The sequence below is a fragment of the Alligator mississippiensis genome, chromosome 1 (assembly GCF_030867095.1).
Source record: "Alligator mississippiensis isolate rAllMis1 chromosome 1, rAllMis1, whole genome shotgun sequence".
NCBI classification, from domain to species: Eukaryota; Metazoa; Chordata; order Crocodylia; family Alligatoridae; genus Alligator; species Alligator mississippiensis.
Genome location: NC_081824.1, coordinates 178,642,384 through 179,219,099, shown reverse-complemented (window position 1 = coordinate 179,219,099; position 576,716 = coordinate 178,642,384). Strand labels below are relative to the sequence as shown.

General features: G+C 43.8%; 3 protein-coding genes across 8 annotated transcripts; 2 read left to right on the top strand and 1 right to left on the bottom strand.

The window, feature by feature from the left end:
* Positions 1-42,443: 42,443 nt before the first annotated feature.
* PSEN2 (presenilin 2) lies at positions 42,444-71,086 on the top strand. Of its 2 annotated transcripts, XM_006272615.4 has the most exons (11): positions 42,444-42,532; positions 50,625-50,820; positions 51,589-51,815; positions 53,663-53,804; positions 55,544-55,611; positions 56,784-57,004; positions 58,268-58,366; positions 58,900-58,977; positions 60,510-60,632; positions 61,525-61,643; positions 67,169-71,086. In XM_006272615.4, the coding sequence occupies exons 2-11, from the start codon at positions 50,677-50,679 to the stop codon at positions 67,322-67,324; spliced, it is 1,377 nt and encodes a 458-aa protein (XP_006272677.1). In that variant the 5' UTR covers positions 42,444-42,532; positions 50,625-50,676; the 3' UTR covers positions 67,325-71,086. The 2 variants fall into 2 exon arrangements, with proteins under 2 accessions (XP_006272677.1, XP_019338648.1); XM_019483103.2 differs by lacking the exon at positions 61,525-61,643.
* Positions 71,087-90,054: 18,968 nt separating this feature from the next.
* Positions 90,055-155,720, top strand: COQ8A (coenzyme Q8A). 2 transcript variants are annotated; one of them, XM_014598148.3, is made up of 15 exons: positions 90,055-90,160; positions 112,660-112,854; positions 118,392-118,808; positions 120,034-120,100; positions 127,924-127,998; positions 138,547-138,669; positions 143,882-143,967; positions 144,592-144,732; positions 145,593-145,674; positions 146,900-146,993; positions 147,898-148,039; positions 150,904-151,011; positions 152,227-152,292; positions 153,454-153,540; positions 154,257-155,720. In XM_014598148.3, the coding sequence occupies exons 2-15, from the start codon at positions 112,678-112,680 to the stop codon at positions 154,548-154,550; spliced, it is 1,959 nt and encodes a 652-aa protein (XP_014453634.1). In that variant the 5' UTR covers positions 90,055-90,160; positions 112,660-112,677; the 3' UTR covers positions 154,551-155,720. The 2 variants fall into 2 exon arrangements, with proteins under 2 accessions (XP_014453634.1, XP_019338647.1); XM_019483102.2 differs by lacking the exon at positions 90,055-90,160 and adding an exon at positions 111,525-111,569.
* A 3,330-nt stretch (positions 155,721-159,050) lies between these two features.
* CDC42BPA (CDC42 binding protein kinase alpha) lies at positions 159,051-508,538 on the bottom strand. 4 transcript variants are annotated; one of them, XM_014598103.3, is made up of 38 exons: positions 507,384-508,537; positions 382,018-382,109; positions 362,775-362,858; positions 349,213-349,308; positions 340,328-340,476; positions 283,770-283,863; positions 281,822-282,022; positions 280,957-281,205; positions 275,445-275,524; positions 271,175-271,341; positions 269,994-270,116; positions 252,348-252,481; positions 250,238-250,480; positions 249,827-249,937; positions 242,862-243,109; positions 236,501-236,606; positions 233,446-233,570; positions 223,153-223,258; positions 222,406-222,554; positions 218,912-219,003; positions 215,779-215,855; positions 205,693-205,812; positions 204,794-204,874; positions 201,063-201,168; positions 200,266-200,402; positions 198,318-198,457; positions 195,717-195,798; positions 192,851-193,067; positions 191,493-191,555; positions 190,183-190,776; positions 188,129-188,226; positions 184,802-184,886; positions 181,161-181,284; positions 179,636-179,753; positions 166,473-166,602; positions 165,725-165,882; positions 164,193-164,306; positions 159,051-162,735 (listed from the first exon to the last, which is right to left on the bottom strand). In XM_014598103.3, exons 1-38 carry the CDS (start codon positions 507,577-507,579, stop codon positions 162,631-162,633), a joined length of 5,394 nt encoding a protein of 1,797 aa, XP_014453589.2. In that variant the 5' UTR covers positions 507,580-508,537; the 3' UTR covers positions 159,051-162,630. The 4 variants fall into 4 exon arrangements, with proteins under 4 accessions (XP_014453589.2, XP_006265538.2, XP_014453590.2 ...); XM_006265476.4 differs by having other exon boundaries at positions 166,485-166,602; positions 507,384-508,536; XM_014598104.3 differs by lacking the exons at positions 159,051-162,735; positions 164,193-164,306; positions 165,725-165,882; positions 166,473-166,602 and adding an exon at positions 173,405-175,250 and having other exon boundaries at positions 507,384-508,538.
* Positions 508,539-576,716: the final 68,178 nt, after the last annotated feature.

Genomic DNA, 576,716 nt, shown 5'->3' with positions numbered 1-576,716 from the left:
GCTTTGCCATAAAGTCCTCCTGGGTGAGAAGAAATCACTGCACTCAGGGTTTATAAAACTCTTCAAGATCCTTTTGGATGTCAGAGCGTTCCTCTGGACGAGGGGAATGAGAGTGGTTAAACAGTGCCACTAAAACTACAACACATTTCGAGAGGACTTCTGAAAGCCCAGAGGCCGGTTCTACAGGCTCTCCCTGGGCTGAACTCCCTCTGAAGCCCTTACTTATTTTGTACTTACTTTGTGCTTACCAGCATTATCCTCCTGTCTTCTCATTCTAAAAATCCTCCTCTTGCATAAATCAGAGATAATGCCACTGAAGTCAAAAGAACAATGCCAATGTAAATCAATGCAAATGAAAGGAAAGCAAGGCCCCAAGGATTTACAAGTTAAGCCAACAGGGACTTAGGAGACAGAGGGTGGGGATGTTCTAAGAGAAAGAATTTAACTCAGTCAAACACTTGATAAACTCTTTTCCTCAGTTCCCTTTACGAGTGCAATTATTTTTCCTACTACTTTCATTTGCACCCTCCCATGTCCAAATTAATTTCTGTTAAATGATTAATCTGCATTTGGGAGCAGGTGATGTCATGTGCTCTGATTTTAGTTTGTCACCAAACATTTCATTTAAAATACTTCCTTTTAGCTCAACCAGGGCATTGAAGGGCTTGCTGGCAAATATCCAGACCGGCTCTTCACAGTCCCCACTGGCCTCTGGGTTCCTGGATTCCCACATTAGCTTGCTCCCTTTCTTTGTGGGAAAACTAACTCTTCAACTGCAGATATCTGGGGAGCCATGTTAGGACCTGCAGCAGTGGTTCTCAACCTTTTTAGATGCAAGTCTCCCCTTGTTAAACTCAGGGCACATCTTGGAAAAGCTCTTAGCTTTTTCTTGTTTTTTCACTATAGGAAAATATAGAGCAATTCTTCCACTGTAAATAACACAGAAATACCACAAGAGTTCAGAATGTTTTTGATACTATGAATTCCTAATTAAAATCTCTGGTTTTAGTTTCTGAGTCATATTTGCACACCTAACAGTTCTAACATTACATGGCACCTGGAAGCACCCTTGCCAGGATCTCAAGGCACCCCAGGTAGCTGTGGCACCCTGGTAGAGAATCACTGACCCAGAGTAAAAATGCAGATTCTTGGCAAGGAAATCCACTGAGGTTAATGTGAGAAGTCCCTAGCCTACTCACGATCAGCAGGTTCAATATTCAAAAAAAGAAAGCAATGAGAATCATGTGAACTTTAATGACCATCAGTATTCAGGATCTGACTTTAAAGTCCCAGCCAAAAGATGGGTGTAAACAGCTTAGAGAAGAAGCCCTGCCAAAGCAAGCATTAAAAGGATAGTCCTTACTCAAAGGTTAAGGAAGTTTTAAATTAGCCATAGTGAGTAATGGTGCTTTTCTGCACCATGTTATCCCATCCCACAGTATGTATGGGTTAGTGTTTCTTTAAGAGACAATAATGACTGGAAACAAAGGACCAATTTTACCTTATCACAGGGTATGTTTGTAGGGTCATCTATCTGGGAGAATCTGAAATGACGAGAGATTTTAAAAAGAGAAATGACTGAGGTTTGAAGTGTACTGTTGAACTGCAGAATCCTTCTTTGTTACTTAAAAACAGCCTTAACATTCATTAGGAGGTGAATGCCACCACTTACACGGATGAGGCAGTCTTCCTTCTAGATGAGTGAATGTTAAGTAGAAATTTGCTGCTGCATCGCGATGTTTAGTTCAGGGGAAGCTTAGAATCAAAGATTATTCTGTTCTTGCACCAGTACCACTAGTAATAACTTAGCTAAGAAACTGTTGTTTCCATAGTAGACTGAGGATACCACTAAAGATCATTTGCTATCTAGAAGGAGAAAGATGAAAAGAGGATACTTTTTTTTAAACTAGTACTTTAATCAGCAGGAACATGTTTCAGTGGATCAGCTTTTGACTACCTTGACCCAAGTAAAGCCTTGTGTTCTCATGGCACAGAGAGCTTTCACAGATACATGTCTGTTGGCTAGATTTACCCAGCAGTTGTCTACAGCAGCGTTTCTCAACCTGTGGCTTGTGACCCAAAAGTAGGTCACAAGAATGTATGAAAGGCTCGCAAACTAAATTTAAAAAATGGATCAACAAACTTTAAAAATGAATTCTTTAAAGGAGAAAAATGTTGGAAATTGTGGCTTTCCCTTTGCAGGCTGGCAGAGTTCCAGCCTGCAAGCGGCTGCTGGGGGCCCCCCATGCCCCATACCCCCTCACCCTACCGCACACACTGAGGGGGCTGGGGGTGGAGACAGTAGGTCGGGAGTGAGGGGTACTGGGTCAGGAGTCGCCATTGATGTTTGCAAATGGGTCCTGGTACAAAAAAGGTTGAGAACCAATGGTCTACATGTTGTGACTCTCTCCATATTATTCCAAGATGGGAGTCATCTCAAATCAATATAATAGCTAGCTCACCATTATGAACATGAACCAGATTTTACCCTCTATGCTAACTTCATCAAAATAAGAGTAATTTTTTCTCAACTTTTCTGATGTCATGACAGAGATAATACCTGATTAATCCCAGCCACTAAAAAAAAAGCAGATGGACCAGCTTGAGAAGGGTGGGAATAGGGTTAGCACTTTATCCATTTTTGACATAGGAGTTAAAGAATTTAGCTTTCTCACCATGAACCAGGAAGACTGGTGGTCCACTGTTCTCCATGAAAACTGGTGTCCTTGACAACTTAAAAAGAAGTGTGAAGTGCCAGATTTGGGCTAATTCTTCTGGTTTTATTTTTCCTTTTAAGTTTCAAACATGTCTAATGCTCATATCAAATATCATTAAAATAAATCTGACCAGATGCTTTTTTGGGTAAAACATAACTTGGTTATGTGCAAATTGTAGTAGACTAGGTACCATGGCACTCACTTTTCCAAACCATTAAAGAGATACCATTACCATGAAATATTTTACTTTTGCACATTTCCAATTATTGGAGTTTTTTTCCTAACTAAGTACATAATTAGATTCTTGCAACCATTGGGATGAAACTGTAGTAGCTCCCTAAAACTCTAAAAACTCATCCTTTTCATACCAGAATTAACAAAAATAATGTATTACCACTAGGCGGAACCCAGGAGATCTAGTCCCTAAAATTTAAAGCATAGGTATCAATGATATAGCCCTTGTGCCAGATCCAGCCCTCAAAGTCTTATCATCTGGCTCTTGGTGCTGCCCATGGGTCTCAGAGTTGCCCTGCATGCTGTGCCTGCTTGATCGGTCCTGCGTGTTGCATGTGGTTTCTACACGAGGCTGAGCTATTTAGCAAGCCAAATCTGACATGCAGGGCCAGTCAGTAGGCCCAATCTAGCATGCAGACCCATCCCCACAGCATTCATCCGGTCCATGGACCAGCCCTGCATCACTCATTTGACCCACGGGGCCTGATAGGTTTGACACCCCTGGTTTAGAGCAATGCCATTTTTCTCATCAGCCAACTGTGTGTTATTTGGCTGACTAAGTCAGAGATATTGCCTAATATTAGACACTGGCTTTAGTTAATTCTCTGCTTGGGGTAGAATTGTCTGGTGAGCAAAAAAATTCAATGGTGCGGTATTTGTCCAGTGTCTGAGGACAGCAAAGTCAAATATCATTCCTCCTGCTCAGATGCATGCAATAATCCTACAGAATGCTCATTTGCTGATGCAGCCAATGCTTAGAAACACATTATCCTGAGCACCAGTGAGGTATGAAGTGAAGGCTTGGAACCTCTAATTAATTTTGACTGCACTTGATATAATCTTACTAATTTGAAATTAGTATTAAATCAGCGCCTAGTATAACTCTATGGAAACCGAAAACATCATACTGGAAATGAATTTGCCCATTTTCTGACATTTGTCTAGTACCAGAAAGGTCCCAAAATATTTTATAAATGGAGAAGAAATCACAAATGATGTCACTGAAGTCAGCAGAAAGATATCCACTGATTATACTGAGCTTGAAAGGGGCTGCCTCTGAAATACAGCCCCCATCCCTGTAACACAGCCACTTCTGGGTGAAACACTGATGAAAATTGCACTTAAGGATTGATCTCAGAATTCAGTTGAGAGCCCATTTAAATACTACCTGTGCCAGGAAGTATTTTTTTTCCATGCTTTTCTTTTTTTTTTTCCATCAGTGCTATTCAAAAATTCAGAACAAGGATTTACATACAAGCTCCCAGGTAGTCTGCTCCAATTCAAATTAGTTTCCATTGGTTAGGCATTTTTTCCATCCAGTTAAGCTAATGATACCAGATGGCCTTCTCTGTTAAGATGATGAATTGTTTATTAACAAATACTCTGCAGTTACAGTTTTTGGCATCTTGCATCCAAGAAAGCATTTTACAATAATGAATGTATTCCTCCCATTTTACAGATAAGGATACTTAAGGCACAGGGAGCTGAAGTGTCTTGCCCAAGAGCCAGTAGCACAGCTGAGAGGGGGTGACAAGGGAAGTAGCCCCAGCACTGCCTTTGTGGCAGGGGGTGTCACAAATGCAGCCATTGCCACAGCCGCTGCAGTAATCGCCATGGCAGGACCCAGTGCTGCCTGGAAGTGCACACTGCACTGCTATGCCTCTGCTGAGATTGCATACTAAATCAATGAGGGACTGGAGCACACCATGCTCATGCTTAGGCCTTTGATCTGTACTAAGATGCCCAATAATGGGTCAGACCCTTCTCCCACTGAAGCCCATGGGAGTAGGATCTCGCTTAGTGTCCCTTCACCAGTGGAAGCCAGTCCATAGAGAATGAGACAATATTTTATGAAGGATTTGCAAGACCATAAGGAATCACATGCAATGGAAGGAAAATATGGCTTGTTAAGCACTGCCCATGATCTCCTGGATTTGCTAAAGGGACCTTGCTCACCCCACTGACCTGCTTGAGCAACAAAAGAAAGAAAAGGAGTGTGGAATGGGGACTAGCAGAAAATATGGTCAAGCACTGCAATATGACCCTATGCAGGAAAAATTTAACTACTTAACTGTATTCTGGGATTCAGTGTTGCTCAGACACAGTGCATGTCCTATAGAGCATTCCAACCTATAGCGGGGGAGCAGGAGAAGCCATACCTACACAAAAGAGAGCAGATCTGAAAATCTTGGCTGTCCTTGTTATCACAGGTCTGCCAGCTCCCTGTGCAGTTGGCCTGATGAGGATGGCTATTTTCCCCTTACATTCCTGGCCTGGTTCATGCATAGATTCCAAGTCCTAAGTTAGCTCTTGATCCTCCATGGAGCAGTTCCTTGCGGGAATTCAGCAGCCAAGTCCCAGTGGTTTGCACCTTGCATTTGCCAACATGGCTACACTGCCCATCCACCAATTAGGCTTCATATCTCATCAAGTCACCTTTGCTGAGATTATCCTTGTTCTTCCCAAAACCACCCTATCCATGGAAATGGTTCCCTCCTGTACCAATAGTTTTCTAGTTCAACCCATTATAACACCTGTAATGCCTGATACACAGCCAGACGATGCACAGTGTATCTAATGGGCTTATATATCCGCCACCCTGGCCCCTGGCACGCTCTGGGGTCTGACTTGCCCTCTACCTCCTTCTGGCCCCACCTCAATTCCAGGCTAAATACAGACATTCAAAAAGGCCTGAGGCAGAAGCAGTCAGAGTTTGGCACTTTACTGTGAGCACCCAATGATAAGTCGGGGGCGAACAGAACAGATGTTGGCCCTTGGGGTAGGGGGGCACACAGGCTGCCTGTAGTAGCCGAGACCAGCAGGTTGGGGGTACTCTGGCATGCCTCCCAGCAGGCTGCCTCTGGTCCCTGTCCCCTCTCCCTCACAGCCATCCACTGCCAGGGGGGCAGGGCTGGGGGATGGCCAGCCAGGCTGGACAATGGGAGTGAGGGGAGTGGAAGCCCCTACCATGCGGCCCCTCTCAACTATGCTTGAGACACATGACAGCCACAGACAGGAGGCAGGGCTTTATGAAAGTCTGGGAGCAGATGAGAGCTAGCTAAGGCTAGCCTGCTGCCTGAAGGGGGAGTTAGTGGAAGGGTCTGCAAAGCAGGCTGGGATGTCAGCAGATTGCAGCCTAACTTGCCTTGGGAGGAGATCTGGGATAGATGTTCAATAGACTGGTCTAGCCTAAATCGATTAATTCTGATACCACATTGATCCAGATCTATTTAGACCAGGATCTGCCATTTTAAAACCAGTCTATGTGCCCCAAACTTGTGTATGGTTACAGCTTGAGACCAGTTTCTAATCACTTGTACCAGTTTATATGTAACGTCTGTAACTGGTCCCAGTCTCTTGCCTGCCACATCTTTGATGTGATCCTTTGGTTCACTGAGGAGGCAGCCTCTGAGGGTGGGAGAGCCCTGTCAGTTCCTTTGCCAGTTGGGTCCGTCTTTACAGCCCAGTCCACCCATACCTGGGGTCTGTGCCCCCTCGGGGTGCTTCCTCAGGCCTCCAAGGACCCGTCAGGGCTTTAGCCATCCCAGTTTAGGCCTCCTTTTTCTCTGGAGAAGTCCTCAGCTTTGGTCCACTATCTGAGACCTCAGCTTCCAGGGCACTTGCCCCTCCTGGGGCTCCAGTTCTACTCGGCCAGTCCTAGCCTCCTCAGCTTGGGTCTAGCTCCTGTACCTGGTAGTGGGGAATGCCTCCCAGGACCCCTACCTATGACCTCCTCCCCCCCTGCAGTCACCTGGTTTCCCAGTTTAATTCAGATACAAAAAAAGGCAAAAAACACCCTGCTCTAACTGGCCCCAACACAAATACAAACTCCTTTGTCCCCCCAGGTATGACTCCTGAGCTGACCTGACTAGTCTCCAGCCAGCTCTACTAATAGCTTTGTGTTCTGCAGCAGCCAGGTTTTGCAGGGTCAGAGGCTGGGTTAATAAGCCCCAGACCCAGGCCCCTTCCAATCATATTACTTCATTTTTTTGCCCCCAGGGCCCAGGTGCTAGTAACTGCTATTCACTGCCTGCCCTTTTCTAGCCCTTGGCTGGCTCAGTTCACATGGGAAGGTATTCATAGATTCATAGATTCATAGACATTAGGGCTGGAAGGGACCTCGGAAGATCATCGAGTCCAGCCCCCCGCCCAAAGGGCAGGACGTCAGCTGGGGTCATAGGATCCCAGCAAGATAAGCATCCAGTTTCATCTTGAAGGTGTTCAATGAAGGCGCTTGAACAACCTCCGGCGGCAGGCTGTTCCAGACCTTGGGGGCTCGGACAGTAAAGAAATTCTTCCTTATGTCCAGCCTGAAACGATCTTGTAGTAGTTTGTGACCATTCGTCCTCGTCATCCCTTGGGGCGCTCTGGTGAACAAACGTTCCCCTAGATACTGGTGATCACCCCTGATAAACTTGTAGGTGGCCATCAGATCACCCCTGAGCCTGCGCTTTTCCAGGCTAAAGAGCCCCAGGGCTCTCAGCCTGTCATCGTAGGGTCTGCTTCCCTGACCCCTGATCATGCGCGTGGCTCTTCTCTGGACTCTCTCAAGCTTCTCCACATCCTTTTTGAATTGTGGAGCCCAAAACTGGACGCAGTACTCCAGCTGCGGCCTCACTAAGGCCGAGTACAGGGGGAGAATGACGTCCCGGGATTTGCTTGAGAAGCATCTATGGATGCAAGCCAGCGTTTTGGTCGCTTTACTAGCCGCAGCATCGCATTGCAGGCTCATGTTCATCTTGTGGTCAATGATGACCCCCAAGTCTCTTTCTTCCATAGTGCTAACCAACATAGCACTGCCGAGCCTATAAGGATGCTGCGGGTTTTTTTTCCCAAGGTGGAGAACCTTGCATTTATCGGCGTTGAACACCATCAGATTCTCATCCGCCCACTTGCTGAGCCTGTCCAGGTCAGCCTGGATCACCCGCCTGTCTTCTGGCGTGGATGCTTTGACCCAAAGTTTGGTGTCATCGGCGAACTTGGCCAGTCCGCTTCTGACTCCAGTGTCCACATCGTTAATGAAGATGTTGAACAGTATGGGTCCAAGGACAGAGCCCTGGGGGACCCCACTGGTCACAGGACACCACGATGAGTGACTTCCATCAATTACTACCCTCTGGGTCCGACCCCGGAGCCAATTTTCCAGCCAGTGGATCGTGGGGGACCCAAGGCGACAATTGGCCAGTTTCTCCAAGAGACGATCATGGGACACCAGATCGAAGGCTTTTTTGAAGTCAAGATATATGACATCAATCTCTTCTCCCTTGTCCAGGTGATAGGTCACCTGGTCATAGAAGGAAATGAGATTGGTCAAGCAAGACCTACCCGCAACAAACCCGTGCTGGCTATCCCTTAAGATGTTGGCGTCGGCCAGTCCATTAAGGATGGCCTCCTTAATAAACTTTTCTAAGATCTTCCCCGGGATAGAAGTCAGGCTGATGGGCCTATAGTTAGCCGGATCCACTTTCCTCCCTTTCTTGAAGATAGGCACCACGTTGGCCTTCTTCCAGTCTTCGGGCACTACACCAGAGCGCCAAGAGTTTTCAAAGATCCGCGCTAGAGGCTGGGCTATGATGCTCGCCAGCTCCTTGAGTACCCTGGGGTGAAGATTGTCAGGGCCAGCTGACTTGAAGGTATCCAGCTTCTCAAGATGTTCCTTCACAAAGTCAGCATTAATGGAGGGCAGGGGAGCACCCTCACCCGGACTTCCCGGCCCTGTAGCAGGCACAGGCGTCCCATGGGGCTGATGAAAGACCGACGCAAAGTACCTATTTAATAGGTTGGCTTTTTCCTGGGCGTCAGTTGTCAGTTGCCCCATCTGGTTCAGCAGGGGTCCAACGTTGCCCCTGCTTTTCCTCCGGCTCCCCACATATCTGAAAAAGGACTTTTTATTGTCCTTGATGCTCAAAGCTAGCTGGAGTTCAGTTGCAGCCTTGGCTTTCCTGGTCTGCTCCCTACAGGACCGGACCAGTGCAGAATAATCCTCCTTGGAGGTGACTCCCATCCTCCATCCTTTGTAGGCCTTTCTTTTTAGCCTCAGGAGGTCTGCTAGGTCCCTGGAGAGCCAGGGGGGCTGCTGTGCCCTCTTGCTGCCTTTCCTCCGAGATGGAATAGACTTAGTTTGTGCATTGAGGATCGCTCCCTTGAGGAGCAACCACTCTTCTTGAACTCCCCTCTCCCTGCGGTCACAGTCCCTTATTACTTGCTGCCACTTTGCCCTGAGGCTTTCTGCATCCTACCCTGTTCCTCCTTCCAAGTAATAGGGCCAGGGGCTCCCTGTTACAGCTTGTACTTTGCTTATAAAAACTTTCCAGCCCAGAAAGAGTTTAACTTAAATGGTTTATGGGACATGATTGATTTTGTTAGTTAGCTTGTTTGTTTAAATCTTGCTAAATATTTTAAATGTCAGATGGGGGAACAGAAACCAAATCACCAAAAATAGGTTTTGCATATCTCCGGTGCATTTCATTTGCAAAACCTATGTAATAATTACCATTTTCCCTGTGGATTACCTGGAGGAGAGAAGCCACAGGGAGGTTATCAAGCTCTGAGAAAATCATGTAGGCCCACAGGATTCCACTCCTGGTCCAGCCATCGCACACTAAAAGCACAGATCACTGCTTCTCCCCTGACTCTTTGAAATGGCATGGCATGACTTGGGGAAACACTTTGGTGACTTTGGTGAATACAATGTGTGAGTCAGTTCCCTTGCTCAGTTGTGCACTGTTGCCTGTGTGAATGCACAGTTTTATCAAAGGCAACGGTAAAGAGGCTGTTGAAGAGCCCTGGTAGGAAAAGTAAAAACAACGGCCTTGATGAGAGCTGTGCTGCCAAGACTGAGGAGAAGGAGGTCAAAAGCCACTGGTCTGTAAGACTGGCTTTGCAGGAGGGAGGGGTCTTGAGGTGATCTAAGCTGTGTGCGCTGAAAAGCTGATGGACTGGAAGGGCTCACAGGGGAAGAGGAAAGAGATGTAAGCAGTCCAGGCTGTTCCTCCCAGCTCAGAGATAGCAATCTACTGAGCTATGGACAGAGAGGTTTCTTGTAGATAAGGAAACCCGTGGGAGTCTTTTGTGCTTTATTTCTGTTGTGCATGTTTTGTTCCTTTAATAGAAAAAATAAGTAGCACTTTGCTGTGAAGAATTTTTTAGAGTCACTTCAATCAGGGTCTGTCAGGGGCTCTAAGAGGCAAACTCCTGCCTTATTCAACCTCATGGGGACCTGCTAGAGTAGGTGGTTACTACTGGATCAGGTAAAGCAGCTGGCTTGTATTGGACTGGCTGTAAATGAGGACCTAGTTTAAGCCTGGATGCCCTGCATAATTTCAGCCTAGGAGAGGTGATGCCTTCTAGCTGGAGCCCAGAGGGATACACTTGGTAAGATGCTGAGAAACAGCAGAGGTGCAGTTAGTCCATTAACCATTAACAGCAGCAAGGCCACAGTGCTATGGAGATTGAGCGGGCCATGGATAGGTCTGAGTGATTCAGCTGTGATCTCACCCCTTCAGGATGCCCCAATTCAGAGCTGATGTGCTGAGCATAGAGGGAGGTGCTGTCAGGGGGAGCTGGCAGTCCAGTGACCAGTGCTCACTCCTTCTGTGGATAAGCAGATGACTTCAGACAACAGAGCTGTTAATCTATCCCTTTTTATGAGCAGTGCATTTGATCTTAATGTCTCCATTATGGATGAATATGCTTTTATTACATCTTGGAAATGGCATTTTAGAACACAGCGCCCACTGAGCAATTAACGTTCTGTGCTGCAATTGATTAAGTATCCTTTGATTCACTTCAAAGGTCATGGTCAACATGCAGTTATATTTTTAAGCTTTAACTTACTTAAAAATAAAAACTTATGTTATTATTTATCATAAATTTATCAACCCAGAGATGATCAAGGGGCTTCTGTAAACAAGTAAAGGCAGAGGAACTACCTCAGCGAGGCCAACCTTTTGGCAGGCATGCCACAAATCAGCCCCACGCCCTCCCCAAGTGCCACTCTGATCCTCTTCACCTGCCTGCTCTGCTGCTCTGCTTTCTGCTCCCTGCCCTATCTTGCAATTATTTGCAATTAAATTTTTAAATAATTTGTCAGCCCTAGTATTGATCATTTTGCAGAGTGGCCCTTATTTAAGACATGACATGAAACAAACTTAAGGGGTTAAATGGGCAATGCAGGCATCTCCTTGGTTAGACAGGCTGCAATGTCCCCCATGTGAGCTATGTAGGCCAAACCTGACTGATGTGACTGGAACTCTGCCAGGACTTGAGGATCTTGTGGCACAGTCAGATTGTGGGGTTGAGGCCAAAGTTTATTTTGCTATTAAGGAAGCCAGAGGAGCTTTTAGACTAAAGACAGACATTCAAAAAGCCGGAGGCTGAATTGAAATCTAACCTGCCTAGATTGAACCAGTGTGCAAGTGACAGACATTTATGAAATGCAGGCACAAGCCTGCAGTTGCTCAGCTGCAGGGAAGCTCTGCTTGGGGGGGGGCATGGACAGCCCCAACCCTAGCTTAGAGTATACTGGCCAGGGAGGGGGTTAATTCCTCCCTCCCTATCCCACCAGCACAAACCTGGGCCAGGTCCACTGGCATGGCCCCCTGAGGCAGGTGGGGCAGGGAGGGACGTTATTCCCCCTTCTACTCCCCCTGCCCCTGGGGGACCGCAGCCAGGGCCTACCCACCCTGACCACTGCTGCTGCCACTTGCTCCCTGCATGGGTCCAAGTGGCGGGATAAGCTGCTTCCAGCCCCATCTGTCAGACACCGGAGGAAGCCTGCTCCTTACCTAGGAGGCGCTGCCGGCTGGGCTCTTGCCAGGCCCCCGACCATGCTGCTGGAGCCAGGGTGTGGGGGAAGGACCCTGATAGGGCAGTAGCCCCTGTCCTGGTGTCCAGGGAGTGTAAGCCTCTTCCCAGCAAGGGGCTACAAATGGGGGTCAGAGCTTCCATGGACTGTGCAGGGTGCATGATAGCACCAGGGCTCAGATGGGCTATAGCTGCCAAAGCCCCCCTAGTGCCACTGCCACTCACTCCATGCAGCATATGGCAGCGTTCCCTGCCCTCAGTGCAGCTCCCGCACCAGAAGCAGGCTTGCACTCTGGGACACCGTGACAGCAGTTGCTGCCCCATCACAGTCACTCTGCCCCCACTGCCAGAGGCTGGCCGACAGGGCCCCTTAGGTGGCGGGGCAGGGAAGGGGGTTATTTCCCCCCTCTCTCTGGTGTCTGGCAAAGGAGGTAGGAGGAGGTTTATCTCTCCACTCGCTTGCAGGGATCAAGTGGTGGTGGCAGTGGGGTCTGCGGTCCCCTGAGGGAAGAGGGAAGAATAACCCCCTTTTCTGCCCCCTCCAAGGGGCTCTGCTGGCTGGTGTCTGGCCCCGCCCATGCCCGTGTTGCTGGAGCAGCAAAGGGGGAGCAACTGTGATGGGGGCAGCAACCACTGTCACAGTGTCCCAGAGCACAAGCCTCTTCCCGGCAGGGGGGCCCTGCTGTGCTTGGGGAAAGCTGACACAGACTGCGTGGAGTGAGCAGTGGTGGTGAAAGGGGGACTTGCAGGGCTATGGCCCCCTCCGAGCCCTGGTGCTGCCACTTACTCTATGCAGTCCACTGAAGCTCTGGCCCCTGCTTGCAGCCCCCACCCCAGAAAAAGGCTATCTGGACACCAGGACAGGGGCTGCAGCCCCATCAGGGCCCTGCCCTCTTGCCGCTCCAGTGGCTGGGTCAGGGGCCCAGTCCAAGCCTGGCTGGCAGGGCCACTTAGGTTGGGGGCAGGGACGGGGGTTATTCCCCACTCCCTCTGGCATCTGGTGGAGGAGGCAGGAGGGATCTTATCCTGTGCAGGGAGCAAGCAGCAGTGGCAGTGATCAGGGCAGGCTGCAGTCCCCTGGGGGCATAGGGGGAAATAACCCCCATCTCTGTACCCCCTGCCTGAGGGGGCCATGGCAGCTGGCTGTGCCCCTGCCACTGCAGCAGCAAGAGGGGAGTGCCTGGCAGACCCTGGCTCAGGTCTGTGGGACAGGGAGGGGGGAATTCAACCCTATCCCTGGCCAGTTTACTCCAGGCCTCTGCCCAGGGTTGGCCATGCCCCTGACACTGGAACAGCCAGCAGAAAAATATAGGTCATCCTGGTGGGACAGGGGAGGGAAGTAGGGAATGAACCTCTTCCCTGATCTGTTCTGGGGCCAGCATCTGGCCAGACCCCTGACCCTAGGTGTCCCTGGCTGTCCTTGCTCTGGTTGAGGAGCAGAGGGGTAGGGCCAGCTCTGCTCCGCTGGAGCAGAGAGCACAGCCCAGAGAGCATGCAGGGATGCTGGGGGAATTTGGTTTAACTTAAACCAGGAAGGGGTTTGGGACAGAAGTTGCATAAACCAGTTTAAGCTCCATTAGTTAAGTCTGATACTACATTCAACCAGGTTTATCTCAAACCAGTTTTGTCCATTTTGAAACTGGTTTATGTGCACTGAACTTATGTTCTGTTACAAAGTTATACCCGTTTCTGATCACTTAAACTGGTTTATGTGTAGTGGCTGTCCCTAGCTTTATAGTTTCAGTCATCCACACTTCCTCATCTCCACTGTTGTTTACTTTTTAATTTTTGGTCTATTCTAGGTAGCAACAACAGGCCGGTCAGCTTCACTCTCCATCCACTTGAGTTTGGGACTCTCCACCAGTAGCACCATGCTACTATATTTAGGTTCATGGCAACCACAGCAGATATTTACATACCTGCTTTTTATTAAATATCCCCAAGAAAGAAAAATCTATTATGTTATTTACAGATTTTGTAGAAAGCATTAAAAACAAATAAATATTAATTCTAAAATGTAGATGTGAAATTCCTTGGTACTGTCCCTTGATATGTGAAAGGCACGTTCTATATTTCCTTATCATAAACTGAAGAGGCCCTTATAGGAAAGCCTTATAAAGCTTAAAATAAATTGTTGTCCTTTTAAATTGTTAAGTATCCTGTGATCCTTACCCAGGGTTTCACAGCATTGTGGGGTACTCTGAGATCCTTTTAAGGATGTCCTGGGGTGCCATGCAATATTACCAGTGTTAGGTGTGCAGACACCATTTCATCAGTTATAAGATGAAACCAGAGATTTCAAATAGAAATTCTTAGTGTCAAAAATATTTCGTGGTCTTTTTAAGCTCTTTGCAACAAAAGAATTGACCTATTATTTTTCTATAGTTAAAAAATGAGTGAAAGCTAAGAGCTGGCATTTTCTGAGAGGGTGCATTGTGTCTAACAAAGGATGTCCTGCATCTAAAAAGGTTGAGAGCCACTGAATTATCCAACAGAATGTAATAGAAAATTGCATGTTTTCCATAGGATTCTATCAAATAATTTAAAAAAAGTAAGTGTAGGAGGTGGTGAGTGCTCCAGCTTGAGTCCAGCAAAACTCTTATACATGTGCTTAAACCTAAGTATGTAGATAGGCCAATAATTTTCAACTGAAAAGAAGATGATACAACATTTAGAAATCCTGGTGCAAACTGTTAACAATTTCTGAAGTATTTTGCAAGGTAACTACTAAATAAAAGAGCATTGTGAGTCTGTCAATTAGTTTCTCATGTAGCCCCAGGTACTAATCCACATGGAGCCAAGCCCTTTGGTGGACATTGGTGACACATGGACATTGGTGTCAGAAGTGGACTGGCCAAGTTTGCTGATGACACCAAACTTTGGGATAAAACGTCCACACCTGAGGACAGGATGGTGATCCAGGCCAACCTTGACAGGCTTGGAAAATGGGTGGATGAAAACCTGATGGCCTTCAACACTGAAAAACGTATGGCACTCCACCTTGGGAAGAAAAACCCACAGCATGCTTATAGGCTTGGCAGTGCTACACTTGCTAGCACCATGGCCAAAAGGGACTTGGGGGTCATATTCATCTTGTGGTCAGTCATGAGTCACCAATGTGATGTTGCAGCCGGCAAAGTGAGCAAAACTCTGGCTTGCATCCATAGATGCTTCTCTAGCAAATCCCAGGATGTCATCCTCCTGCTGTACTTGGCCTTGGTGAGGCCACACCTGGAGTACTGAATTCAATTCTGGGCTCCACAATTCAAAAAGGATGTGGAGAAGCTTGAGAGAGTGCAGAGGAGAGCCACGAGCATGATCAGAGAGCAGGAAAACAGGCCTTATGGTGAGAGGCTGAGAGCTATGGGACTCTTCAGCCTGGAAAAGTGCAGGCTCAGGGGGGACCTGGTGGCTGCCTATAAGTATATAAGGGGTGTGCATCAGGATCTGGGGGAACGCCTGTTCACTAGAATGCTCCAAGGGATGACAAGGTCAAACAGTCACAAACTTCTCCAAGACCATTTCAGACTGGACATAAAGAAGAACTTCTTTACAGTCCGAGCCCTCAAAGCCTGGAACAGACTGCTGCCAGAGGTGGTGCAAGCGCCTACTATGGACTCCTTTAAGAGTCAATTGGACATGTATCTTGCTGGGATCCTGTGACCCCATCTGACTTCCTGCCCCTGGGGCAGGGGGCTGGACTCGATGATCATCCAAGGTCCCTTCCAGCCCTAATGCCTATGAGTCTTTGGACACACATATATATGTAACAGAATGCCAATGTGGGCTCACCAGATTGGCTTGAGATACTTACCCTGGGCTAGAAACAGTGCCAGTGAACGCTGAGCAACCCCGAGGGTGGAGCAGGGGAGCCCTGCCTTGTGGAGAAGGGGAAGCCAATCTAAAGAAGGGGTTTTCAATCCCCTCATTCGCATGGAAGGGGGATGGCTGGAGTTGGGGGCCAGCCACTCTGGCCCCTGGTTGGCCGGTTTGCAAGCCAGGGAGGGACTGCTGGAGGGGATAAAAGCAGCAGCCGAACTGGCGTGTGTGAGGGGCTGCTGACAGTGACTCCGGGGAATGACGCAGAAGGCCTAAGAAGAGCTGGGGTGAGCTGACCCAGCAGAGGGAGCAGAGAAACCCCTCTGAAGAGCCTCGAAGGCCCTGGGAGCAGAAGGCAGCAGCAGTCGGCCGTGCCTCCAGCCCTGCAACAGAGAGGGCTTGGGGCAGAGAGCTGGTGCCCCAAGGCCCCATCACAGTGTGCTGGACGTGCCGGGAGTCCCGGAGACTAGGGGTGGCAGTTGGCCCCCCACTCCACTGCGGAGAAGAGGCAGCGGCCAGGAGTGCAGGCGGCATCCTTATCTGGAGCAGGGAGCTGGGCTGGTGAGTTGAGGAAACCCCTCACCTTCCCTGGGGAAGCGGGACAGCAGCAGGCAAGGCATTGGGATCCTGAGGAGCAGCAGAGCACCAGGATGAGGGTCCCTGGGAGCTCGGGCCGTAGGCCAGCGCTCAGGAATGGGATGTGTGAGCCACGAGGTGTGTGGGGCACTCAGCCAGTCATCTGGAGCAGGGGTTTAGAGCAGCGACCCCTGGGAGTTGCCTGTGCTGCTGACCCTCTGCCACTGACTGCCCCAGAGGGGACTCACTCCTGTCCCTTATTCTGCAGCTGATTGTCATCGGATGGAGTCCCTGAGCTTTGTGCTTGGGTCATGCCGATTGTTGTAGGAGCCTATACTGTTGCTTGCCTTTTGGTTGCCACAGAGGGTCACCCTTCAGCCTCTTTGTGGGGGTTGGGGTTTGATACAATTGGATTGCTGCAGACCAGAAGAGCTTACGCTGTTGCAGTCTGTCACTTATTGGGAAGCCTCTTGGAGCTGCTGGAAGCAAGCACCCTGCTTCCTTGCTGTAGCATCTCTGCAGTGGCTGAAAGTTGCCAGTTACCCTACCTGTGGTTCTTGAGTCAAGGGTTGGCTAATGCATTTTGGTTTGTTTTGTGATTCTGGTTATGCCATTTAAGTTCACTTGTAAATAACCTTTCCTATTATTCTTGTTTTGTAAATAAAGTGTAAATAGTTAAATCAGTTAAGTGTTAGACCTTCTTGGGACTGACCACAGGCTGCTCTGTGGGGAGCAGGGGCCGGCTGGAAAGTAAATTGGTGCTGGCCAGAAGCCCTGCCCCACTCTCACCACACCATCCCTGATATTGGGCAGGGATGACAACTATTGGGCCGCCACCCAGGTTACATATAGAAACAGGCCTAAACAGGCAAGACAGTCACATGAGAGATTCTTAGCCTCATATTTATAAGGTGACATAGGAAGTCTCTGCCAAGGCAGGGATGATTTATGGCTCTATTGTGTGCCCCAACTATAATACCATCTTTCCCCTATGTCTCCTTCCTACAACAGAATTGGATTGGTTCATGAGCTTAATGGCTGTCCACACACCTGAGAAGCTGTCTTGATTGGGCACCCATTTAGGGAATGGGGATGATCAGAATTCTCACCTTAGCTCAACACGGAGCTTAGCATTGGCGATGCATAGGGGTGCACATGGATGCACATGCACCCCCTGAGATTGGCCACCATTGATGCTGCCAGTGGTGTCTGCAGGCAGTCGCTGCTCCCCCCAACCCATCCACTGCTGCCGACACTGCCAGCAGTGTCTGCGGGCGGTTGCGGATCGCCACTCACCGCGTCCACCTCTACTGCCAACACCACTGCGGCTGCCTGTGGGCAGTCCCCACTTAGCCCGCCCTCACCACCTACGTCACCACAGCCGCCTATAAGCGGTTCTCGCTGCTCACCACCACCACACCCCTGCCAATGACACCGCTGCCACTGCCTGCAGGCGGTCGCCATGCCCCCCCAGTCTCTGGAGGCACAAGGCGTTCATGGAGGTTAGAATCATAGTGAAGACAATGTATAAATGCAGGACAATGACTTGTCTATAGGCAGAAGCTTCAGCTCTGAAGAACCTAAGGGTATGTCTACATAACAAAGTGCAGCACAATGTAGAGATACCACAGCTAGCTCTAAGCCTACTAGCTTGAGTACAGGGAGCAGCCTAGCTACCAAAACATGGATTTCTGCACAGACTAATAGATTCAGGTTTTCAGGGTGGCACTAAGGGTGCAAACAGAAGTGCAGCTCCCCACTGAAACTGAAGATACTTTGCAGGACACGTTTTGAATTACAATGATCCCCTGGACCAAACAAGTTCACTGTTGGTTCCAGCAGGGATAGGAATCTAGCCGCTGACTTCCAGCCTGCAGCTGCTTTCCCCTAGCAATGGCTCCTGCTCCTTCCCAGCCTGTCCCTGTTTTCAGAATGGAAGGGGGGAAAGGGAGCAGAGACTCATTCTAGGTGTTCCCCAGCTGGCACTGGAGGTGGGCAGGGCTGGATATAGGCATGGGCGAACTGGGTGGCTGCCTAGGGCCCGGACAAAAGGGAGGCCCCCCAATTTTTTTTTTCCATTGTCTGATTATTATTATCATTATCTCTGGCAAAGTGGGGCCCGATATGAAAAGTTCGCCCAGGGCTGCCAGGAGTCTAGGTACGGTGCTGAGGGTGGGGTGGGTGTATTGGAGCCCCTTCCCGCCACCCTGGGGGGTGCTTCAATCCACCCCCTCCACCCTCCGGCAGAAGCTGAAGAACCCCGAGGCTGAACTCCTTCCATTCCCTTTCCTCCCTCCCATGAAAACTGCCAGGGGCTGACAGGCAGCGCAAGCAGAAGTTACAGAAGACGCTCTGTTTTGAAACATCTTCATCTGACCCCTCATGCAATGAGGGTTCCCATTTTCACCCAATCAGCCATTTTTTAAGGTGTCTGCAGCTGTGCACTTGTGTTTGGTCATGGCTAGAGAGTGCTTTCTGTGGCCAGATTGGGTGAAAATTGTCACTTCTGTCTGTGCCCAAAATGAACTAGCTTATGTATCTCTATCCTACACTGCAGCTTATGCAGTATAGACATACCCTAGGAGAACCTCATGCCCTATCCTTCCTAAAGGCTGACCATGTCCACTGTAAAATTAGTTGTATCTATGGTAAAACTGGCTGTTTTGATAATAGGCCAAATCCTGCAGGCCTGACTCACTCCTGAGTTCACCAGGAGTTCTACCTGCGTGAGAGCAGCAGAATGTGCCCTTATAAAAATAGTTGCATGCCATGCTTTTGAACCACAAAAAATATTTTAACAGGGGGAATTGTTTAACTGACACTTATGGTGGTTGCGTCTGATGGGAAAGTGAAATGAATCAGATACAGTTATGGAGCCTTCAGTGGAAAAGATTAAATAAACATGAGATTAAACAGCACTGCAGCAAGTTACAAAAGATTAATATGGAATTTTGGAAGAGAAGCAGAGGTGGATGGGAAGTTATTTTATAGCTGATAGTGATTGTAGAATAATGGCAATTATTTGTCTTCATTAATGACAAGAGTCATGTTTAGCAGTATTTTGATATCATTTTTCTTCCTGGGGGCTGAAGGCACTCCTTACAGAAGAGTAAGTCCATGTTACAGATGGGAAAAAGGAGACTTGGAGAGGTGAAGGTAACACTTTCAAAATCAGTAGCCAGTGACTTTTGTTGCCTCTGTCTAAGGCAGGGGCAGGCATTTATTTTGGGTGGAGGACCACTTACTGAGTTTTGGCAAGGCATTGAAGGCTGCATGACAGGCAGCCAGGGGAGATAAATATTAATTTTCTAAAATTTTTAGGGGCCCCGTGAGCTGGATAGAATGGCCTAGTGGGCTGCATCTGGCCTGTGGGCCGCATTTTGCCCACCTCTGGTCCAAGGGCACCCAACTTGAGATTTATATGTGATTTTCAGATGTGCCAAATAGCCACTGCTTCCTTTGACTTACTGTAGCATTGTGGCTGCTCATCCCGGGCTTGGAAATCAGGCCTGAGGTTTTCAAGTTTAACACCCAATGAAGTGGATACACATGAAACTGTTGGTCTGTGTGACATGCCCATGGTTACACAGGAAGCCAATGAGTCGAAGGCAGAGGTGGGAACAGAATCTAAGGTGCAGTCACTGACATCACCTGTGTCTTTTTTCTGGATCATTGTAAAGATTTGATCCAGCGTTTTTTACATGGGACTGAACAGATTTTTCAAGCAGACTCTGGGCTGTAACAGTCCCAAAGAGGTACCTACTGTCTTTCTTGTCTAACTTGTCTGTTAGCACAGGTTCAAGGACTTTGCTGCTTTGTTTACTCCTTCACTGCAGCTTCTTTAATTTTTCCAAGTATCCCATCCTGAGGCAAAACACTCCTTTGCATCTGTCCTGTCCAAGACTCACCTCCTGTCTCTCTCCTTATGACCGGAGGGCCATGATTACTATTTATTGCTTCCATGGGAATAGCACCTGGAGGCCAAAACCTCATGATGACACACACTGCACAAACATACTACAAACAAACTAAGAACATGGGGCAGCGGTAGGGTGGCAAGACAGCCCGGGCATGGGCTTCTGGCAGCTGCAGCAGGGGTGGGGAGGGATAAGCGCACAGCTGTGAAGGAGGGAGTGGGGAAGGGGCAGGTGCTGCACAGCCGGGACTGGGCATAGGACAGAGTCATGAGTGGCTCATCCAGGGGGAACAGCTCCTGCTGCTATGCACACTCCGGGAGGGCATGGGAGGGATGTGGATCTGTGTAGGGCAGGGTGGGCTGCCACTGTGGGCTGGTGCCAGAGCTGCGCCGGGCTCTTCCTGGCGGGGGCTGGGCCAGGCTGTACTTGGAGTGGGCAGTAGCAGTGCTGGAAGGGGGTCATGGGGGGGGGAGCACTGCAGCCATCCCAAAATTCGCTGTAGCCCCCCCAGCCCCCCTCTCCTAGTGCCGCTGCTGCCCGCCCCTAGTGCAGCATGGCCCAACCCCCCTGCCAGGAAGAGCCTGGCACAGCCCCAGCCCACAGCAGCAGCCTGCCCTGCCCCACACAGATCCAGGGTACACACCCCCATACCCTCCCGGGGTGCATGCAGAGTGTGAGCCACCACCCCATCCCCGCGCTGGACACCCCCCAGACAAGCCATTTCCTGGCTGTGCAGGGCCTGCCCCTGCCTCAGCCCCACTCCCTCCCTCTCCACCATGGTGTGGGGGGGTGCAGATCAATGCCCCAGTGGTGAGGGAGGGAGCAGGGCACAGGCAGGGGCAGGGGCAGGGGCAGGGGCTGGGGTGAGTGGGACCACTTGGCCTGGCCAGCACCCCACTCACCCCAGCCCCTGCCCCTGCCCCTGCCTGTGTCCTGCTCCCTCCCTCACCACTGGGACCTTAATCAGCAACCCCCCCAGCCCTTTCCCCCACAGACTTACCTGCTGGGGGGTCCACACACACATGCACTCAGCCCCCCCAAATATTTTTTTCTCCCTTTGCCTGTGGAGACAAGGCACTGATAATGTGTTGTCACAGCAGTGGGAGGAAATTATTTAGGTTTTACTCAATTATTAGGGGTGTGTGAAATGGGTGCTATTTGATTCAGATTTGGATTCAGCCCAAATCAGGGACAGTGATTCAATTCGTTGATTCTGATCACTGTCCCTGATTTGATTAGGCTGAATCTGAATCTGAAGATTCGATGCTGATTCAGAGAATCAACAATTCAGACACAGACACACCTTTAAAAGTTTTTTCTACATACCTTGAAGTACTGGGCGCAGTTTGTGATCACTGTGATGCTGGGGCTCTTGTGGGACGCTCCATGCACCCCAGCATTGCAGCACTCACAAGCCCCTGCTACCTAGAGGTACGTAGAAAAAACATTTAAAGCTGTGTCTATGTCCGAATCTCTGAATCTTCCTGAATCTCTCTGAATCAATTCAGAGGATTCCGATTTGATTTGGAGAAATTAAAGGGTCCTCTGATTTGATTTGGATTTAGAGATTTGGCCACCAAATCGGGCGGAATCTGTGCCAAATCAAATTAGGGACCGAAGCTTCGTACAGCCCTATCAATTATATGCCACATAGTTGCTGTGCAAAAGACCCATGTAAAAATAATGTTCAATTGTAGTGCTAATTACAGTGCCAGGCCTCTGCATGAATGTTGTGCTGTGCTCACACACCCTCATGGTAGATTGCTTTTTCTTCTTTTTTGTTTAAACCTCAGGCCATTTTTTATTATTATTTGTATGAACACCAGTTTGCCCCTGCGGATGTTAGGAAAAAAGCAAATAAGATTAAACGGATACCACAGAGGTGGCCATGTAGGTTGTATTCAAATAAGTATTTGTAATTTACTTATTTGCAGTACTCACTCATCTCTAGTTCTCGCTCACTTTTGTGTCAGATCCTTAGATTCTTACAGGCTAAAATCCACCCCAGCGATTTCAGTTCACCATGATATTCTTCTTCATTCCCTGTCCTTAAGTACTGTGTTACAGTTAAGCAGGTCCAGTTCTCCAACCAAGTGTGGGATGAAATGTTCACTATTTATTTCTTCTATACAGGGGTGCAGGGAGGCTGGATTAATTCAGAGGCTGCACAAAGGTTCTGTGCTAATCAAATCTAATTTAGCCTTGTTTGAGATTTAAGTGGTGCATAAGTCTTGTGCTGAGCTGCAGAGGGGTGAAATTCATCTTTTATATTTATAAAGTTTAATCACCATGGAAGTGCAAATTGGTATTCATGTCCATATCAAGATTAACCCTACAGTAATCCTACACTCTGGTGACACAATAACACTAAGGAGATTTGCCTGAAAAAATGGCATAAATCAGGTATTGGTGACTTGCAGCCCTGGGGTTGAATGTGGTCCATCAAGGAATTTCATTTGGTCCACAAAGCCTGCATGATGCCTGCGATTTGGTAGTGGGGGCATCTGAGTCGCAATGTAGTTGCTGGGTTGCAAACACACCAGTGGCAATTTGGTGGCAGAGAAAGCAGCAGTAGCACCAGGGTCTCAGATCAAGCTGGGTAATTTTGTCCCGCCACTCCTAAAAGGTTGCTGACCCTGGTGTATATCTTTAGGAGTATGGCAAGAGTCCATCCCTACTGCACTTACCAAAAAATATAAGATGGGACTTGTGAAAGGACCAGTGTCATTTGCAGGTAAAGCTTCAGACTTTGCACTTATCTGTGAGAACTACAGAAGTTGGGACTTAATTATTTTGTCCTTCTTGAAATTATCATGGTTGTTGAATAGGGAAGAATGATAAGGAAAGTATGTTATGGGAGAGATGTTAGAAGTGGCTCCTTAGTGGTTGCTGTTTTATTTAATTATTTTAATTTTTGTGTTGTGGTAACAGTTTGCAACTCTAGTCACATTAAGGTTGTGTGGAGTTTTGCATTTAACACAGGACATGGACCTCTTTGTTCAGTAAAGAAATTGTCTTGGTTAAGTCCTAAAATATAGTCTTAATTTCAGTCGCCGGCAGAAGCTGACAATGCAATGCTGACATCAACAGTGCAATGCTGCATTGATTTAACAAAAATGTGATTTAAAACAGGTATAGCTCAGTTAGGACAATACCTCTACATAGATGCTCCACCAGCTGAGCTATCAAAGGCAACGCTTATTTCAGTATAAACCAGGCTTATTTTAGTTATAAGTTGATTGGAAACCTTTTTAGGCTTAAAATAAAACAAACCTTTCTAACAAGGAATAACAACACAGGCATTTGACCCTGGTTAACTAATCTGGTTTAAAAAAGGATTTAGTTAAAGTGAAACAACCTGTGTGAATAAGCAAAGCATGAGAAAAGAAGTATATTTAATTAACTGATTCATATAATACAGGTGATTTTCAACATTTGCAGCAAATGTCATTTTAAAATTCCAGTTTCTTATAAAAAATCCAGATTAAAACAGCATGGCTAGGGACAGACATTCAAAAAACCTGAGCCTAAATTGATTCAATCTTTGCAGGTTAGTCTAACCCAGCTAGGCTAAACCGGTTTGTAACCATACAGACATCCCCTCTGGACTGAAAAAATGCAGGCATATGCCTGAAGTGGCTCAGGCAAGAAGCCAGGGGGTGCTAGAGCAGCCCTCCCTTCTTCCTGTCCATAGGGCTGAGTTGAGGGGGTCATGGCCAAGCAGGATGCTCTTATGCTCCCCCCACTCTGAACAGCCCAGCAGGGAATGTTTATCACCCTTAACTCAGTGTTTATCAATCTATTAAGAAAACAAAGCCTCTCTCCATTAGTTCAAGCTCTTCTTAAACAGCTTTTCCAAGGAAGGACATTACCAGCTACTTGTTGATTAGTAAGGCTGTGTGAAATTTTGCCCGGTGTTTCGTTTTGGAGGTGTTTTGATGTGTTTCGAGCTTGAAACAGTGAAATCGAAATGAAACAAAAGCCTTCACAACAGCTTTGAAATGAAACAAGGGCACTGGAAACGTTTTGAAAGTTTCAAAACATTTTGAGTTTCGAAGCCGGGCTTACTTAGCTTCAGTGCTGGTCCCAGTTGGCAGCAGCAGCCTCCTATCACCCAGTGCAGATCCAGGGGCCGTGGCCTCCAGGAGAATTCTGGCATATCCCCCAGCCCTCCTGAGCATGAGGGCCCCCAGATCTGCACGACGGATGACAGCATGCTGTTGCTGTTGGCTGGGGCCAGTGGCAGTACCAATCTTCCTGGCGCTGGGTGCAGGCTGTGCCCAGCGCTGGTCCCAGACAGCAGCAGCAGCCTCCTGTCATCCAGCAGCCAGATCGGGGGCCTGCCCACACCCCCGAGGGCATGGGCCCCTGACCTGCCTGCCAGATGACAGGAGGCTGCTCTTGACGCCTGGGACTGGTGCTGAGCGCAGCCTGCACCCAGTGCCAGGAAGATTGGTGCTGCCACTGGTCCGAGGCAGCAGGAGCAGCCTCCTGTGATCCAGCAAGCAGATCAGGGGCCCGCAGCCCCCAGGAGGAGTCCAGCAGAGCCCCACAGCCCTCTCGGGGTGTGGGCAGGCCCCCAATCTGCCTGCCAGATCACAGAAGGTTGCTGTTGCCGGCTGGGACCAGCACTGGGTACAGCCCACACCCAGCGCTGGGAAGATTGGTTCTGCTGCTGACCCCAGGCAGCAGCAGCAGCCTCCTGTCATCTGGCAGGCATATTGGGGGCCCGCCTGCACCCCCAGGAGGGCTGCAGGGGCTCTGCCGGCCTCCTCCCAGGGGTACAGGCCCCCAATCTGCCTGCTGGATGACAGGAGGCTGGTTCTGCCACCTGGGGCCAGTGGTAGCACCAATCTTCCCAGTGCTTGGTGCGGGCTGCGCCGCTGGTCCCAGGCATCAGCAGCAGCCTCCTGTCATTCAGCAGGCAGATCAGGGGTCCATACCCCCAGTAGGAGTCCAGCACAGCCCCGCAGCCCTCCTGGGGGTGCAGGCCCCTGGATCTGCATGCTGGATGACAGGAGGCTGCTGCTACCAGCAAGTGACAAGAGTTTTGCCTGTCAATACCTTGAGGTGCAATTTCCCAGAAACCTCTGCACCTATCTCCTTGAAACTTGGCAGGCTTTGTGCTCTCAGAAGGGGCTACCATTTCAGCAAGTTTAATCAGAATCAGGCAAGAAATGACAATGTTATAGGCAGTTTTGCGCTTTCCCATTATAGTCTATGGGCGAAACATCAAAACAGCATTGAAACTGCGGAACAGTTTTGACTAAATGAAACAAAACAGTGCTTTCGAAATGAAATTAAACTCAAAACAAAACACTTTGAAATAGAAGTCAAAACAGAACAGTGCTCTTTCACACAGCCCTATTGATTAGCTCCAAAAAGCCTGTCTGCCTTTGTCCTGTCTCCCACAGTACAGACTTTAGCCAGCATGTGGTCTGCTGGCTAATGCTGAGAGGTGTCTGTAAAGCAGAAGGGAAGGGGAAATAATTCCTGTTTAGCAGAGAGAAGACAGGCAGATGCCTGCAGTCCCTGCCTGAGCTGCAGCCAGGGAGCAGAGGGGAGGGGCCAGCTCTGCTGTGAAGCAGAGAGTCCCTCACAGCTCAGAGAGTATGCCAGGATGCTGGGGGTGTCTGGTTTAACTTAAGCCAGCAAGGGGTCTGGGACAGACACTGCATGAACCTGTTTGAGCCAAATCAGTTAACTCTGATACTACATTCAATCAGGTTTATCTCAAACCAGTTTCAGACATTTTCAAACTAGTTTATGTGCACTGATCATCTGTTCTGTTACAGGTTTAAACCAGTTTCTGATCACTTAACTTGGTTTATGTGAAATGTCTGTCCCTAGCCCATAAGTGACAAAAAACCCTCCCCTGTCCCCAGAAGACAAAAAACCTATGAATTGTCTACACTAGCTCAAGTTTCTTACCATTACTACCATTGGCTCAGCTGTGCCAATGGAACCCATAGCCTGATTTCAGCAATGCAAGAAAAGATAAGCTGTACTGAATTAGAGACGTCTGAAGAGCATATTAGAATCTAGAAAACAACATTATTTTGAAACATCGGTTTCAAAAGGTGTCAGGCATTTTGCAACCAGAAGCATTTTACAGATAAACTCTCCATGCAAAGTGACAGGAGCAGATAATGAATGTGTCACATCTATTTGGTTAAAAAGAGCATCTCAAAGAGAGTTGTGAAGTGTGTCAGACTGCAAAGCAGTAACGTGTATAAAACTTCAAATGGAACAGCAATTGATGCACAGAAGGCCTCTGCCCCCTAGTGTGTGTCCTAAGCATCTCTGTTATGTGACTCCTAGGAATGTTGGGGACATATTAAGAATGTTAACATATACTTTACAGTCCATACTGTAGCTCTTCCGTGCCATTTTTATAAGCAGAGAGCACATCCATGTGGCTATTCTATCAGGTGCATTTTAAGAAGGAGCATTTTAAACTTGTACTTTCCTGTAACCTGTGTCCATTGAAGTCACTGAGAATTTTGCCATTGACCTCAGTACAAGTAGTTTGGGCCCTCAGTTCTACTCTCCTCACTCATGTAAACAGTTCTGTCAACTTCACTGGGAGTAAAGTGAACAAGATTTGTCCCTAAATCTACAAGACCACAAAGAAGACAAAAGCTTCTGACAGCTGATGTTGATTTTCCATGCTTGTACATTGACCTCTTAAGAAGTCAGTTAATTTTTGGCAACATTCAGATCCAGGCCACTCAGCCCATAATGGTTTAAATGATTAAAATCTTCAGGCACTTGCAGAAAGCCTTGCAGAAAGCGTTGCTATTGGCTTTGCATTAAAGGACATACATTTCTAAAGTAGTCCTAAAAGAAGTAAAACCAAGTCTGCAAAGGACAGAAATAATTTTAAGGCTATCCCTTCTTTACTGTGGGTGAGAGACACTTGTTCGCTTTGAAGTATCAAAGAGAGCTATGAAAAATATCCTCTACCTCAGATGATTAAAAATGAAGGCACCTCCCTGTATTGCACTCAACTTCATGCAGGAGCGCAGGGTACTTCTTGTAGATCCTTGATGACTCTCTTAAATACTTCTGCAATGGGTACAATGCAGAGTTTGCCATCTATTAGATGAAGCTGAATCATTTAAGACAGAGGTGGTCAACCTGTGGCATGGGAGCTATGAGTGGCACAGGCAGCCTTTGTATGTAGCACATAGCAGATCGGGGAAGGGGCAGATAGGACAAGAAACAGAAATCAGAGCATCAGATCAGGCAGGGAGCACAGAGCAGGAAGCAGAAAGCAGAACCGCAGCTTGACCAAGGAGCACAGGCCAGGGAACAGAAAGGGACCAGAGTGGTATTTAGGGAGGATGAGGTAATTTGTAGTATGCCTGCCAGAATGGTTGGCCCCCACTGATACTGATTTAGGAGGATTCAGTTCATGAGCAATAGCTTGACTGGATTCTGCAGATAACCCTCCATAAGTACTGAATGGTATTGGATAGTTGCACCCAAAAAACCAGGAGAGGAGAGCAGCTGCTCAGAGGATACAGTGGAGATTGTATCTTCCTGTGCTAGCTTGCCAATAGTACATCACTTAGCCTGTCTGGGCTGCAGTTTTTGGATCTACAAATGAGGGATAAGAAGGCTTATCTGTCTTTCCAAAGCACCTGGAGATCTTCTGATGCAGGGAACAGATGTAAGTGCTAAGAATGATTATTATCAGTCCATGGATGTGTTAGTTCATTATCAAATCCCTGTAACAGCTTTTCCAATCCACTCCTATGATGCTGGTATCTAAGAGCTGTCTACACCATTATGGTATTTATGTATGTTTAAACCTCAAAACATTCCAAAGCAAGGGAAGACATGATTTGGGTGTGCCAATGAGTTACCCTGCCCTCCTTTTAGTCCCCCTCTAGCTACGACTGTGCAGGAATACCCTGCCTAAAGGAATAGTAGTAGGGTGAATTCTGTTGGGGAAGTAGGGTTTGCTCCCCATCCCACCAGGAAGAGGCAGGGGCTCTGCCTCTAAGACAAGAGATTAGAAAGCATTTGGGTTGAATCCTTTGTGTCTCTACACTGCAGCCTGCTGCCTCCTCCTCACTGAATCCACTGGACAGCACTGTACATACAGGAGCTGGGCTTCAGGAATTGCTCAGTTACCTGCTGTCTCTGGAATCCTCTCACTGCAGCACTGTTATTGCAGATGATCTGCTGCAGTGCATGTAGCTGGAGACCCCACATACAGAAAGGATATGGAAAGCTAACAGAGAACCTGACACTGCCCTTTCCAACCTGAAGAGACTACAGTCCCCTTGGAAGTGTTTAAGTACACAGGTGGCACTTGTCCATCCCGAACTGCCATGCTGAATTGGCAGGCCTATTCCCTCTGGTGTTTGGAAGGCAAAATCTGGCTGCAGAACCAAGAGCTACATCTTGCAGAACCAAGAGCCAGGTAGAAGGTAGGCAGCTGCATCTCTCAGATGTTGGGGCTTCCATGGACTTTCTTGACGGTAGTCTAAGGGTTGCCCTAGCTCATGCAGTAACTTCTATTGCCCAGGCCACATTTCCACTTGTTTCTGCCTGTTCTTACATCCAAAGCTCCCCTGAGAGCAGAACCAATGCTGAGGGGTTCTCCTGGCTCCTGTGACAGCAGTACTGCTGTCACAGACCAATGGTTATAAGGGCAACATTGAAGCAGTCCCCTACTACTAGGGGAAGCTCAAGAGGATTGTTTCCATGGTCCAAGATTGCCTGTTTCCAGAATTTAAAATTCATGAGTCAGGGCCCCAAAATCAAGAATCTGGCTGAAAAACCATGAGATTATTTTTTTAAAAGTACATTGTAGGTTATTTTTTGCTTCTCTTTCTGGTTCCTGAGGTGATAGCATTGCACTGCTACCCAAACCCTTTTCCATGAGCTCTAAGGCTAGAAAATAACTTAATTTGAATTGTAAATCCCATAGTTTGAAATTCTAGACCAAGTGTTGGCAACCTACAGCCTGTGGGCCAGATCTGGGCCACAGAGCCACTGGCTCCAACCCAGAGCTGGGGGGGCTTTGGTGGCATTCAGAGGTGTGGGGGTTTGACCCATGCTACACTGCACTATGCCATGGCTGGGCAGCTGCATCGCAGGGAGCTTTCCCATACCACAGTGGCAGTGGCAGCGCTGGTGGCTGGCTCTTAGTGCCACCTGCTTTGAACCCAAGCTGGGCTATTCCAGCCTACTGCCGAGAACTGCAGCTGGTATCTGTTCCAGACTGCTGGGAACTAGCTACTGACACCTGTTGGTGCCTGGGTAGAAAAGAGACTCAGAGCTGCTGAGACGTCTGCAGATGGGTACAGTAAAGGAAAGGAGCTTTCTGCTAACATCTGTTGGTGGCCAGGGGAAATGACTAAACAAGCCAGACCTTGTCTGCACTTCAGTTCTTTGACAGGGTACTTTTATTGATTTAGTTATTTCCTCAAAGAATTGCTACTATCCCCAAAAGGATATTCCCCACAGCACCTCTCTGTAAGTAGGGAGAGCCAGGCAGATGCTCCCAGGCCTTATAGACCCTGATCCTACATGGGAATTCCCAGTGCACATAGGACTTAGCCCCTCAAGCCCTGGGAGAACACACCACCTGTTGTCCTGCAAGATCAACAGTTGGGACAACATGCATTAACTGTGCCAGGACAAATCCCAGCATAGCTGATCTGCTTCATTTGGTGATGTCTATCTCTAGCCCAAGTGCTTGCAAATGGGGACTTACTGCTCACCAGGGCACCAGAGAAGATAGTTTTGTTTCCCTTGTTTTTGGCTACGGGCTCAAGCCATTGTCTATATTTTCCGAGGGAATTCCCAGGTAACTAAACCTAGTTCTTTTTGTTGCCAATAGCACTTGGCAGAAGGGTTGGCTGATAATATCAGAGATTCTTTTGTAATCACTTGCCTCCAGGAGATGAGGTGTGAAGGAAAAGAGCAAATATCAGGAGAGTCTTGATAAAATCATGAGAACGGGTGGCACTGACATTCTCATACCAGAACTGTGGCTTGTGGCTTTTTTTGGTTTGCATTTTGGAAGGAAGAGACCAGCAGAGAGGGTGCACCTTGAACACTTCAAAGCAGAGACTGAATTGAAACCTATTTAAAATGTGGATAACGTTCCACACCAAGTCACACCCAGTTTAAGACAGATGAAATGTTGGATCTTAACATTTGTACTGCTAGGTTAAGTGTACTGCTACTACTGGGATGGTTTTAACTCCTGGGTTTTATGTGAGGTTTGTATATGTTGGGTGTGTTTAGGACATTAATAATATTTACTCAGTCTAAAATGCTCTCTGGCATTGGAGCCACTAGCTCAATGAGCTGGTGTGAATTATTGTTGGCCTCTGTAGTAGCTGGGCCTTCCCTCTGAGCTGGCTGGAATTTACTGCTCTAGCTGTGCACTCACCCACCCCAGGCTTAGTGCAGCCTGGATCCAGCTCTTGAATCTATGCTGGCAGCCACTTCTGCCTGTGCAGAGCCCCAGTTAAGTCAATGAGTCTCCATATAGCTGTAGGGATCTGTCTCTGTGGACCCAGATGGAAGATTGCAGCCTAGGTGTGATTAATTTCTGACTGTTCCAATCCAATTAAATTCCCATTCTACCTGCCCCTCTACACTACTCTGGTACTCTGGTGCTCTATCTTTTGACCTTTCCGACTGGATCAGGTCCCATACTGCTTCACCAGGATCAGGCCCTGCACTGCTTTGCCCATTTCTGCACACCTGGATTGGGTCCCACACCCCTTTGGCAGTCCCTACAGTACCCCAGTTGATTCTGTGTTGCCTCTGTGGTATATGGAATGTACCTGTAAGAGGATAGTGGTAAAGGCTAGACCCCATCAGTGAGCCGAGTTCTAGCAACCTCTGGCTCCAAGATCCCAAAATGTTCTGAGTTAAAGTAGCTACTGATGAACATTCAGCTACTTAAGAGGGAGCTCCCAGAGTGAAGAAGGGGGATGTAGTATATGGAATGGACCTGTAAGGGGCCTGCAGTGGCATGTTCCAGTCTTTCCCCGTGATGCCCTGTGGGTATAATTTGGTGGTGGTGGGTTGTTGTTGTTCTTCTCACAAGCTGTAAGTGTGTGTGTTGCTGAATCCTGTTCCTAATAAAGATAAAGCTGTTTATCATCCCACCAGTTTCTGCTGAATGCTGACTTGAGGACAGAACCCCAGGGGCATGGAGGCATGAGTAAGTACCCCATCCCAAGAACCCAGTGGCCAAGGGGAAACACTATAGCCTCTGCCCAACCCAGCATGTTGGGATCAGACCCTACATCACCTCTGTCCAGCCCAGTGCACTGGGATTGGACCCTATGCTGGTTGCACCCAGGCAAGTGCACCAGGATCAAGCCACATTGCCTAGTTTACATTAGGCAGAAGTAAGAGCAGACTTGCCCCTTAGAGACTAGCTTGCTCAGACTGGCATGAGCTTTCATAAGCTACAGCCTACTTTGTCAGAAGCTATAAATTAACTTACTGGGTGTGCCTACATGAGATGTTTACTGCAAAGTAGACAAATTAGCTCCACAGTGAAGTCACATGTCTAAACATGCAGCCCTATTAGGCTGCAGTAAACTAACTAACTTTGCAGCAAGGTAGTACTTGTAAATACAAGTATTATCCTGCTGTGGAGTTTTTTACTGTGTAGCAACACATGTGTAGATGCTGACCTGAGTGTAAATTGCAGCTGGTCAGCCCAGCCAGCAGGGAGCAGGAGCCTCATTGCACAGCCAGCTCCTCCACCGCACAATGGATCCGCCTGGAGCCCAAAGCTGACCCCCATGACTCCTGCCAGCCCAGGGCTGTCCCCTGGAGCCTAGGCCTCATGTCCACCACCAGCTGGAGCCCAGGGCTGACTCCCATGCTCCCTGACATACTGGTACTGTGGTGGCACAGTAGGGGGCACTGCTAAGAACAGCCACTTACCTCCCTGTCCCATGCCCAGAACCACGTTTTGGGAGTCTCACCTGGGGAACTCTTTCTCTTCCTCTGGTGTCATTTTGGAAACTATCAGGCAAAGACCTCAGGCTGCTTCCTGAAGATGTTCTGTAAGTAAAGACCCAGCAGCTTGGACAGCCCAGGCCACCACCTGCCCCAGCTTCTGCAGCAGTGGTCCACCAGTGAGGTGGACAGGGTGGGGATCTCCCCTGCGGATGCCAGCTCTGGTTCATCAGCAAAGGAGCCTGCTGCCCGGCCAGCCACGCACTGCAACTCACCACCCTGGGATGCATCACCCAGTTAGACATCATCTCCATGGCCAGGGACAGCATCCAACTGACAGGAGCGGTAGCCACACCCCCTTCACTCCAGCCCCACACAGGAAGGAGGGCTGGGGAGGAGTGGGTGCCAGAACCACTCATGCCTGCACCAGCTCACTGACCCACCTCCGGGCTCTGCACCTGGAGTCAGGGGCTCTACACGGGGAGGTGGGAGGTCCTTTCCATGGCATGGAGGTGGCTGCTCCCCTCCCTGCCCTGCCTGGCCAAGATCCCCTCCCCACATCCATCAGAGTTTCACTCCACAACATGCACACAGGGAGGCAGGAGGCAGTTCAGGACTTTACTGAGCACCCAGTGGCCTCCCAGCTAGGCAGCCAGCAGCCTGTCACATGCAAAGAAGCTTGCCAATCAATGGCAATCTCCTCCTTGGCCGAGGGGGTCAGGCACTCATAGCATCGGCAGAGATACTGCTCCAGGCAGTGGTGCATGTTGCAGGGAAGTGCAGGCTTGCCTGGGGCATCATCAAAGCTCAGGGCCCCATGCTAGGTTCTCAGCTGCACCTGAAGCCCTATGACAATCATCATCATCAGGGCATAGTGGGTTGGGCACCCCTCGGAGTGCTCAAGCAGCTCATTGTAGCATGCCTGGGTGATTCCGACCAGGGACATGCTTGGGGCACAGCCCATGTGTGGCATGGGCCCTGGTCTGGAGCGCCTCTCCAGAGAAGCCCACTGAGGGTGTGGAGGAGCATCACCAGGTCCATGTCCCAGCCAGCTGAGAGCCCCTGACCCCCAGAACCTGGGTGCTGCAGACCCAGTGGCACAGGAGCAAAGTGCCTGGCCTGTAGGGAAGAGAAAAGGGGGATTTGCTGTGGAGCCACAATGACAGCTGCTGGGAGGTGCAAGGCATGGCTCAGATTGGGTAGGGTACAAGGAAGGCAGGCTGCCTGTGGCAAGCAGCCCACCTGCCCCTGCTGTGGAAGCGGGGCGGGAAGCCTTGCCCAGTGGCCACCCATGGAAGGGACAACCTGGGCAACTTTCCATGGTCCTTGGGCACCTGTGAGCACATGATCCCCAAACTGAGGGCAAGCAGTGCACAGTCTCTCAGTACAGTGCATGTTATCTCTAAAATGTTGCAAACTGTCACAATGAGCCTCTCTGTCCTTGCTCTGGAGAACCAGTTGTTAGACGTGTCAGAGAACCACCTAGCACTACCAGCAATGGGGCCCCAAGGCTGGCTCCAGCTTCTGTAGATGTACTCTGCATGCACTGGCTCTTTCAGCACCAGAGTCAGGATCAGACAGCTCTTCTCAATCAATCACTGTCTCCGAGAAGCAGCTTGAGGACAGCCAGACCTGGCACTGCAAGTACCGTGGGATGTGGCGTGCCTCAGAGCAGTTGGACTGTGAGGACTGCGTGGTCTACCAAATCCTCCTGCAGAGGCTGGTGGTGGCTCAGGTGCACCAGACAGTGGTGCCAGCAAGAACTGGCATGTCATTGATGCAGTGCTGGTCCTGGTGGTGTCTGTTGCCACAGCTGGCATCCAGGCCCAGCCCTGGCCCCAGCTGGCCTCTGGCAGCTGCCTGCAGGCCTGCCTCAGGTCCCCCAGTGGGCACGGCAGCATGTGCAGCACCACCTGCAGCAGGCAGGACCCTCAGCTCCTGTTCCAGATCCTGGCCACCTGGTACTCAGACCCTGTGCTTTACCCACTGTCTGCTGCTTACCCCAACTCCATGTGGCTCCCTAAGCAGAAGCAGTCCATGGTGGGGCTGGCTCCCCATGTGGGCCCTGCTGGCCCCAACCCCAAGGAGGAGGAGGAGGAGGAGGAGTGGGCTGAGCTGGCTGGACAGTGCCCGGCCTGCCCCCCAGGCCAAGACCTGGCCCACCAGGCGTAATGCAGCATCTGGAACTGAGGTGGTGTTGGTGGAGGTCAGGGTGCTGGGTGCCTCTGTCCGGGCTCCATGCCCTAGGCACCTCCTCCCCATTTTGCCCCCCAACACTGTAAATAGATACTGCACATAGTTTCACAGGGATGAGGGCACTTTATTGATGATATGCATTGGGGTTATGGGGGAGGTCTATTATTGGAAGGGAGGAAAGAAGGGGGTCTGTCGTTGTGTTGTGGAGGGAAATAAAGTTTGGGGTTTGTTGCAGAATGTCTGCAGTATGCGTGTTCTTGAGATTGCACTGTGGGCCCAAGGTTTGTGGGCAGCCATCCCGGCACCCTACTGAAAGGGGTGGACAAGGAGATGGTCAGCAAGTGCCTTGCAGACTCGGTGCCCTGGGCACCACTGCTGTGGGGAGGGTGAGGAACATCCATCACATGCTGGGCACAAGCTCCTGGGACAGCATTCAGGAGGGCTATGTGAGCAGGCTGTAGACTGCTTGGGCCACAGAAGCATGTGCCTGGAGACCAAAGCACCCGGCAGCCTTCTCTGAAGCAGGGCTGGCACCTGGGCTGTTGCGCCTGGAGCTCCCCCCAGCTGCTGGAGGGGGACAGAGCAGGGCAGGAGCAGCCCTGGCCTAAACTGTTCCTCCCTGCTTCAATTTGCCGCTGTTCTAGGCACACATGTAGACGCTGCCCCTGGGAGTAGTTTACTGTGGCACAAATTGCTCTGCAACTTATTCAGTCGCATTAATTGCACAGGTAGACACACATACAGAGAGCAGTCTCCTAAGGATTTTCAGGAATACTGTCTGTATTCCAGTGTAAATGTTCCAGAAATTTCATGGCCTGCATATTTTCTGTGTAAGCCTAAGAGGCTTATATTGCTATTCTGATTCACAGCATCGTGTCTGTTTCCATTTGAGGGCCAATGCAGCATCTCAGTGTGTTTACTTTTATCAGTAATAATGCCTCTGAGTATTATACAAAACTCCTGAGATTAAACAACCACCACTCAGTGGATACATTTGGAGTTTTATAACCATTTATAACAGAAACTTTTGAGAACTCACATAGGAAAATCCACACTATGAAAAAACAGTCCAAAGTTGTCTGATTTTTACTGTATTCTAGCTGGGCAGCTCCAAAGAAAGCCCTGGCCCTCTATACATTTTGAACAGCAATCAGCCTGCTGCCAATAGCTTCCAGAAAGAGAATACGATCTTCTGAAGCTGGAAGCTGGGATGTCATTTGTCAAATGATCTTAAGAGCCATTTCTCCTTACATTATTTATGAAAAGTACTTTAAGGAAATGATTGTGCCAGCATTTCTTTAAAAGAAACAAAGGAGTACAAAATATCTTTTTTTCTTACCCAACTATTATACACTGGGCAGTTTGTAGAAAGAAATCCTTTAGTATCCTGTAAGGCCAGATGCTTTTCATGTGATGTACTGAGAAGGATGTAAAGGGGCTTCCAGGTTGAAGGCCCTCTCAGGAAAAGGGGTTGACAGACTACACTGCTTTAGTATTATTCACTTGCAGAGCAGAAGCATAGCTCCAACAGACTTTTTATTTTTTGGAAATTAGATATATTCAGCTGAAATGTTTTGTCAGAGGGAAAGGAGTCAAATATATTTGACTATGGTTCCAGTGTCTGTCTTGCCATTGGACTGCGAATCTCATAGCATTTGATATTTTTCTTAAACCCAGCTGATGAACTGGGCTTAAGTTTATGCCTTTCTAAACAAGTTAGTCTCTGAGGTGCCACCATGCCTTGCCTTCCACCTGACTGCATACTCACATGGCTAACCACCTCTCCCTTAAAACCCTGTGATGGGTTGTACAAGGTGACTGATGCCCCTGATGGACACCCAACTGTAGTGCTGCACCCCACTCAAAGCAGGCATTTTTTAAAGGGGGAATAGTAGAGAATTTAGACCTTCTTAAAGGCCTCCATGATCAGCTACTGGCAGTACCAATAGGAATTGTTCCTGTAGCATAGAAAGGCTGGGAGCTGGTGGAAGCCAATCAGGGCTCAGGTAAGAAGTTTATTTCTGTAGGGGTCAGGTTTGGTTGAAGCTAGGACAGGGGAGGAAGGATCACCTTTGTACCTACTGACTACGCCCTCCTGCTGAGCCAGTCGAAGGCTATTGTTTCATATGACAGCATTTAAAACTCAGGTGATCATCTAAAGTTGACTATCAATTGCCCACTGTAAAGTAAAGAGGGCTTGCTTTGTGAGATGCCCCATGGTTAAACTGAATGTGTGACACTGCAACTCCTGGAGCAGTGTAAACACGTGAGAATTGCAGCTTTCATTTAAAAAAAAAGGGTTTTGTGACATCTGTGGGGAGAAATCTCTGATTTGACCCCAGAGGCTCAAAAAACAGAAGGCAAATGAAAAGAAGCTAACACCATTATTTAAATCATGGCTATTTAAAACTGTTGTGATGCTGGAGGAAGAGAAAGGTGAGCCAGGATTTTGAATAACCGGGTTTGGTAATCCAGCCCAATTCACTTTTTGCATCTCATGTACCTCAGGGACATGTCTATTGTCACTCACCAGTCATGGGCTGGTTCCTTTAATTTGTTCAGGCTGTTAGTCCATCAGATTACTTCTGTCATTACCAGATTGTGAAGGGTCTCTCTGGGTCAGTTTCTTTTTTCCCTGGAAGTTGCCCAAATTGGATTTATTAAGGGACTCTATAATCTGACATAGTCAGAATGTGTCTAAGGTGAGTCTGCATTTTCATGTGTGCTGCTTGCTCAGCTGTTGGCAAGTATGTCTGCTCCAAGGACTCACCATTCTTTATGCTGAATATCCCGTGCAGACATCTGCACTGAAAGGTGTTTAACTTCCCTCAGATAAACTTATTGCTCTTCTATGACTCTAACCCACACAAGACAATGCTCAAGAGATTGCTACTAAATATTTGAAGCTGAATGCTGATGCTGCTAGCTTTTCATACTGGGGCATTAAACTTCCAAGAATCAAATTGCCTTATCTCTTCAAGTTCTTACATTGTAGAACCAGTCACCTTGGGAAATAAGAATGAAAAGCTCAGTTCTGAGCAGAGACATGGCCAGCTACTTACAAACAGGTAAACCCAGAAGTGTGGGCTCCCCTGATGACTGAAAAAGGAAGCCAAATGGTCAATTAGCTGAGAAAGATAAGTTGAGTGCACAGGGAAGAGCTGACAAGAATGAGGGTTTTTAACTGGCAGATGGTGCTTCCACCATTATAAGGTAGAGAGAAATGAGTTAAACCAAAAAAAAAACAAACCAAAAACTGAGAGTAAAGCATGCAACATGGCAGTGCTCAGGATATTAGTAGAGAACAGCATAGAAACTGATCTGGGGGGTGAAATTAGAAAGGAAACTTCCCCCTTTTACCCCAATCCTAATCCTGTTGATGGGCTCCATGAATTTGTATGTTACCCCATTGTAAATCCAGGGATAAGGAGCTACTTGCACTGATCTTACAGCAGGACTGAGACATGACTGAGGCAGTGGCATGCAAGTGGCTAGCAAAGCAAGAATCCTAGGCAGGCTTAGATGGGGTGCCCCGCTGCTGGTAAGCACATGAGCAGTGCAATTCAACCTGTCCTTGTACAACTCTGAAGATGTACAATGCTTCAGAATTTATAAATGTTATTACTGTTATCCCAACTGTGTCTGTCCCAAACATGTAACCCCCAACCTAACAGTAAAAGCATACTATAAACAAAATTATTATTCATCCTTCTATAAAGACAGGTAAAAAGCAGCTGAATATGAAGGATTTGATTAATCAGAAAAGCCCTGGTCACAAAACCCAGCTTGGTTAAGTCATTTTAAAAAAGCTCAGGAAAAATAACAGAAGGCACTGCATCCTCTAAAACATGTCTTTTACAAAGAGACTTGATGCTCTGGTGAAAACTAAACACAACCAAGGTTATATTATATCAACTTGCCTAGAGTGATTAGATCTCTGTCTGAGAAGTAAACAATGCACTAGCAGGTGGTTCTCTGGGACACCGATGAATGAGCTGTCCATGTATATTTTTTTGTGTATAAAATGATTGCAAGGATCATGTGTGAAAGAGGATTAGGGGTTACATGTGCTGTATGTTCCATGTCACCATTAGTGCTACGAAGGGAGATTGGGGAAGAGAATGTTGTGATGGTGAATGAGGTCTTAAAAATGTACACAAGAGCTACTAGTGGAAGAATGACAGATCACCTTATCCCACCCTCTATGTCCAGCCTGTCTATTGCAGGGAAGAGGACAAATTTCTGCTAATTTACCCTTCAGCTGATTTTGTGGGTGGATGGTAGGAGATCCTGCCATAACTAGCTTTAGTGTCTGGGTCTCTGCTCAAGGTTTTCTTCAGGCAGCAATAGTAGCAAACAACATTTGCAGAATGTTTGCTAGCTTCCCTCTTTGCTAGCTTCCCTCGTTTCTTAAGATTGTTGTGAAGCTGCCATACTGTTTATTTCACTGAGCTACTGCTTGACAATGTTATGAGTAACAGCAGAGACAATGGAGATGCCTGCCAGCTGATTCAGGAAGACAGCGCTGCATCTGTTCACAAAGTTATCTATGGAACAAGTTATCTATGGCTACAAGTTATAAACACAGCAGATGAAATTCTGAAGGAAAAATGCTGTTGAAGAGAAATTAATCCATGAATGGGTTTGCCAAGCCCTATAGTGAATTATTAATCAAAAGCAAATTTTCCTGTCCTCCTCCTCCACTTTTATCTTTCCTCTGAAGTGAAGAAACCTTATTTCTCAGTTCTCCTTCCTATCCTCTGTGTTATTTCTTGTTTCTCAATTCAATGGATTGTCTCTTTCTGAAAAATGTATTTAGAAAATACAACAGTAAGGATAAAAAGAGAACTACACAGACAGCCATGTCCTTGTCTGGCTGGCCAAATGAAGGAGCCTGTGGTGATACCTCTGCAAAAAGAATGCTAGAAACCACAGTAGGTTTGCCCATGGATATTTCTTATAGTAGAGTTGCTTATGGTTATTTCTCTACCACCACTTGCTATCTACAACATGTGAGCTAGTCAGAGGATGGTGAAATCACTTCACTTGGAGGCATGATGTCTGCATCAGCACAATAGCCACTGATCCACATATCTCCACATGCAGTCTGGAAACCACAGAGATCAACACCCACTGCTTTCAGAGGAGGAACAGGCAATCACATTCCCTAATCATCTCCTATGATTCAGCACAGACACAACAAAGGGCAGAATTTAACCCTGAAAAAAACTGCTCTTCTATCAGCCTTGACTAGTCCCTACGAGCTCCACCTAAGCCTTCATGTCTCTCCCGTTTCCTTTGCTTTATTCCATACCTTGGATTCACAAAGGGATCTTCACTGGTGAATACATGTCCTACTTACAGAATGCTATCGATGAGTGTTTCATAGAGTTATAGATTATGTCAGAATATAAGAGGTTCTGAGTCTGACTGCACACATATATTTTAAAACAGTGCGAAGTTTATTACCTTACATTGGCACGATGCACTTTTTACACTTTGTACTGAATATGCATTTATTAAACTAATAAGAGACTGAGCTCCTCCTGTTCTCTTACATAATTATTTTTTCTCTTATCTCTCTGTCTAGATACATTAGGGCTTATGATTGTGCCAGTTATCACAGCAGCAGATCATTTTGTACCTAAATTAAATTTGCAAGGTGAGGTCCTTAATGGACTGATTGGAATTTTCTGTTTTTCTTGCTCTGTTGGGTAAGGACACTCTGCTCAGAAGCTTGCATAAAGGCTTTATCACACATTAATATTAGGCTACACATAGAATGTGTAACACTTGATTGTCACACATTAAAAAGTGAAAACTAGTTTTAAGCACCCTTCAGCCACCTTAAAAGTTATGCCAGTCCAGGGTAGGTTTATCTGTGATCTGTGTTACCCAGCTTGCGGTACAGTAACATGTAGCCACTTTGCAGACATAAGGCAATCAAATTCCAGTCCTCCAGCATCCCAGGATACAGTGTCCCATCCCCACACCTTCCTGTTCTGTGTGGACAACTCCCAGCTGCGACTCCTAGTCTAGCCCTTGTTCACTGGCCCTCTACTGGCAAGTCACAGCTGTGCGGGTGGGGGATAGTCAGAGAAGGTTTTTAGCTTGAATGTGTAACCACTCTAAACTCAAGCTGTCATTAACCCTGATCAGCATTTCAAAGTGAGAGAGGAACAGTGGGGAAAAAACACAGTTTTTTCCCCTAGGTCATGACCCTAGGTCATACCCAGTTCACTCACCCTTTCACCATCCGCTCTCTGTATGGTGTGACACAGGCCTATTGATATGCCATTCTGGAATGTGGACCAAAGCCCACCAAGTAGAGCTATAAGCCCTTGATGGGGACCACTAAGGGCATATCACTGATTGCTTGGGACAATTAAAAGACAAAACAGGGAGGGGAGTGAGGGCTATAGGTTAAAAACAACTGCACCAAGGGGGGACACTGAGCAGAGCATGCCAGACAGTGCCCGCTAGCCCTCGAATGAGTCCCAGGAGCCAGCAGACACTGCCCAATGAAACTCTGCCCAGAGTCATGAATGGACAAGGGACAGAAAAATAGACTTACAGTCCTTGGGGGACCTCCTGGTCAGAGCCCCTTTCCTCATGAGGTATATTGCCAGCTTGGCTAGGGCCAGGAGGTTTATCAGGAGGTCCTAGGACTTCGTGGGGCCACAGATGGAGAGTGCAGAAACAAAAAAGTGAGGGGAGAAGTGCAGTCAGAAGCATAGCAGGTTATGGAGGAGGCAGGAAAGGGGCTGCAGCCAGGCACACTCCAGGTACACGTGCAGGGTCTCCTTCTGCGCACAGAAGGGGCAGGTGTTGGGGGCATCCATGAAGTGTACCACATAGTGTGACACAGGCCTATTTGCTGTTTTAGGGGTTCATGGGCAAAAGGTCCAGCACATGAAACTTTAAGCCCCACTCAAAAAGGGAGGCTACTGGCAAAGTGGCAACTGATTACTTGGGACAAATGATAACAAAACGGGGAGGAGTGACAGTCAAAGGTTAATAACTGGTGTGCCATGGGGGGACACTGAGCAGAGCACTGCAGACAGTATCCACTAGACATCAAATGATTCTTGAACCAGTTGACACCGCTCAGTGATATTCCACCTAGAGATGGGATCTTACGAGGGAAAGGAAAAGTGGTCCCACAGTCCCCAGGGGCTCTCAAGGGTCCAGTGAGATACCGCTAGCTTAACCAGGGCCAGGAGGTTGAGCAGGAGGTCCCAGGGACTTGTTGGGGCCAGGGACAGAAGTGTATAAACAGGTGAGGGGAGTAGTGCAGCCAGAACCTGGGCAGCAGGTTCTCGAAGAGGCTGTGCAGGGGCTGCAGCCTGGCGCGCTCAAGGCAGGCTCACACCAGGATGTCCCTCTGCTCACAGAAGGGGCAGGTCTTTGGGGCCACCATGGGACACACCCTCTGGCCCAGAGACACTGGGCACCATGGCCCTATGCTCTGACCCAGGCAATAGCAGTTCATATGTTCTCAACCTCTCACCAGGCCCCAGCACCACGCCCCACTTAGCCTTGCCTAATGGGTGACAGGTAACAAGGCCCAAAGTGTCTTGCTGATGGGAGCCCCAGTGCTGCGTGCTGCTAGAGGATTTCTCAACCCACGGGTCTCAACCCAAAAGTCGGTCGCAAAAATACATGAAAGGGCTGTGAACAAACTTTAAAAACAGATTCTCCTTTAAAGGAGAAAAATGTGGGAAACTGCATTTCCCTTTGCAGCTGCCAGAGTTCCAGCCTGCAAAGGGTTACTTGTCCCCCTATCCTGGGGGGGGGGGGGAAGTGGGTTGGGAGCGAGGGGTACTGGATCGAGATTGGCTATCGATGTTTACAAATGCGTCCTGGCGCAAAAAATGTTGAGAACTACTGTGTTGCAAGAGGGCCTGGAAGGGCTCCCTACACAGGACCCCTCTTGCAGCTCCTGCGTGTGCTGAGGCGCAATGGATGGGGAAAGCGCAGCTGCGGCCCCCCCCTGCATCCCCCTGCACCGACACTACCAGCGAGCTCCTGCCACGCATTGCTGCCTCACTCAGTGCGCGCCCTTGACAAAAGCACGTGAGCGGTAGGGGGCGGGGGAAGAGCCCGTTCCATCCACTGCCTGCTCCCATTGGGTGGCTCTTCCCCCGGCCAGCTCTCGCTCCGATTGGAGCCGCGGAACGGGGCGGCGAGGACACGCGCTGAGCGGCAGCGGTTCCGGCCTATCGGCGCCCGCGCCGCTCCCAGCCCGGCGTTTGCGAAGAGAACGCGGTGGAGCCAATAGGAGCGCAGAGGGCTCCGGGGCTTGACAAGGGCCAGGTAAACAGCTTGTCCCGCGCGTGGCGGGGGAAGGGCCCGGGCCGGGGGGTTGCGGGGCCTCTTGTGCCCTGTGAGGGGCCAGGGCCACACGCCCGAGACTCGCTCCGCCCTCCGTCAATTTCCCACCGCGGTTCCCGTGCCCCGGTCTCCAGGCTGCGCCTGTGCTTGGGACGCGGCCAGGGAATGGGATCAGGCTCGTGGGATCAGACTGGGGCTGCAAGCAAAGAAGTGCTGGGGCGGGGGAAAGGAGGAGTAATTAGCAGGTGCCCAGGCAAGCATAGACAGGGATGATTCTTTTGCCCCAAGGTAGAGGTGTGCGTGGTTGGTGGCCCCTGGGTGACCACCCTCTTCCTTGCTGCCACCTATGGGAGCTTTCTGGGACAGAAGGAAAGCTGCCCACTTTGCAGAGCTTGGATTATTCTCTTCCGGGATCCGGCACTGTTCTTCTGAGCCCCTCCGAGTTCTCCCGTACCCAAGTTACTAATTTCCCCTTCCCCATAAAGTGGGAAAAGGAGAAATGAGTATTGAGTGACTTGGTGATGCATCTCAAGGCAGAGCTGAGGCCGGAGTCCAGATCTCTATTTGGTCCTGGCAAGGCCACATCTGGAGGTCTGTGTTCAGTTTTGCCCCCCCCCCCCACTACAGAAAGGATGTGGACAAGTTGGAGAGAGTCCAGTGGAGGGCAGCAAAAATGGTGAGGGGGCTGGGGCACATACTTAACCCCAGTTCCCTCAGCTTCTCCTCATATTTAGTCTGCAGAAGAGAAGATTGAGGAGGAATTTAATAGCAGCCTTTAACTACCCAAAGGTGGTTACAAAGAGGACGGAGCTGGGCTGTTCTCAGTGGTGAGAGATGACAGAACAAGGAGCATTGGCCTCAAGCTGCAGCAAGGGAGATTTAAGTTGGATATTAGGAAAAACTCTCATTAGGAGGGTGGTAAAACACTGGAACAGGTTACCCAGAGAGGTGGTGGAATCTCCTTGGAAGTTTTTAGGCCCGGCTTGACAAAGCCTTGGCTGGCATGATCTTGTTAGGGTAGGTCCTGCTTTGAGCAGGGGGCTGGACTAGATGACCTCATGAGATCCCTTCCAACCCTCATTTTCTATGATTCTGTGATCTCCTCTCCCTTGGTTCTGGCCAATAACCAGTGCTCATTTAGTTTGGTTGGTCTGTAAGGTGAAAATCGACCCAGCCTTCTACTTGACTTTGGACTGACATGGGTAACTGCCACACATCTTGCAGTTTACTTAGTTTCAGAGACAAGTCTATGATAGAAGCAGGGGTGTTATTGAAGCAGGGACATCTCAGAGTGTCAGGAGCCAGCAGCAATGGCTGTGAGGTAGGTGCAAGCTACCCTGCTGTCATCTCCAGGATATGCTGCCTCGGAAGCCCAGTGATGATCACTTAAATGTACATATTATTAATTATTTCACTCCCCCATAGTTAGGCCTGGCACATTAGTTTTGCTGACCTAACCCTGTCATCTATGGAGAGGGAGGTGATGTCTTCTCACTCCTGACACTTCTACACAAGGAGAGACCCTAATGTAATACCAGGTGTACCAGAAAAATAGTCCTTTTACCAGGATAGTTTATTCTGTTTAGGAAACTAGTTTAAACTCTACTAGTCTTGCTGGTCTAGCTGTTCCTACCCACCCTGCTAAGTCTAGATAAGAGCTAAGAAAGAAGGAGTCACAGATCTGCAAAGTCAGAGCTGACAATAATGTCTCCTTCAGGTGGAGGCAACAGGGCTGCAGGCCTATAGCATTCACAATTTACTGTGAGCAGCTTCTCATCTTGATCATGTGGGTGGTCAGCCGGGAGGCATGGCATCACACTTAGATTTGTCCTTGCCTCGTATATTGTCTAAACCAGTGGTTCTCAACCTTCTTTGTATGAGGACCTGTTTGTAAACCTCGATGGCCAGTCCCAGCCCAGTGCCCCTCATTCATGACCCACTGCCCTCTTCCCCCCAGTGTGTAGGATGGGGTATGTGTGGGACATGAGGGGTCCCAAGCAGCCCCTTGCAGTCTGGAACTCTGCCAGCCTACAAGGGAAAAGCCATGGTTTCCCACATTTTTCTTCTTTAAAGGAGAATCCATTTTTAAAGTTTGTTTGCCACCTTTTCATATACTCTTGTGACCCATGGGTTGAGAAATACTGGTCTAAATGCTATATTTTCCTCTGGAATTTACCAGTAGCAGTTATCTTTCTTGGCCTAAACTTAGGGAAAACCTGTTTATACTACTTCATATCTGTTTGTGGACCTAAAGCAGTGCTTCCCAACCCATGGCTTGTGGGCAACATATTGCCCAAGAGACTTGCCCATGCTGCCCATAGCCTCAGAAAAGCAAGAGTTCAAACTGAAGTTGACAGGGAGAGCAAAAGATATGTGCAACACATTACGTGCTTTCATGTGTGGGTTGCCTGTAGGACAGCAGTGGAAATAGCTGATCTAAAGGCAACAAAAAGAAATGGGTCCTCTCACCTATAGACCATCAATGAGAGTGGCACCTGGAAGCAGGTCTTTCTTAAAACTTAAAAGTTGAGTAATAAGTTTCCTGCCAAGTGAGACCAGCTATTATGTTGCAGTAGCTGTACTGCTATCATGTTTCATTTTGCAGTGGATAAAATCTGAAGTACAGCGTTCAGCTTATTTATTTGTCCTGGGAGCAAGAGCTGTAGCTATCTACAGTCCAGGGGTATGAGCCCAAGAGAGAAATTGTTTCTAGTAAGATGAAAATGCAGCAGGGAAATCCTCAGTGATAATTTCTATAGCCCATGAAAGGCAGTGGAGTTGAGTTACTTGCGGGTTTGTTGTGTTGGTTTCTTTTGGGGTTTTTTTGTTGTTGTTTTTTTGTTTTTACTCACAGCCAATATGGCCTGTTGCACAACAGACTTCTTTCCCTATTCTCAGATGTATTTGCTTGTTTCTCATTGATTTCTGACGGCTAGTAGCCTGAATCATGAAAAAACAGGAGAGTTAAAGCCAAAACAGCTGTTTCCTTCCCAGCTCTTGCTTGCTAGTAATAAGTCAGAGCCCAGAGCTATTGCCCAATTTTATTTTTGCCATTCAAGACTATAATCAGCCACTTCATTTATGGGAAAAAAAAGTTAAGAACTCTGGAGACTTCTAATGATTTTACATTCAAAAAGGTAGATTTGTGTCCTTTTGTGACTTACCATGCATGGTGCCTATGGTCTTTCTTCCTCACTAACTGCATGTAGTCTTGATGTGGAAACGCAGGCAAAGCCTACGTTTTTCACTCTGAAATCTTCTATCAGTGAGACCATAAAGGAAACATGTTTCTCTCAGCCCTTCTTGCTTTCTTTACTGTTTTCCTCTCCTGAAGGAAAACAGTAAAGTCCTTCCTTCTTCCAAAGCCAGCTGAGGAAAATACCTTGTTTACATGCACTGACATTTCATAGATTGGACTGAAATAAATGACTTGGAAGACTCTTTCTTTGGGTCCTGTTGCTAGATGCTTGCTGGTTTAGTCCCCTTGTGGTTAATATAACTCCTTAAAACACCACTCTCTTCAAGAGCCCCATTCCCACTAACCAAAATGGTATAGAAAGAAACAACTTGCATCACTTTACAATGCTCTCTTCACGGACACATGATGCCTTGTGATCTGTTGTGTTGGCTTTCCATTTGGAATGCAACAGGGGCCTTCTCTTCTGCTTTGTTCAGCCCCAAGCACTGGCTGTGCTCAGCAGTTAAATGAGAGTCATCAGGTTGTCTCCAACAGACGTATGGGGGAGGGGGCCAGACTTACTTAAAAGTGATGTTTTACTGCAGTCACTGTCAGACTTCTAGACATGAAATTGTAAAAGCTTTGCTCCAGGCCATCAAATCAGCTGAAAGAAATAGCAGCATAGAGAAGCTGAATGTTGGTGCCTGTGGGAAAGGGGAATGAATGTCCTTTTTTGTCTCCATTTTGAGACTACTTACCAACTTGCAGGTCAAAGGGTAACTCACATAATGACGAGAAGAAAAGGGAAATGGGAACTTCCTGTTGTTGCATCTAGGTGCAGCATTCACTGAAGAGATGACTGCTGCTACTAAGGCTCTTCACTGTGTTCCTCAATACTATGGTATATTAAGAATGCTCCATCCCATGTCCTACCAAACCAGTACATCATAAATGGAGGGAAGGTGCATTGGTGAAATAATGTTTGAGTGTATTAGCCTGAACAGAATAACTGTTGCATTTCTCCATGGTGTTTTTCTTAGTTCTCTGTGTAGAAGACAGTGTTGCATTGTGGGGTCAGGCCAATGCTCAGGATCTCAATATCACGCTGTTAGACAGGAGGGCGTGGTGTACAATTGCACATACACACACAAACATCAGTTAGGTGCGCGCACACACTCTAGGTGCATACACCTCCACCAGGCATGCACATGCACACTACCAACTCAGGCACATACACATCCAAAATTACCAGCCTAGGCACATGCATACTATTGCCAATTCAAGCACATACATACTCTAATGATAATGACATGAAATCATACACAATATACATACATACACACAGGTTAAATACTGACTCGGGTGACTCTGTGTGTGTGTGTGTGTGTGTGTGTGTGTGTTGGTGCCTGTGGTACCTATGCTTGGGGTGCTTGGTAACTAAAGAGCAAGTGGGAGAGATCAGGGGAAAAGGCAGTGGAGATGGGTCAATAGCAAAGAAACAGCAGTTTGCAGGTAGAGAGGAGCTCAGGACGGCTGGAGCCACAGGAGCATGGGCTAGGTGTTGGAGGTGGTGGTGAGCCAGAAGCAGGAGAGGGAGAAATGAGACAGAAGTTAGAGGGGCAAGGAACAGAGATTGGAGCAGGGCCAGAATCGTAGTAAAGCAAAACCCAACTCAGGGGTCCAAATAACAGTTTTATTAAATGAATACTGTACAGCTTGGTTCCCACACACACAATGACAGCAGAAGAAAGAGACTCCATGGAAGGGTTGGAGTCCAGGCAGGGAAGAGAAACAGAGTCCAAGTTCTTGGTTGAAGAGAGGGTGGGGGTGATAGCTACCTATCCAGGCTGGGAGGAGGTCCTTGATGGCCAGTCGAGGTCTTTCTCCAGCAGGTGTTGTCCAGAGTGGAGTTGCCAGCAGAGGCTCTGGGTTGATCAGAAGTGTGACATAGAGCAGGTCTGATCCAGGTGAAGGTGGCATCCCAAGGAGTCAGTCTTTACTACCCCTTTTTATGGGGCAGACTACCTCTGATCTCCTATGGGGAGGGCCTGTGTCCAGGCAGGGTCAGCCCTGCTCCAGGGGGTTCCAGGTGTTCATACTGAGCATGTGCAGCCTTGGCACAATGGTGGTTGCCTCATCTTTTGTGTCTTGAATGTGGAGGGTGGTTCCAATGGCTGGGGTGATTTAGTAGGGGATCCTGCTATCATTGTGTTTTACTCATCCATTCACTCTTTTGCTTCAGGAATTCAGGGAAAACCAATTTACTTGGGAGAGGTTACAGAATTGCAACATACTTACACAACAAGGCATGGGAACAAGGTGGGAATGGATACTTGACATCCCTTAACAGACACAGGCCTAAACCATACAGTATTAATATGAAACAATAAAAATGCATAAATGATAGGAATACGATATAATACAATATAAAACGGTAAAAATCAATACAAACATAACAGAACACTATTTGCAATATATAAAAAAGGGGCTTATTACAATAAAATATACAAGAACTTAGCTCACCTAGTATTACTTGTAATCACTTCTAAGGGATAGAGAGGGCAGAGAGAAAGTCAGAAATGGTTGGGGAAGGGGAGGGAATGTATTTTTAAATAAATTTAAAAAAACCCAAAAAACCTGGGGATTTTGCTACAACAGTGTCTTCTAACAGTTTTAAAACATCTCTTTTAAAATAAGAAATTTCCTTCCATCTTTATGATTATTGCAACTGGAATCTTGTTTGGAGAAGGTTGCTTCTGCTGCTGCTGCTACTGTTGTTAAATATTTAGCTTCTACATGAAGCCCAGTTTGGCTGGTGAAAACGCTAGTTGTCATCTCCCCCTGCATTAGCAGAGTGGTGCGCTGGTCAAATTGCAGGGATTGCATGGAGAAGCTTATGGGGGAAAGAGACTTCTCAAATGCTGTGGAAATTGGACAGTGGGTATATGCAGAAGCTGTGCAGCTGTTTACGAAGCTCCCTGACCAGCTGAATTTAGTTATGATCTGATGGTAGGCTCTTAGACTATTCTTGCTTCACTAGTTCACGTATATTGCTTAAATGCACATACAACACAAACCTGACTTTCCCTTTGATGACTAACAAACCTTTCATTTCACAGTGTCCTTATACTTTCAAGATATGTGACCCCCTGAGAAGCTCGCCTGATAAACCCCCGTAGGCAGGGAATCTGCACTTGCAATATGGATGTGAACAGAAGTGGATGCATGCTCCCTAGAACTTGGGCCAGAAAAAGCACATTGGTATTGTAAAGCAGGCAGTCTAACACTGACAGCTTGTGTCAGCTCTGCCTTTCCTGGATGTTGCTGCATCTGTCACTGAGACAGGGATAAAATTATAAGAGCTTTGAAGAGAAAGTGGTGGGGTGCCTGTCTTGAATTCTCTCATCTAGCTATATTGGGCTCTGTTTGTAAAACTCTCTGTTTGAGAGGGAGGTCCAAAATCAGCGAAGATCAGAGGCGTTGCAGTGGAAAGGGAGTCTCCTGATTTCTCCTTTCTTACCTCACATATTAAAAAGAGAGAAATGTCCTGGCTATCTTCTAGACTCCCATGTCTGAAATTGGTCTTCTGGTTGGGTCATGAGAGCACTAGCCTGGATTTATCCTGTAACCTTGGCCAAAATGATTAGCTTCTGTATGCTTCTACTTTAGGGGTAAGAAGAGGACAGTCTCTACTTCTTGAGGCATATTGGGTTTCTCTGTTGCAGTGCCTGGATTCAGTGCTCTATAGATGTCCTGGTGATGGTATATGCATTTTGCAGCTTTCTAATGAATTGGTTCAAATCTTCCAATGTATGAGGGGTCTGGCTTGTGTTTCCTGGGAATTGCCTGAAAACCAGATGTAACTAACTTCCTTGAACCAGCTCAGACAGCCTCTCTCAACTGAATGGTAAAACACTAAAATGGATTCTCCTGGATTGAGCTGTTACAAACCCACTCATATGGAAAGGTTGTTTGATATTAAAAGTGGAAGGCAGTAGAGTGAAAGAAATCGGATCCTAGAGTTGACTGAAGCCTTGGCATTGCAGCCGTGGCCACCTGGCATTTGTCAGGGTACCTAGGTTTTGTAGTGAACATGGTGTGGTGGGGGAGGAGAGAAGAGGGAAGGGGAGTCGTCTATATTTTTTTCTTCAGAATGTCACTGTCCGTTTTGCACAGCCAGCAGTGTGGAAATTAGGCCAGCAAAATCTGTTGTTTCCAAATGGTTTTTTTCTCTATAGAATAATATAGCTGCCAAAATACTGGCCAACATAAGTGAGAGAGACAGAGCTTAGCTCTCAAGAAAAGGCAATGCCTTACCATTCTTATTGGGTGAGGGGGAACTTCCTATGAAATTCAGATGACCTCTAGGTTACTAGCATGCATTTAGCCCAAGTTCCAGGTAACTAGTCATTTAGCACCATCTGGCTGCTGTTCGTTGGTCTGTGCTATGGGAGCTGCTCTCTGGCAGACAGGCTGTCACCTTGCCGTTGGCATTCAGCAGAAGTGGAAAAATTGATTGGGCCCTGGAAAATGAACTACTTATGAAACCCCAGAGACCATCCCTCTACATCAGCCAAGGCAATGGGGGAGGAGGCAGAGAAAGCATGGATGCAGCAGCCCTGCAGGCTATAGCTTTAAAAAGGAATTCTCACCTGGTTGCTGTTTTTGCATTGAATTTCACTTCCCCTCCCTGACCACTTAAAATATACCTCATTTAATCAAGCAAGCTACAGCGCTGTGCAGGGTACACTGTGCTGATTTATCTTCTTGCAATAAGAGATGAACCCCTGCTGTAGCATTCCCACTGCAAGGGCATATCCTGTGGAAATCTCCAGTCCTGTCTGTTTGCATTGTAATGTTAATGGTTTCTCTCCATTTACTCTCCCTGTGTTTAAGGCTCTAGCAGGTCTTTATTGTGCCACTCCTAAGCCTTCAGGGGAGACTGAAGATGATAACTTTCATGAACAGCTCAGACAGTGAAGAAGAGCCCTGCAATGAGAGAACCTCCCTGATGTCAGTTGAGAGTCCTCCTGTGCCCTCCTACCAGGATGGCCTGCAAGCACCAGAAGTAGTGGAAACACAGACACACAGGGTAGGACTGCACTTCTAAAAAATGAGGAAATGTGGCATGATGCTATTGCTGCTCTGCTGAATGGATCACTGAGGGCCTTCCAGTATGTTGCATGCAGGAGTCAATTAGTTCTTGCTCTGGAGGTGTAGCTGTTTAAGAAATATACAGTATAACAGTAGCACCATTGCCACCTTTCCTTGTATACATGGCTTTTAATTTCACTGCACACCCCTCTCACTTCCTGCCAGTTGCTAGAACTGTATATTTTAGTTCTGCATGTGACTTCTCTGGGAGAGATCCTTTCATGCTGTCTAGCATTAAGGAAGTTAAAGTAGCTACCTTTGTCAGTACTGGCTAAATAAGAGATGGAGTCTTGTTCAGGTAGTCATGAAGTATCTGTGTGACGCAAGCACAGAATTGCTGAGAGGGCACGTTCAAACAACTGTGCATCATAAGACCATTCAAGTGAAAAATTTCCTTCTGTTACAGTTTCAGAAGCTTCCCCCAACCCCCCTCCCCCCAAACATTGCACATCACATACCCATTCTTGAAGTGTTTGCAATGCACCTGAGATTTTAAGAACACCTTGTGCAGTTCTGGGCCCATCTGGTTGTGTTGGTAATGATATTATTTAGTCATGTAGCCTACATGTTTATTTCACCCTAAGTTTTTCTGGTGTTCTAATATAGGAAGCTGTTCTGCATTGTTATGAATTGTTAACTAGCAAGGGATTTTTTTTTCCACAGCAAATAAAGGGGGTCTCATACACGTTTTTTCTTTTTTTAACAGAAGAGGTACACTGGTAGCAGTGGTAGCTCTAATGATGTTGCACATGGAAATTCTGACGCAGAACTTCTGGTGCAAGATGTTCGATTGGACAATGAAGAGGAAGAACTGACTCTGAAATATGGAGCCAAACATGTGATCATGCTTTTTGTGCCTGTCACACTTTGTATGATTGTTGTTGTTGCCACCATAAAGTCAGTGCGCTTCTACACGGAGAAAAATGGGCAGCTGTAAGTAGGTTTCTCTCTGAGTGTGATCTCTGGCATTACAAACATGTTCCTAGAGTAGCTGTTTTTGTACATGGAGAATTTTTGCAGTGGGTTGGGAGAGCCTTTATCTGCTCTGTTAAAATTTGTTTTCAAATGAGCAAAGAACATATTGGCTGCCTATACATGTGCTCTGGGGGGGGAGGGGTGTGGGGTGTGGGGGGGATGGATTTTGATTAGATCAGTTCCCAGACAGCTGCTCTAATTAAAATGGCTCACCGTCACATGTATTAAAAGCCCCTACACATTTCAGAATGGCTGCAGGGACACTTTATCGAAAAGTTGTTGAATGAGCTTTAGATTAAGTGCCCCTGCAGCCTTTTTTAAATGCGTGGGGGCTTAGTATATGTGACAGTAAGATGCTGGAGCATTGTAATTGGAATGCAGATCAGATTAATCAAGTCTGCTCTGACATGTTTTAATTTGAATGTGAATGAGCATGTCTGTAGGTACTCCTTGCTCTTTTTGAATTGGACTAAATATACTAAATCCAGATGAGAGAATTTGAATGTGCATGTGTTGCGCAGTAGAAACTGGATACTTTGTGGGGTTAGATTCCTTACCCTGCTTGACAAAAGCAAGGGATTTGAAAATTGTTTGGGTGGGGGAGTCGCAGCAAATACCTTCATGGGACTAAAGAGGTACTCTGGTTACTTGCTTGCACTTATGTTTCAAAGGGTGTCACTTCTCCAATCAGCTCTGCTGATTGCATCCATGCTCCAGTTGTTCAGAGAAGCAGTACCCTCTGCTGAAGCTGTTACTTTAACTGGATGCATAGCTTATTCTTAATTTGGCAGCCCATTGTGAGTTAAGCAGGGTGCACACCATCCCTAGATGAAAAATCCAAGTTCTGCTGAATCACTGTAGGAAAGGGCACTGTTATTAGGCTATCATATGGATAGTGTTGAAAAAGAATTCAACCTCTGATATGGCCAGAATCATAGTAAAATTGCTCCCCATGGAGGAATAAGGGTTGGATACCCAGTCCTTTGAGCCACGGGGTGGCTACAATTGAAAAGTGGTGTGTCCTTTCAGGTAAATGGGTAAAGACTTTTGTTTCTTGGGGACTTTCTTGATTGTTCCTTCTGGTCCACCCTGACCAAGACAGTATCTATAAATGAGGACATTTCTAGGGCTGGAAGACAAACATGGGGGGCAATTCAAATGGACAGAGGGCAGGGGCTAATGGTTTCTTTGACTGTAGTATATTCTCAATTATCTGAAGTCCTTTAGAAAGAAGCTGCCAAAAATTAGATGTGTGAAGCTGCAATATCTAGTGAAGAAGTGCACATGCGAATGCATGAAGCATAGTGTAAAAGCACACTGAACTTGACAGTCTGATACTAAACACAATACAACTTCAAAGAGAGTAGTGTATCACATGACACCAACAGTTGCAGATCAGTAAAACAAAGTTGTCTTTTCATTAATCTAGGGTATACTATGTAACCAAAAGAAACAAAATGCTACAATGCCTCAAAATCAGGAGAGATGCCCTTTACCAAATGGAGAAAAGTATAGATCAGTGGTACACCTTTAACCATATCATAGAAAGATAAAGAACTGGAAGGATCCTTAGACATGCAGCAAAAATGAATAGTGGCTTGAAGTGAAACTAAAAGTCTTAAAGACATTTAAGTCTTTGGTCCATTTGCTTAGAGCAAGGGTGGAGAGATGTAGTTAGCTGTGTTAGTCATCATGACATGCTTGCTAAAAGACAAAATGTACCTGGGTGGCAGGGTATTAACATGGTGTATCATGTTCCATTGCTTACTATACATCTCTTACACTACTTCTGCTTTACCCTGCAGGATATATACTCCCTTCAGTGAAGACACACCTTCTGTGGGCCAGCGTCTCCTGAACTCTGTGCTGAACACCCTCATAATGATTAGTGTCATTGTTGTAATGACAGTCTTCCTAGTTATACTATATAAATATCGTTGTTACAAGGTAAAGTATTTATGCTAGGCAAAGCCTGCAGTGGTTTAGCTATTTGCTACAAGCTAGTTCTAGTAGAGTTGGTTTGCTGTAGGGAAGAGTCACTTTCAGAAGTTATAGTACCAAAGTCCAGTCCAGGACTAGTCTGTCATCTCTTTAACAAATAACTTCCAAGTTTTACTGTGGTTGATTTGTTGTTTGTGGTATGTGTGTGGGTAGGTTGTCTTTAACTGTTGGGAAGTTCATAGTTAGCTTTTCAGCTAGTGTAAAACTGAATGCATCTAGCCTCGGCCCTTCTCTGTTCTTGCGCAATACCCTGTACTACAAAATGAAACTCAAGTGGCTGTTGCACAAAGTTCTGGACTGAACAGAGACCACATTTTCTTTATCTCCCTTTCTTATAGCTCATTCTAAAGTGTGGTCAGTCTGCAAAGTAACACAGGAAAGACGTAAAGAATTGCAGTAATAGAGCTGTTTGAATGTTCTGCCTAGGCTTAAGGTTGATTTGAATCTAATTTCATAAAAAAAAATTGGGGGGGTGTTTTATGACACACAACCATGCTCTTCCTTATAAGGTAATGGTCTGCTACTTTGTGCCATAATTTCCATTTTGACTTGAGTCTTACAGCTTTGAGAGAGGTTTCAGGGTTTCTACCCAGTTCTGAGTGATTTGTATTAGCCAATGCAGATGCCTTGGTATAATGCACTGCCTGCTCAGTTTTTCCTCTCTCCAGAGAGCTGGGACCAGGTTTTTGAGAAGCAAAATTATTCTAGTCTTCACAGCCAAGAACAGAGTTGTATGAGGGGATTGGGGGGGTGGAGAGGAGAACAGTTTGAGGAAATTCATTTCTCATAGGCTGTACAAGAATACATGCCAAGATGTGGTAACCAGCATTGTCTAGGGGGCGCCAGCACCAGGCTAGAAGCCAGGCACTCCTGACTTCTAATTGTGGATCTGACCTAGACTTGCTATCTAGCCTTGGGCAAGCTTCTTCATCTCCTTGCCAAGTGGGGATAATGCTTTCAGTTGCCTTCCTCACAAGCTTGTTATTAAAATGAATTAATGTCTGTGAATCCTCTATAAACTACAAGTGCTACAGCATGGGGTATGTATGTGAGATTACATGTCTGAAAAGAGGGGAGGGTAGAAGCTGGGGCTAGATATAACCTTGGAAATACTAGTAGCTGGACTGGAAGCTAGTATATCTAACCACTTAAACACGGTGGGATCAAAGACAGAACTCTGTGGGACCCTAAGAAGCTGTGGTGGCTTCAGGGGAACTGACTAAGGTGCAGGGACAGTAGAGCAGTCTGAGATGTGTGGGCTGTGAAAGCGAAGGAGGAAGTGTTCAGTTAATGAAAGCAATAGAGCAATTGAGCAGGATAATAGCAAACAACAGCCCTCATGTAACTGAAGAGAAAGCCTTTGGTGACTTTGAGAGAGGTTTTAGGTAGTGTAGAGGATGAAACCAAACAGCTTCCTCTCTTGCTCCCTTCTGGATTGATTGCCAGTACAGCAGGATGCAAGTTATTTGGGGAGGGAGGAGGTGATTACTGGGTGGCCTCTGGGGACCACCTTATCTTGCTTTCAAGAATGCAGGCATATGTAGGGCTGCAGAGAAGATCCAGAGGGGAATACTGTCAAAGGACAGAAGGCTGTGGAGGATCCTAACAATGCTGCTATACACAACACTGCAATGCAGGGGAAAAGCCAGCCCCTTCAACTACTATCTTGTGTCTCCATTGAATAGTTTATCCATGGCTGGCTGATTCTTTCGTCTCTGATGCTATTGTTCCTCTTCACCTACATCTATCTTGGGTAAGCACAAGCTCTTCTTGTAACTTACTAAACAAATAGTCCTTGAAAACTTTTTTTATATATACTAAAACTAATTTATACCAAGAAAACATGCTCCACCCCATCTCCCAGCAATGACTTAGAGATTATTATAGTGAGATCTTCTCTTAAGACAGTGAAGTCTTCCTAAAATATATTATGCTCCATTTTCTGGTATGGTACATAATACTGTTGAAGTAAGTCTCAGTTTTTGATAAATGAATTAGACATATTAGATCCATTATCCTTGCTGGGGTTTTTTCCTCCCAAATGTTCACTTACTACCTAAATCAAAACAAGTATGCCAATTGCTAATGCAAATTGCTGAGGTTCTGACTTGCCCTTCTCCAAAAGGTCCCTATTTGGAAGGAATGCCTTCACTGGAGTTTGCTGATTGGATAATGAGAAGTTCACAAAATGATGCAGTAGTGGCATCTGAGAACTAGATGTAAGGAAACTTTCTGATGGACAAAGGCCTTGACTTGAAAATTGTAGAGAGAGCATTTTAGAGCAAAATTGTGTCTTTTTTTCAGTGCTGAAGCAGGTCTAATATCTAATGTGTGTGGGTTGTAAATGTCAGGGAGGGTGTTTTTTTAATATCTTGGACAAGACAATATCTTCTTTCTTCCTTAATCCTGTACACATTGCTAACCCTAATTCGTTCAGCTTGGTCTTGAAATCTTCCTCCCATCAGTGAGGAATCTAATCCTTTACCATCAAGGCAGCTCTTCACTTTTATGTTTTATATAAGGTCCACTCTGTTCCCATAAAAATGTGGATAGTTGGAAGTAGCAATCAGTTGCCCACTTACTGTAATATGTCATGGTGGAGATGGGAAGCAGCGATGATGTTTCCTGCTTGTCAATTAATTTGTGGCACTGTGGCTCCTTCCAGCTGGTCACTGCAGTCCATAAACAGAAGCATGGTCAGCTGTGACACTACTGAAGAGTCTGACACCAGGAATGGAGGGACTTATTTTGCATAATTCTTGCTGCTCTGTCAGTGTTCCTCCTGGGTCAGTCAGTTTGTGTTTGAAGCAAGAATGATTTTATTTGCTGTTAGAAAAGCTGGAGGTCTACTCAGTTGCTAAGCACTGTTAAGATGTCTTGCTGCCAGCTTGTTGCCCAGTCTGAATCTTTGTTTTTATCCTGCAGCGAAGTGTTTAAAACATACAATGTGGCCATGGATTACCCCACTCTTTTCTTTGTCATCTGGAATTTTGGGGCAGTTGGGATGATTTGCATTCATTGGAAAGGCCCCCTTCAGCTCCAGCAGGCCTATCTCATTATGATCAGTGCTCTGATGGCATTAGTTTTCATTAAGTACTTACCTGAGTGGTCAGCATGGGTCATTCTAGGAGCCATCTCCATTTATGGTAAGCCTTTTTGTGACTCTTGTATGGTCTTTCTTTAATTTGTCCTGCTTAATTTCTTCACTTTATTGAACATATTTAGCTACTGGTTTAGGCAGTGGCTAGGTGTGATGGGTAGCCGCACTGTGGGCAGTTGGGCTTTATCACTGATAACTTTGTGATAAGGTAGAACTCATTTGCTTGTTATCAGGAAATCTCAGATCCTGGCATAAATTAAGACTGGGATGTACATGCAGAACTAGAGGAACGCAGCAGGTGACATCCGTATGATTTAGAGCTCTGACTTGCCTGAGGTGATGCACAGGAAGGAAATGTACAAAAACCAAAAACGATGTGCGTAGAATGCAGAATAAGAAGTGTGCGTACCTGTAGGTAATGGAACAGAGATGAAAAAAAAATACTTGCACTTCATTTCTAACCTGTTACTGTCCCTATGTAACATTACAGTTAACACCCAGTTCTGGGCGCTGCACCTCAGGAGGGATGTGGCCAGTATGGAGAGGGTCCAAAGGAGGGCCACCCGCGTGATCAGGGATCAGCAGGGCAGGCCCTACGAGGAGAGGCTGAGGGACCTGAACCTGTTCAGCCTCCAAAAGAGAAGGCTGAGAGGGGATCTGGTGGCAGTCTACAAACTAGTCAAGGGGGACCAGCAGGCATTGGGAGAGTCCCTGTTCCCCCAAGTAATCCCGGGAGTTACAAGAAACAACAGACACAAGCTAGTGGAAGGTAGTTTCAGGCTAGACATTAGGAAGCGCTATTTCACTGTCAGGGTGGCTAGGACCTGGAACCAACTTCCAAACAAAGTGGTGCTGGCTCCTACCCTGGGGGTCTTTAAAAGGGGGCTGGACGAACATCTGGCTGGGGTCGTTTGACCCCCAGTACTCTTTCCTGCCATGGCAGGGGGTCGGACTAGATGATCTCCTCAGATCCCTTCCGACCCTACCAACTATGAAACTACGAATTATATAGTCTCTTTTTTAAGGAAATTAATAAGGTTGTCTCAGTAAGTACTTCATAGCATTAGTCGGTACACTGGAAAACCTTACTGTGACACTGAACCACGGTTCACTGTATTTCAGTAAACAGCATATTCAAGCAGAGACTAGCTACAAGATGGCATGTAAAATTGTCACCAAGGAAATCATTCAGCAAATATTCTTAGATGCCACTTTGAGGGGAACCTGTGAGAGAAAGATTAAGGATTCAGAAAATACATAATAGTATTTGTTTAGAAATCAGACAGACTGACCCATTTTATCATCACAGATCTGATGGCTGTGCTGTGTCCCAAGGGGCCATTAAGAATGCTAGTAGAAACTGCACAGGAAAGAAATGAGCCAATATTTCCTGCATTAATCTATTCTTGTGAGTATGCTTTTCTAGATTTGAGTGCTAATGTTTTAAGGTCATATTTAGAACTTGTATCCACACTGTGCTAATCACCATGAATTTCCTTAGCTCCTTGCTCTTAATACTTCACTAATGTTTGGGTCCTGTACTGAATGCATGCTGGGTATCTACATTGGCATTTACAAAGGAGTTGGCTAATTAGTTAACTGGCAGTCTGACTCTAATTACAATAGGGGTTACAGACTTTAGTTTAAATTTCCTCGGGACCAGGTGTCCTAACTGATTTATCAGTGTTATCACTTTGAATAACTTTTAGTATGTGGTGTGGACCTCAGTGAATATATTTGGAATGTGCTTCAGCCTATTGCAGTAATACTCAAAACACAACCTATAGAAAAAGAATATTAAGGTTGTCCATGCAACCTTAATTTTTCCATTTGTACAAGTATATTCTGATGCTCACGTTAATTCTGTGATTGCATGTAATTGTCTTCGTCATGGGACCCCTGCCTTATTTGATTATCTGAACATTTTTCTCTTCCATACAGCTGCTGTGATGTGGACAGTAGGAATGGCAAAGCCAGATACAGCATCAAGGGGGTTGAGTCAGCAGACATGGGATTCAGGTTTGTTTATATCTCTTCAAATTCATGAAAATGAGGTATGTGTGTATGTATGTTTCAAATAGCAAACTTGTGGCACAACAAATATGAGCTCCTTAATTATGTTTTTTGTTGCATGCTGCAGTAGCGCTTTGCTAACTTTCAATCCTTCACCTGATTTGTCAGCCAAGATTAGCAGAGTGCCATAGGGGTTGCTCATAATAAGACTCTATAAAAAGTATTGTCTAACTTTTTTTAAATGCAATTAAAACAAATTTTGTAAGTAGCTCAGGGAGTGGGCAGGCCTTCTAGATCTTTGTACAATTGGGACTGGATAATTAGAGTTTACTCAAGCTGTAAACTGAAGCAAAACTACAGTTTTAAAAATGAGTGAATAAACATGATTTCTGAGGTAGCATTTTTAGGAATAGGGAGGCTCCCTGTAAATGAATTTTCTCCAACTTCAAAAAAAAATCTGACCCTGTTGCATTTTGGAAGCCAATGATACCTCTTTATTAAATGGAGATAATTTAGTAATAATATTACTTCAAGGCTTCATAATGTTGAGAATAAACTAAATTGGTCCATAGGCTAACAGACAACAAAGAGCAATCCTGCTTTGGCACAGGGCATAGATTAGAAGTGAACTGCTTGGTCGCCCATCTCCAGTTCCTAAGTGAAAGCTCTGTGTATCAGTTCCGATTTAGATAGTCTGCCCGGTTGCTTGTGTGACAGTAGCATATCTACTAGAAATTGCCAGACCTCCAGATCTCTGGAAACTCCTGTTGTTCCATGAAAAATGGGAACTACCACTTAAGATGATGCATCACATGCAGAGCAGCTCTCATCTTGGCTTTGTCTCAGGCCATTTTACTTCAGAAAGTGCTTTGCTGGGTGTTTTAAAAGCAAAATAAGCTGCAGGGAAAATGACGTGCACCCCAGGCAAAATGCAAAAACCTGGGTTCTGAGCTAAGAAGAGGAGTTTGTCTTATGTAAATAACAGTTCACTCAGTTTATTTGTAGGGTTATATAACTAATTCAAAGGTAGCTAAAAAAACAAGCTAGAATCACCCTAGGGAAAGAACACTGTGCCCTGTTGCAAACTAAATTCATTGTGTTTACTTTTAATGCAACAGTTCAGCCTGTGCAGATGGCAGCATGCCTGCCTGGCTGATCCGCTATGTCAAAGTTGATGAAAAAATTCCTTTAGACTTCTCTGGATGCCAGGTTAAGCATCATCCCAAGAGTGACAGCATTTTATCTCTGTACAAGCTTTAGTGTGGCCCTTGTAATCCTAGAGTGTCGCCATAGGGCTTTTTGGCATGACCGTTGCTCAGTTGTTTCAAATAACAATCCAGGCACACTTCTCAAAGCCACTGAGAATTCGTATTTAAGTCAGTCCTACTGAACACTACTCTTTGCCTCCTCATCCTTTGCTCTTCTGTGGGGAAGCAACATCATACAATTTGCCACTTGTGCTTTTAAAACAAGTTATTAATGTAACTTCCTTAATTTTGTGTCTGTGTGTTCTTGTTTCATTTTTTGCGGGGACATAGCTGAAGATATGAGAGAGAATCATGAAAGCCCTTCGCACTTGGACTCTGAAATTTCTGAGACCAGGAATCCTGCTCCATCCCATCCAACTGCTTCTTCATTAGAGGAGCTGGAGGAGGAGGAAAGTAAGGCAAATCTGCATCAACGATAGCTTTTTAAACTGCTTCCCATCCTACATGGCCTGAAGCAGATTATATTACCTTTCCTCAAGTTCAGTAGCACTCTCCTCCTCCCTGAGTAGATCTATCAACTGGTGAACAACTGGGGTGTTCTTAAATGACAGATCTCTTCTATGGATGGCTTTCATCCCAGCATCTCTAAACCACTCAGTTTAGAAACAGTTGAACCAAGTTGTTTTTAGTCCATGGAACTCCCTTAGTGTGGATACACAGATATAATGTGTTTTAAATTTTACTACATCTCTAGATATAAACTATACTAATATTAGCACCTTTATCATGATACAGCTCTTCTGCATTAAGGTTTGCGCCTTATTTATGTTTTAACTGTCTCTCTCTCATCCAGAACAGTTAAGTTGACACAAAAAGAAGTTAAATGTTGTTCTAAAAATGGATAAATGTTTAGTGTCTAATGGTGCCTGGTGAGCTTGGAAAAGTTTGACATTTGGATCTCAGATGCTTTGACTCAACAACTGTAACCATGGAGCTGGCTGTTAGCTGGACAGAGGGGAGGAAGAAACTTGCAAAAAAAAGTCTTCCCTGGCATTGAACCTCTGTATCTTTCAGTTTGTTCTAGGTGGTTTTAAAAGTGACAGTGTCCTGGGTTCTTAAGCATTTACAAAGGGCTATCTATTAAAATATTTTCTTCTTTATTGTCCTTAATCTAAGCAGAAGAGAACCCAGATAACTGTGCCACATAGATCTTTAGTGTAGTCAGAATGGTGGTATGGGTTGTGTTGGTCAAGAATAGAAACTATGACCCAATTTCACTAGAGGAGAACAAAGGAATAGATGTAAAAGCAAGGGAACTGACATAAGGTTTTTTTGCTTTTAATAGGAGGTGTCAAGCTGGGCCTTGGCGACTTCATATTTTATAGTGTGCTTGTAGGGAAAGCAGCTGCCACTGCTAGTGGAGACTGGAACACAACACTGGCCTGTTTTGTAGCTATCCTCATAGTAAGTAAAAACTGTAAAAGTTCCATATTATTTTCTTTTTGATGGTGTTACACTGCTGAATATGTTGGCAGCTGATCAAGGTAATCTAAAACTGGTGGGATTTCTTTAACAGGAAAAAGACTGGTTTGTTCTGGGGCTGGGCGTGGAAGCATTAGAAATAACAGAGACTAGTAACTTCTATGAAACATTCTTCATCCTCTCAAGGAATGTTGCCATATTGCAAGACTGGATTTTAAGGGAGCTGTAAGATGCTTGGCTCTTTGAAATATTGGGTGTTTGCACTGAAGAGCCTTGCTCAACATTTTGGGCCCTTTCAGCCTCACTGCTTGATCTGTATCAAGATCACCACCAGATACTCCACTTACCAGTGATCTGCTTCCTTGCCAACAGTTTACTGAGTGGAAGATGCAGCTAGTTATAGTGCATCTTGTATCTCAATTCCTCTTTTTTACATATAGGGAAAAGGAATGATACGGACCTCATTTTGTAAAACACTTCAAGGTCCTTGGATAAGAAGCAGCCCTAGTTAAGCACTCTGCTTTTTAATTGAAACGGTATATGTGTGCCTATCTTCAGGCACTTCCATTTATGAAAGTAGAGACCTATTAGATAAGGTAATCCATTCTCTGGGGTTCACTGCAATATTGGCCCCTGTTGCAAACCTTCTCCCATGCCTGCTCATGAGATTATATATGCCACTCCCTTTTTCCAGCAGTATTTACCATTTGTTCTGGCTCCATCTGCTAGATTTATGTGTTTGCTGTTCTGTGGCTTTCCCAGCCCAGACGTTTGTCTATGCCAGGGGTCAGCAGCATTTTTGGGCAGAGTGCCAAAAACACCCACAACCTTGACTTGTAAGATGTTGACAGGAAGGGGCAAACAGTGGGAGAGCTGGGAGGGAAGACTAATCCTTGTTGTGGCCATGCAACCCTGGCCGCTTCCCCACCATCTGCTTTGAGGCACACATGACTACCACAGAGCCCAGGCTGCTTGCACCAGGTGGCGAAGAGGCTGCAAACAGTTCCACCTAGGTCTGCAGCCCAGTTTGTTGCTGGACGTAAGTGTACACACACCTCCAGGCAGGCAGCAGAGAAAGGGCCAAGGCTCCCCCGCTGTCCGCCCTGAGGCGCACATGCCAAGCAGAATGCCTTCATGTGCCATGCTGTAGTATGCGTGCCAGGGATTGCCTGCCCCTGGTCGATGCCAGAGTTGGTATTCAGCTATCTTTGTTCAGGGTAGAACAGCACACGCAGGGATTTTGTTTGTTGTGGGGCAGGTGTGAGGGACTTGGTGGTTAGTCAGTGCTCTCTTTAAAGTGGAACAGAGATGGGATTCATGCAGTTGCAGTAGCAGTCCTTAAACTGCTGGTTGCCTTTTGATAGTAAGTGAATCACTTACCAAGTCAAATTCCAAGTTTTTGGCACACTCAGTAGTTAAACCTTTCTCCGTTTAACAGTGAAAGCATGAATTTTAGACCACCCCTCTACAGCAAGGAGATGGATTGCATGGTAGATCCCATTTCTTTGGAATGTCTGGGCTCCCATTTAAACAGATACTGCAATGGGACAATAATAGTCCTTTTTAACTTGGGTAAAGCTAGAATACTTTAAAGGGCCACCACTGTGATTTGGCTGATGAGCTACATTTAAGTTCTGTAGCTTCAGTAAATACATGTTTCTCTACTAGATATTTATCCCCTTTTTCTTTTAAATCAGCTGTAAATTCCTAAAATAAGGATTATATCCTAGCATCCCACATAAAATCCTTGGATGTCTACACATGTGTTCTGCTGGAGGGGAGAGTGTTTTAAGTAGAGTGGCTTCTAGACATCCGCTTTAATTAAAACGCTGCAGTGTCACATGTATTCAGTGTCCCATGTTTCAAAATGGCAGCAGGGGCACATTAACTAAAGCTTATTCAGTGAGTTTTAGTTAAAGTGATCCCACCACCATTTTGAAATGCAGGATGCTGAATACACATGACGGTGAGGCATGCTGAAGCATTCTAATTAAAATATGTTGGAGCACATGTATAGGCACCCCTTAATAGCACCAATAAATGTCCTATGTGGGATGTGGTAGAGACAAGCCAGTGCTTCAAAGTAACTCATTTTAAAGACCCAAATATCTGGCAGCTTTTTTAATATGTTTATTATCTGAAGTAACGTCTCTAAGGTTGCTGCCTTGCCTGAATTAGTTAGTGATAAGTTTGGCATTTAGGTCACTGAAGCTTTCAGTAGCATTTCACCTGCCTCTCCTGATTTTAACACATTTTTAGAGGAAGTACATTTTGTGTAAAAAATATAACACTCTACTGAATTACCAAGAAATGAAATCTCAAAGTGGGGAGAAGTTACATTAGCACTGATGTGATGCTGATATAGCGAGATGACATTATCTGCCTACGTATTGGAGCAGACTTTCCCAAAATATCAGATCAATTGAGAGGGCAAATATGAGCTGAATTCCTTGAGAGAACAACAGGCCAGGTTTATTTAACTCCACTTTGTGATACTCTTTGCCTGGAAAGAGTGACAACCTCTGTGTAAGGAGGGAGTGATGCACTGTTAGAGGAAGGAAAGAAATGACAGGAAGACTGGAAAGTGTTTTGGTTTTAGTATTGCATTAGCTCATGGTTCTTGTATGTCTAGTATCCCTCAGCCATGCCTCTGGTTTGGACTCTAGCAAGGTGTGATAGTTTAGGTACATGAAGCCTGATGGCTAAATTGCTAGATTGCATCTTATCACAGGATCAAGTCTTAAAAGGGTGGACTCAGGCTCTTATCCTTCTCAGTATATAACTTAGAATTTCAAGCAATTAGCTATGCATTGAGGACAAAAAGAACAGGAATGGAGCAGATCTTTTGGATACCACCTGAAAAAACAAGGTCCCGTTAGTCTCTTCTTAGGGTGGGGGTGTCTTTTTTTCAAATTGTAATACCCTGCAGATGTGTTGCATGCCAGTTTCTGGACAGTCCTCTGCATTGCAAGTGTCTGTATATTGGTTCTGCTGTATGTGCCTGTTTGAAATACTCTGTGTAACTTCATTCTTCCTGAGAGATCTTAGATTAGGGCAGTGATTCTCAACCAAGGTGCTTTGGTACCTTGAGGTGCCTTAAAACCCTTTCAGAGATGCCATAGAGTGCCACATAGTGTTAGCACTATTAGGTATGCAAACATGTTCACAAGATAAACCTAGAGATTTCAAGTAGGAATCCATGGAGGTGAACATTTCTGACCTGTTGTGGGCTTCCTGAGTTCTTTGCAACAGACAGATTGCTCTGTAATTTTTCTGCGCTCAAAAAATGAGTGAAAACTAAGAGCTGGCATTTTTGAGGGGCACCTCAAGTGTAAAAGGGTTGAGAACGACAGGATTAGGGTTATTCGAACTATGGCACGGTGCCTGGTTGTCCTCAGAGAAACAGGTATGGACCATCAACCTAAGCACAAGACAGGCTGGTACAAATCCACAGAGTTGTTCTGGTAAGGGTGGGCAGTATGTGCATAGCCCACCCTAGCTGTGAACAAATCCTTGCATCTGGAAAGAGTGTAAGAAGTGAGAAGAATCTCCTGTGTTGCAAGAGTTGGCTGGAGGGAAAGAAGTGTGGTCACTGACCTGGTTGAAAGCCACTTCTTCTCAGCCTTACACTCTATTGCAGTGGGTGGCAGCTTTTTTGGCAGGTGTGCCACCCCAATCCCCTTCTTTTGCCCAATTTGCTGTTCTGCTTTATGCTCTTCACCCTGTGCTACCTGCCTGATCTGCTGCTCTGCTTTCTGCTTCCTCTCTATGTGCCACTGTGCTTCCTCTCTCCTCTCCAGTCTGACACATGCCACACACACACAGTTGTGATACATGTGCCACATGTTGACCAGTATCTGAGCGGCACCCCCCCTTCTCCAAAAACTCCTGCCTAGGAATATGCATCAAAAGTCTGGGTGACTTCTCACAGATGCACCATCTGTGGTGGAAGGATTGACAATTGCCAAAAAAACAACTGTTTGCCACCCCTCAGGGTAGATTTGATTTAAATCAATGGTCAGGGAGCCTTGATTTAATAATTGTTTTCTACAAAAAGTGCATTGTTGTTGTTTGATATAACTTTAATACATATTACTCACAAATCAGAGATAGAGGTAGGTTTCATTTTTAGAAGGTACGCACTGTACATTTTAAAGCAGTGATTTATTTTGATATTTTTTCCAGATTAATTTTGCAGTTACATCAGAAAACTGAATTATGATTTGATTATTTTATTTACCAAAGCTAATTGAAGCAGATACTTGTAAAGCCATTGGGAGGTGAACTATTTCCAATTCACTATATTAATAATGGATATTTGGGGGATATTTTTGCCACACTGTATTAGGAGGACATGAAATGAGCACTGCAGCCATATGTTATTAACTTAGAGCTTCCTTCACTTTCTTCTAGATTTCTTTTCATCTTTGATTTCTTCTCTCTTTACGGCTTGGCAAGCCTGTTGCCATGATAGGTTTTCCCTTCTACCATACCATTTTCTCCCTAGATCTCAAATCAGTGGAGATGCTATACTCAGAAACTTATCCCTCAACACTTCTGAAATATTCTGCTCAAAATGTTGCCACCCCTGTTGTCTTGTTTTTTCTTGGAAAAGAAAAGAACTGGTCATCTTCTGTTTACACTTGAGTGCTCTTGAAAATTAATGTTAATGGAATGTTAAGCTTTTCTCACTGATGATGATGATCTGTTTTGAAGAGAGAAATTCAGGTGACAGTGTGACTGGGTATATCCAGGTGACATCTTCCCAAAATCTGCAAGAGCCTTCCAGTTCATCTCTGGTCAAGATGTCCAATAAAAATTGAGGTCTTGTCCTTCTAGACAACCATAAATAGTGTTTACCATACATCCTTTTTATGATGAAGGTCACTTTTTGGCACCCCAGCATCTACTGAGTCAATCTACTAAGATTGAGTGTCAGAGTTTCCTCGATCGACCAGTCAGTCGACATTGACTGTTTGATGACCACAGCCCTACAACAAGCAAATTTATCAGAGGGAAACAAGTATATCTGGAGTTGTATCCCATACAACTCTCTCCCTCCCCCTCCCCCCCAAGACCTGGGAAACTGGAAAAATGTTAAAATAGATGTTAGTATGTGCTAAAACCTGCATAGGAAGTCAAGCTTCTTATATCTGTAGCTTACCATGACTGCTGTCTAACAAATCAGTAATTGCTATGTAAAGGTGTAGAACCAGGATTTGAAATAATTTGCTTATCCGAATATCTTTTGATGTTATTTGTACATTCGCGTTGTTTTCCCTCTGAGAATGCCTGTGATCTACACTGCTGAGGAAAACATGTTGCCAATTTATGTGTAAACAGGGGTGGGTAAGGATTAAGATGTGATGTCACTAGCTCAGGCAAGATTCAGTTTCTTTGCAGAATGTAGTTTATCATCAACGTGTTGTGTAGTGTCTATTGCAAACATATTTCTAATCTTCTTACTATATACCTTTCTTGGTTTTCTGTTCCTGTCTTTCTGGCAGGGTTTATGTTTGACTCTTCTATTGCTGGCTGTGTTCAAGAAGGCATTACCTGCTCTTCCCATCTCCATCACCTTTGGCTTGGTATTCTACTTCTCAACAGACAACCTCGTACGACCTTTCATGGACACCCTTGCTTCTCATCAGTTGTATATTTAGAAGAAGAAATGGGAGCTGGAGAATGCATTCTGCAGTCTTGCCTTGGAAGTATGGCATTTCCACTGGAATAAGTTGTATAATTTGACACTGAGTGCCATATATTTTTAAGAGAACTTTTAAAGTAATGATATGATATGCAGTTGTGTCAAGGGCTAAGATTCTCCAAAGGAGCTGAAGGGAGTTGGGTGCCCAGCTTTTGATGAGTTGTGTACCTAGCTCCATTAGGGTCCTTTGGAAACCTCAGCCTTGAGGTTGGTGTCTGAGCAGCAGCTGTGCCCATCACCATCACCTGTAGTACATACTGAAGAAAGCCTATATGGAATACAGGCCAACAGATGGATGAAGAACTTTATTGTGTGCATGTTGGGACTGAGACACATTGGCACTTTGTCCTGGAGTTGCAATGAAATTTAATTGTACATTATGACACTTAGCACATCACAGTTTTTCAAAGCGCTGTTTAAACACTAGTTGAAAATGTCAGACATGATTAGAAAAATTTAGTGCCCAATGTACATACAGGAGAGTAGTGTACTGTAGCTAGTTTATGAGCATTAGACGACGGGGAGACTCTTGTTATTCCAGCAGGATGTTGAGAACCTATTGGGCCCAATCCTGCATGCCTTCTGCAGGGAAAAGTCCCACTGAAATTGGGATGTCCTTTGTTTAAAACAGAGTATGTTGTTATCTTGGTGGGACATGGAAAATGCAGTCCTGTCTTTTTCAGTGAGATACCCCTGGGTGGCCTGTTGGCAATGTGGGGTGCCTATACATGTGCAGTGGGGCTGCTTCGTTGCATTGTAATTACAGTGTCAGAGCAGACTCGATTAATCAAGTCTGCTGGAGCCTAGTAATTACCATGCTCCAGCTGACTCCATCATCATGTGTATCGGCATATCCCCATGCTGAAAAATGGTGGTGTGGGTACTTTAACTAAAACTCGTCAAATAAAGTTTAGTTAAAGCACCTCTGCTGCCATTTTTCAGCATAGGGGTGCTGATACACGACGCTCTGTGTGCTTTATTTAGAGCAGTTCTTGGAGCCGCTGTAATTAAAGTGTGCTTCCTCCCCCCCCCCCCCACACACACACTCAGAACATGTGTATAAATGCCTGTGGAGTCTGAATACAGAACCTTTGTGTCTGAAGGTGTTAGCCTCTAATGCCTGAGCTCTGAGAGGCTCTGAAACCTTTTTGTGGTCCAGCCAGAGGGTCAGAGGTATCTAACTTACTTAGACCAAATCCAGTCTGCGGGGTTCCTCAGGGGCCAGATCTGGACCCACCTGTGGCAGCATGGTAAGTATAGGGTGAGCAACCTCAAGGAGCATTAACAGCATTAACACCCTAACAGTAGGGTGAACATTAACATAGCTGACCCTTCTCTCCCCTCCCCCTATCTTCCTCTTGCCACCATCCCCGCCAAAATATGTCCCCAACAACACTCTATCTAGATTTTGGCAATAGGCCCTGCACCTGAATTTGCGGACCAGATGACAGCTTTTCAGGCTGGATCTAGCTTGTGGACCAAATGTTTGACACCTCTAATGTAGCTTTTTCCCTTTCTTTTCCTAGCACTTCCCTGTTTGATATTACAAACCTCAGATTACCAAAAAAAACTTTGCACAACTCCAAATGAACAATTGAATTGTAACTTTTTGTGCACTTCTCTAGGCTTATTCCTGTGCATGTTATAATCACTGTAGGGAGGATTTTGCATCCCCTTTATAAAAAAGATTCTCTTACACTAACCTAGGTTTGACTCCTTTGCAGATTTTTTTTTTTTTTTTTTTTGGTACTGCTGTTTAAAAACTTTTTACTAAAAATTGTAGATTTGTTGTATAAATATTTAATGCAAGAGTGAATATTTTGGAAACATATTGTTACAGTTTGTATCAAGATAAGAGGTTCACATTTTAATGCTACACCTTATTCTAAATAAGGCTTGGTCAATGCTGGTAATATTTACATGCCTAAAATGACCCCATAAAAACTGCTGACATTGCTGCCAGCTAACAGTGCAGGGTGGAGTCAGTCTTCCTATTCAGAATATTAATCACTCTTATCTCCCTCCCCCCCATTTAAAAACTATTCTGGGGTTTTGTTTTGTTTTACAAACACCCATTTCTAAGAAATACAACCTCACTGATTTTTTTTTTTTTTAAAGCTTGATTCAAGTACATAAACAATCTGTGTGGGGGGTTGGCTTTTTTCTTTGACAGTTGATCAGTCTCAGTGTTTCAAAACATAACCTTGTGCAAGACTTCTGTGAACAAATGTGTTACTAATTGAAGGAAGCAAAACTGCAGTCTGAAAATATTTTTTTAGATAATGCATAGAATATGTATTTTTAAAATGGTGGGTTTTTCAATACACTTAAACCTGCTTTGATATTTAAACAGATACTTTTTAAACTGTTTGAATCGATTTAATAATACTTACATCAGTTGTTTGTAGGGATTTTATGGACCTCGGATAATTTCTGCTTTGTCTAGTCTTTTTTACCTTTTGTTTCTCGCCACTGCAATGTTTGGCTTGAAAATGCTGCAGTAGGTTGGTCTAATTCTTACTAAAATATCTCAGAATATTAAAAATAATGGGCCTATTTCTTGTGGAGCAAAGGCTTTTTGTTGGGGTGAATTAAATATCTTCAGTAAAATGTCTTCCCCCTTCTCCCCAAAAATGTAATCACTTTTAACTTTCTTCCTCCTCTGTGGTATAGGGAGGGTGTCAAACCTTTATATGTAAGTGGACAAACCTACTTGCCTGAACAGGGTTGAGGCAAATTTGCTAGAACAGACTTACTACTATGAAACTAATTTCGTACGTGAAGGAACCTGTGGCTAGATCCTCTGATGCAAATTGAAACAGCTTCTGTGAGGTCGTTGTTCCTTTGCTGCATTAGCTGAGGATCTGGCTTCTGAGCAGTTGTGTCTGAAATATTCCTAATAAATATAACTAAGGCAATGTATGAGTAGCTTCTGTAGCCCAAATCTTACTTCACCTCTTAGGCATCTAAATCCTGCTTAGCTGTCTAAAAGGAAGTGCTTTAGTGAAACTTAGTGCTATCTAAACAGATTTTAGGTCTTCTACCTGCATCCATTTTACACAGTTAGCATTCGTCTTTGGATAAACACTAGTGGGGGCGGTAGCAGAGGCAAGAAATCAGAGCAGTTCTGATTTTGCTGTGAGCCACAGAGCAGTACTTCCTCTGGCTTGTTCTTTTGGTCCCACACATCTTCCTCTCCTGCCTGCTTAGTAGACCAGCTTCAACAGAGCTTAGAGGGTGCTCTCAGCCCTGCCTAACCCATGGCCTGGTTATTAGGGCTCTGTTCTGGGAAGTGGAAGAGGTGGGTTAAACCCCAACTGGTGGGGTGGGGGGTACTATAATCTGTATCTGCCATTCCCCAGGCAAGTGCCCTGACCAGAAGGTAGTTGGGGTCCTCTCCTCTTTCCTGAATTCGGGAGAATTCTGTGCTTTTTTCCAGGCAAAATAGGATTGCTTGGAGCACAATTGGCTCAGGAGGGCAGGTCCTATTGTAGTCCTGGAAACATGGTCTAAAATCTGCTGACTTGGTACTAGATGTCTACATGCTCTGTACTCCTCTAAAGATGAAATAAGATTTGGGTTTGTCAGGGCAACAAAACATCATCCTGGCAGATGGTAGAGGAGTATATTGTTATATACCAGAGTAGTTTTAATTGTAAACATTTGTATGTATTTACTACAAATATATGTGTGTGTGTATACACAAAGCTTTGAATGACATGGTGTGATTCCTTACTCTTTCAGGTTTCTGACCCAGATAATTCTGATGTTAGTGCTGTGCAATATTTCCTAAAACAGAGGTGGCAAACACATAGCACATGTGCTGCAGATGGCACAGGCAGCCCCTGTGTTGTGGCACACAACAGATCAGAAAGGGAGCAGGGAATGCAGTGACAAGACAGAAAAGAAAAGAAAGTAGAACAACGCATTGTGCAGGGGAAGGGGATCAGTGTGGCACTTGAAGTTGTGGGATGTACCTTGTGGCATGCCTGCCAAAAAGGTTGGCTCCCAGTGTCCTAAAACATTAAAACTGAGAGTAGAATGGGGTACCTGTGGGGTTTTGGAGCCCCCCCCAAAACGAACAAACAAAATCTGGAAGGAGTAGATAGAGATTGTAGCATGTGGCTATTATGTGGGAAGCCTTTATGCACTTGCATAAAGTCCTGAGAACTTGAATTTCATATTGCAAGTGGGCAAGTATGTGTAAATATCCTGATTTAGCAAAGCTCTTAATCATGTGCTTAAATTCCATTGACGTCAGTGGAACTTAAACATTTAGAGCATTTATACACATACCTTATCGCCCTGTGACACGCTGCAGATCTGGCGAGTCAGAGGAGACTCAGTCAAGTCTGCTCTGCACGCGAGCTGACACGCACTGCACTGCGGCACATGCAGTTGTATTAGCAGTGAAATGCATGTCCACGTGCAGAAAATGGTGGCAGTGCACTTTTGAACTAAACACCTCTCAGTGCTGATGCACATTTCACTGCTTATACAACTGCATCTGCCCGGTGCTGTGGAGCAAGCATGTGTACAAATACCCTTACTTTCCTGACTGAATCGGAGACTTTACTAGTCTAGGAGAAGTTACACAGTGAAGCCCTGTTTAGGACAATAAGACATGGTTCAGGCTACATTGGAATCCTGATCTGTCAGGGCCCAATAATGTGCACATGTGCAGGTACGATATAAGGGGAGTCCTAAACACAGCACCAACAAAGATTATTGAATGGTTATACAATGAGGAGGTAGACTCTGCAACTAAAAAGCAGACTTTCTAAAATGGAGCAAGATGTGACTTGGTATAACAGAGCTGGATTTGGCCCATTCTTATATGTACACATTGATAATCTACCTTTAACAAGGTAAGTTCTCTTTTTTGAATTTCCTGCTAGTGTGTTTAACATCGAGTTACCTCGTGGTTCTTCATGCAGAGTCAATATGTGCTGAAATCCAAGTCCCTTTCTTTAGGCAGTTTCCTCCCCCTACCCAACCCTATCATTTGAGAGAATCTCAAGGTTCAAGGGACTTGTTTAAACTTGGGAAAAAAGCCTGAGATGACTGTTCCAGCTGCTGTATTGCTGGTGCTTGATAACTGCCCAGCTACCTGAGCCTATTTATGAATGGTTCCCAGCACCCTTGTTAGCTTGTACATTGTGTCATAATGCTGCCTGAGGGCCATCATGTTTTATGGAAGGGGTAGAAAGGCAATGCTGCAACACACACAGCCACTTTGGATTATTCTTTTGTTTCCCACAAAGCACAGGCCCCAGCACTGGATGTTCCCATTCTGCAAAATGCCTTCAAGGGGAGAGCCACCTACTCTTCTAACCTGGAGGTGACACTTGAAGTGATGCTGATGTCCCTCTTCAGCATAAAGCCCTGCAGGAGGTGCTAGCTACATGGTTCCTGTTTCTCTGGCAGTCCATGTGATGGTAAAATCCTGTGCCCTGATCAGAAATGGGGCATTGTTTTCTAACCTGCCTTGAATATAGATCGAGCACACTTGTCAGTCCCGCTTACTGAGCAAGTGGATCAAAGAATAAACTAAATAGTGGTGTCTGGTAGTCCTGGATGCTGAGGGTGAGAGCCCTTCCCCTGCCTGTTACCTAAAGCACAACAGACAAGTGTCTGAGCTATCGATCGTTGCCACATTTAGCCACTTAATTGCTGCTCTGAGCCTCTGTGGGGTTTTTTTTATTTTAAGTTCTGATGCGCCATTGAAATTGAGCTATGATATTTGTCTAAGTATAATCTACATTTAGAAGCAGCAGAAAAGTCAAAGGAAGCATGATGACTAAGGCCCTCACTGAGAGAAGCAGGTAGCACTTGTACAGCAACTGTCACATTAAAGCGAGTGCTTTATAAACATGCTTTCATTAAATCTCTCCAAACCAGATGTTTTCCCCACTTTTCAGTTGAGGAAGCTAAGCCACAGCAAGGGGAAGGTGTGAGGTTGCATAATGGACTGCTGTCAAGGCCAGAAGAGAAAGCAGCAGTCTTGATTCCACTTCTGTACTCCCAACTACCATCACAAGCAATTTCTCATACGTTACCCTAGGAGAGGTTACATGGACCATCTTTCTGAAAGACTTATGTAAGGAATTTTTTACTGTCAGGCTCAATACAACAAAATGGCTGTGCAACAAAATAAAAACACCAGGCACTTTCTCACAACCTTATTCTTTACTTTTGCCTTTGAAGCCGGGAGCAAAATGAATGTTCTGTGAAACTAATTTGCATTTATTTTATTAAATTGAACGTGGATGAATTGTTTTGAGCTTTGTTCCTCCATTACAGCCACCAGAGGGCAGTAAGTCTATAGGCAATGCATCACCAACGGTGAAACCCTCCCATTTGACTCCCTTTTCGTCTTACCGAAGCTACAACTCTGTGAATCTCCCCTGTTGCAATAAGGGAGCAAGCAGTTCTGTTTCATAATATTGCTGAAGATTTGGTCCTGCTGTCAGGTAATGTAGTGGAAGCCACTTAAAATATGGTTGTAAGAAAAAATGCATAAAAAAAAAAGTGGGTGGCACACGTGACTGCAGTGTGCACCGCCTGAAACAGGAGCCTGGCTGGCCAGAGCCACACTCCTGCTGCTAGCCAGGCTCTATACTCCTGGATCACCACCACTGCAGCCCCAGGAGGACCCCAAATAAAGCTGCTGGGGCCAGTCCAGGTGCTAGCCCCAGCCTCCCTTACCCCACCTGGGACAAGTTGCCATGTGCCAGAGCATTCATGCAGGGCCATGCTGGGGGCAACTAGCAATGGCAGAAATACGTGCCACTGCTATTTGTCCCCAGGGAAACACATGTTCTCACTCATAGGGAAATGCCCAATATGTCCTATATGCCAGGGCTAGGATCAGGTCAGATGAACAGGCCTTATTTCAGCTCAGTGCCATAGCATGGGACCTCTTTATAACTCAGAATCTGGTCTGGTGTATTTCACTGGAGAAGTGTTGGGAATGCCAACTTAATGGCATTTGATGTGCATTTCAGTCAGGGCTTTCGGTCAGATCTGGTGTACTGAAAATTCCCTACCTATCCAAAGTACTTGTAGTGCCACTCACACCTTAATATCCAAGTACCTCTCAGTCTTAATTCATTTATCCACTTAGCACAACACTCCTTAGAAGGTAGAGTAATGCTGTTATCTCTATTTTATGGAAAATCCCTCTCTTTTTTTCTCTCTCTCTGCTCCTGAAGTGACTTCCTAAGATCACATAGGAAACTGGTATCAGAGCAAGGAGTTAAACCAAAGTCTCAGGCCACTAAGCCATCCTTCCTCTCATACCTCATCCTTTACTGTCATGTCCAGTCTGTCACCACCTGGAGCCAAAAGTTTGGCATGCTCTGGGTACTCAAGGAGTTAACCAAACATAAGCTGTTGTTTATCTTCCACTACATGCCACACATTTGTTTGGCTGGCGCAAAGGAGTGCACAGTGCTTCTGTGTGGCTGAAGTCAGTTAAATTCTCAGTGCTGTTTATGGCAGGATATAAAAAAGATATAAATACAGTGAGGCTTTGAAGCAGTGATATGTGGAGTCCTTGATAGAGAAACCAGAGCCGGGTACGGGGCTGGACAGTTGCTTTGGAAGTTTCCCAACACTGGAAACAGCTTGGATCAAATCAAGTGCAGCCAGGACTAGGTGGCAACTCTCAAGGCCATCTCAGGGTTAGATCTGTGCAGGAATAAAATGTATCGAGCCAGATCCTTTTGGGCACAGGCAGAAGTGATGTTTTTTGCCTAATTTGGCCCCAGAAAGCAGCCTACAGCTGGGACCAAACTCAAGTGCATAGCTGCACAGCTCTTAAAAAATGGCTGATTGGGTGAAAATCTGAACCCATTTTGCATGAGGGGTCAGATGAAGATGCTTCTGGAGCTTCTGTCTGCGCTCCCACCCAGCCTGTCTCTGTTTTCAGAATGAGAGGGGGGAAGCGAACAGAGGGAGTTCGGTCTGGGGTATTTTCAGCCCCTGCTGGACGGTGGGGGTCTCCAATTCACCCACCCCACCCCACCCTCCAGCACTGGCTGGGAACCCCTAGAATTAACTCTCTCTGCTCCCTTTCCGCCCTCCCGTTCTGAAAACAGAGACAGGCTGAGAGGGAGCAGGAGCTGTTGTGAGGGGAAACCAGCTGCAGGCTGGCAGCCAGCAACTAGATTTGCCTCCCCGCTGGAACCAACAGTGAACTTCTGTTTGATCGGGGGCTTGTTGCAACTCACAACGCTTCCTGCAAAGCCTTCTCAGTTCCAGCGGGGAGCTGCACATCTGTCTTCATCCACCGTTTCATTTTACAACAGTGTCCGCTGGAAGGAACTCTACTGTTACTATTAAATGGACTAAAGAATGAAGCAAACCCAGGATAAGGGAAGAGAGCAATCAGGTTGCATCTATTGTTGAACATTGTCCCCAGTCCTTCCAAGGCTGAATTCAAGCCTAATGGAAATATGCAGTTCCCACTGCCTTGGTGGGCTCTGTGCCTTTTTATATCAGGTCAAAAACTTTGCTCTCTGCACAATGTCAAATGGGCATAAGTGGTGTTCATTCTGGAAGCCACAAGCTTACACTATCTAATTCATGTCAAGACTTGTCCCCGGGGCTGGGAAGACTTTGGAACCTGAATTTATTTAAATTTAAAAAAAATAAAAATATACCTCTCTCTTGCTGTAGGTACATTAACACCCACTCAGTAATAACAAAAAACCAAGGAGTGCAAAAAGAATCATTCCAACTGGAACGCAGCCAAACAGACACCAGAAGAAGCTGCTTTCTACTTCTTTGTCATTCTGGAAAACACACAGCCCTCTCTAAGCACAGTCCAATATGGCTTCTGCAGCATGCCTCCAAGGTCAACAAATTCAAGCTATTTTGATCTCCAACTAATGAATAAATCATTACCAGGAATAACCTTTCATCAGTGCTGTGTGAAGGTCTCAAGATGTGCACTGTGGTGTGTTGTTTTTTTTTAAAGGTTCCCTGCAATTCGCCTTGTGTTGTGATTTGTGTGTGTGGGTCAGGGAATGAACAGCAAATGTATGAACCAGTTTGAGAGAATTTGAAATGCTGCCAAGTCAAACACTGGATCAGGCAGGAGGCAAACAGCGCAGGAGCTCAGTGACTGTGTTCTGGCCACACAACGGCTCTGAGTGTTGAACTCGCAGCAAGACCTTCACATCTCCCAGCAGGAAGAGTTCAAGTCCAAAACAGTTGAACACTTGGGTTGGGTTTATAAAGATGAGCCCTGGAGTGGCAGCTTCCATATTAAGATCTGCCCACAGTTACCACTATACAACGATTGTTCAAAAGAGTTACACAAGGACAGGAAAATAAAGGTTAACAGGGACAAGAAACAATGGCAAAGCACCCATGTTTTTAGACTATTTCCCCATGACCATCCTGTGATTTCTCTAAAGAAAGGCCATGGTGAAATGATAGCTCCACTGCTGAAGAGGAAGAGGAGATCATTTCCAGGGAGGGTTATGCTTTCCAGGATTTGAAGGCAGATTTGAGCTTTATCACAGAGTAATCTAAGGCAGGGCTGTCCAATTTCCAAGCAGCCAGGGGCAGAAGACCCCATGGGCCACCCCGGTGGGAGCTACATGTCCTGCAGGCTGCACCAAGGTGAACCACATCCCCTGGGGCTGCACATCCCACAAATACTGCCAGGCCACTACACCACATGCCCACCATCCCCCTATACACCCACCAACCTGCCTGTAACTGCATGACTGTGCTCTTCCCCTTATACCATACTCATGTGGGTCCCCTACCACTGCACCATGTATCTGTAACCCCCCAGCTTCCCCACCCCTTGCTGACTGCATGCCCCAGGTTCACCCCCAGCTTCCTACTCTGCTCCACTTTCTGGGGCAGAACAGGAAGCAGCAGCCCAGAGACTCTAGCTATTATTGTAGGTGGAGTGATGGGTGGAGTGGCAGCTGGGCAGGAACCTGGGGGCTACAATGCAATCCCTTGTGGCTGCCTGTTGGACAGCTCTGATCTGAAGCAACTGTGAATCACCGTGAGGGGTATGATTTGCCTTGTGAGAGCTCAAAGTGTGAAGTAATATTCCTACATTGAGTCACTGGAAGCCAGAGACATTAATAGAAGCCTCTGGGATCTGGAGGGAACGTGCAGTCCACATCGTTCACAGGTTCTCATGCAACTGACTGTAAGGGCGAGTTCACCTTCAAATGAGCAGCTAGTGAGAACTTAAAAATTATGCTCAGAGGTTGCCCGCATTTCCTTATTGCCTTTCCTTTGAGTGAGGGTTTCAAAGCACATTACACATTTTAGTGAACCTAACCTCATAAGAGCATGCGGGGTAGAGAAATATCGTTATCTCTGTTTTACAGATCTCTAATATTAACCCATTTTCAAGGTCACATGGCAAGCGTGTGGTAAAACAGAGAACAGAGCCCATTTTTCCTGGTTCCCAGGCCCGTGTCTTGATCTCATCACCCATCATCATTTTCAGTGGCTTTAGTTTATTGTCAGACTCTTTTTTGGCTGGCAGATGCACCATTCAGGTCATCTGTGGAGAAATAATTTTGCCATTAATCAGTCTTATCTCCATGAATGTAGACATACAAGCAGAGTCCAATGACTCCCTGGCTGACCCAGGGACCAGACCACCAGCCACAAAATTGCACTGAAGTATGGCCCAAAGGCAGAGGTAATTTCCACCCCATCAGAAACTGTCTGTTAATAATGGCAAGTCCCCGACATTAGGCCTATTCCACTCTCAACAGTGAACTGCCTGCAGGCTGGTGCCTTAAGCCTCAGTGGAAGAGTTTAAATAATCCACTATCTTGATATGCTGAAGGAACAGGCACTCATTTCCATTCGACTACTCTTTCCCACCAATGCCAGTGTGGGCAAAACATGAACATTTATCAGTGAAGCAAAGCATGGGGCAGCCTGCTTGCCATGAGCATCTCTCAGGGCTGTGAAATAAAGTGCTTTCTCTCTTGAGTACTCCCAGAGCAGGGCTTTGCATCCCCATGGCTTCTCACTCTCCAGCCGGAGATGGGAATAAGTTACATGGTTGGCTGAGACACAGCTGTCAGCTGCTGAGAGCCAATAAAGCTGGTTCACACCTGCCTCAAATTTGTAAGAGCTAGGTTCAGTACAGCTCTTCACCTTTACCTTGTTAGCACCTGAGAGCTTCTATGTGAAGCTCTGAGTCAGGTGAACACACCTGAACACAAAGCCAGAATTAGAGATATTGCTCCGTCTTTCCACAACCCATCATGATGAGTCTTGTTCAAGTGGGTGTCAATATGGACCTCACTCTGTGTATGTGCACCTCATGCATGTGAGATTGGTTTTAATAGCAGGCTTCATCTGCACTTATGCCCTCTGCCTCCTTACACTCCCACATAAGGGGCTTAAAGGGCAAGGCAGCATCCACTCCCTCTTACCCCCCTGGTGTTGCCCCCTGCAGCACTAAGACACCACATGGCAGTTGTCCAGCCCTTTGACTCTTGGCTTAGGCTAAACTTTTTCAACCCCCTCTCCCTGCCACCCAAGTCTTTAGAACCATTTCTGATCTTACTGGCACTACAAATAGGTCCTTCCTTCTTCAAAGGTCCTTGCAAGCTGGGGGGGCGGTAAAAGTGGCTGCTAGCTCAGCAAGCTGATTATGGGACATCCCTACTGTGCTGTGGAGATATGCGATTGTTGCATGGGATGTAAAAGTGGCACACTCCAGCTACCTGAATTCAGGCTTCTTATCAGGTTAAAGAAATAGGGGGAGCCTAAAATACCAGTCACAAAATATGTATATGTAATATGTAAATGGATGGAATTCATCACATCAGAGGGTCATGGATTTTTCCTATCGCCTAGGAGTCTGGAAACTGAGATGCTTAGATTTTGTTCCTGGCTCTGCCAGGGATTGAACCTAAGCAAATGAATTAGCCTCCTTTTGCCTATCTTTGAAACAGGTATAATAATATAGTTACCACAGCAATTGTATGGCTTCCTTCAGTGGTGCTCGACCTTCTAACCCTACAGGCCAGATGCCATGGGCAAGGTCAGTCCACAGGCTAGGTCCAGCATAAAAACAGCACATGGGATCAGTCCACAGATGCAACGTGTTGGCCTGGCCCCATACAGTGGATCCAGCCACACAGTAACCCTGCATACCAACCCAATGTGGCATGCAGGATTGTGTCATGTGGCCTGCAGGGCTCCTCCATGTGCCTGGAAATTTGGCAGTGGGGGAGTGGTGACAGTGTTGCCACCATTTCCAGAGCCACAGCAAATAACACTGCCACTGCTCCCCTGCCATCAAGTTGCCAAACCCATGGGGGCCCATCTAAGACATGGATCCATAGGCCAGATTTGGCCCATAAACCAGAAGTTAAGCATGCACTGCTTAATCAATTAACACCTCTAAAATGAATCCTGTAGAAAGCTGTTAAATCAAAATTAAAGCACAGAGCTTTTAATTGCAGCCTTTAATTGCAGATTAGGTTCTTCAGTGAGTCACACCTAGCAAAACAGATGGGGTAAGGTAAGGGCAATGGCATTTGGTGAACTAAACACAAAAACAAAATCCACAATTTGAGCTAAGACAATGGATCTCCCTCTTGCAAGGATGAAGAATTAAGGGCTGAGTGCTGTTTAAGCAAGTTCTAACGATCTCAGAATGAGCAGAAATGCTGTACATACCCACAAGGGACCAGGGAATTAATTGGTTAGACTGCCACACTCTTCTTAATTTGATTTTATTTAAGAATCACTTTGACTGATATCCATGACGGCTTCCTTTGAGCAACATGTTTCAACTCCGTTCTGTAGAGCATGTCTCATATATCAACTGTATTGCAAAATGAATTAACTAAACAAGACCCTAAGGTAAGCATCTATGTGTGTGCGATAAAGTGCTATTGCCAGAGCTATTAACAGACAAGTATCCTCATTGCTCACTTGATCACAGTGATCAATTGATCACTGCTGCTCCTGACGTAATCGTCTGACTCAACTACCTAAATGTAAAATTATAGTTGCTGTTCTGTATCTACATCAGCCATACAAAAAAAGAAGATTGCTTACTTCCAGTGATCTCCATCTCCCAAGCCTTGCCACTCTTTTCTCTTCATGTCTTCCAGATTTGCCCCGTAAAATATTCTGTGGTTCCAGTTTTCACCTGCTTGAGTCTTGAGGGATAGGTATTATGGTGCAAACAACTGAACATGGTATTAACTACATCAGACTGTGGTGCAATGTGAAGTATGTTGTATTTCAGGGTTTTATCTAACAGTTCCTTGTCATCATTAGGCATGTTTTTAATTTGGGCTTGCCATGGCTTGTTAAAATCTCCATCTACAGAATAATGCTCCCCAAGTTATATGTTTTTCTCTCATTCTTCTTTCTCAGCCTGTGAGAAAACACACACTCATATGGATACATCTGGAAGGAGATAGCATATTTATTCCTATTCTTATTCTCCAGCTGGAGAGGGAATGGTGTTACATGAATGGGTGGAAGTCAGGGGTAAATTTTGCTGGGAGCTAACTAACCTGTGCTACATCAGATTTGTGACAGCAGTTCCAGTAGGGTGCATCTATAAAATAGGCCTGCCACCTACTTAAGCTGGCTGCTGGTACCTGAATGGCATGGGGGTAGTCACAATATGTGTGGGCTTGTCCAACATCCTGTAAAAGTTCAGTTCAGTACAGTCTGGTTCCCTGAGTTACAAAACACCAGCCAATGGGAATCTCTGTCAAAAGTAACAGTAGAATTCTATGTATGCAATAGAGCTTGCGGGGGGGTGGAGCTGACTTGAAATTTGGAAGCAAGGAGTGTTTGAAATCCTAATTCACCCTCTACAAGCTTCGTACCCAACACAGACCTCAAAGAGTAAATGACTCTATTCCTCAGGCCTGTAAAGGTAATGGTTTACAGTTACAATGCCACATCACTGGTACTTGCTACACCTGTGCCTCCCACCACTGGCCACTCTCACTGAATTTTACTCTTTCCCTGGCTGGGGAGCAAAGAAGCCTTTACACCATTTAGTTTTCTTTGTTTCTGTACCCCTCACTAGACAGGGTTTAAGAATCTCAGTGGCAACTCCTCTGTCTTTCTTCTGTTCACTTCATCTTGAGTTCTACTGTGGTTTATAACACTTCATCTGATCTCACATGTATACTGGTTATTTGGTATGGATTGGAGAATGAGGAAAAGTCCATGGATTGAGAAAAAAGGAGAGGAAATGTAGCCCTGCAAGACATTATTGCTTTTACCCATGTATTTTAGTTGAATCAATGCAGGTGTTGTCACTGCCTCCAACAACCCCATGTTTGCTATAGTATCAAACAGGAATAGGTAGGCATGTTTCACAGTGAAATGGTCAACAATGCTGATTCAAAACCCCTCTTTTCATGGTAAAGCACATATATATATATATATATATATAGCATGGTGTGCTGTGTCCTTGACACAGACAGAAGCCTGTAGTCTCATGCTGTCATCGTGACTCTTTCCCTCAGTACTAAATCACTTTGAAAATAAGGGACTTACGTCTATTAGAATAGGCTTGGATAAGTGGAGGCTCATCCACTTCCTCTTTTCCTTTCTTCATTGTGGGAAGAAGCAGACAAACCCTATGGCAAATGATGACTGAAAATCTCCAGAAAGTTCAGGGATCCGAGCAAAACTGTTCTAAGTATTTTAAAAATAAAAACTCATCACTTAAATGCTAGGGCAACAAGGGGTGTGCTAATACCATCAACAGAGAGCTCTCCGTTTTACGAAGTTGTTGCTGTCTTCCTGGATCATAAACCATGTCAATGATATACAGCATGAACAGCCTCACTGCCACCTGCCAGAGTTTTAAAATACCTATGAGTTAACTGCTGAAACCAAAGCACCTATCGAGTAGTTGTTCCTTTGGGCCTGTTCCAGGCCATTGGCTTTATATTATTATAAAACACTGATAGAGCACCATAAATATCCATGGCACATTACATGGCTTAGATAAGATATGTTCGTTGTCCTGAAGAACTTATGCTAAATAAGACCAATGAACTAACACAGGACAAAACACAGGGTAGAGGAAGGTATGGTAAAGGGGTTCCTGGCAAAGATGGGGAAGAGCATGTTGGAGGCTGAGCAAGACTTTAGGGAGTGGAAGATTAGTGGAAACATGCTAAGAAATCTTTGTGAAGGTTCTTCAAAATTTCTTCCAACTTCTTGATCAGAAAGCCAAGACAGGTGAGTCTGTAGTTACAAACAATTGCTTTGCACAATGATAAATGACTTTAGCTGCTCATGATAATAAATCAAAGGTTACAGAGAGAACTGTCAGCCATTAGGATAGGGACTGTTGTTTTCACACAAGGATTTCTGGAGGTGCTGCATAGGTGCTTTTAAAACCCAGGACAGCTGTAGAATTAAGAAGATGGGAGCTGAGTAAATGAGTGTCACACAAGTATTCGCTATATCCCGCAGCCCTTTTCAGAAGGCCTGCTAGCTACCACTGGCATATAACTGCAGTAACCTTTCTTACTGCCAGGTCCAAGATCCTGCTTTCATCTCTCCCTGGTTCTCACTTTTCAAACCATGACTGACATTCAGCCACTCCTAATGTGCACTTTTAGAATCCATCACATGGTCCTAGTTAGCACTGTACCTAATAAGCCCCATTTCCCACAGTTCTTCAAAGGAGGTGGCACCAGAATTAGGTGTATGTTTCTAGAGTGTTTCCTAATGTCTAACAAGCAGCTAGTTACAAGCAGGTGAACAGACAGACTTTAGCAGAAAAGAAGAGACAGCTAGTGCAAACAGGACAGAATCCACACAGAAGCTGAGACTGACCCTGCTGAGAATCACATTCCACAGGTTAAGAACTGTTTTCCTTGTGCCTTATTGCCTCCTTTTCCTTATACATCCCCACAGGCTTCTATTTCAAGCCATGCTGCTGACCTTGGGTAATTTAACCTCTCCCCATTTGTAAAATCGGGATAATTCTCAAGGGGATTATGAGAGAGAAAAATATCTCAACAAAACATGGTGTGGTCAACAGCTGAAGTTCTCTAGAGAAGTGTATTCATTCTGAATTATGTAGTCTGGGAAAAAATGCCTGGGATAGTGACAAAAATAGAAGCCTCTTGCTGAAAATTATTATACTTTGGCTGGAAAGACTGGCAAACAGGTGGAGACTCTGTCAAGCACTCCAATGCTAATTAAAATGTGGAAAGCTAATGATAGTTCTTGCACTGAGGGATGGTTGTGAATGATTCCCTGGTGATTTCTTGGGTTGAGTGATAGACAAGGAGACACATGAGAACCTGTAGAAAAACTTAGCAATATGAACAGAGAACAGAATCAAGACAAGGGGCTGGGATCAGGACAGTTCACAAGGAGACTTATTAGGCAGATAGCACACCACTATCTGGCTTGTGCATGGGAGAGGATGGCTTCCTACAACCAGAGTAGTCAATGACTAGCCATTGGAGGGATGGCTCATTCTCAGCTGGATCAGTTCATCCCAACCTGCTAAACCCAGATCCACAAAAGGATGTAAGCAGTAGGCATCAAAAACAGGATGTTAGGTGAGACTTAAATGCCTTGAGAGTCCCCTAAAACCTCCCTCAGCTGACGTCTAACCCTGGAGACACCAAAGTCCATTGGCACCTGATGTTTTACATTAAAGTTTTTACTAGGGTTGTCAATCAATCACAGTCAACTTATGCAATTAATGCAAAAACAAATTAATGTGTTAAGTTTTTTTTTTTTAACTACGTTAATCATACACATCATTTTGACCAGCAGAATGGACTGGCTCTGGACCAGCCAGAATCCACATGCACAGCCCCAACCCTGGCCTGCCCCATGCCTGCTTCAAACACACTTACCCATACCTAGTAGCAGCTGGGCAGAAGCTGCTACTTGGCATGGGGGAAAAGTGGCCCCTCCCCCTCACCACTGCCAGTGCCTTCTTGCTGCAGCTACCCAGAGCCTGTGCTTGGGCTGCCCTGTGGTTCCTCTCTGCTGCCATCACTCCCACCTTCAAGCTGCCCAATGGAGCAGCAGTGGTAATTCAGAGGAATCATGGGGTAGCCTAGGCACAGGCTCTGGGTGGCTGCAGCTCAAGAAGGGCCTGGCATTTGTGAGGGGGAGGGCCTGCTCTTCCTCTGTGCTGAGCAGCAGCTGCTGCCACTGCCACTGCTCAGTGTAGGCAAGTGAGGCTGGAGCTGGAGCAGGATGAAGTGGGGTTGGGGCTGTTTGTATGGGTTCTGGTTGGTCCTCTCTGGCTGGGGCAAGTCCAGAGCAGGCATAGTGTGGGCCAGGGTTGGGGCTGGGCTGTATGCTGTTGGTGGTGGTGGGGAGGGAGCTGCAGGGCGTGTGGGCTCCAGGCTGTTGGGTGGGGGACTGCTGACTATTGTTTAACTGTGCAATTAAAATAGTGCTTAATTGCAATTAATTTTTTTAATAGTTTGTTAGCCCTAATTTTTACATAATGTTTTGCTTCTGGACATACTCAGAAGCTCCTCACTCTTGACAGGGTTGAGTATCTTGGTGTCTATCTTATGCCTAAACCCAACCAGGATCCAGGAATTGGGTGTTCCTCCACCTAAGTCTTCCATTACACTGTGTATAGGAGTCTGGGCATCTAACACATAGCTGTGGACTCTCCTTCCAAGCACTGCATGGCTGTAAGTCCTCTTTGCTGTTCTAGCCTTTAGTCCATTGCAAACATAGCATGTTACAAAACTTTACCTTCATAAAAAGGGCAAGAATAGCTTCTTCTCAATCCTCAGGAGTTCCTACCTTCAGAGTTCACTAACTTGAAGCTTCATAACCCTTAACGTCCCAATTACTAAACCAGAAGACAAGGACTTCCTGTCTCATCAACTAACTCTTGAGTCCAGGACAGCTGGTCATCTTTGCCAGACAATTTAGGGACTTTTCAGGGATTCAGAGGTGGAACATTTAGCTGGTGTAACACAAAATCAAACACCATTGGCAAGAATAAAGACTGGGCCAGCTGGGTGTCTTTTTTTAGAGGACAGGTGCAGTTTCATCATTTACTTGATACTTTGGACATACTAACTTGTGTGTGTTTCTAAAAATTACATTGTGAGATAACAGTAATGAGTCCAAATCAAATTTGCTTTTGATCACACATCAAAAGATTATTTAATTACATGAAGAAACCAAGAGAAATCTTTGTGTTCTGCAGAGCAAGTAAAAAAAGACCCTGCAGTTGGAACTCTGCTAACAGAGGGTAGGTGACTGTATGGACCTTACTCCTCCCTTTCACAGTGTTGCCATCCAAATTCAATATAGCAGTATGTTAAATTAAAAAAAGTACTCATCTCAAATTGATTTTTTTTCCAGCTGGGAGTAAAGAAAGGCTTCTCATCTCCTTCTAAAAACCCAGCTAATCATCATTCTGAGGTAGTTTAGCTTTGTGGCAAACATACCTGGAATAATATGTTATTTGTACATATTTATTTTTATTAGTATTGGTTCTCCACAGAAGCTTTGAAGCACAAATAATTGGAGCTAGTCTCTAAGAAGGGTAGTGGAGTCCTTATTTGCGACATGTGTAATGTATACTACTTGCCAGTGAGACTGTGTTTTGAAAGTCAACCAGTTTTCAAATAAACTTGTGCTACATACAGTAATCTAGTCAATAGAACATTCCTGATACAAATAGTGCCCTAAAATGGCACTGCCCCTTTAGCTTGGCACTTGCCTGAACAATGCTGGGCATGCGGCTCCATCTGCAGCTTCTCCATGTAAATTAAACATATTAATTGGCATTTGTCCTTGCTTACTTAACGTGCTATTGGCCTCCAGGGCCATATCATATGTACAAGAAAATGTTGCAAGTCCACACCTTTTCCCTCCTGTCTCATATCTTGCCAAAAGAGTTACCTACCTTTTCCATTCTTGCTTATCAACATAGCACTACTTTCAAAACAAGACAGGCAGAACAATACTATCACATCCCCACCTTCAAGTTTAATGCAATAAAATTTTTCATGCATGCAAAGTATGGCGATGCCTTCCTTTTTCATTCCTAAATATTGACAAAGTAGGCTGCTGTCACCTGTGAAAGTTCATGCCTCTCTGAACCAGTTAATTTCTGAGGTGCCACACTGCCCTGCCATCTTTTCGATTCCCAGTATGACATGACTAATGAATTGCCATTTCCCTTCCATTCCCACACACACTACATTCACCAATCAGTTACCAATGTCCCCATGTGCTAAATCCCCTACCATTTTCAATCCAGGCTTGGTTTTAACTTTCCCCTCCTTTCACATAACTGATCTGAGTCTCTTTCTTTTTTTTTGCCAAGAGTAAACTATACCAACGCACTGTTTTTGTAGTATCTAACATCATAAAAATAAGGAAAATCCAGAGACAGCATAGAGTATCACTTGAAGCATTTCCTCTTTACTTGATGCAGCCTGCAAATGGTGATGAAGAACTCTGTGTATCCCTAACCATTATTTTTCCTTTTCTTCTTTCAGTGAATTCCCCTCGCCAAGTGTGCATAATCTGAGTGTACCTCCCAGCCTTATGGCAACCGCTCTTTAAAAAGTAAGATAAACCTGGGTACATGGGTAACTGGTGCCTCCTAATACTGGAGGGCACCAGTGGCTGATTGCTGTCACCTGCAGAAGTGCCAGCAGCAAACCTGGAAGTGCTGCTGGCACTTCTCTCAGGGGGAGCATGGCCAATCTCAGGGAGTGCACTTGCACTCATGTGCACCCCCTATGTGCCGCCAATGGTTTGCTCTACGCTACAAAAAAGGGGCAAGAAGTCTTCTCCAGCTACATCCCAACTCCCTGCTTTTGCTGTGTAATCCTGCTCATGCTATGCAGCTGGGGGCAGCCTAGCTCCTGTAGCTGAAACACCTTCTTTCTGGGAGGGATTGTGGCACCCTGAGGGGACCTTGATCTTTTCCAGTGTGCTTCTAGGTGGGCAAACATAATTCTCAAGGTAAACCCAGAGATTCCCAATAGGAACCCAGTGCTACAACTGCTGTTCTCCACTGCAGGCCTCCTCAGCTCTTTGCCACAGAAGAACTGCTCTGGCATTTTTCTGTGGTCCAGGAGCAAGTGAATATTAAGAGCTAGCATTGTGTGAGGTGTCCTGGAGTCTAAGCAGGGTGGGAATTCCCCTCACCAACTGTCTTTAATGTGATGATTAATGGCCTGGATGATGCCATAAAGCTAGCCACTGAGATGGAAGTGGTGAGAAAACTGGAGGCCCTGGATCCCCAAGGCATAGAGGCAAGGGTGTGCCAAACTGCAGAAGTCAGGAGCACACACCCCAGCCCCTGAATCATTAGTCTGGCAGATGCTGATGGAGACATTGGGAGAGATCCAAGGTGAAGTGGACCAGCTTTTTTTTTTTCTGGAAATTTTTTTGTATTCCAGGTCAATTTAGCCAAGTCAGTTCCAAATCCTCTTGATTGAGCAACACTTAATCATTCAAACACCATATGTGGCTCCAAAACTGTCAAGTATCCTCCACCCCAGACTTTTCAGCCTGGGGCTTCAGATGTTCCCAAATCCATTGGTGGGCATCCTACCTGCAGGCCTAAGCCTGGAGCCTTGTGGTTCAGATGCCTCCCCCCCCCCCCAAGTCTCACTTGCCCTTAGCCAACAGCCACAGGAGCAAACTAGGGAGGAGTCCCCCATTTCCATAACATAGGCATGTAGCTGAGATCCTCCCACTGGAAGTTGGCCACTGGGAAGCTAATTACAAGATTTGTATGGCGTCTTGTCTGCAGTGCATTTGACTGGGGTGCACCCTCAATTACACAATGCCATTCAAATCCATCTCGGTCTGAGCAACAGACCAGTGCAGCTTTAACTTTTATTAGAAAATGTTAAGAATCATGAAACAAGAATGACAAGGGAAATATGGAGTGCCCGAGCAAGGGACTAACATAGGAGGGATGGGGGTGAGGAGGGGAGCGCAACTAGGTTACATAGATACAGTGTTGGCCATTTAAGCCCCAGGGGGTGAAGGGGAGGGAGGGAGTCGCAATGCTGAGAGAAAAAAGATGGATACAAAAAACCCGTACAAAAAGTCTGCAATGGTGCAGGGGGTGAGTTGAATGAGGAAGTCGCTCAGTCCATAGAGTCCTATCGTGAGGGTCCTTGCTGCGTGGAGTGGTCCGTGGTTGAGAATAGCTCTCAGAGCCGGCTAGGTGCAGAGGGGGGTTCAGGTGGTCCTCTCTGGGTCCGGTCCAGTGGTGGTTGATTTGGTGGTGTCAGTGTACTGGTGCTGGCCTGTGATGTGTTTGATGTAGATGTCCTGGGACCAACAGATGGTGTCAGACACCATGAGGGACTGGATCAGCTTGGCGTAGCGGTGGGAGACGCGGCAGGCATGCAGGACGCTCTTGTTGCTGGGGTCCCAGGCTCCGAGCGCTCCAACGATGAGCATGTCAACTGTCACATTGTAGCTGCAGTTCCTCAGGATGTCAGCCATTGGGGCGTACTTCTCCTGCTTGCGACTCTGGCAATAGTGAGCCAAAAGGCCGAAAAGCTCAAGACCAGCTGGAGAAGGGTATGGAGACCCAGACCTGGAGCTGACAGGTGGGGGGAAATCCTCCAGGACCACAGCGACTAGGGTGTCGCCAGGAGAGTGGTGATGGCATGGTCTGTGGCAGCTTTGATCACTTCCAGGGGAAATGCCCAGAAAGAAGGTGGCACAGAGTTGCCAAATCTGTTTGAATCTATTCCAGGAGGTTTCATCATGTGACGTAATGACATTAATGACTGATCTACTGTCCTGTACTCAGGAAGGCAAACGTACATTGCTATTACATTTTAAAAACCCAGTGGACTACTGTATAAATATTAAATGTTGAATCTGATTTATTTGAATGAATGCCCTACCATTTATCTCCCGGGTGACTCAGCAGTCTCCTGGAGATTATATCTAATTCCTGGAGCCTCCAGGGCAATCCTGGGGGGTTGGCATCATTCAGGGCAGAGAAACAGAGGTGTGCAGTTCAACTCCCACTGTGTGAGGCCTACCCAACAGGACACCGCAGCAGCCTTCTGCCACTGTCTCCCAGGCGGGGGCCTTGCACAACTTGTGACAAACCAGCTGCCAGGCCAAACCCCCTGCAGGAGCACCCAGCCAGATGGGTGCTCAGCAGAGGGTGGGCATAGGCTAAGCTAGGGGAACAACATCCACCACAGATTTAGCCGCAGGAAGGAAGTTTGGCAGTCCCCGGTCTGCGTGACCTTGACTTTATGGGAGAGCTTATTATGTCAGGGGCTTGTAACCCCAGCAAAACCGGCCACTCAGCCCTCCTCCCAGGGGACAGCCCCACGAGCCTGCGCAGTCTGTCACCAGCTCCTGGCGGGCTCCAGGCTTTGCAGGGCGGGGCGACAGCTGGCGCGGAGCTGCCCCTGCGCACGTAGCATCCAGGTTACTCCCCCCACCTAGCACGGGCCTCACGTCCCCTTGGCCGTGCAAACCCCCGGGGGGGGCGGGGCTCGGCCATCACCGCCTCCTCATTGGTGGAGCTTCCCCCTGCCTCTTCTCCCGATTGGAGGAGACGCGGGGCGCACGAGCTCGACACGTTCTCCTCGGGGGCGGAGGCGCTGCTGAAGGGCATCGCGCTAAGTCGCAGCGTTCCGGCTCGGGGCGGGGCAGCGGCGGCGGCCAATGGGAGCGGCCGGGGGGCGGGGCGTGAGGCCGGGCCGCGGCCAGGGGCTGGCGAGTTGGTAAACAAGCCCCAGGCCGCGTGGCGGCGGCGGCGGTAGCAGCAGCTGCAGGGCAGGTGAGAGCGGCGGGAGGGGCGCTACCAAACACTGTAGCGGCGGTTAACGGCCAACGGCCGCCGCTCTCTCTGAGGACCACTCGGGACTGGCGCACGCGCGTTCCTGCCCCGCAACGTCCTGCCCGCGCCTGGCACCGCGGGGGGAGAGGGGCGCAGATAGGCCCCAGCCCTGGGTGCCCGTGCAAGGGCTGCGCTGCTTTCGCCCCTTCCCCCGTGCTCCCTACTGATCTGTTGCTCTGCTTTCGGCTCCCCTTCGTGTTTCCTGTCTGGCCTCCTGCTCTGCTTTCGGCCCCCCTTCGTGTTTCCTGTCTGGCCTTCTGCTCTGCTTTCGGCTCCCTTCTGTGTTTCCCATCTAGCCTTTTGTTCTGCTTTTGGCTCCTGTCTCTGTTTCCTATCTAGTCTCCTGCTCTGCTTTTGGCTCCCTTGTCTGGCCTGTTGCTGTGCTTTCGGTCCCCCTTCATGTTGCCCATCTGGCCTGCTGCTCTGCTTTTGGCTCCCTTTCATGTCTCCTGTCTAGCCTGCAGCCCTGCTTTCTGCTCCCAGCTCCATCTGATGTTCTGGGTGCCCCTCATCCTGTGCTCCCTGCCACCCCTACTGCACTGTTTTCTGCTCCCTGCTCTTTCTGCTGCTCTGGGACCTGTCTCCCCCTCCGACCTGCTGTGTGCCACACATAGGGTGCCTGTCCTGCTTGTCACTGCAGGTCAGCACCCCGCAAAGCCTGGCTGGTGCTAGAGATGGCTTTCTGTAGCACTGGCTTGGCCAGCACTGCCTTGACTCTGGGGCACCGCATGGTACTGCTGCCCCCTGGCTGGTTGCCTGCAGCAGCTTGATGTGATCCCTGAGCTTGAGTCCTCCCTTAGGAGGAGAAGGTGGAAGAGAACGGGTTAACTTTTTCAAGTGGGGTGTGGATCCCTTGTTGGGGGTGGGACGGGGGACCTGGATGGGAATAAACTTTCTGTTCTCATTTAGATAAGGGCAGACGGGGCTTGGCAAAACAAAGCAGTGCAGTATATTGTATCCTTAGTAATTTATAGTTTTAGGAGAGAGATCCTAAGGGAGCTGGATTCGCAAGCAGCATTGGCAATATCCGTATTATTACTTCAACCTTTGTATTTGCTACAGCTTGAGAACTATGACCAGATAGAGGGTTGAAAATGGTTATTTCAACTGATTAGTCATGATAAAAAGGAGCACACTTGGACTTTGGATCATTGTAATGTGTGACATTGCTTAACATGCGATGTTTGCAATCCAGAACTTGCTCAATGTTTGGCTTTTTTTGTATGCTGCCTTTCTCTAAATGCATGCCACTTTAAGTTGCGTTGACAGCAGGTTTATGAGAGGTTAACTGTGAAGTGCTGCCTGCCTTGTGTGCTCAGAAGTTTGCATGCCTCGAGCCCTGGTTCATTGTTGTAAAAATGAGACTTAGCCAGGTTAGGCTGGTGTCTAGTAGAAGGCAGAGTATGTTTGCATCTTATAAACTAACTGAAGTAGATGCATGCAAACTTCTGTGAGTTGAAGCTCGCTTCATCATGTTGTAAAAATGCTAGTGAAGAATGGTGTGTAGTTGTGTCAGGGTGTGTAGTTGTAGGGAGGATTCCAGTGAAATAAAGAGGCTTATATTAAAGCAGAGATGCAATTTGAAAGCGCTGCAATTACATTCCTCACCATCTCCTTTTTAGGAGAATGAGAAAAGTTGGCTATCTCCTAGTTCAAGTACTAAAATATGTAATGTGGTAGATCACCACTGTCATAGTTGCAAGAAAGTGCAAAATAAGAATTCAGTTGTAAAAACTTACCAAAAAGCTTTAGAATGCCTTATGTTTAAGGGTAGTGATGATTAGATGAGGAAACTAATTCCTTAAAGCTTTCTGCAACCATGTAAAAAAGGGTCTGTGAGTTGACTTAACATGGCTAGGGACCAACATGTGTATGAAAATGTTGGACATCCAATATTTGTAAAAACAGTCTTGCATCTTGTGTTTAGAAAATCTACAGGTCTCCTACTATGGATGAAAAATAATGGACTTGTACTGACTTTTTTTAAAGAACTTTTTACTCCTTTGGATATAGACCACTTTTATTTGTTTAGTCCTTAATTAAATCAGACTAATACAATTGTAATTTCATTTTTAATTAAATTATAGGTTAAATTAACTGGTTGGTCTTTAGTTATAGCTATTAACAGTTCGTTGACATTTCTGCTGAAATGCATGTTACTTAAAAACTGATGTTTCTTGTATATCACCAAGATGTTCACATGCATCCTATTGCAACCAAGAGCAAGGAGGTGGAGCCAGCCGCCCCCCCCCCCCCCCCCCCCCCAAATACAGTTTTGAAGGCTCTGATCTTGTAGCGGTGTAGTAGTGTATGAGAATAAGAAAAAGAAACTTGTTTGATAAAGTAACTATCTATAACCATGGTGACATTAACTATTCACTGTCCAAGCTGAAGGGGGAGGTGGGGGCGGGGAGTAAAGGTGCTAACTATTCTACTCAGTAATTGAAACAATTAATTTTAAGAGAACATGCTTTTTGCTTTTTTAAAAAGGAACAGGCATGTCTGACATGACACTTCTTAACTTCCCTTTATGATGTCTTTGTCTGTTGGTAGCAGTCTCATGGGAAAAAAAATCATATATTCTTGGCTTCTCTTTTATTTAACTAAGGCTATGAACAGATGCCCCACACATCCTGGGAGGACAGAATCCAATTATTTGGACATCTATGTCTATTGGCCCTGGGGAAGACTCTAGAAAAGTTTGTGGCATTAGTCCTAAGTTTGTCCCAGGAAATTGCAAAGTGTCGCCTGAACAATTATCCCAGGATTGCATTATTGAATCACTGCACAAAACCTGAACAAATGGCAGTGTATTCTGCTGCTTACTAAACTCTGATTAGAAGTGCGGTATGTGCACATACCAATCCTGCAACTTTTCTGCTCCAGGACAAACACAGGCATGACTGGCCCTGGGACAAATGCAGCATCTGTTCCTCAGCTAAGATGAAGATCTTGTTCAAGATTTTATTGTGCCCAACAATGAGCATTGAATATGCTTTAAGTATTGGGATCCAAAACCCAAAAATTATTGTTTTGGTATATAACATACTAGGAAGGTATAGTTGACTTCAAATTGCAAAGTAGACTAGAAATATGGTTCTGAGATGAAACGGCTGATGAAAATGGGTTATTTATCTAGTAAAAACAAAATGCAGCAATAGCTTCTGGATTTGTTTGATAGAGTAAGTTTTTTGGCTCCTTATTCTTTCTCTTAATGTAAAGGACAGTGTAGCAGGAGAAGATATGCTTACCATTCCTTTTGGAACAAATAACTTGATTTTTCTCTTTATCAAACACATTGTGAGCTCAATTTACATTTTTTTGTTGTTTGCCAGCAATGACCTTTATAGTCTTGAAAGTTTTAGATAAATCATTGTTGTCCTGTTTAGATGAAATATCATGTAGATAAATCAGTTATGTTTTGATGAATCATTGCAACTCACCAGCACTGTTGAGGACTCACCTGGAATACTGTGTCCAATTTTGGGCCTGATGCTTCAAAAAGGATGTGGACAGATTGGAAAGAGTCTGTTTAGCAGAGAGCAACAAAAATGATTGATAGGCCCGGGAAACAATTTAGGAGGAGAGGCTGAAAGAACTAGGGCTGTTTAGTCAGGAGAAGAGAAGGCTGAGTGGGGCAGGATTTGATAACAGTCTTCAAATACCCAAAAGGCGATATTAGAGCTAATGAAGACAGGTTTTTCTCTATGCCAGTAGGGGGTGGGATGAAGAGCAATAGCTTCAAGCTGCAGCAGAGGAACTTTAGATTGGAGATTAGGAGGAACTTTCTGACTATGAGGATGATCAAGCATTGGAGCAGGCTGCCTAGATAAACTGTGGAATCTCCATCCTTGGAAATTTTCAAGACCAGGTTGGACAAACACTTGCCAGGATTCTCTTAGGCTAAACCATCCCTGACTTGAGAAAGGGCTGGACTAGATGACCTCTTGAGGTCCTTTCCAGCCCAACTTTCTTATGTTCTTCACAGGAGAAACACGGGTAACCTTCAGGGATTTAACAGAGGTAGCAAAGAGGCAAACATTCTCTCTTTTAAAAATAATGTAATGTGATAAATAAAATGAAGGGTCAGAAGATAGAGTTCCTCTCTCTAAGTTTACTGTTAGTTCACTGGTCACTTTGTTTCACTGCAGTCAAGGAGAGTTGCATGTACAGCCAGCTTCCAGCTGTTCTGCGTTATGTGAAGCTGTAGTGAATGTTTCATCTACAGTATTTAAGGCAGTCTAAAAATAGCCCATTCTGAATCTGTGCTGCAAGAAGAGAATTATTTGACTTGCAGTCTTCCAAAATAGCCCCCTTAAAGGCAGGTGGAGGTCTGTTGTTTAATACCCTGTTTGTCAGGTTGTCAGTTTCTGGAAAAAACATATAGAGAAGGACAGGTCTTGGATTACTGCTCTCCCAATGGATTGTTTACATAAAATCTGTTTGTGGGTAATAGTTCCTTCTGGGAGTCGCTTTGACACCAGGGCAGTAACAAGGGATAACTTTGGCCCTTTGTTTCTTTACAACTTACTGTGGAATATTGTATTTGATGTAGGGATCACTACCTTTTGAAATGCATACCTGGTGATGCATTCAGCTATATACGTGTATGTGTTTCTTTTTTGTTCCCACAATCACAGTATTATACCAGTGAGTGAACTGTGCTGCCTGAGGGTGGATATAACAAGATTGAAGCACTATAATAAGTACCATGTGATATGCTATTGCCCAACTGTCCTGGCTGTTACAATCTAAAATTGTTTAATGGAAGAATCTGTAGGAAGAAGCGCTAGCGTCGAGCTCATTGTGCTCTCTTGCAGTAGTGCTCTCTTGCAGTAGTGCTGTGCCCCAGAATGGGAGGACAGACATTTGTATTAGTTGCCCTGGTGATTTCTGGTCTTGTAGTTCTCTTCATATCTTTGGTGCATGCTTTCCTTTTGAAATGGGAATGATGGTAAAACAAATTCTGTTTGTACAGAGCCAAAACATTTATTTACTGCAGAGCATAATGATTAGGGTAGGGCTGGGAAGTTGAATACACAGTAAAAGCCTCCCTTGCCATGAAGCAATGGATATACACTAACAAATGTTGATTTTGTTCACAAAAACCTAAATTTCAACACATGCACAGAACTCGCAGCTGTTCTGGTCTCTGGGATAGCTAGTATTTATCTTTTTAAATTCCAGCAAACTGCATTTAAATAACCTTAAATGGGTGAATAAAAGCAAGAAATGACAGGGTGTGTAGTTTTGCCTTCTCTATCTTTTTGGCATGTGTATGCACATCTGTTTTGCAATGAGGGATAATCACTGAGCGGATATAGTTACATCTGTATAAAAGAGGTTTTCTACAGCATTGGAATTTTGTTAGGTATTTTGTTGACTGGACATAGGAAGCATGCTATATCTGCTATGAGAGTTTTGTATAAATCCTCTGTACTGCCTAAAAATGTTACAAGCTTAGATTTCTGTTTAACCTAGTTCATCCCTGCATCTGCTCAGTAAAACAAAAAAAAATTTTTTTTTCATAAAGGTGATAATCAAAGCACTTAATTTAGTCACTAGAGAGTGGGAGTCAGTATCCCTTGGCCTGAAGGCCAGATCTGACTTGCCAGGTGATTTCGTTTGGCCCGTGGAGCCCAGATATTAACCACATACTGGTGCTCTTGTGGAAGGGATGTTCCCTCCTAAGGTCTCATAAAGATTAGGCGATATGGGTAAATTATGTTACTGAAGACTGGGTGCCTGCATTTTCAAAAGTTTGGGTGTGGGAGGTGGGGAAAAAGATGATTACAAAGATCATCTGGCAATTATATGAACATATTGAAACTGGCTGAAGATATGAAACCCTTCTTGCCCGCATGGGAGAAGGATAGGATTGAACATTACTGCTAAGCATAATGTGTGTGCGTGCATGTGTGTATGCATGTGTGTTGTCAAGAAAGTGACCTTTCAATCTTGCTGGCTTCTTGCTGGGTAGGGGGGAGTGTATGGGCGGCCCGAAGCAGCCCCTTGCAGGCTGGAACTTTGCCAGCTTGCAAGGGAAAAGCCATGGTTTCCCACATTTTTCTCTTTTAAAGAAGAATCCATTTTTAACATTTGTGATCCACTTTTGGGTTGTGACCCATAGGTTGAGAAACGCTGATCTAGTCCAACCGCCTGCTCAAAGCAGGACTGTCCCCAACTAGATCATCCCAGCCAAGGGAGATGCAGTGCTACACATGACCAGAAGAAACTTGCTTGTTTTTTCTCCTCTTTGGCAGTTTTGCTCTTTTTATTGCTTGTAAAGAATTGGTGGGTCCTCCTAAGTCATGTAGATGCCCTGAAAAATACCATTTAAGTTCTCCATAACTAATTGCTTTGTATGCAGCAATTGACTTCTGTAGTTTGGGAGAGTGGTTTACAATTTCTGTATTACAAGCCTGAGAACTTGCAAAGCATGAAGATAATTATGGTAGTGATATGTAGCACTGAAGCTCTCGTCTCCTGCTTTATATGTACAGATGTCCAAGATGTGTCATGTATATTTCCATATAATGAACAGAGAACCCAAACCAGAAAGGTTATATAATTTGACCAGGGCCAGTGTCAGAGTTGAAATTAGAATGTAGGAATTCCAGTAGACCTAGTTTCACTCTCAAGAGAACAAAACTTGAATGGTATATTAGGTGATCCCATTTGACCTGCGGTGTCTCTAAGGATTTATTTTCTACATAGCCCAGTATTGTGAGCATATGCAAATAAAAAGAACTGATAGCAAAACAAGAACTGGAAAATTCTTTTTGGTAGCAAGGTCACTAATTTTTTAGCTAGTCTATAAATAGGTTTGTATGTATTGAGAAGCTGCTCAGTTTGAACCTAACCCTAACTTACAGGACAAGGCCAAAATTCAGTTGCCCAAGGTCTGATTATGCATACATTCTTTCAGGATCAATAGTGAGGGACTGGGGTTGTTGGTTTCCTGTTCAGAGTACTAACGAAAGACCTGTCTTCACCTAGTTGGTGAGATGCATGCAATAAGTACCTGTACTCCAGGCCACCTGTACTTTCCCCCCCGACAAGCTATGTGGCTTTACCATGTTTTCCTGTTTTCTTAATATATTGTTTCTTCAGGTACAGCAAGAAAAAGCCACACAAATAGAAGCTTATTACTTGTGTTTAGCTTTAATGTATTAGTTCTACTTGTGTTTGTAGGATTAGAGTCTGAGCTTTCTATTCAGAGCTGATAGTGAAACAGGCTATTTTTAAAGGATTGCCAAATGCATGTACTGGAAAAATGAAAAATATTTTGGCTGTTTCCTAAACTTTCATTTATAGTAACTTTAGGTGCTCTCTACAACAGGAGCTGGTGCTGGTACATTACATCAGCAGAGTGAGACTGTAGATTACCTACATAAAAAGACTTTCTGATAGGAGCAGGGTTTTTTTAATTGGCAGTGTTAGTTTAAAATGGAACAGCAGCACTGGAAAATTTGTAACTACTTCAGAGTGGATGAAAAGTAGTTGGTTACCAAGGAGAATAGGCAGTTAAACCCCCAGTAGTCCTTCTGAAGACTTATAGGGAGAAACTAATTGCTTGGGAAATTAAATGATTTAATTAGGCTGTGCTGTAGTACAACAGAACTTGTTTCTGTATCTTCAGCAGATCAGCTGTCTAGTGACGGTCCTGAGTTCTTCTTCCTTTGGTTCTATTCCACTGTCTGGGTAAACAAGGAGATAGGGGGTGGGAGGAGAGGGATTTTACTTCCTAAAACTTACAGCTTAAACCCTAGCTGTTGAAAGAGGAAATGGTAGAAATTATTTTGTTGATAGATTCACAGTTTCAATAAATGAGGCCAGTTGTGCAAAAATCCTCTTAATAGAAGCACTCAAAGCCAGTAAGGCAAGACTGGCAGTAGTTTTCCTTCCAGAAAACTGGGCTGCTGGTGGTGATTGTGTCTTCTTTGCTGGGGGGACCTGCTCTTTTATGAGATGGCTTAGTTGATGCACCATCTTGTATGTTTTGTTTTATGGGGTCAAGGAGAAAGTATTGGATTAGCTTCTAGTGATTATCTCTGCTAAGTAGACTATTCTTAAAGAGTTTAATAAATTGAAATGGCAAGGAGCTGTGTGCTTCCTCCCAACGTGTAGTTTTCCCTCAAGGGATGAATATTCGTGATACACAGGTAACATTTTGGTTGATTCCAATGCAGCAGCAGGGGTACAAGTCAGAGGAGTTGCACAGAAGTTGGGGGTGCACCAATAGAGATTTTTGGGGTCAATAACAATAGCCAGTTTGTAAGGAGGAATATTGGCTGATACCGATCCAATTTCCGATACAGCATGGAGAGCTGCATGCAGCTGGTAAGTCTGTTGTACTGGAAGGGGAGGGGGGTGGGAAAGGGTCATGGGGAAGCAGATCAAGGCCCCACAGTGACAGAGGGTGTGGGGCTGGGGCAGGCACTGCTCAGCCAGGGCAGGGTACAGGATGGAGCAGTGGCTTGTCTGGAGGGTGCAGGAAGGGGTGGGGGCGGCTGCTGCGTGCACCTTGGGAGGGCATGGGGGGTGGGGGGGTTGTGCCTCCAGATCTGCACGGGGCAAGAGGGCTGCTGCTGCGGGCTGGGGCTGTGTTGGGCTCTTCCCAGTGGGGGGCATGGGCTGGGATTTCATTGGGTGGGGGGGGAGGGGCTGCAGTGCTGGGACGCAGTTACGGGGAGGGGGTGGGGGGTACAGCCACTCCAAAATTCACCTTAGGCCCACCAACCCTTCTTCCCAGCGCTGCTGCCCACTCCAAGCACAGCCCAGCCCAACCCCCTGCTGAGAAGAGCCCAGCACAGCCCCAGCCTGCAGTAGCAGCCCACCTGCTCTGTGCAGATCCAGGGGCACGGGGTATGCACAGTGGTGGGATCCACCCCCAACCCCAGCTGGGCAGCACCTGACTTAGTCCCTGCCCCAGCCCCACTTCCTCCCTCACCATGGGGGCCTTGATCTGCCCCCCCCACTCTTTCCTTACCCCCCTCCCCATCTACCACAACAGACTTAACAGCTGCACAACAGCGCCCTGCCGAGCCATGCTGCACCTGCTTCATGGGGCAGCTGTCAGGTGGTTGGGGAAGGTGATCCCCGCTGCCCTCCACTGCCCTGTGCTGCGTGGGGGTGCTCTGCCATGGGTGCCCAGAGGCCCCTATCACCGCTGCCAATGCTGGTGAGTGCAGGGCTTTTCTTTTTTAAAGTGCTGGGAGGCTGGGGCAGGGCAGCTATGGGGGCTTCTCCCACGGCTCTTCCGGCTGTGCCTGCCTCTACCCCGGCAGAGGGAGCCGTGGGGGCTATGCCCTGCTGCCATTTGTCCAGCTGGCATGGGGGGGAGGGGGGCACGATGCAGGTGTGGCTTGCTGTGGGTGGCAGCAGGGCATAGCCCCTGCTCCCAGCACTACCGTGCCTGCAACAGCACTGGGAGTGGGGGCTCTGCTCTGCTGCCACTTGCCAGCCAGTGTGGGAGGCGCAGAATGCAGGTGTGGCAGCGCTGTGAGCTGGGGCTATGCTCTGCTGCTGCTTGCCCCCTTCCACCTAGAGTGAGTCACGCCTATATCCCATTTCTCTAACCCGCCCACCACTCCAGCTGAGCAAGCAGCAGCAGGGCAGAGCTTCTGCTCTCAGCACTGCTGCGCCCACATCCCTCACTCCCCCTCCCCGAGTAATGCGCCCCCTGTCCCGGATGGTCAGCTTGTCCCAGCCCCAGTCCCTCCCTCTCCCACACACCCCTTCCCTCCCCCAACCCTAACAGACTTACCAGCTGGAGGCTGGAGATTCGGTCATAGACCGAATCTCCGAAGCAGCCGAATCTTTTCTGAAGCATCTGAATAGATTCGGAAAAGTTTCGGATCAATTTGGAGCTTTTAAGGGGTCTCCCTATTTGATTCAGATTCGGAGATTTGGTCCCCGAATTGGGCCGAATCTCCTCCGAATTGAATCAGCTACCGAAGCTTTGCACAGCCCTATTAACTAAGTCAGCGAAGCTGATAAGTTAAGCCATGTTGGAGCACAAACACAGAGCTCCTTGACTTGGTAGCAGTCATCCTGTGACACGTGGCAATATTAACTAATGCGACTCAAGATAATATACCTCAGTCTAGTGGTCAGAAAGATGGTACATGTATACACACCCACTGAGAGCAGAATTTGGCCTTGAGGGGATTAAAATTATAAGTTTTTCAATCAGGATGGCACCAAGTAGATCAAGGAGCCTTTAATAAAGAGGATAAAGTCTCATGTTAGACTCTTAATTGGTGAAAGTGAATTATTTCTAGATCTCTGACCTGGGTAGAAAGTAGTTCCATTAATTCCAGACACATGGGTCATGACAGTGTTTTTCGCCTATCCCCAGACAATGTCTAACCTAACCAGAATGAAGTAAGTAAAGCCATCAGTGCAGAACATTCATTCTGCACTGATGTATCTGCCTAAAATAAAGCAAGCAGCATGCAGACTTGTGGTGTCCAAAGCCAGCATGAAGGTTTTGGGTTTGTTTTTTTTTTAAACTCCTTTATTGCATCTCAAGCTATTTATAGGGAAAACTGTTCATACAGGCTTCCCAGCCAGCTGTTATTGGTAAAAAATGAGGACCATCACTTTTATACTACCACTAATCCTTCAGAAGTTTTTGGAAACACAGCCCACTTTGAATCAAAGCATTGACTGCTGCAGCAGTGATTAGAAGGCAAAAGAGCTGGGCTGCATTTGAAGATGTTTCAGTTTTAAATGTCACTGGTAGATATTATTTGTAGAGAGTGGTTATTGTACCTTCCTCCCCTTAGTCTGAAGTTAGGCAGAAGGCAGGGAAGCATGCCATCTTATTTGTGCAAGGATATTTTTAAAAGTGTTGTCAGAGCTTGTACATGTTTAATTAAATAAGCTGTGTCCCTCAAAAGTAAATACCCCAGAATTCCTAACAGAGAAGGGCTTGGTAACTCTACAGCTCCTCCGTTTCTTAACTAAATAAACCTAGAGAGAGGTAGTTAGCTCTGTGTAGTTTGAGTTCAGACAGAAGGCAGGGCTTTCCGACTAGGGCCTAAGGTGTCATTCTGCCTTGCCTTATGTCAGCTTAGTTATTTGGAGAGGAATGTCACTGATCCTGATGTACAAAATGTTGAGTCTCTTTAGCTGAACTTTAGGAACTATTTTGGTTCCTTATAAAGGGGGAAATCACCATCTCCTTTTACTGCTCTCTGGACATCCTGGTCATTTAGGACACAAGGAAGCCAGTTAATGAAAACACATTTCATAGTGTCGACCCTGGTATATAGGGGAATTAGGGTGGGGGATGGAACTTGCCACTGCTGTTGGTGATACGAGGGCAGATTTACATCCACTATCAAACTGCATGAAAGTATGATATGAGAGCTAGATATTAGTATTTTAAAAATGGTACCTTTTACTTGACTTATGGTCACAGCATGAATTTGTAGAGTAAACATTTGTCTGTGGTGTGCAGGGAACAAATGGGATACCAGCTTGGAGCTGATTGATACAGTGATAGCCAGGGATCCAGGTTTTTTCCGATTTAAAAAAATCACCAGTTTTGGGTTAAAAAAGAAAAGTAACCCCAAATACACATTTTTCCATGATTGCCCGAGCGAGGCAAAAGAGGGAAAGGGGCCAGGAGGCTTCCATGGCTGACCAGAGAAATCCAGGGCAGTCTAAGGGCCAAAAGGGGGCACATAAAAAGTGGAAACAGGGTGAGATCACTAAAGATGAATATACCTCCTCTGCTCGTGCTTGTAGGGAGGCAGTTAGGCGGGCCAAAGCTACCATGGAGCTGAGGATGGCAACCCAAGTAAAGGACAACAAGAAATTGTTTTTTAGATATATTGGGAGTAAAAGGAAGGCCCAGGGAGGAATAGGACCGCTGCTAAATGGGCAGAAACAATTGGTGACAGATAGGGGGGACAAGGCTGAACTCCTCAACGAGTTCTTTGCCTCAGTGTTCCTAAGCGAGGGGCACGACAAGTCTCTCACTGGGGTTGTAGAGAGGCAGCAGCAAGGTGCCAGACTTCCATGCGTAGATCCTGAGGTGGTGCAGAGTCACTTGGAAGAACTGGATGCCTTTAAGTCGGCAGGCCCGGATGGGCTCCATCCGAGGGTGCTGAGGGCACTGGCTGACGTCATTGCAGAGCCACTGGCGGGAATATTCGAATGCTCGTGGCGCACGGGCCAAGTCCCGGAGGACTGGAAAAGGGCTAACGTGGTTCCCATTTTCAAAAAGGGGAGGAAGGAGGACCCGGGCAACTATAGGCCGGTCAGTCTCACCTCCATCCTTGGTAAAGTATTTGAAAAAATTATCAAGGCTCACATTTGTGAGAGCCCAGCAGGACAAATTATGCTGAGGGGAAACCAGCATGGGTTTGTGGCGGGCAGATCGTGCCTGACCAACCTAGTCTCTTTCTATGACCAGGTTACGAAACGCCTGGACACAGGAGGAGGGGTGGATGTCGTATACTTAGACTTCAGGAAGGCCTTCGATACGGTATCCCACCCCATACTGCTGAACAAGTTAAGAGGCTGTGATGTGGATGACTGCACAGTCCAGTGGGTGGCGAATTGGCTAGAGGGTCGCACCCAGAGAGTCGTGGTGGATGGGTCGGTTTCGACCTGGAAGGGTGTGGGCAGTGGGGTCCCGCAGGGTTCGGTCCTTGGACCGATACTCTTTAATGTCTTCATCAGCGACTTGGACGTGGGAGTGAAATGTACTCTGTCCAAGTTTGCAGATGACACAAAGCTATGGGGAGAAGTGGACATGCCGGAGGGCAGGGAACAGCTGCAGGCAGACCTGGATAGGTTGCACAAGTGGGCAGAAAACAACAGGATGCAGTTCAACAAGGAGAAATGCAAAGTGCTGCACCTAGGGAGGAAAAATGTCCAGCACACCTACAGCCTAGGGAATGACCTGCTGGGTGGCACAGAGGTGGAAAGGGATCTTGGAGTCCTAGTGGACTCCAAGATGAACATGAGCCGGCAGTGTGACGAAGCCATCAGAAAAGCCAATGGCACTTTATCGTGCATCAGCAGATGCATGACAAATAGGTCCAGGGAGGTGATACTTCCCCTCTATAGGGCGTTGGTCAGACCGCAGTTGGAGTACTGCGTGCAATTCTGGGCGCCACACTTCAAGAAGGATGCGGATAACCTGGAGAGGGTACAGCGAAGGGCAACTCGTATGGTCAAGGGCCTGCAGACCAAGCCCTATGAGGAGAGACTAGAGAAACTGGACCTTTTCAGCCTCCGCAAGAGAAGGTTGAGAGGCGACCTTGTAGCTGCCTATAAGTTCATCACGGGGGCACAGAAGGGAATTGGTGAGGATTTATTCACCAAGGCTCCCCCGGGGGTTACAAGAAACAATGGCCACAAGCTAGCAGAGAGCAGATTTAGACTGGACATAAGGAAGAACTTCTTCACAGTTCGAGTGGCCAAGGTCTGGAACGGGCTCCCAAGGGAGGTGGTGCTCTCCCCTACCCTGGGGGTCTTCAAGAGGAGGTTAGACGAGTATCTAGCTGGGGTCATCTAGACCCAGCACTCTTTCCTGCTTATGCAGGGGGTCGGACTTGATGATCTATTGAGGTCCCTTCCGACCCTAACATCTATGAATCTATGATTTAAATGAAACACCATTTATATATAGATATATGTATAGTGCTGTTTCATTTTAATCATGGAAAAATGTGGGCTTGGGTTTACTTTTTTTTAACCCAAAAATTGGGGATTTTTTTTAAAATCAGAGAGAACCTGGATCCCCAGCTATCACTGTGTCATCCAGCCCCAAGAAAAACAACCTTTTCCTCCACCATGGCAAGCTTCAGAGCTTCAGCCGGCAGTAGCAACAGCAGGAACTGGAGGGGAAGGTAGGGATGTCAAAGTACATAAAGAAAAACCTGGAATCCCATTTGTTTTTTAAATCGGAGATAACCAGGATCCCTAGTGATAGCAGTGATGGGTACTTTGAAGAATGGTAACATAGGTTCAGCCTTGGTGAAGTTTGTCACAGGCTTGGAAATGAATTCATTGCTTTGTTGCTCCATCAGTCAGCTACCTTTCATGTCCCTTGGCCTCTTTTTCTCTTAAATCTGTGTAAAGTAGATGGGTACAGATAAGTAATGATACAGGAGGCCCTCTGGGCTAGTGGATAAAATGTTAGGCTGGTGAATTAGGATACCTGGTTCTTTTCCATAGCACAGCCATATCTTACTAGAGACACTGGGGTGAGTCACTTAACCTCTTTGTGCCTCAGTTCTCCCCTTTGGTAAAATTGAGATGCTAATTTCTGGTAGAACCCCCCCATTGTATCTGGTACTGGAACTTGATTTTTGTTTGTGCCCACCCACCATTATAAATTCCTCAGGGTCCTGAAGTATTATTACAGACCAAAAATGCTCACTTTTACCTTTAGGAGTTGAGGACTATGTGGGTTACAGTTGCTCTACTATTTTAAAAACTAGTGTTAGGGTGTATGTAGACAAAACAGGAGCCCTAAATTGAAGCGGTGGGTTTTAAAAAACACAGCTTCAGTTTAGGGCTGATTAAACCCCCGTGGTGTTTAGGGCTGATTAAACCCCTGTGTTGTGCACACATCCCGTTGACTTACCTGCCTCTCTGGCGGTGAAGGGAGGGTGAGCTACTGGTGGGCGGAGTGGTCCCTGGAGTGTGTGGGGGGAATGGGACATGCAACTCCAACTTCATGCATGCGTGTTCTTTAGGAGGGTCAGAAATATAAACTTCCTGTGTCAGGATCTGTTACAGTACTTCATTGATTTTAAATTATTAATACCTTTTTAAAAAGTTGAAAGAGGAAACTAGCTGCCCGAGTTCCTGACTGTTCAGGCATCTGGTTGAACTGCATAAGGATCAAAAGTTGACCCACTATTTTTGGCAGAGGGACTGGTGTAAATGCATGAACATGAAGTTTTATCAGGCACCCGCTCTTGTCGAGGGCTTATGCAATTTGCCTTAGATCTGGTGCTGTACCATTCACTCTAAAGGAGTGTCTTGCAGTAAGTGTGTACTCATGTGGTTGTTGCTTAAATAGTCGTTAAAATATTGCACTCAAATCTTTGGGAGGGGTGGCGATGTCTTGTCTCTCAGCATGCTGTTCTTAGTAGCTGACACCAGGGGTGTCAAACTCAATTCTTGCCCCAGGGCCAGATCCAGACTGGGGCATGCAGTGCTGGCAGCTCTGGCTTGCCATGGGGTACCCCTGGCTTGCAGGGTACTGTGTGACAGTGTGACATCAGCTCTAGCTAGGGAGGTAGGACCATGGCAGTAGAGATGGGTGATGATTGGGACTGTCAGCCCTTGCTTGCTGATTGCCATGTCTACCAGGGGTTAAGGGACCCAGACTCTGCAGCAGGCTGTTTCCACCCCACCACACCCCATAACTTCTGTTTGCCAGTCGGTAACCAAGTGGGCTGGATAGAACACCTCTGTGGGCCAGATGCAGCCTGAGAGCTGTGTTTGAAATTTCTGGCAAGCAGGATACTGTATCACAGAGTTGTCATGTGTAAAAACAATCAGTTGAGGTTAATGTTTCTTGATATTTGTATTTATTTTTTTAGTTTGTATGATTTCAACTGGGCTTGAAAGTCAGTCCAGTGGCAGGGGGCAGATGAGCTGCAGGCATGGCATGTAATTTAACTCTCTAATCCCCCCTTCTCACTACTCTTTTTCACATTTTTAGATGTAAAAGTGACTTGATGTTATCCTTCCCAACAACTTCCAGTCGTCTTCCATTTAAGAGCTGTGGGACATTTTGTTCAGAGATGTGCTGTAGGTGTGAAACAAGGTTAACTAAACTGAGCCATCCTAGCCTTGTCTGTGCTAGGACAATAAGCCAAGATTGCCATGTTGGCCACAGAACTTTTTCTAGCCCGGTTTACAAACAGCTTGACTGTTGGCAGGAGATGTGACTGGTTTGTCAGTATGGAAAGTGGTCTAGTTCCTACCTGTTCTTGATGATGGGTTTTCAGAAATCATTCTAACCATATCATAACCTGTCTTTACAGATGGGAGGCCAGGGCTGGTTGAATTGTTTTCTTTCTTTTTCTTCTTTGTCTTTCAGAGCTGCTTGCTTGTACTATTCTTTTGCAGTAGTGTTGCTCTAGTAGAATAAAGTGTCCCTCCACTGTTTGCTGCATTGGATTTGAACACCTGAGTCTAGTATTTGGCTAACCTGTCTTGAACCCTGATGTGGCAGATTTTATTGTGCTTCTTGACTCTTCTTGTCTTCTAGGATTTTTATCATTTTTACTGTCTGTCCCCCACCCCTCCCAACCCCTTCATAAAAGGAGGTGAAGGACACTGGATCAGACCAGAGGAGAGGAAAAGTAATCTTCCCAGTTTTGGCCTCCTTTTTCTCCCGGTTATTTTCATTCTCTTCCATGCCTTCCTGTCCATTCCTTGATAGTCTCTTGACTTCCACTTTCCATATCCCTCTCAGAGTAACTGAGTTTTGCGTGTCCTTTTGTCCATGAGCTCTTCAAAATTGGGTGCTTCGCTTTTTTCCTTTTTTTTTTTTCTTTTTTTTCCCCTACACAGGAAATCTACCTTCCTGGGGAGCCTAACGTTACTGAAAATGAATGTTTATTCTCCTGGTTTACAACTTCCTCTTGGAAGAGGTCTGTAACCAGGCACCATGTAAGCTTGTTTTTTTCCTTTGCTCTACTTGATGCTTGGATACTGACCAACATGGGGCATGCAGAGCATTAAGAATAAGAGGGGAGCTAACAGTAATGTGCAGTAGAATTCAGGATTGTGACTCTTAAAATCCTACTTCTATCGACCTTTTATTTGTGGTGATCTCCTTGCCATTGACAATTTCACACCCTTGTGGAGCTGAGGAGTGCTCAGTTTTTGAGTTGGTGTACAAGCTCCTTAAGGCACGACCTGTGTCCAGTGTGGCTTTATAAAATTCTAGGCATACCTACAGTACTGTCACAATATACAGTCAAACAACAAGCACCTCTCCAGTTTAACATTAGAACTGTTTCTTTTATATAGTCTACTACTTGATGTTTCTTATTTTAGTAACATCCCACTGTCATGGAGCCTTCTTGCAAAGAATCTTGCTTCATAGTGGACCCCAGGAGTCCATTTGGTGCTTGTGTCCAACATGATAGACAAAAATGTTTGCATAGAAAATGGATATACGCCCTGCTGTGCTATGCCTCCCCACATGCTAATAAAGGCAGACTTACATGGCCACCTTGGCTGAGCTTGTAACTGCCAGGTAGATGGCCCACTTCCTAAGCAGAGGTGCTGAAAGGCAGTCTCCTGGGTCTCATCCCTGAGCATTTTGAATGAACTTACTATAGGCAAAGTCTTGTAGGTGGTGAAAGGGTTAAAACATTGTTGGCTGAAATGGATGCAATCTCATGGAAGTCAACAGAATTTTGTTAGCAGTGAGTTTGACTCAATATCTGCTTTATAGCTAAAACCAACAAATGGGAACTGGTCATATTTGCTCATTGTTATATTTAGCAGTTGAGCGTTGAGTGCATATTGAGCAATATGTTTTCCATTTGTGGCTTTTTTAGCTTCTCAACTTGTTTTGTTTTTGTTGCAAGACATCAATTCTTAAGCATCTTTTCAGCTATATGACTTCTGTGGTCTGTTGGCAAAATCAGCTCCTGAACTCCTGTTTGAGTGAAAGGAAGAGTTTGGTTTTAATATTTAATTTTTTAGATGGGCTAGGTGTTAGTATGGACCCATTTAATTTTCCTTGAATACATTACTCTTGCTCCAGTAGTTTCAACTCCATCTCCCAGTGCTCCAGATAGTGAAAGAGGAGCTTATGCATTTAAACTGTGGTCCATGCCTGTGTTATTGAACTCTTAGTTACTAATACCCTAACATTCATAATAGTGTGTTCTTATGCTTTAATATTTCAGCTTGGACAATAATGCTGTGCTGGTTAATATCTTTTTTTTCCAGTCCAGACAACAATCCTGTAGATTAGGCATTGGCAACCTATGGCCCCCTCATGGAGCCATTTGATCTGACCCATGGTTGTGAGGTGTCAGGAGCTGAATTGAACCAGTTTGGGTCAGATGCAGGTGGGCATGTGAAGGGTGAGTGCTAGGACTGCCACCTTTCTCAGTGGCTGCACAAAAGTGCCCAGCGCCACTGCTTTTACCTGAGGCATTATGGGAAGTGGAGGGTGTCTGTACCTAGCACTTCACTGGTGGGGGGGTGGACTTTGACACTTCCTGTGCCACTGTGCCTGTAGCGCTGGTACGTTGTTGACCTCTGTGCCCCTAATGGTATAAGTTATGCTGTAGTTAGAGGTTGCCATGTATCCATTATAACAGTAATAGTATAATAGTAAATGGCTGTATAGTATAATAGTAAATAGAGAGACTGATTCATTTTCTCAGCCCTTGATCATTCCGTTTGTTCAACAAATACATCAGTAACCAAGAATTTTTGCCCTTGATTTACAAGAACTGTCAGGCTGTCCTGGAATTCACCTCTCTTATACCAAGGTTAGCCATCCTGCTCCTGTGTGACTGGTATGTAGAGCTTCTCTTCAAGAAAAGTTGTTTTTCCACAGAAGGCAACTGGATCTAGTCATTTGTAGTTTGTGGATGGCATAATACTATATGTTCTATCGACTGGGTTTACAGCCCTTGGACTGTGCTAATGTTCATGACTTGTTCTGTGCTTGTGCGTGTGTGCATGCATGCACACGTGCATGTTGACAAAATGTCTGAAAATGAAATAATGACTTTGCATGGTTATCCAGGAAATAGTCTCATGGTGACTTGTGGAGACTGCAGCCAGAACTGTAAATGACTCATTGATGCTATTTCTTCAGGCTGTCCTGGAACTCAGTTGTTTTATCCCAAGGCAAGCTGTGCTTTTCCTGTGTAATTGGCACATAACCCTTCTTGTAGAGAAGCCCTAAGTTTTTTCTCAGAAGACAACTGGATCCAGTCACTTATAGACTGGATGGCATAGTGTTGTATGTGCCATTGACTGGGTTTACAGCACTTGGTCTGTGCTGATGTTCATGACTTGTTCTGTGCTTGTGTGTGAGTGCAGGTTGACAGAACATGCTCTAAAAATGAAATGATGACTTTGCACAGTTATCCAGGAAGTAGTCTGAGTAACCTGTAGAGACTGCAGCCAGAACTGAATGACTCATTGATGACTATATTCTTCCAGACCAGAGAGAATTTTCCATGGGTTGAGTTGTGCCTTAGATGGCATCCCTTGTTCTGTATTGAAGGGCTTGGAGGAGTACATGTATGAGTGAGCCAGCCCTGGCAATGTGACCTTTTTGGGGTCCTGAAAATTCTGCTGTAGAGAACACTAGTTTTGCCACTGTTTGTAGTAGAGGAGCTGGAGGTATAAGCAAAATATGTGGACACAATAGTTTCCTCCCAGTAGTTGCAAATCTGCTTGGCACAGTGCGCTCTGGGTGCAGTGGATGTCCTATTTACACTGCACTCATTGATCTCCTGTGCTGCCAAGCAGTTATGCTTGGAAGAATTAATTTTTATCATCTTTTTCTAGTAATAGTGCCTTGGGACCATTGTGCTGAGTGCCTTTTGAAAGCCTTGTTCTGAGTTTATTCTTCTAAAGCAGTGCTTCTCAAACTTTTTAGACTTGAGGCACTCATCATTTGACTTGAGAGATCTCCATAATTTGTGAATTGAGCAGCATGCCATTAATAAATAAATTAGTTTTTTAACAGCGCTTACCTAATTGCAGAAGGCCTGAGCATTGGAAGCAGGGTAGTAGCCAGGCAGGTAGGAGCCTGGGTCTGCCCTTATCTTCTCCCACTTGCTTATTTTGTTGCACCTTGTAGCACCCTTTGAAAGCAGCAATCTGGTTGAGAATCACTCTTCTAAAGTAACCATTCTGTTACCACATGTCCTCCATATCAAGTTTCTTTGTGTTTGAATGTGCTGAAATTACATTAATGGTTTGTTTCAAACAGGGCGCTTTACCTTTCAGCCTGGGCACATGGAGCAACATTAATTGCATAATACTCTAGTGCAGCGTACTCAACTCCCAGCCAGCGGACCAGAACTGACCCCTTGTGCCATATCACCCTGCCTGCAGGCTCCTTACAGGTCCTAAAATTTGCAGTGGGGAACAGTGGCATTACTCCCCTGCTGCTAAATTTCCAGACCCCTGGGGAGCCCTGTGGGCTGGATAGTATGGCCCTGTGTGCTAAATTTTGGTGTGCAGGGCAGGGCCAGGACTGGGTGGAGGCAGAATGGGGCACTGGGACTTGTTCCCAATGCACAGGGCCTTATCCCTGCATGCGGGGGCAGTGCAGCATCCCAGGACACAATCTCAGCATGCAGGGCTCTCAGTCTCATCAGTGGGGGACTGCAGGGCCTGATCCTGGCATGCAGTGGCAGCTTGGGGGCTGCCACTGTGTGGGTGTGCTCACATGAGGGGCACAATCCAATCCATCCCTGCACCACTTATCTAGCCGACGGGGCCAAACAGTTGAGCACTACTTTCCTTGTGGGATGTTAAGCTTAGTGAGTTTATATATTTGGAAACCCCTAAAATTACAATCAGTAGGATTTGGGAAAACCTGGCCTACACCAGGTTGAGTGCAAATCCTGTCCATGAGAGAACGCTGAGGGGGCCATTGGTCCTACTCCAGAAAGGGAGGAAAGGAGCAGATTGGCAGGGCCAACAGATACTTATGCAGCACCAGAAAGGGAAGTACAGAGTTGGAAAGAAGGACAGAGTAATGAACACATCTCCTTTAAGCAAAGGGAAGAACATTTTGTGGCCTATATGTAGAACAGGAGCTGGGAGTCTAGGGACCTTCTGCATGCCCAGGTTTGCAGCAGCTGCAGAGCCTTGAAAGCAATAAGGGGTTCCAGATATTACCTGGGGGACATCCCAGAAGAGACTCCTTTCTGGAAGAGTGGTAGGGTTGCCAACCCAGAACTTATTTTTTAAACTTTTTATGCTTTACATAATATAACCCTTCTGCCAGGCCCTGGACAAGGGTTTAACTCCAACCATATTTAGGGTCAAATTTAGGGTTTAACTCCAACCATAGTGAAAAAGTATGGTTGTCAGTAAAATGTTTGTAGGTATATTAAAAAAAAAAAAATAAAAAAATCCTGGTTTGACAACCCTGCTTGACCTGCAGCTATAGTTTTACACCATGCTGTCCCCACCCCAGGGACCTCTTGTTTTATCCCCACACCCTGATGCCCCTGATTATACCCTGTCCCCCAACCCTTCCTCAACCAATCCCCCAGCCTTATTTCTGCTGGCCATGCCTTCCCATCCTATCGTGGACACCCAAAGAAGGACTATGCTCTGCCTTCCTGCAGCAGTGTTACAGGTAGGGTCATAGCACAAGCATGTAGCTGGGGAAGGTGGGTGGTGAGGGGCCATGAAGTGCTGGAGGCTTCCTGCAGCATGCTGCACTCCAGCTCAGACATCAGGTGTTTTGCTCTTCAACACTTGCCTCTGATGAGGAATCTTCATTCAAGCTCTGATTGCTTAGTGCTTTTATGGACATCTGAGGTTTTTCTTACCAACTTCATGGACATGTGGTTATTATGGACAGACCATAAAGAACAGGCCTAAATTTATGGATGGTTGGCAACTCTGGGGAGGGGTGAGCCTAGAACTAGCCAAGGGTCTGAACAAATTAGTGATCTAATGGGGTGGAGGACTTAGTACAGAGCACCTGATATGCAGCAGCTGTCTGTCTGTCTGGGCCTGCTAAATTGTTATGTCTTAGCCCCTAATGAAAATAGAGCTAATTTACAGTAGACACATGGACAGTTACTGTGGAGCATCTGATGCATAGTAAGTTCATGCCCCCGTCAACTCTCTGTACTTTGTTCATTTGCCCATACCCTGAATGACGAGTACATGTGGCAGAAAGTATCAAGGGTGGTATGTATTTGAGGACAGAAGTAACTAACTGGTGGGCCTTGGTAGAGTTTACGTCTTGCTTTGGTAGGGAAGGTATGGCCTAGTGAACTCAGTCAGCTTGACTCCTGGAAGGAGTGGGTGTGGCAGCTGCAGTATGCTTCACTCACACTAGCAGACTCTTTTCTTGGGCAAACAGGTCTATCGGAGGTGTTTCAGATCTTGATAAACATTGATGCTTATGAACTCATAGAAGTCAGGGAAGGAATGAGATATATATGCCCAGGAGATTTACCCACCTCTGCTTCTCCTAAAGCTATTGTATATAAATCTGAGGGTGTGGGGGATCCCAGTGTCATCCTTCATTGCACACTTATAAAATGTGACCATCATCTTGTGGGGTTCAGCTTGGCCAGCATCCTTTTGGAGCTCTGAGCCAAAGGGCCTTCCTAAGGGAGCAGCTGCCTAGAGGGGCTGGAAAGCATTGGGGCTGTGCCATTGGAAATCTTTCCCTAGCTGCTGTATTTCATGACTCTGATTCTGTCTTTCAGCACGTACAGGGGTTAGTCATGGCGGGCGACATCTTCATGCTGATGAGAGGCCTGGCTAAGCTGAGCAAGGCAGTCGTAGAAACCCAAGCAGGACAGCTTCGGCAAGTTTTTCTTGGTGGTGATGCAGCTGCAATTGCAAGGACGTTTCAGGCCACTGCTGAAGAGCAGTTTAGTGCTGCCATGGGGAAAATGCAGGTAAGGAAACCTTCTTGGGTGTGTCACTCCCTGTAGGTAGTTGGCTTCTTTCCTTTATTGACAGTGTATGTGAAAGAAATCTTTGTCTAGCAGGTGATGTGCACAGAGGGGATTTACTAGGCATGCAACAAATTCTGCCAGCACTGTATCAAATGAGTTTTTGATGTTACCTCAGGGTAAATTCACACGGTAACTCCAAGGGTGTTGAAGGACTTTATCTTAAATCAACAATATCCAAATAGCAGTTTTGCATTTTTTTTGGTTTTTGTGTTGGGGCTCCACCTTTTAAACTTTTTTTTCTCTGGCTCATTAAAATCTGACACTTTTGAATGATTTGTTCACAATCCAGCTGGAGTGTTGGGTGCTTGTTTGCGCAATTGAGTAAATGCGGTGGGCACCAAAGTGCCTGATTCTGTTCACAGAGGAGGGCTGAAAATGGATGAATGCTTTGAAAGCAGTCCTGCTACAAGCTGGCAAGGTATTGAGCTTGGCGTGTCCCAAGTGGGAAGATGCGACTGGGAGGCCTGCCATTAGACCTGCCAGTCTGAGCAGCAAATATTTGGATGCTCTTTAATTTTCCACCTGAGTGGTCCATTAAATGGGGCCAAGCACTTCGGTCATAATGGACCTGTTCTTTCATAAGGGTTACACACTGGCATGAAAAAGGGGAAAAAACTGAAGATCATCTAGTCCAGTGGATAAATATCCAGTCATAATTTTTTTTTGTCCCCTCTTAGAGCTGTTTTCTGAACTCTTTGTATTGTGGTGCAAAGGAGCCCCTGTCATGGACCAGAGCCCTTTTGTGTGTGGTGCCATGCAAATAACAGAAATGGAAGATCATGCCCTGAAGTCTGCAGATGTTTCATTAGCTCAGGAGCTGGCAACCTTTTTCAAGCCACATGTCAGAACAGCCATGCCCCATTCTGGTGCAGGCTGGAGAGCTTTGTGGGGGAGGGCAGGGTGTTCTTTCCCTGCATCTCCGTTGGAGCCATGCAGCTGGGACCTGTGTCCGTGCCACCACTGCTGCTCCCTGGCTGCAGTGTAAGTGCAGCTTCTAGTTGACGGAGAGCTGTGTTGCCACCAGGCAGCTGGAAGTTGCTTTCATGCTGTTTCTGCTTTTTCCTGGCCCAGTCTACTCTGCTCCCAATCTATGCTGCAAGAGGCATATGTGGGAATGAAAAAAATGTTCCCTGCAATGCAAATTAGTGGTGCGGGGGCAAAATTAGACCCCATATCCAAGGGTCGAAAAAATCCATAGTGGGGAAAAAAGCAGGGCAGGGCATGGTCCTGGACCACGCCCTGAGGCAACCAGAGGCTAGGTCTTCCACAGAGATGCTCTGGTAGCTGCCAGAATGTCTCTATGGTTGGCCCTTGACCTGGTGCTGAAGCCCTGCCTGTGCAGAGCAGGCAGCATGCCAGCCACGGGGAGCTGGACTGGGGTAGGGAGTTGGGAGGGAGGGGGGATCCAGCCCACTCCCCCAGCCCCCACAATCCCTGCCCTACCCAGCCCCATCCCCTGCCTGCCCCCCGAGCCCCCCTATCAGTGCTCTGCCCAGCCCAGCCCAGCCCAGCCCTGTCCCCTTCCCCCCCCCCCCCCCCCCCCCCCCCCCCCCCCGCCAATTGCTGCCCCTCTGGGCCCCAGCATCCCGGCAATTTAAAACAAAAACCCCGCACTCACTGGCAGTAGCAGCTGCTGTTGGGGTCACTGGTGCCCCATGCACAGCGTGGGGCTGGGAGACAGCTGCAGTGGCACCAGCCTGGGCCTCGCTGCCCTGCGCTGCATGGGGGGCTCTACCAGGAGACCCCACAGGCCCTGCTACTGCTGGTGAGTAGAGGCTTTTTTTTTTAAGCGCCAGAGGCTGGGGTTGGGGTGGGGGACAGGCATTGGAGGGCTGGGGGTGTAAGCAAAGGATGGGGATGGGTGGGGCAGCCATTGAGGGGGCTGAAGGAGCCGGCAGGGGATGGGACCAGGCGGGGCTGCAATCTGGGAGACTAGGGATTAAGTGGGGGTGGGGCATGTGGACCCTGCAGGGGTGGGGTGGCAGCAAAACATATAGGTATTTAGAATTCACTTTATTATGATGATAGAGACACCAGTAGTTTTCCAAATTGCTTTAATACTGTAGATATATCAATAAAACTTTGCCCAACTGATCTCTTGCTCTCTCTCTCGGTCTGTTGTTTTAATTGTGGAGGAACATGGATTTTGGGGTATTTTACAGTGACTTCAGGATTTTTTTATCAGGGGTTTTTCATTTTTTTCAATAGGGAACACCAGAATTCCTGCTAGGGAGGCCAGTGGCAGGACCCTGCCTGCTCAGAGCTGGCATCTTGGACCCAGCTGGAGGTGGCTGACCTCCTGGCCAGTTGGGGCCAGGAGGACATGCTTTGACAGTTCAGAGCAGGCCACCACACCTGGAACATCTTCCAGGTGATAGCTGCCTAGATGGCTGTGCAGGGGGCACACATGGCAGTAGTGCCACACAAAGGCCAACTTTGCAGCCACAGCCCACTGGCAGCTGGTCCCAAGGGGCACTGGCTGTGCAGTCCTCATCTGGGTCTGGCAGATGTGCAGCAGGTCAGACTGCTGCAGTGGGTAAAGGTTGCAGGGTTGTTTTAGCAGTCCAGCTGGCACAAGGTACCAATTGGCTGGACCGCAGAAGCTCCTGAGAGTGAGTAGCCCTAAGCTACTTGACAGGGCAACTTTTTGTACTGATGGGGCCAGGACAGGGCAGCTTTTTATACTGCTGGGGATAGCACAGGTGCTGGCCCCGGGCTCAAGCTCCCCCTGGCTGCAGATCCAGGAGCCAGGCAGGGTTATTTTGCCCCAAGTGGCACAATTTGTCCCACACTAAAGTGCATGTCTGGGCATGTGCACTGAGGCAAAAAGCCCTGTTTCAAATTGGCACCGCTTCTGTTTGAGCTGCTGCAAGTGCACATGCTTGCATGTGTGGATGCGCCAGTGGTGTTCGTTTCCACATTCTAGGAACTGTCTCCTGGTTGTTGGATGCAACATAGCTTCGTTCCCAGTTCTGTTTTGCTAAACTGGGCATTGACACAACAAGAAGCAATGGTCTCAAGTTGCAGCAAGGGAAGTTTAGGTTAGATATTAGGAAGAATTGTCTCACTAGGAGGGTAGTAAAACACTGGAAGAGGTTACCCAGAGAGGTGGTGGAAGCTCCATCCTTGGAGGTTTTCAAAACCCAGCTAGACGACACTTTGGCTGGGATGATCTAGTTGGGGAAGGTCCTGCTTTGAGCAGGGGGGTGGACTAGAACACCTCCTGAGGTCCTTTCCAACCCTAACTCTCTATGATTCTATTACATAGTGTGCACCCAGCTCTATTCCTGAGTTGTAAGAGATGCAGAATACAAAATATGCTTTAGTCATCTTGTCTTGTCAAATTGCCATGTGTAAGATGGCCTTTTGGCCATGCATAAGATGACCTGTCTTACCTTTTTTCCATCTTCCTAGGTTTATGCTCATTTAGCCTTTCTCTGACAGAATTCTGCAGCTTCTTAACCTATCTGTCACACATGTAAGTGTATGGTATTTGCACAGGAGTTCTGGGCCAGATGTTCAGGTTCTCTGTGCTCATAGTTTAGATTGGATTTTTCAGAAGAGCCAAGCTATGAACCTATATTAAATTTGCATTTTTAGTAGTACTCAGCAGATGGTCACTGTTAATTCTGTGCTTTTGACCAGATGTACAGGAGAGTTCTACATCTTGTGTTGTCATCTCTTGTGTTTAGGGTCCTAGGTTGGTGGGACATTCTCTAAATAATGACTTTCGAAGATATTTATACCTGAAATGTGTTGTAGGTTTGATAGAGAAAATACTGCAGTTCTGCGGCCTGTGCTGTAAGGAGTTGGACTACAGACTATAACGGTCTCTTCTGGCCATATTCTGTCAATCTGCTGGATTTCAGGCCCATATTATCTTTGCCCTGGCTTTGGTGAAGTGTGAGTGACTTAATCATGTCCACTTATGGGTGTTTATGCACCCCAGTTTTACTATGTATACATTTTGATCTTTGAATCTCTCTCTCTGGTCCCAGGTCTCATATGGGAGCTCTTTCACATGTTTTGGTTGCATGCTTTGGCAGGAGAGAAATAGGGAGAATGTTCTTCATTCTGTACCAGACTTCTATAGCTTTTTTTTTTTTTTTTTTTTTTTTTTTTTTTTTTTTTTTTGCATACTTTTCTGCAATGCAGGAAGGTTGCACTTAAAAGTTTGCAGTACATTTAGCCTGCTATCTGTAAATCACTTGTATTTAGAGTTATAGCCAGAACAAGAACAGTCTGTGGCTTGTCTCAGGAAAGCTAGTGTGCTATAAGATGTGAGGACAGGAACCTTCTATAAATGTCTTGTAGCCCGTGCCAAGTACTGACAGTTCTTGCCACCTTTTAAGATTAAGTAAGAAGGAAAAATAAAATCTGCTCCTTTCATACAGTGATAAAGGGTCCCAGTGCATTGAATAAAAATCCATATTTTTGTTGTTGTTGTGTTTTTTTCAGGGATGTTGCTGTTTGCAATTACACGAGACTTGCCTGCATAACAGGAAGGGCTATGTCCTGCTTTCCTTCCTCAAAGAGGGGAAAAAATAATCAGCGTTTGGGAAAGAGCCTAAAGTACGCCACTGATTGTATAATCATGTGAGGATTAGAACCCCACTTATTGGCTGCAGGCCTCAGCAGCACCTCCAGGATTTATTTACTGTGGAGGCAGGTGGCTGAGGAGAGCCAGAGGCACTAGATAGCTCAGAGAGTTAATGTCTCATCCCTTGTGGTAATCTTAACCGATGCTGAATAGTGAACCAAGTATCTGGGCTAGCAGGGCAGGTTTTGCGGGTCAGGACTGAGCAGAGCCACAGGGGAAATGTGTGCCTAGAACACCAGTTCACTGAATTTAGCTGTCTGGTACCTTGTTACCCACACATTAAGCACAAGCTAATTACAGAGGCAAAGAAATATCTTATTAAAGAATACTACCAGAATTCTTTGGCTGTGCTGATGTGATAGCACATGTAGGGCTAAGCTAAATTGCACTGTAATGGGAAATTCTGCATTTTTTTTTTTTATCTGCCTGGTTATTCTTTTGCTCCTGTGACTGGTATCTAAACAATGTATTGTAGCAAGTTCAGAGTTGGTTAATATCTTACTATCTGCTTACTGTTTTATTCTGGTATTATTGTACTTTCCCTGACTTCCATTTGTGTCATGGAGCTTCTTTCTTAAAGGGTGTTATTTGGCTGTTTGTCAGGGACTTGCCTTTTTATTTTAACTATTTCAATCTTGTTGGATAAAGGATTATTAATAAAGTGGACAAAATGTGTTCAGTAGTACATTTATTACTCTTGGCTTTTTTTCCTTCCTCTGGTATTCTTAAAATGGTGGGACCATATTCCACACTAAATTTACCTTAAATAGGAAGAGTTCAGATCCAGCCTAGTATCACATGCCCATATGAGAGTTATTGGTGGATGTTATGGGTTTTTCAATTTCTACTTCTGAACTGTTTCCAATGCGACTTGCAGGAGCTGGGAAAAAAGCAGGAGAACTTAACCGATATCAGTGAGGATTTTGCGAGGGACTATGCTTTCTCAGGATCAGAATCGTCATCGAGTTCTGCGCAGGACTTGTCATCATCTTCTGGCCTGCCCGATGAACGCAGTGGGGCAGAGGGCCCAACGCATGCCTATGCCACAAATGGACCTTTTAGAAACGTTAGTGATACTGGAGACTCATGCCCAGGACAGAATCCCTTTTCTGCCAAAGTAAATGCGAAGCTATTTGGAGGATTTAGGGACCCTGGAAATCCTTTTGCTGCTGCCTCTGGGCAGAACAGAGCTTTTCACCAAGACCATTCCTCTGTAAGTGGACTAACAGCTGAAGATATTGAGAAAGCCAGGCAGGCTAAAAGTAATCCAGGACATAAGCCTCACAAGCAGATGGTAGGTGGTTGTTATTATTATAGTTGTTTATTATTATTATTATTAACAACAACAATTTCTGGCCCTAGGCTTTAGCTGTGGGGACCTCTCCAAAGTCTGGGCTCACTGCTTCTTTAGCACTTGTGGGGAAAAGGGAATGTCTCCTTGTTAGTTTCCATCTATGCTGTATTAGTCAGTCCTCCTCCCCCACTTCATTTGGTATGAGAGCAAAGCTAAAACCTCTACCCTGAATTGGACTTTTGCTTTGTATTACCAGGGGATGGGTCACCTTACCTTCTCCATGCTGGGCACTCAATGTACTACTGCATGCCTAGGCTAGTGAAGGGGTCTATATTTACTCTTGGCTCACAGCTGAGGCATAGAGCAGGTGCAGACAGCCCAAGGCCCTGGAAGTTCAAGGAATGTCCTAAAGAATCCTTTCTGTCCTAGAAGGGACTGTGTTGTCTGGCAGATTTGGCAGAGGTGTGAAGGATTGAATGGTTCGCATATGCTTAAATCCTCCATGACAAGAGTGATCCTTTTAGGTCACAGTGAACCACATAAAGTGGGACAGTGTAAGCTTTGTACTCTTGTCCCTGGGCATCAGTGGTGGACCTAAATTCTGACCAGGCTTTCATTTGAAAGGGGGAGGAGAGACTAGAGTGGGGTAAAAAACTGTGGCATAGAGGACTGTTGTTGTGATTGGCTTTCTGCTGTCTCCTTTCCCCAAACCCTACAGCAAATGTTAGCATTTTATTCTTGACTTATGGTGCTGCTTTTATTAAACCTGTGTAGGCTTCTGCTGCACCTGTTGTTGGAAGGATGCCCTGAACCTGGGACCATTCATAAGCATTAGTTTCTGCAGTAGGGGACAAGGACAGGTTGGTCTCGTGGAGCCTCCTGCATCCTGAACATCAAAGGGTTTCAGAGGTGGTAATAAGCAGGGATCTCCCAGAGGGGAGAACACAAGCCTTTTTATTCTCTGCGCTTCCTTACCATATGTCCCCCTGGTGTTTGCCGTTCAAGATGTTTAATGTGAAGTAGCCAATGTTGAATTCACCTGGGAAAACTTGAAGATGTTGTGGGGGGAGTCCATGCTCAATGAAATGCCAAGGACCCATGTTTGAGATGCTGACTTGAGTCCAAAGCTGGTCTTCAAGCATTACAGGAGCTATATGCTGACTTCATATGACACCTGTTAGCCAAGTTTCAGTGTGGATTTTTTTTCTCTTCCCAACTGTTGCAGCTCAGTGAACGGGCCCGAGAGCGGAAGGTGCCAGTCACGCGGATTGGGAGACTTGCCAACTTTGGAGGTGAGGCTCTGTGTGTGCACATGACTGCATGTGAAAGGCACTTAATGCACCTAATTATCCATCAGTGACTATGATGGTGCAGCTAGTAAGATGCTAACAATCCTGAACTTGCAATGAAGCTGGCTCAGTGTGGTGTGAAATGCACCATAGATAGGGGTCTACCCAAGTTGAGGAGGCAGACAGCCAATTATGCAGGCAGAAAAAGGGGTCAGCCACCATTTTCATGGGCTTATTGTGGTGCCCGCCACATGCCTCTGAGAATTCTTTAGCCTCTGTATATTGGATCTGTGCATGCCTCAAGACTTGGCTCTTTGCAGGGCAACCTTTTCTTTAATTGCAAGATGGAAGTGAAGGTTCTTGGCTCCTTCAGGGAATCTGCTAAAATAGTTTCATATGCAGGATCCTTTACATTCCTTTGTCTTCTCAGCTGCATGTAATGCTCTTTTAAGAAGACCATGTATAATAATCTTCTTGTTTTTGAAGGCACGCTGCCATAATTCCAAAAATAGGAACTCATACAGGCCTCTGAAAACACCAAAGTGCTGATATGGGAGCTCCTCGCACCCTAGCCCTGCCTGTTTCAGTGGAAAGCATGTTGCAGCACTGCTCGTTGTTCCTTTATGGTATAACTTTATTTATCCTAGCTGCTTGTTGACAGCTGCTGTATAAGAAGTGGCAGCTGTCCAAGCTCTCAGGCTGTCTGTGGAGTTCCAGGACCGTGTCTATATGGCTCCTGTTCTCTGCACCCAAAACTGTTGCATGAGGAATGGCTGACTCATGCTTCAGGCTGGAAAGTTATCCTGAGGGCAAGAGGGGATGGGGAGGTGAGAAATGAAACTTCTCAGAAAAGAAATGCATGTTGTTTCAGCCAGCACAACTTGGAAAACATACTATACCTCCTGCCATCACCTGGCCTCATTTGTTCTCGGAAAGCGAGAAGCATCAGGCTGTTATCTTTTGGCCTGGTACTTTTGTTTCTTGGAGTCCTTTCTAGGCAGCCTGATTTAAGTAGTGGAGTAAGCTTATGCAGTTTCCTGTGCCCTGTGGAATCTTACTTGCTCACTTCTTCCTGGCACTACCCCTCCTTACAGTTGTGGGGTATAGGAAATGAAATCATGTCTGTGACCTGGTTAGTCAACAGCAGGTATAGGGCAGTAAATGAGCTGATTCCTCCTTTGGTTTTGAGGCTTGATGGAGAGTCTTTCTAGTGCTGAATTAATGTGGAGGCTCTGCAACATCAGAGGAAGGATGATCGGAGGGAAAGCCTTTTTTCCTTTTTTTTAATTATCATACCTGCCCCAACTGCTTTGACATTTAAAAATAGCACTTAGTTACTGTTACTGATAGACCTTGTGCTTGTTTATATGGAATGCTTGTCCTCATTTATAGCTAGAGACAGCTTCTCCAAATTTTTTTTCTCAAAGGTTAGAACTGTTTCTGGCCTGCACATGTGCATGAGAAGAAAAAAAAATACAATGTAAAGCCATACCAGCTAGTTCTCTAGTACGTTGCTTTTCTTGGCTGGCTCTAATCTGATGAGAGAGGCCCTTTTCATATTAAAGTTTGACAATCCATTTTAAAATTCCAGCATGACATTCAATGCCTGTATGAGATCCCTTGAGCTACTCTGCTGTAGTAATTTCAGTGACTTCAAAGCTCAGAGGTAGGTTATTGATGGAGCTGAATGCTGGGAAATTCCTCTGAAGCTGATGTGAGCTGCAGTTGCTGGGCATTTCTTGCATTTGGGCTTCCCGTTAGTCAGAGGATGGGTTGCAGCTTGTATGGCAGTCAGGAGAGGATTAAACAATAGGGAATGTATTAATTAGCTAGTGCCAGGCAAGTTTACGTTTCTGTTTAACATCCATGCAGCCACTGAGAAGTTAAGTATTCCTGCCAGTAAAACAGCAATGTACACATTTTTGCTGATTCAGAGTAAAACCAGAAGGAAGAATTATCGAGCTACTAATGTGGCTGTTGCAAATAACAAGACTTTCTTAAAAACAAACGCATAAGGTGGTGGTCTGCTTAATAATCATGCCTTTCACCCAGAAAGCATTCACTGATGTCAAGAGCTGTAAACCATTTTTGCTTTTTCTTAGGATTCGTAGCCAATTCCAGGAATTGCAATACCCACTGAGCAGTGCCAGGCAGGAAGGGCAAGGGAGGCTGGCCTCTGCTGTTCAGAGAGTAAAGTTTGACCCAGTAATCCATGAGCAATTGCAGAGGTCAGCCAGGAGGGACAGGCTAGATACTGCTATTTCTTGCCCCTCTACTTGGGTTTCATGTTCCCCAGGCCCTCTGGAATTTCTAGGTGGCCTTTGCTAGTCTTTAATTGTTAACAGCAAGTAAATTGACAATGAGCTGCAAGTGGTCTGCTCTCCCTGAACTTTGGGGGAGACCTTTCATATGCTGATGGATTCATTTGAAGGCACATAAAGAGATTGCCAAATGATATATTTAGTGGCTGTGATGGTTTTTTGGGGTTTTTTTTGCTGGAGAGGCTTAGGTTAAAAAGAAGTAATGGCGACAGAGAGGCATTTTGGCTATTCTGCAACTTTTGGAGGGACAGCAGTGACTTGGTTCTCTTACTCTGTTATGCGCAGAGAGGTATCTCTGGCATGCTGGGGAGAGTGAATGGGGAGGTGAAAACCAAATCTGTCTTTTAATTCTCCCTAGAGGGTAGACAAACAAGTACCAGGTATCATGGATTTTCTTCAGGGTATTGAGCACTTCTTTGGGACCCCCAGCCTTGTCTAATCTCTTTGGCCTCTGGAACATGTTTGTTTAAAGGCACCATAGGAATCTGGTCCCAATAGTTGTGCCTTCTGCTGTGCCATATATGCATGTGCCTGATCATGATCCCAGGCTCTCTCTGCACTGCTAAATTGAAAGCCATGTGCCCCCAGGGTTGATTGTTGGTCCCAGCCCTGTGGCTGGTTTGAGACACTGGTGTGGTCCCAGGGCTGGAGCTGAGAATTAGCCAATTGTTGGCCCTGACTCTGGACCTGCCACACGTTCAATTAAGGTATCACACAAACCAGGCATAAGTGTTCTATATTATATACGGAACATTTTTTTTTATTGTGAGTTTGCCATTTTGCAGCTCCTTAAATTGAGTGCATGTTTATCACCCTTGCCATTTATGCTGCAGTTAATAAGTTAATTTAGTTTGTCACAATATTCTTGGTTTAAATGTGTTCATTTTGGACGCCTCAGTTTTGCTGCCTAGTTGATAAGGGGGTGGGGAAAGAAGGGGTTAAGAGTGACTGAAGCCAGAGCTGCCTTGCCTATGTGCTGGACTAGACAAGGATGCACCTCTAGCAACAGTGTTGAATAGCTTCTTGAAACATCAGGTGAACTTGACAAACCTCTGGACAGAATAGCTGAGCTAACTTTGGGGTGCTTGTGGCTGTGCAGGCTGGATGGAGATGGGGACTGCCTAGCCCTTTGGAGGGCAGGAAAGACTGATTGGTGGGCTGCAGTTTGCCCAGCAAACCAGTTAATAGTGGCAGAAATGTAATGTGTAGAGGGGGCCTCACTGAAGACTCCCTGAAGCCTGCTCAGGTGTAGCTTGTGGAGTGAGCTCTGGCTCCTTTGCAGCTATGAGACCCAGCCATTTGGTCCCTGATCCTGTCTAGTCCACCATGTAGGCAAGGCAGCTCTGATTTCATTCATTCTTAACTCCTCTTCTCCACCCATTCTCCACCCCCTTCCCTCCACCTTACAAACTAGACAGTGAAACTGGCATGCAACATGGATACATTTAAATCAGAAATATTACAAAACCAGTGTGTCACATTAGTCTTTCAGTGCCAACCCTTTCAGGATCCATTGTTGCTGCTGCTGTTTCTAAACATTCCCTATTGTTTAATCCTCTCCTGTTCCAGTAGAAAGGCACCAGTTTGGAGTTTCTTTTCCACCCTTTGAACTCAATCAACTGGACCCATGTTCTAGAGAACATCTTGGTCACCCCATCTTTTTGTTGGAATGGGCCTGCCAGTGACTTTCAGTTTTAAAGAGGACAAAGTGCATGGCCTCTTGTTGGGAGCTTGCCTTGAATCATAGCTTTTTTAGGATAAGAGCGGTAGCTGGCTGTACACCACCTTAGGGCTTGGGGTGTTCTCTTCTCCAGCACCTGCATGTAATGTGTGTGAGATACTGGAATTTTCTGCTGAACAGAAATAAATCCCTTCCCTGAACACGTCTCCCCTTTGCATGCACTTATATACGATGGGTATCATGGCATGTTATCCAGAGTACACCTCCAGTGGTGGCTGATTTACCTAGCACTGTGACAGAAGCATGAATTGAGGAGCTCCTAACTTTCAGTGGAGGCATTCTCCTTGTAAAAGGTTTGTCAGATTGTTCTGAAAGTACAGATGGTGCCTTAACACATGCAGTCTGTTCTTGTTTCAGTACATATGGGAGGAACCAGTTCTCTTATTTAATTTTTAAGTGGAAAGGAGAGGGGAAAGAAGACTGTATTTAGTAATCCAGGAAACTAAAGGAAATCAGTGCTGCTTGCTAAAGTTGTGCTGTGCAAAGCTGACCCAAGCAACACAGCAGCCCCACTGTCCAGCACAGCAGCATGCTGTTTAGTCTTTGCAGGGCAAGACATGACCATACACAGAGCATATGCCACTGAAGAGGAAAATACCTTCCATTTTTGGAGCCTGGCAAGCTGTGCAGAACAATACACAATTGTTTAACATCCATCTGCTTTGTTGTGTCACTTGCTTGATGAATGGATTTCTTTTGAACAGACGTGCTTTCAGGATGTCTAACACTTGATTTTAGTTTTTAGCATAATAGGTGTTGGCAAACATTGGGAAAAATGTCTAAAGAAACAATCTGCAGGTGGAAAACCATGCAGTAGCTTCCAGGTCTTCAATAACCCATGAGAAATGGAGAGTTTGCAGTATAATCAGTTCCTGCCCTTTCTCCTGTATAATGTCAGAATAGTTCAGTCCCACCCACTCACTCCTGAGGGTGTTTTGTACCCTCCTCCCACTCTGTTTAAACTAGAATTGGACATTGTTTTATACCCTCTTGCATTTCCAAATAGTTCTTTTTATCAGAAGATCCACTGTGGGGGTGTCTTATTGCATGTCATTATAATGCCTGGAGGACAATCATCCTGTCAGACTCTCACCATAGTGTCAAAAAGCTTGTGATCAGTGTTAGGACTTCATGGGCTTGAATAGAAAGCAGCCGTCAAGGCTTAAACTTGCTTATGTGTGCATTTCCTTCATCTGTTTTGAGCAGTTGTTTGCTATTACTTGGTACACATTTTCTAGGTGGAAAACCCTTGAGTAATTTAAGAAGGGCCAATTTTAACAAATACTCCTTTTTAATCTCTTGTATATAATGTAGATTCCAGCAGCCTTTTCCAGGAGGGATTTTTGCTTTCTCATTTTTCAGGTTGGATTATAAAGATGTTAGAACTGCAGGATATGCAGCGTGATGAATGTTGGGCCATATTCTCATTTTAGTTTCACCAAAGCAAGGACTAGTTTTCAGTGTGCTGGAATTGATCCTGATTTTATACTGATAGCTAAAAGTTTGGTGGCACAATATGTTTACTTTGGAATAATCAGCCTTTCTAGTGGATTAAAAAGAAGTGGATACATGGTATGCAGCCTTACATTTGTTTAAGTTATGTTAGTCTATAGAACTAACTTCAGGAAAAACTGACAACAAAACTACAGTAGTGTAAACTATGCTAGTATAGGTATAGTGTGTTTATAGGAGTTTGCCTTGAGCAAACTGGCTACTGCCTATTCCCTGTCACCTAATGATGGGATTCAGTAATAGCAGCCTACTGTGTGCTGCTACTCTGAAATACAAGCTGTTTGCTCTGGATCGTAGGGTAATAGCGTACATTGGTGTGCAAATGGATCAAGAGCCCATATCCTAGGATAGAATCTGGTTCTTGATACCATTTGACTGTAAAGTGTTTTGTCTGTTAATAGAGTATGCGTATATTTAATTTATGTGCTGCCCTTGCCAAAAGAGACTCGGGGCAGAATAAATAAATGAATATCAATGTTTCTGAGACGATGCCATGTTTATTTGCTTTTCTCTTAAATTGGGAGGGACAAACTTAAATTGCTGTTTGTGCAGTATGAAAAGTGGGGTCATTTCTAACAGGTGTGGGCTGACTCAAATTGGAACAATGCTGGGATGGAAGAGACACAAAAGAGTGCCAAACGAGGTCAGAATTGAGAGGAAGATCAAATGGAGCTTTGATAGGAAACACTGCTCTGCATTTAATATAAATGGGTGTATTACCGACAGACCTAGTTCTGTAGGAGGGGAATGGGAGAGCTGGAGGCCAGTGCTCATTCGCAGCCTATGAAATTGCCCTTTGTTAGTGAAGACACTATTTTTTCCACTTTTTATGCCATTGAGCCTGATTCTTCTTGCTTCCTTCTGTTAAGTCAGTTGGACAGTTTGTATGCATCACTACTCTTGTATAATGGATGGAGTCAGAGATGCTCAGTGTCCTCATGTTGTCTGCAGTAGCTGCATGGGTATCATTCCTGAATATAAACATTTTTGGCCATATTGAGAAGTAGTTCCTCTGGAGGGTTTTTGTTTTGGTTCTGGGAGTAGCATATCCTTAGTCTTAAACCAGCTGTTCACTATGGAGGCTTTATGACTACAGCGCTGTCCCTGCATAAGACAAGGTTTAGTCTTGTAACTCATGGTCTCTGTGTATTGTTGTTTTACATACCTGAAATCCTAACCTTCTGTATGGATTCAGAGCACTCTTCTGAAAGGCACTGTTAAAGTACAATTTTATGAATGATGCTTTAAAAGAATACTTAGCGTTCCATATCTATAGTAGCTTCCTTTACTGTCGGAGCTCAGTATGTATCTGAGAGACAGCTCAGCTTGCCTTATGAGGATTAAATGATGTGTAAACAGCCTTGGAATTGATCAAGGAAAAACAGTCAGTGCTGGCTAATGTTTAACACGACATTATAATGTCTCTAGAGTTTGTCCTCATCTAGCTTCACACTGGGTGTCTGGGAGTAGAGAGTGCAGTCTGTAAGGTGTCAAGATGGAGCTTAGTTCTACTTGGGGGGGAATCACACTGTTTAAAAAAAAAAAAAAAAAAGAGTAAAGTGTTATTGGGAGAAGTGGAGTTAATTGAGGAGGAGAGGAAACCCCTTACACAGCCTCTTCAATTGAATCCCCCCCCCCCCCCCCCCCAATTGAACTCACTAGTAACAACCTTGCCTAACAAGCTTGTGGTTTTACTTACTGTTGTGGGCAGGGAAGGTGGCTTTTTTTTTCATTCCTGTAGTAACTGTAACTGATAGTGTAACTGGTGTCAAAACCAGGTTTGTAAACAAATTTTCCTAAATGCCTATCCTGCAGCACCACTCTAATGCATGACTACATGCAGGAGGTGGCAAGACTTTATTTGTCTGCCCATTGGTGTGTCCCTTTGATTACAAGAGTTGTATAACTCTTTTAACGTGATATGAGAGCGGCCTTGTGCCAGAGAGAATGGAAGGAGGCAGTAGAAGGGGGATTGGCATGGAACTGCAGGATCAGTCTGTCACAAAAGTCAGGCTGCTTTAATCATGGTATTTTATATGCATATATAACAGCTGAAATCCTGTGTGCTGTCAGTTTTTCTGCTTTCAAATGATAAAGTTCTGTATATTGGGGCATACAGGTGTTGTTGAGTTCTCTGATCTGTGTATTTGGGTGGTATAACATATATAGATGGTCACATCTTTCTCTCATTCACTTACTGATTGAACTTCTGGCTCTCTCCCTCTCTTCCCCCTGCCTCCCCCTTTTTACAGGATTAGCTGTTGGTCTTGGCATTGGAGCACTGGCAGAAGTTGCAAAGAAGAGCCTCAGATCTGAAGATCGCAATGGTGAGCTTTCCTGCAGGCATGCCACTAACAAACTGGTCCAGTTCATTTTTCAGGCAGAGCCTACTGTATAAAAAATAAAAATCTGAAAGGGTTTCTAAAGGCTGGCATTGTGCTGCAGTATGTTAGAATAAGATTTTTTTTGCATCAGTTTATTTTGGTTAAGTTAACTTCCTGTTAATTTCATACAGCTTGTATAAATGCAAAAGCTGTACCATTTTAACAGCTCACCTTGGGAGATACGTGGGTATAAAGGTCTTTGTCTCAAGATAGCCTATTCCTGCGTGGGAAGGGGAATAAAAAATTGCACCCTGAACTGATGTAGTTGTTTCTGTGCAAAAGCTGTGTGAAGCAGTTTGCATGGTTAGTGGTTGAAAAGAATCAAGGACTTTGCTTAATCTTTTGTTACATTATACTTACTAGGCATTCAGATTATAGAAAGTGATGAGAGAATAATTTAGAGAGATACTTTTCTGGTATATTGACTCCTGCCTCTTTCCCCACCTTTCACTATTCTGCAGACGAGCCCATAGCCCACCTTGGGAAACTGTGCTGTGCAAGGTGGCTTATACCTGACTTTCTTTCCTCTACCTCATTATAGGTGTTCTTGTGTCTCTTATCCATAAAAGCTTGGACAGATTATCATGTGAAGTTTCCATATGCTGCCCAGTTTCCCTTCTTATTGCATTTAACTTGGCAAGAGGGGGTGGGCCATTAGCCTTGCCATGTTTATAACATAACCAGAATTGAACAGAGCATCTTCCCTGGCTCCAGCCTTCTGTCTATGACCAACATCTGCAGAACTGTAACTTTTGTAACTGGGGGCTCAGTGTTTCTGTAGAAGAGCTTGGTCTCTGCTGGTAATATTGCTGGCATTGGAAATTAGTGCTTGGGCAGATGTGTGCTGTGCAAATACCATAGTCACTTTAGTGAGTGGGCATGTAGTTGGCACAGGACCAGTCAGGATGTTGCTAGGATGACCAGCTGGACCAGGCAAGAAGGAACAGGGGTAGAAGTCCAAGGAAGTTGCTTTGCATGTAGGTAGCCCTCTGTGGGTTCAAGTCTAATTTTTAAAAATTTAAAAACGGCAGGCAGCCTCCACGCTGAAGCATTCTTGTGCCCCAGCCAGCCCTGTCAGTGTCTACATGTGTGTTGCTGCTGAGTAAATAACTTCCACCAAAGGGGTTGTACTTGTGTCTACCAGTACTAAACTACAGAGATGTTAATTAGTTTATTCCTGTGTAGATGGTAATGTTTTACTGCAGAGTTAATTGGGCATCTCTTCAGTAAACATCTTGTGTAGATGTGCCCACAGAATGCTTCTGAGTCTTGTAATGAACTCTCTAGGTTGAGAGCAGCATTCCCTCTAAGCTGTGCAGTGTGCGCAGGCGCTCCTGGCAGTGCGGCATGCACGCAGTTGCTCAGCCATGCATGTCGCACAGCTTGGAGGGCATGCTGCTTGAGAGCACGTCAGTTTTTCCATACAGGGGTTGGGGTGGGGGCATGTGCAGGTACCTTTTGTATTCTAAGCTAGCCCTCTCCTAGAGCTGTTTGGTCTCAGCTTCATGGTATCTGCCTCTTGGGTGACAGAATGGTAGACATCTCATTACAGATAGGGGCGGGGGCGAAGGCTTCCACAGCCAGTGAATTATCTTGGGATTTGTTTTGTGCAGTCTCTGACTGTTTTGATAAGGTAGGCTTCTTTGTGAGAGGAGTAGTTGCCTGCAAGCTAGCACACAGGTAGTCGAGGATGTAGACATACAAAACAATGGTATTGATGGTAATGATGCTGATACAAGCTGTTACAGTGCATGTGATACCTCCACTTGATTCTGTGTCAATACAAGTATAGCAAAACTGCTCCACCTTTAATCCTGCTTTGTTTGGGGTCTGAGTCGGCGTGATTTAGTTCATTTGTATTGCTGCAAGAACGTGCACTCGCAACAGTAAGATCCTAACAGCTGCTGCACACTCCCAAGCAGTAGGTCCCTTCCCTCCCCATTCTGAATCAGTTAAGAAGCATGTTTTTCCATACCCTACGACTGTTTGCACCCTGGCGAGAATCCCCACGGGGCTCAAAGACATTTTCCTGTATGGCAGCTCTAATGAATCAGTCCAGCAGCCCAAAGACGACCTCTGCTCAGCTGAACAAATCTATTGTATACCTAACTCTGAGCTTGTTTCCAAGATGAAATGGGCATAAATCCAAGGGAACTGAATGTTTCTAGAACTTTCTCCCCAAACTTTTTTCTTTTTTTTTCTTTTTCTTAGTCATGGTTCTTGTTTTGCCATAAATGGCTCTCTGTGGCTGCTAACCCTCTATCACTGATGTGAAGGTTAAAGAAGGAAGATAAGGGAAATAACTTTTAATCAGTGTGGGGTTTGCACAGTGGGGTCACCCCTCTGAGGAGGTGAGAGTGAAAAGCAGACTCTCTTTGTGATAACTTCATTGTTGAGAGAAGTCAGGAAAACTGTGGAGGCAGCGGGGTTGAATTTTTTGGTATCCCTGCAAAGCTTGCAGACAGCAGTGTGCATGACAGAAGAATGATCATAGAGCAGAGGGGCTTGCTAGTGGCAGCACAGGAATCGGTCCCAGCCTGTCTTATGAGGAGTTTCAAAGCATCTCAGTCTGAGCAGAAAAATTAAACAGTAGTTTAAAGATAAAAAGGTTTGCTAGCTCGTCCCCCATTTCCCTCCCTCCTTCCCCCCCACTCTCGGCTTTCTCCTTTCTTTCCTCGCAGTCTTTGCCCTGGGTGACTTTTGGGTCAAGCAAGTATCAAACTTGGTGGGAGTGAGTATGTGATCCGAACCCTGGGGTTTGGTGCCATCCTGTAATGTCCCAAGTATTTTGCATGACCTGCTGTAGGGATGTGTGACAGGTATTACTTTTTAAGTGGGGATGGAGAAGTCCTGTTTGCTTCTCCTTCTCTGTCCCAAAGTGTTTCAGTCCAGGCCCTGTCACCCATCAGGTTCTGTTCTGGAAGAGACTCTTTGCTGCTCTGTTTCTGGAGATTTTAGAGGGCATGTGGGTTTGTGTAGAAGGAAGAATGTTCCTTGTAGAGGAGAAGCTGTAATAGACCTTTCATACCCCTGCCACTGGCACAGAACCTAAGCTTGTTACATAGGCCCAGCCTTATGTTTGTCTACTTTTCTGCCGAACACAGCTGTGGTGCTGGCACTGGACCAGGTATCTTGCAGCAGGGGTGTTGATGGTGACCTGATATCAGCATGGCATGGTAAATGCTTCTTTCTCCAGCATGGATCCTTTTCTGTCCTGCAGGGTGGTATCTGTTGTATGCCGGTTGAGCTCAGTATGTTCTGACCTTCCACTGAGTGGGAGGAGCAGTGGAGAGAGTTTATTTTGTTATTTACAGAGTTTTAATATGGAGACAGAGCCAAAATATTCCCAGTTTTGAGGAATTGCTCTGATTTGGAAAGAGGAGAATGGGTTATTGGGTCCCTTTCAGCTGAAGATGACTAGAGCCATTGTATTGCTAGGCTGGTTAGACCAAAAGAGCAGGTTGGAGGAAGAGGAGGGCTGAATCTGTGCTCAGGCAACTGACCACAAGCCCTGGTGAAGGTGGATTAATCTCTTGGTAATGGTGGGCAAATTTCCCTGTGGCTGGGGTCTGGTATTTACAGCCTGGTCATTGACCTGGTGAGCATCATAGCCCAGCCTCTGGCATTGATCTTTGAGAACTTCTGGCGCTCTGGTGTAGTGCCCAAAGACTGAAAGAAGGCCAATGTGGTGCCTATCTTCAAGAAAGGGAGGAAAGTGGATCCAGCAAACTACAGGCCCATCAGCCGGACCTCTATCCTGGGACAGGTCTTAGAAAAGTTTAATAAAGAGGCCATCCTTAATGGACTGGCCGACCCCAACATCCTGAGAGAGATCCAGCACGGGTTTGTTGCAGGTAGGTCTTGCTTGACCAATCTCATTTCCTTTTACAACTAGGTGACCTATCACCTGGACAAGGGGGAAGAGATTGATGTCATATATCTTGACTTCAAAAAAGCCTTTGAACTGGTATCCCATGATCACCTCTTGGCGAAACTGGCCAACTGTGGCCTTGGGTCCACCATGATCTGCTGGCTGGGAAATTGGCTCTGTGGTCAGACCCAGAGGGTGGTAATTGATGGAAGTCAATCGTCATTGTGCCCTGTGACCAGTGGGGTCCCTGCAAGTCCCTGTCCTTGGACCCATATTGTTCAACATCTTCATTAATGGTGTGGACATTTGAGCCAGAAGTGGACTGGCCAAGTTCACTGATGACACCAAACTTTGGGGCAAAGCATCCACACCTGAAGACAGGAGGGCGATCCAGGCTGACCTGGACAGGCTCAGCAAGTGGGCAGGCAAGAACCTGATGGTGTTTAACACTGAAAAATGCAAGGTCCTCCACCTTGGGAGGAAAAACCTGCAGCATGCTTATAGGCTCGGCAGTGTTATGCTGGCTAGTACTATGAAAGAAAGAGACTTGGGGGTCATCGTTGACCACAAGATGAACATGAGCCTTCAATGCGATGCTGTGGCTAGTAAAGCAAGCAAAATGCTGGCTTGCATCCATACTTGCTTCTCAAGCAAGTCCCAGGACGTCGTTCTCCCTTTGTACTCGGCCTTGGTGAGGCGCACAGCTGGAGTATTGCGTCCAGTTTTGGGCCCCACAATTCAAAAAGGATGTGGAGAAGCTTAAGAGAGTCCAAAGAAGAGCCATGTGCAAGATCAGAGGTCAGGAAAACAGCCCTTAGCTCTCAGCCTGTTGTCATATGGGGCTTTTTAGCCTGGAAAAGCGCAGGCTCAGGGGTGATCTGATGGCCACCTATAAGTTTATCAGGGGTGACCACCAGTATCTGGGGGAATGCTTGTTCACCAGAGTGCCCCAAGGGATGACGAGGTTGAACGGTTATAAACTACTGCAAGACCGTTTCAGGCTGGACATAAGGAAGAATTTCTTTACTGTCCGAGCCCCCACGGTCTGGAATAGCCTGCCATCTGAGGTGGTTCAGGCACCTACATTGAACACTTTTGAGAGAAATTTGGATGCTTATCTTGCTGGGATTCTATGACCCCAGCTGACTTCCTGCCCTTCGGGCAGGGGGCTGGACTTGATGATCTTCTGAGATCCCTTCCAGGCCTAAAGTCTGTGAAATCTATGAAAACCTATGAAATTCCTCTTGCTTTTCTTTTAAAATTAAAAAAAAACAACCCCCAAACAGACAGGCCAAAACAAAACAATAAAAGCCCAAGAAATGACAACAACAAAAAACACACCTCACAACCATTGACTGTCTTAGGTTTGCGACAAGTTGCTGCTTTCTGCAAATGTTGTGTGTCCAGCTAGTCTGTCGTGCTCGCACATAGGCAATACCTAGGATGCATGGCTCAAGACGGTATGTAGCCTGTAGGATTTCTGAAGATTTGCTTGGAGCATTCTGCACCTTGGCTGACAGGCTGCATGTACCTGCTTAGAGATGGAGATTGTCTCCGGCATTCCCAGTGGAAGTATTGCATAATTGTATGTTTATATGCTTCTGCTTGTCAAATTCCTCCTAGTTGGACACTCCCTTTGGTGAAAATATGAACCTGCAGAGTTATAAAACTTGCTGGAGGTAAGGAGCTCTGTATCCAGCCTGAGAAGTTGGAGGATATACATAAAATATTTTAATAAAAGGACTTGACCCTTTAGCAGGTCTTTTGGCCACCCCAGCAGCCCTCCTCTGACTGCCTCCATTCCTCTTCTCAATTCTTACTTATTTCAGTTTTCTCTGACCACCTGTGCTTTGGACCCAATCCTTCTGTCCTCCTTCCTGAGGCATCTTTCACACTTACTCCAAGCAGCATCTGTAGGTTAGATAGGACTCTTGAGAGGGGCAGGACATGTTGTGGTGGTGAGATCCTTGAGGGAGTCCTTACTTTTTTTTCCCACCTCATGTGCATAGGCAGCTGGGAGTCTGGGAGGGCACCTGCTGAAGCTGGCAGTGGTGGGCACAGGGCTGGTGAGTACCTGCAGAAACTGGTGGCAGTGGCGGGGACGGGGCTGGTGAGCACCTGCAGAAGCCGCCAGCGGTGTCAGCAGTGGGGATTTCCCTGCAGTCCCTGTCCCGTCCTCCTCCTCCCTCCCCACCCCCCTTGCCCTCCCTACCAGTCGCCTATGCTTGTGTGTGTAGAACACAGATATCAGTGCTATCTACTGCCAAAACCACAGAGGTAGCAGCCAACAGCATAGATCTTTGGGCTTTTATTGCTCCAATCTGTTTAACCTGAAGGGAGCCACTTAATAGAAATAAGTCCTATAAAAAGAACAGCATTGTCACATTTCCAGAGGAGAGCATGGACTAGATTCAATTACTTAATCCAAGGTAACAAGTTAAAAATAGTCCCTTAGGTCACCACTGACCTTCCCAACAGCTTCACTACTGCTGCCTGGACTGCGTAATATTTAGAGTGTGTGTTTAATGCAGTGGGCTTACATAGGTGTTGGAAGAGTTTCCAGAAATAATAATTAAAAAAAAAACAAAAAAAACCCCAAAACCCCGGCCTCCACATAAGCACCCTCCAGTGCTAGCAAAGGAGACTTCAGCTGCAAAGTCAGTTTTATCATGATTGATGGACTGACTGTACGGCAGTGCTTACCAGAGCTATTGGGGGACCACCATGGAAACACTGAGCTAGACAAGTCCCACTTGAGGGCCCAGTTTTTGGCCTTACTGTCCCTGTTGATCCAAGTATTGGCTGTTGGTCTGTGGAACAAATACGTCCATCTGCTTAAGTTGTCAATCCTGTTTCAGATTGGATTCAGGACCTGTCTTTCTGCCCTGAAGGGTATATATAGTTGATGATGCTAGAAAAAGGTGGGAAAGAATCTTGGTCACTACTTGGCTTGCTTTGCTCTCCATTTTAAAATCCAGTTTAAGGAAAAATTAGCAGCAATTTTTGAGGTGTGGCAAGACTGGGTAATAAACCGGCTTTGAGCACAGCATAGATTTGGATGAAGCTGGGCTGTCTCCGGAAGGATCCACCGAGTCGAGAGAGGCAGCTTTAGCATTCTTTGAGACATTTTGTTCCTGAGGCTTTGACAGAAGAGGTTTAGCAGCCTACTTCTGGGGGATGCTGTGATCTAGAGGTCGGAGCACAAAGCTAGGAGCCAGGACACCTGAATTCTTTTTCTGAAGCTGCCTCACATTTGCTTTGACTTAACCTCTGCTTTTTGCTCTTTCTGAAGCAGGTGCTTACAGTCACCCTAACTGGGTCTGGAGATGATGAAAAGTGGTGTAGATGGCCCCCAAAAAATATTACTTTCACTAACCTACTTCTTCCCTGGAAAAAAAATTGAGACACCCAAATTAGCTGGATGGGGCATGTTTCATGAGCTGTATTCATTCCCTCATGGTTTCAAGCCTGCTCTCTCCTGTGGTGCTGCTAGTTCTCCTTCCAGGACTGTCTTATGTAAATAAATTGTAAACTCCCCTTTTTGAGTCGGCATCTGGGTTGTGCCTCTTTGTAGCAGAGGACTCAACTTGGCAACACCTTATCATGGATGGCTTGGCTGACTGGCGTTCAGGTTACTGCTTGCATGGTTTTTTGATTGTCTGAAAAACATGCTGGGAGGAAGCAATGGGGAGTGCTGCAGTCGTGTTTGTTTTTCTTTCTTTCTTTTTTTATTTCCGATAAGGTGGTTGTTGACCTGACAGGGTTCATCAGATTCTTGGTATAACCTTTAATGATTAACTGCTGTGTGTGTGTGTGTGTGTGTGTGTGTGTGTGTGTGTGTGTGTGTGTGTGCGTGCACGCGTGCGACAGAGTGCCCTTAGGGGTGCTTGCTTGGGACCGCTGCAGCCTTGCCTGGTCTGAGTGCCCCCTTAAGCTTGCACAGGTGTAGCTTCTAGGGCTCCATCCCACTCTGGCCTTTCTGGTTCCTGTTCCTCCCTGGCTTAAAGCTGTCTGGCCTGTCCTTCCCTCCTACCCAAGCCCCTTTTCTTTTCATCCATTCCTTGCTCCTTCACTGACTCATGCTCCCTACCCTACTGTCCCAGAATTATCACCCTCTTTCTCCTACCCCTCATGGCTTTTCCATTTTTTTTTCTTTCTCGAATCCACTTCCCCTCTATTCTTCAGTCCACTGAAGGGTGGGGGAGACATAAGACTGAGCACCAGCAGTAGTCAAAGGAAATGGTAACTTTAGAGCCCAGAGGAGGATAGTGCCAAGCATCCACTGTGCCCATAGCCAAGCAAAGTCTGCAGAGGAGGAGACCTTGATTTTGGCTGATAGTGCCACGAGGCCTGCTCTTGGTAGGCTTGGGTGTGAGGGGAAGAGTGCAGCTGCCTGGGCTATGTGACTGCCCACAAGCTTGGGCAGCACATTATGAAGCTCCACTATATTTTTCCTAATCTGGAAACTCCAGTGAGAATTTGGTGCTAAGTTGCATAAACCTAGCCAGGTGCAATGTGGCAAAGCCAGGTTAAACTGGTCCTCACCTCTCCCCCAGCCAACCAGGGCTACCTCCTGTGCCTACCGTCACCTTCTCTTGTGGCTGGGCCCTTAGGCTGCAGTAGTTACATAGCACACTGTTTGCTTGGGTTTGCTGGCGAGCAGTTGTTCTCTGCCATTCTCCCTCTATCCCACCACTGTGCTCAAATACTCCCTTCTTGCCCTAAGTTAGTGCCAAGTGCAGGCAGGAGCTGTTTTCCACCCTCAGGGAGCAGTGACATGTAGAGATCAGTTAACTCTGTGCTGGCTCAAGCTACAACCTGTGCAGTTTCAAATTCTTTGCTGGAGTGAACAGCCTGCGGCTTGGCTGTGAGAGACTTGACCCATATTCTCTGAGCCTTGTTGGTAGCTTGGTCTATCGCATTGGCAGGTCACTCTTCTGGAACAGCTGTGCAGTTTGTCAGTGCAGTTGCAGCTTCTCGCCCCCCGTCTCAATTTCCTAGGTTGGGCTGCTCCTTGCTGGCACCATCTGACCTGGAAGAGGACACTAAGGTTGGTCCAACTAAAAGTAGTGGAAGACTTAGGCTTGAGCCAGTATTCCCCCACCATTTTAGAGTGTCCTCCTTAAAGAGAAAGTGTTTCTCCTCTGAGGCCTGCTCACAAGTGCAGGTGACTAGGGAATTAGTAAGGCAGTCTGTCAGGTTTTGTACGCTCTGTCAGGAGCTGAATCTGTTGACATTGGGCCTCGTTTCAGATGTCCGCAAATTTGCAGAATTACTTGTCAGAAAGGCTAGGAAGGGCTGGCCTGTTGTTCATACAGGGGTGGGTTTTGTATTTTGCCAGATTAATAAGACCTTAACCATCTTATTGTCAAAGAACAGAAAACTGGGAGGAATTAAAGCAGAGGTAGCCCACTGGGTCTTTTCCACTGCAGAGAGAAGCCTATTAAGTAAGGAAGGGCGAGGCAGTTGTAACAGCTGGAGTACATCACGCCATGCCATGTCTCCATCTTTCTGGGGCCCATGCACACCTTGGGGATGAAGTTCTAATACAGCACAGTAATGCGTGCTATAGAGTGGACCAGATGGGCTCGGGTATTTTGAGGGTATTTTAAAGTAAAAAGGAGTTTGGGTTAGGGGAGAAATTTGGTGCATCTGAAATACCCTGTATAATCAGAAATACTTTGAAAGCTAGAAACCTGGCTTAAGGGATCCTCTGTGATAAAAAATAACTGAAGGATGTTACCTCAGTAGCATTATCCTGACAAAGCTTGCCAAGCTGGAACTGAAGGCATTTGTCATAGCTGGGATGTTGGTAAAGCTGCTAGATCCATGTATTTTTTTTATTCCTTGCAGATGATGCTTGGGAGAATAGGGTAGAAAGTGAAACTGTTCAGCCCCTGTATCAGAGGGCATAAAGGGAGATAGGTGGCACAGTCAGCATAGTGTGGAGTAACGTTATAGTCTAACTTGGCATAGATTTTATCTTGTGAAAACCAGCAGGGCTGTCTCTTCATTAGTCCCTACTATATACTGCAGATTGCCAGTGCTGTGCTGCACTGCTTTTTTGCCCTTGGCTGAGGATGGGTGTACTAGAAGGGCATTTCCTGGCTAGGGTAGCAGTGGTTTGGCAGCACACTGAGAAGACATATGGTAGGCCTACCTTGGAAATGGCCACTGGACTCTGACCAGTCTTTGCTTTTGCTCACCTATACCCCTGAGTGCTGCCTCTGTGTCGCAGTCCAAAGGTGTGACTGCTGCCTGTGTAAATATATACCCAAGGTGGCTTTAATTTAGTTTGGCTGTGGATAGAGTTGCAGCAGCCAAGGCTTTGGTCAAAGTTCTGAGTGGGCTTGTGTGGGCCAGACCACCCGGCCTAGGGTGCTAATGGTAATCAGACTATCTTGTTTAAGGCTAGGCTGTGTATGCCTACATGAGCTGCTGTCATGCCTCTGGGCTGCAGTGGAGCCATTGAGGAGTCTTGAAAATGGTCTTGCCTTGATCATCCAGGGGGAAGAGCTGATCTCTGTGGTGTGATGTGTGTTCTTGTGAGAGAGAAGTGATGGGTAGGGTGAGGTCCCTGGGATCTGCAAAGCTTTTAATGGTCTTTCTACCGTCCTCAGGAAAGAAAGCCGTTATGGATTCCAGCCCGTTCCTGTCCGAGGCCAATGCAGAAAGAATTGTGAGGACTCTGTGCAAGGTTCGAGGAGCTGCACTGAAGCTAGGACAGATGTTGAGCATTCAGGGTAAGTAGCAGATCAGTGGTGTTTGCTAGCTGTTCTCTTGGTAATGACCTTTCTTCGGGGACAGTTGGTTTTGTGTTCTCTGTGAGGAACGCTGGAAAGATGAAGCATTATGACCAGGTTGAGCCATCCCTTGGTGCTAGATGTTAACGGGGCAGCAAGATGCTTGGAATCAGACAGTCCGCTGATGTCAGGTGAATGATGAGAAACTAGCTGAGTAGCTTTCTGGTGTGAGGACAAAGATTATAACATTCTCTGAATTCAGTTCAGACCTTGTCCTAAAATGGTGGAGAAGGAAGGACTGACACTCTTATTCCCTATGTGCCACGCCATCATCCCCTACTAACATTTACACCATAAATCTAAAGTGAGAGAAGGAGGGAACAAAACCTCAGTAATTGTTTGAAATCTAGTTATGCCTTCTGAAACAAGGCAGATGATTCTGATCCATGGAACTAAATGTCATAAACACGGGGAAGGGAAAAGCATGACCTTGTTTAGTTCAACCCTGTGATCAACAGGAGCAGTTAAGGTGCACCTCAAAACCCTCACTCAACAAAAGACCTGTGCCTGGTGGTGCCACCTCCCCAAGTGCACCCTCGGGTTTCACTGGCCTGTGAACTATTTGGGAGGAGGGAGGTGGATGACAAGGGTGACCCTCAGTCTAGCTGTGGAGTGTGGTTGGGAGGACTGCCCTGCTCCATTTTGGTAATGGGGTGTTTTGAGAAGTCCCTGTTTTGCTGTTAATGGCCTTCTGTTTTGCTACAGGGCTAAGTGTGATCTTGTTTTAACTGCCCTCTGTACCCAGTGCCTAACCTTCTGGATCTGTCCTATTCTTCTTTATGCTCTCATCCTTCTCCTCCTGTGGGGAAAAAACCAAGGTCCAAAAACTTCCCTTCTTCCATATACCTATGCTGGCTACATTGAAGTGGAATAGTTTTGGCTAGACTAGATTGCTAATAGAGCTACGAAGTGTTTTTTCCAGGTTCTGGAAACACGGGAGCACATTGTATTGGCAGGACAGTTCACTCCATCTTGAACACAGAGCAGTGCTGGCTGGGTAAGGGGGCCCCCGGCACCTGTTTCTCAGCTCCAGAGTTAAAATGGGGTTTAGATTAGCAGTGGCACAGAGCAAACCCTTCATTTCTTCACATCAGGCTGTTTAGGTCAGGCTTTACTTTTATCAGTCTATCAGGACCTTTGTGTGGAGAAAATTTGATAGTAGATGGTCCAGTGGCTAGAAGTTAAAGCTTGATGCATTCAGACTACAAATAAGCAGGACATTTAAGTAGAGAGGGGACCACTGATTCTGTGCCATTTCAGATCTTACTTGGACCGAGCCTTGGTTTTAACAGCTTTGGTTCAGTTGGCTGGCAGTTGCTGAAGTGGCCACCCTGGCCTCTGTTTCAGAAATTTCAAGAGGGGCTCTGCTCCTTTAATGGGATTTTTTAACAGATTTTCACTCCCTGCACACTCCGAGGACCATAGCCAGGAGCTGACTGAACAGCACCTGTGTCCTTGCACTGGGCTGTTTTGTTACTATGTGGGAAGCTAATGAAACAGCTGGTTTAGTTTAGAGTTCTAGAATCTGCATATCTCCTCCTCAGTGGAAAGGCAGCAGTTAGCTGAAAGTCAGCTAGCAAAAACCAAATTTGGGATGTAGATGGAATGGAGTAAACACACTTCAGCATTTGCAGTCATTTGCAGTGGATCTGCGCCACTGGTCAGGCTTGTGTTCCAGCTTGGCTCTTGTAGGTGCTGACTTGGAGGATGGTTCCTGAGAACATGCTTGATATGACAGACCATCTAGACCTAGCAAGACAAGGTACCCTCCCCAAAAAGCTCCAGATCTACAGAACTGAAACAGTGAGGGGTGATGTGGTTGCTTGGTTCAGGCACATGCGAGTCCAAAGGGCTGAGCTGAACCTTGTATTTGTATTGAACAGCTGACCTGCTTGTAGGAAGAGCAAGTATTAGAGCAGGGGTGGCTAACCTGTGTCACGGGTGTGGCCTCTTGTGGCATGTGACACATTGTGGTGGGGTGGGCACCACAGTGGCAGATAGGGTAGGGAGCAGAAAGCAGAGCGGCAGATGGGGCAGGGTAATGGGATTAGAGCAGCACTCAGGCAGGGCTCAGGGCTAATTTGTGGCATGCATGCCAAAAAAGGTTAGCCCCTACTGTATTAGAGGGTAGTAGTTTGGGAGAAATTAGGTTATCTGCAGTGACAGGGTGCAGGGATGCTCTGGTGCTAATATTTCAGCAAGTTTTTCCCAGTGCTGCCTCGGACCTCATTAATGAAGCCAGGTCAAGTGGTGGTGGTTCCATCTGGGGTTTTGCCTTCCAGAAATGCTGGGCAGTGTTTAGCTTTTACTCTCAAAAGAGCCTAAGAAGCAGCAGCTGGAGAGCAGGGGACCCCAGACAGTGTTCTGCAGAATCCCCTTGGCAGTGGCTTATTTCAGGCTGCTCGCTGCAGCACCTGGTGCAGCTTACAGGTTGCCCTCTGCTTGCTGTTGCCTCCGTGTCTGGAACCCCACCCCAAAGCCCTGCCCTTGTGGTCTGCTGCCCAGTAAAGGCAGCTGTGGGGAGAGATGCAATAGGGCGAGGGTATAAACTTCCCCCATCTCCATTCTAGTGCAGCTTCAGGAAGGAACTCTCACTGGCTCCCTTTGTGGCTAGTGATCCACATGTCCAGAGTTTGTGTGAACCTTGATTTAGGGCATAGTTCTGAGGCTGGTTTGCCTGAGGGGGATGCACTTAAAATACCCCAGACACTGAAAACAATTGCACCTGTCAAGTGCTTAGTCACTGTTCCCTGAGCACTCGGAGCCTGTGGGGACAAGGGGGTTAGGTGGGGCAGGAGGGAGATAGGGAGGGACAGCTGATGATGTCTGGATCTGAGGAGCAGAAATACACTCTAGATTTGTTTCTTCTCCCTGCCTGTCTTTCTGCCTTCTAATGTGACTAAATTCTGGCCCAAGATCTGAACACTTGCTGGGTAATTTTGTTCGTGCATTCAATACCTTTGTGCCTTCAGACACTTTAATAGTGCAACCCTGCCCCTCCTGCTGCCTCCTCTCCTCCCAGTGCTCCACCCTGCCCTCCCACCAATTTTTATTTTCGTTTGGAGGGATTATTGCATTATGATGATCTTGCTGCCAAAGACACTGGTGCAAATATATATGCCCCACAGTTCTGTGGTATACCTGGTTCTTAGAATGGCTGCTGAGACAGGGAGGCTAGCGCTATTCCTGGCACTTTATCTGTACTCTGGCAAGATGATGTTGGCTTTTACTGGTAGCAGCCATGTGTAATAGCTGGTGAGCAGACTGACTCTGACTCTTTCTCTCTCTCTCTCTCTCACCCTGCTGCGCCCCCCCCCCCCCCCCCCCCCCCCCCCCCCCCCCCCCAAGAATTGGATTTTCCTTCTCCCTGCTCCTCCCAAACATTTTCAGCCTGTCCTGGCATGCACCATGTCTCTAGAACCCTTGGGATTGACTTCTAGAAATCAATACAAATGACCAAGTTCCCTGCTCCTCTGCAAGTCAGGTCTTGTGCCTGTGTAATCCCCTAGCCCCGTAGGGCCACATTTACCACTTGCACACTTAGGCACTGTTCCTCTGAAGCTGGGAATATAGCCACTTCTGCCAGCAGTGAGTTGGCTTCCAGCCTGTGCTGCAAGACTTCACAGTTCTCAGTGCCACTTAGTTTCAGTATGTTCATCACTTAATGGTTTCTTGTTGAGCATGTTCTGATGCTTGTTCCCCCTGCAGTATTGCTGATATAGCTGCTGCCTTGCTGTCCCTGGACAGCCGAATGTGAGCTTCCATTTTTGTTGGCATTACAGAGCCTCAGGCTACTCTTCCCAGCAAGGCAGCTCCTGTTAACAGCTCTGACTGGAACATGTACCCTCATATAAATTTATATTGAAAATTAAAGTTGTGAATTACTTGGACATGGAACATGATGATGTCAAAGGCAAACCCAGGTCTCTGCAGGGATACTTGCTCTTAGATGCTTTGTGAATTATACAGTGACCCACTGTCCTCTTTCTGCATTGACATACCAGGAGATGTGTGTTATTTTGTTACAGTATGTGGTGGGTGTAGTTCTTGGGCAAGGCTTAATCTGTGGAAAGTACAGAGGGATTGAGGGTTATTGCTTCTCTCTCAAACACCTCTGGGGTTCTTGTGTCAGTCATTGACAGATATATAATGTTGAAAGCAAGTCTCCGTTTCTCTTTTGTTAGCCAGCGTTTGGGGCTTGGGTGGGTTTTAATCTTTAGTGGCATGCAAACTTTTAGGGAAACTCCAAGCAGCTAGAACTCATAAAATGACGTATACCTGTAGACAGTGGGGCCTCTGGGTCTGTGTGAGGTATTTTGGTGGCATGTAATAGCGTGCATAACACAGGAATTCAGGTGAGATGATCTAGCGGTCCCTTCTGGCCACACATGCTATGGAATGATGAAAGGAATCATATTGCTGGGGTGATTCTGGCAATGCAGGGGACAAATGCATGTCTGTACTATGCTATGTATGCTGTTTTGAAGATTATTCCAGTGTGGTAGATTATGGTTCTGTTATCACAGAAAACTTGGGGAAGTGTAGCCCTGCAAGTAACTCCTCCCAGCCCCCTTATCACAGAAGGCTTGGCATACCAATGTAGAACATGTAGGTATGTCCTCAGCATTTAATGACCAAAGCACTCAAATATTGGGAAACTATTACTAGCACGTGCCAAGAGCTTTTGTTTTTGCTAGTGTTTATGCTTTAGTCTTCTACTGCTGAGGAGGAAGAGAGATGCACAGAAGTGAAGTGTGTGTGACTGCAGCACAGCCCTGGTCACCATGCCTTAGAGGGTTGGGAGATGGAATATGAGCTCTGTGGTGCCACCTACTTCTGACTTTTTGCCTCTGTCACTTTCTTTACCCCAGTGTTTGTGCAGAATGATCCTCTACCGGTCACTGTTTCCCAAATAAAAAGTTGAGGATCAGGGAGTCTGAGGTGTTTTTGGGTGGAAAGAATTTTTGAGCATAATGCTGTTTAAAAAAAAAATCAAACAACAAGCATTTTGAGTCTGGCTTGTCTTTCCAAGGAGGGATCTGGGGGTTGAGGGAACGGACTGAGCTGCCTGTGGATTAGCAGTTGGAAGTGTGATGGAGGGCAACTCCCCAGGTCTCCCTTTCTGACTGACTTGTAACTTTCCTCTTGGCAGACGATGCCTTCATCAATCCTCACCTGCAGAGGATTTTTGAGCGTGTACGTCAGAGTGCAGACTTCATGCCGATAAAGCAAATGATGGTAAGGAGTATTCCTCCCTGCTTGTTGGGAGGCTAGGGAGTGGGAGTGAAGTAAATGCTCTGGGACTTGCCCCTGGGTAGGAGCAGAGGCTGGCATATCTAGAACATAGTCAGACAGCAGCTCATGTAGTAGGGCCACTTGGCAGTGTTTGATTCCTCCCGCCCACAGGAAATTCAGCCCCACTTGAAGGGGGAGCCATGTTCCTTACATCAGGGATAACCCCACCCACCTCCAAGCTTGGCTGGTTTAAGCGGGTGCTGCATACTGACACTATCCCACAGGCTTGTCCATTGTACTCTTTGCTCCTTTTTTCCAGTCTTTCCTAAAAACAACACACAACCTGAGGATGGGAGGAGGAGGGGGCATTTCAAAAAGCACCCACACCCCATTTTCAGATATGACCCTAGGTGCCCTTGTCTAGGTGCCCTAGTGTGTGAAAGTAGAAAACATAATCTAGCTTTTAAAAGTTTTTCAGTCTTTAAACCTACCTTTAGGATGAGATAATGAGCCAAGTCTGTGTGTAAGGCCCAAAACTGCATTCCTTTAAAAACGGAGGGGAGTGGGGGAAGAGTAAAATGTGGCTCAAATCCCAGCTTTCCTTATCCTGATATGGTCTTTTTCCAGAAAACGCTGAACAGTGACCTTGGTCCCAACTGGAGGGATAAGCTGGAGTTTTTTGAAGAACGCCCCTTTGCTGCTGCTTCCATTGGCCAGGTTCACCTGGCTCGCTTGAAGAATGGCAAAGAAGTTGCCATGAAGATCCAGGTAAGCTCAGTGCCCTGCTTATAGAGATCTTAACTAACTGATCTGAATCCGTGCCTGAGTTGTTTACTAGGTATTTGGACCCTTTTGGGAAGTGGGAGACACCTTTGTGGGCACTGTGTGGCTTGCTGCTGTCAACACGTCCTAGAGCTTCACAACTCTGCGATACCCGTTTGGATTCATGCCGAGTTAATAATGATGGAAAGTTACTGCCATGGTGTCAGTTTACCTCTCACTTGACAGGTGTTTGCATTGCAAAAACGAGCACATTATTGGCTGCCTTCTTTGGCAGCCTGTGTAAATAAGTGAAGGATTGAACAGGTGAGGAGAGTGATCCAAACTTTTGCCCAGTTAGGGCTGTGATACCTCAGTCTACAGGGCAGAGAGTTTGCTTTGTCACTGCTACTGCTGTGTGCCTGTTTGTTGGCTTGGGTCCCCTGGGGCCACTGCTGTGTTGTCATAGTAGAGTAGTGATGAGAAGTGATCCTTTGGAATTTTTATTTTTCTTCTCTTGGGATATTTGGGGAGGGGAAGAAATCCCTGTTTCGGAAAATGGTAAATGGCTGTTTCATTTGCTGGGGTGTTAAGGTTGGACATCTCTGCTGCATACTACAACAGGATCTTGGATTTTTTTTACAACATGGATTTTGCCATGGAAGTATTCTCTGCAAAAGCCTTATGGACTTCACAATCTATCCTCCTTCCCTTTGAGCCCGTAGGTGGCTCTGCTTGCTGTTGGGGCATTCAGCGTAGGTGGTCCTGTAAATGACCAGCCTGGTCCTGAAGGAGAATCTTTGAGGGTGACTGGGGTTTAGCATGGTTTCACCACTTATTTTTTTTTTTTTCCCCTTCCTCACCTGCAGTATCCTGGGGTGGCCCAAAGCATCTATAGTGATGTTAACAACCTGATGACTGTCCTGAGCGTGAGCAACATTCTTCCTGATGGTAAAGTAACTGGAACACCGGGGAAGGCTTTAAGGGGAGAAACAATCTGCGGGGTCCTGTAATGCTGTGGCACATACCAGCATTTACCTTCAAACTAGATTGGCTAGGTTCTTTTTCATCCAAAGAAAAGGCTGAGCTGGGTTAAGAGGAATCCTCCTCCCAGATGCTGCTCTTGGGCACAGTGCAGAAATGCTGACAGCTGTACAAGATTCCTGTGTGCAGCAGAGGCTAAACACTCCAGGATCAGCCCAAGCCACTCTTCCCCTGTTGAACTTGCCTAGGTGCAGCATTGAGTGCCTGGTGTGTGCTGTGTGTGCACTTGGCATTTAACCCTTAATTCATCAAATGCTTGTGTGGCTGCTACTGGGCCCTGTGGGAGGTGCCCCCATAGAAAACATCCCCGCGCCGTGCATGTGTCTCTGTAGTGGAAGGTGGTGCATTCTTTGGAAAGTGTACAGCAGCATTCCATCTCTGCCCATCTGTACAGACAAGGCCTCCTGGGACTCTTGACGGGCTTGAGTGGTGCCTGGGAGGTCTCTCTGTTGATACTTTCCTGGACCTAAGCGCTCTCAGAATGAACAGTGGCTCCCAGAGCGTGTTTCCTGATTCCGTTTTACTTGCCAACATGAATCTCAGTGACTGGCCAAAGCCATTCTTTCCTCTCTGCCCTTCAGGCTTCTGTGCTCATATCACCTCTCTCTTTAGCAATAGAATTGAGATGGGAGGGAAGAAAGCAGCCAGGCCCAGACTCTTCTCTCTGCCCCAGAACAGATGTAGGACCCCTGAGAAGGATGAAAACATTCCCTCTTCTTCCCTTCCGCAGAAACCCTGTACAGCAGCACTTGAGAAATCTAGAGGGGTGGGGGTTGGGGGGCAGTGGGGGTGGGTATTCACCCTAGGCTAGCTGCATTTGGACAGGCTTCTGCTCAGTAACTAGCAGCTCCCTCTCCCTGGTGGCTGGGTGGGGCCCTGCCTACATGGTCTGTGCTGCAGTCCTAGCCCTTGCTGGCCTGGTGAGCACTCTGACATTTCTGTTCAGATACTGAGGCAGGAGAACATCAAACTTGGCCACTTGATTAACCACAGAACTCCTGTTGGCTCAGATCTGGGCGTTCCCAGCTTTTGGCCTTGCAAGTGCTTTTCTTCTCAGCCATGTCCTGCTTCATGCATAACAGTAAAGCATTTCCCAACTGAGGACTCTTAACTTCTGCAACCCTTCTTCTAGGTCTCTTCCCCGAGCATTTGATTGAAGTACTGAGCAGGGAACTGGCCCTGGAGTGTGATTACAAAAGAGAAGCTGCGTGTGCAAAGAGATTCAGGTGGGTGTGCACTGGTGTCCTTCCCCACCTTGGTGTGGGAGGGGCCTGTTCTCCAGCTTCTGCTGATAGGGGGTGTGCTCTGATCTCTTGGGTGTAACTGCCAAGCTGCTGTGACGGGGGTGGAAGGAGTCCCTTGCACCTCTGCAGCATGTTAAATGTTCTGAGGTGTCTTCAAGACGGATCTTTCCTCTCAGAACTAGGCTCTGCAAGATGGAAACACCTTCCCACCCCCATCCCAGGGCAGTGAGGATGCTCAGTAGCATCTTGCTTAGGAGTAGGACAAAACAGCTGCTGCTCTCATGACTTCCAAGGCCTGGTCAATGGTCCTTCCTCTGTTTGCAGGGCATGACCCCTTCCTCTGGGGAGGGTCCTGCAGCAGCTGCCAAGGGCAGGTGGGATTCTTCTTTGGGGTTTGCTATGTGACTGCTGGTTTTTTGGGAGAAACTGCTGTTTGGGGAAGCTGTTAACTTCCCCAGCTCCTGTGTGGGGGGACTGACAGCAAGAATATGGTCTACATATGTTCGCTTAACCCTTCTATCCGTGCCTCCTTGCAACCTATGTGCCTGCATGCAGCTTGGCTGCTTGGTTTGGGGCACGGAGAGTGAATTGGAAGAAGCATCCTCCCTCTGATGCCTCCCTTTGTCTCTGCCCAGAGCTGCTGCTTCTCCCTTTACAGCCATCAATGGCTGCAACCAGCTGGGATGGCTTATGTTGATTGGTGGTAGAGATTCCCTTCTCCCTCTGCCAGTCTGCTGGAGCCAGTGGCCCAGATGTTGACAGCAGAGCCCAGGCCTGGCAGTGGTGTCCTAGCACTAGGGTATCTTGCAGGCAGCTGGTCTCTCTGAACAGACTGTATTCAAGGGACTATGAAAGGATGTCCTGACCTTTTCCTTGATGCTGGCAGGGAGCTGCTGAAGGATCACCCACTGTTTTATGTGCCTGCTGTGGTGGATGAGCTGTGCAGCCAGCATGTCTTGACCACGGAGCTGGTGTCTGGATTCCCCCTTGATCAAGCAGAAGAACTAAGCCAAGAGATCCGGAATGAGGTATTGTCCCAGGGTGGCTACCATGCTTGGGTCTGCCTTGCTTCTCCCCAGTGCACACTGCAGAGCTGCTTTTGCTTGCCTGTTGCTTTCTTGGAGAGACCTTTGTTAGGAAGATGGACTGCGGAGCTACAGAGTTGGGAGAGTGCAAAAAGAATTGGTAGGATGTAGCAAACCAGTGCCTTTCCCTGGCCTCTTGAAACAGTTGGTTCTGGGATTTCTGCGATCAGGTGGTGAACTTTGGCCTTGTCGACTTGCCCATGGTTTCAGAGAGACTGGTAATTTCCTTTTGGCTGTGGCAGGTAAGTGCCACTGGAGCACTGCTGGAAGAAGGGGGTGTCAGCAAGTGTCCTGGGCCCCTAGGTCTTGCACACTGGTTTCCCGACACATGTCTCTGTACAGTCTGAAGCAGTGTGCTGTGTTGCTCCTCTGCCCCTTTCAAGGGGTGAACCTGACCTTGGGACAGGCTGCCAGCTTGGTGAGAGGTCTCTTGCAGCTGCTCTTCTGGGGTGAGAGCAAAGAAATGCACCTTGTCCAATTATGCGCACAGTCAAATATAGCTCCCCTTGGCCTGGTCAGTGTAGCCAAAGGGGCTTGGAAAAGTACTGATGAGTAAACAAGAGGCAGAGGGGTGACAAGACACTGGTGCTGAATATAGCAAGGGATGGGGGAGTTAAGGTGGGGGCAGGCTCCTCCGCAAGCAGAAAAAACTGCTCTGGTATGTGGATTCTGTTATATTTTATGGCCTGGTGCGAGCTGTCAGCTGTTGCCGAGTCATTGAGGAAGAGTACATGGTATGTCCGATAGATAAACAGATTCCAGCAACACACTGTACCTGGAGCCATGCCAGTCCACTTGCCTGTGCCCTTTGGGCTGTTTGCTCACTCTCTGGGCTCATTCTTCAGGACTGCAACTGCTCCAGTGTTAGGTGACGGGATCTGGTTTTAATAGCCCTCCTGACGTGATGTTCTCCCAGAACAGGGATGAGGCTCTCGTTCTGAAAAGAGAGATGATGTAAGATCTGTCTCTTGCTCTGCCCAGTGCTCAAAGGGCTGCATTAGTGACATTAACCCACAGCCTTCTGGTCCAGGCATGACTATCCTGCATTGGGGTTTTGGCTCATATCCAGTGCTGTTGCATTTTCCCCGTTAGATGGCTAGTCTGGCCCTGGAGAGGAGCTGGGTGGAAGCTGATAGTCTTTGGCCTGTTGTAACTGGCAATGGTTCTCTGGCAAATTGGCCTTCATAAAATGGTCTTTATAGAAAAGCCCTAACATAATGTACAGCAGGGGCCTTTCTATAGGGCTTTTTTGAGCCATTGCAAAGGAAACTGCCTTGCAGAATCCTAGTCTTGCAGGTGGTTTGGAAAGCCTCCAGGAAAGGACTCCTTTGCCCTGACCTGCCAAGGCTCTTAAGGATATCAGCTCTGGTTCCCTGTTACGTTTCTACAGTCCTTTCCAAGTTCATCCCTCCTGAGTTCTGCAGGGCCTGTATCCAGGCTGTGTCCTGCTGGATCTCTCTGCTCTGTGAGGAGCAGTCCTTGCCCTGAGGTGCTCTCAGTGCACCAGGCAGAGACTTGCTGCCTGTTTTGAAGGATTTGCAACCTAACCCAGATAGACAGTCAGACAGAGTCTCTTTCAATCCTGTATGAGGTGGTGACTTTTCTCAGGCCTTTTGCCACCCTGGAGGCTGCTATCTTGCAGTCCTTGGGTAGCAGACACCCCTCTAATTAGCAAGGAGGGGCTAGTACAGACACAGCATGTACTGTGCCCTTGGCAAGAGTTGGAACATATTTGAGCTCAGCTGCTATTTGGGGATTGTATAGGGAAGATGGTTAGTGCCCTGCAGCTGGTTGCTGAGTTCTGCCCCTCTGACAGCTGGCTTCCTGACTCACAAAAAAGATGAGGTCTTCTTTCTGTGCCTTCTGCAGGGCTTCTGGGATTGGGAATAGCTGCCATGGGCAAAGGTGCTCGCATCACATTTTCCATAACTCCCTCCATCACTGGGGGCCAGCAGCTGGGAGCTCTGGGCTCCCCATCCCTCTCCTAGCTTCTGCTTCCTGCCCCTACCTCAGAGGGCAGGGCAGCACCTTGTGGTGCAGCCCAGCCTGCAGTGCTGACAGCATCTGTGTGTCTTCATGGAGCCAGAAAACTGAGGAACTGGGGGTGGGGCCAGGGCACCTGCATGGCATGTGGCCTCTGACTGCTTAGTTGGACAGTCCTGCTTTGAAGCCTTACTTCTTAAGGCAGCGGGGACCAACCTTTTGGGAGGGTGTAGGCCCTGCACTTTCCCTGAGTGCCACTCCAATCCCCTTACCCTGCCTTATTTGCTGCTCTGACTTCTGCTCCATGCCCAATCTGTTGCTCTGCTTTCTGTTCCTTGCTCCCCTTAGTCTGCTCTGTGCTACACAGAGGCTTCCCATGCCACTTGTGGCATACATGCTGATGGTTGGTCACCCCTGTTCTCAAGGATCCATGTGTGTGTGCTGCTTTTGCTCTCCAAGCCCAGTGTGTGACACTGGAGGATCATACCCTCTGAAGCCCTCATCACAGAAGGAGGGAGGGTTAAATTGAAGAACATATATGGATATCTGCAGCAGCTCCCAGTTCATAATTCCCACTCATGGCTTGGAGTTGGGGTTGGGGGTGTTTATGTGGAAGGACTGGAGAAGGATACCTTTGAACTGAGCAGATGAATCTCAACATCCAGTAGAGGACAGGGATGCCATCTGTCCCCTGCCACCCTGCTGATGTTTGTTTCCTTCACTGCAGAGTTGGGGGTGGGTGGTGCCTCTGACGCTTTGGTTGTGAGTTGCTGCTGCCCTCATTTATTGTCTGTGTTTCTCTCTCTCTCATTGCATCTTTGAAGATCTGCTCCAACATCCTGGTTCTGTGCCTGCGGGAGCTGTTTGAGTTCAGGTATATGCAGACTGACCCAAACTGGTCTAACTTCTTCTATGACCCGGAGCTGCACAAGGTAAGCCCCAGCAGATGCATGTCCTGTGAGAGATGTTTATCAGCTAGTGGCGCTGTGCCCCACTCCCAGTTACTTAGTCTCCTGTTCAACCTTTTCTAGCTATTACTCCCTGTAAGACCAAAGATAAACAGGGGCTATGGTACAAGAGCCAGTTGTTGTCCAAAGGAAACGTGATTCATTTGCAGACACTGGCATTGGGGTGTATTGTATGCCATATTCCTCAGTTGCAGGATGGCTTACGCTAGAGCTTTAGGGTTTCCCAGTGGGAGGGAGCGAGATGATCTTGTGTGTCCAGATCCCACTGACCTGCTTCTCCTGAGAATGAAAGGTCCTCTTGCAGCATGTGGAGGTGTCAGCACACCAGCTGTTTGGCTTACACCCCGAGGGGCCGTCTCAGCACAGAGTACCAGCTTCCACAGCGCCCTCCTGCTTTGTTAGAAGCAAGGAGGTGTGCTTGGGGAAGGCTGCAAAGAGCCCCTTCCTTTCACTTCTTTTTAAAAGGGTTGAGAGTGGGGATTACCCCTGGCTAGCATTGCTGCAGTGCAGCTCATCCTGGGGGAAGAATGGGAATTATTCCTCTCCCCCACCCTTTGCTGAAAAGGTGCATCCCTGTATGTTCTGACATGGGAGCAGTCAGGGCTTGCTGAGCCACTGGCACATCATTCCAGTCTTCCCCACCTCTCCCTTGCCCTTGGGTTGGGCTAAAAATACTGATGCCCAGTGACGTGGTCTCCAGTGGCCTGCAATTCTTCCTGTTTGTCACTGGTTGGGGCTCCTACATATGTGTGCCCTTTATATCAGACTCGGAAGAAGTTCCAGAGCTATGGGCTGTGCAGGGTTGTCCGAGTTGTGCGTGGGGTTGGTGCTGGGGCGAGGCTGTCCACTGATGCGCTGTGATGCAGGGTGCGAGCCTACAGGAGCCCCTGGCCCAGCAGGTCCCAGTGGGCAATGGGAGGCTGTGTCACCTCTGCCTGCCCACCTGCATGAGGCTGAGGAGGGCTCTGATCTGCTCTGCAATAGACTCTGTCTGGGCTGGACGCTGGCAGTGAGGACCAGTGACAGGAGGGAGTCAACTAATTTGCCCAGACCTGGGCCCCCCAGGAAGCCCTTGTGCCCTGTGAACTTCATGCCACCCCCTTCAGAGCCCTCCCTGACCAAGCTGCCTCCTTTCTGATTGGTGGTCACTATAATGCAGAAGTGTTTGTTCACATCCAGGTGGCCCTGCTGGACTTCGGAGCAACTCGAGGCTTTGATGAGAAGTTCACTGACCTCTACATCGAGGTGAGGGCTCGAGCTGCTGCTGTGCATGGGGGGCAGGGGGGTCAGGGTGCATTTGTTCTCAGCTCACTCTGGTCTGGAGATCTTGCATGTCTGTGCGTAGCTGGATTTGCTGCTTGGCCAGAGCTGGGAACAAGGCTTGGGGCGTGGGGAAGAAGATACGTGTCACTGCTTTGCCCCTTGCCCGAGCTGACCCACCACGCTTCTCTATCTGCCGTTAGCCCACATCTGCTCAGTGTAGAGACCTGGGCTGCTGCTGTCTCGGGGGTTGAGCCTGCCCTAGCTCTGCTGCTTTTGAGTGGCTCTGAGAGCAGAACTAGGCTCCCCATATCTTCTGGTGGGTAAATCCATTCCCAGGTAGTTCCTGCTCCCAGCACTCTTGGAGCCTGTCATTCAGGGCCCAGCAGAGAGCCCACAGGTGGCAACTGCTGACCTGTGGTTTGAACCTGTCCTGGCTGAGCTGCAGTTTGCCTTACATAAGCCTTGAACATGATTGCTCCTGTGTAGTTTTGTTCTCTTTCAAGTAAATGTCTAACTCCCGTAAGCCTAGCTGCAGTCGATTCAAAGTTTTGCACTCTGAGCTGTGGACAGCAGTGCTTATTTGAAAAGCCACAGTATTGGCCTATCCTCTGGGAACTCCAGTAGCAAGAGGGGAGGGGTGGTGTGTGTGTGTGTGTGTGTGTGTGTGTGTGTGTACGCATGCATATTTACAGATGTGAGCAAATGGAAGAGGTATGCAGACCTGGTGTGTTCAATACTATTCACCTCTCCTGTAACTTCCGTTTGCCTACAAATCGCTCGACAAAGCTGATGTTATAAAGGCCTTGTCCCGTGTCAGCTTTGCCTGTTCCTTTGTCAGGGCATCAAGTTCTCGCTCTCCGGAGTAAGGCTTGGCTCTGCAGTGTCCTAGGCAGAAGGGCAGTTGTCCCTATCCCACCCTTTGATGTCACTGCAGCTTCCTGTTTTGGGTTCTCTTGCTGGGGAAAAGCCCTTGTGGTGGATGTATTTCTAACAGCTCTTGAGCTAATCATCTTCCTGGCTTGTGCTGCACTAGGAAAGGGTAAAGAAACGGGCATGTAAATGGGGTTGTTTGACCCCAAGAATGTTGTTGCTGTTGCTTAGTAACATAGGGATGTGTCGGCTGATGGTGTTCTTCCCATCCAGATAATCAAGGCGGCTGCAGACTTGGACAGAGAGAGAGTTTTGAGGAAGTCGATAGAGATGAAATTCCTTACTGGCTATGAAGTCAAGGTATGGAGTAGCATCTTCCCTGCTTGTTACCGGCTGGTTGTGAAGCTCTTTGCAGAGAACTTGGGTCTGGTTTACTGCAGAGCCGGTGATGGGAGAAAGCTGGTGACAGTCCAAAAGGACAGCTCTCATGGGCACTGTGGTAGTGGGGGCAGAAAGGAGGATTGCTGTAAAATAGTTCAGTAAGCCCTTCCCCAAGGTGAGCTAGGAACAGGGTAAGCAAGAGCCATGGTGATGGAGCCAGCTGAGAAAGGTGTAATCCAGATCTTTCCCTTCTCTTTGCTGAAACATATTTCACACCTCTGCAGTTCTGGGTGGAAGGGAAACCATATACACAGCTTCAGGAGCAAAATTTTGGGCCCTTTTCTAGAGACTGAAAGAATCTGCCCCTTTACTTGGACACAGCTTACCCATGCCCTCTGACAAGCCAGAGTACTCTTCCTTCTACCTGGAGAAACAGCTCCTGTTCTTCCAGCCATGTCCGTTCCATCCTCATCTTGGGACCAAATGGGCCGAGGGTCTCACTGGAGGCTGATCTCCTGAAAGCTGAATTGACCTAGAGTATTGTCTAGTCTCTGCACACTGGAAAGCGGGTGTTGTCTGTTTCCTAGTCAGGCTAGCCCTTGGCAGCACGTCTTTTTCTCTCCCAACCCCTGCGTTAAAAGCAGCTGCCAAGAGCCAGCCTTGTGTGTTACTGATGCCTCTTTCCTTTTGGGCAGGAAATGGAAGATGCCCACTTAAATGCTATCCTTATCCTGGGAGAGGCTTTTGCAGCTGAGGAACCATTTGATTTCGGCAGTCAGAGTACCACGGAAAAGATCCATACCTTAATTCCAGTCATGCTGAAGCATCGGCTTATCCCTCCGCCCGAGGAGACCTACTCTCTCCACCGGAAGATGGGGGGCTCCTTCCTCATCTGTGCCAAACTAAAGGCTAAAATCTCCTGCAAACATATGTTCCAGGAAGCATATAGCAAATACTGGAGTACTAGGGGCAAAAAGCCAGAAGATTAGCAAGGTGGAACTAGGCCCAGTCATACGTTCTTGCAAAGAGTATTGTAGTCTTCAGTATGCCATGTTCCTAGACCCTAATTTTTTTTCAAGATGCAGCAGCCTTTTTCCTGGAAGCTAAATGCTCGTTTCACAAGGACACACTTGTTTTTCACGTGTTGTCTGTCCTACACTGCAGTTAAAGTACTAAATAGTCCATGGCTTACCGGGGATTGTCCTCCTGAGGTGGTGGAACTAGGCTACCATGTGCTTCTGTACCATTTCAGGGCACTGACCAGCTCTCTCATACATTTTTTAATACTGATGGTGGCTGCAGATTGAGTGGGATTTTTATAAAGAGTAGGGGGAGGGAGAGCCAAAGCAGAACTTGTTTGTATTGAAACCTGTTTGTAATTCTTAGAAAATCATGTTTTGTTTTTGTTTTGTTTTGTTTTTAAAGATAACCCCTTCCTCCACTGCTTTTTTCCGGATAAGGTGGAATTCAAGTGGTTTTCATACTGTGAATTATAGGATAAAATACGGTGACCTACAATAGACCCCTATTTTTGTAAGCTGAGTGGTGGCAGTCAAGAACCCTCCTGGATTTTACTGATGGTGACATAGCCTACAGTATGCGTGTATATAGGATGACATTTTATGCCTTCTGCCTCTGACTCTTTGGCTTGCAAGCTAAGCATAGGAAGCACAGGTTTTAAAAAATCTGAAAAGTGGTACCAAAATGTATTTTTGTTAAAAATGCATGGAGAGCCGCTGCCCAGAAAACAAGCCAGAGATCGCAGTAACTCTGAGAGTTGGGTATACAAAACATAGAGCTGTAGGTGAGCACAGCTAGTGTGAGTCTTCACTGTCTGCCAAGTACCAGCTCCCCTGATGGCGAGTTAGCTTATCTGAGGTATGGACACTTGGCTTGTTGGAGTCCTAGCAAAGGAGCTGTGACTTCACCTTCCGGTGTCCTGTAATAGTGTTTGAGGGAAGGTGGCAAAAGACTCTACAGGATTCTCTTACCCTCTTACAGGCATTTGAAGCTTTTGCCAAATGTGTAATCCTTGTTTATAATCCAGTGCACTATTCTGAACTATTGGAGTCGAGCTGGCAAACTTGCTTCATGAGGGTTTTGTACAATTCCTGTATCTGTGTGACTGACCCATTTGCAATAAAAAGAGTGCTTGTGCAGTGCGCTTCTGCCTGTGTCATTCCATCCCTGCCTTGCCTCAGGTGGGCTGTTATCAAGTAGCCTCCCTCCTGGGGTAGGAATAGCAGCTAAGTGCTGAAGGAGAAGCTTCTTCCATCTTCCCAGAAGGACAGCAACATTTTTGCAAAAGAACCCACCTGTGCCAGTGCACATTTGTCTCCATAACATACTTGTTTCTTAATCTTTCCAGTCCAGTTATGCCACTGGTCACAGTGGGGATGGTGATAAATCCACTATGAACAAGAGAACTGTTAGCCTGGTAAACGGTGTTTTTTAAATTAGTCTCCTTTATTACCAGCTTTTGAGGGAAGCATTTTCTCTCCTGCTGTCTCTTCCCCCCTCCGCCTCTCCACTCTTTCCCATGTTGTACATGTAAACACATGTGTGTATGTGTATAATATAACATATAATCTAAAGAGAAAAGTCCCCCCTGCAATAATGCTTAGGTGCAGGGCAGAGCCACTTGACCTGGAGGTAGAGCAGATGCAGTTCTGCTCCTGATCAAAACTTAGAGCTGAGCTGGCTGGTGAGCCCCAGAATGGAAAAGGATCTGAATGCCTATGTTGGACTTCTGGTGCACATGACAGTTAAGGGTTCTGCTAGTAGTTTAGAGGTGATGAGCAGAGACCTGGTGAGTACATAGATGCAGTAGGCCCAGTTCCTTGGTGCTGAACATGTCCTACTTTTCTGTGAACCTGGGGTGGGGGGCACAAAGTGGACCTTTCCCTGCAGCCTGTATAAGAGTGTGCAGAAATAAACATCCCCTTCATTTGTCTGCCTTTCCCTTTATTCAAGTACATGAGCAAAACCTGAAAACTACTTCACCTGAACTCAAGCAAGGCACATTAGGAAAGTCAGCATCTTACTATTGATCCTATTTTCTACTGTCCAGTCCAGTTATCTTGTGCACAGGCTGAAGCCCACACTGACACAGACAAAGCAGAGGCGGGGTGGCTTTTATTCTGGCTCTAGCAGGCAGTGCTGTATTTGCTTGCTTTTAACCTTGAAGGTGGCCACCCACTGTGTAGAGCGGAAAATTTTCCCTGTACCCCTAATGCCAAAGTGATTGACTGATTTGATCCACGTACTTCCAGGACCTCACTGTGGAGGGCTATGCATCCAGTCACTGAAGTGCCAAGCATGTGTGGGAGGGAAGCCCACCTTCAGGAACTAACTAGAAGGGTCATGGAGATTGTGGCACCTGTCCTATTGCAGTGAAATGGTTTGAGAGGTTAGCTTTAAAAAAACAAAACCCAACTCAAAACAGACAAACAAAAAAACCCAAGTGAAGTATAAAAAGCTGACAAGGGAATGGGACCAGCTGAACTTGTAGAGAAGAGCTTTGAAGGATGAGAGCAAGGCTCCCAAGCCCCAGTGCATTCAAATCACTCAGTGATGTGGCAGCAGATGCAAGGGGTGGAGTGTGTTTGGTTGTGCTAGTTTTTCTAGTTGGGCTTCACCTGTCTTCTGTTGCATGTAATACCAGAGGCATTTGCAGTGAGTACAGCTCTCCTTTGGGTTACCTAATGCTTTGGACAAGATCAGCAGAGCACTGGGTTTGTTTGCATAGATTTCTTAAGGGTGAATTCCAGTGAAACATCATGTGGTGCAGCCTTAGATAAGAGAGCCTTTAGGCCTCCTGGCCTATAAGAATTCATAGTCCTATAGAGATTTTGTGAAGGCTTTTGTAGCACAGTGGTCTGGAAAGGGCTTTAAGGGTTTTCATGCACCTTGTAATGGCACTGTTACGTGACCTATTCCAGGAATGATCCAGTGCACTGACCACAGGTCCAAACATTTTACATGGAGCAAAAAATATACATTGTTGTTTCTCACCACAGTCCATCCCCTGCATGTACTCTCACTGTGGGAATAGGGCAAACATGAATGCTCTTAAGTATATAGTCTACACTCTCTGGATAAATCCTCGAGGAACCCTCAGCAAGGAAGTTGCTTTTTCTGTTCATATGCTGCAAGCATGAAGGTTGAAAACTGCTTTTTCTTTTTTAAAGGTAAGAGTTGGCAGGGATTGGAGTGGAGGTGCAGACCCACTCCTTACTGGAAATGTTGGTCATATATGTCAGCCAGTCAGTATTGCAAGCTGCTGTAAAACAGTGCTGACGGGGCACAGACAGTCTGAAGTCAACCACAGTGGTACTCAATGTCTGCTTTCCCAAGGCCCCCTAGCTCAGGACCCTTCCAGCTGTGGTGATGCAGGTGAGGTTGGGAGGAGATTAAAAATAAAGCATGAATTTATGGCCAGTAAGTTAGGGTGTGAGGGGAAAAAAGGCCTACAGAGGACACAGATGAAGCGGGGCATGAAGTGGCCCAAGGGGGACAGGTTCTAGGATTAGGATATCTCTAGCTAGGGATATGGAAGATAACAGGTCTGCCTGGAGAGATGTAGGCATGGACTGTCTGCCTATTGAGAACCCTGCTTAACAGGTGGTTCCTACGAGGCATCCAGGAGAAAGATAACATGATGGTGATTAAGCCACCTTAGGTCTTCCCTAGTAACATGTCCAACTTGAGGATATTGGCAAGACAGATGTCCTGTTCCTACTACTGGTGACCACAGCCAACAGGTTTTTGGTAAAGATGGGGGAGCTGCCCAAAGGACAGGGTGACAGATGGTAAAAGTGTCTAAGGGCAGAATGCTGGCCACTTTCATGGGGACAGGGGTTCAGCATCTCTGGAGGTCCATGTAGAATTTGAAGTTTTGTTGGAAATGAAGATCTTGAAAGGTGCAAAAGCAGCTCTGTGCCCGCAAGTCAAAGGCAGTAGAATCCTCATCACTCATGAGGCAAAAGGCCGCCGGGACCTCTCTGAAAAGGCAAAGGGTTCATTTTGCTTAAAGACAAGAGGTGTTAAAAAGTTGAGAAAAGGAAGGAGGAGGAGCTGATTATAGCAGTCTTGGGCACTCTTTCACTTAAGAGTCAGCCTTCAGAAGAAGGATGGTATGACTGACTGCTGATGGAAATGAGGAGGTGCACTAGATTGGGAAAGATTGAGCTAATTAAAAGGTTCAGGAAAAACTGTGGTTGATGCACTTCCGTATAGTGAAGTGGAAGATAGCAAAAGCACAACAGAAGGTAACTGGTGCCGATGGTCTTCTGTAAAAACCTACAGGAGGCTGACAGCACTGTTGATGCTGGATGTATGCATATCTGTCGCTTAGCAGTGGACTAGCGTAGATAGGTTTACATTCTTGTTTTCCCTTGTCCTCCCACTTTCCATTCCCTTTCCTTCCACCTCCCCTTGGAAAAAACAAAACAAACCATAGCAGGGGATAAAAGACAAAAACATCCATGTTTCTAACAGTTCCCTGTTTTATTGCAATACATCAAAGTAGGTTAATATTAAGTGTGTTACCAACGTAAAATATTGGTGGCAAGTCATTTATTACATTGTTGACTTTCCACCTTAAATATTTCTGTGCAAAAGAATCTACATCATTGTTCTGTAGCAGAGAATCTCTTACAATGTCCTCTACAACATTGAGGGCATAAAACAATCAAATAGTGAGAAGAGGCAAAAAGCAGTCTTTCCCCCACACTGCACGCTTGTCAGCTTTTATACTCTAAAACAAAAAAGTGATTACATCTATGCCATGCAAAACTGTACAATAATATTACAATGAAAAAACCTAAAAAATATATTTTTTAAAAATAAATGATATGAAACTGTCATACATAAAAAGGCAGGTATAATTGCTTTGCAATGCCAACACTGGTTTTATTTATGAATTTTTTTCCCTGTGAATGAGACTGCTTTCTTCTGCAGAATGAAAGAGGGGTTCTTTCTTAAACTGAATGGAAAGGAAGAGAAGACAAGCTGTGGAACTGCCTCTCTGCACAGTGAGGTCTAGAGCGAAAGGCCTGCGGGACAGCTGATCTTTGGGGGCCTCTCAAATAGGACTTGAGCACGCAGCCCACGGTAGCCTGCCAGGACTAGGCTGCTTGTGTAGCTGGAGTGCGATTCATGTCAGCGCACAGGGCCTGTCCCAGGCTCCTTTGCGAGAGAGAACTCTTGTAGCAAGCCAAGCACAAAGTCTTTGTATCGCTTCAGTTCTCAGGATAAGGCGGAAGAGGTGCAGGGGCTTTGCACAGGGATGAATTTCACCCTTGGTGCTCACCTTGTAGAAGAAAGAGGTCTGAAGAAAAGGTTTCCTACCACTTAGAAGCTGCTGGAGTTGCACAAAGCACTTGTTCTCTACCATTCACCAGCTGGGTCTCTCACTCCAGTCTGGCCCATCAAAGTTCTTGGACATACAAGACTATGGATGCTCATGGTGCTCCAGTTCCTCCAAAATTCTGACTTTTTAAAAAGTATTATTTTGAAAGGCTGATGCTATTGCTTGAGCAATGTTTTGCTTAAGCCCAAAGCTATTTGTAGTGAACTACATATGCCCTTGCCATCTGTTGTCTGTGCTTTCATTTGTTTTGTGTTCAGAGCCCTACGTGCCTCTGCTGCTGTGTTCCATAAACCACATACCTGAGAGTTCAACACAAATGTGGTCTGTGATTTTTATCAGAATCAAGCTCGTTGGTCTCCAAAACAAGTCAGGAATATTGCTGAAATAATAATGATCCACAAGTTTAACAAGCCAGATGCTAAGAAAGGTGCAAAGACAGGAGAAAAGTTGCCTAAGCAAGGCCAGAAATGTGCTTCCAAACTATGAACTAAATGGTTCTTACAGCTTGAGTGTGATACAGCCAAAGCTCTCTTACCTAGCACTGCCTTTATGAAATGTGGAAACCAAATGTGATGTGTGGGAGCTTAAATTACTTTTCTGCACCTTTTCATTCTGTCACCTGGAAGCTGTGTTCCTCACAGTAGCTGCCTGAATCTATTTGGATTCTCTTTGTGACTAAAGCCATTTGCAAAAGCAAAATAAAAGGGTCCTGATAAATGAAGAATGCTTTCAGTCTTGGCAAAGGAAGAAAAAATATATATATACTGTGTACATAGAACATATGCTACAATATTAGTCAAAAGTTTCAATGGGTGATTATAAATTGCCCGGGTAAATGCATTGCAACTGGAAACACTGAACACTGCTACACTGCATAGTTGCAAACACCAAACCTTGTAAGTCGACTGCCTCCAAGAAACCAGACAAGAATTGTACAGTTCAAATGGCCAAGTTATTTTTCCCATCTCATGAGAAATTCAAAAGCACATCTGCAACATGCATATTTTATAACAAGAGCTCACTACCAAAACAGATTTTGCATGGCCCACTGGAGAAATCAGCATCTATTCAAATGGTCCAAGACAACATAACATTTAGCTCAAGTCCTAGGACATTTTCTTTTCCTTTCAAATAACTTATGTGGATATTTGCTTTTCAGCTAAGAAAACCATTGCTGTTTCTAGCAGTAGTGTGGCTTGTGTAAAATGTACAGAATGACTAAATAGTCATCTTAAAGGACACTGCCAAAGCCTAGACTATCCAGACTATGTTTAACAGTGCAGACCTCCTCCAGTTGGGTTTTGCTTTATGGAATTCAGCTTTGCAACATAACCAGTGGATGCTACATCTGAAAATTTAAGTCTGTAACAAGAAACAGGATCACAGGCACCACAGCAAGTCCACTGGTTTATGGTTCTTTTAAAAATGTGCTGGGTCTTTGGTTCTGTTTTTCAGGAGCGCAGACTGGTTAAAAAGGACTACACGGTCAGATAAGGGGACTACTGTGCATTGTTTCTTTCAGGCTAAAAACAGAATGTCAGACTTCTCCCAGAACAAAACCTTTTTTTTCCTGGGATCCTACAGATGTACAAGTCCACTGTCCCACTTTAAGTACCTGTGAAATATCTGTGATAAAACTTGTTCCTGGGACAGTCGGGGCTAATTTGAGTTAATTGTCATTCATTCCATGGACAAGCAGGGTTCGACTAGGATCAGTCAGAACTGCTTCAACTATGACCTGTTTTTAGCCTAAAAACCTGAAGGTTCAAATGCCTCCTTTAACATGAGGTTTAATATTTAAATGCACCATAAAATAAATAAAAAATTAGTGTGGAAGGTTCTGAAGAACACACAGATGTGATGGACTTCACTGGAAAGAGGGAACTGTAAGAAGAGGAGAAGCCTTTGGTACAGCCTTTAAGGAAAAACTGCTAGTGAGCTTCAGCTAATGCCCAGTCCCTGTGCCCTGTCTCTCCCACAACACCATGAGAAGTTACTGAGCTTGGAATGAACTTGAAGTGTTTGGCTGCTTGGTATAGATTTGAATATGCAATGCCAAGCTTGCAGGAATGCTAGCTTCCAGCTGTGACAAGGAAATGCACGCCACCAACTTGATACACTGAAAACCGGAACTGGATAGATAGGATTTGGACATGATACACAATGGACAAGTCCTGCATTCCTGCCCCAAAATATCTCTGCAATATGGTATTTCATATGGACAATCCGCTCTTTGCAGAACAAAACAGATCTTTTCTAGGAGACCCAGCATGGGTAATGGTGAAGACAATGATCTGCATCCTACTGCTTATATCTGTATTTCACCCAGGCCTGTGAATCATCCCATCCTTGAACTTACCCGCGTTTTCCACTGGGAAGAAAAAATCCAGCAAAACCGCCATTCGTTTCAGCATCTCTTACTCTGGGTGAAATTCTTTATACTGTGAACTGGAATGGCTTGGAGTGGTTTGACAGAAGCGATAAAATGGTACTAAAACACGCACAATCAGTATTCTAAATACAAGAAGCCCTTTGGGGTGGTTGTGGCAGAAAGCTAGCAGTGATCCTTCTGAGAAGAAAATGCACACGCATGTGTTTCCAAACAAAAAGCACTTTCATCCTGGTAAATAACAAAAGGGAAAGGACTTTCCTCCTTGGTGTCCATTTGCAGGTTATGTTTCCCCCTTTCATTCGGTTCATTTAATGATGGTCATCCGGCTCCTGTTGCTGAAAGGCAGACTGCATCTTCTGTGGGACCTGCCCTCTGGTGGAGTTCTTTCTGCCCTGCAGTCTGCCTTGCGCTAAGAACCAAAACAGCAGGATATTGGATAGAAATGACTAAACGCAATCCAGAATTGGGGGGGCGGGGGGAATAATGAACCTCTTCAGCACGGCAGTTCTGGGCTATCAGGTGTCTTCAACTACCACAGCATGAACAGTATTAGGTCAAAGTCTTCAAGGTTCGTTACTATGCTACAGCAACAACATATTCAACAGAGGCTATTTTCAGGCTAACGGCACTCACATTTGGCTGATGTAGATTATATGCTAATATTTGGTAACAAATGTAACAGCTTTATGGTTAATAAATGGCCAAGGAGGCTTGGAAGACCACTCCCTCCCTAATGAAACCAGGTCAGTGGCTGACCCTTTTGAGAAACAGTGTTTCTTACAATTTCTGCTGCCTTAACCCCTGGGATGTATGTTGTATCGAGCAACAAGCTGGGAGCCCCTGGGTGATACACTACCTAACAAGCGCACACACCCTTGAAACCCTGACGACACTATGGTTGAGTACTGCTCTCAGTTGTCGATGGGAAGGGCTCACTTTCGTATCAGTGTTGTTCTTCCAAAGGACTGATAGGGCTGTCTCTAAAGTGAGGGTTATGGCTTCAGTTCTGTTCCTGACAGGCGGAAAGACTCGTCACTGAACACACTGGAGGAAAATCTCCAACAGTGCAGTGTTACCCAAAGGGAACGTCCCTCCTCCTGCATAATTTTAGGCCAGGCCTCAAATCTGTGTATTACTTGGTATGAAAACGGGAACACCACATATCTTTTTAAATTAAAGGATCTCTTAAATAGTCATCCATCTTCTGCTGCATACTCGATGCTGCTTCTTCTCTTTGAATATATACATACGTATTTAACTCTTAAATTTGTGTATTTATTTAAACTCTGTACTGTACTAAAATATGCATTGTTTTAATCAATAAGGATTTGCTGGCGACAATCAGGTTGACATTCAAAGGTGGTGGCTGGCTGAAAGCTTTTATGTGCCTCTTAGACGTGCTGATTGCTCCCCACCAGAGGCGGGGTCTCTGTGCTACTCTCATACAGAATAATGAGCTAGTGGCTGAAAAACAAAAGCCATTGCCTTTCTCTTCTATGGATAGTGTCTGGTCTATTTAAGTTACCTTTCTGGAAGTGGGATGGGGTAAAGATACCTTTAATGATGAAAAGCAGCTGTGACCACATGAAATGAAACCAGTGCTAATACAAATCTACTGTATCTGTTATTTACCAACACCTTAGGTTTGCTTGTTTGCTGCTGCTGAATCTGGGGAGGGGGAGGTGAGGCAGCACTGAATGGTGCTGGAGAAGGCAAACCTTTTATCTTACTCCCTCCCCACCCCCACGATCCTCTTAGAGGGGGAAAGGGTGATGAAAGTGAACTTGGGACGAGTGAAGGGGAAGCCAGGGGATAAGCCGCTGTGATGTCAGGTCTGAATGCTGAAGTTCATGAGTCCCAACTCACGTGGTCAGAGCTCTCCAAGGAGAGGCTCTTGGTCTTGTGAGGAGAAACCGGGCTGGGAGGGCTGCTCAGGTTGGAACTGTTAGAAGCTGTAGAATGTCTTGGCGAGTCCGAGTCCTGCAACCCCAGAAATGCAGAAGAACATCAATAAGTAACAGCGTAATGGAAGGCAAGTTTGTCTGAGACCAAAGAGGACACACATTTGAACAAGTCAGCAGAGACTAGATGTCTGCATATATGTTCCCCCTAGCTTTTATGTCCACTAATATAGATTGAACAGCTATACCAGTGTAATTTGCTCAGCATTTACTTTTCTTTTGTGTTTCAGTGAATCGTTTGAAGCTGGGTTCACATAAGGCATGAGCGGTGCCGGCACACGGGGGAAGCGGCTACCAGTGGAAGGGGAGGTGACAGCTGCCCTGGTTCTGGGAGGGAAGAGGGGGTGGGGGATAATCTCAGTTTGACTGTACAGTTTTGTAACCCTAAGCTGCTGCTTAACTCTCAGCTACTTCTGGACTCTCATGCAGCAGTTGTGACTGACACAAGCTGAGCGTGGAGGCACAGCACGTCTCCATCAGTTTAATTTGCCCCAGTTCTGTACATCTATGTAAATAATACCAGGATTCAGAGCAGATGGACAACCACCTTATCCTAGAAAAGACTACAGGCCGTTATTAGAGCACATTACTCCTGGGTGGAGGAGCTGCAGATAATTGCTTGAGTCAAAACTGATGAGAGGTGTGGACGTGCAACACTTCTACCATTGTAGAGTCACTGTAGGACTCGGGGTTTTTTGCCAGGTAACTACAGCAGAGTAGTGACTCACACTAGTGTACGACTTAATTCACACGTCTGCTCTTTCTTTCTGCTAATATAAATACTGTGTGTCTGCATCCCCTGTTTTGCACTTCTACTCAATTAGGAAGCCAGTTTCCTGATTGAGCTTCGTCAAAATCAGTTGGCTCTGCAACTTCCAGAATGAAGGTTAACTCCAAGCCCTGGGCAGGGGCTACCCTTGACTGTCATCTGATATTTTGGCAGAATAGAGACAACAGTCTGAGACAAATGGCCAATTTCTGAATTTTTACAATTAGCTACTTGACTGAAGACCCTCCCATATATAATCGGTATCTTTCCTATGAAACATCTACTTATGGGCTAAGCTTCCTGGCTGCCAGAGGACACAAGGAATAATGTCACTTTTAGCTGGGGTAGGTCAAAATCAACATCATACCATGCAGTTATTTTACCAACCTAGCGTATTCGTGAGTCTTACTGGTTTGCTATGCTCAGGGGCCCATTTTTTGCCCAACTATTCAAAGCTAACATATTTTGATGTACTTCATATACCAGGAATTCTCAATGGCTGTAATAGAGAAAACGTGATTATGAAAAATGAGATCTGAGCCTTTGGGGCCAAATTCTGTCCTGTTGCATTCACTTTACTCTAGACTTCCATCAGCAAACAAGAGGATTGTTTGACCATGGCTGTATCTAGAGCCCTCAGATTTCTTCCCTCCACTCCTGTTACTCACCTCCCGCTCATAGTCCCTTGTCGGCACATCACTGCCTTGGTCCAAACCACCAGAAGACAACGACCCATCTGATGGTGATGCCATAGGCTGACGCTTTGCGCTGTAGCTCCCTCCTGAGAATTCCCGCCTCAGAGCACTGCCATTCTGTGCTGACGACCCTAAAAGGCGGAAGGAAACAACGGTTGTAGGGACATATGCTAGGCTGGCCAAAGGCTACTTTATGGTCCCCCATTGCTTTCCAATAAAACCTTCCTCAACAAAATCGGACCTCTCTGTATTCCCAGATGCCCTGGACAACACACTTGACGTGATCATGCGCTGAACCCTGCAATATTTGGACAGGACCATGGGAGGACAAAGAGTTAAAAAATTAACCCTTCTCTGTCAGCAGCCAGTTGTCCACTGCTGTAACATGTGCTAGCCATACCAGAAGCAAACTGCAACAACAACAAAGGAAAAAACCAGCATTGGAGCCAATGGTTGATTTGCCCTTGACTCCAAGACTCAGCAGTCGTCACGCAGCCCCAGGATAGACCGACAGTTTAGATTCTGATCCTGGCCATCATAATGTCAACAACAGAGAAACAAGCATGTGAGATTTTCAGTATCACTTGACATCTGCCCAAGAGCTCCTACCAAGGTCAGTACTTGAACACTCCCACTGACGTCAGTGGGAACAGTCAAGCCAATACTGAGCACCCAGCATTAGCTTTCCATGTTTCTACATGCAATTTAAGGCAAGACAGACCTGGTAACTTACTTGCTGCCAACCCACTACTAGCGCTCATCGATCGTCCTGGTTCCGGGCGGGATTTTGTGATAGATGGGATGCTGACAGAGCCACTGAACATGGTCCGACTTTCCTGAGGCCGAAGGTTCTGCAACGCAGGGAGACACGGAGAAAAATGCTTTAATCAATTCATCTACTGCTGACTCAGTGCTGGAGGCAGGCAGGTACCAAATGAGACTAGGAAGTCCAAGTAATGCCCTGGTCTTACCAGAGCTAGATCACCTCTGGGGTAGGTCAGCAAATTTGCAAGATAGTATTCTGCAACTTAGTGCAGAGGCTGGAAGATCACACAGCATGACAGTACGGTGCTGAATTACATGGACAGATGCAGATGACCAAGAAAGACTCCCTGGTAGAACTTCCTTAGTGGGCTGCTCTGGGAGTCTGACATCTGATACCAATTTAGGTGACAGACTAAAAGATGCCCAACAAACATGGCATATTTTCTGGGGGTCTGTGTTTCCAAGCAATATTTTATTAAACGGGGTCTCTTCAATAGCATCATGCGTGCGCTAGATCTATTTGTTAAGAAGAACAATGTTACTTGTGCCATATGCCTGTCGTGTGCTTCATGCAGTTAAGCAGAAACACTGGGCCAAACTGTGCCTACAGCTATACTAAAGAAACCTGATTAGTTTCAGCAGGGTCAGTCTAGATCGACATGGATGTCGCCAAGAGCAGATTTAGCCTTTTAGTTTCAGATTGCTTGGACAGAAAAGCCTCATCTAAATACTAGTCAGAGGTTTTTTTTGTAAGTACTTTGATTTGCTGTTATCTCAGATTAGGGCTTGTTCCACTGCTTTGCTTTTCATGCCACCACACACCTGAAAGTTGTTTTTCTGAACTGGCCACGTATCAGCTGGGCTGAAAATATGCCTTATCAGTTTAAGGGGCAAACCGTTTCTGCCTTTTGGTGAATTTCACCACTCAGTTGCAGGAGTGTCTTAAATTCCTATACGAAAAGCAAGGATTTCTTAGGGTGACCTCTCTATCCCAACTACAGAGATGGTTAAATAAAAGTTAGACAAGTTTTGAATGCAAGACATTCTTCATCAAGTCTCTGATTACAGGAAGCCAGGGAGAGCATGACTATTTATGACTATGCTGTGCTTGGGGCTTCCTGTGATCAGAGACCTGACGAAGAATGTCTTGCATTCGAAAGCTTGTCTAACTTTATCCAAACTACAGAGTTGTTTGAATAAGGATTTCGTAGGATATCTTTTGCCTCTGGCATAAATTCTGGATCATCACAGCTACAACATCATTCTTAGACTACCTCCAATTTCTCTTGCATGTCTGAAGAAAGAGGAATGATGGTTTGGAGCAACAAACTCTGGGAAACTTGTTTTCAGTGCTGTAATCTTAGAGGTGATCACAGGGGGGAAAAAACTAAACAAGACTTCAGCACACTTAGTCCTGCAGCCTTTGTATACAAGATTGCTTCCTGGTCACATTGATAAGGGCTTTCCAACATGCCTGTTTGTCTATGATCTCTGGTTAAATATCAGTGCATTTATCAGGCTCCCTCCTTGCACAAATAAATCATTAGAACTAATGAGAATTGGCTATATAAAACCTCTCCATACAGGAGAAGAAATGCAACTTCTTTGTAAGAAATAGATCCAGAGCCCAAAGTGGCCCTACCTAGCCTAAAGCTAGGTCCAAGCTTCAGCTATTTATGTTTTGGACTGTATTTTTGCCTTGCAGTTTATTTCTTTCTACTACTAATGCCTTACATTATTTCAGACTAGCATAATATAGCCAAGGATACAAAATAATTCACAACTGTAGTTGCCCTTGTAGGCATGGATGCTAATGAAACTTACAACAAGAATAAAAAGCCTCTATGAGGTCGGTTCTGCCCCGATCTCTGCTCCCTGCGTGGCTCTGTCTGAGAATATCCAATCAATCAGGGAAATATTCTGGATCATAAACAAGCAGGGCAGACTCAGTCCCACCGAGTATGTCTGAATGGCATAGCGATGCTTGGGTACCACAAGTACTAGTCTCTTGCTCTCTGTCTCTCATATCCTGCTTTGTGTTTTGAATGTATTTGATTATCTCTGTGCAGTAATATGCTGTACCGTGTAGACATACACATTTAATCCAAATACCGCATTTACCATGTCATGGTGATGTCTGAGAAAAAAAACCCAACTCAGTTATTCCATTACTTCTGTGCTAGTTCGGGGTTTTTTTGCACAGAGTTGGCAGAATCAGTAGCTGCTCTTGTTTAATGATATAGTAACCCCCTAACCCTAAACAGGACTAATTAGCATTTGATTGGTGGGTTTTTTTCTTCCTTTCTACTTCCTCTGAGCTATGTTTAATTGTATTATTAGCATCACAAAAGAAGAGATCTCTTAACAGTACTGCAAGGAACCTTCTCAGATTCATCTTTCAAGGAGGAAACATGAGAAAAATGCCCACGTCATTACTTTGCCTCCAGAAGGAGAGGATAGAAAGAGCTGAACACACAGCTAATAATGCAGCACTTTAATAGTGAAGGGGGAGGGGTGCGTGTGTGTGAGTTGCTGAAGAATCATTAAATTCCTGGTGTAGCTTTCCCCCTTCAGCAATGTGGTAATAACACAGATACAGCAAACCAATGTTTTTAATCCACTGTATAGGGAAATCGGTCTGAACTATTTTGTGTTAGCCTATATCCTTAATACAAATATAAATTTCCTTCCTGATTTGTTGGTATCCAGGGGCAGTACTTAAGTATATGGTAGATGATAAGCTATCTATTACTTATAGAGTATCTATCCATTTCTCTAGGTAGGTTATATAATAGTTTAGCTAAGGAGGGGGTTTATAATGGCTGGAATAGACTAAGCAAAGCAACTAGGGGATGTGTAGTAAGTACCATTATTGTTACTGGTCTGCTGTTACCGCCACCGTTCCTAACCTACATTTATGAACAATTTTCCAACAACAGGGAATACTTCTGCCTCATTTTCCCACATGACATGAACTCCTCATTTTTCATGTGCAACAAGCCACACAAGAAGCTTGATTTTTTTTTTTCATTCAGACTCTCTCTGCCACCTGCATAGGTGAACCTGAGACTGCAGGGATGGAAACGCCCTATTTGATTCGCCAGTTTATCTCCCTGCTGTTGGATTGTTTCCGGCTGTTTCAGCAAATCTGTAGGACTGACAAGCACCCTTCAAAATAGTCAAAATAAATATTATCTTGTATTGCCTGTATGCCCTTTTTTTCCAGAAAAGCAGTGAACACACAAACTATATTTTAAATTATCTTATTTACCATAAAAGAATATGTGGAGCCAGTCTGTGTGTCCTGCAACACCCAGGAAGATCTCAGCTTGAGCATGCTGACAGTGGGTGGAGACTGCACAGAACAAGTGATAAGGGATGAAGTACCCGGTGTTTAACTACAGAGCAGACGTGGTGTTTTGAGACAAGTTAGGAAAAGCCAAAATACAGCACTTTGATATCATACATTGTGATTAATATATTGGAATCACAAGGAGGCAGCTTCAGTGCCTGTCAGACAAGGAGCAAGTGGTTTCTCAAAGAGAAGAGTGATGTTCAATAATAATAATAATAATAATAATAATAATAAGGCAGCAACTCTCCTTACCAGAGGCTGAGCAGCCACAACTGGTGGATGGGTGGGGTGCGCGGGATGGAGCTAGGAAGGTGGGCACCGGTGACCGATACATGCATTTAAAAGAGATCAGCCGTAACAGTGTAAAACTCAAACCCAGTCAGGTTGGCTTGCAGCCTCAGATTTGACTACTGTTGTTTTTCTTTGAATCTGTTTGCAAAGGCCATGTAATTCCACCTATGTGATTTCCTCCCTACCCCAACAAGCAAAGGTCTCATTGTTCCTTTGTCTAAAAATAAATCCCAGTGACCCTGGCACTTAAATGCAAAAATGGCAACAGAGCAATGTGCACGCAACGCGAAGAAGAAGCCGGCACCAGGGAGAAGATGGCAGTTAGAAGCAGCAGTTATGGAAAACAAACCAGCAGCAGCAAATTAAAACAATCAATCAGAATTAACTGTGAGCCTTTAAGAAACAAACAATCTGGTTTAGCTCAAGCAATTCAAACCTGTGCATATAAACTCCTTCCCCGCTGCTGGACTAAGATGGAGAGTGGGGAATCATGGATAGAAGAAATACCCTTGCAAAGGAACCTCCCCTCCCCAGCAGAGAAGCTGCTGACGGAGCAGGCTATAAGCTTGAGCCACAGTGAAAGCCCCAAGTTAGCTCTGTGCATCGCAGTTTTAATCAGGGAGTAAAACTGTGGTGGAGTTGCCGTGCTCCACAAATGCAGCAGCTGCTCATCTGTGTAGCGGCAGACCCAGACTCGTCCACCCCGCGAACACTGATCTACTCCCAAGTCTCACCACAGTGAGGCCTCCCCCGCTCCGTCTCCTCAGACTCTGCCCCGGGGTCTTCTACATGTCCATGGCACTGGGTGGACTGCAGCTTCCATGGGAATTTGGCTGTTGGGTGGCTTCCCCTGGTTTTTCTAGCTGTTCCCCTATTTGGGTTCACTAAACGAGTCTACCCATCACTAAGTGAATCTTGGCTTGGTATTTTCCAGTGAAAGGTTATTTTGATCATAGGGCAATACATGAGGTCCCCGGGTGCTAGACTTGCTTGCAACGCCCCAGCGTTGATTTTGTCCCCTTCAGGTCCCTAGTTCAGGCCCATCCCGGCTCTGACCCCACTCAATTGCCATGAGGAGCCCCTTGGACACAAGAATATTGGTTCCCTGTTGCCCAGCCAGTTTCCAGAGTCCATGCCGTTTCTTCCCTCAGCCAGAGCGTGCTCCTTCATAAAAGCCAGTCCTCTAGGTGAGCTAACGGGCCTGCAAACACAAGGCTCTGGATTCCCCGATGTCCCTCCACATTCACACCCTTGATCGCTATGTAAGTGCACTGGCAGTGGAAGCGCTGCTCTTAAACCAAGGTCAACATTGTTACTATGACTGCATATAGTGAGCACCTACATGCGCAGCCCTTCCTGCTTGCTGTCGCCTTACTCACCGGAGAAAGGGTAAGGAAAAGGGACTGGGTCCCACTGTATTTTAAATATATAAACTTTTGCGGTAAAGTGAAAATGCTGCAATGCAATAAACTTTGACTTTTTCAATGACTCACGCAAAACGGGACTTAGGGGGAAGCTCAGTGCTTAGCAGACCTCAGCCCCGTGCTCGCGGCACAGAGCACTTCAGCCGTTCTGGACAAGGCCTGGCTTGGCCTTAAACGGGGTGCTCTGCTTTCAGACATTTGGCACAAGGCTCTGCCCAGCAGAAACGCCTCGAGTGTAAATACAGACTGACCGTACTAGGTGCAAGATGCCTACATGCTCTATAAAACACCGTGGCTTTGCTTATTAATATTTTGTGCTTGCTTACAGTTGCAACAGGTCGTGACAGGGACAACTGGCCATGCGTTAACTCTTTGGGACTTAGTTGTACATGGGCAGCTTCCATGTCCAGCAATGCCTCCCAACATTTTCCTGCCAACAGCTTTGCCTCTGGACTGTGCCTTTCTCCCCCTTCATGAGAAAAGAATAATTTTCCCTCAAGGGTCTAAATTCTTGCTGGGGTTACACCTGAAAAACCCTCTCAGCAGCAGGAGCTCATAGGGAGAAGCTGGCCACCTTATTCTCATTTGAGTTTCCCAAACTTGCAAAGAAGTGCCCTGCAGTAGCTTATTATTTTATTATTATTTATGCTACCATAGTGCTTAAGAGCCTCATTCATGGACCAGGGCCCAACTGGGGGGGAGGGGGTGCACACAAACAGAACAAAAAGGTGGTCTCCAGCCCAAAAAGAATGATTTAATCACCTCTTATCTCAGCCTCAGCTTAAACATCCTGGTATTCTTGGGATTTGCTGTCTGTGTAAAAAGCTCATATTATTTTTAATTGTTTTGCCCCTGTTCCCACCCTTTGTCTACCTTCTTGTTCAAGCTTGGCTGTAAACTCTGCCAGGCATGGAAACATTCTCTTACTCTCTGAAGGGTGCTTGCAAAACTTGCATTCAAAGAAAGTGCATTATTATTAGTCAACCTTTTCCCAGCCCTATCAGCTATCCAGAACGCAGCCCCCCCACTGCTGACTGTGGCAGGATGCATGCTGTAGGATGTAAACCTTTACCATTTAATTTCCCACGTCCCATTAGGCAATTAAAAACATGACATTACTTTCACAGGAAAGAGGTTCAAGCCAACAGTTTTTTTCCTTAATTTTTTAAGCTGTGAAGTTCTGCTCCTTGGTACGTGACCAGCTGTGGAAAGCACCAGGGTAGAATGGCGGATACGAACTGGCTGGGACACACGAGAGTTCAGAAGAGAAGGGGAAAGCACTTGCAGAGGCTTGTTTCTTCCATGTTATTAGCCAAGCAAGAGGAAAACCACACTGTGTTAGTACAGTGAGCTGTTCCTACCCTCGGAGTCATAATGGCTGGGGTGCCAGGGGCAGAGCGCAGAGCTGGGGGACAGGCTGGGTTTATGGAATCATAAGAGAGGAATTTTTCAGCTGAATTAACAGTCATGTGATAGATGTGCTCGAAGTTGCTCGGAGAGGAGATCAGACTGGAGTGATGATGAGGGGATTGGTAAGGGGAACGTGGCTATCAAAGACAACAGAGAGAAAAAAAGAGGCAGTGAAGGATGGTTTCATGGTTACACAGGTAATGTGAAATTACTAACAAACAATCTGCAGGAACATGCGAAGAACAGGATTGAATTCCCAAATAATCCCTGCCTGTACACAAGCAGGCAGATCCCCCAGGTCAGCACCCCGCCTTTCCCCTATCAATCTCCTTCGACTGTATCACAGGTACCTGTCACCCTTACTGTTGCTAGCAACTTACAATAAATCAAACTTGTAACTCTCCAGAATGGATTCTAGTGTTTATTGTCATTTATATTTCAAACAGCACCGTAGTTGTGTATGACTTTTTACAGACAAACAAAAAGCATCAATTCCCTGCTTCGAGGAGCTTACAATCTAAATGAGACACAAGCAAGGCAAGGTGAACGTGGATGAGATGATAAGGAAGGGAGTAAAGATAGAGGCACAACGGTGAAAGTGAAAGAGCATGACACTTCCTTTTGCCATGCATGCGTTAAGGGGTGGCCACTTTTATAAATATCCATAAACACATGGATATAGTAGATACTGAGAATGCGAGGGAACATAGTGTCTGGGGAAATGGAGCTCAGGTGGGAAAGCGAACTGTTTAGTGTCACACAAGTGGGGTCGAGCTTACCTGTAGGGAAGGGCACAGCATAATGCCTATGTCCCACTAAAGACCCTACAGGACTTCAGTAGTGCAGAGACCTCGTGGTCTCCACAGCAGTGAATTGCATTCCCAGTGGGTGAGGCTAGCCTTGTACTTCAGCTCAGTAACCTGCTGGGTGCTGTGCTCCCAAAACAAAGGATGGGAAAAGAGCTGAACCTACTAATTAAACAAAAATCGCCTTCTAATCAGTCTCCACAGAACGTGCTGACAGCACAATGCCTAGGTCCCACGTTTATCATTCAAAGCTGCCTAAATCCACAAGATGTATCTGAATAACTTGCTAAGTCTCATTTTTCCTCCCTCTGTAGAGGGATCCTATCTTTGCATACCCAGTAGGCTGCTCTGTTTTTGGATAGGTAGGATAATGGCCACTGGGAAAGTAGGCCAGCTTTTCCTACTCAATAACCCTTTTTGCTTCCTTTTGTTCAACTGCTCTCTTCATCTTTTGGGGAAAAAAATGTCTGAGCAATGCTGGCAATATGGTACAAAAAGGCTGAAAATCAATACATAAGGAATTTATGGAAGTTTGGGAAGAGCATCAAATGGCATTCCCATACATATTACCTCTGGGATTAAGCTAGAGTTATTACTGTTCTGCACTGTTCCCTCAGTCTGAGCTGGTAAAATCCCAATAGGGTTTTTGTTTTCTTTTACTTTTTTTAATGTATTGGTGTTATGAAGCATTGCATGTCAATGAAACATAGATTTACAGCATACAGTATATAATATATATTCATTGCTATTAATAAGGTTAGCTGTATCTAGAATATCAGTACAGTCATCAATAAGCAAGGAAGATACTTTTCCAAACAGGAAAGTGGGAATGGCTTCTCCATTAGCACAACACTGAAAGCCTGCTGCAAAATCAAGTCATGTTGCTAAATGCCAATAAGGAAAAAAAAACAAAAACCTGTCCTGATACTACAAGCTCTGAAGTGGACAGTAAACCAGCTTCTGACCACAGAAATATTTATCCAGTTCCCATTAATAGGAGAAAGTTGGGTTATGGTGACACATTGTGAAACCAAGGATTGAATGATAATATTCTGCCATCTGACACATAAGTGAGGTTTACACTGGAAGTATGAAATACTAAATATGTGTGATATCAATTACTTTGAATGCCTTTTACTGAAACAGATAAAACTTTACAAATAATCTGTCTCTTACTGAACTATAATGATACCTGTAAAATGGAGTGGAATTGAGGTACAATGAACTAGATTTTATAAGTAAAATATTCAGGCATACAGAGCATGGGAGCACAAATCAATCCTGCATATCTGAAGTAGACAGCTGATACGTGCTGCAGGAAGTAGAATTCCAGAATTCAGATCTTCACTACAAGCTTCCATGATAAAGGGGCTTCAAAGGATATGAGGGCCAGAAAATGAACTGAACTGCCGGGACAAGTTCATGTGTATTTAATTGGTGACAGGCTGCTAAGGGAAAAAAAGTATAAATACATAAGTTGGGGGATACTAAAAGAAGTGAATCTAAATTGCACAACTCTAGTCAGTGACCCAGAACAGGTAGGTACATCAATTAAACATATCATCACAGGCCTGTTGCGTACAGATAAGACTTTTTGTTCATTTTTAAGTAAGTGAATCCAGTAATCCAGTTATCAGAGACTCTAAAGCAAACTGTGAAGGTGCTGGATACAGGTATGGACATTACACAATTACTGTTCTATGATTGTCTTGTGTATTTTTCCAAATTGAGGCCCCAGTCACCAAGCTCAAATAAGGCAGACTCCTGAGCCTCTAAGGGGCCCCACTAAGATCAAGGGATCTGTATTTGGGGGCAGGGGTCTACCCAAAGGAAGCTTGATGCAGGGCTATATTAAAAGGAAGCAATTTACTTCAAAAGTATTCAATGCATGACTTATTCCCAAGACAGACAGCAGTTCAAAAATAGGTATCCAAACAGTGCTTGCAAAATGCCTGCACCTATGCATCTGGAAACTATAGTGCACAGCAAGTACCTCTCTGCTCATGTGTGATGGTGCAATGGCTTTTTTATGTGCCAGAATGCATGCTGTGCTATTCCATATCCCTGTGTAGGCCTTTCTTGGACAATGTGCCTCATAACTCAGACTTGCTCCAAGCTTTCAGTTTTACTCATCATCATTTTGTGACTTTAAGTTACTGAAATGAAAGCCTTTATAAAAGTTAATTTACTTTTAAAATGATGCTGCACAAGACCCAGTTTGGGTCTCTTCCTGGCCACAGATATCTGTATTCCAAAGCGAACACACAGGGAGGAAGCTCAGGATTTAGCCTACTATGTTTCTTTTTCCACCAAGTAACTCTCAATTATCAAAAATGCTCAAGGGCCCAGACTGACAGCACTACAGTCTGACGCTGTCTCTTTATTCACAAAACAGATGTAATGTGGGGATAGGCAGTCCGAGTGCCCCTCTCACACTGCCTTGCTGATGGACCTCATCAGAAATTTGGAGGACTAACTCTTGGCATTTGAGTTCTATGGCTTGGTCAATCCTTAGGATGTCCCCTTGGTCATGGCAACAAAAGAACCAGCTAGTGCCAACTGCAACAGTGATTTTTAAAGATGACAGTTCTCCAGTAGGAACTGGACTGAATAGACACATTAGATGACAGTAATGTCTCATCACGGTCATCCTGTGTTGGATACAAATTGCTGACTCAGAAATTGAAGTCTCTCTTTGCAACACCTGCCTCTTCCCTCAGCCAGTCCTGCTTTTAAATGTCTATTCTGTATTAGGATCTACTACCAAGGCCCTTTCTGCTGACCTCAGCACTTTCCTGAACTCAGTCAAACCTGCAACTGGGCTGATGGGTCCACATATGGATCCTGGCATTGTAAATCCACATTTGGCTACACCAATGAGTAAGGTGGAAAGATCAGGTCTTTGTATTTTCATTTAGCTTTGTATTAAAATATTTTAAAAGCCCTGTAAACTTTCAATACGAAGCATAAAGGCAATTCTTCAGCATTTCTCATAAAACATGTATATATTTGTAAAAAACCTGACAAATGCATTTTAACGCTAAAAGAATTAGCTGACACTATTTACACCCCCTAGTGGTAAAAGCCTTGACATTTCAAAAATGTTTTGCTTATCCTCTTCTATTTCTGCTTCCAAGAGGGGCACAGAAAATAAAATGTTATACTCTTTTCCATATCTCTTAGAAATAAATTGAATTAATATGTTGTTACTATGATGGAAAATACAACCTGTGCAACAAGGTGAATAAAAACATCTAGTATCAGAAATATTAAATACTCAGAGGACTATATTTACAATTTCAGGAATAAGATGAGAATTAATTAAATAATTCAAAGAAGTCTCTTTCAAGATGAACTATCATATAGGAGAGTCCTACAGATGCACTAGAACTACTTTGTGAGGCCCATCACTTCTACTTTTTTGCACCTGATGCTCCAGTTTTTGAAGGTATCTTATGCTTAGACAATGCCCCAGCTCACTCCTAGGCCATCTGTCATTGCCAACTGATTCTTCAGAGAAGTCAATAAATTCTGCCTGTAATTTTGCATTCATCTAAACATTAACAAAGCGTGATGCCAGAAACACGGGCTTCTGATTTCACTGCAGCAACATATAGTAGGAGAAACTGACTTGTCAGTTCTTAACCGATATCTGAAATAGTGGTTGCAGAGAATTACTGTCTAGGTTTTAAATGGTTCTGTATAAAGACGTTCTCTTTGCCCTTCTCTCCTTCAGCAGGAACAAAGCAATCAGCTTGACACAGGTTAAAATGTATGTCTAGTCCAACAGAATGCTTCAGAGGAAATTGTGGAGGGGAAAACAAAGTGCAAAAGCATTTCTTTGGGGGAAATGTTTTCCTGACCCCAGGTTATCAGTTAATATGTAAAAGCAGAGTCACTGGTGTTACTCTTATTTTATCCTACTTCCTATGACCCTGTGGGCACAGCTATAATAAATACCAAATCCAGTTTTACCTCAATAATGGCTCCCACCACTGAGCTCTGTATATTAACTTGCAGCAGTAAATTCTTAATGCTAATATCAATAAACCTGTAAGACTGGAGAAATGTATAGCTCTGTTTTATCTTGTATAGAAATATTGTCTCCTTTTATTTATTTTAAATGAAAAGCAAAAGTCTTGTTGATTGGAAAAAGGAGGAAACTAAACCCTACTTCCAAATGTGACCTGGAAACTGAAGTGAAGTCTGTTTGGTCAGAATGTCCTAAATGTCCTTCAGCGAGGAAGAGCTCTACTGAATGTAGTAACAGTAGCAAATTGCTAACAATATGTTAATATAAAAAGTGCCATACAGGGGCCACTTCATCATTCCACTCAGTTCTTTTTCTGCATCTAAAGTGGATCTGGGTGAATTATTTTAGCAACTGGTGTTTCCCATGCATTTCTACTCCTTGAGGACAATCAACAGTAATGCTTTTGGCATTCCCTTCACCTTAGCAGTAACAGATATTCCTCCCTTTAAGCAAGCCACGACACTTTTATTGTACCAGCTGAAAGTGGGATAATGATATTTTTGCTTATTTCTAGCTCAAGCCCTACCCCCTGCCTCTCCGAAGATCATCATCCCATTTTCAAATAACTCAGTTAGGAATCTGAACACAGCACGTCTCCAGCCATTCTTTATTAGCAAGTTGAACTGTTTACCAGCTTCCCTTGGGGACTGCCTCAGGTATTGCACTGTCTAACTTGTTCTTATTCAAGCACTAAGTGACCTTTCTGTTGCTTCTTGTTTAACTTGACCATAAAGCCCGCCAGTGCTGGGCTATTACTGGTTAGAGAGAGATCATTTTCTGCACGTCCTCGGTCTCAATGAACTCACCCTTCCAAAGGGGTTAACGTGGCATGTGAAGCGCCTTATGGGAGGGCAATACAAAAGTATCACCAGTTACAGAAGACATGAGGTCAAATGAGCATTCTGAGCCCAGTGCTTGTACCCCAGACTCAAACAGTGGGATCCCACTGCATGTTTTAGCAACATCTTTCCCTCCTCTTCTAAAAGACCAGTGATAGCTGCAAAGGTTTTCTGCTACCTTCTGCTCATAAACTCCATCATAAACATGATGGTGAGTCAAACCACAAGAACACTGTTTATGAGATGAGCTTATAAATTATCTGAACAAATTATTTTTCAGTCCATAGCTCAGGGAAGCTTTCACTAGCTTCAAGGGGAGCACTGCCTGACTAGGGGTTGCTGGTAGGGGCTCTATGTATGCCCTTTTGTCAGAGGCTTTGCATCATCTAAACATCAAGCAGTTATTTGGCTTCAAAATAGATGCTTTATTTTAACAAGGCCAAGAGCCTGGCAGGCAGTGGAAATGGGAATTTTCAGCATGGACTAAACCTAGATTCTAGCTGTAGTAACATAGGGTAGGGACACAGGCTACAACAGTTTATGGCAAGGTAGAGTGGGAGACGGGATAAACAACCAGGGAATCTCTCTGTCAAAACAGATATCACAGGTGTGATTGCTGCCCTGAAAATGCAGAAGCAGACCCAGAGCTGCTGCTTGGCCTTAGGAGGAAAGAAACTCCATCCTAATACTTCCACAGTGGGCGCCACATAAAGAAGTGTCCAAACTCCAGACTACAGATAATTCAGGAGGCACCAATGATTTGTTTCTCCTGTATGTACTTATACACATTTCAAGCCTGAGCTCCAGCTGTAATAGACTGTTTAGATCCCATTCTATTGTGTCATCTTTAATCCAAAGAGCAAAAATTTTGAACACAAAGAAAACACTAGCCAGATCGTCATTTCTCTTATTTGCAATCTCAGTTACATCCATTCCCACCTCTGTTCCCTCGCTCACTCACCATAGGCAGGTCTTTGAGGATCTGTATACCATCTCCTGGACCCATGTGTGCTATGTGGTTAAAATTAGTTGGGTTAGAAATTAATTTATTTCTCATTTCAGGATCTCGTAGCATCTCCCTGCAAGAGAAAATACTTAGTTTAGATATTTTATTCAATAGGAAAATGGATATTAAAACAATTCAAATGATAGATATTCTCCACTTAGTTAATTTTAAATGAAAATTCATAGACTAAACACTTGGCCATATTAAACAGAAGGGCAGCCCTTGCTGTCAGCATTGCCCTGTGCCAGCCCCCAGTTTGGGGAAGTGGGAGAAGGGGCAGGAAGGAGGGAACATTGTTATGCAGGCTATCAGCCCACACCCATAAAAAATCTGAATAGTTACTGAGATACAGGGAATGCACAACCAGCATGAGCTGAGACAGTACTCAAGAAAAGGTGCAGAAGCAGGCTCACTGGTGACTTGATACTGCAAAGATGGAGATGGAAATGAAGGACAGAAGATAAAAGAAGAATTAGAAGAATACTGCACTACCTTTCATATTCTGTGGTCAGAATTATTTTAAGAGCTCTCCAAAATGTCAAGGATGCCTTTCAGAACTCAAAATAAAATAAAAATTTAAAAGATATAACCACAAATAACTTGGAAAACTTAAAGTCAAGAGCTATGGCATTTTAGCACACTAGCTGTTGCTTTTCTTCGAGCCAAACAGAAAGCAAAGCAGAAGGTCAACCATATTTTCAGGGGAAGGAATGGGTAGTTGGAGAACAAAAATGTTTATTTCTTTTGATATATTTTACCATAGTAGCTGGCAACCTTCTGTGGACAAAATCATCTCATGCGAACATCATCGGTTAAGTCTATTATAAGCCCTGTAAACCCGTCTCGATTCTTTATTTCAAATATTTTCTAAAGTGACAGTCTGTAAGGAGTTTCTATTTTATATAAAACCCTGCCCTGAAGCACCACCATCCCAGTGACTTCTCTGTGATTTACAGGAAGCTTATGAATGTTCCATAAGACTCATCAGTTCAATTATTCATTAGCGAAAAACAGCTGCCTTGGAATACTGTTCAGAATGGGATGGGAACAGCCCTAAACAAAGAAAAGCTGAACCAGAGTCTGAAAGTAATTAATCCATATGCATAGTTAGCAATATAATCTTCTTTTGTAAAATGTTTATTATAGAACTTTATATATACAGTATATGCACACACACACACACACATATGTACGTGTATACAGTATGTGGAGGCATGCATTCCAAGTTACAGTAACTGTTTCACATAAAGAGTTTATTAAAAATGGAATCAAAGTACTTAAATATCCAGTGCATATTCATATTCAGACTGATATTAATACAAATTGTACATCAAGAATAAACACAGTGGTGAAGACGCACAAATGTCTGCGTAGGTGTTTGGTAACTTTCTCTAACAAATGAAATACTACACTGACATCAGACACAATCCTTCAGGGCCTACAGGCATGTACAGAAGACAAGTATAGGTTGAATACCGACCTCCTCTGCTGCATCCTCTCCTCCTCTGGTACTCTGAATGAATAACGACGCTTATTATTGATGTTTCGAACCATTTGTTTTCGGCTATTATCTGATGTCTCAGGAACGACCAATTCATCTCCCTCTGGAAACAATATAAAAAAATCCAGTGAGTCACTTAATTAAATATTTACTACACTTCTTGGGAGGGGGGACATTTTATTTAGGTTCTGTACAATTTTGGGGGATCACAATCACTTGACTTGTCCCCTGTACAACTGTATAAAGCTGCTGGGTGTTCAGAAGGGTCAAGTTCATCAATTTAGAAGCCCTCAGAGAGGTATCCAAAAATGCACGAGTTCTTTTGTCAACTACTACCATTCACCATCACATCAGGGGGACTTGCCCCATGAGTCACGTTTACAGGAAAAACAGAATGCAAGATTCAGTTAAATAGCAGAAATACCATGAACATAAAAGATGTGGCCAAACCTTAGCTTAATCAGTAAGGGGCTGATTCTGTAACTGTCACTTGCAGCTGAATAATTTCATAGCTGCCTCAGAGTTAGTTACAACCCTGATTCTTTTGTCACCAACAGAAAGCAAACCGCTTCCTTGATCCATGCTTGTATAATGACTGCTGAATACATACTGATGCTGCTGAAGGTATAATTAAGGTAATGTATTCTACTCCTTTCAGGGAGATCAATGTGCTGTACTGCAGTGTTTTCTCAACAGCAAGAGGCAAAAGGAAGCTCTTTGTGAAGAGACAGGGGTTACGGACAGGCATTCTTTTCTACCACTGCAAATTTCCAGGAAATCTGGTTCAAAAGAAATCTTCCCAACAGAGGGAGCATAGCGGTGTTCCAGCCTGCAGATGTCTTCTCTCCCCTGCTCCCTAGCAGGGTCACCCCAGTCTGGGGAAGGCTGGGAGAGCAGTGAAGTCCCTGGTCTGAGAAAGGTCTAGGGAAGTTGCAGCTCTTTGCTTGCTCAGGAGGAGTCCAGGTGCCACTAATTCCTGAGTCTTCCCCTGACTGGGATCTCCTTGGTCATATGAAGACTGTGGCAGCTGAACTCCTCTGGGAGGCGTAAGGCTGAGTGGAAATGGCCCTGCACTTTCCCCAGACCTCAGTCCCCCCCCACTCTGGGGAAGGCACAAGGGAAGCTGCTGCTCAACTCCTCCTGATCATAGAAGAGTCAAGGATATATGTGCTCACTTTAGCAAGAGAAACTCTCTTGGGTCAGATCTTCCAGGTGTCAAGATGGAAGATCTTTTTCATAGGTGGGGCACATTTCCTTGGTGAGAAACTGAATAAAGGCCTGTGTGCTGGCAATTCCTACTGGGAGAGCAGCAATTCTCCTGTTAGAAGTGTAATCCCTGTTCTGGCCCTAGCCTGCCAACACTGGTGAAAAGGTACTGTGTTAGCATTATGGTATAGTACAGCAAGGAGCTTGGCATCCCCTTGCTGTAAGGGTTTGCACTGGGTATATGTGTTAGGTATACTTATTTATGGAATTACACTAAACAAGTTAGTTTCACAGGCATCTTGCTCCTCCTCCACTTCTGCATGACATGGCTGTTTCAGCTACCTGCTGTCATTCTTGATATGCTATTTATGGTATTGAGAACAAAAACTGCCTTTACTGCACACGTGCATAATGCACAGACAACTGGACTCTGATATTTGACCAGGCTTTTAGGTACCACTGCTTCTAGATACTACTGCAATACGAATAAGAAATAATACCAATATAAATTGGGTAGAAATGGAAAGAAATTTCCTGTTATCTGAAACAGTGGAGGAAAAATGTCTCTTGCTTAAATTAGCTCAAACATTATCTTATTTCAAGCCTATTTAAATAGAATATCCTAATTGCTTGAAAAAAGAAAAAAGCTAGTGACTCAAAATCAGTTTCTTTCCTATTTCTGTCTCTTATCAATTTCAGATAAAGACCATTTCTCACCAAAATAAATACATCTCTTTTGATTTACACTCTTCATGGTTCCTATAGATACCATGTCATGTTTCAGTAGAACTCCAGTAACTGCACTGTATTCTTAAAATATCTTTCTATTGTGGTTTTTCAAATAGGTTCCGCTTTATGCTAAAGAATCCGGGCCCTGGCAGAACTTCTATTTATGGAGCGATTCCTGTTCTCTCTCCCTGCCCAGTGCTTGCAGAGCTGCATGCTCAGCTTTGACTTTGCCAAGCAGGGGGAGACCATCATGATCCTGGGCTCTATATATACCGGCAAGTTGAAAGGGAGCTGTACTGACAGGGCATAGTTGTGATCTGGTGCTCAAATCACACATTTTGCCATGCATATGTGGCATGGCAGGATGCACAATTTTTGGTATCTGTGATCAGAGTTGTCCCTAGGGGTGTGCAGAGCCCAGGGCATATCAGCCTGTGAGGGGCCCAGGAGGGAGGAGGATGGTGAGAGGCCAGAGCTGGCAGAGTGGAAGGCGGGGCGGGGGGCAGAGCCGGTGGCACTCAGCAGCAGTGGCGCATGGCGGCCGTGGAGGGGCCTATATTGCACTGACTGTGGGGCCCCACAAAGTGCAGGGCCCAGGGTGACCACCCTGATTTCCCCCTCCCCGCCCCTCCCCCAGGGACGGCCCTGTCTGTAATCAGATTCACAGAAGTTTAGGGCTGGAAGGAACCTTGTGAGATCATTGAGATCCCATATCACTATTAAATTAACACTTGCCAAGGGCCTCAATGCCCTTTAAAATTTACACAATCTAAAATTTATTTTCTTAGCACCAGCAAAATCTAGGTGGTGTCATCACACAATCTTATAGCTAAGGAGGTCCAAACTGCTCAAAGACATTTGGAAAACAGTACTTGCTTAAAAGCACGAGAAGCATCTTATTCTGCCAAGCATCTGGAAATTCAATGCAAGGTTCTTTTTCATTCAGATCTCACTCTAGAGAGAGTACTTCTTATGAAATGCTTAAGCTTGATATCTTTTGGCACATCTGTGGGGAAAAGCGTAGATCTTTTCCACACAGGCTGCTTGCCTACTTATCTTTAAGTATAGGGATTAGATCTTTAGCAATGTTAACCGAATGGCAGGAACCTCAATGTCAAAAAAGGCTAAGATTACTTGCTGGTTTTGAACATACAGAACCTGAATTTGGCAGTGGGGTAGTGGTGGCAGGGTTAATTGTTGTGGCTCTCAGATTTGCAGCCACTAATGCTGCCACTGCTCCTGCCACACCAGGTTTCCGGACCCACGTGGATCTGTTTTTCTTGCATATAACGTGCACTCCAATGTTTACCAGCTGGGTTGAGGGGAAAAGGTGTAGGTTATATACAAGAAAATGTGGTATTTGATTAGGATACTATTATAGCTATTGCTGCTATTAATGTTTATGTAGCATTTGTCACAATCTATTAATTTTATGACAAAAGATAAAATCCTCATGCACCACACTGAATTATTCCCGGAAAACAAAACAAAACCAAAACCCATCTGTGACTGACATTATTGTTGATTATTTTACATTAAGAAGAGTGGAGGAACCTTGCAAAAAAAGATGCTCATGAAGACCCATGAGAAAATGTCAACGCATCAATACAAAGACCCAGACCAGAGCAAGATGCCATTTAAAAAGAAGACATTAACACAATTAAAATCTGCTCTCTCTTACTCACCTGCCATTTTATTTTTGAAATATATTAATCTAATTGTCTCCAGTCCTAAGAGGTTTAGTGATCCTTCTGTATTCAAAGGTCGTACCTGAAACAAGTTAATTCAGAAATATCTTAATAAAATATACATTTATATAATGCCTTTCTTCCAAAGAATGTTACAATATAAAGCAAACATCACTGAGATACATCAAGCTTGGAGGTAATCAATTAGTGCAAAGCACATGCCATACATAGTTTAGAAAAAGTGGATTTTGGCTAAGGTCAGATGAGGCTTCCTGGCTCTTGTGAGACATGACAAGTGACCTTTAATGGTTACCAGTTTTTAAGGCTTCATTTGAAAAACCTACACACAGCGAACTACATAAAAACTCAATTTATAACTGAATGATGATGGCAAGCTAGAGCCAACTGTTTCAACATTCACACACATGGGGTGCCTATATATGTGCTCAGAGGTGGGAGTGGCAGGCATTTTAATTAAAGCAGTTCCTGGACAGCTGCTCTTATTAAAATAGCTCACCATAACATTTATTAAGGTCCCCCTGCATTTCAAAATGGTCATGGGGGTGCTTTAACTAATGCTTATTCGACAAGGTTTAGTTAAAGCGCACCCATGACCATTTTGAAACGCAGGGGGGGGTGACCTGACATTGGAGCGTTCCAATTAGAAGCAAATAAGCATGTGTATAGACAGCCACGGACAGTCCATTTTTTCATGCTAAGGCATGCCTCTGTTGGGACATTATTTTCATGTCTTGAGGATGTTTTGCAACTTGATGATTCTACATGGCAGAATATCATGACATATAGATTTTTGTAGTTTCAATTCCAAAAAGATTACTGCTCACTGCCTCTAGATTGTAGCCTGTATTAAAGAATAAATTCTTTATAACATTGTTATCTTTAAGTCTCCTACATGCTGTAGCATCCCTCTTGCTGAAAAGCAGTGTTTGTTTTACCAGTGGTATGAAAATTTAAAATCAGCCATAGATTATAAATGTTACTTTGATACACAATAAGGCAGATACTTTGACTATTTAATAATTCTGAGATCTGACATGCAAAGGATGGAGTAAGTTAGCTTCGAGAGTTAGTAAAGTACTGGTTTGATGTGTGTGGTGACAAAATGATTAAGGTGCCCCATTATGGCTCTAGAAGTGTTAATTCAAGTCGTACTCTGGACTCATACCAAAGGCTGCCCATAGTTGACTAAGATGTAAAACAGGTGCACAATCATTCAGCCTAAAGTGTCAAAGACAACTGGCTGTAGTGCCAGTCACATCACTCCCTTGTTTGCTGCTAGTTACAGGAACTGGTGCATCTTAATCACACTAACCCACCAAAACATTATGCACAGAAGAAGGTTGGACTTTGAAAGAACTACCATATTTACTTGCATACTACACCCACCCTTTCCCCAAAAACTAGCGTTCCAAAATTGGGGTGCTTGTCTTAAACAGGGAAGCTGTTTTTTGCTCAGGATAGAAGCATGGAAAGGCCAGAAAATGGCTGCTACTTCTCTTCCTCCCCTGCCCCAGCTGCACAGAAGGAAGGGCAGAGTCCAGTCTTTAGCAGCAGTTCTGGATGTAACCCTTTCATAGCCACTGCCAGGCTGGCAATAGTTTTTGGCTGAGCAGTCAACTGTGCAAGCATTAAAACTGTTGTTTTTGCTTGAGCAGGAAAGGGAGGGCAAATGAGAGGAAGAGAAGGCTCTGTCCTTGTTCCATGTGGCCACGACTAGAATTTTTTTTTCTTTATTCTGCCCTCCCAAACAAAGTGCGTGTCTTATTTAGGGGTGTGTGGGATGCAGGAAAATACAATAATTTATAACTTCAAGCTACATACTGATGCTCTTACAGTTAAGGAGTCTAAGCCTCTCTCTCCCCCCGTAAGGTACTTACATGGGCTCTCTCACCATATCTGAGCACCTCACAATCTTTAATCCATTTATAACCACAGCAGCCACACAGTATAGAGAAATACTATTACCCGCATTTTACAGATGGGGAACTGGGGCAAAGAGAGATGAAAATGCTGTGTACCATCTGTGCGGTGCCTGGGACTACTGCCAGTAAGCATGCCTCTCACTTGGTGTGCACCAAATCTCAGAAATGAGGCAATGTTAGCTACTTTACAGCAGTCTTGGGTAGCATACCCAAGACAAAGAACCCAAGAGTGGTACTGGGGCATGCACTCAGGGCCCCTCTTAGCTGATTCTACTGTATTATTTTATGGGATTTGGCACGTGCCAGGCAAGAGCAAGTTTGTTTCCTTGCAGCAGTCTAAGGTTCAGCATGAAAACCGGGTGGACAAAGCCTTGAGACTTGCCTAACATCACAAAGGAAGTTTGTGGTGGTTCGAAATGTTATGCTGCTGTCACTGCAGCCAAATCAACGGAGTTATCTTTCTGTAAAACTGGAAGTACCCAATGATCAATCCAACCCAAAGTGTGGCACACACCCACTCTTCAATTCTTTAATACTTGTGTGCATTTAATGGAAAGTAGCTGCTTTTTATCTACAAAACAGGTCCTTGCTGTGATATACTGTACTTTTGCAAGGAAAAATATGTCTCTTCCTCCTCAGCAAAAAAGCATTTGGTTTATCAGAATTTGTACCACACTGTTTCTCATTCAGACATGTCCAAGGTACTGAAATTACAAGGTAAGCATTTTTTAAAAATCTTTTCACTCTCTAATCTCTCATTTTACAGTAACAACATAGATACAACCAGGCTCTCTGAAACTACATGTAACCAATATGCAGAGATTAATATTCTAGAATAAAACCAAAACGCGACTCTTTTGGGTATTGTTTTATCACTCATCTGCAATGATGAAACTGCAGCCAAAGCAGCCTCAGTTTTCAAATGACATACATGACTATTCTTTATTTTCAGTATTAGCAACCACTTCTTCACTTCAAGTATATTCAAGAAACCACCAACAATGGTGCGTTGCATCTCAGCTGCAATAAGCTTTTTAGATACATTTATTTAGATCAGTGGGGGCCAGCTTGTTTTGGCAGGCATGCCAAAAATTAGCCTTGGACCATCTCTGAATGCCACTCTGACCCCTTCCCTTTACCTGATCTGCTGTTCAGTTTTTTGCTTCCTGCCCTGTGCTTCCTACTTCATCTGATGCTCTGCTTTCTGCTTCCAGACCTATCTGTCACTCTGTTGTTTGTCTCCTCCCAAATCTGCTGTGCGCCACACACAGAAGCTGCCTTTGCCACTTGTGAAACCTGTGCCACTGGCTGGCTAGCCCTGGTTTAGATTTTCCAAAGGCTAACCAAACTCCTTAGCTGCTCAGTGTCAACAGCTAGTTACCTTCTTGAGTGGAACAGTCTGAATCCATTCCATGGAGTTCACGTCAAAGATATCAACTGCATTTTCACTGTACACTGAGAGGTATGGTGCATTATAACCTGAGACAGAAGGATTAAATATATTGTCATGGGCATGTAGACAAAAGAGAGTGCATAACAGAACTTCTTAAGAACCATTTAGCTCCATTTATTAAGAACACAATTCAAGAACTGCAAGCATTTCTGAGAACACTGGGATAGCATCCAATTCCAGAGGCAGTAGCCTTTCCACAGGTAGGATGCAATCGATTTCCATTACAAAGCCCTATTTTGGCAACCCTATAGCTTTTGATTGGAAAATATTTTGCCTCAAAATGCCCATAACATTTTTTCTGAAGGTAAAGAAAAATATTTATTATCTCCAGTCCTTGCTGAAACAAACTATTTTGGGCTATAAATCCTTGAGAAACTGCTCTGAGATGTTGACTTCTATCAGTATGCCCTTAGCTACTACTTTCCTTGCTTTTGAGTGCTCAGATTTTGTAAATGAAATGATGAAATAGGTAAGTACATGGTTGTCATGGAGTGACCTTAACTGGAGTTTGAAATGAAAATTGTAGTTTCTGGTACTGTACACTGGATCACATCCTAAAGGAACAGGAGTTGGAACAAGAAACCATGGATATACTCAAGATTCACATTTCCCATCTCATGTGGCTTTAAGTATTTCCTATTTTCCAAGTTTTAACAGAATGTAGTGCTACGAATCTAGCATATTTCACTACCATTTGGTCTGTACTAATTATTGCTACCAATCTGGCACATTTCACTAGCTGTTTCTTCTGGTGATAGGGGAGTTGTATTCCCACACCCAACACTATTTTACCTTTCTGTTAAGATTACCAAAGGTCTCAGTTTATGCTAATTGTGGGCAGTATTTGTGGCTGGATGTTAATTCAGTAGAACTGCAATTAGAGTATCAACTTGCTCTACCTAAGCAAAAAGCTTTTGGAGTTGCTAATGACCACTCTGGGCAGCCTTGGTAATAGTGATGTACTAGTAAATTCATCAATCCATCCATTGTCCATTTCCCCCTTGCTTTGGCCCAAAAGTGCTAGTCTCCATCTTGTGGTTGAGAAATAAAGGACATGTTTCTCTTTCAACAGAGACTGCACTCAGGTGGTGCAGGGCATAAGCAAGCTGCCTTCATGGTGAAGGAAAATTTCCATGATGAAAAAGTATTAATAAACAAACCAAAAACACAAGATGAATAATATGCTTATCAACTAGCTGATTTTGGGACTTCTGGATGCTTTAAATTAATTTTAAATTAAATCAGACAGCCCTTTAAAGAAGTAAGAAAAGGCATGCTCTTTTTCCTCCTTGTAAGCTGAAAGTCATGTCCTTGAAAAACATGCACTGACTCTAACAGAGAACTTCTTGGCATGTTTCAACTGAGATGATTTTCTTCATTGGATCCTTCTTAATGCCACTGCTTTGACAAACTTATTTTTTTGGGGGGTGGTTGGTAGAAGATGGGGAAAAGGATGAGAAAATGGGTGAGCATGAGGAGGGCAGGAGGAAAATGGGGAAAGAAAGAGAAAATGGAGAGAGAGAAAACCAACAATATTTTATTAAACCTGAATACCAATGACTATGAACTTAAAGAAAGCCTGGCTCCTCATGCTAACCAAAAGTTTTAGATTTGGGGCTGATATTTAGGCACCCAAATGAAAATGGCCTAATTCTAAGTGCTAAGTGCAGGTAAGTTCTGTGAATCTTAGTAGGCATTGAGCATTTTAAGTACTTTGAAAATCATGCCACCTAATTACTGAAAATCTTGAGCCACCACTCTTCTTCTTTTACAGCAAGGGAGGTCTCTTACCCAGGTATACAGCTAATGGGTGCAAGATCAGAATCAGGCTGTATGACTGGACTCTGTGACTCAGGCTCTATTTAGATAATACATTTATTTATTAAGTGTTCCTGCTAGTGCAACTGGGGCAGCATGCCCACCCTGCAAGTACAACCACAGTATTAATAAGCATACATATTAAAATGCACTGAAACACTTACAGCAAGAGGATGGAGTTGCAGGCCACATCAATTCCTGTTGTCTAGATCTTCGACCCTGGCAGTCAACATAAACCCCTACGCTGCTAAAACACAGCAGATATTCTTTATTTGATATTTCGACTGCACAGATGGCATCAGTTGGCTGCTGTGAGATAAATGATAGTGTGTGGTCATCTGGGTGGAGCAAACTATATGGGTTCCCTTCTCCATGCAAGGGATACTTGAGGAATCCAGACTGGTAACCCACACACAGCCTGTCACTGAAGATCGACATCCACTGGACGTTTCCCTGGACTTGGATCTCCTTAATTTTTTTGTGACGTGTCTTACTCTGATTTAGTTCATAACAGAGGACTTGTCTTTTCATAGCCACACAAAGGCAAGTAAGGGCTCCATGGCGCACTTGTCCGGAAACTATTGTCTGGCAACCTTTTGTTTCTGCCAGCTTATAAAACTCAGTCTCTCTTCCATCCAAAGCTGCTATAGGAAAAAGCCGTACATGACGGTTTCGTCCTGAGATCACCGCAATGAGCTGTTCGTTTGGGATGAGCTCGATTTGATGAACTTTCTTATTGTCACCAACACGAATAATCTCTACGAAAATAAAGTCCTGATGTAAATCAATCTTAACATGCATACAGATTAAACAGCTCCTTGAAAAAGGTTTATTTTAAGGCAAATTATAAAACAAACAAATCCCTATACTGATTGTTTTGATATAATAAACATCGTCTCAGTGTTATAATACTAGTAAAACTATTTTTTCATTGTTTTTCTGTTAGCAATCCAATGTCCTCTTTTGGAATGAAGGCAAGATTAGCTATGTTCTGTAAAGCTGGAGCCCTTCCATATCACACCTGAGGGTGGAAGAAAGAGCAGATTCTTGTGCAGTGCTTACAGCAAATGGGGTGTGAAAGCTGGTAATTTAAAGGGTGCCTGTAAGTCACAAAAGTGACTGAGTAAAAAAAAGAAGCTAATTCAGCAGTAAATGTCTGCACCTTTGTGCTACCTCTGTTTAATCTACAAGCTTTTATTTCCATTAGTTTTGCAGAGCCCCTTCTGCCTGGTGTAACCAAATCTTCGGCTATGTTCCAGTTGCAGGATCTTTATTACTAGCAATGATGCTAGAGACAGAAAGATCATGGAATAGGTTGGTTATGAGCTCCCACATGGGAGGTTGCCCAGCTGGCAGTTACTGAAGAAATCTTTGGAATTGCAAATTTAGACAACTAGATCTAGAAGATATTACAGTCACTTTTTCAACTCCTCACATTAAATATTAGCAGTCATTATACTTTGGGATTTCTTACCATCTTTGGTGATGTGAACAACAAATAACCCTTCTTCATTCCCCAGAGCAATTCTTTCATGATCTATGACATTAAAAAAAGGCATTTTTTGGACACACTGCTTCAAACAAAAGAAGATAATGACATCTGTCTGAATTAATACACAAAGTTCTGTCAAACATAATAAATACATAAATGAATAAATTGGCAAATACAATAAAGTTAAAACAGAAAGCAACACTTATTTTTGTTTTTCTTACAAATGGCTGAAAGTCTTTTGCCAGTTCTCACATCAGCAGAAATGTCATCACGAAACATTATTCGTAACAACTGTTCAGAGCAGTTTTAAGCATGATACTTGCTTTAGAGCAGACAAACAAAAAGTCACATTTAAATAATCAAGCCACACACTACTGTACAGCTGTTGTACAAGATCCAGATTGGTCCTCTGACTTAGGTTCTTGCTTTCTGGACCCCAAAAGGACAGGAATACTAGTAAGAAGCTGTGTCTTTGGTCCTAGAGAGTGCTTTATGCATCTGAATTGTTGGGCTAGTTTAACTGCCTTTGGCTAGTTAAAGAGGTGTGTTTGCAGAAAATAATGTTGTACATGGCCAGTTGTAAACATCTGTTTTGATGTTATATAAAAGTTATAAACAGAAGAGTCACATAAACTGTTTAATCAAGCCAGTCACTCCTTCTATTTTGTTCTCTAGCATTATGTTTATCTAGCTGAAATGTTTGAAGTGGTGAGGCTTTCATCATACCTTGAATGCCATATTTTGAATTTTCTTTTAGTTTTAGAGCATGGGAGAGAACAGAGGGTCCTAGATGTATCTATTTTTTGCTAACAGGCAATCGTCCTAGGTACAGACATTTAAAATCCCTGAGATAGACTCAATAGAAGTTGCACGGTTTTCTGTATGGGAGTATTTTAGATCGGTAGTGAACAGAACACACATTTGCCTTTTGGGTGTGGGGGAGCAAATCTTAGATCAGGTTCCAGCATTTTTAAACCAGTTTATGTGTACTGAACTTCTGTTCTGTTATGGGTACAGGCTGGTTTCTGATCATTTATACTGGTAAAAGTGTCATGTCTGTATCTGGCCATCCACTCTAGCCTCTGTGTCAGAAACATCATTGTATTAAAGGTGGGATGTGAATAAGGAAAGAATGCAATAGTGTAGCATCTTAAGCACTTTGACCACCCTAATTTATGATTGTTTGAACTTAACTGAACAAAAACAAGATTTGTGACTCAGTTAATTGCCTGATATCACAGCCGTGATGCATATCTAAGAAAGGAGAGCGCCAAAGTGTCAGCATTCAATTACGCCAAATCATACCCAAAAATGTTTATTGCGGATCATCAGCTTCATACCTATGATTGCTGCTGACTGGGTTGTTTTGATGAGGGGTAGGGTGCTGTCATAAGCCTCTTTGGGAACATAGACTGACCGATCCTTCAGCTTGTTCTTCTTCAGAATCCTATGCAATTCATTCAGCACCCCTACCCACTTGCTCTTTTCATTCTCACTGTCTGCGAGAATCAGGATCGAGCACTTATTACTGGATGCAGAGAGCTGGGAAGCTGTAACCTGAAACATGGTAAACATGTGTTTTAACAAACAAGCAAATAAAATAATTTATCAGTAGCTGTTGATGCAGAAGAAGATGACTATACTATATTTTTAATTATACACCAACTGTACATTTTTGGCTATACCCAATCAACTGAGAAACTACTTTATAGCATCTGAAATTCCACGTTAAAATAATCCAGTGAAGATGGGTGTACTCAATAACCTTCTGGAAAAAAAATGGATCTGCTACCTCCTAACTCATAACTTATTTCCATTGTAAATTAGGTAGGGTATCTATGTTTTATGGTAGTTTACTAAGGAAAAATATTCTTACTAAGTATTTCTGAAAAATCTATTCTGCATTTGTTACAGACAAACAATTCTTGTTAATATTAATGTAATGGGAACTATGAATTGGTAACTTTTTCAAATAGATGGACTTCTTGATTCTATGCAAAAATGAAAAAGGTCACTTGCTGGAAATGACATCCAGTATCAAACTCAAGGTACCTAAGAATTCAACTCTATGCTGGTGGCTGTTAATCCAGCAATCTAATTCATAAGCGTATTACAATATTAGCTTTAACTTGTTCTCTCTCCTATTCATTATTATTTACCACCATCCCATGCCTTATGTAAGGGTAAATGTTTCCCTTCAGAACAAATCCCAGTGTTATTCAGCACAATAAATACGAGAAAATTCTGCAAGAACATTTCCAAAAAACATTCCATGATCCACTCTGGCTAAAATCACCAAAGTCAAATCCTTCATCAACTAAGTGTCATAATACTCCTGGGTCTGTAGACATGTGCAGTGGCTAGTCTGCTGAGAAACGCTGTAACCTGAAGAGACATGGGAGGCATACTAAAAACTCGGAGAGGAGGGCTCTAGATGAAGCTATTTATTTATGTATTTATCATTTTACTTATTATTTGTTATTCATTTCTCTTATTGGGAGTCTGGTATCAGCTCAAGGCTTGCATCTGACTATTTGCCTTTCAAGTAACAGTTGATGTTACTTTGGGAGCTGCTTGAGAATAAATTATGGAGGACTCTAAAAAAAATTATGCTTTTCACTTATGTTTTATTCTCTCTGGAAACTGGGCTTGGGCAAGGGAAAATACATGAGTGTATTCTTAATCACTCCAAATAACTGAGTCCAGCTTTGCTATAGATAATGTTCTTTACCCTTCACTGGCTAAATAGATTTATTTTTTAATGTATGTTTCTTTGCCAGGCTATTTCTGTTGCCTCTGTAAAACTTTAAGGAGTTTTACAACAATGTAAAGAGCCCCAAGAAGAACTACACTTTCTAAAGGCTCTGAACTCCCAGAAATGTCTTAGTTGTGACACTCAGTGTCAGGAGAGGAGGAATGACAAATGTGGGGATGTCTTTCTAAAATACAAGATCTCTCTCCCCTGTGTTTCGTGTTCTTTTTCAGTTGTTCTGTAAACATTTGCCCACAAGGATGGGGGCTCAGAAATTAGGGCAGAGAGGATTACCACAATATGACCTAGGGACAGAGATGACCAGAGCAGGGTGTGGGGCCCAGGACAAATCAGCTTGTGTGCAAGGAAGCCGATGGCAGATTCGGCGGTGGGGGGAGAAGGCGGTGCCAAGTGGCCAGACATGAAGCCGGTGGCAGTGCGGAATTGCCGCAGTCGCTCTGCCCGGCTCCGCAGGGCCCGGGGCAATCACCTCGATTTGCTCCCCCTAGGGATGGCCCTGCCTGGGGGATACTGCACGCTTGGTAACTGAAGGCTGAACAATATATGTTTTCTAGTGAGTTCTTAAAATCAGGGGGGAGAAATTCAATAGATTAAAAAAACAAAACAAAACAAACAAACAACCCCCCCCCCCAAAAAACAAACCACATTTCCCAGTTAAGGGGAATTTGGTTTTGACAAAGTAAACAATGACAAATAAGATACAGAGCACTGTGCAGTTCATGATCAAGGCCAGAAAATGGACTACAGAAAAAGGGCAGAGAATGGTATTGTAATTCCCTATTTAAATAAAGAATGTAGAGCGTCCAGTCACAGCCTTGAAGCTTGCATGGTAAGTGGCCTTCTAGCTGCCACTCTAGGTTGTGTCATGTACAAGGCACACCAGCTACTGGTATGAGATAAAAGGCAACCAGGAGCTCTGGTCTATTTTGGAACCAATGATCACATTTCAAGAGAAATGTTTTCTTCATGATTAGAAATATAAGAGATCAGTGAAAAGGAGATCCTATAAAAGCTGCCAACAGCAATTTTACCGTGACAATAAGGTAGTGATTTCCAAAAGGTGTACTGCAGCACACTAGTTTGCTGCAAGAGCAGTGGAAGAAGGTCATGAAAAATGGGCTGGATGGGGCCCCTGCCAGGCCAGCCCCATGTGGAGAGGTTGGGCCCGCAGAATAGATCTGGCCTGTGAACTGGTGGGTGAAGTGTGCTGCCAATTTTAATCCAGAAAAAAAGTGTTCCACAGATATCAAAAGTTCGGGAAACACTGCAATAAGTTATATGTATAATTTTGAAATTCTAATTCTATGTATAACTGCTAACATGGATGGAACTGGATCAGAGTGAACTATGAAGAAAAACATTAGAGAAAGGCCAGTGCATCAAGCTAAATCATTCTGCCCTCTAGGTAATCAGATTCAAGTCTATATACTTACTCTAAAAATACACGGGATATCTTTTCGATTTGCATGGATGACATCAGAGGCCAAGACAGAACTCACTGAGAATTCTTCATCCCTTAGAGACAAAAAAATAATTTAGACGTGTGGAAAAGATATTTATTTGTATAATCATAGTAACTGCAGACTCTGGAATAATGTGGCATCCCAACCTAATTTTTAAAATACCCTGATTTTCCATCCTCTTGTTAAATATTGACTTATATGATTTACCACTATGCAATACTGTTTTCCATTTCTGAACACACAGCTATTCACTGAGATAAATCTATCCAGCTTTTCTGGTTACTTCAGTTAAAAAAAAAAAAAAACAACAAAAAGCTCAACTGAACCTAAAACCTCCAGATTCACTAGAAGCTACAAACTGCATCTTAGTTGAGATTTTCTGAAAAAATACATATGAGTTAAAAATCAGCTTTTATAATAACAGGCTGCTCTTGACTGGGTGCTGGGTCCCTGCAGCCGTCAATGAAATCAATAATATTGGAGTCACCAGATGATAAAATTGTTCAGGCCCTCACAATAACAGATCTTAAACCTCTGAAAATCCAATAGGCTTTCTTTATAATAAGATTTATTTTTTTATCATTTAAAACTCTATTTGCCTATAAAACAAGCATATTTTTCTTTTCTCCAATCATGCCAGGTCTTCTGTGCAGGCGGGCAGATGCAGCTGTTGCACAAAACCCAGAAATAAGATTTTTTTTTTTTAATAATAGCACATTCATATCTAACAACTGGAGTTGTTTGTTAACCATGTAGCTGAGCTAGATTTCAAATAGGGGTGACTGAGTTTAACAAGGTTTGAATTGTTTTCAGATGCACTAGACTAATTTCCTGATTTCACAGCAGATGGCAGGAACAATGCCTTAGCAGTAGTCCGATACTATCACTTTTGGTATTAGAGGCTGCTTACATGCATTCAGATAATCTGGGAGCTCTCTCCCAGGTTTGCTCTCCTGGTAGAGAAACTTACCCAGGTCCACATAAACATTAGAATCGTAGGTGGTGGAATGCCAGGGCTAATGGGGCTTAGTCCCACCAGAAGCAGGCGGGCTGGTTGCAGGGTCTGGGCAGCTGCAGTGGGGGGGGGGGAAGGGGGGGGGGCGCACGCGCACACAGATGAGCAGCCGTAGCCTGCAGGCGGCCAGTAACTCAGTCTGGCCCAGGCCATCCTACACTCAGCGGGTAAATGTGTGGATGGGAAACGGTGCAGGGGAGGGGAGAGGCATGTGGGGGGAGGCTGATTGAGGCCCCCACGGGGGTGGGGGCAATGAATAGGGCCCCGGGGCAGGTCATGGGACACTCCAAGCCCATATGTGTGCCCCCGATCTGTGCATGGGGTAGAGGCAGCTGCCGCTACTGGGTGGGGTCTGAACCCTGCTGCCTCAGTGGCTGTGCAACGCCACCACCGAAGGCATGCTCAGGGTGCAGACCCCAGCTTGTAGCAGCAGCCACCTCTGCCCCACACACAGATCAGGGGGCACGTGCCCCCTGTGCCTGCTCTGGGGGTGCATTTAGTGGCAGGAGCCCTCCCACACCCCTGGATGGGCCACCCGGGCTTGGAGCATCCCACAACCTGCCCCGGGGCTCCATTCACCCCAGCCCCTGCCCCCCGTCTCTGCCCAACTCCCTCCCTCACCACGGGGTCCTCAATCTGCCACCCCACCTCTTCCCCACAATAGACTTACCTGCTGTGGGGACATGCACGTGCACGCTCAGCCCCCCAAAATCATATTTTCTTCGTCCACCTATGAATGGAACGCTGAGGCCTTGAATAGTGGAGAGCTTGCAGTACTGACACTATGCAGCTGTGGGTGGACTTTGTACACACATCTTAATGTGATCTGCAGGCACTCTTAGTCTGCCTGGCAGAATTCAGCAAGTGACACACTGTCTGCTAGGGTGAGTGGGTGGGATAGGAATCCTGGAGGACTATGTTCTCTTCTGAAAGAAGCTATGGCATGTACAGATGTTCACTCTCCCAGGAGTGACTGACTCTGAATGTTCCCAGGTTATTTTACTCCCAGAGTGGCCATTTTTCCTCTGGGAGTAAAAGCCTGAATATCTGTATACTCATGGTTTCTTCTGGGAGAGGAGCAACTAGCCCAAGAGAAAATAAATGTCTGTATGAGGCCAGAGAAACCACTTCTCATAATCCTTGCCGTTGTTGTCACTTCATACTGCTGCGTACTGAGACGTAAGAACACAAAGGATATTTGTATGGCAGAAGAGACCACACTTAAATTGCGATCATTAAGGGCTATTTGCTATAACCAAGTTAGATCAAAGATGATAAGGACAAACTAGAACAACGATAACAACAACAAAAAGATTAGCTTTTCTTTTTGGCTAAGACCTTGTGTGGTAGGTTACACCTAATAACAAAGTTTCACCATGTCTTAAATAAGTGTTCATTGAATTGAACTGAAAATAAGTGTTCTCAGGAGAAATGGAATTTATTGGAAAATGTGTTCTAGCTTTAAATATTGCTTGGAGATAAACCTTTCTGGGTATAACCTTCCTTTGAAAGATACAAAAGTGAAGTTTGTGTTCTCTCAGCACTCAACAGCTTACCTCATGTCAATAACCTGACTCACTATCACGCTGGGCTGGGATGCTTTTCCTTCTGCTACATCATACAGGAAGAGTTTGAAATCACAGACCACAGCCAGAGCCCTCTGCCAACCTTTCTTAACTCCAGCTGGCTTAGGAACCTATAGTAAAACAAACAGCTGATCAACTTTCAACAAATTTGTGTATTCAAAAGAAAAAAGATATCAAAGAATACAAGGCAAATATTATTTTTGTTAATAAATCAATGCACTGTTTGTTCTCCTGTTCAGAAATATGACAGGCAGCATAAACAACATTACATGCATTCAGTAAAAGACATGAGAACCAGGGGCGCTTGTATTTGTGACAGAAACTGGTTGTTTTTGCAGTTGAATTGTGTAACGCTGTACACGTGTGGGGGGTTTTATGATTTAAATGAATTTGCTATGTTGCAAACTAAACCACATCCACATGGTGGGCTCAGGGAAGAGTTGGATCTGGCAGGTGCTGCCTGCAAACTGGGGCAGCACCCATGCAGCTAGCATCCTGCCACTGCCACTGTGGAGGGAAGGACCGGGCCCCCCTGCAGCTCAGGGGCTGCATGGCTCAACGGCAGCTTGTGCGGGCAGGCTCTGCTGAGAAAAAAAAAGCACCAAGGGGCCTGATCTTTTCCCCCCTGCCCATGGAGACCACCTGCCTCTCCTACAGGCCAGTGGGTGAACTGCCGGTGGGCCTGAGCTGTGGGGGGCCCAGACCTTCCCTCTATGGTGGTGGTGCCCCCCCAGGTGGCACCAGCCTGCTAGCAGCCCACCTAGGCGGCCCTGTGGGGTGCTGCTACCACAGAGGGAAGGACCGGGCCCCACCCACAGCTCTGGGGCTACTGAGCCTGCTGGCAGCTCACCCCTTGGCTGTGGGAGACATGGGCAGGCTCTGCAAAAAAGGACTGGGCCTTTCACTGTAACAGTGATGGAATCCCCATAATTGAAATCATTACAATTAAAAATCCACTGTTTCAATTTAGGGGATTAAACCCCCGTCATGTGTACAAGCGGCCCAGGTGTGGAGCCCAGGTGTCAGATTTAAACTCCACATTGTATTTTCAAAAAACCTGTCCCTACCTCATTCCTCCTTATCCAGAAACTCATGAAAAAGAAACAAAGGGCATTTATACACATACTTTTTTCCAGCGACATGCCAGAGATCTGCTACTTTGAAGCAGTCTCGATTAATTGAGTCTGTTGCTCCGCATGTGAGCTGAGGTGAACGGTACTGCGCCATGTGTAGTTGTATAAGTGGTAAAATGTGCATCAGTGTGCAGAAAATGGTGGCGGTGTGCTTTTGAACTAAAGCACCTCCAAGGTGTTTTAGTACAAAAGCGTGCTGCCGCCATTTTCTCAGTGCATTTTTCAAAGCACCCGGCACTGCGATGCATGCACATGTAAAAATGCCGAAAGATACTGATAGGAAGAGAAATAAAATCTTACAACGCTAAGTCACTGGCTTTGGTAGAAAATGAGGTAATACCTGATAGCTGTTTGGTGTTCTTAATCCAGTGCCCATATAATTAGGAAACTATCACTATAACTAAGACAGAAAGAACTACCATCATAATGCAAAAGTCCAGAGACTGACCTGAAGACTGAAACAGTCTCTCAGGTTAGAGGTAGTCTCTCCCAGGTAGGTTCAGAAAGCATATTGACACAACAGAATGAAATAAGTTTGTTGCTGCCAGTGCTATATCTGTTCTGTGAATAACTAGAGATCTTCAACCTCCAAGGTTGCCACTTCAAAATAAAAACATATATATAATATGTACTTGTGCATGCATGTGTGTGTATATATATATATATATCCACTAACACACACACTCGCATATACACACATGCAGACTTATTCAGAAATAGACTTTTAAAGCTTAGAATCAGAGCAGTTAACCCCAAGCAGCTCAATACAATCTCTTGATACTTACTCGGACATGACCTTCATATGCAGTCCCTATACCTTTCTGTGGGTCTATCCCCAGAGGACCCTTGGTCTGTTCAGGTGGAATTGGGCACACTGCTGGGGCCTTGTCTGCACAGGTCACATGGCATGAGAATCCACAAACTTATCAGGAAAGGGGAAGGAAAAAGGAGTCAATAACTCACATAAAATCTGTCTTATGCAATATGAAAGCAAGGACAATAACGTGTGTAAAGGAAGTAACTCTTTTGAAGCACATTCAATTGGCTAATAATTCAATTATTTCAGTAAAGCTTTCTATAGTGAGAGGAAGAAAAGTAAAATTCTTCATCAGTAGATCTAAATTTTTGGACTTGAAAACTATATTGGCTACAAATAAATCTAGATTAATTCAATCTTGAAGTAATTTAAAATGGCTACTGAATGGCAATTTTCTTTTTATTTTTCTCACATGCCAAATTCATTTTATCATCAGTACATTTGACTTCTGTATATGTCCTTGGTCCCATTAAACTAAATTAAAGTAAATTCTTCCACCATCAATTATTATGTTCTAAATATTTCCCAGCAGACCAATTTCAGCTAATTATACAGTCCACTGCAAAAAATTCTCCTTGTAACCCACCCAAAATGCTTAGCTACCACTGTTACAAGACAACAATAAGATTACAAAACATAATTTAAAGGTAAGCATTACAGAATGGATTATTTCAGCATAATAGTAACATTGCTTGCATAGTTTTCAGTAACACCATCTGTAAGACCATAGGCACTTAAACTCATGTTTATTTTGGTCAGACTTACCTTCACACGTGCAGCCCTGTCTTATCAAACCAACCATCAGAGATGTGCACTGATTGCATTTTGTAGGTGTATTAAAAGATTTCACTACAAATTGATGGGCCTTAGGCTGGGAAATAAACAGATACAGATGTTAGCTGCTAGCAACATACTACCATCACTTCTTGTGCAGGCAGACCTAATGAAAAAATGTATGTGGGGTTTAAATCTTGTGGTAGCAAAAATTAGGATTTTGCACATAATTCCTGAGCTGAAAATGTACCTTGCTTTAGTTATCCATTCCTTAAAAAGCTCAAATAGTGTGGATTGCTATCAACTAATTTCTGTTGGTACTGTCCTCTGGAAAAAAATATTTAGACTTGCACCTTGTCCCAGTACATAAATTGGCTGCCATTTCTGAAAGGAAGATGGGCACGGTCGTCTATAAATGTCTCCCTGTTGTAGAAGCACATTTTAGAGGTTGCATTTTTTGAACTGCTGGCCAGTCAGGAGTTTTATTATAAAAGTAGAAAGTCTGCCAGAAGAGAAAAGTCATACTGGAATGCATCACTATAGTTTAAAATTCTGACCTGTTTGCTACAGTGGATAACAGAGTTCAGTTTCATGATGTGAGGGGTGGGTGATTCTGTGATGTTAGTGGTAAAAAAAAGTTTAAGGTAAGAGAGTGCATGAGGCTGATTTTCAAAGGACTCCCCTCTCCTTGGCTCCTGGGAGCCTGCACAGTATTAATTGAATGCATTCTTTCTCCACAAGATTGCCATGCAGTCACAAAGACAGCAAAGTCCAATGGCTGCCCATGAATGCATGATGAACATTAGGGGTGTGCAAAGTGGGCAGTATTCAATTCGGATTCAGCCTGATTTGGGGGACAGCGATTCAATTCGCTGATTCAGATCACTGTCCAGATTTGATTTGGCTGAATCTGAAGATTCAATTCTGATTTGGAGAATCAGTGATTTGGCCATAGATATAGCTTTATGTTTTTTCTACATACCTCAAGGTACCAGGTGCAGCTCGTGAACGCTGAGATGGTGGGGCGGATGGAGCATCCCACAGGAGTGCCCACGTGCTTAGCAGTGGACCTGGAAGTGGACCAGAAGTAGTTCCAGTCCATTTCTGGGTCCACTGCTGAGCATGCAGGGGAACCCCCTGTGTCTCCCCAAAACAGTGATCGGCTGTGGGGGGACCCCGGGTGCCCCCCCAGACCCAGGAGGCACCAGTCGCTGAGCTGTGGGGGGAGGGGTCCCCCACACACTCTGCAGTGGACCCAGAAGTGGATTGGAAGTACTGCTGGTCCTCTTCTGGGTCCACCACCGAGCATGTGGGGGACTCGCCTGCGCTCCCGTGGGACGCTCCATCCACCCCACCATCTCAACATTCATGAGTCGTGTCTGGTACCTTGAGGTGTGTAGAAAAAACATATAAAGCTGTGTCTATGGCCAAATCATCAAATCTCTTCATCTCTCTCTGAATCGAATTGGAGGTTTCCGATTTGATTTGGAGAGATTAATGGGTCTCCTGATTGAATTTGGATTTGGAGATTTGGCCACTGAACCAGGCCAAATCTCCTCCGAATCAAATCAGCAACTGAAACTTCGCACAGTCCTAAAGAATATGTAATGATTTGCCGAAGAGTCTACATGATGTCTGCATGGCTCTGCATGTATTTCCTGTAGACGGATTCTTTCCAGGTCTGCCTAGGAAGTACAGAGCCTCTAGACGTGTGAGAAAGAAAATACTTTCTTACTGAACGTTTTGTGAGTGCAAAACAGCATCCAGCTATATGAATACTGTGTATGACTTGAGACAGGGAGACCTTACTCAGATTTTTTTGACGGCTTGGAATATAATTTCCCTGAATCTGGCTTTATAAGACATTTATCAATTTACCATATTTACCTGAGGCCCAGATGACTTTGAATTTAAGATGACCCCCCCCAGACCTCCTAAGAATTAGATTCTACACATGGAAAATTATACATTTCCATGCAGCGGCAGCTCTGGGCCTGGACAAGCTGGGGCTGGAGCTGCAGCAGAAGGTAACCAGTGGAAGGGGAAGCAGACTGGAGGCATGGGGGACAGGCTGCATGGTCTCCCTCATGCTCCTCCAAACTGCACAAGTAGGTCTCCCCTGTGCATTCCCCCTACCATGTGGACTCCCCATGCTCCCCTGGCTGCATGCCCCCTCCCCTGCCCCACAAGCCACCCTGGCCAAGGGCAGAAGGTGGTTCAGATCTGGCTTTGACTTTGAGCTTCAGGCTGAATTGAGAGCTGAGCCACTGCCTGCTCCAGGCTGGTATTCAAATCTAAGATGAGACTTTTATTAACCCATGGGTTTTTTTGGGAAAAAACCCTTCATCCTGGGTTTGAGTAAACAGGGAATTCTTATGATTGCCTCTTCGATTCTTGTCCAGAGGGCTGTCTGACTACAGGCTGATATCTATTTTTGAAACTCAAGAGAAACAAAGCTTCACATTACAAAGTTTTTGAAAGCTTAATATAGGATGACCATTTAGACAATTCAATTATTATTTAGCATTATGGTGGTGCACTCCCAAAACCAGACTGAGACTGAGGGTCATTTTTTCTTAAGGTTTCAAAACTTCAAAACATTTTTGTTCTGAGTTTCAAACATGGCATTGGAATGATGTATTGGTCTGCAGGCAGGTCCATTCTATTGCTTAAGTAGACTTTGTTGCTATTTTGTGGTTTTCCATTATGGGTATAAGATGCTGACACAGCCACCAGCTGCAGCATACATGCCTTTTGTACTGATAGTATGTCTATACAGAAGAGTTCCCAAGAGTCATTTCAGAAATACAGTTAACTGGAAGAAGCTAACATTTTCAGAAGGGACTTCAGCTCCTAAGTCACTCAGGCACTTCTGAAAATGTTACGCAGTAAACTCTTCCTTTAAAACCTATGCATAGTTTCCCACTTGTTTGGGTACATGGAGTTAATGGAACTCGTCAACCAAGGATGAAATTAATTCCTCTGACTGATATTACATCCAAGTACATGGTCTTCATGCAACTGGAGTGCAGGAAGGCTGAAGAGCAAAAATACATTTTCCCCACCCAGAGTTGTAATGTGGACTGCTACCCCACTCCCTCTGCCCCCCTGGTTACAAAAGCTGTTGGGAGGGTCCTGGGTAGATTAGAGTAGACACTAATTCATAGCTCCTTCACTGGCTCACTTGCACCTGCCCTAAAAATGCCCTCCCAGGCAGGCCCCACAATGTCTGGCTAGCAAAAGGATCAGTTCTGGAGCGTGCAAGGGATATATGTAAGCACCCAGGCATGGGTGCTTCCAGCCACACCCAGCACAGTCTATGTATATGATTAAAGTAGCATGGAGCTTTTTGGGTTATTCTTTCTTACAAACAGTGAATTTCATGACTAAGCCTGAATTTCTTCATTTAGAAGAAAGCTTCTCATTTAGACAGATGAATAAAGCAGATGAAAATCGTCTCATTATCTTTCTCTATATTTTTTTCTTCCTTTACTTCCTAGTTCTGTAAATTCTCTCTAATGGTCCAAGTTGATACTTTTCCTGTGGCCAAATACCCATAATAATCTCCGTGTGGTCTTTTCATTTGAAATCAGCTACTATTGAATATAATTCTTCCTCCCACACCAGCATTTCTAGAATTTCTAACAATTTTCCTAATCTGCTGTCCTGGAGTGAAATCTGTCCTCCTTCATTACAGGATTTTAGATGGCTTGACTGACTACCTTTGGTGCTGAGAGTCCTGAACCAATATACGCTGTCCTCATGGTTGGCGTGTGAACTGAACGTGGAGGATGATCTGTGACCTAAATGCAACCCCCACAAAAAGAAGTAAGACATTAGTGGCATATATTATCAAAAGCTTCCTGACTAAAACCAAAAGGCTACAAAAACCAATTACAAAGCAACTACAATGGACATGCTGATTAACATAAAGGAAAAACTCAGTAACATAAAATGAATTTGTAGGTCTCAGGATAATAACTTAAATGTATGATTTCTCTCTTACATGTGTCAAGAAATAGTCTAGAGAAAACATATTCATTTAATAATGATTAAACTTATTTCACCTTTACTGAATCTCTCCTAATTTTCTGCTTTAAAATATATTTATCCAGTCAAGATTTAAATTATTTCAACAAAGTGATACAGGAGGCACCCTATAATAGGCACTGAGACTTATTTATAGTTTGCCTTGCTATGGTTTTGAACTATGATTCAGAATGAGTCATAAAACAAAACTATAGTGTTAACTTTTAGTACAGACTTCTTAAATATATAAATATTTATACCAGGACTGAGGACATATTGTTCCTATCAATTCATTCCATGTACATTCCTCAGCCCCAATCTTTCTTGAAATTTAATATGATCCAGGTAGACAAGGTTTCTGGGTAAATCTGATATCTTTTATTAGACCAACTCAAATCAGGTAGAATTCATCACAGTGAGGAAGGCCCATGTTTAAGTCCATGAATAGCCCATAATACTTGCAAAGAGCCTCTCCACTTGAGTGAATGTTACCCTAAACTCAAAGAGAATAAACACTATTTGCAGTAGTCATTTTTGCATGAAATAAGCACTTAGTTTAGGAGTGAAAGATCAAAGCATCAGCACCCAGTACCTCAATTGGTTCAATGTCACTAGCTGTGGAAGGAGACCTAGATCTCGAATGGAGGTGAGACTTGATATCTTCATCCCGTGAAGGCGTGTTAGATAACGTGAAGTTCTCAACTGAATCAATCTAGGGAAACAAGTCAGAAGAAAAACAAACAAAAAGAAATCAAGACATCACTTTTACTAACACACTACTTTTTCTCAAGGAAGAGATGGAGCAGTAGAGTTTGGGAGAGAGAACAATCATATAATTATGATTTTAACCATTTTTGTAAGGAATGTAAAGGGCTTCAAAAATTGAATTTCCAAAAAACGAGTAATCTAAGATTTCAATGGGACTATTTACATGCCCAAAGTTAAGCATACGTGCAAGTGTTTGCAAGCTCTGAGCTTTAAGAAGCTCTTGCAGAGGCTGATTACACACCATTTTCAACGGCTGAATTAGGCTGTATTTTCAAATTCTATTCTCTTTGATGCAGACACTGCAGTAAGATTTCCCAGAGTCAGTCCCTACACAGCCCACATGAAAGCAGAATGAGTTCAATGAGACTGGGAACTAGTACAATGGATGCCAGTGAAGACTTTGGCTTCAACTGGAAAGATGCAAATATTTTAAATTGGAAAATTCACTTTTCCTAAGGCAATGCAGTTTGGACAAAAATTAATGAAAAAATTGTAAGACAATAGTTAAAATACAATTCTTGAATATTTCCCCCTTTGATAATTCTTAAGGACTGGATCATTCATACTATTCCAGATGGCAACCTCATCTCCTTTTCAAATCCCCTCCAAGTAATAAAAAATGCTCACCTTTGCATTTCTTTTTCAGTTATTGATTACTAAATTATTATGAAATCGCTAAACATTAGCAATAATAATAAGAAAAAAACCCCTCAGAAATGCCATACTTCTTCTGTTAGGAATACCACTTTTTTTCTACAGAAAGGGTTGTTTTATGGGAGATGTTTCTATGTACATTTGAATTGCAAGAAAGTAAAGGCATCCATAGTATGGATGCAACTAGTAGAGAGTGTTTTTTTTCTCCTTGATTTTATATGATGTACAATGATGATTAATCTTAACTGAGCTACTGAGATAAATAATAGAGTATGACAGCAGGATTATATCTTGTTGTGTTGCACTGGACTGTAGTCAATAGAGCTGAAAATCTTGGAAAAAATTAAAACAATGCATATCCATCTCCGGTGAACTTTCCTCTCTCTCTCTCTTTTTTAAAAAGCAGGATAACTAGATGACTCTCTCTCTATTAACAACCAAACTACCCTGAATAGTGGGGCTAGATTGCTTGTCTGCGTATTCTACAGATGTATTACAAGATGTCTCAGTTTTCCAATCTTTCCTCTCTATTTCACTGAACTTTTTTGTTAGGTCACCTGTGATCAGCTACCTTGGTAATACAAGAAAGAACTGCCCAGAAATAATATATCAACCTTTTTGAAGCTGCTACTGCACCTTGGAATGGCTTTCCTGAAGCACCAAAAGGCTCCACAAATTGGATTACCCTTCAAGAAGTGTTCCATTCCCAAGCCACCAGCCTGGAACATGCATGTGCAGTTTTTAAAACTATATTCATAGTAGTGAACAGGTGTAACTGTAGATTTTTAAAAACTATGAGGAAGTATTCTAATTTCTAATTTTTACAAATGCTTTGAACTGTTTTAGTGTGGTTGGTAGAGAATGCTCTTCAGCTTAAGAAACCCAAGACAGAGTAAGATGACAGTAAGTTGCTCTGGTCCATGCACTCCCTTTTCATATTGAAAGGTAAAAAGTCCTACTTACCAATACACCTGTTTGCTACGTGTAGATCATGTGTTTCAAGCATTTCGGCAATTATTAGTAATAAGCAAACATTTTTTGTGCTCAGGTGCAAATTGTAACTCCAAACCCACAGTAACACCAAAAACTGCTGATGCCTTTAAGTAATCACATTTTAGGCTATGTGACAATGTCCCTTCAGGTATTTAAAAATCCAAATATGGCACTGCTTGGCACCTACTCAAAACCTCTATAACCAGAAGTAAGAGCTTTTTCCTGGCACCAATATTTAAAACACCCTAACAATTAAATTGCAAGTGATTTTTGTTATAGCAGGGAAGAGATGTACTCTTGAAGTTAAATTTGGAGATCTGATCTGGAGCGACATATTTCAGTTGAATCAATATAATACAAAAGAATGGAATCTTCTGAACTGATAAACTTCCCTGTCAACCTAATGCTTGCATACCAAAGCTGAGTCCCTTGAAAGAGGTATCGCAAGTGTAGTAGAAACTATGAAATCTTCCTGGAGAGATCTATAAAACTTTTTGTTTTTAGCAGGTATCTACTGTACTAGTAGCAACTGCAGTTATGAAAATTAAAAATTAACTTAGCACCTGACCCAGCACTACTGAAAGCAAAGACAGCTTTGCCATTCAAAAGATACTGTATCAAGAGCAGGGCCTTAGCTGACTGGATAGCGTGGTAGTTCCACAGTTTAGTTCCTACTACTGTCTGTTTGTACACCTGACAGGAGTTCAGTTCCCCTAAATTGAAATGGTGGGTTTTTAATTGTGACAATTTAAAACCCACCGTTTCAATTTAGGGGCCTCCGTCACTGCTATAGTGAGGCTCCTGATCCTTTTTCTATTTTTTTTCTGGCAAAGCCTGCCCGTGGCCAGGGTGTGAACTTCCAGCGGCTCCTGAGCTGTGGGGGACCCTGGTTCTTTCTTCTGTGGCAGCAATGCCCCCCTAGGGCCATCTGGGTGGGCTGCTAATGAGCCAGGTGCTGCTCCAACTCGGGCTCAGGGAAGAGTTGGATTGGGCTGGGTGCTGCCTCCAAGCTGCGGCAGCACCTCGCTGCTAGCAGCCCACCCAGGTGGCCCCGGGGGTGCTGCCCCCATAGAAAGAAGGACTGGGGCCCTCCACAGCTCAGGGGCTGCTCAGCCAGCCAGCAGCTTGCTCCCCAGCTGCAGGCAGGCTCCTTGGGAAAAAAAAAAGCAGTGAGAGTCTTGGCAAGCTTCCAGTGCCCCATGCACTATCCCTGCAACCTTCCCGTCACCTGGGACCAACCAGGAACGCCCTGGGGCAGTGCAGGAAGGTGGCATGAGGGTGGCTGGAAGGTGGCATGAGGGTGCCACCTCCAGGCTGACGGCTGGAGGTGGCAGGGATGGTGCATGGGGTGCTAGAAGCCCACTGAGCCTGAGCTTCCTTGAACACACCCAGGCTTCCAGCACCCCATGCACTGTGCTTCCAGGTCACCCAGTTTCCCGCCTGCCACCTTCTAGCAGTGTCCCAGGGAGAAGCCAGCCTGTTCCTGGGCAGTCCCAGGTAGTGGAAAAGCTGCAGGGGTCAGTTCATGGGGCGTTTGAAGCCCACCAAGCCTCTCACCACTTTTTTCCCCCCCCCCCTGCAGAGCATGCCTGCGGCTGGGGAGCAAGCTGCCGGCAGGCCAAGTGGCACCTGAGCTGCAGGGGGCCCTGGGGATGGATGTCTTGCTGCAATTTGTTACATAGCAAACTAATATACATTGGGATGTGTTTTAGTTTGGTACATAACAAAGTCATTTAATTCACAATATGCCACACCACATGTACGGTGTGAAGAAATTAAGCACAATATACCATTGCACATGTAAAGTGTGATGCGATTAAACCGCTAAAAAGGCAATTAAACCACTAAAAAGGACAATTCCATCATGCGTACAAGCACCCATTAGGGTTAATTAGCACAAAAGCAAGCTGGCTGCAACAGTATTTAAGGCCTGTGTTGACCATATTAATATCTTTAAATTGTTCTTAAACCATGATATGCCTAAGGGATTGTTAAAAGTGCATATTGTGTGAACCACTTCTCCAGCCATTTTTCATGAAAATATTTTTGGTGACTTCCACAAGACTGCATCCCTTAAAGGCTATAAGATTTAGCCTACAGGCTGCAGTTTAGTAAAACATTCAAGTGAGTACTTAAGTTGATTCTTGTTGATCAAAGCATTTAAGTGTATGCTGAACAGGCCTTCTGAATCAGAGCCATACTGCTTAAACAGTAGGAAACACTGTGCACTGTAAACTGGGTTGAGAAAATATAATAATCTATGGTTTTAACTGTACCATTAATGTTATGATTAGAGAGATTAAAGATTATTAGTCTTATTATGGAATATTAATATCACTGCTATTTCCAATTGTATTTTGTTATATTTATCTAGATATTTGAATGTGCATATGTGGATCTATCTGTATTCCATTTAATGCTCAATACCATATAATCATATGTATATATCCATTACAAATTTAAAAATACCTCAGTGCTTTAAGATTTTTAATAGAATACACCTTAATTTGTGCTTCTCCAACAAATGTTCCGGACCTTTTGGGTACTACAGTTTACTTTAATTACCCGTTTTCCATTACATACATATTTTTTAAAGAAAGCATATCCAGACCATAATATTTCCTGAATACGTCTCCTGGTTGCCAAATGTCTACCATCTATAAGAAATTCCTGCAAATCTCTCCCAGGGAGCTTTGCTAATGCAGTGAAAGCAAAGAGGCCCCTACTCTGCTCATCTTTCCCTAATGTGCTTCTATCTGATGCATTCTTATAATGAGCTTTTGCAACATTTCCCTTTCAAATCCAGAAGAAATAACCCAGCATCTTTAGTTACTGTGGCATTATGGGCACAGAGTTTTCCCAAATACAGTATTCCTAAAGCTTTTAAACTCACAGCCTTAAAACAATGAAAAGGCACAGCAGCAGCAGCAGCAGCACAAGACATGCAGCGAAGTAAAATACAAGCCATAAATAGTCAACATAGAATGGTCTACACATTCAACAGTCATGTACGCCACAGGCAAAAATAAAGGGCCACACAGAGTAAGACAGCCTCTTACACGTCTGCCTTTGTTAGCTGGAATACAGGAAGGAGAGCGCTTTAACAAAGAGAGGAGGAGAACATGTTACAAAGCTTAACACAACAGCACACGTATTAGCTCAGAATATCCATCACTGTATTTATAGACAAGGTGTATACACACACAATTATATACAATGTTACAAGTAATTGAAAGACAATGTTTTCTCTACTTTGGGACCGTCTTTCATAAGAAGGAACACCAAGACAAAAGAACACAGGAAGGAAAGTTATTTCACAGCCTTCAATTTTACACTGGACAATAAAGCCGTACAATGCAGACTCCATAAGACCACCGGTGTATGACCCACACAATTCATATTTTTAGCACCTTCAAGAGATGGATAGTTTCTTCTCTTGGAGGCCCAGTATGTTTAATTTAATATACCATCACGCACAGTAATTCTTCCAAATGTCAGGAATTATCGGTGCATAGGCACAGCCAGGGCTTTTACTATAAAAGGTTGTGAACCACCATTGAACATTTCAAAGTTGTAAGCATGTGTTTCAGAGACAGTGTAGGAGGGTGAGATTCAGTCAGTGCTTCGCGTGTGCTACTCCTACTAAGGCCAATGGGAATTTTGAATGAGAACTGATCATAGGATAATACATGAATAATGTTATCAGATTTAATCACTCAGGGGATGGTGAGATGCGTAAGTCTGAGCCTTGCAAAAGGCATAGCACTGATTAGATAAGGTGTTTCTTGGTGAAAATGAGACCTCTATAGTTTAGCCCTGTGGATGAGGACATGTAAGAGATACAACTCCTACAAGGCTTGAGAAGGCTTTCAACTGAGACAAAGAAGCACAAAAGCCTTCAGATTACCTGCTGCTCCAACCAAATATTTCCCTCTGTTGATACATGGAGGACTATTTTGAACCAAAAGTGAAAGTGAATTGTCAGCACAGCAAAATATCATTCTTCCTTCTTAGGCATCTGTAAGCTCCAGTCAGCAGCAGCTGGAGCACAGACTGATATTTTTAGTTTTCTCCAGAAGAAATAGGGAAATTATAGTCTTTCTGGCTAAAGCAAATTAAAACAAGCTAAACAAATTTATTACTGGCTGCAAACATCCAAGTTATTTGGATGTCAGAGATACAAGCCAGAGTGCATATATATATTAGTTGGCCAAATTCTATGCTGATTTACCCCCACGTGATTACAGAGACTCCAGCAGACTTGCAAAATGTGTAAAATAAGGGCTCAGCTGGCTCACTATCTAGAGCTCTTCAGCTATCAACAGAGGTGTAACTAGGAATTTTGATGCTGTGGGTGGGGGAGGTGAGAAGGGTAGGTGTCAAATAAAAGATACGAGGTGTGTTGAGTGCTTACCTCCCTACATAGGGGCTACTGTACCTGCAGCAGCGCTGGCTGCTGCTGCCTCAGCAGGAGCAACCTGAACATGGGTCACTGCTGCAAGGTCAGTGCCACAGGTGCCCCCTCAACTGGTGCTCCTCTTGTCCATACCTAGTTATGCTGTCAGCAGTATCTCAGGGTGAAGCACAAAGGTTATGTGTGTAAGAAGGAGAGGATACCAGCAATTTAAAACATGTATTCATATCTGATCCCAAACACTCGAGACTGCCCCAAACCTCAAGTGACGTTGGAGGAACTGCCATTTTTTGAACAGCTCTAGCTGCCCTGTCTTTCCATGTACTCTCAGATTTATTAAGCAGCAATTTTGGCCCTAGATCTGACACACCTTTTAGGACACCACACAAAAGGCATTCTTCTTCTAAGATACCACTCTCAGAGAGACTGTATAGAGCATGGAGGCCAGGGTCTAAGTCTTAGGTAGCGATAGTATTTTTATTATAAGTTCTGATTAATATAGTAATTTAAAATGTGTTCAATAGACCTGCAGCACAGAACATGGCTACTTATAACTACATTTTTAATTACAATTTATGTTTGATTTTGCCAACTCAGAAGAGGTATTTATTGTCTTACTGGATAAATTCAATCACAATCAAATAAACGAAAATGTCATATTCAGGTCTGCAGAAAAAAGCATTAAGAACAAAGCAAATATTTCATGTAGGAGTATACTCTTGTTAGTCCCCCCATCCTGTGCACTCTTCTGATGTCATTCTTTAGTTCCTTATAAAGGCCTTTGCTTCAAAACTCTGTGTGTGTGTGTGTGTGTGTGTGTGTGTGTGTGTGTGTGTGTGTGTGTGTGCGATTTCATATTTACTCATGTCTCTTATAAGTAAGTTTACAAGCCTGAGAATAAAAATACTGGAAGACTAACAAGGTAATGATAATTACCATTAGTTCCCTCTAAACAAAAATAAAAGTATTAACTATACTCCCTAACATGTACTTCATTACTCATCTAAAATATTTTGAGAAGGGTGTAATATGTGTTTTTCATGGTTTATTAAAGGGAAAGATGCACTGGTTGACCTTTGCTTAATGCTTTCCCACCACGTGGTCCGCTCCTTTTCAACCCAAATAGAGCAATATAATGTTGAAGACGTATTATAATGTTAACAAGAGGGTAAATTGCATATTAGTATCTTTGGGCATAAGAATATTTCAATGGTGTCAGAAAGGCAACTCTTTGGCTGCATCCAGATGTGCAGCTAGGTGTGGTTTGTGGCACCACAAACTGCATGTGTGGAACATTAAAATGTGCCCCGTGTTGCAAATTTCCAGCAGGGGGTCAAAATTTGCTACCAGGATTTCCCAGTAGCAAAAAAAAGTGGCACAGAGTACGGGAAAATAATGCATGCTGGAACAAACAGAGGCTTCGTCCTCCAGTGCCAGTCAGAGTGTCTCTACTGCTCCACTTGACTCCTGGCATGGTAAGGCAGCCAGGGCACAGGAGTAGCTGGGCAAGGGCAGTTTGCCCAAAGCAGGACAATATGCAACAAAGTGCATATGTAGGGGCATGCAATGAGGCACAAAGTAGTGGCACAAATTTATGCATGTACTATTTGTGCCACTGCAAACACATGCCCCTGCATGTCTGGACTTGGCCTTTCTGGCTTTTCTCAGTGTAATACAAGTTATGATCTAATTCTTTTAACATAGTACCACAAATATACACTCACACCCTGTCCACAGTCATGGCCTGAGACCACAGAGAAAAACAATACACAAGTAAAAATTACATGAAAAACGTTATTTTTCATAGCTTTTGGTTATGAACAGCAGATATATTTGTCAGGGTGGGATTAGACACTACACCCTCTTTATTTATTCTTATAAAATGCCCATTTCAATTTTATAATGGATTTTTTACAACACAGTTAATCATAATACATTCTAATGAAATTGGGAACACAAGTTCTGTTTGCCAAACAGTATTATAATAGAGAGCTTTATAAAGAGTGAGAATGGTATATATTTTGAGAGAAGACGTCTAAATATTTACATCTATTAGTCTACCACTTGGATCTAGAAAATAGATAATGCAGTCAATTTACAGCTTTTAAAATGATTCAGTAACTAAGTAAGTAACCAACAAGCATAACTATTTTCAATATTTTTCCTACATCACGAACATAAATTCCACAATGAAACATAAATAAATTGCTATGGCCAATCTGGATACAGTAAAATGTAACAAACTCACTGCATAATTAATACTAGCAATAAGATCATATTTTTAAAAGTCAAAATCTATTTATTATTTTAGGGAACCCCCATTCTAAAAATACATAGAAAAAATACAGTGGTTAAAGTGACCAGAAAACTGCTAGAAAAACCTTAGTGAGAGTGAATATAATATGCAACAACCAACTGAAATTAATTAAACATCATCATTAAAGATTGCAGGACTGAAGATAAAATAGGAGGTTTCTTAGTGGATAAACCCTTAAAATGGACAAATCACAGCATTGCTCCACAATGCAAAAGCATTTTTCAATGAGAAATTTCAATCCCATGCATTAAAGAGGGAAAGGGACACAGTTAAACTGTATATATATCTACATTTATGGCCACAGATATATTAGAAATAGTACTCTGCTCTTAGAATGCATTTGAAATCATATCATTAAAAAAGTTGACTGCATTACTGGTTGAATTTAACAGAACAACCAACTAATCTCTTTTTATCAGGGGGGGGGATTTACTTGTTTGGAGATCAAAGACTTACGTCATCCATAAAATCAATCAATGAGGATGAAGAAGAAGAAGAAAAGGAATCCTATTTTAACGAATACAGCAGTAAAGAAACAGAAAGAGATGGATGAAGAGAACTATTAAGCAAAAACAAATAATAATGCCACAGCATTGCAAAAATGATTAAAGTAAAATTGTAAATGACTCATGCTAGAAAATAATTATATCCATGAAAGCAGCAAAAAATTTTGTTAATTGCCTTTTGTTTCTTAGACAATTAATCTATAATCCACCCATATAAAAGCAGATTAATGCTTTTTCAACCCTTCACTCAATATAACATTTCTGCACTGACAGGATTCTGTATTAAGAATAGCATGACAGATCAATACAAAACAAAATAAATGTGCACAACGTAAGTATAGAATTCTTTGGTGTTCAACCACTGTAAATATTCATTAGAAAAAAGGGACAAGATTTTTTTCCCTTAAATTTTAGGGCTCAAATTCTGCTGTATTACAGATGGCTTTGAGTGTTTTCCACTGACATCAATGGGAGGCCCACAGCAAATTCTAGGCTATGATAGAACAGTAAGGAGAACAATTTGGTTTCCCTTTAAGTCAATGGGAGTTTTGTTACTGAGTTAAACACAGCCAAGATCTCACTCCTAGAAATTTTACATTGCTTTTGGTAAGAGAAAGTGCAAACTATGTGTTTCCATTTATGCGTTTTCTCTCATTTTTCAATCTACCAAGTGTTTGATCTAATAATGAATGTGAAAAAATATAATTTGTATTAGCTATTTTTTAAATGATGGAAGGCCATCTTAATACTTTCCTGCTTTTATACACTAAGAAATTGGGAACATTTCAACATACTGGAATTTTTAAAAGAACTGACTGTACTTACCATTTTTTCAAGAGAAGAAAAATGACATAGACAATAATAAACCATTACCATTAATTGTCATTAAAATTATGTACAAAATGTAAATGGAAAAAAGAGATTAAACACAGCAGTAACCTGTAAACAAGTATGCAAACAATCCATGTCATCAAAAATATGCTCTTTCCAGTACTGCGAAAGATATTCAAATGGCTGCACACTTACTTCAAATTGATCCAGAGCAGAGGTAGGCGCATTCAAAAATGCCAAGAAAGAATTCTGTGAGTCTTGGTGCTTTACACCTAGAAAACAGCAGCAATTTTTTTAAGCTACAGAAAAATGACCTTTTCATGGAGGACCTTTGTCTTGATGAACATGATTATAGGTGTTTAGTGTTTACCTGAATCATCTAAAATTGATTACAAGTTATATCTAATGTGCTAATCAGCATAAAGGAAGGTAACATTTTTGCAGACCCACGAGGTATGCAACCTATGGCTAATTCTTCTCTTCCCAGGATGTATATAATGTCAAAGTGATGACAGATATATGTATGGGATATATAATGCACTGATATTGAATGTGCATGTATCCATATACAATGCACAGATATTTAATCACGTATCTGTGCACTTACAGACATGGCTCATTTCATACTCTGGTATGGCCTCTGTAACCCAGTGCATTCACCCCTGTGGTGGAAGAAAATAAGTAGCAGGCTGCTGCCATTTTTTTTAGAAATTCTGCCTGGGGAATGTGCTGCCATCCACTGCTGCCCACTTCAGAGCATCCAAAGATAGTAGAAGTCCAGGTGAAGGTGCTGCAGGTACCCTACAGTTCTGTATTACATTCCAGCTGGGCTTTTCACTGGGGATAAGGGAATGAGGTGGGAAGCGTGTCAAACTTTGCATTTTGTGTATGTCATTAGCGGCATAACCTGGGTGTTAATGTAGCCCGGTTTGTCAAACATCTCGTCTCGATGTTATTCAAGACCTTATAAGTAGATATTGAATCACAAATATACAATGAATTCAAACTGATTAATAACACCCAGAAATTATGACCACTGAGTCTTCATGAATCACTGCTTTCAAAGAGATTTAATCATTTAATCTTCTTAAAAATATTAAGTGGTGCATGGAGGTGCATACATGCACATGCATATACATGTGTATAACTCAGAGTTACCTTTCACATTCCTTCTAACATGGGAAATGTCAGCCTGCCTGGTACATATATACCCTTTTTTGAAAAACTAAACGTTCAAAGGAAACCTACTCCTTCTAAAACATAAAGAATGTGTTACATCTCCATTAACATTCTAGAGTAGGGGTGTTCAGTCCCTGGCCCACAGATACAGATAGCATAGCCTCACGTGCTGGGCTGGGTGCTAATGGCGGCACAGGACCTGATCCTGGTGTATGGGGCTGGGCAGGGGCAGCATGGGGGTTTGGGGCCTGATCCCTGCATATGGGGGCCAGTCAAACCTTACAGGGCCCGATTCTGGCATGGGGAGCCCCGTCTGGCTTGCAGACCAACCCTGCACCCCTCATCTGGCCTGTGGAGTTGAAAGTTGGAGCAGCACTGTTCTAGAGCTCTTATTGGGAGCTTGGATGTGATTCTCAATGCAGGCATTAGTCTATAGAATCAGGTTTCTCCTGTGTTATTTTCTCCCCCTCCTAGGTTTCTGGAATACTCTTATCAAATATACAGGATGCGTCTGCTAATCTAAATGGCCTTTTCTTGGAAAACAATTTCCATGCATGGTGAGTTAATCTGCCAGTACTGAAGAGGATACATGCCTTTGAATTCTTTACATTGTTTGCCTTTTAGCAATCAACATCTTTCTATTTATAAGAGGCAGTCAAATTCAAATATAAGAAAGAATCTGAATTAAAGTGTGTTTCTTGGTAATAAAAAATTAAATCACCCACTTTTGAGCATTTGCTTCTGGCAAAAGTATAGTAATTGCTTCTGCCATATTTAAAATCCATTAATTTTTTAAAGTTTTATATTCTTTTCAGAAATAGAATTAAACACCTTTGTACAAAAAAGCTAAAGTTCTAACACTGAAGAAACACCATACATGGTAAAATATTTATTACCAATTCTTGTTTATGACTATCAATGCTACATGGCAGACTTGTTTAGTAACCTGACAATTAGCCAGTTTTTCAGAAGCATAGCCATTTGTAGAATATTTAATAGGCTGTTTATAGAGCTATAAATGGAAGGATAAACATATGAAAAAGTACCATTGTCTAGAAAAACTTCTTAAGGCAACTGGCAGTCCCAAAATTCCTATATTGAAACTATTATGCATATTCTGAATATCAATGTCCAACATCAAGATGAGCAAATATCAGTACACTAAATCATTTCCTATTTATCAGGTTATCAGCACCAGTTACATATATATGCACATTCTGTATACCACTTTGTTGTCATGATTGTCATGCTGCACTCACAGGCATATCTGGCAGTAGGTGAAAATGAGCTGCCACAGGCTACAGTTTGGAATGCCTAGAGGTTGCAAAGCCTGTACAATGCCTTGCATACACATCACAGTTAGACTGGGAATGTTCCTGGTTTTAGATTCTAACTTGTTACTGTCCCTGGCAGAAGACATGAGGTATTTCAGGTCTGCTTCAAACAATGCAGGATACCAAGACTTTTTCCTGTGTGGACCATAAGACACAAACATTACAGCTACATCAGTTTGGCTGATTCTATCAACTTATCACTTAGTGCACTTACTTTCTGTTTGAAAATTACTATTTTGCAGCAATGTTGGCAGGAGCAATGGGATAGGTACTTTAGAAATCTCAGAATGCACTGGTACCAAAAAAAAGCCAGTTACATTGATTCTGTTCATGAATGTACTCCTGTGCATACACAAAAAACTGCTGCAAGAGTGCGAGCCATTAAATATTATCAATGTCTTGGCAATTTTCCTTTCTTAAGGGAGATCTATCCAGAACATCCAGAAGTGCAGAGTTCTCACTGACTACTATTGATATTACTACTATATTTTATAGACATCTTTTCTGTGGGATTATTCTTTGCTTCCAAAGTTTATATAGAGGTTACTTATGGAATGCAAATGCAAGGGAAAATAACAGTTCAAACCAAAATTACTCTTATTGGTTCAAGTGCAAAAATAAAATTAAAAAATATTACATAACAGCGCTGCTGTGGGTACATCTTACCATGAAACAGCTGTGCTCATGCTTTAGATACCAGACTCTTTCAGCATCATGGCTCTCACACTTATGCTGGAAGATGACATGCTAAGATGATAAGATGTACCCACCACTGTGCAGCACATTCTCATGTATCTGGACACCACTTGCCATACCCTTTTCTGATCTAAGGTCTTCCGTTTCCTTCTTCAGTTTTTCAATTTCTCCTAGTAGCTCCAAGTTCTTCTTCTCTGATTCTTGCAGTTTGCTTTAAAAAACAAACAGACATAATTACTAAGAGCCACTGGTACAGAGTCTCCCTTTCTCGACCCTCTTTGCATGTTATTTGGGCTACTGTTGGGTTAAAATCAATGCCAGCCAAGTTGCATGGTCAAAAAAAGCATGAGGTCATCAAATGAAAGACTGAGTTCAGAATTCTGTTAGGACTTGTTTAGTATGGGACCTTAAAAAGGGAGTGAATAATTGCCTTTTTTTTACCCTTTAGGTTGTCATGCCTCTATTTATGAGTAACTGTGTGAACCCATGCCCTGAGAATGAGAAGATCAAGTTTATTTTAAAACTTAACAAATATTATTTAATTTGGTAGTTCACTGTGTTTGTGCTGCTAATAGACTGTAAGCTGAACTTTTTCTGTTGAATTTTTCATGAGCGAATCCATAAAAACATGTCGATACTATAAATGTCCTGACTACAATTGGCTATATCAGAGCTCTCTGATTCACACTCATATTACTACTACTAACATTCATTTTTATAACACTTATCAAAAAAGATCTCAAATAACTTTTTGAATACTAGTCACTGATCCCTCTTATCTTAGGGGTTTTATATTGCTCTCCATTGGCACAGTATCTGAATAGTGCACACAACACCCAGGCAGGCTGGCTAGATATTAACATTTCCATTTTACAGATGGTTAGGCCAAGACTCAGAGAAATTAACTGATTAGACAACATGAACTCAATGAACCAAGGACAGAACTCAAAATCCTTGATTCTCTAATGCTGGCTATTATAATAGCATGAACTTTTTCTATGCACAGACTGAGTTGTTTTATGTACGAGTTGTTTATTCCATATCTCATCAGCCGCAATGGAAGCTGTGTGAGGAAAAACCTAATACAGTGAACTGAAAATCTCTGTACCCTTAAAAATTAAATTTGCCCTGGTATGGTTGACTTCTCATCTCCATTTTTCTTACAAATCCAGCTAAGACAGAAATTCTTCCTTTTCTTTCACATTTGGGATTTATGAATCAATTCCTTCCCTTTTTCTACCACTGGCATTCCATCTAAGTGCTCAGAAAGACATTATAGCATTAAGGAATTTTAAAGAGGCATCAGCAGATAAGCTTGTAAACTAGTCTTATCTCTTTGTTCAGAAAGAGAGAATTCAAAGGTTACCTTAAACTACAGTACCTTGCCTAGGGGTAGCACAAACACTGGGTAAATCTTTTTTTAAAACTATTATTACCAGAGTACAGCATGTGATCAATTTTGTACTGTATATATGTTTTGTGGCAGGGCACCTTTGGTGCCCACCACTTCAAGGGCAGAAAACAGGTGGCAGCCAGGTGCCTGATGAGGGCAGCCATTTTGCCCCAGGGATATAAACTGGGCTGCAGGTTGCTGCAGGAAGGAAGGAACTAACATTAGGCTGAGAGGCGGTTCTGGCCAGAGTCAGGAGGTAAGGGCAGGGGCTATGGGGAGGAGGTGATCCCTTGTTCTGGGTAAGACAGAAAACTGCACCCTGCCGGGGAAGGATGGCCTGGTGGGGCTCCTAGTGGTGTGGGAGCCCCCAGGAAATGCCAGGCCTGTTACCTCCCCAGTGAAAGGTGGGTCGGGGCGCCTTATAATCCCAGCCCCAAATCCCTAGTGGTGTTCTAGCAAGCAGGGGGAGTCCAAGGCTCGTTATGGAGCCCTAAGGCAGAGCTCAGGCCAGAGGAGGGACCTGGGGCTGCGCCCAGGTGGCGGGATAAAGCCTAGGGGCGCGAGTCAGATCCTAGGAGAGAGAGGGGAGACGAGTAATGAGACCTGGTGAGAGGGGCAATGATTAGAGCGGCCCTGTAAATGTGGGCAAGTGAGGAGGCCCAGTGGAGGTATAGTGGCCCGGAGAGGGGCCAGGAGCAAAATAGGCCTATAGTTATAGAATCGCTCAGTCAACACTTGGGTGAGGGTAGAAGGAGACATCCAACAGACTGTGCTGGGGCTGACCGAGGAGAGGATGCTAAGCCTAAAGCTGGGTGATGCCAGGAGGGATGAGTGTGGCCCCTGAAAGAGGGCAGTATGAAAGGCTGGGTGAGTAAGCAGAGTAAGTAGGACCCCGATGAGAGAGGGGTAGCATGAGAGTGGCCCTCCAGGGCTACAGAGAAGCACTACAGCTGTGCGCCCAGTCTGCTCCAGCCATAGGCTGGAGAAGTAACACCAGAGTAACATCTGCGAGGCATGGGACCCATGGAGGGGAGGTCGGAGCAGGTATTAAGGCCCTTGTCAGCAGGGCAAGTAATGGGTAGCCTCCCACCTTAGTAACAAGTCTCATATTTTTCCGTCAAGGTGTGGCAGGCAAGAGAAGTGGGTAGTTGCCCCAGGAGCAGGATGGCCAGTGAAAACCTGATGAGGTGGCCACCCTGTTACATGTTTTTAATACAAATTCTAAAAATACTCATAGGTGCCATGTGACTGACCTATACTTTAAGACATACACATTAAAGAGCCATATTCTCTATATTTTAAGGAATCAAGATGCCTATTTTTTTTAAATAAGGTGAGGTTAGAGAATGTAAAAGGTACCAAAATGATAGCCCAGTATACTGGCAGCCTTCTGTTTTCCAGTGGAAAAGGTGCATCCTTAGGAAGCAGCAGTATATGCTTTGCTTATGACATCCCTTAATCCTGATTTGGAAGGATCACTTCTAGGCATGACAAAAGCTGCTTAGTCCTTATGTTTGTTCTGTCATTAGCTTCTCTGCTCAGATTACCAACAAGGGACACTGTCAATGCCAGTTTCAGTGGTTGATGTTGTAATGTGGGCTCTTTTGTATTGAGTTTAATGTCACCAAATTTAATTTTTCCAAGCCACCAAGAAGATTTTTTTAGTTCCAGCTTTTGGTCTCTTCTGACCTGGGGTGGTTTGGAGTTGGTGACCCAGAACTCAAATGTTTTATATCCCATTATTAAGTCCCTGTTTAGCCACTCAACCTAACCAAATGAACTGCATAATCAAAATAAAGGAGAAATCAAGAAAGGAATCTTGAACTCAACAGGCAGGTTTTGCTTCTGTACAAATCAACATGCGATAATTGGTTTTCTTTTCCAATTTAATAAAGCTGTCAGGGACAGGATGGGAATATATCTCTCAAAACAGCGCAACTAAACTGTTGTTTGTTTCGAGCTAACATTGTAAAACATTTGTGGGAGAGATTGATTTATAAGAAGCACCCCTCCTGGAGAGAGAAAATCTCTAAAGAACTCCAGATTTTCACAATAACTCTTTTTACAAAATTCAAAAGGGTATGGTCTGGTTTTAGGTACTGCACACCATTCATCAGCAGATGCTGACAAATGTTCATCACTTATAACTAGATGGTCTCTCCCCATAAGGCCTCCATTAAACCACTATAGTGAATTTCCACTTGAACTATTCCATCTTACCATTCTGTAGAAATACTGGAAGCTTTAACTTTATTCAACTCTTCTTGAATGGCCTGTTTGGCTCGGATTTCTGCATCAAGAGCTGACTGCAGTTCCAACCTTGCTGACATATCTAGTTTTGCGAAGCGGCGCATCTTCCAGGGCATGTCCTATTAAAAGAAGGGGAAGAGGAGGGGGAGAAAGAGAATACAATTAATTTCAACGCTTTTTTGTTCCACAGACTATTATGTTCTTGACATGAGGGTTCATTAATCCCAAAAGGACTTTGGGGAGTTTCCAAGTACATTATCTCTTTTTTTAAAACCCAAGCAATAAAAGAAGAAAATGACTCTCATGTTTTCAGTCTCATAAGTAAAGTGACTTTAAGATTCCCTAGTCTTTATGTGCCTAGATTTCAATGACAGCTATGCTAAGACTCACACACAAGGAAACGCTCCTTCAAAGCCAAAACTTTCCAGGGTGTAACAGTGCAGAATTTCTTCACATCTGCACTTTTACACAAACATCCATTCAGCAAATTAACCCAAGACTTCATGGGGCCAGCCACCTAAAAAAAAATTACATTTTAAAAGGGATGCCACTTAACTAATTGACAAACCATAAATCTGGGCGTTCCTTCACTAGGGATGTCCATAAACTTTTTGCAAGATTCTCATGAGATATTTCTACAGAAAAAATATTATTTAATCAATCCCCCCACCTCGTTTTTTAACAAAATACTATCAATACTGTTATTTTGATCCTTACTGTTGCTCTTGCACCCAAGCTCGAGTTCTTCAAGGCCTCTAATTCTTCTGTCATTTTGGATGCTAAAGCTTGGAGATACCCTCTGGCATCTTTTTCATCACTTACCCTAAAATTAGAAAACAAATGCTTTAAAGCAAAGGAACAATGGATCTATACATGAAAGGCAACTTTGAAACTCTCTGCGATTTTGCACACTTTATTTATATAGAACAGGCTACTGAAGCAACAACAAAAAAAGAACCACAAATCAAAGGTTCAGAAAGCAAATAATACATATCTACATCATGATCAGGATTAGTGACAGATGTCTGGACTGTACTTTTAGAAGTCATTTAAAAATTAAAGATCCCACCTACACATGAACAGTTACCATAACATCTGAGCTAAGAGTACTCTCTCTGATCCCTTAAGATATTATTGTAATTGATTTTCCCTCTTTCTTACAATAGCTTATAAGCAGCCTATGCTAGAGGCGAGCATCTTACTCCTTGTATTTCCCTTCATAAAGCATGCCTCCTGTCTGTGACCATGTCAACAAAAGTCTTCTCTTAGAAGACATGAGACTCACTGTATAGTCCATGATGATGGGTATTCTTCATACCCTAGAATGATTCATTGCAAATGTAAATCCTTCCTTTTACAAACTGCAGAAGATCATTCTTCTTGGCACATGTAGGATGTAAGAAAAATGAGCTGCCAAGATTTATCTTAATAGAACTAAACAGCTTAGGGTAAAATCATCCCTTAATCTTACATGCCTGGATCTTGAAATTTTAAATTTATGCACAGCTGGTATATGAAAATTCTGTATAACCAAAGCTTACCCAAACTGCAGATTGCTGAGTCCTAGAAGTGCTAGTTGGGCCATACTGTGTGTGGAATGCTGCATAGAAAAGGCTACTGACTTTGCACACAGTGGCCCCTAAATAAACTAACTTTCAGGGCAGGAAGAAATCTTGTTCCTTCACTTCAACTCACCTAGTATTTAAGTAGTGGTAAGGAGAGGTTGATTTAGGAAAAGACTGACTTAGAATGGTGAATTTTATTACCTGGCAACTTCAATTCAGGGACTAACTTCTCTGTCAGTCTATCCCATACAAACTAAGCCTGTTTATTGTTTTTGACACATTCCTTAATGGAAAATTTATGCTTTTTCTATGTATTATTTGGACCTATTGGCAGTTTTTTTACAATTTATGACTGATATTTCACTGGTCAATTAATTGACCTTTATACCCTACCCTAGTTCCATGTCTGCTGTGGCCTTTTCAGAGTGCATTTACATAGTTAATAGGGCTAAATGAAGTGTTATTGGTAAGAAGCTTATGTTTAGCTCTCTAATTGGAATTTTGGGTTCCAACATGGATCTGGAAGCAGTCATCACAAGTATAGATAGAAAAGCTATACCCAAGTCCTGGAATCTCAAGGCCAAGTCTGGGATCCCTATGGTATTTTCAAGAATAAAGGCATAACCCAAATGTCTGTGTGAGGCAAAGGATATGATCCAGAAATAAGGCATTGATCATTTACATACTGCAATTACTGTTAAAACTAGCATCTTAAGCTCTATAGACAAAGACACATAAGGGACACAAGGAGAACTGTATATGTAATCTAGAGGAGAACAATACCAAAAACCCATTAATTTGCTAGAAAAGCAAGGATTTTTCTATGTTGTTTTTCCTTCAGGAGCTCACAATTTAGTTAATAATAATAAAAAATGAATACATGGGTGAAATAAAAGTACAGCTAAAGTGAAGAGAAGTGAAATAAATAGGAGATTTGCCGTTACTTTAAATGAAGCCAGGATTTTACAACAGCCATGCTGGAGGGAGTTGGGAGCTGTGTAAGAACCATGCATGAGGTTTTTTAAAGGTATCTATATGTAAATAAGTACATTTGGAATGGAGATTTAAGAAAGAGAGGGCAACTTTTTGAGCCATGAAAAAGAAAATAGATGCAAGGTATAAAAAAAGCAATTAAAAAAGAATATGTTTAGGCTATATGTAAGGTGCAAGAGGGAAGTAGGATGAAAGGAAAAGAGAAAGGAGTTGCATGAGGCTTTTAATATGAGGAGAAACTTTATTTTAATGCAGAAGAGACACAGAAATTGCCGGTAGCAGGATGCAGAAGGAGAGAAAGTTCAGGAATCATATTTGTTTGGCTTCCTTAGAAATATTTTTTCTAGGGCACATAGCAGATCACTTCTGTCACAGGGTGAAAAGGACAAGAGATTAAAAATACAGGTGTGAAGTGAATTCACTTTCATTGTTACCAATTTAACAATGAAAGAGTTTCAAAGATCCATCTTGCTTGTCACCAATTATGAGTCTGCTTTTTTCATGAGTTTCTCACCACAAACAGTGAAAATCCTTTCCATCCTTGGTTTTATAATTAGTTGCACTTTTGGGCCCAAGAGGCTGTAAAGCTGGGGTTGTTAAAACTGCTTGTTTAAAAGAAACTGCTTTGACAGAGGCTTATATTTTTAAAATCTCATTTTCACCTAATCTCGCCTTGAGGCCAAACCATGTGTAACATCCAATGATCTTGCGGGGTCCCTTCCAGCCCCTTACAATTTAAGAATCTATGAAAAAGAAGATGGTAAATATGAAATCCTGCCTTCACTTTAATTGGAGTGCCTTTGTTACACAAGAAAACCACTAGATGGCAACAGGCTCTAAAATTTCATGTGCATATTGACTGGATGTTGTGCAGCCCCACTACCTCTCGCATTTGTTTTAAACCTAATAAAAACTGCCAGTGAGTCTTACTAGTGCTCACATCTTTGCTATAGTCCTTTAACAATGGTAGAAGAAGCCTGAGGATCCTAAGGTCCTCTGAATCTACCAAATGCACCATCTTTCTTATTCAAGAAATAAATTATTTAAACATGTATAGCAATGTCCCTTGACATCTCTTTGGATGGTCTATTTATACCCATCCATTCAAGAGAATTAAGAAAAACAGAGAGATGATAGAAGCTCTTGTAAGGTCAAGTTTCACTCTTTACCAGAGCCTGTAAAGAATTTTCTAACAAAACAGTTCTGACAAACTAATATGGGAAACCTGCCTGGCTTCCTACCAGCAAACATGATAGGCTGCTGAGGAGCTCTGGCTTCCAGGAATGGAAGCACCAGAGTATCCCCTCCATGCAAACTCCCTCAGTTTCAGGGTGAACAGGAGTTCCTATGGAACCAGACGGCCTTGGGTTACATGTAGCCTGGGTGTACACAGGGTATGCACTCCCCTCTGCTTCTATGAATTGAAGGGGGTTGTCAGCAAGCAGAGGTGCTGTGGGAGGGAACTGTCAACCACACAGTTTCCCCTCAGTTCCCTATAGAGTCAGGCCACGACCCCACTGCTTACCTATATACATGTTTAGTAATATAAAGGTAACAATATTTACAAACTCATGAGAGAAAAAGGGTAAATATATACAATATTTAGATCACTAAATACCGTTATGCTCTACAATCAAAGGCCCCAGGGTCCCCCACCTCAAAGGGCAAGGGTTCCTATGCAGGTAAGCAGCTGTCGGCAACACGCAAGTACAACAAAGACAGATATACACCAGGTAACAACAGGTAAGTTCAGGCAAAACAACAAGTAGATACAGGTAAACCTCAAATAGATGACAAAACCCAGGTCACATTAAAGAATAACTATATATAAATATATGTATACATATATAACTATTTACAAAAATATGAGTTCCCCCCTCCCCTTTCAGGTACCCACATGGCCGAGATCACCAGGCGTTCCTCCAGGGTGCCAAGCCCTGGCACCACTCCTAGGGGAAGTAGCAGGAGGGTCCCAGTACTTCCTCAGCCCCTGATAGCCCTCCCCTCCCCTCTTGGGCTTCCTACCCTGTGGGGACCCATTCCCTGGGTACTCATGAATGCAGGGAAGCAGACCGGGAGGGGCTCCCAGGACCACCCAAGGCCCTGCCTCATGCCCTCTGTTGGGGCTCAGGCCACGTCATGTGAGTCCTGAAACCCAGGCTCCACCTTTTGCCCTCTGTTGGGGCTCAGGCCACCTCGTGCGGGTCCCAAAACCCAGGCTCCGCGGGAACTCGCTGCGCTGTGCTGGTGCCTCCCAGGTACCCGGCCTCACACCAGGGAGGGGTAGTAAACCCGAGCGGCCTGGCACCTCCTAGGTGCCTGGCCTCACGGGAGGCGTAGCGAACCCGAGCAGCCTGGCACTGCTTCCAGGGTTTGGGACGCCATGTACCGCTGCATGTACCAAGCCCTCAGCTACATGCCGAGGGTAGCAGACTCGAGCCGCCATGTACAGCTCCCAAAATCTGGCCACTCCATGCACCGCTATATGCACCAAGTGTCCAGGGACCCGAGCTGCCTCCCGCAGCTCCCAGGGTCTGCCCTGTTTACTGCTCTGTGCACTGAGTGTCTGGGGACCTCAGCTGCCTCCTGCAGCTCTTAGGGTCTGCCCTGTGCACCACTCTGTGCACCGCTGAGGCTGTAGCCGAAGCCACTTGCTGCGCCAGTCCGGCCGAGTCTTCCAGGGCTCTTCTGGGCTACTGCTTCTGACCACTAGGAGACTCTCCCCAGCTTTTCTTAGCCCTGCCTGCTTAGGCCCCTGATGCATCTGCGACGTGATGGACACGCAGCTCCTTTTATTCACTCTGGAGGCTCTGCCTCTGAAGGCTTGCCTGACCTGCAGAATGCAGGCTTCAATCAGGCCCGGGAGGCTGTTTGCTTCCCACCACCTCTGTGTAAGGGGCAGGGCCGGTCCCGCCCAGCCCTTACCTGATTGGTGGATGGGCTCCACCAATCTAAATGAAGATTTTCCGAGCCTGTTTGAGCCGGGCTGCATTGGTAAGTCCACCATAATATACATGCACTGTTATCCTCAGTCTTGTCTGGAGATGTTTACCTCTAACTGAACAGACTGGAACCTGTCCCCTAGAACAGTGTTTCTCAACCTGTGGGTCATGACCCAAAAATGGATTGCAAGAATATATGAAAGAGTCACGAACAAACTTTAAAAATAGATTCTCCTTTAAAGGAGAAAAACATGCAAAACCGTGGCTTTTTCCTTGTAGGCTGTCAGAGTTCCAGCCTGCAAGGGGCTGTTCCCATACCCCACACACCCACCCCTTGCCCCACACACTGACGGGGCTGGGGCCAGAGGGTTAGGAGTGAGGGGTACTGGATGAGGATTGGCCATCAAGGTTTACAGATTGATCCTGGTCCAAAGAAAGTTGAGAACCACTGATCTAGAAGAGACAGGCTCCTACTGATTTGGAATTGAGGAAACTCCTATCAGCTCTATTATCTGGATGAGAAATCAGTTCTTATCATTCAGAAAGAGTTCTAGCTGGGAAAAAATGCAACCTAAAAGGTATCATAGGCCACAGTCCTGCTGCAACGTGCATCTGATCTGCCAATCATCCAGGTAAGCGGTGGTTGTGAACTCCTGTCTTCTTAAAAAGGGCGTTTCCTCTTGCAAGCAAAGACAATTTTTTTGCAACAATTTATTTGGTCTAATAAAAGATATCACCTCTACCATGAATTCTGACTTCCTCCTCTTGTCAGGCATTTTATGAACACTCTCAGTCCTATGAAGAACCTTGTATTAATAATAGTTAAGTCTCAACTGAAAATCTTATGTACTTGCTCTGGGTTTGGCAAATGGCAGTGTGAAAGCAAACATCCTGCAAGTAGGGAGCTTTGAACCATTGATGAACCCATCATTTGACTGTCAGCACCAGGTCCCACGGATCAGGCTGGGAGTAGCCCTACAGTAGCAAGATTGGAATCTGGAGAATTTTATGCCCCATCCTAAATATCACACATCTTGTCATTTATGCACATTCAACATGACAGGGTGCATAATTTTTGGGACGGGTCATAAATTTCCTCAGATCCTAACCACACCATTATTTTAATGTCTGCCAGGGGCCTAATTGGTTTGCCAGAGTTTAGAAAAGAAAGTCTGAAGCTGACCCAGGAACTGAATTCACATAAGCTAAGGAGCTGTCCACTTGCTTTGTTCTCAGGTAGTTGTATTTTAATGTAAAACCAAATCTGTCTTTTTAAATATGAAGTTTTACCCTTTTTTCAAGGAAATATTTTGAAGGCCCAGCAGTTTCAACTGGGAAAATTGCACACAAAGTTTGATGTTCCTAAGTCTCTGGTCTCTTTCAAATGTTGTTTTCTGGGTCAACAGATATCTTCTGAATGATGTGAACTTTGCTCATGCGCAATGTAAGAGACCTCAGAAAGGATTTATATTTTAACTTCAGAAGTAGACAATAGGCCACTTCTGATATTCCAGTCTACAGATGTATAGGATAAAAAGTTGGACACTAATAGTTTAGGCAAATTGATATCCTACAATTTTAAAAATTTCTGCACTCTCTATTTTTAAAAGGAAGTAAGTTCTGCACTAATTTCCCAATAATTCTTCATAATAGAATACACAATAGAAAAGACATCACATTAGATAATTAAGTATCTCAGCACTCTTGTAAGATAGATAACTCAATGCCATTTTTACAGAAGGATAAGCTGCAGCACAGACATAGACAGACATAGACACAGTTAAGTGCTCTACATGGACTTTTAATGAGTTAGTAGCAGAGATTTCTGTTCATCTCCTTTCTGTTACAGGTCTGAATATATTATCCCTAGCTATTTGAAAGCCTTGTGTTTAAAACTGACTGTATTAGCATTAGATGCAATGAATTTCTTTGCATCCAGAGGAAAATTCATAGTTGACTATACAAGTTTCACGATTTGTTGTTTTTTGTCAAGGATTGATGAGTAGTTTGGAAAATACTGGCTTGTCAATCCAAGAGCTCCATTACAGATGTGGATGGTCTATTGTTATCATGTTAGAATTTTCAATGAGAGTTTTGTTCCAAGTGTTTAGTACCCTAAGAGACCATAAATACTGAAAGCTTTTTAGTACAGTGGAAAAATGAAAAGGTTTTTGTAGCTACTCCACAGTGGAGACACTAGAGAGTATGATATGTAAGCAGGGGCAAGGGTTACAGTAATATGATTACAATTATTTGCATGCTACAAATATTGAGAAAAGAAAGAATAATTTAGGATGGTTCAAGGAGGGAGGGATTATCATTGAGTAATGAGGTGAGCAAGAGAAAGAGTATTAGATTATGGCAAAGTGTCTCAAAGGAAATGATGAAATTCTGACAGCTTGTGTTATTTAAAATTAGATGTAGGGAACATTAACTATTGTAGGGAACATCAATATCCTGATTGGGGAGATGATCTATATCAGAAGTTCTCAATCTTTGTAGACTCAAGGCACACCTCTAACTTTTTGGAATTTAATAGCACCCATTTAAAGACTAATTTATTTCTTAAACTGCTTACTTTTTCACTCCTTGTGGCACTCTTAAAACAATCTCATAGGGTGGCAAGGTGGACAGGGCACCCATGGTGGTGGGGGAGCATGCAGTGTTCAGTGCTGGCAAGGGCTGCTCAGCAAGTCAGACTAGGGGTATGGAGTGGGTCATTAGACCCCTGAAGGAGGCAGCTATCCCTGTGGAAGGGGGTGACAGTGGCCTTTGGTGCAGAGGCTGGTACCAGATGAAGGTAGCAGGGGAAGGACCCTGACCTTTCTGATACCTGTCCCCTCCCTGTCCTCATCTCTGCCTAAGAGGATAAGCATGGCCATTCCCATATACCATTCCCCACAGCCTCTCCCATCAGTTCCAGAAGCATGAGAGGGGCTGGACTGAAAAAATGCAGCTCTGTGCCCCGCTGACCATCCACTCACACACCTGTGGCAGAGCCACACAGCACAGGGATGGTTGACACAGGGGCTGCTGGTGGACAGGAGCTATAATTTTCAGCCCAGTTCCTTCTCTCACTCCTCCCATGCTCTTGGAACTGATGTAAGGGGTTATGGAGAGCACTGCCAGGATGCTGGGGTGGGTTCAGGGTGCTCGGGGAAGCACTGGCACATGGGGAAGTGCCGGTGCTTACCTCTTCCCACAGGGGCCTGGTGCTCCATCACCCTTCAAAGGAGCTTGTGACACCTCTGTTGAGAATCACTATTCTTGAGAACCTGAAAATTCTTTTCATCCTATTTATGATTCGGTGAGTCTGTCATGCTGAGGCTGTCATGTGAACTGAAAATGCTTTGGAAGAAGATTAAGAACTTACATATGTCCAAAAACATTGGCACCCTTTAGAATGAGAAAGTATGTCAGGCTCTCATAAAAAAAATATCACTCCTACCAATGCTAAAGAGTGCTCTATGTATGCATGCAGAGAGATACATCACTAAGTGACAATGTAATTTTAGTACGCAGTGTTGAACTGTATGTAGAGAGCAGACGGATGCCACAAGATTATCTGAGAAACACAAGTGGAAGAGTACAAGCCAAACCAGCAGTCACTTGAGCAAAGGAGTAGCTAAGCATTGTTGAGTGAAGGCTATTGGATATCCTTGAGCTGGGAAAAAGTAAAATAAAATAGATGTATGTAACATTTAAACATGTGAATCTAGATAGATTTCCTCTTGTCTTCTTTTTGTTTGTCCCTGAATATCCTATATTCCTACAAAATTCCTTTTTATTTTTAGAAAGAATAATACAATGTAATTGAGCTCAGTGAATAAGAGGTCTGATTTTGGTTTTGAACATTATACATTTAAATAGCTCTGAGGTATGTTTTCATTAAAAATCCTTGCTTGTTACATACAGTTCTCTTTTAGTCTGACAACATTCATGACCTTTCCAGTACCATCTCAACAGCAGCACTGGTACCTCTTCAAAAATATTTGCATAGAAAAAAAAAAAAAAAAAAAAGCACAGAATGGGAGGAGAGAGAAAATGATTTGCTATACAACTATCTGCAAAAATGTTATCCATGGCCAAGTGAAACAATATACAATCATGGCTGACTTGACTTCCTCCAGAGTTCCCATGTACTGGTTTATGAAGGCTTTAATATGTTAACCAAACCTCAGTTGTGAATTTATTTCAGACATTACAATAATACCCTTTAAGAAAACCCTGATTTTTGCATATAATGATTGAAATCGAGGTGGAGGGAAAAAGAGGTCATTTACACAAATTAAATTATTTTGAACAACTCTGAAACAACCATCTTAATGTATTCAGACTTAGGGCTGGCATAGAATCTATTACACTTAACAGCTGTTTGAGAGAACTAGAGATACAAAGGGTTTGGAGAAAAAAAAACAAAACAAAACACTCATTGCTGCTGCTGTGGAAGTGATGTCTTGAGAGAATATGGACTTGCCTGCACATGGATTTGAAGTATGTACATCTATGTAACAAAATACATCGCTTCTAATATGTCCATAGTTCCCAACATGTATTGAGTGGTAATATTTAAAAAAAGCTTTGTCCGAAAATATCCAATAAAGTTATATTGATGTCACAATAGCAAACTAACCAGGTCTCCTTAAAAAGACAATGTTTATTCATTTATATATTTTGACCAAATAAAAGGCTTTGATTATTCAGACAGTAAGAAACAAGACAAACAAAACAAAACAAAAGATTAGTGTACAATACAGAAACCCCACAAAAGTAACCGATCTATAAAAAAAAAAAAAATTTGGATGCAGTTTGTTTTCACAAATTCAACATTACAATGGGCCAAAAAAGCAAAAGATATTTTAAAATCACTAACTCCCTGTAAGAGCTCTCTCATTCCTTCAACAGTTGAAATTCATACTTTTTCCTTAGTGTATTAGAAATAGACAGGATGCATTATAAACATAATGTGACAGTTTAATGAAAGCATGATTAGCAAGGTCACTTGAATTGCATTTTCCATGTGTTAGACTTAAGTGCTTGCACTTTGAGAATAGTTTCTCTCCCCATAACATTGCATATAAATTCCATTAAGTTCGTTTCACTCCATGGAAGTTCGTAATGCAGGAGAAGTGATACAATTCCTCACAGCCACTGCTTTTCCCAGACTTGCTCTTCCTTAAAACAGTGAGCAAGGCACATGATTCCTTTCAACATTTTTCCAAAGCTACAAGCCAGACCCAATGGCTCCGATTCTTTCGTGGTTTAACAGTTTTATTTGAAAAGACAAATTTTACTCTTAAGAAGGAACATGATTTTCTAAACCCAGAATGTAATGAAACACCCAGGAAAAAAAAAAAAAATGTAGGTCCAACCTGACATGTTGGAAATTTTCTCAAGGGAACTGGGGTTTTCTGTTGCAACATGCAAATAAAAAAAATGCACTAGCAGCCCTACCCCATAACTATCCTATATCAAGGGCATCTGCCATGACATTGGAGTTGGGTACTTACCACTGGATGATCTCAGTAATCTGGGCTTCCCAATGTGCCACAGATTCCTTTTTGTCTGCCAGGTCTCTCATCTCTTCCTCCAGCTGTCGGTTGTTCATACTTAGCCTCTCAAACATGGTGGTCAGCTGAAAGATAATGTCAAAAAGCCTCTTTAGTCTATAAAGAGCTGTGACTTGACTCTTGTGCTGGCCTAAACTGATTGTCACGGCGGAGTCCTTTAGGAGGGCCGTGATCTCCCTGAGGTCCCTCGCTCCGTGTCAAGGCCGGCCCGAGGCACCCTCTTATTCTCGCCCGCCATGTCTTGCCGGTAAATATAAGGTTGGGAGGCTGCCTATGACTCCCTGGGCATGGCTACTCGGGACCTCTGTCCCCATGTGTTCCTGGACCCCCTGGGGTCTCCCGGTGTAATGGGTGCTCCCCAGGCACCCTAGCCTTATGGGCTACACGTGGCTCCTACCACCCCTAATACCACGCCCCAAGCCTCGCTGATGTGAAAGACATTGGTGTGTCTGCACGCCCGCTTCCCGGGCCCTTCTTCTATAATACGCTAGTCCCCTCTGGGACGTCCCCTCGAGCCACCGGTCTCTTAGGCCCACTGCACCACTACCCTCTCTAGTACGGGCTCACTGCGCTGCTACTCCCCGTCCTCTCGGGGGCCACTGCAGCACCTTGCCCTTCTCTGGGACGCTGTACTGCTAACCCTTTCTGTCTGGGTCCACCGCAGCACCCTTCCCCTGTCCTGGGTTCTCTGCGGTGCTAGCCTGTTACCGGGATCGCTCCTCCTGTCCTGGGTTTCTCAATATCGCCCCGCTCTAGGGCTCCTCAGTAATCACCCCCCCCCCCCCCCAGGGCTGGGGTCTATGTACCCCGCAAGTGACACCCTTGCTGGCATCTGCTGCGCCCATCCTGGGCTCCCTAATATGGCACTCCCTCCTCCTCAGGGCTCACCATGCCCACGCTAGGGCTTCTCAATAGTCCAATATGGTGCTCCCCCTCTTTGGGGCTCGCCGTGCCCACCTTGGGCTTCTCAATGCTGCCCCGCTCTGGGGCTGGGGTCTACGTACCCCACACACAACCCGGGGTCTCTGTTCCCCAGTCTGCAACCCACCGGTTGCACCCGCAACCCACTGGTTGCGCTCCTCACTGCCAGTTGCGCCTTCACTGGCGCTGTGAGAATAATGCGCCCTCCTGGCACTAGACTGCGCCCTCACTGGCGCCAGGGCCTCACACTCCCTTGTGAGTCCCTGATGAGGCCTCCTTCAACCCCTACAGCCTCACCCAAACCTCCGGTGTAATACACGCACTAACCAAACAAAACACAAGCCTCCTGGCTGTAACTTAACTCAAGGCCGCCTGGCTGCAACAACATAGTTCCTGCACCACAGAGCCACCATCCTTCAGCCTGCTTGAGCAGTCCTGGCATCTTAGCCCTGTGAGCTCCTGCCTCTCTGGGTGCTGGCAGAGAACTGCCAGCCTGGCCTCAGCCCTGGGCTTTATAAGGGCCAGGCCCTGCCCCCTACAGGCAGCTGGCTCCCCTTAGTTGCTCCGGCAACCTGCAGCTGTGTTCATTAGGCTCTGCCAGGGCTCTCTCCCTGGCAGTTTCTCCTCTCTAGGAGCAGGCACTGAGGTGCCCTGCGACACTGATCAAGGAGTTTTATTTCTCTGTGCTCTACCTTTTAGTACCTCCTTTAAAAACCCATATCAATCACAATGAGTTCTTTGTGACATTTGCTTCTATGTCTAGACTTAGCTGTGTTGAAAGATCCTTTGTAAGGACCAAAACTGCATTTCTGCTTCAGAAAACAAATCAGAATTGGAGTTACTAGCAGAATGACACTTTTGCAATATTTTTGACAAGCCTTAGGACTTCTCTTTTATGTACAGATGTGGACGTACATTGCTTGCAGAAGCATAAGATGAAAGGGCTTGAGCAAAACAAGGAATGCAAGACACCTTGATCTTCTGTTCCAGCTCTGCTGTGTAGCTATGCGATTTTCTGCTTGTTCAGCAGGAGTCAGGCCTAAGAAAGGATTGCATAGCTTTGTCTCCCCAGACACTTTAATTCTCCACCTATGCCCAATTCTACTTCATCTTCTTGCATATTTGAAACATATTACATCTATACCTAGCAGTTCACCCACCCATGCCAAACTTGTATTGGCAACATTGAACACTGTGTTCAGCAGCCTAGTGGGTAGACAACTTACTCAGAAAGTGGGCCCTAAGTCCTCCACAGTCTGAGGTGATTTGAACCCTTCAATGTCTTAACCACCAGGCTACAGACCAGGCTAGATAAAGGTACTTACCACCCTTCCCTGTTGAAGGTGGATCACTGGGCAGATGAGAATACAAGAGTCATGGCATCAGAAGGGCAAGCAAGAGGGAGCTGGACTCTTGTAGCCTAGTGATTGGGTGGGGGAGGGATCAGATTCCTTGGTTCCAGTCCCTGGTCCTATAACTGTTTGTGCATTTTATGGTCCTTGGTTAAATAAAAAACAATCACTCTAGTGGCAGAGACTGGAAGCCGGGGTTTCTTTCCCCTCCCAGGGGGAGAATGTTTCCATGCTAGTCCGCATAGGCATGCTCCCTGTTGCTTGTCCATCCCAAGGACTGTTGCTTTCTTGGCTGCCCAGTGGCCCAGCTTCAACAGGAAAAGTGACGCATGCCCTTGCTTAACATATTCCAGGTGTGCCTTCTCCTATTCTGTGTTAAGTGGAAGCTAACCTGAGGCATTTTGTCCCCATTTCATTCACAATGTGTTATTCAGGAGGCAGCTACTCTGATTTTACTTGCTTTTACTTGCCATTAGGTAGGGGCAGACACATGAATCAGTTACTATGGAAGGAACAGCCCTCCATTCCTATTAACTCAGTAGAGTTTTTCTGTCCAAAGCATGAAATTATGGGGTTTAATAAATAAGAGGTGCCCCATCTGAAGACAAGAATATAGGGTCATAGTAGAGATGGATACTGTGGATCCAATCTATATTATCTCCAACACAGGATATACTGAAAGTTGAACTGATAACCAAGCCACTCACATAAGCAATACTCACCTTATCTAGCTCATTTGAGAGCTTTTTGTTTTCCTCCATTAATAGAATTTTCTCACGTTCATACTTCTGTTTGAATTCTGCTTCAAACTCCTCTCTTTCACTTTGGCTAAGGTGTAATGAAAATACAGTAAGTTTCACATTATCCTACCACATTATTTCCTTAAATCTAATTATGGTTGCAGTGTGTAACTATGTAGGGACTGTGAAGCATACAAAAAAGGTGAAAGTATTATATAAGAAACCTACTAAACTGTGAACGTGATTATCTGCTTAATCTTAGGACTCTGAAACAGTGTGTTCAATGTTATTAGTACAGATATTAACCTTCTTTTGCTGCAGGATTAATACAGCTAACATTTATCAACTTCTTAGAAGTATTTCATTCTTTAGGGCAATCTTCCAAACTTATCGGCAGTTTTTATTTTGTGAAATAAAACATACCAGTCTATTATGATTTCAAGGCATTGTCACAGAATCGAAGACACTCACAGGTAAGGGAAAGCCCTTTCATATATATACATTATTTTGTTAAGATGACATTTTACTTTTCACACATCTCTGCACTTCTAGCTCCTAGGCAGGATTACAGACAGAATTGTCAGATGCAAGACCTGGACATGTTAGCATCTCATGTGTGAAACACACGTTGGTCTAGCAAGATTGATCCCATGAAGAGAAAAGCTGCTGCCTAAACTATTCCCAGGCTAATTTAACAAACCTAAAAGGATGTTTATTTGAACTGTGAACCCATTTGAGGTTCATCTATCAGTATCAATAAGAAGTGGACAGATAAGCTGACATCTTGGGATACATCATGATTGAACTGTAGGCTCTGACACAGGCAGATTCTGAAATCTGTTGTTTTTTCTTCTGTGGAAAGCCTCCAGGCTGGCTGCTGTTCTGAACTCTTCCCTACTCAGGTGGATCTCATTTAGCAGGGAGACAACACATGTAATACACTGTCAAATCAATCAACATTATCTTATTCAAGGAACCTTATGAACTTGCGGATGAATGAAGCTGTAAGACACTCTCTCCCTGTTAAAGGAAATATGATTTTCTCAATCCTCAAGATCAGAAAAAAGGTAGTATACCACAGAAGAGCCATAAACCCCCTCAAATCCATCCCATCTACTTGCAGAGACTCGTGAAGATTATTTTATGGCATTTCAGTTTCACAGTAATGGCTGGTAACTAGGATATAGTTTGCTAATAGGTTGATGAGATGGTGCCAGGTAGACACTAGGTAAAATTATCATGGCCCATCTATTATGACACTGAAGATAGTGCTCAGTAAAATGCGAGAAAAAAATAAAAAACATCGGAAACTGTCTTGAAGTTTAAATTGCAACCAGATCAATATTTCAGATTATGGGATGGAGAATTATGTCTTCATCTAACTCTGTCTTTGAGATGGAACTTGGCAGAGTTATAAAAATCTGCAAGAACATCCTTAAAAACTGAGAAGCCATCAGTGGTTACACTGAACCCGTTTTAGAATATTCCTGGCTTGAATTTCCTATTCCTAATTTGAAATTCATTTAGTGTTGCAACCAGACTTTGAAATATAGTACAGCATATTAGGCTCATCACTGAAATTGTTTGTTGCTAGGCATCCTTTGAAACATAACACTTCACTCCAGCAATGTAACATATTATTGGTACTGTATGACTTCCATTCTGAAATCCATCACCACCCTCTCCCAGACCTTGAGAGTCCATGCATATGATGAGCAGACTGGGGAATAAGCAGAAAAAAATTAAAGGAAACAGGTCTTGCTGCCATGACCAAGACATGGATGGGTTCAAGGCTAATTTCTCAGACAATAGATCAACGCTTTTTTTCCTTTTAGCACTTGGCTAATATTTTTGTTCAGCATTGTGCATTTAAAATGTATTTTGTTTTGGCAGCTTTAGACTTTTCTAAAATGTGCTCTTTCTAGGCTTGCTCACAGTCACAGTTGGTGAATTAATATAAACTTTTGTTAGTTCAGTGTGTGCAACTGATGTTTTTTGGGCTTTTTGTAAGCAAAGTCATTAATTGCAGTGGCAGTAGTCATCACACCAGTGAATCAAACTTGTAAGGGAAGCAAAGGGGAAGATAGAGAAGCTGAAGAAAGGAAAATGTGGCCTCAAAAATAAGGAGTGAGTGCAGAGATCTACCAACTGTCCTCAAGTATCTCATCTAGCCTGAAATGCCTGGCTTAGAAAAGTGACAGATTCCAGTGGCATATCTTGGGCAGGCAAGAAGAACAAAATGCCACAGGCTCTCTCTTAGCTATTTCATGTCCTTTTCTAAAACTTAGTTACATATTTGTTCATGAACTTTAGGAAATATGTATGTGCCCTAGATTGTCTTTCGTTCTTAAAATAACTGAGCAAGCCATAATAAAACAATGTGGAGTACACTCTTATAATGTCATGTTTCTACTTCTGTATTGTGACTGTGGGCGGAGGGCACAAATTATTTTATCATGCTATTTTGAAGCCATGGGAAGGGGCCTTGAAGCAAAATTCAAACCTCAAACATTTGACTTATTCACACCACACCCTTTAACAAGACAGACTTACAAAAACTCCCAGCTCAGTAAACCAACCACTAACTGACAGGTTCAAAAGAAGCTTCTCCTACAAACAGGATATTCCATGATTATCCCATCTTGTACTTGTCTCTCAAGCATGTGATCCTGACAAAGATCAGAGACAGATTACCACAGTAGTTGCATTACTGGTCTGATCCTGTATTCACATTCTTATGTTCTAGTAGCATGAGGCATTTGTTTCATGCCCTGGTAAATTACAAGGTCTCAGACTTTAACACAGAATCATTATTATGTAGGCAAAGGTAGTGTTTCTCTCTTCCTGCAAGGCACATACAGTTGGACTATCAATACTAAGAATGACTCATATTAGAGGCAGAGAAATATTAATGATCATATCAATTTAACAAAAAAAATCTCTCTAGAGCAATTCTAATGCAGGTTTAAAAAAAAAAAAAGAGTAGCGCATGCAGAATAGTGTGGCACAAAGTTCTTGTTAAACTTTTTTTGGAATTGACCTAGGTAATCACTTGTGGCTGTACTACTCATAAGTAATACATCTGACAAAACCTTTCTGCCCCAGCACAGCCTTTATTTACAAACACAAACACACACACACACATGCGCACACCCATGAGTCTAAACAGCAGCAAGGTAAGAAGAAAAATGCAATAAAGTTCCGTAAGCTAAAATAATTTTCTTTGATGGAAGACAACCAATTACTAACAGGCACATCATAGCTTTATTTCTTCATTCCGTAATATTTAAGCATCACTCATAAAACCCTGAGCAATTGCAGATCCAAATTAGCTCATAATTTTTTTCCTCACTTACTTATGTCTGAATCCTGCTCTAGGATCTTCATGGAGTTCCAATGACCACAGCAGGACTCTGCACATGCCTATTCTATAGGCATGCCTTCCTGTCCTATGCCCACAAGCCTATACAAGCATCACTTGGTACATGAACAGACATTTATGAAGAACTTAATTCCTACTCCTAATCTGAAATAAATTTAATGTTGCAACCAGACTCTGAAATATAGTACAGCATATTAGGCTCCTCACTAAAATCATTTGTTGCTAGGCATCCTTTGAAACATATCATTTGGCAGTAAGATGTGCCAAAGCTCCTGCTGGGACTTAAAGCTGGAGGTTCCTGGCTAAAGGGTCTTGCCCCTCTGCTCAGGGTCAGACTGATCACCATATCAATTTAAAAAAAAATCTCTCTAGAGCAATTCTAATGCAGGTTTTTTTAAAAAAATGAGTGGCTCATGCAGAATAGTGTGCACACCGAAGGAATTTCTGACCCCATGGTCAGACTGTTATAGACTGCGGGGGTCTTTGCCTTCCTCTGTGTGGGGGGCATGAACCTCTACCTGGGATCTCTTAAGTGTATTAACAACCTTTTATAGAAGCAGGACACTGGCTGCTGTGGTTCCCCTGCTTTACCTGTGGCAGGTTAGGGTGTTATGTCTTATGTTGTTGTCAGGGTTGACAGTAGTCTTACAAAGAGTTTAGATTATGGCTTTGTATAGGATGATTCGGATAGGGATGATCCTGCCTTGGGCAGGGGGTTGGACTAGATGGCCACTGGAGGTCCTTTCCAGCCCTGCTTCTCTAGGATACTAATCTTATTGTACCCTGGAGGCCTGATCTTGCATTATACTGACCCTTTCCTGAGAGGTGCTAAGTGTGTCTTCCACTCCTAGCAAGAGGATCAGACCCTACATTTTGGCTATATGATACATTTTAGTTCAGGATCTGTCTTAGTTAAAACATTTGAAATAAAGGTGATCACTACACACACAAAAATGCACATCTACTTTACCATTCCATTTATACTCAGTTCCTTTTCACTTTTCCTTGGAGAGATCAAAAAGATCATGCTGGAACTAGATTTTTGAAAAGAGCAAACAAGAGGTAGGGTTGCCTTATGAAATAATCTTGTTATTGCTTTAGAATAGGAAATGTAGTCACTTTGTGATTTTTGAAACTGTATAACTTGGAGCTGTAATCTGATAAGATCACACAAACTCAGCAGTGTCAGGGCTGGTCAGTGTTTGGATGAGAGAATTCCAAGAAAATTTTTGTGCTGCAGGAAGTGGTGTTAGTGATTCATTAAAAGCCCTTCTTCCTTCTGAGTCAGCCCTGAACTAATATACCAGCGTGTATTGTGCTAGTCAGTCACATTTATAATCCTGACTATTTGAATTATTAAAGATGTGTCCTATTTGCATTTGTAAGGTTTCTAGCCTCAGTATTCTGACTAATCTTTTTCTTGTGGCATATTGATAACGTGCTGATTTATGTAAGTTTTACCTAGAACTTCAACTGAATGTTAATCTTTACTTCCTGTCCTAAAAAAAAGCTATGACATTGCCACAGAATGAGCTGTTGTATGTCCATCCCAAAGATGGCTGTAATTTCAACAGTATTCCAAGTGATTCCTAGAAATAAGAGAAGTGGGCTGGATGGGACCTCTAGAGGTCAACCCCCTGGATCCCTGGGTCCCTGGATGGGACCTCTAGTCCAACCCCCTGCCTGAGGCAGGATCATCCCTATCCAAACTATCCTATGCAAAGCCACAATCTAAACTGTTTGTAAGACTACTGTCAACCCTGACACAATACAAGACATAACATCCTAACTTGACCATCTGATCTGAAAGTCTTTGAGTTACCTCATCACTGTATCCTACTTTCTACCATCAGCAGCATACCTGTAAGGCCAGGAGAAACAGTGTCTGGATGCAGTAAGAATTGGGTATCCATAGGAACAAAAAAAGTCTACTTCCTGTAGATCTTATATTCTGTTGACACTCTCCTGAAGTATAGCAGTCATGTCAGATGTCTTTGCTAACCTAAAATTAGTTTGGCATCCTCCACTCCCATTCATTCTTACACTACAGTTTGTCAAGCTGCCAATAGGAGGTAGTGCCACTTAAGGCAGCAGTAAAATGCAATACAATATATTCTTGTACTTAGCCCCCAAAGGGAAATAGAGCCCCCAAAGGGAAATAGAGCACATCTTCTTTTTATTCCTTTGTTTGGTTCTCACACTGTGGCTATGGACATGCAGCTCTCATTATGTTTTGCCTTTCTGAGTTACATTTCTTGGTTCTCCTATTCCACTTCCTGCTGTGTAACAGGAAAGAGAGGACGTATGCTGCTGTCTGTAAAGCACTTTGAAATTTATATGAATGAAAGTCCTTCATACAATCAGCCTACTACTAGTAGTACATTAAGATGAACATGTTTTTACTGATGAATAGTTTGAGGAATGTTCTCCAGGCTAATTATCAGCTCCACCACCTGGAAGAAAAGCAGGACTTTGACAAATCACTCTGTCAGTACAGATGAAAGGGTTTGTATCTACAGGAGCCTAATGACGGATGTTAGCACTGGATAAAACCCAGGATGAATCAACCTCATGCCACCTTAAATGACTGTTCTTGTGCCAGCAGGAATGCAAGCAGCAGATGACCTCTCGCATGTTAGTTTTCCAATCAAATGATGACATGACCAAGAGGAAAAAGAATGCTAAAAAATTATTCAAGCTATAACTTAAACCCCAGGAGCCAAATTTTCACAGTGCAGAATTTGACCTAAGAATATATATAATTTTCAGGGGTACCTGTCTTTGAACAAGGCCAGTAAATGGATTTCAGTTATTTTTCTTGTTTACACGTTATACTCTGACATCAGGTCTACCAAAATGAATTTGGAGCCAGAACCCCTGGACTGATGGTATGTTTTGAAATGACATTTGGAACTATTATGGTATCTAGGATTCATTGGCAAGCTCTAGGGCTGCACTTACCTCTCTCTCCTGGTCTTTTCTAATTTGTCTTTCAAGATCATAATCTCTTTCTTGAGGGCGAGCTGCTGGCTCTCTGCATCCCGCAGTTCTTTCTTCAAGTTTTTGATTTCATTAGCATGCATTAGTTCTCGTTTGGATAGTTCCTCTTCATAGAAAACACTTTTCTTTTCCAAGTCGGCCTTTAATTTAGTGATCTCTTGCTGATGTTCTGTGCTGCTCACCCCTGGTGAGCGACCAATTTGCTTTTGCTAAAAAAGGAACAGCTCAACATTAGTTTTCTTGCACAGCAGAACACTGAAAATGTATGCTTAATAATAACTCAATCTTGATATACACAATCCTATGTTTAGAATATTGCACACTGTGAGAGTATAATTCATACAACAGACTGCAGTTACATATATGCATTTATCTCAACTGTTTAAAAGTCAGTGTCAGAACACAGTTAAGTCCAATTCTCCACTCTCTTCCTGTAGGCTAGCCGCTTACACGTTATTTTCAAATCATGGCATAATATGGTTATATCACACTTTGGAATGTTAAAAGCCACATTCTGCCTACTTATAGGCAACCAGGAAGAGACCACATGGTTTATTCTTGTGTTTCCCCAACACAAGCCCTTTGAGTTCACAAAACTGGAAGACTGATCGCATAAAATTCAAGCGACCACCCTAGAGTGGGAAAAGATATAGTCTCCAAATCTTACCAAGACCTCTTCTGATTCCAACTCACATACTTTCTACTTGAATTTCTCATATAAGCAATTTGTGAGACAGCTATAAGGGAGCAATTCAGAAACATCAATGCTGACTAGAACACAGGTGTCAAATATGACCAATCTTAAACCTTTTGGCCAGCAGCTTCGAAAAAGAACCAGGATGCAGTTCATCTAAATTTATCATATATGCCACACCAGACTAGTGGGGAAAACAAACTCTAAGTACTAAGAATGATAGCTTCTTCAGTCTGTATCAGTTTGAATGCTGCACAGCTGTTTGGCAAGATCTGCTATTTCAACATTGCTTGGGTTAGCTCTGAAAGCAAAGGACCGATATTCTGCACCCACTACAATCAATGCTTTCCTACTGACTAGTGTGGAAGAAAGTGTACACTCAAAATGAAGTAGAGCCTATCTGACTGAGTATTAATCATCATCTGCTGTTCAAGTCTTAAAATCCAACACTAATTCCCAAGATGAAAGTACCTTTTAACAAAAAGACATGGAAAAGATCAGGTTTTTAAAATCTCTGAAACTTAATTATAAAATATGTAAAATAAAACATTTAGTAAAGCAACGTGGTGCTTTAGGCAGGGCAGTTCTACTAGAAGCCTAAGATAACATCCCTGAGATATCAGCATGTCTAGTTATAACCACCAACTTTCCCATGAGCTAATAAAATTCTTCTCAGTCAGCATCAAACAAGGGTTTGTGTACCTTCACTTTGCTGATGCGCAAACAGATGTTGATAGCTACAGGCTGGCCAAGAAAACTTAGATCGTCTGCATTTCTACTGGACACCTATCTCAAGAAAAATAAGCCTTGCTACCAACATTGGCTTGGGAATGCCGATGTCAAAAAATATAATATAATTTACAATATCACAAGATTACCTCAATCAGAACAAAGACACAACAATCTAAGGGTAAAATCTTACTGTTGTGACAGAGACAAACTAGGGAATAAGAGAATGATCCCATCTGAAGATGTCTCAGGGCAGGCGAGTGTGGAATAGTGTGGGGATACGTTGCTGGACAGATAGCAACAACCATTTCACAGGTTTGCTGCTGCCTGAGATGCTAGTTTTCTTCACTGAGACCTACCCACAGCAGGTGCAGTAGGTAAAACTACAACCTTATGTACCAGGTACTTAGAAAGTTCCAATGCAATTTCAATGATATTCTAAAGCATCAAAACATGAGCCCACAGCACAGAAGAATTGCTAGTGTGAAAGAAAGTGGTTGGTGAGCAATTGGGTATTGTTTCAAGAACTAAATATTAAAACAGAACTAGAGTTCAACAGTAGCATAAGGAATAGAAAATATATTCTGAGCTGGCCCAAGCCTGATCTCCTGCTGCACGCATAAATGTTTTCATATGCATTTCCCTGAGTGCACAAACAGCGTAACTGTGAGGCACAAAAGGATGCAATATACTTATTTGCACACAGATGGTTAAAGGGTATGTTTGAAAATTTGAACAAGTTTCTTTAGCTTAAATAAAGAAAACAATACTAGTCTACCTCACAAAGATGATATGATTAATAATGTTACTAAGTGTATTTAGATATAAGTATAACATGGAGGCACTGTTTACAACTGCAAAGACAGTATCACATTTTGAACATCAGTATGCATATAGAACACCATCACAAGAGACTGCAGTAATGCTTTGTAGATGCATCGACAAAAACTGTGAAGATTCAAACATGGCCACTCAATGTAATCATATTTTCTCCTTTATCACAGCTGAACACATTGTTAAAAGTTAATCTTGGAAGACTTTCTGCTTGGCTTCTGTGAGATTAGCCCTTAGTGATACTGCTATTTTTTGCTAGTTTTTATTTCAGGATACACAGTTTCTACCTTCCATAGATAAGAGTATTTTGCAGTTACAAAATCAAGGCTTTTATTGGGTGAGTATGGTTAACTATCTATGTTTTTGATACAAAGCTTTTTTACCTATAAAATGTTGGTTAAAGAAACTCTATAAGGAAGCAAAATATATTTAAACTGAACAGGCATATGCTTTGGCCATAATTTTTCTGTTATTATTTTTTCTTTATTAAATAACCTGTCATGGCTCAGGTAGGGGAAAACAGGCAGGGGGCTGGAAATGTAATTTTCAACGTGTCAAATATTTAAAAAATATATAATTTATTTTAAGTTTGTCTAGAGTGCTCCTATCAGTGAAGGTTTAGGAACACACACACAAATTTAAAAAATATGCTCATAAAACTTTCAAATGACATCAAAGTCCAAAGCCTCCTGTTTTCCCACCACACTTTCTTGTTCACAAATTCTCCCATCCCTTTTTCCAGTCCCCCAAAAAACCTGGGAAAATAGGCATGCTTTGAAATTCCAGCTTGAACATACTGAAAAACATTCAGCAGCATAAAGAAAAGGGGTTTTACATTTTTATTGAAAAAAGTCAGCACTAGGTATTAGCATTTAAGCCGACTGCAATAAGGAGGAACTGAAAGACTAAAATTTCTATAGAAATATACTGGCAATATAATAACAATACAATGCAAGAATAATGGGAAATATATAGGAGATGCTGAACATCTCTGTGTATCATTAAATTTAAGACTGAATTGTCCTAGCAGAGATTTGGCAGGATAAATCACATCACTGGAGTACTGCTTTATAAACATCACGGTTCGTACAGAAGTAGAAGAAAGTAAGTGTTGTGTTATATGATATCTGCGCATCTCCAGAGAGCAATTCTATTCCTATAATGGGGGCACATATGCACTCACAGTGGGCAACAGAATTGCTCCTACATTTCAGCCAGGTAACTCAGAGTTGGTTGCAAGCTGCATTTTGATTATAACATACACTAGTAAAATAAGATTCTGCCCTATTTGGACAAATTACATGAAATCTTGTCAGATGGGCTTGATGTAATTTATTCTATGGTTCTTGGGTAATTGACTGAAGAAATCTTGGGGCTGTTAGTGGCGAATACATGATCCAGAAGACTAGAAAAGGCATCTATCTTTAACAAGGGGAAAAAGGAAGACCCAAGGGGTTACCAACCAGCCAGTCTTCAATTCCCAGAAAGATACTGAAAAAAAATGAACAAGCCATTTGTAAATACCTAAAAGATAAAAATCACTGTGGATTTGTGAAGAACAAGTCATATCAAAACTATTAAATTTCCTTCTATGAAAGGGAACAGGCCTGGTGGATAGAGGAGAAGCAACAGATGTGATATATCCGGAGTTTAACCAGCCTTTTGACATTCACTTTCACAATAGCTTCATAAGCAAGATAAGAAAAGGTGGTCCAGATAAATCTACTGTAATATGTATAGACAAACCATTAGAAAAAGTACTTAAAGAGCAGTTAGTTATGACTCACTATCAAACTAGAAGGTTATATCAACTAGGTTCCCCAGGGGTTTGTCCTATGTTTGATACTATTCTATACTTTCCTTAATGGTTTGGATGATAGAATAGAGAACACACTTATTTAATGTGTATACAATACTGAGCTGGAAAGTGTTGCAAGCACTTTGGGAAACAGGATTAGAATTCAAAACAATCTTGACAAACTGGAGAAATGGCCTGAAATAGGTGAAATTTAATCAGGACAAGTACACTAAGGTAGGACTAATCAACTGCACAAATACTAAAAGAGGTATAACCGGAAAGGCAGGAGTTTTCCAGCAAAGTGTCTGAAGGTTATTGTCAATGACAAACTAAGCATGAGACAACAATATCATCATACTGTTGCAATGAGATATATAAACAGGAGTGTCATGTGTCAGAAATATGAGATAATTTTTTCCATTCCACTCAGCTTTTGCATTTCCTTCAAGAAAGATGTGAATCTTTGCAGTGTCCAGAGAAGAGCAATAAAAATGATGTGAGATCTAGAAAACACAACTAGGAATAAAGATGGAAAGAAATGGAGTTGTTTTAGTCTACAGAAGAGAAGACTGAAGAGAGACCTAATAACAGTCTTAAAATACGTGGAAGTTCATTAAAAAGAAGGATGTTATAAACAGTTGTTTATATCCACTGGGGGCAGGACAAAAAGGAATGGGCTTAAAGTACAGCAAGGGAGAATTAGACATTAAAAAAGCTTTAGCTGTAAAAATAGTGAAGCAATGGAACAGATTACCTAGAAAGGTAGTAGGATCTCCATCACTGGAGGTTTTTGAGATCAGATTAGAGAAACAGCTTTCAGGAATGGTTTAGATATAATTTGTCTTGACCTGGTACAGGGGGATAAACTACAGGACCCTTCAAAGTCCCTTCCAGCTCTATTTTCTATGATTCTTTCTGGAGTAGACACACATACTGAGCAATGCTGAGCTGTGGAGTCACCATGACTTGAAATGCTGTTGATTCTGCTGGGGCCCAGCCCAATGAACTATATGGTAAAGGGGATGAACAAAACTGTTAATTTACTGAAGAACATAGGGATTATAAAAACTAGTCTACATAATACGATTCAAATGATTCAAGGATGATTTCTTGTCCCACAGTTTCAGGTTCAAGTTATTTTTTAAAGTTGTGGTGTTTAAGAACAGCTATTCGGAGGTCAGTGATGAAATATCCAGAGAGGCCGAAGTGTTCTGCACAAGGCTTTTTTTTCTTTCTGGAATTGATAGGTTCATGCCTTTCTGAACAAGTTAGTCTATAATGTGCCACCCTTCCCTGCCTCCTAAAAAGAAGTTACATTTGTCTGTTGAAAAACAATGCTTAAATTTTGAGCATATATAACATTAATTCAAGTTTGGTTATGAACAGACCGTGTTTAAAAATGGGAATCCATTTCTACATGTATCCCCCCCTACATACCACCCAGATCATTTTCTTCTTCATTTACTGACACTGACAATTTTTTGCCACTGTCAGAAATTCAGAACCTGTAGAGCTGTTAAAGAATAAACTACATCCTATATTCAAGTAACAACCACTACAGCCATCTTAGCTCTGATGCCAGACTGTTCATGGCTGCTGGAGACATAAGAACCAGAAGGAAGACTGCTTTGTTTTCTGAGAGCAGGCTGAATTTGCAACAGTTGTAGTCTTATGACATCTGGTTTAAGGAAAAATCAAATCTTCTAAAGCAGGGATCAGCAACCTATGGTCTGCAGGCTGGATCCAGTCTGCAAGAAGGTCCAAACTGGTTTGGGTGATGATGGCACAGAGCTGTACTGTGCTAGCCATCACTTCTGCAGAGCTTGAGCCCAGCCATACCCTCCACAGAGCCTGAGCTTGAGCTGTAGCAAGACGTCTTAACCAATCTGCCACCCTGCCTCTTAATGTTGGCAAGGATCCCAATGACACTGATTAACAAAACTGTTAACCATAGATTTTAAGCCCAGAAGGGAATGGTCTAGTCTGACCTTCTGCAAAACAAAGTTCATGGGATTTCACTTTGTACTTCCTGTTTGAAGGCCATAACATTTAGAAAGGCATCCTATCTTGACTTAGAGACTTCAGGTGATTAAGAATCTATCATCTTTCTTAATAAAATCATCCTAATGAGTTAAGTGGAAACAAGATTTTGCCTTATGCAAACACTTATACAGAAACCAGGAAACCTATTTTTTTTCTAATCATCTTTTTGGACCTCTACAAAGCCTATTATATAATGCCACACAATGGGATAAGAGTTTTAGTTTGAACTGGTTAAATTCCTGATTCAGAAAGCATTTATTTATATAAATAACGACACTAAAATTAATAGGACTATTCATTTGTGCAAAGTTAGTCTCGTACTTAAGTGTTTATCAGATTGCGGCCTTGCTAGACATACTTACCTAAGATATGCAGTACATTATAATTTTTCCCTTAAAATAATTCTGTTAGGCTCATAACTGAAATATACCATTACAACAAATTAATACCCAACATGTCTGCATAGATATTGTCTGAAATACATTAACAAATTATAAAAGACCTTTTTTGACTTGTAGAGTTAGCAATTAGTAACAGAAGATTAAATACAGAAAAACTAAGGATTCCTTATAGTGATGCTTCGCTGACTATAGCCACCTTTTAATGTACACATAGGATACTGGTCAAAAGTTTGTGCTCGCTGGAACTTTGTTTCTTACACAGACTTTCATAGTGACAGCATGATACGACTTGCATTTGCATTCAGTACAGAGCAAGGTGAAGTGACAAATTCATAATACCCTTTTGTCCCATGCCTGAAAACAATTTTACAGCTCAAATCCTAGCAGGCTGTTAAGTTTAAAGGTGTCAAAATCAAAGCAGACTAACCTTTAGTCCTTCTAGTTCACTCTCCAGCTGCTTACAGTACTGCTCACTTCGCTCACGCAATTTCCTGTCCTTAGATGCTTCAGCAGCTGCAGCTTCAGTTTGAACTTCCAGCTACAAAAATAATTGTTAACAATAGCCAGATTCGGATATTATACTTCTTCCAAACACACTGAGATTTCTTTTCGTGTCAGGGCTGAATGCCCAATTATTAGGCTGAAATTTCTGAATTCTTGAGAAACTAAATTTTGCATACTATACTATAATCAAATGAATATCACTCTAAAAATTCATAGACTCATATAATTTTATTTAAATAAAGGTAGTGAAATAAGCATTATTTTGCTTGCCTGAAAAGCCCTTCACATATCATTACTCCTCAAGGACTTTTTAAAACTCCTTTGGACTACTTACTTCTTTTTTTATTCTTTCTGTTCTGCGTAACTCCTGCCTTAAATTTTCCACCTTTTGCATCACCACTTCCATCTCTTCCTCCTTATCTCGGAGCTGGCGGGTAAGTTTCTGTTTTTGGGAGTGCAAGTCTGTCAGCCGCTCATTCATCTCTGAGAACTCCTGCATAGCGAGTTTCCGCTGGCTATGTGCATCTTTCAGCTCTTTGGCTTGGGATTTTAGTCTCTCACTAGACTCTGTCAGTTCCTACAGATTAAAAAAATGGAAAGGTTATAAACATACATAGAGCTACAGGGCTAAATTCTGCCCTACCTTTGGACAAGGGCATGAGGTTCTAAGTAAAAGGAAACTAAATATTTACATCCTAAAAAAAACACCCATATATGACAGGCTGAGTGCTTGCAATGAACTGTGAAAATTATCTATGAAGGTGAGAGGCCAGATTAAAAACAAATGCAGCCAACTGAATCTTGAATTTGGCCCACTACATAGATTCAGTGCATGGAGTGTCAATACTTTTGAGACCATCTCATATAACAAAACAATGATGATATTTTAATTCAAAGTATTATTGTTGCACTTTTCCTGAATGATTTAAACCAAGTAAAGAAAAACTTGCATCATTAAATATTATATCTGTCAAATAAAAACTTCAAGTGATAAGTGAATGGAAAAATATTTTGTAAAAATCTCCATCTTCAAAGACTTTGGTAATCTTCTACAGTTATAATAACTCCTGTATCCCATATCTACACTATCATCAAGAACCAATAGCACAAATTACATACATATTCTTAGAGAGCCTAAACATGCATGTAGTACAGGGAAGACGGAAAGCCCACTTTGTAATCTTGCTGGCTACACAAGTCCAACAATAGTTTCCAAATGTTCTAGCACTTAAAGAAGACTAAGGGTGTCTGCAGATGTGTAGGATGTCTGCTCTGATGTGCTGTAATTATCCCAAGAGCCACTCTAATTAAAGCGCCCCTCCTCCCCCCACCCCCAGAGCACATGTAAAGATGCCCTTAGAGCCCAGTGCTGCCATGAAAAGATAGATGGATGGTCTACATCCAAGTCTACATCAAGTGGCTACATAAATCCCAAGGCAGTAATAGATCGTTTACAGATCAAAGCCAATACCTTAAATTTTACCTAGCAAATTAGTATCCAAAGTATTGGATGCTAATGGTTTAATGCATTCATGATGCAACACCCCATTCAGCAGGCAGATGCACCTATACTTTGCACCTGCTTCTGTTTCCCAGTTGGTTTAAGTTATAGCCCAGGGTAGAGCTCAAAATAATAAGTAGCATACGGAAACGAGGTTTGCATAAAAGTAGAAGTGTTACAACCTGCTGAGCAGAGGTGGGAGAACAAAAGGATGTTGAGAAAGGCTGTCTGCACAGGAAAATGTTGTGCAGAAATACCTGGGTTAGTTCAGGTACTTGAAACAGTATAACTATGTTATAATTATAACATACAGGGTTTGGCCTAGGATCATTAGTCCTGTTATAGCATCAAACAAATGTAGCTATACTTTGGGGTACCTGAACTTGCTTGTTTAGCCTTAGCTTGGATTTTTCATGGCGTTGCATTGTGCTATGTAGAGATATTCAAAAAGGAAGAGAAATAATTCTGGTGAGACTATTTGTATGTTCCCCAAGTTATTTCTTAAATCTTTCAATTTGAAGATCTTTTATCTCCCTCTGCTGGAAATACTCATGCAACACAAAGCAACCATCATCAGACTGTTCAGAGCATGACTTTCACCAGACTGATTAAATTAGTACTGTGGGGCAGTTCTTCTATCCTTTGCCTACTAACTGCTATAATTATCATTTTAATCTGAGGCCCAGAAAGGCTTTCTGTGCAGCCAACATGGAGAACATTTCATGGATCTGTTTAATGTCTGGAATCAATCGGCAAGGACCACCCAATGTGATAGTACACGTAATGTTTAAAATGATCTCCTTGCGTCAAAAAAGGAGTCAGAATTCAGAAAGAGTAATACATTTGCATCATCACCTAATCAATTTTACTATGAAATTAAGATGTTAAGGGAACATTCATTTAAAATGAAATATAATAAAGTTACCAATATAACACTTTTTACCTTATTAAGGTCCTCTCTCTCTTGCTTCAGGCCTCTGATTTGTTTCTCAAAAGCCTTAATTTGCCTGGAAGCATCATCTAATTCTCGTCGTGCAGAACTGGCTTCCTCTAGTTGCTGTTCCAGCTGTCCAGAATCTAGAAAAAAAGAGGTACTCGTAAATACATAAGGGGAAATCATGCTCGCTCTTGAGCAGCATAGACTAGCTGGCCTAAAGTTGTGCATAATACACAACACATATGCATTCTTTTATGGAGGTAGTGTAACAAAGGCCCCCTCTACATATTACAGGTCTTGCACAATTAACTTGAGACCAGTTACACATGCAAAGTACCCATCACACCATAAAAAGATCCAACCAGTTTTAATTTGCATGTGTAGCAGGGTCTCCTCTTAAGCTAGGGGTCCCATCAGTTGACAGGGCTCCCGGGTGCAGGAGTGCACTATGCCTAGCCAGTGTTGTGAGTCCTGCAACTGGGGTTGTAGCTACCCCAAGGGCATGTGAAACTCCTGAAGCTAGGGGATCACGATAGCCACAACCCCTGAACCCCAGGGATGGGTGGGGTGTCCCCACAGTTGGGAGCCCCTCAACTGCGGATATGGTGGCCATTGGTCCTGTTCTATACTGGACCAGCCTGTTTTTAAACCCTCTGCCTCCTGTCCATTTCTGAATGAAAAAAGTCCCATTTTTCACATTTTTCAGTTCATTGGTGGAAGTGCATGTTAATCATTTGTCCTCATGATTCTATTGGCTGTGCCTAGAGGTGGGCAGTGCACAGTCAGGAAGAAAGGGGTTTGAGCCAGCCAGGGAGGGAGGAAGGGAGGGTTGACCCCTCCCCTTGCTGCTGACTGGCCAAGGGGCTGGGTGGCCCTACACCTCCCTGATGATTGGCTGAGATGGCTGTAGCCCCACCCCTCACCACTGATTAGTGAAGCGGGCCCATCCCTCACCAAGGGATTGTCCTGTATTCTGGGGATGTGCCAGTGGCCGCCCTCACTGAGGAGATTCCCAGCCATGGAAGCTTACTTCTTATTGGTGTGGGGGGAGCCTTGGATTGGGCTCCTCTGCACCATTACTAAGGCACGACACAATCATACCTCCTGCCATGCATGTGTTACATGGCAGGAAGTGCAACTGTGTAGCTAGTGCAGTAGATTCCATTGCACCTTTAGCAGCACATGTTGAGGGGCCCAAAGGTAATTTCAAACTACCAGTGAGTACTAAATCATTGTCTAGTTTTATTCATGTATTACGACTGCTTTGTTTCTCTTTAATGGGATGGAACATTCATAGAACATGCTAGAATATGGCTGTGGAGGAAACTTACCTGAAGCCAGAGAGAGGTGATGGGACGCTGTGCCAGTGGCTGCCCGTGGTGAAAGTGAAACCGCGGCAGCTCCTGCCGCCATGGTCCAAGATCAAAAGGAAAACCCACAGTGGAGCCAGGAGGGGCCAGGAATGGCTCCTGCGTCTGTGTGGGTGCACTTTGTAAAAGCGTGCCGGGGTAATTGGCCAAGCGGCCACCCTGTGCCGAGATAAAAGCCCCGGCAGGAAGGAAGCCGGGGGGAACTGGAAGAGGCGTTCTCACCCGGCTCAGAGAGGTCGAAGAGGACCGAGAGGCTGGCGGCAGAGGAGACATGGTGGTGCCCCAGAGGGGGAGCCATGGGAGACAAGGCAGGCCAATTAGGGCCCAGCGAGTCACTTACAAGGCTGGCATGGGCAGAGGCTAGCAGCAGCGGTGACTGGGACACTGACGAGGATAACGAAGCCAGAACCCGGACGCAGACGATGGGCAAGAGGTACTGAATCCAGGGCGGGGGTAACCCGTCAAGGAGACCCAAAGCCCAGGCAGAGGCAGACCTCCTGTGAATCCGGGAACACAAAAGGGCGGCAGTGGACGCTCGGTGCCCATACCATCAGTAGCTCACAGCCATAGCCCTTAAGAAATCAAGCATCAGTACGGGCCAGAACACTTGCCCCGACGGATAACATCGTGGTTGGCGTTAGGCAGGATGATGGGGAGGCGGAGCCCCAAGGAACAATAATCACGAGGACGACCGAGGGGGAGTACCAGGGTAGACAGGATAAAACATTTTCCTCCTGATAAAGAACTAATCATCATCAAAGGCGTGGCAGGCGAGACCCCTGGGAAGCTGATCCAAGGCCGCTCCCAGTAGCCTGGCCGTGCAACCCAGAAAGTTCGAAGGAGACCCAGACGTGTGATGCTCGGGGGAGAGGCACGGAAAGCTACAATGGCATACCAAGAGATAATACATAGTTGTTTTATTATGTGACATACTATGGCAAAGATTGCATCATACTATAATGTACTGCAGCATGTCACATGCCCTTGGATAGGCCACACTGTGGTGAAACATATTAACAGATATATCTCAAATGACACTGTCTCCAGTGAGTTATAGTGGTAAGGATTTATTTCATTAAAAGAGCCATCAAATGGGGTTACCCAAGAGCTGGCAAGTGTTCTCCTCTGGATACAATTCAAATTAATTTCAGATGGCTGAATTTATTTCTAGTTTTAGCACTATTTGTATTTATGGGATTTTAATAATTTTTAATAATTGCTATAATAAATGAGGAAAAATACATATTTCTACAAACATTTTCTTATGATCTCCTAATCCTCCTGCAAGGAAAAAGAGGGAAAGGGGCCAGGAGGCTTCCTTGGCTGACCAAAGAAATCCAGGGCAGCCTAAGGGCCAAAAGGGGAGCACACAAAAAGTGGAAACAGGGAGAGATCACCAAAGACGAATATACCTCCTCTGCTCACGCTTGTAGGGAGGCAGTTAGACGGGCCAAAGCTACCATGCAGCTGAGGATGGCATCCCAAGTAAAGGACAACAAGAAATTGTTTTTTAGATATATAGGGAGTAAAAGGAAGGCCCAGGGAGGAATAGGACCCCTGCTAAATGGGCAGAAACAATTGGTGATGGACAGGGGGGACAAGGCTGAACTCCTCAAAGAGTTCTTTGCCTCAGTGTTCCTAAGTGAGGGGCACGACAAGTCTCTCACTGGGGTTGTAGAGAGGCAGCAGCAAGGCACCAGACTACCATGCGTAGACCCTGAGATGGTGCAGAGTCACTTGGAAGAACTGGATGCCTTTAAGTTGGCAGGCCCGGATGAGCTCCATCCGAGGGTGCTGAAGGCACTGGCCGACATCATTGCAGAGCCACTGGCAGGAATATTTGAACGCTTGTGGCACACGGGCCAAATCCCGGAGGACTGGAAAAGGGCCAATGTGGTCCCCATTTTCAAGAAGGGGAGGAAGGAGGACCCGGGCAACTATAGGCCAGTCAGTCTCACCTCCATCCTTGGCAAAATCTTTGAAAAAATTATCAAGGCTCACATTTGCGAGAGCCCAGCAGGACAAATTATGCTGAGGGGAAACCAGCACGGGTTCGTAGCAGGCAGATCGTGCCTGACTAATCTAGTCTCTTTTTATGACCAGGTTACGAAACGCCTGGACACAGGAGAAGGGGTGGATGTCGTATACTTAGACTTCAGGAAGGCCTTTGATACGGTATCCTACCCCATACTGGTGAACAAGTGAAGAGGCTGTGACTTGGATTACTACACAGTCTGGTGGGTGGCGAATTGGCTAGAGGGTCGCACCCAGAGAGTCGTGGTGGATGGGTCGGTTTCGACCTGGAAGGGTGTGGGCAGTGGGGTCCCGCAGGGCTCGGTCCTTGGACCGATACTCTTCAATGTCTTCATCAGCAACTTGGATGAGGGAGTGAAGTGTACTCTGTCCAGGTTTGCGGATGACACAAAGCTATGGGGAGAAGTGAACACGCCGGAGGGCAGGGAACAGCTGCAAGCAGACCTGGACAGGTTGGACAAGTGGAGAGAAAACAAAAGAATGCAGTTCAACAAGGAGAAATGCAAAGCTGCACCTAGGGAGGAAAAATGTCCAGCACACCTACAGCCTAGGGAATGACCTGCTGGGTAGCATGGAAGTGGAAAGGGATCTTGGAGTCCTAGTGGACTCCAAGATGAACATGAGTCGGCAGTGTGACAAAGCCATCAGAAAAGCCAATGGCACCTTATCATGCATCAGCAGATGCATGACGAATAGTTCCAAGGAGGTGATACTTTCCCTCTATCGGGCGCTGGTCAGACCGCAGTTGGAGTACTGAGTGCAATTCTGGCCGCCGCACTTCAAGAGGGATGCGGATAACCTGGAGAGAGTCCAGAGAAGGGCCACTCGTATGGTTAAGGGCTTGCAGACCAAGCCTTACGAGGAGAGACTAGAGAACCTGGACCTTTTCAGCCTCCGCAAGAGAAGGTTGAGAGGCGACCTTGTGGCTGCCTATAAGTTCATCACGGGGGCACAGAAGGGAATTGGTGAGGTTTTATTCACCAAGGCGCCCCTGGGGGTTACAAGAAATAATTGCCACAAGCTAGCAGAGAGCAGATTTACATTGGACATTAGGAAGAACTTCTTCACAGTTAGAGTGGCCAAGGTCTGGAACAGGCTCCTAAGGGAGGTGGTGCTCTCCCCTACCCTGGGGGTCTTCACGAGGAGGTTAGATAAGCATCTAGCTAGGGTCATCTAGACCCAGCACTCTTTCCTGCCTATGCAGGGGGTCGGACTCGATGATCTATTGAGGTCCCTTCTGACCCTAACATCTATGAATCTATGAATCATTTAGTAAGCAAAAATAATTTTTAAAGCACATCAAAATTATGTTGTATAAATGTCCAAATATTACAACTGAATAATCACAACTGCACAAAGAATAATATGCCACTGAAAAACTCAAAGGGCAAGGAAAATGCATCATAAATGTAGCTCTCTATGTTAAGGAAAGCTACGTGTCCCTGCAAGCTGATATTGGCAACCAGGGTGGATGACTGGAGACCCTCTGGGTTAAAATCCGTGGGGAACACGGGATAGGGGACACAACGGTGGGAGTCTGCTACAGACCTCCCACTCAAAGTGAAGAGCTTGGCCAGGAGTTCGCCTGGGAACTGGTTGAGGCCGCATGCTCCAGGACCATGGTTATCATGGGTGACTTCAACTACCCAGACATCTCGTGGGAGGATCACTCAGCAAAATCCGAGCGGTTGCAAAGCTTCCTATCGTGCGTGGATGACCTCTAACTGACTCAAGAAGTCTACGGGCCAACGAGAGGTAAAGCGCTGCTCGACCCGGTACTGGCTACTGGGGATGACCTAATCGGCGACCTAGTGATCAATGGGAAGCTGGGTGACAGCGAACATGAGCTGATCACCTTCACCATCCACCGTAAAGCTTGCAAGTCAGTCAGCAATGCTGAAGTTCCTGACTTCAGGAAAACCAACTTTGACAAGATCAGGAGACTTGTCAGTGAGGCCCTAAGGGACCACGACCCCAGGGGGAGGGGAGTTCAGGAACAGCAGTTGCTCATCAAGGGAGCGATCCTCAATGCACAAGCTAATTCTATTCCATCTCGGAGGAAAGCCAGCAAGACAGCACAGAAGCGCCCCTGGCTCTCCAGGGATCTAGCAGACCTCCTGAGGCTAAAAAGAAAGGCCTACAAAGGATGGAGGATGGGATTCACCTGCAAGGAGGAATATTCTGCACTGGCCTGTTCCTGTAGGGAGCAAACCAGGAAAGCCAAGGCTGCGATGGAACTCCAGTTAGCTACAAATATCAAGGACAATAAAAAGTCCTTTTTCAGATACGTGGGGAGCCGGAGGAAAAGCAAGGGCAACACTGGACCCCTGCTGAACCAGATGGGGCAACTGACAACTGACGCCCAGGAAAAAGCCAACCTATTAAAAGGGTACTTTTTGTCAGTCTTTCATCAGTCCCATGGGACACCCATGCCCACTATGGGGCAGGGAGGTCCGGGTGAGGGAGATCCCTTGCCCTCCATCAATGCTGACCTCGTGAAGGAACACCTTGAGAGGCTGGATACCTTCAAGTCAGCTGACCCTGACAATCTACACCCCAGGGTACTCAAGGAGCTGGCGAGCATCATAGCCCAGCCCCTGGCACGGATCTTTGAGAACTTGTGGCACTCTGGTGTAGTGCCCGAAGACTGAAAGAAGGTCAATGTGGTGCCTATCTTCAAGAAAGGGAGGAAAGTGGATCCAGCAAACTACAGGCCTATCAGCCTGACCTCTATCCCAGGGAAGGTCTTAGAAAAGTTTATTAAAGAGGCCATCCTTAATGGACTGGCCGATGCCAACATCCTGAGAGATAGCCAGCACGGGATTGTTGTGAGTAGGTCTTGCTTGACCAATCTCATTTCCTTTTATGACCAGGTGACCTATCATGTGGACAAGGGAGAAGAGATTGATGTCATATATCTTGACTTCAAAAAAGCCTTTGATCTGATATCCCATGATCACTGCTCAGCGAAACTGGCCAGTTGTGGCCTTGGGTCCACCACAATCCACTGGCTGGGAAAGTGGCTCCGTGGTCGGACCCAGAGGGTGGTAATTGACAGAAGTCAATCGTCATGGTGTCCTGTGACCAGTGGGGTCCCCCAGGGCTCTGTCCTTGGACCCATATTGTTCAACATCTTCATTAACGATGTGGACATTGGAGTCAGAAGTGGACTGGCCAAGTTCGCCGATGACACCAAACTTTGGGGCAAAGCATCCACCCCTGAAGACAGGAGGGCGATCCAGGCTGACCTGGACAGGCTCAGGAAATGGGCGGATGAGACCCTGATGGTGTTTAACATTGAAAAATGCAAGGTTCTCCACCTTGGGAGGAAAAACCTGTAGCATCCTTATAGGCTCGGCAGTGCTATGCTGGCTAGCACTACGGAAGAAAGAGACTTGGGTGTCATCATTGACCACAAGATGAACATGAGCCTTCAATACAATGCTGTGGCTAGTAAAGCGACCAAAACGCTGGCTTGCATCCATAGATGCTTCTCAAGCAAATCCCGGGACGTCATTCTCCCCTTGTACTCGGCCTTGGTGAGGCTGCAGCTGGAGTACTGCCTCCAGTTTTGGGTCCCACAATTCAAAAAGGATGTGGAGAAGCTTGACAGAATCCAGAGAAGAGCCACGGACATGATCAGAGGTCAGGAAAATAGAGCTTATGACAACAGGTTGAGAGCTATGGGGCTCGTTAGCCTGGAAAAGTGCAGGTTCAGGGGTGATCTGATGGCCACCTATAAGTTTATCAAGGGTGACCACCAGTATTTGGGGGCACATTTGTTCACCAGAGCGCCCCAAGGGATGACGAGGTTGAACGGTTATAAATTATTGCAAGATCGTTTCAGGCTGGACATACGGAAGAATTTCTTTACTGTCTGAGTCCCCAAGGTCTGGAATAGCCTGCCACCTGAGGTGGTTCAAGCACCTACATTGAACACCTGCAAGAGAAAATTGGATGCTTATCTTGCTGGGATCCTATGACCCCAGCTGACTTCCTGCCCTTCGGGTGGGGGGCTGGACTCGATGATCTTCCAAGATTCCTTCCAGCCCTAATGTCTATGAAATCAAAATCCCATTCTTGATACTCCCTTCCTTAAAGCTGTATATTTACAGAGATATATAACTACATTGAAGTTAAATCCTGGTTCTGTGAATCAATGCAAGTTTTGCAAGATTTCAATCATAGCCGTATATTTACACAGCAATATATAGGCACGCACAGTAAAAAAAGTTTCAAGTCCTTACGTTTCAGAAATACAACTCCAAGGCTAAGTACAGAGGTTGAAAAAGCCTGAGGAAGAATCAATTCAATCTTTGCAGGTTTTTCTAAGTTGGGTAGATTGGACTGATAATGAACTGAACTGATGTTCAATATACCAGTGACCAAAGTAGGCAGAAGCCTGCACTGGCCCAGGCCAGGAGACTGGGGTTGCTCACATGTTTCCCATCATGTTGGATATTGCCAAAGGCTGCTGAGCCCAGCAGATTGGCAGCCCGCACCTGATTGGCTGCTGGACAGATTTTTCCACCCCCGCTGTCAGCTGCATGGAGGAGGAGAGTCAGCAGACAATCTCTCACCAGTCCCCCCAGCCACTTGCCTCTTTGAGAGGTGGGGTGAAGAGGTGGGGAGGGGGGTGAACCCCTCAGCCCAGCACCAGCCCCCCCCCACAGCAAGATTCTGCATGGTGCAGGGGGGAAGCCTGCACAGGGGGTGATTTTCCAAACCACTTGCAGCCCAGCAAGCTGGGCTGGGAAAGCCTCAGCCCTGCCCCTTCACCAGCTGCCTGCTTGTCTGAGATGGGGGGTGGGAATGCACCGTCCCCCACAGCCTGGCACTGGCCCTCCCCAGCAGGGGTCTGCATGGCCCCTGCATTCCCCCTCCTCTGCCCCCCAGTTCTCAGTGAGGCTGGTGAGGGGGCAGGGCTGGGGCTCTGTCCGCTTGTGGCTCTCTGCTCATTGTGCAGACCTAGACTGGGGGGTCTGGGAGCCTGTTCCCTTGACACCCCACATGCTGCTGGGATGACAGGCACAGGCAGGATGTAGGCTAGGAAGCAGAGGCTTTACTGCCTCTGCTCTGTGACAGCTGAGGTCAGGGCTGGCCCTGCCTCACTGGAACAGACAGCACAGTCCAGAGTTGCAAAGCATCCTGGGATGCTGGAGGACTCTCAGGTAACTTGAGTCAGGAGAGGATCTGGGACACAACTTTGATAGACTGATTCAACCTAAATCAGTTAAGCCTGATACTACATCCAACCAGATTTATCTTACAATGGGTTCAGCCATTTTGAAAGTGGTTTATGTGCACTGAACTTCTCTTATGTTACAGGTCTGAATTGGTTTCTAATCACTTATACCAGTTTATGTGCAACTTCTGTCCTGGGCCCAAGTGACTGGCTCTCAGTGCAAGCATAGTAAAACATACATGCACACACACATGCATGTAAAGGGCAAAGGTTTTTGTGGGTGGTATTTTTTTTTGGACAAAAGCCACGCAGTTATAACCCACAAAGATCCTTGCCTTTCACCTATTTCCTGGACCATCACATATACAACATCACTCCAAAACTATATACATATATGAGAGCTGAAAGTTTTGGAATGCAGGGATTGTAAAGGTACAAGAATAATGATTAACTTTTACCCATATAAACATTCACTACTGCATTAATTTACTGACCCTCGTTTTAAAACTTTAAAAGAATGCACTTCCAACTACAGATATAGCTCAGTGCCAGAAAATATTAACTGCCTGTCTCACATGCTCTCTTCTGAAGTCACCAGCAAAAGAAAGCGTATATGCAACTACACGGAGCCAAGATAAATCTCTCTTCCATGCGTGAACTACTTTGTTCCATAGCTCTATTTTCTTCTTCTATTGCTATCCTTTACATATTTGGCAATATTAAGGATTCCTCAAAGTTTTCTCCCATATAACTTAGAGAGCAAAAATTATAACTTTGACCTCAAAATTGAAAGCATATGCTGGGTTGTCATTTCCTGGAAGACTGGATAGACAAAAATGTCCTGGTTTTTTGTTTTTTTTTTTTACAAAGATCCCAGTGGGGAAAGTCCTGATGCTGACAGATTTCTGCATTAATTTTCACTATCTTCTTCAACGGGTGTTTACCATCACACCACCAGTTAGGCAATAATGCAGTTCTAAGGCTTGAACTAAAACCTGGTAGCTATATTTTAATAACAAACAATAATTCTCCATTTGGTCATTCCACTGTCATCCCACTAACATATTTGTTCCTTCATGCAAATATATATTATGGGATGCTATTCATATGGTTTAATTTGTTAGTCATAGAGATGAACCCACACCAGAACTCACTTGGCTCTTGTTGTTTGGGTGGTGCAGGCTGGGGCCAACCTAGAAGTTTGGATCTCATTCCTGGTTTGAACTCCCCCAAAGTTTGGAAATGTTGATAGGAGTATTTGGTTTCTACTCATCTCTTGTCAATGGCCAAGTTTTAAAATTTATGTTGTAAAAAGCATGAAAATATATTAAATACAGCATTTTTTCCCTATAACAAACTTTTCAGTGGGTTGGATCAGATGATTCAAAACACACCGAACAACTCAGAACCTTCCATATAAGGGCTGCAACTTAACCAAGTGAACCAGGAAAAGCATTCAAGTACGTATTGTAAGGGTAAACCATTCACTGGCTGCAAACATTTAAGTGACTATGTATAACTCTTTTCTATTTCTATCTATGATCAGACTACTCACAATAATTTTGACAGCATTTGCATTTTTAAAAATAATATTTAACTCTTTGCCTTTAGTAGTTTAATATTTTTCAGTGCCAGCCAAGCTAAAGACCTGGTTTGTATGTGCACATACAAACTCACACATATATACTGCATTTATCCAAACCCAAGATGACTCTAAATTTTAGACAACCCCCCAATAATTAGATTCTAGACATGGAAAATTTATAAATTTGTTATCATTTTCCATGTTTATAATCAATTTTTGGAGGGTTATCTTAAATGCATTCCCGCAGTGGGGAAAGTAATGGCAGGGTAGAAAGTGGTGGTGGTGGGGCAAGGGGCTCAAATATGACTGGCCATTGCCCCTTCCTGCCTGTCCCCCGCAACCACTTGCCCTGACAGTGTCTGCATGCCCCTTCCCTGCCTGCCATGATGCCTGTACCCCCTGCCACCTGCCCTTCCTCTTCCCCCCAGCCTGTCCTTACCAGTACCTATCCCCCTGCCACTGCGGGCTGGGGCTAGGGCTGTGCTGGGCTCTTCCTGGCACGTGGGGGCTGTGTTCAGGGCTGTGGGGATGCATTCACAGTGCTCCTGGCTGTGTGGGGACTGTGCTTGGGGCAGGCAGCAGTGGTGTTGGGAGGGGGCTACAGGGGGGTGGTTATAGCAAAATTTGGGGTGGCTGCAGCTCTCCCACCTGTAACCCCCCTCCCAGCACTGCCACCGCCTGCCCCAAGCACAGCCCTGGCCCAACCCCTGCCCCCTCATGTGCTGGGAAAAGCCTGGTGCAGCCCTGGCCTCAGCCTGCAGCTGCAGCACACCCTGCCCCCACTGTGCAAATCTGGGGAACACATGCCCCCCCATGCCCTCCTGGGGTGAATGCAGCAGCCAGAGCCACCCCCTCATCCTGCACCCCCCAGACAAGCCACAGCTCTGTCCTGCACCCCGCCCCAGCAGGGCAGTGCCTGCCCCACTCCCTCCCTCACCACAGGGGCCTTGATCTGGCCCCCCATGACACTTCCCTCCCCCCTCCCCATCCACCACAACAGACTTACCAGCTGCACGCAGCTGTTTTGGAAATCAAATTGGTATTAGCCAATATGCCTCCTTAAAAATCGGCTATTGGTATCGGCCCCCAAAATCTCTATCGGTGCACCCCTAACAATGAGCTTTCCCCCCATGTTGAATGGAGGAAGAACACTTTGTCTTAGATTCAAGTAAATATGGTAGTGATTTAAATGATATGAACAGTACAATGGGACTGAAAGCTGCTAATAGACAAGAACGATACTAAAGGAAACTTCTCACAGTTAACGGCTACTTCTCTTCATTAAAGCCTATCCAAAGAGATTAACTATGTTGAGAAATGATTCTTCCCTCTTTTACTTTCTTATTACCACTAGATGAGAAAAACTCCTACAAGAATCAACTGGATCATGAATTATTTTTAAGAAAAATATAATTTGAAGGTTAAGGTCCGGATTCTGATTCACATCTGAACAGGGCAGAGGTTAGTGTTCAAATGTGGGCCACCATGTAACTCTGTTTTGCATTCTTCTGTTCTTGTTGTTTTATGAAGGCTTGGTCCTTCCAAAGAGAGTTCTAAGTTATACTGGTCTGCTATGGGCCCAAGGGACTAAGGACTGATGCAGGACAGAAGTATTCTTGTCACGTCCTCTTTCCCCCGGCACCCTAGATGTGGGGGGCAAAGGTGTCCTGAAAATCTTTATGTTGTCTTTATGGCAGTGTGAGGACCACACTGACACTGAAGTGATCCTCTCTGGGCCAGTTAACACATGTTCATACACAAATAACATCCCTGGCATGGTGCAAAATGTCTGCATTATGCCGCAGAATCTGACTAACACAACACAACTTCATGTCTAAAGCACAGGCTTACTTGACCTCGTAAGCAATTCACGTATACATCTGTGTGCAGCAGACTGCACCTCATAAGAAACTGGTCCCTCCCCAGGGTGTAATGGCAAAGTCCAAATGTACAAACAAAGAAGTCTTGAAATAATGCTCAAACACGATGTCCCTTCTTTGGAGTTTTTCCTCCTCAAGCATCCCTACTGAGGTTCCAGACACTTCCAGAAGATCTAACAGTTACAGTCAAACAAATGAAGTCTTGTAACAGTGTTCAAATGCAAACAAAATCAGCTCCTCCCTAATGTCCTTTCCTCTGAGACATTTGGGCTGGGCTTCTGACTCTTCCCTTGAGCAGAGTCTGCGTGCATGCATATGTGAATGTGTGTGCTGAAGTCAAACAGAGTTTCTTTTTCCTAGGATTCATTCTTCATGGTAGTCTTAAAAGATGAATCTTTGCCTCAAACTTTCCACAACTCTAGTCCTAAACCCTTCATAGGGCTGGCAGATTGGATTCTTCTCAATCAGCATCTGTCACCTCTGGTCTAAGTGGCTGCCTCCCTTGTTCCATTGATCTCTTTTCTGCAGGACCCGCCTGCCCCCTCCCCACTGGAACAGAGTTACATGGTTCCAGATATTTGCCTCTCAAGTCTTAAAAGGATAGTATCCTCCAGTATTCTAAAATTCCCCCTCTAATTTAATTAAAAGCATTGATTACTTAAATACTAGCAGAGATTATGTAAGAAAGAGTATGTCTTCGTAATTTAAAAAACAGAGGTACTGGATACTTTCTTATTATATTAACCTTTCACAGAACTTTCTGATGATGAGGGTGGTTAAGAACTGGAACAGGATACCTAGAGAAGTTGTATAATCTCCATCCCTAGAAATTTTCAAGAGGTGGTTGAACAGACACTTACCTGGATAGTTTGGTCAAGGATAATTCTGCTCTGAGCAGGGGGCTGAGCTACATGACCTTGTGAGGACCTTCTATCCCTAATTTTCTATGGTCCTACATACCTTCAAGAATTCAGAGGTCTCGGGTCCAGAACTCTGTTTGTGTGCTAATTAGATTGGAGAGCACAGACTGACAAAAAAAGGAAACATTTCCCTCCTTCCCTTTACTGTCCGGCTCACAAACCTGTGATATTGAAATCTCAGACTCCTATTGTCAGTCTGCCCAGCAAGTAATGTACACAACTCTCACTTGTCATGTATCTTCTTATGATTTATTTTGGTCTTGTTAAATAGGAAGATCTTGGACGTTATAGCAGCTAAGAAACTTTTTCTAAATTTCCTGAATCAATATAGGAGTGAATTCTGGATATAAGTTAATGAAATCAATGGATCATGTTATTGCAGCAAAATCACAGTATTAATGAATACTTTAACTACTACTTGTAGTGATCATTCTTCTAGACAACTGTTTATTAGCCCTATATAGAAAGCACATGAATGAACTGATTTAGGTCCATGACACTCTTTCTAGTACAAAAATCCACAGGAGAACTAAAATTCCATAGAAAATTCAGTATTCGCTGGAGGGTATGTTATCACAGGTGCAAGAGGGTATGGACAACCATAAGCCATCCTCAGAATGATACTGAAATGCTAAGAGGCCCAGAGTTTTGCAGAAGCCTGAAAACTGTCACATCTGAGGCAGACAGTGGTGGAAGGCAGGGTAGATTTGCACCTTTTAGGCCTAGACATTAAAGAAAAGACATAATGGGATCTGATGCAGGATCTCAACAATCATGTTTTCTGCCATGTCACACATACATGGCAGGAGGTGTGATTGTGTCATCAGATCCCATGGCATCATATTGCCAGTGCAAGTGCAACCTTAGGGAAGCTTGACTTATAGCTGGGGGTGCGCATCATTATCATCTGACCAGGGCTCCCATCTGTGGCAGAACATGGTGTACTCCTGGTCTGGGAATGCCAGTAAGCTAATGGGGCTCCCATGTGCTCCCCTGGCTGGGGACCCTAATCATCTGACTGGGCCCCTAGTAGGAGGAATGCTGATGGAGCTCCTATCCAGCAGAACGCATGGTTTGGTCCCCAACTGGAAGTCTGGATCAGCTGGGAACCTCCCAGCCTCTGGTGCACAGGGGAATCTTGAAAGAGGCTCCAGAGGCTGGGCATTGGCCACAGGTTCAATTAAAGGCATGATAAGAATCAGCCACAAAGCTAATATACATATTTCGTGTAATAACTTTGTGGCTTCTTCCTCATTTTTTGACAACATTGACTGATTGAATGGATGATAGGTCACTACTTGAGACATGATTAAGCAGTCAATCATGTCTTAAGTGTAACATCTGTCAGGGGCCTTAGACTAAACAGAGCATATATATATATATATCCAGTAAAAATCTGTTTTTTCTTGCAATCAAAACTGAAAATGTGAGGTTGACTTGTATGAAGGGTCAACTTATAATTTGAACAATAAAGTAGACAGTGATATAATTTAATGTTTTTCTTATGGAACTGTAGATGTGATATAAAAATTAGGAACGAAAAAGTAATATCACAAGAAAAAATTAAGACAAAACTGATCCAACAATTTTGTATCCAAAATGTTGGATCCAAAACTGAATCTTGACTTCTCAGATTAGGGAATGTTGGTGCACAATTTTATTTAAAACTACCTCCTTACCGATTAGACTGAGAAGGGTGCAGAGGCAGGCAGTGGGAAATACAATTTGTTGGAGGTTACCTGTTTCAAAGTGTTCTTTTGTTTTCAATTGCTGACACAGAAATGTCATTTAGAATGTGTCATTGTCACTGCTGATGAACTTCCAAGGGCAACAACAAATGTATCCATTCATCAGATACAAGATCTCCATCTCAAAATCTTGAATCTGAAGATGGAGCTGGATTCCAGAATTTAACTTGGGCTCACTTCTTGGAACAGGTGGTGTTTTCCATAGAACAGAGCACTCTTCATAAATTATGCCTAATCCCTAAAACCTGGATATGTGCTTTACACAAATAATCATATGACATTTTTACCTCCCCCAGCTCCCACAATAGGATCCAGTTGTCATAATTATTTGATTCATTCTTCTGTCTCCACTTGCTTTGGCCAGAAAAAGCATTTCTATACAACTGAACTCAGAAAATATCTGCATGTTAGTAAAACTCTATTTCAGATTTTTTTAAAAGAATCTTATCTTTTAATTTTATTCCACTGCTGCAGCCAAACTGCTGGATGCACTTTCAAGTGGCAAAGAAAACTATGAAACTGCACACTGGCTGACACACTTGATCCTAAACATATACTAAAGCAAATAAGTATGACCATAATCAGAATTATGATCACAGTTGATGCTGTCTGAAATCTCAATATCCAAATTTAACTAATTCAGGAACACAGTACAAGCTGCTACAGCACCCAATAACTCTATAGGAAGGATAAAAGGATGCCTTTTTCTTAAATCTCAGTATAAATTAGGCTCACTTGTAACTTTTAAAACATTTTAAGGCTGGCAGGCCAAAATTAAAATCAGCCTTCTTGTGCTTATGAACATAAGCAAGATTGTGGAAGTAAAAAGTTACAAAACTCACTTTATTATCTGCATACATTAATGCAGCATAGAACAGGCATGCATGGTTAGATGTGCCATTGTCTACACATGTCTATGTGCCTGTGATTCTGCACAAAAAATTTTTTAAAAAAATTTAGCGCTATTTTGCTATTATCTACAACAATTAAACCAAGTGAAAGCTTTAATTTGGTTCTGAAGAATACTGGCAGGAAACATTCGTACCATGCAAAAAACTAGTGTTTTCATGGAATCTCATTTAGGGCTTGATTCACATTGGCACAAATAAGGGACAACTTCATTTAAGTTAATACAGCTGTCCCAGCATAAACCAGTAGGGTTGTGTGACGCTTTGGTCCCTGATTCAATTCGGCGGACGTTCGACCCAATTTCGTGGCTGAATCTCCGAATCCGAATCAAATCAGAGGACTTCCAGTCCACTTCCGGGCCCACCAAAAAGCACGCGGGGAGCCCCCCTCGCAAGCCCCCAGCTCAGCGACTGGTACCTCTTGGGTTTGGGGGAGAACCTGGGGTCCCCCTGTGGCCAATCGCCAAGCCAGGAGTTGCCCAGAAGTACTTCCAGTCCACTTCCGGGTTCACCACCAACCACACTGGGGCCCCTTCTGCGCTACTGTGGGATGCTCCATCTGCCCCAACATCACAGTGTTCACGAGCCATGCTAGTACCTCGAGGTATGTAGAAAAAACATTTAAAGCTGTGTGTATGTCCAAATTGCTGATTCTCTGAATCAGCACTGAATCTTCAAATTTGGATTCGGTCAAATCGAATCAGGGACAATGATCTGAATCAACGAATCAAATCGAATTACTGTCCCCAGTTTGGGCCGAATTTGAATTGAATAGGGCCTGCTTCGCACAACCCTATAAACCAGGCATAAGGAAAATCAGGGTCTTAGCTGCAAGTGTGTACAAGCTGGTAGACAGAACTTAAAAGAAAGGAAACATTTTCCTCAGTAGTAGCTGCTGAACACTGCATTGAAGATAGGTGTGAAAAAGTCTTACCTTATGAAGCCAGGAGGTGGCAGGATGCTGCCCGGAGGAGCGAACCAGTGAAAGTGAAACTGTGGTGGGCAGAGCCGCCATGGATACAGTTCAAAGAGAGAAAAAGCGGACAAGCCAGAGGGAGCCAGGAACAGCACCTGCATCAGCTTGGACGTGCTTTACACAGGCATACTGGGGCCGATTGGCCGGCCAGATGCCTGGAGCTGGGCTAAAAAGCCTGGTGGAACACCAACCTGAGGGACCGGAAGTGGAGTCCCCAGTGCAGCAGGGAGGGTGAGAGCCCATGGGAAATCCACAAGGAAAGCCCTGGTGGGCACCCCAAGAAGGGGTCGCCCCAGGACTTCATAGGCAGCCTAGATCAGAGGCACCACCCAGAGGCGCTGTGGACAGTCCTGACCTCCGACAAAGACTGGAGCCTAGTGGAACGCAGCGGCACAGCAGGTCAGCTGTAGCTGACAGACAACCAAATCCAAGCCCAGAAGAGGGGCAAGGCACCAGAGAACCGGGTGGTGCCAAGCACAGACGCTACACAGACGAAGAAAGAGGGCCACCAGAGATGCCCACGAGGAAAGGCAGCGTCACTATGGCCATCAGACCTTGTGGACTCGAGCGTGGCGAAAACCCGGAACACTATCCTCAACGACGAATGGTTCCATCATGGTTGGCAGTAGGCGGGGTGTAGGGGAGGCGGAGCCCCACAAAAGAGCTGCAAAGGGAGCGACCCGGGGGAAGTATCAGGGGAGGCAGGACCAGAACATCATCCTCCCAATTGAAATAAACCAATCATCAAAGACGTGGCAGGCTAGGCTCCTGGTGCATCACCACAAAGTCGCCCGGCGACTGGCCCATTCATCCCGAAGAAGCCACAGCAAGGCTCAAGCGGAAGTCACACGCATGACGTCCAGTAGAGAGTCACAGAAGATTACAATGGGCATGAAAAAAAGGTTGAAAAACTCTTGGGAAGTCAGTACTACATTGAAATAGAACATTTTTCTCTATAAAGAAAATCAACTGTGCCTTGTGATTCATCACTTTTACATTATGTGTCTTTTCCACTGACAATTTTACCATAAATACTTAAGACTTACCTGTTACCTGCTTTCTTAGCTTTTCAATTTCTTCTTTTAAGCTTTTAATTTCTAGATCTTTGCTTGCTGTTATTGGACCATCCACAGTTGAATACTGTAGAGCCTGGACTGTCTGTGTTGACTCTAAGAACAAACAAGACCATGAGATAATATACAGTTTTCTGACAGCTTAAGGAGTCAAGAAGTGATACTATTGATAAGTGAAGAGATGCAGAGAAGTGTGTCTGCTGAGACACATTAAGCAAACACATTGGAAGTCAAGATATTCAACACTGCTGCCTGAGTTGTAGCTACAAAATGTGTCTGTGTAAGCATATGCAAGCAGGAAACCAGAACAAAAATAAAGAAACAAGGGTTCCTTCAGAAAATCCAAACAATCCATATATTTGAAAGCCTGAAAAGACCTTAAGAAGAAGAAAAAAATCTTCACTTTTCCAAAAGAAGAAAGAGCAACGTGCTGTATCTTGTGTTCACACCAAAGAGCATTGGTTTGTAGGGTTCTTTGGTAATTTTGGTTTAACAGCTTTCCCCAGTTGTCCATAAACTTTGATATGGCCCAATACTGTGAGTAGCCCCCTGACATAAAAGAGATTACTTTCATAAAAACTCAGTGTGCTCAGCTCTGATGAAGACTGCCTTGCATTTGAAAGCTTGTCTAAATTTATCCCAACCATGCAGTTAGTCCAATAAAAGATATAACCCACAACAATCCTAGCCTCACATAATTCCCGGACAATCATGGCTACGACTTCAATCCAACACTATCATTACTCTCATACAAAGATAATAATGTGCACAAAGTTCTTCTAGGATTGAAACTGAATCCTACAATTTCCACTTGCTAAGTGTGAACACTTATTCAGCAGGGGCCAAATGTACAAATCTAGATTTTTTTTCCTCCATATTTTAAGACTGTAGTCTTTACACTCAATATAATATCATTGCTCTGGCAAATTCAGCCCCTTTTAATAAGTGGCATAAGTGGGACAATGGAGAATAATAATAAAATATTTCATTTATCAATAGACATCATAAAGTGGATTATGTTTCCAAAAAATTTCCAATATGAAACATTTCAGGGAATATATTATTATTTTTTCCCTTTAGTATTAAACACAATTCACAAAACTGTGCTCTCATCCATCTAAAAAGTAATAAAATAATTATTTTAATTACTTTACCTTGTAGTTTTCTACTAAGTTCAAGTTTTTCTTGTTCTAGTCGCCTTATTCTCCTCTCATAGGCTTCTGTTGCTAGGCTGTCCTCCAAGGTCCTCTGAATATTGGCATCAAGATCCATAGAGGGTGGTCCAGCTGAAAGTCTTAGACAACTGCGGTCTGAGAGCACACTGAAAAATATTTTTTTAATACAAGTAAAACAGTAGAAATAATTAAAAAACAATTGGCTAGACCAGTAAACAATTGTTTTAAATGTTAATTATTGTAAAAATAAACTCTCACAATGGTCACTGTAGCAACTTAAATAGTAAAGCAATACAACAGATCTTCTAAATGCAATTTTAATTTACATACAAGTAAAAAATTCTTCATTAATAAGTACTAAGGACTGTCTAAAATTTGTCATTAAAACCACAATCATATTCTGAAGGGTTAACAATAATAAGCTCTAAAATAGTTAACAAATCTGAGAGAATTAATGTTTAGATAATATTTGCCAAATATTACTTTGAAGGGCAAAAGCACAATATCAATTTTTTAGTCTTAGTAATAAACAAAGTGTGTGTGTGTTTTGGTTTTATCTTCCACATCCAACTTCTCCTGGATGTCTGTCTTAATTTTTCATATGTAATGTGTGTTCATTATTATATTATACTTAGAAACCTCAGGATTTGTAATTGATGCATTTCCAGATATTTTTGCTTCAAGCACCTGATCTTGGAGGCTCTTGCCCTAGCAGTAAGCATATTAGAGCCCCTGCAGACTGACTTCAAATCCTAGGTAAACATTGCCTAGGACTGCTTTACGAAATGCAGCAACAGTTCAGGCTTTTGCAATAGCATGGTGCTTTGTAAAGGTGTGTTTAGGAGTTTCAGGTGTCTGCCTTGCAGATGTCAGGTACAGAGATTTTCTTGTAGAAGACACTGAAGTAGCTAGTGCTCAGGTAGAATGAGTGCTGTCGATGATCACTGTTGGCAGATCTACTTTAGAGGCCTCAGAAAGCAGTGTCAACTGGAAAGCCTCTAGGCTGAAACTGCTGTACCTTTGGATCTTTCAGTCAAGGACATGAAAGCTTTGTCCTGTGACAGTAAGAAAGACAAGACTTTTTGTATCAGTCAACTGTAGCGATGCCTCAACTCTCAAATGGCTGTGAAAAGATCTCTGTTGGATCTTTAAAGGCCTCATTAACTCAGAAAGAGCCACCTTGTTGGAAGCAGGTTGTTGCAATATTTCTACCAGTCTGAGAGAGAACTCCTCCAAAGAGATTTGCAGCACTTGGGAAATACATCTCATAATGGTCACAAACACCTCTGAAGTTGTCCATCTAAGGTGCTGAATGACAGCTGCATTAGGGGAAGAAGAGGAGAGTGGGGTTGTGTCACTTTCTGGATGAGAAGCCCAAGGCTAGAAGAGTCACAAATGGAAGGGCAAGAAATATTCTTAAAGCAGTTGGCTAGAAACCAGGATATCCTTTCAAAGGAGTACCATATTTTGATACAGCCTGAGTGTATGGAACCCTAATTGTCTCTGGAATTGAAAGAAGAATCCAATGAAGAAATGAAGGACCCAAAACTGGGACAGTTCCCTAAATGGGACCAGAGCCAGTGGATGTATGGAGAACAGAGGAGATTCTGGCTCTGGCTGCCAAGTTGTGTGGAGACATGAAGTAGACTGGTGGTGAAGATGTCAATACTGCTGGATAAGATAGGAAGCTAGAAGTGATTGAGGCTAACTCATGAGAAGTGCAAAATGGAGTTTCACAATGTTGGAACCAAAGCAATAGATCTGCCATGAATGGGCAGTGGAAGTAATGCTGAGGAATGCCTCAGCCACCTGTCTGTTTTCTTGGTACAGCTGGAGTGATTTCTATGGAATTGTAATGGTATATCAGAGTATCAATGCCAGAATGATGTTGAATTTCATTAGGATCCATACAGGGCCATTAAATCTTGGAATGGGAGGTATGAAAAGATGATGGTATATTCAAGAGCCATGGGACAGAGACCTCCTTCTGGAGCAATACCTAGCAAGAGGCTTTTCAGGTGTGGAAAAGGAAGACTGTCTCATTGACAGAGAAGTGGCAACCTTAAAGAGTCTGTACCCACCAGATTTGTGTGCTCTGGATCACTAGCCAACACTGTGGACTTACCCAGAATGAAGCCTGGTCTTGTGCTCCTTACAGTGGCAAGTGAAAGATTTCCAAATGGAGCACTTTCTAGGGATGCAAGGATCTGCTGAACCATAAAGATTCCTAATATGCAGATCTGCAGCACTGCAGTGTGGACAGAGTTTAAATCCTGGAGATCTAGGGAATACATGATTTTTGGCAAGAAAGAAAAAAATTCTGGGAGAAAAAAAATTACAAAACAGCGTTGATGTGAAGGAGAAAATTAATTATAGAGGTTAGCTCAGCTGGTTAGAGCCCAGTGCTAATAACACCAAGGTTGCAGCTTCAATCCCTGATTGGACTAGATGATCTCTTAAGGTCCTTTCCACCCTTACTTACCTATGGTTGAAGTGCCAAATGGCACAGGCAGGAAAACATAAGGCCTTACTGAAAAGGACAACAGAGACCAAAGGAATACAACCAAAACTATAAAGTGAGCAAGAAATTAAGTGTTGAGGTGGGTACAAAAGTAAGATAAAAATGAGAGCATATGGGCTTTCCGAGGCTTCAGACCAAAAGCACTCAGAACAGACTATAAAAGTATCTCAAACCAAGGCAATTGAGAGAAAAAGTGTAGTGGGAAGTGCAGACTGCCATTCATGCCCTTGGCGTGGAGCAAGAGGAGAGGCAGGATGTGTATGTGCAATACAGGATTCTGTTATGGTAAAAGCCTCCAAATTCAAGAACTTAAGGAGTATTTGTGCCCACTGTGAAAATTAGGGCTGTGGAAGCTTCAGTAGCTGATTCGAGTCAGAGGAGATTTGGCGACTAAATCTCCAAATCCAAATTGAATCAGTAGACCAGTTAAAAGGTCTGAATAGAATCAGAAGTCTCCTAATTGATTCAGAAAAGATTCAGCGCTGCTTTGGAGATTCGGCCATGGCTGCATCTTCGGATCCGATTCAGCCAAATCAAATTGGGACAGTGATTCAAATCACCGAATAGAATCACTGTCCCTTCAAATTGGCCACATCCAAATCCGAAGCGAATACTTAATGCTTCGTACAGGCCTAGTGCAAATATGCATGTGGAACAGCACTTGAAAGAGAACTATATGCAAGAAATACAAGAATTCTGATTCTGTAAACATCTGTGTAACCCCTCAAATTTACATTTGTGGGTAGTTCCTTTGAAGCCAACTGGATTTCTCATGCAATTAACATTAAGCACAATCATGTTCGTAGAGTCACGGCCTTGACTTTTCTGCACTTCCAGATTGTCTTTGTAGGTAAATGCTGACTGCTGGTAATTAATTGCCATGCTCAGCTCAACAGCAGCTAGTATCATATACTAGCAGTGAATTAAGCCCTGAAATTCTCCTTGTTCAATTTCCTTCCAAGGACTCATTTCTTGTAGGGAAAATACAAACCTCAGCCCAAATAAGTTGAATGGCTTCTCCATCCTATTTAATATTTAAGAGGTATGAAACCATATAGGAAAAATAGCTTAGAATATTTTTTCAATTCTCTGGTCTCCCAGTAAACCTTATTTTATTTGTGTCTTTTAAAATAAAATTCAGTTATTGGCCGAGAGCTAGCACACGGTCTCAAAATAAGACTTAACTGGTATATAAGTTTTATGCTGGTTCTGTGCACAGGAGTAAATTGTACCCTAGACCAGGGGTTTTCAACCTTCTTGTATCAGTGTTGGCGGCCGAATGTGGGGGGGGTGGGGAGAGAGGTGGCGTGCAGCTGAACACGTTGCAGCGGCAGCCACTGTGTGCAAGCTTCCCCCATACCCCATGTTTGGCTGGCACCTTGCAGCAGCATGGGATGGTGCTTCGCAGTACTCTGTTCCCACCTGCCCGTGTGTACCCCATAGGGCCTTCTCAAGTACCCCCAGGGGTATGCATACCTCCAGTTGACAAACCCTGCCTTAGACAGTTGGATCCTTGGGGCAGGGACTGATTTTAGCTGCATCCTACACATAGAACACCAAACACATAATAAATAATGTGCTTCATAAACCAATTTCCTCAAAAGCTGAGTACAGTTGGTTTTCCCTTTTTTTTTCTATAGTTTGTCTATATTTGTGGCACACAACCGATAGAAGAGTATTAGATACATATATGTGCCTTACTTTGACAACTGAAGAACTCCTACTTACCAGCTACTTGTATATGTGAAACCCACAAAAGGTAAATGATGACCAGAAAATGCAGTGTGTGATGGAGGAGGCATCGTTTCCTAGAAGATAAAGGAAGACCTAGCTAAGTTAGATTCTATCCGTTTTGGAAACATATTACTAGATTTTAATCAGTCATTAAAGATGAATACTTCCATTTTATTAACCAAATCCATAATGATCTTTATCTAAAGACTACGTATGAAACAGCAGCCTGCAAAATTGGCTTTAAATTAAAAAAGATACAAGAACTTGTCAGAAAAGGGATTCTTTTAAATCAAAATATATATAATTAAAAGTAGTAGGTTACTATGCAAGAGGCAAGGATTTTTTGTGGGCAACTTCTTTGATTGGACCAACTGCATATTTGGGAGATCTTAAGATAAGTTTTTTGGCAACACACACACTTCCTCAGGTCACCTCAGGCTACCTTGTAAGCTAGAGCTTGTCTAAGACCTCTTTCAACTATGGAGCTGTTCCAATAAAAGATACCACTCCAAGAAGTCCTTGCCTCTTGCGTATTTCTTGGACTGTCATGCCTACAACACCATTCCAACAATATCTAATAATGATGGAAATTAAAAGCTGACTCCTCCTCTTTTTCCCCAAAGAACTTCCAAGTTTATCTTAGTGCAAAAAAACCCATCTTGCATCTCTCCTTTACTTCCTGCAGCTCTTGAGTCAAAATGCTTTTCTCCCTGTGGAGTGGGTCAGCCCATCTCTCCTGGTGACTCTGTAGTGAGAATGACATGCAGAGAACTTGCTAGTAAGAATGACACAAGAGGACTGAGGCACCCTTCCTTTACAGGACTCCTACTTCCTGCCAGGCCGGAAAGACTTGAACACTGACCCAAGTAGATGGAGAGTAGCATGTATACTAAATGTTTTGGCATCTGTTGATAGCTTCTTCAAGAAGATTTATGCATATGTACTCTAGATTCCTTCTAGCTGCTTTTTATGCAGTTGCATCATTTTAGACCAGAAAAGCTAACTAAGAAAAATATTGCATTGAAAGTGCTAAAATACCCTGAAATTTAAGAACAGGTAATAAATTGGACTTTCTCTGAATGAACAATGAAGCAAGATTCTAAGGTAAGGCAAGAACCAAAGAAAGGAATCAAGAAAATGTTTGAATCCTTGTATTCCATCTCATCCTTTCACATTCTCACTTGGAAATATTTATTCTCAGATAATAAACAAACTGTGAAAATGACATTAGATGATCAAAAATGACATTCTTCCAAATTAAACTATCAAAATTTAGAAAAGCAATGTTTAACTGGAGACAATCTTTAGGCAGGCAAAGACAAGTTTGGTAAATGACCAGGGAGCACATCAGATATTTGGAAAAATGTAATTCTGATGTCATTGGGCATTTCTAAATTTCATAATGTTTAAATCTGAATAGTCTCTATTTACTAGCACAGAACTTCTCCATAAGAACAACTAAGAACATAGGACTGGAAGGGGCCTGCTGGTCCTTTGCTAATGCCCTGCCATTGCAATGATAAAGAGTAACTGGTTAATACATACTCAGAGGATACTAGGAAGAGGACCATGTTCCATGCTAGAGGAAGGCAAACCTCCTCACACAGTCCTTGCGAATCTGACCTAGGGAAAAAAATTCCTTCTTGACCCCAAATTTAGCAATTGGTATAACCCTGAGAAAAAGAGCAGGAGCCTTCATCGAAGAACCTCTCAGTTTTCTAAGAGCTGCCAGGAGCACCACTGAAGGCCAGGACTATCCCTTGCTGCCAGCCTTAGCTCTAGCCAATGTCCAGTGCTTCAAAGGAATACCAGCTCCCCTCCTCTTCTTCTTCCCCCACCTCCCCCAACAAAAGAACCGCCTAAACCAGTAGCATTTGTGGAGGACCAGGGGAATTTCTTCCTGGTTCTTGGAGGGGACAATTAAAAGTCCTGAAACATGGGATTGCCAAGCACCTATAACACAGCAAGAGTTACCTGTATAACCCAACATGAGGGATGCAAGCACTCAATTCCATGCATCATACATACTAATTCTTGAAAGTTCTCACCTGATGCTGGGAAGCAATATACTATAGAAATATCCAATTTTACAGTAGCAGGGAGGTACTGGGCTTAATACTGAGGTACTAAGGTACTCTCACTGATGAAATGCCATGCAAAATGCCAGTGAAAACAAACTATGTAAAATAGCTGAAAATAGTTTGGATTAAAAAAAAAATCCTTTTATACTTAATTATCTAAAGCGGGGGGGGGGGAGGGAGAAGAGGGGCAGCCTTTTTGGTAGGTGTGCCACATATTAGCCCCACACCTTCCCCAACTGCCACTACAGACCTCTTCCCCTGCCCAATCTGCTAATCAGGTTTCTGCTCTGTACTCACTGCCTGATGTGCTGCTCAGCTTTCTACTCCCTGCTGGATCTGATGCTCTGTTTCCACTCCCTGCCCTATCTGTCACTGTGCTGTCCCTCCCCTCCCTAATCTGTTGTGTGCCACACACAAAGCCTGCCCATGCCATTTGTGGCATCTGTGCCCCCCCCCGGCAGCCATCCTGGATCTAAAGTATTTATCGCACTGTTCAGAATTTCTTCAGTATCATATTTATATTATTGTTATTGCAATCTCATAGTCATCTCTTTTAAAAACAATGTGAATTTAGTATAGAAAAAAATCTAAGCAAAATTATCTCATTTTCCCAGAGTCAAACACTTCAGGCATTGCCCCCAGGTCCTGCACTGAGATACATGAGCACAGACTCCTGTAGAGTCCCACTCAGGTCACTGGGTCTCCACAGGAGTGCAGGGATCCACAGCAACAGATCGCATTGCACGAATGGTGACTTTATTTGTTTCTACTTCCTCAAACAAAACAGAAATTTAAACATGATACTGTTTCAAAGCAGAGACTGAGCTGGGGGTGGGGAAGGGAAAGAGGGAAACAGCAGTTAAAGTAAGCCATCAAAAACATTCTAAAGTAAAAAATTACATAAAGGTGAAAGGATACCTATCTACACATATGTAGCTGCAAAGTAACAGATCCAGTTTTAATAATTCTTCAAGATTTCTGATTCTTTGCTGACTGTTGTGCTGAAATCAACCTATAATTGAATCAGCAATCCTATATGTTTAATTAATCTATTACACACAAAACAGCTATATTAAAATGATGTCACTAAGCCTGTATGTAAAGTTAGCTGGAAAAATACTAGAATGAAGGTTGCCTTTATTTTGCACTATAATGGTTATGCAGTAGTAGATAACCTTTAAATACAATTACATGAAGAACTATCATCCTCCAATCAACTACATATCCAACAAACTTCCCACAATCACTATGGACAGAAGTAACTTACCCTTTTCAACAGGAGAGGGGCAGTTGCCACTCAGGAGAGCTGTTGCCCTGCAAGTGTTACCTCTGCATACCCCCTTGCACAGTGATTCTCAACCAGGGTGCCGCAGCACCCTGGGAGTGCCTTGAGATCCCTTTAAGGGTGCCAGAGGGCGCCACACAATATTAGCACTGGTAGGCACGCAAACAAGGTTCACAAGATAAACCCAGAGACATCAAATGGGAATTAATAATGTTGAAAACATTCTGACCTGTGGTGGACTTCCTGAGTTTTTTGCAACACAAGAATTACTCAAATTATTTCTCTGTCATCAAAAAATGAGTGAAAAGTAAGAGCCAGCTTTTTCTGAGGGGTTCCTGGAGCTGAACACAGGGTGCCTCTAGTCTAAAAAGTTTGAGAACTGCTGCCCTAGCAATACAAACCAGCAAAATCACTGTAAAATCAAACCTCAGTAAAGCAGGCTTTAAGTTGCAACAGTTTTGCTACACTTGTGCCACTATAGGAGCATGCAGAGGGTAACAGGTACTTCATCCTGTTACAGATTGATCAGGTTTTCGTAACCACACAGGGATCAGTTACAATTAGAGTGGTGGCTTGGTGTTCTACTGTAGATAATCATTTACTGTTTTTGACACAGGAAACCTGCTGCATTCAGTGTGCAAACAGGACCCATATCATTCAATTACATCACTGTTCAGTATTTCCTTAAATCCTCAGCACTAAGTGAAGTACCAAACCTCATTTATTTAAATCCTACATGAGTAAACAAAAACAAACAAACAAAAAAACCCTTCATAAACTTTTCTGTGGTGCTTACTATGGTCTTTGAACAACTATGGTAACTAATGGTATCGGAACAACTCATAGCCATTAATTCATTTTCTCACCTTTGTGAGATAGGGGGTATTATCACCCCCAATTTGCACATGGGAAATTGTGATGCAAAGGCCAATATTTGCAACAAAAGTTTAAAGTGTCCACTTACTTTGGGTGCATGGAGTCAAGTTTTTCAGGGGTCCTGAGAATGCACTGATCCTACTGGTTTCAAAAGTTGCTGTACAGGCTCAGCAATTCTGAAAAATCAGACCCCTGGTGTTTCAAGTTAGGCATCTAGAAAATGAAGTCTAAACAATAATGGTGCGATCCAGTTTGAATTTGGAAGTACATATCTTTGACCTCCCATGCTGTATGCAGACATGCAAGGGCATGAGTTTGTAGCGGCCCAAAATGTAGCAGTACAAATTTGTGTTGCTTTGTGCCTCAGCACATGCCTTTACATGTGCACTTTGTTGCGGAATACACTGTCCTGCCTTGGGCAAACTTCCCTTGCCCAGCTCCTCCTGGCACATGGGGGCACAAATGAAGTAGTAGAGATGCTCTGGCTGGCAGCCAGAATGTCTTGCTTCAGGACTAAGCCTTCACCTGTTCCAGTGCACACTATTTTCCTGTGTTCTGAGACACTTTTTTTTTCTACCAGGAAATCCTAAGCCCCTACCTACATTCCAAAATTACTGTTCAAAACCATAGAAATGTTAAAGCTACTCAAATAAACACCTATAAAACATCTACATAGTGGCAAAATTACTTATTTTCACTAGTTGTGCCCCGAGGGTGACTGAACAGCTTGAACTCAGGCTTCCCAAAAATTCAATCCAAAGCAGAAGCCAAACTTGAAAAATTTCAGTCATAAGGATTACAGACTGGCAAAACTTTAAGCAATTATGAATAGAGGGCAATAATGGGAAGAGTCATGCAACCCTGCATCTAAGCATCAATGGTGTTCCACCAGCAAGTTTTTATGCGGCATACCACTTTCTGTCTACAGGGTGCTGCACTTATACAGCCATTATTTCTCCTGTGTGGATTTAAAGGGCCTGTTTCTGCAAACAGTAAACTAGATTTGTAATTTGCCTCACATGAGGATTTGCTGAGCATTCTCTACAACCCAAGCCAAATTATTAAGTGTTTGCAAGATCAGGCTCCAAATAATCAACAGTTTTTCATTCTTTGGAAAAACAAAGATGCCTACCTACTAATGGTATTAGAAAATATATTGCAGCATGACCAAAGTAATCTGGAATTAAAATGTCAATTTTTAAATGAGCATAAATAAAGGAAATCAGGAATTGAGGGCAAAAAGGTTTATCATTCATATACTTACAGAGTTTTTTAAGCAATCATCATCCACATCAAAGTTTGATGTATCAGTTGGACTGCTGACTTCTGGGATGTAAGGTGCTTCACAGTTCCGAATGTTATCCCAGTCAATCCCGGCAAAAAATGGATGGTTCTTAAAGTCCTCAATCCCATTTTGCCCAAGTCGATGCTCCCTACTGCAAATGAGCCTTCGGATGAGGTCCTTTGCATTTTCTGAGACATCTGTTACTTGTGCAGGAAACTGAAATCTCTCCTTGAAGAATAAAACATGGAAGGATATTTTATTATCAAGAAAAAGCCAGAAAAGTCAGGTTCCTTAGTGAACATTTCTGTAGAGAAATAGAGCTTTGTAAATACCCAGGCTCTTATGGTTAAATGAATGTAATAAGGTTTCTAGGAAAAAGACTTCCCCAGATGATCGAAAATACTGAAAATGTTATAACTGTCCTCTGCTTTTTGTTTATTTAGAGTCTCATGTATATTTTTGGATTCTATCTTTACTTCCAGGTGGAAGAAAGTTTAAAAACCCCTTCTCTAAGCCAACAAATGGATCCACAAGAAAGAACTGGAGCAAAAGAAGTGATGTAACATAGCCAAACCTTAGTTCTTGCAGTGAATTAAGGACTGCTCTTATATGTCCAGATTTTTAGTTTTGAACTATTTTATCCAAAAATAAAACCAGCTGAAATCCATTACCAGAAACTGCAAGGTAGGGAGATCACATTTATACTCAGGATTTATGAACATGAACACAATTATTACAAAACAATTCTCTTTTTAAATAAACTTAAGATCATTCTTTTTACTCATTAAAAATTGTTTAATTAGAAAGGGAAGGGGAGAGAAAGAGAGAGAAAACAAGCACTAACTTTGTGGTTCATTATTTTCCCATAGGTCTCCACCAAGGACTCTGCGTAAAATGGAGTTTCTCCATAAAGCATTTCATACATGCAAACGCCTAGGGACCACCAGTCACATTCAGGTCCATACTTCCCTTTTCCATCTTCCATGGCCTGCAGGATTTCTGGAGAGATATAGTCTGGGGTTCCAACTGCTACTGAAGATTGGACCTGTGAGAGTTAGTATTTCCATTATTAACAATAGTTTTCACTATTAGGGTATGGACAAACATACTTTTTACCTGCTCCAAAAGGGCATGGGGATCTGCAGCACAGGAATGTACATCAGCTGCTATGATTTAACTGTTATGTCTGCATGAACCTGTAGAGATGTAAGTGAGCTAAACAGGATTAACATTGTAATGGTTTCACTATATCTGTATCACTACAGAATTATATAGACATAACAGCTGCAACTAAAACGCTTATACCAGTATCCTTTAATGTTGCTACAATTGTGATACCTGCCTATGATCTTAGAGACAGTGCTCTGTGAATAGGATCATGTGTCTATTTATGTAAGTTCAGTTTAGTGTTCAAATTGTAACAGTGAAATCTAACAAAGAAAGGTTTTCTAAACAGTTATTCATGAAATAAGCTAAATGTGTCCCAAGCACTTCAATATTTCAAACATTCTGAAAAAAAATGATAGGCTAATCCAATAATTTAGTTTTGCTCTGAAATGTGATTAATTCCAAATAAGGCAGTTTTGGGGCTTGCAGTTATTATAAAGCAATAATTTCATTGCTAATCACAAATATCATATTTACATGAATCTAAGAGGAGGTTCCACCCCAGTTAACATGGGGAAAAAAGCCTCTTGTCTTAGACCTGAGTACAAGCAGGGGGAAAGGACCTTCACCACCACCTGCCTCTCCTTCCCCATGCCTTTTCTGTCTCCTGTGCCCCTTCTCCTTTCTCTCTCTTCCATCACTTACCTTCCATTTGAAGCTCTGGCTGGGGCCCCACTCCAGGAAGCATGTGCCTCTGGCCCCAACCCGGTCATGCAACAGCTGTTATTGGCTGCTGCTCTGGCCCTAGCTCTACGGTAGCCAGAAGGGGGCAGGAGGCAGGCAGTAGGGGGAGCCCAAGCAGGAAGCAGAAGGGAAGGGAGGTGGTGTGGGGGGCAGGTGGAAGGGGAGCAAGTGACAGGGGGGCCAAGCAGGGGGTGGGGGCAAGCACTAGGAATGCAACTGTGGGGGCAGGCAGCAGGGGGGGATAGGTGACAAAGGTCAGGCTACTTGACACCCTGCTGCTTATCCTTCCTGCTGCTGTGTGCCCCGCTACAGTGGTGGGATGAATTTAAGACCCTGCAAAAATTAGATTCTAGACATAGAAAACTTTAACAAATTCATATATTTTCCATGTCTAGAATCTAATTTTTGTGTGTCATCTAAAATTCAAAGTCATCTTGGACTTGGGTAAATACAGTATTAATGCAAATACCTTGTAGAAATTCAAGGCATAATTATCAAATGCTGGAACTCCCTTTTAATCTGTTGTACTAGAAGTTAAAAAAAAAAGTGCTCCACCAGGGTGATGTGATATCAAGTACTCTTCATCCTGCTTATGTCATACAGCTTCTTCTGAGTACACTGACATCAATGTGGGCTTTACATGAGCATTTACAATAGTACATAGCTCAAAAGTGGATGTCTTGAATCTTTCCAATGGTTATGTATTCAATTTTGATTATGCAAACTGCATTGATTAACCATTTTAATTAAATGCACTAAAATATATTTAACACAAAATAAATTGAAATAATATTTAATATTTTGTAATTGCATTTTAAAATGACATTTGCCTTCATAGATAGGATTATTGCTTTATGAGCCAAAATTTCAGTACCAAACATACGACAGAAAAGAAAGATGATTGAAGGAATATTATAACTGTGCCATTCTTTCTAATTTACCGTTCCATCTTCCATGAGTTTCAGACAAGAACCAAAATCTGCTAGCCGAATATGTCCATTCATATCCATCAAGATGTTATCTGGTTTAATATCCCTGCAAACAAAACACATTTAAGGATTAGCTTGAGGAAAAACATAATGCAGTCTCCTGAGTAATAATCTAGAAACTTTTTTTTTCATTCACTGACAGTGAAGGCAGGGAGCAGTTGCTCCCTATATGGTTTTATTTATATCTATGAAACATTTGCTATCCAGCTTGTACATGCAACAGAAAAATTGTGATAAGATTTAATAATTTAACTCCCATTAATGACAGTAATAATTGGGCAAGTCCCACATACCACACAGAGAACTTGTATATAAAGAAAGCAATGGTAGTCTCTGCATAGCCCTATGCATTCCATACCCTATGCTATTATTTATAACTTTACTGAAATAACAGAGAAGTCTAAATCATTTCAAGATGTCTAGAGGAGTATTTTTGATTCACATATTGGCACTTGGCTAAGAAAAAGCCTCCCTCATAAAACTTTGGAACAAAGTTAATGAAGCCCTGCAATAATCTCTGTACCATTAAGGTTTAGTATCTTTTATCCACACGTTTCTGTTATGTACTCCCCCTTCAAAGTTCGCATGTTATTGCTTTGATTGCCCATTCAAAGGACATTTGTCCATTTCTTCTGAAACACCTGATAATGTCATTTTACAGACCTGTTGACAGTTCTTCATGGAAAACCTGCAGCTTTTTTCCCCACCCTGCTCACAAAACATAAGGGGACACCCTTGGAGCACACAACATGCACCGGCCCGAGAACACAAATCCATTTTCTGAATCACCCTTTTTTTTAAAAGCTACTTAGCTACTTAGAAAACCAAGCGGCCAACCATGTACACATATAGATACAATTCTCCTGTAAGAACAAAGTGGTTTTAAAACCAAAGTGTTCTCTGAGTATTTCACTTAACATTTTTTAAATGTAAATAATAACTCAAGAAACCTGATACTTGCCAGTCTAGTGGTTGGCTGCTGCATTTTGTGCTGAAAGCAGCTGGAGTGCGGGAACAAATACAACTCTCTAACTTTATGATCAGAGCTCTGCAGGTAGCACAAGTCATACAGAAATGGCTGGGTCCATCATGGCATATGTCCGAAGTAAATATACCAATGATATACAGAGTTTAACCTGTATATCAAATTTTGGTCTTAGTTTCCCTGGTGTATGTCAACTATAGTGCCACTTTAAACAATTCATTTACCCTTCTGTAACGTATAATGCAATTTGCCCTACAAAGCCAAGTTCTTTACTGGCCTAAACTGACTCCTTTGAAATTACTGTGAATAATAGTATGTCAGAAGCAAATATACCACTGATATACTGTATATCAGTGCTTCTAACATACTATTAATTGCAATTTAATAGTAATTTTAAAGGAGTCAGTTTAAGCCAGTAAAGAATTTGGCTTCGTAGGGCAAATTGCATTATATGTTACAGAAGGGTAAATGAATTGTTTAAAGTGGCACTATAGTTGACATACACCAGGGAAACTAGGACCAACATTTTGACTTTCATCTTCAAAATTTACAATCTTCACATGCTCACACCAACTTTAACTGCTATGAAGTCCCTTTAAGAGGAAAGAGTACAAAAAGGCTGTAAAAACAAACCAAACCAAAACAAAACAACCCCACTTAAGACCTTTATACCATAGATTTAATTTGACTAATGTGATGAGCATATCTTAAAACTATCAAAACCAAGGAATTTAGAATTGTAACTGAATTAATCTAACAGATTGCAGGAACTATTTAGTAGAATTTAGGGGCGTTTCATGTTACATTTTAAAAAACAAAAATTCTCTACTGAAAGCATACTCAAAAAAAATTTATAAAACGTGCACTACTTTAACTGACCATATTGTATACAAATCCAAATTAGGCCTTGCCTCTGCATTGAAAACAACGTGGGCATAACCTCAGCCTTAAAGATGTAAATCTGATCATTCTTCTTTTAAGACTTTAATGTCTCAGATAACTGACAGTAAGAAATCTGAAATTCAGAACAGGGCCACAGTTTCGCAAGTGACTGTAAGGGCACACCTATATGCAGTCATCTGAAGGATCAGGATACTGGTTGCTAGGCACATGAAGAAACTGCAACTGCTCAGTATCTTTAAACAAACGTTGTTTCAATTTAATGTATCAAAAATATGACAATCACAGTATTTTCATCTGAGAGACACCCAAAATATTCAAAACTTGTATGAGGAATGGATTTTTGCAACAAATGTTAGCTTTCAAATAAGTAATGAGGTTGATGTGGCAGAGAGATAAGAAAGAAAAAAGCAACTAAAAACATTACTTCATTCTTATAAAGGACTAAACAAATTTTAATCAAATGTTGCCAAACAAACTCTATATTCCTAGCTTGAGGCCATACAGGTTATCTTTCAACTCAGAGCAACATTTTTATAACTGAGCTATACATCTGTGCAATTAAGGGTTTATAATGAAAAATTGAGAGATCATTATTTGAATGGCATGATAAAAGGTACTCCAGCATTCAGGGTAAGATGTCAATGCACTGCCTTATGTACTACAAAAAAATGAAATAGTCTCAGATAAGTTTCAAGAAGCTATTGTATATAGAAAAGATATATTATGGATAGACTTGATACACATTGTTTATAACAATGAATACAGGATTAATTTATTATTTGTGAATAACTGGTTGCCCTTTAAGGCAAGCTGAAAGCTGCTTGTGATACAGTTTAGCATGGGGTTGCCCTGCATCTAGGTTTATAGGTGCTGTGAGGTGGGAGCAGATGGACTTCTACTGCCTGGCAAGTTTAAACCTGTGTGCACAGTAGCCCTACATCAGCTTTCCCTGTTCAGTATCTGGAAGTCCACATGCTGTGCAGACCCTGCTGTGTTCTCCAGAGTGCAGGTTTAAACTTACTAGGAAGGGGGAGCCCCTGGCTCACCACTACACACTCAATTTAAATGTGGAACATCTTTGTGGCTGGCTTGCCATTTTATGGTGCCAGAAATTGGTTGACTGTGTGGCATGTTATTGTTAATTGCATGATGAATGTAATATCTGCCAAGGGCTTTAGACATCTACATTTTGTGTAGAAGCCTGTTTAGATCTGGCCCTTTATGCCTTCCAAGCTGTTTTCTGTGACTTGAACATTTAAAAAAGGATACCACAGAGTACAGAGTTAAGGCTACCTTAGAATAAATTAATACTGTTTTGCCTCAGATACCACTGTGCAGTAAGTACAGATAGTAGTTACTGTTCTTTTTTAAATGATGATCACTATAGCACTTCATGAAGAGAACACTGAGAAATATTCTCTTCTGACTCATATCAAATTTAAAATTAGTCTTTTATGCATTTCATTTGTTTTTACTGTATTTGGTATTTGAATGCAGAAACAACTGATATACAAACAAAAAAGCTCAAATGTTCATAACTTTTTTTAAGCTATTGGTTTGGAGTGTTTCAGTCTAATAAAGACTACCACACTAGAAAGGCAAATATTGTTACAGAAATTGCATTTTCACATTTCAGAATGCAGTACAAAATAAAAGAGAATCAAAATGTAAAACTGCGGAAGTAGCTCTGAGAACCCTCTAAATAAAATTCTTTAGTTCCACTTTTGCACAATGTTGCTGACACTGCATGTGCTAAAGAATTACAACTTTCAGCTTTAGAGATTTTTTCATACTGATCTAGCACAACATTCGTTAAATATATTCTTAAAAAAACACTATCAATGTCTCTGGAAACATCTCTGAGATGTAAAATACTTTGTAAAAATAAATCTAAAATCAAATTACATTTAAAAATCTGGTCCTACTTCAAGATAAACAAAAACATAAATTACCTTTGAGGCACTATTTACCCAAAATATCCATCTTTCAGTATATACCCAAGAGATTAAGAAGAATATGGAGACAGTAAGTACACACAATCCACAGGACACACACAAGGAAAATCTTGCTGTGACTGTCCCTATGCGTGTACACACAAGCGTGCAGAGGGCACTGAAAATGCCATGTAGGGATAAATACCTCTTGTTATCATCTCACAGGGCCAGATGTTCACCTCCTATTACAAGGTGTAAAAAAATATACTTTCTACATTCTGCAAGCTTTTCCTGTAAGATCTCTGCTCCGTCAGCCACACATTGAAATGGAAATGGTAGCCTTATAGCAGAAACAGCGGGTAGAGGCCAGAACCGGTGGATGAAACCTTTGGGGGGAGCTCTAAGCAGATACATGGAATGGTCATCCCCGCATAAGCCTCTCAGCGTCCTCCTCCTATGCTACACAGCATTTAGCTGTTCCATCATCATTGTTCATTAATTACACAAAGATGGAAGATTGGCACTGTGACAGAGGACTTAAGGTGGTGTGCTTGATTCATCCCATTTTTCAAATTCCTCCAAGTGACTATTAATTATGTGGATAAAAGTATTTTTTTGTTTTATAAACAATGAAGGCCAGATCCTCAGCTTGGGGAATGGGTATACTTCCTCTGAAGGAAGTAGAGCTTCACTGATATACACAGGTTTCTACTCGTTTGAATAGATAACAAATCAAAATGCACAATTCTTCCCCTTAGTTTAGTGGGAGTTTGTCAAGATCTTCACAATGAAAGCAGTAACCTTTCTTTAAATGCCTTCCCATTCCAACTCTTCTACTCTTTATTTTAACACCAACACCCCTCCTCCCTTCAATTATATATTTTTTAAAATGGCTGAAAGACCAGCCACACAAAATTTGGGAAATGCCAGGTTACAGGTTGCCTGGGCAATCTTAGTGTAGCCTCCAGCCGTAATCCTGGCATGTCCTATTTTAGCATGCTTAATTTTGCAACCTTATTTATGCTGTTCTTTTAAAGGTCAATCTGACAGTAATCGCCTAGGCCTTTTTTCAAAAAGAAACTGAAAATCAGAAATTCTATTATGTGGAATCATACCGATACTCACAAGGATCATCACAGGATTGGAACTTTTAGCAGCAGAGCACAGATGTCTGCCATCTGAGCTAAGGCAGTGCCTGGTAGTAGATTATCATCTTCTCTGTGGACCAGTAATAGACAGGCTGGGAGGAGGAGAAATACTTTGCCATTCCTCTGTGAACAAGCTTACATTCCTTTTTGAATGAGTGACATGTGAAATCAAAAAGCTCCAAAAGTTTGAAGGCAGGAACCTCCTTAGGTCCAGATTTGTATTTAAACCATTTCTGAGGCTAAAGTATCATGCGAGCTGCTGAATGCACCAACTCCTGTGAATTGCAGTGGGATTTGAGGGCCTCCGAATCTTGCAGGAGAAGTTTGGTATTGCACAGGATCAAGTCCCTGAGCTGGCAACTCTTCTCAGAACAGACTGTCTCATCAGAAATTAGGTACTTTCTATTTCTGATCAGTCTGAAAGTGCTGTGAAAACAAATGCTTTCATGAGATTTTTGTAACTGCACTTCCAGATAGAAATGGAAAGTGCAGATGCCTGTGAAAAATAAAACTAGCATTACAAATATTAACACAACGTTTTAAAAACTTGTAATAGTTTCCACTTTAATCTGAGGTTTGTTCAAACTTCAGATTGGTCCATCTGAATGGGGTCACACATCTCTCTTTAAAATGAGTTTATTTTCTTTAAGCGTAATTAAAAAAGTTATTTTGCATTATAACTGTTGTAATATAAGCAATGGTTTGATCTGGGACTACAGCGGGATTATTGCCACTCATTTTGATTTCTCTGCTAATGAACCTGAGAGAAATTCTATTTGTTTACTAAGGCTCAAGAGTAAACTATTTCCTTTGAGAGTTGGTAAATCTGCAGTATAGCCTTTTAAGGCCGTTACAAAAAAAAGCCTTTTTTTTTGTCTGGGTTCATTTCAAAGACACTGAATTACTAGAAAAATGCTGAGGCCTTTGCAAACAGAAAGTATTATGTATTATATTATACATGAATGTTAAGCACAGTTAAATTTGTACCATACTTCATACCAGTGTAAGAAACCCAAGAGCAAGCACATCTGTCAAGAAGACAACAGCAATTATTGCATAATTGTTTTTGCAAGTATGGTTTAATTATGTGTGCTCAGACTGTTATTTTAAAAAGCAAATTTTGCACATCAGATAGCCATCTTTTTTATAAAGCAACAGTGAATAAAGAATATTGAAGGATAAATATATATTCCTTTGAGCTCACAAGTGGGTTTTCATTATAATTGTTAAGGTTTCACAGAAATCCAGAGAAGACGCATGTAGCTAGTTACTAATGTTCCCCTTTAAAACCACTATTAAGTTTATTGAAAAATTATGCTGGTGGTATTAAAGTCTCCCCCTAGTCTCAAGGTTCACCTGTGCTAGTTTGTAAGGAACTGGATAAAGCAGCACTGTCCAACTTTAAACTCGTAGGGGCCACATGCCCCAGGGGCTGCACACTACACAGACTGCACCAGGCACACCAAACATGCTCCCTCTCCCTATGGCTGCATCATACCTGTGCAGGCACACCCTATACTGCTGCACCCAGCACTAGGATTACCATACATCTGGGTTTTCCCAGACATGTCCTCTTTTTGGGTGCTCCCATCTCCATCTGAAAGGTTTTTTTAAATATCAACAAATGTCTGGGATTTGGGATTTTGCTCTCTTCAGCGTCAATGTTTTCCCTGGCACTGGGCTACAGCAGGGTGGGGGAGGTGCCTGCCCCTTCAGCAGGGGAAGGGAGCAGGGGAGAGGCAGCAGGGAGATGTGTGGCCAAGCCGCACTGGTGCTTGTGCTTGCAGGGGTGGAGCAGCCAGGTGATGCTTGCAGGGCTGGGGGAGCAAAGGGCTGTGGGTCAGGAGTGAGGGGTAATGGCAGGACTCTGGGGGGGTAAGGGGCTGTGGGTCAGGAGTGAGGGGTACCAGAGGGCTGTGGTTTGGGAGTGAGGGGCAGGAGCAGGGCATGGACATGTCACTGCCCCCCCTATCATATTACCCTCCTCCTCCCTGACAGGTATCCTCTTTTTTGAAACTGGAAATAGGATAACCCCACCAAACACCCCCTCCACACCCCCATTACTATGCTGCACAGGCATGATCCCCCCTTCCATCCAACCCCAACCCCTCACCTTCTCCAGGCGAGGCCCTGGGTTCACCCTCAGCTGTCTACACTGCTACAATGCCATAACCCTTGCCTTGGGGCAAAGGCAAGATGTGGCAGCCAGAGGAGAGAGGAAGAGCCTGTAGCCTGGAGAAGCACCAGAGGCAGGGAACCTCTGTGCCAGGAGGAGGATGAACCTGGGAAAGGAAGCCAGAAGTCACAACAGATCCATTTCAGGGACCAGGACAATAAGGTTCCTTTGGTCCCTTTGTTTGCTGAAGGACTGTAAGTAACTGGGGCAGGTTGGAAGAAGCTCCAGGCAGCAAAGAGCAGCACAGTGAAAGACTGCCTAGTACTAAGGCTTCCTGAGAGATGCTTGGGGGAGGGACAAAGCCCAGCTGAAAAGTCCTGAGGTGGCAACCTACGATAATGGACTTAATACACCAGAGGGGATATGAAATACTGTTGGTGGGAGCATTTAGAAAGGATCATACTGCTGAGCCAGCTCAACAATGTGCATTTTGAAAATCATGCTAAAATCCTTTAGAAACTGAAAACAAACATGCCAATATTGGGAACCAAACAATACACTACAGACATCTGTACATATCTCAATAAGCAAAAAGAAAGAACTCCCAGTATATTCTCTGCTGTACTTTATGTTCTTTGTAATCTTTGTAATTTCTATTTCTCAAAAACAAAGGTCACCAGATCTGAAGCAACAGCATTGCCTTTGCAACCGTTATATGTCACAGAAGGAATATAACTGCACAGGAGGGTCAAAAAGGCAAGAGAGCCAGAGGCTCTCTGGCAGATCCAAATAGATTGCTTCCTGAAACAAAGTGGTTAAGGCCCCGCCTGTCTAAAGATAAGGAACACTGGAATAGCAGTACGGTGACCACCGGTCCTTAATTAGGCAGGACAGTCCCAAAATATAAAGATCAAGTTCTGGTCCCAGGCTGAATGACTCTGGGACAGCATTTGTCCTGGATTCCCCTAGACACAGTCAAACCATAGGAATATCTTGTGCAGGGATCCGGGTTTTCTGTTTGCTGCTTGGGGCTGGGGGTAGCAGGGGGCATGCACACACATGCACGTGGCCAGCAATACAGCCAGGCAGCAATGGAGAGCAGTTTCCATAGCTGCCTGCAGGTAAGTCTATGGGGGGGAGGGGGCATAGGCAACACGAAAGGAGTGGGGGGTGGGGATTGAGGCCCCCACAGTGAGGGAGGGAATGCAGCAGGGTTGGCAGCCTTGGCTGGAGGTGCTGCTCAGCCAGAGCAGTGCATGGGGCCTGGAGCTGGAGTGGGAAAGTGCAGCCATGGGGCCTGGAGAGAGAGTGGGATGGAGCCATGGGCGGCTCATCTGGGAGGTAGCAGGGGGGGCTGGCTCCCTGTTGCTGCACACACTCCTGGGGAGGGGAGCATGAGAGGGGTACATGCCCCTCCAGATTTGTACACAAGGCAGGGGTGGACATGGGCTGCCTGTTGCAGGCTCAGGGCTCCCTGCCCTGCTGCCCTCCCCCAGAGGCCTCTGTGGCCCAATAGGCAGGACCTGGCACAGGAGGATAGAGCGTGGCAGGGCAGCTCGGTGTCCCATTTTTGCATTTTGAAAAGGTGGTCGCCCTAAATAGCAGTAAAGGGGATGATCTGGCTCTAAATGCAGTGACTCCTGTATGAAGGAGTCCTGTATGAAGAATGACTATATGAAATGTCCCTTTTAAAGTAGCGTGCCTTAGAATTATAGCTGATTTACCATTTACTGGATAAACACAAAAAATGACCTCATGGATAAGCTTTTTTATTCCACCTTCACATTACAAAGTTATAAAAATATTAAATTTTTAGCCTTATAATTACTTCTCTCCTATATAGTCAGTAAGGCTCATGGTATATTAGTCCCGCTAACAGTAAAGTGTGAATTGTAGAGGGTATGCACTAAGTTTGCTGTGACTACACTCTGTCCCCTTTGTGATGTAAACCCAAAATCAAATTATGAATTCAGGCTTAGCTCGTAGGCACAGGGTAACTACTCCAGATGGCTTAAAAGTAATTGAAAATACTATAGCATTTCATTTCTCCTTTAGACATGTACATACATTCTGAACAATTATAAAAAATAAATGTCAGAAGCAGACAGTTAATGGTTGTAATTATAGTCTTACAATAAGCAGCATTTCCTTTTGCCAAGTTATTTACCTTAAGAAAAGTATTAGCAAGAATCTGTCTGCTAGAACAGCTGGACCTTTACTCTCCAGCATTCCTTCAGCATCCAAAGTTTTCTTCAAGTGTCAGAACTTTGGTGGACTCTCTGTGCCATTCTCTTCTGATGCAGAAACAATTTTCTTCCCTTTGCCCCATTTCCTAGAGCATTTAAGCTACACCCACCAAAATAAATAAATGAAAATACATCGATGTTTGGCTACATTTCAAATAAAGTAGGTAATCTGGTGCTTACAAAGTTTTTATTAATACATTCAGCAATTCAGACCTGACAGCCCTGAGGGATGCCCACAAAATTATGTTTGGTAAACTCCCAGCAAGGCTAGTAATCACCTGATTTGAGTTCGTCACAGTTAACCCTACAGGACTTCAAGTGTGAGAGTTTACTTCAAAGGAGAGTTTACTTCACTTTTCCATTATAAATTCAGGGGTGATATCAAGTGCTGAATTTGCCAAATTCAACTTACCTCAGCTGCAGTGAACCAAGCTGGAAATAAGCTCCACCTGGCAAAAACAGCAATATGCACGGAAGCCAGATTAGATTTGGGTAGTTGGCAGCAATTCCTCAATAATCTCAGTAAGAAAGGCTGCACGTATCAGCTGCGCAAGGGAACTGGAATATGTTATAATCCTATGACTATGCCACTTATCAAGGCTCCAGTGCATTTCTACCTAAAGACACTCCTCTCCTCCTCTGCTTGAGACCTATGAACAATTCTACCTTTTAAATATAATTATCTTTTGATTTTTACTGTGCTCTGAATAACTCAGTTTCTACTGGATACACACACATTCACATAAACACATTCCATGTGTAGGTATTAGTTTTCACACATGCGCACATGCACACGCACTACATATGCATCTTAGTTCACATAGTATCCAAACAACTGTGCTATCTTTGAATATTAATAAAACAATGCTCTGCCCTTTTAAGCTGAAAAGTAAAGGCTTGAACCTTCTAAAATGAAGGCAATGTGAGTAGCTTTGAAGGCCACAGGACTATAACCAGACCTAAAATTTGTAGGACAAAAGTCATAACAGGTAAAATAGGCACAAGGGAGAGAAAAGCAAGATAGTTTCATGATTTTCGTTTTTAAAAACCAATTTCTTTAGTTTATAATATCCTGTTTTTTCCCTTGGTCCTTACTGAGAGGAACAGGATATAAAATACCATGCAATACTTCACCTCTTGTTTCAAAGCATCCTAGTACCTTAGGCATCATACAGTTGATGTAGCTCTCATTAAAGTCAGTGGACAAACTACCACTGATTTCAAAGGGAGCTGGACTGAACCACAAAGGGCAAGTCCCAAATTCCTGGTGAATGGTAGTAACAGTGCAGGATCCCTTGTTACACGGTGTACTGATTAAAAACATGCATGCAGTTTTACAATGTTCTTTCACCAAGAACAATCAAGATATTGGCAGTAGTACTGTAATGGCACAGATGGGCCCCAGCATAATATATACACAGAGCAAGAAATTGCCCCTAATCTGAAAATCTGACAAGATAAATAGACTAAAATTTTGCGAGATGGAAAAATGTAGTATTATCATCTCCTTTTTACCAGCTAAGATGCATGTCTATAACATAAGGCAGCTCTGCACTGAGACACCCTGCACTAGTTCTTTGAGCAGTAACTGATGATCTAGAAGCAGTACAGTATAGTAATAAGTCACTGTATACAAGACAATTAGCTCTGCTGAGAGGCAGAACTTATTAACCCACATGCTATACTGCATTAATGGGGCTATACTGTTTCAAGCTCAGTACAAAGCTGCCTTATACCATTTACCCACAGCCACAGAGAAAGAAATACTTTGTTCCAAATTCTGCAGCAACTCAGTGGCAGTCAGGAATTGAACCTAGTTCTTCTGCATTACAGCCTGCAAGATATTTAAAAATCTAAAGTTAGTGAGGCCTAGAGGGTAATTTATATATGTGGCCAATGCTAACTTTTAATTTTATTTTTCTTTATTAAAAAAAGAAAAGCTTGCTCCAAAGACTTATGTTGCTCCTTTAATCAATTTTTGCTCCTCAGACAACTATTTTGGAAACACCCAAGTATTTACCGTATGATATCTGATTTTCTTTATGAATTTCAAATGCTAATAAAATAAGCAATAACACACAACAGGGTGTGCATTTGCCAGCCAACACATACACACCTTGGGTTTGTTCAGGCATTGACATTCATTCCTGAATGCAAATACCATGTGCACATACTGGCTGATGAACACATACCCTATCATGTGTCAAAGAACTTACAAAATTATTATTTTTTAAATCAAACTGTTTAAACCTTTACTAACAAACTTTAAAATGGATTTGCCAAAGAAAACTATTGTACTGCAGTATGTTTATTTCCTGTAAAATTCTGGATTTCTCTAAAATGTTGTAGTTCAAGAAACAGCATTAATTTAAAAAATCGTTTTGTGTCCTAATGTCTCTTTTCTTTTTATTCTATTTTTTTTAACACAACTGGTGAAAGTAATCTGGATCTCAAAGTAGCTCCAATTCAAGGTGCTATATCTTCTCCTCTGAAACCCTAATCAGCTGAAAGGAAACAGATGGTTACATTTGCATAATATATCCCTTCACCCATTAATTTGAAGAAATGAGATATAAAACATAGCAAAGAGATTCATAGATTCATAGATGATAGAGATAGGGAGCAACAATTAAAAGAAACTATACAAATGATGTTTCATTTTTAACTACATTCAGTTGAGGCTGAATGCCTCAAATCAGATTAACTGACATGTAAATAACTGTTCCGGGGGTGTAGGTTGTAGCCATGTTGGTCTAAGGACATAGGCAGACAAAGTTCTTTGGATAAATGTGGTATCTTTTATTAGACCAAATGAATAGTTGGAAAATAGTTATTTGCAAGCTTTCAGGTACAAACACCCTTCCTCAGGCAGAGGGAGAGTCAGAGAGAGACTAGGGGCTTGATGTCAAGCTCACTGCAGTCAGAATGCAAGGCGGTGGGGAATTTGATTCCAGACCTCTTTGCTGTGCCTGACTGCAGTGTGTAGAGCAATGAGCTTTTAGAGTTAAGTTTTTATTCATTACATCTTTGGAACTCTGCAAGTACAAATTTGGATATCACATGGAGTATGGATGAATAATAATGCATTACATTTAATGGAGAATGTCCCATAATTCCTATTATAAACAACAATTGTTAGCTGCTTTACTAGATTCAGATTTGTTTTTGAGCTATTTTTGGTATTTAGGCATAGCTTACAAAATTCAGTTGATAATTTTGCTTAGTCTGCTCAGATTCATACTGATATATCACTGAATGTCTAGACTGTATGCCGGGTTTTGGTCTAAATCCGCCCCTCCCTCTACAACATATGTTTTATTTTAAGATTCAACATTTTATGGGGAATAGAACATGCTTAAAATACTTCAGGCAAAAAATACCTATACACATAGGTATGAGGATCTTGTTGACTTGATGTGCAAGCAAAATATATAGAAATAAAACTTTTGACAGTTTAATTAGAGATATGTCAAATAATCTATAATTGCTTAAGCATAAGTCCATGGGACAGCATTTGGCTGCATTAATTTTAATAGTTAAGAACAGCTTGACTTTTTCACTTCATATTAAGCATTTTATTGGGATTTTTCACCAGGGAAGAAACCATATGGCAAAAAAAAATCATAATAAATAAACAGAAGAAAAATGACAGTGAGCAAATATGGAGGTCCTTCATGCTGTACAAAACTGAAAGCATAATCATCAAAACTTTGGTGGAAAACAAAAGGAGGTAATAAGAAAATGATCTATTTTATTGAAAGCTGGTTTAAGACTGCTATTTTGGTCCAAAGAGTCCAGCTATCATCAGGGGAAATTAGTAAAAATTGCTACTAGCTGGATCCAATTTGTAAAGCTCAAGAAGGAGACAATCCTGAGGAAATGAGATAAATAAGCTTCAGTTGAAACAAGATAAATTGTGACATAATTACAGAACAGTATTCCGAGGCTCTGGAGGTACCCTGCAGTTCATTAATCAATTCTAATTCAGAATTATAATGTTTAATTATTTGAAAGCCTTTTTCAATTTTCTTTTGGCAATAAAGATGCTGATTGCACTATATCAAAACTCTAAGTTCAAGTCTCAACTAAATTTAAGACAGGATTTTAAATGTTTAGCTGTATCTGTATCTGCAATTTTGCATTTCTTTAGCATTTGACAGAATGTCTGCTTAGTTCCATCAGCATAAACCAAGCCATAGTCATTGGAAATTTTACACTACATTGTCAATGGCAATTACATTGTTAGCACAGTTTAAGCCACAGTGTGACAGGCATTTGTCTAAAACTCATGTTTGTGTAAAAATCAGGTAGGCCCCAGAATTCAATGACAATGCCTTGAAATTTAAAAGTAAAAAATATTATTAAAGTTTCTAACATTTAAAAATTTCTAAACAAATTGCATAATTGTAAAACAATTCTGAATTACAGACTTGCAAGTGGAAAGCTTCTCTGTATCCTCATATTGTCCAACCAAAACATGCCTCAGCCTTGACACACATACACATTTAGGGATGACCTATCAGACTTATCGTCTACAAACAGCTACTATTGACACATTGAAGATGGTCTGGTCATTGTAGTTAGGCTGTCTGATAATCAGTTCCCTAAGAAAATCCTTTTTGGATATTAATGCGGTAGATGTTAATGTGATGAGCAATTAAAAACATCTAAAAACTGCTAAAAGCCAGCCCCTAACCAATGCAATATTGAGGTTCAAAGCTTGGAACAAGAAGTCTTTGGATATGAGACGTGATGCAAAATGGTCCATCATGGTATAACTGGCTCTGAGAGCCAGTGCACCAAGGATGCCTCAGGATACAAACATCTACAAAGAAAATCTTGACATTGGATCAGGCTTCCCAGTCTATTCTCGTCACAGCTGTCCAGTTTTTAAGTGTATGTTTCACACAAAGACTGGTCATCATTTTAACCCTTGGTTTAAGCAAGAATCAACATGTTTAAACATTTACATTTAATTTCTGTTCTGGGATACCTTTTATCTTCCAATAATGCCTATTTGCAGAGGGATGAATAACATGGAGTCTACAAGTCCCACTGTTTTATAGTTTCCCCAGAATAAAAAGACAGTTTTATGCATTCCTTTTATGCATATAGCAGTAGAGTTGTCAAGAGCCTGGGAAAGAAAAAGAGAATACTTCATGAACTTTATTGTGCTGGTTTAATTTCCCTGTGCACTGCATAGGAGCCAGGGTAATGGGCAAGCATGACCTAGCACAAAGAGGGGAAACCTTTTTGACAGGAGTGTTACATTAAGCCCTGAACCCAAAGATGAAAAAGGCTGAGCTGGCATTCTGGGCAAACCCTCAGGAGAACAGGGGAAGGTGTGCGCAGCTTCCAACACAGAGGGAGGGGAGCATGTGGTGGGGGGCTTCCGGTGTGGTGGGGGGTGTGGGTTCTGGGGGGCAGCATGCTTAGTGCTGAGAACAGAGGCTGGGGTAGGGGAGAGGTTACAGCCTTACCCATGCCAGCAAGTCCTAAATAGTCCCCAGCTGAGCTGCTGCCACTGCATGCTTTGCCCATCCCGGGTGTTGCCCCTAAAGCAATGGCGGCAGCTGGGGATGCTTTGGAGTTCCTAGTATAGCTAAGACATGGCTGCTCTTGCACCAGAGGGTGGAGTCTATGGGCAAAGGGGGTGATTCTGGCACCCCGCCCCAGGCCCCACTAGTTAAACTACTGCTTGCACCTTTCCAGAGTACCATTCCAATACCCTACCCCTGCCCAATCTGCTGCTCTGCTTTCTGCTCCCTGCCCTGTACCTATTCTGCCACACGCCACCTGCAGAAGCTTCCCATGCCACTTGTGGTATGCACGCTGCAGGTTGGCCACCCCAGACCTAGCAGATATGGTACTAGAGAGGAACTCAACATTCAATTCCCAGCTCAATCACAGACTTCTTGTGTGACCTTGGGTCACACAGAATAAATCACTTGATTTATTCTGCGCTTTAGTTCTGTATCTTTAAAATAAGGAAAACACTTCTCTTGCTCACAAAGGTTTTGTGAGGCTAAAACTGATGAATGATTGTGAGGCACTCAGTTACTGGAGTGATGAGGTTTATGAAAGCATCTATTTGAACAGACTGACTTTTCAGGCTATGGATCCTGTCACCATTAACTGTGTGTGTAATCTTCAGCAATTCACTGAACTTCATCTATCTATAAAATGGGATTTACACATACCAATTTTACATAACAGTTAAAGGATTTGCTCCATAACAGTTAGGAACTGATTTGAGATACGTGGATGGAACATACTATAGAAATGCAAAATGTTATTATAACATTACAATGAAAGCTGTCTACCAGTCACTTTTCCAGTTTACTTGTTAATTGTTTCCTTTAGACCCTTATATACTGGACCATGCTTTTTGTAACTTTTGGTCTGATCTGGGTTGAAAAATAGGGGAGTAAAAATCCACATGACTTCTGGAGAAACAGGTTCAGATCCATTATTTGCTATTTTTCCATAAAGACAGAATGAAATTTCAGACTCAAATATTGAGTTTTGAACAGCTATTCATTCTGTTTTTAATAAAACGCATATTGTTCTGGACCACTTTCCTTTAACTCCCTTTTGGCAAAGCCTTAGTGATATAACCAATTATTTTAAAAAGTTGTTTCCTCATTTTATATGCAAAGAAGACACTATACAATGAACTGCTATCTTTGAGAAGCAAACAATGTACAGCTCATTTAAAAAAAGAGCAGAAGAGTACATGACAGTAAGGCATTAGAGCTGAGGCAGAGGGTCATAAAGCCACTGAGGATCTCTGCAGTCTACCAATACCAGCCCATCCTGCTATCTGAATCTCCGACTCCTAGTCTCACTTTCTCTGTCATTTTCTCCTAAACCTCTGAAGAGAGTGAGAGGTTTCCTACAGCAATAACACACCTGTCTCTCTCATAACTGCTCCATCTCCCTTCTTCCCTTTTTCTTTAAACTGTGACTGCTAGCTACTCTTTCTTAAGCACTTTTCAAACCATCTTCACCCATGCAGTAGATCTGTTTTCATCAACAGCCTCCAGTGATGATTTCCTGTCCAAATCTTAGGGCTACTTTTCTGTCCTCCTCTTTCTCAATCTGTCAGCTGCCTTCATCCCCACTGACTCTGCCCCTAAATTTGAAATCTTATGTTGTCTGGATTTTTGTCCTCTCCCAATTCTCATACCCTCTCTCCAACTGCTCCTTTGGCCTATTATTTATAGGATCTGTCTCAACCCCTTTCTCACTTTCAGAGGGCTCTTGCAAGACACTGTCCTGCTCCCTCCTCCTCCTCTTTCTCTATACTATGCCTGTGCAATTTAATTCAACAAAAAACTTCAGTTATGTTGACAACTCCCAGATCTGCTTCTCAACTACACACCTGTCAACTGCCCAAACTAAAATCTCAGCCTGCCCTTCTGACATTTCCCTGTGAATGTCTCACCATCAGGTTAAGCTCCACATGGCAAGCTGATCTCTTATTGCTCCCCCCCACCAATCTTGCTTCTTTCCTGTTATCAGTCACTGGACAATCTTTCCTTGTCTCTCAATCATAACCTGGGTGTCAGCTTTGATTCAGCTCAATCTCAGCTATTCACATCTAGGGTGTGCCTAAATATTCCTGTTTTTTCTTGTACATCTAACACACAACAGAAGTGGCCTTTAAAGTGGCTTAAATGCCCTTTTGCACCACTTTAATGGCATTGCTGGTTGCACGCTCGGCAGCATACACCGCTTTAAATGACTTTTTAACCCAGGAATGGCCTGGGAATGGCTGGCTTGCCCCTGGGGCAGAGTAGCAAGGAAGCAGGAGGACATCTGGGTGTGCTGGCAGTGGGAGAAGGTGGCAGGGATGGCGCATGGGGTGCTAGAAGTCCGCCAAGCCCAAGCTTCCCCAAACATGTCAGCTTCCAGCACCCCGTGCACTGTTGCACTTTGGTAGGTAGCAAACTAAAACATCTTGGAGGTGTTTTATCTTGCTACATTACAGAGTCATTTAAAGCAGAGTATGCCACCTACCAAAGTGGCAAGGAGCCCGTTTTTTTTTCGTTTTTTCTCCCGGAGCCTGCCTGCCTGAGCTTCATGGGGGCCCAGTGCTTCCCTCTGCGGCTGCGGTGGGGATCAGTGCTCCCCTCTCTGGCTGCAGCACCCCGTAGGACTGCCCAGGCCGGGTGCCACGAGGTGGGTGCCACCTGGGGGGCACTGCTGCTGACGCAGAGGGAAGCACTGCCTGCCCCCTGCAGCTAAGAGACTGTTTGGCCTGCCCGCAACTCGCCTCCCCACACCCCTGCCATGGGCGAGGCAGGTAAGCTCTAAGGATTGGGCCCCCATCTTTGTGTATATGCCACAGGGTTTAGTTTAGTTCAGTTCTCCTTAAACTGAAATGGTGGGTTTTGATTTAGGGAGAATTAAACCAAATTAAACCCCCATGGCCTGTAGAAGCACCCTTTAAGATCCAGTCTCTCTTCCCCATTTAAGTAACTATTACTTGAACTTGAATCCCTATTATTTGTCATCTTGACTACTACCCCTCTTCCTTTCTCACTTGGGCAAATACCATCTTGTGTCCAACCTTATATTCATTGAAGGATGTAAGGGCATCTTCCTACCTCATTGCTTTTATGCAGTAATCCCATATTCTTTCTATTCTTTCCTTACCAAGTTCCTCCTCTTTTTTGTTTACCACAAGCACGTTACTTATCCTCAGTTTATAAAACCCTTCATGGTTTAGCAATAAAGCACAATCTCATGTGTATTACTGACCTGTCAACTCTCATCTCCCCTAATAATGCTGTTTAGTAGCTGTAATCAACCTTGCTGTAGGCTATTATGGGAAATAATGAACAATGCCACATAATTCAGCTCATAATTCATTATGACAATTTGCACTTGTTAAAAATCACTTACATTTTGCCAAAATATACAATCTTAGAGAACACAACATGGCCCCTGACTTAAAAAGGACTTTCAGGATCTTTATTACAAAGACATCTAGTATTGAACAGATATTAATTATCTCTGTGAGATATAACAGGTAAATACTACATCACCATTTCTGAGGTGAGAATACAGAAATATAGAAGACCAAATTCTATTAGCCTTATACAAGTAATTCCATAGACTACTTATTTAAGTGAGGAAGATGAACAGATTTGTTCCCCAGAAGATTTACATGATTTAACTAAAATGTACCTTAACAAGGTCTAAATCTTAGAAGTTACTGACATTACACAGATCTGTCTCTAAGGGGGCAGACCTGTAAATTAGAAGAGCCCTAGGTGTCTGTCTCCTAGTCCTTGCTATTTAGCTCACTGGCAACTTGGAGTGCCATAAGATCCTTTAAAGGGTGGTCCTCAATATTAGGTGTGTAAACACCTACAGGATTCACAAGATAAAACCAGAGACTTCAAATACGAATCTACTGTGTCAAAAATATCCTGACTTGTTGAGGTCATTCTGAGTTCTTCGCAATGGAAAACTTGCTCTATTTTTCCATGGCCAAGATATGAGTGAAAGCATTTTCTGAGGGGTGCCCTGCATCTAAAATGGTTGATAACCACTGCTTTAGCCACTAGAACATACTTAAAGTATTAGTATGAAGTAACTGAAGTGAGGAGCACTACTTAACTGAAATTTAATTTGATTTGTGTGTATTAAGATGTAGGGTTACTTTTTGCATTAATAATAAAACACTCTAAAGAGACCAGTGTCTATTGCAATAACCTGAAATAGGGAGGCTGACACTAATTAAATTTTTATTCTAATGTAAAAATGTATTTTAGGGGTTAAACAAGTATTTCAAAAACAAAATAAGCTAGTTCTTGGACTTTTCATTCCCTCAGCCCCAGTCTGCTCTTTCTATGTCTACATGCTATTAATCCATACAGTAGAGGAACCAGCTGAGAGTATGGATGGCATTCTTGCATCTCTAACTTGCCGCTGCTGCCCAATGCTTTTTTGCATTGGCTATTCTACTTGCTGTAATACAAACCAGGCTTCACATTCCTCCAAAGAAACTTAACACCAACAAGCTATAGGGAACTCGCCCATTTGATTCAGCACTTGAGAGAGTTATGGCCTTCAAGTTACAGCATCATACTGCAGTGTTGGTTCCAAATGCCAGCCTTAATAAGGTGAGCTTCTGTATCAGTTCGATGTCCAAGGGTTTAAAAAAAAATAAAAAAATAGGAGGATTGCCGATCAAAAGGATCTGTACATGTTACTTTAACAAGAGACGCTCCAAGTAGTGGGTTGCTCTTGCTGTGGGAACTGAGCTAAAAGACTGGAAAAAAAGAAAATTAGCTAAGATTAATGAGTTGAAGACAAGTTAACTAGCCACCTAAATATACATTGCCCATGTACAAAAGAGAAGAGTCTCATGTCAAGCTGCAATATTAGTACAACATGAAAAGGAGACTCTTGATTGAACTGTATGAAATGTAGCTGACAGTTATTTGTAGATTGCTGATCTTACATTTCATTTTGCACTTTTCCTTCCAAAATGACTGAGTTTAAAAAACAAATATGCCAAACTAACTTGAGCGAGCCAATATATATTTAAACACACACACACACACACACACACACACACTGAGGCTGTGTTGAAATGTCAAAAATGGTTAGGATTCCATTTTGCTTACTGAAATGTAAGCAGACAGTTTAACAACTCCACAACCACTAGCCTGGAGCTTTATTTTAAAGATTAAAAAATTAAAGTCTACTAAGTAAGGCTAATTCATGTAAAAGCTTTTAGATTTCTATGTTGCACTAAGTTACTGGCTGGAGTAAAGGAGTTGAGGGAGTATAAGCTCCTTAAGAATGTCATGGCCATCTGTGAGTACCATCTGTCAAAGAAATCCTAAAAGAAGATGCTAAAGAAGAATCCAAACTATGTTCAGCTGTTATAGTGTAAATTGCTACCTGACACTACCACTTCAATATATTTTCTGAGGTAGGCAAATGTTTTCTTTCCTTTTACTTCTGCTCTATGTTCCAGGATAGCCTTATATATACTCTTAGTCACCTCAATCTATGCAACAATTTTGAGAGTACAATAGACAACATGAACACAGGAAGACAATCCTGTTTGACAGTTACAGCCAAAAGCCATTATTCATTTACCAACAGCGAACAAATTGATGGCAAGACAAAACACTGCATAAGAGTACAGAGTTGGCAGTGGGCTCAACAGGAGAATCTAACAGGTTTTTGGCATATGAAAAACCTCCAATTTTACTCAGATGAAACAAACTGTCAGTTGCAGTCAAATGAGTTTTCTGGAGCTGGTCAAGAAAACGGTTATTCTGCTGATCCCATGCTTTGTCATCCAGTACCCTTCCCTATCACTGCCCTGCTTCCAAGAGAGGGAACATGGGTATGTATTCTTTGAGAGGGACTGACATAAGGAAAAGGTGGCTGTGCAACAATGAAAAAGAGGTATGAGATCACCATGTGTTTTTTTTCTCAAGAAGGAGAATGGATTCTTAATATAAGTAATTTAACTGTATCCCTCTTTTCATTTGCCCCATCAAAAACACAAAACATGATTTCCAAAGCCATAAAAATATATTCACAGAAAAACTACAGATGACTTTGAAAAAAGTTAAAAGTTCAATAATCAGGAAAGCGAAGGTAGATGACAAAAAAACCCTAGCCAATGGTTTTCTATTTTTCTAGAAATATTTATGTGGGGAATAAAGTGAACATACAATAGCTGCAAAATAAACTCTAAACATTTACATGGGGGGGGTAGTATCAAGAAAACTAGTACTCATACGAAAGGACAAATGTGCACTTGGAGAAATTGTTCTGACACAATCTTAAAACAGCTATAGCAAATATTGCATTCTACACATTTGTTCAGGTCCATACTTCTCCAGGTTTCATGATATTTTGGATAGGATGACTAGCTGGGGGATGAAAGCTTCTTTAAAAAAAAACAATTATCCAGACATTTCAAGGTGCTGTGGGGAGTCTTTTTTTTTCTTTTTTTCTCACTCAGACAGTCAAGGCATACTCAGTAGCTAAATAACAAACTCTTATGACTCCGACTCTTTTAAAGAAGTCAAAGTGACTATGCTTATTAGCTGATAAATGTCAAAAAGGACAGAAGAAAGGGCAATTGCAATATATCATAGGAGACAGAAGTGTGGCTCTCTCCGAATATGTCTGCTAAATAGCCGTGCCCAATTTAAAGTATATGGGTTAAATGCAAATAGGAAAGTAGAAACATCCATAGAAAGTACATAAAAAGTAGAACACCAAAGAGCAAAGAAACAACATATCCCCAATGATCAAACTAAATTTAGGACAACCTCTTTTCTCCTGATTATTTTCTTTACTGCATTGTAAATATAGCATTGCATTTATTAATGTTTCAGCTATTCATGATGCATTTATTCTTAGTGAATAATTTGATTGTGGAGATTTTTTTAAATTACATTTCACCACGAATGCAGTAACAAAAGAAATAGTAACTGCTTAATAGAGAGAAGTTACTAACTAAAATTATATAAAAAATCTACTTATCAGTTTACATTAAAAACTACAAGTAAACTGTTTAGCTTTCTTACTGACTTCATGTCAAACAAATGATTAAAAAAAAAAAGCCAAGTAACAGAGCTCTCTGTTGTAAACATAGGTTGATCCCGGCCTTTTGCTACTAGGAGTGATGTAAACGGATGGATACAGAGGGGAACAGAAACGCATTTTCTACTGCTTAATACCTAGTGGCCAAATAAAAAATAGCATGAAGTCCCATCCAAATCCTCTATGGAAAGAAAGTAGCTACAATATAAAGAAAACTTAAGTGGGAGGGGCTAAAAAGAAAGGACATAAAGGGTCTTCACAGCACCATGAAAGAGATGGACCTTTCCCCCAGCCAAGTTTAGCACATGCTGCCGATTTTTAAATAAATCAAGTAACTGAAACATCTCTACTTGTCATTCTAAAATTACCAAGTATCTCCTTCATGAATGTAGGTGTGGGTGTGTACACGCACACACACACACGCATATACACATACACGCACATATTCATAAACAACTTCCTCCCCATGACACCACTTCCTGCCTCTCAAAGAGGGCTGGTGGGTCTACTTTCATGGTTGTTCATACCCTCAGGGCCCCCCATGTGATGGTCCGCTACATGAGGGGAGGGCTATGCCCACTCACCAGCTCCCAGCCCCAGGAGGGCTATGCCCACTCACCAACTCCCAGCCCCGAAAGACTTATTTTGCATGTCTACATCTAACCCACCAGGACTGTATTTTTTTTTTACAAAATAGGCGATGTTTGTTTTGTTTCTTTTGGGTTTTGGACACATATAAGGTTGCCTTGCTATATGGGGAATAGATCTACTGTCACTCCACTCGGAGTGTGATCACCTACCTATACATGTACATATGTTGTTACCAAGTTTTATATCTATCTATCTATCTATCTATCTATCTATCTATCTATCTATCTATCTATCTATCTATCTATCTATCTATCTATCTATCAGCATTGAGTTCATTAGTATTATTCCATAAGTTGAGTTATGAATTAAACCTTAGAATAGATAGCAATGTATATATATAAATATAAATATCTGTATGTAATATCTGAATATCAATGAATACATACATATATCTACATATATACACACACATATATACATATTTTATTTATACACACACATTATATATATATAGATATAGATATATATCTACAGAGAAAGTATGTGTATGTGTATATATATATGCAAAGAGAGAGAGAGTGTATGTGTGCGTGTGTGTATATATATACAGAGAGAGAGAGAGCACATAATAAATATTATAAATAGTTACCTGTTCTGTCACCGTGCTGTTACAGGAGCTATCCCCTACCGGGATCCTGAGGTTCCTTGTTAACCCAAAGGAACCAAAAAGATGGGTCTAGCTGGTGCCCCAGGGTTCCACTAATGGCCACTGGCAGCGGTTAGCACCCCACAGCAGGGTGTTACATTCAGTAATGTGAATATATAAACCACAAAGCTTAAAATATATTACAAGCAGCTAAATCTATTTATGGGATTTTTATCTGTCTTCCTGTGACCCTTCTGAAAGCATTTTGTACTAGAATCCACAAGTCTGTTCTCCACTCCAAGTTCCAAACTATCAAAATCACTGTCTTGACATATTTAGAAAGGGTCTCACAAAGTATTTTATAATTGTACTAATGAAATAGTCTCTAAGACAGTAAATATTGAGGTAAATTGTTAAGATGCCAGTAAAGGAAAGCAAAAGGAAACATGAAGTAAAGGAAGGCAGAATACAAGAAAGCGATAACAAATTATTCATTATATATTAGCAGTTGTGGATTTATAATCCAGAGTTAATTATGTAGGTCACAAATCTGTGCTATTTAGAATGTAATGCCAATAATCTCTTGAAGGGTCTATAACATTTACCTAATTTTAAATCAGTCATGCAGTGATCTTTGGAGAGAAAACCAGATATAAGAAAAATCACACAGTTCAAGTACATGAGTTACCAGATACTTTCATATACATCATCTTTCAAATCATTTCCTACTCTGTGTGAAAGCTTGAGGGAAAAACAGATGACGAACAGGGGAACACTCAGTAGATACCTGACTTCCTGAACTAGCAGAATATTCAAGGACTCCGAAGCAGTAATATAACTTCCAGGAAGAGTCAGAGAACAGATACACACAAGAAATATGGTTTTTAGGGACACCTCTGTCCCCATTTCTGATCCCTCTGACTTTATTCTGAGAGGCAAAAATATGTTTTTTAAAGTGAGGTAGTTTAGGATTATTAAAAAGCTCAGGCCATCTTAAAATGACTGTGCTAACACAACCGAGCTAACACAATTGAAAAACACATCCTTTCTGCCCATCAAGACATGACCACTGACTCAGACAGTCATTACTACCCATTTTATATGCTAGTTTACAGCAAGCAGGATCTACCTGTCACCATGAGTCAGAAGAAATAATTGCCATTGCGCAGGGTTCTAATACCAGATGTCAAGGTGTTTCAGCAGAGAAGCCCTGTACTCCTGCGCATGGCTCCAGAACGTGCCAGGCCATTACAAAATCCTACTCTTTAAAGGAGTACTTGGGAATTAAGTTGACCACAAGACATTCCAAATTTGGTTTTACTCTCCATCAGTTAGAATAAAACTTTACAAGCCTGAACAATAATAGTTCAAGTTAAAATAAAAAAGTACACTTTCTATACTTTCATTGTTACAAGCCAGCTCCATGTTCCAGTGCCGTTTCTTTCTGCAATAGACATTATACCACTAACAATGCACAGTTCAAGATTACTAAGAGCAGGAACTAGAGAACTTACATTACACTGGGGACTCATGCAACAAAAAGGTAAGTTTTCCAAATTCTTAACGTGATGAATTCCTTACGTGGCCTTGCTTGCTAGGAACATGATCTTTTTACAATGCTTGTACTAAAAATGTTTGCTTAAAAGTGAACTATGAATGTAAAGCACAAAACTTGATTTTGCTGAACTTCTGTAAATACCTTGAAGCCCAAGCAGTAAGTCTACTTGCCACCTACTTTCTACCATAAAGATAATGAGAATAGAAAAACGTATCCTCCACAGGACTATGACTTCAGAAGCATACAGGAGGACAAAGCAGATTGTAAGAGAATGAGCTTTTGATCTTTTAAATTGTATAGGAAAACACTCCAAAACTCATAACAAGAACCTAATGATTAAGTACCAATTAAACATACTAGTTGGAAGGCATTTTGGATGAAATTTTTCTATGACATTTCAAAATCAAAGTCACTTAGATACTTTAAAAAATGTATCCTTTGTTTTGATGATCCCGTGTCGAATAAATATTGGGGACTTAAAAAGTGAATACATGTAGTAAGTAACTGTACCTTTACCTTAATGGCATTATTCAATGTTTTCTAGAAGACTACCATGCTGAAAATGTGAAAACTTTTAGTCTGATACTAATGACAGTTATAGTAGGAAAATGGGAGAAAAGGGAATGTTGCTTAAAAAGAACTATCTACTTATCACAACCACTGAATGAAAGAATGAAAAATGGTATAAAATAAGTACTTACAGACATTTTAAAATAAAATAGAAACTTAAAAAATAATTTGTAAACATTCAAAATTACAAAAGAAATAAATAACCACTAATCTGTCTCCCCCCCCACCCCTTAAGTAGCAGGTCACGCTTAAGATAAAGATGCTATTTTCAGACCCACCCAATCTACTGTTAATCTTGTTTTTGGCTTATTTAAGTAGAATTAGTGGTCTACTGCATTTCTAATGAGTACAGTGGAGATGGACAGAAAACTCTTTCAGTGACAGCAACATGTATGATAAAAGTGTATTTCAGAACTCTGGCAATATCAGGAATTTCAGCAAATGTTCACACATTTGCTTTTGTAGGGCTGAGCAATAAATGAACGTTGGCTGGTTGGCACTGACTTAGCCATTTATTCATTGGTTGAGCCTTGAGCACTGCTCTCCCCTCCTCTCTGGGAATTAAACTGAGATGTCACTTTTGCAGGGCAGGGAGAAGCAATTCTCAGGCCTCAGAAGTGAACAGAGCTTGTAAGCATAGAGCTAGTCCAGCCAGGGCCATATGTGTCCTATCAACTTATCTCCAGAAAAGGTTTAATAGTTACAATTTCAGTAATTAGGAATACAATGTTATTAAAACTTCCCCCTTCTTTTAAGCATGGAGTCAAAGATCATGCACTGTACTATAGGCTCAGCCCTAGCTACAACACGTTTCCACTTTTCAGGATTCACTACCAGCCAAATGGCTGCCAGCGGATTACTGTTTGTAAGAAATGCTCTTTACACTTTTTGGCACTACAACAGCTCTAACCAGAATAGCAGGCAGAGACAAGGAATAATATAGTATTTGTGTAAATGAGAAAATATTTCCTGTAAACCACAAAGTAAACAGATTTTTATAGCATGTTTTTCTTTTGTTTGTTTGTGTTTTAAATACACCTTCTCCTAGTAGCATAACAATGGGTGGACAAGTTGGGCATGTGCATCAGGCACTGCCTAAAAGGGGGTGATCCTGGAATGAAGCTAGAGGGATGCTTCACCCTCCTGTCCCCTTCCCTCCCTGAACCTTACACCTTCCCTGAAGCCACTCTGACTCTCAGGGAGAACACAACACTGGTGCTCAGTTCAGGAGAAGCATCTGGAGGTTTGCTGCTGCAAGGGGGGGAAGAGATCACCTCTTTTTTGGCACAGAAAATCAATGTTTAAATGGGTGCTCAGAAAACCTATTTTTCTATCAACAGCAAAAAGGTAGCAACACCTTGCTGCAGCGGTATACCTCAGGCCACTGCTCCTCCTGCACCCTGTGCCACCACCACCCAGGGTGCAATACTGGCCAGCTATGTCTCTGCTTTCTTCTATCAAGCACTCTCTCAAGTGTATATGAAATTATTATTGCCTCTTTAAATATGAATTAGTCAACTATTCAGAAATAAAGGGTGCCTACTGCCAATCTGTTGTCTACAGAAAGACAGCTGGAGATTTGCTCTTACAATTAAAAACAAAATTGTACAGATTAGATCCCCTACCTCTCTTCTTTTAACACAGTGGTCCTCAAACTTTTTTGGTTCATCTAACTTTTTTTTAAAGTTAGACTGCTGGGCAGTCCTATAATTCTGTATTATCGATAATAACAGTAATGTTCTGTCACTACAACAGCGCTGTAACCTCTCCAACACCCTAAAAGAGATTGTTAAATTGTTTTTCAGAGTTCCTTTTCCTCCATTTACATGCTCCTTTCCTTCTGTTTTCCTGTTCCGTGCAGCTGCAGAGATATGCCTAACCCAGTCTGAGAAACATTGTTCCGCCGCATCAAGGGATCTGAAGCTAGAGTCTAAAGCACTGTTAGTCAAAAAGTGGTGTCTGGTGTTTGGGAAAGGACTCTTGCAATGGTTTTTTGAAACTGGAAATAAAACAAAAATGTCCACATTCTGCTATGAATTTCCCACCAAGCAATATACCACTGTGATCAATGCACTTTTATGAGATATGAAAAATAATGTTTGAACTGATCAACTGAAAAAATTCAGTTCATGTATTAAGTTGTTCCACTCCTCTTAAAGCTTAATGGAAGTTGCACTTGTTTTAACATGACCCCAAAACTATAAACATGCATTGATTTAATATTAACATGGTGCCTGCCTTTGGCACTATTTCAAGTAGTCACCCTGTGGAAGATTATACTTTATAAGATTTAAGAGAGAGAGAAAGAGAGAGCAAGACTGGCACTGAATCAAATACAACAGATTTTTGAACTGATAGGATAAGCACCATAGAATCTCTGTGGATAGATATTCTGTATTTCAATAGCAAAAAAGTATGTCTGGGGATATACTATCGATCCCGTGGCTAAGACAGCAGCAGCAAGCTAGAAATGCTAAGAGAGTTGAGAGAGAATATGAATGCAGAAAACGCAGTAATAATAGGCAACTTTAATTTTCCATAAATAGACTGGCTCAGCCTAACCTCATGCCATAATACAGAGAGCAAATTACTTGACAGTATACAAAACTGCTTTCTAGAGCAATTTTTCCTGGGAAGAGAAAAGGCCATTCTTGACCTAGTCCTAAACAGTGCATAGGATTTGGTGCAAAAGCTAAGTGTTGCTGAGCTGCTCTGCAATCCTGACCACAATGCAAGTAGGTTTGACATCCATGTAAAATGGAAAATGAGAAAAGGATCTACTACGTAGCCTTTAACTTTAAAAATGGAGACTATACCAAAATGAGGAAGCTAGTTAAACAGAAAGTTGAAAGGAGGTGACGAACTTGCAAGCAGTGTGGGGACACCATATTGAAAACACAGAGCAAATGTGAATCAAAAAAAGACCAAAAGAAAGCCAGCATGGTTTAATGACAGAGTTGCAGAAGCAATAGAGAAAAAAGGCTTCTTTCAGAAAGTAGAAGTTGAATCCTATTGAGGAAAATAAAAAACAGCACAAATTCTGGCAAACCAAACATAAAACCGTAAGACAAGTTACCAAAGGTAACAATAAAGATTTCTTTAAGTACGTTAAAAGCTGAAGACCTGCCAGGTAGTCAGCTGGGCCTTTGGATGATCAGGGTGTAAAAAGAGCGCTAAAGGATGACAGGCTCATTTCTGAGAAACTAAATTCATTCTTTGCATTTGGCTTCATTGTGAAAGATGTTAGGGGGATTCCCTCACCAGTCACTCCTCTAGGATCTCCAGCTGACCCAAATTAAAGTTTCAACAGATTAGTTCACAGAGGAAATTGGTAAATTAAACAGTTGCAAATCACTAGGATCTGCTCACATTCATCTTACGGTCCTGAAGGAGCTCAGATTGGAAATTGCTGAACTTCTAACTGTAGCATGCAACCTCTCACTAAAACAGCCTCAGTACCGAAGGACTGGAGGGTTGACAATGTGACTCCAATATTTAAAAAAGGCTCTGAAGGGGAGGTAGGGAACCACAGCCAGTGAGTCCAACTTCTGTTCCTGGAAAACTAGTAGAAACAATAATAGAAAAAAAAATGTTCAACAATGGATGGACACAACTTGCTGGGGAGGAGTCAGCAAGATCTTGTCAAAGAGAAATCATGCTGCGCTAGCCTAGTACAGTTTTTTGAGGGTGTCAGTAAGCAGGTGGATCAGGGTGATTCAGCTGACATAGTATATCTGCACTTCCAAAAAGCATTTGGCACGGTCCCTACCAAAGGCTCTTAATGAAGTTATGTAGTCATGGGATTACAGGGAAGGTCCACTCATGGATTAGAAATGGCCTTAAGGATAGAAAATAGAGTGAGTATAAATGATGTTTTCAAGATGGAAAAAAAGTAAACAGCAGGGTCCCCCAGTGATCTGTGTTGGGACTGGTGCTGTTTGACATATTCATAAGAGATCTGGAAAAAAGGATGAGTGAGGTGGCCAAATTTGTAGGTGACAAAATTATTCAAGGTGGTAAAGACAAAGGAGAACTGTGAGAAAGGACAGAAGGATCTTGCACTATTGAGTGAATGGACAACTAAACAGCAGACAAAATTCAATGTAGTTTTTGGTCCTCATGCCTCAAAAAGGACACAGAAGAACTAAAGAAGGTACCAGAGAAGGGTAACAAGGATGATCAGTCATATGAAGGGGCTTCCATAAGAGGAGAAACTAAAGAGACTAGGCCTATTCAGTTTAGAAAAAAAGGAGGGGGGCATGATATTTTACAAAATACTAAACAGCGGGTATGTCTACACACTCAGTAATGCATGGTTACAGTGCATTAACTTTAGTACCTTTAATAACAGGTAGTAACTGAATGCACAGTAACCAGTACTACTGTGCAGTAGTGCTGGTGCATGATTTTTGTGATGCAAATGAGCAGCAGACTAATTCTACTGAGCATTAGCATGGCTTTTGCCATGATGAGCTAATGCACAACAGAATTACTCTACTGCGCATTTAGCATCTCATGTAGACATGCCCCGTAAGGAGAAAGTAAAAACAGATTTATTATTTACTATCTCACACAATAAAAGAACTAGGGATCATAAAATAAACTAGTAGGTAGTGAGTTTAAAACTAACAAAAAGGAAGTTCTTTTTCATACTGTATAATTAAAGTGTGGAATACATTGCCACAAGATGTTGTGGAAGCTGACAGTCTAATCATATTTAAAAAAAAAAGGGATTGGACAAATTCTTGGTAAAAAAGGTCCATCAGTAGCTATTAAATATGTGAGTTAAGGGCACAGCCTCTGAATCAGAATTTCCTGGACCTTAAATGCTGGAGGCTGCAAGTGGGAGAGGAACAGGGAAAAAAATCCTGATCATACCATATGCACTCTCCCTTTCAGCATCCACACTATGCCACTGTGCGTAGAAACAGACATTGTCTGAGATCTCATTTGTACTGTCAAAATTTTTTTCATGGAGGTACAAATTGTGAGCAAACAGATGTCACTATCCTTTGCTGCATCACATCAAAGGAAAAATCCACTGATTTTTCCATGCAAGAAAAGATAGTAATAGACTGCCACTCTATGGCAATGGATGTCTATTAGCTCTGTGGGGGAAAGAGTGCAGTCAGCCTGAGCAGCTTGCATGCTCCTGCCACCCCAGGCAAGTGGTCTGGGGACTTAAGAGTGCTTCAAGCCCCCAGACCACCTGCTCAGTTTTCCCTGCTTGCAGAGAGGCACCTTGAGGAATCTCAGGGCACCTCTCCATAAGCAGGAATGTTAGGGTTCCACTCTCAGCCAGGCGCATTTCCCCACAGTCACAGGAGCGAGTCTGGCTGAACATGGAAAGCTAATCATGGGGAATGGGTCTGGCTAAGCAGAGAAAGCAAGGCTTTCCTTGCTCACCCAAAACTGTCTCTGAAGATCACATCACCCTCTGTCCTGCACCATTAGGGGTAGGACAAGGGGTGACATGCAGTTTGTCTAATGAATCACATCAGCTGTCACAACACAGCACAGCTGATCCGCATTATTTGGCAACATCTGTTTTTAACCTATGGGCATCTGATCGGGGGATGGCGGGGAGAGCACTTTACACGTGATTGGGGGATGGCGGGGAGAGCGCTTTAATAAAAGCAGCTCTGAGAGTGTCTTATGTATTAAGCATCCCATACTTTAAAATGGCAGCGGGGGTGCTTTAACTAAAGCTTGTTTGACGTGAATCTGCTCTGACATGCTGTAATGACAGTGCATCAGAGCAACATCCCCGCACTTCTACAGGCACCCTAGGTGACACAGAACACTGGGCAAAATGGACCTACGGTCTGACTCAGTCAATGGCAATTATGTTCTTATGTATGTACCTTTTTAATTTTTTTTAAGAAATAGCACAGAACGATTAAAAAAACATAGAAATTTAGGAAAGAAAAAGGATGAAATAATCTCCACAGTTTCCTAAAGATTTTGTTGCAAGACACAAAAAACCTGGTGACCACTATCTATTTTTTGTATTCTTGGGATAAAAACTGCATGGGGATAGGACTAGTTATCCACAAACAACAAGCATTTTGCTAGTCGCTGAATTCTGTTTGGGCTAATCACAGTTCTTCCCTCAGCTGGACTGTGCTGTCTATTGTGCCTGTTGTCTCTCTACTGTCAGCTTTCAAGCCTTCTCATAAAGCTAATTTAAATGACTAGCTCTGACCTTCTGTGGAGCTGATGTACCTAGAGCTCTTAGAGTTACTCTATTATGCAAATGCAATTACAAGTCTCTGTCAGCTGAATTATTACTGATTCAATTTGAATATTACACAAAGCTAAGATTACATGCTGTCAGAGCATTTTAATTTAGGATTTCCCATAAAAAATAAAACATAAATATAGTGGAAGCCTGTAGCAGGAACAAGTCTTGTGCACAAACAACATATTTATAGCAAGTAATTTCAGAATAGTTTTTTTTACCTATAGCATATTGACCCTAGGTGGACACTTGCTAGTCACTCATGGATATACTTCAAAAGATTATTTCACAACATTTTCTCAGAATACTTAGGCTTTTTATTTTCTATTCAGAAGTTGAGAGTATGCTGATTAGCTATCATTCCTCCTATCACTCAGCAATCATATCATAAGATTCCTAGATACAGTGAAGCACACAGTAAGTCTGGAAAACCAGCTACAGGAAATATGTATAGATCAATAAAACTAAGATAAATTACATGTGTGGCAAACAACTGAAATGTTACATACAAAGCTTGAAATTCAGTGAGAATGTAAAGGTAAGGAGGCTGGCTTGAGGAGAGTTCTGTTTGTAGCAAAATTTAGACTAAAACTAGGATTATCCCAAAATTTCTAGTGTGATCTCAGAAATATCACCATCCTGGTTTGATTGCTGTTTTGATTTTCTGTGGTACTAAGCATTTTCTCTGCCCTTTGACAGCTGAACTATTATTTTATCGATCACTCTGAGGCACAGCAGAGTGAGGGCTTGTGAGTACTTGCAATATCGGTTCTCTTGCTATAAGAATTAACTTAAGTTACATTAAATCCAAAATAGCAGTACAAGGGGGTAACAGATTCAAAAGTTGGGCAGGGTATCACTAAACCGAGCCTCTTACTATTTGAATGGCAGATACGTAGACAGATTTTGTACGTTGCTTTTTAACTTTTTAACTGATCTGTTACAAACATGATGAAGGAATTCAGACAAAGCTGAACATGTTTTATATTTTTCCATAAAATGCATCCAGAGATCCCAATACTTTATGAAAAAAGATAGGAACCCCCCTCCTCTGCCCCAAGCAACAAGAAAATGACAGGAGACCAGGCAAAATTCAGATGTCTTGATTCTGTTTCCCAGACAATGGCAGAATGATCTGCAAGCTTCCACGCCTGTTCTTCTAAAGGAGAAGTATGTTTTTTATATCCCACATGTGTTTAAATGTGACAGCTAAGTAAGACCATGCCTTATGCAAAGCTCTCCCTTCAGTCCCATGTAAATTATCCTTCATTAACAAGTGAGAAATTAAACATTAACAGAGGTTAGTCTTAGGACAGATAGATGTAGACTGTTCCTTTTGCAGCTTCTGTAAATACCTGTGGTCCACATGATTTTTGGTAGTCAGGGACAGTTTATACCTTTCACGCTTCTCACCTATGATACCAAATGGCAGTGGTAACTCTGTACCCTCCCCAAGTGCCACTGATCCCCTTCCCCTGCCCAATCTGCTGCTTTGCTTTTTTTATTCCCTGCCCTGCACTCTCTACCTGATCTGCAGCTCTGCTTTCTGCCCTATCTGCCGCTCTTCTCCCTGCTCCATCTCCAATCTGCCACATGCCACACAAACAGCCTACCCATGCCACAGGTTGGCTACCCCTTCCACATGGGAATAAGTACTTATGATAATCATCATGAGATTTTTGTGCGGCCCAAGGGGTCAGGACTTCAGTGTGATAACAAAGCAGAGCACACAAAAGCAGCTGACTTTCAGGGAGTGAAATCTAGGACCTAGTCTTGGAAACTCTACAGACAGCTCTTAGGCATCCTGAAAATCCTGTCGGTGAGTCAGTTTCACCCCTGATAAGGGCAGTCCTGAAGCTGCTGGGAGTGAGTCAGTTGCAAAGCTTGAAAATCCTGGCTCTCACCTGGGTACTATCTGGACCCGATCCAGGACCATTTTTTAAAATCCAGGATGCAAGTCCTGTTTGAGGGAGTACTTTGGGACACAGCCCTGGCCAGGCTAGCTGGTCCTCTTAGCAAGATGCTGAATGTTAGTTTGGAGTTCCAGCCTTGCTTTCTAGCATTCTTGCTTGTATTCTCCCATTACTATGAAAGAAGGCTTTCATTGTTTTATTTCCTGACTTTTTCTTTATCACAGCATTAAAAAGGGAAAATAAATCCTTCATGTACTTAGATGGCAGTTTATGGAACTTATTCAGAGTTTTCTCTGATCACTGGTAGAGAGAATTATTTTGACCAATTTGAAGTTATGGGTCATTTGCTCCTGGGTGTTTGTAAGAGGACACTTTTCTATATGATTTTTGGACCCCATACTTAGGAGATATAAATCAGCTGCGTAAGGTTGATTTGCACCAGAAAATCAGAGAAAAACCAGAGGGCTTGGAGAAACCTCAAAGGGGCTGTTTAGTCCAGTCCCTTTTTTGCTCAAAGCACAATCACCTCTGTCTAAATTACCCCTAACAAATGTTTATCTAACTTGCACTGGAAAAGTATCAATGATGGAGATTCCACAACCTCTCTAAATAATTTATACCAGGACCCAAACATCTGAGACTCTGGTCTCTTGTTCATAATCCTGGGAAGTAGTTGGTAATAATCACTACTACATTATTTTTACATTTTAAAAAATCCTAAGTAACTAGACAGGAAGGCTCAGGAATTGGATAGTGGAACAGAGGTTAGATGGTCTGATTCTCTTCTATCAAGATTCTCTTCTATCAATATCTATTTACACCAGATTAACAGCATAAAAGACCTAAAATTGGTTACAAATATAATTTAGGATTTCACCCTTAGACAAGTTTTTTTCAGGACCACTATATTCTTTCAGATGAGTGTTTAAAATAGCTTTAAAGCAAGAAAGGCAGGAAAAACCATAATGTACTTCCATAAATGAAGCCAGTACCCTTGTTTAATTGGCCTACAGGGAGTGTAAATAAACAGTGGCCCATTGTCCCTTGGTGCCCGACTCCCCAGGACTTGGTCTATTCCTGAATCTGGGTACTACATCAATTCTAAAATGTAACTTAGCAAAGAAAATAATAGCCAGCTTTCTTAGATAAGCCTTTCACATTAAAATACACATATTATATGAATTAAAAACAATGTCTAATCCCCACCTTTAATTTACTTTCTTGATGTATGAAATGGAGAAAACATCAAATATATATTTTTAACTGCCTTCAAATGCAGATTCAGGGTATAAATTATAATACATCAAAGATGCATCACAATATCATTCCACTTTTAATAGACAAGAATTATTACAAAACAATGCCAAGATCACTCCTTTATCTCAAGACCTACTTTCACTGCCCTCAGGTCTCTTGCATGTCCTTCATTCATGCACTCACATCAATCCATTAAACATTTGGCATTCTGCTTTATATTGTAGAAATATTTTAATGCCCCCAGCTAATCAACCTGAGAGACTTTATCAAATCTTAAATAAATGTATCATAGCAATAAATTAAGTAAATTAATACTCTTGACTCTAGTTGTTCTTTTACAGCTAGTAAGGACTGCAAGAATAAGTTTGGTTCTAAAAGATCAATGCAGAACAAAGTAGAAATTGATGATTTATGTAAAAGTAATGGTATCCCTTCATTGTAATGTTTAAAAAAAAAATTCAGACTGACCTGTAATTCTGCTGAAAAGACAGACTCTTAAAGCACATAAGTGACTGAAAAAAATGACAGTTACGGGAAAACTGTATGAAAATTATGAAGTGTGAAGTTCCTCGAACTACAGATGCTGAAGATGCACATGTCAAAGGTATGTGGGTAGGATGGAATTGCTTTCACACAAATATGGTAAATGCTAGAATTGGAAAAACAGGTGATTTTACTGTTCCAATTACTGCCCAACAATTAAACCCTGTTCCCAAGACTGACCCTGCCATTTGAAATATTAGCAGAGCTACTCAGAATTGGTTCCACCTCAGAGGGACTGTAAGTGCCCATGAGCACACTAGTTTCAGGAGTAAGTTTAAAGCTACAATCCTCAGAGACTTGTAGTGTTGTCAGAAATTAAGCTGTCCACCAGTCTCCATTGTTATGGGGTAAAAGAAAACCCGGAAAGTGTGATCCAAGTATAATGAATGCTGTGACATCTGCTTCAGTCTACAGACAGCTTCAAACACAGGGAGGAACAGTAGTAGCCTATAGTAATAAAGGGAAAGGACATTGGATACATACGAGTCCTAGCATCTGCACTACTTTGGGATAAGTTTCAAGTCAGCTCCTTCTAAACCTGAAGAAAACAAAATATACTGTTTGGCCTTACAGTCACAGTACTATTTTTCTTATTAATGGAGAGAGAACATTTCTAGAAAGTAGTTATGCAGAACCCAGATTAAACAGCAATTTTGCAATAAACATTTCATTTGCCAACACTGAAAACATTAAATCCAAGTAACATAAAACTTTCATTTTTTTCCAACATTGGAAACATTACAACTAAGTAACATAAAAACATAATTCATATATTATTTGATGAGCGTACAGCCAACACTGACCTCTGACTGACGGAAATGAATGTACTTTCTTGTAGGCTGAGGGGCCTGTAAGCTTTACAAACCTGATAAAATTTAGTAATATGACTGTGCGGCTTAAAGATGCCCTCTCTCCCGCCCTCCAAACTTTATTAAAAATTGCAGAAATGATTTTATTGATATTAAGGAATTTTTGTAGAGTGAAAAGGGGGACATTGCATGTATCCATGTTGAGGCTAATTAATAGTGCCAGAGTGCTATAAAGGGGCATTCATGTAACAGAGTTTTGGTCCTGCAATTTTGTTTCTGGGAAATGCACTAAGGTTGGCGAAACAAACTCATTACTGTCATGAGACAGACATATGTGACCTGTAATTCCCCAGAGAACCAGAATATTTCTGATGAACAAAAGGTGAAAGTTAAAAACAGACTACTGACAGAAGATGCAAGGTATTTGATCCAAGATATACTGTATTCCCAATGGCTGTTACCCTTGGATAAAATGTCTTCAGCATTCATATGTATTTCTAGAAGGGATACTTTCTACCAGCTTGGCTGTGACAGACAGAAATGATAGTCATGTGCAAAAAGAAATGTAGACTGCCTCCCAAATCACTGAACACCTTATTATTTTTCAGTATTTTTACTCAAGTAAAGTTGTGGCTAACTCTATAATCCTGTCATTGGAGAGAGAATTCAGAACCAGGGAAGAGGTCTGTGGTGAAAATAATGCAGCAAATCCAGTGTGGGGAAGTAACTGAAACCAAGGTCTTATTTACACTGGAGTTTTTGCTCTGCTTCAGCTACATCAGGGCAAATTTCTAAGGCTAAGTACAGACATTCAAAAAGCCAGAGGCTGAATTGATTCAGTCTTTGCAGGTTAGTCTAAACTGTGTAGCTTGAACTGTGAAGCAAGTTAACAGACATTCACTTTTGATTCCAGAAAAACAGCCACATGCCTGCAGTGGCTCAGGCCAGAAACAAGGGGGCGCTACAGCCCAGCTCCCAGCCTGCCAGACACTGTCAAAGGGAAGGAGCGCCAAGGCTTTTCCCCTCCCTGCTTGAGCGAAGGGGGTGTGGCCAGGTCCCACCCTGGGGCCAGCATGCTGAGGCCAGGAGGAAGGGGGGCTTTAAACCTCCTCTGTGGTCCACAAGGGACCCCAGATTGGGGCCAGCTCTCAAGTGGAGAGTGGGGTGTGTGGCCATGCCCCGACCCCAGGCTGGCACGCTGGCAAAGTGGGGAACAGGGTAGTTTAAACACCCTACCATACCATCACAGGACCCCAGCTGGGTCTGCTTGGGTAGGGGACAGGGGAGGGGGAACAGCTCCTGTCATACTTCTGTCCTCCCTCGAATCAGGGGGAGGGCAGCCCCTGCCAGGATTTTACACCCCCATCCCACACCCAGACAGACCTGGCTAGGGTCTTGTGCCAGCACAGCAGGGGGTTTAAACCCCGCTTCCCTAGTGTGCCAGCCTGGGTTCAGGGTGTGGCCACACCCCTGCTCTCCACTCAAGCAGGGAAGCGGCAAAAGTCTGGCAGGGGCTGCCCCCCATCAAACCCCAGCTAGGATCCCATGCAGCCATGGAGGGAGTTTAACACCCTCTCAATCCCTGCCTCAGCATGCAAGCCCCAGGGTGGGGCATGGCAGGCCCCCCACACCCCCTGCTTAAGTGGGAGCGGGAGGGCAAAGGTTGGCAGGGGCTGCCCCCTGCTCAGATGTGGGCTAAATCCTCCTCCTCTCCTCAGCCTGCTGGCCCCTTGAGGATGGAAAGGGGGGGGCAAAAGTCTGGCAGGGATGTCTCCCCCCAAGCAAGCCCCAGCTGGGGTCTGGGGCCTCTCTGCTCTCTGCCTTAGTGTGCCAGCTTGTGGCCAGAGTCTGGTCACACCCTCTGCTCCATCTACTGGAGCAGTAAGCAGGGGAAAAGCCACAGAGGGGCTGCTGCATCCCTGCCGGACAGACCCTGGCTGGGGTCCCATGCGGGCGGGAGAAGGGCTTTAAACCACTCTTCTTCCCCTGTGCCTCAGCCTGCCAACCTCAGCTGGCATCTGGCCATGCCCCCACCTCCTCTGCTCGAGTGGTGAGTAGGGAAAAGCCAGTTAGGGGCTGTTCTGCCCATGCCAGAGAGAGCCCAGTGGGGATCCTGTGCTGGCCCCCCTCTGCCATATTCTGCTAGCCTGGCCTGAGGTCTGGCCATGCCCCTCTGCTCCAGCAGTGAGTGGGGGAAAAGCCTATGAGGGGCTGCTGTGCTCCTACCAGGCAGACCCTGGCTGTGGTTTGGAGCCAGATTTCCCAACCCTACCTCCATCCCACCCCCTTCTCAACTAGCCAGAACAGCAATAGTGCCCCAACTAGGGACCAGAGGGGCAAGGCAAACCTTGCTCTGCTGTAGCAGACAGCACAGTACAGCCCAGCCCAGGGCTGCAAAGCATCCTGGGATGCTGGCGGACTGTGTTTTAACTTGAAACAGGAAGAGGTCTGGGACAGAAGTTCCATAAACCAGTTTTACCCAAATCTGTTAAGTCTAACACTACATTCACCAGGTTTATCTTAAACCAGTTCCAGCCATTTTGAAAGTGGTTTACATGCACTGAACTTCTGTTACAAGTTTGAACTGTTTTTTGATCACCTAAACCAGTTTATGTGCAACTTTTGTCCCTAGCCTCAGGGAGATGTGCTGCATGACTAAAAAAATTGCTTCCATTGAAGGAAATCATCCTGGCTGGAAACCACAGCAAGCCACACAAATCAGGTGTCTACAGAAGACATTTGCACAACTGCAGCTATGCTGGTAGAATCACAAGTCCAATTGCTTTGTTAGCCATAAATAACTTTTTATTAATAAAATACTTGATAGGAGTGCTGGTTCTTGAGTTTATCTGGTCCTGTGTATTGTGACAGAAGTAAATAAACAAGCCAAGACAAATTACATCTGTGATGCATGAACACAGCCTGAGTGGGTCCTGGCAGATGCAGAACCTAACTAGACTTTTCAGAGACTGCTGAAAGAGACCAAACCTCAATGTGCCTCCAAAGTCACATCTCGATTTACACACTCAATTCACTGGTCAACCCCAAACCACGTTGTGAAGCTGATGAAAATGCCCTCTCCATACCAGGGCAGTTTTAACACCTCAGTGCACACCCTGGTTTTACAAAACCTGCTCTGTTTCTCTCACTTAAAACTCTCACCCATTGCTCCTATTGCTGTTTTTAAAATGCAGTGAACTTCTAATTATCATAGATTCATAGAAGTAGGGTCGGAAGGGACCTTGTAGATCTTCAAGTCCAACCCCCTGCCTTAATGGGGGGTGGGGGTGGATGGCACAAAAGTATATTTAAAAGTTAAATGTTCAAACTTAAGCAAAATGTTCAGAAATGTTAGGGGAAGTTTCACATGAGTTAAGAACTGTAGGTTTGGATCCTAGCACGCTTTCCTGCCTATGCAGGGGGTTGGACTCGATGATCTATTGAGGTCCCTTCCAACCCTAACATCTATGAATCTATGAATCCTTAAAGGCTGATTTTGTTTTCAGTACTAAAAGTTGTTAGGACGCGTCCAGTCTGCAGTGGGGTACAATGTTGCTGACCTCAGTGGAATTGCACCAGTTCTGAATTTTTTCCAGAAAATGATTTACATTCTAATTTGATTTTTCCCTTTTGTTGGAGCTCCGCCTATTTACTGAATTTAATCCAATCTGTCTGACTGTAGATTACTGAGTTATGGCAAGATCACTGTAGCATTCTCTTAAGCAACATGACAGTTGCCCCAAATTTTCCATTATCAGCTTTTGAACAGCATAAACTTCACTGCACCTGAGTCAATAAAAGCCCTCAATATAACCTTTCAGGTAATGATGCATAAAGACTCACTTTACTGAACCCAGCACATATCCTCACACCACTGAACCAAGCATGACCTTACAAAAATGTTATCTTTACAGTCAGTATCTTCATTTGCATGACTTAAAAATGACCTGCTTTTCTAGACTCACACACACAAGGATATTAATAGTTAGTCATTAGAGAGAAAGAGCACAGTGCAAAATTTTTAAGGATGTAATGTCAGGGAAATGCTTAGTGTTTGGGTCACTTAACCATTTAAACACCCTGTTGTCTCCATTATTAGCAATTTGATGGTTTTTGCTGTAGAGTGTTCATATCAAAAATCTCTAAGATACAAAGGAGAAACAATTTAGCCAACCTAACTGCAAGTGGAGAAAAGGAGCTGGAAGAATCTTCTATTCAGGGGCTTGAACCATAGGAATCACAAGGTGAAAAACAAAATTCAAATTTATTACACCTGTCATTGTAGTTAGCAGGCTCTGATGAAAATCCCTTCCCAAGCATTGGTCAGGAGGCATGTCATTGGTTGAAATGGCAGCAGCTGTGACAAGGTTAAACTTCTAGTTTTAGGCTAAGCAGAAAGGGAAGCATGTGCGACACCAATGAGTAGACTGTGCCCCTGCTTCAGGAAGCCAGAATTTATGTCTGGAAAATATTTTTCCTTTTCTCTTCATCTTGCATTCCTAAAACAAGGTGCATTTATTATTTGGGGGTATGTGGTATGCAGGAAAATATGATATATTTCAAGCACAAAGATTGAAGCAAACAAAGGAGACTCCCTCAGGATGCTAGGTAAAAGATAGGAGCTTTGAAGGAGGATTTAATCAACAAACAGAGTGTTGAAGAGATATGGAATGTGAGACAGTAGCAATAATAAAAGTAAGCTTGAAACAGCACAGTGTCCAGAAAAGGAGGAGAAAAAGGAAACAGTAAGGACAGAGGAGTGGGTAGAAAAAAAGTAATCACCAGGGTTCCAGGTTTTCTGTTTGCCTTGGAAAAACATGGTAAAGCCTGAATTTTCTCATTTTAAGGAGAAAAACCAGGATTTCCTCCTTTAAAGGAGACAAATGTGGGAAACAGTGGGTCTCCTCTTGCAGGTTGGCAGAGTTCCAGCTTGCAAGGGGCCGGGAGGGGAGGACAACAGGAGGAGGGCAATCAGCAGGGGGTGCCATGTGCATGCATGTACATACACATGCAGGTGGCAGCCAGGCAGCCTGGAGACCAGTTCCTGCAGGTAAGTCTGATGGGGGGGAGGGGCCAGGGGAGGAGGAATTGAGGCCCCCATAGTGAGGGAGGGAGGGAGTTGGGCAAGGCTGGGGCTGGTGCCCAGCTGGGGCAGTGTGTGGGGTTTTGGGCCATGTGCAGCTGCAGGGCCTGGGGGGATTTGGGATGGGGCCACGGACAGCTTGTCAAAGGGGTGGGGGTGAAGGGACTGGTTCCCTACTGTTGCATGCACTCCTGGGGGGGCATGTGTCCCCCAGATTTGTGGATGGGGTGGAGGCAGGGGTGGGCTGCCAGCTGCAGGCTTGGGCTCCCCACCCTACTGCCCCCCCAACCCTCCCCAAGGCTTCCACAGCCCAGTGGGCAGGACCTGGAGCAGGGAAGCTCATTGCCACCACTGGAAGCTCTACGCTGCCATGGTGAGGCGCACCCTGCCCACCCAAGGGATGGCTGTGGGTTGGAAGTATGGGGCACCAGCAGGGCTGTGGGTGGGGAGTGAGGGGCAATGGCATGGGCACAGCACTGGCATATCAGGGCTGCTCATCAGCGCTGCAAAGCAGTGGGGGGGGAGTGGGGGGGAGCTGCAGCTGCCCGTGTCCTGGTAAGCAAAGGGGGAAGGGGGAGCTCTGATTTTCCATGATAAAACCCCCAAAATCAAATGTCAAAATTTATAGGTATTTAGAAATTATTTCATTATAGTGATTGAGGCACTGGTAGGCTTCCAAATTGCATTAAAATTGTAAATATATCAATAAAATAGTGTTCAACTAGTACCTATATATAGTAACACCTATGTTAACCAGCATTTTACTAACTGGAATATGCTATCATGTGGCATGATCATCAAGTATTTCTTGAGTAGGGCTGGGGGGAGGGGCAGGGGGCGAGCCAGGACAGCAGCTCCACTCTGCAGGCCACACAGGTACCACCTGGCCAGCTGAACATGGATGGGCGGAGGGCGGGCAGGGGAGTTTGGACATGGATGCAGCTGCTGCCACCATCCAACACCCCTATGTGCAACCCCAGATAACCGGAATTTTTAGATAACTGGCAGCCTCCTTACCTCACTTGTGTCGGATAACAAAGCTTTTACTGTGGCGTCTCATTTTAATCACAGAAAAACGTGGATTTTGGGTATTTTAATCAAAGAATCTGCATTTTTTTTGTCTTAAAACAGAGAATTTGTGATTTTTAAACAGACAAAACCAGAATCCCTGGTAATAAGGAAGCAAGTTAGGACAAAACAAAACTGAAACATAAAAAGACAGAAGTGTGCACAAGTTAGAGCAAGGGCCTAGCATTTCATGAAAGGAAAACAAAGCCCTGGAAGGATTCACGGAGCCAGCTGAACTGTAAGAACAAAACCTTATCCTCTCTCAACAGATAATGAACTTGTTGCAGAGGAAAATACCATACAGAGAACTACACTCAGAAGAGCTAAAAGTCAGGAGTGCTTTAATGTTCCAGGTCAGTAATAAGTCAAGTAGTCAAGTACTAGGAGGAGAGCATATGTCCAGGCTTGAGATTATCAGAAGGTAAAAGATGGTTTGGCTCACATAACAAGGGTTTATTTGTGAGGATATTCTGCCTTTATTTAGAAGAACAGATGATATGATAAAGTGAATACTTGAGTGTCCTACTAATTTAACACTCTCCAGTCATGATAGTCCAAATCTGAGGGACTTACTAAAAAAAAAAAAGAAAAACAAATACAGAATGGTTTTTCATAGTCCAAAGGTAAAGAACAGCTCACAAACTCAACTCAGCTGTACCTCCTCCAAAGCTCTTTCCCCTTTAGCTTCTAACAATCTTTGCTGTACTTATTATTACTTGGTTTTTTACATGGTCCACTTCAATTGAACTTCCATGTTTGTATCTAAGGGTAGGACTGGCCCCTACCATTTCCGGGTCTGGAAATTCTCCAAACAAGGGCTAAAAACAACCACACCCTGTCTGTGCTTTTCATTTTCTTCCAGTGGTTTTCATCTTTTTGTTAGAAGCAAACAACATTCAGCCAATTTTTAAAAGGGAAGATACCATATTACCTGGGAAGCTGTGCTAGGCAAGGGGATTTGCCCATCTTTCTTCAGTGACAAAATGCACCAGTATAAAAATGTATTTGAAAATTTGCTTTTTACCTGCCTCTTTCTTATTTTGCTATGAGCCATCTTCACAAAAAGGTTGTAATCATCCAGGCAACGGAGTGGGTGAGGATATGCTGATGGGATCCATCAGATAGAAGAGAAGAGAGACTCTTGACTTGCTGGCCTCTTACCCCTTAACCACAGTGTGCTGATCAAGAATTTCCTTCCTTATAAACTAGGTGCCAGAAAAAAAAGGATGGTTTTTATAACTATTTTGAAGGATCTGTGGACAGTTGGCTAGGACCATTGGTTTCCATTAAGATGCACCAGATCAGGCTATTTTCCAAGTTCTGCCAAAGGCCTTGTTTAACTTTTCAGTAAAAACTAGATTTCTCAAGTACTGCTTTACCAACATTGAAAGAGCAATAGTAAGATTTTGTGACTATGGCCTCCAGCCCTTAAGTTCTTCTGCCTGAGGAAGCAGCCACTAGAAAATGCAACGCTCAGTAACAAAGAAGGTAATGTTTTAAATGGGTCTTTACCAAGAGCATTACATTAGGTGAAGACCCTGCAATGGATGCAAGACCAGGCTTTGGTGTCTCGATGAGACTAGATTTGGACTGTGAGAAACTCTTGGAAAAATCAGTATACTCTAAATCATTTACTTTCGGAGTATTTCCAGCCCATTCCAAGCTCCTCAGGAAATCCTGGCAGCAAATCCCTGCCAAGGCAAAACTAACACAAATTGATTTCCCATTGCAGAAACCTCTGTGAAGGTGGATTCTGGGAACAGCTGCCAGCAATAATGGTCTCGGGATCTAGAGAAAATATTAAAGCCCAGAGACTGTGGAAATGACCTTAGTTTCCTGCCCTCTTCAATGTAAGAATGAGGAGGGAACAGAGAGCCCAGGCCATGTAGTTTCCGCACCAAATGAAGAAGTATTAGCTTTTTGAATGATCACTGAAACAATTACCAGACCTATACTTTTCTAGGAAACCTAAGCTATAAAACAATTCAGAACAATGCAGTTTCACTCATTGTCGACACGTAGGGGGTGCACATGCTTCTGCGTGCACCCCCTCCGTGTCGCCAATGAGTTAAACCCTGTATTAGGAGGCACCAGTCACCCAGGGTTTCACTAAACCAGGGTTGGGCAAAATGGCAGATCCGGTTGGTGGCAGGACTATTTCCCAGCAGCCCCCGTCCACGTGGCAGGGACTGGTTTCCATGGAGACCCCAGCAGCAGCTGCACTGTGATAGTGTAGGCCAGGTTTTCCGTGGAGGCTGGTTGTAGCAGTGCTGGCAGGGCATGTGGCAGGGTAGGGAGCTGCTCCAGGGCTGGGCTGGGATCTTGCAGCAGTGACAGCATGGTCCAGAGCCAGAGCAGAGCCATGATCTGCATGCCGGGAGGGTGTGTGCAGGCAGTGGATCCTGGCTCTGTCCCAGCTCCTTGCAGCAGTGACAGCTTAGTTTGGAGCTGGGGCACAGCTGCTCTGGAGCAGCTTCCTGCCCTGCCAGCACTGCTGGGGCCAGTCTTGGGATCTCCATGGAAACCAGCCCCAGCCACACAGACAGGGGTTGCTGGGAAACAAAGTCCATTGCCAGCTGGATTCAGCCTGCAGACCAAACTTTGCCCACTAAACTATCAAAATAATCGTACATTATTTTTTTCCTTTCTAGACCTGTCCTGTTCTTCCCAATGAACATCTTTCCATGTGCTTTGGGTGTTATGTCTACTACAGAGTTTGGTAAACATACTTAAAGCATGTAGTTGTTTTCTTTTAAACCCACAATTATGGTTTGCTTTACCAAAAGCCAGCGTATTTGCCTTCCACTTGTGTCAACTTGACTCAAACACAGTTACTAACCTTTTGGATGTGCCCTTCACCTCAGAATTTTTCACTTAGGCAAATTAACAATCGAGAAATACAGGATACACCCAGAAGACAGCAAACTACTGACTTAGCAAGTCAAAAATGTATATGCTGGCATCAAAGCTTACAGTTGAAAAATGAAGTGTATCCTGGAAGGATCCTGAATTCTTTGATGTCAGCCAACTAAAAAGAAACATGTCAGGGATGCCCACAAGAGGATTTTTACTGAGGGCAAAGTGGGACCTTCCTGGGAAGAGCAAGACAGTGGCAAGCTCGACTGGGAAGGAGGCAGTTCTTTCATTCTTTTTAACAGATTTCTACCCTGATGTGAGATATCTTTTAGAAAGGAGGTCACCTCCACATAGAATTCAACTGCTCCATTTTTCTAATATAGTTCAACTTAAAAATAAATTTTAGAACAGAAACTAATATTAAGAAAAAGAAGAATGAAATAAGTTCAGGTGTATTTCTGATTTTAAAATGTCACAGTACAATCCATTCCAGACAAAATATAGAAAAACGTATAGAAATCGAGAAATAAAGTAAGACTGAGACATGTATTTCCTCAGAGTATTCAGGAGTTATAGATGCCTATCATTTACATATTTATCTTGTCACATGTAAAACAGGGAACATTTATGAATAGCTAGAAACTGAGAATTCTTCTCCCATGCTTAGTTGAAGTTTGGTAGAATAAACCAAAAAATTTGTTTCAGAATCTTTCCAAAATATTTCCTCAGTAAGGAGGTATAACAAGGTTTGTCACACAGCACAAAGAAAAACGTCCAACTTCCGTGAACCCACAGCAGCATGCAAGTGTCAGTTTTGTTTTATATTAATAGACACTTTCTGGTGGTCAGGAGGATCATGAGGCTGGGAGCTGATGTTCCTAAGTCCTAGTATGTGCTTTAGCACCAAGTCACTGTACAGCAGGCTTGTCCAACACGCGCCCACCAAGCCATTTTCTAAGGCCCGAGGTCCCTTGCTCAGGACAGGCGGGTGGGGGAGGGGAGGGGAGCTGCTCACTCCTGTGGGGCCGGGCTTGCGTGACCTCCCATGTCATGTGAGCTGGGTCCTGCCGCCGCCCCGAGGGCTGCATGGTGTGGGGCTGCCCTGGACGCACCTGATGGGATGAGCTGGGGAAAGTGCCCACTTTTACTTGTCTCCGGCTTGGCCCCTTGCCCCTGGCGTCCCACCTGCCTCCTGGGACCTGGGCGCGGCGGCTGCAGAGCAGGGCGGGAACAGGGTGTGGCGCCCGGTGCAGGCAATCAGCAGGGCAGCCCCGGGGGGGCCTTGGCAGGCGGCATCCTGGCGTGACCTCTGTGGGACGAGGCAGCGGGAGCTGGTGTCTGCTGGGTCCCACGCTCCGGGCTCGCAGCGCTGAGGCCAGCAGGGCTGTGTGTGCGGGCGGCCGGGCATCATGGTGAGCGGGGCCGTGTGGGCGAGTGGGTGAGGGGCTGTAGTGCAGCGGCTGTCTCGCTCCGGCCCCCCTTGGGCAGTGCCAGCTCGTGGGACTGCACTGCTCAGGGGCGGCCCAGAGGGACAGGAGGGATTGTTGCTCCCTGTGGCTGGGCTAGGTGCTGCTCTCCTGCCATAGTGGCTGCCTGCACCCTCCCAGGGGCTGTTTGCCTTCGCAGCAGGGAAGTGCGGAGGAGCACTGCAGCTCGTGTTCCCCCGAGGCCTTCCCCTGCCAGGAGCCTCCCTGGGCAGACCAGACCTGAGACCCTGCCAGGCTGGGAACCAGCTTCGTTCCTGCAGTTCTGCCGTCCCCCATCTCACGCGTTGGCTGGGCCCCAGCCACATCTGCCTGAGCGCTGCCAAGACTTTGGGCAGTGATGTTGCTGGTGTGGGCAAGGCCTCGGGAAGCAGTGGCATAGATGGCCCCTTGGCCTGTGTGACAGCACTGGCTACATCGGCTTGGTCACATATTTTAACACGGCTGTAAAAGTATCTTCTGGGGTTGCCTTCAAATGGTGGTCATAGTAGGCAGAAGTGGGGCCCCAGCTGTTGGGATGGCTGGTCCAGGACATCATTTGCTGTAGTTTGTCACTAGCTGAGCACAGGTGGGGGTTTATGCCAGCTTTGCCTTATTTCAGGCTTGTCCAATGTACGGCCTGAATATGGCTTGCCGGCCCACTGGGTGATAAAAAATTCTTGATCTGGCCCCACATTCAAAAAGGTTGGACACCCCTGCTGTCCAGCATCGAGTCTGTGATAGGCACAGTATAGAACTTTGCAGACCAAAGGAAGAAGAAGACAAAGGTGGCTTCAAGTCAGCCTTCAACACTCAAGGTTTGGAGCTTCTCTAGGACCTGATGTACCTGAGAGTACATTAGGGAGAAGTCCCTAATGTAATTAAGATAGCCCGTGGCTAAAGACATACACTCTCTGGGCAGCGTGACAGGTCACAATGCTATTTGCTATCCTCCTTTGGCTGCTGCCCCACCTTGGCACATTCCTTCCCTGTCTACCATTAGTTTGACATGCTCCTTTGCCATTGTTTGTAACAGTTCCACTAATCACATTCTGCAGTCTTTGAGGGAAATTCTCTTTCAGCTCACACCAAGGCTTTTAGGGTCCTTTTACAAGACATAAAGGAGCTGGAGCAGGAGTGAGGATCTGTCTCAATTTTCCCATGTGTAATACATAGAAAACACTTAACTTCTTACATCATAGGGAGCTGAGAATTAATGAGTTCAAAAGTGCAGTATGTTTTCAACATATAAAGCTATATAGATAGATAGATAGATAGATAGATAGATAGATAGATAATTATATATTATTATGAGAATGACACAGAATAGAGCTTCTTCTGAACCCCACTGACTTCAAGATGCCTTTATGCTCTCATTTGCAGGATCAGGTACTAGGTTAATATATGGCACGAAAGCCATGGGTTTCAACAACAGTGCTGTACATAATCATAGGCAAATATAGGATCATAGGAAACTAGGGCTGAAAAGGACTTCATGAGGACATCTAGTCCAGTCCCCTACTTAAGACAGGATTGCCTTGACTAAACCATCCCATCCAACCATCTGTCTAACTCAGGGCTATCCAACTTCTAAGTGACTGGGGGCTGCATGCCACTTGGGCTGCATGAGCAGGAGCCATGCTAATAGGAGCAATGGGCCCCCTGGGCCATGGTTCCCCTCCCCCCACTTGTACCACATGCACAGGTAACTCCTTCATCTCTTACCACCACTCCACATGTGCAGGTGACTATTGTACTGTGCGTGCAGACAGCACCCCCACCTTGGCACCACAGCATGGGTTTTCTGTTCCCCCCAACTGCTGCACCATGCCCATGACTGCTGCCTCCACTTCTCGGCAACACATGCACAGGCAAGCCTGCCTCAGCTCTATCATTGCACCACGTTGCATGATACCCCTGGCACTGTGGGCTATGCCATCTTGCCCCATAAGGCAGAAATAGGAAACAAAAACTGAGGCAGAGAGTAGCAGCATACACATAAAGTAGAAGCCTACAAATGCCCTACTTACAGGCAACAAGTTGTTCCTAATTTCCAACCTAAATTTCCTCTGCTGCAGTTTGAGGCCATTGCTTCTAGTCCTGTCCCATAGGGCCATAGAGAAAAGCCCATATGCATCCTCTTTGTAATTGCCCTTCAGGCATTTAAAAATCCCCTCTCATTCTTCTCTTCTCCAGACCTTTCAGCCTTTCCTCATAAGTATTGATTCCCAGGCCCCTAATCATTTTTGTTGCTCTCTGCTGGACTCTTTCCAATCTGTCCACATCTTTCTTGAAGTTTAAGACCCCAAACTGGACACAGTACTCTAGATGAGGCTTCACCAGTGCTGAATAGAGCAGAAGAATCACATCCCTTGATTTTCAAGTGGCACTTCTGTTAATACAACCTACTATTGGCTAATATTCAGCTTATGGTCTACTGTAACATCCAGGTCCTTCTCTGCAGCCTAGCCAATCATTCCCTGGTCTGTATTTGTGTGTGCTATTATTCTGTCCTTAGCGCAAGACTGTGCACTTGTCCTCAATGAATTTTATCTAACCAACTGCAAATCATTTTTCCATTCTTTTCAGGCCATTCTGGATCCCAGCCTTACCCTTCGGTGTCTGCAACTCCCCCCAACTCGGTTTGGAACTTTGGTAAATATGCACTCAATTCTATCATCCAAATCATTAATTAATATGTTAAATAATACTGGACCCAGGACAGACCCTGGGGAAGCCCCACTTGATCCTACTGAGCTTTTGATGCCATAGTGTGATGCTTATTTTCTTTCTTTCTTTTTTATTGTGAATGCATTTTTCCCCCTATTAACTTTTTGTGGCCAGATAATGCTAAACAAGGCCCAGCTGGACAAATGACACACAGCCCACAAACTGAATGACCTTCCTCAAACAGACTCTTCAACCTAAGATAATTTCCTTCTCTTGCTGACAAATCCTCACCCTTTCTGCAATCCTGCCTGTCCCAATATCCCTGACATCTGCTTCCTCCCCAGCTCCCAGACTGAACTCATTTTCCTCCTTCTATCTTGTCTATATTTAGATGCATCTGCACACAGAACTTGGCCCATAAGAGGATGAACAGACCATGCTAATTTTCTATTTAACGGACTAAAGCATTGGAAGCGCAGATATTTTATAAATGGGTAAATATTATTTCTATCTAAAGAACAACTTTCTTGTTAATGATAATTACATAATAATGAAGCAACCTAAATCCTCAAAATGCTTTACAAATATTAACCAATTAATCAATTATACCCCTTTGTAATATAAATGTCATAATATCTGTTTCACTGTTTCAGATGGGTAGGTTTATGTAAAGCATGTTTAAATGCCTCGTTCAAAAAGCATGCTTCAATTGAGTGGAAGAACTAGAAACCAAACCCTAACAATCTTCCTTTTCTCTTCTCTTTTGATATTATCTTTCACTATTTGGAATTCTGATTTCCCATTGGAAGGAAATATTGGTTTTAAAATGAAATGAAAGGTTTTATTGTTAAATAACTATAACTTCAGAGGTCAAATTCTTTCACAGAAGTCCCACTGGATACAGAGAGTGAGTTCTGTGCATAATCTAAGAGTAGAATTTGGACTTGATGATAAGAGGCATATTTCAAAATAGAAGTATTAACACCCATAGGACAACATTTCTTTAGAAATGAAATCCTTGATGTCTATTATTAAAGTAGTTATTCTCAACCTTTTTAGACTCAAGACAGCCTTCAACAGATTCAAGGCACCCCTCAGAAAACATTAACTCGATTTCTAAATACAGAAAAATATTAAAGCAATTCTTCTGTTGCAAAGAACTCAGAAAATCCACAATAGGTCAGAATGTTATTGACACTATGGATTCCTATTTGAAATCTCTGGGTTTATCTTATGAATCATGTTTGCACACACTGCGTGATACCTCATGGCACCATGGCTGAGAATCACTGTAGCAGAGGAAAGTTTAAATACATAGTTCTACATAGTTCATTATTCTAAAGCAGTGGAGGCCAACCTTTCTGGCAGGTGTGCCTCAAGGTAAGCTTCACTCCTTCCCCAAGTGCCATTTTGGGGAGAAACACGTCACCTTCCATCACCATTATGTTGCCATAAAAATTCTATGGTGGTACAAAGGAAAAGCAAACAGATGTTCAAACCTGTTGTCCACAATTTGTGGCTGCGATAAAGGCAGTATGAATTTGAGCCACTTTTTGACAGCTAATTTCTGTTTTCTTTAAAGTGGGAGAGTGCAGACAGCTCAGAGTCAAACCCCTCAAGTCCCTGGGTTCCCCCTTGCAGATGCATATGCAGGGAATCTCTTGGTAAGAGTCTCCTTGGGTGTGTGAGTTCTGGCAGGGAGGCTCAGGGCCATGCAAATACTGGTATAGAGGCACCAGGTTCCGGGAATCCAGGACCTGAGCCAGGACTCATGTGGCCTCATGCCTCCTTGCCTTGGAAGCATGGGGCCATGCAGGTCCCAGTATGGAGTTATGGGGCCATGCAGGTCCTGGCACAGAGAGCTGGGGAGTCCCCGGGAACTGAGCCGTTCCATGCCTCTACGCCAGGATGGCAAGGAGAGTTGGGGCAGAAAGGGACCCAGGGAATCCCTGGGCATGGAGAATGTTATCCCTCATTGTCCTACATCAGGTCCCTGACTGGTGCGGGACAACAGATGATATGTGTTTTGTCCAATGAAGTGAATCAACTGTGATGGGATACGTCCCGCCACAGTTGATCCACTTCATTTGGCGACATCTGTTTCTACCCTCTGATCTCCTTCCCCTGCCTGATCAGTTGCTCCACTCTCTCTCCCCTGTCCTATTTCCTGCTATTCTATCCATTGCTCTTTTCCCTCCCTGTCCGAGTTGTTGCTCTGCTCTCTCCTCCCTGCCATATCTGTTACTGTTATCCCTGCTCCTTGTGGCTATGTAATGTGCCACTTGTGGTTGGCCACTCTTGTTCTAATTACAATTACAGTGAAACATTCTCAGTACAGATATAAGGAAATCTCTGGAAATAAAATGATTGTTATTATTACTATACCAGCATCCATTAGCTTTATCAATCTGCTTCAGCATCTGCAATTTATGAAGTGGCTTTCTGGGCTTCTATCTCCCTACAGTAAAAGCTTTCCAAGGACCACCCAAAAATATTTATAAATAAGCAAATAATGCAAGGACAACAAAACTGAATGAGGGCTGTAACATTTACCATTGTTTCAATTAGAATAGGACCCTTTCTCTTTTTTAAGAGAGGTCTCAAACTGTGTGAAGATGATTAATTTATCACATATAATCCAAAAAATGGACAGAAAGCAAAATACTACTAAATGAATGCATATGGCAGCACACCTTTGAGTGCATGACACTTTAAGGGCCAAGTCAGGCAGCCAGCAGGTGCCTGACAGCGGCAGCTATTTTGAGAACTAGATAAATAAAGGCTGCAGTTTGCTGCTGCCAGCCCAAGTGGAAACATTGCCTGGCTGAGCTGCAGAAGGAACACTAGGAGGTAAGTGCTTATGGGAGCTTATGGGGATGGCTAGGAGGCTTTTGGTCCTGGGCATGACCTAAAACTGCACCCTGCCAGGGATAGGTGGCCTGGTAGGGCTCCTGGTGGTGTGGGAGCACCCAGGAAATGCCAGGGCATTTACCACCCTGGTGAAAGGCAGGTTGGAGTGCCTACAACCCCTGGCCCTCATCTTCAGGTGAGCTGCATCTAGCAAGTGGGGCCAGGCATGGTTGAGGCCACCTGAGCCCACATGTGACTGAAACCTTGGAGACCGCAGGAGGGGATAGAAGTGTAGTCCCGGAGAGGGGGGGCAGCAGCACATTCCCAGGGATGGGATAGGTGTATAGCCCTAGGGGAGAGGGCATAGTTGTGTGGCCCTGTACAGAGGAGGGTTGAATGGCAGTAGGCCTGAAGGGCTGTGTGTGAGGGGAGCTGAACACGGGGTAGGCCTCAAGGGCAGTCCCAGGGGTGGGTTGAATAGGGCTAAACTTGGAGTAAGCCTGAAGGGCAGCGCAAGGGCCAGCCCCATGAGTAGTTGATTGTGAGGATGATGAGAACACCTCAAGGTGGGGCATGGTAGAGGCCCTAGAGTGGGCATAGTAGGAACCCCATGTGTGGGGAAGACTCAATAAATCCAGTTTTAGATTAATCTATATGTGCAACATTATTTTAATTCAAAGAATAATTAAAAATTTCAAGCTCTGGAAACAGCACTAATTCCCTGTGTTCATAATAACATTATGTTCACGTTGCTATACATGCAGCAATGAAGTCTAACTACCTAACTCTAGGCAGCAAGAGTTTGACACTAACCTTCTAAATACTTCATGATGAGTGGAAGTAGAATCTCACAATATGTACCAGAGGGAATGATTTACTCCTAACTATGCTAGAAGCAGATAACCTTTTTAAAGCCAAATTAGTATTAAAATGCATACAGATGTTTTTCCATCACAAAAGTAAAAAAGGACCTGTAAACCTTTTCATTCATGTCTTATATTATACAGTTGATATTGCTTCGCATGTGTAAAACCATATACTCTACAAGGCTATCACTTACGCAAGGCAGCCTTCAAGACAAGGCAGTATTTAAACTTGGCCTACAACCAAAAAGAACATCAGGGAATTGAATTAATCAAAATCAATAAATTGAACAGGTATCAAAGATAAAGATGGGCCTTACATGAGTAAAGATTACTCAAATCAGGAAGAAAGTCTGTGTGCAAACGTATACCATTTAGGTCAATTTGTATGACCTCTTTTTTTTTTGAGCGCCAGTCACAGGAGCTCTTAGTGACATTTTTAATGAAAAATGAATGAGTGGCTTGTACCAGGACTAAAGTGGCTCATTTATGTATTAAAGAAAATGCAATTAAATGACAGCTAGAACTTATGAACCTGACTAAACAAACAGTTGACATTGCAGAACCTGTTCCCAGAAATGCATTTATCAGAGCAAAATATCACTATTAATTTTGATAGCAAATATCTTCAGATGTTTCTGCAAGATAGCACAAAATGGTTATGTAAATAACAGAAATATGAAATCAAAGAGTAATATGAAATTAAAAGCAAACAAAGTAACAAGATAAGTTAGGATAAAAAGTAATGTTATTTTCAGCTCATATGATTTTTTCTGGGAGGGGAGAGAAGTGTTTTCAAGCCCCCATCTGAAACGTCAAGGACACTTTACAGTTTTCTCCATTTCCCATCTACCTTCTAGAGTTTGTGTACTTCCAACTAAGGATTCACTCCAACATCCAGCAACACTGGTTCAGAAATACCTTCAGGACTTGCAGCACAAAGATGAGGAACTCCTGCAACAGTTTCTAGTTTAAGAAGCCCAATAATGCTGAGGTTTATATTTGATGTCTGAGTTTTGGGCAGTCCTGTCTGGCAAGAGAACAATGACTTGTATGTTACACTAGGTTTATATCTTGCAGGTTAACTGTTGTGATGATCAATGCCATTCCCAAACAAACCTATGCTCACCTATGGCTAGAAAACAAATGTATCTACTGTCAGCAGAAAAGATGTAGGAGAAAAATAGGTGTGTGGAGGGAAGAGTTCTTATGACAAAGACTGGGGTTAATGTGAAAATGTATCTGAAAAGAACTAGGACACAAAAAATACCAATACTTCTAACTAATGATATCAAAATAACCTTGAAAGAAAGATGCTGGAAATCTGATGTTTCTAGTTCACTAGTTACCATTCAGTTCAAATCCCTATGCATATTGCCGTCCCAGCAGAAGCATTGCCACTACAGCTGTTACATTATCACTTTCTATTAATATTTCTTCTCTTCTGTCTCTCCAGTCCTCCATGTCCTACAACATGCCCCCCAAAAAGAGGTGGCCACCAGGGTTATTCTCTCAGGAAAAGTGTTCCTGGCACTTACACATGTTTTCTTCTCCTGCTTTAACAGCTGCAAACATCTCAATAAAGTAACAGGGAAATGGGTCACATTTCAAAGGCCGATCAGTTAACATTTACTCAAGCCCATGCTGCATTTTTCATTTTCACAAAAACGCCTTTTTTCTGACAAACACTTTGCATTACAGCTGCATTAATGATAAAAAAAAATACTGTTTTGGACTGTCCTTAAAGACAAGTTTTATGTACATTTTAGAGTTGGCCTCATGGGCAAAGCTTCAAATAGGAATGAGTCCTTTTGAAATATGCACTAGCAGGTTAACATGCTCAGACATTTATTCTTACTTCAAAGCCATCAGTTTTATTGCTCTAAACAAGCAACAAGATGACATTTAATTTTGTATCAAAAATTTTCATGCACATCTACTTTAGTTTGGGAGTATTAACAAAAAGCATGCATTTTTCAGATGCCTACCATGCCAGTCTAAACTCTGCCTTTATTCAATAAGAACACTCCAATAGAGAAATGGACTGGAGATTTCAAAGAGCTATCCAAATACCTGCAGTAACCTGCTACAATGCGAAAAGAAACCCAACTCTGTGACTGCACAGTCCTAGTGGTCACCTACCAACCAACACTGGAACCTATCAGAGGAATTAAACAACTACCAGCCTATGCTTGACAAAGGTCAGAACTTGAGAGAAATATTTCCAGCCCCTCTGCTCCTGGCCTTCAAACAGCCCCCTAACCTTGTCCAACTTATCATCAGAAGCAAACTCCCCACTGCCCAACAGACGTCAAGTAGGGCCCAGCCTTGCCTTGGCAATACATGCTTAACCTCTCGCCATATCTATCTCCACTGCCACTACAATCGACACCCCATCACAAAAACTGCAGAATCCATGGTTCCACACAAACTTTTCCAAAAATGTGATATACCTGGATCCAGTGCACTAAATGCCTTTATAGCAACTATGTGGGTGAAACTGAACAGCAACTATGCAGCAGAATGAATTGTCACAGAAAAAAATATAAAGGACAGACACACACACACTATTAGGAGCAAATATCTCTCACTCCCTCTCTGACCTTGCCAGCCTCGTACTCATGGGAAACTACCTAACACCTTTTGGCTACATCTGGAGGAGGAGTCAGATCAGATTGAATGGTCAGTCAGTAATGGAGCTTATACTAGAAACAGCCCTTAGTGCAATTTTTTTTTTTAAATGCACACTCAACTGTATGCTATTTTAGCTGAAGTCTGTAACTTTTATTGTTACCTTCAGCAACAGCAGAGTTAGCCCAATACTGAGCACTTTTGGAGATTTCACCTTCTTTCTTTAGGTAACACTTTCTCATCATTCTGCCCATGGTATTGATACTGATGGTAATGAAAGGGCTGTTTTAAAAGTGATTGCAAGAGAGGGTCTTTTTTACAGCGTGGAATAATCAGCTACTTAAACACCACCTGAGAGTTGACATTAAACTCAATTTTCAAAACATTTGCCTTTGAAAACCATCTAAAATGTTTTAGTTTTCAGTTTTTTGTGCATATTCAACCAGCTGAACTAAGGAAGGATTCAACAAAAAACAAATATATAAAAACGCCCAAATCCAGTGTAATGCTTTCAGTTCTTTGTATACAGAAAACACTAATCAAGAAATACTCTCCAAACATAAAACCCGATTATGCAATTTGAACCCTGCAGAAAGACTGCAAAAAGTCCATGCTAATAAAACATACTGCAGAAGCTTAGCTGTATTTTATTATACATTTACATTTAATCAATAAAACATAAAAGCAGAAGTAGAAAAAGCCAGTGGCCATGATTCTACATGTTTTGTGTTATCCCTAAAGCGCTAAACAGTCAAAAGATGATGAAATATGGCCACTAATATAGCAGTTATGGTTACATCCAGTATCTTTGCTTAGTCTTTCCATTCGTCAATGGAGATTACTCATCTAAAATCTCACCCACAGGTAAAATTCCGCTTCAATTCAACAGGAATATTGCTTGAGTTAGGGCTGTGGGAGTTGGTCCATAATTTACAGTATTAAAGTCAACTCTATTTGCATGCTAGATCACCTTACCTGTGAACATAATGTAACTGATGTACGGAATCAATCGCTATCACCATTTCAGCCAAATAAAAACGAGCCATATCTTCAGGTAACCTGTCCTCAAACTTGCTGAGCAGGGTGAGCAGATCTCCACCAACATAATAATCCATAACCAGGTACTATGATTAAAGGGAAGAGGGGGGTGGTCACAGACATAAAGAAAAAAACTGTTTATTGAGTGAATTAAGGAATGACCAAAACAAATTTAAGTATAGCACTGTTGGATTGCAGAAAATGCCTGTATTTAGTCAAATGCAAGAGAAGCCTCACCCCCCAGTTGGCATGGGGAAAAAAGCCCCTTGTCTTAATAATCACATACAAGGAGATCTCACTGAACACATTGTCTCTCATTAAACTGTTGCCAAAAGCAGCATGCACTCAGTAATAGAAACCAAATATGATGTTGATTAAATGCAGCCAACACTGAGCATGACTGTAAAACACGTGGCTCACGCTGGGCAAACAAACTGATGGGAACCTTTTTTTTTTCCTGTATGGGGCCCTAAAAAAACCAAGCAGTTGTCCCCCCAGGAGGGAATAAATACCAGCTCTAGAGGTGCAGCAATACCAAGCAAGCACTTGGAACAGTCAAAGCAAGCTCCAACACCCTCTCTTGGTGCCAAAAATGCTGATGGGAACTTTCTTTTTTTTTTTTTTTTTTTTTGGGGGGGGGGGGGGGGGGCGTGTTTTTGTATTCCAGGAGATGTTTTTGTATTCAGGTCAAATTAGCCAAATCAAGTCCACATCCTTTCAACTGAGCAAAACTCAATCACTCAAACACCAGATGTGGCACTACAACCAACAAGTATCCTCCACCCGAGACTTTTCAGCCTGGTGCTTCAGATACTACCAAATCCACTGGCAGGCATCCTACATGCAGGCCCAAGCCCAGAGGCTTGGGGTTCGGATGACCTCGAGTCTCACTTGCCCTTAGCCAATGGCCCCAGGAGCAAGCTAGAGAGAGGTTCCTCATTTCCATAAAATAGACATGTAGCTGAAATCCTCCCACTGGAAGCTGCCCATTAGGAAGCTAATTACAAGATTCCTGTAGAGTGTCCTGTCTGCAGTGCATTGGACAGGCGTGCACCCTCAATTACACAATGCCATTCAAATCCATCTTGGTCTGGGCAACAGACCTTGATCTTTTTCTTTTTTTAAGGAAAAATTTTTATGTCCCATGTCAAATCAGTCAAATCAATTCCAAATCCGTGTGAGTCATTCAAGAACCATATGTGGCCCTGCTACAGGTAAACATCCTCCACCCCTACCCGGGGCTTCAGATAGTTCCAAATCCTTTGGTGGGCAACCTACATGCAGGCCCAAGCCCAGAGGATTGGAGTTCAGATTCCCCTGAGTTTCACTTGCCCTCAGCCATATGGCCACAGAAGCAAGCTAGGGAGGAGTCTTGCATTTCCATAAAGTAGGTGTATAGCTGAGATCTTCCCACTGGAAATGAACATGGGAGGCTAACTATGCATTACCTCAGTCAGGATACTACCCCTTGCCACATTCATGGTTTTCCCCAGCCAGTACGAAAGTCACATTGGTGATCCTGGTATTTCCCCTGACAGGTAATCTTGATCTACACCAGAAGGCTAAATTAGTGCTAGGCCATGTGAATAAGACATACAATAGTGGCCATTAAAGCAGTCCTCCTGACCCTTTTAAAAGTCATGGTGAGCCACTACATGGTATACATTTTGAGTTCTTCATTCTCACTGCTGAGCTGCACTTTTCTTTCCCATTTCCAGTGACTCTTGTTTCTTTACCAGCCTTAAATGCCTGGCAAACATCATGAAACAGGGCCACAAACAGTTCACTCAGAATCCCTCTGTTGCCCTCTCTCTCAGCCTAGTGCATATGATCAGTATGGCCCCACCCCTCATGAGGTGAAGCTATACCAGGTTGGCCTGCACCTCATCTGAATAGACATTTTTGGAGGATCCCAGGACTCATGACAAAAATACCTGGTTCTAGTCATGAGTGGGGGCTAATTAGGACATGGATCCTTTTCGGGGGCAGGGGGGTATCTCGAGTACACACACATACTGAGTAGTACTGAGTTGTGGGGTCACCATGACTTGAAATGTTGTTGCCTGGTGTGGCTCAGCCCAATTAACTATGTGGGATATCATGAGCCTTTGACTTTGACCTAATATCATGCTTCCTGGCCTCTTGTGGGCTAAGATCAAATGTAGTCGCTGCACTGGTCCGATACCCAAACCAAAATGTAATTAAAGTGGCATTGTGTAGTGGATGGTATACCCCTGTCTGCATGTGGCCAGGACTCCCTACGAGAGCTTCATAGTTAGCTTCCCATTGGACAGTTTCCAGTGGAAAAATCTCAGCTACATGCTGACTTTATGAAAATGGGAGACTCCTCCCTAGCTTGCTCCTGTGGCCATACAGCTGAGGGCAAGTGAAACCTGGGGGCATCCAAACCCCAAGCTTCTAGGTTTGGGCCTGCATGCAGGATGCCTACCAAAGGATTTGGAAGTATCTGAAGCCCCAGAATGAAAAGTCTGGGATGAAGAATACTTACTGGTAGTAGGGCCACATGAGGTTTTTGAACAATTCAAGGGATTCAGAACTGATCTGGCTAATTTGACCTGGCACACAAAAAAAATTGCATATTCATATACCTATACACACACACACACACGTATACACACCTATACATACTAGGGGTGCACTGATAGAGATTTTGGGGGCCGATACCAATAGCCGATATTTAAGGAGGCATATCGGCTGATATTGATCCAATATTCAATACAGCTGCCATTAGGTGGTAAGACCATTGGGGTGGAAGGGGAGGGGGGAGGGAAGGGGCGTGGGGGGGCAGGTCAATGCCCCCTGTGATGAGGGAGGGGGCAAGGGCAGGTGTTGCCCAGGCGGGGGACGAGACAGACGGAGACGTGGCTTGTGGGGTGAGGCCAGATCCCACCACTGTTTGAACCTGGGAGGAGGGGCATGTGCCCCTGGACCTGCACAGCGCGGGGTGTGCTGCAGCTGCAGGGTGGAGCCAGAGCCAGCACTGTGTGGGGCTTTTCTTGCTGAGCGGTGGCACAGGGCTGGGAGTGGAGCTATGGCAAAATTTGGGGTGGCTGCAACCTCCTCCCAGCCCCACTGGAGCCTGCTCCGAGCCCAGCCCCCGGCAAGAAAAGTCCCATGCAGCGCTGGCTCTGGCTCCACCCTGCACCCCCCCGGGGTGCAAGCAGTGGCGGGAGCTGACCCCACCCCACAAACCACACCTCTGTCCCACCCACCCACACCCCAGCTGGGCAGCGCCTGCCCCTGCCCCCTCCCTCACTGTGGGGGGCATTGATCTACCCCTTCACATCCCTTCCCTCCCCCCTCCCCTTCTGACTTAGCAGCTGGAGGAAGCTCTCCATGCTGTCGGCTCTGCTCTGTACTGTGCTGTAGCTACACACAGCACAGGCATTTATTGGCCAAACTGTCGGTCCCATTGGGCTGATATCAACAATTTTCTTTATATCGGTACCGATCCAATATCACACCAATGTATCAGTGCACCTCTAATACACACACACACACACACACACACACACACATATACACTTACACATATACATACACATATATAAAGTTTGTACTACAAAAAAGTAGGTGTCAAAGTGCTGCTCAAAAACATAATTTTCAGAAATTTCTTCATGAGTTGAATAATCAGACTTGCTGCTGATTTCCATTTCTGGTCCTAAAATTCCTTAAAATAGCTGACTCAAATTCTGAGGCAAATTTGGATTATTCCACATAAAGGTATTATTAAACTCATTGGCCGTGTATTTACTGGAAAAAGCACTCATGGCTGACCAAAATCGTCAACCTGAGTCCCCTCTGAAAGAACATACAGTTACATCTGAACACTGTCTAGAGAGGCTAGAAAAGACCAAAACTGTGTTCAACTTCCATTACAGGAAGCGTATTAGGATGTAATAAGTAATTGGCAAAAATTCCCACCCATAAAACTTGAATGTTTTGAGGCTATCTTGAGGCCTTTTGTCTAACACCGCTTTGTTTTTTTTTAAAAAAAGGGGTGTATCTTTGTAGGGGTGCACCAATAGAGATTTTTGAGGCCGATACTGACAGCTGATTTCTAAGGATGTATATCAGCCAATACTGATCCGATTTCCGATACCAGCTCAGCAGCTTGAAGAACAGTGTCCAGCTTGTAAGTCTGGTGTGGTGGAAGGGGAGGGAGAAGGGAAGGAGCATGGGGGGCAGATCAAGACTGCCATGGTGAGGGAGGAGTGGGGCTGGGGCAAGCACTGCCCAGTTGGGTGTGGGGAAGGGGGGTGGCTGCTGCCACTGTGCAGCCAGAATCTGCTCATCCAGCAGCTCATCTGGCAGCTCCCACCGCTGTTTCCACCACTCACCTGGAGAGGACATTGGGGGAGTGGGGAGGAGGCATGTGCCAGCGGATCTGCGTGGGGCAGGCTCTCTGGTGGGGCGGGGCTGTACTTGGGGCAGGTGATGGTGGCGCTGGGAGGGGGAAGGGGTGAATTATGGGGTGGCTGCAGAACCACCCACCATAGCCTCCTTTCAGTGCCACTGCCACCTGCCCCAAGCAGAGCCTCACCCCATCCTGCCAGAAAGAGCCCACCCTGCCCCACTCTGCGCAGATCTGGGGGCACCCCGCTCCCCTCCCTTGCACTCCTGGACAAGCAGCGGGAGTAGTGGTGGGGGCCGCTGGACAAGCGCCAGACGAGCAGCTCCCGGATTAGCAGCGTGCAGCGGTGAGAGCGGTCCCCCCTCCCCCCGGATGAGCCACAGCTCCATCCTGCACCGAGCCTAGTCTGGCTGGGCAGCGCTTGCCCCAGCCCCACTCCTCCCTCGCTGCGGAGGCCTTGACTGTCCTCTCCACTTCCCTTCCCCCTTACCTCTGCCCTCCCCTTCTACCACAACCGACTTACCAGCTGCACACAGCTCTCTAAGCTGCCATGCTGTGCCCCTCACCACCTACATGCTGTGCTGTGGCTGCAGGCATGCACAGGTATTTATCAGCCAAATTATCGGCCATATCAGGCTGATTTCTGGTACAGACAATTTTATTAATATCGATGCCAATTCAATATTGGACCAATGTATCAGTACACCTCTATATCTTTGTTTCCAGTAGACTCTCTTTGTATCAGTATATGCTGAGTTACGAGTACTGTGTTACAAGGATATGATGCCATATAACTCAATTTGCCTCTTTTTGATTTCACTGTCAGGGTTCTGTATAAAAATCAATTCCCTGGTTTCCTCTGTATAGTCAGTCACTTTCCCTTCTTGTCTGTGTGAGCCCTTCAAACAGTAACTGACACATGAAAAACATTTTAAAATAGGGGGAAAATGTCATCATAAAATAACAAAAACTGGGAAACAAGGTAGAAGGGATTTTATTTCTCCCACAACAAAAATAAGAGACACGTTTCTGTTTTTCCATTCCTCCCCACACACAAGCATAGATACATGGAAATCATTTTTTCCTCTCCCTCTTTTATATCTGGTCATTCTTAAGGTTTTTACTGAACATTTTAGATCCTGCTCATAAAGAAAATAATGGTAACAAAGGTAGTTTGGGATCCTGGTACTAAAATTACAATAATTTGAAAAAAAAATCACCTACTGTTCTCTTGGAAACAATTTTTTAAAATCAATCTACAGCACTGGGAAGTGAAAAATGCATGTCCATAAAGTTTTCGGTTTGCTGACAAGCGAAACATCATGATGTTGCTGTGTGACATGAATGGCAAACAACTTATGCTGTGAAATGGCTTGCAAAAGTAAAATCCTGCTCTGAAAATCCCTCTGAAATGAGATTGCTAGCAGATAGCTTTTCAGGTAATACATTTTAAAAGTTGGAGAGCTTTTTATGTAGAATGTGATGGTTATTGACCGATTTGCTGCTTAGAGGTTTTTCATTATATGTACTGTACTTATTGCTTGGGAAGAATTTTGGAAAAAATGCAAACAAACAGTCTCTTGTCATCATGACACAAAATCCTGCCTTAAGTAACACAACAAGATTTAAAAGAAAAGTATTTTTAAGCTATCTGGTTGATGTAATTATCAATGGGAAAAAATTATAATACCACACTGCAACTTCAAGAGGTTCCTCATTCTTTGAATATTATTTTTGAAGCCCTTCATTCATTTCTGAAATGCTTCTTTGGCTGTGCAGCATTTGGAGTGTTTCAAACAGCACATCTGTCTAGGAACTTGGAAATTTTAGTCCGAGTGGCTGGGTCTAAACGAGATGCGGACTGTGCAGTAGCGTCACGTGGCGCTATGCTGTGATGCAATGCCAGTGCACAGTCAGCATCACAATAAAGCCATTCGATGGTGCTACTCTGCAGTAACATGGGTTACTGCGCAGTCATTTAGTACTTGTTTACTTGTTTTGTTCAGCAAATTAAGATGCACATTTTTCTATTATAATAAAAACTGCACTACCACTTTTTCCTCCTTTACAATACAGCTTCAGAAAATACTTTCTAAATGTGCTTTCTAAATACTTTCTACTATTGTAAATATTCTTCCAAAATAAAAACAGATCATTCTAGTTTTTCATTTAAAAGAGCAGAAGTGCAGGTTAAGGATGTTACACTCTGGCAATCAATACACATATAAAACACAAAGGCAATTGGGTCATAAACCTATAGGAGTTGTTTGTGATGGGTACATTTAAATATATGGGTTTTTTTTTAAACATGGAAGCAAGAAATAATATGCTCAAAGTACACATTAAAATACTGAGAGAATCAGTTTTCCTGCCATTCCCTCTGAAGCAAAGCAAAATTTGCAAAACTAGCTCATGTTAACAAATTATCAAAGATAAAGAACAGATGCTGTTTTGTGCTCAGTGAAAATGTTAGGGAAACAGGCAAGATTAAATTGAATTCTGGCAGTCTGCAGCTGAATATATAATGTTTTCTTTGTAATGGTTCTAGCAATAAGAGCAGACTTGCACACAAACACATAAGAAGTTTTTATTTTGTCAATTAATTCATTAACCCATTAAGAAGCCAGGAACCAGGGCCCTGATCCTACAATCAGATTTGCAGCTTTGTACCTATGATAAGCCCAGTGAAGTCAGTGAAACTGCAAGGTTGTATGGGCTGGCATTAATGGGTCCAAAGGCAGGATCATGCCCCAAAGTGCCAATTTTACACATCCTGTATACCTGGAATTTCCTTTCCCCTAAAGAACAAATCATACTTGTCTTATTCCAATTGCCTTAGTGAAGTCACTATAACTACATGAACAAGAGAGATGAACAGGAAAGTGACCCTTAGGCATATTGTAAATACTTTTTTTTTAAATAAGTTGAGTGATAGCCCTGAAGAGAAGCAGATAGACAGTTAATGGCATATTAACACTATCTCCATGCTGCACCCAGGAATGCCACCATGAAACATGTTCTATCACTTCATTTCTACTCTCTCCACTTGCTCCTACTTTCAGGAGTGTGCCAATGCAGCTGCCTTAGAGCCATCCTGTGCTTGTGTCCAGACCAATTCTCTGGCTCCACTTGCCTACCAGCATACACTAAGGACTGCTTTGATACAGCCACTCCATCTTAATGTTGTGCACATGGAACAGGAATGAACTGGTGGAATAAGCTTTGCAGCAGCACTTCTTTGCCCAGCACAGAAGCTTGCATAGACAGCTTGCATAGAAGACAGGACTGCAAAACTATTACAGTCTATGTATCAAGATAAATCTACAGGTCAAATGTAAAGATATAGTATTTTATTATGACACCACAATTAAAGGATGCTGCATTTATTTTTTTTTAAGAAAAAGATTCAGTAAAAATGTATTGCCTTGGTCAATTCATATTTGAATGTTTCCAATCCACTTAATTTGCAGAGGTTACTAAATCAACAAGCCATGAAGCTGTTTAAAAGAACTTCCACTTCTAAGCATGCTACTTTTCTAGTAAGATCAAGCACCTCATCAGTCCAATGCAGCTGTCTGCTTCACCTGTATATACCCTTGGGGTTGGTTTGTAAACCCTCATCCTTCATGAGTGCTAAAGAACTTAATCCTATGGATCATTTGGGTTCTACTTTATTAAATTTTCCTTTTCAAGTTCTACAAATCACCTGAAAGTCAAATGTTTTGTGAAAGATTTGAGTTTCACAGCAGAATTTATAGTTCAAGTGCAATTTAAAAAAATGTACCTCAACTAAAGTTTCAGTATCAAGGTAGGCAATAATTTATTTTATTAAAAAACATCATATCACTAAATTTTGTAAATAAAAGCAATCCACATTTAAAAAAAATCAAAAGCCATTCAAATTAAATTTCAGATATATGTCTTAGAACGTGCACAGACGTTCACACTCCCAGAAGAAACCATCCTGTGAGTGATTTAACTATGGTTATTCCTGAGTTATTCTTCTCCTGGAGTGGCCATTTTTGCTCTGGGAAAAAAGTCCTGAACATTTGTCCTTGTTGTTCCTCCTGGGAGAGCAGCTACTCTTCCAGGAGAAACTGAATGTCTGTACATGGCTGTAGCATATCTCTAAAATGCAGTATGGAGCCTCAAAAGAAGTATGGTCAGATGGCCTAATAGCTACTGTTTATAGATGTTTGCCCAGTACTTACTGATTGGTACCAAGAACAAGGCAAATTAGGATCTTGAAATATTCATGACCAAATTCAGTAAAACCGCTGATAAATTTCCATACAACAGATTCCTACTCAATGGTATGCACTGGACAAGTTTTTTTTAATTCATTTTATTCATAAATATCAAACAAAGGGCTATTCGCTGTTGACATCTCATGTCACATATTCAGAGTCTGAATTCACTTAAATAGATATGCAAAAGAAACACTCACTAAATAATTTTCATCCTGGAAAGCATAGTGCAACGTTGTGATCCACTGGTTGTCTCCATTCACTAGTACATCCCTCTCTTCTCGGAAACAGGCCGTCTGAATTGGAGGAAAATGTATTTCAGTTACAATATAGTGCCATAGCGTCATAAACAAGAAATGTATTTCAGGATATGGCAACCATTTATTTAGAGCGGCACTACAAGTTATATTTGTCCCCCTTCAATACAAGTCATTAATACACATGCCTGACATATTAAGAGCATGATGCCAGCAGTATGACAGCATTTCATGTCATCTTACAGTACAATTCAATTGCACTTCCCAGTTAGAGTTCTTGTAGTGAAGGCAGAGGGAAAAAAAAAGATTCTTTTTGTTTTTATATCACTCGTCAAAATCTGTCATCAATACCTGTGCATACAGAATTCAAGTCATACTATTGGAACTGAAGGTGGAAGTTATCACCCTACATGTGTGCAGTGTCTTCTGTGATTGTTAAAACTAAGAAACTGTATGTGTTTCCTTCTGAAAGCTTATTTTCAAGATGTATAATTTATCCAAAAATTACAGTGGCAGTTGTGCAAGAGTTTTACCATACATTATTTCATAAGGCTGACTTATATATAGCAGGAAAATATTGTCAAAGTTCTAATTAAAGCCAATTTTAAAAAGACAGTTCACATTATATATGTATATGTATATTAATACAAATAAATATACAGTAAAAGCTCTGTCACCTGGCATCCATGGGGAATGAGGGGTGTTGGTTAATCAAATGTACTGGTTATCTGAGAGTTATCTCCAGCCCAGTGGGTTGGAGGCATCTTTGCCTGTTCGGCCGCTGCCCCTCCTGCTGCGTCTGGTGCTCCAGGGCTTTCACTCCCTGGCGTCAGTGTGCCAGGGGACAGGGAGTGGGGCCCCATGCAGGCTGTTTTGCCCTGGGCTGTGGTCCATGAGGAAGAAGCAGGACTCGGCTCACAGCAGCAAAACCAGAAATGCCACAGTGGGACAGATGCTGGTTAATAGAGCATTCCAGATGGTAAAGTGCCAGATAACACAGCTTTTACTGTATATACATTCATACTATGACATTCATCCTACTGCTTCTGAAATTCACAAGATTGGGGCTCGAGTATTATGGCCTTGATTCACAATACTGTTAATCCAGCTTACAATGGTATTCATATTTGCACATATAATTTTTTAAATAAAAGCAACTGCCAATTATTCCCATCTACTCTTCAATCTAGCAATTGCAAACCTTGTTTTATCTTTTTTGGCATCATTTTTGAAAGGAAGGAGAACACGGAGTTGTTCCAGTCATAGTAGAAGTGGGTAAAAAAAAAAAAAAAGATAACAAAGAGGATATGTCAGAAACAGCTTGAAATGCAAAATGGACGGAAGCAGAAGTAGATTAGTCACTAGTGTAAAGATCACTGTTGAAACCTTGAACACTGTTGATCGCTGAGATCATGCAGTGACAAGCTATAAAACAGCAATAATAGACTAAAGATGGAAACTTCTGGGACCCTGAAAAAGACTGGAAAGGGGAACAGAAGATAAGGGATGACTGGGGAGGAAGAAAAACCGCAGTATACTGTTGTAAAAAGCCAAAGAGGATAAAGTATTGCTATGGGGAATCAATGCTGTCAAAAGCAGTAAGCAAGTAAGTGTATGGAGTGGAGGCCATTAAATGCATCCAGGAAAGGCACTGGCCATCTTAAAGCAGTTTTGATGACCTGGGGAGGAAGGATACCAAATGGAACAGGATCCAAGAAGGAAAGTGTAAGAAGGAATTGAGACAATGGTTAAAAATGATATATTACAATAATTCAGGGATGAAGGGCAGAAGAGAGGGGTGATAACTGAAGAAGTCAATAGGTATTTTTTGGTTTTGATGAGAAAAGCAGGATACACTTCGGTTTGGAAGTGTGTAAAAAGAGAGAAGAGTAGCTGGATGGCATCAGGGGGCAAATGGAGAGTTAGAGGTAAAGTATATCCATGCTTCATCTGTTAAAACCATGCTCCTTGTCTGCTTGTGTAAGAGAGAAGCTGTGTTCTTAAAAATCAAACTTTTTCATATTATTTTTTCCAACTTAATTTCTCAAAAAAAGCCAAATACCACAATCTGAGTTCCAATTCCAGGATGGTTATTGTTGGCAGTGAGATTTGGAGAGTGGAGAATGAAGAGTGCAACTTAATGATTTTTGTGCCTATCTGAATTATGAACATCCAAAAAAAACCCCCAAAAACTTGTTTTGACCAGTAAAGTGAGCAAGTGTGACACAGAGTTCAGAAACAAGAAACACTTAATTCTTATATTTAAATAGTAACATTATACAAAGGGGAACAGAAATAAGTGAAACCGGGTTAATTAATATAATGCGCTGTCCAATAAACAACAACCCTCAATGAAGCTGGAATGAGTAATGATTGGCTTTTCTGGATTTTAGAGGGTTTGTTTTTTTGTTGGGTTTGTTTTTTTTTTTGGCTTGTTTGTATTTTAAATCCTGCCAGAAATCTGAGAAACAAACTATGAACTTTTGCTGTTTTCACCAACACGACATGAAAATTACTGCACATTATTACACAGATGCATAGTACTGGTTACTACAGAGAACCTATATCATTCCATTTGTTTGTGCCAATTTATTTGACAAAAATTCACAGAATATCATGAATTCCTCGAGCACCAAAAACACCCACTCCTGGGCAGTTTGCCTGGAGCTGGCAGCAAAAGCTTTTACCACAGTAGATCACATTTGAAACTTTAATAGCCTAGCAGAGAAAGCAGGAGACACTCTCTTCCTAGCACCATTATGTCTCAGGTTCCCACTCTTCTTAAACAATTTGTTTTCTTCTTGGATCCTCAGTACATTTTCCTGTGGATTAAACTCTTCCTAATCCACTCTGAAAGCCTCTGGATTTCTCTATTAGTTTTGATGGAAGATGTCAAATCATTTAAACTGCTTTGAAACTCCCAACCTATACATGTTCAAGGTAAATGTTTAAAACGTTTATTTTTGTACATATAAAACTGCTTTGAGCTACAGTGACCTCTGGGTTCCCTCCTGTCTGGCTGGGACAAACACTACATAGGGGGTGCCTCTCCTGAGCTTGTCTGGTCAGACTAATTTGCACTTTACTACTTTGAACTGCCTGGCCCCTAACTCCATGACCAGCTCCTCTTGGGCTATAAATCCCTCCTTTTCCCATAGCAGTATGCATTTCTAGGGCTTTTTGACACTACTACTGAATTATGTAGGGCCATAAGTGAATAATGGGGCTTGCTGCATGATAAATGAAGCACCGCACAAGCAAAAAGCCCTTGAGTGTGGGTATCTGCACTCATAGTTGAGCAAAACACAAACAGGAAGCAGATTTGAGTCTAAAAACAGAGTAAGAGATACTCTGTTTCCTCTTTCAGGATACAATGGAAGTGCAGTAAGATAACTTAAAATCAGACTGAAGACCCAAGAACTGGTGATTGGTTTGACTGCTAGTTTTGGTGCGTATATTATCAAACTGATGATAACGCATGTTAATTTCAGAATTATGTTGCTTTTATATGTAAGGCACATCTTTTGTCCACATACAGATCATAAACAGAAGGTCTCTAAAGGATTTGGCTCTTTTGTATCTAATCTAACTCCACATCCCTTAACCACCTACTTTTAAATAAATCCAAAAGTTTTGTTTTAGTTATAGTGATACTATACACAATTCTAGAATGTGCTGTAATACAAATGAAGTCACATACATTAATTCAATGGCATTTTTTACCTTCCCTTTTTTTCATCTTAACATTTATATTCTGACGCTACCTAAAACTTGAAACCAATGGTTGACAAGTAAGGTGGATGCGAATTCCGTAGTGCTTCTAGAGAGCATTTCCAAAATCAAAATAAGCCCAACTACTGATTCATGTACATCCTGTACCTTTTATGAAAATTGTATCACATTAAAAGAACATAAATTGTTATGCAGTCATTTGACAAATCATGAGTATTTATCTGGAAATGTGAAATAATTAATAAAATACTGTACAATCTTGTATTGAATTCAGCATTAGGGAAATTACAGTGTGCAAGGCATTTCATTATTTAAGTAATATTGAACAAATCAAAACCAGGAATAAAATTCCATTCTATTTTTAAATATACCCTCATTGAGCCAATTTCAAAACTGTACTTCCATTAAAATAAAGTTATAAATAGTTTTGAAAGATTTTTCTCTATGTAATATATTTAAAATACCCTTCCCACGGGTCCAGTTGGGTTTCTTGAGGTCTGCATAGTTAGTCTAAAAAGGAATTACTGTTATTTTTCCACTTGTTTAGTGACCCATGGGCATTAAATGGAAAAAGAACCATCTGGAATTAAAATACATTACATAGCATGAACACTGACACCCTAAATACTTGCAAATAATTGTTCTTTTCCATTTTTACTGTATGTGCCTGTTATTATTATAATAATACATTTTGGCAGGATCCGTAATGAGGTACACGAACACCAAAGTAGGTTCAAAGATGGAAGTCAGGAGAAGGTAGCCCATACAGAAGATTCTAAAACAAAATTTAGATTGTGAAGTCAAACACTGAACTAGTAGATTTATGGTTGGTTGGTCTTTGTAACATTCTTTCTGCTTTCTTGGGCATCCAGTCTCTGAATGAAGTAGGGGTCTTGGGGAAAATAAAAGTATATGATCATACAGTTAAAAATTATAAGGCATATACTCAGGGGACCAATTTAAGGTTACACAGACAACTGTAAATCTGGCATTTCTTAATCTATGAGTACTTGACTTTGCAACTTTTAAAACATAATACAGTTTTCTATATATGATTTCCCAATTGTTTTAAAGGTAAAAAAACAACCAAACTCAATTCTCTTACACAGAACAGTAATCACCTCCCCAGGTTCTGAATCCTGGGTCTTCAGTGCAGTAGCACATCTTCTACCCATTGTGACACAAGAAGAAAGAATGAGATTCACAAAAAAATTTAGATGCCTAAATTCAAAAAAATCCAATTCACAAAAATGTTTCTAAAGCTATTTAGGCACCAAAGAACACCTTGGCACTTAGGTCTTCTGGTGAAAGCTGATGATGACATAAATCCAGGTGGAACAGAATCACACCTAGGCACCTACATCCAGTTAGCTGCTCAATAAATTGGACAGAATCTGGCTCTGTGTCCATATGCACTTACACTTGTGGTGAGGCTGCCAATTTTTTTTCACAAAAGCCTAGAACCGTGGTTTTCAACCTGTGGTCCATGGACCACTGTGAGTCTGAAGACTTATTTTTAAGGGGTCCACAAAAGATGATTATGATCAATCAAAAGTATGTGAATACCTACACTTACATTTCAAAGGGGTTCACATCTCCATTCAAAATTTCCAAAGGGATTTGCATCTCCATTCAAAATTTTTTAGGGGTCTGCAAATGCAGAAAGGGTGAAAACCACTGGCTTCAGCAGACAGAGAACTAGACTAAGAAGTGCACTTGACCAGGAAATGGGAGACCCAGGTATGAAACCCTTCTCAGCATGAGGAGACTCAAACCACCCACATCTCCTGTTTGCCAGGAGAGAAGCCTTCTCACTGAGAGGTGGGCCAAGTTGGTCGGAGGGCACCTCTACCTCTCATGCTGAAAATGGGCCAGAAACAATCATGGAGTCAGAAAAAGAAAAGAGAAAGTACAAGCACAAGAATGCCTTCTGTGAGAAGGGCACTTCTCTGGGAGGGGGTCGTAGGTTGTAGCCCCCAGTTCTAAAATGGCTTAGGTACTTTGCAGTAATAGTCGGTGGGGGGGAAACAAAAACATATTTTCTCACATATAACATGCACTTTTTCACCCAAAATCAGCAGGGAAAAATAAGGGTGTACATTATATGCAAGGAAAAGGGATCTCCATGGGTCCAGAAATTTGGTGGGAAGCATGGGTGGTGGTGGTTGGAGACTCCCTTCAGCAGGGGACGGAGGCATCCATCTGCCAACCTGACCTGTTGTCTTGGGAAGTTTGCTGCTTGCCTGGAGCCTGAATCCAAGACGTCATGGAGGCATTACTGAGACTCATCCAACCCTCTGACTATTACCCCATGCTGCTCATCCACATGGGCACCAATGATACTGCCAAGGGAAACCCTGAGCAGATCAAAAGTGACTACAGGGCTCTGGGTACAAGGGTGAAGGAGATGGAGGCTCAGGTGGTATTCTCTTTGATCCTTCCAGACAAGGAAAAGAGCCCAGGCAGGAGCAGGTGCATCCTGAGATCAATGCCTGGCTGCGCAGGTGGTGTCACCAGCAAGGCTTTGGCTTCTTTGACCATGGGATGATGTTCCAATTAGAAGGATTGCTAGGAAGAGCTGGGATCCACCTGATGAAGAGAGGGATGAGCATCTTTACAGAAAAGCTTGCTAACCTAGTGAGGAGGGCTTTAAACTAGGTTCACTGGTGGATGGAGACCCAAGACCTGAGGTAACTGGGAAGTAGGTGCCCTGGAGGAAGAGCAAGCAGGACAGGGCAACAGTGGAGGTGCTCTCATACTTCCTGGGAAATTAGGGTAATCAACTAGTTACCTCAGGTGCCTGAACACAAATGCAGAGCCTGGGAAACAAGCAGGAAGAATTGGAAGTCCTTGCACAGTCACAGGACTATGATGTGATTGGAGTAACAGAGACTTGGTGGGATAGTTTGCATGACTGGGGCACTGCCATGCATGAGTATAAACTGTTCAGGAAGGACAGGTGGGGAAGAGAGGAGGAAGAGTTGTGCTGTATGTAAAAGAGCTGCGTGATTGCTCAGAGCTCCAGTATGAAACCGGAGATAGGCCTGTCAAAAGTCTCTGGGTTAGGGTCAAAGTAAACAGCAACAAGGGTGATGTCATGGTGAGGGTCTGCTGTAGATCACCAGGCCAGGAGGAAGTGGTGGATGAAGCTTTCTTCAACAGCTAGTGGAAGTTTCCTGATCACAGGCCCTGGTTCTCATGAGGAACCTCAAGCACCCTGACATCTCCTGGGAAGGCAATATGGCAGTGCTCAGGAAATCTAGGAAGTTTTTGGAGAGTGTTGGAGACAATTCCCGAGTCCAAGTGCTGGAGAGGCCAACTTGGAACCATGCTCTTCTTGACCTGTTGCTCACAAACAGGGAAGAATTGGTGAGTGTCACAACCCAAAGTTGTGGTTTTTGTTTGTGTGTGCTTCGGCACCGCTAAATTATTTTTCCCGCCAAATTATAGTTTCTTTGCATGGAGTTCTCTGCTGTGGAGGGGAGCTCTGGGTGCAAAAGGCTTTCCCGCCGTTTTGTAGCTTCTTTGCAGGGTGCATTTCTTTGCTGCATACTAGTGATGCACGTTGCAAAGGAGTTCCCGCCATTTGTATTTAGATTCACGCCACATTATTGGCCGGTTCTAAATGTAGGCATACGTGGTGGCTAGCTATTGGCTTGCTAGCCATACAAAAGGCTTGGGTAGCTTCCGCCCAAGCCAGAGAGAGAGGAAAACTGGAGAGATACAGAACTCGCCAGGAGGAGGAGACTTCACGCTGTGTGAAGATCTCTAAGCAATGTGGACCCTTGCGGACCCAACGCGCCTCTCTTAAGCAGGCAATAGAGGCTTAATAACCGAACCCACGGAGCTTTAACAACTCTGGAGGGGGGAACAAAAGAACGAACCGCCTCTAGCCTCTCCCCGTCGCCGAGTGCAATCCAAGATGTATCCCTTTCCTGTAAACCCAATTTTCGAACCCACGGAGTCTTAACAACTCCGGGGAACCAGGGAACCGAACCCAATTTTCGAACCCACGGAGTCTTAAACAACTCCGGAGCCTGGGAACCGGACGGCCCACGGAGCTTCAACAACTCCGTGGGAAAGAACTGCCGAACCCGCGGAGCCTAAACAACTCCGTGGGAAAGAATTTGTCGTAGTCCTCCAATGAGGATTTAAGCGGAGCTGCACCTGGAAAGCTGTCCAGCCTACACCACTACCATCTTTGGGTGTAAGTAAATAATCTTTTAATCAACCATTACGCGTTTGTGACTAATTCTAGCTTGCCACCGGTTTTCTCCAACCCAGTGTGCCTGGGCTGCTAGCCACAGCCCGCGTGCGCAAAGACGGGCTGCGGATCGCCCCCCCCCCGACTCGCACTTGGCGGCGGGATCGGGGCCCAGCCCGCACAGTGAGGAATATACTAGCAGATGGCAACTTGAGCAGCAGCAACCATGAAATGATTTGAGTTCAGGATCCTGGGGAAAGGAAGGACGGAGAGCAGCAGAGTAAGAACCCTGGACTTCAGAAAAGCAGACCAACTCACTCAGGGAACTCAGAGGCAGGATCCCCTGGGAAGCCAATCTGAGGAGTCTAGGAGAGCCGGCTGTACTTTAAAGCCTTACTGAAAGTCTAGGAACAAACCATCCTGATGTCCAGGAAGACTAACAAGTGTGGCAGAAGACCAGCTTGCCTTAGCAGGGAACTCTTCAGCCAACCAAATCACAAAAAGGAAGCTTATAAGAAGTGGAAACTCAGACAAATAACTAGGGAGGGATATAAGAGCACTGCTTGGGCATGCAGGGATGAAGTCAAGAAGGCCAAAGTGCAATTGGAGTTACAAGCTAGCAAGGGATGCGAAGGGTTACAAGAAGGGGTTCTACAAGTATGTCAGTAACAAGAGGAAGATCAGGGAAAGTGTGAGTCCCTTACTGAATGGGGGAGACAACCTAGTGACAAATTTTAGAAAAGGATGAAGTATTATAATCCTTTTTGCAAGGTCAGTTTCCAGACTACTCCACCTAGCAGCACAGTTTGGGGAAGAGGTAAGCAGCCAACATTGGCAAAATAACAAGTTACGGACTATTTAGAAAAGCTGGACATATACAAGTCCATGGGGTTGGATGGGATGCACCCGAGGGTGCTGAGGGAGTTGACTGATTTGACTGCAGAGCCAGTGGCCAACATCTTTGAAAACTCATGGTGATCAGAAGAGGTCCTGGATGACTGGAAAAGGACAAACATAGGGCCCATATTTAAGAAAGGGAAAAAGGAGGATCCAGGGAACTACAGACTGCTCAGCCTCACCTCAGTCCTTGAAAATATCATGGAACAAGATCCTCAAGGAATCCACTTCTAAGAACATGAAGAAGTAGGTGATTAGGAAACAGTTAGCATGGATCACCGAGGGCAAGTCATGCCTGACAGACTTGATTGCCTTCTATGATGAGATGACTGGCTCTAAGGAGACAAGTGGATGTGGTGTACCTTGATTTCAGCAAGGCTCTTGATACAGTCTCCCACAACATTCGCACAGGCAAATTAAGGAAGTACAGGCTGGGTGAATGGACTGTAAGATAGACAGAAAACTGGCTGGAGCATCAGGGTCAGAGGGTAGTAATCAATGGCTCGATATCTAGTTGGCAACCGGTATCAAGTGGAGTGCCCCAGGAGTCAGTCCTGGGGCCGGTTTGTTCTATGTCATCAATGACCTGGAAGATGGCATATAGCACACCCGTATCAAGTTTGCAGATGACACCAAGCTGGAGGGAGCAGTAGATATACTGGAGGGGAGGGGAGGATTCAGAGTGATCTAGACAAATCGGAGGATTCGGCCAAAACAAATCTCATGAGGTTCAACAAATTCAACTGTAAAGTCCTGCACTTAGGATGGAACAATCCCATGTACAAGTACAGGCTGGGGGTTGACTGGCAGGACAGCAGCTCTGCACAAAAGGACCCGGGGGTTGCAGTGGATAATTAATCTGAATATGAGCCAGCAGTGTTCCCTTGTTGACAAGAAGTCTAAAGGCATATTGGGCTGCGTTGGTAAGTGTGTTGCCAGCAGGCCAAAATAAATAATTATTCCCCTCTATTCAATACTGGTGTGGCCACATCTGGAGTACAGTGTTCAGTTTTGGGCCCCCCACTACAGAAAGGATGTGGACAAATTGGAGAAAGTCCACTGAAAGGCAATGAAAATGGTGAGGGGGCTGGGGCACATGACTTATGAGGACAGGCTGAGGGAGCTGGGCTTATTTAGTCTAGAGAAGAGGAGACTGAGGGGATTTAATAGCAACCTTCAATGATCTGAAAGGGGGTTCGAAAGAAGATGGAGCTAGATTGTTCTCAGAGGTGGCAGATGACTGAACAAGTAGCAACAATCTCAAGTTGCAGCAAGGAAAGTTTAGGTTAGATATTAGGAAGAATGTTCTCACTAGAAGGATAGTAAAACACTGGAACAGGTTACCCAGAGAGGCTGTGGAGGTCTTTAAGACCTGGCTAGACAAAGCCTTGGCTGGAATGATGTAGTTGAGGATGGTCCTGCTTTGAGCAGGGGGGTGGACTAGATGACTTCCTGAGGTCCCTTTCCACCCTAATTTTCTATGATTCTGTGGGGGGTGTAGAATGGTGGCAGTGTTAACTGCTGCAACTATGGGAGCCATGGCAGTTAATACTGCCACCACTCCCCCTGCCACTGCCATCTTTCCAGGCCCATGGGGAGCCCTCCTCCCCATCTGTGCTCTGGATTAAGCCAGTGCATGGGGCTGGCGTGGAGCTGGACCCAGCATGTGGAGTCTGACCTGGCACATGGCTCTGGACCTGACATTCTAAGTCTGACCCTGTGCATTAGCTCAGGGACCACCTGCCAGGATGTACCTGGTCCACCAAATCCAGACTGCACACTGGCTCCAAGGCTGTGTGCCAGGTCTGACCCAGCATGTAGCTCCAGAGCCAGCATGTAGTTCCAAACTTGGCATGCAGCCCCAGAGCCAACCAGTCAGCCTATGGGCCTTATCTGATGCATGAATATGACAGCAGTGTGGGGAGCAGGTTTGATTCCCCACTGCCACCACTTAATTTCATCAAAGATATTTTTTTCTTCAGGTTCCCCTTCAAAATCAAGGTGTGTATTATATATGGGGGTGTGTTATATACAATAAAATATGGTATTAACAGTATTTGAAGAGGGGACAAGAACCAAAGAGCTCTCCCAATCTTATGGAAGTGCCCTTCTTACTGACTACATGTGGTGTCCCATGAGCAAGTGGAACAACATGATGGATCCAGAGGGGTTTTACAGCAGGGGTCCAGCTTAGTTCTCTCTTTCCCTCACACCTCTCCTAAGATATCAAGATATTTCTGTACCATGTGGTATCTCGATTGGGTGAATGAGACACTAAAGTTGTGTGACTGGTCCAAGAAATGCTCAATGTTACCTGCTCTGAATCATTCTTTCCTGTCCCTGATTGGGAACTGAGGAAATTGCTTTCTCAAGTCCTGGCCTGGAGTTGGGCTGGAATATTTTAGGAGAGATTTTTGCACAGATTTAAAGTAATTTAGTTAAGGCTGTGATTACTTATGGCTGTAGTTAAATCAGTAAACCTTTAGATTAAGTACAGACAGTCAAAAGGCCCAAAGTGGAATTGATTCAATCTTTGCAAGTTAGTCTAAGCAGCATAGATTGAACTGATAAGCAAGTGAACAGTCATTCACTTTTGATCCTGGAAATGCAGCCACATGTCTGCAGAGGCCTAGGCCAGAAGCCATGCCTCTCTGCTCAGCTGGAGCAGATAGCTTGAGCTAAAGCTAGCTTGCCCACCCTGCAAAGCATCCTGGGATGCTGGGGGACTGTGAGTTAGCTTGAATATGGAGGGGATCTGGGACAGAAGTTCAATGAAACAATTTAACTGAAATTGTTAAGTCTGATACTTGTTAAGTCTGATACTACATCCACCCAGGTTTATCTTAAACTGGTTTTGGCCATTTTGAAAGTAGTTTATGTGCACTGAACTTCTGTTATGTTACAGATCTGAACTGGTTTCCAATAACTTATACTGGTTTATGTCTAATTTCTGTCCCTAACAATTATATTAGTATAAAGATACCTTAACAAGCCACATTTATAGTGATATATCTGTATCTATTCTTGGGGGCTGTCTGTCTGCTTCAAGATCCATTTTAGTCAAAGCAGTAAAAAAATGTCACAAAGGCTTAAGTGAGTAACATTTAAGAGGAATTTAAAGAACCAGTGTACCTATAATTTTTTTTAGCTTTGAAATAATTAGACATACAGATTATATGATTAATATATTTGTTCCATAACATTTCTTAAATGCAACCCTAGACAAAAGCATGACTAGATATCCAGATTTTTTTTGCCATTCACCCAAAATATAAAGGTGAGAATTTATCAGGAAAATATTTAACATTTTAAAAACATTTAAAATACTTGTAAACAAATAGTTTTTCTAGTGAAAATATTTTACCACAAAATAAATAATAATCAAGAGTCTTATCATTTCCAGCCTAGTGGGAGAATAACGTTCAAGCAGTTTTGAACAGGCCTCGCAGGTGAATTAAGATAAACAGAAGGGTATGGATTTAAATAGCAGAGGTTGCTATCCCTATGGAAAGGGGAGCTCTATTCCTTCACCTCCTGTTTCTTACTGTAGGCACTTAAATGGGCCCAATTGTAAACTGGATTGATGTTGCGGTAGGCCTAACATTCTTAGAAGTTCTTCATATTAATTTCTAAGTCTTATACCCTTTAACTAAGCCTACCAGGGCTCTATCAATGTGATCTAAATAGAAAGATGACTTCCTGACCCCAAAACACATGATCAATCAGACCCATAGCAAAATTTAGCTTCCAACTATAGGGAGGGAACCAGGGCAGCTAGAGACCAAGAAGGTCTTCAAAACTTGGGTGGAGATTTACAATAGGGATAAAGGGGACATCAAGTCCCCATTCACCTAACAGGCTAACTGAGGTGAAGAGCCCCTGGAACAGAAGTCTATTCTTGAATTCCTCACTTCCCTGGCTTGTCTGATCAAGTTACTTACCCAGCAAGACAGGGAAGTGAGCACTGTCATTACTGGTCAATATATTTACTGGACTCTTTTGTACATATAACCATTTCCTACTGTGCACAGTCAGTGAAATTCAGCCTTAGGCCTTATGCAGTTCTTCCTGGGTGAAGTGAGACTTAAGGAGCACGTAGGGCTTTGACCAGGTCCTTTGTACAGAAATAAACTTTCACCCTATACAATTCAATGTGATACAAGCACACAATTTATAAAAGACTGTGTGCTAAAATAAACTGAAACCAAACCTGTAGTATAATTATTTGCAGTAAAGCCGGTTTTACTACTATAATTGATCCTTTCCTACTTTTGAATCTGAAGCAAAACACTTGCTTTGCTCTTGCAGATATTCTGACGATATCTAAATCAACTGTATTCATCTCAGTATAGCAAGAATGATGTAATAAGGGCTCCAATCCAAGAGGGAAGAAAGATACTGAAAGATCTTTCGTCAAGTAAGTAATGTTGAAGACAGAGATGGATTAATAACTTGTATAAACATTCCACAATGCCTAAACAGACTCCATGTTCTCTTGGGCCTTTCCATACTATTTTTTTTATGCAGAGCTACTTTTGTGCCAATCCCTTTATCATCGGTAAGTGTCAAGTTCCATCCCTGTGAGATTGCTTTTTCTTTGTATAAAAAGGAGTAACCCAGTATAATTTTAAAAAGAGATTATAAGTATATTTAAACATTTCTGTCATCTTACCTCAGCTCTCTTCAGCATCTCCCATTTATTTAGTATTTTCATTGCAAAAACCTTATCTGCATTTTTCAGTTTTACTACTGCAACCTGAAAAAGATAAATTGGGAATGAATAACCTAACATACAAAAATAAGAGTTTAGAACAAGTCGTCTTTGTGTGATCTTTGTGGAACTGGATTGCTATGTTGCTTGAACTTGTTTTCATTCTTATAGGTTTTTGGACCCTTTGATGTAGGACTTTAATCTGTGTATATGATGCTCAAGCAAGTATTAATCATTACAGTTTTAAGGAGAAATTTCATAACTATACAGAATACTTGCTGTTGGGTTTGGGTTTGTTTTGATTTTTTTTACGAGTTTTCAAATTCACTTTAAACCTTCATGGTGTATAGATTTATACTGCATTAAAACAACTGAAAGATAACATGTCAACACAGCACTTCCTGTCCCTTCTATTCTGCTACCAGACTAGTACTGAATACATTTCCAGGACATGGAATGGATTCTTAAGCCCACTCTTTTCCATCACAGCAGCAGAGATGAAAGAGCTCCTGGGAGTCAGGTTCCCAAAGCCAAGAAACATTTGAATGTCTGCTGGCAAAACAAAATATTTACTTGAGATCTGCTAGAGGAAAATCCAGCTAGAAATTTTTTTAGCCCCATTTAAAAGAATAGGGAATGTTACAATATGGTAAAATTGTTTTAGTATACCATTGTTGCCTTGAGGATCTCAATACCATCTCTTTATACCTTGTGGGACTGTAGCTAAATAACATCATTCAAATTTATGGATGGGTAAATTTATGAGAGATTATAATTCTTATTTGATATCTGCATTAAATGTCAGAGGTGCATTTAACAATTTATCATGAGAATGAAATGCACAAGGTATACTTACATTGCACAACACAGCACTGTGTAGAGATACACTGTATGGAGTTCTAATTGAGAAACAGTGAACATATGCCTGGATGAAGCCCATGGTAATGTGGTCATGTTGTTTCCAGTACTTAAGCTAACTAATTTTGCATGACCCCAAGTGTCTCACTGTAGTGAAGATTTTTTAATGTAAATTAATATGACACGACGCAAGGTAGGATTACATCAGGAAAGACAGATTACAACTTTAGACAAGGTACACAAGAGGAACAGTCTAAAGTCCCCTACTTTGGATAAACCATAAGTCTGAGTATCTTAGCCGAAATGTCACGCATGAAACATGTGGCAGAACTCACCATACAACCCAGAATTTTGAACCACTGTATTGTGACTGAAGACCAAGACTATTGGGAACATTATCCCACAAATGGAAAAACTCAACATTGTATAACTTTGAAAATTCATACATCTACAACTAAGTCCCTTTCTTTTGAAGAGGAAAGAGGGCTCTTAAGGCATAAGGACAGAAAAGGTTATTTTTGTATCCATTCTGGTTACAAACCAGAAGGCTGTCATAAGAATTAGCATCATCTTTAGCCTGCAGGCTAGTGACAAAAAAAAATTAAGGTTGAATTCTACATTCCTTTCTCTTTCATATTCAGCAACCTGGCTATATGCCAAGAAAGTAATAACATAAAAGAAAACCCAATATATAATGACAGTTTGGTGAAGACAATGTCACGTAAGGCTCTTTTCAACCCTCTTTTCAAAAGGTCATATCATCTCTAGTAGCTGCACCAAGCTATCAAAGATGTATACTGCACTCTATCTACAATCCTTACAGGCGTCTTCAACAGAATTGCATTCTCTCTCTGTCAGCTATAAATTGGGTGGAACAGCTATTAATTCCCTGAGGTGCTGTGGCCCTGCCCTTTTTCATGCCCCTCCCATTATGAAAACAAAATACAGTACAGGCCAAATGAAGGGAGAGAAGGAGAAAAAAATACAAAGGCAGTGGATCTAGATGTTTAAACTAGTTTGAGAGTAGTCTAAAACACTAATAAAGTGATATTTAGAAATGTATTAGCAGATTGTGTTCAACCCAAGGTCCCCTATTAAGATTCTAGGATTGCCTATGATCAACACGTTTTTAAGACTGCGGCATTTAAAACTGTGTTAGCTAAAACATAATAGTTTTTATATTTATTTAGACATGGCCAATAGAACCAAAGAGTTTCATAACTTTTATTTTGCACAAGTTTATAGCCTTCTATCATGTCCCTAGGTAAAACCTGCTTTGTCAACACAAGATACAGAGTCACATTTAAAATATTAGTTAAAATGTGTTCTCATGCATATCCTGTTTTCTTAGTCTAAATGTAACTACTGCTAACTACTGCTGTTTAACAACCAAATAGCCCACTTTGCTTGTTAAAAATACTTTGCTTGGAAGCAAACAGTAGAGAGATTGTGGAAAGAAGCCAATTTTAAGGAAGGTTCTGAAGAAAAGGGAAGAGGCTCCATTGTCTGATTGCTGGTACCCTCAGTATGCCCATAATACACAAACTGTGGTTGGGGTGTTGGAAGAGATGTTGAACAACCTTTGAGCTCAAAAGCTTGTCCAATCGCTCTCCCAGCTATACAGTGGTCCAATAAAAGATATTACAAAAACCCCTTGCCTCTGGATCATCATGGCTACAACACTTCAACCCTACTGCAAACTATGGTCGCCTATACACGTGCTGGTTCATGTTCTAAGTGGAACGCATCAGAGCAGACTCAATTTGCTCCATGTTCTAAGTGGAATGCTCCAGCATAGTCTCCTCATCATGTGTATCAGCCCCTGCAGGTTTAAATATGGCTGCTGGGGCACTTTATCTAAACCTCATCAAATGAGGTTTAGATAAAGCATCCCTCAGCCATTTTTAAACCCACAGGGGCTTAACACACGTTCCCAGCTTTCCGGGAGCAGCTCTAATTAAAATGCTCATCCCACCTCCAAGCACATGTATAGGCACGCTTTGGTTTTACACACATACGCACACGCAGAGAATTCAATGCAAGTTTCAAATGACAGAAGAAATAGCTTCTGTGAAAAACATGGGAAATCACTGCATTATTTTTATGAAAATATGTGCAGCTGTTCCTTCCAGTCATTTTTCTATTGTTACCTACTAAGAAAGAAGCACAAGGGACTGGGTAGGATTCATAAAAGCAATAGATTTATCCACTGATAGGAAGGAACTATGGATAACTGTTAACATGTAAACAGGAGCTACCTTGGAGTGACAATAGAAGAGCAATGACCAGACATTAGCTTTAAACAACTTCCAGCCAAGGAAAGCAGAACATGTGAAAACAACATGACTGCAACTTGAAATAAAGAACAGAGGTATGGGCAGACTGGGTTAATTAGGTGGTTGCTGCTCAGTGCTGGGGTTATTTTTTATGAATCCTGGACATTTTGAGACCAAAGTTTCAAGTTAGGGTGCTGGGTTCAGCATATTAAGTTGTGATTTCCAATTCTGACCTGCAAACCCTACATACTATACTCCAACAAATTAATAAAAGCTGTCTTGCTTTGAAGTGCTGTCCTGTGTCACTGAAAAATGCCTGTTGGTTGCATAGCTCTCTAAAGGGGTCAATCTCCAATGCAGGGTTCATTTTCTTCTGGAACCAAATGAAAGGCAGAATTTTATTTCACTGCTGATGTATAAATATTGCTTATGCAGTTTTTAAGCTTCTAAGTCACTCAGCAACATTATACTTCATACATCCAACATCCTGAATTGTGTGTAAAGGCCTAGTGTCATTACAGTCTCACCCTATATGATTAAATTCCTCCCCCCCACCCCTCCATATACTTAGAAATGATTCACTACTACCTCAGAGGCATCTATGTCCACTCAGTTCTGCCATGGGAACACAGAAGTGTTGCATGCATACTCCAAATTGTAGTCGATCAAAAACCAGGACTAGCACATATTTGATCTTGAATTGAGACCAGTCACCTTCCATCTATCAGTAACCTGGCAATCAAGGCACCTGCTCAGGACAAGGGTAACCCATGTTCTAGGTTCTTCTTCCCCTGAGAGGATTTGAACCCTGACCTCCCATATCACACGACAGAAACCTAATCACCAGAAGGCAGGCTCAACAGGGCTGGGAGAAATGTCCTACTGGAGCTAAGCTGCTGGGCAACCAAACAGAAAGCATCCCAAGACTGGAAGTACAAATAGGCAGAAGCCTGACTATGCTGCCTTGGTAAGGGAAGGGATAAGCCCTTGCTCCCAATGCTGTTTGTGCATTTTGCCCTACAGAGTCATTGGAAAAACTGCATCATGAGCAGTATGAGCAAATTGCCTGCTTCCACAGGTTAGAGCATGATGCTCCATAGGTTTTAAGTCCCTTCCCCATGCGGATGAAACAGTCATCAAGACTACACTATTTGGAAACACAGATTGACAGCCCTCATTACAGTACTCTTAGTAGGCATGAACCTGAATCCCTGAACAGGCAGGTGTGTGTGCCTGTGTCTGGACAGAAAAAAAGAAAAAGTCTGGTGAATTGACAGAAGAACATTTTCATGTCTTAGACTTTCTTTTCAGAAAAGGAAAGCTCATATAGGGCTTAGACAGATGTTCAGTTTATCCAGGGAGAGTCCCTGCTCTCTCAGGAGAAACCATGAATGTACAGAAGTTCATAATCTTTCTCCCTGAGTAAAAGTGGCCCCTATGGGAGAAAAATAACTCGGGAACAACCCAAGTGAAGTGGCTCTCTGGAGAATCTCTCTCAGGAGACAGAACTTCTGTACAGGCAGCCAGTGTGCTTTGTGCTTCTTTCTCGCCCTCCCACAGACACAGGCAGAGTGTGTGTCAGTCTCAGGCAAGCAGGGAGCAGAGCACGTCCCCAAGTGCTTGTAGCTGGAAAAGCCCAGCACCAAAGCACTTAAGGGGTGTGCTTTGCTCCTGCCTTGATCCCTGCCCGAATTGCACTGTAGCACTTGGGTGCTGGCAAGCATACTGCATACTCCCTGCCCAGCCGCAGCCAGGCTGGCACTCAGCTCCATGCACAACACAGACCTTACCCCACCTTCCCCGAGCCTGATGAACCCTGCTTACATTCATTTAAAAAAAAAAAAGAAGCCTGCAAAGCAGTCTGGGCTGTGTGCTCTAAGGACTGCAGGCAGTCTAGCCGTCCTGCAGGCCCTTTGCTTTTTCTGACCTTCTGTACAGTCAGTTTTTCTCTCAGGAAAACAAACCTGGAAGAGCTGTTCTGGATTATTTGAATTTGTGTATGCAGCCGTATGTACAATGCTCAGCATTTCTCCAACCTCCTGTCATTAGCCTACCCTGCCTTGCCAGCTGACTCTCTCCCACTGTCACATATCCTGTGAAAACATACTCCTTATCACCCACTCAGCTCACTAATGAATGATGATCCTTTTGTTTTCAGGTAACTTGTGTGTGCTCCAGGCTAGGTTTCCTTTCTTACTGGCAACTCCAGTGGTCTAGATCTTACCCTGTTACAAAAATGCAATGCACAAGTGCTGTATCTTACTGCTGCATTACTTAAGGATAAATGCCACTGTATGTGATGCATTTATCATTAAAAATGCACAAATCGCTATGGGAGCAAGGGCCAGAAACCCAGGCATCCCTCCCTCTTTCCTGGTACACAGGCTTATGTCCCCCTCTTGTTTACTCTACTGGTGGCTCCATGACTCTTTGTTTTTTGGTAAGACAGTGGGCCAGCTTCAAGAGGAGGATGGTGAAAGGTGTCTGCCCCATCACTTGGGGAACAGGGTACTCTGCTGGGACACAGGAAGTGCAGGTTCAAACCCTCTGAAGCTGAAAGGGGCCTAGAGCCCAAGTTTCCAAAGTGCTCCAACCCCTAGGCCAGTGGTTCTCAAATTTCTTAGACTAAAGGCATGGATTAAGCAGTACCTGACTGCATCCTTAAAAGATTTTGTGGCACCCTGGTTGAGAATCCTTACGCTAGGCTATTTATGATAGTGATGGAGGAGAATCTTTATGTGGGCAAGGGTTAGTTGAATTTCAAGCAGACAGATATGTCTTGGCACTGGCTGAAATTCCCCACTGGACTGGACAGTCACATGCCTCCTGGGTAATTGAGAATCAGACTCTGGGGGAAGGTGCTGCCCACTGAAATGAATGGGGGAACTGCATGATTCTCTGAGGGTGCACGATCTACATGATTGCTCCCACTGAAGGTATAGGAGAACTGCACGTCCACATAGGAAAAGCAGAATTCCTCTCTTAATTAGGTCATGTAATACCTCCAGCAGACCAAATTTGGCCAGAGTGGTGCTTCACTCTGGTGGATGAATCATTTCCGGATCTGATCCATAGGGCTTCTTGCTGCAGCTGCTTTGGGTATTTTGCCGGTGTTGGCAATGCCCAGGAAGCTAAGGCAACCCCACCCCTTAAACATCACTGAATTCTCAATTTGCAATTATTGTTCAGCATGCAAATCAGCAGCGGGGCGGTGGGTGGTGGCAGTGTTAACCTCCATTTGCTGGCTATGCCAACACTGCAGCCCTCATAGCCACAGCAACAGGCCCCGCAGACTGGATCTGCTAGTGGGTTTTTCTGGCCCATGAAAAGCCCTGCGGTTGGGATTTGGTCTATTAACTCATTTGAGTTTGACACCCCTGGTGTAAGACAAGACTTTCCCAGAAGCTACATATTAGTCTATTGGGTAAAACAGAATTTAGCTTGATATAGCTATTGGGTTCACCATTCTACAAAGTGGGAACGTGGTCTAGAGCTAAAGGGGTACACTCCCAGAGAACCTGTATAAAGGTCAAATCCATGACAGCTTTACTGAAGGATAGAAAAGAAGAAACTGGACCAGCTGGCTTTACAGTCCATCAATACCAGTCTTTTATTCTATGAAACCCATAAATGCTATCCCATGTCAACAAAAAATACTAGAATGAACTGATCATCATTTTTAGGCATCTATTATCATAGTATGCTCTTGTGGTGTACATAGTTTCAGAGTGCGGTGTGATGTCTGTTTAATGTAAGACAGTAGATTTTAGGGAGATTACTAGGCCTTGCATACCTCAAAAAAAATGTTGGCTCTTTTAAAACAAGACTCCTGTCTTGAGCAGGGGGTTGGACTAGATGACCATGTAAGGTTCCTTCCAGCCCTACTTTCCAATGATTCTAAATGGCTGAGACTATGGTAGTTACAACAAACAACATTTAAAAAAAATTCTAAAGCATTATATAAATTCTACTACACATATCATACATAGAACATACACACATAAAGGGTGCCCTTTTGATGCTCAGTTATCCTCAAGAACCTCTTTGAGCTGCCAAAAGAAGAAAGAACTACTAATCTTCCCTGTATAGTTATCCTAAAATGGTTCCTGGAACTTATTAAACTGGACATTTAAAGTTTTTCAAAATTTATTTTTTCCTGTGAGCAGCCGACTAAAAATGCTTGGTATGTGCTGATGTAAACATTTTGGTTTCAGTTGAATTTTATTTTCTCTTTCATTCTTCTAGCAGTTTTCCATATTTCCCACAAACAAATATGCTGCCTGGCACACTGTCAAATTGTTTCTGCCCCTTATAAACAAAATTTCTCATCTTTATGCTGTATGTCTTCATGCTGCTCTTTGCCTCCCCAAGCATATTGTAACAGAATCTATTAAAAAACAAAACAAAAAAACACTAATATTAAAATATCTCTTTGTTCTTGGCTCAGCAGGGGTAAGAAGCAAGAGGTGGGTTTTTCAAAGGGCTCTAAGGGAAAAAAAATCAATGGGTGTCTACCTCTGTTAGCTTTTCCTGAGAAGTCCATCTGACATGATCAGCCCTTGGTTCAGCAGGGTGAGGATCACTGCCTGTGGCAATTAAGACACTCATAGATATTTGGCCCAATTTAAGGGTGGCAGATTTTGAAAAGCCTATGTTCACATTCACTGGTACCAAGTTCATATTCACTGGTAAGCGAAGGGGATAAAGCCATCAGTATCTACAGGAATGAGTTTTCTTTAAAAACTAAACAAAATATTTTCTAATTCTTAGGGTTTCAAAGATCATTTTCCAAAATAGAAATAAAATAAAAAATAGATGCAATGTTTTCTTCTCACGTGAGAGGCAGCTCCAGTGCCTCTGCTGACACTTGCAGCTATTTTTAAACAACAGCAGAATGAAGCAGGCAAAAATTTCAATGCAGATACTCAGAATTTCAGCTAAATCCTCCAGCTGCTGCAGAGTGGTCCTTACCATCTCCTTTGTATCAGGCTCTGTCTGATAGGTAGATCTCAAGTCATTTGGCTAACAGTTACTTGGTAAATTTTTCAAGAGGTGCTGGTTTGGGCAAGCGGCACTAAAGCACTTCTCACCCACATCATGAACTGTCCCGTGATAACACAGCTCCTACTTGGAGAAGATTAATGGATTCTGAAAACAACTCTATACACTCTTCCTTGAATAAGCAACTGTGTAGGAGCTAATCTGAACAAAATTAAATACATCCTTGGGCTATATTAAGGAAGGAATTGGCTCAAAGGAAAAATGAATAGGAACAAAAACCGAACAAACATTAATTTTGACTCCTTTTGTCTGTATCCAGCCTTTGAAAAATAAGAAAAAGGAACTAGCAAATGAAAAATCATTTCTTTAACGTGTAAATTATAAAAAGGAATCAGAGAATCATAGGAAGTTAGGGCTGGAAGGGACCTCAGGAGGTCATCTAATCCAACACCCTGCTCACAGCAGGGACCAGCCCCAACGATCATTCTAGCCAAAACTTTGTCCACCTGCAAGGATGGAGCTTCCACCACTTCTCTGGGTAACCTGTTCCAGTGTTTTACTACCCTCTTAGTGAGAAAATGTTTCCTAATATCTAACCTAAACTTCCCTTGCTGCAACTTGAGACTGTTGCTGCTTGTTCTGTCATCTGCCACCACTGAGAACAGTCTAGCTCCATACTTTTTCAAACCCCGCTTCAGGTAGTTGAGGGCTGCTATTAAGTCTCCTCTTCTCTAGATTAAATAAACTAGTTCCCCCAGTCTTTACTCATAAGTCATGTCCCCCAGTCCTCTCACCATTATTGTCACCCTCCACTGGACTCTCTCCAATTTGTCCACATCCTTCTTGTAGTGGGGAGCCCAGAACTAAACTCCAGATGTGGCCTCACCAGTGCTGAATAGAGGGGAATAATCTAGAGGTGCACTGATGCATCAATCTGATAGTGGATTGGCACCAATATAAAGAAAATTGATTGTACTGGAAATCGACCTAACGTGGTTGATAATTTGGCTAATAAATGACCGTGCATGTGCACAGCCACAGCGCAGCACGTAAGCATCGAGGAGCACAGCCTGGCAGCTTGGAGAACTGTGTGCAGCTGGTAAATCTGGTGTGGTACAAGGGAAGGGGGGAGGGAAGGTGCATGGGGAGGTGGGAATCAAGGCCCACGCAGTGAGGGAGGAGTGGGCTGGGGCAGGGGTAGGAGCCGGGGCAAGTGCTGCCCAGCCAAGGCAGGTGTGGGACTGAGGCGTGGCTCATCCGGGGGGGCAACTCCTGCTGCTGCATACTGCTTGTCTGAGAGCCACTGGTATGGCGCTTGCCCACTCATCTGGCAGCTCCTGCTACTCGTCTGGGAGTGCATGGGGTGGGAGTGTGCCTCCAGATCTACGCAGGGCAGGGCGGGACAGGCTGGGGCCAGGGCTCTTCCTGGCCCACCCTCCCCACACGGGTCCGGTGGCACATGCCCCTCATGCCCTCTTGGATGAGCAGTGGGACCAGTGGCGGGAGCTGCTGGACGAGCAGGTGAGCGCCAGACCAGCTGCTCCCAGATGAGCGGCATGCAGTGGGGGGAGCTGTCCCCCTCACCCCTGCACATCCCCTGGACAAGCTGTGTCTCCATCCCATGCTCATCCCACCCTGCCCGGGCAGTGCTTGCTCCAGGCCCTGCCCCAGCCCCACTCCTACCTCATCACAAGGGCCTTGGATCTGCCCCCCCCTGCACACCCCATCCCCACCCCCTTCCCTTCCACCACACCAGACTTACCAGCTGCATGCAGCTCTCCAAGCTGCCAGGCTGGTATTGGAAATCGAATCAGTATTGGCTGATATGCCTCCTTAAAAATCAGCTATTTGTATCAGCCCCCAAAATCTCTATTGGTGCACCCCTAGAATAATTATTTCTTTTGACCTACTGACAACACACCTATCAATGCAGCCTAGTATGCTGTTAGCCTTCTTGGCAACTAGGAAACACCACTGGCTTATATTCAGCTTATTACCCACTGTAACCCTCAGGTCTTTTTCTGCAGAGCTACTGGCCAGCCAGTCAGCCCTAAGCCTCTACTGGTGCATGGGATTGTTCTGCCCTAAGTGCAGGACTTTGCACTTGTCCTTGTTGAACCTCATGAGATTCCTTTTGGCCCAATCCCCCAATTTGTCTAGGTCACTCTGAATCCTAGCTCTACCCTTCAGAGTATCTACTACTCCCCCCAGCTTGGTGTCATTTGCAAACTTGCTGAGGGTACACCCTATTTCATGTTCCATGTCATTGACGAAGACATTGAACAAAACTGGCCCCAAGACCGACCCACTTGATACAAGTTGCCTACTAGACATCAAGCCATTGATTACTATTCTCTGAGTCTAATGCTCCAGCCAGTTTTCTATCCACTTTACAGTCCATTCATCCAGGTCATACTTTCTTAGCTTGCCTGTGAGAATGCTGTGGGAGACTGTATAAAAAGCCTTGCTAAAATCAAGGTACACCACATCCACTTGTCTCCCTGCCTCCCTAGAGCCAGTCATCTCATCATAAAAGGCAATCAGGTCTGTCAGGCATGACTTGCCCTTGGTGAATCCATGCTGACTGTTTCCTAATCACCTTCTTCTCCTTGTTCTTAGAAATGGACTCCTTGAGGATCTTGCTCCATGATTTTTTCAAGGACTGAGGTGAGGCTGAGCAGTCTGTAGTTCCCTGGATCCTCCTTTTTCCCTTTCCTAAATTTGGGCCCTGTGTTTGTCCTTTTCCAATCATCCAGGACCTCTCCTGATCACCATGGTATTTCAAAGATGATGGCCACCGGCTCTGCAGTCACATCAGTCAACTTCCTCAGCACCCTCGGGTGCATCCCATCCAGCTTCATAGACTTGCACACATCCAGCTTTTCTAAGTAGTCCTGAACCTGTTCTTTCACCACTGAGGGTTGCTCACCTCTTCTTCAAACTCTGATGCCCAGTGCAGTAGTCTCAGGGCTGCCCTTGCCTGTGAAGACAGAGGCAAAAAAGGCACTGAACCTTTTCTGCATCCTCTGTCATAAGGTTGCCTCTACCATTCAGTAAGGGGCCCAACACTTTCCCTGATCCTCCTCTTGCTACTGAAATACTTGTAGAAATCCTTCTTGTTCCCCTTCACATCCCTTGCTAGCTGCAACTCCAATTGCGCTTTGGCCTTCCTGACTTCATCCCTGCATGTCCGAACAAGGGTATTATATTCATCCCTAGTTATTTCTTCAAGTTTCCACTTCTTATAAGCTTCCTTTCTGTGATTTGGTTTGCTGAAGAGTTCCCTGCTAAGCCAAGCTGGTCTTCTGCTATACCTGCTAGTTTTCCTGAGCATCGGAATGGTTTGTTCTTACATTCTCAGTAAGTCATCCTTAACGTACAGCCAGCTCTCCTGGACTCCTCTCTCCCACAGTATGGCTTATCAGGGGATCCTGCCCAAGAGCTCCCTGAGTGAGCTGAAGTCTGCTTTTCTGAAATCCAGAAGTTCCTTACTCTGCTGCTCTCCATTCTTCCTTTCCTCAGGATATTGAACTCAGTCATCTTGTGGTTGCTGCTGCCCAGCTTGCCATCCACTGTAGCCAGTCCTCAACTTATGACTTTTCGAGTTATGAAGAACGGCAATTAAGACGTTTATAAATTTACACCCTGTTTCGACCTTCCAACATGGGTTCTGTCTTTATGATGCTGGATACAGCTGCGTCCAGCTAGTAAGTCTGGTGTGGTGGAAGGGGAGGGATGTGGGGGGACAAATCAAGGACTCCACGGTGAGAGAGGGTCTAGGGCTGGGGCAAGTTTCTTGTCTGGCGCCTTCTACTGCTCATCCAGAAGGGTATGGGGGGGTGGTGTGTGCCCCTGGATCTACACAGGGTGAAACATGTGGGGCTGGGGCTGCACAGGGCTTATCTGGGAGCAGGAACTATACCCTCCTGCTGCTTGCCCGCTGGGGCAGGGGCGGGCGTAGGACTAGGTCCCTGCACCGCCTCTAGACAAGTGGGAGCCACCCCCACTCCTGGACGAGCTGTAGCTCCATCCCACGTCTGCCCTGCCCCAGCTAGGTGAGTGGGGGGAGGGTATGGGAGTGCGGGCATATGCCCTCAGATCAGGGTGGGGTGGGCGGTGCTGGGGCTCGTCCGGGAGGCGGGGGCGGTTCCCGCTGCTGCACACTGCTTGTCCAGAAGCTGCACAGCAGCCCTGTCCTGCACCCGCCCCACCCCGGCTGGGCAAGCAGTGGGAGGGCATAGCCCCTGCTCCAAGAGCAGCCCTTGCCCCACCCTGCACATATCTGGGGGCACACCTCCCCCCACAGATGAATGGCAGGAGCCACCAGATGAGCAACTTTCCACAGCCCCAGCCCCTCCCTCACTGCAGGGGGCCTTGATCTGTCCTTCCAAACCCCTTCCCTTCCCTCTTCCCTTCCACCACACCAGACTTACCAGCTGGACGCAGCTGTATCCAGTGTCATAAAGAAACCAATTCCCCATTTACAACATTGTTCCTATGGGAAAATTGGTTCCAAGTTAGGACTTTTAGTCTTAAGACTTGGTTTTCAGGAACCAATTGTGTCATAGGTCTGAGGATTGCTTGTACTACATTCCCTACCAATTCTACTTTATTTGTGAGCACCAGGTCAAGAAGGCTGAACCACTTTATGACCAAGTTTCAGACTGCACCCATGGGTTAAAATTTGTCTAACTAAAGATCAAAACAGTACAAGAAAAAAAATCTGAAATCTTTAAAGGCAGTTATAAACAGTATCAAGGAGATGGCTTGGGGTCACTTGGTCACTTTTCATTATGGAAGACATTTCGGCAATTGAACAAACTGATGCTGTTGATTTATGGGATACTGTCTTCCATCTGTGCAGAATCTCAGCACTAACGGTGAATAGAGATGAGGATGGGGAAACTCGTGCTTTTAAATTATTTATGGTTTGATTCACCACAGAAGAGCTTCCTGCGGAAGTTTCACAGGCTTTTGTGGTTTAGCTTTCAGGGAGCCTGATGCTGATTCAGGGGACAAAAATGACTTCTCCTTTCAGCTAAGAACAACCTTGTTTTTATATCTGATTTGATGACAAAAAAGGCTTTTCTTTCAATTTCTTACTCTGTTTTACTATTTTTTAATTGAATTGTGTTGAACTATGGCTGTCCAGCATTGCTGAGTTCAGTCATTGTGTTTTATGCAGAAAAATTTCCACAATAAACAACAGGTGAATGCAGCATTGTCTAGGCCAGGAAGAGAGATACAAGTACCCACTTCTGGGTGGCAAGGGGTTATGGACAAAGACAAACACTTATTGTTGCTCAGCACCCAGGCTGCTCAGCTCCTTGGAGGACTTATGCAGCAGAGAAGAGGCCCAAAGTAAGCATTTCCATGAGTTACGGAACCAAAGCAGGAGGAGCAGTGTTAGGCCTCTGTAAAAACTGGCTCTGAATAATATTCTGTAGATAAGGTACTATCTGTTTACTGAACTGGGCACTGGTTGCAAAGAGAAGCTAACTACTGCTTCTCCTGCTTCCTTGGATCCAAGGCATTTATGGGACTGAAATACCTACCAGGTCTTCAGAGGTTGAGGGAGAACCTTTTCATATAGCAGAAGGGAATAGTGAGAGGGAACTCTGACCCAAAATCAAAACGTCTTGCTTCTCATAAAGGAATAACCCACATGGGGTACAATTTAGGCCAGGGTTGGGCAATTATTTTGGGCAGAGGGCCGCTTACCAAGTTTTGGCAAGCTGTTGAGAGCTGCATGGGTAGTCCCGTCCCTTGAGAGGCGCCCTGCCCCCTGGTCACCATCTTGTGACTGGAAGTCCCACATCCTAACCCCTGACCTTTGTCACGAGAAGTCCCTCCCCTTGCCCCCAGAAGCACTCCTTTCGGCAAGGGGTTTTGCCATCTCAGAACTAGAAAAATACCAAACTATATTCTAAAACTTGAGCATCTACAACATTCATTAATTCAATTAAAAAAAATATTTCTGTCCTGGATTTACATGTGTTTGTGTAGTGTACACAGAGGTGACTGCATAATAACTTAAAATGAAGTCTTATGCTTGTATTTTGTGGGGGCTGGGTATAGGTTTGTGGAGGCTGTGGGTGTGTAGGTGTTGAGTGAGAGAGCATGTGGGTGGGTGTGTGGATATGTGGGGTGTGGGTAGGTATGGGGGGAGCGTGACTGGGGTTTGTGTATGGCAGTACAAGGGGAGGTGTGGGTGCATGTGTATGGTGGGGTGTGCGTGTGGGACTCACCCTATGAACATATACATACACTATGCCCCTGTGCCTGCAGACACGTGAGTGCATGCACGCAGTCATGCCCCCTCCCCCCATCAACACGGTTCCATCCTCTGCAGTCCGGTGATGTAGCCAGGAGCCACAGCCACATGGTGTCTAAGCAGGGAGGGGGCAGGAAAGCAGGGAACTTCTGGCTAGGGGTGGGAGGGGCTGGGCTGCTCAAGCCCGCAAGCCTGCTGAGGGCTCCCTCTGAGTCCTACTGTCCCTGGCTCCTATCAGCTTTGACGGGGAGTCATGGGCAAATAAATATTAATTTACAACATTTTTTAGGGCTCTGTGGGCCAGACAGAATGGTCTAGTGGGCTGGATCCGGCCCACAGGCTGTATTTTGCCCACCCCTGATTTAGGTTCTAACATAGTTTATACAAAATCAAAATTCCACTGCCAAGGAAACAGACAATGGCAAAACAGCTAAAATAAATGTGATTTCTATGTTCTTAGTAGCCTTGCAGTATGGGTCATGATTTAAACATGCATGTGGTGGTGGTGATGATTGGAACAGTGACATAGTTTAGAGTAAAAATTCCAATTCCTTTAATAACAGCTAAAGAAACCTGGTTTTCCATGACCCTAGACTAACAAAACCAAATAAATAAATGATTCTCTTTTCTGCCATCCAAATGTGGCATACAGCCTCCAGAGATGTTACGGATTCCAAAGTGCACAAAAAAAAAAAAGAAGTGCTAAATAAAACATTATGTTTCTAACAAAAGACTAATTCAAAAGGTTCCTGTTCAACAGCACAGTTAGTCCAAACATACTTGAACTGGGTGGGCAATCAAATAAAATTAAAACATTTTCAGTAAATTCTATCCCACATCATCACTATTAATCTAATTTTCTTAGGAACTACTTTCAAAATATTCAACCAAAGTATGAAAAATTACTAGACCCTTATTATTATACTTCACTCCATCCAGGAAGAGCACACACCAACTGCTGAAACTTCCTTACCTGACAAAGGGTTTTTGAACCCGAAAGCTTGCTTAATAAATATTCTCCAACTATTTGGGTTGGTCTAATAAAAGATATCAAATTCACCCGAGGAACCTTGTCTGCATAGACCCTTATTATATATTCACAGATGTTAGGGCCAGAAGGGACCTCAGTAGGTCATTGACTCCAACCCCCTGCCCTGGGCAGGAAAGAGCACTGGGGTCAGACGACCCCAGCTAGGTGCTTGTCCAGTCTCCTCTTGAAGACCCCCAAAGTAGGGAAGAGCACCATCTCCTTGGAAGCCCATTCCAAGCAACCCTTACTGTGAAGAAGTTCTTTCTAATGTTCAACTTAAAACTGCTCTCTGTCAATTTGCGGCCATTGTTCCTAGTTACTCCAGGGGGTGCCCTAGTAAATAGAGCAACTCCCATTCCCTACTGCCTTCCCTTGATGAATTTATAGGCAGCCACAAGATCACTTCTCAGCCTTCTCTTGCGCAGGCTGAAGAGATGTAGGTCTCTCAGTCTCTCCTCGTAGGACCTTGCCTGCAGGCCTCTGACAATATGAGTGGCCCTTCTCTGAACCCTCTTAAGATTCTCCTCATCCCTCTTGAAGTGCGACACCCAAAACTGGACCCAGTACTCCAACTGCAGCCTGACCAGTGCCATATACAGGGGAAGCATCACCTCCCTAAACCTGGTTCTCATGCATCTTCTAATGCATGCTAAAGTGTGGTTACCTTTGTTGATCACTTTGTCACATTGACGACTCATGTTCATCTTGGAGTGAACTATGACTCCAAGATCCCTTTTCGCTGCTGTGAAGGTCACCCCCCACCTGTAAGTGTGTTGGTGGCTCTTTTTACCCAGGTACAGCACTTTGCACTTGTCTTTGTTGAACTGCATCCTATTTCATCCTGCCCATTTTTCCAACCTGTCCAGATCCACCTGGATCTGTTCCCTACCCTCTGCTGTGTTAACTGCCCCATAATTTGGTATCATCTGCAAACTTGGACAGGGTGCTCTCCACGCCCTTGTCCAAGTCACTGATGAAGACACTGAATAGCACCAGTCGAAGGACTGAGCCTTGCGAGACTCCATTGCCCACATCTTTCCAGGTCGATATCGACCCGTCCACCACCACTCTCTGGGTGTGACCCCTAAGCCAATTTGCCATCCACCTGACAGTGTAATCATCTACATCACAGCCAGTCAATTTATTTACGAGAACAGAATGAGATAGTGTTTCAAAGGCCTTCTCAAAGTCTAGGTAGATAACATCTACCTTGACTCCTGCATCTAAGCATTTTGTGACCTGGTCATCAAAAGAAACAAGGCTAGTTAGGCAGGATCTACCTGCAATGAATCCATGCTGATTTCCTTTCAGCATTATTTCCCTTGCTGGGCTCCCATACATGTGATCCTTAATGATTTTTTCCAGAGTTTTCCCAAGGATAGAGGTGAGACTAACTGGCCTATAGTTTCCCAGTTCTTCCCTCCTCCCCTTCTTGAAAATAGGGACCACATTGGCTCTTTTCCAGTTCCTTTTCCACCGGCTCTGCTATGACACTGGCCAAATCCTTCAGCACCCTTGGATGAAGTTCATCTGGGCCCGCTGACTTGAACACAACCAACCCCTCCAAGTGCCCCTTAAACTAAGTCTACACTAACAGTTGGTGGTCTGGTGTCCCTCCTGTGTCTATCTATGATCCAATTGGGAGATTTGTCTTGGTCTGCATCTAGGAATACAGATACAAAGAACTTATTGAAGAGCTCAGCTTTGTCCCCCGTCTCTGTCACCAATTACCTACTTTGTCCTGTAGGGGTCCTATGCTCCCCTGTACCTTCCTTTTGCTCCCTATATACCTGAAGACGGACTTTTTGTTGTGCTTAATTTTTGTTGCCAGCCTAAGTTCTAATCCTGCTTTGGCGTTCCTAACTGATTCCCTGCAAGTGAGTCATGGAGGTATACTTCTCATTGGTAGTTACCCCCTGTTTCCACAGCCTGTATACCTCTTTCTTCGCCCTTAGGCTTTCCTGGAAGAAAGGTAGGATGTCACCAGATTCAATGGTTTATATCTGCTGGATGGGAAGAACTATAGCCCAAGTATTGGGATTCATGGAAACATGGACAAAAAAGAGAAGTGCCATATTACTTGAATATAAGACAAGTCCCCCCATCCCCACCATCAGCATGGGGGAAGAAAAAACCCCTAGTCTTATATTCATATACAAAACAGAATGGGGCGGGCAGGCAGCTGTTATGACTCTTACTCTTGCCCTCAGCCCAGGTTGGGGACAGAGTCAGACTCAGAGAAGCCTCCTGCCCCTCCCCCCCGCACTTCGCCTCTACAGCTTCTGCCCCTGACTCACTCTCTTCCCTGCTCCTTACTGTCAGATGCAGCTTGGCCTGAGGTCCCTCCTGGGCACTGAGCACACGGAAACTCCTTCCCCTGCCTTACCAATCAGCAGCGCTGACACTGCTGTATGGCCAGGCAAAGACTGAGTTTCCATGTGCTGTGCTCTGGGGGCACTTACACAAGTTACATTTTTCACTTGATTGGCCCCCAGAAAGCACTCTAAGACTGTGATGTAACACATGATCATGGCTGCAGAGCGCTTTTAAAATGGCTGATCACATGAAAAATTAATAGTCAAATCAGGTATTAGATGAAGGCGCTCTAAAACAGAGCGTCTTAAGGAACTTGTATTCCCTCAAGGGTTAATTATTTGTACTTTGCAGGTCTGGACTGCTGCTTGTGCTGACAAACATCAGCCCAGCTCAGCCCACCCCCTCCCCAAGCAGGCTGTCAAGCTGGAGGTGGAGCCACCTCCCCTCTCCTCCCCTCCCCTCCCCTCCCGCCAGCTGCCCCAGCTGGGGTATTGGGGGCAGTCAGGCCAGGCCCACAAGATGAGGGGACCCCATTCCACCCTGTCCCATCCTCCCCAGCTCTGGCTAGGCAAAGTTCAGCCAGCAGCTGCCTGCTGCTCCCTGCCGCTCCCTGTCCTGCTGACAGTGCCAGAGCTGGGGGAGGGGGGCAGGAGTTGGGATGAGAAAAGGGGCAGTTCTCTGGAGCGCCCCCACCTGCTGGATAGGGCTGGTGCAGGCAGCCCACCTAAAAAAAACAGACGAGAAAGTCTGTTGGGGTGGGGGGGAGGTGGGGAGAGGGCTCTAGCTCATGGCACTTTGTGTAAAGTGCCATAAGTTAGAGTGGGGCCCCTAAATGTCTGTAGGAACCCTGGGTCAGAGCAGCATCTGACAGTAAATAGTGTGGGGCCGCGGGAAGAGGCAGAGACTCAGGGAAGTTTGGAAGGGATGAAGCAAAGACTGGAAGGAGTGGGGGGAGGAGTGGGGGGAGGGGGTATAGGTGTCAGGGCGGCAGGAAGGCTGCAGGTGGAAGAACTGGTCAGGGCAGAGGGCAATGGGCAACCTGATCCCCTCCCTCCCCCACCACTGGCTTCCGTGCTATAGCAATGGGAAGGAAGGGAAATTCAAGACAATCCCTCTAATACTTAGGTTCTATACTTGGAAAATTATAACAAATTTATATATTTTCCATATACAGAACCTAATTATTGGAGATCATTTTATATACAGGGTCATCTTACTTTCTTTTTCTGAAGACTTGTACAGATTGCATGCACAAATGTATAAATCTTAATAGTATTTGCATTACATTTTAGTTTGACCTAACACATCTGCTCTGCCTAAAGATTTCAAAAGCACTTATGAATTTCTAGAAGACCTTTATTATACTACCTTGGTACCAATAAACTTTCTGACTGCTGCAGACCTTCTGTAAAATATTCAAACTCTCTCACAAAACAACAAAACACTTACCTCCCCAAAGGCTCCTCGGCCAATCACCTTCAAGATTTCAAAATCTTCTTTATGTAGTCGCATCTGTTTCACCTTAGATGTAAAAGGTTTGGCTGAAACAAAGGAAAATATCAATCATTATAAAAGCTAGGTAAGAGTAACATAAAATATAAAGCTGAATGGCCCTGAAAATAACAGATCCTTTTGCTCATATACCTATAATCCCTAAAGTAATATTACAAAGAATAAAGCTGGAATGAATGACTAATAAGAACTAAGCCCAAACTTTCAGTCTTCTGTGAAAGGAAATTTATGGAGCACACGTTTTTACAAATAGAATCAAGCTGCCTATATTTTTATATATTTCTTATAAATTCATACAATGATTTTCAATACAGTAGGTATTCTAAGCATTATGGACTGCTATCACAGATTATAAAAGTAGAGCATGGGAAAATGAATGTCTTATTCTGAACTGAGAAATGCTAATTCTACACAAGTCTCAAAATAAATGATCAATATTTCACTCCAAGGAAAATCAAAGTGCTGATGAAAAAGTGCTGAATTGATAGCACTGGCTCAGGAATGCCAATCAGCCCACATCTCTTGAGACTTCTCCTCTGAGCAAGAGGGTTGCTCAGTTTATCCATGACCTACAGAACAGACACAGGGATCCCAATTGAACATCAAAAGAAATTATTAGTATAGTTTCCTTTTGCTTTGACCACCATTGTCTGTCTCCAATTCTTTCTTCTAAGCCTTGTATTTTTAGTCTTATAGATGGTGACCCAACAGGGATACAACCTTCTACACTCAGGTAATATATGTGCCTTCTATAAAATATTTTCTGTATTTTTTCCAAAGTCAAGTTAGTAATAGTCAGAATGCTTTTTTAAAAGATTTTTTAAAAATCCAGACATATAACATTTACACAGAGTTTATGCCAGATACAAACTGGGTGAACAGAAATGTTTCGAAAATTTTTTTAAAAAAACCTCTTTTGCATCCCAAATGAATAAGAGAGCCCATAAATAAACATTCTAAACACATTTTAAAACCATTATCCATTATGCATCAAGTATTACATATTATGCATTCTGTAAACTTTATTTCTATTTTGTAAGCTTTAGTAATATGGCAGCACTAAGAGCATGTAATCATTGCTGAGAGAATTAAGTAAATAAAAATAATATTTAAAAATAAAATCTATTCCACCTTTAAGTTTCTACCAAGACTTACATTTAGAGCTCTGTGTAGCTCTCGATGAACTCACTGTTATCACCCAAAGAGAAATGGATGGTATGCCCATTTCTACACACACCTTGTTTTCACTAGTTACCTGTGCATCCCTATGAGGTCTGTTGCACTCTTTAGGAAATGTTAGTTTAATGAAATGCTAGTTTAAGGAATTTATTCAGGTAATCAAAGAACATACTTATTTTTAAATATCTGCTTTTAAACACAACTTCTTGTCGTAAGAAGACGTCACACAATTCCATTCCTAATGGGGGACCTGTTGTTTGGCACTTCATTGTCCATAAAAGAGAGATAGGTGGGCTACTGAAAAGGAAACAACTAGAATCCAGGAGCCAAGCACTGAAGCTATGTCTCAACCCCATATTTCTTCTGTGATATTGGACAGACTTTTTAAAACAGAGCTTCCCAAACTATTCCTCAGCATGACCCTATTTATGGCCCTGTTTCCCCAGCATGGCCCCTCACTCCCAAACCACAGCCCCCACCCCTACGACCCCATCTGCTGATGTTGCAACCCCATTTGGGGTTGCAACCCACACATCTTGTGCTCCGTTTCCTTATCTGTAAAATGGGGATAGTACTTATTACCCTACCTCAGAGAGATATTGAGAGGACTGAATAATTACTTAGGCAGAAAATGGCAGGTGCTCCCAAATGAAATAATTGAAACACCTTGTTTAAATGCATTTAGGTTTTAAAGGTACAGATAGGTGGGCAGGTTAAAAAAAATTGGTCAACATTTACATGGTATTTGGAAAAAAATGGCCCATTAAAATATTTTCAAGTCCTGTTTGCAGGGTGGGTTTTAAAGCAATTCATCCGTGAGCCTTGTTATATGATGCCAAAGTCCCACTTACTGAGGGATTATGCAAGGGTCTATGTGGCCACATTTCTTTGCAGGACCAATAACTAGAACCATGAAGAAAATTTCTAAGTTGTAACAGTAATTGCTTCCTCAGTATAACAGCAATAACAAGGTACAGTTGCACAAATGCCCCATGCTGGTTACATATATGCTTAAACTCACACTGGATTCTCTAGACATTAAACATTTGGGCTTTTTGCAGAGATTTACAAAAACAAAAAATCTACCACTAATTAAATGAACTGATTTAAATGGAAAATTAGTATCCAAGTGTACTAATTATTTAATTCTAAATTAAAATTCTGATATAAAGTTGATGTAGATATAAAAATATGATCCAGCGCTTTAAAAATCCCTTTCCAAAACATGTGTCTCTTTCTAGCATTGATTATACAAGTGAACTCTATAAAATGAAGTCAATATACACAAGGTATATAGTAGGACTAGTCTAACTTGTAATATAAAGTCCTTCTTTCCCCCTCCACAGAAAATGATGTACATCATATACATCAGAGAATAATAAACATTGCAATCCATATCCACAAGGTATTTAAAAATCATAGACCTTATCACATGTGCTTTAATCAAACACTGTAGATTTAAGTGGTGAAGCATCTGATCTGACATACCAGATACAACACTGACTAAAATCAATAAAATAATACTATATCTTAAGGGTGGACATCATTAAAACTGCTGTAGAACAAATACCAAAGTTAAAAAATTAAATATAAGACTACACTCTCAACCTTGCCTAGATTAAGTAGATGAAAAGATAATCCCAGAAATTTCTCTTTCAGGAATTTTCCCTTCGGGAGAAAAACAGCCACAAACCTTAGCCCAATTAACAATCACACTACTGGAATTTGATAAATAGGCAGATCAATTAAATTCATAACTGCTCCCAAAATCATCTGATACCAACATTCAGCTGACAGAATTGGCTTATCCAAAGAAAAGTATCTCTCATTATATTAATGCATTAAATTGATTCCCATCTACAATGTGCGTGAAAACATTCTTCAAATGAATGTTTTGTTGGTGAACTTTTTAGATATTGGAGGGATCCAGGGTGCCTGGGAAAATAGATTTTAAAACTTCACATACTTTAAGAACAAACATCAGAAATGTCTATCTATGAAATTTAATTTCTAACAAAGAAATTCAAACGACTCAATTTCAAATGCAATATTAAAGTTTCACTGGAAGAGGCAATTTTTGAGAAACCTTGATGTTTGGCTTTGAAACTGAAAGACTGATATTAGATAATTTCCATACCTGCAGAAACTTTCTTCAGAAATTGGGGGATTTTCACCCACAGGAGGCAAATGTTAAGATTAATTATATTTTTTGCCCATGCATGCAATTTTTTATACAGGCCAAATTACTTTGCTCATTAAAGTTACTTTTTGTCTACACTGCAGGATACCCATTTCTTCAAATTTCTGTTTCTCAGATTTGAAAGGATAAAATATTTTTGACAACCCTGACCTTTTTTCACCCTGTCTTCTCACCAGAGCAGAGGGAACTGGAGATTTACTACCATGTAACAGTACATCTAAGCATTTAATGCTATTTGCATCCATGTACAGCTTCAACTCATATGAACTGGACTTAATAAAAAAAACTGCCTTTTCAGCCCCTGGGTATCTGCAAGCAGCTTTGGTGCTGGGCTGCCTGCATGCTCTTTAAAGTCCTGGAGCAGGGGGAGCCAAATAGCAGTCCCCGGTTGCTCCTGTCTGGAGAGCATGACAAAGCACTCGCCAGCCACGGGGGTTTTAACATCTTGCTGCCCTTAGCTCTATTATCCGTAGTGCTGTAAATTTTGTAGTAGTACAAAAACAATGACTATAGGGAGCCAATGTATCTTCTTTCCCCCACTACTTTAATTTAGCCCCATAGACGTACATGTGCATGCGTGCATGTTGTGGGATGGGTAAAAATAACTAAAACCAAAACAGTCTTTTGTCAGGTAAGCCTAGATTATATCATATCATGTAATTAGAAAAACTACTTTAACATAAACATAGTGATATGAGTATTCTAATCTTTTTCAATCAACCAAAATACCCCATTAAATTGTTAACTTAAATACCAACTGATTTAAAATAAAGAGCAATTTTTAATATCTTACAGGCGCTGTTAGAGTACAAGGTAAAATATCTTGCTAACCAGACAAATTTCTCAAGTCACAAAAATCGTCCTTCCCTTTATATTGTGGGGAAAGGACTGTCATTCTTTAACTATTATATTTCGGAATCTTCTAGGGTTCTCAAAGAGATACTGGAAAAATAAACATAGTCAAAATATGACAGATGAAAATCGGCTTGGGCTGTATTTAATGATTCACAGTGTCAGCAGTATTGAAAAGTCTGTAAACCTTTTTTGGCTACTTTTTTATAAACTTAAGAAAAAGACATGACAATGTTTGGCCCAAGAGTTCCATAGAAAGTGTCCAAGAAAACTCAATCCACTGGGCAATTTATTTTACATGGCTTGTACAAATGGTTAATTTGCTTCATCATCAACATTATGTTTGTCTGTTATACAAACAGCTGCAACCCTTGTGGCAAGAAAATCATCCGAAGAATAACAAATTTAGCATGGCTAAGTGCCTTAGAAGTTGTATCTTAACAATCTCATGCTTATGGATTTCTAGGCTATGAGGTTAGGGAGCAGATATTTTGTCAGTCATTTGACAATGTTATACAAGTTGCTTAAAAGGAAATAACCTGCAAGGTCAAAGGAAGGTTTTTGTGCAATCTCTCTAAATACATCCCTTGAAGGAATGCCAATGAAAAGCTGATTGAAAGAGCAATTTCTTTTTTTGCTCTTAGAGCAAAAAGGAACCAGAAGCAATTCAGAGTATTCAGAGTAGAAAAAGTTCCTTTGCTTTATGGCTGAGACAGGACTAAGCTTTATTATGCAGCAGTAACTATGTCCTTTAGAAAAAGTTGCAACTATCTGATCATGGGTACCAAACCAGGACAATTTTCAGTCTTGAAACTACACAGGAAAACCACTGACGCTGTGCTCTTGAGAAGGCTTCTTGCAGGCATTCAATCACTCACATATGACAAGAAAAACCAATCTAACAATTCATTCTCAGGAGAGAAAAGAAACCTGCCAATAAACTATTTAAAATGACTTCTGTTTACTGAGCAATGCAACCATCACTAGTATGTCTTCAAGTTAAGTGTTTTTCTTCCTGTCTTTTATGCTCTACCATTTCATTTACGTTTTCAACAGATGAGGGTTGTAAAATGAAGGGGGCGCAGTACAAATCCCTAAGAAACATCTGCTTTACACCCTGCACTGAAGCTTCAGTTGTAATGAGAAGTTGACTAGATACAAAGAGCAACCTAGTGGTGATCTCTTCCTCAGCCAAACCAGTCTGATTGCCATAATGAAGGAGGTCCACAGTCTCTGTTTACATTTATATAAATTTTCTAGTGGAAGAGAAGCAAACCAAAAGCTATTGGAACGAATCAATTAGAGTCTAATCTTCTCTAGTACTTGATCTCTTTGTAATCTGGATCTAAGAGAACCAGTTTATTTACTGCCAATTTAACATCAAGAATTAGAGTTAGCTTTTCAAAGACAGAGACAATCTTTCTCTCTGGAATAGCCAAAAATCTCTTAGCGGTGATGAGATCCACCACTAGCAGAATTGATGACACATCACAAGTTCAAATATCAATAATGCAGAAACAGCTCCAAGCTTTTTCTGTTCTTCAAAATATGACAAGATTATTCATTACCACTCATAATATTCCTAATGGTATTTAGGTGTCTAACTACTATTTAGGTGTCCAGTTCCCATGAAGTTAGGCACCTAAATGCCTTTGGGGATCTAAGCAAAAGTGCCTGGCTGAGATCAACTCATGAACAAACTGCTGGCGGAAATTAAACTGCTGGTGGAAATTAAACCCGTGTGAAATCCATGCTGACTGGCTGGAAAAAAAATTAAAATGTGCAGCCATGGAACAGTCTCTTCTCAGGGAAGATGCATACACACAGTTGGTCTGCACTTAGTCTGTGGGTTAGTCCTTCTAGATTTCTGACTGATGCCAAGCTGCCTCGCACACCAGTGCTTCTGGGGTACACATATCACAAACTCTGGATACATAGAAGCCTGCACCTCAGATCGGTGGATGAGAAGAGTCCCATTACCTCCTAAAGTAATTACATCAATGCATCTACATGGATATGAAGCCTTGAGGAAGCTATGGGATATGAAGCTACCATATTTTCCTCACATACAACGCACAGCTTTTTTTCCCCACAGCAGCAGAAAAAAGGCTCCCGGTGGGCTTGGACATTTGGCCATGAGGGCTGGGAGGAAGAGTGGAGGCAGTGTTAACTGCTGTGGCCAGAACACAAGCTGGGCCTGTGGCCAGACCCCATGCGCTGGTTCTGGAGCTATGCGCCAGGTTGAACTGGGCACACCAAATCTGAGACCACATGCTGGCTCAGATCCAAGATGCAGCTCTGAAGCCAGAGCACAGGGCTGGACCCATGGTGTGGCTCCCAGCACCACTGCAGCAGGATCAGGTCCAACCTCCCCATGTGGCCCCCGAGCCCCCTCATGTGGTCCCTGTACATTTGACACCCCTGATCTAGGCTCAGGATAGGGACTCTTTTTCTAGAATGGTCTATTGCAAAGATAAAACTCATTAATGTAGACACAGCTTTCTTAGGAACAAGTCCAGGACTGTGCAGCAGACTCCTGAAAGAATAAAGCATGACAAATCTCACCAATTTCCATTCCAAGTGAAAGACTCAACTCTCCTCTCTTTTTTTCTTCACTAATACAATTTCAAAAATCCCAGTACATGGGGATCAAAAAGTATGTGTGCCAACTGCTAGTCAAGTTACTTAAGGTAGTACTGGAAAGCATGCAAACCAAACAGTGAGGAGCAGTGTCAGAAGCCGAATAAAGCAAAATAATGCAGTATCAGCTTTACCTTTCTGAGGCTATGAGCATTTCGTAGTTTTGGAACTTCTGCAAAAGGCCTAGTCTTTTCTGCCTTTCCCAGTTTGGAAGGAAAGAATGTAATAAAGTTTTATTCTAGGGCTTAATCTAAACCCAAAGTTTTTCCGTTGCCTTCCATCAGCACTGAATCAGGCCTTCACTGATTGTGATATATGTAAATGGTATATTCACATTTTTTAGGATAGGATTTAAAATAGAGGATTCAAAGAACTTTTTAGGGTGTGAGATGGAGGGCTGTGGATAAAAAAATTCATGTCATTTCATAAAGGCCTCTGTGATGAAAACTCTCCTTTTGTGAGCTTTGAGTTAGGAAATACTAAAACTGTACCCTCAGGAGAAAAGGCAGGCTAAGATTTTTTCCTTTCTCCTCTACAAATTACACCTGGGTTTCAACATAAAGAACTAAGAGCCCAGGACCTATCTGGAGACAACTAGTTGGCTTTGCTGAACCAATCTGAGGTGCAAAGTTCTGACCTAAGTGGACTCTGGCTAAGTACAGACAGTCAAAATGCCTAAGGTTGAATGGATTCAATCTTCACAGGTTAGTCTAAACTGCATACACTGAACCAATAAGCAAGTGAACAGACAGTCACTCTGATTTCAGAAATGCAGCCATATGCCTGCAGTGGCCCAGGCCTAGTGCTGGGGACGGGGGGTGTATGAGCATGCCCCCCTGGTGTGCTGGAGCAGACAGTCTGGGCCTACGGGGAGAGGCACAAAGCCTCCTGGGAGGCTGGGAGACAGTGAGTTTACTTGAATCTGGAGGGGATCTGGGACAGAAGTTGAATAAACTGATTTCACCTAAATCAGTTAAATCTACATCCATCCAGGTTTATATTAAACCGGTTTGGGCCATTTTGAAAGTGGTTTATGTGCACTGAACTTCTGTTGTGTTACAGATTTGAACCAGTTTCCAATCACTTATACCGATTTATGTGCAACTTCTGTCCCTAGCCTCTGTCATCTGGGTGATCCATTTCTTTTTCTGATTCTATTTCTAAGAAAGATCCATTTCCTTTTCCGATTCTGTTTCTAAAGGAAGATGTGAGGTGGCTGGCTGAATAGTAGGAACAGTTATTAAAGGCACTGAGCTCAGCATATTACAGGATTAGCTCCTAAAATCTTCTAGGGGTCTATTATGGGTATAGCTGTCCAAATGAAGGTGGTACAACACAAGCCTGAAAGAGTTCTGTCAAATGCAGCTACAACGGTGCTATGGATTGGTTTAGTCATTCCTGTCCTCCGCAGGTCTTCCTTCTTTTTTAATGATATGCAGACAAAAATTTAAGCCACAGTAAGAAATTCAATAAATGCCTCGACTAAAAGCAAAAGGAGGAAAACAAGTGACTTAACAAGAGAAAGCTGCTGAAAACATGGTGAACTTAGCTGCAGCAAGAAAACAAGTAGAAAGAAAAGAAAAGAAGGCCTGCCCCCAGAATACCAGTAGTTGAAAGGCACAAAAGAGCTTTGTTGGAACTGGCTGCCAACTCTGCGTAGTAGATGAGGAGCAATACCCTGTAGTCAGCAGTGATAGCAGTTGGATCACAGAATGTTATTTAGAGCAAGGTAACATATGAGCCACAAACATCCTTCTCGGATTTACCAGTTGACATTCTGTTTTCACTCTCTTGGAAATTGTTCTTAACATATTTTTCATGATGAACAGTAAGTGCCAACATCTGTAAGTGCAGCTTAAAAGAATGTGGCGTTTCCTGAGAATATGAAATATACCCGCAAGTTCCTGTATCGTAATGGTAAAGTTAGACACACAATATTCTGGCTCCTTTTTATGTAAAAAAAAGTAATGTATTTTCATCTAGGTCAACTGGAAATCATCCAGCCATCTTTGGCTATAACTTACCCCAAAATAATTCGTAACCAGGGAATTTCAGATTGGGGCAAGAAATAAATTTTCTCTTTCTTTTATATCTGAGAGGGTTTTTAACATTAAATGTAAAAATAACCCAGATGTTCATGTAATATCTACTGCAAAGAACAAATAAATTTATCTCTGTCCCACATTAATGTGGGTCAGTTTATTTTTATACTATGAAGAGTCTTAAAAGCACACTATTAATCTATCAGTGTTAAACACCACCTTAATTCAGCCTCTTTGTACACATGCATTATGATACAATATTTAACTACATGATCAGAAACTATTTTTCCACAGATACCATCCACTAAATATGAAGGACATGACATGGGGTGGAATCAGGGTTGTGTGGTGAAGGAAGCTGTTATGTGTAGGATCCTGCTTAGTTTGCTACAGAAGTTGGAAGATGAATAAAGCAAGGAATTGCAGAACAAAAAAAAAAGGTCTCATGGTTAAGGCAGTTGAAGGATATTTTGGAAAACCAGATTCTTTCTTCCTTTGCCATGGAGTTTGTGTGATGCTAGGTGAACCACTAATCCAGCTTTTTTATGGGGATCCCCAAATTGCATCTTTCTCTTTTTTGTGTGCCCATCCCAAAACTCCAATTCCATGATTTGCAGAAGTGCTGAGCACTAACACTTCAACTAAAGGCAACTGGAGCTATGTTTTGAACTGAACACATGAAGTGCTGTGTAATGATTGGTAAATGAAGTACTATCCACCCTGTACACTGAATAAGGAAGGGGCCCTGTCAAAAAATTGTTCTAGATTATGTCATCAAAGACTATCACAATACACATGCACAAGAAAGTGGAAGAAGCACCCTTAGTACTGGCACTACATAACCTTTGGGTGGTGCTTGATTTTGCATGGAAACTTAAAAATATTATTTTAATGTTGGTTATGGATGTGTGTTTGTGCTTGTAACTTCGGGGGGGGGGGAGGTTATTTTTAATTAAAAAGAACTACAACTAGAAAACCCAGAGCTTCTCTCATGTGGCATCATACTGATACATGTTTCATCAGCAGGACTGGCACCTTCAGGTCCACAGCACAGCCTGCTGCTACATGCAAGCTAAGTGTGTGTCATCCTCGATGTAGACAAACACTCATGAGGCATACAACATACATTTTGCTAATTCATTTCACAGGTGCATGCAGACAACAGGACCAGTGAAACTGGAATCTTTAGCTGTACCATAGACTGGGGAGGGAAGTGTGCCTCAGGAGGTGTTCTCTCTTCTGCCTACTTTCCCAGTGTGTGAGCCTTCTGCCTTGTCCCCTCCAAGCTTGTCGCTGCCTCATGTCTTCCCCAACCTGGCTCCTCATCCTAGATCCCATTTCCCTTACCTGGCCAGCCCTAAACCTCCATGTCCTTTCCCAGACTCCCTCTCCAGTCCTAATCTCTTTGTTCAGTCATTCACAGATTCTGCCACTCCAGCCAGAAGTATATTACGGGCATACATCAGGGCCTGGGGGAGCATCTGTTCACCAAGGCACCCAGGGAAAGACAAGAAACAATGAACACAAACTGCTTGAAGATCCCTTCAGACTGGACATAAGGAAAAGCTTTACAAGTTGAGTGCTGAGGGTCTGGAACGGACTCCCCCCTGAGGCAGTACTGTCACCCACCCTGGCAATCTTCAAAAAACATCTTGGCACACACCTTGCTGGGGTCATTTGACCCCAGCAGTCTTTCCTGCCCAAGTGTAAGGGGGCTGGACCTGATGATCTTGTAAGGTCCCTTCCAGCCCCTAAAATCTATGAATCTATGAATGAATCCCAGCATCTCTGTCTACAGTCCCATTGCCCAGCCAGACCCAGCCTCCCCTACCAGATTCCTAACCAATCTTTTCTCTTCCCGTGGTGGCTCACAATCCTCCCCTTGCCTTACCCCTCCCATTTCTTTGCTAAACGAATCAAAGTCTTCCACAAACCCTTCTCCCCAGCCTAGTTTCCTTGTCCAGTAAGTCCCCCAGTGTCTGCCAGAAATTCCCAGTCCTAGTGTCTTTATTGTTCTCTCCCTACCAGCCTTCATGTCTAATGCCTCTGTCTTAACTTACTGTGTTTGAACTCTCAACCCCCATCCCCTTGTGCTATTTCTACCTTCTGCATTCAAAGCAAACAGCTCCCCTATCCATGCTGCCTGGGCCTAGCATGGGATCAGTGATAGCACAGGAGAGACTGGCTCTCCTTTCAGTCCTGGTTCCCCAGCGTGGCATGACTCAAAGCAGCTGGAAGCAGCAGTTGCAGGGGTAATCCTGCTCAGTACTGGGCTGGAGCATGTCCAGTACAGACTAAATCTTGAGATTCTGCCATGCTATATTAGATTTGTACTGAGCATGTATAAGCTATACATTTTTAAAGATTTGCAACCTTTTGAAAAACTAAACTACAGACCACCACCTTGCTCTCTCTCTCTCTCTCTCTATATATATATATATTAACAAAAATGTGTATATAAAAAAAAGAAAACCAATCCAAAACAAACAACTCCCCCCCACCAAAAAACAAAACAAAAACAAACCAAAACCAAGTACCATTTTCAGTTAAGGAATGTGGCCATCTTCAAAATACTTGCATACAGTAAATGCCTTAAGTTCAGCAGACTGATTCTTGCATCAGATGTTGAAAGTATCACTGTCTGGGAATTAAGAAGTACAGGGTGCCCCTGCTTAATGCGGTTTCAGGTAGCACTATTTTGCTACAGCGCTCATTTAAAATTAATACGTTTCACTTAGCGCTCAGCAAAGCAGCAGCAGTGGCAAGAAGCGGTGAGTGGCAGCGAGTAGACAGGCAGGCATGACCTCAGGGCCCATACTGGTGCCGCAGGGCCAGGACCAGCAGGGGCCCAGGGCAGGGCAGCAGGAGCATGGGGCCGGGGCTGGCACATGGTGCCAGAGCGGGTGGGGGGTGGGGAGAAGTGGCAGCAGGGAGAAGCATAAGTGTGGTGGTGAAGCCGGCAGGAGTGTGGGGTGTGGGCTGGCACATGGGGCCAGGATGGCCAGCAGGCAGGCAGAGGGGTGAGGAGAGGCAGCAGTGATGGCGAGAAGCAGAAGTAATCAATTATTTCTATTTACATTAAACCCTATGGGGAAATGGGTTTCGCTTAGCATGGTCCCGCTTAATGCTTGGTTTTCCCGGAACCAATTAAGAGCGTTAAGCAGGGGGTTGCCTGTATGGTTAGTGTCACTCAGGTTTATACAAGTCATATTCCTGTAGAAGGACTCTAGAAAGCTGCAAAAGCCTTTTGCTCTCCTGTCTTACAAGAAGTTACAGCTTGGTGCACCCCCATGCCGAGGATAGCGCAGGCCCAGAACAGGAATCATGTAAATTCGAACCCAGCTCACCCAACTCCTGTATAGATTGCACACTTCAGCGGGTCTTTTTGGCACTTCTATCTAATAGTTGATTGAATCAGCCATTAGATAAAAGTGACAAAAAAGTCCCACTGAAGTACATGTTCTATAGATGTTAGGGGAGCCAGGTCAAACTGACCAACTTCCTCTTCTGGTAAAGCGCTGTTTGTTTTTTTCACATGCGTCTGTAGCCAAAGTTTTCATTGTTAACTGTCTCACAGCTGCTAAGAAATTTGCACTATTTATTGGCTTAACACTGTAGCTTATGCCTGAAAGACCAATTGAACTGGATCAGGACAAATGAGCTGCTGCATGCACTCTATAATATTTTGATGAGGCTTGTGGTATGGGAACAACACTTCATTATTTACAAGAACTTATATATAAGACCTCTTTACAATAAAGAAGGGCAGTCTTCCCACTGCTTTTGTAAGTGTGTGAAGCCCAACCTTGTTGCTGTTGTCCTATACTAGGAAGTTCCTGGTTCCCTACCTACACTGTCTCCTGGCATGCCATACTTCCTGGAGATTCTGTTTCCAGGAGGACTTGCTCTATGTCACACATTTGGCTTTGACTCTGGTAACATCTTTTTCTCAACATTTAGCTTTCCAAAAGCAAGGTATATAGGTTTCCCTGGATTTGTGTGGGTTCTATTTATATGAATTTGCTTTTATGCAATGACCTTTTATATACCCAAAATTCATTATATGCAAGGTAAATTTGCTCTTATGTGATCAGCATAGGCATGCTGCCCCTCCTCCAAGCAGGTAAGTCTGTGAGGGGAGGAGACAGGGCCGTGAGAGGAGAGGACAGGAGTGGTGAGGGGAGGGGAAAGGGCCATTGGGCCAGGGCCCCACTCACCCCAGTCCCTGCTGCAGCAGCCCCAGGAGCAGCCGAAGCCAGCTGCCTGCAGCCGCTGGGCTGCACTGTGCCCTGAACTCTCTGGGGCTCCGCTTCCCCCGGGCCACTGTGCCCTGAACCCCTGGCGCAGCACAGTCCAGCGGCTGCAAGCAGGTGGTGTTTGCCATTCCCGGGGCTGCAGCAGGGGTGGGTGGCAGCTTGCAGCAAGATGAGAGCAGGCTGGGGCCAGCAGCTGCTTCAGACTGGGGCCGGCAGTGGCACTGGGCTCTTCCTGGTGCTCAGGGCGGGCTGCGTCTACAGGAAGGGGACTGCTGCCACCTCAAAATTCACCGTAGTGCCCCCCAGCACCACTGCCAAGTGCCGGGAAGTGCCCCAGCCTGCAGCGGCTGCCAGCCCCAGCCTGCTCTCATCCTGCTGCAGGCTGCCACCCGCCCCTGCTGCAGCCCTGGGAGCAGCAGACGCTGCCAGCTTGCAGCCTCTGGGTTGTGCCATGTTGCGGGGTTCAGGGCACCATGCCCCGGGGAAAGTGGAGCCCCGGGGGGTTTGGGACACAATGCAACACAGTGGCTGCAGGCATATAGCGTTGGCTACTCTCAGGGCCACGGTGAGTGAAGAGAAGTGGAGCAGTGGGGTGAGTGGGGAGAAGTGGGGTGCCACCCACCCCGAGTGCCAGGAAGAGCCCGGTGCCATCCCTGCTGCAGCCCCGGGAGCAGCAGACGCTGCCTGCTCGCAGCCGCTGAGCTGCCCCGTGTACCTCTCCCTGCCCCTTCCTTACCCTCAGCCTCACTCCCTCCTTCCCTCTCTGCCGTGGGAACGCATCCCTATCTGTTCCACTGTAAACTGGGTTTGCTTTATGTGGATTTGATTTATGTGCCATTCTCCAGGAACGCATCTACTGCATAAATTGAGGGAAACCTGTATGTCTTATTTAGGGGTATTGGTATGCAAGACAAAAAGGCATTTATTTGTCTTTTAAAAATGTTTTGTCACATTCCTCATCTCCATGTTCCTTCACTGTTTTGTTTTTTTTTCTCCATGTGGTAACACCCAAATATAAAAGAAAATGTTGCTTATGCTTAGATATGCTTCAGTAAACAATTTGATTCATTATTATTCATATTTTAAGTAATACTGACTGAAAGTCTGAATCATGACCAGAGACTAAGTTATGCTAAGTACTGAACAAGGACATATGATGATGAGGATGTTCTTTCTTGTCCTAATACCCTCTTAAATTTACCTTTTAGTAATTTATGCTGTTTTTTTCTTGCATTTCACTCAGCTCAAACTGTACAAGTAATTATACCTTTTCCTTCTGTTAGTTTATGTAGATAATCACAATGATAGTGTAGTTGCATTTTGATATTACATCTTGTTATTTCTTAAATACAATTTGAAGTTCTACTTCCACTTCTATTGTTTGAAAAAAGTCATAAATCATTTAAATAAGGACTTTTAAAAAATGTGCATCCTTAATAAGGTTACTTAAATTGGAAGTGATCATTTACCATGCTGCTATCATTACACATGCACACACATGTTAAAAGAATGTTTTCCTGTTACAATATCAAATATTTGAAAGTTTGGAAATATGAAAGTTATGGCTGCTGGGGCAACCTGATCTTAACCCCACAGTGGGTTTGCATTATGACAGTCTTTACCCAAAAGACTGTTTTAGGATCCATCTCATCATTTCTATACCAGCTATAGCCATCACAATCCTGAGTGTTTTTTCTTCATTAAGTGACCACTACAAAGTAAAACCAAATTATACTGTTTTTTTTATTAATTCACTCAATTCTCACAGTGCTTTTAATTATTCAGATGATGTACATTAATTTGCTTGGTTACATTTGCATATATAACACCACATGGTAGCTGAATTAATACAAACAGACTGGAATTTACCATGAAGATGCTAGTTTAAACTGACAGTGGAAAATACATTTCCAGTACCCATGTTTACTTTGCATTGTATAATTTCCATAAACAATTGACTCTTACATAAAGGACAGAGACCGTGCTCTCATGCCACATTTATTTATGCTTTAGTGTTTCATGAAAGCAGGGAATTTATTATGTCTCTGGCAATTCATTTGTAAAATGCACTTTTGGGCCCAGTATACTACTGTATCAATTCTTGGCAGAACCAAAAGTTTGTAGAAAGTAAAATTCATGTTATCAAAATTCTGTGTTTAAACTTTCAAAAGATCCTCGTTGTTCTCATGTAATTTACTGCCCCCTCCCCCATCCCCAAATCTAGCCTTGCAGGCTATCTAAAGAGGACTTAAGGTCTCCTTTGAAACAATCTAACCCTGTAGATTTGTTTTAATGTGTTAGCCAGAAGGGTCCCACTTGCACCAGATATTTAAATTATTCTTTCATAGTCCAAATACACCATCAGTACAACATTTCTTGTCAATGCAGGCTCACAGCAGAAGGTAAAAGCCTAATCCTGTAAATGCCTTCATATAACTATTTGCAAAGCTGAAATGGAGGGAAGAATTCAAACTAGGATCCCTTATACTGGGGCAGACCACTGTACTTCTGAATGTTTGCTAGGACAGGCTAAAACTAAGCATTATAAACTGTATTCATGAATAAATTAATTGGAAGTATTTATTACATTATTACTTTTCTCAGTAGTTGGAGGGGACAGGAGTAGGAGTTTTGGCCTCAAACTGCAGCACAGGAAATTTAGGCTGGAGATTAAGAAGAACCTTCCGACCATGAGGTTGTTCAAACATCGAAACAGGCTACCTAGAAAAGTTGTGGAATCTCCATCTCTGGAGTTTTCAAGAGCAGGTTAGACAGACACTTGCCTGGGATGATTTAGTCACAGATAATCCTGTCTTAGTGGACAAGATGACCTCAGGAGGTTCCTTCCAGCCCTACTTCCCTATGATCCTATGATTACATTGTGATATATAATTAAGCAATATATTAATAATTATGAAGGAAACACACATTCAGGTCAATACTATCCTTTAGGCCCCTGGCACACAAGTTACATTTATAGCATGACTAATGTTTAAATAGTACCATAAATAGCAATGTGCCACGTGTTCAGCCAATTTAAGTTGCCATAAAATGGCAAAAGGCAGATTAGATTTGCATCTTTATAGGATAACTAAATAATATATATTAGAGCAGTGGTTCCTAAACTATGGGCCAGAACCCCAAATGGGATCACAACATCAGTGGATGGGGTCAAGATAAACAGGATCTGGGGGGGCACAGCCCCTCCCCCCCCAGCTCTGCTTTGGCCATGCCACCTGCAGGGCAAGGGACAGGGGGTGGGAGGAAGTGGGGGTGGGGCTCTGCGCTCTGCTCCAGCCGCAGCAGCTACTGCCTCGCACGGGTGGCAGCCAGGGCTTGGGCGCTGCGGGCCCTAGCCCTGGGGGTGGGGGGCTACGGGTTGAGAATGAGGGGCACTGGCAGGGCCAGGGGGCTGCAGGTAGGGAGTGAGGGGCACCTTGGGGTAGTGGAGGGCTGCAAGGTGAGAGTGAGGGACCATGCTGAGGAAATGAGGTGATAAATGGGGCTGTGCCGAAGAAAAGTTTGGCATGCACAGTATTAGAAAGAGAGAGTATGCAAGTGAGCAAGGGGATGTAGGTTTTAGCTGTGCTGGTCTAAGGGCATAGGCAGACAAGGTTCTTTGGGTGAATCTGATATCTTTTATTCGACCAATTCAAATAGTTAGAATTTTTTTTTCTTTTTTTGCAAGCTTTCTGGTATAAATACCCTCCATCAGGCTGAGGACGCGTCTGCAGTTTGTGTGCGCGCTTCTCCTGGATGGAATGAATAGTAAAGAAGCCAGAGACTGGGCTGGTATGTGTGTGAGACAGGCAGTCAGTGAAGAAGTCAATAGAGGAGTCAGTGGATTATGAAAATTCTCCTAATGCTTTTTTTTGCCAGAATTTCTCTCAAAAGTAGCTTCTTCTAGAAAGAACTGGATTCAATACTGACAAGTGCAGGATGCTGCACCTAGGGAGAAAGAACCAGCAACATACCTACTGACTGGGGAACTCCCTTCTCATCAGCACAGAGGCAGAATGGGATCTTGGAGTCATTGTTGATTCCAAGATGAACATGGGCCACCAATGTAAGGACTCGGTCAGTAAGGCTAACCGCACCTGGTCATGCATCCACAGATGCATCACGAGCAGGTCCAAGGAGGTGATCCTCCCCCTCTATGCAACATTGGCTAGGCCACAGCTGGAGTACTGCATCCAGTTCTGGGCGCCGCACTTCAGGAGGGATCTGGCCAGCATTGAGAGGGTCCAGAGGAGGGCCACTCACACGGTCAGGGGGCCGCAGGGCAGGCCCTACGAGGATAGGCTACGGGACCTGAACCTGTTCAGCCTCCACAAGAGAAGGCTGAGATGGGATCTGCTGGCCATCTATAAACTTACAGGGGGGACCAGCAGGGAATGGGAGAGACCCTATTTCCCTGAGCACTACCAGGAATAACTAGGAATACCGGCCACAAGTTGATTGAGAGTAGGTTCAGACTAGACATCAGGAGGCACTACTTCACAGTTGGGGCAGCTAGGATCTGGAACCAACTTCTAAGGGATCCTACCCTGGGGATCTTCAAAAGGAGGCTAGATAATCACCTAGCTGGGGTCATTTGATCCCACCACTCATTCCTGCCCATGGCAGGGGGTCAGACTTGATGATCTGCTCAGGTCCCTTTCGACCCTATCAACTATGAATCAACTATTAAAATAAAGTTTATTTAAAAGATCTTGGTATGATGTTGTGCACATAATCACTTCTGAGCCGTCACATTTAGGAAGCTGAAGCAGATATTCACAAGAACTCAGGAATTAAAAACTGTCACTCAAGCACCTAAATATACGGCCCAATTCTGGGGCTAGATGAGGTCCCATTTAGATACCTCATTGAAGGGGCCAGGTCTTCCAAAGTGCTTAAAACCTCATATCTTTGTTATAAGAAGAGTTGCTGGGTCTGAACATTCTTTAGTACCTGGCCACTTCATTTAGTTGCTGAAATGGAAACCTAAGAAAACCTGACCCTAGTTTGGGTGTTCAGCAGCTCTGAGAGCCTGGTGCTTACATTTCTTAGCTCTCATTCCAATACAAAGTACATTTTTAGTCTTCTTCCAAGCAAATACAGAGAAACGGCTACATTTTGAAGGCTAGGTGTGGTATGCTAGCCGTGGTGAATAAAGTATTAGGAAACAATTACAGCCCAGAGAGGTGGTTGGCAAACAGCTCCCAGCTCCCCAGACCACAATAGGCCAAAATTAAGAGTGAAAAAACAATATTTAAAAACAGGACTGATTTGAAAAGAGCGACAAAATTGGTTAAATTACTACTACTAGAATGACAAAATATTTCCTCAGTCACATATCCTCCTCAAAAAGAGTACCTTGCTCTTAATCTCCTTCCTCCCCATATTTGTCAATGTCTTCTGATCAGACCAGTATGACTTAGCAAAAGATCAAGTTTAAAAAAAACTGGAAACTGTAACGGAGTGTCCCACCATCAGGCTTCCCCAGTGGAATATAAATGCAATAATTTATCTTTAAATACATATCAGTACAGGAAAAAGTATAAAGGTGCCATTGCAAAGAAAGGAATTTATAAAGAAATTTGCCATTAAATATTATGAATAAAACTTCTCCTCTGGAATTAATAATTTATTTTTCATTAATTTTGAAAGTCAGGTGCATTGAATCCATTACTGTTAGAAGGGGACCTTTTAAGGGGTCAAATGGTCATCCCTTTGCATTATCATAAAACTGAGCTCACTCTTTTCAGCCATTCTTGATAGACAGGTGAAATCAAGCCTGGAATATTTCCATAGCAACATGTTCCACAGCTTAATTGTTACAGTTTTGTCCTTCAATATGGGAGTAAAATTTAATCAACTACAATTTGAATACTTATTTTTGGTGTTCTTTTCTCAAATAACTAATTTTGTATATTGATTCCCATTACTTACTAAAAATGTACTTATTTGTAGACTGTAGTTTTGTATTCTTTCAGGCTTCTCATGTTGAAACTGAATACTCCTGCTACTCTGTATTTAGACTTAGAGGTTTCACAGGTCCAACCTTTATTATTTTGTTGCTCTCCTTTAAATTCTCCCAAGTGTGTCTAATTTTTAAATGATAAAATGTGTTTATAAGAATGATATAAAATACTTTAACCCCAGTTAAACCTCAGCCAAAACTAGGCCAAATACAAGAAAATATTCACCACCTTATTTCCAGGTAATATTAATAAATGAACCCCCCAAATGTATTTATTTTTTTCCTTATCATTTAATACCTGTATTCAGAGCCAAATGATCACCTAGTACCATTCACAAATAGCTGTTTTTCTCCTTTTTATATATTTATGCATTTGATTATTGTTTCTGACCCAAATCATTCCTTCTGTCATAAAAACAGAGTGCTCAAATGTTTGTCTAAAAACACAATTAATCTATTTTGAAGTGCATTCCAAAAGCATCTACACAATGAAAAACACCCACTAGGGAATACAGAAGTAATTCAATCCAGACAGAGCACCTACCATAAACAAGTTCAGTAGTATTCATTTATAGAGAATGGGCTGCTTATCTACTTGTTTTAATGGATAGGGCTATTTTATACAACATAGTCTTTTGGGATTACTTTCTTGTTATGTTTCAAATGGTCATGGAACAAAAATATAATTAGTGCATACAGAAGTGAAAAGAAAAGTGTATACTTGGAATAGCCATTGTGTACATTTTTGTTTTCCAGATAGCCCACGTAAAACAAATAAGGAGGTGTAGAATGGAATAATTTAAAAATAAATGTAATGGAAATAGTATTCAGACATCTGTTTTTCATCCTGAAAAATTGCAATTGATTTCAGATGGCAATCTTTTATGATTCTGATTTAGCAACATCAACAAAAAGTCTTGTATGCTTTAATGCCCAAATCTCATGGAAGGATGGAAGGAAAAGTTGTTATGTCATCCATAACAAGTTGTTTTTCCTCATCTTCCAAGAATGGAAGCTTTTTTTTTCTTAAACATATCTATATATAGTAGTTCTGAAGTAGTGCCAGCACATGGAGCTGTTCAGAGAAATGATTACCCCTCTCACTTCCCTAGCATACTGTCATGTAAATTGGGACAACTAAAACTGCTAGGATTATCAATCTTCAGGCAACTCAAAAGGTCAAAGGACCACCACAAGTGGACTCCCCAGCACAGATGATCACATTAGAGTTTGGTCAACTGGGGACAGAGACTAGCAGAAGTCTGCAGCAAAACTAAAAACTTGGGTATGTGGAATGCTAACTGTTCAGCCACTGCACCAATATATCTCCATGCAGGTTGCCTTAACTTTTACCTATCTAATCCTTTCACACACAAAAACAGAAAAAATCTAAAGCAAAGCAAGATCTCAACAGCAGAAATCCTCACATTCCCTCCAACTCCATCCAGACGTGTGTCCTCAGGGAAAGATTGCTTCTCTAAGTGCAACGTAATGCAAATTAGCCAAACCAGAAGACAACTCAGGTGGGGTTTCATGAATCATTAGAACCCAGAACCTCAAAAGGTATTTTAGGCACCTGAATTCCCCTGATTTCATACGGCGCATCCACACATGCAAGCATGTGTGCTTGCAGCAGCTCAAATAGAAGTGGTGCCAATCTGAGCTGGGGCTTTTTGCCTCAGCACACGTGCTGGGACTTGCACTTCGTTGTGGAGCAAACTGTGCCACTTGGGGCAAAATAACTCTGCCTGACTCCTCCCGGATCTGCAGCCAGGGGGAGCTAGAGCCTGGAGCCAGCACCTGTGCTGTCCCCAGCAGTATAAAAAGCCACCCTGGCAAGTAGCTGAGGGATACTCCAGGAGCTTCTGGGGTCCAGCCAATTGGTACCTGGGGACACTACGCCTTGTGCCAGCTGGACTGCTGAAGCAGCCCTGAGAGTTCTCCGCACCCTTTACCCACTGCAGCAGTCTGGCAGTGGGGGCTGCTGCCTGGCTGTGACCTGCTGTGCACTTGCCAGACCCGGATGGGGACTGCACAGCTAGTAGAGGCATCTGCCCCTCTGGGCCAGCTCCAGTGGGCTGTGGTTGCAGCATTGGCCTTTGTGCGGCACTACTGCCATGTGTGCCCGCTGCCCCGCCATCTGGGCAGCTATCGCCCGGAAGATGTTCTGGGTGTGGTGGCCTGCTTTGAACTGTCAAAGCATGTCCTCCTGGCCCCATTTGGCTAGAAGGTCAACCACAGTCAGCTGGGTCCAAGGTGTACGCTCTGAGCAGGCAGGGTCCTGCCACTGGCCTCTCTAGCAGGAATTCTGGTGTTCCCTATTGGAAAACTGAAAAATCCCTGATAAAAATAATCCCAAAGTCACTCTGTAAAATACCCCCAAATCCATGTTCCATCACAAGTAAAACAAAAGACCACTAAAAGAGAGAGAGAGAGAGAGAGTGAGACAGAGACAGCGATCAGTTGGACAAAGTTTTATTGATATATCTACAGTGTTAAAGCTTGTCTCTCATCATAATAATGAAGTGAACGCTAAATACACATTTCATGAATTCATGAATATATATTTTGCTGCCTTCCCACGGGGCTATGTGCCCCACACAGACCTCCAACAGGGAGTTCGGGCACCACACAAGGGGCCCAGCCCCCACACAAGGGGCCAAATGGCCCCCACAGGGGCTACCACCCCCCTGCAAGACCCACATGCCCCATCCCAGCCCCCTGATGGCTGCCCCACCTGGCCCCATCCCCCTCCAGCTGCTGCAGCCCCCCAATGGCTGCCCCACCCAGCCCCACCCCCCAACTTGCACCCCCAGGCCCCCATAGCTACCCCCACAACACCAGGCACCATCACTTAAAAATAAAAAACAGAACCCCCTCCCCCCCAGAAAAAAAAGCCTCGGCTTGCCTTAGAAGCAGGGTGAAGGGGCTCCAGGGCCCCCTGGCAGAGCCCCCCAGGCAGCACAGGACAGTGGGGGGCAGCAACAGGGCCCGGGCTGGGGCCTCTGGGGCTGTCACCCTGCCCCGCACTGTGCGGGCAGGGCCCCAGCCAGCAAGACGGCAGCTCCAACTGCCAGTAAGTGTCAGGGTTTTTGTTTTTGTTTTTTTTAAACTATAGGGTATGGGGGGCAGGGATCAGGGGGACTTGGGGGGATGGAGGGGATGGGGCTGGGCAGGGCAGGGCAAGGCAGAAAGGTGATCAGGGGCCTTGGGGGGGGCTGGCGGGGGGAGGGGCAGGGTAGCGCAGGGCAGGGGTTGGGGGCCTCGGGAGAGCTGGTGGGGGGTACGGCCAGGCAGGGCATGGGTCAGGGGGGTGGGGGAGTTGGCAGGGCCGGCAGGGGTCCCCCCCATAGTCCCCTCCCCCCTCTTCTAGCCCCCCCCGACCTCTTACTCACTGGCACTGGAGCCATGGTGCTGAAACATGTGGCCTTTTCAGCAGCAGGGCTAGGGGCCAACCACAGAGGCGCTCTGGCAGCCAGAGCGTCTCCATGGAGGACCCAGGCTCTGGTTGCTCTGCTTTTTTAAACTTCAATTTTTTTAGACCCCTGGATATCCAGGGGTCTAATTTTCTCCCTGTGCTGAACATTTTTTCGTTACCGCATGTGCCTGTTGCCCCGCCTCAAAGGGGTTTGAGACGGGGCAAGAGGCACGTGCGCGCTTGTCTGGAGGCGCCCATAAAGTTAGGGGCTTCTCAGAGTAAAATGAGGGACCCACTTCAAAGAAGGCAATATTACAAATCACTAATCAATAAATATTTTTACTGCACAATCATAGCACACAAGAGTCCATTACAAGAAGAAAGTAAGCAGCAGTAAGACCTCTCCTTAGGGGAAGGAGAACTTAAAAAAAAAAACTTGATAAAAACTGAATGAATAAGCAGCAACGCTCTTATAAGAAGCATTTATGAAGGACCTCAATAAAGGATAAACCCAAAGAAAGATGCAGAGCCTTTTTATCAGGGTACACATACTAAAATACACCTCCAGAAGATGGACAAAGGATATCTAGATTAGGATGTATCCACCCAGGAGGCAGAAATTATCCTTAATCAGATTTCAGTGATTTTTTTCTTTCTTATTCACCATTTTATTTCCATTTCTTTGTAGTTTTTGTTTCTTTACAAACATGATACAGTTAATCTCCAGTCCATATTATCAGATGTTAATGGGGAATTTCTTTCTTAGAGATTTCTCAGGACAGAAATGAGAAGACATTGCTTTCTTGTATTCAACTCTGATTATTTTCTTTCAGACCTGAGATGGAAGATATTAAATATATTTAATGAAAACATCATATTAAATCCAGGTCTGATATACATTTCAAACACATCACAACAAATAAATAAAATAAATAAATATGTTGGATCAGAGTGAAGCTTAGTGATATTTGAATCTTTATTGTAACAGGATTACTTTTCCCCATCACTTCATTTACATAATGTTACCTTGAGGGAAGGTTAGGATAATTTTATTATTATTATTATTATAGGTTTTTCTGAATATTTCCAAATATTTCCCACATAAGGCCTGTGACATTCAAAATTGAAGAGCTGCTTATCCTCCTATCCTAAATTCATTCCAAAGTTCATTGAAAAACCATCAGGCTTAGATCTCCAATGTCAACTTCCAGCCTAGATGGATTTTTTTTTTTCCAAATGCGTTATCAAATACCTTGAAAAAAAGTGTTTATACTGGAACCAGTTTCTATATGTTCTTCTAACCACTGTGGTATTAGGAAGAGCATCTGAAATATATCTACATTTTGGAGGGAAGAATTTTCCTTCACTAGAATTCTTTATTATTTCTATGTGCAAGCAATATGGCAGTGTTTCTAACCCACTGTATCACCTAGAAAGGACCAACATCCATTGAAGATGGAATCATGTTGTTCATTACTTGCGAGTTCCCAACAGACAGCGAGCTATTCTGTACCATTTCAAACACTAACAGCAGGATCTCCGGTGTAACGCAGTCTGTTGAGCCAGAATTTTACTATAAAGCTATTTAGTTTAAAACAACTGCTGAGAAAGCAAATGCACGTTAGATCTGTTCCAACCCACAGTTAATACTCTGTTTACTTTCATTCACATGCAAATATGAGTGTGCTACGGTTAATCACAATAAAATGCACAGTCAATACAAATAAACTTTTTCACCTACATTCTGGTGAAGTATTTCCTTGCAAACGTAAGGGCACATTGAAGTTGTTTGTCACTAGGGCTATTAACTGGCCATCAGTTACTGTTCACATTACTTGCACAAAAATTGCCATGGACTGTATGAAGAATAATGTCATCATTTGAGAAAGGAGAAAATGGTTTGGTCCTCAAACGACATCTGACAAAACTGGTAGTTACAAATGATAGATGCAATCTTTGGTATGGAGCTATGATGATCACTTCAAAAAGCAAAGACCAGTATTAAGTTCCAGTTCCTCAGGATTGAACAGGCTTTATCATTCTCATTGTACCATTGCACTGTTCTTTGTATTTTTTTCTTTTTCCTTTTCAGTTCAGTTTTGTAGGCATGTGAATTTAGTGCTTGTGAAAGGTACCAGACCAGGGGCAAGCAAAATATGGCCCATGGGCCAGATCCAAGCACCCAGGAGATTTCTTTTGGCCCACGGGAACTCACCAATTGATTGTACCCTACCCAGCCTGCATGCTTTGTTCCCACCCTCCTGTGGGAGAGGGCCCTGGCCACAGCCAGCATGCACAGCTTCTGGGTGGGGCTACTGCTGCCACTGCTGCACCTGCTGGGGGACCTGCTCAGCTTCTGCAGCCTCCAGTGGCTCCTCCTGTATCCCTGCTGCAGCGCTTGCTCTGGGCAGCAGGTAGGGAAGCTGCAGTTGGGAGGAAACGTGGAGTGTGGGGCTGGCGGGGGCGCAGAGCCCGCACCCAGCAGTGTGCTGGGAGTGCAGTTGGGCAGGGTGTGGGCACCCCCCCAAACACCCTCCCCATGGTGCATAGTCCCCACCGCTGGCAGCAGCAGGTGGTAGGACACTGGGGTGTTTGTGGTTCCCCCCACAACCCTTCCACATATACATGTACCCACACCGCCAAAATACCTTACACCAGGGGTGGGCAAAATGTGGCCTGTGGGCTGGATGGGGCCCACCAGACCATTCTATCTGGCCCGTGGGGCCCCTAAAAATTTTTGAAAATTAATATTTATCTGTCCTCAGCTGTCTGTCATGCACACCTTGATGGTGTCCCAAAACTTAGTAAGCAGCGCTCCGCCCAAAATAACTGCCCATCTCTGCCCTACACCCTTCCACACATGTAGCTATACCCCCTCACAAGCTCCCCACCCCACCCTACCATACATACCCCTTCAACCCCCCAACCATATGCGACACATAGGGAGTGCACAGGGGTGCACATGCACCCCCTGAGAGTGCTCGTGCCCCCTCTGAGAGCATTTGCTCTCAGCTTAGACAACGGGCTAGTGGCTCCCCCGCCCCCGAGAAGTGCCGCTGGCATTCCTGGGCGTGCCACCAGCACTTCCAGGCTTGGCGTCCAGCCGTGGGGGACCCTCCCCTCCCCAACGCTGCCGTGGCCACCTGCGGATGGTCCCTGCTCTCACCACCGATGCCTGTGGGTGGTCACTGTGCCCCCCCAGCCTCAGGAGGCACGCATCGCCTATGCCTCCAACTACATCCCACACACTCCCTCACACACAGAACAGACCTGAGCAGGGTGCAGGGCCTGGGGCAAATCAGCCCATGCGGGGCCCCACCCCCACTCCAATCCCACCTGCCCCAGACCCGAAGAAGCTGCCACTGCCACTGGCAGTGGGGGGTGGGAGGGGAGGATAGCAAGCGGCTGGACTTGAAGCAAGCGGTGGTGGTGCAGAGTTGCCATGGTTGCTCCCCCCAGCTCCGTGGGGCCCCCCAAAGCACAGGGCCTGGGGCAGTCACTTCGATTCACGCCCCTCTAAGGACGGCCCTGCCCACACACATTATACAAGAGGTAGACTATTTTTTTAAAAATCTATGATGCAATCACCTCTATTTACACTATGCAAACACATACAAATCAGGACAAAAATATTTTTTGAGATAATATTAAAATATGTTATAGCAGATGTTTGACTTTTAGTATTTGGTTTTTTTTCTGGTTCCAAGATGGCAACCCCCCTCCCAAAAGAAATACAAGGGGAAGAACTTCTGGTGGCAAGGGTAAGGGATTGTCAAGGGGCAGGGCTACAATTGCAGCCCTCAACAGCACACCAAAACTCATTAAGCAGCCCTACAGCCAAAATAATTGTCCACTTGGCAGCCAGTATCAAGTGGAATGCCCCAGGGGTTGGTCCTGGGGATGGTTTGGTTCAATATCTTTATTAACGATATGAAAGATGGGATGGATTGCACCTTCAGCAAGTTTACAGATCACACCAAGCTGGGGGGTGTTGTACATATTCTGCAGGGTACAGGTAGGATTGAGTGACCTTGACAAATTGGAGGACTTGGCCAAAAGAAATATCATGAGGTTCAATAAGGACATGTGCAAAGTCCTGTACTTAGGATGAAACAATCCCATGCACTGCTATACCCTGGGGAGTGATTGGCTAAGCCACAGCTCTGCAGAAAAGGACCTGGGGGTTACAGTAGACAATAAGATGGATATGAGTCAGCAGTGTGCCCTTGTTGCCAAGAAAGCTAACAGCATACTGGGCTGCATAAGTAGGAGCGTTGCCAGCAGATCCAGGGAAGTGATTCTTCTCCTCTATTCTGCACTGGTGAGGCCACATCTGGAATACTGTGTCCAGTTTAGCAGCCCCCACTACAGAAAGGATGTGGACAAGCTGGAAAGAGTTCAGTGGAGGGCAATGAAAATGGTGAGGGGGCTGAGGGACATGGGCTTATTTAGTCTGCAGAACAGAAGACTGAGGGGGGATTTAAGAGCAGCCTTTAGCTAGCTGAAGGGTGGTTCCAAAGAAGATGGAGCTAGACTGTTTTCACTGGTGGCAGATGTCAGAACAAAGGAGCAATGGTCTCAAGTTGTAGCAAGGGAGATTTAGGCTGGATATTAGGACAAACTCACTCACTGGGAGGGTGAGGCACCAGAACAAGTTAGAATACAAGGAGGTCAGGGAGAAAGGGACTTAACGGTGGGGGTCTCCTATAGATCACCCAACCAAGAAGAAGAGTTAGACCAGGAATTCTTAAGTCAGCTCACGGAGGCAGTTAGGTCAAAAGATGTGGTCATCATGGGCAACCTAAACTTTCGAAACATCTGCTGGGAAGAGCAGTCAGCCAGGTCTGACTGCTCATGTAGGTTCCTAGCTGAGATACAGGACCTCCATCTAACTCAGGAGGTTCACAGCCCCACCAGGGAAGACACCTTGTTGGATCTGGTCTTGGCCACGGGTGACAACCTGGTAGGGGGACTGTGGGTGCTCGATCACCTGGGTGACAGCGATCATTGCCTGCCGGAATTCACCATCCAGTGCAAGGCGGCAAAGGCCTGCAGCAAGGCAGCAGCCCTGGACTTCAAGAGGACGGATTTCAATGAGGTAAGGAAATTAGTGGGGGAGACACTGAGGTCCTGGAGTGGGAGGGAGTTGGGTGTCCAAGAAGAGTGGTCGTTCCTTAAGGAGACAATCCTCCAAGCCCAAAGGGAGGTAATCCTTACACGGACCAAAGGGGGCAAGAGGGCACAAAGGCCCCCATGGCTCACCAAAAGCATCCGGAAACGTCTCCAAGCTAAAAAGGAGGCGTACACTCAATGGAAAGGAGGGCACCAGAGAGGACTATACCTCTGTTGCTCGGGACTGTAGGGGGGCAGTCAGGAAGGCCAAGGCAGAGATGGAACTGGGACTAGCTACCCGGATCAAGGACAAGAAGTCTTTTTTTAAATACATAGGGGGTAAAAAGAAGGTACCGGGTAATGTGGGGCCTCTGCAATGTAGCAGAAAGCCCCCTTTTCCTCTTGCCTGCGTTTGCTCTCCCTTCTTTGAATATGTTTTTCTTCTTCTACCTTTTCTTCCTTCCTCTTTCTTTCACTTTAAGATAAGGAATTGTGTTTTAAAATTTGTATGTGTGCATTTTGTATCTCCCCGTGTATGTTGGTATTTTTATCTATTTGTGTGCCATGGCATTTGTAGCTTATATTTTATACTCCTCACCTTTCAACTATAAATGTGTTTAGTAACAATGTTAACAAGGGCAGGAGTCAAACTGCCGCTTCCCTGTATCAGGTTGGCCCCTGAAAGAGCGAGTGAATCAGTGACTGAATGTGTAACACTGTTGCAGCAGACAGCAATTAACACCTAAGGAAACTGCAGATCAACCAACGGAAGAACTCAATAGAAGACAATGTAACAACCGAGAAATCTCTAAACGTCACTGATCAAGGGCTAGAAGCCCTGTCCTGAGTTAATCAACACTGGGGACCAACTTTTGGGCTGAATATCTCCAAATCAACCGCTCCCAGAGCCCTATTCAAAATTCATCAACGGACTCCCAAACCTGCACGTACAAGTGGACGACCCCTGGGGCTGACAGATGCCATCCAGTAGCCACCGAGGGGGGAAGTCCCACGAAGGTCAATGACCCCTGGATTGGGCAAACTTGAAAACTGGGGAGTCACCAAAGTCTGCTAAGGACAGATAAAAAGCAGTGAAAAGTGACCCTCAGTGGCGCCCTCTTGATCTCCAGCTCAACCAGCACCCGACCTGTCCAGCCAGAAGGACCAGCCGGCGACCCCCTTCTGGAGGATAACACCACGCTGAAAGAAGCCTCGACTGGCCATCGACGGTAGACTCCAGCGCTTGTAGGATAGGTATACCTGACTCTTGTAGCTTGCTACTGTGTGTGTGCATGTGTGTGCATGTGTATGTGTGTGTGGGGACCAGCCCCAAGGTTTATGATTTAACTTCATACAGTGTTTCAATCCGCCTAATAAACCAGAATTTTAAGGATCCCGAGTTGGACATTTGTAGCCAACAGCAGGACACGCTAGGAAATCTGGTCGTCGCACCACATAGCAAAGCAAACCTATTTAACAATTTCTCTGCCTCCATTTTTCTGAGTAGGGACCTGGTCATCCCCCCCCAGTGGGACCACCATAGGCCCCATGGGAGGCACACCCAGGCCTAGGGTCAGTGAGGACCTAGTAAGGGAACTTCTGGAGGGACTGGACGTATTTAAATCAGCAGGTCCTGACAATCTCCACCCCAGAGTGCTGAGGGAACTAGCAGAGGTTATTGCGGGACCTCTGGCACAGCTTTACGAGCGCTCATGGTGCTCTGGCAATGTGCTGGAGGACTGGAAAAGGGCCAATGTGGTTCCCAATTTCAAAAATGGGAGGAAGAAGGACCCAGGAAACTACAGGCCCGTTAGTCTTACCTCAGGGTCCTGGGTAAGCTTTTTGAGAAAATTATCCTGGTGCATGTCCATGAGGGGCCAGCAGGGGAGAATATGCTTAGGGACAACCAACACAGGTTCATTAGAGGCGGGTCCTATCAGACCAACCTGGTGGCCTTCTATGACCAGGTCACCAAATCCCTGGATGCAGGTGTCGTGGTGGATATAGTCTTTCTGGACTTTAGGAAGGCCTTTGACATGGTCTCTCACCCCATTCTCGTTAAAAAACTAGGAGATGGTGGTGTTGATGCCTATACAGTCAAATGGGTCACTAACTGGCTAGAGGGCCGCACCCAGACAGTGGTGGTGGACGGGTCTTATTCGACCTGGAGGGATGTGGGAAGTGGGATTCTGCAGGGCTCGGTCCTCGGGCCTGCACTGTTCAACATCTTCATCAGCGACTTCGACAAAGGGGTAAAATGCACCCTGTTCAAATTTGCAGATGACACTAAGATGTGGGGTGAAGTGGGCATGCTAGATGGAAGGAATAGGCTGCAACTGGATCTGGACAGGCTACAGGGGTGGGCGGATGAGAACAGGATGGGTTTCAACACTGACAAGTGCAGGGAACTGCACCTGGGGAGGAAGAACCAGCACATACCTACTGGCTGGGTAATTCCCTTCTTGTCAGTGCAGAGGCAGAGAAGGATCTTGGAGTCATTACTGAGGCCAATATGAACATGGGCCGACAGTGTGGGGATGCAGTCAGGAAGGCCAATCATACCTTGTCATGCACCCACAGATGCATCTCCAGCAGGTCCAAGGAGGTGATCCTCCCTCTCTATGCGACACTGGTCAGGCTGCAGTTGGAGTACTGCGTCCAGTTCTGGGCGCCGCACTTCAGGAGGGATGTGGACAACATGGAGAGGGTCCAGAGAAGGGCCACCCGCATGATCAGGGGTCAGCAGGGCAGGCCCTACGAGGAGAGACTAAGGGACCTGAACCTGTTCAGCCTCCACAAGAGAAGGCTGAGGGGGGATCTAGTGGCCGTTTACAAACTAGTGGGGGGGGGACCAGCAGACATTGGGAGAGTCCCCTGTTCCCCTGAGCACTACCAGGAGTGACAAGATATAATGGTCACAAGCTAGCAGAGGGTGAATTCAGGCTAGATATCAGGAGGCGCTACTTCACTGTCAGGGCAGCTAGGATCTGGAACCAACTTCCAAGAGAAGTGGTGCCGGCTCCTACCCTGGGAGTCTTTAAAAGGAGGCTGGATGAACACCTGGCCGGGGTCATTTGACCCCAGTACTCTTTCCTGCCCATGGCAGGGGTTCGGACTTGATGATCTGCTCAGGTCCCTTCCAACCCTACCAACTATGAAACAACTATGAAGTTACATAGAGACGGTGCAATCTCCATCCTTGGAGGTTTTTAAGACCCGGCTTGACAAAGCCCTGGCTGGGATGATATAGTTGGGGATGGTCCAGCTTTGAGCAGGGCCTGGACTAGATGACCTCCTTAGGTCCCTTCCAACCCTAATTTTCTATGATTCTATGACCCCTGTGCTAGACCAACAGCCCTGGAAATTGTTGTATACAAAACAGCTGCAGGTCAGTTTTCTTTACGTTGTCCTCATGAACATGCTGGCTGTTTCCAGACAAAGGCAGATGTGAGGTATGCGGTGCCCCAGACAGGTGCACAGGGCAGCAGTGTGCACTGCCCAAAGCTGGAGCCTGGCTGGCCAGAGCCACAGTCCGCTGCCAGCCAAGCTCCACATGGCAGCAGCAACGTGGCTGCAGTCCCAGGAGGCCCCCAGGACCCCAGGTAAGGTTGCTGGGGCCAGCACAGTGCTATCCCCAGCACCCCCTACCCCACCCAGGGTAAACTGCCATGTGCCAGAGTGCACCTAGCATGAGTGTTTCCCAGGGACAACTAGCAGCGGCACAAGGTGCACTGCCGCTAGCTGTCCTTGGGGAACCAAACATACACGCATGTCTGGATGGGGCCGATTTTTTATAGTTTATCAAATGGAAGCGTCTTCTGTAAGGCAGAAAGGATTTCAAATTCCATGATCCAGTCAATCCTTGGCTTCTCTGCTGAAAGACTGAGCCTCTGCTGAGACTAATAACAATGGTAACAATAAACAAATAGTATGAAAAAATAGATATGTATCCAGGTCAGCAGGGTCTGAAAAAATTTACTTGGGCAGTTAAGGTACAAGCCCAAGCACACATTGAACAGTTAGTGGTTACCTTTTGAGAACTGGAGGATAAGTAAGGCAGTAGAACAGTGGTTCTCAACCAATTCAGACTCAAAGCACTCCTTATGAGATTCCAGGACCCCCTCAGAAAATGCCAGCTCTTAGTTTTCACTTGTTTTTTTTGGCTATGGAAAAATAATGGAGCAATTCTTCTATTGCAAGAACTAAGTAAAACTAGAATAGGTTAAAATGTTTTGACACTATGAATCCCTGTTTGAAAGCAGGTTAGACACATCTGTGTTTTATCTTTTGAATCATGTGTAGGTGTTTGCACACCTTATGGTGTTAATATTGCACAGCTGCCCTGTGGCAGTTTATGTGATATTTCTTGACTTTTAATAAAGCCTTTGACAGAGGCTCATGTGACACTCATATGCAAACTAGGGTAATATGACCTGCATAAAAGTTATATAGAACCACACCCCCAGAATAGTTAGGTTTCTACCAGATGGGAGGACATACTAAATGTAGTGCCAGAGCCATATAGTATCAGTCAATATTTTAATTAACAGCTCAGATAATGAAATAAAAGAGTATATTCATAAAAAATGTAATTAGCACTAATGTGGATGGCATTACAGTCATCTTGGAGGACAGGATTAGAATTAAAAATGATCTTGATAAATCAAGGCAGCAGTACAGTACAAAAAAAGATTTGGGGAGTTATGGATCACAAACTGAATGCGATGAATCAACAGTTTGAAAAAATGTTGATGTCATTATAGGATTTATTGAGGAGTGTCATAAATGAGATATGGGAAGTAACTGTTGTTACTATCTGGCACTGGTGAGGTGTAAGTGTTGTCTGTCCTCTTAAAAAGGGGGCAGCCAGCCCTGCTGAGTAGCTCCAGCTGTGAGGAGGCTGCTGGTAAGGGAGTGACTTGCTGAGAGTTTAAAAATCCCAGAAAGAAGAGCAGCAGGGTAGTAAACCATGAGGGAACAGTTGTGAAACACAGGCAGGTGGTGGGCTAAACTGCTGGCTGTATAGTGAGGCCAGACTGCTGTGCTAGGGCCAGAGCCACAGGGGTTCCAGCGCAGTGTCCAGGACAGGACAAGAGAGTTTTGTTTCTTTGTTGTTTGTTTAAAGCACTGCTTCCTAACCTTTTCCTCAACATAACCCCATTACCTCAGCATGGCCCTTCACTCCCAATCTGCAGCCCTCTACACCCTCCTGGTGCCCCTCATTCCCCATCCACATTCCCCTGGCCCTGCCAGTGCCCCTCACTCCCCACCCACATCTCCCCACCCCCTTGGCTCTGCTGATGCCCCTTACTCATGACCTGCAGTCCCTTATTTCCCCCTCCCCCCAGCCCTGCTGGAGGGGGCCCCCAGCTGCCAGGGCTACGGGACCAGGACCATGGGACCAGGGCCACAGCCCGCAGCCCCCTGGCCTCCCCAGCAGTGCCTGAGCCGTGGCTGCCACCCATGGGAGGCAGCAGCAGCTGCTGCAGCTGGAGTAGAACATGGAGCCTGGCCCTCCCTCCCTGCAGGTGGCACATCCACAGCAAAGCCCATGGTGGGGGAAGGATACGGGCTGCTTGGTGCCTTCCCCCAAGGGGCTTCCATGGACCAGCAGGCAGGACCTGGCATTGGAGGGTGGGGAGGCTCAGTGCCACTGTTGGGAACCTCATGCCAGCTGCACCACTATGGAGAGGTGCACACTGCTAGCCCAACAGCAGTGGTGGCATGGAGTTATGCCCCCTGCTGCAGCTGAACAGGCAAGGAGTACCTTGCCACAGCAGCATGGGGCTCTTGGGCAGCTTGATGTCAAGCTTACATCTGCCTCTAACTCATGTACAAATCTGGGAGACATATGCCCCCCTGTGCCTCCCTTCCCTGGGAGCGTGCAGCAGAGAGGAGTCAACCTCCATGAAAAGCCTCATCATGGAGAGCTTCAATGTGCCCCCCACCAATAGACTTACCTGGAGGGAGCTGTGGGAGCTGTTCTCCACACTGCCTGGCTGCCACATGCATTTCCTGTGGAGATGCCCAATTAGCTCTGCAATAAATATCTGTGTCTACCTATTAGGGCACAATAAACTAAAAACTCTACCGCAGGTTAGTTCTTATAAATAAAAGTACTGTCTTGCAGCAGCATTATTTACTGTGTAGCAATTCACATGTAGATGCTGACAAGGCTGGCTGGGGCATGAGGGTGCTTCAATGCTGGGGCTGCTTGCCAGCTAGTGGCAGACTGTAGTACTCGTGTGTCCCAGCCAGCCCCTCCATAGCATGCTGAGCAGAGGTGGAGCAGCTTTGGGCTAGCAGGCTGACCCCCAGGTCCACTGCCAGCCAGGGCTGCTCCACCCTGGCTCAAAGTGCTGCAGTCTTGGGTGCATGCTCAAATGCAGTGCCCAGGAACAATAAACTCCAGTGTGATATGCACTGGAGTTTATTGCTTCAAACTAATTGAACATGTAGGCGTGTCCTATGCAGCTATGACTACCCTACTTTCTGTTTAGTTACAATTGTCAACCCCATTGCAGCTCAGCATGTTTTAGGGCATCACTGCCAGTGATTGTGAATTTACTGTGTAGATCTAGTCAAAGGTTTAAAGGTTGTTAAAGACGACTGTGATAATTTTTTCTCCCACCTTGCCAAGAGTAGGAGAAAAAGTAAATTGGCTTAATTACAAGCAAAAGAAAAGGAGTGGGAGGGAAAGGTTATAATAAGTGATCAATACTGAGGTCACTCTAGAATAGCTGTTCTTAACCTTTTTAGACTCAAGTCACCTCTAATTAGACCCCAGACACTTATCAGAAGGTGCCAGCCTTTAGTTTTTTTCACTACTAAAAATAATAGAGTAAAAAGAGCAATTTTTCTGCTGCAAAGAACACAAAGATCACAACAGGGCAGAATATTTTTAATATTATGAATTCCTACTTGAAATGTCTGGGTTTATCTTGTGAATCATGTTTGCACACTTAACAGTGCTAACATTGCTTAGAGCCTGCATCACCACTGAACATATCTTAAGGTACCCTCGTTGTGAATCACTGCTCTAGGAACAACTTGAGAAAAATATTTTAAATGCTTTTTGGTGAAAAAAATTGAGATGAATTATTTTTTCTGGAAGAAGTGATTCCCATATCCATTCACCACAGCCAAAATACAACATACTGCAGACCAAAGGCACAATAGCAAAATTCTTAAGGTTGGCCAGATACAAACTCAAACACAGAAGGAAGCTCAAGTTTTAAATGTAACCAGGGCTACATCATTAAAGGATTTAAAAACATGTACTACCTGATGTCAAGTCAATACATCAATTTCTAGGCAAGCAATTTAAAGAATACAGGGTGGGTATAAATGTGGTCATGTCTGGCTCAGTACCAGTGAACAAATGTGCTGCTGCAGTCTGAATGGGTCAAAAGTGACAACAAACACTGCTTTAAATCTAGGGAGTTACAATTGTCAAGCTTGCTGATCATGTGGATACACATTGCTTATATCGTTTGTCATAAGATAAACAATATAACCTGTGTAAACCAAGTTACTAAAAACATTTTGATATCAAGCCCAATATATTGGGATTTTTGTAAAAAAGTATGTGCTTGAATATAATGCCAAGTTTCTCAGTCAGACTCTCTACCTCCAAACCACTCTCCTCAAGAAATGGGGTCACAGCCAGAGAAGAAATTTGCACATACCGATAACTTCCGTTAGAAGCACTGCTTGTTTTCCAAGAAACATGGACAAATAGCTTAGAAGTGTCCAAATGGAAATAATCATTCAAACACTCTTCTTCAGAGAACACCTTGGATTTGCAAAGGTATATTGAAACAAGGGACCTACAGCTGTATATTCTTCAAGTCCGTCAGCAATGACACAGGTGTTCAAGCACCACTGACTGATCTGAATCTTGTGGCTATGACAGGCACTGCTGCAATATGCCTGCACTAGTCAGTGAGAAATAAGATCCAGCATGAACAAAATGACAACTAATCGAAAACTAGCCAGCAATAATTTATGACCTGAAAGTGCTGCCCACCCCCAAACTGGCCAGAGTGGAGAACTGATCCTCCAAGCTGCAGTGAACCTGGATTTCAATTAGTTCCAAGTATTAAGGTAGCTTTTGTAAGATGACTTACTGTGAATAGGGATGGAGACTACTAAAATCCTCTCTCATAGATTGCTAAATAACCATAACTTCTTGATCAGCTTTAGGTTACACTATTAGCCATAAGGAACCTAAATTATGACAAACAGGTCTTCCATTTTAACCTTCAAAGTAAACCTTTGCTACTATTCTCAAGGTTGTCTTCAGCAAAGGGAAGCATGAGAGATTAACTTCACTGAACAGATGCACCTCACTGAACAGTCCAGTTGCACCCCCTCTGCGTGCACACACTTGCCTGCCTGCTGGTACCCTCAGCAACAGCAGCAGCATAGTTTTAAACATCCAAGTTCGTAACTACTCCCTGAATCTGGAGTGCCTCAGCTCAGCATGGGTGCAGAGAAAGCCCCCAGCCACCTACTAGCTTCTTATAATCCCAAACCCCATGCAGAAGCCCTAGAAAAAAGGGTAGTACTAGGACAATATAAATTAAATCTGAAGCAGCAGGCAACATTCGTCCAGACAAAAACAATTTTCAAGTTGACCATGTCCTTTTAAAACACACACTCTAAACCAAACTCCCAACTGTTCATCTAACTTCTGAAAGCACTAATATTAAACTGAGGGATGACCAAGCATTTTTTCCTCCAATTCAGTCTGTTGCAACTTTTATGAAAGACTGCAAGTACCTTTTAGTGTCAGCAGTGGAGATTTACATCTGTTATTAGACTGGTACACACAACACGCTGCTGAGTCACACAGCAGGAAAATCAATGAAGAGGCGTGGATTGCTCTGAGAAGGCAGGGTGCCAACAAATGACCTCAAACTGATTAAGGTGAACATGACAAAAATACTATAGTGCAGTTATTTGCAAAGGGATCAAACAAATTTTACATCACATGTGCATGAGGCTAGGACTTTAACAGTGCTCAAACAGATGGAGATAAAAGGCAATTGAACAGGAACCTTGTGCTATACTCAGCTGTTGACTGAAAGCAGGTGAACTATAAAGATATCATGGTTTAAGCTGAGTAAGACATCTTCATTTCAGCTTTAACGCATAAGAAAGAACCTTGACACTGAACTGAAGTCGCACTATTTTATTAGATTGTTAGGTGGAAATTTTGGTTATTCTATACTATTATTACTTTTACTAAGACAGAAAACAATAATGGAGTTTCATAATTGATATGCCTTCATACAAATCCACAATAGGCATTTTCTTTAAAAAACTGGAGTTCTACTTGACAATACAGAAATTTGTTTAAAGTCTTCTAAAGCTGCGCAAAGGCAGCATGAGCACAATAAATAATAATTTAAATAACCCCTTTTATTTATCCCAGAGCATGGCATGCAAAGGCATTTTGCTTGGCATGCACACCTTGGAGTGGGTAGCAAGGAAGGGGCTGGGGCTGCGCTGCCACAACAAGATCAAGCCCCTTGGGGCTTCACCACCATCCACCCCCAGTACACCAACACCTTACAACTTGAGGTTGCAGGTGTTTTTGGTACTCTGCCCAAAAATGTTGCCAACCCCTGCTCTAGGAGCACAAGAACAAAATTCCTTGTGCATGAAAATGATAAAGCTCTAGAGAGTACTTGAAATTCCTAAAAATAAGAGTACACAGATTGCAATAGAAAATATTAATAATATATTTAAAAAATGCACACTGAGTTCTTGAAAGAAAATTATTCAGGAAAGTGATGACCTCACTGTGCCTTCCATTACTCTCTAGCACAATTCAGTGGTGTGCTGCTGTAGGGAAAGGGTAAAACTGAGGCACTATGAGCTATTCTACTTATTCCACAAATTCTTGACACAATTATTTGGGGGTGTTGGTTATAGCTTTGTTGGTTAGAGGACACAGGCAGACAAGGTTCTTTGGGTAAATGTGATATCTTTTATAATACTAATAGACCAAATATTTAATATTATACTAAACAGACCAACTAAATAGTTGGTCTAATAAAAGGTATCACATTTACTCAAAGAACCTTGTATGATACAATTATTGACATACACAGTAAGAAAGTTTCCTTAAAACTAGGGAGTAGTAGTTTCAACCTTGGCTGACAAGTTGATATTTAGTTTCAATTAAATGGCAACAATTTTATAGACACATTGCTTTAGAAAGCAAACAGATTTGATGCACAGGTACATAAGTATGGGCAAAAGAGTTGGTTGAAAAACTGATCTTTGTCTAAAACGGATTTTTTTCACAGCATATTTTTCCTCTCATCAAAATTTTATACTTTATGTTGAAATTGATTTTTTACATTTTTTGCTTTTCAGGGATTTAAATAACTAAAAATTGAAGGTTTTTTTCTTAATCAAATAAGATTTTTAGGTCTGTTTTCTTTTTGTGAAGAAAAGAAAAATTTCCTAACTACCCCTGACTAGGAATTGCCTCAAAAATCACTTGTACCTATCTCAGGCAATTATTTCTGAATTTATGGAAGGAACAGATTGCCATCTGTTCAGGTATTTACTCAGCCAAGTGCACATGACACTAGAGGAGGGGTGGGCAATTATTTTGGCTGGAGGGCTACTTTAATGAGTTTTCGCAAGCTGTCAAAGGCTGCAAGGGTAGCTTCACCTCTTGACAGGTGCCCTGAACCTGGGTCACCATCTTGGGACCAGAAGTCCCTTCCCTTGCCCCCAGAAGTACTCCTTTTGGGGTTTTTGGAGGGGGGGTTGCCATCTTGTAACCGGAAAAAAATCATATCACATACTAAAACTCAACCATCTACTAGAATGTATTTAAATTTTATTCCAAAACAGATTTTTGTTCTGAATTGTGTGTGTTTACATAGTGTATGTAGAGGTGATTGCATCACAACTCAAAAATAAAGTCTTACTCTTGTATATTGGGTGTGTTGGGGGGGAGTGTGTGGGGTGTGATGGGGGGTGAATGGCGGAGTGGGGAAGGGGTTGTGAGGAGATATGGCTGTGTGCGGGGGGGGTGTGAGTGTATATATTTGGAGAGGTTGTGAGGCAATGTGTGGGCAGGGTGTGGGTGCGAGAGAGAGGATGGGTAGTGGGGCCCCCCACGGCACACAGCTCCTGCTGCCAGCAGCAGCAGCAAAGGTAGCAGGCCCTCAGGGTGCTCATGGTCCACGCAGACACAGCTGCCCAGAGGTGCATAACACCAGCCAGTTCCAGGAGTTGCCCATGGTGTTAAGGAGTGGAGCCAGGCCAACCAGCCTCTCCTGCGCAGGGCTCCCTGCAGATCAAGTGCAGCTCCCAGGTGTCAGGACCCAGGGCAGCCAGCCAGCAGCTCTCCCTGACTCCCACCCGGGCAGTTAAGGGTTCGTCAGGCGGGTACTTGTGACGCATGGAGTGGAATTAATTAGGCGGACGCTTATCAGTTGCAAAGCAAGATTGTTTACACGCCGTCAAGGTGGTAAAAGACGGAGGTCAGAGATACTTGGTTAGTTACAGCTTAGGGTTCGTAGGTCGGTCTGCATAAGTGGTCGAATAGAAATGGTCGGGCAGAATTATGGTCGGGCCGGCAGGTCGTTGATTTACGTCTGAGATTGGGTCGAGACGCGGGGAACTGACAAGTGATCAAATTGTCAGTTACTCTGACGCATACATTCAGAGGTCTCCAGGTTGCGTGTGTGGAGGTTTCCCCTTCTTCACAGAAGTGAAGACAGGTTTTATTTGTATAATAGCCAATTGGTTTTCGCCACGTCATAAATTTAATTAGTATCGCCAATTATATAGCAGTTTCACTAGGGTGTTATTTTAGGGTTACTCCCTGTTTTATTCTGACCAGTTATAATGATTTATGTAAAGCACAGAAGGCTAAGTTTTATTTCTAGTTAGTGTCGCAGTTATAAATTTCTTTTTGACATGCACAGCAAAAAAAAAGCTGTTATTATCATTTGTTAACCCTTAGTTAACCTAGTGCAGAAAAAAACTGTTTTGAATGGTTTCTCTTGCTTGTGACATGGGCACTATTTAATTGGGTTGTGACACCGGGACTCATGTGCCACAGGGGGAGAAGCCCCGCATGATGAAGCCAGCAGCTTCCCTGTCCCTGCTCCCTGTCACCATGTGGAGCTTCTGAGACTCCATCGGGAAGCAGGGGACAGGGCTCCCTGCCACTTCTGACAGAGTCCTGGGAGCTGCATATGGTGGCAGGGACCAGGGCCAGGCTGCCGGCTCCATCGCACAGGACTTTCCTCCAGTGGTGCATGAATGCTGCAGGAAGCCCCACATGATAGGGATGGGCTGGCCTAGCTCTGCTCCTTGCCACTATGCAGCTCCCAGAACTGGATAGAGTCATGCGCTGCTGGGAAGCTGTGCCTGCACGAGTCATGAGCACCCTGAGGGCCCACCACCTGCTGTTGCAGCTGCCACAAGCAGAGACTGTGCGCCACGGAAGGGGATTAGGGAGGTGGGGGGGGTCCCCATATTCCCCCTATCCTCCCTCACACCCCACAAACCCACACCCATACCCACGCCCTGCTCACCCGAGCTCTGGGCTCCTGCCAGTCATGGGCTCTGCCCTCCCTAGTCCTGCCCAGCTGCAGCTTTCCACTGCCCACCATCACTTCCCTACCAGCTGCCCGAAGCAAGCACTGCAGCAGGGACACAGGAGGAGCTGCTAGAGGCTGGGGAAGCCAAGCAGGTCCCCTGGTGGCTGCAGCAGTGGCAGCAGCAGCCCCGCCTGGAAGCTGTACATGCTGGCCAGGACTGGGGCCCTCCCACACATGAGGGTGGGAGCTAAGCAGGTAGGCTGAGCAAGGTACAATCAACTGGTGGGCGCCCACAGGTCAGATGAAATTGCCTGGTGGATTGGATCCGGCCCACAGGCCATATCCCTAACCCTAACCCCTGCCCTAAAGTGGCATAAAGGAGAAGACAAAAGTAACATTTTAGAGCCATAAGGTGGGTCTCAACTCTAATACTCTCAAGTGGGCTCTGTGCACAAAGGAGAAAAAAGTAATAAAATGGATCCTGTCCTGCACCTCACAGAATAGGGGTGCCAGATTTAGTGACAACAGTGGGGCAAGTCATGATGGAGCAGGGGTTAACATGCTATTGTTTATCACCCCACTGTCAACAGGCACGCCAACTGGGGCTCCATCACTGGGAATTTAGGAGCTTGTCCCACCTCTGAATTTTTGGCCCATGGACTGGGTGAAATGGCTCTGCCTTATCTTTGACATCCTTGTATTAGAAGAACATTTTGAAGAAAAGTTTTGAATTAAGACATCATATTTGAATATGTACATGAATGAGAAATAAGATTCCCACTATATAAACTTAGTGTATAGACTAACTACCACAATGGAATAAATATTAACATCATAAAAATACCCAACCAGCTATCTAAAAATCAATCAATTAAACCAAATAGTAAACTGGATGAGTCAAGAGATGGTATCTATTTCTGGCCTGCTAGAGCAGGATCATAGGAAAGCAGGGCTGGAAGAAATTTAGGAGGTCATCTAATCCAGCCCCCTGCTCAGGGCAGGATAATCCCCAACTAAACCAGCCAGTGAATTGTCTTTCTAACCTGATCTTAAAAATTTCCAGTGATGGAGATTCCACAACTTCTCCAGGCAGCCTGTTCCAATGCTTAACCACCCTCACAGCACTAATATTTTTTTAAATATCTGCAGACTACGATTTGGCTGTATGTCTTCCAAAGATAAAAATAGGTTATTTTCCCAGCTAAACTTTATTTCATGACTGAATTGCCTCAACAGAACCATAATGCATGGCAGGTGCATGTCACTACAGGAATAACATCATAGAAGTAAAAAGTTATCTTTTGCATTCAGCAAGAATTAGCCATTTCTCACAAACAGCATCAAATAGGAAGGTATTATGTGCAAGATTTCATCAACGGGAAAATATCTTCTCAAAGTCTTTGTCCACAATAACTGCTTCAGTAAAACCACTTCATTTCTTGCATTTAGTCATGCAGCAAAGACATGTTCTTAATTCAAAAGGTATCGCTTCTTAGCATCTGATGAAGTAAAGCAGTTGCTTACAAAAATCTAACTAAATCAGAGATGCTTAAGTCTAAGGTGTAAACATACCCCACATTCTGCAATGGTCTTAACTGGCAAAACATTAAAAGGTCAAAAGTAACATCGAAATCAGATGATGATGGCTTTCCTCCTCACTGCCCAGCTGGGCTGGGCTGTGGCGCTGCTCACTTCAGCTCTGCCCCTCCTGCCAGCCCCTGCCATTCAGCTGCAGGATAGGGCGGGCTGGGGAGGGGGGAAGAAGCCCACATCCTGCCTCCCCCCTGCCATGATGGGGTGTGCACAGCAGGGACCAGGCCAGTGTGGCAGGACATCTTCTCCTTCCCTGAATCTCCAAGCCACTGCCCAGCCTCCAAGCCACTGCTCACAGGCTCAAGTTATCATCAGTTTGGGTCACAGCAGCTGCTGTGATCCCTAGGGCTTCGGGGGTACTTAAAACCCCTGGATCTTGGAGATCATGGCTGCAGCGATCCCTGGGGCTCAGGGTTTTGTGAAACCCCCAGACCCTTTGTGATCATGGCTGCTGTGAGCCCTGGGGCTCAGGGGTACATGAAATTCCCACACCCTGGGGATCATGGCTGTTGTGATCCAAGGGTCTTGGGAGTGTGTGAAAGCCCTGGACCCTGGGGATTGACGGCTGTCATCCCTAGCACTCAAGGGTTTTTCACTGGGCATGGTACACTGTTGGGGGAGCAGATTTTCCCACCCCTTGGGTCTGGCCCCTCTCCCCCACCATACCAGCCAGCCAGCATGAGGGGGGGAGGCACTTGGCTACTGCTGAGAACTGGCTGCTGGGGCGGGGGGACAGGCTGGCCAATCAGGGGTGGCCCAGCTGCTCAGAGGTGTGCTTGAGTACCCTCAGCTTGCTGGCCACAGCCAGTACAGGCACCCGTGGAAGGGGGATTGTCTGTTTTGTTCCCTCCCTACGTAGCCTAGGGGACTTAGGGTAATGTGGGAAACTTAGAGCAGTTCTGGCTTGTGCTTTTTGAACCTCTGAAGTTAGCCATTGTCTCTAATACTGTTCCATCTCCTACTAGGATGGCATCTGCACAGTTCACCTTTCGCTCTGCACAATACCTGCAATGCATACACAGGACTGCTCCTGCTGCCTATAATGATTGTGCATGTGCTGGCTGAGGGCAACATATAGCTACACAGATTTTGTTATTTAAAAGGTGGTAGCAGTTTTCCTTCTACGTTTTAGTTTGAATTTAAGAATCAGGCTTATCTTCTTTATCTGCAAAGAATATTTAATTAAAACAAAACACGCTGCCTCTTGTCATGTTAATGTTTATTTGACCTGATCAGATGAATTTATAAGTATGCAGGTTTAAATTTACATTCTGTAGCTAATGAATTATATGCTAATAAGAATGATAGCAGACACTTCTAACAGTTTGTGTAATTGAATTATCAAATATGCAAGGTGGAATTAATCCATCAGACTAAAATTTCAATCACTTAATTGCTTTTAAGTCACTTAACTGCTTTTCTGACTCTATCTGCTTTTTCATAATCAAAAAATATTTTTATCCATAATTTTTATCCTGGATTGTTCAAGTGAAATATGAGAAAAACAGCAGGTAAAGGTTTAAGCTCCAAAACTGTAGCAACAGAATAGTTCTTTTCCTCGTGGTATCTTGTAATCGTCATATTTGAACATATTCAAGGATATACAATACAGTACAAATCACTTAAAACTGTATATCCTTAGAATTGTACATCACTGAGAATGGTGTGTTCTGTCAAACAAAGTATGAATTAACAATTGTAAAGAAACCATTGCATTAATCCTTTTTATGAGACTGAATAAAAAAAATACAAAAGGAAAAGTGAAACATTCTATTGGCTTAATTCTTCTCTCTTTTTAGCACATTTTACATTAGAATAACTCCAATGACCTCCCTGGTTTAGGCCTTATAATAAGTTATCTAAGTTGGAGGCATACATACATACATACATACATATTGGAGGCATACACAAGCACACTAGGGAACACAAATAATGAGGGTGGGAGGGGAGAATTCTGTCCATTTGAATCCTAGAAATGAGAACCAGACTCATCAGTCAAGTAGCAGGAAGGACTGTAGTTCAGTTTCCACTGACCCAGACAGTTTGTAACAATTTCCACAGCAGAGGATAACTGCCTGATTGATAGACTGAAGGAGATAAGATATAAACACACTCTCAAAAGAGCTCAAATAAAATGCTGTGCAAATAGCCTGAGAATAAAATCAAGCCTATAGCTTGAAGAGCTCTAATCTTACATAGAGACAGGTATGAGAATACATTTGATGACCTTTCAAGGGTCTATTTCAGGGGTCAGCAACCCCCAGCATGTATGCCAAAGCATGGCACACAAGGCCATTTTGCTCGACACACCACAGCTGGCCTGGGCTCTGGGCAGCTGCCACTGGCCATGGAGGCCAGGCTTCTCATAGAAGGAAGCTGGGAGGCTGCAAGCCCAGTTGCAAGCAGCCTGGGTTCTGTGGCAGATAGCAGCTGCCCAGAGCCCAAACCAAATGTGGCAGGCAGCCAGGAGGCTGAAAACGGCTGCACTGGGCTCTTGTGTCCTGGCCAGGCTCTGTGGTGGCGGTGGCTGCACATGCACCTTGGAGCACATGGTGGGGAAGGAGCTGGGGCAGCACAACCCTGTTCCCTCCCCCTCCATCTGCCTGAAGGCACGCATGCAACTGCTGCCATCAACAAGCCCAGCCGGGGCTCCGCAGTTCTCGCTGCAGCTACTTGCCGCCTACCTGCAACCTGCTGTGAGCATCCTGGGCTCCATGGCAGGTGACAACGGCCTGCCCAGAGCCTGGGCTGGCTGTGGCAGGCAGCCAGGAGGCTGCAAGCAGATGCACCAAGGTCTGCGGAGACCCAGCTCACCTCTTGCTGGTGGCAGGTGCACATGCACCTCCAGACCAATAATGGGGGACAGGCCAAAATTGCATTGCCCCATCCCCTTCCCCACCACGTACTCTGAGGTGCGAATGCAGCCACCACTGACATGGAGCCTGCCGCCATGCAGCTTGCCTGCTACAAGCAGCCTGGGCTCTGTGATTTGGTGGCAGCTGCACATGCACCTCAGGCTGTATCATGGAAAAGGACCCAGGGCAGCACAACCCCAGCCCCTGCACTGCTGTCCACCCAGAGCTGCCTGTGCACCCACTGCCAGGAACGAGGATTGTGCCCCTTGTGGCTCCCTCACCGCCTGTCCTTGGCATGCCAAGTCAAGGCGTAGGTCAAAGTTAGGGTGTTTTTGGCACTCTGGCCAAAAATGTTGCCGACCCCTTGTCTAGTTTATTAAGGAAGTTAGCCCAAGTGAGAACCTATCCTTCAGCATGAAGACACTGCTGCCCCTGACAAAGCCTTCCAGCAGGGAAAAGATACTGTGCCTGATGCTGGAAAATGTGTGTGTTCCCTATATAATTCTCTCTCAGCATCAGCTGTGTTTCCATATGATATACATAGGAAGGTTCTTAGTAGAGCAGAGCAGACTTTTTTCAGATGACATCACTCAAATGTAAGACTGGTAAAATTTAGCCCATCTTGAATCTTAAAATTAAAAGATCTTTGGTTCTGAAGTGCTGAAATAAGGTTAGTTGTTGCCACCAAGATAGGTAGATTCAGAAGACACAGGCTACATTCCAATAGGAGTAGGATTATTATTTCTTCTCTCTCTTGATCTTCTAGATTGCCCTTCATAGAAGGGAGAAAGGAATAAAAAGGCATAAAATAGCTCTTAACCAGAAATGAAAAAGTGCTTGACTCCTGCTGATGAGTCTGTGTTTTACTGCACTATTCTGTTCCTGTCAGATTTTGTGATTTTTCCTGGGTTGAAGGCTGACAGAGCTAAGTTAAATCCACAGTCCTAGGACTTTGACTAGATAAATGGAAAATTCCTGAAAAATGGTTTCCAAAACCTCCAATATAGGAGAAAAGGAGCATGGCACTTTACTATGAGTACAGAAATAAACATTTTAAGGAAAATCACTGAAATAAGTATGTGTGTTTGCATATTGCCTAGAATGAGATTCCATGTTTGTTAGTACAACAGTTATGTTAAGAAACAAGTATTTTCAAGTCATTTGCAATGTTCAGAAACTAGAAAAGAGGCCTTAAGAAACTCAAGCCATGAGCCTAGATTAGTAAGCCCAAATTTGGAATATTCTCTTTTTTCTCTTTCATCACTTACCTAGGGGATAACTAGAACATCACAATCAATAAGGCATCACACAAGAAGGGGGAAAATAAAAAGCAACAAAACCTACAAAATAATTTTCTACAGAACACTCCTTCAGAGAACAGAGCCAATTATTCAACTTTCACTTATTCACAAAATACATGAGAATGGCTATCAAATAAGCCTGAACTCGAGGATATGATAGAACTCCTCTATCCTGTAGTCTGGCAGGAAGCACTACCAAATCCATTGTGACAGTGGACCTAAAAGGCATCTTTCTCTACCAAGACTTGTCTAAAATGTTAATATTCACTTGGTATTACAGCTGCATCATGTTTATATCCAAGAAGTACATCCTTTATTTTTTAAATCTACTGCCATAAACTAAAAATTAGACCAAACTAAAATGTTAACCTGAACTAATTACAATGGGATATTCAGATTTGCACATACCACACAATTTGCTAGTAATCTTGCCTTCCCCATTAGAAACTGATGAGGCACAAGTAGACCTACCACCCTCTGTTCCACTTGCAATAGTCATGCAAAATAATTATTTTGCAAAGGCAAGAAACACTACATCATCTACAATTCAAAGATTTAAAGACTCATTAGCTAAGAAGGTCTATACATAACTTATACTTCAGGCCTGCGATAACATTACAACAGATGGGGTGAATTATAATACTCAGCAGTTTACAGACCTTATTTAGCTGTATGAACACACAAAGTACAACCTGAGTGATTCCATGAAGCTCCTGAGAAGACGACTGCAAGAGTGGTAGTATTACTACTGCCATATAATAAAAAGGATAAAGATCATCTAGCTAAAATCAAACACAGTCCTGACAGAGATCACGTTGGTGGAAAAAGTTCTTCCCTGCTATGTAATATTTGAGATCCAAAAGTTCAGTCCAAAGGTATGGAATCCTCTGAGATTAGTGGTACAGAGAGGAAAAAAACCCCCCTTATGTACAATGGCTGGAGCAGCATACCGTAAGACCCACATCTAGCCATGGCACTTCATACAGCACTGATCCCCATAATTAGATTACTGCAACTGACAACTAGAGACAGTTCATTTCCGGAGCACCTTCCATCCTATGAGCTAACTAAAGAAGAAATAAATAACGCGTGATCCTGTCATTAAAGATTGATCATAATACATTGACATAAAGACATTGAACTGAGATTGCATTCTTTAAAGTTTTAAAATGCCATTTTCCCAGTTCTTTTAAAAAGGTAAATTTCCAAGCATAAAAAAGCAAATTGCAAGCTTGCTCCAGGGTCCTGTTTTGAAACACAAGTGTTTCTCATTAAAACAACTATTGTATTTATTTGTTGGTTGTTTTTTGTTTTTGTTTTTAACATAGGCAAAATAAAAGTATTCCCCTACTTCTAATCTCATTCAACCATCAGAAACAATGAACTGTTTTTTCCTGAAATTTTCAGAAACCCGGAGGCAGAAACCAGGCATGCAAAATTTCAGCCAGAAGAATTAAAATGTGGCACATGTATAAACAAGTAAAAATGGGATCTTATAATGGAATGCACTGGGCACTCTTTACCATTGATGTCACTGCCAGCTGTACCTCGAACGAATGTCAGATTGGCTTGAGACAATACAACTCTACTTAACTCCAGTGATCTGAAATGTAGTCAGGACTAAACATCATACTGAAGTATAAGAAGAAGGAAAGTTGTTAAATTATGGAAGTAGGAGTCAAATAGCTAAACTACTTCTTGAAACGTTTTTGTAGTTTAAAGAGTGCAAAGTTTTATGTGTTTCCTTCCTGGGCTTCTTTATCATACTGTGACATGACCCCATGAAGGAGCTGCTCCATTAGGATGTTATTCCTTGCTTATTGTGAGGACTTCTTAGCTGACTTCCCATGCCTCAGGAGATCTTATAATTAAACTTGGGTGCCAGATCTGGAAAACTGTGGATCATCTGATAAGATATTGAAATTAAATTCAGATAGAAAGGCCAAACAGACTAAATATTACAAAAGAAAGGAAAGAAAAGAAATGAGAAATATGTCTTTGAATATGCCTTATTGCTTTATTACTAGTTGAAAATCAGAGCTAAGGTGAGGGAAGAATTTTTTTCCTTATTCGAATTCACTGGACAGGAGAAAATACCCATCCCCTCCTTGCCAATCTTCTTGGTCCTCACAAATCACAACAAGACCCAACTGCCTAAGCTTGTTGTTGAAAACCAATCATTACAGCTGGAAATTGGAAAGTATTTTACAGCAGTTTCCTACAGGATGTTTATTCAAATGAACAAGCTTTAGAGAACCTACTAGGTATTTTCAGCCACAGCACACAAACACACTTGCTTTTGGCTATCTAACAATGAAAACAGTCAAGTGGTTATAACTCAGAAAAAAGAACACATTTAGTAATTTATAATCATTAGAAGCAATTTAATTAAGGTAGTGAGCATTAACAGCAAAGTCATTCAAATACTGATACAAGAAAAGTGTCATATTGTCCAGCAAGTTAGGATTAAAGGTTCTCTGGTTAAGTAGTTTCGACTCAACATTTAGGTCTCTAAAAAGTTTCACATACATTTTTTGTCATTCCAATTCAATACATTAAGATTATGTGTTCCTATGTGGGGGATGCATAGTTTTTAGAAGATTCATATGCCGAAATCTCTAAATTTTTGACAATCACTGTGAAGAATCATTTCTGTATTAAGTTTCACAGACGTTACTGATTTTATGCTTACTAACCCTTCACTACAAGGTAAAGTAATATCCCCTGTGGCCCAAACGTATGACCGCTAGCAAACCAAGATAACCAAGAGGTCATCACTGTTTGTCTGTGAAGTTAAGAAACTGTACTCCCAAACCACAACCTAAGAACCATTTGAAGAAATATGTCTCTACTATAGAGGAAGTCTAGTTATTTGAATCTAGACCTTGGAGAATTCATAAGTCCAATTCTGACTGCCTTACTAATAGCTGTAGAGTGTTTTGTGTGACCCTGACACACTCTGGTAGATACTTTGCTAAATCTTAATGTCCCATATTTAATTTGATATTAGTCATCAGCAAGTCTCATGTGACGAGAACAGTTAAATAAAATAAACAAAATCTCTTTCTCCTCTTCCAGTCCTTATATATAAAACTAGGGTGTTACACCGATTAGCAAAACCATTTTGGAATCTTCTGACTAATATGTAGGCTATTTTTTTTAATCTGGTAAAATAAAAGTTTTTCAAACATGGTAGATTTCTTGCAGTTACTGGTGTTATTTTCCACTATCCAAACTATTACAAGTTGTAAAGGTTTATCTTCAGAAAACAGTACAGCTCTTTCTTACTCTCATCCCATATAGAAACCCATTCCTGATAAAACACTCTTAGTTCATAAATATGATATTTATTATCCAGTAGAAAGCAATAACACTCAAGTTGATTTACCAAAGAATAATCATGCAGAAATTACCATACTAGCAGAGTCCTAAGGGGTCACAATCAATTTTCCTGTGGAAGCTGATAACACTAATTTCACCAAAAATTTCACCCTTTTGATTTGCTCAGAATCAAGAGGGAAAAGAAAGAAAAAAACGCTTAAAATGTGAGTAGTAAACAGCACTCTTTCCCTTGCATCATACAATTAATATTACAAGTGTACTACACTTATATGCCTGCTGGAACATGGCATATTTTATTTAACTATGTAACATAAGACCAGTCCCAATATGTTGCCCATGATTTACATCAGGAGTGTCAAACTCACCCGGCACCCAGGGCTGGATCTGGACCAAAGGCCTCATTGCGGCCCTGACCCAGCCCAGGGAATGGCAGCAGTGGCCACTGTGGTGGCAGCAACATAGCAACGCGTCCAGAGTTGATAAGGGATTTGACAGTGGTGGGTCTGGATGTGGCAGAAGTTTGGGGCTGGCAGTGGGTCTGGAGGCAAGGGTCCAGCAGTGACAGGGATCCAAGCGCAGCTGCAGTATTGAGCCAAGTTCACCACTAACGGCCAAAGCCAGCAGGGACAAAAGGTCCTGCATTCTGTAGTAGTCCATGCCCCTTCAACTTCCAGTAACCCACTGGTACTCCAGCAGGCAAGAGAAGTCATGGACCGGATATTTGACACCCCTCATTTACATCCTAAAAAATTCCAATTACCTGTATAAAAGTTAAGTGCTTAAGTAAATAGCATCTTTCAGACTTATTGTCTGCTTTGTAACTTAACTGTACCCTGTCTAACTGCATATTAGCTGTAACTGTATGCGTCTACCTTGTAACTAGCTGTAACGATTTAATTTGGCCAGACAGTGAAGGGGAAGCAGCTGTCAAAAGACTGGTGTTAGAAGCTTTAAAAATGACAAGAGTCAGCAGCCCTCATTTTCAAGGCTTCAAATACTAGCTTCAAAAATGACCATTAAAAACCCTGAAAATGGGAAGAGGTATTCAGTTTTAGGGCTGCAAATACCTTAATACCAACAGTGCTAAGTACTTTACACAAGGAGACAAAAAGTGCATACTCCATGTAAGTATGCAATTATTTTTCAAACTGAGGCTCTGCACTTGAGCTGAGTACACTGTAAAATCATTTTACATCTACTGTATGGAGGCTCTTCTCTGTGACCTGGAAACAGACAAACTCAACAATGATGCCTCAGGAAAAAAAATCTTTTGTGAAAGAAGCAGTATATAAAAAAACCACAGGAAGGTATTTGAAAGAATAATTTTTAGCGACACGTATATTCTATGTGGAGCCATCGTCGGGTTCAGTAACATTTCAGTGACAGATAAGTCTCCATACTTTTTTTTATGAACACCATTGATTTTCCTTTGTTTGTAATATCATCTTTGAATATTGACTTTTGGACCATGCACAAACCATGAGAACCTCTTTCCATGTGCCTGAGTGACTCCACATGGAGAGTCAGGATAAAAAATAATATATCATCGAGTAGGGAGGCAGGCAATCCACTTTTAAATGGATCTGACAGCACTGTTTCCCATGGGGCTAAGGAACAGTGGTTACTAGCACTGCAGCATCCACTGCCAAGCTGTTCCTCAGCCTAAGATCATTAATATGCAGTCTACCACTCAGGATGTGCAGATCCTGAGAATTTAGACCTCTAGCTTATGGTTTTCCCAGGTGTCCATTATCATGATATCCAAGCAAGTTCTGCAATAGCCAAAATCAAATTAGTTACACTGCCCTGGGTAAATAACAGCTGCAGAATCTTTTCAGAGGAGGTCAGCTAGTGCCAAAATTGCAGACAAACAGCTACTTCTACTGCACACCATTATGAGTATTACTCTCCAATGGCTCCCAAACACGAACCACTTGGATAGCCAGAGAGATCACAAAGCATAGTAAGTTCCCATGGAAATCAAAGCTACCATGCTGAACATATTATTTTTATCTATTAAATATATCTGTTTACCTCTAATTGTCCACAGCTTTATTGATGATAAATATTAAGTTGAACAAAAAAGCATTAGGTTGACAACTGATGTATTATAATCTGAGAGATGTCACAGCACAGCTGTAAATTCTCTAACAGCATAATGGACTTTAAAATACATTAAAATATCCCAAAATCTGCTGTATATTACAAATGTAACTTAAATCAGAAGAAAACAAAGACATTCTAAATTAGAGATTCTAAAGTCTGAAATACACATTGCTGGATTTTAGCAAAAAGGTATTTTCTACTTTTTTATATTAAAGATCCTTTAGTATCATTCCCTAGCAAGCCTATATATAGACATATGTTTTCTGTGAATAGCATAACTGCTTACCAATGAGGATTTCAATCTGTAAATTAATTCTGTATCAAACTACTACAGTTGGAATCATGATAAATGTATAAAGCAATCTAAGCCAGGTGTAGGCAAAATACTGCCAGTGAGCCAGATCTGGCCTGGCGAGGAATTTATCCAGCCCACAGAAAGCTCCTGAGCCCTTCCTAGCCCAGGCACAGGGGTGCAATCCAGGCCATCATGTGTGCAACTGATCCTGCTGTCCCAGGGCACACACTAGAAAGACTGATTTGTTTTTCTTCAGTTACAGCCTTCAAGTGTGCTACTCTAAGAAATAGCAAACCACTTTCCAACCCATAGAGATGACATACCATATGTCACAGATTCACCCAAATGCAGAATTAATTTGAGGATACACTCCATGTCATACATAGATATTTTTCCAAACTAGATTTACTACTGTGGTGTTTGGTATCTACAAACAGCTAATGTTAAGCTATGTTTAGTTTCATCATGCTGACATGCTCGTTTATATGAACATTTTTTTAGGTTTGACTTCTGTATTTTCTCACATGCCACACACTCCCCAATAAGATGCCTTGTTCTTTGAAAGGCAGAATGAAGAAGAAAAAGATTTTTTCAGAGTTATGGATGCACACAGCAAGGACAGAACCTGATCTCCAGCTCACTCACCTTCCCTTTTCCTGCTCATGCAAATGCTACAGTAAACTGCAGGTTGATCAGGGCAGCCCCAGCTGGCAGGGGGTCCCAGGAGTCAGCCTTCTAGCCTGGAGTTGCTCTGGCCAGGCTCAGTGTGCTCTGGAACAACTGGCTGGGATGTGAGGATGCTTCAGTGTGGGGCTAGCCACGAGGCAGCCCCTGCACTGGGGCACCCTCATGCACTGCTGCATATAAAGAGGGTCCGCAGAGGGTTGTACTTGTCTTTACAGATGCTGCCCTGCTGCAGTGTTTATTAGTTCCCTGAGCCCTAATAGAGCTAATTAGTCAACTCCACAGTAAATGTCTCATGTAAATGCACTCAATAAAGGATAAGTGACACCTCAAATATGCCTAAAGGAAAAAAAAAGTGACTTCTTAGTGTTCAAGTTTTTCAAAGTTGAAATTTTAACGGTTGTCATTAATTGATATTAGATAATAGGTTAGATATTAGGAAGAACGTTCTCACTAGGAGGGTAGTAAAGCACTGGAACAGGCTACCTAGAGAGGCTGTGGAATTTCCAACCTTAGAAGCTTTTAAGACCCAGATAGACAAAGACTTGGCTGGGATAAGAATAATTGAGGATGGTGCTGCTTTGAGCAGGGGGTTGGACTAGATAATCTCCTGAAGTCCCTTCCAAGCCTAATTTTCTTTGCTCCTATAAAACCCTTTACAGCTGAATTATTAGCAGCTCTTGGCTGCTCTGTCAAAAACTGAAACTGCAGCTGCTGCTGAAGACTGGACTTCATGGGCAGATATAGGATTTTGAAGAGAAATAAAAACTGTCTGCAGGGCTATGAAATAGGAGGAGAAATACCAGGAAGAGCTAAATTGCACATTCTTCAGCAAAATTGCTGAATAAACCATAGCATGATTAATGGAACATCAAGACCATTACAAAGAAGATTGTGCCATTAATGTCCATTGAGCAAAAAGCAGGGATCAGGCTGATTATAAGAAGCCATGAAGTCAATTGATTTCCTCAGTGCTGCCCAAATTGAAATGCCACTGCTACTATTCTGGGCAGAAAATCAACTTCCCTCCAGGGACCCCAATTTTGGAAGGCTATTTTTTTGAGAAAGAGTGCATATGTTGTACAAATATATGTAGTATTTTTGTATAAGTTGACTGAAGATGGGCATTAAGTTACCTGGTAGGATAGATGACCAGGGGTATTCATCTCCAGGCAACAGCTATTCACACTTCAGAAAAACCTTGTCTTGGCAGGGAGAGGGAGGCTTGTGTCCTCTCTTTCCCTTTTGAAAACATGGTCACCCTACCCTGCCCAACAGTAAACACCTAAAATTGGTAATGCATTACAATCAGCCAAGAAGATGGCAAATCTCTAAGTGTGTCTGAAGTAGAGGCCTCAAATAAGGACTGGTTACATTTTAAAGAAAAAAGCTTTTAACATAAAAATCCATATTCAGCAGACAAACACTTCAGAGCAAATTTAATGGAGAAATTATATTTTTTTGCTTTCTTGAATACAGTAAAGAACAGAGAGGGAAATATAATTAGAACTTTATCTGTCTGGAAGAAGAAATCATGCGCAAGGATATGTATACTTCTGCCTTCCTTTAATGTCATTTGTAAAGAAAATGTTGTAATTTTGTGAGAAAGACCACTTTACCTATCAGACCAGGCACCTATCTGGGGGAAAGAAACATTTGAAAAATACATATCCTCCCCAAAGTTTGAATAGAAAAATAAAAGTATTTAAGAGGCCCCTCCAGAGAGAAGACAAGGTCTAGGAACCCTTGGCTTTGGGGAGTTTATATAGCTCTCCAGAAAGAGAAAGCTGTGATAACCTCATGAGCTGGTGGGTTAATAATGAAACAGAGTGAGATTTTTTTTTCTCTGTTTTGCAGTCTTTATTCCAAATCCAATAGTTACTTTTTCTTGTATCATCTATCTTTTTGTGTAATAAATCTAGTAGTAGTAGTAGTAGTAGTAGTAAATTGCTGGGATTTTTTTCCTTCCTGATGGTCTGTGGGAAGAGTGATTTTCAGAACTTGTGACAATTGCAAATAACTGACCTCCACAGGAACAAGGATCCATGTAGTACCTTGCAAATCAAGGGTGTACATTCCATAAACTTCTATGCTCCTTTTACTGAAGATGCAAGGGCTGGTCAGAGGCTGGAGAGACCAAGATTTGCTTGTGTGAAGAGTTACCCAAAGAGCAAAATTTAACTTCCTACAAGCACACAGCAAAACAGTGGGGAAGAGGTTTGGGGCCATGGGTATAACCAGCATCACCAAGCAAATTGCCACACATTATTGTAAATTAATCCTAGGGAAAGATCAGTATGTATGGTTCTGGCATTGATCCACAAGACTTCATTTTATAGATCTGTCACTCATGAAACTTCCAACAAGATTAACTTCTCTTCAATACTCAAGATTAACTTCTCTTCAATACTTTCAAAGAAGTAATTAAGATAAAATTCCTTCTAGTTTATTCAGTTAAGTAGACTCAAATATGATAACAAGTAGGAAATAAAATTTCCAAATGTACAAGGTACAATTAATGAATGGCTTGTATAGAGTACATAAGGTGAACAGGTTTACTATTTACAATGAAGATCAAATGTCAAGTCTATATGATAATACAGTGGTTTGTGAAACAGAAGAAACATAATTTCCTTTATTGATAGGCAGCTAAATGCATAGAACTGAAATCGCTGCAAGAAACAGAAGAGAAAAGAAAATAACCAACAACAGTAAGGGCATTGCTACACTGATATTTGATTGACCTTGAGGGTTGCCATGAGTGATATGAACTACCCCTCCCTATCTACACTGTATCTCACAGCCCACAGCAAAGCTGTCCATCTTGTATTTCCTATTCCTCAGGCAGAGCACTTCTACTGATTACTTGTTTCCCCTCCTATGCCTGGCTCTAATTATGGACAGTAAAAAAAGGAATGACAAGGAGGAGCCAAAAGCCAGGAACAGAAAGCTGTGGGTTTGTTGGTGGGCTTTTTGCGCTGGAGGTCTGCAGCATCCAGGTATGTTACGAACACATTACAAGGAGGTAGAGAAACAACTGAAGCTCAGCAAAACTTCCGAAGTCAGACTGTGCTGCCACTGGAGGCTGGGCTTCAGAGTTCGCAGTAGTCAGTGAGTAGGGTCTTGGAGGTGGGTCTTTGGATGAATCCTAACTGGAAGCATACATATCCCCCAAAAGTCTTTCCATATACTTTAATAGGCTTCAGCTCAGAATCTAGAAAGCCTTTTCTCTTTGCACAGTAAATTCAGCTGCTTAATCTAATATTTATGCATTTATCAAGGTACTGAACTAGATGCACTTCTGCTTGGCTTCCCTGAGAATGGAGAGTACTAAACACCCTCCCTAAAAGGACTCAGTGCATTCCCCAATTGTGTCCTAAAAAATTCAATGCTGAACTGAATACTTAAAAAAACTTGGAACCTGGCAAGCCTCTAGTTTTAAGATATATTACAACAATTACCACTAGCATATTTTACAGCTTATCTATCTCTGTTGAGTTACTACTCATACTTCTATATTGACCGTCTTAAAACAACATTGAAGTAATCTATTAGAGCAAAAGCAACTGTGTCCTTCAGTTATGTTCTATTTCTTGAACTCAGTTTACAGATTTTCCAGTTATTTCTGGGGAAATCTGGAATTAGTCCATCTGAATGAACTGCTGAATCCCACTGCACATTATTTTATAATATCTCTATAAAAAGCCATTATTCTTCATTGTAACCTACCCATTAAAATGATATTCACAGAAAATGATTTCCAGAAGAAAATAAGGCCTTGTAGACTGAGCTAATGTTAGTAAATTAAACTGGCGGCCAACCATCAATTTAAACCTTTTTTCATTTTAAGAGGTGCTTAAACTGGTATAGCTTGGTTTATATTGGTAGGATTACATTCATGCTGGAAAGTTTGCACCAAAGATAAAATGTTCAATATACATGTACAGACAAAGCCAGTCACTCTCTCAAAGCTTGCAAAAAGAAAAAAAAAAGGGGGGAAAGGGGGCTTTCTCTTCTGTCTGCTAAGAAGACTAGATGACATAATGAACAAATGAAATATGTTGCCTAAAGATGTTAAGTAGAAGAGCAGAAGAAAGAGTAGGCCTTTTCTCAGGGCTTACCAAACTACCATTGGGTCAAAAACAAAAACAAAAAATCCACACCAAAAACGCATGTTTAGCTTTAAGAGGCAAGGATTTTTATGGGCGATATCTTTTATTGGACCGACTGTAAAGTTGGGAGGGACATGCAAATACATCCTCTACCTAATTAAACAACATAATATATTAGCCTCTCTTTTCTTTCTAAAAGGCAGCTCTGTATGCTCTGCATAAAGTTTCTTTTTTTGATTTCAGATATCACTTGTTTATGCTATTTCCTCTCAGTGCAGTTATACAAGTTACAAAACGAAGAGGAGTAAAGCACTGTTTTCAGACTGTTTGGATATAATCTCCAAGACACTTACTAACACATTAATATTGGCACTGGCTTGTAATTCTGTATTAGGAATACATTTGAAAGTACAAATGCATTCTCATCCCATGTATAGTCAAGAACTCTCTGCTTCTCTCTCCAGCTGACCTCCACAGCATCAGACACATGGAAGAAAGATATCTTCCACAAAGCACAGCAATGCTACAAATAGAAATACAGTCTTTCCAAACCATGATTTCTTGTTTCTTCTGCTGGGACTATGTCCCATTTGCTGACATTTTCTTGGCATATTACCACAGTTATAGGGAAGGTGGTTTGTCTCTATGTGCTTTAAGCGTTTCAACAAAACTCAACCTCAGAAGACTTTTTTTTTGAATGAGGTAAGTGGGGGAAAAGAGGAGGCATGTAAGAGAGACAATCTTGCTAAAGATTTTAAAATAGTTACAGAAGATCAAAATGCAACTTGTATAAATACAAGATAGTGCATTGATGCTGGTGGGAGAATTCTCTATTTCCTCCTTAATTTGACACCACCTTAGACCATTTGTGTTGATTGCACAACAAATTCCTTTTAACCCTCTAATATTAGCAGAATCCCACAGCAACATAGTCCTTTGTAAGGCAGTGATTCTCAAGCAGCATGCCACAGCACCCCAGAGTGAAGCAAAATCCTTCCAAGGGTGCTGTGACACCTGGCCCCAGTGCCAGGAGGTTAGTAATCACTCCTCTTTCACAGCACTGGGTACCAGCATCCCACAGACAAGTGGGAAGTGCCTGTGGCTGTTCCCCACCCCCTGGAAGCTGCCACATCAGACCCTGTGCTCGAAGCAGTGTGCTGTACTGTGCAACACGTGCATGAGCAGAGACAGACATGGGGCTGTACTTTTTAGCCTAGCTTGTCCCATGCTTCCCCTCCTCCCTATGCTTGCAGAGCTAGCAGGAGAGGCCACAAGTACATGTGGCTCTTGTCACCAGCATTATCCCTGAAGGACAAGCACTTGCCTCCTCTGGTACAGACCAGGGGCTGGGACGGGGCTGATGGTAAAAAAAGTAAAGGCAAAGGGGTGTGAAAGCCTGACCCTTCCACTTTCTCCTGGCACAAGTTACTTTCTAGCTTACTGGTTCTCAGCCAGAGTACCCCTAAATTCTGAAAAATTATGAAGGGGTACCTTGAGGATAGACAAAGGTTAAGGACAGAGCTTGCCATGTCAGCAGTTAAAGCTTCCTGGTGTAATAGTACTGTGGAAGAGGAGATGGACTGAGGGAAAAAAAAAAAAACATTAAAAAAAACCTTTTATCCACCTCTAAAGTGCCAAAAATTTCCAACCTTTTCACTGTAACAAAAGACAATTATTGGGGCACTTGTTTCTCTTCTGTCTTTCTCATTTAAGAAATATTTAACTTTTATATGGCTATGGATGCTTCCAATTCCTGCCCTCAAACAGTGGGGGAAACACTGAATTTTTAAAAGATTACTTTAGGTCAGCAGTCCCTTGAGATGGAGGTTAGTCTTCCAGTATATAAGAGAATCACTGGTGAGTCTGGAGATGGCAGAAGAGGACAATCCAAGATCTGCATGGCCGACTACAGATCAGGCAAAAAGAGGAAAGTTAGTCTTGGTAATGTTGAATCACAGCTTTTACCCTTTGTCTCACTTGTCTGGGTAGTTCCAAAGTGAGGTGAGTTTGCTCACAACAACTGATGCCTTGTTGTACACATCGCAGTACCACTGGAAGTGATTCATTGCTTGAGTTTAGTATGAATTGATGTTAATAATACATTTCTTCAAGATTAGCTCTCAAGGTATCCTTGAGTCTCTTCTTTTGTCCAGCTCTGGAGTGGTAACCATCAGTGGCATGGGAGTACAGGACCCCTTTCAGGAGCTGCTTGTCAGGCATCCTTATGACATGACCCTGTCCAATGGAGCTGGTGCTGTATAAACACAGCTTCAGTGCTAGCAGAGTTTGCTCAGCCAGAATACTGGTGTTCATTCTTCTGTCCACTGAACTGATATGGAGGATTTTCTCAAGACATCACCGATAATAACATTTCAGAGCTCTCAGGTGCTTCCAGCATAATTCAAGTTTCAACTCTCTGATACATCATCCATATTTTAGATATATTTTAAAGACATCAAGACAAATCCCCAGCCAAATGTAGGATCTGGACAAATCCCCAGCCAAATGTAGGTCTGTTCCCCCCCGCCCCGCCCTTTTTTTTTCCATGTTCAAGTAAAAATAAATTTTGCTTCAACTTATGTTTCTTTAGGCAAAGTCAGTCTAAAGTCTTAGTTAAAATAATGGAAATTGTGGCCAGATTCCAGCTATCTGGAGTGTCAATGCATTTTATGCACCTAAGTGTGATTCTGTGCCACCTTGCTCAAGTCCCTGAAAAACTGTAAATACAAAAGGTAGATGGGGTCTTCCTCCTCCTCACTGCTTTTTTGACACAGTCTTCAGCAGGAATTGGCAATTTATGGCCCACAGGCTAGATCTGACTCTCAAAGCTGTTGGATTTAGCCCATGGACCTAGAGGGCATTTACAATATTTGGGGGGGGGTAGGAGGGGGGGATGGCCGGGGTCGGGCTTTGCTTATACTGTGGCTGGGTGGCAGGAAGAAGTGGCAGTGGCAGCCACCAAGTCCTAGTATCAGCTCGCCTCAGATCCGACCTGGGTCATTCTGTCCCACCGTCACAAAAACATTGCCAACTAGTGATTTTAAGGGTAAGATTACAATGTTACAAAAGCAACTGCATTCACAGATTTTTAGTACTTGAAGACACTGGAACTAAATCGCACATGGGCACCAAACCCACTTAGACACCCAATAGATGGAATCTGGCCCCTTACACTCCTGTAATGTCTGTTTCCATTTACAGTAGCCTCACTTGGATTAGACCTGGTTTGATCAAAGCTAACTATCCTGTGGTTATAGCAGGTTTCTCCATGAAGTGCTAAATGTGGGGCAAGAAGTAAAACAAAAAAGAAAGAGAGACTCTCTTAGCTCTACTATCACTATGCTGTATAGTTCTGGCATTGAAGAGACCTCCCTTGCTTCCATGGAATTCAGGTAAAAATGAGCATAAGAATATGCAGCATTGATTTACAACCTTCAAAATGGGAAGCTGTACCCATTCTGTAGAGTGACTGCAGACTGATTCCACTATGGGCAACATCACTTAATAAAATGAACATAAATTATAAGTGAAGTCTCTCACACAAGCACATCTGCTGCCAAAATTATCTTTAGGAATTGCTGGTAGCTAAATAAGCACTGAGAAGATGGGAGAAAAGAAACAACCTAAGCAGGATTTAATTACTTCTATCAAGTGAACCGAACCTGTAGGCCCAAACTGGGAGAATTTGTGTTACAGAAGCTCCCGTTATAGCCAAGAAAATGATGGAAGAAAGGAAGATGCATTCTTCCCCCTAATACATGTTGCAAGTGAACTCTGACTGTGTTGCTTCTCTAGAGTAGTAATGCACAGCAGGCCCGATTCTTCATGATCACATGATCAAAATACTTTATTTCTGTACTTGTCTCTCCCCTCCACCAAAGGCACCATACCATTGCAGCACCCTTTTTAAATTGTGGATCCAACAATGAAGTTTTGTGAAATTCATTTATTAGGTAACAATAGAGACAGAGATTAATTTAAGAACACCTTCACCATGAGTCTGTCTATAGCATCAGAACATTTTTGGTGGAAGGACAAGGAAGAGCACAAAAGAGGGGAGATGCATGCTTTCACACAAAACAAAAGATGAAACAACAGTAATACTTGTTAGTCTTTATTTTGATTGACCTTTTCATTGAGGCAGCAGCATGTTCTCTTTAGGTCATTTCCAATTACCACAATAATCTGTTAATAACAACAGGGAAGTCAGAGTAAGAAAATACATACATATTACAATGCCAAGAATTCCATATTAAATCTACGTTACCCTTCATTTTAAAAGTGATATCCCTTTTATATAAACAAAGTTACATAATACATGAGTGAAGCAAGCCCAAGAAAGGAGGCAGATGCGTCTTCTCCAGTATTCAGTGGCAGATTTATGGTTAGTGGGGCCCTGTGATCCAAGCAGGGTGCAGGGCCCCACCTCCCACGCCACGGCATGTTCGTGGGGGAATTATCGTGGCACACCAGCCATGGGGGAGAGGTGGTGGCTGGAATTTCCAGCCGGAACGACTGAAGAAGCCCACAGCCTGCTGAGCAGAAGACAGGGCCACAAACAAAATGCAGGAGGCTCTCTGGTGGCAGCAGCAGTGGCTGTGGTGGGGCCCCCTGTAATTAGGGGCCTGCTGCCACTGCACAGTTTGTTTCACAGTAAATCTGCCACTGCCAGTATTACTTCACTTTCACAACATGGATGCAATATTCTGTAATCTATCTGACAAGGTTGTATATAGAATAAATCACTCCTGTTCCCTACACTCTCTGCTTCTCCAAGTATGGCCTACACTCCTTTTTCCATCATGTATAGCACTGTATCGGGCTATAATAAAATGCATTTTCTTTGAGTGGACTCAGTTCAAATTATCCAGATTGCTTCATATGACTCACCTGTCCTCATCACTGTCTGTCAACCTTTGTGTCAACCAAAAATGTTATTAAAAAAATCTTTGACAAAAATATTGGGAGCATCAAGCCCATTGTCAGTCTCTCTAGAAGTACAATAGAGACAAATCCATCTCATGATAATTTCCCAGAACTACCTGATGAGACGTCAGGTAGCCAGCTCTTAACTCATTTTGTGGGCTTTATGGATACTGAATAATGCTAACGTTTTTATATCACAGGACACCATGTGATCTTAAGTAAAATACAAAAGTTTGCAAATATTTAATTATTTAAAAAAAAATGAAAAAGCACAATCAGTCTTTAAAGCCACAGGATATCCTGGGGTTGTGTCATTTGCCACGCAGACAAATAATCAGTTAAGTGTGACTTCCTATGACAAACCAAGAGGAAACCAAAAGGAACTTACTCATTCGAAAATAGGCACCATATAAAGAAAAGTATGCTCCAGTGATAGCAAGGACTGTAAATATTCCACAGCACTAAAGCATTCTTTTGAGAGACTTAATTTTCCACTTCCATCAAAATGCATCAGACAATGAACTAGTGAGAAAATAGCTATGAGGCACACTGCATCTGCTATTTGTTTTATTGAGGCCTCCTATACATGTTACAGGTATTGTGCAATTAACTGATTAACTGTGCAATTAACTGAAACCAGCTGCATGTGCAAAGTACCTATCACACCATAAAAGTCCAACCAGCTATAAAGCTAGACCCCAGAAATGTGTACGAACTTTATAGCTGGTTGGTATCCAGCTTTAATTTTCACATGTAGCAGGGTCTCCCGTGTGATTGGGAGCCCTGTCAGCTCATCAGGCTCCCAGCTACAGGGGTGCACCATGCCACAGGGGAAGCTGCAGACTCTGGGTGCTGGCAGCATCTTGCAGGGGGTGGGAGAATGTGGCTGCCATGGTCCCCCAGTCTTGGGAGTTTCACACCCCCCCCCCCCCAAAGGCTGGGAGACTATGATCTCCCACCTCCAAAGATGTCACATACAACCCTGGGGCTGGGAGACCATGGCAGCTGTCTCCCCCAACTCTGGGAGTATTTGTGGTGCCCCTGTGGCTGGGATCCCCTCAGCTGAGGAGGCTCCCAGCCACAGAAGCTTGGTTTTTGCAAGTGCGGTGGGAGCCCAGGATCGGGCTCCCCCTGCACTGAGAAAAAAGTGCGACAGGATCTAGTTGCGATGGATGCACGGAGCGGCAGGAGACGCGATTGTGTGGAGTGCACATTAGATCCCATTGCACCTTTACCTGCATGTGTAGAGGGGCCCTAAGCGTGACATTTGCAAGTCATGAAGTGTAATGAAATATTCAGAAAGTTGTTTATTCCTAAAGTGACATTCCATTTTCTAAATTCTGAAACATGATTTTACTACAATGTAATTTGCAACTGGAGGATGTTCTGGTGATTCATTCTATGCAAATTGTTTTATAACGACTCATCTGCCAATGTTGATTGTGAATGCAGATAAGGACGTGTATATTCTGACTGTCTATACTACCATTTTTCTTGAAATGTCTGCCTGTTGTATAAGTACCAGCTCAAGTCCACTACTCACTGTACTGATGGCCTGGTCACTGGTATTTTAATCAGTGTTATTTGGACCTGCTTAGAACTCCCTGCTTAGAATTAGACCCTATTTGAATTTAAAAGGGTCAGTTTTCCAAGCTTAAAGCAACCATCTGCGTAACAGCTGAGGAACATAAAGTGAGAAGAGTTAATTAAAAGTACCAGTTTTCAAGGAAATCCTAATGGATGCCCAGTATAATTCTATAAACAAAGAGAAGAAAAAGTTACGTTGAATAAAGTTCTGGTTAAATTAGATGAGAAAACACTGATAAACACTGAAAAAAGGGGAAGATAACAGGCAATTGTCACAACCCAAGGGTGTGATTTTGTGTGCGTGCGCTTCGGCACTGCTAAATTATTTCCCGCCACGAGGAGCTTTCTTTGCAGGGTGCATTTCTCAGTTGCAAAGAGAAAACCCCGGTGCAAAGGAGTTCCCGCCACCCGCATGCAAATTTGTGTCCCACTATTGGCCAGTTCTAAATTATTCCCACATGGCGGCTAGTGATTGGCTTGCTAGCCGTATAAGAGGCTTGAGCGGTTTCCGCCCAAGTTGGAGGACTCCACAACCATCTTGTGGAGGAGGAGGACTTCACATCTCGTGAAGAACTCTAAGCGCTGCGGAGCCTAACGGACCCAGCGTGTGCCTTAAGAAGGCTATAGGGGTCTGATCAACCTCTAGCCTCTCCCCGTCGCCGAGTGCGATCCCTCGACAAACCCCTTCCCTGCGCGCTTGTTCCACGGAGCCTAACAAGTTTCGTGTGTGTGTATCCAGAGCTCTTCTCCGAGTTATTTTCTCCGGTTGATTCGACGGGCTCACGGTTTTAGAGCTTTCAGCCCGATTGGGCTAGAGTTCGTGAGGTTAGAACTCTTGTCTGCTCTTCTTTCCTATCAGTAAATGCAACTCAAGCAAGTTTTCCTGCCTGCACCGCGACCATCTACAGTGTAAGTAAAATAATCTTTAATCAACCGTTACGTGTCCGTGCCTAATTCTAGCCTGCCGGCCTGCGTTCCCCAACCCGCGTGCCAGGGCTGCTGGCCACAGCCCACCGCGCACCCCCAAAGGCCTCAGACCGCTCCCGGCCCACACAGCAATGAATACAAACTACAAATTAAAAAAAACATAGGCAACTGATAAGGAAATCTAAAAGAATCAATAAAATATTAATGACCAACAGAATGAAATATAATAAAAAGCCATTTTAAAACATATTAAGAACAACTCCCCCCACTCTATTTCAAGTACAAGTCCAATATTAGTGGGCATAAATAATGCCAATCCATGTTTTCATGGAAAGCAGGTCTTGTCAATTAAACCTGTTTTTTTTCTTTTTTTGTATTAAAATAAGTATATAGATATATTTTACTTGGCTTTCTCCATTAATTTAATTTATTAATACATATCTTTAATTTACAAACTCCTATTATCCAGAATTTAACACAAATTTAGATTAAAGCATGTCTGTTAAAAAGAGATTTATGTGCTGGGAAAAATTCTATCACATGTATACAGGAGGTCCCTTCTGGCCTTACAGGCATCTTTACTGTAGCAAGCTAGACAGAGAAAGCCTCAGATGCCTGTAAAGTAAAAAAAATCCTGCCAATGAGATGTATTTAGGTGTAAAACCCATCACTTGGGTCTTCTAAAATTAGACAATAGGAAAAATTAATCAAATATTCCAGTACTGAAAACATACCGTATAGAACAAATTTAGATTTTCTTGGGAAATGACCTTAAAATCTTAAAAGACCTTATTTCTAGGATTATATAACAGCAAAACAAGGGTATAAGACAGATTTGTTGCCAGGATAATATCAATTTCTAAAACTTGGTTTAACTTTGGACCAAATTAATATATTCACATGAGTATCCCTATACAAATAACCAGTGTATACTTGGACATGTAAATCAAGGATGATTTGGCACTTGATGTTCACATTGTCCTCTTCCAGGTTTTCAAGTGGGTTAGATATTCACATTGACCTCTTTTGGGTTAGTCATCCTTTTCATCTGAAAGATTCACAGTCATCAACAAATTTAATTTCTGCTCTGTTACATTACACTCCTTAAATGGAAGCTTATAGAGAAAGTGGCTCTAAAACTACTCCGTCTGAGGAATCTTATATTAAAGCATAAGTATGACCTGGAATTTATGAAAATACACCCAGGATTAAATATTTTGCTAATGCTGCTGCTTGGCATATTGTGGTTGCTACAGCAGTATAAGACATTCACACAAGAATGAGAGTCAACTTACAAACAAAGAAGAAAAGAAGCAGATGGATACAGAAGGACAGAAAATACAAATAAATTTAAATACATTCCTCCAGGAACCTTGTACCTGACACTACAATACAGAAAAGGAACAGGCACCATAACTGGTTCTTTATTAGAATATGTCTAAACTTGTTTCTTGTTGCAGATTAATTTGTATTTTTTTGCACTATAGTGCCTTACACCCACGACATTTTTATTGAAAACCCTCTGACAAGGTAACATGAATTATGAAATACACTTTGCAAGTGAGTTTAAGGAGATGCAAAATGAGTTTATCCCCAACAGAGTGAGTGTGGATGCAGCCTCATCCCAAAATTATTATAGCATAGCTGCTGTGTCATCCTACTGATATTCCACAATGCTGCACTGGCTGCTGCAGGTAGGCCCATCTGTTTACCCATGTACCCTCTACTTCTCTAAGGTCATCCTGCCCAAACGTCAGCTCCCTGTGTAAAAGCTGGTTTGCAGCAAGGTGAGTTCTCTTGTGACACTGGCCCAAGAGGAGTTCACAGACTTGTGTCACACACCTGATTATTCAGCAGTCCTACCTTGTAATTGAGCATGGTACCATGCTGAGATCCTGGATTCACTGGCCTCAAGGGAGAAACACATGTACAGCCCCAACTGAATAGCAGTAACTTACACAAGCTTAGAGGTAGGTATGACAATAAATGCAGGTAGAGGGGTGGGGGGGGGGGGGGGGGCGCAACACAGCTGGGACTGAAACTAGAGCTGCGATAAGGTAAAGAGCTCTACAATGAATGAAGAACTTAAAAATACCAAAAACTTTTAGAAGAGTTCACAGAGTCTGAAGCTTACTCCAAGGGGTTGGATCATCTATGTACAAACTATCACCACTCAGCTAATGAATTCTGTGAATTCATTCATTAATCTTGGTATTTAGGATCTTGTCAGCTGATGAAAACTAAGGCAGATGTACCTGGAGAAATCCAGAATCCGCTCTCAAATACATCCAGAGGCATAGATAGACTCAACATTTGGGGGGGAAGCTACTTCCTTCCAGCATTGTTTATTAAATGCAACTCTGTGGGGAATATAAACAACTTAAATTCAGGTACTTAAATCTTCACCTTCTGATCTTTTAACGTCCTCCACCATGGCTCAAAAATCACAACCATGCTGGAGAGTGTATGTGCTCTATTTCAAAATAGTCACCCTTAAAGCTTGCTGGTTGCTTCATCAAATGCTCCTCTGTGGTATTTACTGTTCTCTCCCCTATTTAGTCAATACCCTTCCACTGTCAATCCCTTCCCTTACAACCAAGAAAATGACACCACAGAAGTTAACAAGGAAACAGCTTGAAGGAAAGGCGCTTTATTGCAGTGGCAGATGTGTTCCGATAAAGACCTACTTCATCCTATGTCTAATTGATCTGCATTGCTAACATAAGCCTTTGCACAACAATGATTCCAACAAATGCTCTTACAGTTCCCTGCATCTTTCTTCTCCAGCCAAAATAACATCAGTCATCATCAACATAATACTATGCAGAATTTCAAATACATAAAACCACTTATGAACTAACAATGTTCAGAGGTAGCTAGTTGTGTTAGTCTACAGTCATGTTCAGTTAGTCTTTGCTGCAGACCTCCCCTGACATGAGACTCCTTTCCGATATCAGTGGTCCAACAGTTGCGGTTTTTATCACCTTGCGGTGATCAAACATCACAATTTATTGTGGTAGTTGTCTGTCCAAGACCTTCCTAGGAAAGGGGACGGAGTCAGCCCTCTTGTCTTCATTGCTTCTGGAATGTGTGTTTGGTGCATAAGTCCATCTGGGAGACATCTTCTGCTACCTCTTGCATTATTGCTGCTGTTTGTGACTACTGTTCCCTATTCTAGACATGCACAGCATCCTTTTAAAATGCTCAGAGCTCCTGAGATCCCAAACATACTGAACTTTTTTGTTTTCTCTCATCTGTCTCTCTATACATCCGCAATTCCCAATTATGCTGACATGAGTTATTCTAAGCGCAGACATTCTGGTTTTCAGTTTCAAGTTAAACAAAGTTATCAGGTGACAACCCGTGCTTGAACAGCGCCTTTTTATAAATGAGTGGTTCTAAAAATGGATCCGACTCCGCAACGCTTTTCAGTAGGGGCTTTATTATTCTGATGCCATTTTCCATCATCCTATAGTTCAGGGATAATGGAAACTAGCAGTTATGTGTCTAAATGAGTACTTCACTGAAAAGTTAAAATTCATGCCAACTAGACCGTGGCCTTTGACACATGACATTACATTTCAGGTAAGTAATGTCAAACAAAAATAGATTTAACATGCATGAGTACCTGTTAAGCTGTACTGTCTTCTAGTAAGTCTATCTTAAGGAAATGAGAAAGAGAAGTATATAGTTTTCCAGCCAACATAAACACAGCTATGCCTATGTTGCTGGAAAGGACTGGGGACTGTGGGGAGGGGAGGGGATTGTTTTTCCTGTGCTGCCAGTATGGGCTCCTTCATTTGACTTTGTCTGTATTTTTGGCATATGTGACAAGCTACATGCCAAACAGCTTGTGGCTTGTGTCAGGCCAGTATCCACCCTCCATAAGCTTCAGTATGCACCAGGTGACTTCCTGAGCATGGCAAATTCTAATGATTTTGTTAAGAATTCACTTTGGTTCTTCTGGCTTCTTTTGGTTTCTCTCCAACTGTTTTATTCAAACTGTACTCATGACCTGGTTTCAAAATTACAAAACTGGTCTCATCAGCTTAAATAATTCATAACATCTTGTAGTGTTTTCATCTTTTTGTGTTATTTAAAAATCACACTGCTCAAATATTTCATTTATGCAGAGTGTGATATTCCTCAAATTTATTCAATAAGATTTGATAGCTAGTCTCCTCTGCCTGAGTTAACTGAAACCTATTAAAAACACAAAGTGCTGGCCAATCAATTAATATCTGAAGTCAGGCTACCTTCTACCTGTTTTCCTTTTGCGCTAGCTCATGTTGCTTGCAGGTACAGAGCAAAGCACTGTTTAAATCTTCTCCAGTTATTGTCCATGTTTCCAGAGACTTTCAATGCTAGTGGGGCTATTAACTATGCGCCACTCTTTCACACTGGGTATTTTCATTGTTTTACTCCAAACTTTTAAGTGCTATTCAGAAATCACTGAGAGCCAAAAGGTCTGGGAAAAGCTCTGCTCCATTCCATATTGTTTGAGTCTTAATAAATCAACACTAACAGGATCCTCTGCACAAAATGAATGGTTACAGTAGTTCTTGCAAGTGCCTCTTAAAAGTTCCTCAGAACAGATATACGACAGGGGGGAAAGCACTAGAATCATTTGTATGGCTCAGTTTCCTTAAAGCACTAAGGAGGCAACATGGTATATTAGAAGATAAATCACCCGCCTAACAGCAAACCAACATTTAAAAGTCAAAGATGTTCTTGGCACTTTAATGACTTCACCATCCTTTGGATTATTGAAAAATTCTATGCGTTTTTGCAGGACACGTTATGCTGATCTATAGCTGTTGGATATGAAAACTTTAGCCACTGGCAGACTTGCAGTCTGGCACAGCGGTTACCCAGCAATGTAGCTCTCTTGGCCCTGCCTATAGAGAGTCTGCAATTCCCTTCCACCTATACACTAACTCTAGGGGCACCATCCTGGACAGCAGCATAGCAACTCTCTCCAGTTTGCCCACTGTCTTTCTAAAGAAAATCTTCTCCTGCCTTCTTGTGAAGATTCCACCAAAGTAAGGATGGTCTGCTAAGTTGCCTTGCCTGCCTCCACTGCATCCCCTTCAAGTAACACACTCTGAACATCCACAGCCCACCTGATGTTGACTAAACCTTTCCCATGATACCACAAATACCACCTTCAGCCAACTCTTTCCCACTAAAGGCACAGGGGTCCCATGCAAATAGGAAAGAGGTCACAAACTGTAAAAGTGTTTGGCTATCTCTAAACTTACACACAAGACTGGGAAAGCCGGTGGGGGGAAAGCAACATTTTATCACTCTCAGCAAAGGGGCTACAAATTGGACAATAACTAGTTGCCTTTTTTTTTTTTTTTAAAGTAGCACCTGATGCATTGTGACAATCACAGGTGGAGTGCTAATGCTAAGTTCTTAAATGACAGAGAAATGGCCAGCACACCAAAAACATAGCTGCTCAGATGATGGAAAGGCAAACAATCCTGCAGGAACACATGGCCTTGAAAGCACAAGCTTGTCAGCAATTTTTTAAGGCTTTTAACTTTGGTCAGAGTTGCATGTATTTGGGAATTTACTCAGTCTGACTTTCTGCACACAGAATTGAACTTGAGGTACTCATCTGTACTGTTAGTAGTACCTACAATACCAAAAAATATTACTCTTGAACTAGGATACCATTTTGTTAGGGACCAACTCAGAAGACAAGTCCTGCCTCAAAGAGTTTTATTATAAAAACAATGGGCCTTTCTAGATGAGCTCAGGGTGGGGATGAAGGCGGGGGGGAAGGGAGCACTGTAATTACCCTCAACACCTTTAAAAGGATCTGTAAAATTCTTACCGCTGGCTGAAAAATAGCCTGCAAGCTGTAGTGTACCTGTATTCTAGTCCCCTGGCTGGAGAGCTACACAGGTTGTGAAACACTGGTCTAGTACGATTCTGTAATGACTTGGGATGTAGTTGACTAGTTCCTTCTCCCTGTCCAAGTATCCAGGAATAAAGTTTCATAAGCCATGGAAACCGAGGGTAACCTGAGTCTCCCAGAACGGTCTGAGGCATGCCACTGACATCAATGTCCTCCGTTACTGCTGGAGCAAAAGTTCAATGTCTCATTGCAGAAACAGCTCAGAATTTCCAGTCCTGGAATATAAATCCTTTCAGACCACTCACATTAATATCAATTATACTTCTGTGGTGATCAACTTTGCTTTCAAGCACCATTTTGCAAACAGCTTTCTGTTGACAATTTCAAAGCCTGGTATGTCAGATGAAGCAAAGTGCACAGAAAACATCAGTCACCACAATGCGGTTTCAGGACCCTAACTTTTGTAAACCCATTAATAACATCCTATGGATTGTCTAGCCTTATGACCTGGGAGGGATGTCAGCTTCCTGGTAGCAAGACATATCTCCATTAGACAGCTGGTCTAATACCACCGAAGTGCTTTTTGACTGAGGCTAAGGAATTGGGGATGATAAGATTCCTTACCCACTTTTGCATGCAGAGGGAAGCTCCTGGGCAAATTATTGGCTAATGCAAACTTCTGCACAGATTTCTAGGAAAATGGCTGGACATCTTGTAGCTCTCTCACCATTATTAGCCATCTGCACTCTCCTTTCCACTTGTCTGTGCTAGATGGCCAATCCTAACAGCAACAGTCCACTGTGTAAAGCTTCTCCAGGAAAAGACTGAGAAGTGTCCAGACCGCCTCCATGTTCTCTTCCTTATCACCCAGCTTAAGTCATTGCATGACTTTAGATATACCTGGAGTACCTTATTTATACCTGTAATCTCTAGAGGACTGCATTACTGATAATTGTATCCTCCAATGCTGCCTGACTGTGCTCTGAAAATAGCACTGGCTCACAAAGAAAGATGGATAATGAGTTGAAGCAGGAGAAGGAACAGAGTCATGTACTTTCATGCCCCTTATTCAATGCCTTTCAGTGGGTATCAAACAAACCCCTATGAGGAGAGACTGAGGGACCTAGATCTCTTCTTCAGCCTGCGCAAGAGAAGGCTAAGAGGTGATCTTGTGGCTGCCTATAAATTCATCAGGGGAGGGCAGCAGGGAATAGGAGATGCTCTGTTTACTAGGGCACCCCCTGGAGTGACGAGGAACAATAGCCACAAATTGACAGAGAGCAGATTCAAGTTGGACATTAGAAAGAATTTCACAGTAAGGGTTACCAGAATCTGGAATGGGTTTCCAAGGAAGGTGGTGCTCTCTCCCACCTCGGGGGTCTTCAAGAAGAGACTGGACAAGCACCTAGTGCTTTCCTATCCAGAGCAGGGGGTTGGACTCGATGACCTACTGAGGTCCCTTCTGACCCTAACATCTATGAAACTATGAAAAAAAAGCAGAGCATAAGACATGCACAGTGGTAGACCACTGAATCCTAGGATATCTGATCAGAATGCTGAGATCTTATTTTGACATGTGGCAATGATGGGTGTCCATAGTGATAAGAAGAGAAAGCACTTTAAACACAGGGCAGGTTGTAAAGTAACAGTTGTTGTAGACCATGTAATGCAGTTACATAAAAGCTGCAACAATTTTAAGTGTAGAGATGACTGTAGCTGGCAAAATTTCTTCTTGACCAGAGCACATTCACCTTTACTAAATGATCAGAGTTATAAACACTGTTAACACCACCAGCATAATGACAATCTGTGCAGCAATTACTACTACTGGAAATGTGACATTCATAGCTAAAATAGCACATACTATGGGACAAGTAAACAAAGCCATACAAGCATTACATTATTTTCATCATACAGTTTATAATGAAGACTTAAAAAAAAAATTAGGAGGGGTGTGTGTCTATTAACTATAAAGTACAACCAGCCTGCACAACTCCAATCCAATTTCACAGTTCATTACCTACAACAGGCGTCTGTATCAACAGGCTTCAACCCATGTCAGGTGGACTTTCTACACAGCAATGAATGCTGCACCAAAATTTAATTTAAAATACAAAAAATGGATTTAAAATGCACATAAATAGTGTACCGTTCTGCCAAATAGAAAACATGCCTTAATTAACTTAAAGCCCACTTTATCAATTAATTGCTACATAAGGAAAACCCATTACTGTGAGATGCATATGTTTTTTAAACTATCCACATGAACTAATGGAAACTGATTAGCTAAGTGAACATAACATGTAATCATTACCTCCGAGTAGATGTCCAGAGTAGATTTACACTATATGTTGAATATGCAAGGGCAATACAAACAGCAACACACCTGCCAAGTCCTCCTTGCCAATCATTTTGCAACATGATGTATTCAATTCAAGACCTCATCTGAACTGAGACAAACTAGGCCAAGGGACACTACCTCTGGCCAACTAGAGCGCACTGCCAGGCTCTAAAGTCCCCATCTATGTTTTCCTTTGCCAAAAAAATGAAATAAAATAAAAAATAAAGGATACAATAAGGAATTTCAAGATAGAAAGGGTAGAAAGGGGCTGGTGAAAATACTTCACTGGCAAGGAAAAACTAGATGACCTAATCCTAACAGAATTAAAAAAAATAAAAAAGGCCTATGATTCCAGGAAAATGAAAGCTTTGTTAAGATAAGTAACATTTCCATGAGTGGGGATGGGGAGATATAAATGCAGACTCAATACCAATGAGCATTTTTTAAACTACACTTGAAAGACTCATTTTCACACTAATATAGGGAAATAAGAGGTACTTTTTGCCCTACGATTTGAAAAAAAAGGAAAAAAAAGAAAAAGAAAAAGTTGTCATCCTGGCAAACTCAAGCCCCTGGAAAGAGTTTGTAGATTTCTCTGTATTATTTTGCTCCTGTTTGGCCAATACATTAATGACCAGGCACATTCTAAGCAATCTTAAATGTCTTAGGAGTAAATTCCTACATGAATACCCAATTTTGTAAAATGATTCTTCCCAATGACTATGTTGATATAGAATGAAATATTTATGTAAGAAAAATATGCTTATGATTTTGTGGAATACCATTTTTTCCATTATCTCTCCTAAATGGCTCCTTGCTGAATTTGCTAGTAAAAAATACTTTATTGTTATCTCAATTTTTAAGCTTATCCTTGCTTTCAGGGGAGGTCAGCATTTTCTTTTTATTCCTGACAATGAGAGAAGGTCTCTGAAAACAGTTTCAAGTTTCTTGCCCAAAAACAATATCAACCTTACAGCATGTTTATAACTAATATGTACAAGTTCTTCTAGCCAAGTGATAATTATCACTGTAATCTTTGACTCAGATTCAGGAAAGCACGTATTTAGATGGATCTTTGTAAGCATATACACAACTAACTAAAGCAATGAGCTAGAAACCATAGTTTAGTCTCACTGACACTTTTCTTAAAAGGAACACATTTGCCAGTAGCGAAGGACCTCTTTCTCCTGTTCTAATTGATCATAATCTAACCAATCAGGAGAGTTGTTGCACACTATACTGTAAGGGTAACTGAGTTAAATAAAACACGGACAGTGGCTGTCTGCCAGAACCAGGTTTGACAGCTGTTTTAGAACAGGGTGCTAAGACTATTTTGATACCCAGTTCTGGTAGGAATTACTTCAGACAAAAGTGCTAGCAGAAACCATGTCGTAGAATATTCCTCAGGAAGTTTCTCGTGAACATGGTGATAAAGTCTGTAACTTGGTTGAGTAAGGCTACAACTATATTTATATAAGCGTCTGAAAACCATTCTGGGTTCAGTTTTAAGTCCTAGTACCCACAATTTGTAGATAAAAATTGTTCCTTTTACGTATCTGGTAAGATAATGACAGGATTGTGCGTGTATCCCAGAGCAATTCATATTACCAAAAGTACTAAAAGCTTTTTAAGGAATACATTTTGGCACTATTTTATCTATTGCTAATGCAATCAGCCATTCTCTGGAGAAATGAAACCATGCACTTGAGTCTCAACAGGAAGAGCATCTTTTCACTCATCTGTAGCACTAATTCTGTTGGAATGATTAGGTCTATCCAGGTCTATCCATATCCTTCAAGAAGGTTTTTTTTACTGTTTGGAAAGAGTCCAGCAGAGAGTGACCAAAATGAATAGGAGCTTGAGAAATGAGAGTTGTAAGGAAAGGCTAAAAGAACTAGGGTTATTTAGTCTGGTGCATGCTACAGTGTGGCTTGTGTCAGGCACGCTGCACCCCACTCCACTTCCATGGTTACCAGTCCTCAGTAACATTGCTCCCCACACAAATGCTGAAACAAACTTACTAGCCAGACTCCACGATAATCGTATGCTGCCAGTGCACTGGGACATATTCCACCCACCAACAACTTGGCTCCCCTGAAGATGCCCAATATGGTTCACCTTTTCAAAATCCTTTGATTTTTTTCCTTACTTACTCGATGATATGGAGAATAGTCAGCACAAGCACCAATCAATCACCACACAATCTCTGACCCTACGTCAGTCAACTGGGATTTAACAGGCCACGCCGTTAGGCGTTCTCAACTGTTTTCAAACTGGACAGGGTCACTGTGCCTCAAACTTATACCAATGGGGCCTTTGCAATGAAAACAAGTGCCCTTGAGGACAAGTTCAAACCACGTCCCACATTGCTGACTCATGTCCATTTACAGCGCTACCTGGTAGCCTCCAGGCTCTTCACACCAGTGGTGACATCACCTTAAAATGGCTGAAACAATGTGTCAAAACCACATATGCTAAATAAATAAATTTAGTCTGGAGAAGAGAAAACTGAGGGAAGATTTGATAACAGTCTTCAAATACCAGAAGGGTGAATACAGAGATTGGAAATGGGCTTTTCTCTGTGGCCACAGAGGACTAGAAGTAGTGGCCTCAAGCTGTAGCAGAGGAATTTTAGGTTAGAGATGAGGAAGAACTTTTTGACTGTGAGGGTGCTCAAGTATTGAAACAGGCTATCTAGAGAAGTTGTGGAATCTCCATCCTTGGAAATTTTCAAGAGCAGGTTAGACAGACACTTGGCTGGGACAGCTGAGTCAGGGATGATCCTGCCTTGAGCTCATGCTGGACTAGATGACCTTAAGAAATCCCTTCCAGCCCTACTTTCCTATGATCCTATGCACCCACTTTGCTCATGGAGCAGTTCTTTTAGCAGTTGTTTTATTAGTGCTACTGCCAATCGTGTCCAAGCAAAAGCAGCAACCCACTAAACTGGGCTTGTGAACCAGAAAGTGTATATGAAATGAAAAATATGTTAGTTCAAATTGTAAGGTGAAACTGTAAAAGAGTGGCAGCAATCTAACTATTTTGCAGTTTCATCCTACTCTTGTTTTCTCTTGCTTCCAAAAGTTAGTTCACATCACTACCAATTTAACACCTACAAGTAGAAGGGGATGAACAAGAGGTGTTAAGGTAAAAAGCTAAAAATATGGACTGAAAAAAATTCAGAGTAGGTTTAATTATTTTAATTAATTAATTAATGGAAAACTAACTAGAAACCTTATTTTCTCCCTTAAAGTTTTCAACTATGAAATCACCTGGTAGGAGAATTTCATTTAGTTTGCCATTTTCTTTCCTTTATCATCACTAACCACTATCACTCCTCCAAAACAGGTGCAAATTAGAATAGAAGGCTGGTGTTAAGACTAGAGTAAACCCGAAAGTTAGTCAGAGTGGAAGTCTGTATTTTAAAACAATGCTTCTGGTTAAAAGAAAAATTTAAAGGCCAATAAAACAACATGTAGTTGCATCTTCTTTGGTCCTATACTATACTGAAATCAAGCAGAAGAACTATTCTGCTGTTCTTAAGACATAACACGTGAAATCCATGGTAGAATAAAAGTGCATTAAAGCCAATCACATTTACTAATACGCAACTAAAACTAAACTAAAACTAAAAATGGAGTTTTAACTAAAGGTACTGGATAGAAATGTGTGCTTAATATCCTTATTGCATTATATAGTTATAATATAATCTTCCCAGTGTATAAGGCCTGGCTTGCACTAAAACTAATTTGGGTTAACATCACTAGGCAAAATAGGGACACACATTTAAAATTCAAAGAACCATTCCAAAAAAAAAATTTAAAACTTTCTCCTTGAAAAGCAGCTTTTAAATAAATCCTGTAAAGTCTTTGCCGTAGGAGGAGATGTTCAACATTAAGCTGGTCAAATTTAAAAGGGTTTGTTTTTCTTTACTCCCTTAAAATAGCTAGATTAGATTGATAATTAGCTGTCTCCATCAAGAATCCACATACATTGTTTTAAAATTATATAAATTAGGGCTGTCCAAGTGGCAGCCTGCAGGCCGAGGGGCTCTGAACTCCTGCCTCACCACCACTCCTCCCAGGTCCTCTGAGTTCCCCTGCTCTCTTCTAGCTTCTCCTTCCTACCCTACTCCTGGGGGCAGGGCAATGTGGTGGTGGAGAGCCAGGGAAGTGTCTGTGTTAGCTGTGCTCTATGCACAGCTAGAGGGAGCAGAGCTTGGGTGCATGCGTGACTGGCAGTGGAACCAGGCTGTCCAGGGTGAGAAGAGGGACCCCAGGAAGGCCATCCCACAGTGTGCAGCCCATGTTTGCCCTGGGAGTCTGCAGCCGACAGCATGTGCAGCCCCCTGCCACCCAGAAGTTGGACAGCCCTGACAAAGGATTTATGAATTTTCAAATAAAAAAGACTCTTTCCTATCCAACTTGAGATCTGAAAGATTACAGAACCTTTAGTCCTATAATTAGTACACTTATTTAATTTTCATCAGCTGCATCATTTTATCCAGCAGGACATGATGTAATGGTATAGTATCAAAAGGAAGAAAATTAAGCAATGTGTGTCAGCATTGCAAAGATTTGCACACTATTCTTAACCAACTCATACAGCACATATGGCATTTCTTAAGATTGCAAATTGTATTGTTTGATGTAAACCTGATATGCAATGAACCAGTCTCGCATGCACAATAAGTCCAACTGACTTCAAAGGAAATCACAGAGATGCATGTGAGGGCATCACTGTACCACACACAATGTGGACAAGTTAACTTTACCACTATATCAGAAACTTAACTTTTGAACTCCCTAACTTTTTGGTGTTTAAACATGTAACTTTAATATTTATATATTTTTTATATTAAATATTCATTTATACCATACAACTTGAAGATATAACCTATTCCAATTATTATCAATTTACTTCTAAGGAAAAAGGAAAAGGTCATAAAAATGTAGTTCACATTTTCCTCCTTAGTTGAAGTAATAGGAGGAATATTCTAGTATGTAACAATATTTGTAAGCAGACCTCCATAATTCAATTCGATAGTGAAAAAAATGACTGGGCAATAGATGAAGTACTGGAAAGTATTTATCCAATTAAAACTTATTGAAGTGAGACGTAGGTAGTCTTTTTAACATCTAATATTCTTCTTACAATCCACACGGTTGTTACATAGCCTTGACTTTTGGACTTGCAATATTTTTGTGACTTTAATAAAAATACCAAGTCAGAAATGTTTTCAGCATAGTTTTATTTTAGTATTTAAGTGTGTTTAGCCTTCTGGATCCTTTTCTTGGTTATTTGATTCTCCTGTAGAATTCTCTAATGGCAACAGCAGTTCAAGGCCCTTATTTGTAGTTACTGACTTATATTCAGGAGGAAAAAAGTGTTGTGCCTAAAACTGAACCTAATAATGTGGGGTTGACTTATATGCAATTCAACTTATAATCAAAACAATATGGTACATACAAAGTAAGTTAACTTAGTGGCATTTATAAAACAAGGCAGAAGAGCTTGTAGCCTTCCAAAGAGAAGTCAGGTGCAGAACAGTTGCAGTATGATCTTCCCCACACTGTTGATAAACATACTTCTATCATGATATTTTGGGGGTGCACAGAAGTGACACTTTTTGCCCAGTCTGGCCACAGAAACCAGTCTATATCCGTGACCAAACAAGCACACAGCAGCAGGCAGCTTCAAAAATGGCCAGTTGGGTGAAACTCATTGCGTGAGGGGTCAGATGAAGACATTTTAAAACAGAGTATCTTCTGCAACTTGCACCTGTGCTGCCTGCCAGCCTGTCACTGCTTTCAGAATGGGAGAGGGGAAAGGGAGAGGGACTTCAGTAAGGGGATTTTTCAGCCCCCACTGAAGGGTAGGGCAGGAATATTGGACCCCCCCAAGGTGGGAGGGGATCCAATTCACCCACCCCATGCTCCAGTGCCAGCTGGGAAACCCCTACAAAGAGCTCCCTCTGCTCTCTTTCCCCCTTCCCATTCTAAAAACAGCACAGCAGGCAAGGAACTGGCAGGGAGCAGGGACCACTGCTAGGGGAACTTGGCTGCAGGCTCCCAGCCAGCACCTAGATTCCCCTCCCCCCTAGAACTAACAGTGAACTTCTGTTTGGTCTGGGGGATTGTTTAAAGTCAGAACCCTTCCTGCAAAGCCTTCTCAGTTCCAGCAGGGAGCTCACTTCCATCTGCACCCACAGGCATAACTTATAGGGGAGGAAAGCTCAGCCACCATGAATCAAATTTTGACTTTACAGCTAAGGACAGTGTCAATTAGGGTTAACCTGGATATAAAGGTTAATGACACTGGGAAGTCATTTTTTTCACTTAAGTTACTCTGTACCGTGGCTAAAAAGGAAAATATTAAGGCAAGATGTAGAGATTTTGGGATTATATTCTTTGGCTGCAATATAACTTTTGATTTAAAAATGAATATTTAGCCAAATAATCAATACATGCCAACATCCACTGAATGTGAATTCCCTCAGCCTCTCTCCAGCCACGAAAGGCCAAATGATTCAGATGTTTCTGCTAACCCATGGGGTAAGGAAATAGGGAGTGCATTAAGCAAAACTTAGAATACAATCTCTTCCCAACATAAAAGTGATGGTTTCTGGCCAGGCCTAAGGATGACATGTCACAGCCAGTGTGTTCTCTGACTGTAGATCCCAAACCCACAAACCCTGCACAGTAGTGTCATACAGTTGTCCACAAATATTAAGTCTATGGATTCCTTCCCCACCTCCCAGCATCCCATCTGCTGGTTTCTTCCACAGTTTATTTACTCTGGCTCCAAACAGATTGCCAAAATACCATATTTACTCAAATCCAAAACAAAGTTTCTTTCTCCACTCAATATGGAGAAAGGACCGTTTGTCTTGGATCAGAATAGAAAGTGTGGGGCAGGTACATGCTGCTTCTCTGGCTCCGACCTGGGCTCAGGGTTGCAGCTCTTGCACCTCAGCCCATCACTTCTACCCACTACTGCCTGCTCCCACACTGCCACTGACCCTCAAGTCACAGCTCTAGCCCCACAGCACATGGTAGCTCTGGACCCCACTCAGCCATGTACCGGTGGTGGCAACTCCAGCCCTAGCTCCAACTGTGACCTGGTCTTGGGCCCAAAGCTACCACCACCACCACAACCTCTGTGACCTGGCTGGGTGGGGTCACAACTGCAGAGCTGCAACTGAAAGTAAGCGGTGGCAGGGGGGTGCAGGCATCAGGAGGGAGCACAGGCACCATGAGGTTCTGGGGGAGCAAGTGGTGGTGAGGAAGAGGGGGGCGGAGGAAGGGGCCAGGCCACTTGACTACCTTATCACATGCCTGCCTGCTTTCGCTTGCCTCCCTGCTGCCACATTCCCTTCCATAGTGGTGGTGGGAAGAACACATTTAAGATGACCCCCCTAATAAATTAGATGCTAGACATGGAAAATTATAAAATATTTATATATTTATGTACATGTATAAAATGTAATTATTAGGTGGTCATCTTAAAATTTGAAGACATTGTGAATTTGGGTAAACATTGTATGTCCGAAAAAAGGTCAAGATCTCCCAATCCAAAAACACTAACTTTTTAAAAATTATCAACATGCTCTGAGGAAGAGGCTAGACTAGGTGACCTCAGAAGGTCCCTTCCTGTCCTACTTTTCTACAATCCTATGGCACACCATTTCTTGTAATATGAAGATAATAGTAATACTGGTCCACATTAACTACACAGTTGGATGCATAAAAAATTGGCTGATGGGGCGCACCCAGAGAGTAGTGTTGGATGGGTTGTACTCAACCTGGCGCGATGTGAGCAGTGGGGTACCCCAAGGCTCGGTCCTTGTGCCCACACTGTTTAACATCCTCATCAGCGACTTGGACGAGGGGGTGGAAAGCACACTGTCCAAGTTTGCTGATGACACCAAGATATGGGGCGAGGTGGACACACTTGAAGGGAGAGAGAGGCTGCAAATAAATTTAGACAGACTACAAAAGTGGGCAGATGAGAATAGGATGGGGTTCAATGTAGACAAATGCAAGGTGCTGTGTGTTGGGAGAAGGAATCCACAGCATACATACAGGCTGGGAAGTTCCTCTCTTGAAAGCACAGAGGTGGAAAGGGATCTTGGAGTCATTATTGACTCCAAGATGAACATGAGCCACCAATGCCAGACCACAGCCACCAAGGCCAGCCATACCTTGTCATGTATCCAAAGATGCATCTCAAGCTGGGCCAGAGAGGTGATACTTCCCCTCTATGCGACTTTGGTGAGGCCGCAGTTGGAGTACTGCGTCCAGTACTGGGCGCCGCACTTCAAAAGGGATGTGGCCAGCCTGGAGAGGGTTCAGAGGAGGTCTACCCGCTTGGTGAGAGGGCACCAGAACAGGCCCTACGAGGAGAGACTGAGGGACCTGAACCTGTTCAGCCTCAGCAAGAAGAGGTTGAGGGGGGACCTGGTGGCTGCCTACAAACTCATCAGGGGAGATCAACAGCCAATAGGTAGAGCCATTTTCTTCCCAGCACCACCTGGGGTGACAAGGAACAATGGTAATAAGCTGATGGAGAATAGGTTTAGGTTAGGGATCAGAAGGCAATATTTTACAGTTAGGGTGGCCAAAATCTGAAACCAACTTCCCAGGGAAGTGGTCCTTGCCCCTACCTTGGGCAAATTCAAGAGGAGGTTGGACGATCACCTGTCTGGGGTCTTGTGAACCCAGCATTCACTCCTGCCTGTGGCAGGGGATCAGGCTAGATGATCTGTTCAGGTCCCTCCTGACCCTAGCTACTATGAAACTTCTGTAATTCTAACCCCGTGTCGCCACCGCTCTGCATCCGGCCCTGTGCCACCCCCTCTCAACCACCTCCCTGTGTCCACCTCGCCCACTTCACTGGAGCCACGCCCCCACAAAAGCCTTACAGACACAAAGACAAACACACAAGAACCTTCATATATACAGAATGTAGTTTGTACCTAGTTTTCCCAAAGCTGAATTTGGGAGTTGATATATGTATTTTTAAGTATTTTTTAGATTTTTTATTTATAAAAATGTTACATTTATTTACAAATATTATAATTTTTATTTTTATATTTTTAAATACTCTAACAATCTCAAACGTGAAATTTTTAGATGGCAGGCACCAGAAATAAAAACTGGCTGTATATAGCTGTGTGGCAACTCAAAAAAATAAATAAAAAAAGCCAAAAAACCCCCACAAAACCAAAGACCTTAAAGACCTTACTCTACCTTAAATTTATTATTTAATATGTTTTTGGGCAAACTCTGAGTCTCAACAAGTTAAATGAAAATCAACTCATTCCAGGCAATAATCCATAGATTACAGCAAAAGAAGACAGCACATGAGAGTTCTGCATTTCCTGCAGTGTTAGGAAAGGGAAATGTCAACTCAGAAATTTTGTCCATAAATACATAGGTTTTTGGTTTTTTTACATAATGGAGTGCAATACAATGAAGAAGGTATGAATCCCCTTTACAACTTTTACAGTCGCATGCTGTTTAACCTGTCCACAATTTTCCTCATAAAAAGGAATTAGCTAAATTTAAGGAGGATTATTTAGTTCAGGGGTGTTCAGCCCCTGGCCCATGAGCCACATCCAAGCTGCAGCAACATGTCATCCAGCCCAGAGGACTCCCCATGGTTTGGAAATTTGGCAGAGGGGTAGCCGTGTGACACCACTTCCCTGCTGCCAAATTCCTGGATCCACGGAGAGCACCCAACCCTGTCCCCTGGATGGGGTGGGGCCCAAGCTCAGCATGCTGAGACAGGCAAGGGCAGCACTGGGTTTCAGGGCCAAATCCCAGTATGGGGGAGGAGGCGCAGGGATGGGACAGCACCAGGCCCCAGGACCCAATCCCAGTATGTAGGGGGCAGAACAGGGTGGTGCTGAGCCCCCCCACCGAAGACCAATCCTGGAATGCTGGAACAAGATGGGATGGTGCTGGGTCCCCAGGAATCAAATCTCAACATGCAGGGAGCAGGATGAGGCAGCACTGGGTCACTGGCATCCCATCCCAGTGTGCAGGGCAGGGAGGGGGCAGTGATGGGCTCCGGTGCTCAATTTGGCCCACAGACCAGCCCCGCACCACTCATCTGGCTCACAGGGCCAAAAGGCTGATTGAACACCATGGATCTAGTTGTCTTAAACAAGCACATCTCAACTTTTATTTTCAATACATTATACCTCTTTTTGTTCCTTATGGACAATTAAGAAAGTAACTTGCCATACATCTTTTTGTCTTGGCAGCTATTAAACAGTGGTGTGTCTAAAAGAACATTTAAAAATACATAAAAATATAACCATTATTTAAATTGATAGGGTCCTGACTGGTGTTCATGTCATATCTTAGCACCTGCAGTGGTTTTAATTTAAAAATAAGTGTCAAACATTTCAAAATTAAGGCCATCAATCCATTGCTTTTATTAGACTGCTTTGGAGCCTGTCTTTTGATGTGGAGAAGAACTTTGGAATGAAATGTATAAAAAAAAAAAGAGACCACTTCCCTACAAAAAGCCTTATATAAATTTACATTGATTTATAACCTTGACTCCTATAGGGTTTGAATCATAATCAAATACATGTTGGATTAATAGATGCCATCCTGAAAACAAATGGTTTTGTTTATAAACAGTCACAGCACCACCATGGTTCCTATAAAGGTGCCTTTTAAACTATAACCTTGGTTCATTACAGTTGCATGAGGCTTTTGGCAAAAGCATGACGGTGACTTACCTATTCCAGGAGCTGTCAAAATGCAGTTGCTTAACACAGGTAGTCTTTTAGCAAATGTGGAGCACAACAGTACTCTATGTGGGGGAAACTACAGGGTGGCTTTAAAAAAAAAGGATGCCCATTTAGGGTGATCTTCTGTACAGGTTTCATTGTTTCCTTAAACTATGTGATCACTCATTAAGGCAAAAGGAGAGTCAGAATCTGTGCCTATGAGTATATTAACACACAATGCAGAGCAGAGCAGGAAGTTATGCCTGTGCAGCTTTTAAAAACAAATCATTAGATTACAAAATAGAAAGCCAAGAATTTAAGTTACATTCCCATTTCAAGTTTTAGTTGAATTATGGAACTGTGTACTTCTCATATTTCTGCCTGACATTGGCTCACAGCACTGGTGATAAGAAACAATTTGACTTCTTTACCAGGACAAAAATCAGTGCAACTTTCAAATGGATTTTCATGGACTTAACTGGCCAGTTGTTATACCATAACTCACAGCCAAAGGAATCTATGATTCTCATAGGTAAGGGGTGGGGAGGAGCATATTAAAAAAAATCCCCCAAAATAGGAAAAGTGAGTATCACAGAAAACATTTTGTTGTTTTGAACATAGTAGGTGCTTGCAGACGTAACTCTCCCCTCCCCCAAAACAGCGTTTGACTTTAAACTCAGTGCGAGGCGAGGCACAGGAACGTGCATGCCCAGAAGAGGCAGTGCATTACTTCAACTCAGCTCGTCCGACATCTGTAAAGATCAGCAGTTTTAGTGGGGATTTCTTTTTTTGGCACTTATTTAATAGTTGATTGAATCAGCTTTAGCTAAAAGCGCCAAAAAGCCCTGGTGAAGCACCCAATCTTTATAGATGCTGCAGATTCAGACTGTAACGCGCTGCTGCTTCTTCTAACAAAGTGCTTTAAAAAAAAAAGTCTGCAAGCAGCCAATGGGTCTAGTCTATGCGGAAGCCTAGCTCAGTGGCAGCCAACCTTTTTGGGAGGCATGCCACAAATTAACTTTGTACCCTCCCCAAGTGCTACTCCAATCCACTTGTGCTGCCCAATCAGCTGCTCTGCTTTCTGTTCCCTGACCTGTGCTTTTACTCAGTCTGCTCCCCTGCTTTCTATTCTCCGTCCTGTGTTCCCTGCCCTATTTGCCGCTCTATTTTCTTCTCCCTGCCCTATCTACCTGTGTTGTTGCCTGTCTCCTCCCCAGTCTGCTATGTGCCACATGTAATCTGGCTGACCATGCCTAACCTAGTTTATCCATCTCTTTACAACTGGATTTCCAGAGGTTGGAATGAGAAGTAATGATGGCTAAGGGCTAGAGTCCAGGGCTAGGTATAGTTTCACTGCTAGGCATATCAGTTATTTAGGGGTTTAGCAATGGAGTGTAAAAACAGATACTACACAAGAAAACTAAAGCAAATTTGGACAGCATTGGAGAGCACTTTGGAGGATCAGCTTTATTGACTGAAGTTTCCTCTACTTTTCCTTAAAAAAAAAAAAAAGCACAGGGGTCTAATTTCAGTTTCCCCAAAACTCTACAAAATGAACCTTGATACGTTCCTTGGACTCTTGTTCTTGTCCTATGAAGAGGGCATGATTCCATGCCAAATGTCATTAATTAATTATGGGTTTTCAATACTTAGCATTACATCATACTTTGCATACTTTATCAAGGAATACTGTAAACATACAAAGCCTCACAGAATTCCTGAGAGGAAGGTAACATGTACCATCCAAATTTTTCATACAGAGAACCTGAAAAACAAATGATTTGCCCAATCTATGAAAAGACACAATGACAAATGTTGGGTTAGATTTCTATCTAGTCCCTGTGATTACTAGATCTCTCTGAAACCAGAAATGAAATCAAAATAGTGGCACTGTCTCTCTCATGCCACTCCGCAGCAGATGAAAGATAAGTTTCAAAGTTTGTTCCAATCATTTTCTAAGTTAGGTGAATTTGATAGGATGAAGCCATATCCAAAGGTATTTGTTACAATCCTAGAACAGAATATTCCCCACTGAACAACCTCCAGAACCATTTAATCCAAAACTCAACATGGAGAACAGTCTTCTGAATGGAGAAGACAGTCACCTTCGTAGTTCCAGTGCAGACGAGGCTGACAGGAGCTTTGTGGACTGTGTAAGTGATTGTATGGTTCTACCAGGGTGCTTTGTGACTATGGTGTGCAAAAGGGACCAGAATAGACATTCTTGTTGGCCCCATGGATAGCTGGTTGCCTGCTAATCCATAGGGACTAGATTTGATAGTTTGCATAGGAGCAGAAAAGGGCTCCCGAACTATGAAAGGTATCTCCATCTTCCACTGGAGAATTTATTCTTCCTGCTCTCCAATTTCCCTCACCTGCTAAAAGGCTGGCATACACTTCTACATTGTCCACAGGGAATCTGATACTTTTTGGCCTAATCCATCAGTGTCTTGTTCTTCAGGGGCTCTAGGACGTTTACACCAGAACACAAACTGGACTATACTCATGGCCTGCACATCCAATACTCAGCTGCACAAACACCCATGTCATTGAGGTGAGTATGAAGCCCATTTTCTTGGTTAACTTCTGAAGTACATCAGGAAAAACACTGGAGACAGAGGCTGCAGTCAGTAAATGGTGCGCCTTCTGTTCTCCCATGGAAAAAAAGGACTTTGGTTTGTCCAAATGAAGCCTCTTTTGGAAGACAGACCAAGTCTGTCAAGCAGGGCGGGAAAACCTCCATGCTCAGGCCTTTCCATCATTGAGGAGAAAAATAAAAACCAGCCTTCCTTGCCCTGCAGCAGAGAGGAACAGGAATGGGTTGATGGGGATTTAGACTGTTTCTTGAGGTTTCCACAGTGATAAAATAAACTGTTATCTACAAAAGCTCATGTCTCTCTAAACTAGTTACAACTCTAAGGTGCCACCCTGTCCCACCTTTTCCATGAAAAGAGGCACTCAAGCTGCTGGAGTCTCAGTTGACTAGAAAGGAGGAGGGCTCTTCCTCTACCATTTGAATGGTAGCAACGCAGTTCCAAATATCCTGAGACTTATTTGAAAAATTAGGCATCTTTTTGGTTTGGATTTCCACTCTGCAACAGGGAGACATGAACTGTCTCTCAGATGTTCTGGAGGCAGAGGACAAAACTGAATGGATTTTCATGAGCTGGGCTGAACTCCTTCCTGCTGGATACTAACATGTCTGATTCTGCCGCCAAACTTGCAAGCATACTGAAGAACCACTTTACTGGATCAGTGAGTCCTTAGTATGAGAAAACAGTACTTCAAATTTGAGCAACAAGTTAAATGTTGATCCCTTTCTTAATCTAAGGGTTGGGGAAAGAGGTTTCTTTCCAATACCATCTTGCCACTTCTGGAGGAAAAAGACAACATTGTGTTCTGGCGCTAGAAATAGTTAAATAGAGTGGATACCATTATCATGAGAGCTGGATATTATTTTTTGGCCACAATAGCTCAAGCAGTACAGTTCTCAATAAGTGGCTAGAGCTGAAATTGAAAAACTGGCTCTTTTCCCTATTGGCTCAGAAGCATATTATTTTAAATGGTCAGACATCCTGCCTACTGAAGCAGCTATGGTTTCTCTGCACTTCTTCCCTCCCTTCACTCCCATCCCAATTTTCAAAAGGAGTTAAAACAGTTTGGAAAACAGTTTGGACTATATCTCCCCACCTGAATGATGGTGGTTGTCTTTCCTTTAGTCAAAAACAGCTGTGAAGCATCAATACAGTAAACTGGCAGACACACTACTTTGAGGTAGAATACATTCACCTAAAGTCTCTTAATAAGACCATGTCAGAAAACAACCTTATGTGAAAGGTTCTAAGGATTCATTGATAAGTAGAGCATTAAGAAAGAAAAAAAATGCAGACTCCTATCATTTTATTTTCTTTTTAGGGGGTAAACTCTAGCTGTTTTACATTTATTTTTTCCATCACTTAATTTGATTTCACTATCATACAACAATGCCTCTGCCTCTGAACTGTTAAGTGGGGTTTGGCTCAACTTGGGTCATGATTTCATTTTTATTCAAGGACCATCCCCACTCATGCACCAAACATATTCCCATGCCCACCAAGAAACACTCAATCTCTCCCAAAATAATAATTCATTCTCACAAGGTGTTTGCTATATATAGTTTGAGAAACTAAATATTCAGATCTACTTTCAATGAAGGAATGATAAATGGATCACAACATGGTGACCATAGCCACTCTGCATAATTGTCATGCAGTGCATACTTTGAGCAGATAATTTAGTTCAAAGAAATATTAGGTAACTCATAATAGAATTTTTTTTTAAAAGAAACAACTTACATTATCTTGGTGATTTTGATAAGCTACAGGTTTTGTTTAAACTATTCTAGAACCTATTCTACAAGCCAATGAACTGATGGATACATTTAATACATAGATAATTTAACCGTTATTTCTTGTATACACAGGGCTGGTAGCACAGATTATTCAAGTGGCTTGACACTTCCCATTATAAGGTTTTGTTTTCAGTAGCTTAAAATTTTGCCAGAATTAAACACATCAGGACTGATGTTACTTACAGATTCTTTTTGTCTTGAAATTGTCACAACCCAAGGGTGTGATTTTTGTTTTGTGTGTGCTTTGGCACCACTGAATTATTTTCCCGCCAAATTGTAGCTTTCTTTGCAGTGTGCATTTCTTCTTTGCAGCACAGAGATGCACAGTGCAAAGAGGTCCCGCCATTTGTATTATAATTCGAGCCCCATTATTGGCTTGCGTAAAATTATTCACATGTGGCAGCTAGTGATTGGCTTGCTAGCCGTATAAAAAGCTCGAGTGGTTTCCGCCCAAGTTGGAGGACTCCACGAACACCAGGAGGAGGAGACTTCACGCTGTGTGAAGATCTCTAAGCGCTGCGGAGCCTATCGGACCCAGTGCATTTCAAGCAGGCAACATAGGTCTGATCAGCCTCTAGCCTCTCCCCGTCGCCATTCACAATCCTCGACGTATCCCTCTCCCTGCGCGCAAAAGGATCCATGGAGCCTCGACAACTCCGTGGGAGAGACCCGAGCTTGTCGTAGTCCTCAAACGAGGATTTAAGTGGAGCTGTGCCTGGGAAACTGTCCAGCCTACACCGCGACCATCTTCGGTGTAAGTAAACAATCTTAAATCAACCACTACGCGTCCGTGACTAATTCTAGCGTGTCGCCTGTTTTCTCCGACCCAGCCTGCCCGAGCTGCTGGCCACAGCCTGCGCGGCGCGAAAAAGGGCCCGGATCGCTCCCGGCCCGCACATGGCGACGAGGATGGGATCAGGAGAAAACACACTAGAGCTAGAATTAGTTAAGAACTGCCCTTGGCGCGATAACAAACGCCAAGTGAAACGTTTTGAGGAGCTGGAGGCGCATATCGCTTACCACCAGGCAGGCGGAACGGGTGAGAGATTTGTCAGCGGACGCCTTTCGCTAAAGGGAGAAGAGGGAGCCTCCGAAGACGGAGCCCCGAGAGAGAGAGAGAAGTGTATTTGCTCCCTGCGGCGTTCGGGTGTATAATGAGTGACGAGCGGGTCCTGTTCAGGCCCCTCGATACCGTGTCCCTCGCCAGAGTCAACCCGGCGGGCGCAGTGAACCCAACCTTCACCCGGGAGTGTGCCCGATGCCTATGATATGCTTGGGAGAGTGAAGAGCTGGTGCCGATCGGCCGGTTCCCTCCCCTCATGGCGTCTAGATTAAGGGGTCGCGAGCTTCCATCCGAGCTCCGCAAAGATCTGGAGACAGAGGAACGCACCGCAGATGAGAGGGTGGCCCCGCGGTACGACAAGGGGGGAGAATTAAGTGCAACTTTCCGTGCAATTGCTGATTTAATGAACAAGAATTAAAGTTTAAAGGCCCAGCTGCATATGGCTGTTCAAGCGGTCAAAGAAGCGGCTGAGAAAAGGGATCCTAAAATGCCAGCCCAAGATGGCGCCGAGCAAGAGGGAGACCACGTGGAAGAACCGGAAGAGAAGGGTGGAGCTTCGGAGGAACCCGCGAGAGTCCGGTCAGCGACTCCGCCCATTGACGCAGCATCGTCGCCGGCAACCCCGCCTAGCGACACGGTGACGCCTTTGCCGACCACGCCTTCCTGCCGACGAAAGAGAGAGTCAAGCGGAGGAGTGCATCTGCCCCTCCTGCCTGAAGCAGTAACAGCAACAGTGACTCCCGCAGCAGCAGTTCAGCCTGTAATAACATCAACTCCTGAAAGAGCAGCTTGCCTGACAGCCACGATCAACCAAGTAACTGATGAGCGAAATGTCGTCACCAGTCACATTCGTGCTTGGACGGAATTACAACAGCTATACAAAGAATCTGAAATGGAGTCTGACGAGGCTATAGTCTCATGGCTGGAACTCATGTCCATGGAGTTTAAGCATGACTAACTAGCCTCTCCTTCGTCAGTTGTCACGACTGCGTATCGTGATGGAGCCAAGATTATCTATTGATCGGGACCGTCGACACCCGACCGAGATTCAAGGCACAAGACATCATGAATCCGATCTTCCATCATTGCCACAGAGAACACCAGAGGAGCGATGCATGTTTAGATTTCTCCTACAGCGTTCTGGACTCAATAAGCGGCAACTTCGGATTTTAGGGGACGCAGGCCAATGGTAGCTGGCCTATGAGTTAGGTTTCCGTTATCTAGAAGAGCTAGACGACGGATCCCCAACAATTTCATCTAGTTGAGTGTACAAGAGAGGGTAGTTTAGGGTGATGAATACTTGTATTATAGTAGAGTTCCATGGAAACTTTGTAAATATGTTGAGATGCGTTAACCTATTTTTTTTTTTTTGAGAGTTTTTGTTCACAGATCCGGAATTCAGAATGCGTAGTGAAGAGAGGCCCTGAGAAGGATAACATCATCAGAAGAAGTGAGGGCCTGACGTACGACTTCGCCATGACGCCCACTGAAGCCCTGATCGTGTAGTTGTGTTATGAATCTGATTATGTGCATTTGTGTTGGTTATTGTGCAACTCAATCCCAGGAGAGCAATTTTATGTTGAGGAATTTTATGTTTGTTTGTTTGTTTGTTTGACAACTCATGATAAAGCTCTGGATCACTCGAATGACAAGCGTGCAGCATAATTCAGTTGTGCCTTCAGCAAGGGAGGATGTCACAACCCAAGGGTGTGATTTTTGTTTTGTGTGTGCTTTGGCACCACTGAATTATTTTCCCGCCAAATTGTAGCTTTCTTTGCAATGTGCATTTCTTCTTTGCAGCACAGAGATGCATGGTGCAAAGAGGTCCCGCCATTTGTATTATAATTCGAGCCCCATTATTGGCTTGCGTAAAATTATTCACATGTGGCGGCTAGTGATTGGCTTGCTAGCCGTATAAAAAGTTTGAGTGGTTTCCGCCCAAGTTGGAGGACTCCACGAACACCAGGAGGAGGAGACTTCACGCTGCGTGAAGATCTCTAAGTGCTGCGGAGCCTATCGGACCCAGCGCATTTCAAGCAGGCAACAGAGGTCTGATCAGCCTCTAGCCTCTCCCCGTCGCCATTCACAATCCTTGACATATCCCTCTCCCTGCGCGCAAAAGGATCCACGGAGCCTCGACAACTCTGTGGGAGAGACCCGAGCTTGTCGTAGTCCTCAAACGAGGATTTAAGCGGAGCTGTGCCTGGGAAACTGTCCAGCCTACACCGCGACCATCTTCGGTGTAAGTAAACAATCTTGAATCAACCACTACGCGTCCGTGACTAATTCTAGCGTGTCGCCTGTTTTCTCCGACCCAGCGTGCCCGGGCTGCTGGCCACAGCTCGTGCGGCGTGAAAAAGGGCCCGGATCGCTCCCGGCCCGCACAGAAATCTCTTCAGAAACAGTTTAAGACAGGAGAAGACTTGAACAAGGAGCCTCAGAAGAAACATAGGCAGGAAGCTTTAAGGAAAAAACTGGGAAGAGGAGGAAGACTTGGAATGGCTGGACATGGAGACTGGTACTGAAAACTTTGATTTTTGAGATCACTCATGAAGAGCAAGGTGCGTGGTGAAAACTGGATTTGGCTGAGCAAAGAAACTGCAAAAAAGGTACTATGTATGGGCTGTGACTGAAAGAGGTGAAGAAGACAAGGGGTGGAGACTGGATAGAAGACAAGGGCAGGGTATTCAGAGACCAAGATTTGCCAGCTGAAGAGACTGGGTCTAGGATGAAAAAAGAATGGAATTGTAACAAGTTAGAAAGGAAGGTGCCAAAAGGGGTCAAGCTTGGGAAGAGTGGGAAGAAGTTTCTGCAATACTGAATTTAGCCACCTGACAGGATAAATAGGTGGGGCACACAAAGATTAAAACAGGCAAGAAACCAGCTACTGATCTCCAGCAGCCAAAAGGTCAGAAAAGAGTTAAGAGACCACCCGAGATCAACAGCTGTGAGGGGTCAAGGTTAAGGAGATCAGATTCTATGTTTTCGAGCACCATCTAACTAGTAAACAATAGTAAAGATGATGCACCAAGCACTAGGGCTGTGTGAAGCTTTGATCCCTGATTCAATTCGGCGGAGATTCGGCCCGATTCATAGATTTCATAAACATTAGGCTGGAAAGGACCTCATGAGATCGAGTCCAGCCCCCCACCATAGGCAGGAAGTCAGTTGGGATCAAGTGACCCCAGCAAGAAATACATCCACCTGTTTTTTGAAAGAGTCCAAAGTAGGTGCTTCCACCACCTATGGGTGGAGTTTGTCCCAGACCATGGACACTCGCACCATAAAAAACTTTTTTCTTATGTATGTCTAGTCTTAATCAGCCTTCCTGGAGTTTATGGTCGTTAGACCTTGTTATCCCTGGGGGAGCTCTGGTGAACAGCTGTTCTCCCAGGTCTTGATGTATGCCTCCTATGTAATTGTAGGCTGCCACCAAGTCCCCTCTGAGCTCTCTCTTCTCCAGACTAAAGAGTCCCAAGTCCTTCAGCCATACAGCCTGCCCTCCAGGCACTGAATCAAACGAGTGGCTCCCCTCTGGACTCTCTAGCTTTTCCACATCCTTCCTGATTCAGTGGCCGGATTTCCAAATCCAAATTGAATCAGGAGGCCCTTTAATCTCTCTGAATCAAACTGGAACCCTCCAAATCGATTTGGAGAGATTCAGAAAGATTCAACAATTCAGACAAACACAACTTTATATGTTTTTTCTACATACCTCAAGGTACCAGACAGCTCGAGAATGCTGAGATGGTAGGGCGCAAGAAGCGTCCCACAGGAACGCAGGGGGCTTCCCAGCGCACTTGGCAGCAGACCTGAAAGTGGACCAGAAGCACTTCCGGGCGACTTCTGAATCCACCAGGGAGCATGCTGAGATGGGGGCCACCGGTCCCCCGCCCCGGCTCAACAACTGGTGCCTTTTGAGTTTGGGAGGACACCTGGGGTCCCCATGCAGCTGATTGCTGAGCCAGGGGGGCACAGGAGGGCCCCCCCAGCACCTTCAGTGGTAGACCTGAAGAGGACCCAAAGTACTTCTGGTCCATTTCCAGGTTCACCACCAAGCACACAGGGGGCCCCGCTGCACTCCTGTGGGACGCTCCATCCGCCCCAATATCGCAGCGTTCACGAGCTGCGCCTGGTACCTTGAGGTATGTAGAAAAAAAACATTTAAAGCTGTGTCTACAGCTGAATCACTCATTCTCCGAATCGGCATCAAATTTTCAGATTTGGATTCGGCCAAATCAAATCGGGGACAGTGATCCAAATCAATGAATTGAATCACTGTCCCCGATTCGGGCCGAATCTGAATTTAATATGGCCTATTTTGCACACCTCTACCAAGCACCAGGGTGCAGCACTCTGGGTAAAGAACACCTTTCCCATTTCTAACAGAGGACTGGGCTTCCCAATGATCATGGACCACACTGTGGGCTCTGTACCCTTCAGCTTTCATATCAGCCATGAGGTAGTCTTGTATACTTAAGTCCTTGCACATGTGATAAATACAGCTCAAATTCAAAAGCTGCTGCTACAACAGACCAAAGGCTTCACAGCCTAAGGACCAGGTGTCACTCACCTCACACACAGTGACATTATTTCAAAAAAGAAAAGGAAAAAAATATCAACCTGGATTACTCCAATAAGACCAGCAGAATTTGGCCCCAAGTGTCCTGTCACAGACTAACTTTTTGACAGGAATTTGTGCCTGCTCAAACTAGCAGAAGCATCTGAGAAAACCCATTTGAAAAACATGCCCCCTTCCTTTTTCTGTCCTTCACCAAAATGATGAAAAAACCCAAGACACAGATTATTATCTCTTCCAGTAAACGTACAGATACAGCTGAGGGATGTCTTTTTGTTCTGCGTTTATACACCACTGAGCACAACGGAGCCCTGGCACAAGACTATGATAGTACAAACAATAAATGATAATTATAGAACCATCACTGACAGGCAAAACCCATTCATGTTTTCTTTTAGGTATTCTCCTCAGATAATCTTTGCTTTTCCTGCTAAGTGGCTGAAGGTACTTTTCCTGTTCCTGCTCCTCTTTTAATATTACAAGCAATTCCAGAAAGTGGGAAACTATTACGTGGACAGGAACATTAGATATTTTAATTTAGTCTGATTTTATATTTTAACTTCTTTTTAGCAGATACTCCAGGGTGTCACAGGCTAGGCAGCTAATGAAACAGTGAAAGACAAACAACTGATCTATTTTCTTAGTCTTTGCTATTGTAACACATTTATATTTTTGAGAACAAAGTTTGCCTCACTGAAAAAAAGGTGTTTGCACAGTCCGTGCTTCATGCACAGCACCACTTTAAGTGAGGCTTATTCTGATGCTCTTCATAAAAGAAAAGGAGATTCTGAGACACTGGTATATTCATTTTGTGCAGCACAGTAAAAGGCATAACAAACTGCAGAGGAAATGGACAAAAACATAAAGCTATTACTCTTCACTTAATCCACAGATGACCTACTGTAAGGCTGACTTCACAAAGTGTGGAAGGGCATCAGGAATATCAGACCAACTTGCTACACAGGAGGAAGCTCTTACTGTTACTACAAAGAGAAGCAGCTTCAGGAAAATAACAGCTTAAATGGCCTTGGAGTCAAGCTTGAGATGTCACTAAATGACAGAATATGCATTTTTTTCCTTTTTCTTTTTTAACATCTCACTCTATGTAGAGAGAAAGAATGCACCAGTGAAACATATGATAGTACAGCATAAAGACTTCCTCAGCATGAGATGGAGATGACTGCATTATTTCCAAGTGGCAAAACCACAAATGAGTTATTAAGGTCATCCAAAACAAAGTACCGACAGATGGTCCGACTCTCCTAGTGTGCACTTTGTGCAGTCTGTAACATCCAGTCAAAGTGAATATAAAACATTACCAGTCTTATTGGATAGACTTTTGCACAGGTATACATGACTATATAGTGTTTAAGGTAGGGGAAATCAGACTGAAAATCTTTATACCACACCAATATGTATTTTAAAGAACATTTTGAAGAAATGACCTTACAATTGTTTTAAATAATCTTGCTTTCCCCTGAATCTACTTAAAAAGCTATGTAGAATTAATATTATGAATCCAACTACTCCATATGAAGAAAAAAGTATCCTATTTCAGTCTCACTCACCACTTCAAAGACAAATATTTCTAGCTCAGGAAAAGGAGAAGAGGAAAGATTCCCAGATCCTATTCACAATCAGGGATCATAGCTTTTAGGGACTAATGCAATATAAATAAATGTAGAAAAGGGAGATTAAAATATAGCCATTTCCAAAGCAGCCTTCCATCAAGCAGCTTGATGAAAATCTGCCTGTGGGTTTAGAGCAGGGGTGGGCAATTATTACAGGTGGGGGACCACTTAACAAAGTGAGCTTTTGAGGCCACATGGGAAGCCTCCCCCTTGACAGCTGCCCCATCCCCTGGTTGCTATCTTGGGACCAGATGTCTAACCCCCTAACCCCTGACCTTTCCCACCAGAAGTCCCGCCCCTTGCCCCGCAGAAATACTCTTGAGGTATGGGGCAGGGAGGGGTTGCCATCTAAAACCAGAAAAAAAACCCAAATCATATACTAGAAGTCAAACATCTATAACATTTTAATTTTATTACAAAAAATATTTTTGTCATGATTTGTGTTTGCGTAGTCTATATAGAGGGGAAGTGCATAATAACTCAAAAATAAATTCTTAGTCTCGTATATGGCTGGGGTCACTTGAGCCCAGTTTCCCTCCTGCCCAGGCAGGGGGTCAGACTTGAAGATCTACAAGGTCCCTTCAGACCCTACTTCTATGATTCTATATTGTGTATGGGGGTGTGTGGTTGGGAGGGGTGTGTGTATGGTGGGGTGTGGGGTTGTATACTTTTGGGCAGTTATGGGGCAGGATGTGGGTTATACAGCATTTGTGGAGTGGGAGAGAGGGTGGGAGGGTGTGGGGACCGACACCGCCCCCACCTCCCCATGGTTCAGCAGCAGGCAGGGGTGCTGGTGCCCAGGAGCACACGGCTCCAGCCAGCACTGCACATCACAGCACGGGGCACAGCCCCTGCCGGGTTATCACTGGCGCTCCCCGTCACGAACATGCAGCCCCTGCACTTGTGCAGCATGGGAAGGAAGCCCTGTATGCTGGAGACAGTTGCCTTCCCCACCCCTTGCCATGCAGGTCCAGGGGTGGGAAAAAACAGCCAGCTCCCTCCTGTGCCGCATTAGTGCAGGGGCTGTGTTTGCGTGGCAGGGAGCATCAGCGATAGAGATGGCCCAGCAGGGGCTGTGCCCCTTGCCGCGATATGCAGTGCTGGCCTCATAGCATCAGTGCTGGACACAAGCTCCCCGAGTGTCCCTGCCTGTTGCTGATCCCACTGCTGCCCGCTGGGGCTGTGCACCATAGGGGGGATGGGGTCTCCATAACCCCCCCACACTCCCTCACACTTGCACGCTGCCCACCTGAGCTCCACACTGCCGCTGCCGCCTCCTCCCGGGCATAGGCTCCGTGCTGCTGCCAGCCCCAACACCATGGTCCTGCCCAGCTGTAGCTCCACCCCTTCCCTACCCAGAGAGAACGGGATGCCAGGGAAGCCAAACAGGTCCCCAGTGGCTGCAGCAGCTCACCTACAAGCTGCCTGTTGGCCAAGTCGGGCCCTTCCACCCATAAGGGTATGCTGGAGGTGTGTGTATAGGTGGGCACCTTGCTCCCACCCTTGTGCACAGAAGAGCTGGATGGGGTTGAATTTGTTGGTGGGAGCCAGAGGCCAGATGAAAGTGCCTGGTGGGCTACATTCGGCCTGCAGGCTGTATTTTGCCCGCTCCTGATGTTTAGAGAAAGATAGAGGGGTGTGAGATGACAGTGTATTACAAAGGGTGATATCACAACTTATCAAAGGGAATCTACTCCCTGAATGTTTTTTTCTTCCTTTCATTTCCACACCTTACAGTATCTATCTATAAACAGAGCTGCCTCAGTTTGCAATAGAAAAGCAAAACCAGGCAGAAACTCTAATTATTGTGCTGAAAAATATTTACTGTTCAACAAAATTATTAAGTAATTAGGCACATGCCTCCATTTCCAGGAGCAGTAGGGAGACAGACGGGGAAGGGCTAAAGCACGAGTCAGCTCCTCTATCTTGCTTTAGGGTTATCAGAGATGCCTAATGCAGGAAGAGTGCATGTATGTGCCACAGAGTTTCACAGCCTGGCTGTGCACCAGGTTCACAAAGCAATTTTACAAGGACAGTATCACTCAGTTGAGAAACAGTGAGGTAAGCTGGGGCTGTACAACAGTGATGTTCACCGGGGATGCCACAACATTTAATGTGGTGATGGAATGCTGCCATGACTCTGAAAAGGTTGAGAACCACTGCTACAGACACAGACGAGCACACCTCAGGGGTCCATACGATTCTTCAAACATGCAATAGTGTAAGAAAATTAACAAAGACAGAGTATCCTCTCCTGGGGTGGGAGGCAAACCACAGTAAGAGAAGCCTGGGAACAACTAGAGGTTCACCTTTTACAGTTTCTGCAGAATCATTTCCTAAAGAAAAAGCTTGGATGATGGCAGCAATGGGCAGAATGGGAAGAATCTATTTGTGGCAACTGTCAGCAGGCAAGGGAACTTCCTAATCCATAGAAGTCATATTAAAACATTCTTCACTGCTTGTCTAGTGTTTCCCCTCTTCCCTGGCAACAATGCTCTCCAAGGTTACCACTGAGTGATATATCTTTCAGACAGTAATAACACCAACAAAAACTTTTAATGGGTAATTGACCAAGTTAGCTAAGGAATACACCAAGAGAAATTTCTGGCTCCCTCTTCTACCTTTACATTTATCTTCCTGAGAACTCCTGAGCTTCCAGAGGATCACTTCAGAGTTATATTATAGTGTAGAGACACCATCCCCTGCACCGTACGAGTTAACTTCACAGCATAAAATTATAGGTCACAAGGTTTAGGATTTCAGTCAGCCCAATAACCCAATTACCCAAATATCTTTAAGGATTTGATCCAAAAAATCAACTGAAATCAAGAATGAAATTCCTCTGACTGCCATCAATGGGCTTCAGATCAGGTCCTAAACTTTACAGAAGCCTTATTGAGGGTGCAGGAATGAACCATCCCGATGTGCAGGAAGACTAGCAAGTATAGCAGAAGACCAGCTTGGCTCAGCAGGGAACTCTTCAATGAGCTAAAACACAAAAAGGAAGCTTACAAGTGGAACATTGGACAAAAGATTTGGGAACAATATAAGAGTACTGCTTGGGCATGCAGGGATGAAATCAGAAAGGCCAGATCTCAACTGGAGTTGCAGCTAGCAAGGGATGTTAATGGTAACAAGAAGGGTTCTAATAAGTATGTCAGCAACAAGACGAAGATTAAGGGAAACGTGAACGGAGGAGGCAATTTAGATGACAAGTGATGTGGAAAAGGCTAAAGTACCTCAATGCCTTTTTACTTCCTCTTCACAGGCAAGGTCAGATTACTGCATCTGGCAGTACAGTTTGGTGAGCAGCCAACAATGGCGAAAGAACATGTTACGGACTATTTAGAAAAACTGGACATGCACAAGTCCATGGAGCTGGACACAACGCACCTGAGGATGTTGAAGGAGTTGGCTGATGCGACTGCAGAGCCACTGGTTATTATCTCTGAAATCTTGTGGGGAGAGGTCCCGGACAACCAGAAATGGGCAAATATAGTATCCATCTTTAAGAAGGGAAGGAGGAGGATCCAGAGAACTACAGACTGGTCAGCCTCACCTTGGTCCCTGGAAAGGTCATGGAGCAGGTACTCAAGAAATCCATTTCTAAGCACTTAGGGGAGAAGGAGGTTAGGGACAGTCAGCATGGACTCACCGAGGGCAAGTCATACCTGACCAAACTGACTCCTTGCAGCGGACATGATATACCTTGACTTTAGCAAGGCTTTTTATACAGTCTGCCACAACATTCTTGTAAGCAAGCTAAGGAAGTATGGGTTGGATGAATGGACTGAATAGAAAACTGGCTGGATCGTCAGGCTCAAAGTGTAGTAATTAGAAGTGCACCGATACATCGGTGCGATATAGGATGAGCACCAATACAAAGACAATTTTCTGCATTGGAAATCGGCCCCATGCAGCCGATACTTTGTCTGATAAATGCCTGTGTGTGCACGCAGCTGCAGCACAGCACATAGGGAGCAGAGCCAGCAGCGTGGAGAATTGCACGCAGCTGGTAACTCTGGTGTGGGAGGGGAGGGGGAAGGGGGGGCAGATCAAGGACCCCGCGGTGAGGGAGGGAGGGAGTGGGGTTGGGGCTGCCCGGCTAGGGCTGAGGCGGGCACGGAACAGAGATGCAGCTCGTCAGGGGGGCGCAGGAAGGGGGGTGGAGGCGCTCCCACTGCTGCATGCAACTCATCTGGTGCTCATCTGGTGGCTTCTACTGCTGCTCCTGCCACTTGTCCGGGAGGGCACGGGGGGTGGGTGGAGCTGTGCCCCCCTATTTGCATGGGGCAGGTCAGGCTGGGGCCAGGTTCTTCCCAGCCAGGCAGATCCAGGGGGCACATGCTCCCCCCCCCAGATGAGCCAAACACAGCAGCGGGAGTCACCCCCCCTTCCTGTGACCCCCCAGTGAGGTACACCTCCATCCCACACCCATCCCACCCTGCAGCTACAGCCCACCTAGTGCAGATCTGGGCGGCACACTCCCCCTGGCCCCCCAGACAAGCCACTTGTGGCTCTGTCCCATGCCCCTCCCTGCCCCGGTTAGTCAGCGCCTGCCTCAGCCCCAGCCCCATTCCCTCCCTCATCGCAAGAGCCTTGAGCCACACCTGGTACCTTGAGGCATGTAGAAAAAACATTTAAAGCTGTGTCTATGACATCTTCAGATTTGGATTAATCCAATTGGGGACAGTGATCCGAATCAATAAATCGAAACACTGTCCCCAATTCAGGCTGAATCCGAATCGAATACGACCCATTTTGCACACCCCTACTAAGCATCAGTTTTGCAGAAAAGGACCTAGGGTTTACAGCGGACAATAAGCTGAATGTATGAGCCAATACTGTGCCAATAGTGTGCCCCTGTTGCCAAGAAGGCTAGCAGCATAGTGGGCTGCACTAGTAGAAGCATTGCCAGCAGAATGAGGGAAGTAATTATTCCCTTCTATTCTTCACTGGTGAGGCCATATCTGGAGTACTGTGTCCAGTTATGGGCCCCCACTATAGAAAGGATGTAGACAAGTTGGAGTCCAACAGAGGGCAACAAAAAATGGTTAGAGGGATGCGGCACACAATTTATGAGGAGAGGCTGAGGAAACTCGGCTTATTTAGTCTGAAGAAGGGAAGACTGAAGGGGGATTTGATAGCAGGCTACAACTACCTGAAGTGGGGTTTCAAAGAGGATGGACCTAGACTAGGGGTGGGCAAAATATGGCCCGTGGGCTGAATCCGGCCCGCAAGGTCATTCTATCCAACACACGGGGCCCCTAAAAATTTTAGAAAATGAATATTTCTCTGCCCCTTAGTTCCTGTCAAAAATGACAGGAACCAAGGGCAGTAGGACCCAGGGGAAGCCTGGTGGGCTCCCACAACAGCAGGGGCCGCCCAGCCCCATCACCCCAGCCAGCATCCCCAGCAGGGGCTTCTAGCCTGGGACCACATGGCTGCCCCACACTGAAACCTCAGGTAAGGGGCAGGGGAGGGCAGGGGAGGACCCCAGGCAGGGAAGGAGCCCGGGGAAAAGCTGAGCGCAGGCGGGGGGAAAGCGGGCCCTTGCCTGTCCTGTGGCCAGCGCCCTGCACTGCAGCCTCTCACAGCCCACGTGGGGCTGTCTGGAGCAGGCACAGGCAGCCCCGCGTGGGCTGTGAGCACCTGCAGCAGGGAGTGCCAGCCATGGGGCAGGCAAGGGGCCGCTGTTCCCTGCGCTCAGCACCAGCTTCTTCCCTGCCAGTGAGCAGGGGGCCGGGGCTGTACGCTGCCCCTTGCTTGTACTGTGGGGGCTGGGGGGCACTGGGTGAGAGTGGGCATGGGAGCACAGGGCCTGCACTGGTGTTCTGGGGCCAGTGCTGGTGGGGCCCAGAGTAGGGTGGCAGGAGTGCGGGGTCCCAGCTGGCAGGGCCTCTAGGGAGCCAGGCCAGCTCCCTCCTCTCCCTGCTGACAGACCTCTGCCAGCCTGTGCCCCGCTTTGGGCCCCATCAGTGCTGGCCCTGGGACATAGGTCCCAAGACCTAGGGACATTGGTCCCAAGATGGTAACAAGGGGGCAGGGGACCTGTCAAGGGGCAGGGCTACCCATGCAGCCCTGACAGCCTGCCAGAAGTGGGTAACAGTCCTCTGCCCGAAATAATTGCTCGCCCCTGACCTAGACTGTTCTCAGTGGTGGCAAATGACAGAGCAAGGAGCAAAGGTCTCAAGTTGAAGCAAGGGAAGTTTAAGTTAGATATTAGGAAAAACTCTCAACAAGAGGGTAAAGCAGCACTGGAACAGTTTTCCTGGAGAGGTTGTGGAATCTCCATCCTTGGAGGTTTTTAAGACCTGGTTTGACAAAGCCTTGGCTGGGCTGATATAGTTGAGGATGGTCCAACTTTGAACAGGGGGTTGGATTAGATGACCTGAGATCCCTTCCAACCTTTTCTGTGATTCTATGATTCTTAAGGATTTTTATAAATCAAGGTTTATGGGTACTTGGTAAATAAAACATTTTCCTGTAATCTCACTAGGATATTAATAGCTCCTTGATGGGGGCTAGGGCCATGGAAAAGATATTCTTATGGGTGAACATCATAACTACTGTAGAAATTAAAGGAACATCTTTTCTGGGAGATCCTAGTTCAGCATATGCTTACAGTTACTTAAAGTAAGATTGCTGCAAACATCCTCCTGACTGCTGAAAAATAGTTTTTCAACATACCCTACTGAGAAATTGAACATAAGTACCACTGCTGTTAACTCTCCAATGCTGAAAAAGAACAACACAGCAGCAAAAGCACAGAGGAATGGCTCCAAGGCTATTAGACAGCCTTCTCCAATAACTACACTCGGAGAAAGAACACCATATCATTCTCAAATGGTGAACTGAAGGTTGAAAAAAATTACATCTTCTCACCAAGGATGAATCAAGAGATTCAAGAACTAGGAGTAGTGGTTTCCTTGGAATAAATGTTGTATTGGTTCACCTGAAGGAGAAAAAAAAGATTTCCTCCCTGCAATTAATTGTCTTTTGCTCCCTAAGACATTGTGTATTTCTGCCTTGGTATTTGTATAGATACAGCCAAAAAAGAAAGCAGTTGAGATACTCTAATTGCATTGATTTAAAAATATTCTTCTCTTAGGGATGTACATTTCATTGGGTGCAACCGTTATTTCCATGAATGAATGCTGTGCAGACCCATGAGCTGTTTATATGCTGTGCACTCCCACAGCAGAAAGCTGAGGGAACCAAAGAGCATCGAAAATTAGGAGCTAAGTATTGGGAGAATGGTCAGTGTTCATCACATAAGCCTTGGGTGTATAGAACAGACTCGATTCAACTGAAAGCAGCAACCAACCCACAAATATTATCAATCTCTCTACACACACGCTTACCAAAACTGAAAAATCTGTCCTTTCTAAAGGCCTAAATTTCTCTCCAGAAAAACACCCTAATAAAATACTTCAATGTGGAGAACTAGAATTCTTCCAACACCTGCGCCTCAAAGAATATTTCCACGGCCAAACTGAACCCACTCCCAACAACAGCTCCTCCTCTGACAACATTCAGGAAAGGATCAATACCAAAAAACCCCAAAAAACATCAGATTGGACACATCGTAGTGGACGAAACCCTAACCTTGACCGCGACATTCACTGCTTCAGGGACAGAATAAACAATGAAATAATCAGCAACACACGCCACCACAACAACCTCTCTCTACCAGAGAAAAAGGCCATAGAATCTCTAAGATCTAACCACCAAATAGTAATAAAACCAGCAGATAAAGGAGGAGCCATAGTCATCCTAAACCATGAGGATTACATAAAGGAAGCCAACAGACAGCTCTCTGACACCACCTACTACAAAGAACTACAAGAAGATCCTACTCTCCTTTTCACCAAAAAACTCAACAATACCATCAAATCATTTCCATCAAGACTACAAGAAAAACTACAGACCTTGATCCCCCCGCTACCTAACCCGGGGACTTTTTACATGCCCCCTAAAATCCACAAACAAGGGAACCCTGGCAGACCTATCATATCCAACCATGGGACCCTAACTGAGGAAATATCAGGTTTCGTTGAATCAATCCTAAAACCGCTTTTCACCCACAGAGCAAGTTTTGTACAAGACACTACAGACTTTCTACGGAAACTTAAAAACATAGACCACCTTCCCAGCAACACACTCCTAGCCACCGTGGACGTTACCAGCCTATTTACCAACATCCCACACCAGGATGGCATCCAAGCCTGCCTTACGTATCTACAGGAACAAGATTACAACCCAGAATACAGACCCAAAGATATTATTGAGCTTATACACTTCATCCTCACACACAACAATTTCACTTTTAACAATCAACACTTCTTCCAAATGATGGAAACAGCTATGGGCACTAAAATGGCCCCACAGTATGCCAACCTTTTTATGAGCCACCTGGAAGAAGACTTCCTTAAGAACTGCACCATCAAACCCTGGCTATACTTAAGATACATCAATGACATCTTCATCATTTGGACTGAAAACCTACAATCTCTGACTGAGTTCCACCAGAAATTCAACAGTCACCATCCTTCCATCCGACTTTCTTTAGAATACTCCAGCACCAACATCCCCTTTTTAGACACAATGATCAGTATCCAGAAGGGTAAAATACAGACCACAGTATACAAGAAACCCACAGGCCAACATACATATCTGCAAAGAACCAGCAATCACCCTAAACACACCAAAAAAGCTGTGATATACAGCCAAGCCCTCAGATACCACTGCATCTGTACTGAAGAGAACACCCGGGATCGCCACCTCACCAATCTTAAAAAGGCTTTCACCCAGCAAGGACACTCCTCCAGAGAGGTAGATCGCACATTTGAAAGAGCCACCTGGATACCACGTGAAGAACTGCTGCAGGACAGAAGAAAAACACCCACAAATCGCACACCGCTGGTTATGACGTATCACCCATCCCTTGAACCTGTACGGAAAATCCTCAAAAAATTGCAACCCATATTAGAAAGAGACCCGATTCTTAAAAAGATCTTCCCAGAGCCGCCCATCCTAGCCTTCAAACAAGCACCGAACCTCGCCAACCTCATCACCAGAAGCAAACTTCCTCAAGCCCAGAACACACCAAAAGGATCCAGACCGTGCCAGGACAAGAAATGCAAAACCTGCCAACACATCTCCACCACCCCCACTATTACTACACCCCACAACAGAGCCATCAGCATCCCAGGATCTTCCAGCTGCACCTCCAGAAATGTAATATACCTCATCCAATGCACCAAATGCCCTGATGGAAGATATGTAGGAGAGACCAAACAACAACTGCGCACCAGAATGAATGCACACCGGAAATCCATCAAAGACAGAAACACTCAATTACCGGTGGGGGCACATTTCTCACAGGAGGGCCACTCTCTCTCCAATCTCTCAGTCCTGATCCTCAAGGGAAACTTACACAACACTTCCCAGAGACGAGCCTATGAGCTCCATTTCATCAACCTGCTGGATACTAGAGATCATGGACTAAACATAGACATTGGATTTTTGATACATTATAATCTGCCTGGCAACTGACTCCCCAGCCCAGCCCCTGGCTTCTTTACTTTTCATTCCATCCAGGAAGAGCACACACCAACTGCTGAAGCTTCCTTAGCCTGACGAAGGGTTTTTGAACCCGAAAGCTTGCTTAATAACTATTCTCCAACCATTTGGGTTGGTCTAATGAAAGATGTCAAATTCACCCAAGGAACCTTGTCGACCTAACACATATACTTTCATCAAGTCCTAGAATAAAAAAACCCTCTGAAAACATACACACTGGCATAATGCAGAGATAAACAATTAAGGAACCAAAGCCATAGACTCTTTTTTTGCCACTAGACTGCTGTATGGGTTTTAACAACTCCTAACAATTGTGCCTCACATAATACCTGCTTACCTTTATAAAGTTCTAAAATTGCTCTTGAATACAGTTCTTTTTGTCTAAAACAAAGTAGTATTTTTCCTCTGACAACACCTCTAACTGTGAGAGCTCAAATGTGTTGGAAACCCACATAATGACATCAAATAAAGCCAAACAGTGATTCATAGATTCACAGATGCTAGAGTCAGAAGGGACCTCAATAGATGATCGAGTCCGACCCTCTGCATAGACAGGAAAGAGTGCTGGGTCTAGATGACCCCAGCTAGATGCCTATCTAACCTCCTCTTGAAGACCCCCAGGGTAGGGGAGAGCACCACCTCTCTTGGGAGCCCATTCCAGACCTTGGCCACTCGAACTGTGAAGAAGTTCTTCCTAATGTCTAGTCTAAATCTGCTCTCTGCTAGCTTGTGGCCATTATTTCTTGTAAAGTGGTAAGTGGAGAGTGTTACTGGTTTGGTTAAATAACTTGAAAGGACATCAGTAGTTGCAGAGCAGATTGACTTCAATCATTACTTCAGTCAGACAGCAACTTTAATTTAAATAATAATTAATCTTGTATGCACTTGTAGTCTTCAGTTTTTTACTCATATTTGATTCTCATTGGCTACTAACCATAATGTCAACTTGCAACTACCGCATTTTCTCTCATATACTTGCCCTGGAATAAGATATGTCTTGTTTCTGAAAGGCAGAGCAAAAAAAGAAAAGAAAAGAAAAGAAAAGAAAAGAAAAGAAAAGAAAAAAGAGAGCTTTGCTTGTACTAAGTACCTGAGTAGCAGCAGCTAGGGACCTAAGTCTGCTCACTCTTGTGCTCCCTGTGACATGCAGATTTAACTTTTTCCTAATAAGCACCAGAAATTGCTCTTACTATATTTCCTCACATATAATGCACGCACCAATTTCCAGCAGCTGTTTTCTAGGGGCGGTGGGAATAGGGAGGGGAAGAGGTATGTGTTATCTGCAAGAAAAAATAGAGTATACAGTATCTCACTTCAACATCAGATTTGGTTCTTTTTGCTAAACTGGGAAGATACACTATATGTACATAAACAATTATACAACTTAACAGACACCTATTCATATTTTTTTTTTACATTTTATTAATTTACTAAATATAATTTACCATTTTCTATTTATTAGAGTATACATTTTACCTGTGATTTGTCTCAAACAGCTCCTGGATGAAATTACAAAATTCAATTTAAAGGGCAAAATACATTCAATTTGTTTTTTATTATTTAATAGTACAGCAAAAGCTGTATTAACCAGCACCTTACAAGCCAGCATGCTGTTAACCAGCATGCCAGTTTGTAAGGAAAAAGTGAAACCGAAGCACCCACCGTGGCACTTCTGGTTTCATGGAGCCCTCACGGCCCAGGGGAAAGCAGCCTGAGATGCCAAGCCCCCACGACCCAGGGGCATAGCAGGCTGTGAGGGGCCCACGGGGCCGGCAGGAGGGGCGGCAATGCGGCGGGAGGGACGACAACACCCCAGATGCAGCGGGACAGGTAGCGGCCCGAACAGGCAAAGACGCCTGTTTGACCCACTCAGTTATCTGGCATATTTTGTTATCCGGCACCCTCCATTCCCAGTGGGTGCCAGATAACAAAGCTTTTACTGTATTTGTATTTATTCATTAAAAATCTATTAAATGTGCTTAATGGATAAGAAAAGCTGTTTTTCAAAACTCATTTGTTTCTATAAAGGAAGTATTATTTGTAGTGAGAGAACTAAAGGGCATCTATACATGTGCTTCAGGGTAGGGGGGGCACTTTAATTAGAAGCACTCTAATTAAAAGCAACATCCTGCACTAGAAAATGGCACAAAATGGCAGTGGGAGCACTTCTGACAAGCTTTAATTAAAGCACTCCCATCGCCATTTTGAAATGGAGGGATAATGAATAAACATGATGTAGAGGCTTGCTGAAGGGCACTAATTAGTACGCTCCAGCAGACTTGCAGCAGGATCTATTAATTGAGCCTGCTCCAAAACATGCTAATTAGCATGCATTGGCGCAGAGCCCTGTCACGTTTATAGGCACCCAAATGCATTATTTCTGGTTACCATGACCATCGGGATTTTATAAGGTCTCAGGTTCTTATACCAGTTTCATAGATCATGAATATACCATATTCATAGATTGGAAAAAGAAAAACATGCTTTCCTGCTTTAAGAACATATGAGTCCCCTTCAAGTCATAAGTCATTGAACGCAGTCTCTGTTATCACAGGTAATACATCATATAATCCCTTTTATAAATAAGTTCCATCTTAAAAGCAGTTATGTTGTTTGCCCCTCCCCCGTTTGTACATAAACTATTCCTTAGCAGATAGCAAGTCCTCCCCTGGAACAATGCATCCTGCATGCTGAAGTTAACAGCATGCTGCTGCACGCAGCACCAAGGCAAAATTTCCAATTCTGCAGACAGATGCAACATGCAATTGCAGGCAACTCAGGACTCTTAAGGTTTGGGGCTTCTCACAGCCATCAACAGCCTCACAGAAGCAAGGGATCAAAAAACTGACAAGGAGCATCTCCTAGAGGTTCCTCTTGATGGAAATCCTTACTAAAAGCTGAAAGATTTATACTACCACCTGAAGAAAAAAAAAGGAGTATTTTACTTCCAGTTTATTTACTTGGAACAGAGTAGTTATTGAGCTCTACTAAAACTGAATAAAACTCAAATGTAGAGAACAAACAAAAAATAAACAAGCACTTGCTTTGTAATTACAGAAGAGGCTACAGCTGTTAAAAGCAAAATTACCACTTCAACAAACTTTAATTCCAGGTATATGGCCAGTGACTTCTCCAACTTAGAGGTCTGCAAATCTCTTTTTAAAGTGTCAGAAAACACATACTATTTTTTAAAATTTAGATGGATGGCTACAGTAGATAAAACTTTAGACTTTCATAGAGATGGAGTTAAATGTTTACTTTTAGGAAAAAATACGAGTGTAAATAAAAATACATTTTTAAATTTAAAAAGCTACCAATTCTTATCTATCCTGATAAGGAAAAAATAGATTGTGAATAAATGTTCTTACCTGATGTAAGCAATATTTTACACTGTTGAAAGGGTATATGTATATATATTTAAAACCCCCCACAAACTAATTCATTTTTTGCATTTTTTTATACTCTTGGACTTAACTCTGCTCAGCAACTAAGTTATTTTTATATTCTTGTCCTAGGTCATCTTATGTTGCTGCTGTTTCAGTCTCCAACATTTACAAAGTAATATTTAGAACTCCCAAACAAGACTATCTTCATTGCCCTCCCCACACCCCCAATTTAAGTATATAGATTCATAGATGCTAGGGTCGGAAGGGACCTCAACCGATCATCGAATCCAACCCCCTGCCTAGGCAGGAAAGAGTGCTGGGGTCAGATGACCTCAGCCAAATGCCTATCCAGCCTTCTCTTAAAAACCCCCAAAGTAGGGGAGAGCATTAGCTCTCTTGGAAGCTCATACCGGTTTTGGCCACCCTTACCGTGAAGAAGTTTTTCTTGATATCAAGCCTAAATCTGCTCTCTGTCAGTTTGTGACCACTGTTCCTTGTTACCCCGAGAGGTGCCCCAGTGAACAGAGTATCTCCGATCCCTTGCTGCATCCCCCTAATGAATTTGTAGGCAGCCACAAGATCACCTCACAACCTTCTCTTGCAGAGGCTGAAGAGGTCCAGGTGCCTCAGTCTCCCCTCATAAGGCTTGTCCTGTAAGCCCCTGACCATAAGAGTGACCCTCCTCTGAGCCCTCTTGAGTCTATCAACATCCTTCTTGAAGTATGGCCCCCAAAACTGGACTCAGTACTCCAACTATGGTCTGACCAATGCCACATAGAGGGGAAGCTTCACCTCCTTGGTTCTATTTGTCATGGATTTGCTGATGTACGATAAAGTGCGGTTAGCTTTGCTGATGACTTTGTTACACTGACGACTTATGTTCATCTTAGAGTCCACTATGACTCCGAGATCCCTTTCCGCTTCTGTGCTGCTGAGAGGGTCATTTCCCAGACAGTAGGGGTGCTAGATATTTTTGCGCCCTAGGTGCAGCACTCTGCACTTGTCCTTGTTGTGCTGCATCCTATTGTGTACTGCCCACTTTTCTAACCTGTCCAGGTCTGCCTGCAATCATTCCCTACCCTACAGATTGTGCACTTCACCCCACAATTTAGTATTGTCCACAAACTTAGACAGAGTACACTTCACACCCACATCCAAGTCATCTAATAACATCTGAAATGTTGTAACTCACCCCCCTTCATATTTAAACAAACAATATAAAATTTATGGTTTGCTTTTACTTGACAATGACCCTGCTTAGGGGAAAAATGTTCTCCAAGAAGATATCAAAGTGATTATGTACACAAATTCCTGCACTGTAACTGTATAGAAAAAAATCTGTTTGCAGTCACACTGGTGTAAATTCAGACTAATTCTACTGGAAGTATTAATAAACTCCCCATTTACATCTCAGAAAAATTTGGCTTACAGCTACTGACTTCCTACCAGTAAAAGTCATAGTTATGGCTCATAGCTGTAAGTCACTTCAAGCTTCTTAAACTGGATATAGCACACTAAAAAATAACTGGCCTGTTTTACAGTTCCGTTTTTTGGGTTTTGTTTTATTTTTAAGATAACTGAATTTGGCTTCCAAGATCCATTAATAAGCCTGGCTACATTACAATACTTCTAGACTTCAACTACTGTTCTTGCATTATTTATTTACCTGTATTGATTTTCTTTTAAATATTGATGGGGGCAGGGGGAGGTACTACGTAATCTTAGTTAAAACTTACCCTGTAAATTTAAATACATAAAAAATTGTTGAAATCAACAGCGATTCTGCCTTATTAATTCAAAATATGCAGTATAGTATGCCCAAATTAAATTCCCACTGAAGCTGACAGGAATTGTGTCATGGACCTCACTAGGAGCAAAGACAGACCCCCCCTAAAGGATTATCCAAAACAATGGTCAGCACACCATGAAGAAGTCCTTGTAGTTTTGCCAAAATGACTTCATTTGCCATTCTCTCTCTGTGACAGGTTTCCTCTGTCCCATTCCAGAGGATATGATTTTGTACCCTGGATGATAGGATAGCAATACAGACTGACCGCCACTTTGTTACAGAATTTTTTTAAAGCACATATGTTCTGAGGCTGAAAGCAAGAGCAAATATTGGACAAGTTTTTAAGAGTAAGAAACAGATGTTTGTTTGAAACATTTTTAGAACCGCACCAAGAGAAAGGCCATGAAGTTACACACTGGGCGCATCTACACGAGATGGGCGCATGTATTTAGTACTTGTATTAGCAAATACTAAATAAATGTGCAGTAACTGGAGTTACTGCACAGTAGCACTGAACATCTTCTAGGTGATGCTACTGCACAGTATCCTAATAATACTGCACAGTAGCGTATTAGTACTGTCCATGCTGTGACAATACCACGCAGTATTTTTCAGCTCCTGTGCAGTCAGCGTCTTGTGTAGACATGCCCGCTGTCTTGCACATGAAGCCAAGACATCAGAGACTTGCTTCCCCCCCGGTTTTCTTAACCTTCTCATTTATACAAAAAGAAAAGCTTAAATAGCTTGAGGTTTTGAGATCCAATATAACGTGATAATACATAAATTTTATTAGGCAAGTTACTAGGGCTGTGAAAAGTTTCACCAGCTGTTTTGTTTCGAAGCAGTTTTGACTTGTTTCAAGTTTGAAACAGCAAAATCGAAACAAAATGAAAAGCTTAAAAACAGCCTCAAAATGAAACGAGTTTTGAAAGTTTCAAAACCTTTCAAATTTCAAAGCTGGGCTTGCTTGAACTAATGAGAAACTAAGGAGAGGGAGGGGGAAGAGGAGGGGAGGACTGCTTTGATATTGACATGTGTAGCTGGCCAGTGACTGTGATCCTTCCCTGAGGTTCCTTAGAATCCCAGTGCTCTCAGGGAGGGATGGAAAAACAGCATAAACAGCATTGTTTGAACTGAGCTTTCCTCTGTGCCTTCACACTTACAGGTGACATGAGTTTTGCTCTGAACAGTTTGAGGTGTAGTTTCCCAGAAACCCCTTTAGCTATCACCTTGAAAGCTGGCAGGCTTCATGGCCTCAGCAGGGGCTAGTATGCCTGCAGTTTTTAACCCGCTGTGTCTTAAAAGACACTTGTGACATGAGTTTTGCTTGTCAGCAGCTTGAGGTGCAGTTTCCTAGAAACCCCTGCACCCATCTCCTCAAAACCTGTCAGGCTTCATGGCCTCAGAAGGGGCTACCATTCCTCCAAGTGTCATCTGAATCAGGTAAGAAATGTCAAAGTTATAGGCAGTTTTGTGCTTCCTCATTATAGCATACGGGGTGAAAAGTCGAAACAGCTCTTTTGAAATGAAACGAAACTCAAAATGAAACGCTGTCCCATCAAAACGGAAGTCGAAATGAAACTGTGCTGATTCGCACAGCTCTACAAGTTGCATATGACATTTGATGTGGTAGAAAGATTTTGTTAATGCAAATTCAGTATTGCTGCACACACTTTTCCATGCTTTCGAATCTAACATCACTTGGTTGTGTTAGGAGAATACCAGCCATCAGATCCATCGTTTGTAGCTTATGCAACCGTCGCAGGCCCAAAGATGGTGGTAACTATTATTATGACATAGATATCATTTGTATAACCTTTTAATGCAACTGGCCAGGACAAATTTTAAAAGATTTAATACAAATTTGCACTATTGCCTCTCTGACTAACAATTTTAAAGGAGAATTCTGGAATTTGACCAAGTAGATACTGGCTCAGTATTACATGACCACCTGACTGCTTGACCATGTCAAGTACAAGGATACACAACTCTGCAGAACCATCAAAGCAAGAGACCTTGGAACTGTATCATTTCCCCGTGTGGAAAGCCTAATAGGGAGGTGAATATGAATCCTCTGAATGTAAAGAGAAATTTTTCTTCTGGAATGCATTCTCTTCAAGTAGGAATGTACAGATGCACAAATCAGAAGGAAATATGGTTACCAAAATATGGGGAACTAGGACACATATGGAGGCAGGATGGGTGACAAAAAGGGTTAGCAACTTCAAGCTCCCATTTGATACCATAGGACAAGGACAGCTTCAGAAGAAACTTACCACTATTGACTAAATCAGACAGCTCTACCACAGCCACCAAGGATGCTGCAAGAGCTAATACTGGATTTGTGGTCACTTATTCCCCACGAGATACATACAGTAAACTGGCTAATTTGCCACTATGGTTTAATTCAGGCTGTTCAACTTCTGGATGGTGGGAGGTTGCACACCATGCAGTACACAGATCCCCTGGTCCCCACACCACATGGGCAGCACAGGCAGCCTGTCTCCCCCCCAGCCATGAGGACAACATAAGTAGCACAGACTCACTCTTGGCCAGTGTGAGTGTCACTGATCTACCCTTTACATTAAGTGAAAGTGCTGCAAAAATCTTTTGGACTCATACAGTCTCAACACAAATAAACCAAATCACCCACAATATAGCGGTTTCCTTTTCTCAGCAGATTTACTACTGCTGTGCCTTGTAAGGCTGTAGCAGCCTGAAGTGCTTTTGCAGTTACACCACAGAACTGAGCATTATATTTAACATACTTTTTCTTAAGCTACTTTTTCTCCCACAACAAATCCTTTAGCTCTTGCTTCTGATGCTGGACTAAATTTTTATATTTTGCAACCTTCCAGAGAGCCCATAGGCTCCTGCTTTCTTTTTTTCCGTAGTTACTTTTGGTTTGGTGGCAATAACCAAAACATTGAATGCCTTGCAAATCTGCTTTAAGGCGTCATGACCCTGAAAGAAATTCAGACTACAGGGGCAGGTACCTTTCTTTTGGCCCCATGGTTCTAAAAGAGTCTGTTTCTCTACCAGCGTCTTGTCCCCACCAGTGGGAGGATACTAGTCTAGGGTGGTCATTCTTGCCAACAGGTTGCGACCCCCCTAGCTACCAAGAAGAACTAGCTGCTATAATTTGGAAGCATCTCAGGTATCCCTTTCCCAAGGTCCAAAATGACCCATATCCACAGTTGCACCCTGGGAACTAATAAATGACCTACCTTGGTCATATCTACAAGGTTAAACAGATTACCTACATCCACGGACACCTGACAACCTACATCCACAGTCATGTCTTGGGGAAAACCTTGTGTTTAAATGCTAAACAGACGACCTCCAGCTGCAATTATCTGATGACCTACATCCATAGTCATGCCTTGAAAAATATGAATCTTAGATCTGACAAAATGACACAATCTGACCTGCATCTCTTCACAGGCCAAAAATGACTATGCCACATTGCTGGACCTACATCTACAGTCCATATAACATGGGCGAACCTAAATCCACAGTCCAAACCCATTACTTGACTGTCCGCATTCTCCACCAATTTGTTGCATCCCTATGATGCTATTGTGGGTCTTATACCAGGCAAGGAGACTAAGACATGATTGTCCTAAACTAAAGGCACGTTTATTGAACCCTAACAGATACAACTCTAATTAGAACTGAAGTAGCATTAATAGTTAAAATTTTTAGGTTTGTAGTTAGTCAAAGCAGATGCTCACCACCCTGTAATGTTGCGAATGCAACTTCACTGGTTGATTAGGCCATGAAGTCTTGTCTGGGGCTCCTGGTTCCCATGTCTGATGTCAAGACAGGATCCTGGATCGGTGACAGGATCTCTTCAGGCTTTCTTCAGGAGTGTTCCAAAGGGTACACTCTCATTTCTCTTTATATACCATAGAGCTTGTATTTCTTAAAATATAAAATTAGTTTAAGCCTTCCTCCTAATGCATATTAGGAATCTTACTCCTGTTTGCCAAATATGGCTACCTTTAATGGGAATTTTCTATTCTTAGGTAATCTTATCATTCTTAGGTGGGCATAGGTTTTACTCTGACTGTTCCTCTATGCTCAGGTTATATTTATTCAATTTAGTTAGCCAACTTCCTGACTTGTTTTAAGACCGAGACACTATTTTTCCATCTGCTCCTTTCACTGGGTGCACATCTTGACCACAATTCAAGCTAAGCATGCATTATGAACTAAGCGCAAAGGTCAAACCCAGACCTGAAGGCCTCTGGATCCCAACACCACCCAGCCGCACCCCATTCCACCCCCCAAGAGCAGAGGCAGGAAGCAGAAGCCAGAGGAGGGAATGGGAGCCTGGACACTCCAACCATCTAAGCTTCCAGAGCCGTGGGGGGGTAGCAGCACCCAGGAGGGAGCCTGTGGGACTCATGTTAACCCCTTAGGGGCCACATGCGGCCCACAGGCCACCAGTTGGACAGCCCTGGTTTAATAAACTATTGTTCAATTCTGCAACATGATTTCTTCCCCACCCCTACCCTCATCATCAATTCCTGATTATTGGTCACCATTGGATAATGTACCTTTATTTTCATTCCCCTTAGAATAGCAAATAAAGCAGAGTCAAATCAATACTGTATGCATGTATCTATTGGAAGTTATGAGTGATGTCACAGAGCAGCAGGTTTCCAGCTTCCACCCCCTTCTAAGCCAAAGCATTACAGGTATATGAAGTTAATGTGAACCAGCATCATCATTAGTAACTCTTTTGACTACAATGATGGGTATCAACACCAACAGGAAGTATAACCTTTCTTCATTACCAGTTTGCAAGAATTAAAAATGCCCACTAATTAAAACTTATGGTCTTTTAAAGATTAGTGGTAAAAAATTATATGTGCACACACATATACACACTGTATTTCTAATAGGAAAAAAAGTTTCATATAACTTCCAAATTATTTTTACCCTCCAAAATATTAACTGTGCTTCCCAAATCTTTCTTCAAACAAGCTCTGTAGCTAGATTTATTAAAATGAGTTATTCACTAGTTGTCCACTTCATAAGGAAAACTGCATAGTGATACTTACATATCAAGACTGAATCTAACTAGGTGGTTCAAATGCTCAGAAAATTACTGTAAGACAATAAAGGACAAAAACAAAATAAGCACACAGTAGCGCGTACCATTGTCTCACACGAGAAACAAGGTAATTTAACTTGGTACAAGTTGCACTAATGCAGGTATGTTACTTTCAGTATCCAAGTAACTCAGAGCTACATCACGCAAGACACTTAACATATATTAGCATATATTAAATGCACTTAAAACACCAGTAATCGTGCTTTCAAGCAGGATAATGTGTACAAAGTGCTTGCATCCTATCGTAAGGTAGCAAAGTTACACCTTTTCAAGCGAGAACTATCTCCAGATTGTACTAAGGAACGTGTTATGTGGGACTGCTCCACAGAAATGATTCAATAGCAATTGTGGGTCCTAGCCCCAGAATCACATAGGAGTCTCAAATGTTGTGGTCCTGAGGCTGAGACTGACAACTAATTGATTGTGGATTCCAGCCCCCACACTGCACCAAACCAGCTCAAAACTCCACTGCAATATGGGGGCCAAGATCAACAATCTTCAACTGTACTAAGCATTAACATACTACTGCTCAGAAAACATTCCCTTTTAATATAACACTTACTACAATCCCATATAAAACATGTCCTGAGTGTCCCATGTAACAAAGCCCCTGAAGGCAAGCTGTGTAGGGATACCTAACCTACATTATATAGCATAGTTTTCTTCTTAGTAGCCAGGACTTCATATAAAGATTTTGGTCTTTGACTTTTATTTTTGCTTTACATCTGAGTATGAATTTTTATTGATGGGGAGACTTCATTATTCTAAAGTGTCAGAGACAGGTATAATGCAAGTAAACAAATAAGAATGGAAAACTTCTAAAACAAACAAAAAAAGTCACCATGAGAAACACTCAGAAAGCATGACTGAAGAATTTTAAGAGACTATTTGTCCACATTTCTTTCAAGGTTAAGAATTAATAAATCACTTGAGCACATGACACTGAGATTTAAAGTAAACTTATTTCACTAGCCAAAGGTGGTGTGTGGGTCTAGAAAAAGAATACTGCACAATAAGATAAACTGCAGTATAAAAAATTAAATGACACCGTGTAGTATAGCTGAGTGATACTTCATTTCTCCACAAATATCATTTGTGTAAGAAAGCTGCCTCCATAACTTCCCTCTCAAAGATCAAATCATGACAAGAACAACAACAGTGTCTTTTGTGTCAGTCACTATTAAGATTATAAAAGGCTCCTTTTCAATTTTGCCCAAAACAGAATGACAGTGTTTGTCAAGTGTTTCTCAGGAGTTGGGGGAAATAACACAGCTGCTCCAAGTCTGTTATGACAAGAATCCATGCCTTTCAGTTGAGCTATGTCTAAGGTAAACTGTAAAAAAAATAAATAAAAAGATCTTATCTATGCACAACTGCCCTGTGGCAGTTTCCATCTGAAATATTAAAATTCAGATTTCTGGGTATGTTTAAGAACTATTTTAGGCAACTGGCTAGCAGCTACAAAACACATAAATATAGACATACATAACACACTTGTGATACTTGTACATAGTATCTGACATGAAGTGAACTTTCTCTGGAATTCTATCTGTATATACAAAGCATTCCTTTAATAGGACAGAAGGCCCTATGGGAACCAGAAAATGCACTGTATGTTGATACCTCAGTGGTCAATCAGCAAATACTGGAAATGGCCAAAATGGCACAAACACACAGATTAGGGTACTTCTCATAATAGTGGAAGCATCAGTTGAACCAAAACAGTAGGCGTGTGCGAAGTGGTCAGTTTTCGTTTTGGATTCGGCCTGATTCAGGGGACTGCGATTCATTTTGCTGATTCAGATAACTGTCCCAATTCAATTCGGCAAAATCTGAACCTGAACATTCGATTTGGAGAATCAGCAATTTGACCATAGACACAACTTTGTATGTCTTTTCTATGTACCTGGAGGTACCAGGTGCGGCTCAGGAACACTGAGATGGTGGGGTGGATGAAGCATCCCACAGAAGCGCGCCGGGGGGGGGGGGGGGGGGGCGGTGTCCCTTGTGCGCTCGGCAGCAGACCTGGAGCTGAGAGATGACTCTTGGGAAAACAGGTCACAAGAAAGAGACAACTCAGGGCTCCTGAGTGACTGAGCTCTGATCCAACACATGCTAATTGTCAAACAAACTTTAGTTAAAGCTCCCCCACCACCATTTTGAAGTGCAAGATACTGAATACATGTGATGCTGCAGGCGCTTTACTTACAGCGGTTCTCAGAACCACTCTAATTAAAGTGCCCCCCTCCAGCCCAGAGTACATGTATAGATGCCCTTATTTTCTATGACTGGGGAAAAGGAAAAAGAGAGTGGTAAGAGCAGGAAGGGACCCTTAACACAAGGACTTTAAATACACCAGAATATATTAGTAAACTTGCCATTGCTAATTCCAATAATAAAAGCTTGCTTCTCAGCTTCTTACCTAACAAGGCAGCACATCAAATCAAACCCCTGAACTGCTAAGAACTGGGAGAAGACGCAGAATAAACAGAAGTATTTTGCTTCTGCTCAGGCACAAGGCTTGCTGCAGATGCAACTGAAAATAACGGAACAAAACAAATAGCAACAACATTTTTAGACACTCAAGGGCGTGTGTAGACGAAATGGGAGCCCTAAATTGAAGCAGTGGGTTTTTAAAAACAGCACTTCAATTTAGGGTCCTTTAAACCCCACCCCTGATGTCATACACAAACCCTAACTTATCTGCCTCTCCAGTGGCAGGAAGGGGAAGGTGAGATGCCAGTGGGTGGAGCGGTCCCCGGGCTGCAGGAGTGGGGAGGCGGCTGGTGCTTCTCTCCATAGCAGCAGTGTCCCCCCCGGCAGCACCCACCCACAGGCACCCGGCTCGGGTGGCTCTGGGGAGGACCACAGCAGTGGAGGGAAGCACTGGGCCCCCATGCAGCTCAGGCAGGCAGCAGACTCCAGGGGAAAAAAAAGAAAAAGATAAGGCTCACCACTTTTCTTGGGTGAAGCCTGCCTTCCTCGGCTGCTGCCAGGTTGCCTGCACAGGCTTCCTGAGGAGCCTCTGAGCTGCACAGAGCTGGTGCTCCACTCCACGGCTGTAGGGCAGCAGACAAACTCCTTGGAGTTTTGCTGCGCCCCAAGTCATTTAAGGCACATTACGCCAGCAAATTTGCTACAGTGGCTGGAATTACTGCGCAATACGCCAGCGACACATGCAAACACTGACACCATTAAGCAGTGCAAAAGAATTTAACACACTTTAAAGTGTCATGCACACATGCCCCTCGTTTCGTCTACACATGGCCCAGGTTTTCTTCAGCAATTCAGTACCTCCTCCAAAAAACAACTTGTTTCAGTCATTTGTTATGCAGTTACTATATCATTCCAATAAACTATGATAAAAAATATAGCTGAAATGCTAAACATACTATTCTGCTTTTATTTTCAATATGGCCTAAACAAACTTTTTATAAGGACTGCAAATCAAAAACCTTTTAAAATGGAAGCTAAAGAATACATAAAGTTTTACCTTCCATTTAATAACAAATTTGTTCTTGAGGGGAAGGGAAAAAATATTAGAAGGATCTGTAGGTGTGTATAGCAGAATTAGCGTGAATGAAACTGGAAGTCAAGATATGGAGGACTTATGAAACAGCAAGACTTAAGAGGTCTGCGTACACCTCATGCGGATTTTATCCATGGTAACTGCTAGTAAACCTAATTAGACTGTATTACTAGGAACAAAGCAAACTGACCTGTCTGAATAGAGGTTTTTTGCACTTATTATTAAGCCTAATGTCATGTTTAAACTATTTGAAATAAAAATCCTATAGTTAACAAAAGGGTGCACATGACTGACCTCATTCAGTTGCATTTTTTAAAGATTTTTAGTGCACATTAGTAGCATTTCCAAGTGTAATTAGTATTTCAGGAAAATACTGTGGAAGTGACTTGAACAAGACAAAAAGAAACTTTGCCTGCTACAGAGCTGGAAAAAAAGGTGCTCCAATTAAACAAATATAAACAGTATTCATGAAAGACAGAGGATTTTTCCCTGAAAAGACAAAACAAAGATAATAGTCTAATTTTATCATCTTAAGACTATCATACACAATGTGTTAAACAGATAGTCCCAGAAGTCCACATTAGCGTTTGCTACCTAGGTTTTGCTACTTGGCAACTGAAACCAATTACTTCTGGATGTTTTCTACTTGGGTTCATCACAGTTATAAAACAAATTTCTGCTTTCCAAATATAATCCAGGGTGTTAAAATACTGTTAATTTTTCACAAAGGCCTGTTTATCCCAGGCTGTAGTCATATTGGTCTAGAGGAAAAGGCAATTAGGACTCGTAATAGAGATGATATCTTTAAATTAAATTAAATTAAAGAATTTATTAGACCAACAAGATTTTTTTTTTTTGGCAAAAAAGATATTATCTTTACTACAAGTCCTGATTGCCTATCCCCTGTCTAAACATTCATATATGATCCAGCCTCAAAAAATAATATGGAGAGAAATATATTTTAAAGAGGGTGGCCGCTATCCATTTTATGTTGTATCTGCAATAAACTGCATTTATACCAGTAAATTGCCTAATTGTGGACATATATTACTTGGGAGTGAACATATTCATTTTTACAAAGGCATGGGCCAATATATGTGTAAGTTGTACTTGCAAACAGAAAGGAGGTAGAGCCTCTCAAGATCGCTTAAAAATATATCCTAAATTATTTAAACAGTGAGCCAAATCATCCGATTAATCTTATGGCAATATACACTTATGGGACATATTGTGAATTATGTGTGTGCCATAGCTTATAAAAGATGTAATTTGATTTAACGTTTGTTTAGGGAAGAGTTTGACATAACTTTTACTTGGGAAGACAGAATTGTATGTTCATTCTGGCGGAGGTAAAGAATTGGTGTGTACATATTTAAGCAATCTCAGTAGTACATTTAAAAATAATATTATGATCATGACATAAGCAAACGACTGGACTGAACAATTTAACCTGAAAAAATATTTTATTCTGGATTCATTTGTTACCCATTTTGAGTAGTATGACACAGTTAACTCAAATGATTATATTTCTCTTTCATTCCTCTTAAGTGAAAGCATGCTAAGAATTACAATTTGGAATAAAAGAATTCTTAAAATTCCTGAAGATGAAATGTTAAATGATTGTGCCCTGTTTTCATTTGTCAAACAGAGATGTACTCTTTTCAAATCAAATCAGGTCTCAAAAATCAGTCAGTCTATCTTTCTGCACAAAAGCTCCAAATAGAATTCACTATACATCTCACAAACTGCTGCAAAAGCTGCTGACTTGCTCATTACAGAATGATCAAAACACATTTTAAATCAACTCAAACAAGAAATTAAAGCCCAGGTATATCATAAGTTTGTATTTGGGAAACTAACAAATAGCAAAGTGGGGAAATGCATTGCTCTTCTGAAGATTAGCTTATAAATTAAGACGAGTGAATTGAGTCTGGCTGTTTCCTGGTTCATTTCACCATGTAATAATTATTGCCCAGTTTGCCATAATTGGTAATCTATACCGAAGACAGACTTAAGACTGGTGCAAGTATGCTAGGGATCAAAACTAATGTGTAAAGGAAAAAAATGTTGAAAGTTTACAGGGGATACTATTAGATATCTCAATGACCTATATGTTCCGTCTTTCCCACGCATACTTCTTCATTTTTTACTAAAAATAATTTGATATAAAAGTTTACAAACAACTAATAAAAGATGCAGTTTTAAGACTGCAATCACTATTTGACAATAAAAGGCAACCTTCTGCTACGAAAAAATAACATTTAAGTCTAGATGTATAACAGAAACAGCAGACCTTTGTTAGGTCACATGAATGACTAGGGAGTATCTACTGTGAATAATGCTCCAGAAATTTCTGAATTACCCTTCAGTTCTGCAAAGAGCTCAGAGATGTCACCCTCTCTGCCAGGATGATTATTTTGACTTCTGTCAGTCTACAACCATAAGTTTATAGAAAGGCATGTAGCTGCTTGTTGAATCAAAGCCTCAACAAGGAAGGTATTTTATCCCGTTTTCACAGGTGCTAACAGCAGAACTGTAAGATTTCCATAAGACTAAAGCCTTGGTCCAAAGTGAAAAAGCATAATTTTAAAAGCTGCAACACACACACCACACACACACGGATAGTTCGTAAGCAAACTGAAATTTATTTTGAAAAATAAAACGTATTTTCAGTTATCTCTAACAGCTTACATAATACTAAATGTATTGGAATATATCTTCTAAAACCAGTGAACTCTTAGCAACATAAAACCCAATTAAAATGTTTAACTATTCCATATTTGCAAAGAAGAGGTATCTGACTGAGGATTCCCCTTTCTCCCACAAAGAATTGTCAGATTTATACATACTAACATGAAAAAAAATACTTGATAAATTCTGTTACTTCTGCCATGACCAGCAGAAAATTGAATGATTGTTCTGAAACAGAGTATTTACCAAAAACAAAAAAAATCTCTCAACCTACCCAAAGAACCCACATATTATTTCCTATTTCTCTTAAAAAAAAACTCTCCAGAAGTTTAAATTATTAAAAGAATATCAAAATATCTAAAAATTGCATGATCATTTTGAAAGATTGAAATTTGATTGTTACATGTGCCACACTGTACCTGAATGCCAAGAGTATGGTGACAGTCTCAAAAACTGAGGTGCCATTACATTAGCAGTAATTCAGTACATAAAACCAAAAAAAAAAAGTACTTTTAATGAAATACAGTTAACTTTCCCATCAGAAACAGAAATAAAAACAGTAGTGAAAATCTAGTATTTCTTATGCAAGCTGGAAAAAAATTAATCCTATAAAGTTGTCATCTTCACACTGCATCATGGCTTTTTCTTTCCTCGTGTATTCTGAAGCACTTTTTCTAATGTTACAGGGTTGCTGATTGTAGCCATGTTGGTCTAAGGACATAGGCAGACAAGGTTTTTTGGGTAAATGTGGTATCTTTTATAAAACCAACTAAATAGTTGGAAAATTGTTCTTTGCAAGCTTTTGGGCACAAACACCCTTCTTCAGGCATTGGAGAATGTGCTGTTGGTTTGGGTGCTCTCCTGGGTAGATTAGAAGCCAATATGCAAAAATGCAGGTCTGTGAAAATGCAAGTTCTGCAAATCTCACTGTTCTCCTTAAAAGAACAATTCCAATCAGGCTCACTATAAGGACACTCTCCAAGTGCATTAAAAAAACAAAACAAAACAGTGAGAAACTACATTTTTTAAATGTTTTTTTACTACACTACTTGTTCTTGTAAATCCTTTGCATCCTGGCCTGCATTACCTCCCCCAAAGTCATAAGCACCAGTGACAACTGATGCTGCTGTAAAAAAGAAAAACAACATGCTTTGCATTCTCAATGTCTCCTGCTGGCAAGCTTCAGTTGCTGCAACTGGAGTTTCTCTTCAGTCTGAACTACAAACACAGCTGATCAACAAGGCAGAATAAAACTCACACTAGTGTTGCACACGCAAAACAGAGAAGCAGCAGGGCAAAGATGGATATATCATTTACATACACAACAAACAGAATCAGGATATATAATATCATACATCCACACATGGATAAATATGAAAAACATGCAAAAAAAAAAGTGTTTATACAGAAGAACATAAAATACAGATACTAAATTGCAATACCAATATCCCACGGACTTAGTTTCTCTTAGAGACCTCTGCCATGACAAGGCAACTAAAGGCCTGTTTCAATATATCCTTTGCTTACTTTTTTAAATATATTTTTTTCACCTACCGAGAGTAATCCTATCCAAAATGAAAGCTGAAAAAAATCTGTGCAAATAGTCCAACAATTTTAAGATGTGAAACAAAGTAGGTAATCATAGTACTGGGTAAAAACATGACAATATAGTAAAAAACCAAACAAACCCTAAAAACTTTAAATCTCAATAAATTGAAGCATATCGACCTTCCAAGCTAACCTAAATATAGCAGCAGTCACATTGCTATTGGTAAGATTGTGTCAGCTTTTCCATTCTAAACCTCCTCCTAACCCTTTTCCAAGAGTTTATAACTCTGTTATAAATATTCAGTTTGGCATGAAGTGTAACAGTTCCATTTCTTAAACAATTTTAAAGGCATTTCTTTATAATAAAAGTCTCCAAAGGCCAACAGAAAATATTTCTATTTCTTTTTTTTCTTAATGCATGAAGACCTAGTCAGTATCTTTCACTTTTCTCACTCTAATTTAACATACTTGGATTTTTTAAATGAAATTTGAAAGACACATTTAAATTTCTGAAACTAGTATTGTCATTTTCAAAAATGTTTCCACTTAAAACAAAGTTATGCCTTGTGCTTAATAGCAAACTGCAAATGCACAAAGGCCTCAATGCTTAGAAAAACTTAGAAACGTATATGCTTCTCCAGAAGTCCCACAGATTTAAGCTGAATTACTTGCATAAATATTGAAGTATGGACACAAGCATTCGTACTATCAGGGCCCTGACGCCACAAGGTTCTCTTCCCATGGCATCCACTGACTTCCAATGTAAACAGGCCTACTGATGAAAAAAATTACCTCAAATGCTTTGCTTCTGAATAGTGCTTTCATCTAAGGAGCTCCAAGTACTTAGCAAATAGTAGGTAGATATTGAGAAAACTCTCTCAGGAGGAGCTATTTTTCCCTATTTTGTGGCAGGGATAACTGAAACAGAGATATGAAATGATTTGCACAATGACTGATAAAGCTGGGGAGAGAACACAGATTTTCTGGCTGGCAGCTCTTGCTTTAACCATCATTCAATTGTGCCTTTGACTTAAAAACAAAACAGATGACTACCACAACTCAAACCCGGGTTCCCTTTTTTCTCAAGTAGACAATTAACAAATCTGATTATATCAGAATAAAGAACAAAATAAACAGGAATTATGCATTCCAATACCTAGGTACAATGAGATTGCAATGAAAGTTCAATTCTGCAAACCCTAATTCATGTGAGTAGCCCCAAAGTCATTGGAACTACCAGTTTAAGAAAGAACTATTTAGGATTAAGGGTTTGCAGGTTAAAGTCTCACTAAGTAAGATGCAATGGAAGTGGCTATCAGAGAGCACCGCTGCTACATTTTCTTTCTAACCAGCCCTTGACAAATACACTTGAAATTTTCAATGTAAGAAATCAAGATGGCAATTGCTCTGATAGGCCAATGCATACAGAGCACTACAGGAACTCAGCCTTAGAAGTGGAGTGGATTTCTCAGATGTACAGCTCATGAGCTCAAGAGAATGACAGGGTGGAAAAGAAGAGCAGTTAAAGAAACAGGCATGTAAGAGTGTTTGCTACAGACTTTCCAAAATAGCATTTCAATTCTATTAACAAGGTTAAGCAGAGTCTAATACACCCCTTGCAAACTTGATATACATATCTGCAGTTGCAGTCAGAACCTTAAGGTGACAATCACTTGTCAACCACCATTAAACAGCGGAAGTAACAGCATTCAGTGTGTTAAGTTTAAAAACCCCATCCTTCTGTTCATATTGATACTGAACTAGCAGAATATCAATTTAGGGAGCCAAGGGAAATTTGTTCAGTACCATAAATGCTCGTTAAACGTAATATTTCACATCAGAGATTGAAACAAATAGTTATCAATACTAATTTTAGAGTATTAATTCTCATCGTTTTAAAAAGCTGCCTCCTTAGCAAATAAAAATGTATTATATTCTGCTATATTCAAGTTAACAGCAAAGTACTGATACCAATACAAATTGTAAGACTATAAAAAGATATCCTTTTGATGCCAATAATATGACTCCAGTGTAGTATAGTACAATTTACTGCACACAAATGAAAAAGCATTGCACAGTACAGTGCTAATATATGCTGGTGACTGATAACTAACCCTATCAACAATCTTCCTGCAGCGAGAGCCTAATTATCTAACCAGTAATTTAATAAATCCAGTGATTCATAATAATATCCACATTGGACACATGTTCATAAATACAGTTGTTTGCTTGTGTCCATTTTGTGATAAAGTTTTTAAATGTAAGAGTACACTATGACTTTGGAGTTTGAAGGTCACATACAGTAACTGTTCTCTCATCAGGGTTTTTATATGCTATGTCTATATTTAGTATAAGGAGGAATAAAGAGACCACCATCCTGTCACAATTTGGGGAGCATTCAACCACTAAGTATCATTCACCTGTTTCATCCAAAAATATATAAGCGCTATTATTTTGTGCTAAACTTGAAAATAGCACAGAAAATAACTAAAACAACTCTGCTTTATAACTTAATTTAGCCTAGTAGCAATCAATTGCTTTCTGCAGCTCAGCAATTACCTCTGGTTACAGAGGACGCTGTCTTTTCTCTGTTTTCACCAGCCTTTCAAGCATATCTCGTTTCTAAGAATGGACTTTTTCTCTTATAAATACCTGTCACCATAAATGGACCATGAATTGAATTCCACACCCAAGTCAGAGAAGTATAGGCTGCTCTTTTTATTATTTTTTTTCCTGCCAAGGAATTTCTTTCAGCATCCTTCTACCTTCCCAACAACCTTACCATGCCACAACTTGGGCTGAAAACACCTAAATGTGATGGTGTCCATATTGAACAGGACACTCAAGGCTAACAAAATCCCCACTAGGAATAAGAGGTGGGCTTACCATCGCTACGAATGCTTGATGCTGTAAAAGACGTATGACCCCCAGTGAGAATCTGGGGTATAAAAAGACCCCAGTTGCACATAATGGAAGCACCATCGTCACAAAGTGCCTCACCCTCAATCATCACAGACAACGCATCCAGGGTGAGGACAAAAAAAAGATAGTATTGGGACTTACCCCATTCTAGATACTCAAGAATATTCTTCTCTCTCCTCAGTGGGGAATTATTACATTCGTCGTACAGGCAGATGAGTATATCCAGCAAGGTTTCCACACTGAAGCATTGCCCCTGGGTCTGGGTCGGCCCATCCAAAATAAATTGTTCCAACTGTCTCAAACGCACCTCTCCAGACATGATTGATTCAGTTTGCATGGGAGGAGGTGGAGGGGGGGAAGGGGGTTCCTTTTTTTTTTTTTTAAATGAGGAGGGTGACTTTCCAAACAAACCAAAAAAAAAAAAAACACCCACAAAAACCCCCGAAACCCTTAACTCTTAAAAGTCTCTTTCAAATAATGAAGAATAGCCACCAGGCTTGTGTCGCGGTCCCTCTCTCCAGCAAAGGTCAGTGCAGCTGGGCGGGTGCTGAAAGGACAAGCCACCTCGGGGCTCCACCTCACGCTGGACACGGCATCCTTGCCCAGTTGCACGCACACACACGCACACACACGCACACACACACAGCCAGGAGACGCACACAATGGCAGAGACCGAGAAAATAGCCACCCTACAAAAAAAAATTAAAATAAAAAATATAGAGCGAGATATAATAACGTCTTATGGGTTTAAAAGGGGGAGGAAGCGAGTCGGCTCCGACGCTGGGTCCTCATTCTCGTCCCGAGGACGGCGAGGCGCGGGCCGAGGTGCCCGGCGGCGGCGGGGACGGCTGGGCAGAGGGCTGCTCCTCCTCCTCTTCCTCCATTCACCAGCCCCAGGCCGGCGGCATCACCCGGCCAGAGCAGCCCCCGGCGGCATGGCGGAGCAGAGCGGGTCGGGAGTAGGAAGCGCGGGGAGCCGCGCCCCGGCGGGAGCAGGCGGAGGCACAGTCCGGTCAAGCCGCCTCCGGGGCAGCGGCACTCGCCCCCCGCAGCCGGCTCGGGGCTGCGCCCGGTGTCCGCGCCGAGCCGCAGGCCGGGCCGGGCCGGGTGCCGCCCGCTGTCAACCCCGCCCCATGGCCGCGCGGGGCGGGGCGGCGCCGGGGCGATGGCGAGGGGCGACCCCGGCTGCGGGCATCCTCTCCTCCTGGCTCAGCGCCGGGCCAAGGCGGCCAACATGGCGGGCGGGCCCTAGCGGGGCCGCCGCAGAGCCGCCGCCGGGAGGAGGAAGGGAGCGGAGCCGCCGGTGCGGCTGCAGCAGGGAATGCAGGGATACGGGCGGGCCGAGGGGAGGGGGCGGTGCGGCCGACGCCGCCGCCTCCCCACAACAGCGCAGCGCGGGGCCGCCTCTGCTCCCCCCTCCCCCCCCGGACTCACTGCTGGGGCGGCACCGCGTACAGCCCCGCTGTCACTAGCCTGCCCTACACGCACACCCCCCCCTCACAACCTGCCCCCCCAACACACACAGCCCCGCTGTCACTAGCCCCCTTCCCTGCCCTCACACCCCCCACACAGCCCAACTGTCACTTGTCCCCTTCCCTGCCTTCACAGCCCCTCCCCACACAACCCTGCTGTCACGAACCTCCTTTTCCTGCCCTCAGACTCAACCCCACAAAAAGCCCTACTGTCACTTGTCCCCCTTCCCTGTCCTCAAATCCCTTCACACAATCCTACTGCCACTAGCCCCCACCCCACAAAACCCTGCTGTCACTTGTCCCCTTCCCTGCCTTCACCCCCCCAGCCACTGTCACTAGCCCCCTTCCCTTCCCTGCCTTCCCAATGCCCCCCACACCACCCTGCTGTCACTAGCCTCCCCTTTCCCTGCCTTCACACCCACACCACCCAGCTGTCACTAGCCCCTCTTTCCCTGCCCTCCCATTAGCCCAGGGGGCTGCAACGTTTCTGTGCAGTGCTAGAAACACCTACAACCTTGACTTGTAAGATGTTGACGTGCCAGGGGCAGATGGCAGGGGAGCCACAAGGGGCCCAGTCCTTGTTGTGGCAGCGCAGCCCCAGCCCCTTCCCCACTGTCTGCCCCGTCCATGCCAAGTAAAATGCCTCTGTGTGCACTAGCCTCTTCTTCTCTGCCCCTGAAGAGCCCCGCAGGGCACTGTGTTGGCTCTTTGGTCCTCCTTTTAGGAGAGTGTGTTGTCACTCCTCCAGATCACACTTTGCTCCCCCCTCCACCCAAATGCCGTACAGTCAGTGTGAAGGGCCTGAGGGGTTTTATTTCTTGATCTTTTTTATAACAAAGCCCATGGTTCCCTTTGGAGACTGCTTGGGGTGCTAGTCCAGGCTGATTTGCCTTCAATTTTTTTCTTAAAATAGACCTTAATCAGCTATGGTGACACTCTCACACACTTGCCTGCCTTCCTTCCCAAAGGGCTACCCATGCAAACTCGTGCACAGGAGTCACTTCCTGAAATTCAGCCATGTCTGAGGTGAAAAATGGTAGCTGTTTAGTAGCATGTAGCAATTGCTCTTGATGTCAAGACAAGCTGCAAAAAATGCGATGTCTCACTGAAACTCCCTGGGGAAGGGGGTGCAAATTTAAGGCTACAGCTGAAACTACCCCACCTTTTCTCCAGAGAGGCCTTGGCTGGCAATGCCCTTCCTTCTGTCCTAGGAATTCATTGTAAGGCTGGGGTTGGACTTGGCAAAGGTGATTCAGCTCATCTTTGCCACAACAATGATGTGGGTAATATTGGTATTTTCTACCTTAGCCTTCCCACTGGGTGACAAAGCATTTAGAGACTTATTTATGAGCATGTGCTCACTTGAACAAAAGAAAAAACTAAGCATAACACTATCAAGATTTTTAAAAGGGGGAAATACCCATGCATTTTTTCTAGGTGCTCTGAAAGATGTGTATCTTTTTAATTACCAACAAGTCATCATCCCAAGCCCTGCGGCCTGAAGCTACAGAAGGCAGGGAGTTTCCTACTATTTGTTGGCAAACAGGAGAGCAGATCTGAACTCTACCGGGGAAGGAGCTCTCTGCCACCATCTGTTGTTCAATGCAGAAAAGAGCTCAGGCAATAGCTCAAACAGAAGATCCTTAAGGAAAGAGCTCTTTGCTACCATCTATTGGTGGACAGTGGTAAGGATGGAAATTTTAGTTGCATATGCTCTCCACCTAGAAAGCCACCACTAAATAAAGCTGAAACTGCTTGCAAACCCTGAATTAGTGGCATCCTTAGAAAAATGCCAGCTCTTCATTTTCACGTGCTTTTTGACTACAGGAACAATAAAAGAGCAATTCTTTGGTGCAAAGAATTCAGAAAGATCACAACAGGGAAGAATGTTTCTAACACTACAGATTCCTGTCTGAAATCTCTGCGTTTACTCTGTGAATCATGTTTGCCCACCTAACAGTGCTAGCCTAGCATGGCACCCTGTGACAATCTGGAAAGGATCTTAAATCACCCCAGGGTGCCATGGCACCTGGGTTGAGAATCCCTGTCCTGTAACATGCCATAAGTGAAAGCAAAGGAGTTGAAGACATTGGCAATGCCCGGTCACTGCAATGAATGGTAGTAGTTGTTGGTTAATGTAAGCTCACATGATTCAAGGGATAGGAGCGTGGCCCATGCTACATAGGACAACTAAACTCTCACAGTTATTGTCAATCTGCCCTAGGGGAAAAACTCCTTCCTGACTCAAAATGTGGCAATCAATGTGACCCTGAGCAGAACAACAAGACCTGCCAGCAAGGAACCTCTGAGTTCTCATGTCCATGCAAGACAATTGAGCAGGATTTGAAAGGTAGGTGTTGAAAAATATGCAAGTCCAGCTTGCTACTGTTGAGGTGAGCTAGCTTTGCTTCTATGGGCTGGGTTATTTGTTGAAACTGTTTTTGTTTTTTTTAATTGTGACAACTTGACTTGCCAAGGGTTGTTAGTCTTCTAAGGACAAATACCCAAACGTAACAAGTGTTAAATTTGTTTGACCAGATTCTGTACCCAGGCTTCTGTGTCCTCCAAAATTTGATTTTATAGACACAAATCTTCCTTGGTCACTGACAGGTGATGAGGCAGATGCCATAACAATGTGTCTCCATGATAAGATACAGTTCAGAGGTAATAGAAAAGAGACAGTTCTGCCACGTGTGGTGAAGGACAAGAAGGAAACCATGGTGGCTGTTCACTGAAGCTGCAGAGCTGGGGAAATTCTAATGAGTGCTCACTTCATACTCATACAGTGGGAAGTAATATAATCAAGTGGGGAACTGGAGCTATGCCTGGCTACTGACCCAAAACCCATGAAGCATAGTGGAAAAGGGGAGTAAAGTGTTAAGGTATATTTGCTTATTTGGTATTCACATTGCCAAAGGACTGCTGCCAAGAATAGTATCAGGGTAGGTCTTTTGTTTTATTTGTGCATATTATTGCTGTGTTTTCCCAAATTCATGTTATATACCTTGGTAAAGTGTGTCTTTGTTTTGAATTTAGACTCTGCTACTTTTAAGCAAGGAAAAATTCTTTTTAAGGGAGCTAGAGTATTTAGTTTTCCTGGGTTTCCATGTAGGGGCTGCTCTTGTTTGTTAATTTTCAGAGGGACCCAAAATCCTTTGAACCTGTTGCTGCCAGCATCATCTGACAGAAAGGTTACATATCACACCAAATCTTTTTGAGGTGCCTTCAGCCAAAAGACATATGGGATATGCTTCTCTAAAATTTCCCTTTTTACAGATCAGCCAAAAGTAAAACATAGCTTCTGATGTAAACCTCTATAGCAATTATTTTTATTCTTCTCATGCAATTGTCCAGTCTAGAATTCCTTCACTCAAGAAAGATAAAGATGGGTTTCTCTGATGGCCCATATTATCAGTTCATGAATATCTCTTGGTTCTGCTCACCAGTTTTGTCCCAGAAGCTATAAGAAGTCTAATCTACACCACCAACTAATAGAAATAATTAATATTAGTAGGAACACAAAACGTAAGGGAGAATTGGCAAAATCCATCCAGTGAACCATTGGCAGAGATTAAAACAGGACTCAAGAATTCCTGACTTTCTGGCTCCATGGTATGCCCGCTAGATCATCCAGCATAATCCTGACATTTTATAGCATGTCTAACATAATCACAGTGAGGTCTCCTTTATCTCATCCTATTTTTAATGACATCAAGGTATTATTTAGCACATGTCTATTACTTAGTGCCATGGATATGAAAGCACCTTAAAAACAACTAAAGATGGAGCCACAATGCAAAGGCATTTTATAGTTTACAATAAATTAAGAAAGGAAGAGAGGAAAGCAATGGCAGAAAAAGAACCGATTAAGGAGAGAAGGATAAGAGTAAAGACAATATAATCTTGTCATGTGATGAGTTCACATGTCTTAAAGGTTACACCACTATATTTTTTTATGTAGAATGACAGCACCTCCTATCTGAGGACTTCAAAACATTTTCTGAATCTTAATGAATTTGGCTTCACAACAGGCCTCTAAGGGAGGAACTTATTTTCTTCATTTAAGATAGGGACACTGAATCAGTGTTAAGCAACTGGCTGAGGATTAATCAGAAACTCTATAGGAAAATCATTGATAGAATCCAAGTTTTCTGCTTAGTTAGGCCAGTGCTTAAATCAAGATGCCATCCTTTCTATTTGTGTGCCTGTATAAAACTAGCTGATGTACATTTTCCCACTGTGGAAATGCTCCATACTGGATAAAAGCTGGGCTGTCCAACTGGTGGCTGGTGGGATGCATGTGGCCCACAAAAGGAGTTACGTTGCAGTCCCCAGGCTCCTGCTAGGCCACTGCTTCCCCATAGCTCTGGCTGCTCTTGCAGCCAGAGTTTCTGGGCTTCCACACCCTCCTCCATCTTCTGTTTTCTGTCCCTACTTGCAGGGGTGTAGCAGGGTGACCTGGCATAGTTTGGAGAGGTGGGGGTGAACCTGGGGCCACATGAGCACATGATGCAGTTGTGGGAGGGAGCACCAACATGGTGCCAAGGTGGGGCACCCATCTTGGCACCATGGGGCAGTGTAGTAGTCAGGAAGGGCAGCAGTATGGCAAGTAGCTTGGGGAGTCCATGGCTCACATGGTATGGTCCAGGGGCATGCAACCCTGCTGGTGTGGGCAACAGATATGCAGCCCCTGGTCACTTACCAGTTGGACAGCCTGGAATAAAGCATTACACTTTCTTCCTACTTCTTCCCTTCAGTAGCAGTTTCTGTTGTCATAGGAACTGAAGCCAACACCCTTTGAATGCAAAAAGCAAACAATTTCCCACTTGAATAAAATTACAGCTTGCTGCTAGGCTTGTTAGTCTTTTAAGGACAAATATCCAAATGTGGCTGTTAAATGTGTTTGACCAAATTTTGTACCCACACTTCTGTGTCCTCCAAAATTTGATTCTATAGACACAAATTGCATCGCACAGGCCTACCATACAATATTGATGGAAAAATCCGAGGTTTTGGTTCTGCAAAAGCTAGAAAGGTCTGCAAGTTAGCTTGCAAATTAGATGCATATTTAAGGTTACTTTGAAAATTTGGATCCTAGTGTCATTAATCTAATCTGTCTGGACTAGTTTTAATAACCTGAGTTTTCTAAGAGATTGTAAATTGTATTATAGACAATGCCTACATTGTACAATGATTCTCTATTTGCATATATAAACTGAGCAGGATTTGCTCCAATATGTGTGCACAACAGTCAATGCAATTTTTCTTATAATTCTTTTCTTACATAATTGTCATAAACTTAGCCCCAGTGTAAGCAAGTGCTTCTCCAGTGACATTAATGAGCCTACTCTCAAACTAAACTAGGTTCAGTTTGCATATTGAGATTCCTTAATGTCTTCAAGGGACTATACAGCTACAATTATTTCCCCTTCCAAATTTCTCCTCAAGACTAATTTCTTGCTGTGATGCTTATGGACACTTAGTGAAATTTGAAGACTGTTTGCATATTTGTAAAGTTCAAAACAAACTTCATATATCCACACATGCACACACAGTATATATTTGATTATCTTGTTCTCCCTCATTCTTCATTTGTTGCCCATTGGGGACCTCTTTATAATATACATTTTCTATGAAAATGAATGAATAATTTGACTTCAGAGGCTAATTGCTTGAATCTGATACTATTTTACTAGTTTCATACCAAACTAAATCTTTTTGGTTTTTCTCCAGTTTTAAAATGTGTCAAAATGTCACCAGAATCATAACAACTGTAAAGCAAAGTCGTACCTTTGGCACTGTTAGGGTGACTTAAACTGCTATATTCTGAACATAGGTAGGAATGGTCTTGTGCTGAAAAAAATCAAACTAGAAGCAAGAAAATGCAAACTGTGTTTTTGTTTTTATTATAAGGTCTAAGGACTGACCAAAATGGGACCTTGTGCAAGGCACTGTACAAATAAACATGGGGTATATGATGTTGTATTCACCTCAATGCCCCATTTTTCTAGTAAAGGAAGGAACAGTACTGACCAAACTCTTGGGGATGATATGGGACTTCTTGTAATATCTTTAAATTGCTTTCAGATTTACAAGTTAGGGAAGAAAAGACAATAAAAAGACAATGTTTCTCATTGTTCTTTGTAGTGCCCCTGCATGTATAAGTTTCCAAGTGCTTTTCTCCTTGCTCCAAAACTTTTTCATGGACTTTTCTACCTGCATTTAGAAGGGATACATTTTCATCCACCAACCCCTGATTATTTTTTAAAACTGTGTATTCACCACTTGAAAAGCTTCACTCTTCTCAGGATACTTCAGTTTCCTAAATAAAACTGCATAATGAGGTAGAACTCTTGTTCAGGTCAAGTAGCTTCTCAACAAACTGAAGAGTTTTCAAGGGAGCTATTTGTTTATGAGGAAGATTGTATAGATTTTAGTTTCTGCCATTGCAACAGAAAACACTGCAAGAAAAATCTGTTGATTAAAAAAAATGTGGATAAACTTATTTAATTGATTGCTGGCTATGTAAAACCAGTGTTGTTCATTTTTTTTACCCTGCTTGTCTTTTTAAATCTACTTGAGAGCCATTTGTAAACATGCCTTATTTTAGTGTTCACTAGATGTTGCTAATCAAACATGCAGTCTGTGGTGCCTTTGTCTTTAAAATTAGTGATTGTATTAAAGAGTAAACATGAGATTGGTAAAATGGGTCAGAGGTCAATAGAATATACTTACAGACAGATGGCTGCATCAGACTGAGGAACTAACAATGTGGAAGCAGTTTTTGAAAATACAGTGCATATCTACAGGAGCCATTACAGTTCAGAAAAGAGATCTTGGAGTTAGTTATTGAATGTACCATATTTACTAGAATCCAAGACCATTCTGTATTTAAGATGACTCCCAATCATTAGATTCTCTACATGGCAAATGTAGAAAAATTGTTATTATTTTCCATGTCTAAACCTAATTATTGGAGTGTTGTCTTAAATTCATCCCACCTACTGCTGCAATGTGGAAACAGTGCTAGAGGGGCAGGTGGTGGCAGACCAGGTGGTGGGGAAGGCAGAAAGGTAGAGATGGTGGGGGAGACAGTAAGAAGAAGCTGGTGGGAGACAGTCGGGGGAAGATGGTGGGGGAGACAGTCAGGGACAGGCAGTGGGACTGGTGGGGGAGGCAGGTGGTAGGGGATGGGTGGCAGGGGAGGCACAGTGGTGGTGGGAGCTGGCAGTGAAGGAGGTGGGGGGGGAGGAGGTGGTAGGGGGGCAGTTGGTGGGGATGTCAAGTGCTATAACCTCTGCCCCTTCCCTCCCCACACCTCTCTCTCTCCCCCCTACACTTTCCCCCCTATGCCTGCTGCTCCCTGCAGCTTCTGTCCCCACTACATCTACATCCCTGACAACTTTGGGCCCCCACCCTCACTTCTCCCATCCCCCCTCCAAAGCCTCTGCTTCCCCCCATCTATCCCACCCTGCCATTGCTTACTCTTGCTGTGGCTCCAGCAAGTCCTGCACCAGCAACCAGGCTAGGGCACAGAGCATATGTTTGCTCCAGTGCCAGCCTGGTCTGGTAGCTGTGGCAGCGGTGTAGCTGCTTTAGTCCCAGCTCCAGGGCTAGGCTGGAGCTGCTGCCACTGCTGCTATAGGGCCATGTTGGGGCTAGAGCAAACATGTGCTCTGTGCTCTAGGGGGGATCAAGACCAGAGCTTGCCAGAGCCTGAGCAAGGATAAGTGGTGGGAGAGAAGAGGGTGGGAAGGGAGCAAGTAGGGGGTCAGAGGCTGCTGAGGAAAGAGGAGTGGGGGTCAGGCAGTAGCTGTGGCTCCAGCTCTGATCCCAGGTTTGGGCTGAAGGTGGAGCCACAGCAGCTCCCCCCAAAAAAAACAAACAAACAAACAAACAAACAAACAAACAAACTAAAACAAGGGTCTTTTCCCGTCATGTTAAATGGGGGGACAAAAACTCATGTCTTGAATTTAAGTAAATATGGTTGCTCTCTGGAAATATCAGCCCAGTATTCAGCAGCAGCAAAACAAAATGTTCAGAGTTATTAAGAAGAGTACAGAAAACAAAACAGAAAATGTCTTTATGATGTGGTCTAAAGTAAAGATACACCTTAAATATTGTGTGCAGTTCTGTTCCCCTGATCTCCAAAAAAGATACAGTAGAGGTGGCAAAGGTACAGAGAAGGGCAACAGGGATGATCATGGGCGTGGGGAGGCTTCTGTATGAGGAGAGGCTATAAGCTGGGACTTTTCAGCTTAGAGAAAAGATGATTATGGCAGGATATGAAAGAGATCTAAAAAATCATAAATAGTGTGAAGAACAGAGATTTAGTTTTTATCAGCTCTTATAATACTAGTACTAAGGGACATACAACAAAATAATTAGGAAGTAAATTCAAAGTAAACAAAGGAAATTATTTTTCACACATTGTGTGGAACTCTTGTCACAAGATGATCTGTGGTTTAATCAGTTTCAAAAGAGGATTGGAGGATTCACGCAGGATAGGTCCATAAGTGGGTATTAAACATGATAGGGCTTCGAACTCCAAATCAGGCCTTTATAGGCCTCTAAATGCTGGAAGCTCTAAGGCAGGAGCCAGCAACCTATAGCTTATGGGCCAGATCTGGTCGTGGATATGGGGCTTTCATGGTGTTTGGTGGCAGGGGACTTTGGTGGTGTTCCTTCTCTTGTGCTGCAGTCAGGAGAAGCAATGGCATGGGTACTTTCCTTTTGCTGCAGTGGAGAGAAGTGGCAGCAGTGGCCGTAGCTGTGTCCTAACAGTCTTCTGCCCACCCCTGACTCCAGCTGGGTCATTCTGATTCACAGCCTGAAAAGGTTGCCAACCCTTGCATAAGGGAAGAAATTTAAAGGGCAGATCAGTTTGGATAGGACTTTCATAAACACTATACCCTTTATCATTTGCTATTTGCCACCAAAAGATATAGAACTACTGACCTAGATGGACCTGTGCTTTCCCACCATATGTCAAGTATTTATGTTCTTATCTGTCATCTGAATAATAATAATAGTAATAATGGCAGTGAAGAAGAAAAGGACTGAGGGATTTTGTGGATAAGAAAAGATTGTTCAGTAGAAGAGAAAATAGGAGGATTTGGCAACAAGCAAAGATGGGAGGGAACAGAAGACACAAGAATGAGAAGAGAAAGAAAGGAACTTACAAAAGAAAGAAAAGAGTGATGTAGGAAGAGGAAACAGAACTAAGAATTTGGCAGGAGAGAAGAAAGACTTGGAAAAGAAGCAGCAGGGAGGGGATCTGAGATGCAGGGAGAAGAAAATGAGGGAATTTGTGAGAAAAGGAAGACTGATGGGTTTTTGGAGAAAGGAGAAAAATAGAGAATTAGTTGGCCACAGATAAGGCAAGAAGCAGGACTTGGAATGCCAGCCAAAAGATTAAAGTAGAGAAGTGCCTCAAAATTCCAGGGTTCTTGGCCCACTATAGGACGAGAGTTCCTGTGCAGATTTAAATCCTTCCTAAATTCAGGAATTATCAGGTGCTACCCCTTTAATTTTTGTTTTATTTGAATGTAGTGTAGTGGCTAACTTGATTTTGGTATTTTATTTGAAGGGAAATTGCTATATTGGAAATATCAGTTAATATTTTTGGCTTACTATTACGTGTAAAGTGCCAGCAATGTGTTTAACAAGACCCTCATTAAAAAGGTCAAGTGCTCCAAAGAGTTTACAGACTAGTGCTGTATCCTGCAGTGAGTAAACCCTTGCATCCACACAAAGCCCATTGCAGGATCAAGGCTTAAAGAATAAATATAAGAAACCAGAGGAAGGATTATTTATGGCATTGCTCTTACTGTGGCAGGCAAACATCATACAATGCATAATTGATTTACGTGACTCATTCTCATTAATATAGGGTTTTTTTCCCTGTCTGGAAATGTAAAGAGGACTTAAAGTGAGCATAAAGTGGATGACAGAATGATATAAAAGTTTTTTCATGAAAATGAGAATTGGGCCCTATATATCCTTTTACTGTCTTCCCTTTCTTTTAAGCCCAGAATCCAAATCTCTCTCTTTGCATAGGCAACATTACAGTGAAGTTCTATTTATGAGGTATCTTGACCCAGAGTAAGGACCAATTCTTTCACTGGTTAGTTGTCATTAACCAAATTCTGAGCCACTTTATACACACTAGTCAGCCAGAATATCTGATTACTTGTTAGTAAAAGAAAAAAGCAAAACAATCATGGGGGTTCTAGAAATTGCACTTTATTTAGAAAATGAACACAGAAAGGTGCAGACGTTTGCAGTTCAGGGAAATGCCATAGCTCTATTGGAAACAGGGTGATTACTAAATGCAAATGGATCTTTTTAACTTTTGGTCCTTTTTATTTGTTTGTTAAGTTCCCCTAATTAAAAATGAACAAGAGAAGACAACAATGTCACATAATTACACAGTGTCCAGATCTGCTCTCACTGGAGCCAGTAACGCCTCCCTTCCCGCCCCCATCCTCTCCCCCAGATTGTAGTAAAATATAATTAAGCCCATAACTCTGTCTGAATCCAAGGGGGCTTTTTAAATCCAGATCTAATTCATAACAAAAACTGTTTATAAACTTGGCACAATTTCAATCTCCTTTCTTTGCATGTAGTTAGTACAGGAATTTTTAAGGTTGAAAATTTATATTTACCAAATATTCTGAGGTAGAAGATGACAATAACTTTCTCTGCATCTGAAAGGTGAGTTGCACTGGTTTCAAGAAAGGCATGAATATAAATTGAGTTGGTTAAAGCAGTGCAAATGCCTGGGTGATCCTTGTTCGTTTAAGTTGATTGGAAACTGGGTTTGGTTAGCCTGAAATAAATCATTCCTAAACAAAACTAATTTACATTAATCTTTACACAAACTGCCATATTTTCTTGCATACAGCTTCCCCCCAAATGGAACATGCACCTTGTTTGTTGAAAGACAGAATGAAGAAAAACATTCTTTCCCTGTAGTACGTAACTGAGTAGCAAGCTGTTAGGGAGTAGAGCCTGCTCATTCTTCTGCTCCCAGTGGTGAGTCACTGGTGGATCCTATTTTCATTTTCCTCGGTGCTTCTATGCATGCAATTAATGAAGCTAAATAAACTCCAGTGTGGTTCACGCCAGATATTGCTCCCAACCACTGTGTTTGCTTGTGCACTTGGGACCACAGCATATTGAGCCAGGGCAGAGGAGCCCTGGCTGGCAGGAGGCTCTGGGTGTCAGCCTGCCAGCCTGGAGGTGCTCCGACCCAGCTCATCGTGCTGCAGAGGGGCTGGTTGAGGCATGAGTGTGCTTCAGTGTGGGGCTAGGCAGGCAGGCCCCCACTGAAGCACCCTCATGCCCCAGCCAGCCCTATCAGTGTCTGCATGTGCATTATGGTGCAAAAAAACTCTGCAGCAAGATAGTACTTGTGTCTGGCAGTACTATCCTAGGGCAGAGTTAATTAGTTTACTCTAACGTAATAGTACTGCATGTGTATATGGTGACGCTTTACTGTGTAGCTAATTAGTCAGCTCTGCAGTAAACGTCTCACGTAGACATGCCCATTGGGTTAGTGAGTGCAGCATTTTTGATCCATGGACTGACTCCATGTACTGGGTTTGACCCCATGTGCTGGGCCTGGGACCACATGCCGAGTCTAACCCTGCCCATGAGATTTGACCTAGTCTGTCAGACCAATCTGTCCCACAAGGCAATGTCTTCTACCCAGGGAGCACTTCATAGGTCCAAAAATGAGGCTATAGTGGAACAGTGACAGTGTTAAGTGTTGTGACTCCCAGAGCTGCAGCAATCAATGCGGCCAGAGTTCCCCTGCACCAAATTTCTGGACCCACTGGAAGGATGACTCTGCTCTATGGGTCAGATCCAACAAGCTGTTCTTACTGTATTTTTTGCGTAGCCCACAGTTCAATATCCACCACCTATTTGCACGCATGCGCAGGGGTTGGGGGGGGAGAGGGAGGGGGCGGGGGGGAGGTGCATGTTGTATATGGTACAACATATGGTAATTCAGTCAGTTCAACTGAAGATTAGGGGGGAAAAAAAATCAGTCAACAGTAAATATTTCCAATATAGATACGTTTTAATAACCTGAAACTCAAAAGTAATCTGTCTGACTTCCTTCATTTTTTTGCAGAAGCATTCTCTGATGGTCTTTGAACCACATCTGGGAATTTTCAGACTAAACCATTTTTTCTAAATCGAAGTTAAAGTGAGGGAAGGTTTAGGATGGAAGCTGGGTTCAAATCTTAACTGTGGAGAGGCTACTGCCTCTCCATGACATCCTCACATCTTGCCAAAGCATACAATAAATGAAATAAAATCATTGCATATAATGGAATGTTCATAAAACTTAGTAGAGTATTACATTTGCCTGCCACAGAAATATTAATCATAGTATAGCTACATCTCAAGCCATTTCTTCCCCAAGCCCCAACACAAAGTATGACTTCATAGTTTGCTCAGCAGACTAACAAATTCCATCTGTGACAGATCAATAGAGGAGTGGATTCCAGGTAGGTCCACTAGCTGGAGTCCTTACGTTCACTGAGAGTGTGAGTACTTGGCCGTCTTCAGAAGAATAATTCATTTCAAATGCTGTAAAGATTCAATTTCTTTGGAAGCAATAAAAATAAATCTTTAAAATCATGTGGAGAATTTATATAAAGCTATTACAGAGGACGGATTATGTTTTTTTTAAAGTGAGGAGTGATAATTAATTAGCCAGCTGATATGCATTATCACTAATGGCATTTAAAATATTCTTTCAGCATTTTGAACAGAGTGAAATTATATTAATTGAACTGAACAATGATAAAAATAATTAATGATCTAAAAATAGCTACCACAGTACATAATCATCAGACCTTACTGCTCTGTCCTGTTACACTTAAAATCAAATCCTACAGTCTAATTTCGCTGATGTAAACTGGTATTCTATATCAAGACTAAATGATCTGGCCCATAGTTCTTGAACTTCTCACTTGGTCTGGGTGTCTATCATGCAGCTAAAGCAATGACCCCTATAATATTTTAATTTACTTCTCCCATTTGCTTCCTGTTCTAAAACTTTTCCTTGTGATTGGCAGAGATCCTGGTTTACTCTGTTTAAAAGTCCCAAATTCTCTGATTTAAACCCCTCCCATCCATGTTTTTCTGCAATTAAAATGAAAGGCCACTATATATTTAGTTATCAGTTGAACACAATGTTGTATTGATATATTTACAATTTTAAAGCAATGTGGAAGCCAACTAGTGCCTCAATCATTATAATAAAATAAATTCTAAATACCTATATATTTTTGGCATTTGATTTTGTTTTGTTTTTTTTAATCATGGAAAATCAGTGAGTATGCAGGTCCAGTACACAGGTCCAGTTGCACCTGCCCCCTCCCCCACGCTAATTTGTGGCTTTGAGCAGCCCTGATATGCCAGTGCCCCTCATTCCTGACCCACAGCCTAATGGCCCTGCCAGTGCCCCGGGCAGAAGCTGCCTCCATGGTCCAGCAGGCAGGACCCAGAGTCAGGGGGAGTGCCATGCCCCCCGTGATTGCCAAGATGAGGTGAATCAGGGCAGTGGTGATGACGTAGATGTTTTCCCTTGGCTGCTGTTGGACAGGCAGGGGGTATCTCATCTTGGCAGCCATGGCAGTGCAGCGCTCTCTCCCATGCCAGGTCCTCCTTGCTGGGCCACGGAGGCAGCTTCTGCCTGGATCTGCTCCAGCCCAGCTGCCCCCCACTATAGATTTACCTGGAGGGAGCTGCAACATCTGCTCTCCACCATGTTGCCTAGCTGCCACGTGCATGTGTGTGGTGCCTCCTGCAGCCCCTTGCAGGCTAGAATTCTGCCAGCCTGCAAGGGGAAACCCATGGTTTCCCATGTTTTTTCTCTTTGGAAGGAGAAAATCTGTGTTTTTCCATGGTGAACGGAAAACCCAGATCCCTGATGATGATTACCTTAACATCAAAAATGATATTTCAATTAAGGAATAAGTCCCTAATTCAGTAAGGCATTTCAGCATGTGTTTAAGTGCTCTGCTGAATTAGAACAAAGGATAGAGCATCTAATAGTTAGAAAAGGGCTCTGAGGCAGGGCATGCTTACCATTGACAACAATTCACTGGGTGATCTTGGACTAATTTTATCTTTGTGCAGATCAATTTCCTCATGTAAACTGAAAAATGTTACAGGGTTCTTATTCCCCTGAAAATGCAATAATTAAACATATAAATAAATCCCCATATAAATTTATCTATCCATGTATATGTAAATAAGGAGTGGGAGAACAGAGAGAAAAAAGAGAAGGGTACTTGTGCCAAAAAGCTTGCAAAGAACTTTGTTCCAACTACTCAGTTGATCTAATAAAAGATATTACATCTGTCCAAAGAACCTTGCCTGCCAGAGAGAAAGGCAGTATTTTACATCTTGCAAATATAAGGTGCAAAATCCAAACTTTATTCTTATAATTGTCTGATAAAAATTATTAGTCCCAATAATCCAGGGGCCCCCAGCGAGACCCCAGGACCCCTGACGAGCCCTGGCCTGCCCCAGGTAAGCAGGGACCCATGGAGGGAGGGACCTAGCCAGCTGGAATCGGGCTAAGTGGGCTGAGGCGTGTCATGGCCCCCCCCCGGGCTCCTACTTCGCCCAGCCCCCCAAGGGAGCTGCGCAACCGGAGCCTCATGAACAGGCTGTGCAAACAGGCGCGCTCCTGAGCCCAGACGTGAGTTAGCATGGGAGTTTGCAAAGGAGGGCGAGCGGGAGGGCCCAAGGCCCTGCCTGTGAGCCACCTAGGGAAGACAGTCCCAGCCGTAGCCAGCGGCATGACACGGATGGGCATGCACCACAACCCTTGGGTCCCCTTGGGGTCTGTGGCCCCCCACTCTGGCACCTCAGAGACTGCCACCCAGACAGAGCCCATGGTTCTGGTCTCCACACAGATGGAGCCTCTGGCTCTTGGCTGCGGGGGCTGCCTGTTGCTTCTTCAGGCTCTAGGGCCCAGGAGCATGGCCACCTCCCCTTGTGAGGTCTGCTCCCTTTTGGGGTCTCTGACGCGCCAGCTGGAGGAGCTCCAGGTCGCAGTCCAGAGACTGCGTGCTATCAGGGACTGTGAGCAGGAGATTGACTCCTACTGCCAGGCCCTTCTCCCCTGGGAGGCGGAGGGTAGACCACAATCTCCCTCCAGGACAAGGGAGGACTCGAGGACCTCCCTTACTGTCCAGCCTAGGGGTTGGACCAAGGTGGTCAAGGGCCCCAAGGCCCACCACACCAAGGCCCCTGCCCTGCTGGAGCTTTGCAACAGGTATGAACCTCTTGCAGCCCCAGCAGAGCCTGCTGAATTGTCAGCTCCCACAGGCAACACAGGTGCTACTGTAGCTACCGCCTCCACTCTCCCCAAGACAAAATGCAAAGCATTTGTCGTGGGAGACTCCATCCTGAGGGGGACTGAGGGGGTAATCTGCCGCCCTGACCCCTTAGCCTGGGAAGTCTGCTGCTTCCCAGGGGCCCGCATCCGAGACATTGTGGAGAAGATCCCTAAGCTGTTCACGAGGCTCCAGTCGCACGGCTCCCTGAGGGGCTGGGCAAAGTAGGAGCCGTGGGGCGGGGGCATGACCCTTCTCGGCCCACTTAGCCCGATCCCAGCTGGCTAGGTCCCTCCCTCCATGGGTCCCTGCTTACCTGGGGCAGGCCAGGTCTCGTCGGGGGTCCTGGGGTCTTGCTGGGGGGTCTCTGGATTATTGGGACTAATAATTTTTATCAGACAATTATAAGAATAGGGATCCCTCCTCCAGCCCACTGACTGCTACCCTATGCTCCTCATCCATGTGGGCACCAATGACATGGCTCAGAACACTCCCAGCTGGGTCATGAGGCGCTACATGGATTTGGGAGTGGGTCTTAAGGGTCTGGGGGCACAGGTGGTGTTTTCTTTGATCCTCCCAGTCTCGGGTTATGGGCTGAGTAGGGAGAAGAGGATCCAGGTAGTTAACCAAAGACTGCAGCGCTGGTGTCATCGGGAAGGCTTTGGCTTCCATGACCACAGTCCACTCTTTGGTGAGACAGGCAGCAAGCTGCTGGGAAGAGACGGACTCCACCTCTCTCCCCTGGGGAGGAGGCTCTTCTCAGCCAGACTGGCTGACCTGCTCCACCGGCCTTTAAACTAAGCCCGCTGGGGGATGGGGGGACTACTGCCACTGCTGGCCCACTGAGCAACTCTTGCAAAGCCAGCAGGCCAAGGCATTTAAGGGAACCCACCCCTGCCCCAGCCCTGGAACAAACTGTAGGCAAGGCAAGGGCCCCCAAAGGGACACTTGCGTGTCTATCCACAAATGCCAGGAGCTTGGGGAATAAACAGGAGGAACCTGTCCTCCTGCTAAATGCAAATAACTATGATGTCATAGGGATAATAGAGACCTGGGGGGACTCCACCCATGACTAGGCCACAGGTATAGATGGCTATACCCTGTACAGGAGGGATCGAGTGGACAAAAGGGGTGGGGGTGTAGCTCTCTATGTCAAGGAAAGCTACATGTCCCTGCAAGCCCACATTGGCACCCACGGTGGATGACTCAAGACCCTCTGGGTTAAAATCCGTGGGGAACATGGTACAGGGGATACTATGGTGGGAGTCTACTCCGGCCCCCTTACCCAGGGTCAAGACCTTGACCAGGAGTTTGCTAGGGAATTGGCTGAGGCCACATGCTCCCGGTGTATGGTTGTCATGGGAGACTTTAACTACCCAGACATCTTGTGGGAGGAGCACTCAGCCAAATCTGAGCGGTTGCAAAGCGCTCTCTCGTACGTGGATGACCTCTACCTGACGCAGGATTAGAGGTCATTATGTGACAAGGAACAATGGTACTAAGCTGATGGAGAATAGGTTTAGGTTAGAGATCAGAAGGCAATATTTTACAGTTAGGATGGCCAAAATCTGGAACCAACTTCCCAGGGAAGTGGTCCTCGCCCCTACCTTGGGCAAATTCAAGAGGAGGTTGGATGATCACCTGTCTGGGGTCTTGTGAACCCAACATTCATTCCTGCTAGTGGCAGGGGGTCAGGCTAGATGATCTGTTCAGGTCCCTCCTGACCGTAGCTACTATGATATTATGACAGGAAGTCTACAGATCAATGAGAGGTAAAGCACTGCTCAACCTCATACTGGCAACCAGGGATGACCTAATCAGCGACCTTATGATCGAAGGGAAGCTGGGTGACAGTGACCACGAGCTGATCACCTCCACCATCTGCCGTAAAGCTGGCAAGTCAGTCAGTAATACAGAAATCCTCGACTTCAGGAAAGCTGACTTTGACAAGCTAAGGAGGCTTGTCAGTGAGGCCCTAAAGGGCCACAGCCCAAAGGGGAGGGGACTTCAGGATGAGTGGTTGCTCCTCAAGAGAGCAATCCTGGATGTGCAAGCAAAGTCCATCCTGTCTCGGAGGAAAGGCAGCAAAAAGGCACAGCAGCCCCCTTGGCTCTCCAGGGAACTGGCAGACCTCCTGCATCTTAAAAGGAAGATCTACAAAGGGTGGAGGACTGGAACTCCTGGTGCTCTGGTGAAGTGCCCAAAGATTGGAAGAAGGCCATTGTGGTGCCTATCTTCAAGAAAGGGAGGAAAGTAGATCCGGCAAACTACAGGCCCATCAGTCTGACCTCTATTCTGGGGAAGATCTTGGAAAAGATTATCAAAGAAGCCATCCTTAACAGACTAGCCAATGGCAACATCCTGAGGGATACCCAGCATGAGTTTGTTGTGGGTTGGTCTTGCTTGACCAATCTCATTTCCTTTTATGACCAGGTGACCCATCACCTGGACAAGGGGGAAGAGATTGATGTCATATATCTTGACTTTAAAAAAGCCTTCAGTCTGGTATCCCATGATCACCTCTTGGCAAAACTGGCTAACTGTGGCCTCGACCTCACCACGATCCACTGGCTGGGGAATTGGCTCTGCAGTAGGACCTAGAGGGTGGTGGTTGATGGAAGTCAATCATCGTGGTGCACGGTGACCAGTGGGGTCCCTCAAGGCTCTGTCCTAGGGCCTGTACTTTTTAACATCTTCATCAATGATGTGGACATTGGTATCAGAAGCGGGCTGGCCAAGTTTGCCGATGACACCAAACTCTGGGGTAAAGCATCCACACCTGAGGACAGGAGGGTGATCCAGGCAGATCTTGACAGGCTCAGGAAATGGATGGATGAATACCTGATGGTGTTTAGCACTGAAAAATGCAAGGTTTTCCACCTTGAGAGGAAAAACCTGCAGCATGTTTATAGGCTCAGCAGTGTTACACTGGGTAGCACTACAGATGAAAGGGACTTGGGGATCATGATTGACCACAAGATGAACATGATCCTTCAATGTGATGCTGTGGCTAGTAAAGTGAGCAAAACGCTGGCTTGCATCCATAGATGCTTCTCAAGCAAATCCCGGGACATTATTCTCCTGTTGTACTTGGCCTTGGTGAGGACACAGCTGGAGTACTGCATCCAGTTTTGGGCTCCACAATTCAAAAAGGATGTGGAGAAGCTTGAGAGAGTGCAGAGGAGAGCCATGCGCATGATCAGAGGTGAGGAAAACACACCTTATGAGGAGAGGCTGAGAGCCATGGGACTCTTCTGCCTGGAAAAAGCGCAGGCTTAGGGGTGATCTGGTGGCCACCCATAAGTTTATCGGGTGTTCACCAGGATCTGGGGGAACGTTTGTTCACCAGAGCACCCCAAGGGATGACAAGATCAAACCGTCACAAACTCCACCGCAACTGATTCAGGCTGGACATAAGGAAGAACTTTTTTATGGTTTGGAATAGACTGCCGCTGGAGGCGGTTCAAGCACCCACTTTGAACGCCTTCAAAACACATATGGATGTTTATCTTGCTGGGATCCTATGATTCCTGCTGACTTCCTGCCCCTGGGGCAGGGGGCTGGACTCGATGTTCCTCTGGGGTCCCTTCCAGCCCGAATGTCTATGAAATCAAAACAGAGAGGTCACTCGCATACTAAACAGCAGGGGTGAAATCCTAAAAGTACTGAAGTCAGTGGGAGTGAGATTCTGTGCTGCAGCACAGAACTGGCAACTGACAGGCTGGGTGGCGGGATCAGGAGTATAGTAGCTTTAAACCACCAATCCTCCCACTACCAGGCTGCTCTAGGAGAGGATTCCACTATACCTTAAACCAGTGATTCTCAACCAGGCTGCCACAGCAACTTGGTGTACCTTGAGATCCTTTCAAGGGAGATGCTATGTATAATTACTATTTTTTTCCAGTGAATTGAAAATGTGTATTATACATATGGAAATTAGCTGGACAAATATGCAATAGTACTATGTTGTAACAGTGATGGTATATTAGTTTTGTAGCTTAACAAATGTTCAGAAGTCTGCTGGAGTTTAATTTGCAGATATGTTCGCTCTTTTTAGGTTAAAAGAATTATATTCTTTTTGTGTTTGGTTTCAGTATCAGTTCTAATATAGATCACATGTCAAAATAGCTAAAAGTACCTTCCTGATTAACAGTCACAATAGTCTTGTGCTATAAATAAAATTACCGTAGCAATCCAGATATTCTTTTTATATCATTGTACTCAAGCTACAAAACAAAATGGTTTAGTTACATAAATTAAATTGGAGTTTGGTTCAGTCTTTCACATCATGGGAAAAACTTGTTTCTCTGTTATAATTATTTATCATGTTGCCACATTCTGTCTTGCCACAGGTAAACAAGTCTTGTGACATGCTCCCTTTTCCATTGTCCCTACAAAAGCCCTTTTGTGGATGCTCCTCAAATCTTGGGCTCCATGCATTTAGTTGGAAAAAGGCTGAGGGATAACCAACATCTGCAACACCATTCCTCCTCCTAGTACATAACCAGTGGGTAAGGGCTTTGGCAGCAATCCCTCTCTCCTGCCGCTGCAGGGAAAAACTCTGGCTGTGGGTGCTCTCCTTGTGCTGCCCCTGGGAAAAGTGGCGGTGACTGGGCCTGCCCTCCCACCTGCTGTTGACCCACACTCTGGTTAATCTGGCTGGCTAAGTACAGACTGTCGAAAAGCCTGAAGCTGAATCAATTCAGTCTTGCAGGTTTAGTTTAAGCTGCAGAGATGAAACTGAGAAATAACTGTACAGACATTCACTTATGATTCAGGAAATGCAACCACGTGCCTGCAGTGCTCAGGCCAGAAGCTGGGGTCGGGGTGGCAGCATGGCTGTCTGACATGTAGCCAGCATGAGCTATATGTTTGCTTCCTCTTCCTGCTACTCCAAAGGCCTCTAGGATTTGCAGTCCACAATTATAGCAGCAGGACTCTTCAAGGTTGCTTATCATTTTCTCTTCCTGCTTCCAGGTGCCTCTGGGATTTGTAGTCCATAATCACAGCCAGCAGTAAGTTTTTAGTAGGGCAGGGCAGTTTAACCCCTCTCCCTGGCCCCAGACCCTTGCTGGGGTTTGCCTGTTGTGGGCAGGGGGGGAAAGGGAAAGTTCCTGCCTCTCCCCACCCCCTAACCCTTCTCTGCTGGAGCAGACAGCCCAGCCCAGGGCTGGAAAGCATGCTAGGATGCTGGGGAACTGATTTAACTTGAATCAGGAAGGGGTCTGGGACAGAAGTTTTATAAACTGATTTGACCCAAATCAGTTAGGTCTGGTACTACATTCAACCAGGTTTATCTTAAACCAGTTTCAACCATTTTGAAACTGGTTTATGTGCACTGAACTTCTGTTCCGTTACAGGTTTAAACCAGTTTCTGATTACTTAAATTGGTTTATGTGTAACCTCTGTCACTAAGGCTAGGTACAGACAGTCAAAAAGCCCAAGGCTGAATCAATTTAGTCTTTGCAGGTTAGTCTAAGCTGCATAGATTAAATTGAGACATATTCTGAAAATGCAGCCATATCTCTGCAGTGGCTGTGGTCAGAAGCCAGGGGGCGCTACAGCATGGTGTTCTGGCTTTGTGTTCACATCTTCTTCCTGCTGCCCCTGAGGTCTCTGGGATTTGCAGTCCAGAAATACAGCAGCAGGACTCTCCAGGTTTGCTCACTATTTCCTCTTCCTGCTCCTAGGTGCCTCTGGGATTTGTAGTCCACAGTAAATTTGAGTGGGGGAAGGGGTGTTTAACCCCCCTCCCTGGTCCCAGGCCCCAGCCAGGGTTTGCTTGGGGGTTGCAGTCCCCACCCATGCTTGCCCCCCCACCCCCATCTTCTTGTCAGCCAGCTCTCACTGCTCCCACTAGGGAGCAGAGGGGCGGGGCCAGCCCTGCTCTTTGGAGCAGACAGCACAACCCAACCCAAGGCTGCAAAGCATGCTGGGATGCCAGGGAACTGTGATTTAACTTGAACTGGGAAGGGGTCTGGGACAGAAGTTTCATAAACTGGTTTGACCCAAATCAGTTAAGTCTGATGCTACATTCAACAAGGTTTATCTTAAACCAGTTTCAGCCATTTTGAAACTGGTTTATGTGCACTGGACTTCTGTTCTGTTACAGGTTTAAACCAGTTTCTGATCACTTAAACTGGTTTGTGCGTGACTTCTGTCCCTAGCCTAAAAGGTTACAGATTGCTGCTCTAGGTCTAGCTTCCCTCTAGCCTAAGAGAGCAGGCAAGAAGTAGCAAAACGTATGACTGTAAAGCTGCTCCACTCTGGCTGTTCTCAACCAATGGACAAGCTTTTGGAGAGCTTTATCACCTGGCATTAGTTACAACAGCAGGAAGGCTATCTTTAACTGTGCTATGGCCAAGAAAAGAATCTGGGAGCTACAAACTGGTTCCCTGAAATCTCTACAATGCCTGTTTTGCTGAGAAGGTCATAGCCACAGTAGACAATGTCTCAGTGAATCCAAATTCAGATTTTGCCATTCTTAGGGAAGACTTAATGTGGAGGTAAATTTTGTTAGGGAACAAAAGTGGGGCAGGTTGAAAGGCTGATATTAAAGGCAAAATTGATCACCATGTAAAGATTTACTTGGTATAAAAATGAGCCACAAGGAAAGGGGAAGACAGTAATCACATGATTCAAGCTGGGATGAGAATGGAGCCTGGAGCTAGTGTAAAAGGATGTGATTCATTCCACATTGAAATTAAGCCAAAATTTCCCATGAAAAGATAAAAACCATTAACATACAAATTACATCAAAGCAAAGTTCATTGACAGTGTAAAGTCCCTTGCTAGAAGGCAGTGAAAGAGAAGAGTACATAGTGTGTAATTACAATACTAGTTACAAATACTGTACATGTATATAGAATTCTCTCAGCTGTGCAGCTGTAGTTAAGTATTTCTCAGAATATCTATTACATTTGTATATGATATATGTAAATGAATATGTCTTTACAGCATACCTATTTCTGGTTGCCTAGGCATAACATGTATGCATACAGATGTAGGTAGGATATTAGCATATATTCATTCAGAGCATTTTAATATAGTTTAAGTATTTATGCCAAAAATGTACACCATCTGTTTTCAATCAAAATATCCTATTTTAGTGGAAGAGAGTGCTGTCTGCTGATCAGAGCAAGAAACAAAGATTCAGGACCCTGGATCCCACTGCTAGATCTCTACTTTTGCACAAAATGTTCAACTTCAGTGTACCTCAGTTTGCCTATTTTCAAAATAGGGCAAATAGTTTATCTCTATTCACAGGGAAAATGCAAGGGGAAACCATTCATTTACATTTGTAAAATAATTGTAATTTTTTAAACAAAAATGTTGAGATCCTTATATATCATATATTATGCAATTGAAGAGAGCTATTAACACCTATGAATAAAATGAGACATAATGTGTGTGTATATTTATAGTCAGTCACACATATTTGTAACCAAATGAGCATTGCCCTTATCTCCCTTTAAAGTCAATGAAAGAAGAATGTCAATGAGAAATGTGGCAACCTCATAATCCAGCAATATAGCAAAAGTTTACTTAAGCTGTGAAGCTAGGGTATATTCTGAGGCCCCTTCAGTGTTGAGTTGGGACTGAAATTTGTGTCTTACCATATTTGCAATCTTGAATAGGAAAATGAATGAACAGAATTTTATGTCACATTCTCTATGGAGAAATCTTGGTCCAGTTTGAAGGTGGGGTGAAACTCCTTTTTTATTTTAGTTGTGTAGAATTTTACCCACTTGTTCCTGCTCTAGCTTCATTCTCTGCCTCTCAAGAATGGAGCAGGGTTCAGAGAGTGGTCAGCAATGTCTATTCCTGGGCACTAGAACCAGCTTAGTGCCAACACCAAAAGCAAAAAGTTTGTCTCCTGTTCCCCATACTCGCTTGCTGGTGTCTGGCCAGGATGATGCTGGCAAGAAGGAGAAAATGGGGTGAAGGAGGAAGAAAAGGAAGTGTCTGTGACATAAGTAGCTGGTGAGTCAGTGCCTTGGAAAGGAGATAATGGAAGGGCAAAACTAAATTAAAGGGGGAGCAGACTGGAGAGACAAGATGCACAAGAAGGAGGACAAAGGTGTAGGTAGTGTAATGGAAAGCAGGGGCCAAATAAGTGAAGTTGCTCTAACCTGCCACAATCTTGTAGCATAGTGTTTCTCAACCCATGGGTTGCTACCCAAAAGTGGGTTGGAAGAATATATGAAAGGGTCATGAACAAACTTTAAAAATGGATCAAACTTTAAAAATGGATTCCCCTTTAAAGGAGAAAAATGTGGGAAACTGTGGCTTTTCCCTTGCAGGCTGTCAGAGTTTCAGTCTGCAAGGGGCTGCTTGGGGCCCCCCCATTCCCCACACACCACCTCCGGCCCCAAAACCCTCCCTTGCCCTACACACTGAGGGGGCTGGGGCCTGGGGGCAGGGGGCAGCGGGTCAGGAGTGAGGGGCACTGGGTTGGGACTGGCCATTGGAAAAAATTGTTTACGGTGAGGGTTGCCAGAATCTGGAATGGGCTTCCAAGAGAGGTGGTGCTCTCTCCTACCCTGGAGGTCTTTAAGAGGAGGCTAGACGTGCACCTGGCTGGGGTCATCTAACCCCAGTACTCTTTCCTTCCCAGGGCAGGGGGTCAGACTCGATGATCTACTGGGGTCCCTTCCAACCCAAACATTTATGAATCTATGAATCAATGTTTATAAATGGTTCCTGGTACAAAAAAGGTTGAGAACCATTGTTCTAGCAGCTATTTTCCAACTGAAAGATTCTTGTGACTCCCCCAGGTCCGCCCCCAAACATACCTCTTGCTCCAGCTTCTCTGAGGCTTAAAGGATATCCTTGTCCCTCAGAGGAGTACGTCAGAGATTGTTTCTACGTGGTAAAAAATATTACACATGGAGCTATGCAAAATGTGTCAGCTGTGGGGAAGAAATAAAGTCCCTTTGTCAGGGTGTCAGCAGAGAAGTGGCAGTGAGAGCAACCTTGTGTATATATATTCTATACACCTTTGTATTCCAGTAGTTCCGGCATAGTTAATATATATGTGAATATGTTGGCTACAAATGTCCAACTCGGGATCCTTAAAATTCTAGTTTATTAGGCGGATTGAAACACTGTAATCATAAACCTTGGGGCTGGTCCCCACACACGCACACATACAAATTTTAAAACACAATTCCTTATCTTAAAGTGAAAGAGAGAGGAAGGAAGAAAAGGTAGAAAAAGAGAAACATATCCAAAGAGGGGAGAGCAAATGCAGGCAAGAGGAAAAGGGGGCTTTCTGCTACATTATTCCCCCCCTTGACATCGGCCTTACACAAGGGTGATGTCACTATATTGTTTGAAAACCATTGTTCAGCTATATAGACAGGAGGTGTGTCATCTTCAGCTGGTTTGAAGTTAAAACAAAACTTAGGCAGTTAAAAGATATTGAAAGAGAAAAGCCTTGGGGGGGAGAGAGAAAATAACATAAGAAGGTTGATTTGAAGTTACAATGGTATAGTTGTCTCTTTGCTTATTAAAATATGACTTTGAATGCAGTTTGTTTTTTTTTTGCTTTTTTACACACATCTTGTTATACTGATATTCTAAATAGCATTTAAATCCTTAAGAGAAGTACAGAGAAAAAACAAAAACAAAACAAAACCCAAAAAACAAAGTACACATGACCCTTAATGAATATCCTTTTGCTAACCAAGTGGAATATAAAACCTTTTGAGAATTGCTGCCCTTGTTTCAAATATCAGAACAACTTTCCAGTCCAACAGGACAGAAGTGTTCTGGTCTGCAATCCACAGACAGGTCCAATTTTTAGAGGAGGTATTACCAATTACTCTTATTATATTTTTATGATATCATATGTATTTAAATTGACAACTTAAAACAAAACAAACAAACAAACACAAAACATATAACAAGACAACACAAACAGACAAGACAATTTTTGCCATGGCTGTGATAAGGAAGATGCTGCTGGTGGTAATGAGGCCTCATGGTTTGTCGGTCACCTTTGACTACACTGTGGCTTCTGCAAAAGAAAACAAACACACACAAACCTGCCAAGGAAAACTCCTTGCAGTGGCTGATTATTCATATTTACAAAGTGCAATGCTGACATGTGCAGTGGCAGTGCACACAGCATTTTCCATTCTTTGGGTGCTTTTCTTTTATACTGAAAAAGTGGAGCAGTTACCTACAGGAGGGTGGCCATCACAAGTCAAAGACTTCTCTGGCCTTTTCCTGCCTCAACATCGAGGTGGACACTAATCAGTCCATCCGATCCGTATTTTCCAACGGCTCAGAGCCGTTCCTTCCTGCTATCCAAGAACGGTAGCCGGCAGGGTTAAAAGACTAGTTACTCTGTTCCTTGAGGGTCAGGTGGTTGGTGGCTCACTTTTTTTTTTTTTTTCTTTTCTCCAAGCTGGGTCTCTGGGATGCTCTCCTCATGACACAAGGAATCCTATTAACAAGGCTAGATTCAGGGTTAGATCTATTCTGCCCCCTTAAACAGTTTCTTGGGACACATGTACCCATTTTCCTGATTCAGGTCCCATTTCCTCCCCAATACATTTAGTGCAGCTCTGGTGTTCAGGAGTGCACTGGTGTGCCCTTGAGTTCCCACCGTAACAGGTATTTGGGGTCTCCCTCCTGGATCCCAATTGAGGGTCCCCAATTTCTCCCATGAGCCAGGGCTTTGCTCAGGGGTCCCATTACAGGGGCTCCATCAGTGCTCTTCAGAGACTGGGGCTGAGGCTGCTACCCTGTTAGAAAGGGGAGGTGCTGCTCCCTCCCCAGTCAGCTCTGCCATTCTGATAAGCAGCTGGGCTAGAGGCTTTCCATGCCATCTCCCTTTCGGTTCCCCATGCTGCATTAAAAACTTCCATACTGCTGACCGAATCCCATTTTCCCCCTCTCTTTCCTTTGATACCCTGGGGTTAACCCAGTGTGGGATGGGGCGATAATTTAGGTCCCCAACCCCCCTATCAGTTTTGGGGTAGGCACTTTCATTAGAATAGGTAACCATATAATTCGGTGTGTCATTAAGCTTTTCTCTGAACTGGGTGGCTGCAATCGCCCCCCCTTGACATCCAATTAACCTCTCTGCATCCTGAGCCCGGGCTAGGACTTCTCCCAGCACATATCTCCCAGTCTCTCGGAGCAGCCCCATCAGTCCAATTATGGGCTGATGCATGCCCTTCCTGTACCTCCTTCCAAAACCCAGGAGGGTAATCTATACTTATGTCCGATGTCCGTTTGTTCTCCTTGTCTAGGGGCAGAACCATCCCTGACAGCAATCCCAACATAACACACCGGATCACATAGTCCCTAATAGGTTCCCCAGGTGTCTGGTGGCTATCCCCGAACTGTCCCTTAAATGTCTTTCTTCCCAAACTGATCCCCAAACCCACTATGCTCCGCAGAATATTGTCTCCCCCAAAGCTGTCCTCCTGATCCATAGCTGCCTGAATCTCTGGGGTGGCACAAGCCCTTAGTAGGCGGTGCCATTCCTGGACACTCAGAGTTTCACACTCCACTACATTCAGGGATTTCTGCAACCACTGTCCCAAATTCCTAATGTTAGCAGATCCCAGGGCCTTGCCCAGGGCTGCTAGATCAGCTCCACTGAGGGGGACCATTACCTGTGTGGTTTCTGTGGGTTTTCCCTGAGCATCCCAAGTGACTGAGGGCCGTGTGATTGCGCTCACCTCAGGCACCAGGGTCCTTTCCTGATCTGACTTAGGGTCTTCAGGAGAGGGCTCCCCTGCATCCTCTGGGTCTCCCCATATCTCCCCACCCCAAATCTCTCCTGGATTGAAGGGGATGTCTGGATCCCTGGCTTGGTCTCCCCGGATGACAGCTGCTACTTGCAGGCTGCGCTCCTGGAGTTCCTTTTTTAAATGGTTAATGGTATTTAGACAGGGGCCATGGTTGACCTTGGCTCCCTTCTCGGCTTGGTCTTTAGCCATTGTTTTTACCAATTTTTGCAAGGCTTCTCAGCTAGCCTTTTCTTGGTCCAGTAATTCCAATTGTTGGGCATTGTCTTGATTTATTTTTCTCAATTGCTCATTTTCATTTTCCAAGTTCCGAGACAACCCCTTTAGAGTCTGATTACTGGTTTCCAATTGAATACATCTATCTTTTAGAATTTGGATTAGCTCCTCCTTTTCCTCAATTTCAGAGGATCGCTGAGCTTTTTCCTCAACTGCTGTTTTTACAGAATGGCATAGCAGCCAGACCAAGGCACTGTGTTGCCTTTGAACGGAGGGTTTTTCACAAAGGCAAAATCTTTCAAATTGGGATTCAATGTCCCCTATGGAAAAGCCTGGGGTGCACACATCCTCCCTCCATGGGCTGGGTCCACCCTTTAGAATCTCCCTATGGAGAGGGGAAATTTCCTCCCTTCCTCCCACTTATCTTCTTGGCCTCCTGCTCCAACCTTAAGGGTTTTTTTCCTAAACAAAGACATTTTCCTCAACATGCCTCAAGCCTGTCAGTTTCCTTGAGCCCTCGCGCTCCCAACTCTCCCTCTGCGCCTGCAGTTCTACAACCAAATCCCTTCCTTGGGATATGCTCACCCCCTTAGGTGATAACTAAATGCAGACCCTCCTTGAGTCTGCCCACCCCCTTGGGCGAGTCTAAATCCTAGTCCACCCCCTTAGGTGACAACTAAATCCAGACCCTCCTTGAGTCTGCCCACCCCCTTGGGTGAGTCTAAATCCTAATCCACCGCCTTGGGTGACTATTAAATCCAGACCCTCCTTGAGTCTGCCCACCCCCCTGGGTGAGTCTAAATCCTAATCCACCCCTTTAGGTGACTATTGCCCACCCACCTCCGTGGACGTGGGTTCTATCTGGAGACACGGTCTCCCCCATTACCAATCCGCTAATAATCCTAGAATAATGCCTGCGTTCTCCACTAAATAATGTTGGCTACAAATGTCCAACTCGGGATCCTTAAAATTCTAGTTTATTAGGCGGATTGAAAGACTGTAATCATAAACCTTGGGGCTGGTCCCCACACACACACACGCACACATACAAATTTTAAAACACAATTCCTTATCTTAAAGTGAAAGAGAGAGGAAGGAAGAAAAGGTAGAAAAAGAGAAACATATCCAAAGAGCGGAGAGCAAATGCAGGCAAGAGGAAAAGGGGGCTTTCTGCTACAAATATATGTACCAATAAATTTAGCCCATTGTTTTAGCATGCCAGGAGGTGTGGCTTGATCTTGTTTTGCTAAAAATGGGTCATGAAGGTACAGAGTCTGAGAGCAGGTGCTCTTCTGGATGCACCCTCTGTATTATTAATTCTTCATTATTTATTTTAAGTAACATAGTGAAGTAAGTACATAAATATGTATACTTATAAAATTAGGCCTACTGTTTACCTTTGAGTAGGCTGGTAGCTTCATGTATTTAAACAAGGAAATGCCATGGAAATGTGAATTGTATAACCGTTGCATGTTTACTGTACATACAGTTTTGCTTCTTAGATAAAATCATTTCTTATAAAGGAGCAAAGGGAGTATGCAGCTTACCCTTATGTTGAAGGAAGAAAAAAATTAATGTAGACACTATTTTGTGGAAACCAGGACTCTTATGAGACCAGAAAAAACTGTTAACACTGTAGCCTTTGGAAAAATACTTGCTCTTCAGTTCCCATCTCTTGCAGAGAGAAAATCTGTTCATTGCAATTTGTATGTGCAGCAGCTAGAATTTGCTTTGCTGTACACTATCCAATGATAGAGAAATTCTAAAAGAGATGATGAACTTGCAGTCTCTATCATGTGTACACATCACATTCACTTTCAACTGGTTTGAGTCAGAGTAATGAATGCTACAGACTTTTGGGCCAGAATAAGCTTCTAAAATGAAAGTTATTTTTCTTTAGCATCTGGACCTTTGACATGTCCAATTTCTTTCTAAAACAGATAAAGTTACCTGCCAGATGAGGCAATATATTATTTTTAATTTCAGTGATAGCAAAGTGTGTCTTCTTAAACAATACTTTATTGCTTTTTTAAAATGAAAACATTTATGTAATAATAATAATAATGAAAGATGCCACATGATTGATATTTGAAACTGTGGTCCTCTGTTATCACAGAAGTAGTTATAGCTGTAACATAATGGTTTTGTGTGTGCGCTTTATTGCATTGTCCTTTAATATCTGGTCCATAGAAAGGATAATGGACCAAATACATGTAACATACAATAGGAGTTCTATGTTTTTTGGATCTAGGCCTGTGTGTGTGTGTATGTGCATGTGCTTGTGTGGGGGGAGGGGGGGAGAGAGAGTGAGTGAGATGTATATTTACATTGGAATTTAGCTTGTCTGTCGCGCACAGATTCACTCCTTAGAACAGGGGTGGTCAACCTGCAGCACGTGTCTCTAGTGGCATGGGCAGCCTGTGTGTGCGACATACTGTAGGTGACACACACAGATGGGATATGCAACAGATAGAGCAGGAAGCAGAAAACAGAATTGCAGCTCAGGGAACACAAGGAAGGGAGCAGAAAGCAAAGAAATCAATTGGGAAGGGGACTTGGAGTGGGTAGGCTAATTTGTAGCATGCCTGCAAAAGAGGTTAGCTTCCATTGCCTTAGAACAGCTTGGGCAGTAGATTTACAGGTACATCATTGTTAGATCCTATTATATGTGGATCACCTATATGGAAGGGATGAGAGTTCCATTTCTATATGGCCCATTCCTTGTACTATATAGCTCTTTTGACATCTACCAGGGAAGCTAGTAAATGGTAGTTGTTTTGGTTTGGTTTTGTGGACATGAGTTTAGTAGAAGGAACAGCACTGACACTACTAAACTCATTGGGCATGGACCAGCAAACAGCCTCAGATGAAAAGTAGCTTGATTTTACTACTGGATTCAAATTGAATCAGTGACTTGGGGACAAAAGCCTCTGTGTGTTTCATTTCTTTAAATGAGAGGCTGATCTTAGTAATAACTTACGGACCGTAATTAAAAAAAAAAAAAAAAAGTATGGTAATCACCTCAGGAATTTCACTGAAGGAAAGTTACATTCTGTTTTGTGATAGCTTTTCACTATCTTCAGGTGTTTATTCTTGGTGACAAGACAGACCACGTATCTTTGTAATATACCAACTTATCTTAAGAAAAAAAATAAAAGGACATGCTTAAAGTTCTTTATTCACATACACATGCATATAAATATATACATATGCATGTGTGCGTGCATTAATGTATCTTTTTTATAAGTAAATGAGCATTTGTGAATATCTCTAGTATACATCATTACTGAGATCTTTATTATAGTTTGATCCCAGGAGCACTGGACTTCATCCTAGTGTTTATTAGATAAATAATATAGCCTGCTAGTGGAGGTGTAACCACCAAGTTTTGCACCGTGGGCATAGATGCTGGAGAGCAGAGGGTGCTGAGTAGGGTGTTCAAGGGTCAGTCTTACCTGTTTTGGAGACTTAAGGACCCTGACTGTTGCTGCAGTACTGTGGCCTGTCCCCAGCTGCTGCTGTAGCACTGTGACCTTGTATCCTGGCTATGTCTGCTGTAGCCCGGGGTTGCTGCTGTGACTCAGACTCCCCAGAACCACCATTCTGGCCTCCTCTGAATTGAGATCTGGGGCTGGGGTCCTTTTCATTCAGCCCTAGTTATGCTACTGCAGGGGCAGGCAATTATTTCAGGTGGAGGGCTGCTTAATAAGGTCTGGTGAGCTTTTGAGAGCTGCATGGGCAGCCCTGCCCCTTAACAGTTGCCCTGCTCCCCAGTCACTATCTAGGAACCAGAATTCCCATTCCCAACCCCTGACCTTTGCCACTGCAAGTTCCTTCCCCCCCCCCCCCCCAATACTTCTTTTGGGAGTGTGGGTTGCCATCTTAAAACCAGGAAAAAAAAAACCCGAACAAATCATAAACTAAAGGTCAAACACCTATGTGACAGGGGGCAAGCTAGGGGCTGCGGTCCATGCTGGCCCGCCCTCCTGTCCCTATGGGTCAATCTGCCCTGTCTCGCCTGCTATGACTTTGCTGTTCCCATATACGAATGGTAGATGCGGGAGACTGCCCATTACATGCCCCAATGCCAACAGGTGCTACCTGAGGCTCCAACCTTCCCTATACTGCAGCCCATGCCTTGCAGATGGCATCCACATGATGTTCTTAACCAACACCATGGCTGGTACTCCAGGGTCTCACAGGGACTCTCACTCACCCCCCAGAGCAGCAGGTTGTGCTTCACTGCAGGTCTTTCTTTCGACCCACACTTAGCCTCCTAATGGTGGAGGACTTACCAGGGTCAGGACTCACCCCTCTCTCTTTGACTGAGCCCCCATACTCAGCCTTGGGCCGAAACTATGGCCTCAAGCATCCAAAGACATACCTTGGCCTACTCCCCCCACCTGGTGTTCCTACCAGGCCTCACCCTGGGGTCTGCTCATAGTCTTCCACATTAACTACTCACAGGGCTGGCCCTTGTGCTGCTCTTCAGGCTTACTCCCAGTTTGACCCTACTTAATGCACCCCTGGGACTGCCCTTCAGGCCTACTCTTGGGTCAGCCCTATTCAGCCCCTCCTCACGCACTGCCCTTCAGGTCTACTCCCATTCAGCCCTACTCTGCACATGACCACACGACTCCACCCTCTTCCCTTGGGCCTCACTATACTGCCCTCTCTCAGGGCCTTGGGGGTCAACCACCTGCATAGGCTCAGGTGGCACTCCATTTGCTATGCCTGGCCCCACTACACTCACTCCCCAGGGTCTTACACCTCCCTCATGGGCTGAGGTAGCCACAGCTGTGCCTGGCCCCACTACTGCTTCCAAAGCCCACCCAAAGATGGGGGCTGGGTTTAAGGCTCACCTCCTCACCATTCACTGGAGAGGCAACTGGCGTGGCATTTCCTGGGGACTCCTGTGCCACCAGGAGCCCCACCAGGCCACCCTTCCCCAGCAGGGTGCAGTTTTAGGTCATGCCCAGAACCAAGAGCCTCTAGCTCCTACCTGCTAGATGTTTCATGCAGCTCAGCCAGGTGATGTTTCTACCAGGATTGGCAGCAAAATGCTATGTTTATATAGACAGCCAGTATTCTAAAATGGCTGCCACAATCAAGCACCTGCTGGCTGCCTGACTCAGCCCTTAAAGTGGAAGGCACTGGAAGTGCACTGCCACAACCTACTATAACATCTTTTAATTTTATTGCAGAAAATATTTTTGTCATGATTTGTGTTTGCATAGTCTATATAAAGGTGATTGTATAATAACTCAAAAATAAATTCTTCACTTTGTATATTGTGTGGAGGAATGTGGTTGGGAGGTGTGTGTTGTGGGGTATGATGGTGTTGGTGTGCTGAGGTACGGGTGTGTGTGGGGGTTTATGAGGTGGTGTGGCTGTGTATGTGGGGAGCATAGGGTATGTTGGGGCGTTGTGTATATATGGGGGGTTATAGGGGCAGGGTGTGGGTGTGTGGCATTTGTGGGATGTGAAGGAGGGTGGGAGGTGGGTGTGGGAACCCCCTCACACATCCCCATGGTGCAGCAGCAAGAAGCAGGTGTGCTTGGGGAACTCGTGCCTGGTGCAGGTGCTGGGGCCTGGTAATGTATGGCTCCGGCCAGTGCTGCACATTGTGGCAAGGAGCACAGCCTTCTTGGCCGCCTCTATAGCTGGTGCTCACCGCTGTGCATGTGCAGCCCCTGCACTCATGTGAGCCACAGGATGGAAGCTCCATATGCTGGAGCTGGCTGCCTTCCCTGTCCTTTGCCACACAGGTCCCAGGACTTCACAGGGAAGCAGGGGCTGGGGCTCCCCTCCACTTCTGGCCAGGATCTGTGCAGCAGGGGGTGGGGAAGGCAGCCGGCTCCAGCACATGGAGCTTCCCTCCCATGGTGCATGGCGGGGAGCACTGGTGATCAAGGCAGCCTGGCCAGGCAGGTGTGCTCCTCACCACAATGTGCAGCACTGACTGGAGCCATGCACCACTGGGCACCAGCACCTGTGCCAGGCACGAGCTCCCCTGCCTGCTGCTGCTGCTGTTGCCACTGTTGTCTGCTGGGGCTGTGTTCAATGGATGGAGTGTGGGGGGTTCCCCATACCCTCTTACCCTCGCTCACACCCATACCCTGCCCACCTAAGCTCCATGCAGCCACCAACCCCCTGGGTATGGACTCCACACTGCTGCCAGCCCCAGCCTCATGCTCTGTGCTCCTATGCAGCTGCAGCTCCTCCACACCACCCCTGCTGCTTCCTTACCTGCTGTCTGGAGTGAGCAGGATGCCAGGGAAGCCAAGCAGGTTCCCCGGGGGCTGCAGCAGTGGCAGCAGCAGCCCCACCTGGAAGTTGCCTGCTGGTTGGGCCAGGCCCTTCCGCCTACGAGGGTGGGAGTGAAACACAATAGTGTGTGTGTGTGTGGGGCGGGGCGGGGAGTGCATATATGTGGGCACCTCGCTCCCACTCTAATGGGTAGATGGGTTGGGAAAGGTATAATTCATTGGTGGGTGCCATGGGCTGGATGAAAGTGCTTGGTGGTTTGGATCCGGCTCATGGGCTGTATTTTGCCCACACAGCTACTGTCTCCTAGCTGTGGTTGCTTAATGTAGAGTGTGCAATGCACTTGTGTAAATTACATGGAGCAGAGGTGTGAGCTGCATGACCAACCTTTGTAATGTCAGGTCCTTTGAACATAATGAAGTTATTATGACATATATTTGAGAAAGGGATCGAAGTGAGTCAGGCCATACCAATTCTTTTTCTAGATCCTGCTCCTCCATGTATGCGTGGAGGAGAAAACTAAATTTGACAACACGTCTGTGGGACATGCATTTTGCCAAAGCTATTTTGCTGCTGTTGCTTGAGGGAGCAGAGTAGCAGGAACTGGGGCAAAATTAATGTTGAGGAAAGGTGGTATGCCAAGTACGGTATCCTAGGATTATAAAGTGTCATTTCAACCTCATCTGCCTAAGAGAAGAGTCTTGTTTGTAGATCAATATCCACCTTAATCTTTCCTTTCATATTACACTTCCTTAGCTTCTAGCCTGAGACAACTCAGGTTAAGACTAACAAAGACCTGCATACGTATGTCAGACTTAAGAGATTTGCTATTATTACAAGGAAGATGGAACAATATGTGATTAAAATATCTGAACATTCCAAACCACAGTCTTCCTAAACTTCTCATTCTTCCAAGTCTGATGTGGATCCAGATGCAAAGGAACATTTCCAGAAAAACAGACCTGGATGCTCTCTACTTAAACCTGCAGAGAATATAATACAGTTTCTGAAATTTTTCTTTGAGAACATTTGTTTTCCTGACACTGTACTTCATAGATCCTATTTATTTTTTCTATTTTGTGCCTAGTTACCAGTATGTATATTTTCATTGTCAAGCATTAGAAACAGAAGGGTTTTTTTCTCCCTAATCCTTTAACCCTCACCCAAATTGCGGGCAGAAGCCAAAGCTTAACACATAATTTGGATAAAGGGCCTCCTGTCTTTATTAGATTGGCTATACAGAATGAAGTGTGGATGGCTGCTTTCTAACATCATTGAAAAACATGGGAATGAATTGGGTAAAGTGAGAAAACAGAATATTGGACCAGTTAATAGAGCACAGAATCTTTTAGCTCTTGGATCTAATCTAACAAATAGCCCAAGGCTGTACCACCTGATGACTTTTTGTTTTTGGTAGTGTATGTTGAAAGAGGTGTTGGTCTTTGTCCAATTTCTAATGGACAGGCAATTTTAATATATTTAAAAGCTTTATTGAGAAAATATTAAAATAAAAGTTAGTACATGACTTGGTAGAGTTGGAAAATAATACAGGACTCTGTGTATTGTGGCTCCATAAGTGCATGGTTGTTGTATATTAATGCAATCAAAGACATGCAATTAGTCATGCAACTTAGGTTAACCCAGAGTAAAGTGATTAAGACATTGCAATGCAACACAATGGGAAGGAGAGAAAACAGGACACCAGGCATGGTGTCCTGTTTCAGTACAGAGTTGTGAGGTTATAAGGAATTCCTAGACAATGGCTTTAGCATGTGGTGTTTAATTGCTGGTGTGGGGGGGAGGGGGAATATTACATAGCATTAGTAGTCTCTGCAAGGCTATGGTAAAAGAAGTGGGAAGTTCAATCCACCCCACCTGGCCCTTGCTTCTGGCAGGTGATCTCAGCCAACACCCTTCATATTGATGATGATTAGTCATATGTTTGATGTAGATGTCCTTTGACCATCAGATGGTGTCAGATACCAAGAGGAGCCTCATTGGCTTCCAGTAGTGGCAGAGTGCTCTGCAAGCTCTCAGAACACTCTTATTGTTTGAGTCCCATGCTCCAAGTGCATCTGCACTATCACATTGTAACCCTTCTTCATCAGTGTATAAACCAGTGGCTTGTATGTGAACAGCTTTCACTCCTGGTCTTTGGTGAAAGCCTGCTACCAGTTCTCAAAGGGGATGGTGTAATGGGCTCTGCCTCACAGGGCCACTGCAGGATCCCCTAGTAGCCCCCCTATGTCTTTTTCCCCTACCCTGGTTCCCTCTATCAGGCCTCCTTCTCTCGCACCTGCCGTGCCTTGATGTTAAAAATTCATACATCTGGGGAAGCTGCCTTTGGATGCCTGGAGTTTGGCTTTTGATGCCTTGGCCCACCATGCTCATTATTAGGTTGCCATTCAGCTCATCCCTAACTGTGGCAGGGCTCTCTCTCTCTGATCTGGGCTCCCCTGGCGCAGTCTCTCTCTCTCATGTGGGCCCAATGGACACGGTAGGCTTCAGCCCCTCTCCCTGAGCTTTAGTCCTGGCTGACCACTGGGTCCCCAACCCTGGCAAGACTCTGTCTGGGCTTTAGCCCCTTACAATGTAGAGTGTCTCTGGAGCGCTCCCCTAGTAACACCTTCTATCTTGGGTTACCCTGTTCAGATGTTGTCTCCTCCACCTCACCCCCATCTGTGGCTTGATGTCAGCTCCTCAACCTCAGGCATAGGCCCCTCTAAGCCTCCTCCTGCTGCCAGTCCCAGACTGGCTGCCTTTTGGAGCACCAGCCCCTCCAGGCTTCCCTGTGCTTGTGCTTGAGCCTTGTCTCTCCCAACCTTAGCCCAGCTTACCCTGCCTGCCCCTTTGAACTCAGGCTTAGAACTTAAGGTGCCCCAGGCACTCTGCTAGGTGGCCTTCTCCTCCCCTACAGTCACAATCCAATCCTTCAGTTTAACACACATGCCAAACAACAACAGGAACAAAACATAGAACTTAGCTCTATAAGCATGCTATATATAAGAAGTTCCTTCCATAGTGAGGATTTAATTAGTTTGAGCCTTGAGCCCCAGGCTCAGGCTTATATGGTCTTTTCTCCTCCCCCTTCCAGTCACCTGACCTAGCTAGCTGTTAATAAGGCCCAGGTCCTGCATACCGCTTATTGAGCAGCCCAGCATTCTGCTGCCTACAATTAGCAGGCTGAGTCCTGTAGTCCTCTTAATTGGGCTCCTTGCAAGCTGCACTTTCTCCAAGTAATGGGGGAGGGATCCCCTGTTACACACGATCACATGAATAATCTGTATCTTTTTACAGTCCTCATCCATTTCAACAATGTCCACACACAACTGGCTGTCACAACCTGGGCCAGTGTGTTTCACAGCTAGTAGCCAGGCTGATGTCAAGATGTCCTTCACCAGCCAGTCCTATATGGTATTTTGGTGGAGTTGCCATGCCTTTGCACAGGGCTTGCAGCCACACAGGACCTGAGGTGAGGTCTCAGGCTCTTAGCTGCACCTCTGGTACCTCTTGTCTCAGTGGCCATAGCAGATGGAGCTGTTGAGTGAGAGGCAGTTGAGATGGGCCCAGTGGATGAAATGCCAGTCTGCAACGTGCGTGAAATTCTTGTGAAGCATGAAGTGGTTGTTGGCATCCCACTTTGAGGTGATCTCGAAGACTTTGCCCTGGTCAGGTTTTGTCTTCAGAACACTGATATATTTTGCCTGTACAGCATCCTTCAGGAACTCCTTCAGGCAGGGCTTGACTTGGCGGGGGTTGATGATATGGTTGGCGGTTGGGGCTGGGAGCAGCAAGATTCCCAACTCTTGCCAATCCTTGCACCATGGCCAACAGCAGCAGATGTGCTTCTGAAGGCACTGCATGGCATTGTGGGCTGAGGTCCACAGTGAGACAGAGTCCCTGCCATCTCACTCAAACTTTCCCTCCAGGGATCAACTCAGGAATGTGGCCAGGTCCTTATTAGATCACACCATCAGACCAAAGTCTGAACAACTAACCCTATACTATCTCCATTGGTATCCCTATATGCACTCTTCCTGAATAAGCTAAGTCTGAAATTTGTGCTGTAGTTACTTTACCTCATAGTTTTAACTTAATTTATCTTTAGATAAGGATCTATTTAAAGTGTGCAGAGGCTAAATAAAAGTTATGGGCTGCTTATGGTGGCCAGTGCCATTTTTGTGATCTTTTTATGGTGAGCACCACCCCCTGCCACTGATTGCCCAAAGGCTGCCTTTCATATGGTCCTGCCCCTCGCTGCTGATTGGCAGAGAGGGACAGGGCTGCATGAAAGACACCTCTCTCTGTCAATCAGTGGCAGAGGGAGGAGAGGGTGGTTGCCATCTTGGCTGCTTCTCTTCAAGTTGGTGGTCCCCCTCAGGGTCCATGAGGCTAGGCCACATTGTGTGCTGGTTCCCACTGGGAGCCAGGATTTTATTTTTTAGTAAGTTTTATTTTTTCCAGTGATTCCATGCAAAATTGTGGGGAACACATTTTTGCGGTGATCATGGAAAAACCTTTTTGGCAGTTTCCGTGAAAATCGCAAAATCACAAACTGAGTAGATCGCTACCTACAGAGAATACCTCACCTGCTTCGCTGACTATAAGAGGCAAACCTTCATCTACACAAAGAAAAGACAGGGTTTTCTTATGCCATGCACCACTATACCATGCACCTACTTTGTGGCCAACTTTTGCAGAAATAGAGTGTCATTGGAGAAAAGGAGCAGGGCCTACATTTTTGGCCCTTTGTGGCTGTGGCAGCTTGGTGAAATACAGGAGCAAGGCAGTGCAAAGGAGAGCTTTACACCAACTTTGAATATTATTACATTATCTGTGCTTTGTGCATTTCATTTGCAGGTTATTACCTGCTTCTCACGTACAAGAGGCTGCCTATATGCATCTTCAGAAAATCTAGATTTTGCTTTTTTTCTTCTAAAGGACAAATTTTCTTTCTGCCTTCTTTACAGCACAAAATGAATAGAAAAAATACTGTCGTCTTTAAGAATGGCATTCTGCTGATCAAGAGTGCTACAATTACACAAAATGTTTCCTCTACATAATGAAGCTTTAGCTGCAGCAATTTATCAGTATTAACATTTCGAGTTTATTTCCAGAACTGATGTTATGGAGGGTGATTAATATTCAACAAGATTAAAATAATTGCCTGCAACATTTTAGCAGTTTGTTTTCAGGCGATATGAAATTTGTGAATGTCAGTTTATTAGCCTAGTTATAAAATGCAGTCACGTATTGTCTTTTTCAAGTGCTGAACAGTTTGAAATAATACATGTAAAATGTTAATATTACCATATATCAGAAAGAAAATGCAGCAGATCTGGCTGCAGAGCAGACATGATACACAGAACTTCAGATTTATCGAAGGATTTTCTCAGTGCCAGGACTCTTCTAAAGCAAGTCCTTGGTGTACACATGATGTTATGATGTTCCACATCATGTTCCAAATTCCCTGCTGAAAACTCTTTTATGACATTTTTACTACCTGGTAACCTAGATTTTATGAGTAATTTTTTTCTTTTGTTTTGTTTATAGACTCATGTTTCTTCTGAGAATGTAATTCTTCTCTTGAGAGATGGCATTCACAATTTCCTTAACATTTGTTGTAGGAAAAAGGATATTTTTTGCGGGGTGGAAGGGAAAAGATTTGGTCCTGCATTTGTAAGTAGCATTACATTTCAGATTATGTGGTGAATATTCGCTTTGTCCTCACCACTCATTTACTGTGAGTTCTCAGTCATTTGGGAGGTTTTCTCTACATGTGTTCTCCAGCAATAATTCTTCTTCCAGTTCTACATTAGTACCACCACAAAAAAGTGAAAAGGACTTGAGGCGTCTTTTGAATCTCAAATAATTAAGGGTTTGATTTTGCCAGGTTTTAACCACCTTGAGCTCTTACTGACTTCAGTGCAATTGCAACTCTCACTTCCCACTTTTGTCTGTGTATTTGTGAAAAGCCAAATCCTGTTCCTGGGTCAAGCCCATTGGCTTGCTACAAATGGATACTCCAAGGTTAGGGAAAGGAGCCCTTTTCCTTTAGTGCTAAAGGATCATCTACTGCTCATATGAGGCTTTATAAACCCCAGTTGTTGCTATACCACATACTGCAGTTGCTGTTTTGATTTGTGCAGAGATTCCCAAAATTTGGCTCATTGGGCTATAGTAGCTGATCCTCAGATTGCACTAGGTCAGTGGTTCTCAACCTTTTTTGGACTCAAGGCACTCCTCCATAACTTCTTTGAATTGAATGGCACCCAATTTCAAAAACTAATTAATATATTGCAGTGCTTACCTCTTTGCAGAGGGGCCAGACAGTGGGGGTTGGGGATTACTGCAGTAGGCCCTGAGTTGAAAAGGCCTACTATATGGCATTCCCCACTTCTTTAATTAAAATTTTTAAATGGGCATTTGGTGCTTTGTGAGGAGCTTTGAGAGTCAATAGTGGTCCTTTGGTCCATTAAATTTGGGGAGCCCCTGGATTAGGAGATTTACACGGAAATGGACAAACTTCATGGAGTCAGGTTTTTCTGACCGCTTAAACTTGAGTTCACAAACGTCTTTCCCTACAATGTAAGGCAGGGCTGGGCAAATATGGCTTGTGGGCCAGAGGGTTTTTATCCAGCCCACAGCAGGTCCCTTAGTCCTGCCTGGCCCAAGGGCCATCCACCCGTGGCACGTCCTGCTGCCTCCTGGGCATGCAGTGAGTCTGGGGCGGCTTTGCAGCTAGACTGCCTTTCTAGGTAGCCCAGGTGGTGGTGGCTCGTTTCAGCTGATGCTGCTGCTCACCCCAGCCCTGTGGTACTGGTGGGGAACCCACAGACACAGCCCCGCCTCCGGCCTGCCCCATGCCTGCTCCACATTGCCTGCCTACACTGAGCAGCTGCAGCAGCTGGGCAGAAGCTGCTGCTCAGCATGGAGGAATAGCAGACCCTCTGCCTCGCTGCTGTCGGGCTGTTCTTGCTGCAGCTTCCTGGAACCTGTGCTGGGGCTGCCCAGGGACTTCTCTGCACTACCACCACTGCCTTGTGGGTCAGCCCAGAAGTGGTGGTGATGGTAGCAGAGAAAAGCCACAGGGCAGCCTGGGCATGGGTTCTGGGTGGCTGCAGCAAGAACAGATGAGGTGAGGCCACTTTTCTTCTGCAACAGCAGCAGCTTCTGCCCAGCTGCTGTTCAGCATGGGTGGGCAGTGTGGAGCAGGCAAAGGGAGGCCCAGGTTGGGGCTGTGCATGCGGGTCCCACCTGGTCCCCTCCAGCCAGGGAGAGTCCGGAGTGGGCATGGGCACGGGCTGGATTGGGGTTGGGGCTGGGGCAGAGGCAGAGTGCTGTTGGTGGTGGGGAGGAGCCACAGGGTGTGCGGGCTCCAGGCTGTTGGGGTTCTGACTGGCTCACGGGGGCATGCCTGCTGGCTTGCTCATGCATGTGTGGCCTCCCTTGGTCCAGTTCCTTTGCAACCATCCCTTCTTCTGCATGGGAAAACTACACTAATCCCCAGGCTTGTAGCTTGCATATACTGTACCTCCCAGGCACTGTCCTGCAGCTACCGCTGCCACAGGGGCCTATTGGCTTCCATAGCAATGGCAGGCAGGTGTCCCAGTTGCTAGGGGAAGGTGGAGTAGAGGCTTCAGTAACCAGGGCCATGGGTGCAACAAGCCGCCACCAGCAGCAGCCACAGCCCTAGGGCCCAGTGGGCCCATCTGCCCTGCCCCATGTGCGGGGAGGGCTGTCACCCCAGGGTATGCACACGTGCATGTGTGTGTGTGTGTCCCATACATACCCCACCATACCCACATCTTCCCCCACAAACATCACACCCACCCACCCCCTGCCCACGCACCCACACTCCCTCACAAACCCCACACCCCTCACCACCCCTCCCTCACAAGCCCCTCCCACACCCCCTCACATGGCACACACACACCACTATACCCCCACACACACATCCAGCCCCCCAACCACACCACACACACAATATACAGGAGTAAGACTTTATTTTGAGCTATTTTGTGATTGCCTCCATATACACTACACAAACATACATAAATAAAGACAAAATATTTTTGAAACAAAATATATTATAATAGATGATTGATTTTTGGTATATTTGTTTTTTTCCAGTTTCAAGATGGCAAACCCCTCTTTCCAAAAGGAGTAATTCTGGGGGCAAAGGGGGGGGGGGGACGACTTCCGGTGGCAAAGGTCAAGGGTTAGGGGCAGGACTTCCGATCCTGAGGGGGTGGGGCACCTGTCAAGGGAGCTGGGCACCTGTCAAGGGGTGGGGTTACCTTTGCAACCCTTGACAGCTCACTAAAACTCATTAAGTGGCTCTCCAGCTGAAATAATTGCCTGCCTCTGATGTTAGGCCTTGTCCTTTATGAGCTCTGATGGAGGACTGTGATGTTTTTGGTTGGGGGGGTGGGGGAGGGGCAAAACCTCTCCTCCATCACCTATCTCCTCAACACTAAAAGCTGGGCTACTACAAATGGGTATCTTAAAATGGCACATACTGGATTCAGCTTTTCAGTAGAACAACCTGTTCATCCTCCTTTCCAGAATTTCCCTGCATTTGTATTTCACTCTGCTCCATTCCTATTTTGTTTATCCTCTGCTAGGATTTTGGATGCTTTTTTCCTTTCTCTCCTCATCTCTGATCTTTTTCCTTCACAGAAGCCTCTCTTAATTGCCTAGCAGACTCCACAGCAGAATGAGATACTAGTATTGATAAAGTTACATCTGCGGTTTCGTAGATTTCATAGACAGTAGGGGCTGGAAGGGACCTCCTGAGATCATCAAGTCCAGCCCCCCCACCATAGACAGGAACTCAGCTGGGATCAGTCACATTAAGGAATGTTTGGAAAGGCTTTTTCTTGCTTCTTGGTTCAAGGTAGGCCAGTCTCTAACTGACGGGTTATTCCATAATTGTCTATGTTAAGTTTTTCTGATATCTTCATCTTCAGTGTCTACTACTGATTACTGGAGAAGGAAAATTCTTGGGCTGTATGACCTGACATTGGTCTTAGTACAGTACTTATTCTATCCCTTTATATGTGAACATAGTAATATTTCAGTGTGAGCTGAAATTTCAAGCAGGATCTAGATGAGATTGCTTCTTCCTGCAAGAGACATGCATTATGCAGGTCATTAGCCCTTTCTGTAGCAATCAGATATTAATGTGGGAAGTCTCCAAGACTCTACACTGCTGAACTGCACATTGAGTTCCAGTATGAAATGTGGAACAACCAGACTTGTTCCTGTTTTTATTTATGAAGTTTCACACATGAAAAGAGTTATTTATTATCTCAGTGATTTGCACTTGCACAGAAAAATTAAATGCAAAGCTTGCAAAAGAAAAAAAAATACTCGGTTCTATATATGTATTCATTAGAATATGCTTGATTTGAAAAACCATGTCACTGAGGCTGGGAATGCCATTATGTTCTTAAAACAGGGAGTTGTTCCCTATAGTCACTTAGCTTGCTTAACTGGAATAGACACTTCTTTTCCTCCTATATTTCCTCAGGGCATTTTTCTAAGTCAAAGCCCTAAGTTCCTGTTGACCAGAGCAGGAAACCAGGGCGGGGTTCATCCAGCAAGTTGCAGCCAGATTCTAGGGACAAAGCTGATTTAACTTTGGTGAGGCAATCATGCAAATCCCCTCCCATTTAATTCCCCAGCCATCCTCCATATGTGCTGTGCTCCCACACAGATGCCGTCAGATATTACCATGTCCCATAAAAAACAATATTTTTATATACATCTTTTTGAATACTCAGCTACTAGAGTCCACTCATGAGGTTTTGGGGTGCAGTTCTCCTTTGTAACCAGGGTGGTACATATCCTCTACCCACACAAATCATTGGGCACTGTCATAACCAAATTAAGTAGTGCCCATGTCACAAACAAGTCAAAACAGTTTTTTTCTGCACTAGGTTAACTAAGGGTTAACAATAATGATAATAACCACTTTTTTGTTGCGCATGTCAAAAATAAATTTATTGCTGCGCCACTAACAAAAATAGAACTTAGCCTCCTGTGCTGTACATAAATCATTATAATTGGTCAAAAAAACCCAAAAAATAACCCTATAATAACACCCTAGCGAAGACCGCTAGATAATTGGTGATTCTAATTAAATTTATGACGTGGCAAAAAGCAATTGGCTATTACACAAGTAAAACCCGTCTTCACTTCCGTGAAGAACGGGAGACCTCTGCGCACACACCTGAAAAACCTCTGAACGTATGCGTGAGAATAACTGACAAATTGATCACTTGTCAGTCTCCCCCGTCTCGACCCAATTCTCAGACGTAAATCAATGACCTACCAGCCCGATCTTTTTCTCCATTTATCTGCCCGACCGACGAACTCTTATGCAGACCGACATATGACCTACGAACCTTAAGCTGTAACTAACCAAATATCTCTGACCTCCGCTATTCACCACCTTGACGGCGTGAATAAATAATCTTGCTTTACAACTGATAAGCGTCCGCCTAATTAATTCCACTCCAAGCGTCACAAGTACCTGCCTGATGGCCTTCTAAGGCCCCGGACCCTTATCTGCCCGGGTGGGATTCAGGGAGAGCTGCTGGCCAGCTGCCCTGGGTCCCGACGTGGTGTCACGAACAGGATACAAAAAAAATGTGATAAAGATAAAATTAATTAAGAACTGCCCCTGGTGTAGTGGGGAGTGCCGCATAGATAATGCGGATGAATTATGGGCCCACATCGCTTATCACCAAGCGAGCGGAGTGGAGACAGGGTGCGTCAGCAGCTACTTCTTGCTGAGAGAAAAAAAAAAAGTCGAAAAGGAGTGGACAAGCTCCGAGTGGGACAAAAAAAAGATGATTAATATAATGTCACTCCTACTGCGTAAAAATACAAACTTAAAAACCCAGTTAACTACAGTCAGCAAAGCTGCTGCGGAGATGACAGCGTGCCAAAACCCTCCGTCGCGACCAAAAAATGACACCAAAAAAAATATGAGCTGCCCAGAGGACCTAAAAAAGAAGGGCGGAGCCACAAAAGAACAGATAAAACTCCACCCAGCAAGCCTGCCCCCTGAGATGACGTCGCTCCCAACGGCCCCACCTCCATCCCACAGGGAGGGGGCAACGAGCAAAAATCCGATCCTCCCACCAAACACAATAACAACTACAGCTGCCGCTCATCCAATAACAATAACCAAACAAATAACCAACCCAGAGGGTGCAACCACCACCACCACCCTTGATGTCATCGAAACATACGTAGAGATTTATGGAGAAGAGGACACCATCACCCTTCGCCTTCTCCTCAACCTGCTCGGTACTCAGCCAGCAGAAAATCTTTTAAGTCAACTTCCATGACTGCAAGCCCTTGTGAAGTCAGCAACCACAAACTCAGCCGTGGCCATAAGCTATCTTACTACATATCCAGTTGAATACCAAGGGCCAAGACATTCCCAATTCAACTCATGAAAGGAATCAAGACTACCACCCCAGAGGACGCTGGAGGAAAGAGCCATGTTTGGGTTCCTCCTAAACCACTTCATGCTTACCAAACAACGACTACACAACCGAAGAGATGCGAGACAACAACAACTAACACATATAGTAGACTACCAACCTCGACCAATACCGCCAACCGGTCCGGGCCCTGGAGGCACCCACGCCTAACAGCACACTCCGAATAACACCACAGCCTGCCCCAACAAACAACTACTCGAAGGGGGCATCTATAAACTATTCCAACCACTACAACATTATGCTCGTAGATATACAAAAGACAATTTTATTATTTTTTAGTTTTCTTTGTTTGTTTGTCTGTTTGTTTGGTTTGTTCCCTTACAGGCCCAGCGGTGACAAAAAAAAAACAATCTGAGACTGCCTAATCGCGAAAATCACCGAACACCAACTTACAGCACACTCCAGTCGACGCCGCAATAGCCGCCTACTCATATGTCGCAAGCAGGGTTGTCACTCTATTCCTACTGTTACTAACAGGTTCCTCGACAAATGGAGCTAACTTCAAAACCTCCAACTCGATCGTAAACCTTCTATCATTTTAGGCCAAAGACATAACTAACGACTCATTTTATGGTTTTTCTTTTCCTGTTAATGATCTTATACATACTTGTTTTGTTTTGTTTTAAAGCCTGTTCGAGACTTTACACAGTAAAGCCAAGTCATAATGTTTTAAATAAAAAGCTCTAAATTATTAAAAAAACCCAACATTAATAGTCTAAAGGTTTGAGGGATGTCACAAAAAGGTCGAGTGTGGACAAAAACATTGATTAAAAAAACATAAAAAAAGAGATGAGAGAGATGATGATGGAAGGGGGCAAGTAGTCAAGGTTCTAAAAAAACCTATACATTCAAAAAAAAAAAACCGATTTAAAAAGAGAGGTGACAATAAAAGAAATGAAGAAAGGCCGCTAATAACGATACAAAAAAATTCATGTTTTCAAAACTACGATTTAACTCAAATATAATAAACCACAATTATAAAAACCCTCCGTATAGGGGGCATTAATCTGATACCTCACTCTCAGTTACCTTAAAAAACCAAATTAAAAAAGATTATATAAAATCAAGGATTCCAGTTTACTGCGTTTAAGTTAATTCAAATATCGGCGTCTTTAATTATCTTGTGTTTACCATTAATCATAATAGCCTTTGTTATATTTATATGTTTTAGTTGCTGGATTTTACAATATCTCAAAACAAAGTTAACCACGCTTTTTGCTTTTATATACACCCGCTTGCCAAACACTAACAATAATAAACAAAATGGTCTATATATAAACATAATATGACTTGCTGTGCCATGGGCAAGGGGGCATGTCACAACCAAATTAAGTAGTGCCCATGTCACAAACAAGTCAAAACAGTTTTTTTCTGCACTAGGTTAACTAAGGGTTAACAATAATGATAGTAACCGCTTTTTTGTTGCGCATGTCAAAAAGAAATTTATTGCTGCGCCACTAACAAAAATAGAACTTAGCCTTCTGTGCTGTACATAAATCATTATAATTGGTCAAAAAAACCCAAAAATAACCCTATAATAACATCCTAGCGAAGACCGCTAGATAATTGGCGATTCTAATTAAATTTATGACGTGGTGAAAAGCAATTGGCTATTACACAAATAAAACCCGTCTTCACTTCCGTGAAGAACGGGAGACCTCCGCGCACACACCTGAAAAACCTCTGAACGTATGCGTGAGAATAACTGACAAATTGATCACTTGTCAGTCTCCCCCGTCTCGACCCAATTCTCAGATGTAAATCAATGACCTACCGGCCCGATCTTTTTCTCCATTTATCTGCCCGACCGACAAACTCTTATGCAGACCGATATACGACCTACGAACCTTAAGCTGTAACTAACCAAATATCTCTGACCTCCGCTATTCACCACCTTGACGGTGTGAATAAAGAATCTTGCTTTACAACCGATAAGCGTCCGCCTAATTAATTCCACTCCAAGCGTCACAAGTACCTGCCTGATGGCCTTCTAAGGCCCCGGACCCTTATCTGCCCGGGTGGGAGTCAGGGAGAGCTGCTGGCCGGCTGCCCTGGGTCCCGACAGGCACAATATCTAGACTGAGCCCTTTGGGCTTCTCTATATTGTGGCAGCACTGCATCTGGACTCATCCCTATCAGTGCCTGCTCTTCAGTCCTCAGTTTCCGGCAGGCATAAGAGCAACCACTGAGGATGAGTCTTGGGCAACCTTACTGGTAAACTTCTGTGCCTGGAGGATTTCAGCATACATGGTTGGGTGGGGTATGATCAGACTTTGTGGAGTCAGGACATGTCAGTGTTGTAGCACAGATAAGCTCTTGGGTGCGCTGTGTTAGACTTAAGAATGTTTAAAAGTAGGTGCCAGGCCCAAGAGGGAAGTTCCAATAAATGGGGAGAAGCTTCCTAGGCAGCCAATGGAGAGATTTAACAATCTCTGAAGGGCAATTTGGAGAGCCTAGATGCTGAGTGGATAGTCATCTAAAGCTAGCCAACTAGGAATGCTAGACACAGGGTTGTGCCTGAACTCCTTGCCCTCTCCCCCACCTCTTGGGGCTCAGGCTGGTATTGAACCACTCAGATGCAGGGTTTCTACACATGCATGGAAGCTCTAAGTTTAGGCATTTGGGGACCTTGGCTGTCCAAAACAAAGGGCTGAATGAATTTAGATGCCCATTGAGTTGCTGGCTATTAGAAAGAGGATAGTCTGGATTGCTTCTTGCAAGTTAGGTGCAGGTAGGGTTACCATATTTCCAATTTCAATAAAGAAGACACCTGTTGGGAGAGGGGGGTGGGGGGAGGGTAGTAATATGCCTGTCCCCTGCCTCTGCCCCACACTCCCAAGCCACAGGCCCGCCCCCCCCCAGCCCTGCTGCTGCCCCTCACTCCTGCTCCTCACTCCTGACCCATGCCCCGCAGACCATGCTGGTGCCCCTCACTCCCAACCCACAGCCCCCCACCCTGCCGGTGCTTCTCACTCCTGACCTGCAGCCCCCTGCTCCCCCTGCCCTGCTGCCCACACACCTCCCTGCTGCCCCCAAAGAACCCCTTCACCCTCTTCCCCTGATGTAGGGATAGGCACGTCCCCCACCTCCCCACCCTGCTGCAGCCCCAGTACCAGCAGTCACGCACATGCGCACATTCACCTGCCTCCCCACAAGGCAGTCCCCAGCTCTGGCCATACACTTACCTGCCTTCAGCTGCCAGGGCCACATGCAGAGCACATGGTGGCCCTGCATCCAATCACCCTGCTCCCACCCTCCACCCCCCAGCCCCAAGCAGCTCCTTGCTGGGGCGAGCCAGGAAGTGGCAAGAAAGCAGAGACAGATCAAAATCCTGAACATTTCTCAATATTTTCAAACACTGCCCAGATGGAGATGGGAGGACCCAAAAAGAGGACATGTCCAGGAAAACCGAGATGTATGGTAACCCTAGGTGCAGGGGCATAGAAAGCTCTTTCAGTGCCTCGGGGAGGAGGGGTTGGGGAGGATTGTGCTGATTGCTGCAGAGGTGGGGAGGGGGGTGGAATCTTACTTGACAAGGGTCTACCTGGGTTGCTGCAGCCGAGGGACAGGAAATGGTATGCAGTCCCAGGGAGCCCCTCTTGGTGCCCCATTCCTCCAATGGCAAAGCCTCCTGAGGGGGCACTATTCCACCCTCCCTCCCACCCCCTAATACATGATGGGGCACAGGGTTGCACCTGCCCGGCTTCTATGGCTGGGCAGCACAGAGTTGCAGCTGCCATGGCAAAGACTCATGGGGAGGGGGCCATACTCTAAGTGTGTGTGGTGGGGTGTCCCCTCTAAGTCAGTACCTGGGGCTGGTGCCCTGCTTACTGTCCCCTAGTAGTGTTACTGGATAGGTACTTACATTGTGCCTCAGTCCTGATCAGAAGCCTAGTTACCAATCTGGATCTGATTCCTATGCCCCTCAGTGGTACATAGAGTTGGCATGCTATACAGGGAGCATGCTACCATGGATGATTTTTATGCACAAAGTTTAATTTGTCATCCTATCTGCCAGATAACAGACTAATAGTATAAATATTTATAAGGCATGCACTAGATAACAGATTAATTTTATAAATATTTATAAGGCATGCACCACTGTGGTGGCAGGCAGATTTTATATGTTACACTGAAACCAAAGTGCTTCTGCAAAAATAGGAGTTTGAGTGTCTGATACTTTCCAGAACTGATGATCTAGGGTATTTTCCCTGTGGTGGTAGCTAGCGACTAGTGGAGTGAGTCATATGTTGATCTTAATTACTCAGCGTTGTAACTCTAGGGTAAATCCGCTGAAGTCAGTAAAGTTACACCAGGTTTACTTTGGTGTAAACTAGAGGAAAATTCAGCCATAGCATCAAAAGATTACTAGGCCTATGGTTAGTGGAAAGATGGATTAAAAGGACCTGTTTTACGTCTTGCTCTAATTTTGGCCAGCTCCAGGCAAATGTCTGGAAAATGGAATAGCAAAAGCATGATCTTGTTCCTTGAGAATGCCATATGCATGGACAGCTAGGTACATTGATCTCTTCCAATTTATATATCTGATCTAAAATACTGAAAATCAGTTAAAAATAAGTCTGGTTCAGAACATAATTCATGCTACAGGCCACATGACAGCAAATGTAAATATTTCTCTCCCATTCTCATTGTCTTTTTGCATTTCAACCCAAACTGCCCTAAAATAAAAAATGACTTCTTATCATAGCTCCCTACTGCATATCTTAGCTGTCAGTGAGTCAATAAAGCTCTGAAAGTCTGTCACCCATTCCTATGTTACCAGATGTTGGAAAAAAGGATGGTGTGTCATTTCCCTGAACAAACAATTGTGGTATTTATTCATTTCCTCCCATATCTCTTTAAAAAGAAATTTTTAGTAAATTTAGTGCTGATGAAAGTGAGGGCCTGTGAGAAAATAGATTACTCATTGAGTTGATAATAAAGTGCCGGTTAAAACTTGCAATCAAAATTGGTTTTTAATCTGATGTGGACAAAACCAAATATTTTTTAAAAATTTTCTTGAAAGAGAAATTCTAAGAGAAATTTTAGGGGTGCACCAATTTTTGGGGCCCATACTGATAGCCAATATTTAAGGAAGCATATTGGCTGATACCGATCTGATTTCAAATACAGCTGCCTCCAGCTGGTAAGTCCGATGTGGTGGCAGGGGAGGGAGCAGATCAATGCCCCCTGTGGTCAGGGAGGGGTCAGGGGCAGGGGCAGGCACTGCCCATGCAGACCCAGGGCTGCACTGGGTGGCTGGCAGTGGCACTGGGAGCAAAGCGGTGGTGAAATTTTGGGGTGGATGCAGCATCCTCCTAGTGCTGCTGGCGCCTGCTCTGAGCCCAGTCCCTGCCAAGAAGAGCCTAACACAACCCTGGCTGCAGCCTGCCCCGTCCCAGCCTGCCCAGATCTGCGGGGCATATGCCCCCCCATCCCTTCCCAGGGTGCAAGCAGCAGCAGGAGCTTCCTCCCCCTCCATGGGCTGTGGCTCCGGCCCCTTCTCCACCCCACCTGGGCAGTGCCTGCCCCTCTTTCACTGCGGGGGGCATTGATCTGCCCCCCCCACTCTTCCTATCCCCTCTCCTTCCACCACACTGGACTTACCAGCTGGAGGTAGCTCTCCATGCTGCCAGCTCTGCTCCTCACTGCCTGAGTGCTGTGCTGCAGCTGTGCGCAGCACAGGCATTTATTGGCCAAATTATTGCCCCCATCAGCCAACACAGCCAATACAGCTAATTTTCTTTATATTGGTACTGATCCAATATCAGACCGATGTACTGGTGCACCTCTAAAAAATGTTGGAATGTTTTCATTTGGAAATATCATGGCTTAGTGGTAACATTTCAGCATGCTGTTTCATTTTTCATCTTTACATTATTTCACTATAATTCTGCTGATACTTCAAAAGAGGGGCTGGCAAGCTTTTTCAGGCCAGGGCCTGAACAACCCAGCCCCAGTCTGGTGTGGGCACAGTGATTTCAGTGGCACATCAGTATCAGGAGGGATTATCTTGCTCCCTCACTAGAGCAACATAGCTGAGAGCTATGCCCAAGTCACCACAGCTTCTGCCATCTCCCTGATCTTTGCCTGTCATGTAAGTGCAGCTTCTAATGAAGGGGAACTGCACAGGGACCAAGCAACTGGGAGCTCCTTCCTTGCCACTCCTGCTTCTCCTGGCCCCCCAGCCCTGCTTTGGCACTGCAGCCTTGGGGACAGGGGAGAGAAGAGGGAAGAGGGAGAGGGCAGAGAGACGTGACAATAGTAGTACAGGCGCAGCTCTCAGCACCCCAGACTCAGCACAGCTCCTTATGTTTTAGCCCCAGAGTAGTCACAGGCTCTGCAGCTCTGTGGGCTGGATCTAGTGGCTTTGTAGGTCAGATCTTATCTACACGTCATATGTTGCCAGCCCCTGCTTTAAAACATGACATGCTAATTAAAATAATCAACTTTTTTTTTAAAATCATTATGGAAAACTGTTACTTATTACTGACTAACCTAGAGAAAATAAGATTTGGTAAGTACAGTACTTTGTAGCAGCTGGCATTAATGTTTTTAATAATAAATTAATAAAAGAGTGTTTCAGCTATTACCTGTATAATATTCTGAGATGTCTGGAGTGTTGTTGCATTTTATTTATTACTGCCATTGTCATAAAATGAGGTGAAAAGAAAATATAAAAATTAAAACATCAAAATAAACATTTTTAAGGCCATTATATCCATGGGGATTTTTTTATATCAATGCAATTTAAAGCAAAATGGTCAAATATTTTCAAATTGTAAATATTTAATTGAAACTACTTTCTGATTAGTTCTACTGAAAATAGGTTGAATAATTTTTTACCCCTAGGTTTCTAATGCAAATTCCAACCAGGTCAATTAATGGAATAACCTACCTGGTGGGTATGTAATGTCTTAGGTAAAATGGATTTGGGGGTTTCCTTTTTCTCAGTGGTCAAATGTGCTAGCTCATAAAAAATACTGGCAGACTTGGCACTGTTTTGGATAATCTCTACAGAGATTCCCATGAATTAGCCACCATGGACACTAACACGTCCATGTACAAAGTTTAGCAAAGCCCAAACTCAGTCAGTTTCATCTGCCCCTCTGTAGAAAACATGATAGTTTTTCCCAACAGATTGTAGAGATCACTCAAAATACACTCTTTATAAAGTAAACAAATTATTTCTATAAAGTATCTGTAATACAAAAAATATAATGAAGCTGAGAACAACTCTAATTGATAAATCCATGATAGTCTCCAATAGCAAGAGCGTGAGCCTGGACATGTTCTGGAAGCACTGCAAGGTCTTTCTGTTTGGCCAGGCATTCAGCATTTTCGGACCAAAAGTTTACCTAGCTTGGTATATTGTCTCTGACAGTTGTTAATGCTTTAACGAAAGATTATAAGAAACAATGTCATACCCTCTCAGTCACCATAAGTAATTTGTATCTCTAACCATTGTAATTAATAAACTCCGATGGACCTATCCTTTATAAATTTGTCTATTTTTTTTTAAACCACTTATACTTTTAGTTTCCACAACATCCTCTGGCAATGATTTCTACATGTTAATTATGGATTGTGTAAAAAACTACCTTTTTATTTGTTTAAAATCTGCTGCTGTCATTGGGTGCCACTTAGTTCTTGTATTATGAGACATAGTAAAAACCAGTTCCCTATTCCTGATTCTGTAGACCTTTATCATATCTCCCCATCAGTCTCTTTTCCAAGCTAAAGAAAATTTGTCTTTTCAGCCTCCCCTTGTATGAAAAACCATTCCATACACCTGGTGATCTTTGTTGGCCTTCTCTGTCAACTTTTCTAGTTCTAGTGGGTGCATCTACAAGTGAAATTAAGGCACAGCAATAAACTCCGGTGTGGTTCGTACCACAGTCAACTGCTCCTGGGCGCAGCGTCTACATATGCACCCAGGACCAGAGCGCTTTGAGCCATGGTGAAGTGGCCCCGGGTTGGCAGGGGACATGGTGGGGTCAACTCTGGGCTCCAGGTGCTGGTGTCGGATGGTGGAGGGGCTGGCTGGGGCATGAGGGTGCTACAGTGCGGGGCTAGGCAGCAGGCAGCCCCAACACCTTAGTTCCCTCATGCCCCAGCCAGTCCCTGTCACTCTACACGTGCATTGTAGCGCAGGTAAGTACTCTGCCGTAAGATAGTATTGTCCCTGACAGTTTATTTACTGCACCTTAATACCAGCACATTTGTAGATAGAGACACTTTACTGAAGAGCTAATTAGTCAACTCGGTGGTAAAGTTCATGTGTAGATGCACCCAGTATATCCTAAATGGGGTGTGTAGGGTTGCATGCAATATTCAAAATGTAGGCACGCCACAGACGTATATAATGTCATAATGCTATTTCTACTATTTTAATTTCCTGTTTGGCCACCACTGTGCATTTTGACTGCTGCTGCACATTGATGGGTGTTTTCAGAGAATCACTATACAAACTCCAAAGTCTCTTTCTTGAGTGGTAATGGTAATGGCTAATTCAGAGCTCACCAGGGTATGAAGAACTGGGGTTATTTTTTCCATATGTATTATTTTACTGTTGTTAAATTTCATCTGCCATTTTTTTACCCACTTACACAGTTTTATGAGATCTTCCCGGAACTCTTCTCCATCAGTTTTGGATTTGACTACACAGAATAATTTAATGTCATCTACAAACTTTGCCTCTTTCCTATTTACTCCCTTTTCTAGATCATTTATGATGAATATGTTGAATCATACCCATCCCAACACAGATCTCTGGGGAACCCTTATGTTTACCTTCCTCTATTGTGAATAGATGATTCGTTAGTCCTAAACTTTAATTCCTATCTTGTAACTTAGTTTTCAGTCTGTGAATGAATCTTACCTGTAAACTTATGGCAGCTTATTTTCTTTAAGAGACATTGGTGAGTGCCAGCTACACAGTATTGACTGGATCCCCCTTATCCACGTGCTTGTTGACACTCTCAAAGAACTCCAGCAGATTGGTGATGATTTCCCTTTACAAAAACCATTCCGACTCTTCTTCAAATCTGCATTGTAGCCTTGGATCAGCTATTTTAGTTTTCATAATAAATATCTGAAAATACTTACACCATCAGTATAGTCTATTGTGAATGTGTGGATGCATTTTGTGTGGTTTAACGGTTAGTGCAGAATTGATACTGACATTGATTTGATGTGGGATGGGGAAAAAGACACTTAACCCTCTTAGTGACTCATTTACACCTCTGTCATCCAAAAAAATACCCTACCTTATAAAGTTGTAGCTATGCCTTACTGATGTTTGGGACTTTCGGATGAGGCATGCTTAGGGGTCTACCCAACTTGAGGAGTCAGGGGGCTGATTTGGTGGGCAGATCACGGGGTTGGCTACATTTTTTGAGGGCTTATCATGGCCAGGGCCCCACCATGCCTCTGATTGGCTAAGGGGCCCCAATGGACCTGCCCCTCGCTGATGATTGGTGAAGAAGGCTGTCCATTGTACAGCCCTGCCCCTTGCTACTGATTGGCTGAGAGGGCTGCCCATCATGCTGTGCCACTCTTCAGAGTTGACTGGTGGAGAGGGGTGCAGCCACACAACAGGCTGCCTTCTCAGCCAATCAGTAGGAAGGGGGTGGTGCAGCTATTTTGACTGCTCTCGCTCATGCTGGCAGCTTCCCTCTACTGTTTCCCAGGTTGGGCTGTGTGGCTGAGAGGACTGCTGGCTCCCACTGGGGAGCCAGCATTTTATTTTTAGTAAGCTTTGTTTCCCTGCAGATTTTGCAGAGATCACCCAATTTTATGATTTCTGCAAAATCCACACACTCGTGATTTGGGTAGGTCCCTAGGCTTATATAAGTGAAACATTATATATTACTGTTTATATATGAGTATAATGAGTTTATATACTGTTTATATATGAATGTGTACCATTGTACCAATAGCATGACATACCTGTTTTTTAGACTCTCATAGATTCTAAGACATCTATAAGATCTTGGCTCTTTTGACAGGTTTTTTTTTTTAAATGTTGGCTTCCATCTCTCCTTTGATGTTTCTTCTGATCTGGTAACTGTTAGCAAAATCCCATTTCCAATGCATAATGATTCTTTTGTCCACTTGTAATTTTCCAAAGTCTCCATCTTGTTATTAGATCATCTGGTATACTTAAGGCTACACTGCCCTCTTCTGTTTATTGCAGTTCTTTCTGGACTGTCAAGTACACTAATGCATAAGCCTCAGACCGCCTATCCTTCCTATTGAAATCAATGGACCTACTCATCTGAGTGGAGATGACTGGATTAAGGCATTATGGACTAGAACGGTAACTCATTTTTGGTGAAACCAAGATTATTAGGAGCCCACCAGAAGCAACTGTTCCTAGTGCTTCTAGGTTTTTTGTCTGGATTTCTAGTATTTATTCAGAAACACCTTTGAAATGTCTCTGTAGCAGCCATTATATCGCTATTTGGTGTGGTTCTCCATTACCATTGTCTATTACAGACGGCCACACCTGGAATTCTCAAAGCAGCTCTCAGAGGCCGTACGCTCAAGGAACATGGTTGTCATGGGTGACCTTAAGTACTCTGACATTTGCTGGGAGGAGAAGTCAGCTAGATCTGACTGTTCACATAGGTTCTTACCTTGCATACAGGACCTTCATCTAATGCAGAAAGTATATGGTTCCACTAGGGGAAATGCCTTACTGAATTTGGTGTTTGTTACAGGGGATGACCTGGTGGGGGATCTGCAGATACATGGTAATCTAGGAGACAGTGACCACCAATTGTTAGAATTCACTATCCGTCAAAAGGTGAGGAAGGTAATTAGTAGGGCAAAAGTGCTAGACTTCAGAAAAGCTAACTTCAATGATCTCAGGAGGTTAGTAAGCGAGGCACTGAAGGACAAGAGACTCGGTGAGATGGGTGTCCAGGAAGGGTGGTTGTTCCTCAAAGGAATAATTCTTCGGGCACAGAAGGGGACAATCCCATTGCACATAAAGGGGAGGTGGCAAAAAGGCCAAGAAACCCTCTTGTCTGAACAGGGAAATCCAGGAAAGCCTAGGGATGAATAAAGAGGCATACAGACTGTGGAAGCAGGGCGTAGCCACCAAGGAGGATTATGCCTACTTGGCTTGCACTTGCAGGGAGTGTTAGAAAGGCCAAGGCAACAATGGAACTCAGGTGGTAACAAAAATTAAAGACAACAAAAAGTCCTTTTTCAGGTATATAGGGAGCAAAAAGAAGGTGCATGGTAACATAGGACCGCTACAGGACAGGCTAGGGCAAAGAGTGATGAATAGGAGGGACAAAACTGAGCTCTTTAATGAGTTTTTTGCATCGGTATTTCTGAACACGGGTAATGATGTATCTCCAAATTGGACTACAGACAAGCACAGGAGGGACCCTGGCCCACCAACAGTTAGCACTGACTTAGTGAAGGGACAGGTGGAGGGGCTTGACATGTTCAAGTTAGGAGGCCCAGATGATCTTCTTTCAAGGGTGCTGAAAGAACTGGCCAGTGTCATAACAGAACCACCAGCACAACTGTTTGAGCACTAGTGGTGCTCAGGACAAGTCCCAGAGGACTAGAAAAGGGCCAATGTGGTCCCTATTTTCAAAAAGGGGAGGAAGGAGGATCTGGGTAACTATAGACTGGTTAGTCTCACCTCTATCCTTGGGAAAACCTTTGAAAAAATTATTAAGGATTGTATTTGTGGGAGTTCAGCAGGAAAAATAATGCTGAAAGGCAACCAGCATGGATTCATAGCAGGTAGATCCTGCCTATCAAACCTTATTTCTTTTTACGACCAGGTCACAAACTGCTTAGATGCAGGAGTCGAGGTGGATGTCATATACTTGGATTTTCAAAAAGCCTTTGTTGCAGTGTCATATCCCATTCTCATAAATAACTAAGCGGCTGTGACTTACATGATTTCACAATCAGGTGGGTGGCAAATTGGCTAATGGGACACACCCAGAGAGTGGTGGTGGATGGCTCGGTATCAAGCTGAAAAGATGTGGGCAGTAGGACTCCCCAAGGCTTGGTCCTTGGACCAATGCTGTTTAATATCTTCATCAATGACTTGGACAAGGGTGTGGAGAGCACACTGTCCAAATTCATGGATGACACCAAATTATGGGGCAAAGTAAACACACTGGAGGGCAGGAAATGGATTCAGGTGGATTTGGACAGGCTGGAGAAGTGGGCAGAACAAAATAGAATGTAGTTTAACAAAGATAAGTGCAAAATACTGCACCTAGGGACAAGGAATCACCAACACACTTACAGATTGGGAGATGACCTTTTAAGCAGCACAGCAGAGGAAAGATATCTTGGAGTCATAGTTGACTCAAAGATGAACATGAATTGACAATGTGACAAAGTGATCAATAGAGCTAACTGCACTCTATCATGCATTAACAGGAGCATCAAGAGCAGGTCTAAGGAGGTGATACTTTACCTCTATGTGGCATTGGTGAGGCCACAGCTGGAATACTATGTCCAGTTTTGAGTGCCACACTTCAAGAGGGATGTGGATAACCTTGAGAGGGTCCAGAGGAGGGCCACTCGTATGGTTAAGGGCCTTCAGGTAAGGTCCTACAAGGAGAGATTGAGTGACTTGGATCTCTTCAGCCTCCCATAAGAGAAGGCTGAGAGGTGATCTAGTGGCCGTCTACAAATTTGTTGGGGCGGGGGTGGGGGGACAGCAAGGGATGGGAGATACTCCAAGGGGCATCCTGGTAAACAGAGTAACTAGAAACAACAGCCACAAAGTGACAGAGAGCAGATTTAGACTAGACAACAGGAAAAACTTCTTCATGGTAAGGGTTACCAGAATCTGGAATGGGCTTCCAAGTGAGGTGGTGCTCTCCCCTACCTTGGAGGTCTTTAAGAGAAGACTGGATAAACACCTGGCTGGGGTCATCCCAGCACTTTTTCCTGCCCAGGGCAGGGGGACAGACTTGATGATCTACTGAGGTCCCTTCCAACCCAAAAAATCTATGAAATCTATGAAACATTTTTTCCTTTTTGTTTCTGGGCCTTACTTATTTTCCTTCTGTTTACCCATCTGCTTGTTTTAGCAACCTCTTCTTTCCCCTGGGAGTTTTGGTATATACTTTGCAACAGGCCTTCCTAGAACAACTTGGGCACTAAGATGGAACAGTTTATTAGCAATCACATTAGACAGTCAAGCCAATTGTGCTCTCATTGATTTAGTCCCTGAGATTAGAATTTGGCAAAGTGATTGAGTCAGCTTAGCAAGGTCTCTGAAAAAGGCTTTCAGGAGCACAAACCATGTTTCAGGAAAGAGATCCAGAGAAAATAGGTAATAACACTTCAGCTCTTATGACGCTCTTGCCATTACTACCTACTCCATAGTTTAAACTAGTGGTTTCCAACCTTTTTTTTTCATGACCTGCTGCTGGGATTAGAGTGTGGTGGCGGTGGCAGCAGCAGCCCCGGGGTGGGGGAGCTCCCAGCATGCGGTGTGGCTCGTCTTTTGTGTATGGCACCGCCGGCTTTGCCCTTGTGACCCTCAATTGTGTTGCAACCCAGGGTTGGGAACCAGTGGTTCCACAGAACTCTATTTAGAAACAATGATCACATTTAGAGCTCACTGCAGGTACATGTAATAACACTGTTTGGAAAGGAGCCTTCAGGGTCTCTTTGTCTAAACACCTCCAGTTTATACCAACTCTTGAGCCTCATATTCACAGTTTCTGTCTGCCACCATCTGTCAGTGACTGAGCTATGTGCAGGGGGTGTGTAGTTACTTGTTCTTTACTCAGTTTCATCTCAGAGGACACTAAACATTCCTCCAAAGATACTGAGCTCCTAAGTGTAATTTACCTGTGTCAGTTACAAGAAAGGATCCAGATCAATCCCAGTTCAGCACCTGCACAATTGCTCAGGACCCTAGATTTATTAGGTGCCTCCATTTTGGCCTGTACATTTTCCCCGTCACAAAGCCTTGGACTAATGAGCATAGTTGGAAGCAATCCAGATTGGCCACCTAATTCACACTGAAGCTCTGTTGCAATCCAAACTGATGTGGGAGCCAACTAAGGTCTGCCTGGGTCCATAGTCCCTCAGGCAGGGACAGAGCATGCCTGTTGGCGGGTTTGAGAGTGCGCATCCAGTGCATTACCAAACGCAACTGCTGGGGCAGGATAAGGTGGGGATCAAGGAGACCCCTTTTGCTCAACCCCTAAATGGTTACAGCAAGGAAGGGGGGGAAGGGGGGCATGACTCAGTAGGCCCGTGAGGAGGGCAGTTTCCCAGGAGTGGGGAGTCTTGTGTTATGGCCCCTGCTACCCAGTGTAATTGCTGTTCTTTAACCAATGACTGCCTAATATGAAATGAATAAAGGGCTCAGACATGGCAGAAGGCAGTGAGGAAGCTGGTTCAGGAATGCCTCCATGGCCTCCTGGAAACACTGGGGAGACAGAGAGCTTCAGAGGAGCCACAGGAAGCATCTTTGGCTAGGTTTCATTACTGCTCTTTTGATTTTGGGACATGTGAATGGGCACAGGTAGGTGGGGCACGCTCAACAGTAGAAACTGCCATGGACCTGGGACAGGCATCCTCAAAATGAAGGCACTGACAAAGTCAGTTTGGTTGTGGTGCAATAAGCTGCAACTCTAAAATATGCCTCTCTGCCGTTTACATCGTGTAATCCAGTTTCTCCTCTTGAGCTTGGCATATCATATCCTTAAGTAAGAAGGATAACCTATGAACCTCTCATTCTCCTGGAAGTTGTTCAACATGGCAGACTGCTGCTTATGTTCAAACTCGGTCATCAGTTTTGCTCTCCAGGGTTCAGCAATCCAGCAGCAGCTACAGAACTTACACTTCTATTTCATTGTCTTCATCTAAGATGTCCAAATGTGCTGCACTGCTCAGGAATATGAGGATTTTTCCTGTCTTACATCTGGAATCATTGTTTTTGATAGTCCAGATGAAGTGAATAGGAAAAGGGGGAAGGGAGGGAATTTTCAGAGGAAGAAAGGACAATGAAACACTTTGTCGAAGTAAACCTGTCACTCAGTGAGTCACAGCTACCAAGCAGTCAGTACCCAGCTGCAGTCCATCTGAATTGAACAGTTCAAAGAAGCTCACATGAGGTGTCTCTGTCTCACACATTTTAGCAAACAATTCCACTTTCTTGAATCTCTTAAGATGTTAACTTTGCAAGCTGGTTGGTTGTAGACAGGTAGTTTAATTTCCTGAGGACAACTTTCTTTTGTTTTCCTTCAATAGGTTTTTCCTAATGCACTGATGGAAATCTTTATTGGAAACTGTCAGGGTTTCATCAAAAGCCTGTTGAAGTCAGTGGGGGTCTTTCTGTTGACTTCAAAAGGCTCTGAATGGGGCCCTTATTGATTATACTGTACCATGTGTGATGTTGGGTCTGTCATACTGCAGGGCAGATGTTTTCAAACAGCAGAAAAGGTGAAAAGTTAGGGTTTTCCTGTTTTAATATTCTAAGGTGTTTTGGGGTGCAGGCAAATATGCTTTTTTACATATGATGTTTAATTTGACAGTGTCCCTTTCAACATTGCCAATGTACCCACTGTGACAAGGTGCCTCTCCAGGGTTGGCTGTGAAGCCCCTGGAGTCCCTTCATTTTCTGTGGGCAATCACCCCTTCAGTTGTCTGCCATGCCTTGATGTCTTTTTTTTTCTTTTATATGAGGGAGGCTGCCGTCGGACTTCCTAAATTTCTCTCTCAAATGACCACCAAGTACTGGTGGTCACTACCTTTTGGGCTAATTGCATAGCTCCATTCCTCCCTTACCCCATGCTCCATGCCTCACAGATGGCATCCTCATTGATGTTCTCTTCCACTTAGACCCTCTACTGGGGTTCCTGGATCCTCACTGGTCCCACACTCTCAGCCCCTTTATCTGGGCTCTGGACCCTGCCCTGGGTCCCTAGGAACCTCTTCCTCCCCTTAATTCCTTTCTAGACCTCCAGACTGCTTCTTGCTGTACTCTTCAAGCTGATCTTTTGGAACTGCAGCTATTCTGCTGAGGTGGTGTTCTCTCAGCAGGCTCCAAGATGTTACTGCTGGCTCATCTCATGGCCTGCGCTTATATCTTCCTCCTGGGTGAGATGACTGCAATCAGCCCAGCCCACACCTGCAGGCTGCTTCATCCCCAACCTGCCTACTCTTAAAGTGGCAGGAGAACCAAGCCTCCTGCCATACCCACAATAGAGTCTTGATATACAGATAATATAAAGATACAAAAATCTTTCCCATGGCTAGTGCAGAAATTGTGTCTTGCCTCAGCAGTGTGATCCATATCTAACCAGGGAGATATATAGCTCTCCTGTTCCATCAAGTGATAGGCTAAGTATACTTTTTTCTACTTTTTCAATAGAGGATCTGTATGTGGCTGGGTCCTACTGGGAATCAGTTCACTCTTTTACCCGGACAGCTAATGGTTAGGGTATATGCACAGGGAGTGGAAGAGTGGGTCCTAGACTCTCCTCTGCTAGAGTGGGTTTGAATCCTTGTGGGTGCTTACACAAGTAACATTTTTCACGCAATCAGGCCCCTGAAAGCACTCTGCAGCCATGACGTAACATGGGTATGGCTGAGGAGTGTTTAAAATGGTCGATTGCACAAAAAATTAACCCTGGTCAAATGAGGTAGTAGACTAAGGTGGTCTAAGGCAGAGTTCCTTAAGGAAATTGTGTTCCGTCCAGGGTTAATTTTTCATGTGGAGGCAGGGCTGTCAGTGGGGTAGGGAGGGAACAGGGGAGGGAGAAGTCATCACAGAGCTGCTAGCTGCTTTGAATGTTTGTTACCTTCATCAGTGATCTGGAAGATGGGATGGAGTGCACCCTCAGCAAATTCGCAGATGACATCAAGCTGTGGGGACAAGTAGATATGCTAGAGGGTAGGGCTAGGATTCAGGAAAAGTGCAAATTCCTTCACTTAGGATGGATCAATCCCATCCACTGCTACAGGCTTGGGACTGACTAGCTAAGCAGAAGCTCTGCAGCAAAGGACCTGGGCGTTACAATGGACAATAAACTGAATATGAGCCAACAGTATGCCCTTGTTGTGAAGGAGGCTAATGGCTTACTGGGCTGCATTAGTAGGAACATTGCCAGCAGATCAAGGGAAGTGATTATTCCACTCTATTCAGCACTGGTGAGGTCACATCTGGAGTACTGTGTTCAGTTTTGGGCCCCCCCACGACAGAAAGGATTTGGACAAATTGGAGAAAGAATCTAGTAGAGGGCAATGAAAATGGGTAGGCAGGTGGGGCACAGGATTTTTGAGGAGAGGCTGAGGGAATGGGGTTTATTTAATCTACAGAAGAAAAGACTGAGGGGCAGGGGGAAGGGATTTAATAATAGCCTTCAACTACCTGAGGGGTGGTTCCAAAGAAGACAGAGCTAAACTGTTCTCAGTGGTGGCAGATGACAGAGGAGCAATAGTCTCAAGTCACAGCAAGGGAAGTTTAGGTTAGGTATGAGGAAAATCTCTCACAAGGAGGGTAGTAAAGTACAGGTACAGGTTACCCAGGGGGGTTGTGGAATTTCTATCCTTGTAGGTTTTTAAGACCCAGCTAGACAAAGCTTTGGCTGAGATAATCTAGTTAGGGCTGGTCCTGCTTTGAGCAGGGGGTTGGCCTAGATGACCTCCTGAGGTCCCTTTCAACGCTCATTTTCTATGATTCTGTGAATTGCAACTGAACTAAATGGAAACTTTGTTCCAAACATGCAAAGTGCTTTAAAATGCTAAGTACTCTAAAAACAGTCATTTACAATTGGGGCCCCAAAATTAATTGATACTTTTAGTTTCATTTCTGTATCTCAGTTCCTCAAGTAAACAACAGGGATGATAGTACAACCTGGCCTCTCAGAGATGTTGTGAAAGCAAATGTACTGTATTGAAGTTTGCAGAGAACCAAGTTACTAGGATAAGAGCATAGCAAAAAACCCATGAGGAGATATATAATTCTGTATTCAGTTCAGGGTTTTGATGGCATGGAGTGAATAATGCATAGAACCATGCACTGAATGATGAAGATAAAAAGAAATAATAAATAAATACCTGTTCACTGAATGAGAAAGGACTATTTGGGGGAAAAATAGGATGTTATCATGGAAATGTGCATAAGGAAGTCAAATTAAAGTTGCTAAAGCAAGTTTGAGTGCTTGACTTTACGACCTTAACCTTTTCAATGCATTTTTGGATGTGATAGATATATAAGACACATCAAATATCAGTTGGAAAAGGTTATACACTTGGTGTTTAAGATCATCCTTTGCAAAAAAAAAAAAAAAGACGTTTCATAGGACTGTATGATGGAAAAAAGAGAAGCATTTGTATTCTTGTCAAATGGGTAAGCAGTTGTGTAAAAGGTTTGGTGCAAAGCCAAATGTGAAAGAAGGAGCTGTGGAACAAGCATATGAAATGAGTGGGAGCCATAAGAGGAACCGAGGATACAATTCTCAAAACGAAAAATGACCTTATTGTTAAGGCACTGGCTTAGGACTCAGGAGACAACAGTTTAATTCCTAATGCTGCCACAGGGATCCTGTCTACCTTTAATTAAATCTCTTAAGACATATTTTTAAAGACATTTAGGCACATAACTCCTACTGATTTAATTTAGCTCCTAAATACCTTAAAAATCTGGCCCTAACTTTTATTGAAACCTTGTGGTGACTTCCCCCATCTGTGAAACAGGAATAAATGCTGGTTCTTTTTTTCCATCCTTGATCTATGGGCTGCTTACAGCAAGCTATCACTATGGATTTGTATATTGCAGTAGAATAGGGTTTTGATTTTACCTCTGGCCTCTGGGCCCCACTACTCTACAACAAAATAATGGCAATGACTGAAGCAGTAAAGAGCCTTTAAAGAAAGAATGAAAAATGTCAGCATAATGTGGGGAAAAAAAGGTAGCCAGAAAGGGGATTCAAAAAGGGGAAAGGGGAAGATGATGTGACGTTCTGGATGGGGAAGAGTAAATATGCCTGCAAACAGATGTCACCTTTGTGCCACCATAAACATTTTTATGGCACAAAGCAAAAGCAAACAGATACCCATGCTCTTTGTTATGCCACAAATGTCCAAATGTGTGGCCACAAAAAAGGGAGGATTAATTAATTTGTGATGCTGTATTGCAGCAGACATCTGCTTGTCTTACATTGGGAGAGCATGCACAGCCCAGAGCTGCCTGCACTCTCCAGCTGCCCCAGGTAGGCGCTCCCTGGGGTATGCAGGATCAGACCCCTGAAGCCCCGGGAGCACTTGTATGGGTTTCTCCATTTGTAGAGGTGTCAAGCGTTGTCCTGCAGGATTGCTCCCAGCTGCTCCTGGGACTGGCAGGGGTCCAACCCTGTGGGATAATGGGAGATGTGTTTTGCTCAATGAAGCAGATCAGCTGTGCTGAGACACTTCCCCTCTGTGTGAGGGGGCTACTAAGAAAGATGTTGTTTAGACACTGAGACTATTTTCCCCCTATTCTCCAAGGGCAGTAAAATGCAAGTAAGAAAGAAAAACTCTCTTGACTTTTTAAACCTTCATTATAAAAATTTGAAAAACAAAAGGTAGGAGTACAAAAATATGCAACCCTCCCAAGAGCTGACCATGAAATACTTGTTGACAACAAAAACACATCATTGCATTGCTGGAGCCAGCCTCTGTGAGCTGGTTTCTGCAGTATTCCAAAGCTGCCATCTTGGCCTGGCCAGCAGAAAATTGGCCACGCAGATCATGCTCCCCTGGGCTGCCTGGTATAGGATAAATAATAAGTACAAGGTCTCAGAGTAGTCCAAGTTCAGCGCTTCAAAGAGGACACTGAGGGCAGCAAATAATGATTGCAGCTAGGGACAGTCCAAGAAGGCATGAAAGAGAATCTCCTCCCCCTCCCCTTTGCAGAAAGGACAGGATGCCTGTGCCACCTGGTCTAAATGACAGACAAAGGAGCCCATGACCAGGGCTCCATGCAGCAGCCACTGCTGGAGGTTGCCAGTTCTCTTGGTGATGGGAAGCTGGTAAAAGGTGTACCAGACCAGGTGAGCATGCTCTAGATTTGCTACCACTAGGCACCACCGCCAATTTGTATAAGGATGGACATGATGCACTTTGACTGTCCATGTGTATTGTATACAGTGCCTTCCCAGACAGAATCTCGAAGCAGATTCCACCACTGTTCTTGCTGGGAATGGAGAGGGACAGCAGAATACAAAGCTTGCCACTCTCATCTCTGTCCACCACTGGAGAAGTAGGCAGTGATGAAGGAGAAAGTGGGGAAGAGTCTGTTTAGCAAGCTGTAATCAGGGAGGGGTTACTGTGTACAGAGGTGGTCCTCCAGGGCAGCAAGCACATCCATGAGGAGGGCAGCTTCCTCTTTCGCCATGATGCATGAAGTACAGTGGACAGACTACAGGCCCAGCTGGTCAGCCAAGGTTTTTGCTCAGAGCCAGGCACGCTGGGCTGACTCAGAGGTGAATCAGCTGGAGGGTGTGTGATTAGATCAAGATGGAAAGAGAGAAAGAGGATGTCTGTAAATGTTAAAAGGTAATCTTAAAAAAAAAATTCTTCCAGTTGAATTGTATAACCTAGATGTGGGCAGTAACTTAGGTAGGACAGAAATATTTCTACAAGCCTGAAATCAGTGGAATAAGCTGAATAGCACCTATTTATGCCAGCTGTGGAACAGTGCCTACTTATGCCAGCTGTGAAGCTGATGTGTGATATTTTCACTTGACAGCATCCTTTGAAGAGTTTAATTTAAAAAAAAGAATGACTTTGTTCTCTCTTTCACATGATAAGGAAGCACCATAAAGTAAATGTATGTTTTTAAAGCTAGACAGATAAAATGCCATCAAATTCAAATGCATTTTACTATGGACTTGAGAGCATTTTGCCTGAAACATATTGTGTATTGGGTAGCAGATTTTAATAGTTTAAGCCTATTCCAAAAACACTATGAATGCTTTTCTGGAAAGGAATGATTATATATTGCATTTGGTTTCTCTCCAAGATTCGTATGTCTTACATGAATACTCCTCTGTCTCCTTCAGTGGTGACATTTCTGAGATCAATTATGCCAACAGTAAAATCTGGAATTTTTATAGTCAAGCACTTTACAAGCATTTTCATAGGAGAACTTATGGAGGTTGTGGTGAAGGAAAAAGACAGCTTATGTTCCATAATCCTGGCCTGTTATCTCCATCATCTCCAGTTTTGTGTTTGTTCCTCTATGCCCTCATCAGACAAGAACACTCACTCATTCACATACACGCACTCCATTGTAATGGTTTCAATTGCAGTATATATAAATTTGCTGAGGGTCCCACTGACTGGCAGTCTCATTAGTGGCTGTGTCATGGACGAATGCTTCAACACAAGTTCCAGGGGCTTAGGTTGTAGCCATGTTGGTCTAAGGACATAGGCAGACAAGGTTCCTTGGGTGAATTTGATATCTTTTATTAGACCAACCCAAATAGTTGGAGAAAAGTTATTAAGCAAGCTTTCGGGTTCAAAAACCCTTCGTCAACACAAGTTCTGCTTATATTAGATCAACTCCCCTCCTCCTTCCTTCTACTTTATTCTTTTTGTCCATTCCTTTCACTCTCTGAATCTTCATTCTTTCCTGAGGGGGGTTTTCTCCTCCAAAGCTGCTTACCTAATCCTTGGGTCAAACCCTTGAGTCCTGAATGTACTTTTACTTTTGAGTCCTTGCTCAATGTCCTGTTGAAAATCAGTAGGACCAGATTCTCATCTCCTTGGTCATGTTGAACAGTTCCTTTTCTTCACAGTTCAAAAAATCAGTGGGACTATTCATGGAGTGAAGACAGCAAGCTCAGTCTCTAAGAAAAAATCTTAGTAAAAATCACTGCTCAATATTGCAGTATTTGGGTTGCAAATACTGCAGGTGAATGCTCACTGGTTAAAAATGAAATGCTTTGGTGCTTTGAAATTCATAGATTCATAGATAGCAGAGTCGGAAGAGACCCCAAAGGATCATCGTGTCCGACCCCCTGCCCCAGGCAGGAAAAGGACCGAGGTCAGACGACCCCAGCCAGGTGCCTACGTAGCCTCCTCTTGAAGACCTCCAGGTTAGGTAATAGTGCCACCTCTCTTGGTAGCCCGTTCCAGATTCTAGTCACCCTTATTGTGAAAAATGTCTTCCTAATGTCTAACCTGAATCTACTCTCCACTAGTTTGTACCCATTATTCCTAGTTACTCCTAGAGGTGCCCTGGTAAATAGCACATCTCCAACTCTCTGTTGTTCTCCCTTGATAAACTTATAGGCTGTTACAAGGTCTCCCCTCAGATGTCTCTTGTGAAGGCTGAAGAGATCCAGATCTCTCAACCTCCTCTCGTAGGGTTTTGTATGGAGGGCACTAATCATACGAGTGGCCCTCCTCTGAACCCTCTCCAGATTCTCTGCATCCCTCTTGAAGTGCAGTGCCCAGAACTGGACACAGTACTCCAACTGTGGCCTGACCAATGCCGCATAGAGGGGGAGCATCACCTCCCTCGATCTGTTGGTCATGCATCTGCTAATGCATGATAAGGTGCGATTGGCTTTGTTGATGGCTTCATTACACTGTCAGCTCATGTTCATCTTGGAGTCAGCTATGACTCTAAGATCCCTCAGCTGCTGAGCTGCTGAGGAGGTCATCCCCCAACCAATAGGTGTGCCAGGGATTCTCCTCCCTAGGTTGAGTACCTTGCATTTGTCTTTGTTGAATTGCATCCTGTTTTGTTCTGCCCATTGACCCAACCTGTCCAGATCGACCTGTATCCGCTCCCTGCCCTCCAGTGTGTTAATTTTTCCCCATAACTTGGTGTTATCTGCTAACTTGGACAGGGTGCTCT

Coding starts and splice junctions, on each gene's coding strand:
- PSEN2 (XM_006272615.4), top strand. CDS start 50,677: ATGATAACTTTCATGAACAGCTCAGACAGTGAAGAAGAGCCCTGCAAT. Junction 53,805..55,543: donor ATAAATATCGTTGTTACAAG/GTAAAGTATTTA, acceptor TCCATTGAATAG/TTTATCCATGGCTGGCTGAT. Junction 61,644..67,168: donor GTTTTGTAGCTATCCTCATA/GTAAGTAAAAAC, acceptor TCTTTCTGGCAG/GGTTTATGTTTGACTCTTCT.
- COQ8A (XM_019483102.2), top strand. CDS start 111,540: ATGCTCTGCCTTCCTGCAGCAGTGTTACAG. Junction 120,101..127,923: donor GAGACTTGCCAACTTTGGAG/GTGAGGCTCTGT, acceptor CCCTTTTTACAG/GATTAGCTGTTGGTCTTGGC. Junction 138,670..143,881: donor ACAGATGTTGAGCATTCAGG/GTAAGTAGCAGA, acceptor TCCTCTTGGCAG/ACGATGCCTTCATCAATCCT.
- CDC42BPA (XM_014598103.3), bottom strand. CDS start 507,579: ATGCAAACTGAATCAATCATGTCTGGAGAGGTGCGTTTGAGACAGTTG. Junction 349,309..362,774: donor AGATGCTGAAGAGAGCTGAG/GTAAGATGACAG, acceptor CCTCCAATTCAG/ACGGCCTGTTTCCGAGAAGA. Junction 188,227..190,182: donor TGCAACTCCATCCTCTTGCT/GTAAGTGTTTCA, acceptor CTTCTGTCTCAG/GTTATAATGCACCATACCTC.